Genomic DNA, 564,397 nt, shown 5'->3' on the forward strand with positions numbered 1-564,397 from the left:
TCTGCTATGTGGCCCAGGCTAGAGTGCAGTGGTTATTTACAGATGCCATCATGGCACACAGCTTTGAACTTGGCTCAGTCGATCCTCCCACCTCAGCCTCCTAAGTAGCTGGGACTATAGGTGTGCTCCACGGCACCCAGCTCAAAAGTAAATATTATAAAATGTCAACAGTGGTGAATTTTTTTAGATAAAGACATTTTAAAATAAAAACTTCATTAAGCTATGCTTACATACAATAATCTGTACCTATATTAAATGAGGAAGGTTTTTTTTGTTTTTTGAGACAGAGTCTCGCTTTGTTGCCCATGCTAGAGTGAGTGCTGTGGTGTCAGCCTAGCTCACAGCAACCTCAAACTCCTGGGCTCAAGCGATCCTCCTGCCTCAGCCTTCCAAGTAGCTGGGACTACAGGCATGCGCCACCATGCCCGGCTAATTTTTTCTATATATATTAGTTGGCCAATTAATTTCTTTCTATTTATAGTAGAGACGGGGTCTCGCTCTTGCTCAGGCTGGTTTCAAACTCCTGACCTCGAGCAATCCGCCCACCTCGGCCTCCCAGAGTGCTAGGAATTAAATGAGTTTTGATGAAAATATACACTCATGTAAACACCAGATGGTTTAATACTTTTATTTTCTCCTTCATGCTTTTTTTTTTAATTCAGTGGACATGTGTGACTTGAGTAATTAGATACAAACATGTACTGAGAGAGAGAGATCATTTCTTAGTCTCTGGCCTTGCAGGCAGAGTCCAGGGGAGCGCTGCCCCTTAGAGAGGCAGCATGGCCTCTGGAGCTGGCTCTCCGTGGACCAAGGGCTTCTCTAGCCATTGCCCATATGGCTTCCCACCGCCACTCTTGGAGAACTTGGTTAAGGCAGAGCATGCTCCCACTTTGCAGTTAGTAAACTGAAGCCCAGAGAGGTCATGTGACCCGCTCAATAAGTGGACAGTCACAGAGCCAATAAGTGGAGGTCTTGGACTCTGAGTCCAGTGCTTTTCTCGTACACCATAATTAACAAAAGGACACGCCACCAGGCGTGGGGAGCCTAACTGAACTGTGTACAGGGGTCCCTGGCTCCTCGGAGCTGCAGGGAATAAGGCCAACAGCCTGTTCGGGCACAGTAGCCTCAAAGCCTGGCCCTCAGAGACAGCAGCCCACTCCCTCCCCTTTCCACCTGGCTGGCCACCAATATGACTCAGGAGGAGGATGGTGGAATATGGCCCAGGGCAGGAGGCCTGTTTCTTCTGGTGACCTCTTGACACGTCACCCACACTCAAAAAGGGTGAGCACCCGCCAGCAAGCCCCATCGCCTACTCTTGTCCCCAGCATGCCCAAAATGCCTTTGATCTTGGCCGAGCCTAGCCAAGAGGAAAAGGAAACACCCCTTGCTCTTGGCCAAGGAGAGAGGGAAACTGCCCTCTCAGCAAGCTGGGGCAGGGAGAGCAACACCCCTATTCTCACACCTACCTCCCTCCTACTTCCAGGGAGGGATCCTACCAGACCTGAGTTCCTTAGGGCTGCAAACGCAAAGGAGGGTCATCAAGGCCCCTCCTCTGACTCAATCGGGAAATTTGGTGTTTAGGATTAACATGGAGAAAAGTGCACACAGCAAACAGCAGGACCTCGAAGCCTCAGTCTACCCTGGGAGGAGGCTGGGGGCAGAAAGACCTTGTGCACATCCCAAACCTGTGCCCATTGCGGACCCCTCCTCACCTCTCGCCTCACCCTCCCACTGGCATATACAGGATTTATTATGCTCCTACTCTAGGCCAGCCCGGCCCTGTACAGACCATTTACCCAACAGTATCGCCATCAATTCTCACAATAACTCCATTATTGCCCTATTTGCCTAAGTGGGGAAACCAAGGATCAGGGCAACGAAATAACTTTCCTAGGGCCAAAGGTTACCGGAGGTTGCCCCCCAATCCTCTGCCAGTATCACTGGTGACCACCCAAGAGTCCATCCCCGCCACCACACGCGGCTTCATCCAAAAGTTCTTCCTCTGGAAACTGCGGGACCCGAAGGCCTCCAGGTAAGGGTGAGCCCCTAAGCACCGCTGCGCCCTCACCTACACTCGGGCCTGGCGCCGCTCTGAATCCGTGCGTTTGGGAGCGCTCAATCTTTTGGGGGCCCGAGGTGGGTCCCGAGCCCTTCGATAGAAATTACACCTGAGACATTTATGCTAAGAAATGATTAAGTGCGGGCGGCAACTGAATCGCCCCCCTACAGCGCGCTCCTCGCAGGCAAGGGTGTGTCCGGGCGGTCTCGGCTCCACCGGGCTGATGGAGGCGCCACCTCGGTGCGCAGGGCCGGCCCAGGTGCGGAGGGACCTTCCTGCGCCCCCGGAAGCCCCAGCGGGTTGTGGGCCAGAGAGCCGCCACCCCTGGCTGCAGGCAGGCGCTGCCGCGGGGGTTGGGGCGAGGGCGGCGCGCGCATGCGTGCGGGGCAGGACGAGGGGCACCTGCGGTTCCTCGCGGTGGCTCACGGCGACCCCAGCCGCCGGGTCCCCAGCGCCCGCCCGCCGGGCTCTAGCTTGGTGAGGGACCGCGGGACACCGAGTAACCGCACCCAGGCAAGCTGCAGACACCCCACCCCACCGCACTCCTCCCGCACTCTGCTGCCTTTCTCCTAGGCGGGGGTCTTTTCTTCTCGTTTTTTTTTTTTTACAAAAATATATGTAAATGCATGTTGACTTGTGAAGGAACATGCTAGAATGCTCACTCACTTCGGCCCTGTTGATAATTCCACCCTCCAAGGAAAAAACAAGAAAACAACCTAAATGTCCAAAACCAGAGGATGGATTGAATCCATCATGGAACATCCGTGGGTGGAGTAGTCTGCAGCCATTAAAAATGATGTTTTTAAAGATATAGGAAAATGTTCACAGGAAAATAATATCTATTGGCATATAATGAGTTCTCATCAATTAATATTACAAAACAGGATGTTAGTCAATAATATGATTTTATTTTATTTTTATTTTAGCGTATTATGGGGGTACAAGTGTTAAGGTTATATATATATATTGCCCATGCCCCCCTCCCCCCTCAAGTAAGAGCTTCAAGCGTGTCCATCCCCCAAACGTTGCACATCTTACTCGTTTGGTTGTATATATCCATCCCCTCCTCCCCCCTCCCACCCTCCTGACACCAGATAAATGTTACTCCTATATGTCCACTTAGGTGATGATCCGTTAATACCAATTTGCTGGTGAGTACATATGGTGCTTGTTTTTCCATTCTTGAGATACTTCACTTAGTAGATTGGGTTCCAGCTATATCCAGGAATATACAAGAGGTGCCATATCACCATTGTTTCTTAAGGCTGAGTAGTACTCCATGGTATACATATACCACATTTTATTAATCCACTCATGAATTGATGGGCACTTGGGTTGTTTCCACAGCTTTGCAATTGTGAATTGTGCTGCTATAAACATTTAAGTGCAGCTTTTTTGTAGAGAGTGTCATTTGATCTTTTGGATAGATGCCCAGTAATGGAATTGCTGGATCAAATGGTAGATCTACTTGTATCGCTTTAAGGTATCTCCATATTGCTTTCCACAGAGGCTGAACTAGTTTGCAGTCCTACCAGCAGTGTGGGAGTGTTCTTCTCTCTCCGCATCCACACCAGCAAATAATATGATTTTAAATTAGTAAAGTTGTGTATATATCTAATGCAAAAGAAAAAATAGAGACATTCCAACAGGGATTATCTCTGGGAGGTGGGATTATAAATGATTTTTACTTTTTCCCCTTTTGGTTATTTTAAAAGCTGGCACAAGGCCGGGTGCTGTGGCTCACGCCTGTAATCCTAGCTCTTGGGAGGCCGAGGCGGGCGGATTGCTCAAGGTCAGGAGTTCAAAACCAGCCTGAGCAAGAGCGAGACCCCGTCTCTACTATAAATAGAAAGAAATCAATTGGCCAACTGATATATATATAAAAAATTAGCCGGGCATGGTGGCACATGTCCCAGCTACCAGGGAGGCTGAGGCAGAAGGATCGCTCGAGCCCAGGAGTTTGAGGTTGCTGTGAGCTAGGCTGACGCCACGGCACTCACCCTAGCCTGGGCAACAAAGCGAGACTCTGTCTCAAAAAAAAAAAAAAAAAAAAAAAAAAGCTGGCACAATGAATATAATTTTGGGTTCAGGGGAAAAGAAAGACATGCTATATTAATTTTTTTAAAAGCCAGTAGTAGTTCACTCTCTTCAATGTAGAGGCTGCTGTGAGAGCGCAGGCAACCCTCCCAGTGGGCAGATGTGGCTCTGAGGAAGCCTGGAGGGTGGGATGTCAGACAGCACCTGTCAGACAGGTTCTTCTCCTACCCTGCAAGTTATGTAAGAATTTCAGAGGTTGACAGCTATGAAGATAATAAATAAAGTAGAAACGAGTGAACTAGGACTACTTGAGCAGATTAGTCAAGGAGGGTTTCTCTGAGCTGAAACCTGAATAATGGGAAACAGGCAGAGGAAGGAGAAGAGAGTGCTTTCCAGGGAGAGCACACAGCATGTGCAAAGGCCCTGTGGCAGCAGAGAGCGTGGCATGGTCCAGGGAAAGAAGGCAGCATGGCTGAGTGCTGAGGAGGGTGGGGCTTTGTGGGCCATTCTTGTTGCCATAGCACACAACTGATAGGGTTTTTTAAATAGCTTGATTTTAATTAGATTATCCTGTGTGCTGAAGGGGCTGGAAAGGACAGGAACAGAGGCAAAGAGACCTATGGTGGTCATGGGGACAGAGGCCAGTTGAGGACGATGATGGGGACGTGGCCTGGAGCTGCAGCAGTGAAGATGTGAAGATGGCCGAGCAGGGACATGTTTAGGGGTGAGTGGTGTCAGAACAAGCTGGTGGCCTGGATGTGGCGTGTGACAGAAAGAGGGGATCAAGGGCGCATCCCAGGGTTTTGACGCCTGTTGAGCACCAGTTACTAAGTGCAGAAGACGGGGAGTAAGTTGGGAGGAGAGCAGAGCCCCTGTCTGAACCAGCCACATTGGAAATGCCCGCTGAACACCCGAGTGGAGAGGCCGAGCAGGCAGTTGGCGGTCTGAGCCTGCGCCTCGGGGACCAGTCAGGGAGTGAAAGCAGACCCAGGAGCCCTGGCACTCCGCCACTCAGAGGACAGGAAGAGGAAAAGATTTGTGGGATAGGAAGCCCGGGGAGGTCACCTGAGCCCCGGTTTCTGAGAGACCACACGGCAGTAGTGGGTGGACGGAGGAGAGGCCAGAGTGAAGAAAGCAGAGAGTGCTTTTAAGTTTTGCTGCAAAGTGGAGCAGGGAAGTAGGGCGCGTGTGTAAGACGGCCGGGCCGAGGGGTGCACTCGTATGCTCTGGACAAACAGGAATCCATGACGCCAGACTGAAGGAGCCCCTTCCCTGCCAGCAGCCAGCAGAGGGAGGCCGCAGAGTGGAGCAGGGGGGGTGGGGTGTGGGGAGGAAGGACAGGGAGATAACAAGTCCTCACGCTGGGCCAGGCAGGACCAAGACGCTGTATTAAAGGTTGCCTGTCGCTGTGACTAAGCTGATGCAGGGCCGGGTGTCGGGAGGTGGGTATTTTCCTCTATGCTGGGCTTCTAGCTGAGCCTTGGGATTGATTCTATCCAGGCCAAAGCCTCCCCAGAGGCTCTGGGGTCCCTCTCTCGACTCGAGCACACTCCCTTGGTTTAGAGAGAGGTCTGCACCCACATCCCCCAAACCGACATTGTCCTCCCCTCTCAAGGGGACTGCATCTTTTTACAGTGGGAAAGGGAGCTTTGGGAGCGATGCTAAGAGACAGGCCCAGGGTCCCCCATCCTCCTTGCTTGTGACTTTCTTGTGCCTCCACCTGCAACAGAGCAGCTCCTCATGCAGCGCCCACACCTGGCTTCCAGGCAGCCCCCTCCCTCCCTCCCTCCTCCGTCCCACTCCTGGCTGTGTACAGTGTCTACTCCACACCCCAGGCCCGCTGGGAGCTGGGGCTCCTCCGCCCAGCCCTGCCCCTACTCAGCACCCCCTGCCTCTCTGCCATCAAATGACACCTTGTTTAAACCCAGGAACTTCACAGGATGGCTTTTAACCAAATGGCCCCCAGCAGCTCCCTCCCTCCCACAAGTTCCAGACCTGGATGACCCTGGGGTACTCAGGCAGGGACTGCCACCCTCTGGCCTCCTTAGCCTTGGAGCTAGTCTTAAAGATTCTATCTGAGTTAGCTTACCTGGATGCCTCAGGTAATCTTTTAAATTTTCAAAATTCAGTGACCAGATAGTGCTGCTTCCACCTCTTGCTTCTTGCTAGATAATTTCTAGCATCTCAAAAAAAAAAAAAAAAAAAGCCTTGAGTCTTTACTTCCTCACAGGGATGAACACGTGTCTGAATTAGTCAAACTAAGGGCCAGGCTTGTTTCTTCCTGAACTAGCGCCTCTGAGCTGAAGCCACTCAGAAGAGACCAGGCAATGTGTTAGAAGCCAACCAAAATGTTCATCTACTTTGCCCAGTTAAGTTTCATTTCTGGGACTCTATTTTAAAGAAAAATTACAAAATATGGGGGGAAAGGCAAAACATGAAGATGTTTATTGATGATCTAGTTACAGCTAATATATATGTATATAAACAAACAAATATCCAACAAGAAAATGCCACACAGCCATTTTTTAAAAAAGAACTACATCCACACTGAAAAATATTGAGGAAAAAGTAGGATAAAAGGTAAATGTACATTTACAACTTTGTGGAAAAAAAAGAAAAAGCGCCCATGAAAAAAGTCTTTTGGTAGGGTTTTCCCTTTTCTCAGACATCCCTTATCATTTCTTTCAATACTGCCAGTGAAGTGGTGTAAGCCCTGAGCCTCCCCGAAGTGGATGTAAGAAAGGAACCTTGAGCTACTCATCCTTAAGAGAAGAAATCAGGGGCTAGACCCACTTGACGCTTAGGAGATAAAAAAGCAGCACAGAATGCCTGAGGTCTCAGTTGCCATGTGGTACCAGTTCTTACATTGATTCAGATTGTCACCTTGGATGGGTGGGGACAGGGAACTCTTAAGCAAAGAGTCATGAGGACAAAGGGGACACTGTGTGTGAAGGGGCTGTGCAGACCACAAGGCACTGTCCACTTCCAAGACAGCTCTGAGGAGGGCTGGACAGAAAAAGGAACCCAGAGGTGGGGGCTGAAGGAAGACCAGTGGTACCCCACCCCCCACAAGGCTGTCCAGCGCCTGTTACTGGCCAGGGCTTCACTGCACTCAAGGGGACCCTCAGTGGTGTTGGCCCAGGATCTCCCTTATGCTGAGATGACACTGGCTTCCCCGCTGCCACTTCCGCTGGCCATGTGGAACACCTGGAACAACCCCAGCCCTGCGGGCTCGCCCTGTCTTACCAATTCTCACTTCTCCCACGCCTCGGGTGCATTCCAGGGCCCTGGACAGTCCAGACTGCCTACCACCTGGCTGCTCTCCTCTGGACACCCTTGTTTGCTGGGGAAGCCCGTTTAGAGGGGGACAGTGCCCACGGCCCACACTCCAGCCACGTCTGAGCGAGACGCAGGTGTGAGGCACTCTCCTCTCCCTGCTCTGTTCTCAAAGCCGCCATTGCTCAGCCCAGGCCAGAAATTGTTTTCCCAACAACCTTGTTTCACTAGAACTTATCTTTGAGCTCCAAGTCAACCAAACTCTCTTCCACAGCCCCGATGGAATGATTTAAAACCTGCACAGGGGATGTTTTTGGGGGACCGACGCCGGCACCTCCACTCAGGTGCTCCGGCCTCTGGAGAGGGCCGTGAACAGTCGGGTCAGGGAAAGGAGACGCGAGACAAAAGGACATTATTACGGTGCTTTTTCCATTTTTCTTTTTGCACAAAAACAGTCCATTTATTCAAGTGTTCTCCAGCACAAGTACATTAGAAAGGAGCTTTATTATATTCTTCTGGGCACAAAAAAAAAATGTGATGAAGGCGGAACTGACAGACTTTCTACATCTGTTGTACGCATTGACCTCTTTAATTATTTCATAAACAGCTATGTCACGAGCATCACTTACACAGAGATACAACAGGACCCCAGGCAGGCAGGGCGGGGGCCGCTCGGGACGCCCTCCCCTGTGCCCCTCCCTGGATGTCCCAGAACCAGACTGTGAAATGTACATTATTATTGTCAATAAATAGAGAAGCAACCCTAAAAAAAAATACAGTGGTGAAAGGATGCTGGAATCAGGAAAAAACAAAACAAAAAAGGAAAAAAGAGGAACTTAAGAGAAAGGAAGAGGGGGCTGGGGAAGGAAGAATCTGGAAAGTCCTGCAATTAGCTGCGTGGAATGTGGAATAAAAGTGCTCTGCCACTGGGGTCAAAGCGAAATCGTCTGTAACAGTAAAAGTTATTACCAAATCAGCTACGGAGTTTATTCTTCAGTATGAATACATGATTTCCCACAAGTAAGTAAGCACCCGCTACTTCAATGCCTCAGCTAAAACACATGAAATCGCTCATTTAGTTTTCAAGTACAAAGTTAAAATGCCTTTTTAATAATAATATATCAGAGTAAAATAATAGTCTCTTTTAAACTCCACTACAAGAAAACAAAACAAACAGTCATTGTCCAGACAGCAGACTTAATTTAACAATATATATTTTTAATAAAATGTTTTAGCACCTTGTTGAGTCACCTCCTCCCTCTGCGTATTCTAAGGAATTTCAGCATTTTTGTTGTCTGTTGAATTCTAGGGCTGTGCAACCGAATTGGTCTGTGAAGTGAAATGGGACCAGGGTGATGCTTTAGACCGCTGCTCATGTCCTCAGGCTCGGAGCTGGAGGTCGCTAGGCTGGGGTCGGGGGAGCCGCCCTCCCTGCCCTCAAGTGGGGCGGGTCTGGGCAGTTTTCCAGTTATTGGAGTCGTGGGAGTCCAGGGGCCTCTGGGCAGGGAAGTGAGCAACACCACTAGCAGAAGGGGCTTCTGTCGCTGTCCTCCCTGCTTTGTTTCTCTCTCCCCCAAAACTGCACTGCCCAGGGTCAGAGACAGGTCACCAACCAAAGGCCCACCTTAGCTGGGTCTCTGAAACACACAGATACCCCCCCCCCAAAACTCTGGCCTTCCTTTACCAAAACGTGAATCTTCCGGAGCTCAGGCTAGAGCAATGGAGTCCAGCCCTGAGCTCTCCTTCCTCCCAGGCCCTCCTCACCCCAGCACGAGGCCTGGGCAGCAGGCAATGGCAGGAAGGGCCGTTAGAGCTCCATCCAGGCTTCCCTCCCTGACACCCTTCCCATCTTGTGAGAGAGAAGGGGAGGCTTCAGGACTCCTGAAGGACAACCCCAGCATCTCTCTAGTCACCTGCGCTGCAAACAAGCAGGCTAGAGAATATGGGATGACTAACTCGGATCACTCACTTCCCGTGATCGAAACGCAGGCCTCCTAGAAACTCAGCTTTCACCAGAATCTCAGCTCTGCTGCACCCCAACCAAAGAAAGTAAGCCCTCTGCAGGGCACGGTGCCAGGCAGGCCCTGCGGCCCTAACCCACAGCACGAGGGGGCTCCTACAGGTCCCCTGAAAATGACAGCTCTGAAAGACACTTGGCACCACGGCAGCTCTGCACCAAGCAGAGCAGCAACAAGAATTCCAAACTGCCTCCAAAACCTACTCTCTATATACTCATACAATCAAAAATATGAAAACTAATGATTGCAGTTTTCCTGTAAGGACACCTTCCAGACGGCTCACCTGAAATATCCATTCTCTAGCTCCTGTTACAGTTTGCCTGTGCTAGAGAAGGCGGGTGGTTCCCATGTAGGCTTCCTAGAGGCGCCGTGGCCGATCCGGGCAGTGAGGGGACCTGGGCCCAGAGGCCCCTTTGATGGCAGCCTTCCTTCCTGCTGGGAGTGCCCGTCCTGATCCATACCCGGGCACCTCCACCAGCCAGCCAGGCCCATTCCAACAGCTAAGAGCTAAGAGGCCTGGATGCTCTTTTAGGAAGTCTGTTCAATAGCAAGAAGGCTCTGGGTTCTAGAGAGAAATGGACAGCAACAGACTCACATTGTCATCTGCTGACCTCGAGACGACTCTATTGTCCCCTGGCCTGTCAGTGCCCAGGCCAGTCGGCCCCAGGGGGCAGGGGTTAGCACCAGCTGCCTGCTGGAAACTAGCTTCCTGCTCAGACAGGAGGCCAAGGGCTCTGTGCCCCGGCACTAGCACCCACTACCTCCCCCAGTCAGGAGCCACGAATCTCTTTGGCACCATGCTCCACCTGGCACCTGTGGGGAGGAGGCTGTCATCTGCTGTCTCTAGAACCCTATTTCCAGAAGGAAAATGGGCCTGCTCTTTGGAAAGAAAATTCCACAGGGAGCACACTCAGCAATTTCCCCAGGCCCTCTTGGTTTTCCTCACTCCACTGCCTCCAACCTCAGCTTCATCTAGAGCAAGCGTAATGAACCCCACCTGAATCCTCGTGCGACTCTACCTCAACCTGTTGAAGCACAGTTCTCCTTTGGAAGATGACCCGATACCTGTCCCAGTGCCCCCCCAGGGCTGGAGGTGGATGAAGTATGTCCCAGCTTAACCAAGTTGGCACATTCCCAAGGCCCCTGACACTTCTACCAAGTTCTACTGGGATACCAAGCCCACAGACTGGGCTGGAAGAAAGGCTGGTGATTGTTAACTCTTGTCCCTGCAGGGGGAGCCTGTGACCCCTGGGGCATCTGGTCCATTCTGGGGCCTAGTCAGGACTGGGAAGAGCAAGCGCTGTGGAGCAGTCAGCCACAAGGGCTCCTGTACCCAGCATTCCCTCCTGAGCGAATAAGCCGGCCGGCCCACGCCAGTCGCTTGGGTGGAGCACCAGGCCCAGCTAAGGTAGAGCTCAAGCCACTGGGGAAGGCCAGCTCCTTCACACAACAGTGGCTTGGGAGAGCCAGAAGTGTTGGAAGAGGAAGGCCCATGAGGATTCTGTCCTGACACTGGGAGCTGGGAAGACCTTGGCTTTGGCCATTGGGGGAGGGAGCACCTTGGACTGCCTGAGGCAGCCCTCCTCCCCGCAGCCCTCCTAGAGTGGCACCACTGGAGCAAGAAGGGGACAGGCAAGCGGGGCAAGCACCTGCAGTCAGCACAGGGACTCCGGAGGGGCACCGGGCTCCCCCACTCCTAGCTGCTCCAGCCCCGCGGGGACCCAGTCACCACCTGCCGTACAGTAGAGGTGGCAGGAAACAACTGGGTGTGATCTTAAACACCAATCTAATAAGGAAACAAGTAGATTGGGGGCCAGAACTAAGCACCCCAAAAAGGAGACAACCACCAGCTGTGTGAGCTTACTAAGCAATGAGCAGGGGGCCAAAGCTTCAGTTTGGTTTTGTCACTAATTATTAATTTGCTTTATTCAAAAGATGAGGTTCATGGTCCCATTTTTTTTTCCCCAATGGAAGCCCCCTGGTCAAGATAGACCTGGATGTCAATTTGATTTTAGTTTGGGGAGAATAGGTAGGGGGAGTTGAAGGCTGACTTTACTGGTGCCTAGAGTTGCAGGTCAGTATCACAGGTTGCTAACAGAAGAATCTTTTGACATCACCAGGGGCAAAAGAGATAGAACACTACCTGCTAGAGGAGAGCACCTGCTAAAATAAAACCTCCTCCTTTTCCTGCCTTCAGCACCTAGCAACTTCTGGGATTGACAGTCTACCTGCAATCAGGGCAACAGAGGTAAATAGCTGCACGGGCTGACTCCACAAAGTCCAGAACCCTGGGAGAATAGCGCTGGGAGCTCCCTGGCGTGTGTGTGTGTGTGAGTGCATTCGTTATGCATCGGTACAGAATAGAAATGTTCCTGTGTATGCGTGTGAGACTGATTGATTAGTGTGGGGCTTCCGTCTGCAGTGGGGACCGAGGCTCAGCACACTGAGCCTGCGCCCCCCACTCCCCACTCCATAATATTTCTTATACATGACACTATCTATGTATTTATAGAGCGCCTATCACCGTAGGCCCCATCTTTCTAGGGACGAGGACTTGGGGCCGTGTGCTTGCCGGCACACCTCCCAGCTCTGCCAGTCCCAGGAGGTGCCATCCCCCCTCCCATTATAAAATATATATCTCTATATGCCACATATCTACACCCCATCTACCCAGGCAAGCACCTGCCCGTCGGGCCCTCACCCTGGAGCCAACAGCGCCATCCCTTCCTACCGCCAGCGCCAGGCTGCCCGCCTTGGCAGGAAGTGGGACAAAGTGCCGAGCACTTGCGGCTCCAGTTGCTGCTGACTCGAGGGAAGAGCACAGCTATCATCAGACCAAGTACTAGAAAAGAAATACACACCACTCCAATCACACACACGAGGAGAGAGACTGCCCGGTCCTCCCTCCAGCCCTGACACACCTGACTCAAGAGGAGGGGAAGTAGAAGAGAAGAGTGATGAGCCCGGAAGGCAGGCCTTGGGGACTCCATGGCCGTCCCGCTGCCACCGCGCCCAGTGGCCCACCTGGCCCGAGGGGTGGGGAGCCAGGGCACCAGAGCCACCTAACTTAGAAGCACCCTGCTCCCCGCACCTTGGTTTGAAACCTAAAGGGAAGGGTGTTGGGTTTTTGTCTTCTTAAAGAAAATCTTAAAACAAACATAATTATAACCAGAACCATAAGAATAACTATAATAAAAGGTGTCATCAGCCTCCCAGTATAAAACTGCAGCCTTTGGAGATGACCAAAAACATCACATTCCAGGGGCCGGGAGCCGCCTTGTGCACAGAGGGGTGGATGGTGGGGGCCTCATAAAAGAACACACAAAAGGCGACTTAGACAGGAAAGCACCAGTACGTTTTGTATGTTTTTTTATTTGCTCCAGGTGGGGTTTTTAACTGTCACGTTCCCACACTCTGGATAATTTCTGATCCCACCACAAGGAGCCCTCGAATAGGCTGAACTGAGAAATTGGGAATGAAGACTCCTTCCTCTGCCATCTTGCCGAGGGAGTCTCCTTTTAGAAAAAAATCAAAGGTTATTGCATGAGTCTGGATGAATTCCACGCTCAGCTTTCCACGGTCTGACAGCCTCCTCTAACCCCCTTTTTTGGCAGGGAGAAATGGGAGAACGCTGCTCCCAAATCCTCCTTCTTCACTTTGTGTAAAATCCAAGGGGAAAAACCCACCTTGACGGCAAGTCATCTGTGAGCTGTCTCCCTCTCTCCATCCTCGGTCAAACCCTTTGCACATAAGGCAACGTGGAAGCTGATGTTTTTACTCATCTCGCTGTTTTAAAGCACCATTATGAAGTCGGGTTGTACAGTAGTTAACAGTACCTTTTATATATATATCTCATATCTATCATATATATATAAACTGTAAACAAGAGGTAACAGCGGCTTCTAGAAACTGATTTTCTTCAAGGTTTCCTGTGTGGTAGGCACCTGAAATACTGTAGAAAAGTGTAGTATGTGGTGTTCTTGTCACCCTGCTGCTAGCTGGGTTCTGTTCTGCATGACCAGGAATGGTGCTGGCAAGACAGCTCGGTGGCTGGGAGGGAATTCTGCCACCTGAGTGTCTCTCTGTTTCTGCCTCCTGCTTGTGCTCCTATCTGATCAGGCTAGAGACAACAAAAAAAGATATATAGTAAAAAAAAAAAAAAAAAAAAAAAAAGAATACCCAATATATAGATAGATTTCTATAGAATTTTCTTTTCTTTTTTCCTCTCTCCCATCTTTCCTCTTGCAAGGTATTGTTACTATTTTTTTTTTTTTTTTTACTGATTTTTGCTGCAATAACCCTCTTGTTTCAGTCACAGCAAGAAACAAAAACCCAAACAAACAGAAAACCCCTCTGAAAAGAGTAGAAAACAAAAGGTCTGACCAAATAAAAGGGGGGGGAGGGGCTTGGTTTTGTTTTTAAATAGGACTGAAGATTAACATTGAAAAATCAGGAGATGATGTCCAACCCTTTTCGCAAGGCATGACCCTCCGGTATTTCCGCCTCTGTGGTTTTTGTTTTAAATTTCTTTTTCTCTTCTGGGTGCTGATACTTCTCTCCATCCTCACGTTCTTGGTGTTTTATTATGTTTTGTGTTTTTTTTTTGTTTAACTTTGTGTCACTACCTCAGTTTGCCCCCATGTCCCTTACACACAAGCAAAATATTCCTTCAGCGGAGCGAAGAGGTGGCGGATGACTGGCACGCTCCACGACCGGCCCAGAAGTCTCTGCCTGGCCAAGCGGCTCATGTTGGAGACGTCGGTATAGTGGACGGGGAAGCCAAACACCCTGGGGGAGAGAAGGCAGAGAGGGTGGGGTGAGGACTGGCCTGGCCAGGGCCAGGTTGCCTGGAAGCCATCGGACTATACACTGGGACCAGGTGACCAGCAGCTGCCCCAAATGCAAGGACAAGGTACACCCAACACACCCTGATGCATGCTTGGTTCTGTTGAATCTCCTGTCCTTTACAACCAACAATTCGACACTCGGGTCACCAGCCATGTGCCAAGCATTTTGCTAGTTTCTGGGGATTTAAAGGTAGTAAGGTATTCACTGCCTAGAGATTTATAACTCAGCAGAAACAGAGTATCTTGAAAAATCCTTCAAAAACACCTCTAGGACAGGCTCCACGATTCCCCCCCAGTGGAGATTTCAATACACAATGCAGATCTCAGTCTACATGTAATAAATATATACCCCTAGTAGGCCGGGTGCAGTGGCTCATGCTTGTAATCCTAGCACTCTGGGAGGGCGAGGCGGGTAGATCGCTCAAAGTCACGAGTTCGAGACCAGCCGGAGCAAGAGCGAGACCCTGTCTCTACTATAAATAGAAAGAAATTAATTGGCTAACTAAAAATATATAGAAAAAATTAGCCAGGCATGGTGGTGCATGCCTGTAGTCCCAGCTACTCAGGAGGCTGAGGCAGGAGGATTGCATGAGCCCAGGAGTTTGAGGTTGCTGTGAGCTAGGCTGATGCCACGGCACTCTAGCCCAGGCAGCAGAGTGAGACTCTGTCTCTAAATAAACAACCAACCAACCAAACACACACCCCTAGTATCTTCCTGTACAAGATGAGAAAAACTAAAAGGAGTTGAACTCTTGCCTGACTCTAGAAGTTGAAGGATTGCCTATTTGCTCTGGTTGTTTGTGTAAGTGGTCTCTTTGTCTGGCTAAATCCTAGTTATACCCAGAGAATGAGAAGATAATCCAGCCTCTTGAGTCCAGTTTGCACCAATCCAGGGTGCTGAGGCTATAAGGCCCACCTGCCTGGTCCTATGCTATCTTGGTTAACAGAATTCCTACAACATTGGCACCACAAGTTAAGAAGGCTCCTGTAACTGCAGTGTTTCCTTGGGGTTCAGCAGGAAATCTGGGAGCCAAAATATATGGATTGATTCCTGGACTTCTCTTACTATGGAACCTTAAAATACACTGGGGCCTGGCTTACCAGGAGTTGGCCATGTAGGGAAATGCTTGATAAGACCCACTGCCCATGTGGTATTTGGGGAAAACAAGTCTGGTGAGGAAAGGCAGAGAATCCTCCAACAAGCCCAGTGGATCGGAACAGTCCACACCACACCCATCCTGCCAGCACATCGCTCTAGGTACCTTTCCATTTCAGTGCACCATAAGATGTCCTCTTTCTCGTTCATGAAGACGGGAAAATGCTGGTCTTTGCCCTGCTTTATGGAGTTCGACCTAGTAGTAATGGTCCTTACTTTGCTGAACTAGAAGATGAAGAGTAGAAAAGAGGAATGAGCACAAATTCATTCAACCAACAGTGGTCAGGTGCCTACCGAGTGTGCCAGGCATGAGCCTCCGCAGATGCCACAGCCCTGTTTTTCTTCCTACTCTGAGGTTGCCTGGCTGTCCTTAGTCCGATCTAGCTGGCCGAAGACTTGAGAGGCAAAGGCTCTAGCCACTATACTTCCTAAGTCTTTCAAAGAATTGGTACTTTCAGAGGTCGAGTAAATTGCAGGCTAAAGGATGATGCCAAATTACTCTGGGGCTCATAGATGCCGTCTGGGGTGTCGGCAGTCTTGAGTGCTAGAACTGCTGACACTTGATGCCCCACGCACCCACTCCAGGAGATCTTAGCTCCAGAGAGAAATGGAGCATCCACGTCACAGGAGACTGCTCTGCTCTGAAGGTTTTTGCAACAGGTCTACATCTGGGGATGGCAGGCGACGCTCCCCAGGGGAAAAGGGCTGAAGGCCAGCAGCCCTGGGCTGTCCTCTGGCTGACTGGCTGCACGACCCTGCAGCATCTCCTAAAACACCTTCTCCACACTAGCAGTGCCCCCCAAGACCCCTGGAGGGGCAGGCGGGACACGCCCTGCCTGTCTCCCTGCCCCAGCAGAGGCGCTGACTCTTGGGCTGACCTTGGCTATCCTGCCGTGCTCCAGACACTCCTGCAGCTCCAGCTTATCATTCACAGTGGACGCCAATGGCCTAGGAGGCAGAAGAGAGAATGTCACAGCGGAAACCTGGGGAACAGCAGGAAACCACCCAGAGGTGCTACCCCTCCCAAAATCACACACCCATCATAAATCTCTTCAAACTCTCCTCAAACACACCGACACACACTGCAGCCATCCACAGACAAAAACCTAGCAAGTGTTAATCCTTAAAGGTAAATTCAAAAATGGTCTCAAACTACCACAGGCAGATAACATCTACCCAGAGGAGAGAAAAAAGGCTCAACTATTTTTACATGAGTTATTTTAAAACACACCGAGTTTTAGGTGTCGTACCACAAAGCAAACTTTGGGGGAGACAGATTGTTCTGTCTCGATTTGCGGTGATAGTTTCACGGTGTGTACGTTGGATGAAATTCAAACTGTACACCTAAAATGCATAGTTCAAAGACAGATTCTATACAGTTCCATGAAGACTAAAGTTCTATGACACTAAATTCGTCACTTCTCAGGGGGCAGACCAGATAACTGAAGATCACCTTTGGCGCTAACCTTTTCTGACATTTAAGAAAATTAAAAAAGGTTTCCCATAGCCCTGGCTCCAGGGTCTCAGCGTGGGGCCTGCAGTCAAATCAGGCAGCTCCCTGTGTTTACGAGCACAGTCTACTAGACCCTGCCCTGCGTGGCACCTCTGCTCCTCCTGGAGCCTCAGAATCTAGTGCTTGAGTTAGAAGCAACAGGTGAGAACAATCCCACAGGACAGAGTTCAATGGACCATATAAACCCATCTGTTTTCCCAATATACACGTGTGTATTGGGAACTTTGGGGGGGGGAGACACAGTTTCAGGCCAGCTGCCCCACTGCCCCACCGCCTTCCCCCACCAACAAGCTCTCGCAAAAGATGGCTACTCTGCCAAATGGGTATGACGATGGAAAGGTCCCACAACCTCATGTGAATGGCAAAGAGGGAGATTATTTGACTGGGGCAAGGTGACAAGATTCTTCCTATTTATAGGTATACCAAAGAGGTTTAAAATCTATGACTCAAAACATTCTGGAAACTATCTCTCTCCAGAATGCATATCTAGAATGGGGGGGACCTCATTCTGCTTTTGAACTGCAAACTCTGGAGCAATTCCTTTCTCTTCAAAGGCCTTTTCCTAATGCAATTATTACATCTGAGGAAATGAAATTGTATTCATTCCTGGATATTAAAATCTTCTTGTTGAGATAAGGTCTTGCTCTGTCGGCCAGGCTAGAGCACAGTGACATGATCACAGCTCACTGCAGCCTTGAACTCCTGGGTTCAGGTGATCCTCCAGCCTCAGCCTCCTGAGTAGCTGGGATTACACACAAGTGCCACCACACCCAGCTAAAATCTTTATCTGTGCAAACTAAATGAAGAAAATCCTTCCAACAAAGGCCCTAAAGCCAACACAGTGTGTGATTACTAAATTAAGCTGAACCCTCGTACTTGCATGGTGCTGCTTCAAGGTTTCCTCTCCTCTAGCAGGATGTGGCCCTTTCCCAACCCAACACCATCCTCCACAGCTTTACCCCAGGAGCATCTAGCGACCAGCTGGCTCTGGATACATCACCCATGTAGGAGAACCAATTATGTAACTCAGCAGCACAAATGAACTTTTAAATTTTCAAGGTCCTGCTTTAAGATCACTAGTTATTGGTTGCTCAGACAAGTACTTTATACCTGACTCCCCTTTCTTCCTCAAGGAAAAGGAAATAAAGAACTCAACAGAGGTCAGCCCGAGAGGGCCCACTCAGGACCCCCCCCCCACCCGCCCTGGGCCGTCATGCCTACAAACCCCAGCCCACAGCCACGCCAGGCCCGGGAGCTCTCACCAACCTGTTCATACCGGGAAGGTTACCCCAAAAGTAGCGGGCCCTGTGTGCAGCTGACACTTCTTTGGCATCAATCATCACAGGGTTGGACTAGAAAACAGAAGATAGTTTAAAGGTGAGTGGAGGAGGAATATTAAATAGCCCTGGATAATGTTGCTGGTTTAGAGCACTGAAGCCTCAAAGGTTCTTCTCTCTCAGGAACCACATGCTGGGATAACCTGAAGTCTCCAGGAAAAGCTGGAGTTAAACCTAGCCACATTCCACCCGTTCTCGCTGGAATATTCTAGACCAGCACTGTCCAACTGAACTTCTGCGATGATGGGAATGTTCTCTATCTGCACTGTTCAATGCAGCAGCCACAAGCCCACTAGCTACAGGTGGCTATTTTGTACTTGAAATGAGGCCAGGGTGACTAAGGAACTGAATTTTTAATGTTAAATAGCTCCACGTGGCTGCCATATTGGATAATGCAGCTTTAGACCACCCAGAGGCTCCGAGAAAGACATTGCCAGTGCATGCAGGTGTGTTCACTAAATGTCCTTATTACTAGCCAAGCAGATGCCTGCTCACATTTTAAAGTCAGAACACGGCTCAAAGGTTACTGACCAAGGCTCAGAGCTAAACTGGGACTTGTCTAAGGATTAAAAACTGAGATAAGCCATGTTTCCTTCTCAGGTGCTGTAAAGCATCCATCATGGTGCCAGGGAGTGAAGACGAGTCCTTCTGATCAGGGAAAATTGATTCTGGCATCTCAGGGGTCCCCTAGTGTAACACCACATAGAATGCCCAACCCCTGGACCCCACCTGATTTAGTGACAGGTCCTTCGATCTGAGGGCCACACCCACAATACTATCTATTAGAGTGAGACCACCAGTTCTTTCGGAGGTCACAGCTCCTCCCTTGCTATTTGGGAAGCCCAGAGTTTCCCAAACAGGCCCTTGCAAAGCAGAAGTCACCAGTCCCCAGCTCCACAATGCAGATGAGACAGGGATAAAGGTAGAAGCCATTAGTGAGCTGGCCAAACCAAGGTTGCTGGCTATACCTCGAGAAATCGCGAGATGTCCCTCTTGTCACTAACGCCCATGGCCACCACATTCTCAAAGAGCCAGAAGAAGGGGCGATCATCTCCCTCCTTGGGCCGCGCATCATGCAGGAGGCGGTAGAACTCAAAGAAGAGCCGGCCAGTGCCCTCTGAGAGGTCGGAAGAGAAAGCCATCAGCTGGGGACTGTCTGTGTAAGACAGCGGTGTGGCTCGGGCGTGGGGAGGGCAAGGGCAGACAGGGTCACTGGGAACAGCTGTCCCAGGGCAGAAGTATCCAAGGAGGAAACCTAAGTGCGGAAGCACCAGCTCAGAAGGTGGAGGGGCGAGGCCGGCACCTACCGTAGAGTCCCTTGCGGGCAGGGTTGACGATGGAGAGATCGTTGCAGGGACTGCCCCCAATCACCAGATCGAATGGGCCCCACTCCTGGATCTGGGAGGATAAAGGCAACATGATGGGCCTGCTGTCCAGGGACAGAGGCAGAAAGGAAGAAAGAGGAATTTCTGTGAATTTGGCAAAAAAGTCCTTTGGCGTGGGAGAGGAGACCCTGCTGCTCTACTCACTACCCCACTGTGCAGCCATGGGCAAGACTCTGAGGCTGTCTGGGCTCAGCTTCCGAAACAAGAAGTGAGGGGACCAACGTGGGTCATCTCTGAGGCCAGCAGGGAAACCAGGCAAGAAATGCAGCCACTCACTGGAAGGTGGTCTAGGCAGACGCTGAGTCTGAAGGTACCCTGCGCTCTGAGCGGTTTAGGCAGTGTCTGGGCATGGGAATGCTCTCCAAATGCCCTTCAGGATTCCAGAGGGCTTAGTTTCGGAGGCAGCCCCAGATAACTGGAAGAGCAGAGGCACACTGTCAGAGCCCCCCAGAAAAACGGGAGGCTGGTAGAGCTACTTATGGAAAACACTGGGAGCAGAGGAACCACCCAATCCACGGCACTCTACGGAGTAGAAAGGGCCCTGAAAGTAGCCCGGGGAGTAGCTGGAGCCCAGTAAGGCAAGCTCCCCAATTCCCACTCTAAACCACCCTGCACCTTCTCAAGGCAACGAGGAAAAATGGAAGATAAGGAGAAAGAGAGGCAGGGGTAAGGGGGACAGGAAGGGAGCAAATGAACCAAAGGAAAAGGGACAGGGGCTGCTCCAGGAGCCAGTGTGGTGAGCAGGGGGGAAGGCAGGGCGCGTCCCACTGACATACATGCTTCTGTGTGACGCTGCGGACGTCCCCGACGTACATGATCTTCCCCTGGTGCCGCACCATGCCCACCGTGATGGAGTCCTCGCACACCTCCGAGGCGATGTAGCGGTCCACCTGGATGCCCAGGTCCTTCAGCACCAGGAGCCCTGCGTCGGACGGCAGAGAGCGCTGTCACTCACAGCCATCTCCCCGGCACCCTGGTCTTAGCAGGTGAGCCCTGCGGCCACCAGGACTCTTGGGGTCAGCTGCAAGCCCAAGCCCTACTCACAAAGCAGCCTCAAACCCTTTCTGGGTCAAACTGGAATATCAAAATAAGCGCGTCAAGTCTGTTTCGAGCCTAGTGTGGCCTACTTGGGTGGTCAGAGCCCGGGAAGACTGACCAGAGGGCAGGTGGCTTCAGGATTCAGGGAGAACAGCAGCTGACTTTTCTGGTGGTCTTATCTTTATTGTTTCTACATCTACACCTTGGGGCCTTCCACACCTCCTTACTGCCTCCTGCTGCAATTCTACCCGCCCTTCGAGACTCAACCTAAACACCCCCTGGACTCCCCTTCCCTCCCCTGTAAGCCCTCAGCACTGTGCAACCCTTGCCACCTCCTCTGAGCAGTTTATAGTCCTCACTCAGCCCCTCTCTTGCATTGCAAATGCTCTTCAAGACAGAGCAGGAGGCCCCACTCACTGCGTTTCCTGCTGAGCCAACTAACTACACTGACATCCTTACGTCCTTACCACGATCCCTCCCCTCCACACCTGCTGAACTGACGCAAGGGAATAATCAGAACAGACCCCAAGAGCTTCAGGAGAAACAGGTACAGTGGCACCATTTCTACTGCTCCCAACAGATCCCCCCACCAAAGAGCCTTTACAGCCCCTTGGGTCGTGACGTGATTTAAGGCTTCCAGGTTCTAGCCTGGGAAACGAAAGCCATCAATGAGCTTCTGTAGGTTTACAGAACATCTGGCCTGCGAAGCCACCCCACCCTCACCCTCGGGCCAAGGTCCCCTCTCATCAGATGAGGGCACAGGTTCTGAGGAGAGCTATTTCTTTCTTAAGAACTGGGAAGCCCTCGGCCTGGGGCAGGGCAGGGGGTGGATATTCACGTCAGCACGACCTTCCAGGAGGCTTTCTGGCAACATCAAGAGCCACGTCAAAAAAATAGTGCCTACGAGGTGACCCAGCATCTCCTAGGGGTTTTTCCTAAGGAGATAATGGTTTAAGTGGATAAAGATGTGTAAGGATACTTGCCACAGCACTGCTTACAATAATGAAAAAGTAGTAAATGATCTAATAGGGGTTAGTTAAGTAAATTATGGGACTTTCACTCAATGGAATCCTACACAGCATTTATAAATAAAGAATTTAGCTGTGTATTTCTTGACATAAAAAAGTGGCCATAAAAATGACAAGGCAGGGAACAGGATGGTATGCATTTCCTATCCTCTTTAATGTACCTGTCTATATATGTATGATTATATAAACACACACACAAAAAAATCTGAAGGACAAATACCAAAATATTAATGAAAAGGTAACAGGTGTTTAAATAAGGCTTCTTTATGCTACCTTGTATATAAGTAAAACACAACAGAACTGTGTATGTTTGTGTTTGGGTCACTAAGTCCAAGTCTGTCCGAGGCTTTGTGAAATCCTCATTGATCCTAATGATAGCTCTGTCTCCTGCCACAGAGTGTACTTTGTTAAGGAAGGTGCCTACTGAACAGGACAGTATTTTACTTTTTAATTTTAGCCAAACCCCCTATCCACGGACTATGTACTTTTTCATTTAACATAAAAATTTTCTCTTTAGGGTATTATTTTAACAGCTGTGATGTTAACTGTTTCGTTTTGCCAGAGTTTAGTCCCCCTCCCCCCAATGGCTCCCCCATCCTGGGAACAGGAAGGCCAGCACCTCTCGTGGGCTTGTGCCCCTCACCTGTAGCAATTCCGTCAAAGAGAGACAGCACCCGGATAGGCTTCCTCTTCTCGGCTGGGACAGGTGGATAAACCTTCGGAGGGTCCTAAGCAGTGAGCATGACATGACAGGTCAGGTAAATGCCCAGTGGTGTCCCACAGACCCCCCAACCAGGGCTGGCCCTCCAGCCAGACTCCTTAGACCTGCACAAACCACCACCAAGTCTCAGCAAAGATAGCTCAAGACCTTGCTCCAAGCCCAGCACTCACAAATTCCTGGTCGTGGTTATTGGCGAAGAACATCTGGAGCCTAGAGGGCCAGTCGTCCCGCCGCCGCAGCAGCCCATAGGTACCCTTGTGCCCACACATGTAGCAATTCCAGGGGTCTTCCTTAATGGCCGCCTGGGCAGCCCCCGGCCCCACCAAGAGGTCCACACACTCCACGCAAAAGCACCTAGAAGGAAGCCCAGTGAGCAGAGGGGACTCCCAGCCCCAATCCAGGACTGCCAAGGCGTGCCACCTGGAACAGAAGCACCCAGTCCAGAGCATGGCTGGAGGGGCGTGGTGGGCAGGCAGCGAGAGCCCAGGTCCTGGCCAAGGAGGGAGGGCCAGCTTTGATCAGGGGTAGCAACCCTCACCTGCAGCAGTTGTTGTTCCCGCACATGAGCACCTCACGCCCCCCACAGCAGATGGTGCAGTAGGACTGATAGCCATCGTCATCATACTGGTATGCACACTCCAGGAAGCAGTTCTAGAGAGCAGCGGAGAAGGTTAGAAACCACCAGGGCAGGACAGCAGGCTCCAAACCTGGCCTCTTGGAGCCTCGACTCAGCCCTGCAGACATCATCCCACCACCCACCCAGCCTGGGTCAGGCACGAACCACAGATCTGGGATGTGGAAACCATGTGTCCCCCCCAACAGTGGATAAAACCAAAGAGGGGCCTGAGAGCAGGCCAGAGAGGGAGGTGCACACCACCTTCTTCCTGCCTGCAGGCCTGAAGCTTTTCTCCTGGGACTCTCAAGGATATGGCAACCCAGCTCCCACCCCCTTCATCCTAGTGACTGTGACACTGTGAGTCCTGCCCACATCTGGGGACTAAAATGGGGCAGTCCCCATTCTAGACAGGGAAAGAATCTTTCAGGGAGAAAAACAGAAGTAACTCAAAAGCTTGAAACCCAAGGACCCACGAGGATCCTCTGCTTCCAGAGTAAATCTTAGGGTCTCTGTCACACCCGCCCAGGTGCCTTCCCCCTACATGCCCACAAAGGCAGGAGGTGCAGTCAGCCAAGGGCTGCCTTAAACTACACCCCGCGGGGCGGCTGTGCCCCTACCTTGCAGTTTTGGCACATTCCTCCAATGAAGAGAGGGTGTTCCAGGGTGACGTTGAGGCTCCCACAAGAAATGCAAATATCTGGAGAACAGAGTGAGCAGAGTTAAGAACCACCAAGAGCTCCTCCCACCCAGGCCAGAGCCCAGCCCCAGACAGCTACAAAAAAGGAGTGTGCTGGAGCAGCCAGAAAAGGAGGCTGAGAGGAGTCTTCCCCACAGAAAAGGGAGGCACAGTGTCCCAAGCCTCAGGAGGCCATTCGTTTCTTAGAGCAGGGGACAGAAACCCACTCGTGAGAACCAGGCCTTGGCTCGGGTCACTCCAGAGGTATTCCTGGAGCAGTCTTCAAGTCCTGGCCCCTGCCCCAACCCTGCGGGGCCCCAAGCCACATACACCACCGCCAGGCCAAGGGAGACAGAAGTAGGATATCACAAAGGGAGGAAAGATGAGAAGCCAAAAGGTTATCTTAAGGCAAGTTCAACCAAATCCAAGAAGGTTCACCCTCCTTTAACCCATTGGGGTGTCCCAAACCCTAAAGACCAGCCGATGCCATTGACCAGGAGGCAAAACCATAGCACCAGGAAGACACGTGGTGCGTGAAGCAGGCTAGAGGAGGTGGGACCTGCAGGACAGGCCCTGTCACCGAGTAACGTCACAGGGCTCTTCCTAAGCATGTGCTGCTCCGTGCCTGGCACCACGCTGGGAGCACCCCAACGCCCAGGCCGCGCACTCACCTTCAATATTCCGGCACTTCTGCCGCACCTCGTACACCAGCCGCTCTGCAGAGGGGAGGGAAGCCAGCATCAGAGGAGGCCGCCAGGGCCACACCCGCTCCTCGGAATGCCGGCCTCCTGGCGCCACTCTCTCCAGAAACAGGCCAACTACCTCTTGTGCGTTCATCGATAATCTCCTTGACCTTGGGCTTCTCTGTTGTGCTCTTTCGGGGCTTTTTGGCTGGTGGGGGTGGTGCATAGGCAGCTGCCTCAGGTTCAACCCACATGTCTGTGTAAACTTCTTTGTAGGGATTCTTTTCCTCTGATCAGGAAAGTAGGTGACAAGGTCACAGATACAGGATGACAGGGAGTCCCAGTTCTCTCCCTCCCCCTCCTATACCCACAGTGGGGTGCAGCTGGGTCCCCAATTTGTCCCACCTCCCAGGTTCCAGCAAGACAACGGAGAGCGCATTACCCTGGAGCCCCGGTGCAGCCCTGGCCAACACTGGCCATTCCCACTGGGCTTCTGGGCAGAGGCCTCAGCAGCTCTCCCTAAGCATGGCTTTCCCAGCCCTGGTGTGGGTCTCCCTGGTGGGCAGGACTCCCAGAAAGCTGCGCAGGGCACCTGCATTTACCTTCTGGTGGCTCCAGGCCCTTGGGGCCGGAGGGCTGGAACCCCCCAAGGGCCCATTCAATCATTTGCTTGTTCTGCACCTCCACGGCCTTGGCAGTGTCACTCTCGTCGCTGTCATGGCACGCTGGGAACAGCTTCCCGGAGCGGCTGCTGGCCACCTGGAGGGCAACATGTGGGGATGGGGTGTGTATTGGACTTGAGGGTACCAAGAGTGGGGAGAAGAACCACCGAGGAGGAAGAGTGTAGAGAGGGGTGAGCGAGGTGGGGAAGCTGGGGAGAAAAGGAGGCTCTGCCCGGGCCTGACCAGCACAGTCGGCTTCCAGGCCTCCTAGTGCCGTGTAAGCTCCTCCTCCGGGCTCCATGGAGGGACACTCACCTGCAGGACTTCGTAGATGGCTTTGCGGTACATGGGCTGCTTGTTGTAGGTGGCCTGGTGGAACGCGCTGCAAAACGAGCTCAGTGGCATCAGCTTCTCCACACACACCTGGAGGGATGAGCACGGCCCCTGGTTTGCTGCTCCCCACGCTCGAGCACCCACCGCGTGCCTCTCAAGTGCCAGGGTCAGGGGCATTAAAGTCAGCCTCAGCCCTTAAGAGGGCCAGGTGCACTGTCAGATAACTACCCGATACAAAAGGGGAGTCTGGACCAAGAGTGGGGAGGACTTGAATGCAGGTGGGAAACGGATTCTAGTGAAAAGCTTCCTGACTGCTAAAACCAGGCGGGCGGACTCTGAGCCAGAGTGCAACTTAATTATCTCCCAGGCTTCTTCCCACATGCAGAGTGGGAGTGTGCAGAGCCCACTCCTCCCACCCCAATTCCAGACTGCCCCTGCTAAGACCACAGGCCGTAGGATCCAGACCTTGTCCTCCCCTAGGCTACTGCTAAACCCCATGACTCACCACTGAGAACTTGCCGTCTCCGAACCACATGACCCAGCGGGTGCCTTCAGCTGCTCGGCTCCGGCCCGTCATCCACCAAGACACAATGCGGCCTGGCCACCAGGAGAAGCCCCGCAGTTTCCCCCACACCAGCTCCCCAATGCCAAAGCCCCGGCCGTCCTGGAGCCCCAAGGAGCAGAAATCATTACACAGTGGTCACGAGGCCCTGCCACCCTGATCCCCCCATGGCAACCCCAGCCCTGGGCATCCGGGGGCAGGCCAGCCAGGAGGGAGCTCCATCTGAACGAAGCGAGACAGAGCAAAACGGGGGGACACAGAGGCCTGGGGTCAGGTGGAGACAGTGAGCGGCCAGTGAGAGATGGAGTGAGCAGAGCAGGACGGGAGGGGCTGGCATGTGAAGCCCCGGACAAGGCTGGTGAGAAGCAAGCCGCTCACCTCGTACTCCGGTTCGTCATCGGCTGCTTTGGTGGCATTCTTGTCGCCGGCATCAGCCCCCACGGGTTCAGGCGTGGTGGCCACCGTGGGGGACGCGGGGTCAGTGGGCTGCTGCACAGCGGGAGGGCTGGCCTCCTCCACCTTCTGAGACTCCCCAGACCCCTGGTTCTCTTCCACAGCATTCATTACTGCAATTACCTTGGCTTTCTTCTCAGCCTGGGGAAACAAAGAGTGAGAAGTCACCTTGACCGTCCAGCAGTTGGCAAGGCCACCTGACACTCAAGGGGCTCTTCTCAACCCGGCTGTGTTGGTCTGGGACAGTGACGGAAGGTAAGGGCTGGACACAGGAGTTCTTCCTCATTGCCCCAGCTGGCTCACCACAGAAAACGGAAAGACGCAAGTTGGGAGATGAACTCAAATCACTCAACTCCGGCCTTCTTTTCTGCCTCTAAGAAACCTTCCTCCCCAGTCTGATCTGGCTCACCCTCATCAGCATATCAGTATCAGTTGTATTGACACACCCATCAGGCACCTTTGTTAGGCACAGATACTGGCTCCACCCTCTCCTATCTTACATTCCCAACCAAGAAATGGGATCATCTCTTTTCCTCCACAATTTCTCTGAACAATCAATAGCTTCCATTCCTGGTTTCCAGACCGGGACTCTAGTTTTGCGATGTCCACTGATGATGAAATCACTGCTCTGGGTTTAAAGAGCACATCTCCCCCAGCACCTGCCCAAACACCACAGAAAGTTCTCTAAGCGCCTGCCTGTTCCCACACTCACAGGCCATCCTCAAGTTCTGGTGGATTAACCCAGTGTACACTGTTACCAAATTCTACCCCCTCTATGCACCTTTCAGACCCATAGATATGTTTATTCCTTCAATTATGTACTGAGCAGGCACTACAGACCAGGCACTCTCTCTGCCATCCCACCAACAAATTAATAATCCAAACCCCGGTTATTCTCCCACTGAACAGCCTCCATCCTTTCACCACATCACACTCATCTTTCAGGCTAGGAGCCACATGCCCATTGCTTCTCGAAACCTGCTTCAGGATCCCTAAAAGAAGAATGGAATCCTTGATACTTAGCTCTGAGAACCATTCACCCCCTTACTGCATTTAGGAAACACAGCCTTCTAACTTCAAGGCTCTGCACCCATTTCCACCATACCAGATTCAAAGCGGGGAAAAAACCCCATATTTTATTAATACATGCTTTTCAACACAAAGCTTTCTGCAACAGCCCAGAGCTGTGAATGCAAACCCATCCCCAAGATTAAAAAAGTATCAGGAATGAGTATGGGGAAGAGCTCTAATCTGGAAGTCAGAGTATCTACCCTTCTGTCTTAGCCTTGCAACAAACTGGCAGCTGACTTCGCAGTAGTCCCTTCTCTCCAGAGCTGACCCAACCTACAAACGCATTTGGACTGAAGAATTTCTAGTAACCTTTTCAGACCTATTTTAAGAATCTGATGCACATATCAAGGATTCCAAGGACTCTCCCAAAGCCCATCAATGGATCCTCCCCAGATCCGAGGCTCCCAAATTACTGTCGCGTAGATTCATTTCATTCAATCTTCAAGTCTTTGCCTCCCAGATACAGACCAAATCTGTTTCTTACGGCAATTCCGAAAACATTGGATGTTAGTCCTCGTTCTTTCTCTGACTCAACAAATTCTAAAATGGAATAAGGCATCCTTTGCCCCCAGCCCACAAACAGCTGGGAAAATGAGCTCATGGATGACGGATGGCGGGGGTGGAAGAATGCAGAGTAATTGCTCAGCCCTCCTTAGTGCACTCTCACCTGGCGCGGACGCTGCCCTCCCCGTCCTATCTTCAATTAGCCATCATCTCCTCACCCACAAGAGGATGCAGTGGGATCTACAGGGAAGGGGTTTCCTTCTCCTGGAGGCCACCTCCTACCCTGGGACCTGGGCCACACTGGTCACACTCACAGACAAACTCGCGCCTAGCTATTGCTCCCTCTCCACCACACCTTCCCAAACTTCAGGCATGATGGCTGACCCAGGTTAGGGTGCTGCCTGGGATGATCCAAAGGCCCTGTTTCCAGGCATGATGATGGCCCCTCAGCCACCACAAAGGTGCGCAGGTGGCAGAGGACAGGAAGGGGAAAGGACCCGCCATCACTTCCACAGCAAGTGGCAGCGGGTGGGCGCGCGCTCCTCCCCGGGCTCCCCAGGTCTAGAAGGGAGTCAGAAGGGAGTCGTGCCTGACACCACCACCGTCACTCCCCCACAGCCCCTTTGTCTCTCTCCTCAACCCCTCCACAGCGAGTTCCTGAACATTCTTCTTCCCCCACAACTTCCCCCAGCCTGTCAGATGCTGCTGCTGATAGCTGTTCAGCATCCCCAACCCACTTGGTGCAGAACACGCACCCAGCACAGTTTGGGCTGGCGGAGGAGGAAGGGGCCTGCACCAGGACGAGGGTGGGGGAAGGAAGGAGGAGGTGGGTTAGCAGCAGGAGGCCAAAGGAAAGGGGAAGAAGGGGCAGAGGCGAGGCTGATGGGGGAGGGGCTCATTAGAATAGTCTGCCTGGGGCAGTTCAGGAAAGCATCCTCCTTTCCACATTCTCTCCTGCCCTCCTGCCCAGGCAAACAATAGGAGAGAGAGAGGGTTAGCGCAGGGCTCTCCCATTTGGGCTGATGGCTCCTCACCCACAGAGGGGCCAAGAGATTGAGCAGGGTCCAAGAGGGGCACTACACCATTCCTCAGAAGCCACCTGGCCCAGAGTTTGGCCAGCCTGGGAAAGCCACTGGTAACTCCACTGACTACTACTGTCCATCCTCCAATTCCATCTCCTCCTGCAGCTGTCCCGCCTCCACCTCCCGCGGCGACTCAGCACTTCCCATTCCAAAGGTCAGAAGTCTGAGCGCCACCGACCCCAAGGCCACGCGGCCTTAGGCTATCCTGGTGTCACAGGCCAGCATCAGCCTGGTCCCCCACAACCCCCTGTCAGGGTCACCCTGCTTCCTCCCATCCTCCCATCTTTCTGGCTGCCTGCCGGGTGGCTTCCAGGAACTTGCAGCGGAGGAAGCTGTCCCTCTCAGGAGGCTGCAAGCTGGCAGGGTCCTGAGGACAGCCTGGTCTCCTAGCCAGGAATACAGGTCAACCAGGAAATGCCAGGCACCCATCTGCTCAGCTAAAGCAGCTTCCAAACCAACTCGTGGTCCACCAGCCCCGCTCAGCCAGCGCCTGCAGTTACCACTGCCCAGGCTCCCCAGCTGCTCCTCCTGTCCCCTAGGAGCACCAGGTGCCACTTGATACCAGTGAGGAGTGGGGCTTGGGGTCCCTGAGCAGAGAGTAGGTGGGCCAGCACTAAGTCAGCATCTCCAGCACTCAGGCCAGCCAGGGACGCCTCAGCTCCTGCGGGCCGGGGAGGCATACTTGACTCTTTTCAAACTGAGGGCTGCGGAGATCCTCCCCTCGGCCCTGCAGCCTCCCCGCCCCCAGTCTCCCCAGGGCTCCGTCCAGGAACCTACCCATAAGGCCAGGTGCAGCCCCTCTGCGGTCCAGCTCAGGTGTGAGCCCCAGCCCTGAAGCTCTGTAAGTAGCTGCCCGTCTGGGGGGAGGGGAAGGGGGCGATGGGGCTGGGGGCGGAGGGGGCCAGAGAGAGGGGAGGGGGGCGGTGGGGGGGAGGGAGGGAACATTTTCTTTGTCTAGAACTCCAGGTCACGTGGGCCCCGCTGGAGTGCCTGGTTGGCTGCGGGCGGGCCGGGGGAGGGGGCCGGCGCTCCGACGCTGGCGGTGGGCCAGCCCCTCTCCTCCGGTCCGAGGGGCGCGGGGGCCGGGGGCGCGGCCGGCCCCCGCCCGTCCCCAGGGCCCGCCCAGGCCCGGCAGGAGGCAGCGCCCCCGCCCCCCGGGAAGGGCCTGCCCTGCCCCCTCCACCCCAACTCTGGAAGAGATTAGCGCGGAGCCGGGGGGCGCGGCCGGAGCCGCGGGGAGCCGCGGGGGAGAGGAGGGCCGCAGGGAGGGCAGGGCGGCTCTCCGCTGCGAGCCCTGAGGGAGCCGCGCGTCCGGGCGAGGGAGAGCGGAGTTTTCCGACGGACCGGGAGAGCAGGAGAAAGTTGTTAAAAGTGAGTTTCTCAGAAGCACAACCAAAAAAAAAAAAAGCTTACAGATAAGAGGCAAGGCCCAGGAAGTTGTAGGAAAACTCAGCGAATACGGACCGAGCGTGACAGGGCACCCGCACAGAAACTGGGAGGCCTGGGACGCGGGGGCGTCCCGCCCCCACACTACAGGTGGATGGAGGGTGCCTTAAAAAGCTTGGCTAGAGGAGTTGACGCTTTGAAAGCTGCTTCCCGGCCCTGCACCCCAGGCCCCTACGTCACTCTGGGTCTTCCCTCGACTTCTCACTCTGGGTCTTCCCTCGACTTCTCGTTTTACAGTTTGCAAGGGGTGGGGGAGTGAGGGGGGCGGGAGCGGGGGCGCCTTTTCTAAAGTACAGCAATTCCTTCATTCCCAGGCACGAACATCTGCAGATCAAGGAGACTTTACTCTCTTCCCGGGGCCTCCAGGTGCGGCTTCCAGGTGCAGCCTTCCGAGCAGAGGCACCTCCCCTCAAGGCGGACAGTCTCCACCCACAGCCCTCCATTAGGTTGGGTGTAGCATCAGATAAAGAAGCCGACCCTGTTGCCCTGCCCTCAAGGAGTTAAAGATTCCATTGGACTTGGAGAGATATGAAAGGATCACTGAAAAACAAACATGTGAAGATAACCACCGCCACAAATACCAAGGAAAGCTGGCCTGGATGGCTTGGAAGACAACAAAAAATGGTATGAAAGATAAAAGAGGTTAGAGGTGAGTTGGAGGTGAGCAGAGACTGGGCTGCTGATGGGTGGGTAAGAGCTGCCAGGGTGGAAAGGGAGGGACTGCTCACCCAGTACAGCCACTCAGTACACTAAAGCTAAAGGGCACAGAAAGCTGGATTATGGCAAGATTTCAGCTGTGTCAATGGAGGACATATCCCATAGCAGTGAAGAATACCTGCACATTTTCTGACAAGACAAGATGAATGGGTATCTTAGAAAGATTAGGCTAGTTTCAGTTTGCCTGATTAATGAGAAGGAAGAGCAGAGGAACTCTCAGCAACAGAGGGCTGTTTGGCTTGTCAGAAGATCTGAACTTGAGTTCTGATTCCACCACCATGACTTTGAACAAACCACTTAATTAAACCCAAGAAGTCTGTTTTCTCATCTGCAAAATAGGAGTGATGACATCAGCCCTCCCAGGCCTTGGAATACCAGCATCTCCTAAGGACAGTGAGGTAACTCCCCAGGTGCCTGGCTCCCAGCCATAGCCAGCTGGGACATACCAGCTGGAACAGGTGCTGGTATAATGAGGTCAAGAGATGCTGAGGTGAAGGACAGCCCACCATCCCTCTTGGGGCCATCAAAGCAAGCAAACCCTGAAGAGGAAGGAGGCCTCCACATCAGCCTTCTACCTATAAAACGTGGGGGTATACATTTCCCCCTAGCCCTGACTAAGACCCAGAATCCATACAGCTAGGAAAAGGAGCCATTAGTCCAAAAAAAAAAAAAAAACAAGAGGTCTTCTGCTCTAACCCATCTCTCAACCCAATTAAGGTATCCACTTGGTGAAGCAGAGATGAGAAGCCCTGAATTTATGCCTCCTGCCTGCTCCCAGCCTTTAAGGAATGTAACAGGACTTGTTTAGTTGCTTCTCTCTGAAGCAACTGATCTTTCCTCAGCATCCAGGCCTGGGGAATGGGCCACATGAGACCTCACCGCAGGCCTCCCCTCAAAAGGAAGCTTCTGATTCTGGCTTGGCAGCTCCTTTCAGATACTCTGGCTCATCTATGACATCTCCTTTTCCAACACAATATGACTGAGCACCTCAGACTCTACCCTCTGTGGTCTTGGGACTTCTTCAGACTGTAACAGTGCCTGCACATATGGCCAGGGCTCCAAGTGTCAGAACTGGCCAGAACCATTCACTTTCTGGCCCACAATACAGTAGCCTCCTCCCTCCAGCTGTCAAACTTCCTTGTTCTCATCCTTTAGAGTCAAATCTTACCTCTTCCACACAACTTCCCAGCCTAAGCAAAGGAAGCCTAGTCTCAAAGGTGTCCCCTCACCAACCTAGGGCATCTTCCCTCTCCAATAACTATGCAAACAGGAACCATTACCCTTTTACAGACAATGAGGCACTAAAACAGAGATGTGTCTTCTTTATGGTCAGTGAGACCGCAAAGTAAAAGAGACCCCAAGATCTAGGACAGAGGTGATTTTAATAAAAGGTCAGGGGGGAAAAACAGGGCAGCTTTCAAGGATCCTCAGGTCACATACGCCCTTGACCTTCTAAAGTAACCCTCCCCGTGTAGTTGCTAGGATAGGTCTTTTTACTGAGATAAAGATAGCCAGCCTCAAACAGCAGTGTCATGTAAAATAAGCCATGTTCTTGGAATTGTTATAAAAGTATGTTGAAAGGAGGAACTCCTGGATGAAAGGAAGATATGGTGGATGTCAAGAGCCTAAAAGAGATGCTGGAGAGGAAGTGTCTCGCATGGTCCAGCAGAGAGGGTGACCTGAGAGAGAGGGCACAGTTCCTGTTTGGCAGGCAGACAAGAGTGATCCAATAGGCCGCCAAAGCCTGATGAAAATACCTCTTAAGGACACCTGACTCTCTCGGCCCTGATCCTGTATTCATCAAGCAAACTTCTAATTTTAATTACATTTTCCAATGACTCTGATACCAGCAAGTTGCCAGAAAACAGCAGGACAAGTATTATGATCTCTGTGGCAAGGACACATCCTGTTATAAATTGGTAAATTTAACATTCTGGTGTGCACCGCTTTCCTGGGTCTTTGAAGAACAGGATCCTAAGTGTGTTACTTTGACTTTCCAGCCTCACAGAAGTGAGATGAGACACGAGGCCATGAATCCCCACCAAAGAGCAGAAACACCAGGAGGGCCGGGTGGGAAGGTCCACTCCTGCCTGACTGGTTTTAACTCAAAGTTCAGCACTCCGTGGCATGCTTTGTCATAAAATCCAGTCCTGGCAGGATGAGGGCAGGTTATGTTGCTGCCATCACACAGGACATTCATCACCTGAATTCCCTTTACTCAATGTCAGCCATGACCTCTGTAAAGCCATCTGCAAAGCAACACATGTGAAGTCACTGCATATTTTCTGCCACACACGTATTTTCACCAGCCCCAGGACCAGGGAAACCTATCCAGACAAAAGGCCGTGAGATCAGGACAAATGTCTGTTCTGAACCTGTCCTCCTGCTTACAGCTCAGAAGCCTCAATGCCAAGCAGTCAATACTCTGCATGACATTCAAAGCCCCCACGAATCTGGAGGCCTCCGTTTTATATCACAAAGCCCACTCTGCCCACCCACCTGGTATTCCTCACGCCTGCCTTCTTCCTGGAATGCCTCTCAACCTCTACCAGCCAAAATCCTGCCCATCCTCCTACGCCAGTTACCTCAAATTGCCTCCACCATGAAAGTTTCTGTAGCCCTGCACTGTCCGGTAAGGGAGCTACTAGCTGCAAATGGCTATTTAAATTAGTTAAAATTAAATACAAATGGAAATTCAGTTCCTCAGTCACACTAGCCACATGTGGCTGGAAGCTACTCTACTGGATGGCAGAGATTTTAGAACCTTTCTATCATCACAGAAAGTGCTTTAGGACAGTGCCACTCTGGCGCCTCACCCTTATCTTGCCCCACTGTCCCTTATCTTCCCTGCACTTTGTAAGCCTCTCTTAGAACCTGCCAGTCTGTGCTCTGCCTTGTACAAAGGTGACTGTGTACTCATCTTTCTCCTCCACAGATTAAAAATTCCTAGAGGGCAGGGACTGGATCTTATTCAGCTTCATATGGAAGCGGTGTGGGCTGGAGCACCTCACACATAATAGGGGATTAAAACAGTGTTTGTTGAACTGAATGCAACAGTGTCTCAGATGCCTCATCCCTAATCCACCGCTCAAGTTCCAAATTGGGGGATAGGTCCTTTTCATAGCAGAAATCCTAATAATTGCTAAGAGGTCCCAGTCTAGGGCTCCCAAAAGGAATCTTTGTTTTCCTATTCCCCTGAAATCCATATGGAGGTTGCAAGCAAATGACCAGGGCTCAGTTGCTGGCAGTGAAGCTAAAAATAGCCACGGAGCCAACAGCATGGAGTTAGCAGGACTTGTTGCTAAGGAGACCAGTTGCAGAGAGAGCAACTAAGCAGGGAGAAGGTGTCAGATGTGTACCCGAGAGCAGAGGCCATGTTGAGAGGACTCTAGGTTGACAGGGGTCCAAGGCTCCCACCTGGTGATGGGCTTCTGCCTTCTAGCAGCTCCTGGCTAATGCTCTAAGTGGGGCACATGTTCCCCCATCCCTCAGTAACCCATCTCCATGGAAACCACCAGGACTGGGGTGAAGTACCAGCCCCTAGAAGGGAGGCCTCTGCCAGGAGCTGGTTGTTATGGCAACATCCCCCCTTCCTGTCATTCTCTGTCTCCTGGCTTCTCTTGAGAGGGAAAGACGAGGGCCTGGTCTTGGCTTAGCCAGCATGACCAGGAAGCAAGCACCTGCTTTCTGACAAGACTAACCTGTAGGAGTTCTCTAGAAGCCCCTGAGAACGCAGAAGGGCCAAGCAGTCCTCAGCACAGGGCAGAGCTTCCTTTTCTTTCCATGAGGGCCCTAGAGATCATCTTGCCAGGAGAATCCCAAACTCACTTGGGTTTAATTGCATCAGGATTACCCAAGGAGGATTTTAAAAATACAGACTGTTGGGCTCTACCTCTGTAGATCAGCAGACTTAGGGTGGCGCCGAGGAATCTATTAAAACCTCCCTAGGTAATTCAGATACTAAGCAGGTGTGGAAACCACTGACAGCCCTGGCTGTCTCTATTACAAATGAGAAAACTGAGTCCTCGAGAGGACTGAGCCCACCTGAGGGGTCAGAGTCATTAACTGAAGAGGAAGTGGTCTGGGGACAGGTGAGGCAGGCAGTAGGAGAGGGAGGTGCACACCCTCCTGCACACATCCCAGGTGAGCCTCTCACCTGTGCCTTGCCCTCCTGTTCCCCTTTCAAGCCAGATCATGCTGTTGTCTGACACCAGATTGTGATATAAAGCTGAAGCTCTCCACAAGCTGCCCTCTGTGGCAGAACGTGGAAGGTAGGGGCCAGGAGTCTGGTTCCCAGAGCCTACAGAATGGTGGTAGCCCAGGCAGATGATTCGGGCTGAAAGAGAAATCCATCCTCCTCAAGAAAAGCAAAAGGGTCACCATGGCAACTGCAGCGGGCTGGCCTGGTTGGGCTCTATGCCACCACCCCAAACCTGGGCCCTGTAGCAGAACCTCCTCCCTGAGTCTGGGGAGAGGAGAAGCATTTGGGCAAATGCCATGGGTCTAGTTTTAGGACCCATAAGGAAGCTGTGCTGTTGCCTGGAGCCAGCCTCTCAGCCAGCCTGAGGCACACCCGAACACGGGGCCAGCGGGCTCATGAATCCTGAGCGCCTACAGCAGGTAGGCTGGTGGAAGCAATGGTCTCCACGCTTCTGCTACAGCCTAATTATGTACCCAAGACCCACCACACATGAAACCACAGTCCTCATTCAAGACAGCATGCAATTAGATGGTAAATTATGTGGCAAAGATGCTTTCTACATGTGCTGAAGGACATCTAAGGAGACTGAGATCGGGAGAGGCGGGAAGACTCAAGGGAAGATGAGAGTGGGTGAAGTTGGAATGGGCACAACCTCCCAGGTTCTCCCCTCCCAGGACAGATTTTGGAGGGAATCTGCAATTGCATTAGGTCCCTGGCAGATGAAGGACAGGAATAGAAAACACAAGCACTGCCTTATGCATATCTGTTAGGGAGGGGAGCGTGAGAGGGGGCTGTCGTGCTGATACACTCACATTAGATAAATTCATCTGAATACTGAATTTCTGGTCAAGAGAGCAAAACGCAGGGTGGGGGAGCCCATCTCTTCAAAAGCCTCTTCTTGTAATCCCTGATATATGTCCCAAGCAGGCCTCATCCCACCTGGCGCCCTATTCTCTCCCAGGGAGCCCTGTTCTTCCTCAGTGGTATATGCTGGGCAGCCGCGACTCAGCCAATCTGCCATGAGGCTTCTGCAGCTTCAGCGGCTGCTGCTTCCTCACTGCGCCCCCGTGCCTTCTCTTCCCTACAGCTCCGGGGCTGCTCCGTGCAGGGAGGGGCTGCTCCACAGACACAACTCTTCCTTCCTGGTCGCTTTCATCCCCTAACCTGGAACTGAGGGGTCTGCACAGCTCCACATGCAAGTGAGTCTGGGGGCCGGGTAGGCAGGGCAGAGGCAGAGATGCCATGGCAGGGGTAGGGGGTGGCAGTGCCACGTGACCTGACCCCAGGCCTCACTTGCCCCTTACCAGGAGATCTAACTGGTAGGGTTGTGGGGTTTTGGGCTGAGCACGGCCTCATAGCTGCTGACAAGACCTTAAATAACCACCTAGTTTCTTTGGATATTGGTTTCCTAACCAGCCTCATGGCACCACAAATATCTGCTAAATATTACAGGTAAGATCAAAGGAAGTCAGGAGGGGCTGACCTATGAGACGTAGAAGGAATCTCATGACAAGTTTGCTTTAGGGCATGTCGATGTTGTCACTTTGCTTTAGAAACTGGACAGAAATGTTAATTTTTTTTTTTTTTGAGACAGAGTCTCACTCTGTTGCCCTGGCTAGAGTGCCGTGGTGCCAGCCTAGCTCACAGCAACCTCCAACTCCTGGGCTCAGGTGATCCTCCTGCTTCAGCCTCCCGAGTAGCTGGAACTACAGGCATGCACCACCATGCCCGGCTAATTTTTTCTATATATATTAGTTGGCCAATTAATTTCTTTCTATTTATAGTAGAGACAGGGTCTCGCTCTTGCTCAGGCTGGTTTCGAACTCCTGAGCTCGAGCAATCCACCCGCTTTGGCCTCCCAGAGTGCTAGGATTACAGGCGTGAGCCACCTCGCCCAGCCTGGAAATGTTAATTTTATACTAAGGTGGGTATGGGCTGAAAGGAACCTGTTAACCTTAACAGCCAGGCCTGTTTTCCCCACCCTTCCCCAGGCTCCAGGGGTCAGAGGGAGGGGCCTAAGGCACCAGCATTCAGATTCAGGCCTGCAGACCCTCTCAAATTTCAGGGTCCAAAGGGGAGACTCAGGAGGAGCCTAGTAGACCCGCATAGAGCATAGCAGGTAACGATTGCTGAACACAGCGGGAATCCTTCCATCTCCATCCAAAAGGAAAAATTTAAATTCCTGTACCAAGGCCTTTCCGGTCTCCTCCCCCTACGGGCACCCTGTTTGGAAATTGTCCCTAGGTCTGCCCGCCTTAGAGCCCAGACTTCTTCCTCAGCTCGTCATTCTAGTGGCCACCTGGGCTGTACGTCAGAATTACCCGGAAAGCTTTGGAAACAACACGTGCCAGGGCCATCACTAAATTCCTGAAGTGATTACTCTGGCCCAGGCAGTGGTATTTAAACAAACAAAACTCCCTGGTAACTGTAATGTGCAGTGAGATCCCCCCACCCCCCAGTAGGTGATAAACTAGATAAATCTGCCAGTACATCGGTCTGGAATCCCTTCTGGGCCAAATTTGCTTTACTTCTAATGGTCTGAAGCTTGGAGGTTCTCACACTTTAGGAAGCCCCAGAATCATGCAGGGTATGGCCAGAAAGTCAGATTCACAGGTGCCACCCCAGAGACTCTGCTTCAGTAGGTTCAGAATGGACAGGACCCAGGAATGTGCCTGTTTCATGCATTGCCCAGGCAGTGCTGCTAGGGTAACACGCAACCACCCTTTAAGAAACACTGAATTCTAATGGTGTTTTTGGTATGTATAAAACAAGTTTGATTCAATTTTTATTTTTTGCCCAACAAAGCTGCTTTTCAGCTTGCATCTGGAGTCAAATACTCAGATAGCACCTAGAGTCAAATACACGGGAGACAGAGCTGTTATTCCTTTTTTTGTACGATCCATCTGAGTTGGAAGTGAAGATAATATTTATGCTGCCTGCCATTCACTGACTAAAGAGGAACAGGGGAAGAGTCAGATGGCATCTGGGAAGAGTTGCTATTGAAGAATGGCAAGTCAGAAACATGGTAAAATTCACTTGCACACGCACATGCACGCCCCATGCGCTGGCACGGGAGGGAGTGCAAATTGAGGGGTGAGGGGTGGCCTCAGGGACTTGATGGAGATTGAAAAGGGCTCCACAGATAGGTGAGGAGGGGCTCAGTAGTTCTCTAATTGGTTCAAGACATCCTTACAGATGCTGGCCACCTGCTCCCAAAGCTCCGTGTCCCTGCCTCTCCTGTCCTGGTCCTCTCCACGTGGGGCTGCTTTCTGTGCTCTGGGCTCTTCTCTCCCTGCCCTGCTGCTGGCAAGTCCCCTTCCACGTGGAGGACTCTCCAGTCGGAGTCCAGACCTACCTTTGGAGCTGCCCACTAAACTCTCCCCAACCTGCCAGCTTCTCAAAAGCAGCTTGTCTAAAATCCCTTCTAAAAAATACCTTCATGACCTTGGGGTAGGCTGAAAATTCTTAGAGATCATACACACACTAATAAAAGAAAAAAAAGGATAAATTGGACTTTATTAAAATTAAAAACTTCTACTTATCAAAATACAGCCTTAAGAAAACAAAAAGTTCACCTTCACCTGCCCCAAACCTGCTCTCCCTCCAGGATTCCCTGTCTTGGATAATGACGCCTCCCAGTCCAGCCCCCAGTACCCAGCAGGTTTCTCCCTTCCCTGCAGCCAGGACCAGTCCTAGCATCTTTTTCAAGTCTGCCTCCCATTACCTTGACCCCCCCAGTCAAGGTCAAATGTAATGCCTACCTGGTCCTGCTTTTAAACTTCCCCTCTGGGCAGCTTACAATGCTGCCAGGATTGTAAAATGCATGTCCAATTCTCTCATACCTCTGTTCCCCACTGCAGAATGAGCCTAAATTTCTCGCTATTGATCATCTGACCATTCCTTTCTAGTTTTATCTCTTCTTGCACATCCTCCCCAAAGCCCCTGCACCCTGGTTACCAGATCTCTTGCTGTTTCCTAGGAAACCCAGAAGCATCATGCCTCCTTTTCTTTGCCCTCAGTAGTTCCTCTTCCTGAAAGGCCTCCTCTTTCACACTTACTGATATTCCTAAAGGATGTCACCTCCTCCGGGAGGCTTCCCCAGAGCCCCCAGAAGCAGCTCTCATCCTCCTCTATGCTTTGTGTTTTGCTTTAGGTACCAGGAGAACAGAGCAAGCCCCCTGCTCTGCCTGCCCCTGGGGCTTGTGAACATCTGGCCTCCTCCACTAGGCAATGTGTGCCTCTGGACAGGCCCTGTGTCCAACTGGCCTCCCCGCCCCCACCCCAGCACAGTGTCCAGTGTATTCAATAAGTACTGAATTACTAAGTAATAAGTAGTAAGTACTGAGGTCTGGTCCATTAACTCCTTCAACTAATGCATTGGCTCCTGAAAAGAGCCACAGAGAGTCCAGCAAACTACCCCAAGCGTGAACATCCCTGAGGCCTCCCTGACAAGTGGCCCAGTCTTTCAAGCAGACAGAACATTAATCATTATGTCTTCTCCTTTGCTAGCCCCATAGAAAGTGCTAGGGGAATGCCTCTAAAAGTTGACCCAAATATGCAAGAAATCTTGAGGAGCCCTAGACTCCAAACTCCTAGAGGATACTTTGCCCACCTACCAATCCATGCCCTCCCCCGACTATTCCTGTCAGGCAAACTCCTGTTCCAGCCAAGGGCCCACAGTGTCCTCCCTTGGCACAAGCCTTCCCTGAGGTAGTGGGGCAGAGTTAGGTAATGCTCTCGTAGTTTCTCTGTTAATATTTCTAAAATGGGGGCTGGGTGGGGTGGCTTACGCCTATAATCCTGGCACTTTGGGAGGCCAAGGTAGGAGGATCACTTAAGGCCAAGAGTTTGAGACCAGCCTGGGCAACATAGCAAGACCCACCTCTACCAAAAAATTTAAAAATTAGCTGGGTATGGTGGTGTGTGCCTGTAGTCTTAGCTACTTGGGAGGCTTAGATGGGAGGATCAGTTGAGCCCAGGAGTTTGAGCTTGCAGTGAGCTGTGACTGCATCACTGCACTCCAGCTGGGTGAAAGAGCAAGACCCTGTTTCTAAAAATGAAAAACAAACAATCCTCCTCCATACCTTTCTAAAATAGCCCTTACAGGACTACAGCACAATCTATTCATTTACCTGCCTACCTCTTGCAGGGGAGGATGGGATTCCAGGGTGGAATTCTGACATCCCTTTAAATTTGTTTCCTTCGTGTCTGAAAAATGCTGGAACATAGTGGATACCCAGACACACATGGTGGTATCTTAAAGGCTGAGCATGCAGTATCTGCTCGGTAAATGTTCAACAACTCTTTAAAGTAATGAATGAATGATTATGTGATGGATGAAAAGAAAAGGACCAGTAAGAGGCAGATGTAGGTAGATGGTGGCTAAAGTCAGAAATAGGGATGTCAATTCCTGACCTAAGGAAGACTTTCAAGTCAGTGGTGGACATACTCTACAACCTCACCTTTCAGAGACAGCTCAAGCCCCTCCTTCATATCTAGACCGGAGTGTCTACAGATGAGTGCTCTGTTCTACCTTTCTGATCCGGGCACGAAACAACCGAGGAGGAAGTGAAGAGGACAGAAAAGCCAGGCTCTATCACCAAACACATGAAGTCTATGAAAATATTTTTTAAAAGAGTTCTCGTAAGGATGCTTTATTTATGTGCCTGTAGAAGAGGCATATATATATGTGAGGTCTGAGAATTCACTCACGTATTTAATTTGGAATTTACGTACAAGGTAATCTAGGTGACAAGGGGAGCCGTGGATCATGATTCCAGCCCTTCCCCAACCATTACAAAATTGTAGACTCTCTGGGGTCATCTAGTCTACTTCTGTCACATTACAAACCAGGAAACTAAAGCGCTGAGAGGAGAAAGACCTCCTCAAATTGATGAGCTAATCAGGCAGAAGCTGAGACCAGAAAGCAAGCCTCCCGAATCTCATTCCAACCTTCTAATCCCATTTCACAATATCGTACACATGGTCATGAGAAAACAGCAATTCAAGGGCTCAGGACCACATGAGTGAGGCAGGGAGGGACTGGTCATGAGAGCAGAAAAGGACCCAGACCTCCCAAAGATGGGCATGGAGCAGCCTGAACAACTGCAGCCAGGAAGTGGAAGGCCAGGTCAACTCTCTTCATCTCTTCTAAACCTATACTTTAATTTCCTAACAGCCCAAGACTGGAAACCAGGAAAACTAGATTGTAGTTGAGGCATCAGGGTGCACAAAAGAAGGAGCATGAGATTTGGAGTCTAGTTTTGCCCACTGGACCTCTCCATAGGATATCCATGTGGTATCCCATCCACCCTCTTACCTAGGGAAATCTCAGGTATCTAATAGTAAAATGGGGATAAAAATACTTATTATAAAGTTGAATTAGAACGTATGAGAGTTAGTAGAGTCAAGGTTAATTCTAGAATTCTGCCTTGGGTACTAAGGGATGATGGTGCTATCCTTTGAAATAAAGAACACAGACATTGCAAAAAAAATACTTCTTATAATAAATGCAGATACTATATTTAGTGCCTGTGGTGCAAGTGAATGCTCCTGGCATAGTGCCTGATGTAAAGTATTACTAGATGCTCAATACCCTTTTCCCTAGTTTAGGCATTGCTTGGGCCAGGAGTTGGACCCTGGGCAAGTTACTAGCCACAACCCCACCACCTCTTACTTTCTCACCTCTAAAAAAGTGGGCAGTTATTCTCTGTGCACACTAAATACTTCAGTGTGCAAACAGCCCATCCACTTAAAGGACAATGGAGGGTCCCTTAGTGACAATTTTCACAGCTTCTGAGAAAGGCCAGCCCTGGAAGTCACTACTGATTACAGGCTGTCACAGGAGCACCTTTAAAACACGTTCAGCCATTAGTTAAAGTATACTTGCTGCGCCTGCTCCAATTGTCATCATCTCCTTCAAGGGTGATGTTATTTTTGAGGCCACCCTGCAAAAGGTCAGGTATGGCAAATAAGTGAGGAATGTCCACAGGTCCGGATACCCTAACACTGCTACCCATACACTCGGCTAATAATTTGGTTCTAGCCCTTATTGGGTCTAGTTGCCTCTTTTCATGTACGTCCCCTGAACCAGCCTGAAGCCCAGGAGATCATACCTTAGTCATCTCCTCCTTCCCAAAGCTCCTAGCACAAGCCCCCTGCTCGGTAGGTGTGGAGTGACTGCTTATTAAATGGAATATAGCACAGCAGGAGGTGACCCTCTGGACATTCACAGGCTGTTCTTCCCTGAGCGGACAGGAAGCACAGTCTGTTGAGACTGCAGGGCTGTAAAGCCAGAGGAAGCAACATTTGCTAAGCTCACAGAAGCAGCAGCACAAATGGCCAATAAACATATGAAAAGACGTTCAACCTCACTTATTATCTGGGAAATGCCAATTAAAATCATAACAAGATACCATTTCCCCACCCATTTGATTATCAAAATATTGATGTTGGCAAAGGTGGAAGTCTTCTCCTGTTCACAGGAGCATAAATTGGCACTGCCCTTTTTAGAAGACAGTTTGGCAGATTTTATAAAATGCAAAATGCATATTCCTTTCCACTTGGCCTTTTTCTTTCTAGGTTATCTATCTTAGAGAAACAGATGCACAAAGAGGCATGACCAAGGATGTTCACTGCTGCAGTGCTTAGACAGTAAAATATTGTAAACGACATAAATGCCCACCAATAAGAGAACAGCTAAATAGAATCATGGTAATCCATATGGTGGCATATAATAGTAATTATGTGGCTAGATTGCCCAGACTTATTGTAAGTGAAAACCCAAGCTGTAAAACAAAACTGCAGTGCGGTTTCATTTATGTAAAAGGAAAATTAAAAACAAACAAACAAACCTGTGAGGCAAAATTATATATTTACACACATGCATGGACAGAAAAACATCATGATATATACACACACACACACACACACACACACACCCCAAACTGGTAGCATGAAGTACTTCTAGTGAGGGAATTAAAATTGCAGGAGAGGATAGATACAAAAATGTAACTGTGTAATACTTATGTAATTTAAAATAATTTCTAAAAGATTATCAAACTCCCATTATATGGTAGCTCTGCGATAGCCGCTTTAAGTGTTATGCATTAGTTACCTTATTAATCACACAACTCTGGGTTTACAATTATTCATTAAGGGCTATTTTACCCCAGACCTCCCACATGCCAGCCCTGGGGGCAGAGGTGCCTGGAGTGTCTGCATTTAACAAGCTCCAGTTGCGTAGAGGCAGAAAACAAACTGGTGAGTGCTGCTGTCACAGAGATGAGACACACCTGGGAGAGCGGAGTACAGCCTACGCTACCCCCAGAGTTGGGACCTCAGCTTGGGGCTAAGGTTAATTGTCATCCAAGGTCTCCCATCCAGTAAGTGCGACCTCACCTAAGGCCGCATTTGAACTTGCCTCCAAAGGTCACAGTAAACAGCACTCTGGCCTTCAGGAATGTGAGGCTCCTGCTACCTGCTGGGCAGCCTGGGGCAGAGGGGGCCGGGTGTGGCAGAGTGCAGGAGGGGGAAGGGAGGAGAGACCTTGAAATTTGGGCCACAGATTATTTGTTAGCATCACTATTTAATATTTATTAAGCATCTAATAAGCGTAAGGATGCTGGAGTTGAGACTTCCTACCTGCAGGCTGGGAGCCAGGAAACAGACCAGCTCCTAGAACAGTAGGACGTGGTTTTCCTGCCCTATAGTAATTTAGAATCTGGTTGGGGTGAAGAGATTCTTGAGAGAGTCATAACATCGATGGGTTATAGTTGAGTCCTAAAGCCATCAGCAGTGATACAAGCTGGGAGTCAGCAACCTCCCCTGACTAGGCCGACATCCCAGCCACCTACCCTAGGTCCCTGCACCTTGCAGAGCTGTAGCCAGGACCAAGGAAGAGACTGGTGAGAAGCCCTTCCTAAACCGACAGGGCTCCCTCAGGGTCTGTTTTGTCCTGCTTATCATGAGGAAGAGGAGCCCAGGAACTGTTCTCCTTTGGGAGGCGGAGCTGCCTCGCCTCTGTCCTCCCCACCACCTGGGCTGGGGCTGGCTCTGCCAGGCCAAGGAAGGTTCTCCTCAGCTCAGCAGGAGCACAGGGTGGGGATGGCTCTGGGCCCCACCTTATCCGTGGGAGGCTTCCCATACGGGTCCCCTGGCCTATGCTATCCTCCAGGTACACCTGTCAGCACCCCTGGAAAAACCACCTGGAGATCAAGCACGTGGGTCCTCATCATGGGGAAATGCAAGGGCCCAAGCTCCCAGGGAAGGGGTCTCCATTCACCAACCTCTCAACTGCTTAGCCAATCAACAGGTAATCACCGAGCCTGCTCTCCCTGCCCAATATCTGGTTAGCCATGACAGGGGAAGACATGATTAACACATAAGCAATAGTGAAAAATATCGCATGTAATATAATTGAGTGCTAAACCCAACAATATTAATAGCAAGGACTACAGGGGTTCCAAGAAAGGAAGAGGTCAACATAGACTGGAGAAATCTTGGAGAGCTTCTGGGAGGAGGCAGCAGCTCTTGGCCTCAACTCATGGATAGCAGAAAGCACAGCAGGAACAAAGGCAGGGAGGAAGGAGGGAGCATGGTAAGGGCGAAGGGGAGATTGGTCCCTCATAAGGGACCCATTAGAGAATCATAGTGAAGTGGGGTGGGTTAATTGTGGAGGTCACAGAGTTGAAGCCTTGAGAAGCAGCCAGAGGATACTTGACATCATGGTGGGGGGGGGGTGAGGCGGGGGAACAATGAGGAGCCATTGTAGGTTCTGTAGCAGGGCTGGGCATGAGTAGAGCAGAAGTTAATCCATAAGAGGACTAGTAAACAGGTGAAGGAACAGGAATAGGAGGTGGAACAGACAAGACAACAGCTTCCCAGCTCCAGCAGGAATTCCCATGTCAGCCCCAGGGATGGAGAAAATGTCTCATTTCCTCATCCACTTATTTTAAATTTAATTCATTTTGTGGTATTCTAAGTCTTAAAATTTGGAGGGGAAAAGCCTGGGGAGGTTGGTGATCTTGGGTGGACAGAAAAGTAAAGAGTAAGCCTCACTCAATAACTGTGGTCCTACTGAAAAGAGTGGTCAAAGGAAAAGGAAATTAAGCTGGGGGGGTGCATTTTGAAGAAGCAGACCCCCAGGGGGGTACACAGACTAGGGGAAGGGAAGGGACAGGCGCAGGCTAGGGTCTGGTGGCAGCTCTGCAACCAGGCACATGGAGCCCTTCAGGCCCTGGCCTGACCCCACCTTCCAGCCACACTTCCTGCTACTCTCAGCCCACACTCCCATGCTGTGCTTCAATTCCCAAAAAGGCTACACTGTTTTATGCCTCAGGCCCTGTGTACCTATTCCTCCTTCTGAAATGCCTTTCCCCTCACTTCCCCTCCCCTAAATTCCAGTAATTTAAAAGCCAAAAGCCATCTCCTGCTGCTGCATGGATGACCCCAGGCAGAATTAGTCCGACCCACTCCCCCTGCTCAGGGCAATGCTCTTCCTACAGGTGCCATGAGCCTCATCCTCTCTTGGGAGAATGAGGAATCTCTATGCTTCCCGTAGCCCCTGTATCGTACATGGCGACCAGACATGGAGGGTTCTGGTAGTAGCCTGAGTAAAGATGCCGCGAATGAATTAAAAAGTAGGTGTGGCATTCTGAGATTAGGAAGTGCTGGCTGGACCTTCAAGTGACATCTCCTGGGAAAGTGGGAGCTGAGCACTGAAGGCAGGTGGCTGGTTAGGAGGAGAGGTGTCTGTTTTGGGAGGAGGGCGTGTAGCTGGATCTAGGAGAGAAGGTAAGCGTAAGTAGATGGACACTGGCAGCAGGTGGGGGCAGCGATCTGCAGAGGCCACAGTTATGGGCAGAGGATGCCGCTGACGAGACGCAGCTGAAGGAGGCGGGGAGGTACCTGCACGGATGTCAGGAAGGCCTAGGGAGGCAATTTCAGAAGCAAGGGTCAAATGCCAAGGAACTAAGATGGGACTGAGAAAAGAGGGTGGGTTTCCATGCTCTTGTTACCCCACTTAGATGGCAACTGTTACTACTCTTGAGTCTGAAAGGGACTTGGGAATCTTGGAAGCTGCCTGTGTTTTCCCACCATTCCTGACACCTGCAGCAAGCCCTTCCTCACCCCAGCGCAGCCCAGGAGGAGTGTGACGTTCAGGAGCCAGGCCCCTCATAGGAGCGGGAAGCCTGAACTCCAATTCTATGCCAGCCCCGTTCCCAATGTGCTGTGTAAGCTTGCAGCCTGACACATCACCCTGTAGACCCAGTCCCATAGTCTGAAAATGAGGGATCAGTAGTCCTAAAACTTGTACTGGGGTCTATGGGCATCTTTGCTCTCAGCATGTAAACAAGGAACAATCTTACTAGCAGAAAGTGTTTTGTTTGGAGGCCCCACACTGCAAGTCACACATACCAAAAATATTTTAAATTAAATCAACTTTTTAGTTTTTCTTTTAATACTCCTTGTTACCTTCATTGAGTGGGTGTAGGGAAGCAGATGCCAAGGCTGAAGACTTACTAGAAAAGTCTTTTGATAAATTGTCGAAGCCAGGTGATAGATACATGGGGGTTCATTATACTACTCTCTACTTCTGTGAACATTAGAAATGTTCATAACATTAAAAGTTGTTTTTTTTTTTGAGACAGAGTCTTGCTCTGTCACCCTAGGTAGAGTGCAGTGATGTCATGTAGCTCACTGCAACCTCAAACTCCCGGACTCAAGCAATCCTCCTGCCTCAGCTTCCCAAGTAGCTGGGACTATAGGTGCAGCCACCACGCCTGGCTAATTTTTCTATTTTTAGTAGAGACAGGGTCTCGCTCTTGCTCAGACCTCCTAACTCAAGTTATCCTCCTGCCTCGGCCTCCTAGAGTACTAGGATTACAGGTATGAACCATCGTGCCCAGCCATAATATTAAAAGTCTTTTTAAATTTTAATAGAACATTTAAAATTGAGAAATGTATCTATTCTCTTAATTTTTTGAGAAAATATCCCTTTTTCCATTGTAACTGAGGTCAGGACTCCCTACTGCTTCTTCAAGGGAGCACAGTTTGAGAAGCACAGACTGTCTAAAAGCTCTTCCAGATCCAGACCTGGTAATATCTCAGCTTCCTGCCCCAGGGCTAAGCAGAAACATGGCGAATAACGAGGGGTTACAAAGCACAGCCCCCACCACCCCCTGCAGGTTCTGGAGTATTTCCATCCCAAAGACAGCACTTCCCCACTCAGGGTAGGTGCTTCTCTTGCCCCAGACCTCAGACAGGGCATCCTTCTTCCAGGCTCTCCCTGGAGAGTAATTTCTGCCCTCCTGGATCCCACAGGAACTAGAAACAGTCAAGCAGGTGAGAACCCCCGCCTGTCTGGCACTTTCTCTAGAGCAGGCTCTCGCAGGGTGACTGAGGGGACCGCCTTCCTTCAGAAGCCTGGGGTAAAGATGAAATGAGAGCCAAGGTGAAGTGCCCCACGTGGTGGCAGTTTCCTCTCCCTTCCTGGTGCAGGTAGGTCACCACCCTCTTCTCTCTGTGCCTCCCTTTCTCCACTAATAAACACACGGTGCTTGGGGGAGTGATGGCCCTCCTGGGTCTCTCAGCCTCTGCCTCCACTTCCCCACTCTGTGAGCAGCTGAAGCCCTCCAAGGGCTGCTCCCCCCCTGCCCCCCACAGAAGCTTCTCTGAAAAGTCACCAGCTCCTTCCAGGTTGTGCAATGCCATGGGCATGTCTCCATGAGTTTGGTTTCCACAGGGCTGGGCAGACGCTCTCCCAGGAAAACCTCTTGCCTCCCAAGACACCACTCCCTCCTGCCCTCCTCCCTGGCCCCTTCTCAGCGTTCCCTCTCAGTCCCCATGCCTGCCACTCCTCCTGTCTATGTGGCATAACTGTTGGGGTTTCTGTGGACACGATTCCAATTCTAGGACTTTCTGTCTCTCCCGTCTCCCAGGTGAGCCCTCAGTCCCTGTGGATGTAAATGCCAGTTCTGCTCTCGAGCCCACCTTCACCCCTGCAGCCCTGACTGCCATGCCTGCACTCCACCCCACTGGCCTCCATCTGAGCAGATGTACGACTCTCACCCCTCACCGGAGGTTCAGGCCAGGTCCGGGGAGTCCTCCTCAAGCGAGTGTACATTTCCCTGCCCATCCATCAGCAAGCCCTGCTGATTTTACCTCCAAAGTACATCCTAAGCTGTCCTGTCTCCACTGCTGCCACTTGAATCCACATCAGATCATTCAGTGGCTTCCCAGAACACTCAGAAGTAACCAGCTTTTGGCCAGACCCTGCCAGGCCCTGTGTGGCTGGACCCTGCCTGCCTCTCCAGCCATGTGTGGCCTCTTCCTCTCTGGCTCTTTTCACCCTGGGCCAGACAAGTCAGGGCCTTGCGGGTGCTGTTTCCTCTGCCTAGAGCACTCCCCCACCCCACGCCACACACAGCCGGCTTTTCGCTTCCTTTAGATCTTAACTGAAATGTCACCTCTTCCAGGAAGCCCATCTTGACCACCCTGCCTAAATCTGGCCTCTGTTATCTTCTACATCAGTCTGTTGTTTGTTTTGTGTCCACAACATCAACTCCACCAGGGTAGAGACCATTTACGCACAGAGCCTAGTACACTGCCAGGTATACAGTAAGCGTTCAGCGAACATTTGCAGAAAGAACAATTGAACCAGTCACCCTCTAGGGATCAAACAGTTCCCTGTAAGTTCTAGGGGTTAATCTGAGGGGAGACTGAGGCTCAGCTAGGGCCTGACAACACTCCGAGATGGCAGCTGAAGCTAATTTCTGGTTTTCCAGTTCCGTGGGACAGACTGGGACCCAGGCCAGAAGACACCTCACCTCCCTTTTCCAGCGTGCCAGCCACTCGTCCCGCTTGCGCTTGCTGATGTAGTAGGGGTCCCCCGCCTGGAAGGTGAGCCGCGGCATGGGCCGCTGGCGGAGGCTGGACTCCCAGCCCAAGCCACCCCGCAGCCGGCCCCGGGAGCCCTAGGACAGAGAGATGACAGAGAGGCATTAAGGTGGGCACCGACAGCCCCACTGCAGGCTATATTCCTCCTGGTGGGGGCTGAGGAGGCACTCCCCTGGAAGGGCACATGGGGAGTCTTGCTCCCAGCCAGAGATGGCAGCCGCAGAAGTGCTGGGCAGGCCTGTCCAGGCTAGAGAAGTGAGGGATGTGCACGGTAGGGTGGGCGCTCATGGACACAGGCCGCGTGGGGAGGTGCCTGGTCTCCGGAGGAGGATGAGCTGGCTGCCTCCTTGGGGGACTTCCAACCCCACACCCACTTCCTCTCCTCACAGAGGGATGTGTAAAGAAGGGGGCCCACCCTCCTACCCCCCTCCCACACACTCGCCACAGTGGGGCGGTGGCGGCAGAGGCGTGGCTTTCTTCTAGAACCAGGATCCACAGAGCCCCTGGGGTGAGGAAAACACTTGCCTCCATTTTCATGGATTCAATGTTGGTCTCCTTCTGTTCTTTGCCTGTGGAGAAGGGAAGAACAAAGGGACCGTTGGCAGAGTTACAGGAGTGGCTCAGAGGCCCCACTTTGTGCCTGGGGGCCCTGCCACAAGGGACAGGGGTCCTTCAACCATTTACTTGTTCGGGTTTCAAACATGATGGCCTGCCACATGCCAGGCACAGTGCTGAGGGCAAGGCCTAGGTAGGGTTTGAGGCTCAAGTGTGAAGGAATAAGAGAAAAGTCAGGGCTATTGTTTCTGGCCGGTTGACTCTGTGTCAGGTACACAGAAGGGGACTAAAAATATCCCACTCTGCTACTCCCAGTCAACAGAGGGAGCAGGAAGGTGGAGGGGGTACAGGAAGGGCTGGCCTTGAGGGGCCCTGGGAGTGTTTGCTGCTGTGTTGGGGGTAAAAACACTCCCAGGCATATCTGGGTGTGTGTTGTGGGGAGGGAGAGAACCCTGGACCAAGTGGAACAAGACCCTGGTGAAGCAACTTTGTCTGTGAGACTCAGTTTCCTCTCCTGGAAAATAAAGATGCTGGAGATGGTTTCCAAGGTCCTCCTGCAGTTTGAAATAGTACGGTTCTATTATTATCTGCCTCTGTCCCTCCCTTCCCCGCCCCATTCTCAGGCCAAGACTTCAGCCTTTACTCTAGACTTGGGTTTACATTCCAGCTGTCTCAGTGTGACCTCCATAACCTCTCCTAGCCTGTTTCCTCACTGAAGCAAGGTAGATAAACGTTCTAAAATCATTAGGTTCTTGTGACCATTGAGTGTCTAGAGCAGGGCTTGGCATACTGTAGGCGCTCAATACATGTTAGTGTCGTTCCCCTTCCCTAAGTGATTCCGCAGTGCTCAGCTTCCCAGTTTCTCCGCAGTTAGGAAGGTTGCTGCCCTCTCCCTGTGCTCCTCTGAGACACCCTGCCCCCTCCCCAGGCCACACCCTGGGGCCAGGTGGGTTGTGCCTTCCCAGCTTCCTGCAGGAGCGTGTGTGGGAGCCCTCCTTCCACCTGGGCCCCTGGCCGCTTTTCTCTGGAGCCTAGCGAGCATTGAGCTTGGGCCTAAAGCAGGAAGGTCACCAAGGCTGGCTCCTGGTAGCTTGGGGTGGGGGGAGACGAAAGGCCCAAAACGGAAAAAACAGCCCCTGCTTCATCTGGCTCTGAGCGGAAGCCAGCCGGCAGTCATGGCCTCTGGATGCTCAGCCGGGAGGGTGTCGCCCTCCCGCTCACTACAAAGTCCCGGGCTCTGCCCGCTCTGCCCCGGCCCGCACAACTCCGTCCTCCCCGGCTGTGTGCCGGTGTCCCGGGTGACAGCACTGGGGAGGGAGTCAGGAAGGGTCCGGGCCCTGGCGTCAGGCATGTCACGTGGGCGGCCGCGGGGGCGGGACACGGGCGTCTGTCGCGGGCACCTGTGTGGGTGGGTGAGAATGTGTACTTGCCGGTGCTTTGTACGTGGCCGGCCTTTTAAGGTGTGTCGCACCGTCACGTCTGTCTCCCCCTCCCTGCTTCCTTTCCGGCCTCTCCCCCCACAGCCAGCTCCCCACCTTTTCACAAACCCCCGCCCCCAGGCCCGGCCGCCACCTCCTCTCGGACCTCCGCGCTCGCCCCAGAGCCGCGGGCGGCCAGGAGGGGGCGCCGGGAGCAGCTGCGTCAGCCCGCGCAGGGTGGGAGCGGGGACCCCCCAGACAGCATCGCCCCCAGTCTCCTTTGCACCGCAAACGGTTCCCACCTGGGACTTCCATGGCACTGGATTACATTTATGGAGAATCACTTATTCACTAGAACAAAATCAAGGCTGAGAGGAATTGTGAGATGATTTGAGGACTCGTCCAGCCCCTAAATTCTGCAGAAGAGGAAACTGAGGCCTGGGGAGTGGAGTGACTTCCGGCCAGAGCTGAGATGAACTTTCAGGGTCCCTGATGCCCGGGCCAGCTCCCTCTCCCATGCACCACCACCATTATTCCTTGACGTGCCCCTTTCCTGATTCCCAAGGCTCCCCCAAACAGAATGGCTTTTCCTTATGCCGTTTCCAACTGGCTTCTTTCTGGAATTTTCTCCCTGACAGACTCTGCGCATGCCCACTTGAGTGATCTCTCTCTCTCTCTCACATGCACACACACGCCTTCCAGCCTGGCCTGCTGCTTCAGAATGCGCCACTTGTCGTGAGTCAGGGAGGTCAGCTGCTCTCAGTATGCCCATGCAGCCCAGCTGCTCCTGGCCCAGACCCAGGGTCAAGGGCAGGTCCAGGTGGCTGGGTGCCTTGCAGGGTGGCCCTGGCAGGCCTGAACATGACCCTAGGGCATCTCAGGTCATGGGGAAGGGAGGGGGGCAGGCCAGAGCACTCTGACATTTACCTCTAGGACTGAGACTGCTCAGCCAGGGGCCACCCAAGTTCTCATCACCATGAACTCAAATCTCCATGGCAGGGTTGAGGCCAGGTGTGCCTCAGGGGGCAATCGCTGGCCTGATCCTGGGCCCCAAGCTCAATCCAAGCAGAGGGGGGCTTTGTGCTGACCTTAATCCAGTCCTTTACTAGTTATATAATCTTGCATAAGTAACCTCTCTGAACTCCCAGTCTGCTAATCTGAAAGATAGGGATAAGGGGCTTCCCCACGGGATCACAAGGATGAAATCAGAGTACATGCAGCGCAAGGCTTCTTCATCTTTAATATGTGTGGAAATTGTGAGAAGCACGTTGTGATGTAGATTCTGATTCAGCAGGTCTAGGGTAGGACCTGCAATTCCATTCTGCTCTTTCTAACTTCCCAGGCAGTGTGGCCACTGGTAGTGGTCTGTGGACCACCATGGGCAATGAGGATTGAGAACACCCAATCCAGCGGACATTCAGTAGAGGACAGCCACGTCACCTTCGGCACTGTCACCACCATTACAACGTTAATGCGGGGCGTGCAGGAGCAGTCCCAAGGCAAGCAGCGGCCTGTCCAGGTGCTGGCTCTTGTCCTTATGGCTCATTTCACCATCTCCCCTCTTCCTGATTCCTTCCCTGGGCTGTACTAGCAGCATCTGGACCTCCTACGTGCACATGGGAGGGTGCCCGGGCCACAGGCACGCTGCCTTAAAGTCCTGTGTTTTTGCAATATAGGAACTAATGAAAGGGGCTCCAGGAGAGATGGACAGGCCCCCTGAGAAGAGACCTGGAATGAGGGGAACTGAAAGGAGACCACGGCCAGCCACATCCTCCCTGGGGCCTCAGTCTCCTTCCTCATCTGAACGACCAGCTGAGCCTGGGTTCTCTGTCAGCTGACTGCAGGAGCCTCCACCCCGGATCAAGCCACTGCCTGCCACACCCTGGCAGAGCCTCCGGTAGGCCACTGCCCACCCCTCTAGGACACACCTCACCAATCTCAGCATCCGGGCCATTCACAGCGGCCTTCCGGGATCTCACCAGCTCTGATCCCTGTCAGCATCTCCCCTTCCTGGGTAGCTGGGGCCACACAGGAGTGTCCCATGCCAAATTCTGGAGGCTCAGACTTGGAACGTTTCTGCCTGCCATCCTCAGCACTCAGATTCTGAGGAAGATCCACCTAATGTCTGAAAGTCCCAAGCCCAGGATCATCCTTGATACCATCTTTCCCTTCCCTCTCATATCCCTGGCCTTTGTCACCTCCCTCCATCTCTGCTGCCACCTCACTCATCAGGGCCACCCCACCTCCCCTCTGACACCTGTAGCTGCCTCCCAGCCTCTCATCCTGCTTCCTTGCCCCTCTGCTCCATTCCAGGATGCACATGACACAGTGATCTTTTCAAATAGCAAAGGTGATCATGTCACCCCTGAGAAGGCAGCCTCGAAGGCCTGGTCTGGCCCGTCCGCCCACAGGGCTTCCCACACCCTTCTCCCTGGCACTCTGGCTTTGTGGCTTCTGCCAGGTCCCTGGGTGCCCTGCTCCCTCCCAGGTGGGAGCCTTTATACCTGTTCTCACTGTCTCCCTCCACTCTCCCTCCCTGATGGACTAGCTCATTCTTCAGCTTAGGCATAACAGCTCACGCCAGCCCAGGTTCCTTTGTTATTGGCCTCACGGAACCATGTTTGATTTCCCTTAGAGCACCTGTCGCCACGTACAATCACACATTTTGAAGTGTGGATTTCTCATTAATGTCTCTTTTGAGCCAAATGAGGTCCCTGAAGGCAAGAACTGCGTTTTTGTTCATGATGGTTTCCCCAGGACCTGGTAGAGATCCTAGCACACATGAAATGGGTATTTAATAAGCACCTGTTGACTGACTGAAGCAGGAGCTCCTGAGAACAACTATAAATGGAGACAGGAAAATCTCAAACTGAAAACAAACCTTCAAGGCTAAAGAGCAGTCTTAGAGCCAAGGTTTTATCCCACAAGACAGGAAGGCCTTGGGCAGCAGCTTGGCACCAGCTATGGTGGGATCCCAGGAGCCTGGAAGTCAACTGAGACTGGCCCGTGGGGAGGCACCACATTTGCTAGGAAGGGCTGATGGGGTCTCTCTTGCATACCTGGCATTGTTAGCTGGAGGGATGGTGACTTCTCCTTTTCCTCCTCTGTTTCATTCCACTCAGGCCCTTCCCGCACTCCCATGAAGGGTCAGAATACATGCAAGGGGGCCTGGACAGTTCAGGAACCGTCTCAGCCCACCAAGCCCCATTCCAGAACAGCAGAGGATGAGGGAAAGCACGTGACCAGGATTTAATAAATCCTGGATCTGCCACTTAAGATTGGGGTCCATGAGCAAGTCATTTTATCTTCTTAACCTCAATATTTTCTCCTTAAAATGGGGACAGTAATGCCTCTTGAATAAATTGTTTGGAGGAGCAAATAAAACAACAAATGCAAAATGCCTCAGCAAGTGCTCTTGCCCATAGTGGGAGCATCATAAATATTTGTTGAATAATAAATGAGTGAAAGCTTTTTAATAGGTTTGGAATCTCTTTTCTGGAAATGTTCTCTATCCTGCATGAATATTAGGTTTGGATCCATGCAAAATAAGTCACGCCAATTAATCAATTTACTCATTCCATCATACACACTTGGAGGGAAGACTTTTTGAAATTAAAATGCACATATGCAAAACAACCTGGCAGGGCCCTGGGAGGATCAAATGTGATAATGTATGAGAAAGCGCTGTGTAAACTGTGAAGCCCTGTACAAATGCTAGTTGTCCTCATTACTAACATGTTTACAGCTCGGTTGGCCCTGAAATTGCTGGCTTAACCTAAAAGAGAAAAGTGGGCAACCTTCCAGGATTTCAGGGCTAGGCCAAAAAGTCCCCAGATGAAGAGGCTTGGGCTGGGCAGTGCATAGACCACCTCCACCCCAACCTGCCCCCCAGCCCCTACTGTGACAACCAAGTTTCCAGGGGAGTCAACCAAACTATGGTGGGCTTAGGACCTCCGCACTGGGGGAGGCACACAGGGCATCTGCTGCCCTCGAGTGCCCAGGCTGGGGCTACAGACACAATAGTCCCCAAGAGCTGCTGGTCACGTGGAAGAGTAAGCAGGCCAGGTGGGGGCTAAGGGAAACTGGGGGGCACAATCAGCCGTGGATGAGACCCGCCATCATCCCAGTCTAGCAACCATTGGCACTTTGCAAACCCACTGTTGCCAGATCTAGCTTTTTTTTTTCCAAAGGAAGCCAAAACTCCAGATTTTTATGTGAAATTTTTTGATTTTTAAATACTGGCAACTAATTTTTCAAATGTTTAAAACACTACATGAGCCAAATAAAATGTGTGCCGGCTCCACTTAACCAGTAGCCTCCATGCCATAGCCTTGGCAGGTTGACCTTCAGCTACCACCCAACCCATCCCTCCTGGGACCTGCCAGAGAACCAAGTCTCTGATCTTCAAGGGAATCCCGGTGGGCCCAGAAGAGGCTGCCCCTTGTGCTGGGGACTCACCCTCTTCTGCAGGGGCTCCTCGGCCCTCCTTGGGGGTGCAGCAGCCATTTTCCACTGCTCTGGAGGCTTCAGGCGGGGTCTCAGCTGCACCCTCTCCCTCTGCTGGGGCCCCGCCCTTCTGCCCCCCAGCAGGGCTCCCCTCTTCCGGCTGGGGCTCACTCCGCTTCTCCAAGTCCCCATTGGGTAACAGTTCGGAGGGGCCTGAGTCCTGGGCCGTGGATGGGGACTTGGAGGTCACTGCAGTGTCCTTTGGCGTGTCGCTGCTTTCCACCTGCAGAGATGAAGGAAGACACACAGGGAGAATTAGACCAGCAGTCTTAGCCTATTTTGGATCACTGACTCCTCTGAAATTCTAGTGAAGGTTGTACACCCTCTGTCCAGAAATTGTGTTCACATAGACCTTCATGAAGCAGATACATTCATAATTTTGCTTTCAATGTCAAAGGGTTCATAGGTCTGGCCCCTTGAAGTCATGGGGTCTGTGGAATCCAGTTTAAGTAACAGAAGAAGAATCCAGGCAGGTTTGGCAGCCTGGTTTCACTGCCCAAGGGGCACCCCCACTCTCGTTCACTGAGGTTACATAGGCTTCCAAGCCTTCTCTGCAGCTCCTAGTAAAAAACAAATGCTCCCCATAATCCAAATCAGGACCCCCTCTCCAGAGGGTTCCAGTGGCCCCAGATCAATTCTGGGAATCCAGGCTGGTCTGACTCTCAGCTTTTCTTTTGGTCTCTCGAGGCATGAGGGACAAGGAGGCCTCCCAAGGAGGCACTCTCTGGGCCCCCACGGGTTCTCCCAGGCTGTCAGACCCAGAAGAGCCGAGGCCCCAGCAAGCACTTTGCAGTCTCTGCAGCAGCCCCTCCTGGGCACGGGGTCCCACACTGCCCCCTCACAAGGGAACGTACTTGTTTTCCCCTCAAGTCAGAGAACTGAACTTGCTAAGGTTCCAGGCAATAACAATCAAATCAAGAGTACTCCTGGCTGTTGTGTGTGTCCCTGAACGGTGGGCAACGCTCTTCTCACCTATGACCCCTGTAGAGTTTCTCAGTCTCTCTGGGAAGCAGGAGAGGAATCTGGGGCTCTCTGAGAATTCTGTGATTTGCTTAAGGTCACACATGTTTTAAGGACAGAGCAGGAGAGCGGGGTACCCCCTGCGCTCTGCTGTGTGTACATACTCGGTCCTTAGCCATTTGGAAGGAAGCGGGCCAGGACACCTCAGGAAGGACAGAGGTGTCCAGCTTGGGGCAGGAAGGGTCCCTGTGCTCAGTACTCTGCCATGCCCAGGGCCACCAGGCTGCCCGGTGGCTCTGTTTGCAAAATAATGCCTGCCCCCCAGAAGGGCAGGGTAACATCTGCTCAGTAGGACACTTTTCTCAGAGAGCACCTTGGTTTCCCCACCTTAGAGGATTAGGCTAAACCAATGGAGGTTTTGTCTTTTTTAAGTCTTTATTTTTTCTATTTATAAAAATTCAAACCACACAAAAATGACTAGAGTTAAAAAGTTAAAGCTCCTATTTCCTTTTTTTTTTTTTGAGACAGAGTCTCACTCTGTTGCCCAGGCTAGAGTGAGTGCCATGGTGTCAGCCTAGCTCACAGCAACCTCAAACTCCTGGGCTCAAGCAATCCTCCTGCCTCAGCCTTCCAAGTAGCTGGGTCTACAGGCACGTGCCAAAACACCCAGCTAATGTTTTCTATTTTTAGTAGAGATGGGGTCTCGCTCTTGCTCAGGCTGGTCCTGAACGCCAGAGCTCAAGCTATCCTCCTCCCTCGGCCTCCCAGAGTGCTAGGATTACAGGCGTCAGCCACCTCGCCAGCCCTAAAGCTCCTATTCCAACTCCTTACCCCCAAAATCACTTCCCCAAGGTAAACCATTATTAACAGTTTGGTGAGTATCCTTTCCAGACTTTTCTCTATGCATCTACAATCATGTGTAAGTTACATGTTTATACATATGTATTCTTACACACATTCGGATCCAGAAATGTTTTTTTCAAAAGGGTAACATACTAGTCATAATGTTCTGCAACTTGCTTTTTCACTTAACAAGCATAGTGGGCACCTCTCCATCCCAGTGCATATGGATCTGAATGCTCCAAAATTTATGCAAACAGCTCCCTGCCGGTGGGCCCTCAGGCTGGTTTACTTTTTGCTACAGTGAACATCCTTGCACTTACAGCTCTCTGTACACCTGCGTGTTTCCATAAGATAGAGTTTCACACGTGGACTGGCCAGGCGAAAGGTGCCCTGGCCATCTAAGTGCGCAGAGACACTACCACAGCCCCCTGAGAAAGGTGGGCCACTCGAGTGCACAGCCCGGGAACACTCCGCGTACCCAGCCCTTGCCCTGCACGGCCCGGTTTCTAAGGCTGCTTCTGCTCTAAGGGTCTAGGACTTGAACTCTGAGTCCACTGCTATCTGGTGAGGAAGCCCAGAGGTGGCAAATAGGGACAAGGGCCTTGGAGAAAAACAGGACCAAACCCGAGTCCTCCCAGGTAGGCTTCCCTCCCTGGACGTGGCTCCCAGGCTCACGGAGCAGCCTGAGAGGAAGCAGAAGGCGCTGTGGAGGCCTTGCCAAGCTGCTTTCCCGGGCTGTGCGGGGCGCCTGGGCGGGCCAGCTTCCAGCAGAGCCTCCCGTGGAAGCGGCACATGTGCGCTCCTCAGAGCTGGGGGCGGGGAGGCCCCGACAGGAGGAAGAGGAGGCGTCTGGTGGAAGTGAGAAGTCCTCCGCTGGACTCCGGGGCCTGGGCCTATGCCAGCAGAGCCAGGAAGGCCCAACACAGGAAGGAAAGTGAAACAAGCAGACCCCTGTCCACCCCCCAGCTTCCACTCCCTGTGTCGGGACCGTCCCCAGGGCTCGGAATGTTCTCTCCCACATCAGTGCTTAAGCAAACAGGGCACCTCCGGCCTAGAATGATCCTCTCTGGTGTAAGACCTGTCACTTTCCAAGCCTCCGTCATGTGCCCAGGCAGGCCGGAGAGTGGAGTGCATCTCTGCCCAGACAGCTGTGGTCCAGCTGTGGTGGGCACCACGGAGCCCCGAACATGGCGCTGCCAGGGAGGTGGGTGTGGGGTCCCATCTGGCCAAGTCGGCCTGAGTGTAGGTCAGAGCCAGTCTCTTACCAGGGTGGTGTCTTTCTTTCCTCCTGCCATTCGCTGCCCCACAGACACCTCAGGTTGGGGCAGGCTCTGAGCCCCGCAAAGCTGCTCAAGGCAACTCCACTATCACTTCCTGCCCGGGCCACCCGGCCTCCTCTCACTCTGGGACGCACTTCCTGTTGACTGCCAGCCAGCTCCATGGCACAGAGACCCAGGACTGCCAGCTCTGAGACCAGCACAGCCCCAGGGGCCAGACAACCCAGTCACTCACGCGCATGGAGTAAGCGCCTGCCCCGGCCCTGCCCCAAGGACCCCGGTCTGCAGCAGCATCAGACACCCCTTCTTCCAGAGGTGCCTAGAGGCGGGAGGGGGCCAGGCACACTGTGCAGAGGAGGAGCCCCACAGCTGCAGCCCCAGGGTTAGCTCAGCGGCTGAAATCCCCACAGACCCCATCCGACAGTCCACACCCTCCTCCCTTCCCAGCCAACCCAGCTCCCACGGCCTGCCCTCTCTGGGTCTGGGTGAGCCCAGTCAGCCACAGCTCTGGGATTGAGGGGCTGCCGACTTCTGACCTTGTCAACCCTCGATCCATCGCACCCATCCAGAACCCCTGGGCTAAGTGTGGCCCTTCAATGGGGTTCTCTGGGGCCCAGGAGAACTGGGCCAGCAAATCCACCAAGAAGAAGGCACGAGGTCCACAGGCAAGTGGCCTGAAGCCACTCTCTAACCTCTGGGGAGGAGCCGGGTGCTCACTAAAAGGGGCATCTCAGGTAAGAAGGGCATGAACCACGGCCCGGACCCCGGCAGAGGATATCCCCGCCAGGCCTGGCCTTTAGACCCCCTGTGCCCTCCCGTCCGCCCCCTTCTCTCCTCTCCAGTCCACCGTCACCATTACCTGCCAACTGCTGGAGGGCAGGGACTTCGCTGGCTGCAGCTAGGCTGAGCATGGCGTGGGGCCTGACGGGCGCTCGGCAAACATTCCCGACTGACTCATTAATGGCAAAGACTAGGTTAAAAGTGAGACCCTGCTCACAGTCTTAGGAGGTCAGCTTTGCTGCCACATCGGAGGTGATTGTTAAACAATCCACTTTTGTCTGCTTTTATTTTGACAGTGGTTGGAAAGGAGACACAGTGCTCCCCTTCCCCCCACGATACTCATTTTTGCCCATTACCTGGGCAGCGTCTGGTGGCCATCTTAGAGGGCACCAACAGCGGCTGCAGCTGCAGGTGACAGCTTCAGAGTGGGAATAGCTGCAGCGAGCACTCTCACTTCTCCTCCCTTGGTGGGGGCTGGCAGGGGGGGCAGGCAGCTGCAGGGTTGTGAAGCCAGTACCATGCTGGATGTGAGTAAAGCCTGGGCCTATCCCACCATCTGCCTATGCCCACCGGCATGCCTCATTCTGAGTCTTCTCACCCTGCCTGCCACCTCAGGGGCCCCTCAGGGTTTGCTGCCCTTGGCCTTCCGTTGGGGTAAGACCCCCAACCCTGACTCCTGCTTCTCTGTTGCCCACCACCCTCCTCAGGCCTCTCCTGTGAGCAGCTCAACCCAAGCAGGCTAAGGAGGCCCTGTCAACAAGGGGAGACATTTGGTGACGTGTGTGGAGACGTTTTTGGTTGTCACATGGAGGGGGGCGCTGGCATCTAGCGGGTAGAGGCCAGGGAAGCTGCTAAACACCCTGCAAGACACAGAGAGCCCCCACAACAAAGAATCGTTCGAGCCAAAATGTTAACAGTGTCTGAAAAGCCCTGGGTTGAGGGTAGGGGCAATGATCAGGGACTGCTTTTACCTAAGGAACATCTGAGAAAAACTTTCGATCAATTGGGATAACATAGACATAACATAAAATGTACCATTTTAACCCTTTTTAGGTATATGTTAAGTACATTCACATTGTTGTACAACCATCACCACCATCTATCTCCAGAAATTTTCCATCATCCCAAGCAGGAACTCTGTCCGCACTCAACGCTCACTGCCCGCTCCGCGCCCCCAGCAGCCACTGTTCTATGTAACGCTTTGTCCTCCAAGGAGCAGTTTCAAGTCCGTGAGTGTCTCTCGCGCTCACACACGCCTGGGAGGGTCTGTGCTAGGCCTGGTCTTTGGGGCCTCAGCCTCACCCCCAGCTGCCAAAGGCCCCTCCGTGGTGGGCAGGTGCGGACAGCGGCCGCCTCGCCCTCAGGAGGGGTAAAGTCCACTGCAGGCAGGGCCCTCCCCAGCCCCCTGTGTTTACAAGGCTTTCTCACCCCACCTCCTTGCTCTCCTCCCAGGGAACCTAATTACTTGTTTACAGTGTGTCTCCCTCCCAGACTGCGAGCTCTCCAGCTCTCTAGCGCCAAGCACAGGACCCGATTGTCACAGGGATCCTGAGGTAGCTCCTGTAGTCCCCACTCTTCTGAGGAACAGGGCTGGAGGCTTGCGCGGCCACACCCACCTGGGGAAAAGCTTCCGGGAGGACAGGGCACAGGAGAGGCCCTGGAAGCTGACTCCCCTCGGGGCTGTCTCAGGAAAAGCCCAGGCTCCGGGTTCCGAAAAGGAAAAAGAGGCTTGGTAAGCCCAGGAAGGGTGGGGAAGAGGGTGCTGGTGATGCCCCTGGCAGCTCTGCCTGGAGGAAAAGCCAGAGGCAAAGCAAGGAGCCTCCTGCAGTGACCGGTCCAGACCAAAAGCAAGTCCCCAGCCCCTGACGCCACCGCCTGTGCTCAAAGTCTGGTCCAGACATCAGAATTCCTGACCTCTCCTTCACCCCAGGTGGGGCCAAGTCTGAAACTGTTAATAGGAGGAAGTGATTTTTTTTCTTTTTTTTTTTGAGACAGAGTCTTGCTTTGTTGCCCAGGCTAGAGTGAGTGCCGTGGCATCAGCCTAGCTCACAGCAACCTCAAAGTCCTGGGCTCAAGCAATTCTCCTGCCTCAGCCTCCCGAGTAGCTGGGACTACAGGCATGCGCCACCATGCCCGGCTAATTTTTTCTATATATATTAGTTGGCCAATTAATTTCTTTCTATTTATAGTAGAGACGGGGGTCTCACTCTTGCTCAGGCTGGTTTCGAACTCTTGACCTTGAGCAATCCGCCTGCCTCCCAGAGTGCTAGGACTACAGGTGTGAGCCACCTCGCCTGGCCAGGGGTAAGTGATTTTTAAGAGTTGCTTTATTTACACACAAAAAGTAAAAACCAGGTGTAGGAGAGGTGGGGTCTACACCAGGGGGTGGCGCTTTGACAGCCCATTCTCCAGGCTGCAGCCTGGGCAGATGCCCTCCTCCTTCCTCCCCTGCCTGGGGCTCCTGTTGCCTTTTCCTCAAGACCCCACCCCAACAGACATGGGGGTGGCCTAGTCTTAGTCACCACAGAGAGCTGGGCCTGCCATGGTGCCTTCAAGGCCTCCATGGGGCTCTGGGAACCCAGGCGTCTGGCAGCCATAGCGTTGTCGTCTTCTTTTTTTTTTTTAGATAGAGTCTCACTCTATTGCCCAGGATGGAGTGCAGTGGCATCATCATAGCTTACTGCAGCCTCAAACTCCTGGGCTCAAGTGATCCTCCTGCCTCAGCCTCCTGAGTAACTGGAACTATAGGCACATGCCACAACACCCAGCTAATTTTTCTACTTTTGTAGAAATGGGGTCTCGCTATGTTGCTCAGGCTGGTCTCAAACTCCTGGCCTCAAGTGATCCTCCCTCCTCGGCCTCTCAAAGTGCAAGGATTACAGGCGTGAGCCACTGTGCCTGGTCCTCGGCCCCTTGACATATAGTCACACGCACAGACACATGGGGGTATGCCCCAGCTGGCCACAGACCCTCACTGCCAGCCACAGGACAGAGATGCACAAGGATGCCAAGCAATGAAAACACAAACAGCCCAGCAAGTCCCGGCCACTCACACCGCCACTCCTGGTCCTTCCAGTTCCTCGGCTCCTGCAGGCCTGTCACCCTCTCCCAGCCTGGATTTTTCCAGGTTGACTCTAGCTCCAGGAACCAGATGCATGTCCAATAAACCGGGCAGCTCTAGCCCCGAGGCACTGGCACTGGGCCATGACTGCCCGCCCCTAGCCCTGCCGGCAGCCCCCATGCCTGGGCAGCCCCCTGCTCTCTCCCAAGAGAAGTCCCCAAATGGCCTCCTGCTCACCCTTCCTGGGGTGAATGGACTCAGGCTCCACCACTTTGGAACCAGGACCCTGATTCCTATGATTTCCTTCTTCCCAGTGGAGGCTGCTGGTGGGGTCAGCGACAGCAGAGCCAGAGGCCAAGAAGGGCCAGCTCTGAACACTCAGGCTAGCCTGGGCACCCCTCTGCGTCCCACCATTCCCCTCACCACTCCTGCCAGGAGCTGCCCCTCCACTTTCTCCCCGCAGGTCTTTCCACCTGCTTGTGTCCGAGGAGAGAGCTTTGGGCCCAGCAAAGCCTTAGCGAGCACTCAGCCCGTGGCCTTGCCAGGCCGTTGCAAGCTGTGGCAAATGGACGTGAGTGGCCGACCCACTGGGGGTTCTGTTTCCAGCAAGGACACCTGTCCACCTGGAAGAGGGCCTGGCTGTGCTCTTTGAAGTCAACCTCAAAGGATTTCAGAGTGAGCTGGAGGCTCCCTTTAAAAAGCCATTATGTACAGAAGATCCACGTATTTAACTCCATCTCTTTTGAAGTTCTTTCTGTTTTCAATCTCCACCATCCCTACGGTGACAGGTTTGGTAAGAAGGGAATCCACCATGGAAAATGCCTTCTTTTCTGTGCTTCGTTTGCCTTTCTGAAGTTTCTAATGGGTATCCTCTCCCAACCCCCACTCCCCTGGGCCGTGTTCCTCCAGCCCCACCCGACATGATTTCAGAGGCTTGATCACACCCCCTCCGAGCCCGAGCCCGAGTCTCTCCAGACTGCAGAGTCATAATCTCTTTAGTCTACCTGTCCTCACCTGGCAGCCCTGCCTCCCCTCGGTCAATCGAGCTGTTTGTCCCTGGAGCTCTGCCAGCTTGCTTATGTCTTTCTTGAGGTGGGAGAACCAAAACGTACAGAATTCTCTGGGTGGGGATGATGAAAGAAAACCCTCGGCAACAGCCCTCCTGGGACGCGTGTGCCAGCGCGTACCTGCAGCAGCAGGAGCGACGCAGGTGCAGCCCCGGCTCTAGAAAAGCTCACGTGGCCCCAGGAAGACCACGGAGGCTGAGACTACAGGAATGAAGGACTTGCTGGAGGTGGCCCCGGAATGTGGATGGATGAAAATAAACAGGGAAAGGCCCTGGCTCGTGAGCGCGGTGGCTCACGCCTGTAATCCTAGCACTCTAGGAGGCCGAAGTGGGTGGATCACTAAAGGTCAGGAGTTCGAAACCAGCCTGAGCAAGAGTGAGACCCCGCGTCTCCACTAAAAATAGAAAGAAATTAATTGGCCAACTAAAAATACATAGAAAAAATTAGCCAGGCATGGTGGTGCATGCCTGTAATCCCAGCTACTCAGGAGGCTGAGGCAGGAGGATCGCTTGAGCCCAGGAGTTTGAGGTTGCTGTGAGCTAGGCTGACGCCATGCCACTCTAATCCAGACAACACTCTGTCTCAAAAAAAAAAAAAAAAAGAAAAGAGAAGAAAAGAAAAGAAAAGAAAAGAAAAGAAAAGAAAAGAAACAGGGATGTTTTCCAAAAACAAAATGGAGATTCTGAGATTTCGATCCCCCTGTAGGACCAGCTACCTAACGTGGCTTCTGAAAGGGCCCCCGCCCAGCCTGCCCCCTTCCAGAATTCTCAGTCTCTGCCCCTGTCGTGTCACTGGGGCCTGCTGCATCTCTTTTCGTGCCTTCCTCTCCCTCACAGCCAATGGCCAACAGCACAGGCCCTGCCTATTTTGTCCTGCCATTGCCACCCACCGCAAGCCCTGGGATGTTTTCTGGCAACCCTTGCCCCCATCTCCCTGTATTTGCCTGTGCTCGTGGGTGCCAGAGTGAGTTTCCCAGACATGACTCCCAGCACTTCATGTCCTCTCCTCAGAACCTTCCAGATAACACTTTTCAGAGAAGATAAAGAATAAACCCCCTCAGGCTGTCTGCAAACTACCTTTCCAAGCAAGGTAGAAAACATTTGTAAATGAAACCCCAGTCCACTCAGCCAGGCCTCGGGGCCTCCCACAAAGCCATGCGTCCTTGGAGGGAGGGGGGCCTTTCACCTCTCCCTTCCCTTCCACGGCACCTGCCTTTAAGGCCCAGGCAGACCCCACTCCTCCAACGGCTTCCCCAGCATCCTCAGAAGTCTCAAGACACTTGAAGCCCAGACCCCTGACCAGCAGTGGGTGTCACTTTGCTCAGGCTGGGGGATGAGCAGCTGAATCTGCAGGAAACAGTTAGAAGTCTCTAACCTCATGAGCGATATGACTGTCCTCTTTCCCTAAACACGAGGAGATGCCGGGCAGCCGCGTGGAACGAGACAGGCTCTTGGGAAGGAAAGCTACCTAGGAGGGGCTAACTGGGGGCTGGAGCCCAGGAATGGGAGACGCTATTTCAAGAAGTTTGTGCATAAAAACAAGGGGACGCTGATTCACAGAGTCAAGGCTCCACGGGTTCGTGCACGAGCAGTTCTGATCTGGAAACAAGGAGGGGATTTGAGCTGTGTCCTAACTTGGAGAAGAATCAAAAGGTCATATTAGGCTGGAAACTTAGCCAATGCTGCAAACCCCTGACAGCTGCCTTAAACTGTGCCCAGCTGATTTAAGCTGCAGCAGAACGGTCCCCCGACTTCCCAGTTTACACCCCAAGTCTTAGCTCTGCAGTGAGGCAGCTGCCCTTTTGAACTCACTCCTGCGTTGCATTGGAGGGTCAGACACGGCGCAAGGAACGCTAGTTTCGGCTCAGCTGAGCTCAGTGCCAGCTCCCGGCCCCCTCCTCCCTCCCTTTCTGGGTTATTCTTAGCAAGAGGTGACCTCAGAGTGCTCCCTCTGAGCAAAAATAACACGGGAGGAAGTTGGTGGGTATAAATCTTCAATGAGTAAATACATATAGCTAGTAAACAGGGGATGGACCCACGGGGCCCATCGCCCCCCAGGGTCTGGTGGGCAAGGGCAGAAACCGTCCCTCCAGTGCCCTGACTGGAACCACCCACGAAGGACAAAGGCCTTTGCAAGACTGTCAGGGATTGTGACCAGGCAGGAACCAGCCTCAGACACCCTCACTTGTCACCCTGCAACGTCCTCAGGAGCTGCCCTTCCTCTCGGCCCCGACACACACACCCACACCCACACACATGAGGCTCAGCCCCATGCTGGCCCCCACCTCCCTGTCACGGCCCTGACCAGCCCGCAGGCCCTGGCCCAGGTGCCAGCCCCCTTCCTAAGCCCCGCCCAGCCCCGCAGCTGCTTCCTGTTTCCTGTTGCTGCTCAGATGGCAGCATCCTGACTCGCTGGGCAGTGCCGCCGACCAGCCAGGCCGCGGCGGGCGCTGAGCAGGCCCACCCCGCAGTCCTCAGGCCGCCGCAGCCTCCGCACTGACACACGGCTCCCTGGCATTTGGGCAGCCGCACTCCTCGGTTGTATTTTCCTTGTATGGTTCTTGGACCAGTTCTACACGCTTTTTCAGACAGCCCTGCATCCACACATGAACTTAAAAAGAGCCTCTGCATAGGTGCCGAGGAGCCAGACCCCATGGCTGCAGCGGTGAGGAGGAAAGAGCAACACGGGCGGGCTTTGCAGTTGGGAGGTGTGGCGTTCACCCCTGTGATCATTCTCTCTGAACCTCAGTCTCTTCTTCGGAACGTGGGGATGATGCCGACAGTGGTCCCCCCTTCGCTCGCACAGGTGTGTTGTCAGCATCAAATAAGGTGATCGCTGTAAAAGGTCGTTGTAGGCAAAACAGCGCTGTGCAGCTGTGAGCCTCCATTCGCGGTCTCTGTCCTCAGTGAGGTGGGCAGACAAATGCAGAGACTATGCAAGATGGCACCAAGATGAGCTCTCTCAACCTGCTTTTCAAACTATTTGGGGTGAAAGGTCAGGTTTTGGATTTTTAAATTTTCAACCTTCCAAGAAATGATACGTTTGTAAAATACAAAACCACACCCGTGGATGTGGCGGCAATATTCCATTGACACAAAAGCTTCTGAAAATACTAGGGTTCCATATGGACAGGGACAGTCAGTGCTTCTCAAGGCGGGGGCTGCAGACCACTGCTGCCCAAGCCGGTGATCAGGGGACCTGTAACTTGCCTTTGATATCTCAGTTCATTTTTATTAGTTTTACGAACAGTTCAAGAAGGGAGAGGCCAGCATGGGTCACAGTGGGTGATCTGGGCTTCCTTTCCAAGCCAGGCTCTGATGGGCTGTGGCCCTGGGCAGGTAGGGAGAAAGGACGGCTGTGGACCAAGCAAGGGGCAGCAGGGAAATGGCTGGCGTGTTCAGGGGGCAGCGAGAAGACAAGGTTTCTACGGCCCAAGGGGCAGTGTCATGAGGCCCGAGTGGAAGGAGAGGTCGGATGGTGAGGAGCTGGAATGCACATGGACATTCCAGATCACATCCCCTAAGAAATGGAGTCCCCGGAGATTCCTGGAGAGAGACATGCTGGGCACTGCACTGACTGTGATTTGTGTGGCCTCTTCTCTGCAGCACAGGCGAATGAAACATGAGTCTTCATCTGCATGGCTTCCCCACGCGACGGGAGTTCAGTAGGTGCAAAGCGTTTGCTATCGAGGGGCGAGCACTGGCCTGGGCACGCTGGAGCAGGAGGCAGCTGGTAGGGTGAGGGCACAGCCAAGAGGCCAAAGGTGCCCAGGGACAGACAGGCCTGGGGGGCGAAAGGAGAGAGCCCAGGGTTTCTTGGGCTGGGGCTAGTGAGGACACTCCTCAATGTGCCTTGACTGTCCCTGTCGGGTCCTGGCTGTGCAACATTGGCCCAGAGGAAGCCCCTAGCCTGCAGCCAGGGTTTCTTCTCTCACTTCCCAGTGTCCCTCCACCCCCAGTCACACCTGTCAGGACCTAAGCCAAGCTCCCTCCCCTCAGCAGGCTTAGCCAGATGGCACACTCAGCTGCTTTAAAGCTCCCTGGGTGATCCACTCCCAGGGCCACAGCTGCAACTGGTCCCCGAGGAGCTCTCCCTGCTGCGGAGCTCTCCCTGCTGCGTTCCTGCTGTTGAGGGGAGGCCGGGACCAGGACCTGCCCCCCCCCCAAGTGCTGAGGCCTTTAGCCAGAACCCTCCACTGACCCCTGGCTGCAGCAGGAAGAGCTGTGCTGGCTGCTCTTTGGGGTGGGGATTTCTCTGTCCCTGCAATGTGCCAGGTCTCCCTTTCCCAACAGTGGTCTCCCAATCAGCTTTGCCTTCCTCCGCTCCCTCCTGCCCTCGGGCCTCTCCAGAGAGCCCAGGTAGCTGCAGGGGGAACCTGGGACTCAGGCTGGACCATATCCAGATCACGACTGGTGGGATGTGCACCGCCACCCACCAGGGCTGCTGAGAAGTCGAGGCTGGGTCCCCGCCCCTAAGGCCTGCACCCACCAGTGGACACTGGCCCCTGCAGTGGAGCAGGGTGATTACACTGCCATCCCTGCACCTCTGGACTCCACTTTGCTGTTTGCAACGCACTCCGGGAGGTGCACAGGACAGGTTTTACTGGCAGCCATATGTTACCAGTGAGGAAGCAGCTCAGAGAGGTTAAGTAACTTGCTCAAGGTCACACAGCTGGAAAGCATTAAATCCAGGTGCTGCTGCTTCTGCCAAACTGCGGTTACCGTGGCCTCCTGAAGAGCAAAGGATTGGCCCAGCAGGGGCAGGCCCAGCCTGTGCTGCGGCTTGCTGGTACCTGAACCGGAAGCATCCCTGTCACCTCCATCGTTAAGACTGGGAACCCAAGTTCCAAGCGACTTAAGATCACACAGGTAGTCAGTGCTAGAGTGAGATTAGAACCCACGTCTTTGGGTTCCAAAGACACTGTTTTTCCTTCTACACTGGAGCCTGCTCGAGGCCAGCGATGTATGACCCACAGTGACCCATAGCCCCTTCTCCACGAGCTCAGCCATGCCCCTCCCCCCTCTGATTGTCCTCTGATGTCCCCACCCTCTGACCCCTGCTTCACCTGCCTCTTAGTGATATGCCTTCCCTCCAGATCCGGAGACTCACAAAGGTGAGTCTAAGGGTTGCTGGGTCTCTGTTTGCTACAGGTGGTGGCTCTTGTCCCCAGCAACTGGATCAGGAGCAGGAGGAATTTGCTCTGATCACGGCTGCCAAGCCCCAGGAGAGCAGCAGGGCACTCCTGCAGATGTAGGACTACAGTGCACTCTGACTCCAGCCTGCAGCCCCCAGCCTTCTCCCTCAGGTGCCCTTATGGGAGAAGAAGGTGCAGGGGACCTGGGAATCTGCAGGTGCAACCTCCAGAGCTGCCACATGCAGGAAATTCCTTTGAAGTCCTGTTTTATCTTTCAATGTCATGTGAATTTTTCATTCCAGGCCATAAAATATCCACATTTGCTTTAATATTAAAATGTTTAAAATTACCAGTTAAATTACTCCACGTAGGCCCCGCCCCTCCAAATCTTCAAGCAGAAGTGGCAGTGATGCACCTTGGTACCCAGCAGGCTCTCAACCTCCCGCCTCTTAGAACCTTCCCTCCCCCACCCTTTCGCTTTGGTCCCCTTCACCCCAACTCTCCACCCCAAGGGAGGAAATCCTGGGCCCCTGCCCTACTGAGAGCATTTCCTTGAAGGGCTGAGTTACAAATCCCGAGTCCCTGGCTGCGCTCACCTTCTTGCTCCAAGTTTACCATTCTCAGCTGGAAGGGGCTAAAAGAAAGGAGCCAGCTATCCTTGGTGGTGGGAAGTGATTATTGCTTCACCGCTGAGTTTAAGGTGCAAAGGAGACAGACTCCCGCAGCCACGGCCTTGCCTCCCAGAGTTCCTCATCACCTCCCGGCGCTGGCTCCCAGGAGCCTGGGGCTTGCAGGCTGGTCCTGCCGCCTACACCCTGCAGAACTGCAACAGCGCCCTGGCTCCCTCCCAAAGGGCCCAGCCAGGCTGCATCTCTTCCCTGCTGTCTGATTAGACTCCCAGGCCTCAGTTCCCTTCCTCTAGGCTCTTCAGGTGGGGGCTGAGGCCCAGGTTGGGTGTATGGCCAGGGAGGGAGCAGCCCACCTAGCCAGGGCAGAGAGACCTCAAGCCGGCCTGGGGATTCTGGAAGTCTCTCTTGCTGCCCTTCCAGAGGGAGGCCAGGGTCAGAGGCTTGGTTCAAGTCTCAGCTCCCAGACCCACCAGACAAGTCACCTGGCCTCTTGGGGCCCCCAGTTCCCAATGGAGAAAGCAGGGAAATGTGAGGGTGGTCGTGGGGCTTAAAGCGTGGGGAATAGGAACGAGCTCTGCGGTGGGAGGGACACGCCCCATCGCCCGGTCTTAATGTTCCCCAGCTCCCCGAAGGACACACATCTCCGCCGTCCAGAGCAAGGCATGCGTGTGCATGTGGGGGTTGGCCAGGACACTCACCGGGGGGTGCTTGCGCTTCCGCCCAGGCCTGCCCACCTTCCGAGCCGTGGTGCTGGGCTCCTGGCGCTCCTCCTTGCCACGAGGCTCCTCCTGCTCCTCTCCGTCCTGCGGGCACAGACACAGCCTGTGAGGCCAGAGGCCGACCCACGAGGCAAATTGTTCCAGGCATGTTCTGGGCTGGCCTTGGCCTCCCTTCTGGCCCCAGCCTCCTCCCATCCCACCCCCACAAGCCACACTCCAGGGCTGCGCCCCACCATCGCTTCAGGGTGCTGCCCTGCCGTCCTGCCTGGTGAAGCTCCGGCTCCTCTTTGCATACATCCTTGGGGGGACTTCGGGGGAGATCCCACTGTCCTAGCAGAAGGTATTTCTCCCTCCCAGTGACATCTTCCGGACCACAGACTCATAACACAAGCTCTGATAAAGGATTTGAGTTAGAAGTTTATATGAAACACATTTTTATACACAAGCACAAAAATCAGTGATCTATTTAATGAATCACCTTTATTGCAAATAAAATTGAGTGAAAATATTAAAATTAGCAATGTCCACTTGAAGTGAGGACAACAGTAGAAATTGGAGGACTTTCACAGCTGCTGTGACTGTCCCTGTCCTGAAGCCTTTGCCCTGTGGCGCTGGCACTGCAGGTGCCTGTCACCCCCAGGAGCATCTCAGGGACCACGCCTTGCCTCCCTTTGCTCCTCCCATCCACCGAGTTCTGGAGAAGTACATTTCACTGCCAGCCTCTCACACAGCTGCCTCGCGGGGCCGGGCCCTGCGATGCTTGTCTCCTGGGGCACAGAGACATAAACCTAGAAAGTCCTGCCTTAAGTACTCCAGCCTGGCCACAAACCACCCACAAGTCCCTTCTGACTCAGCCGGGCTCCAGCATGACTAATCACCAGCAGAAATGACTCTGGGGAGGGAGAAAGGGACCCTGACCCAGCAGAAGGACAGCAGGCTGCTCGTCACACCCTGCATGATGTCAGGAGCTGAAGATGGCTCCACAGCCCTCCCCAGAAAGGGCACCAACCCAGAGTGAGGCTGGGATCGTGGATGGAGCAGAAGAGGGGGCACGGGTCCCTTCCAGATTTGATTGAGATGGCCAAGTCCTGCTCAACTTTCATTTTCTGTGATTGTAAAATACCTTGTGGTTTGCCACATTAATTTTCAGGGGATGGTGGGACATGCAAATGGAAACCTACTGCGACCAGCTGTAGACATGAGGTCAACAGGAAGGGCATCCGTGGCCCCTCCGTCCATCCATCCATTTGAGGCAGGTCTGCGGGGCAGACCATCAGAGCTCGAGTTCTGGAGGCCTCAAAGAGATGCGCACGGGGGTGGACAGAGGCACCAGGCCTCAGCACCACGTGGTGGCCACGGTCAAGCTGGGGAGGGCAAAGCTCATGCAGGAGATGGAGAGACACCAGTCAGAGGCGCGGGAGGGGACGCCAGTGTACAGTGGGAGCAAGGAAGTTAGAGCTGCTGGCCCAAAAGAGGAAAGTCGTCCCGCATGCAGACACCCAGGACAAAGAGTTGGCTATGGATCGTAACGGCTGACCTCTGAGAGCACTCACTGAGCTGTGGAGAGCTGTGCAGAGCTGGGGAAGGGCCAAAGAGGACAATTTGAGGAGCATGGCCACGGAAGGATCTGGAAAGGAAGCCCGGGGACAGGGGAGCTCTGTGCCGTCCGTAGAGGAAGAGGCTGGCGCTGGGACCAGAGATCCTGGAGGGGCTCTTTGCAGGGAAGCATGGTTGGGGGGGCAGCCAACTGGTGGGAACCTCCCCGAGGGCTCAGGGTGCCCAAGGGCACAGGTCCCGTAGGAGGCCAGGCCTGCTGGTTCTGGGCCGTCTTCTGAGGACCCCACAGATGCCCCCATGGGAGAAAGGATCACTTGATCACACAGAGAGGAAATAATACCAATGCAGCTTAATATTTGTGAAGGTTTTGATTGGATCTATACACTGTTGTGAATTTCAGGCTGAGATGGTGTTTTTGGTCTGATTCCACCACTGCCAAGCAGGCACCATCCTGATCAGCATTTATAAAACCATCCAGGTCTGTGTGAGGTCACAGAAAGAGCAAAGTACCTACGAGCCCAGTGTGTCCATTACGCAGGCTCTTTGGGCCTCAGTTTCCTCATCTGTAAAACAGGTATGAAGCTGTCCATTCTGCCTGCTTCTCAGGTTTTTGAGAGGAAAGGTGAACAAATGGTGTATTTCTTTGTCTACATCGTTCACTGCTGAATCTCCGGAGCCTAGAACAGATTCTGGAAAACCTCCTACCCTCCAGAAATTCTGGGATCTGAACTATTTCTTTAACAAGTTGCATTTATTACAGGGATTTGTTTGGTTTTCTAACTTTTGTTCTGAACTAACCAGAGATGTGAAAGCCAAACAGAGCCTCTGATTAGCCAAAAGGAGCCACAGTTACCACACGTGACATTTCAGGATGGGCACTGGCTCCCAGCAGGCACGTGGAGAAAGCCCCTGGGGGCCTAACAGGCCCCTCTGCCACGTGCAGACTTGCAGCAATTCCTCACCTACGCCACGTGTGCTGGGTCTGGCTGCCATAGGTGATCAGCACGTGTTTCTTCCCTGTTGGATTCAATTCGTGCTACCCAGCCCAGGAGGAAGGGGTAGCCCCAGAAGCCAGGCCACGCCCCCAGGTCTGATGGGTCCAGAGAGTGTGGGGAGCGCCAGGCAGGGAGCCGCGTGCATGAGGAGCCTGCGCTGGGCCTGGGCAAAGTGCTCTATGGCTCGTCCAACATCTCGACCTCACGCACTCCTGGCTTGTGCCTGGGGACACCAAGACCCCAGGTGAGCCCAGATCAGGGTTCATACCCAGGTCTGAACGACTCCTGGCCCTTGCCCTTTCCATCCGGGCCCCGAAGCACAGCTCAGTGCAGAGCATGTTATCTTCCACCAACCTCTCATTCTTCTGTAATGGAGCGACAAGTGGCAGGGCAGCAGAAGCGATGCTTTCTGCTCCGGCCTGCCTGGGGTTCACTCCGCCGAGGCAGGGGGCTAATGCACCGAGAAGGGTGAGCAGATGGCTCGGGCCGTGCCCCTCAACGGCTCCATGGAGGCGTATCGAGTGGCTCATTCTCGCATCTGTCACGGGGTCTGTTTTAGTCAATGTCTTTGCTGATGGGCTGAGCAAAGGAATTTAAAATATGCTTATCAAATCTGCAAGTAGCACTGCATTAGGAGGCGTTGCTAATACCCTGAAAGAGAAGAATCTGATCCACAGTGACTTGGAGCAGCTGGGAAACAGTAACACGTTTAGCAGGAACAGATTTGAGCCCAGGTTGGTTTCCTCATCTGTCAATGAAGGGGACTGAATTAGTCCATCCTTCCAGCGGGGGAGGGGAGGAGCAGAAACTCTAGATCGGTGGGCTCATGGGCTCATGAGAGGGCAGAGCTGGCTTGGGGGTTCTGCTCTGATCTTTACTTACTAGTACCTTCAAGCTATTTAACCTGAGTCTTGCTTTTCCTCATCTAAAAAATGGGGACAATATCTACTTCACAGCGGTAGTGCAAGTATTAAATGAGGTAATATAGTGAAAGCTGACACATGATAGTCTCTCGAGAATTGCTAACTTCCTCCCGGCTCCACACATCCTGATTAGAACATTTCACCAAAGTGCATCCCTCCCACCCCACCCCTCCGCATCCTCCCCTCCCGCCTCCCTGCAAATCCCTGCTCACAGCCCTCCATGTGCAGCTATCACTCACTGCCCAACATCTGGTGGGCGCTGCTGCAGCAAGATACGCAGGAACGCTGGGGCTCCGTGCTCTTTCCGAAATGCAAAGCTGATTATGTCATTCTGCAGAGCTTAAACCCTTGCTGAGGGGGTTCCCAGGGGCCTGCAGGATCAAGCCAAGCTCCTTAGCCCCTGTGCAGGAGGGTCCCCAGGATCTGGCTGGATTGCCTTGGCCTCCTCTCCACATTGGGGTCCCAAGAGACTGCAGCATGTGCAAAAGCAGACTGCATCCCTCCTCAGCACCTCTGCGCAGACCACTTTCTGCCCAGACCACCTTCCCCTCAGGTTTGCCAGCAAACTTCACTCACTTTTCCAGCCCTGGATCCCCTTGCCCTGAGCCCCCTCCTCGCCTCCCCTACCTAGACTGAGCTGAAAGACCCTTCCTCTCCCAGAGCACCACGAATGTTGGCTCCTTGAGGGAGGTGCCTGTGTCTGGCTGATGGTGACATCCACAGTGTCTAGACTGATGCACTAGTGCAAGGCAGGCACACAAAATACCCGATGAGTGACTGGCACAGGGTGCATGCTAAATAAATAACTGACTCCACACACACAGCACAGGCACACGTACAAATACACAAACCCGCACGAAGATGACCGTGTGTGAAGCTCCAGTGCCACTTGGGCCTTTATGACTCCAGAATCAGGAAACAAGATGACTAAAATGTACTTTCTAGACTTAAACATAATTGTCACTTTATATTTATGTCACTCTTTGCAGCTTTCAAAGCACTTTCACATTTCGTGGCCTGTTAGATTAGGTGGTTCCCATCAGCCTCTCCGTAAACTTCTGAGGCTATGATTTGACCTACATTTCAACACCGCTCACTGGATGGATTATTTTAAGCCACATACAACGTCTCATTCTGATGCGCTGGGCTATGACGATAATAATCTCTCACATTCGTACCGTATGTAGTAATTAACAAGCATTTCCACATATGTTATTTCATTTTATTCTTACACTTTACAGACAGCAGAGCTGGTATCATTTTTTTCCATTACACAGGTGGGAAACCTGAAGCTCAGAGAAGTTATCTGTCTGCAAAGGTCAGAGAGCCAGGAGGGGAGGCCTCCAGAACCAAAACTCAAACCTTCTGGTCCCCAGCACACGGTTCTTTCCACTCCAGCAAGCCACTATCCCCTGCCATGCCATGTTTGAGACACACAGCGACAACATAAGGACGTGGGCAATCCAAGATAAAGGCTCACACTGGCACTCACATGCACACACTTGGCGGGCTATGCCTGGACACAGGACCCCTCCCCCCAAGACATAGATGTTCCACGAGGCCCTTGCCCGGAGCTGGCCTGCCTGATACACGTGCTCCCCTCAGCACTTGGACCGGATGCTACTGACCCAGCATCCGCTGAGCAGATGTCTCAAGTTGGTGCTTGAGTTGAGGGGATGGACTTGCCGGATCTAGCCAGCCACTTGCCCAGGCCCCCTGGGACAAGAAGCATGTACAGCCTTTGCCAGCTGGCTGGCTGGCCTCCCGGGGACTGTGGTCGTGGAATTCAGTGAAATCAATTGGCTTCTGCAACAGGCAGAGCCCTGTCCCGGCGCCTGAGCACCAGACTCTGCAGAGCTACAGCCACCTTCGCACGCCCCCCACATCGCATGTACACATGCACGCACGCTCCCCACGCTGCATGTACACATGCACGCATGCTCCTCACGCCACATGTACACATGCACACGCCTCCCATGTCGCATGTACACATGCACGCATGCTCCCCACACATGTGCACATGCATATGCCCCCACGTCGCATGTGCACATGCACACACGCTTACTCACACATGTACACATGCACGCACGTTCACTCACACCGCATGTACACACATGCATGCCCCTCACGCCGCATGTACACACACACACGCCCCTCATGCCGCATGTACACACACATGCACACTTACACCACATGTACACACACATGCACGGCCCCCCATGCCACATGTACACATGCATGCACGCCCCCCACACTGCACGCACACATGCACGCATGCTCACTCACACCACATGTACACACGCAAGCACGCTACCCACGCCCCATGTACACACGCACACATACTCAAACCGCATGTACACATGCACGCACGGCCCCCCCACTGCATGTACACACGCACGCATGTTCCCCACACCCCATGTACACATGCATGCATGCCCCCACACTGCAAGTACACATGCATGCACGCTCACTCACATGCACAGACGTGCCTGGCTGACCTTGCCGAGAATGCTCGAGAGGTGAGGGGCAGAGGCTGAGGGCAGTGTGAGCAATCAGGCAGTGGTGCCGGGAATCAAAACAGATGCCCACGTGTCCAGAGCCCTCCAAACCCTCTCCTTGTTCCGATCTCAGACACCGCCCCGAGCTCATCAGCCCTTGATTTCAGTTATTCAACACTATCCAACAAATACTCACTGGCTGCCTAGCTGTCTTCATATAAGATTCCTGATGAAAGGCAAAGCCATGTCTCAGTGGCCCCTCCGGGTCCCCATATCCCCTGGGTGCCTGCACACAGCAGGGCTCCAGAAATGCTAAACGGCTGGCAACGGTGGTGCCTCGGGCCCCCAGGCCCCTCCCCACAGCCTGTCCGCTGGCCGGGCCTCGCTGTCTTCCAGAGGTGACGGTGGGCAGCACCCACACCCATGAAGGGCACAGCACGCCTCAGCGTGCTCACCTCGGTAGTCTCGGTGCTGCCACAAGGCCAGCACGGGGTGTGCTCAGAACACCTATTGAGCACCTACTGTGTACTAGAGACAAAGATAAGCTAATAGGGAACTCAGGTCAGAGGGAGAGACAACAGGTAAGCAAGTGAGTACCTGGTGCCACGTTGAGCCCAGAGCGGCGAGAACGCCGCTGCTCTGCCTGTGGCCACCTCCACGGGCACCAAGCCCACTCACATCCACCCTCCCGGCTCGGACAGCCCTCACTTTACAGAGGGAAAGATGCACATCAAACTACTTTGTGGCTGTAGGACCTCTCTGAGCCTCAGTTCCTCATCTGTAAAATGGGGATGACGACGGCGGGCGCCTCATCACTTACTGTGACAACTGAGTTAAGTGCCGCGCAGAGGGAACTCCCACGCTGCACGAACCTTAAGTGGGCTGGCCTCATGAGGCAGACCCCTAGCCGTCCAGGCTCTCTGTGAGGTGGCTGCAGGGCATGGCCAGGCTCGTGCCAAGCCCAGGTGCCAGAGAGGAAGGCCCACTCCCCACTGTCCCGGGAGAACGCTCCAGCTCGGCGCCCTCTCCCCTGCACAGCTGAGCCAGGCCTTTCCCGCTCTGGCCCCAGGGGACCCACCTTCTCAGAAGGGCTAGGCTCCATCCCTCACCTCGCCATTAAGAGCAAAAAGGACCTGAGAGACCTGGGCCCAGCTGTGGCCCTTCACCCAGGCTCTTGCAGGTGTCCACAGCCCCCACCATCAGGAGTTAGGTCTCTCTGCCCCTTGCCTTGCTTTTGCTTCTGTACGACGGGTAAAGGGGTCTAAGGGCTCTTGTGACTGCAGACCCAGAGACAGAACCTTCTTTCCACGTGCCGGGCTCTTGGTGGACTCTCAGCCCACACCACTCATACCCCACACACGGTTCCCCACTCTTCTCCCGCACCCCTGTAATCCATGGGGCTGCATTGGACCTAAACCACAAAGGCGCAGGTAGGTAGGTAGGTGGGGGGGGGGGGTAGGCATATAATCCAAAGTAAATTATAAGGCTAACTTAATACGTGCCAGGCCCTATGTTAACCACCAACACACACCATCTCATCTAAACCTCTCAGGCCAGCAAGGAGCCATCTCCCTGCTCCCAGCCATGTTGCCGAGTCACATAGCAGAGACCAGGTTCAAACACAGGTCTGTCTCCATCGTCCAACAACTCCCACCCATGGCTGTGTTGACTGCAAGGTTAACTAAATGTGACATATATCTAATTTAAGAAAATTGTAGAGAATCTGAAGCTTAAACTGTTGGTCCTGGTCAGCTGTTTTCATTACAAACCTGCCGAATGTGCCCAAGCATCTAATAACTCGCCACTGAGCTAAACATGAACACACCATCTTCAGTCGCCGTGTTCCCGAAGAAGTAAGGGTCGAGTGGCATTTCTGCAATGACTTAAATGTACTCGGGGGGATGCTGGCTATTGTAAAGCAAAGGGCCAGCCCTAAGTGACCATGTGTGGGCATCTGAGTGCAATAAAGGCAGATCGGGAGATAGACTCGGGGGCCAGCAAGGATGACTGAGACTTGTGTGCCCTTGTGCTGTGCACCAGAGCGGAGGAAGTGCTGGGAGCCCCTGGGAAATCAGGACTCGCCAGGCCTCTGGGCCGCACTATAGGGGGAGGGGAGCCACAGTGCAGATCATACAGCGCAGGCCATCCACACACGCATGCATGTGTGCACACACACCTGTGCTCCCTCAGCACAAATATGCACCCGGCTGCCGCTTCCACTACGCGCAGGAGAAGGCGTGATCAGGTGAGCTGCCCAGGAGGCCCCACCCTCCTCGGGAGGGCAGGTGCGGCTTACCTATCTTCGAATCTGCCCACCCCCTTTCCTTTCCTAGGTCCTGGAGGAATGTTTACTCAATTCACCCAACAGCCTGTGGAGCCCTACTGTCTGCTAGGTACCTGGAAAGGGACCTAAGTCTGAAGAAAGGAAAAGAGGGTGGGAGGGAGAAAGAGAAGAGAAGGGAAGCCATGTGTCCAGAGCGGGAGAGAGGCGGGGAAGGAAGGAGGCAGGAGGAAGCGGTAAGAAGCAACACATCTACAGCAGCGTCTCCATCTGGTGTGTGTGTGTGTGCACAACCATGCATACACGCCTGTGCATGTGAGTTCCTGCTGGACACGAAGTGCTCCCAACATCCACCCTAGGCCAAGAACACTGTTGTCCTGCAGCAGAAGAGACCTGGGCAGGGCTACGTGGCATCGTGGCCGAGAGGCACTGCTCACTCTGTCCTCTTCATGCAGGAGGTGGCCTCAAGGGCACAGAAGCCAACAGCCCAGTCTGCCTGGGTTCCAGCCTCAGCTCTACTGCTTACTAGCTGTGTGACTTCAGGCAAGTGACTTAACCTCTCTGAGCTTCAGTTTAGTCCTTAGCAAGATAGAATGATGAAATAATAGTGCCTACCTTATGAGGTAACTCTAAGACTTAACTAAGACGATGCACGCAGAGAGCACCTGGCAGATGGTCAGTGTTCGATGCATCTTGGCCGTTACGTTTCTGAGGCCAGAGGAAAGGCGGCAGGGGCAGGGGGGTGGGTGTCGAGATCAGGGGCCCAGTCTGGGGCTCTGGACTCTCCTCTGGTTTGTATTTGGGGATCTGAGAAGAACCTTAGGATGTCTCGGTCCTCTCTTCTGCCCCTCGCCATCCCTCCCCACAGGGCTGGCACCTCCCTCCACGATCCCCTCTGAGCTCTTGGCCCACCCCTGCCCCCCTCGAGGCCAGCCCCCTTCCTCTGCTGTGGCCACATTTACCAGCTGCCTCACCCAACCAGCCCCAGAGCTCAGCCCCCCAAAGCCTGCCTCTTCCCCGTCCCCACAAGCAGCCCCCCCTCTGCCCACCATATGGATGGCGGGTGGGGGTGGTCTCTGCACTCCCAGCCACAGCGCGGCTACTGCAGCCACCGCATGCACACAGTTCTGCCCTCTGCCTGTGTGGCCCTGGGCTCAGGGTCACTAAACTGTGGAAGGGTCTATCTACTCTCGCTTTCCTTTCCGGCCCACCCACAAAATATTTCCTGAGCTCCTGCTCTGCAGCATTCCAGGTCCTGGGGAGTCACATGGAAGAAAGGGGCTGGGCCCAGCCCTCCTGGTAGCAGGGGGACAGTCACTGCCCACGGTGGCAGTGTGCAAACGTTGGTGTCCAACAGAAGGCCCTAGAGGGCTGGTTAAAACACGGGTCACTGGGCCCGTCCCCAGAGTTTCTGACTCAGCAGGTCTGAGCTAGGCCTCGAGCTTTCCCTTTCTAACACCTTCCCAGGTGATGCTGAGGCTGTGGTTTGGGGATCTCCTTTTGAGAACTGCGGGTCCACTGTAATCTGCAATCCAGGGCAGACTAAACCTTTGAGGGCTTTGAGGCTTTGACCAGAGAGGATGGCAGAAAATTAGCGAAATGGCCCCCCGGGCAGAGGGAGCGGCATAAACAAAGGTCTGGCTGTGGCTCCGGGAAGTAGTGGGCTTGAGTGAAAGGTGCTTGGAGGCGTGGCCAGGGGACGGCTGCATGGCACATGGGCCGGGCAGTGGAGGGGCTGGGGGTGGCCATACCTCTTCCCTCTGGCTCATCAAACAGTCCCTTTGTGCCCCTGGCACCTCCGCCAGTCTCCCTGGGCTGCAGACCAAGCCTGTGTCTCCCCCTCTGCAGCACCCGGCACTCCTGCCCCAGGCCCGGCTTTCACTGGCTGCCCTGGTGGCTGTCAGTGTCTCTCCCCGCCCTCCCTGGGCGGCTCCCTGGAGCTGCTGGAGCCAGCCCAGAGGTGCCAGGGAGGTGTGCCAGGTGAGCCAGCATGCATGGTGTGGGCGTGGGCGGCCGGGAGGAGGCCCGGCTGTGCCCCAGCCCTTGTCTCTCCAGATCGCTGCCATCTTTTGGCACGACCGCCTGCCTGCCAGCGTGTGTGTGTGCTCGCTCTATCAGCACCAGGATCTGGGGCTGGGTGTGTATTTGTTGCCGCTTGAGCCAGAGCAGTTACTATGGGTAGATAATAATAGCAATCACAATCCCTCATAATTGGACCAGACTTTGCTGTCTGCAGGGCACTTCCATGCCCATGACCTCATCTGACTTCCACAACCGCCCTGTAAAACAGGCGAGGCCAGAGTCACTATCCCCATTTTCCAGCTGAGCAAACACAAGCCCAGATGGCCTTAAGTCACATCGCCAGTAAGTGGCACACTCAGGACCAGGGCCTGGGATTTCTGACTGTGCAGGGCTCCTTCTCTGTGCTGAACCCTCACAATACAGAGCCCGGCCTGCTGCGTCCGTGAGCGGGGCCAGAGGCTGCGCTGCCCAGGGTGGCAGCAGGGGCGCAGAAGCACAGTCCAGTAACAGGAGGTCTTCGTCCCGGCTGTCCCCACCTTTCCCACCTGGGGGGTGGCTGACCAGTAATTTCCGGTGAGTGGACGAGGAGCTGTGTCAGCATCTGCCAGGATATTGGCCCCAGAGTAGGGGAGGCTCAGGGTCACCTAATCCAACAGAGAGACCAAGCCAGGCCCAAGGAGGTGAGGGAAGCAGCAATAGCCGCCACTCAAGAGCACAGGTGGCTGCAGGGTCTGGGTCTACATGCTGCTGGGGTCCTAAGCAGGAGTCACCCAGAGGCTGGTAGGATAACCTAGGCTGTCAGGTCTTTTCCTGTGGGGTCAGAAAGGACCAAATGGAAGGATGGGTGGAAACACACTCTAAGAAAGAGTGAGCCCAGCGAGGACACTAGTATGCTTGATGGACATGCTGCACATGTCCTGCTACTCGCAGACACCACCCAGCACCACGATCCATCCGCCCTGCTCAGGGAAAAGGGAGCAGGCAGGGGGACCTCTGGGGACAAAAGCACAGCAGACAGGCCAGGAAGGCCTGTGGCCATCACAGTGGCCCTAGAAGGGCGGCAGTGGAGTTTACCATTCCACTGACAAGGGGGGAAAGCAGAGTCCAAGCGTCGGGGGTTAAGGGCTGGCTTTTCCTACGGGTGGACACAGCTTGGTAAGGTCCCAAGGCAGCCTGTGGGGACTCAGCAGGATCCCATCAATCTGACATAGTGTCCTCTGACTGAGGACAGAAAGGGCAGAAAAAGTCACCAGCTCCACGGCCAGAAGCCAGGTCAAGGATCACTCAGGGACGCTTGGAGGCTGGGGTGGGGGGCGGGACAGGAAACTGCCATCTCCAAGGTGAACTGGTACCACGGGCGCAGGTGCCTGCGTGTCTGTGTGGGAGGGACACTCATGCGACCTCATGTCTGCAGTGCCCCTGCACCCCACTCTTCTCTGCCCCCCCAGAAGCTATGAATACCATGGGGAAACAGAGGCAGCTAAAACAGAGCACTAAAGTGACTCACCTGAGGACTCACAGCTACTGAGGGGAGGATCTAGAAAGGAACCAGGGTTGGGGGCTCTGTGGGGCGGCCCCCTCACAGCTGCACAGACCTGGGCTGTGAGCCTCTGCTCAAACCCCATGGTGGTCCCGGAGCCGACTTCCTGCTCCACCACCAGACTCTAACCTCTCCAAGCCTCAGCCTCCCCATCACCAAAACAGGGATGTGACGGTCCCACCACCCTGTGATGAGGCTGTCTGTCATCACGGGGGACAGGGCCCCTCCCTGGGTGCCGGCCCCAAGCCAGAGTCCGCTGCTCACCTTTCGGTCCTCCTCCCGGTCCGCAGCAGAGCTGCTGGTGTCCCCGGGGCCGCTGGCGGGCATGGCGGGCAGCTGGGCTGTGGGAGGCAGGCCGGGGCTGCGCGGGGCTGGGGGGCTGCCGGGCTTTGGGGAAGGAATTATCGTGGTCTTTGTAGGCAAGAGTTAGAACTTAAACATAGACGCCAGTGTCGAGCCCGCTGGTGAACCGCTGCCTCGGTGTGCCTGTGCGCTGGGGCTCCGGATGGTTCCGCCTGTGGGGAGATAAGGGGGTCAGCGGGCAGAGCACCCCCGGCCCCGCCCGCCCGCGAGGCCTGGCACCTCCAGGCCTCACCAGCACCCCAGAGCCCGACTCCCAGGCAGCTCCCCACAGGGCCGCCACCTACCCCAGCAGCCTCTGAGACGGCGGCCGCAGTCTCCAGCCTCCTCCCTGCTCTTCATTCACGCTGTCCTTCCCTCTGACAGCTTCCTGCACCCTGCCTCCCACTCCAGCAGCCCCTGGGAAGTCCCAGCCTCCCCCAGAGGCCCCAGCCTGCTACATTTTCCTTCTGATCTGCCCCCACCCTCGCCCCCACCCCGCTCCGCCACGTGGAGGAAGTGAGCGGCAGTCACAGGATGTCATGAAATGAATGTCACCTCACTTCAGGACCAGTGAGCGCCTGGGCTGGGCCCGGGGAAAGCTGAGGTCTGTCTGAACTCAGGCTGCGGCCAGGCTGAAGGCCTGGTCTGCCCGGCTCTGGGGGATGCCGTGGCGGGGAGAGGCCATAGGGAGAGGCCACGGCCACAGCCACCCCCTGAAGCAGCGCCATTTGCCTGCAGAACTGGTGGGCCTGAGGGGGCCTCCGAACACACATGGCTGATTTAGGGGCTTTTTTTCCTCCCTGCTCCAGGTGTGGGCCTGGAGCCAGAGAAATAACAAAGCCTGTGCCTCGGGCCACAGCTGGGTGGGGTGTTGTGCTTCAGCCCCTTCACTCTGAGAGGCACAGAGCGCCCTGCTCCCCACCCCCCAGGGGGACACAGCCAGAGCCCCTGAGCCCCTGCCTCTGCCTCGAGTGCGCCAGGGGCCAGGGCCTGGGAGGGGATTGGCAGCAGGAGGAAAGAGGGAGGCAGCCTGGATCTGGGCCCACCCACACCCTTCCCCTTCCAGTTCCCGGTTCTGCTTCCCTGGCTCCCCTCCCGCAGCCTGGGCTTCTCCTCCCATCCCCCTCCAGCCAGGGCTCCCTGGAAAACCAGGAACCGGAGGAAGCACAGGCTTGCGTCGCCGACTCCTGCCCCAGGGGTGCACAGCTGCCTGGGCAGTGGTTACCCCAGGCCTGGCCCCGCCCTGGGAGTAGAGGGAGGACACTGCAGCCAGGCAGAGCCTTCCTAGGGCCAGGTCAGGAGGGGCTCCAGGTCAACCCGGGCAGGCTGGAACTGCTTGAGCCCCAAGGAAGGCCCAGGTGCAGTGCATCTTATCCCCACCCCCCGCCCCCCAGCTCAGCCCAGGCTCAGTGAAGGTCTGGGTGAGAAAAGAGAAAGGCCAGAGGAGCTGCATGTGTCAGACACCGCTCAGCACTGGACTGGGGCTTGCACTGGGGCAGTTACTAGTACTCTTACTAGTTCACAGTGCAATCTAGGCTCAAAAAGGTTACGACTTGTCAGAAGCTTGAACCCAGATCTCTCTGACTCTAAGGCTATGAGGGGTTGCGTTCTCCAAGAAGCCTCACCCCTGCCTTACACCACCCCGCAGAAACAACTCTAGTTCCGGTCCGACCCAGAACTCCACACGGTTTCCACCCATTTTCAGCAGTGACTCCCCCCCAAGCCCCCCTCCCCATTTGTTACCACAAACATCTCTAACCCCCAAACCAAAACCTTCAAAAGGAAGCAGGAGCTAGAGAGGCAGAGTCTGGTTGGAAAGCACATGGTATCTGGAGCCAGCAGATGTGGGTTCTATGTCCTGACTGGGGCTTCTCTGGCCCTCAGTCTCCTCATCAGGAAAATGGGAGGGCTGGGCTAGATTATCTACAAGACCTCTCCCAGCTCTGACCTGCCGAGCAAGCTGCTGAGGTCCCACGGGCAGCAGGAAGGGGCAGGGCAGCGGACACGTGAGGGCCAGATAAGGCAGGGGCACCCCAAAATGGAGTCGGGGAGACCCTGGCACAAAGTAAGAGAAGTGCATCCCCACATTGCCCTGAGGCCTGGGGCCACCCAGGGGGCATCTGTGCCACCAGTGCTGTGAGAAGAACCCTCTCAGAGAACCTCTGGCTCCCGGCGGGTGAGGAAGGAAGCATGGGAGGGCAAAGCAGAACATCACAGGGCACTGACCCCAAAGGGCGGACACCTCGGAAAGGAAAGGAGTGGAGAGGAAGCGTTTCTTCCTCCTCCTCTGTCCTCACAGAAAATGCAGCTGCCCTGGGTCAATCCTGGGTCCCTTTGCATTGCTCAGTGGACCAGCCCTGTCGGTAGATGCCCCTCAAAACCACCCCACGTCATCTAGAATCACCCAGTGTGTGGCCGGGCAGGCCATGCACTGCACAACTTTAGGGTGCCCCGCTGCGTGGCCAAGGTCCCAGACCTTGACATAGCACTGCCCACCCGCCCAGTTCATTCTTCCCTCACGCGCCCACGGTCCCAGCGTCCCAGCAAAGCAGTGTGCGTCCACCAGGCCGGTCCTTCAGGCAACACGGTCCAGCTGCTCCCAGCACCAAAGCACCCTCCCCACCCGGGCCAAGGGCTGCTCCACAAAAACCACCAGCACCAAAAATCCTAGCCAAGAACCCTGCCATCATGACAAGCAGCTCTTATTTTCTCCTTTGTACTTCTAATGTCCACAGTGACCATAAATAATGTTTATAACAACCACTTAAAAATGTTTCAGGAGTCCCATCGTGGGAACATCTTGGTATCACAACTGACGGGCTCACCGTCATCACTGCTCCAATTATAAAACTGTTGTGGGAAAAGAATTGAAATTTTGGAATATACGCACCAAATTTCACTACCTTCTAAATTCAATCTAGTAAAAAGATTTTTTAAGAAGACATAAAATCACAAGGTTGGGCTGAACAAGAGCAGGGAAACCCCCAACAACATTCTGGAATCTGGAAAGCGAATTGTGACGGCCAGATTGCAGACAGGAGCGTGCGTGGTAGCTGATTTTTAGCACGGAGTCCGTGACAGACGCCTGCTAGCATGGTAGCACCAGGCACCTGGGACTGGAGGTGAAGAGGATGTGTGTGTGAAAACGAAGGCTGGATGAAAGCAGTGAAATTCCAGACCCATCGCCCCAGAAGTCAGGGGGCACAGTCTCTGGAGGACATAAAACAGGGGTCTTTGCACAGAGGTGACTGGCACCGCTGAGCAAAGGCGATACATCAAAACCAAGAAGATGGAGATCAATGCTGATGTGGCGTCCCTACAGCTAGTTCCCCGCTGGGCTCTACAACACCAGCAGCCAGACCCTTATCTTCTCTGGAGAATCTAATCGGGCCAAGAAGAAACAGCTAAGGCTGCCAGTACTGACACCGGTACCGAAATGGCATCAACATGGCTTGTTCAGGTCAACCAATGTGGATTTGAAAGTGGACAAGACCCAGTGTTATGCTCAGAGCTTCCAATCAGCTTTTTAGTCCCGTTCTTAACCCAGGAAGGACAAACAAGGACCATCAGACATTCGAGGGAGGCCTCTAACTTGGAAGATAGAGACCAGAAGAAACCAAACCAAAACTTAACAAAAGCAACTTGGAGGAAACAGATTTTCTTTTTTTTTTTTTTTGAGACAGAGTCTCACTCTTACCTGGGCTAGAGTGCCGTGGCGTCAGCCTAGCTCACAGCAACCTCAAACTCCTGGGCTCAAGCGATCCTCCTGCCTCAGCCTTCCAAGTAGCTGGGACTACAGGCATGGGCCACCATGCCCGGCTAATTTTTTCTCTATATATTTTTAGTTGTCCAGCTAATTTCTTTTTATTTTTAGTAGAGACGGGGTCTCGCTCTTGCTCAGGCTGGTCTCAAACTCCTGAGCTCAAATAATCCACTCACCTCAGCCTTCCAGTGTGCTAGGATTACAGGCATGAGCCACCACACCCGGCCCAGGAAACAGATTTTATGTCCAGAGAGGGTACTACATCCATGAAACAAGAATGTGATGCTCTTAAAAAAGAGGATCCAGGCCGGGCGCAGTGGCTCACGCCTGTAATCCTAGCTCTCTGGGAGGCCGAGGCGGGCGGATCGCTCGAGGTCGGGAGTTCGAAACCAGCCTGAGCAAGAGCGAGACCCCGTCTCTACTATAAATAGAAAGAAACTAATTGGCCAACTAATATATATAGAAAAAATTAGCCGGGCATGGTGGCTCATGCCTGTAGTCCCAGCTACTTGGGAGGCTGAGACAGAAGGATCGCTTGAGCCCAGGAGTTTGAGGTTGCTGTGAGCTAGGCTGACGCCACGGCACTCACTCTAGCCTAGGCAACAAAGCAAGACTCTGTCTCAAAAAAAAAAAAAAAAAAAAGAGGATCCAGAAAACCAAAAGAACTCCTAGAAATAAAAACCATGTTAGTAGAAATGAAAAATTTAATAGAATGGGTACATTAAAAAGAAAAAGAAGGGCCGGGCGTGGTGGCTCACATTTATAATCCTAGCACTCTGGGAGGCCCAGGCAGGCGGATTGATCAAGGTCAGGAGTTCGAAACCAGCCTGAGCGAGACCCCGTCTCTACCAAAAATATAAAGAAATTAATTGACCAACTAAAAATATATATACCAAAAATTAGCCAGACATGGTGGCGCATGCCTGTAGTCCCAGCTACCCGGGAGGCTGAGGCACAAGGATCACTTGAGCCCAGGAGATTGAGGTTGCTGTGAGCTAGGCTGACTCCAGGGCACTCACTCTAGCCTGGGCAACAAAGTGAGACTCTGTCTCAAAAAAAGAAAAGAAAAGAAAAGAAAAGAAAAGAAAAGAAAAGAAAAGAAAAGAAAAGAAAAGAAAAGAAAAGAAAAGAAAAGAAAAGAAAAGAAAAAGAAGGAAAACAGGAGAGGAAGGAAAACAGAATTAGAGAATTGGTCCAAAAGTTTCCACATCTGAATAATAGGAGTTACAGAAAGAGAAAACAGAGGGGAAAAAAATTACCGATGAAATAATTGAAGAGAGTTGAAATATAATATAACTCTTGAAATATAATATATATTATATATAATATATAAGTATATATTACATATAATATAATATATAATATATATAATATAACTCTTGAAATAATTTCAAGAGTTGAAAGACACATGTTGGCTGGGCACTTTTCCACTGAGACAGCACTCTGGGAGGCTGAGGCAGGAGGATTGCTTAAGGCCAGAAGTTTGAGGTTGCTGTGAGCTAGGCTGACGCCATGGCACTGTAGCCTGGGCAATAGAGTGAGGCTCTATCTCAAAAGAAAAAAGAAAGACACAAGTTGCCTGCTAAAAAGCCCCACTAAATGTCTAGTACAACAAATGAAAACAGACCTACACCAAGGCACACCACTGTGAAATTTCAGAACACTAAGACAAAGATCCTACAAGTTTCCAGAGAAGGAGCAAAAAATGACATATAAACGACCAGGAATCAGAATGGCTTTAGATTGCTCAACATCAATTTTGAAAGCAAGAAGACAAAAGACCAATATCTTCAAAATTCTTTAAAAAATTATTAAATAAATCTTAAACAATTCTCCACTTAGAATTCTTTACCCAGCCAAATTATCTTTTGTGTGTGAAGGTAAAATGAAGACATTTTCAGACATGAGGTCTCACGCTCCTTTCCCAGGAAGCAGGGGAAGATGTCCCCTAAGACTGTGGTCCCCAACCCCTGGGGCATGGACCAGTAGGAGTCCGTGGCTTGTTAGGAACTGGGCCACACAGCGGGAGGTGAGCAGTGGGCGAGCAAGGGAAGCTTCCAAGCTGCATCTGTATTTACAGCCGCTCCCCATGGCCCACATCACCGCATAAGCTCCGGCGCCTGTCAGATCAGCAGTGGCAGCACTCGAGTCTCACAGGGGCGAATCCTGCTGTAAACTGCACACGCAGGGATCTAGGTTCCTTATGAGAATCTAATGCCTGATGGTCTGAGGTGGAGCTGGGGCAGTGATACTAGCGCTGGGGAGTGGCTGCAAATCCAGATTATCATTAGCAGAGAGGTTGACTGCACAATAAATGTCATCTGCTTGAATCATCCCCAAACCACCCATCCCCCCACCCCCACCCCCCACCCCCTATCCGTGGAAAAATTGTCTTCCATGAAACTGGTCCCTAGTGCCAAAAAGGTTGGGGACTGCTGCTTTAAGACACAGAAGACTCAGCATAGGAGAGAAGGGAAGGGGTCTCCGGAGTAAGGGTGCAAAGGGGCTGCGTGACTCCACCTGGCACAGGCCAGGGAGGGCCGCCCTTCCCATCTGAGCAGTGGTTCAAGACTCCGGCGTGACGAGTGCTGCTGTCACCGTGGCCTCTGCCGCTGAGCTGTCTTTTTAACTGACAACAGTACAGGTATCATTCACTGCCGTCCTCTGCTCTCTGAACCCCAGAACTGAATGAATTCCGATGTGGATGGGAATCCATCCTGAACGATGTGCTCCAATTAGTGGGGCAAACCAAGCAAGAAAACACAAAAGCCAGAAGACAGGGACTTCAACTCGAAGGGAAAGTAAATTCCAAGGAGACCATGAAAGGAAGTCACAGAACCTCAGCTACAATGTGCCACGTGCCTAGAAAGCAACCAGCCTAGAGTGAAAGAGATTAGATAACTCAAAAAATGGAACTGAAACATTTACTACTGTGACCTCCCGTGCGGAAAGCCATACTGACAGCTACTGGAAGGTGTGGTAGGCCTACCACAAAGAAATGATAAATGTTTGAGGTGTTGGACATGCTAATTACCCTGATTTGATCATTACATAATCTATACATGTATCAATCTATACATGCATCACACTGCACCCCACAGATATATATAATTATTATGTGTTAATTAAGACGAAAACAAGAAAATCAACCAACAGTTAACAGTATTGATACAGAGAAATAAAATTACTTTTTTCACACAAAAAGAAAGAAGTTGGCCTGGTGTAGCGTGCAGTTCACACCTAACTCCTAGCACTTTGGGAGGCCAAGGCAGGAGGATCGCTGGAGCCCAGGAGTTCGAGACCAGACTGAGCAACATAGCAAGACCTCGTCTCTACAAAAACTAGAAAAATTTGCTGGGCATGGTGGTGCATGCCTGTAGTCCCAGCTTCTTGGGAGGCTGAGACAGGAGGATTGCTTGAGCCCAGGAGTTTGAGACTGCAGTGAGCTATGATGACACCACTGTGCTCCAGTCCAGGCAACAGAGCAAGACCCCATCTCCAAAAAAAAAAAAAAAAAAAAGAGGTTGTGGTAGGAATAAGCAACAAATATGAAAAAAGTAAGGCAGATGAAAAAACGAGGTGATTATTAACTTCAGAAAAAACAAAGAAAAGGGAAACTATTATAGTATACTATAAGGCTCAGCTATAAATAATAGTTGCATTGACATAATGTAAATACTGTATTTTCATTTAACAAATATGTGAGTGTGAATATACACATTTATGTATACATGTACGTACACATATATTACTTAAGTATGTATTTAATGGCTTAAAACAACACAAATTCATTATCTTGCAACTCTGTAAGTCAGAAATCAAAAACGGCTCTCCTCATTAGGCTAAAGCGAAGGTGTTGGCAGGGCTGCATTCTTTTCTGGAGGCTCCAAGGAGAATCCGTTTCCTTCACATTTTCAGCTTCTAGAGGCTGCCCTCATTCCTTGGCTCATGGCCCCCTCCCATCTTACAAAGCCAGGGATGGCCAGTCTCTCCCACTGTGGTACCCTAACTCTGTCTCTGTCACATCTCCTCTGACTCTCCTGCCTCAGTCTTTTGCTTCTAAGGACTCTTGTGGTTCCACTGCGCCGCCCAGAAAACCCAGGATCACTTCTCCATCTCAAGGTCCTTAATTTAATCATATCTGCAAAGTCCCTTTTGCCATGTAAAGTAACATATTCACAGGGGTTAGGACCTGGCCATCTTTGGAGGGCTATTTCTCTGCCTACTACCTGCATATATATATATATATATATATATACACTAATATATGCATAAAGCATTTTTGAAAAAATATTACCATGCCTTATATATCTTAATACCATGCCTACTACAAAAACTATTTAGGAACATGGCTGGGGGATAGAAAGGTTGGCCATATATGAGAATCTACTAAATAGGAAATCAATGGAAAATGTCAAACTAGATGAATCAAAAATACGCACATTACTCAGAAACATGAGGTGTAAACTTGCTAGAAGAAATAGCTGAAAGGGTTGCAAGTGGCTGCCTCTGAGAAGAGGACCAAGGTAGGAGTAGACGAGCAACCACTGCATTTTGTTGGAGACTTTAGTACCATTTGACTCCTTAAATTATACACATGTACTACTGTGAGTAAATAAAAATGAATTTTTAAAAAGAGAGAATGGGAATGGGAAAAGGGCTCACATCCCAACTGCAGTTGTGTTTGGCCTCCATTTCCTCCTCTATAAATAAGAGTGTAGCTAAGGCCCTTGCACCTCTGTTGTGCTATGAAATCATCGCGTCCCACAGAAGAGCCATCATCAGCTCCTCACACCCACACAGAGTTCCATCACCAGCTATAAAAGTGGTGCCTCCCTCTCTACCCCCCACCCTCACCCCTCACGAAACGTTGAATCCTCCAAATGCATCATTTCCACCAGGTCCAGCCCATGCATGGCTCAGGGCACCTCCTGCGTATTCCTCCCCAGCCGTGACTGTGCGTGTCGGGCCACCCACATCCCCAGCCGCCCACTCACTCACCCAGCTTCAGCCAAGACCCACGTTCCCACCCTCTCCTGGGGCACAGGACCGTCCGTGCCACGTCAGCTCCCATCCCACCACCACGATGTCCCCAACACCATTCCCACCTTCCCCACCAACCCAGCCCCACCAGCACTCTGAGAAATTTAAAAAAAAAAAGGAGTTGGCCGGGTGCAGCACGATAGCTCACGCCATAATCCCAGCAAGCTGGCAGGCCGAGGCCTCATCGCCATCTTCCTCCAACCAGCACCAACTAGACGGTCCCCTCGCAAGAGCCCGCAGATAATTACCATCTTGCAAACACAAAACCGGTCATTGCCCACAAACCTAGATCCTTGCTCCAGCAAAACCAATCCCAATCTTCTCGCCCTAAGAGCCCCTTCCTCGCTCAAGTCCCCTGTCTGAATTGCTGGGACCCTCTGTTTCTGACTTTGGTCGTTCCAGTGTATTGAGATACCTTCCCCTTCCTCCTGGGGGGCTCCCTCGTCATGGGGTTTTGGGTGGGCCTGTGAAGACCCCAGCCCCTACCCCAGTCACAGAGTGAGGATATGAGCAGGCAGAGCCAATCAGAGGCCTCCCTGGAACTTTTCTACTGACGCCATGGAAAGATGGTAACAAGGTCGGATGTGAGTCAGGGGCTGCTGGCTGCTATCTTTCCACCATGTGGGGTGAGCTTGCCTGAGAACCAAGAGCCAAGAGCCGAAGACAGAGGGAGAAAACCTTGCAGTCACCCTCTGGGCCCCTGATCTGCCTGTACCTGGAGGCAGGGGCATCCCTGGGCTTCCGGTAACGTGAGCTTTCACTACTTGGGTGTGAGTGAGAATGTGACTTGCGGCTCACACAGTCCTGACTCACACACTAATCTCGATCTCCTGAAGTCCTCCCCGGGAGGCCTTATTTCTTACCAGCTGTGTGACCTGAAGCAAAACGGTGCCTCAGTTTTCTCAGCTGTAAAATGGGAGAAATAACAGTATCCGCCTCACAGGGCTGCTGTGAGGAGAGCGGAATGCATTAAAAACGCTTACAAGAGTGCCTGGCACAGAGAACGTACTCCATAAATCTTAACGATTATTAGTTCCTGACTCAACCAGCCCACAGGTTTCTCTCCTTTCTTGAAATCCCTGGAGTGCCCATAAGCGGCCTTCGCTCAGGCAGGAGCTTGTATTTATTAAGCTCCTACGGCGTGCCAGGCCCTGTGTGTGCAGCTTTACAATGTCAACATCTCATTAATCCTCACACCTCACCCCAACCCTTTGAAGTGGGTGCTATTTTTATCCCCATTTTCCAGATGAGAAAAACGAGGTATGGAGAGGTTAATAAAACTGCCCAAGGTCACGCAGTAAGTGGTGGAACCAGACATGGTCCAGATCTGTCCCACTCAGAAGCCTGCAGTTTTCCACTCCGTCATGTTCTCTCCCCAGCAGCAAGTGACGGCCGCACATATGCTAACTGGGTGTGGATTGGTCAGAAGATGAAGTTTTCAGTGAGTCTCCCTTTCTTGGCCAGGCTTGTCTGTAGTGGGGGCAGGGAAGAGAGTGGGGGTGGGGGGCTGCAACCTTCTAATCACAGTATTCAATGCCCTGCCCGATGCAGGAGTCATTCACTCATTCATTCATTCACCTGTTTGCTGAGCACCTGCCACATGCCAGGCACCGTGCTAAAGGACACACATTATTCCATTCAATCTTTGTAACAACCCTATGGGGTAGGTTCTGCTGTCATCTCAATTTTACAGAAGAAACTGAGGCTTAGAGAGGTTTAGTGCCTCTCCAAGGTAGCACAGCCAGAAAGTTCCCAGGCAGGATTACTGCAAACACTGCCCCTGGGGTGACCCCAGTCCACAGCCTCATGGCTCCTTTCCTATTTGATCTTAGGAAGATGTGCAAATGAGTCCAGGGGGTGACAGAAGGCAGAAGAGCCTCTTAGACGAGATGTCTGTCTGCCACCGCTTCCCCACCTGCCACAGCCTCTCTTGGTCACAAGACTGGGGCTGGATAAGGAGGGGGCCGGAGGGAGGTCTTGGTGCCACTTTCTATGGGATGCCCATCATCCTTCCATTGTTGTGACTTTCAGAAACATCACTTGAACTCAAGCCACCAGCCTGACACAGGCCAGTAGCCCTGCCATCCTATTTCCACTGCAAAGTCCGCCTGTCTGGCTCTGGTCACAATATGGTGACCTGGGGCTCTCGCACCCCCTCGAGGCCGTGGAGCCACCAGCACTGGCACCACCAAACCTGCTGCCACTGTGGCGGCCACACGGGCAGAGATGAGTCTGAGTCAGACTCCGCTGCTCACACTAATGGTTACCATGACACAGCCCCAAAAGGAGGGGGAAAAGGTTTATACCCAAAATAGATGCTGTTAAGGAACTGAAGTTGTTCTCAGGAGCCAAAATGAGCCAACACAGACTTCCATAAAGGAGCACCATTCGCAAGCGCTGTGAGCCAGGAGAAGCCCTGTCTGGGGTCCCATGCATGATGGCAGTCAGATGGGCTTCCCATGGCCTGGGAGTCAGGGGCACAGGGTGGCCAGGCTCAAACCCCACGTGAGAATCAGCCATGTGGTCCCTGACAGGTGCTCTGGCAGCCACCAGCATGGGTCTGACTCCACCGTCCCTGGCGGAGGTGGCCCAGGGTCCACAGCTGTGCTTCTCTACTTTTCCAACCTTCCCTAAGAATGGGCCACCCCTGCCAGCTCCAGAGTCTCTCCACTTACTCTCCCATTAGGCCCCTGCGTTCCCAACCCCATCTCTCCGAACCCTCTGGGGACACTGAATGTCTTAATCCCCAAAGGGAGAGCTTCCACCACAGTGGCCCCACTGGAAGGTAGCACACCCACACCGCCTGACTCTTTGAACCCCTTATGCCACTGAATAGTCAAAAAAAGGAATTACTCCACTGTCTAGAGGGACCGATCCTAGTTACCAAGCTACCAAGTTACCAAGCAGGAAGGACTGATCCCAGTTACCAAGGAGAAATTGGATTGCTGATACACGACAGCGCCGAGCAAGACTCGGTCTGGAGCCCAAGGGATTTTCGTAGGCATCTCTTAGAACTTCCATGCCCAAAAGGAAGTGTTAATGGGAAATTACAGTAACAACAACAACAACAACAAAAAGCAGGATAACCGAAGATTCAGGTCCTCTGGGAATGAAGGTTTGGGTTGCTACACCCAGCAAAGGAAGCGTGACCTGCCGAGGCTTGGCTGAGAGCAGAGGACGTACAGGACCGGTAGCGGGACAGGGAACCCAGAGCACAGACACTGTGCATTGTGGACAAATGCAGAAACGACTGTAGTAGCTTCCCATATTTCTATTTACTTGATACATACGTGTTTATTTACATATATGGTAACTACTTTCTTCTTTTTTTTCTTTCTTCCCACTGTCGTCTATGCAAGTTGTTGGCAGTTAACGCTGTAACTTGGTCTTTAGGTAACAGAATATTCAGTGGGATTGTGAGTGAACTTGAGGAGTTATTCACAGAGCCGGGGAGCGCCAGGCCCCTGCGATGCAGGCAGCAGCGACCCTCAGTAGCACCCAACAGCCGGGACCTCCACCCAGCACCCCGGCGGGGTTTAGGAGCAGCGCGTCTCCAGCAAGACACCTCCCCAGGAGCAGCTTTCCTTGGGACACAAAAGGATGGATTTCCAGTAAGTTCTGCCAGCATGGCACAACAGTCACTTCTGTGCCATCCAGGGAGCCGTGGTCACACCCTCTCCATCAAGGTCTGCGCCTGGAGCCTCTTACTCGGGCACCCTGCGGCAACCCAAGTAGTGGCTGTTCTCATGGCTGATAGTTCTGCATTCTTTCCAGTTCTTTTCACTTCTTACTAGCCAACCCCTCATTATTCCGCCACCTGTTACAGTTAATAATTCTTTATAGTGAACCTTCCAAGTCACCATGTGGTTTCTGTCCCCTGAATGGACCCTGACTGATAGTCACCCACGGCTTCAAAGGGCCTTTTTCCACCCTCGTGGTCCTTGAGCTCAGGGCGGCAGCCTTGCCCGCTAAGCACCCCCTGCCTGCAGCGCTCACCCCGCAGCCGTTCATCAACTGCCACCGTCAAGCCAGGCCCTGGGGGACAGGAGACCCCTGCTTCTGGAGCTCGTCAGCAGGTGCGTTCTCTGGCACTCTCTCCCTGCCGGGAGTCCACCTGGCTCCCTGCTCCGGCTCCTCCCGCCCTCGGGCTCTGCAGCTGTGAGTCCTTCTGCACCGTGGGTGCTCTGCCTTCAGCTTCCCAATAAATTCTCCTCCTCTAAGCCACCTGGGCTCCAATGAACCCAGACCTCCCACGGCCAAGGGCTCTGTCCGTATTTATTTTCTAGATATCTCCACCCAGGTAACTTGCCATCACTTACAATCCTGCTCTTCCAGAACTCTTCTAGGACACCTTCCCTTCAGAGCCAGCTCGAAGTCCTGGTTTCTCTGTGTGTGGAGGGAACACTCCCCTCCCCTCAGCTGCCAAAGCCCCAAACCTGGAGAGAACTCAGGTCCCACCCTCCCGAGTGCCCCGTCCAGCGGGCACCTGGTCCTCGCCCCTCCCCGTGCCCTCCTCGCCCAGGCCCTGCGGTCGCTTTGCAGCGGGTCCCCTGCCTCTGCCTCTCTACCTGCCACCCCAGCCCTCGGCAAGGACTGTCCGGCTCCCTCCACCAAAACCTGATGCCTGATGGCAATGTGTAAAAACCGACTGTAGTGACGCTGCACAGATCTGGGAATGTTCTAAAAACCATCAAATTGTACACTTACGTGGGTGAATTATATTAATATCCTAAAAGCTGTTTAAAATACCCCCGTGATGCCAGTGATTTCTCACAAGGTAGAATCTACACCCTGGGCTGGTCTTACACCAACAGCTGGCTGAGTGTGCCCCCCGCCTCCGCTCTGGCCTCGCCTCCCACCTCTCCGGGCTGACCCGCCATTCCAGGCCAGCCGCTGCCTCCAGCCCACACCCGCTCTGACATCCCCGCTCTCACTCTGTGTCCTGCTCCTGCTCCAAGAGGGGGGCCCCTCCCAGAGGGCACCCCAGCTCCCTCTCCACCATCACTCCCTCCTTTCCCCACCCCCTTTCCTCGACCACCCACCCAGGGGCTTCTGTCAGCTTCAGCTGGGTGGTCACTCAGTGTGTCAAGTATGCATGGGTGTGTCTGTTTTCCCAAACAGAGGAGGCCAGAGTTCCTGTCCTGCACCTTGCTGCCCCCAGCCTGCGGCCAGCGGCTTCCCCGCTCCCGCCCCATCCCGGGGGAGCCTGCAGGCAGGGAGGACTGTGTGAAGTCACTCCCAGGCAGCTGCAACATCCCCAGCACAGCGGTGGTGCCTACAGTGACCCCCCACAAGCCCCATTCTAGGGGCTACTTGGCAGAACCCCCAAGGCACTGCGCCTGCCCGTGGCAAGGCCGTCTGCGGGGGCCGAGGCTCCTGCTCCGCCACTGCCAGGCCAGATCATACACCTGCCGTGGGGCCTGCAGGCCCACCTGCCCCCAGATCCCCACGGTGAACGGGGTGGTGAGGGTCTGAGGTCGCAGTGAACCACAGAAAACTGGGGGCTGCCCCCCTTCAGGCTCTTGGAGGCTGAGTCCCTGGCTCACCTGTGACCACCCTCTCCCCACACCACCCATGGACATGCGACCCCCACCCCCACTTCCTGGGCCGAGCGACACCAACTGACCACTCAGCTGACCCTTCCCAGGTCAACACTAGGAGGTCCCCCAAAGGGTCTTCAGGGCCTGGGAGCTGTTGATGGAACTCAGACCCCTCCCCGCTCACTAAAGTGGAAGGAGCTGGCTGCTCTTAGAACTCCCCATAGGCCCCTGGTCTGTTTTTTCCTCACCGTTGCCCCAAACAAAGCGAAACCATGGATGGGGGTGGAGGAGGGGAGAGGGAGAGCCCAGACTTCCAAGCCACACGTCCCGGAGCTGCCAGCCCCTGCTCCCAGCAGCCCTCAACCCCTGGTGCCCATGCATACACTCAGAGACATGGGCCTCAGTTTCTCAAGCTGTAAAATGGGGTGAATTAGAGTCATTATCTCACAAATCTATTTTAAGATTTATGAGAGAGAATCTGCATGGAGTGTTTAGCGTAGTGCCTGGCACAGGGTAGGCAATCAATAAATGTTAATTTAAAACAGTATTATGTGATTCATCAGGAAGACAGGCCAGTGATGTGTTCTCAGGAAACCTAGACTCTGGCTTGTGCTCGCCCCCAGGAATGGCTGCTGTGCCAGCATCCCTCTCCCAGCTAATGCCCTCAGTCTCCCTCCGACACCCAGCCCAAGGCCCTCGCCACTGGAATGGCTAATTCTCTACCAGAGGGTTTTGCCCTGCCGCTGAGGAGGCTCCCGCAGCTGCACACGTAGAGATAGATGCAGACACACACGGACACAGGCGGACACAAATGCACGCACATGCCCAGAGACAGGCACACAGACACAAACACACAGACACAGATGCATGCACATACACAAAGACAGGCACACGCAGACACACGCGGACACAAACACACAGACACAGATGCACGCACACGCACAGAGACAGGCACACGCAGACACAGACGAGCATGCACAGACACACAGAGGCAGAAACAGACATATGAGCACACACACAGAGACCCAGACACACAGACAAAAACGCACACACGGAGACAGACCCAGGCCTAGGCGCGCGCCCTTGCGCTGCAGGCTCGGGGCACCTGGCGCAGGAGGGCCCGGGCGCCCCCCCCAGGCACACGCGCCGCACATTTCACCTACTGTATGGGCCAAAGAGGCATTTGGAAACCAGCTTGGGAACCTCATAACCATTCATAACATTGTTCTGGGAGAACACACAAAACATTGCCCCATAAACAAACATTCGCAATAGAATTCCTCCAAAAGCTGGGAATTGCCTGTACTAGAAAACTAACAGAGCAAGAAGAGAAAAACCGCATAAACTTGGTTTGCCTCCGCAAAATTAATACCAATTACAAAAACATTTATGTGAACTGCTTACCATTTACACCTAATTACCATGCAGCACAATTATGCATATCATTAAGGCTATGCCAGATTAATTATGCTGTACGTTTCATTTGATTACACCATCATACCCTGAGTTCATACATGCCCGCTTCCAGAGGGCCGTGCTGGGCACAGGTATGCACAAACCAGAGAAACATGGTTTCCACGTTTCCAGATCGAGAGCAGTCCCCACCGCCCGGCAGAGACACTCCGACTCTTGCCAGGCCTGGCCTGCGTCACCACCACCAGAGCCCCGGCTGAGAAGCCCTCTTCCCACCAGAGCCTCCGGAGGCAGAGACGCCTTGGCGGTCTCTCCACGGGTGTGGCTGCATGTCACAGGGCCACGAATACAGCAGCCCGTGGCCACCATGTGTGCCCCTCACAGAGGAAGCGGCCCCTCCACCTCCACTGTCTCCTGAGGCCTGGCTCCGCGAGCAGGACGGCCTGGCCCACGTGCAGACCTAGTCACCCGAGATCATCTCGCAGACCCAGCAGGGCTCTGCGCCCCTTTTCCCTGGCCCACTTCGCCAGTGACAGGGCATAGTCCCCACCGTGGTCCCACAGGGTCCTGTCCCCCACCCTGTGCCCTCTGCTTTCCACGCAGCCCTAGGCAGCTCTGCACAGACCTCTTGACCTAATTTATTAAAAAGGGAAAAGGAGCTGACCCCCCAACTCCCACTTATCTCAGCAGATGCTCCTCAAATACACTGGGAGGACCAAAGTTTGTGGAAAAGAATTGGGAACAAGAAAGGCAACAGAACATGATACATGGACCTTCCCGGAAACTGGGAACTCCAAAGTGACCGAGGGGACAGGAGGGAACAGGCCCCTTGGGAGGCAAAGCGCCAGAGGAAACGCAGACGTGAGAGAGGGAAGGAAGGGGAAAGTGTGTGTGCCCCTCCACGCCGAGAACTAGAACATCCATGGCCGGATTGTAATCCTCACACACCTGTGAGGCTGGTTGTATGAGGATTCTTTGAAAGGATGAATGAAATAAAATATCCAGGTTTAGTGCAAGAAGCAGAGTTCGAAACAAAACCACAGGCCTGTGAGGTTATGTCCATTCTGCAGATGGCAAAACAGAGGCTCAGAGAGATTAAGCACCCTCCCAAGGGTACACAGAAAGGCGGTTGCAGAGACAAAGTGAGATTCCTGTTTGTCCAGCACTGTGTCTGGTGGCCCAGCGTGATGCCACGCTGACCCTTGCCTCTACCTGGGTTCAATGATGCTGACGTGCCTCGAGTCATTTTTCTAGAAATTCTTTGGAAACAGCCTTCATAATACGCTTCACGTAACACACACAGCAAGACTCATTTCTATTTCAGAGAAACAGTTGTCTCTTTTCTGTTGCTTACCAAAACTGCTGTCCCCATATTGTCCCCACCTATCTCTGCAGGCCTGCCTCTGAATGCAGAGTGGCCGGAAGGCAGCTTCACGTCAACTTCCAACATGGATTCTCAGAGGGCCATGAGACTCACCCCAGGCTGTGCAGCCAGGAGCAAACAGGCAGGATCAAGGCCTTGCAGCTCACCTTTTAGGGAAATTACTGTGATGCAGAAGCCCGGCTCGGGTCCCCAAACATCAGCATCCCCAAAACATGTGGTGCGAACTCCTGGTTAAGTTACTTCCTCCCTCAAAAATCTGCCAGTTAGGGCCCAAATGCAACTGCCTTTCTAATGCATCACACTGCGCCCCGCCTCCAGGCCTTAGGACCCAGCTGCTGCTGCAAGCCCAGCCCTGCTCCCCCTGGGGAAATCCTACCCACTCTCCAGCCCAGCTCCTACCCTGCCTCCGCGGGAAGCAGGCGCAGTTCTCTGCCAGCCTCCCCACCTTGAGTGGCATCTCCACCCACACAGCTGGCTGAGCCAGAAACCAGAGGGTCTCCCCCAACTCCCCTCAGCGCCTCCATCGCCCAGCTGTTCCACCGACTCTACTCCCTAAATGGAGCGCAGAGCTCGCCTCCTCCAGGCCCACACTGCTGCTGCCTGGATGTCTGTACCAGCCTCCCGCCCGGGCTCCCTGCCCCCAACCTCCGCTGCCCAAGTTCTCCTCCTCGATGCCCCAGAATGGTCTTTCTCAGACCTAACCCCAAGCCTGATACCCATCAGTGGACAACATCCCAGCCTTCCATGCTAGCCTGGCTCAGCCCTCTGGCCTCATCCTCGTCATTCCCTACCCGGCAGCCACACGGGGCCAGCAAGTGCCCTTGTCCACCCAGCTAACGGCCTCCTGCCCGTCTGGACAGTCCCTCCCCCTGAATTCGCTTCCTTTTCTGAGCCCCAGTAATGCCCCAGGCGCACCTGGCCAGGGCTCCTTCTGCCCCGCCAGATTCCCATCTAAGCTGCAGGCTACCTGGGGACTAGCAGCCTCTTTGATCTGTGTAGCCAGTGCCTGGCACCCAGTAGGTCTTTCCTAAATGAACAGATAAAATAAACATCATGTGTGGATCTAAAGCAAGGGACCTCTGGCAAGAAAACTTGAGTGCTGCCAGACCTGGAGCTTGGGGGCCAGCACCTTGCCCGCCGTGCCCTGGCTCTCAGCTTCCAAGCTGCTAGCAGGGTGTCGACAGGAGAAAACTCAGAGGCGACTGCCCAGCCCCACTGGGCTGCCCAGCTGAGCTTTCAGTACCAGGCAGGGCCCTCAGGCCACCACCAGTTGGGCTGGGAACCACCGGCCTAAGAGTGGATGGCAACAAGCACCACATTGTTGCTGGTAATAAAACCATTAGGAGCCATCGCTGGGTGCCAGCTGCCAGGCCGGGTTGTGGTCTAGACCCTCCCATGCCTCCAGGCCGTGTGTGGCGGAGCCAGGCTGCCAGCAGGCCCAGAACCCAGCAGAAAGGCCACTGCCTGTCTGGCCCCAAGGAGACCAGAGTGCAGGGAGGTAGAGAGGGCCAGGGAGACTCTAAAGAGATTAATAAGGGTGCACCCAAAGCCTGGCTTTACCGAGAAAGAAACGGAGGCCCAGAAAGGCCAAACTCCCTGTTGGCACTGGGTCGGACAGTGAAGGCTAAGGAGGACAGAGACATCTTTTGCTGTCTTTGCCACTCCCCTGGCCCCTGTCCCAGACTAGAGTCCACTGTGGGCTTAGGGGTCATTCTCAACCAGGCAACATGTGTAGGGTCTTACAGCTTAAGAGGGTTCATAGGGGTCGTCCTCACCCTGGAATGACCCCCAGGTGAAGAAAAGGAGCACACACCTCCTGAGCACCAAGACTCGCCAGGCACAGTTCCGGCTGTTTTCACAAAGCAGTTCATTTCATTCAGGCCACACTTGTGAGATGTGGATCCTACTCTCACCCCTGACCTGCAGAGGAAAGACCTGCAGCTCAAAGCTGTTCAGGGCCAGCAGCAGCTAAGTACTAGCAGGGCTGAGACGCTAATCCAGGTCCACCCAATTCCCAAGTTCCTTCATTGCCCTACACGTCTGTTCCCCACCAGCCTGGGACGAGGGAGCCAGTTCGCAGCAGGACCACTCCGTGTTGCAGGTCCTTTTATGTCTTTTCCTGCCTTATTCCAAGGGACAGGGACAAAGAAGTGCACAGACCTTTTCTTATATTGTGTTTAACAGGGTTAGCTTTAGGGGGCAAAGGACTCTCCAAGAGGCACCCATGGGCTGGGGTGGGGAGGGAAACATGGAAGAGGGAGGTGGGCGCTGTTGCCAAGCAACCAGCCCTGAACCTCCTAGGGTAGCAAAATGACTGCAGGGAGAGGAATTTGTATCTGCCTCTCCCTCCCCTCCTCACCCCATCACCAGGGTCACCACCACCTGCACAGGGGCCCCTAAATCAGAGTTGGACACAATGTGAGCCCACATGCCAGACAAGTTCCCCATGCATCCCTTCCACCCCTGCTGGGGGCTTTGTCCTCCTTTAATGTGGCTTCCCAAGGTGCTCTTGCCATGCCCCGGCTGGGCCCCAGTTATACCTCCAGTTTCTGGGAAACCACTTGGGCCACTACAGTCCAGCTGACTGATGCTTTTTGGGAAGATGCTCAGTGATTTGTTTTCCATCCTGGGTCAGAACTGAGTTTCAAGTCACCAGCCTATAAAGCTAAACTTATTTTCTGCTCTCACCAAATCACTACCAGCCCAGGCCTTTGCTCATAGACCTGTGTCTACAGTATTTCTCTCCGCAACCTTTCCAGAGAAGACAAGTACCTGAGTAACCTTACCCTTTGCTGTCAGTCTCTAAGCCAGTTTCTTATCCATTACAATATATAATCCATCTCTCAGCTTTAAGGCGTCTTAATTTTTTTCATATTCTTATCCACAAGCTTTAAAAAGATGTGGTTTTATTTTTGTTGTTGTCATTAAGAAAGTAACACATGGGCTGGGCGCAGTGGCTCACGCCTGTAATCTTAGCTCTCTGGGAGGCCGAGGCGGGCGGATCATTTGAGCTCAGGAGTTCGAAACCAGCCTAAGCAAAATCGAGACCCCGTCTCTATTATAAATAGAAACAAATTAATTGGCCAACTAATATATATGGAAAAAAATTAGCCGGGCATGGTGGCACATGCCTGTAGTCCCAGCTACTTGGGAGGCTGAGGCAGAAGGATTGCTTGAGCCCAGGAGTTTGAGGTTGCTGTGAGCCAGGGTGACACCACGGCACTCACTCTAGCCTGGGCAACAAAGTGAGACTCTGTCTCAAAAAAAAAAAAAAAAAAAAGTAACACATGTCCACTTACACATTTTTTTCAAAGAGTACATAAGAGTATAAAACAAAAAGACAAAATCTTTGTTGACAGGTTGATGCGTATGCTTCCAGAATGACTTTTTCCATGCATGTGCAAGCCCACAAATGTGTATATTTGTATATATTTTAAAGAATTTTACAAAAATGAAATTACATTACGCACATTTTTGGGGGGAGGGTAATACAACATTACCTCCTGGACATCTAACACATCAGAACAGATGTGTATAATATCTCATTTCAAAGGCTTTTAGGAAACCTAAATAGATTCTTCTTTACCTATAAATTTATCCTTTCAGAATCTGTAAAATTAATCACATAGGACTTCCAGAAGCCTCCTCCCAAATGGGTTCTGCTTGCTGAGGTGTGAGGATCCCACCGGCCTGGCATGGGCCCAGGCACCCTCGCTGTGCCTCCCAGGCTCCTCTGGGGGACCAAGAGGGAGGCTCACTCCAAGGGCATCCTGCCTTCCTGGCATTCCCCATGACACAGCCCACATTCAACCAACAGCTTAGTAAGCCACAAATCTAACCCCACGTAATCTCCTCTCTAAGCATCTTTTTACCTTTTCAAGTAGGGATCGCTGGAACTCATGACCTAGCTGATCTATTAGGTCTAGAACACTTTTTGCAACCCCCACACCCCCCATTTATATAGCAAGACGAGCACTAGACTGGGAGCCAGAGCCCAAGTTGCAGCTTTCCCGTTATTGGCTGTCAGGGATGGCCCTTCACCCCTCTGTGCACCCAGATGGGGCAGCTAATCACAGAATTAAAAATGACCTTGACATTTGAAACAGAAGCAGAGCGGGAAGATCAACAGGGATGATGGTGAGCAGGGCTGTGACCGCAGGAAAGAGAATGTAGGAACCTGGTCATATATCTAATGAGGCTGGGAAGCCAGGGGACAGAGAGGACCACAGAAGGACAGGAATGGGCAACGCAGAGCTACACGGAAAAAAAAAATCCAGTCTATGCTGGGCTTTAGCTAGGAAAGCCCCAGGCGTCCGCACCTCCCCACCCCCCACCACGCACAGTCACTGTCCTCCAGACGGGCGGGTGGCCTATGATGTGATTAGCAAGAGAGATTTGGCCTGGTGGGCCCTGCCCATTGGCTGTCCTTGCCAGGAGCTGCCAGGCACCTGTACCCACACTCGGGGGCACCAGGCCACCTGCCAGGGCACTTCCCCTCAGAGTTGGCAGCTCGTTTCTGGGTTCTTCCAAGTGTAGGGCAGGGAGGGCGGAGGGCAGGGCAGAGTCAGGGCTACAGAGGCAGGAACCAGCATTTCTGCCCCCATTTCCCTGGTGCTGGCAGTCCCTAGCTGGGGTGCCTCCCTGGGGGTGTGGGGGGAGGGGCGGGTAGGCAAGGGGGGACATGGAGACCTCTGGGATTCCAGAAAAGGGATCCCTCTCCCTGTCCCCCATCCACACTATGATTGCCATGGTCACTGGCATGGAGACCAGACCTTATCCTGGCGTCCCCCTTAATTGCCACAACCCCCTGGGGCTGGTGTAATTTAAATCCTGCTCTGTTTGTCTCCAGGTCTGAGCTCTTAAGCTCTAGTCTACGGTATATAAAGAATCAAGATCCTACACCAAATGAGCTCGTTTGGCCGCTTCCTTTCCTCCCTTATGTCCCTCTGCCTCTGCCCCCAACAGCCACCACAGTCAGGGCAGTTTGGAGTGAGTCTCCCTGGGCCTCCTGGCAGCGACTGGAGCAAGAGACCCTCTCCCCAAGCCCTCGTGGGGCCTCTGCCTGGCCACTAGCACCAGCCAGGCCCCGGCTGCCTCCCGAGCTCCACAGCTGTCCCGGATGAAGCCCTTCCAGATGGCTGGTCTCCTCTCCTCAGCCTGGAAGCCCCTTTTCTGAGCGCTGAGTCCCCCTCAAGTGCCATCTCCTCCAGGAAGCCTTCCTGATCCCTCAGCTGGCTGTGACCTCACTCTCCTCTGAGCACTTTATTTCTCCCTCCCCTCAACCCTGGTCTCACTCTGGCCTCAAAGCCAGCCCAGGGCCTTGCTCACAGGAAATGCTCAGCAACTCTCTGGAAAATGGAAGCGAACATGGCGGGGAAATGCCACTGCACTCCAGAGAATGAGCAAAAGGAGCTGGAACTGCAGCGGGAGGATTCGAGGAAGATGCACAAACAACCTGTTGACAACGTGAGGCGTTCAACTCCAGAACAGATTGCTAAGTGGTGCTGAGGAGCCTCCCACCCCCAGAGATTTTGAATCAGAATCAGCACTTTCCTCATCTGACCAAGATTCTGCAGGAGAGGCGGGCGGGTGGACAAGACTCCCCAGAGCACTTGCTGCAGCGCCAGTCCACGTGAGCCGCCCCGCGACAGAGACACAGAGTGCTTCCGCTCTAAGCAGTGACGCACAGCATCTCAGTCCACCTTCACAGCAGCCTGCAAGGTGGACTCTACTCTTACTCCCATGTCACAGGCGAGGAAACTGAGGCTCAAAGAAATGAAGTTAGTTGCCCAAGATCCTGCAGCTGGGAAGTGTCAGGACGCAGCTCCTTCTGCGTCCAGAGCCCTCACTTATGCTGCCTTGAAACTGGCCCATGTTGACGCGAGCCCTACCTAGTCACACATGGTGGCTACACGTACATCACATGCACATGCAAATACCACAGACACACGTGCACCGAAGCCCGTCCTGCCCACACCGCCGAGTGGAGGCCAGCTCAGACACAGATACAAATCTCAGGTTGACACTTCACGGATCTCAGATTTGGTCACGTTTTTAGGGAAGAAGAGTGAATGACTACTCACTATTAATGACTAGAAATGACTGAAAATGAGTCCTCAAAATGTAAGTGGAAAGGAGTCTCTGGCTCCTTTAGTTGACTATTAAAGCCCTGCTCAGAGGCAGGTGAGGTCCCGCTGGGCTCTGGTATCCAGTAATACAAAAACGCAGGTAGAAGCAGCTCCCCAAGGGCCGGGCCCTGCCCTAACTGCTAGAGGCCAGAGACACACTCAGCTCTCAATGGGACATGAGGTGGGGGATGTGGGCACCAAGTCGGGGACCCCAGGTCAGCAAGCTGGAGACAGCAGAAAGTGCCAAGGGAGAATGGCATGTGACAGGCGCACAACTGGCCCTTCAGGTCTCAGGCTCTGGGTAGCACAGCCAGCACTGGGGAAGAACTGGGGCTGGCCCCTCTCAGCCCCCTACCCAGTTCCTGCCTGACATTCTAAGGCTTGGATTCTAATGGTGACATTTCAGGCCCAAGGATGGCAAGAGGGTGGCCTGTTTTTAACTCATCCATTAGAGAGGTGGCAAGGCTACTCTCAGAGTCCCCTTCTTACCTGGTTCCCAAAAAAAGAAACCTCAGGGGTGTCTGGCCTCTTGCTGGGAGAGAACCTGGGTCTCTCAGGGAGGTTCGAGCCTAAAGAACTGGCCCCTAAGTAGGCAACGGGCACTGGGAGAGCAGCAGCAAGCAGGACAGAGTCTAGCCACTGAAGCTGCCTCTAGGGATAGGGAAGCGGTGAATGAGCTTCCCTCATTCAGCAGACACCCAATGGAGGCCTGTCGGGGTGCCCAGCAGAGACTCAGAGGGAGCCCAGGCAAGGTCCCTGTTGCCTGGGTAGACTGGCACACAGCAGACGGCAAGAGCCAGGGAAAGAGCTGTAGCATGGGGCCACCTGGGTTCCCTGGAGTGCAGGCCTGGCTCCACTTCCGCTGGTGACCCTAGGCAAGGATTTTAGTGCTTGTCCTGTCTTCGTTGCTGGCTTTTTGAGAGGATAATTGGCAGAGATGGGCATGAAAGTGATAGTAAAATATCCATAAGGGACTGAGGGGCTTACTGTGAATTGGACACAGAAACTCAGAAATTACCCACACACACAGATTTACACACAAACCTACACACACGAGTGAAGGCTTAATGGAGGCTGTACTTTCACACCCTCTGCAGAGCCAGACCTCACCAACCTGCCTCCTGCAGGGCCCCCACCCTCATACCACCTCTTCCGTCCAACGACCATCCCCCTGGGAGGCCCCGCTCTCGCTCATACCTCCTCTCCTTAGAAGCCTGCCCTGATTACCCCTATGTGGTGAAAAACAGACCACCCTGCCCCCATCCCCAGTCTGAAATTCCACCACCGGAATCAGAGCCATAGAATGTTAAAGTTGGAATGGACCTTCCGGCTCTAGTCCAACCCCCACCCCACAGAGGAATCCTGTCGGCAGACACCCTGACAGATGGCCACTGGCGTCCTCTCCTAGGCGTCTCCAGGCTTGGGAGGGCAGCCCTTGCACTGTGGATCAGTCATTTCTTGAGTCTAGAAGGAATTCACCTTTCCCAGGGTCAGTCTCCTGCTGACGGCACTGGTGCCCAGGTGGGGTAACAGCCTTGGTCAGCCTCAACGGGGAGCTGCTTATTTGATGGGCGGCTGCAGACAAGCTCCAAGGAGCCCAGCGACAGGGTGGACGGGGTGCCAGGGCTCAGAGCAGGAGTGGAGCCCAGGAGGCAAGGCAGGCAGGTGCCAGAGCACTGCACAAGTCGGCCTGGGTACCCGCATGGATGTGGCACGTGTACACACATGCACAGACACTTTGACAGAGTCGCCTGTCACACAGCCCAACCAGGGCCTCAGTGGAACCTGGAGGCAGAGGGCACCATCTTGCCCCAGAAACCCAGCAGGAACTCCTCACAGCTCAACTCTCCAAAGTCGGGCAGCTCGGAAAAGCGCCTGGAGATGGCCCCCACCAGCAGAGGGGACAGTCCAAAGAGGGTCCACTCCACTGACAGCTGGGTTGCCCAAATCCCACAGGCTAGTCCTAACACCCCAGCAACAGGCAAGGAGACTAGCAACCCTGGCTGCAGCTGTCACATCTGCCTGGGAGGGAGGAGGCACACTGGAGCAGCACCTGATCCCAGGATCCCTTCGCAGCTCGCCTGCCCAGGAGGCGGTTCAGCCGCTGGCAGCCTAGGGTGAAACATGAAGACTGCACAGTCCCCCAGGGATGCTGATGGCAGTCTCTGGGCACAGCAGTGAGGGCCAAGCTGGGTCACAGGGCAGAGGGCGCTTCTCCCGAAGGCTGGTGTGAGAGGGGGGAGTTATGTGGCTCAGGGGCCCCAGCCCTTCCTCTGCCCCGGCCTGCCGCAGGCCAGAGCTGCCCAGCTGGGTGCAAGACGCCATCTTGGGTCAAGGTGCAGCCACAGGGGGCTCCCTTCAGGAGCCAGAGGGGAGAGCCCCCGAGAACCAGCGGGCCCCTACTCTCTACCAGATCGCCAACACCTCCTCAACGGGCCTTGCAGCAGAGAGAGAGGTTGGAAGGACTGAGGGGGCAGAGAGGGGGAGAAACAGCAAGGGGGGGGAGGAAGAAGAGGGGGTGCCCCCAAGAAGGGAGGCTCCAGGAAAGCGAAACGCAGTTTGGCAGGCCGAGGGCGGCGGGCCCCAGCGAAGAGGGGCTGGGGGAGGCCGGGGGCGGGCCCCTGGACCCGCGCCAGCTCGGTCCGCGCCGAAGGGGAGGGAGGGCAGGGCGACCTGGGGGAGGGGAGCTGGGATGAGGGCGGGACACGGACCGCGGCCGCCTGCGGCTCCGAAGCTCGGGGGCTCCCGGGGTGCTGGGACGTGGGGATGAAGACCCCATCCGCAGCCTCGGCGAGGCCTCGTCCTTCACTGTGCAGATGCGAAGCTTTCAAGGACACGTCTGCACCGGCCCGGCGGGGGTGCGTGTGCGTGAGTGTGTCCGCGTGCGTGGGAGTGTGCGTGGGGGGGCTGCTGCAGGGGGCGACCCCGGGCGTCCCCACCCGCGCCGCTCCCAACTCAGGCCCCGCTTCTCCCACCTCCGCGTTTTCCGGCCCCCGCGGCCAGGGGACGGTATCCCAGCCCGCCCCCGCCCCGCCCCCACATTGCGGCGCAGCCACCACTGCCGCCCCGGCTCCCACGGCCCACTGCGGGGACAGGGAGGAGTCAGGCACGACGACCCCCCCTGCGCCTCCTGGCCCTCAGCGAGGAGGTGTGCCCCCCCAAGTGGGCACTCTCCCAACCCCGCCGCCCCTCCCAGATCCGCTGGCGCCCCGCACCCCCAGCCACAGGTGGCCGGAGGATCGCTGCGCTGCGCTCCCCGGCCGGGCCCCGCGATCACCCCTCGGCCCGCCCCCGGGGGCCTCCCGGGTCCCCCGCCCCGCGGGGCCGAGGAGGGCCGGGAGCCGGGGGGAGGGGCGGGGGGCCGGGTCGTGCCAGGCTGCCATTTTCTGCCGCCGCCGCGGAGCCTGCGCGGGGCCCGGCCCCCGCCCCCTCCCCCGCTCCCTGCGGGCCGCGGCGGGGGCCGTTTATTCTGGGTCGGGGTCCGCGCCCTCCAGCGCCCTGGCCGCGGCCCGCAGGCAGGGACACTGGGCGGGGGCAGAGCCCGGAAGGCGGGGGCGGCCAGGCCCGGGCCCCTGCGGCAGCGCAGAGCCGGGCACCGCGGCTGAGGCCGGCGGTGGAGAGGGCCCCCCGCGGCATTGTATAGACTTGAACTTGAGCCCGGAGCCGGGCGGGGGCGGGGAGGGGGGTCCGCGCCGGGAGCGGGCGGGACGGGAGGGGGCGCCTGCCGAGCCCGCGGGGACATAAACAAACCCTCAAATCCCCCGCGCCGCCCCGGCCAGCCCGGCCCGCCGTCCCCGCCCGCAGCCCTGGCCCCGCAGGCGCCCGGCGCCGAGTTGCAGGGGTCCAGGAGCGTGCCCCGAGCCGGGTACTGCCCGCCGCGGTGCCCCCCGCCCAGCCTCCCCTCGTCCCCGCCCGCCTCCGGGCCGGCCTCCCGGGCCGCCAGCAGCGGCGCTCATTACCGTGTGGCCGGTCGGGTCGGGCCGGCCCGGCTGCGCGCCCTGGTGCCGCGGCGCCGCGTCCCGGCTCGTCCTCTGCTCTCGCCGCCGCCGCCGCCCGCGCGCCCTCCCTCCCGGCCCGCCTGCCTGCCTCGCTCGCTCGCTCCCTCCCTCCGCTCGCTGTCGCGCTCCCTCTCTCCGCCTCCTCCGCCGGGTCCCCCCCTCCCACCCCTTCTCTCCGCCTTCCTCCTTCCCTCCCTCCGGCCGCCCGCGGGCCCAGGCCTCCGCCCGCCGCTCGCCCCCCGCGGCCGCGCTGGCCCGGGCCCCGGCGCTGCGGAGCGGGCCGGGAGGCAGCGCCGACTGGGGGGCCCCGGGGCGCCGCGGCGGGAGCGACCTGGACGCGCGGCCGGTCCTAGCGCCCTCAGCCCGACTTCGCGGCCCCTGCGGCCCCGCCGGGGGTCCCCGCACGCTCCGAGACGGAGGGCCAGACCCCGCAGCGCCCCGACCGTGCACCGCGCCCGGGCACCTCGCCTCGGCCACGCTCCTGGCCACTTCGGCCCCTCGGGTCCGAGCCGAGCCCGGGCCCTTGCTGCAGCCCTCCCCCGCGGGGCGCCCCACTACCTGGCGCTCCCTCCGCGCTGGGTCCCCGCATCCAGCACTGGCCGCAGGGACAGCGGCCCCTCCTCTCCCCTGGCCGGTGTCAAGTGCCTCCCCCCGCAGCTCGCGGAGCCCCCGGCGGCCTTCGCCCTGCAGTTCTCTCGACCTCCACCAGAGTCCACTGCACTCTGCCTGCCTCAGCACTGGGGCTGGGGACAGCAGCGCCGCAACCCCCAGCCAGGTGCCACCGCGGAGTGGAGACCAGCCGGCTCAACAGGGCCAAGATCGGAGCGCCAGGCTCCTCCTGGCTGTCCCGGAGGCTCCAGAACCTCTATGAGATGAGCCGCCTTGAAGGGAGTGAGCTCCCCGTACCTTGAGGTGTCCAAGTAGAGTTGGGTGCCCTCAGTTGGGCACTGGAAGATGACTTCATAGGGTGGGAGGTTGAACTAAATGACATTGAAGTTCTCTTCCAGCTGTAAGATTCTGTGCATACCTACACTCCGCCCTCACCTCTTCACTGTGGGGGTTGTTCTCATTCCCTACCTAGCACGAGGCTCCAGGGTTCTGACTTTGGGCATGGCTGTCTAATTCCACCAGCGCAGCCACCCTCGGCTCGTCACCCTCCTCCAACAACTACCTCCAGGACTTGGGGCTGGGCCCTCTGACCCCCAGCCTCCTCGCCTGGCTCCCTATTCTGACCATCACCCCAACAGCCACATTCCACCCAGCCCTCCAGCTGTGTCGCAGTGCCCTGATCCCTGCCCCCACCCTGCAGGACATGGTGAGCCTCCTGCCCAGGTGCCTGCCCTCCCACTTGTGGGCAGGGGCTACTGGAGATGGCACCCAGGCCTTTGCTGCTGACGCTGGTCCTACTTTTCCCTTCTCATGCAGCATCCCCTACCCCTAGCAACTCCACCCCTTTGAGGGTCACAGGTACAGAGTTACCTAGTGCTTTGGGACCCAGAGCTGACTTTCATCCAAGAGGGAAGGTTCTCCCTCAAATGCGTCCAGGTCCTTCAGTCTCCCCTGCCCCACCCACCCCTAAGCCTAAAGGTGTGAGACCACTATCCAGGCAATTGTCCTGGCCTTTTTCAATGTCTTGCTCACTCAAGTGGCCACCCAATGCTACTGACGAGAGGCCCTGCTATCCATATCTCCACCTGGCCAGTTCCAGAGACTCTCGATGCTCTGTGAGGACAAGGACCGCGTCCATCATCTCTGTAGTCTGGCACTTGGCACATAGTGTGTTCTGCATAGACCTTGGTTGAGTTCATATGTGACCACAGGCGCCTAACCTCTTTGCTTTCCACATCAAGATGGCCATCCAAAAACAGCTTGGTGGAGGGGGAGACCATTTTTAGAAAGATGACTGTCTACCTCTACCTTCAACAAGAGCTTACGTAACACTGCCCCCAAATAGCAGCAGCTGCTTACTGAGTGTCTGCCATGTGCCGGGCACCAGACATGGCGCTCTTCCCTCGTCTTCACCAGCCTTGTGAGGAGCTTTATACCATCCTCACGCTACAGATGAAGAAACTGAGACTTAGGAAAAGCCACACAGTTAGGAAGTGGCAGAGCCAGGATTCAAAACCAGGTTTCACCTGACTCTGAAATCACCACGCCACTCCTTAAAAACATTGTAGCTGCTCTTAACAAGCTGAAATTCTCAGGGCCAAGATGGGCAAATGTAAATTTCTGTTGAATAGGGCTATTTATGATGACGTCATTGGGAGCCTCTGAAGTGTGTGACCTTGGGTATCTGTGTTACTGAGGTCAAGAGCCCCAAGGTGGCCATGTTAGGGGGTTTGTATCCAGTAAAAAGCAACCATGTGGCTGCAGAGTTGGTTCCTGGCCCTAATGGCTTTGGTCCCAAAAGGAGGTGTATCAGTGCTGGCTAACCCTTGTCACCGCACATCCTGCTGGGTCCAGCTCTGATTGGTTTAGCCTTTGGACTCCTACACATGCTCACTTGTGTTCACCCTACTGTGAACTGGCCTGGCCAGAGTCTTGGTTGATCTTAGATAATCTAGGCTGTGGGGCAGAATCAGTCAGGATAGGCTAGGTTATCCTGAGGTAACAAACAACCCCAAATCTCAGTGACTTAAAACCACAAAGTTTCTATGGAAAACAGTATGATGGTTCCTCAAAAAGATTAAACATAGAATTACTGTATAACCCAGCAATTCCACTTCTGGGTATAGATCCAAAAGACTTGAAAGCAGAGATTCAAATATTTGTACCAATATTTATAGCAACATTATTCACAATAGTCAAAAGGTAGAGAAAACCCAGATGTTCATCAACTGAGGAACAGGTAAGTAAAATGTCGTATATACCTAGAATATTACTCAGCCTTAAAAGGAAAGAAATTCTGACACCTGCTGCAACATGCATAAACCTTGAAGACATTATGTTACGTGAAATAAGCCAGGCACGAAAGGACAAATATTGCAGCGTTCCACTTACACGAGGCAGCTAGAGTTGTTAAACTCAGAGACAGAAGTGATGGTGAGTGCCAGGAGCTAGGAGCGGGGCATGGGGAGTTAGTGTTTAATGGGGGCAGAGTCTCAGTCTGGGAAGATGAGAACATTCTGGAGATGGACAGTGGAGGTGCTTGTACTTACACTGCTGAACTATATGTGTAAAAATGGTTAAAACGGTAAATTTTGGCCGGGTGCGGTGGCTCACGCCTGTAATCCTAGCACTCTGGGAGGCCGAGGCGGGCAGATTACTTGAGGTCAGGAGTTCGAAACCAGCCTGAGCAAGAGAGAGACTCCGTCTCAACTATAAATAGAAAGAAATTAATTGGCCAACTAATATATATATATACAAAAAATTAGCTGGGCATGGTGGTGCATGCCTGTAGTCCCAGCTACTCGGGAAACTGAGGCAGGAGGATCGCTTGAGCCCAGGAGATTGAGGTTGCTGTGAGCTAGGCTGATGCCACGGCACTCACTCTAGTCTGGGCAACAAAGCAAAACTCTGTCTCAAAAAAAAAAAAGAAAAACGGTAAATATTATGTATATTTTGCCACAATACAAAAATATAGCATAGTCAACTGTACATTAAATTTATTAAATAGACTAGCAAAGAACCACATGTGACATCTTGCTTATGTCACAGGTCTCTCACAGGTCCGCAGATAGGTAGAGATAGGGGCTGTGCTCATTGAACAATCAGGGACCCTGGCCAACAGAAGAGCCACCATCTTGAGGAGGGCTCTGTAGGATGTCCCATTGACAGTAGGCATTTGTCACTACAGGCAGTCGTACAGTTCCACTCACCTACAAGGATCCAGGAAGCAAGTGCTACCATGGGCCTGAGCAGGGCAAACCAGCACAGTCAGCACCAGTGCCTGCCACGGAGCCCTTCCACCCCCTGCAGCGGCGGCCACACGTTCCTCTAACATCCTCTACCCAGGACTCCAGTGGGAGACTCAGCTCCCACCCTCCTGACTCAGATGGGAGAAGAGTGGCAGGCAGGCCCTTGGCCCCAACTCCCTGACACACCTTGTGTCCTCACCATCAGTCCTCATCTCAAACCATTGCATCTTCGCCCTAGTGGGTGACCTTCCTTCCTCTTCCCTGACTTCCAGACCTAGCTCACCTACCACCCTGCTCGAGTCATTCAGCCCCATGATGACTCGCCACCTCAGTCATCTCAGTATCCCCTCTGTGTCGCACCTACCAGAGAACTACATCCTGGACCCCGTCAACACAGGTTCTTCATCTGTTACACGTGCTGATACTTGCACCTACCTTCCGGGCAAGGTTGCCATGTTAGTCAAGACTCTCCATTGCTATGTCAGAATCCCAGCCTAAACTGGCTTAAACGAAGGGCTTCAACTGTTTAGAGTGTACACAGTTGGGAGTCCAGGGGTGGGGATTCAGGAATAGGTAAATCCAGAAGCTCACATGGTTCAGATGCCAGCTCCAGGGTGCACTCGCTTGCACAGTCCTGTCTCTCGCTCTCTGTCTCTCTCTCTCTCCTCGTGTGCTTCCCACTACGTCGGCATCTTTCCTTCCTACTTTAAACAAATTCCACAAAGCCTTGGAAGACAGCAACCAGCAATCTCAGATTCACATTCTCCCAGCTTAGACTCCCAGTGGAAGACTATCATTCTCTCTGCCTTCAGTAAGTCCCCTAATGCCCCAGGACATGAGGCTCCAAGTCCTTTAACAATCCCCCACCGGACTCTCAATAGTCTCAAGGTCTGAGACACACAATTGCCCGGTTTTTGGTTTTTATTTTAATTTTCTTCAATGTCATCCTCACTCAAGGAGCTATCTCTAACATAAAATCCCAAGGATTACTTCAGTTGTTCTGGCTTTGGTCACAAGCCCTTCCTGAACCAAGTCTAAGGCCAGTGGGACAGCACGGATTGCCTGCCCACCCCCATAAGTGGGTGCAACAGGTGGCATCGGGGTGGACAGATCCAGCAAGCATCCTGTGGCGTAGGCAGGGCTGTTCCCCAATGCAAGGGATGCTGGGCAAACATGCTACATGCCACCCACTGGCTGCCCGGCATCCACGTGTACCTTTCCGGCCCCAGAGTTGGTGTTTGCACATCATGACTGTATAAATGCCATGGAATTGTTTACTTTAAAGTGGTTAATTTGTTGTTAAATGGATGTCATCTCACTAAACAGATTTTGTTAAAAATGCTCCTGCTAATATAAAGAACCCACTCCATCCACAACTAAAAATGCATTTACTCTCCTTCCCCTCCAAAAAAGATAATCCAAGTCCTGGCCAGCTCTAAGATCAGGATCTCTGAGCAATATGCGTTCCTCTCCATGAGGTCTCAATGAGGGTTCTTTATTATCCTGTACCCTGTGGTTAAACTGTAAAGTCAACCATCCCAAAACACCAAATATATGATGGTGGAGAGAAATAGATTATCCACAGTGAAGACTGACTTTGGAAGAGGGGAGAAGGGGAAGAGAAGAGCGCACAGGGTTGCCAGGCCATGGCCTGCATGACACCCTGCTAGTAAGGTCGCCAGGGCTCCCATCTTGACAGTGGAGCCAGTCCTGGTCTGACTTTCTGGGCCACTCTCCCTGGGTCATTGTCCTTCATGGCTGCAGCTGAGGAGCTAAAGGGAAGAAGTCCCCTTTGGGGAGGACCAGCTTCCTATTGGCATGGTCACATCTCCCTGGAGATTACTCCAGAGGCTGAGCAGTCTCTGAGTCTTGGGAATGCAGTGTCACCTCCTTATGGCCTCAGCCAGCTGCTAGTTTGTTTCCTGGAAATGCCAGGGACTAGTAACTAGCCCTCCGAAGACCCAAAGCTGCATGCCTACAGTCACTACAAGCATTGAAACAGAGTGGATATGAAAGTGCTTCGTAACCTATAAAAAACCATTACCCTCAATCACAGAGAAAATCATAAAGACTCAAGTTCATTCTATATGGTTTTACATGTGCCAATCCACAGTCCTTTTATTCAATTATTTTTATCCTCTGATTGAATTTCTTATAGCAACTTCCATAAATGTTCTCCCATTCCTAGATGCTGATTCAGCGCCTTCCCCAAGCAGATACCTCAGCTATATATATATATATATATATATATATATATATATATATATTCCCTTGTTCTGTCCCTGAGAGCACCTAGAAGCCATGAAAGCTCCATAGCAATGAGCACACCTAGAGCTCAGATCTTGGTTTCTAAATACCATTCTTTACTGAAAGGAACTGGACCTTCCGGGAGAAATGGCAGATTCCAGAGTTGAGACAAGCAAGGAACAAGCTGAGTCCAGAGCGTGTCACATGGGAAAGGAAGGAAGTGCTCAAAGAAGGATGGGACACAGAAGGGGCTCCCACAGTGAAATATGGGACAATTTGAGCACCAAAATAAGCGATGATTCTAACAGATTATAAGCCACAGAGTTCACACTGACAGAAATAATGAATAAATAGCAAGCTTCGTGAGGAACGAGATACTTACATAGTCTCAAAGTACCTTCCACAAAATACTTGTTAATTACAAAAGGGAAAAGGGTGACTTTACCACGGAAAAGCCTGGGACGCATCACTTTAGTGAAGTGACCAAAATCAAAGTGAATGTCTTCAGTAATGGGCCAAATCCAAATGGTGAGCCACCTAACAGGATGCAGTGAGAACGACGTAGCATCATTTCTGCGATGTTCCTGCCAAAGATGTGTACCTGAATCCGATCCTGAGGAGATGTCAGACGAGCCCAAAGTGAAGGATATTCTACAAATTAACCAGCTTGCATTTTTCAGAAGTGACAAGGTCACGAAAGTCAAAGAAAGATTGAGGAACAGTTTCATATAGATGGGAACTAAAGACATATGAAAACTAAATGTGTGCTTCTGGACCAGATCTTTTTGCTATAAAGGTCATTATTAGAACAACTGGAGAAACCTGAATGGGGTTGGAAGATAAGGTGGTAGCGACATGTCAATGCTACTTTCCTGAGTTTGATGTTTGTGCTGTAATTATGAAAAACAATGTTCTTGTAAGAAATATATAGTAAAGTTTTGTGGGGAGCAATTGGGTTTCATGTTGACAACTTATTCACAAGTGGTCAGAAAAAAATAAGTACTTTGTACCATATTTACAACTTTTCTGTAAATTTGAGATTTTTTCTTTTCTTTTCTTTTTTTTTTTTTTGAGACAAGATCTTGCTTTGTCGCCCTGGCTAGAGTGCAGTGGTGTCATCATAGTTCACTACAACCTCAAACTCCTGGGCTCAAGTGATCTTCCTGCCTCACCCTCTTGAGTAGCTGGGACTACAGGCTCGTGCCACCACACCTAGCTAATTTTTCTATTTTTTGTAGAGATGGAATCTTACTCTTGTTCAGACTGGTCTTGAACTCCTGGCCTCAAGTGATCCTCCCGCCTTGGTCTCCCAAAGTGCTAGAACTACAGGAATGAGCCACTGTGCCTGGCCTGAGATTGTTTTAAATTAAAAAAATATATATATATATTTTTTGAGACAGAGTCTCACTCTGTTGCCTGGGCTAGAGTGCCGTGGCATCAGCCTAGCTCACAGCAACCTCAAAATCCTGGGCTCAAGCAATCCTCTGCCTCAGCCTCCTGAGTAGCTGGGACTAGAGGCATGTGCCATCATGCCTGTCTAATTTTTTCTATATACTTTTAGTTGACCAATTAATTTCTATTTTTAGTAGAGATGGGGTCTCACTCTTGCTTAGGCTGGTCCCAAACTCCTGACCTTGAGCGATCCTCCTGCCTCGGCCTCCCAGAGTGCTAGGATTACAGGCGTGAGCCATCTCGCCCGGCCTGTTAAAAATTAACATTTTTAACAATTACTCCCAGGGATTAGAGCATTTTGCCTTCAAGAATATATATGAGAGAGCCTGGACAGTTGAGTATGTTGTCCAACTCTTGAACTTTTACACATGTAATAGGTGAGCAGTCTCTCCATGTATGTTTTCTTTTGCATTTCTCTTATTATGAGGAGGTTGAACATATCTTCTCATATGTTTAAGGACCATTAGCATTTATAAACTGAGCACTACCAGTTTATATCTTTTGATAATTTATCTGTCAGGTTGTGGTCTTTTCTCCTCTTGATTTTTATGACCTCTTTATAAATTAAGGAGGCTCTCCCTTTTACTGGCGTAAGGCAACAATTATTTTTGTATCCTGCACTGTGTGCCTAGCATTGTGCCAAGGAGCCTGATGAGATGCTCTTTGCCTATGAGGGGTTTACACGAATTCCAGGCCAGTGTTAGCAGTTAATTATGAGCTAAATTGTGGAACTCAAACAAAAGTGATCTTGGCTGGAATGAAAGTATTCCTGAAAAAAATGGATCTGAGCTGGGTCCAAGGAGAGTTGGTTTTGGCAGGCGAGGGCATCCGGGCTCTCGCAGCAATACAGCAAGAGCATGAACGCGGACGCCTGTGGTCACTGCCCCTGATTCTCTCTACCTCTACCCTTGGCGCCCACCTCAGGCTTGGTTATCCTGCGTTAAAGAACCTCCCTAACTCTGCACCCTCCCTTCATCTATGTCCCCCACTTCCCTCGCCTCCAGAGGGAAGAGAGGAAGGAGCTGCCACCTACTGAACCCTTATTTAATCTGCGCCAAGCAGCTGTCTTGGGGGAGCATGGTGAGAAATCCCACCGCCCACCCAGCTTTCTGGGGGGCGCATGATTTCAGGGTGAAAGATCAGAAACCCCTGGCTGTGTTCCTACTTTTTAGATACAAACATTTCAGTGGGTAAAAAACAGTGATGGTTTTTTTTAAATTCATATTCTTTTGTTCGGTAATATATTCCCTAAGTTATAAGTTGAGTTCCATATAACTCAATAAATGTCATTTTTTAAATTTTAACTTATTTTGAGATCATTTTAGATTCTCACGCAGTTGTAAGAAACACAACAAAGAGATCCCAGGTACCCTTTTCCCAGTTTCCCCCAAAGGTAACATCTCGAGACCCTTCAGTGTGCTGTCACAGCCAAGGTATTGACATCGACCCGGACATTTCCATCACCCTGGGGTTCCTCGTGTTGCCTTTATAGCCACCCTTTGGCTGCCCCACCCTTAATCCTGGGCAGCTACTAATCTTTTCTCCTTTTCTATAATGTTGCCATTTCAGTAATGTTATATAAGTGGAATCATACTTATGTAACCTTTGGATTGGCTTTTTTCATTCAGCATAATTCTCTGGAGATCCAACCAGGTCGTCGTATGAATCAATAGTTCATCCCTTTTGGTTGCTGAGTTGTATTCCATGCATGCATGTGCTACCGTGTAACCATTTACCTGTTGAAGGACATCTGAGGTGTTTCCAGTTTTCAACGACAGCTTAGAAAGCCGAAGTCAACCAGTGAACCAGCTGCCGCAGGGCACACGGGCAGAACTGGCATTTGCCAGAGTCATGTGGGGGTCCGTGTGGGACGGAGGCCGGGCGGGTTCAGTGGGATATGTGGAGACTTGAGAGTCACCGATAATCTGATGCCTTGCAAGTCGTGTTTAAGGAGGGGAATCTGAGTTGGAGGGAGGCCAGGGGACATGTGCCCCGCTCTGGCACGGGGTTGGGGAAGCTGTCAGCCACCTTTCAAAGGGAACATCTGTTGCTTACTGAAAACAGATGATCAGTATGAACTGATTTGGGTTGGTGTCGAAGCATCCAGATAAAATATATATTCAGGGGCCAGAGGAGAAATGGGACTGAATGCAGATGAGCTGGTGGAATTGGGGAAGTAACTTTGGAAACATGGAATTGACGTGACACGTACTCATGACTGGATTGGGCTCTCAGGAGTACGGAGAGAGTTGACGGGATAGACCACAACTTGGGGTGGAAAAAGATGATGACAAAGGAGAGGGAAGGAGGCTCAGGGAGGGAAGGGGGAACCAGAGGAGTGAATGCAGGACAAGAACAAAGAGACTCAGCATTACTGAAGCGCCGGAGTTGAGAGAAAGGAGTGTATTTGTCATCTCTTGCTGCATAACATGTTAGCCCAAATCTTAGAGGCTTCAACAACATTTATTGTCTCGCAGTTTTTGTGTGTCAGGAACCTGTGTGTGCCTTAGCGGGTGTCCCCCGGCATAGGCCACGGGGACCTGGGGGTTGGGCCTCTGGCCCAGGGAGTGGCAGAGAGGGCATGTCTTAGGTTCTGGGGTGTCTGCTGGCTCTGCCAGGACTAACTTGGGTGCCCAAGAAGGAAGTCCTCTCTTTGGGCCCCAAGACCACCCACAGTGGCGTTGGCGAGGTGGCTCCCTGCAGCTCCTGGATCCCTGACTCAGGTGACTCTGGATTCCCTGCCGTCCTAGCAGCCAGCTCTGAGCAAAGACTTGCTCTGTCCGTTCCCCAGCTTGACCAGGAAAATCACATTGGAGTTTCCAGAGTGGGTTACTTCCTCACCCGCCAGGGAGAGGACTGGGCCTGCAATGGCCTATAATTCTCTGGCACTAATCAAACTCGACCCTCTTTCCCTCCTCAGGGGATTTTGCTGGCGTACCTCTGTCTTTCTGTCCGACACCCACCAACTCTCCTTCCTGGCATTTTCTGGCCACAGACAAGAGAGGGGCAGGGCCACATGGGTAGAAAAGAGGTTAGAGGGATATTCTCCTTTGTGTAAAATTAGTATCTGACATTCACAGGATACATAAATATATTTTTTAAACCAGATTTCTTGAGCCTGTGTGAGGAGGCTGCTGTCCTTGTCAGAAATTCAATATGGTATGTGGCACACAGTAGGTGCCCAATAAAATAAAACTCTTCTGTTGCACACTCCTCTCTCCCACTTTCCTATATGCGAGTACCTGGACTTCCCAAAGCAAAGGGGCCTGCAGGAGGCAGATACCCACCTGCCCTGCTGCCACCCCAGCCTGTATGGGCCCCTCCGCCAAGAACAAACCCATTCTGCAGGGAAGGGCAGGTAGCATCCGAGGGACTGTCCTGAGGGGCTACTGAATGACTTGAGGGGAAAATCCACCTTGAGCCAAGCAAAAGTCTTCAATGTTGGCCAGGTGCGGTGGCTCAGACCTGTAATCCCAGCACTTTGGGAGGCTAAGGTGGGAGGATTGCTTGAGGCCAGGAGTTTGAGATCAGCCTGGACAATATAGTGGGACCCCATCTCTACAAAAAATAAGAAAAATTAGCTGCGGGAGGATCACTTGAGTCCAGGAGTTCAAGGCTGCAGTGAGCTCTGACTGTACCACTGCACTCTAGGCAAGGTGACAGAGTGAGACTGTCTCAAAAAAAAAAAAAAAAAGTCTTCAGTGTCTTGGCGGGGGGCTGCTCCCCAGCTCTCCTTTTAAATCAGGAGCAAGGAGCATGACATGAAAGATGATTATTTTAGTTCTGTGCCCTGACCTGGGGAGGGAGAGATGGCTGAAGCCCTCCAGTCAGGCCTACTGGTGGCAGGGGGAGCTGAAGACCCCTTGGCTGTCACTTATGAAGTTTGGGTCCCTCCAGGAATCTCTGGGCCACTAGCTGGGTGGTGGGGACAGCACCTGCAGCCCCTGCCCCACTGACTGGGGACCAGAAAAAAGGTGCCACCTCCCCGTCCCAGGCATCCACCTTGCTTAATGGGAGTTGGACCTAAAGAGTTGCACTTGAGCAACTAAAACCAGTATTGTGACACTTTTCTGAGCCATTTTTCCCCATCAAATCCATTGTTTAGGTCAAGTGGGGATAATTTACAACAGGAATCAGGTGAAAGTTGTGGGGAAAGTCACTTGAGTAAGCAGATTAACACGCGTTGTTGATAGCTCCTCAGCGGCTCCGCGGTCTGCGGGGTGCCGGGGCAGAGGCAGCGTCTCCACCAGCCGCAAAGGCGGGGCTTAGGACCCGCTCAGCAGGCGCCGCACTTGCGCGCCTCCGCCTCCAGGTGGCGCTGGCGGGGGCGGAGCTCGACTTTGCAGTCCACGGGAGGGCGGGGCCTCAGAAATGCTGACTTCTGATTGGCTGGGCTCAGTCTCACTTTCTTTTCACGTTCCTAGCTGGTCTCAAGGAGGGAACCTGGTCACTGTGCCTGAGCTACGCTGAGGAAGTGTGTGTGTGTGTGTGTGTGTGTGTGTGTGTGTGTGTGTGTGTGTGTGTCTGTATGTGTGTGTGACGGAGGGGGCGGGGAGGGTTGGCTTACTTGACACAGAAAGAGAACATTTGTGGCACGTCCCCTGGGTGTGTTCACTCCTCAAGGACAATCCTAATTTCATGTTTTTTTCTTTTTAATAAAGGCAATTTGCTAAGTGTATAATTAATTGAGTTTTCCATTTTTTATTCCTTGATAAGACACCTCATAACTTACACACCAGGGACAATCCTTGGCGGGACCTATTTATAATAAATACATCGTTTATTTATAAGGGAGCTAAGGTCTAGGTCTCTAGGACCTACAGACCTCCCCTTTTCATTTTTTTCTTAGTCTTTGAATGTGGTATCAGTATTACTAATATAATCGCACTGGTGGGGTTTCTTATTTGCACGTCTGACAACTGTTTGTTAAGCTTCCACTATCTGGAAGGCGTTGGGTGGGGTTTATTGGAGTCAATAAGGAGCGAAATAGACGAGCTGGCCCTTGAGGAGCTCACAGACAAGTGGGAGAGACAGAGGTGACAGTGAGCGGAATATTTAAGAACTCTGTTGTGGGCACTGACGTGGCTGGTGCCGGGAGTTTGCAGGAAGTGTCGCCTTGAGTGCAGCAGTGGCACAGCTGCTACAAAGAGCACAATACTGACATTAATTGATCTCGTTGCAGAAGACTGGGAGGGTCCCTTGTGAGGGTGGGGAGGCCTGGAGGAGGCTAAGGGGAAGGGGGTTGGTGCTGAGAGGTGCCCTGGGGCAGCTGGAGTAGGGAGGAAAGCACTGGAGAGTGTGGAACTTCCAGAATATTTTTTTCTTGCCCCAGATTGAAAGCCTTCTCTGCGATTAGATGTGTTAGGGGGACCGAAAACTTTGTCACTGGAGAAGGTGGCTAAAGGACTGGCAAAATAAACACACACCCGAATGTGGAAACAAAGGCCTGGCGCCCAGAGCGCAGGTGCGGACTGCAGAGGGAAGAAGGGGAAAGGGGGCAGGAAGGTGTCTGAGGCTGGATTAGCTGCTTTGACAGTCTGGCCATGGTGGGACATGACCCAGAAGGTCATCACTGCTAGGGCAAAAATGTTTGTTCTGAACTGGAGACCTACCAGAGAAATTTCCTACCAAGTAAAATTGTATGTTTTCTTTTTGTTCACCTTAAAATGTTGCCAGTTCCTGGATAGTGGGGGCAGAGATGGAGAACACTGGGAAGCCCCCCCCCGCCACGGCCCTCCCCATGACTCACTTCAAATCTTCACTGGACTCTTTTCCCCAGAGCTTTCTCTCTGACATCACACAATTGTTTATTGTCCACCTTCCACACTAGAATGTCAGCTTCCTGAGGGCGGCACGGTGCTTTGTTCTTTGTTTTCCCAGGGCCTAGAATATGGCTGGCACATAGTAGGTGTAGGCTCAGGAAATATTCCCTGTTGAGCTGTAGAGAGACCGCCCTCTGTCTAAGTGTAGCATGCCCAGAGCCCAGTTTCTCTGGTAAAGGATAAATTGTTCTGAGAGGACTCTCCTTAGTGCAGGGCAAACTAGCCCCTTTCCCCTGGGAGAAGGTTGGTATAAGACCTCGGTATTCCAGAGGCTTGAAAACACCACCTCACTCACTGAGGAGGCACCCAGTTCCAAGGGAGGGGTCTGCGTACACTTGGTGGTGAGCATGAGGTGAGCATGAGGTGGCCCTTTCCATCCTGTTTGGGTCCTTACCTGGTACTCCAGGCTCAGCCTCCCCCACTCCCCCTGAAATGGTTATTCCTGTTATTTGAAGGCTGTAGTCAGGGCAGAGATTTGGCTGAGTGCTCTAGACACAACTTTGTGACCTCTGAAGGTGGCCCTTCACATGTCTGCACAGGGGAGACAAATGAGCGCTGCAAGCCTGAGCGTATTTGCCAGCCCTGGGACTCCACCAGGTGACTCTCAGCCACTTGGCACTGGGCATGGGGGCTCAGCCCTGGCAGCACCAGCTTCCCACATTCCCATCACTGCCAGGAAGAGTCCAGGAGTACAGCGAGGCCCCACGTGGCTTGACCTGTGGTGCTCAGCCGTGGTATAGACACTCGTGTCAGAGGAAGGAAAGTAAGGGTTATTTATCATTTGCTATGCACCCAGACCTGCTCCAGGTGTCTTACATGTTTTAATACAATCCTTAAAACAGCTATATAGGCTGGGCACGGTGGCTCACGCCTATAATCCTAGCACTCTGGGAGGCCGAGGCGGGAGGATTGCTTGAGGTCAGGAGTCTGAAACCAGCCTGAGCAAGAGCGAGACCCCCATCTCTACTAAAAATAGAAAGAAATTAATTGGCCAACTAAAAATATATATAGGAAAAGTTAGCTGGGCATGGTGGTGTATGCCTGTAGTCCCAGCTACTCGAGAGGCTGAGGCAGGAGGATACCTTGAGCCCAGGAGTTTGAGGTTGCTCTGAGCTAGGCTGACACCATGGCATTCTAGACGAGGCAGCAGAGTGGGACTCTGCCTCAAAACAAGACAAAACAAAACAACAACAACAACAAAAACAGCTATATAGGTTGGAATGATCTTCATTTTATGGACTCAGAAAATAAGGCTGTGACCTGAGGTCATAGTCTAGAAAGGAACAGCTTCAGGACTCAAATGCAGGCGTGCCTGCCCCCCAGAGGCCATGTTTTTCCACTGAAGCCCAGGGCTGTCCTGCATACAAGGGCAGGGGGCCCAAGGAAGGCCTTCCTAGGAGCAGGACCCCTGCCAGGCAAAAGAGAGAGAGAGAGAGAGAGAGAGAGAGAGAGAGAGAGAGAGAGAGAGAGAGAGAGAGAGAGAGAGAGAGAGAAAATATATATATAAACAACTCCAGAGAAGAAGGCTGGTCTTGGTGAGGACACTTCGGAGCAAAGATAGTGGCAGAAGGAGGGTGCTTACCAAGGGCCTGCATGGTGCAGGCTCACCAGAAGAGGAAAGAAAGAATAAAAGGATAAATCAAGGCATGAGGTGGCAGATCTAGGCTAGGTCTGGCAAGGTCGTGGGGGGAGCCCGAGGCAGCTGAAGGTGCCTCAACAGGACTGGATGACCAAAGTTGGAACAAGGGCAGGAGTCACACAGGCAAATGCCCCCAGGAGCTGGGCATGTGAGCTGAAGGGTGGTGTGCAGACAAGGCTGAGGCAGAGTCGAGTAGGACTCAAGATCTGAGAGCTGGAGCAGGGGCAGCAGGACCCTGTGTTTTCCAGGCAGCTGGGTGGGCAGAACTCGCCTGGTGGCCACAGGACCCGACTCCTGCCTCAGCCCTGTTCTTCCTTGCTGTGTGATCTTACCACCCCCTTTTAGCCTGAGTTTTTTCTATAGATAGACACCCTCTACATCATCTTAAACCATATATACCACACTAAAAAGCAGTCTTTTACCCATCTGTTAGGACCAGTCTACATAATCATTAGGTTTTAAGTTTCATTTCTGGGCCAGTGCACCCTCTGGGTCACTATACATTAGCCATTTGCTCTCTCAGAACTGGTGCCCACTGTGTGCCCAGCACTCTGTCTTCTAGTTCCTTTTCCCAGGTTTCAAGCTGGTGGGGGTGTCAAGGAAGGTTTACATCTCGTGTGGGTGTCCCCAAGTAGGAAGAAATATCCTCAGTGGTCTGTCACAGGATGAAAAATTGCTTCCTGTGGGCCATGGTGATAGAACTGTCTCCCCCCTTCCCAAGAAGTGCCTCCAGGCAGGAGCGGGCTCTCACTGAGCCCTGAGATGAAGGCCCAGCTCCTCTGCACGAGAACCCTGGGCTGGGGTGGGGTGGGTGGGGTTTAATTCAGGAGGACAGACAATGGTAGATGGCTTTTTTCTTTTTTTAAAGCAATGAACTAGTATTATTATTTGTAAACTTAGTTCAGACACAATCTTTTCATGAGTGCTGATTAATGGGCAGAAATTTAATTATCTACATTATACCTGTCTATAATAAATCATTTGCCCTTTAGGTATCTGTCTATAAGCATTCATTTTAGTCACCAGGGGGCTTGGAGAGCATAGTATTACATGTTGTGAAGAGACCTGAAGAAGGACGTCAGCATCCCTGCCCTCCAGGAGTTGACAGCCAGTTCAGGAAGACTAGAGGAGCAGAGTTTAAAAGCTCTGAGGTTCAGGTGTTGATGAATGGAGACGTGAATCATGAAGGAGAGACTGGGCTGGGTGGATGCTAACTTCCAGTGACCACACTTAAGGGTCTCCTCTCCTCCTTTTCCTTGTTGTTTCTCTAAAACTACCTCTCCTTTCCTGCTTACAGCCCTGGGCCATCTTGGACAGTCCTCGGTGGGCCCACCATCACTAAGGGGTGTCCCAATGTCGTGTCTGCCAGGAACATCATCACTTGGCAATTACCTATGCAAATTTTACACGAACCACTGCTGAGCAAAATAATGCAATCTGGATATAGCTTGGGGATGTGGGGGCTTTTGCCGCTGGAGTTCCCCTGCCCTTGAGTGATGGCAGTAGAAGGCACAGTGACAGCAGGCTCTGGGGCGGCTGGCTGGGGCTAGGGACTGTCTCTGACTCAGCAGCGAGGTCCCTCTCTGGCTCTTCTGTCCCGGAACTCTGGCTCTACACAGAAGCCACACAGTAAAGGAGGCGGAATAATTGTGAGCGTGGATGTTGTCCCATAAATCTGTGCTCCCCAGAAATTCGGTGTCTCAGCTCTTAGCTCTCCTCAGAGTCCAAGGGAGGCCACCTGCGGCTGCTGCCTGAGAATGGCCAGGGAAGGCTTTCTCTGGCCAGGGCTCCAGAGGGAGCAAGGAAAGTGTCAGTGTCATGGCCACAGCTGCCCCGAGCAGCTGCCCAGACACACAGGCATGGCCAATGGGGTCTGGGGGTCTGAGGGTCTTCAGCTGACTCGTTGCTATGGAGAATTATGGGACTAGTAGAGCCAGACAGTCTAACTTTTTCAGAGAAGCTTTAAGTCTGGAGTTTTCTGTGAAATCTTCTGATATTTCACCATTTGCAACCCATTAAATTGTTTTAAAAACACCTTCTGGGCCAAACAAAATAAGACTTTGGGCCACCCTCTGTTCTACTCTCCAATTTAGACCCCAAACAGCAAGTGGAATGTCTACCTCTTAAGCCCAGTCCAGCCACTTGGGTGCAATACTCCTGAGAGTGCTCCTTCCCCAGAGAGCTAAGTTGCACATGAGATGAGGCAGGAGCAAGTGCCAGTGTCAGCACAGGATCACCAGTAACCCAACCCTGGGAAGTTTCCGGTGGGCTGGAAGGGGGCATTGTCCTACTTTGCCTCTGTGGCCCATTTCCTTTAGGGCCAGACACCACCACCCAGGTCTGTAGTGGCCCAGGCCAGGTGAAGTGATACTTCCTTATCAGCACCCCCCAATGTGGGCCCGAGGTGGGGAGGTGGCACACATCACCCCAGGCGCCAGCCCGGTCTTGACCACCCTGAGGCCAGGACACTGGTTTGTGCTGCCTCCTGCTTTGCGAAAGCTGGAATATTAACAGAAGCCCCATCCTTCTCACCCCAGGGAAACTGGGGGCTGGGTTTTGAGAGGCCCTCTGCATCTTGCTTTGCTCTTATAATTTTTAAGGTAAATCTATGAAGATATGTATTTATTTGCTTTGTATGTGTTTTAGGTTGAGTTGATTTTGTTTTGACATGTTGGTTCAAAATAAGACTGACCCTTTGGAAAATCAACTTGCTGAAGCCATTTATTCAGCTTCGGCTCTCGGGTTTAATTGAAAACAGCTGAGGCACACTGACATCACCGCAGGCCTCAGACTGAAAGGGACCTCAGAGGAGGCGCGCGCTGGCTCGGACAGGAAAAGCCTGGCTTCAAAAGCCAGAGCCAGTGAAGCGAGGTTTTATCCGAGGAGGAAGGTTTTGCTTCCAAAATAGTTCCTTTAGTATATGTTTTTTAAAAAACGAAGACACTAAAGGAGCTGACCAGGCACATTTAAGACCTTACAAGAGTAGGAAACAGTAAAAGAACCCACTGGAGCTCTGTCTAAATGCAGTTTTAGGCTGTGTGTGAGCAAGTGAAGGGCTGTTCATGTGACGAGACAGGATGGTTTCTAGTATTTCATATTTGGCTACAATTTACTCATGGTGGGACTCTTCTTTCCTTAGCACTTTTCTGTACCCTGGTTTGGTGATAAACAGGCATCACTTGTGCGATTGCCTTTTACAAGCACCTCCTGTCGCCTCTTACCTTGGGCTGCAGCCTCCTAAGGGCACTTGGTCTACAGGACCTAGCGCTCCTAGTGTGGATGGCAAATTAAGAACTCTATTTCATTTCAATGCAATATACACCCATGTGCCCCTCTAATTTTGTAAGGGACTTAAAAGAAGCAGAATCTGGTCATATTAGTTCAGATCAGTCACTGGGCAACCTGCCCTGGGAAGGGACCCGCCGTCAGGTGGCCAGGAAAGCCTGGCACCCAGGGAGTGAGGGTTCTGTGTGAGGTGACTTCAGCAGGGAGGGCAGGGTAAATGCTCATGTAACCTAAGGCCAGGAAATAAAGTGAATGATCTGGCATTTTTGCAGGGAGGAGTGTCCTTACACACCCTGTCCTAAGGTTCAGGATGATCCTAAGTGGCAGGACCAGTTCCCTTGCTGCTTGTTGGTGGAGGGAGGCTGGAAGGAGGGAACACCCCCACGGGAGCTCCCCACTCCCCATCTGGCTCTGGGCCATCTGATCTCCTTGGCTTCAGCTTCCCGAGCTGTCAGTATGGCTCCTTCACACTCTAAGTTCTATAACTCTCTGACTTGCCCTAACCCTCAAGTGGCAGTGGGAATGTCACAGTCTGTGAGGCTAATGAGTAACTTTCTTTTGATCCCCCCCGACAGTGTTTGGGGTTGGGATGGAGGTTCTCCGACCTGAGGGTGTTGGCAGAGCCCGGCTAGTTAGTGTGGGGCCTTCATCAGGGCTGGAGGTGACAGGTGGCCGGGCGCTCTCTCAGAGGAGCAGGGCCCCCAAAGACCTCTAATCCTGCCCTGCAAAGCCAGGGTGGAGGATGATGACCCCCAGGATGTTTTAAGATTTAAAAAAATATTATCAGTAAATCTGGGTGATTATTTCTCCACTGTAGTTTTTGAAGTGGCCCGACCAGGTTCCCATTAAGGTGACTGATTCAACACTCCACTTCTTCCCTCGAGCCATCTCCCTCCTCTCCTCCCCCAAACCTGGAATATTCTTCCTTTTCCTTGAAATTCTGCTGAAACTCTATCACATTAACAAGATGACATCGTGGGAAATGGAGGAACAGCAGGGTTAAGCAGACAGATGGGGCCTGTCACTTCCTAACTGTGTGAAGGTACTTGACCTCTGAGCCTTGTTCCTCTGGGAGTTGATAATACCTACATCTCAGCTTTGTCAAGTAGATGAATCAAATAAAATCATGTATGTAAGCACACCAGGCACACAGTAGGCACTTAATATGTGCTTGTTCCCTTCTCTTTAGAGCAAAGCTCTCTTGAAGAAACCCACCTGTTTCTGGTAGCCAGTGACTTCAGCAATCCCCTGTACACACATCTTACAGAACAGCTATAATTGATCTTGTGTGTAATTATCAGTTTGTTCTGTTCTAGTCTTTTCCTTCATATATTCCTTCCTACATGTCTTTAAGCAGCTCTGTTCTCTGGCTTCTCCAGGGGGAGTTGCACTTTCTTCTTTTGTACCTCTCCACAGTGCCTGGACAGTGCTCTCCAGATGCTGGTGACTTGGGGCTGCCTGTGATTTCTGAGCTTCTAAGTTGCCCCAGGTCCTGTTGGAAGTAAGTTCCTGTCTTGGGTGTGCCCGAGTATGTACAACACAGCTAAAGGGTGACCTTGGCCAGGGAGCTGTCTCTCCTTAACAGAATATGCAAGAGAATAAAGACCCAATCTCTATCATAAAATGGGGGCAGAAAAAGAACAGCTAGGAGCTGGGAGAGGGGGCTGTGCACAGGTTAGTACACGGGCCTCAGTAAACAGTTAAACAAGGGCCTCTCCCAGCCCCACCCCAGCTTTAAACCCCAGGTACAGAGTTTGGCTCCAGAGGCCCCCTGATGACCCCAATCTAATTCCTCTCCTGATGGCTGGAGGCAGCAGATAAACTGGACTCCGTGAGCCAGGCAAGCCCAGGGAAATTCCCTGGCCCCTCTGAGGCTGCAGCAGGACACCATAAACTGGGCTGGGATGAGGGTGGGGTGAGGAGAGTGGGCAGGCTGGGAGATAAGAGGTTTCTGGGGTAGACAAGGTAGCCAGGGTGGGGGCAAACCTGCACCTGGGGCAGGGGCCGGGCTGGGGTGAAAGAGCCCAGGGGAAGGGCTCAGCAGCCCTGTCCCTAGCCCTAGCTAATTGGGATATCCTGGAGAAAAGCAAGTGGGGATCTAATTAGGGTAGAATCCAGAGCTAATGAGCTGTGGCAACAACAGGACAAAGGAATTAATTACCACAAGCCTAGGACACAGGACTAGGGAGAATCTACCTCAACCCTGCCTCCTTCCAGGCTCTCCCCCTCCGTGGCCCTTCCTCCAGTCCTCTCCCGCCTTTCCCTGGTCTCATACCTGCAGTCCAGCCACTGACCCCAAGTGCACGGCTCACCCTCCTCACCTTCAGCTCTGCCTCTCTCCATGTCCCCTCACTCTCTTTCCTCTTTCCCTGGATCTCCAGCCCCCACGTCCCTCACTTCACCCTGCTGTTCTCTGCACTCCTTGTTTCTTTGTTCTCCTCTGAGAGAGTGGGAAGAGCCTGGCTCTGGGCTCCCAGGGTAGGCTGGGTGGCAAGGGGTGAATCCAGCATGGTTGCCTAGGCAATGAGGAAAGTAGGGCAAACACCAACCAGCAGTCAGGAGATAAAAAAGGAACTCACAGAGGGTACTGGGTCCCACCCAAGCCTGGACACCTTCTTACTAACCCTCACCCCACTTACTAACCCTTCCCAGCCTGACCCACCCCAGGAGCTGTGCAGAAGACAGCGAGGGCCATCTCTGCAGTAGCTCCCAGCAGACTCCCTTGGCACTGTCTGAGCCTGCCTTCTGGCCGCATGGCTTTCTTCTCAGCAGCCTCAGAGGCATTTCCTGCTTCCAAAAGATCAGCCCATCAGGGGATCCCCCAGAGGCAATACTGGGAAGGCCAAGGGGCCAGGGAGGGCAGGCTCCTCAGCCAGCAAAGGACACACTTCTCATCCACACCTACCAGCCATGGCTTTGGTGGAGAAGAAGGATCCTTGGGGCCTGCTCCAAGGGGAAGCACGTGGCCTGGGGCTTGGATGAGCCCTGGGGAGCGCTTGTGTAGGCTGCAGACCCAGGATCCAGACTGAGTGTTCCTTAGGAACGGATGTCTGAGGTGCAGGACACCTTTTCTGGTGGGGAGGGAAAGAGGCTCAGCAACTGAGGTCTTGGGACCAGCCCAGGGTGGTGGAAACATCACAGCTCATGAGCTGAGGCCTGAATGAAAGACCAGTGTGTACAGGTGACCTTTAGGCCCAGTGGAGAGGAGGTTCCACCTTGTTCCAAGAGTCAGGTGCTGAGCCTAAAGCTTCATCCTGGGCTGCAGCGATGTCTGTCCTCCGCAGGGAAGACTGTAGTGCCTTCAGCCTAAGCTAGGGGGCCCTCGGGGGTGGGGGGTGTGTCTGTGTGTGTGCATATACATGCATGCATGCACCCTGAACATGCAGTGCGCCCCTTACCAAAACAGGTGGCATCATCTGCCCTGCCAGCCCCCCACAGACTTCAGGCTCATCAACTCTGACTGGCAGTGTGACAATGCTGTAGGCCGACTTTTGGACAGGTTTTCCTGTTACCTGGTTGATGACTTGCTGGGGCTGAAGCTGACTCAGACTGTCATTGAATGAGTGATACTGGCTCCTTAATAGTGAGCAGTGAGCTGGGTCACGGAGATATAAAGTCTCTATGTCAGCCACGACTCACAAGCTTACAGGGACACAGCCCTGGTTCTCAGATCCCATTCTACCCAGTCTCCCCTCCCATTCATGAGCCCAAGCACCAACACTTCTAAGTGACTTGTATAGACTCCTCCCTCAAATGGCCTCACTTTGTACCCACGTCCTGAGTCTGATGAGGTCAGAGGGCAGTCTAGTTCCTCTAAGCTCACCACTCACTCCACAGGTATAAACCCAGACCAGGTTTCAACCTTAACCTCTCAGACCCTGGATTCAGTGAGGCCTGAAGACCAGTGTGGTGCCCAGCACAGAGCTGATGTTCATTAAGGATCCTCTTCAATGAATGACAGTCCCACCTCTAGCCTACATGTCCCTTCTTAATCTCTACCTTTTACTTCAGGAATACACAGGTGGCTGTCTGGGGATTATCTCCCCTGCCCCTGCCAAGCAAGTTCTGTAATAGTTTTCCTCATGAACTCCTTTAGAAACTTTATATTTTCAAAATAAAAACACAACCCATTCAAACCCTCACATAGCTGGCAGACTAATACTGCTTTTGGAACTGGTAAACTGATTTGATGCCCATTTCTTTTATACCCTGGTCCTACACCAGCTGTCCCCCTTGGAGTAGGAGGCAGTGGGGAGATGGCATCAGTGCATCCTGCCTGTCTGCAGACACACCTGTGCATGAGGCAGGAGACATGCCAAGACTGGTACCTACAGAGACTGGGTTTCCCAGGCTAGGTTAAGTGTCCAAAGAAGGCATCAGATTCCCTGGGATTTGCTACTCATAACTAGTTAGGCCTGTAGCATTCATCTTAGGTTCCCCAGCATCATTCTCTCTCTCTCAGAAGGATAATACCATGAGAGATGGAGCTTCAGGTAGGCTGAAGCAGCCTATCTGGGCCTGAATATTGTTTAGTGTGGAAGGTGGTATTTGCATTCTAGGGAAAGCATCTTGGTGTCAAAGCTCCAGCTGTGGGGATTAGGTGTCTGCACGCCCCCCTCTGTTATCCCTGCTGAGCCAGGCAGGCCTTCAGCCTCCCTCACCACTGAGACTCTAGACTCAGCAGTGACTCAGTCACTGGGCAGCCATGATGTTGGGCTTCTGCAACTTAAGGGTCTTGCCTTGGTGCTGCTCTATCTTCAAGAATGGGAAGGTGTTTATTGATTGTTGGGGACCAAAAGAAATCAGCATAGGGTTCACTAGTCCCAGTACACGTCCTCGAGGGCCTCTGGCCATGAAATGGGAATTTAGAGCCCTCCCTTTCTCCCTCTAGAACAGATGACTGACTCTGGCCTTTCTCTACCTGATGGTGATGGCTTCCTGCATTGATCTGATTTTTTTCCCCTTCATGAAGTACAGTGGTTCTCACAGTGTGGTCTTCAGACCAGTATCACCTGGGAGCTTATTAGAACTGCAAATCCCTGGCTCCACCCAAGACCTACTGAATCAGAAACTCTCGTGGTATAACCACACTATCCATATTTTAGCGAGTCCCCAGGGAATTCATATGCATGCTTAAGTTTGAGAACCACTGATATAGCATTACCTAGGAAACCCAAGTACTATAGGACACCACATTTAGTTTTCTGATCTGCCCAGATGCATGTAGTCTGCAGTTCAGAGAGTGTCTTCCCAAGGCAGACAGGCTACGTACTTCCCACGCAGCCCATCATCTGACCCCTGACACTGCAGAGGGCAGAGGTTAGATTTGTAATCCACTGAATGCCTCTTCATGAGCAATTTTCTTCTAGAAGAGCAGGAATTCTGATGGCTTTAGGTATTGCCATAGCAACTGTACCTTTCTGAAGCTGTCATGGACTACAGGAGCAGGGAGTAAGCAATGCAGATGAGGAGAGTCTGCCAGTGGATAAAACACGACCAGCAGATGAGGGGCTGTAACAGTAAATGGAAGCTCAGGATGGCTGACATTTATGGCCCAGAGGAAGAGATTTACAGCTGAGATTTATGGTTTTTGCTTTCTTAGGACCCAGGTTGCCTTTGGTACCGCCCCAGAAGTCTTTAATGCTACAGATAGCACCAGCCCAGGCTACGGTGCTGCATGGCAGCCTGGCTCATCCAGGCACCAGGAACACTATCAGTATGTGTCTCTCAAAAAATAATCTACCTGGGTTAAATTAGGCTCCTAAATGACCACAGAGCAATTAAGAAGGAAGTGTCCACCTGCATTGCAGGTCAGGGTTGAGGAAAAGAACCCACCTTCAAACATCTGTGTCCTAAAGCAGATGCCAACAAGTCATGAGACACTTCAGAAGCCTTAGATAATAGTGGATAGTCTAGCTCTAAAAGAAACCAACTGTCAGCAAGAACTTACACAACAACGGAACACACCACGTGCCCAAACACTAGCATCAGAGCCCACCCCTGCGGCCCTCTCCAACCTCTTCTCACTACCCTCCAGGTGCTGGTGAACAGTGATAGGCCAGGGCTCTGCACCTTTTCTGTGGGCAAAGTTAACGTTCCTCCTTCAAGCAGAGAGCAAGAGCACCCGCTGAACCCAGGCTGCAGGGCGGACATGGGGCCCACTGCCCACATGCCTGGAGCACCTCAGCTGGCCCAAGAACTCAGCTGCTTAGGAGCCCCTGGTGCTTTCAGTCTGTCCTTTGGCTCTTTCTGCTCTGGAAGAGGCAAGAAGCTCATGTGAGGAATGGAGAGATGGGACTCTGCCTTCTCCTCAGGGGACAGTGTACAACAGTGTCACCTCCAAGTCCTGTTGTAACCCCATACCTGACCTCACCATCTGGGGATATCATCTGTGTCCCCAGAACTTTCCATATGGTCACACTCATCCTTCACCCCCAGCCCCCCAGGCAAGCAGGGATCCCTGTCTCCTGAGTGTGTGGGAGTTCCCGCTGGCGCTCCAGGGCCTCAGCTCACTGCCTGCTCACAGTGCGCGCTGGGGCAGGCTCGAGCAGAGCAGGGCTTTCTCCCGAGGCTCGAGGGTAAGTGTCCTCCACACCTGAGCCAGCTCACCTCCAGTTTTCCTTCTTGCCCTCACACTGTTGGAGCCATCCAAGCTGCACCTGCCCCTGCCCCTCACACCTAGCACTTAGGACGCTGAGGGCCTAGGGCCCCACAGGGCACGAGCACAGTCACACCATTGGCCTTGACCTCCTTTAAGAATGGGAGTAAAAGGGTGAAGAGACAGGTGGAGAGGAAAGGGTGGGAAGACTTAGCTCCACCCCTCGCTTCACCCCACCGCTGCTTTCCCAGGTCTCAAAGGGACTGCACCCCCACCCAGGGCACGCGCACAGGCTCTGCACAGGCCTCCTCCAAGCCGAGGCAGGGGTCGGCAGAGGTGGGTGGGGGGTGCTAGAGAGCCAGCTGTAGGGCCTCTCGCTTCATTCCAGTCACTGCCCTTTATAAATATTTATAGCAGTTCTTCCACTAAAAATAACATCCTGGAGCCTAGGGATGAGAAAAAAATAAATGAAAATCACTGGGAATCGGACTCGATGATCACGTGTGCCCGAGCCAAACGGAACCCCTGGGGAGAAGCAGCGAGAGCAGCGCCCCCTGGCGGCCAAAGGTGGCGTGCCCGGCCTGGCCGCCCAGCTCCGCACCCCCCCAGTCCCCTCCCGCAGAGGAAGCCGCCGGCTGCCCCTCCCTCCCAGGCTGCAGAGCAGCGGCTGCATCCCCTGAGCGAGCGGGCGGGCGGAAGCCTAACCAGTCTGTGGCTATTTTTAGCACTGTGGCCAGGGTGTGAATGTCTATAGAACTGAGCAAGGCTTGACGCTTCTTTGCACAATAGAAGAAACCTGTTGGTTTTTAAAGGTCAAAGGTAAGGAGCAAACGTTCCCCCATGCTAGGGCGCACCCCACATGCTGGCCAGACGCCAGGAAGAGATCCATCAGGTCACAAACACACAAGAGCATAGTAATTTTTCTTTTCTCTTTTCAACCTCCTGGTAAGCTCCTGATGCACAAGTGAGACCATGCCCTGAGGGGAGTGATGGAGATGCTGGTACATGCAGGGCTATAGGGGAAGGCCCACCAGCTGCGCTTCGCAGTCCCCCACCTTCCCACTGCTCTGGCTCCCTTCTCCCTGGCGGGTGGAGTGACGTCTGGCAGCCTGCAAGCCTGGTCCAGGTGTGCAGTGGAAGGATGGATAGGAATGTGCCTCTGGGGGAAGACCTTGCCTTCATCAGGTTGGTGCCAGCTTGTTCCTCGTCCTCTGTGCCTGTGCAAGACAGACTCATGTTAGTCACGGGCACTGCTGAGGGTTCAGGACAAACGCCTCTAAACATCTGCTGCGAATGAGAGGATCTGCAACAATGGGGCTGCTAGGATGCTCAGCACCTTTCAAGTGTGTGGGTTTTCTTCCCCATGGTACTTATGGTCTTTTGCAGTCATTGTTTGGGTCACTGGGTCAGGAAATGTGAAGAATGAACAGAATGGTGTTTGAAATGCAAAGTTTGTAATGTGGTGGTTTCTTGGGAAGAATAATTGTGGCCCAGGAGAAGGGCAAAGAGGACCAGAAGGAAGCCTTACTTAGCCTCAGGCCAGCAGAGAGCAGAATGGAAAGTCCATGAAACTGAGGCATCTGAGTTCTTATGCTTTTCATGTGACTCTTGAGTGTTGGTTTCTCATAACGCCTGACTGTGGGTCAGAGGACAGAATTAGGAGGTAGAAGACCCGGCTGATTCCAGTCCTGGCACCAAGCTCCCGAATATGGGCCTTAGGTTAGGGGGTGGGTAGGCCAGATGGCTCTGACACCTTCCCTTCCACCCCAGCTCCTCTCTGCCCCAGGGCGAGAGAGGGGCTCCCCAGAGCGAGTCAGTTCTTGATCTCCCTAGTTGGCTGCAGCAGCCTAGGCTTGCCGTGGGGAGGGGCCTTGCCTGAATGTGCACAGTGAGTTTAGGGAGAAGCTTCTCTCCAAGCCCCCGAGGCTCTGTGATTTCCAGGGACTGCGTGTTGCCCAGGTGCTGCCCACCCCGCAGCTTGCACAATCCCAAGTCAGCACAAGCTGCGACTGCAGGAAGGTTGGGTTGGGAGCAAGTAGAGGGGAGGCCTGGAGACTGTTCTGGGATGACACTACTTGGAAAGTTCTGAGAAAGTTCCTTTTCTGGATAGTGGGGCTGTGGCTCTGGTTTTGTTTTTTTTCACCCCGAAGAACTGCCTAATTTTTTAAAAATAAGAAGTGGAGGAGGGAAAGGAAGAAAAGGTAAAAATGAAAAGAAGCCTCATGGCTGCACCAAAGGAATCTATACTTAAAGGAAATGTCATAAACTAACTGATCATCCAGTTACTTTTGTCCCTTCTTTTTAGGGAGCTGACCCAGAAATTGTAGTGTCTTGGACCTGGGACTGGAAAGAGTTAGTCTTGAGATGGAAAAATGGGAATGACTAATTCCTAAAGGCAATGTGCACTTTTATTCACTTGTTCTTTAGGAATGAGAAGGTGCTTGGCTAGGCCCCATGCCCAGGGGTCAGCTTTGTAGTCACTGTGATCCTGCATGGCTCAAATGCATCTGTGGGCCAGGGACTAGGACAGGGTGCAGCACTGGGTGATAGAATCCAGAGGTGCGCTGGCTGAGGGAGAGGAGCACAGGAGATAAAGCAGCCCAGAAGGTGGCCATGCACAGCCACTAGGGCCTGTCTCAGCCAGCAGTGTCAGGTCTGCCTATGCCACACTAACATAGGGAACACTAGGCCATGCCACAGGCAGTGCAGGGCAGAATGGCCCCGGCTCAGAAGCAGGGCAAGGCAGGCAGGCTGGCAGGGCTGGGGCAGAGGGGAAGGTGCAGTGGACTCTGTGAAGAGAATCCTAATTGCATCTCCCCCTGTTCAGATTGCCCTGGCTTGGGAATCATGACTGATGAGGAAATGAAGATGCTAAGTAAGAAGGGACAGGGCTGGGGAAGGGCGGGGACACGCTGTGTACTCACCCAAGCTTCCTCTTTGTCTGGGCTCCTCGGCTAACCTGTGGCAGCACGGGCAGAAACAACACACTGAGGTCACACCCAGGGTCTTCTCACCGCCTGGACCTTCCCATAGGGGGCTTTCCTGACCCACCCACCCCAGGGACTTCTGGACCTGCCTCTCCCCTTTGTTACTCGAATGTTGACTTTTCCCGACCAGGTATGATAATGGGGTAGGGTCATACTATCTACAACTGCCATAAAGCAGCCAGGGGGACAGAGATGGAGAAAGAGAAGGAAAATGGTATAACAATAATGAAGCGGAAACAAACCCCTCTTAAACTGAGGGAGCAGTTACCTTGGAGGGCAAAGGTCATCTGGTTCTGAAAGTTAACCAAGTGAAAATGAGGGAGCCTTTGACTGGGACAGTCTTTCCCTCCTGCAGACATGTCTGCTGTGGTATGCCAAGTCATGCTGTAGCTCACCCTGGAATCTCAACACTGGACCCTCAAGAGCCTGTGTCTATTCTTACAGAGGAGCACTGCTGTGCAGACACGCACCAGGGTTCTGTAAGTGTGCAAACTGCATTTACAGCTCCCAACACTGGGGATGGGCAGGTCCTGGGAGAGGAGATTCTGAAGGACACAGGAGCAGAAATGAGGCTCTAGGGTAGCTGAGATGACTTTAGGGCTCTGAGGGTTAAGTTGTGTTAGTCTACCCTTCAACTGTGGAGTCCTGCTTACACTCAGGGTGAGGAAGGGTTCCCCAATGGAGCAGAAGCATTCCCCAGGACGCAGCCAGACAGAGCCAGGGTAAAACAGGGAGAGGCATGAGGTAGTAATGAATATGGTTGGAAAGTCTGGCTTGGTCTGAATTCTTAAAAAGTGCCCATTTGGCTCTCACAGGTTTTGTACTGAGCAGACAATGTTTGCCTGACTGGATGCTGACCAGGTTGTGTTTAAATTAAATCAGCATGATTTCAACCCCAAAGAAGCAAATATTCTCTTTCCCTCTCTCTCTTTATGCTTGATAGTAATTGATCTCTAATGCCCAGATGACTATAGTTACTACTAGGTCAGTCTATAGTAAAATTTCATGTCTAGATCATGGCAGAGAATCAGAAGGTCCACCCATAAAGACACTTAGCCTTGTAACGACACCCACCTAAGAGCTACATTGTAGCTCCAGGGACATATTCTAGGACCTATATAATGTTGACAAACATTTTTCTAAAAACTCTACTATCTCTCACCACATTCTTGCCTTTAGGGATGACACCAAAAAGCCACATAAATAAAAATTCAGGCAATCACACAAAAAAATTTCATGTAGACACACAAATTCTGGTATGTGCACTGAGAGAGAGAAGGAGATCCACGGGCAAGATGCACAGACAGAGAAGAGATGCTGACAGGCAAATTAGGTGAACCCCTGAGGTCAGGAGGTGCCTGGCAGGGGAAACCACACCCAGTTCATGTGTGAGGTGCAGCCCACTTTCAGACTAGGGCCAGGGCTAAGGCCTAAGTGACAGGCAGAGTCCTAGGTTTGCTTTGGGGTAGTAGAGAGAGACTTAGAAGAGGCCATGGGCAAAGTTACTGGGGAAGGGAGGGTGCATGAGAGAGGAGGCCAAAGAAGCCATTGTTATGTCTTCAGCCAGAACATTCCACATGAATGCTGGGATTTGGTTGGAGTGCACTTGTGTGTGTGTTCAGAGCATGTGTGTAACAGTGTAAATTTATCTCTGTGTGTCTCCTCTTTACCTCATGCCCTTCTGCCTTCTTTCCTGTCTGCATGGGGGCATCAGTCATCTTTACATTTCTATGCAGCATTTCTGGATGTCTGATACACTGCTGCTCTCCAGTTTTACCTTCTGACACCAATGCCAAGTATGTCATTCTCATCAGTTCATCACAGCTGCTGTCTACCTTCCCCAGGCCTGGCTCTGATGCGCTACATGAGTTCAGCACCTGCAGGATGCTTTTCCTCTTCTCCTGGTGTCTTCCTCAGCGGTTTCAGTGCCCCTTGCCAACAAATTCCTTGCCCCCTGAGACTCCAAAGACCTCCCTCTGTTATCCACACTAGCCACTCTGGGCCAGCAACAGTACAGACCCAAGGGCCTTCTCTTTCCATCACAGCATTGTCACCTGCATCTCCCAATCAACTTTCTCCCTTCCTTATGACCTTTCCACTCCACTTAGCCTACTAATTCTGCTTAGACTAACGCATGGGTGTTGGAGCTAGGGATACCTGGGCCAACTCTAGGATCTGCCATTTGTTACCTGGCAGGTGATTTCACCCCTCTAAGCTGCATCTTGAGTTCTTCCCTCAGGGGGCTATGAAATCAGACAAGGAGGGTGTGTTATGTATTCAGCATTAGGCAGGCACCTGTAAGGGCTTGTGCCCCCCCCCTCCTCTCCTTCACCTCCTTAGGGTGACAACTCCATACTCTCTGATAGGGAGCTCTCTATCACGTGACCCTGCTTACTTCCTTCCATTTGTTGATTTACTGACAGCCTACTAAGTGCCAGGTATTGTTCTGGGCACTGGGAATATAACATGAACAAAACAGACTGAAATCTCCAACTTGGGGACTTTACACCATGAAGGAATCCAGCAGCAGACACATTAATGATAGAAATAATAGCTAACTCTCAAGCGTCCAAAGAGAATTTTGTTATCTGTTCAGTATAACACAGAAGGATGAAGATTAAGAGCATAAAGTTTGGAGTCAGAAAGACCCAGTTTAAGCCCAATTTCTGCCTTATAATAGCTACATGAATGAAATCTCTCTGAGCCTGTTTCCTCTTCAGTAAAATGGGAATATTCTTCTCTATCTCACAGTGTTAAGGATTAGATGGGATCCTACATGAACATCATTCATTGCTCTTCCCATGTGACAAGTATTAAAAAGTTTTATGTAAAATGAAATTAGGTTGTCCTTTGCTAACATCTTTCATTCTTCAATGAAACCATAAAACTATCTGGCTATTCTAGATCACAATAATCTCTTCCTTTTCAGAAACCCTCATTATATTAAACACTCAAAGTTTTACGATTAACTTTTTCTGTCATTTTATCTCATTTATTTTGCATATCTTAGTGTTGCTCTCCTAACTAGATTATAAACTCCTTAAGGCAAGGGGTCATGTTTTGTGTTTCAGTGTATCTACTTCCTGTATCCTAACCAGCTATCACAGTATCAGGAAATCAGGAAGCTTTTGTTGATTGACTGACATTACCACTTGTAGTGTAAGACTTGACTGTCAGATATGGGAGAAGCAGGTAGAAGGAACTGTGAGGGTCTGAAAGCTTTGGGAAAGGTAGCAATGGGAAGGAATGCAGAAATAAAAGGGGGTTCCATCTGGGCTACAAAGCTCTGCTCCCCATTCAAACTAGGGCTACTGCTGAGCTGCCTTTACCTCTCTCTTTCCCATTTTGCATCTTCTCTTCTTCTTCCTCTGCACCTTCCTCTGCTGTGAAAACAAGTTCAAGGAGGCCAGTGACCCTTCAGCACAGCACAAGCACAAAAGGAGGGCAACTTCTAAGGCTTGAGATGAAACCCTATCTAAAGGTTTGTGGCTGCAGGCCTCCAAGGGTGCTCAAACTCACCCAGTCTGTACTTATGTGGTCCACACCCCAGCACTGTTGAATAGAAGCCCATAAGCCCTGAGCCCATTGCTGCTGGCTCAGGTGACCACGGTGGGGGTGTGGGAGTGCTTGCCTTTATTCTATCCCTGTTTTCCCTAAGGTGATGACATCTACCAGGGATACATCTAATATCTTGTATTCAGGTTCAAGAAAGCAACCATAAAAGTGCACAGTGGGGGAATACCTAGATTAACCCTTATTATATTAAACACTCAAAGTTTTATGATTAACTTTTTCTGTCATTTTATCTCGTTTATTTTGCATATCTTAGTGTTGCTCTCCTAACTAGATTATAAACTCCTTAAGGCAAGGGGTCATGTTTTGTGTTTCAGTGTATCTACTTCCTGTATCCTAACCAGCTATCACAGTATCAGGAAATCAGGAAGCTTTTGTTGACTGACTGACATGTAGTGTAAGACTTGACTGTCAGATATGGGAGAAGCAGGTAGAAGGAACTGTGAGGGTCTGAAAGCTGAGGGTCTGAAAGTAAGGTTTCTGAAAAAAAAAATCCAGAGGTTATAGCTGATGACAAACTTAAATGACTGCACAGTGCAAAGCGGCTGTGTAGGAAAAGCTAATGCCATCTAAGGTGCTTTCCCAGGGGCTCACATAAGGGGCCACAGATGGCCCAGGCATTGCATGGATGAGATCCCCTGTGATAGACAGCAGTGTGCTCAGCCCTGGGCACTCACTTTGAATTGGGGGCTTGGAAAACTGGCCCCAAACATCCTGTGTGGTCAAGCAGGATGGTAAAGTGAAAATCATGTCACATTCAGAATGGCTAAAGGAATTCAGTATAGGAGCCTAAAGAAGATAAGACATTGGAAGAGCCATGTCATCTGCCATCAAACACTTGAAAGGCTAACCTCCAGAGAAGGGACTGAACTTATTCTGGGTAGCTTTCAAGGGGGGAACAAGGATAAATCAGTTACAGAAAGACAGGTTTTGGCTCTCAATTAAGGATGAACTTTCCAGTGATTAGAGCTGATCATGGATGAGCTCACTGGAAATACTCAAAGGACTTTTATATTGGGTGGCAGGTTGGATGGATGACTTCTAAGACACTTTTAATTCTAGGATTCTGTTATTTGTGAAAATATTTTTTAAAAGACAAGAAGGACAAACTATGGATACACACAGTATGTGTATACTATAGAGAATATATGTAAAGATAATCTGAATATCTACTCTCATCCTAACAAAAAACCTATAAAATTATTAATACCCTCAGGAAGATAGTAAAAAGGTGTGAGTGTTGGGCAAGGCTCTTCCATTCACTGAGAAATGGTCACTCTCACATGTAAAAGGAGTTTATTTCTGCATTTTATAGGGATACTGTGCCATGTTTGGATCCTACTGAATCCATGTGTGCATTCAGTGCTTGGGAGAGTAGAGCATCAGGGGAAGAGGCCCCTGTGGGACTCTGGGTTTGACATCTTGTCCTAGGTTGGGTAAAACATTGGCTTACTGTTCTGAAGACGTAAGTTCTAGGACCAGCCTTGCCCCTTCAAGCTGCACGACTTTAGGCAGATCACTTTTCTGATAATTACTCACTACATTTCTAAAGTTAAGGGGACTGGACAATGTGATCTCTAAGATACCTTCCAAATTACACTCCATAATTTTGTTAAAATAATCCTTTCCTACTGTGACAGATTGCTGAATATCCCTATAAACTTTTAATTTTTGTGAAGCTGTTTGGTCTCTATGTGTTTATGTTTAATGATGTCCAGTTACCTCTCAGCCTCCTGTGGCTTGAGCTCATGAGCCACTTATTTTTGCATAAACCCTAATAAGTGGCCATGAGGTACAAGTGTAGTTAATTTCCATGGCCAGAAATCCCCTAAGAAATTCCTTCAATGTGAGATTTCTGGCATCAGTAGGGAGCTATGGGGAAGGGACCTTCTAATCACCTGTGAAGTCATCCTCAAAGGCTATGACCTTTTCTGTTTATGTGTATGGGGCAGAGGCTGTGTTTCTGTTGGGGGTTGAGAAACTACCAGATTGGAGAAGTGGCACCATAAAGCTGCCTGTGCAAGAGAATCAGCATCTACCTTAACTGGAAAGACCAACTTAGTTCACACACTCATTCTCTTACGCAGTCTCGAGAGCCAAGCTGTGGGCCAGACCTTAGTCTGGTCCCATGACAACCCTAAAGGCATGTGCTTTCTCCTACAAAGGTCTGAAAAAACACCCAAGGCTAACCTTCTCTAAGAGTGTTAGAATAAGTGTATGTGTTTAAATGCTCAATGGAAAAGCTATTTATAAGCTATTTATTTATATTTTTACGTAATAACCCTGTTAAGCTACTTCAAGGTATTTAAAAGCACTATAGCACTTAGGAAGGGAAGCCATTTGTTTAATACATAACATGGAAATCCCCCCACTGTAAAATAATTAGTAAATATCTGGCAGCTACGTAATTGATGGAGTCACAGGGATTTTTGGAGATATGAAGATATGTGAATGGTCTTTTATTTTCTCTCTCTTTCCTAGGTTTTATGTAAGGTGACATGCCATGGGGTGAAGGTCTCTGGGAAGTCTCTGAAGTGGATGAGTGATGGAGAGGCTGAGAAAGAAGTCACAGGTGAGACCGAACATGAGGCGCAGCAGAGGCAACAGACTTGGGTCACGGACTTCGAGTGAAATCTGAGCCTGGTCACGGACAAAAGGAAGGAATAGGGTTTCAAAACCAAATCAGATAGGAGAGAGCAGAAAGGCAGCTGGGAAAAAGTCCTGAAGCTTTTGTGGCTGATTCAGTTCCAGACCTCCGAGAAAGCTTCAGAAGGAGCCGAGCAGTCAGGCCTGGGGAGAGAGTGGCTGTGGACAAAGCACAGATGGAGGACAGAGTATGTGCGGGGACTAACTGCGCTTAAAGGGCTGGATTTCTTTAAATTCAGCATTGCGTTTGCTCCATAAGGGAATTCTTAAGACAAGCCTGAATGCATCATCGTCTCTATGCAATCCTGTGTGGGAAGGGCTCTGAGGTGGAGATGTCCACTGTGCTCCTGGAAGGCAACAGCTGAGTGGTGAGAGGAGGGGGTGTGCCAGGTGGTGAGGCTCTGCCAGTGTAGGGAGGAAGGGAGAAGGATGCGGGTGCTGAAGGGGAGACTGGGCGGGAGCTCTGGGTTTCACCTGAATGGAGCTCCTTCACCAGGGATGACATGGTGTTGGTGATGGAGTCAGCAGCCACCAGCAGGTCATTGCGGAGGTTCCTCCTCGTACCTGAGGGGAGTCAGAGCAGATGGCGATGCCGGGGTAGGTGGGCATGGAGGAGAGATGGCCCAGCAAATGCCTCAGTTCTGCCAGGCCTGTGGACCTCAGGGGGTGAGGCAGCTCCACCTGCCCCTAGGCACATCAGGAACACGAGGCACTTAAGTCCACTGTGTTCTCTCCCTCTGCCTCATGGCCTGAAGAGCAGGATCTGTCAACTCTGTGCTTTGTAGCAACCATACAATGAAAAGAGTTGGGTTCCAGAACAGGCATTGCCCCTGAGGTGTTCCTCAGCCTCAGGTGGGACTTTCCTCTCCAGCACACCTCCCACCTTCTTGTCCCCAATCCCAACAAGACGTCATTCTTAACCCCTACTCAGTGACTTAGCATTGCTGGTCACTAGCTCCTCAGATGGCTGTGGCAATTCCACGCTCACTATGCTGTCAGCAAGGTCCTAGTTGGAGTACCACCCTTTCTTCTTATGCTTGTTCTAAAGAACTTCTATGCCAAATACATGACTTTGGGAATTATTCCATCCAATTCCTCTGGAGGAGGCAAAGCCTAAGGCCAAGGTGCTTCCCGCAACCTAGAAAAAAGAGCACAGGACCCCAGGAGGCCTGTTCTTGCCACATACACAAAGCCCTCAGACCTCCCATTGAAGACCAGCCCATCTATGAGAAGGGGCCAGCACTTGACTTATTTATACTGTCTGTGAGAATCTGATCATTTAAATCTAAGAGCCCAAAAGAAACTAGAAAAATCTCAGCAGGAACCTTGCACATGTTTCCAGGCCCCCTCAGCTGCCACTGTACTCTGATCCAGAAACTCACCTTGCGCAAAGGCCTCCTGCACGTCTCCCCCAACTCCGCTCAGCGCATCCTGTGGACAGTGGGTGGGCGTGGAGCCGGCCGACGTCGAGCGCACCGGCATAGGCATCGGACGGCCACCTCCGTGAGTGGGAGATGTACGTGGGGACCCTGCGGCTTGAGCCTGGGAGATTCAAAGAGATAAAACATGTTCTCTCAGGTATCTGACCTCTTTGAGGAAGGGTGAAAGTCCTTTTTCTCAGTCAGTCTGAGCCAGCCGACAGGCCTCAGTTCAGTGGTACATGATCATGTTTGAAAGGAGGTCAGGCTGCCTTCAGGACTGGAGAGAGGAAGAAAAGAGAAAAAAGGAAGGGGCGGAGTGGGGGGGACAGAACAGCACGGAATAGACCAAGAATGGGAGGGAAAGAAGAGGCTAACACAGGAGGACTGTCGGGCAGACTGAGCAGAGTGGTTGGGTTGGAGATCTGGGAGCGGGTGGCTCGCACAGCAGAGAAATAACATACAAACATCTTTCATGTTTGTTTGCAAACACATTCATATACACATTCTCATATGGTCTCCCAACAACCCATGGGTACAAAGAGCATATATTTTTATATCCATTTTATAGAAGAAAAACAAGGATGAAAAGAGAGCAATGGGTCAGGCAGCACAGCTTGCCTGTGGGAGACACGGGAATAACTGCTATGACTCCAGGGCAGTGAAACGTGCTCTGTAAGCCACAGCTCCCAAGCCACCTGGAATGTGCTCCCAAGTGTGTGTGTCGGGACTTTGCAGGCTGCTTCCCAAGAGTGGGGCATCAAGGCCGGGCACACTGTACCTGCTGAACACACAGAGTGAGGTTTTCCGTGGGCCACCTCATGGGCACGAGGTGAGAATGAACATATGTTAAGTAGAAACCAAACTTTCCTTGTGAAGGCCTTGGTATAGTTTTAGAGAAAGCTTGGAACAATGGGATAAAATAAATAAAAGAAGAAAACTTGTTCAGGGCAGCTCACTGACATCTGGGATCTGCTGCTCCCCTCAAAGCAAGGGAAACTGAGTGTGGCAGGTAGACTGGGGTTTTCTGTAGAAGCAAAACTGAGAAAATATAAGCCAAAGTGTGAGAATAAGTTCAAATGAAGATAGTTACCATTCTGGGAATCTAGATCAGAACCCCCACATACAAACAGAATCTGCCCCAAGTAGTCACACAGGCTGAACGCATAAGGCTCACCTCAGCGCTTCAGCCGCATGGGCACTGAACTGAACAGAAAAGAAACGGATTGTTCTCTGTGGTTTTTACTTGGAATCATTTGTGTGTATTTTAATTTGAGAAATTTTAAAAATACAGAAAACTAATAACCCACTCGAAATTGCTAATTATCAATATTGTGTCAATTTTATTTCAACCAAATTGTTACAGATAAATCTGAAGATCTCTTTGATCACCAATTCTTTCCTGTTCTGTTCCTTCCTTTTATCTATTCAGAGGCAATTGTTATCAAAGATTTTGGTAGGAAACTGTTTATCTAAGTATACATATATAACTAAGAATAATATATATTTCATGCTTTTAAATTTTGCATGAATGATATTATACTGAACATATCATTTTGCAATTTACTTTTATCATCACTCAGCATACTTTTTGAGATCTTTCTATGATACAAATAAGTATGAATTTAGACTCTTATGCCATGTTGTATATAAAAACTAACTCAAAATAGATCATAGCAACGCTAAGAGCTAAAACTATAAAACTTCTCAAAAAAACCATAAGAAAAAATTTGTGACCTTAGGTTAGGCAAAGATCTCTTAACTATGACTCCAAATCTATGATATGTAAGAGAAAAAACTGGTAAACTGGCTTTCATCAAAATTAAAAACTTTGCTCTTCAAAGACATCATTAAATAACATGAACAAATAACTCAAAATGGATCAACAACCTAAATGTAAGAGCTGAAACTACAAGTTACTTAGAAGAAAACATGGAGGGAAAGCTTGGGTCTCCTACCCCAGCCCTTGGCTTTGGGATCACACAGAATTAAAATCACGCTGGGACAGAGCTGTCAGGGCATCTTTGCAAATTCTGGTTTGGGCAGAGTATACCAATTTGGCATCCTGGGTGGTTCAGAGACACAAGTTATAGCCCACCAATATGCATATGCCTTAGCCAGGCCTGAGGCTGAGAGTTCAGAAGCCTAGAGACTGAAGCTGATCTTGGATGAGGTCTACATTAGGCAAGGGATGTCAACTAAATCTGCTACTGGGTGCTTCCGACAAAAAAACCAAAGGTCTGGCAAAGCCTCTTTCGATCTGTTGAAAGGATTGTGCTCTCTCCTGCTGTCAGGGCTCCACTTGCTGTTCTCCCAGCCAGGGGCATTACTTTCTCCTGTGTTATCTCACTGGCTCTTACAGGTCCTCTGGGTATCGGCCTTGCTGTCACCTCCTCTAGGATGAGATGAGGTCTTTCTGAGGTGCTCCAGAGAACCCTGTCCTTCCCTGTCACAGCACTATCTCACTTCTTAAATTTCATCTTCTGCACCAAAGTGCCTAGCACAGGTAAATTCTTAAATGCCTGTTAAATGACAATGAAGTGCATCAAGTTTCTGACCTTTTTTCTTCTGTAACAGAAAGTGGGAAAGTAGCCAGAGTGGGCAATAATCTCCAGGGAGTAATAAATCTATCAGGCACCAGCAAATCTTTATGTGCAATACTTTAACTGGGTAACTAAATGTAGCCAGACCTTTGAGATGGCCCCTCGTGATCCCTCCCCTGGTTTGCACATCCTGGTGTGATCTCCTTCCCTTGAATGTGGGCTGGGCCTTAGGACTTGCTTCTAATAAATTAGACAAATTGGATGTCCCTTCCGAGGTTAGGTTATAAAAGACTCTGACTCTGTCTTGTGCACATACTCTTGCTCTCTCTGGTGAAGCCAGCTGCCATCTCAGGAGCCAGCCTGTTGCAAGGAGCTGAGGGGTAGCTTCTAGCCATCAGCCAGCACTGAACAAAACACAAGAGTCTGAATCCTGCCAACGACCATGTGAATTGCTGAGCCTTGAGGTGACCGAGGTGAGTGGCTTTGGATAACACCTTGATTGCAGCTGTGTGAGAGATACTGAGCTGAGGGACCCAGGAAGACAGCCTATGGATTGCTGGCCCATAGAAGCTGTTAGGTAATACATATTTATTCTCCTAAGCAACTAAGTTTTGGGGTAATTTGCTACGCAGCAATAGGGAACTCAAATGCTAAGGCTAATTTTTAAAAATAGATTATTAGGCCGGGCGTGGTGGCTCACAGCTGTAATCTTAGCACTCTGGGAGGCTGAGGCGGGCGGATCATTTGAGCTCAGGAGTTTGAGACCAGCCTGAGCAAGAGTGAGACCCCGTCTCTACTAAAAATAGAAAGAAATTAATTGGCCAACTGAAAACATACATAGAAAAAATCAGCCCGGCAAGGTGGCGCATGCCTGTAGTCCCAGTTACTCGGGAGGCTGAACCAGGAGAATCACTTGAGCCCAGGAGTTTGAGGTTTCTGTGAGCTAGGCTGATGCCATGGCATTCTAGTCCAGGCAACAGAGTGAGACTCTATCTCAAAAAAAAAAGAAAAAAAAATAGATTATTAAATCAGTCCCATATGATGACATTTGGTTGACAGAGAGATGGTGGAGGAATTTTGAGATATGAGAGACCAGGAACAAAAGCTCTCAGAAAGACAGGCCAAATACCCCAGGAAAGAGGCCTAAGGATAAGAAGAGAGGCAGGAATATATAACCCAGAAAACACTTTCCTGATCTTAGAATCCGTGGAGGGCTCTGAGTACATTAGCCTATCCTGACACTGAAAGACTCCACTTCTTTCGTTTGTCAATAACTGCAAGGACCTAGAGACATTTCTCAGCTGGGAATTCAGTGACTCTGAAAAGGAAGGGAAGTTTGGGCTCTGTTCTCTCTTACCACCACTGCAGGTGACCATTAAGGAGGCAATGTGGTTCAGGGAAAAGGGCACAGAACAAGAAGTTGAGAGACCAAGTCTCTTCTTCTGAATGTGTAGTACATGCAGTATGTTTTCTGGAGCCTAGTCTTCTCATTCATAAATTGAGGGGATCCAACTAGATGACATCTGAGGCAGTTTTTGGATATACAATTCTGTGTCATATGATCTTCACAAGTTAACCTCACACAGGAATGCCTAGTAACTGAAGCTTTGCTTCAGTGCTATCCACTCTGTCAGTGAAGGATGCTCTTTTGAGGGTCAGGGCAGCCATCTCAGGGTCCCATTCCGCTTGCTCCAACTTCCCTTCCTCATGAGTGGAGTCCATACCACAGCTGCTGCCCATTCAGACCTTGTGCAAATGACATCAATAAGCAGGTACAGGGAGCAGGCTACTCTACCTCAAGAAAGATAGAGTTTGAAATAATTGCCTAAGTGCAAACTGGAGCATGGGGTGCACATGCAGTTTGAGAAATGGCTGTAGTGCAGAGCAATATCCTCAATGTGCTGACAATAACCTCTGAATCTGGTTAGAGTTTGTTCATCCTCTGTTCACTTGATAGGACAGAAAGATACACTAAAAATCAAGATAGAGCACTACATTTTGTAGCTGCACCGCATCTCAAAAGCACGGATGGGTTTTATGTTCAGAGAGACAGGCCCTTCTGCGAGAAGACTGCCAAGCACTCCACTCAATGCAAACCAATCTAGAATAAGCAGCACAGTGGGAGGCTGGGAGGGCATCACAGTAGGCACCTTGACTTATGGGAAACCTGAAAAACACAGAAATCTCTGAAGGTGGAGCAACTAGTCAGATGGCTCCAAGAAGATGGGGATAAGTCGTCCAATGATGGGTATAAAACAATCTTGTGCTCCTGAGTTTCAGCTGCTGGGAGAGGGCAGCTACCCTGGTAGAGCAAGGAAGCTTTGCAACATGCCAGTGTTTAAGATTTCCTGACACAGGGACAGTGGAATCTTGTTGTAATACAACCTATAACAAGGGCCTGAATACAGCATAGGCCAATCATGTGCCTAACCAATAACTAAACACAATAAATGCCCTGTATCTCAGGTTCTCTGAATACAGAGGTCCCTTGTAGTTGGAAACAATTCTGTTAGAAATGCAGAGGTGGAGAAACATATAATCTGAGCTCTCTAGACTGCTGGCTTTTTGCTTTTCAAATTAGCAAAGACTGAGAACCCAAGAAAGGTGTCATGGTTATGAAAAGTGTTCAGAAATCATGCTTATAATTTTGAAGGGTTCATGACCTCAGGAAAATAGCCTGTTTTAGTCCAATATTCATTTTATATCTGAGGAGACTGAGGCCTAGAGAGGTCACAAGGGTCACACACAAAAAAAATCAGTAGAAAGGCTAGGACTAGTACCTGGGTCTTTTAATCATCTCAAACAGCTAGAAGGAAACTAAGCACATTAGGATCATAGTATGATGTTTTTGAAACCAAAAGGAACATGGATCAGTCAGGACTTCTCATGACTGAAGCTAACTACAATCTTCTACGGGACAGCCAATTTCATTTCCTATAAGAGTGAGAAATGTGAGAAAGGAGACTGCAGGGATTATGACTTAGTCTCTTATCTATAATATAAATCTCATACTGGAGCCAAAAAAGGTAAAGGGAATGCCAGAGAAGGTGCCCTGAGGACACGGGTGATCCTTCACCAGCCCTGCATCTGAGCACAGAGACAGGGACCCACATGCTGAGGCAGAAAGAACTGGCCAGAAGACCAGCTGCACAGAGAGAAAGGCGCTGTCTTCAGTAGGAAAATGACACTGCACTGTTCTTGGCCATGCCTAGGTATCCCCAGCATGGTGCTTGGCACATAGTAGGGGCTCCAAAAATAGGATTTCCTTCCCTTCTTTTTTCTCATAGAACAGGTAAGAATTTATCATCTCCTAGCTACATGTTACAGTCAGGTAATCAGGCCCAGAGAGGCCTATGGCAAAAAGCCTGATTTAAGAATTAATAGCCTCTGTGGAGCACTCATAACTGCATCCCCCTCCACACACACACACGCCCCACTGAAACTCTGAGCTAAGCTGTTATCATGGTAACAGAATGGAAGACATTTTAGTCTCCATTTCTATCTCTCTGATTCATGGACACCTGCCAGGTAGCAGATGGCCTGTGTGGACAATTACCTTCATTTTGCTGCAGTGTATTTAAATTAAACAAAGTGGCCTCTTTGCTGCCGATTTTCAGAGGCCCTCTCAGAAAAACAAAAAACAATGACGGGAGAAAGAAGCTGCAGGTCTGAAATTTAGGCAAGGTGCTGTCAATGCATACAGAACTGGGATGTATAAAGAACAGACTTTGTACATTTTTTTTCTTCAAAAAAAGGTAAAAGTACCCACATACTATTTTGAGCTGGTGTTGGTAGTGACTGTGCTAGTAAGATGCAGCTGTCTCATCAAAGCGGAAGTAAAAGGAGAGAGAGGTGACGGGATTATCTGATGCTGCATTGTCTATCCTGCTGCAAGAGTTGGAAATAATTGCCTTGCATGACAAAAGTTAAGACTGTCAGTGGTTAGGAACCTCTCAGACAATGGAGAGTGAGGGTGGAGGAGAGGAGAAAGACAACCAAATGGCGGTGAGCAGAGCAGCAGGTAAAGAACATGCCAGGACACTTTCCTGTGTTAGCAAAGATGCCCAGCTGCAAGCTTAAGTTCAGTGGAGCCTTTTAAAGGTAAACTTGGCTTCTAAACACCTGAGAGAAGGGCTGCACAGTTTTATGATGTACCTCTTCTCTTACTACTGTTAACATCCATTTATCTATCATGTGTTGGAAGGATGAGGCCACCAGAAAGTCTTCCACGAGGACCCTCCGCAGAGAGTCAACACCTGTTTGTTCCTTGTCACATCAGGAACCTCAGGGTTCACACACAACCTGTCACTCAGCATGGTGGCTTGGGGGGTATGCTACAATACACACAAAGCAGCTATTCGAGGACTGCTGGATATCTTGTGATCACACTGTTGACAATGGCAGAAGATTATGGTTCTCAATCTTCATGATTCTGTCCCTATTCAAGTCACACTCAATTTTTATATAGAAGACAAATCTCTAAGACGTAACGAGTGGGGGGCAAGGTGTGTAGTTATCTTTCTTAGTGGAAGGAGGAAGCTGTATTATTTCTGCAATAAAGAACAACCTATAAAAACCCACCATAGGCTGGCGTGGTGGCTCACATCTATAATCCTAGTACTCTGGGAGGCCAAGGCGGGAGGATCGCTCAAGGTCAGGAGTTCGAAACCACCCTGAGCAAGAGCAAGACCCCATCTCTACTAAAAATAGAAAGAAATTAATTGGCCAACTAAAAATATATAGAAAAAATTAGCCAGGCATGGTGGCGCATGCCTGTAGTCCCAACTACTCGAGAGGCTGAGGCAGAAGGATTGCTTGAGCCCAGGAGTTTGAGGTTGCTGTGAGCTAGGCTGATGCCATGGCACTCTAGCCAGGGCAACAGAGTGAGACTGTCTCAAAAAAAACCCCATAAAACAAAACAACAACAACAAAAAAACCCCACCATAAACCCACAGATCAAAGGAAAGTTGAAATTTAAACTTTTAGATAGGGAAACTCATAAATTCTGAGATTAGAATCACCTTCTTTCTGTTTGTTTCTCCTAGCTTGCCCAGCCTTATTGGAAAATGTTACCCTGTTAGTCCTCATTGCAGGATTTCAAAGCCAGTTCTTAGCAAAATGATCAGAGACCTCACTGAGAGAAAAAACCCTTAAAATGAATACCAAACACTCAGATTGCATATTAGAAACAAAAATTAGGTTCCCAGGAGGATTGTGGTCCTTATTCAGACAGCTAAATCAATTATTAAGAAGGCAGCTGGAACCTATCAGTGATGTTTTAAAATTCAATAAGTCTAATTTAGATGCTACTTATGGGTAAGCAAAACTTGTATGGTGGGATATGGCACCCTTATTCAACAATGACATTCCACTCTTTGTTATTAATAAGTCCCTATTATATCCAGCATGGTGGTTAGAGTCCCGGCTTTGCAGTTATATGGACCAAGTTTGGATTCCAGCTGCCAATTACTAGCTGTGTGATTTTGGGCATCTTACCTAACCTCTCTGCACCTGAGATTCTTCATATGTAAAATGGGTTTAACAGTAGCTACCAGACAGGTTGGTGAGGATGAACATGAAATGCTCCACGCACTTCGCTTAATAGAGTGACACCTGCCATTCTTCTATCTTGAAAGATGCTGGGGGGGGGTTGCATAGATGAAGCAAAGTCTCCACTATCAACAGGCCTAGAGCCTTTTGAGGAAATCAGGCACGCATGCAACTAGAATATGAGAAGGGATGCAACAAGTGCCATAGCAGAGGAACAAAGGAAGGGCAGCCTAGACACAAGAAGGTTTAGCTGATGTTATGGGACAGGGTAAGGGTCCATAAAAGAGGCAGCAGCTGAGAGGATCTTGAGGGATACAACTGCAATAGGCAGAAGAGGCTTGGGAGGGCAACCGGTGAGGAAAAAGCATGAACAAAGGCACCAAGCATAAGAGAAGGCTGCGTCTGGGGGTAGGAAGTGGTGGTGAGGCTGGACTATGGGGCGAGCAGGAGGTGTGTGCAGGAAAAGAGGAGTGTAGGCGACAGTCAGCCAGAGTCTTAAATGAATGGCCACCGAGTTATTTAATTGGCCCACAGAGGTGAAAATTGCCCAATCCACCGCAAACCTAGCTCTCCATCAGTTTTTTAAAAATTTATTTTTTGCCACTGTTTTTTTATTAGTTCATGAACTAAGAATGATTTTTATATATTTAAATGGTTACATTTTAAGCAGTTATATAGTACTTACATAATATCTGTAGTTTGTTCTACAAAGCCTAAGATATTTACTATCTAACCCTTTAAGAAAAAGCTTGCTTGGCCGGGTGCAGTGGCTCACACCTGTAATCCTAGCACTCTGGGAGACTGAGGCGGGCGGATTGCTCAAGGTCAGGAGTTAGAAACCAGCCTGAGCAAGAGCAAGACCCCACTTCTACTATAAATAGAAAGAAATTAATTGGCCACTAATAAATAGAAAATTAGCAGGGCATGGTGGCATATGCCTGTAGTCCCAGCTACTCAGGAGGCTGAGACAGAAGGATTGCTTGAGCCCAGGAGTTTGAGGTTGCTGTGAGCTAGGCTGACGCCATGGCACTCACTCTAGCCCGGGCAACAAAGTGAGACTCTGTCTCAAAAAAAAAAAAAAAAAAAAAAAGAAAAAGAAAAAGCTTGCTGACCCTTGCTATAGGCAATGCCAAGAGGGAGCTAGTGAAGGTTTCTGAGAGGGGAGTAATGTGGTCAGGTCTGGTCTGTGTTCAGGAGTCTTGCTCTAAGCAATGTGAGGGAGGGAGGGAGAAATAAGAGCTAGGAGCTCTTTTATTAATAAGGAGGCTTTTTCAATACCAGGCGACAGATAATGGGAGCTGGAACGACAGCTGTGATAAGACTAGAAAGGAGGAGAGAGATACAAGCAACCTTTTGGAGAAAAAATTGACCAGACTTTGGCAACTAAGAGGGAAGAGCAAGAGCCTGGTAGATCGCTACCATAAACACAGGAGTGGTAACAATGACATCAATAGAAGCAGGAAATATGGACACAGGAGGGATGTGTGGGGTTGCATCCATACCTTAGCCAAACCTCAGAATAAGGGATTTGAGAATGCCTTGGGGGCTTATCCTAGCATCACAGAGAAAGGTCCTTGAGGCTCAGGGCAGGCCTTCTAGTTAAGAAGGGGGAAATTCTACCTGCTAGGGGTTGAGCTGGGGCTACTACTGGCACTTAGTGGGTAGAGGTTAAGGATGCTGCTAAACATCTTACAATGAATAGGACAACTACCCACAAAAAAAGAGAGTTACCTGGTCCTCAGCTGTCACTAGTGCTAAGGATGAGAAACCTAGCTGAGGGTGATTCAGAGTCAAGAGATCCCACAGAGGGCAGTCTGCCCAGGCCTGTGGAAAGAAGGGCAGGCAACTAATAGCCTCCAATTAGGTTGAAACCTTCAAGGGACCCAGGAATAGATTATCACATCTTCTGCACATTTGAGAGATGTCCCAGGCAGCCCCAGATCCGAGACTCTCCCAGGTTCTCCCTTGATTTTCTGAGGACTGGGTGGGTTAAAAATAGGAGTTGAAATTATATGAAAGAAATTAATATATACTGAATTTTACATACATTTAGGTTAATAATACATAATAACAAAAACACTGAAGGGTTTATGGTTAGCCATCTGGGTAGAGCAGTGGGGAGTTGGCATAGATTCGTATTCAAGGTACCACTCACTTTAGTTGAACCTAACTGCATTGCCTCTAATTTCATAAAACATCCTCTTACTTTCCTTTTACTTTTTTTTAAACATTAGGGTATCTGTACTGCAGCTCAAATGCATACTCCCAAATTATGATTAGCAGTAAATGGAAAAGAGTGTAAAACAGTCTATTGTACCCTTTAAAACATGCTTCTTTGAGCTGAAACTAAGCAGATATTTTCTTCAATTAAGGACTGTAGGCCAGGATGCTCCATACCATAGCATTATCCTTAATATGGTACATCAGAACCAGCCTGTGGTTCAGCTATAAAACCTGTTACCCTAGAGACTGGTACAGCCTCATGATTAGAGGACATACCTACAGACCCTCTCAAAGTGAAGTGTTACAGAAACAGAGAGAAGAGTGTTAGGGAATCCTGTCCTCTTGCAAGAGACATGGCCAAGAACCACAGCGATGAGCCAGAGAAGGGCATCAGGAAAGCAGCTGATGTTTTTGTGGGTGTTTTCTTTTGTCTGGAAAAGTGGCAGGTGGGAGGCTGGTGCAAATAAACCCTGGGGAAAGAGTTATTGAACGAGAGCCCAGACAATGAAGTGAGAGCCAGAGGGTTTCAAAGTCACAAAAGGAGAAGCCGATGAAATCAACTCAACTGGATTTCTGTAGACCCTTCTTGGTTTATAGCCTTCCCCCAATATACTCATTGGTATTAGTGACAAAAGGGTCAAAGAATTGTGTTGCTGGAAGTTTACAGATGAGGAGACTGATGTTATGTGCCCGTTCAGATGGAAAAGAAATGAGGTTTAGCCAACAAAGCTCAATTAGTGAGAAGGGCAATCCATTCACATGTAGTGCACTAAAGCAGATCTAAGATTTAGATCTTGCTTCACGGAGGTGAGGTCATCATTGGAAAGTGCTAAAGAGTTGGACAGGACGGAGCCCATTTTTCATTGCTGTGTGAACTCTACTGTTCTACTGAAAAATTTCTTCCTAAAGTTGCTGATAACTTCCTAATTGTCAAATTCCAGGAATTTCTTCTTGCAACTTTCTGGGCTTTTGACAGAGCCCACAATCCTTCTCCTCCTGCCTGTTCTTACTGAATCCTTTTTCTTCTTTTTGTCTATGATGGGTTTTCCCTAAGCCTCCTGTTTATGGTTGCAACCTTAATTTTATGTTGAAGGCTTCTAAATCTATATTGCTAGCCTTGTTTGTCCACTGCAATTTCAGTTGTAGATCTCCAAATACCTAGTAGACCTTTTTCTTGACTGCCTGGCTATTCCATGTAATAGTATGTCCCAAATCAGGTCAAAGTCCTCTTCCTAACCCAGATCATCTCCCCATTTCATTTGTCAGACACCCATCATTTTCCTGGCCAAACCTAGAAGTTTTCTTTCACTTATTCTTTTTTGTTAATGCTTTGCTGAGATTCAGACTGTAGCATTCTAGGGAAGATAGTGTGTCCTAGGAATTCAATGTTCTTCCAGTAGAAAGAGAATTTCTCCAGTTTGGTGTGAAGAAAGTTTTCCTAGAGACCCTGGAGTATGGTTTTCACTTGCTGTCTGCATTCTAGTCAGGAGAGGAAAACACAGACATATAGTGTGGGAGGGAAATAAAAATGTAGGTGAGGAAATCTCTCAGCTTGCTACTGACAAGAGTAATGGAAAATATTAGGGGTACCGCATAGCCCCCAAAGCTATTTCCCCTTGTATCCTCAGACTGTAACTCCTTGTAGGTGTTCAAGGAGTTTGGGGGGAGTGAAAAACAAATACCTATCCTCCCCTCCCCCAATGTGAGACAGGACCATCTAAGAATGAGTCTTTGTAGCAATGTGAGACTAAGCTCCTGAACATAAAAGGAGCCCAAAGTATTTGAATTCCCCTTCGATGCTTTCCTCCAAAGATCTTGATGGAAAAGGGGGAGAAAAGAAAATGAGCTCAGAGCAGTCTGAGCTATGTGAGGTATGTAAAATTTGTCAGGCCCAAAGAGATGTGAGTATAAGACTTCAGTTATGGTCCCCCTCCCATGCCCAGGTGCAATTGTTTAAAGTCATTTTTTTTGTTCCAGACTAACTGCCTCACCCATTATCTTGATGTCCCTGGAATTTGTGATACAGAGAACAATGTATAGACAATCAATAGCTTATGTTATTTTAATGTAAATTCTTGAAAAACAACTTAGAAACTGCCTCTTCTCTTCCTTTAAAAACCTACTTGTAACAGCAGCTAGTCAGAGTGTTTATTCAGGGCAACTTGAATCTATACTCCTGGATGGCCATCCTCAAGCTTTGGGCTTGAATAAACTCTATACTGAATCATAATAACAAAAACTCTATTTTTAATATTGTAATGATATTCTTCTTTTTGGAAAAACCAAAACCAAAACCCAATAAAAAACTGCCAGGTCCCTACAGTGGGCACAGGTGCCAAGACTGATGAAAGACACACCCTGCAGACTCTCACAAGGCCATCTGCAAGCAGCCGGCAATGGCAGGGAGTCTATGTACATGTCCTAGGACTGTATGTGTACAGTCTGTCTATGTACATGTTTCCAGGCTGGAGGTCTGTGGGAGAGTCATACAGTACAGAACAGAGATCCTCATATCACAGCAGACATGCGTGTAGTTTGTAGTTTGCAAACTTAGGTGGGCAGCAGTGGTGCCTAAGGCTCAGGATACCGCTGACCCAACTTGTGTTTCTGCATTTACGATATCATGTCCATTAAATCACTTTCAGACTATTTGAGAGTAGTATTTGTGTAAGATTTCTCTTTTTATCCTCCAAAAGGCCAAGCTCATTGCCTTGAACGTATGTAGTAAAACACTGCTGGATAACTAAATGAATGGCAATCCTTTGCCTTTCATGAAAAAGTAGACTTAGGCTTCTATTTCAGAGTATAGTGGGGCCATAGAGCCCAAAAGATTTCAGAAGCATGTGAATCTGAATCCCTTCCCAGGGAGATTGTGTCCAAAGATTAAGGGAGCCAGGAGGAACAAGACCCCCGAAGCATCAAGGGTCACTAACAATCTCTTTAATAGACAAAGAGGAGATTTTTATTTGTTGTTGCCTAGGTTTGTTTTTTTTTTTAAGTAATTTCTCTTAAACTTACAAAGTTAGTATTCATGAGGTTTGTGTCAGCCCTTATGGGCTGATTATGGCCAACTAAAAACTGAGTGTCCTTCCTTTGAGGCATAATTGGTGAAACAGTGATCAGAAATGGGGGCTTCCTGGAGTCAGCCCAAACTATACTTCTCTGGGGTAGATGTAGTGGGCTATATGTCTGGGTCTTAGAATTCAGAAAGGGCATGAGGGCAAGATCCCATGAGAGGTCCCAAGTGTGGCAATATTTTCTTAGCAGACTTTCCAACATTCCTCTAATTCCATTATTTTCAGAGTGTCAGCTATGTTATCTTTTGGACCACCACTCCACTATTAAGCTGGGTCAAGGCCACCCTGTGGGAACCTCTTGTCCTTATATAACTTTTACCTTCTAAAGTTAGCCTTTAAGTCTGATGTTGATCTGTATATAAAAGGTAATTATCTTCTAATAGGAGGAACCAGAGAAATATTCGAGGAAACATATCCTTCATGAATAAACTAAACCCCTTGCCTTGGATAGCTCATTTCATTTGGTATTAAAGATCCAGCAGTGACATTTTATGGTATACTGAGTCATAGGGAAAAATGGAACCCTGAGATGTTCCTAGAAGGAAACTGTGTATTTTTGGTGCTGTTCACTTTCATTGAAGGAAAAAAAAAAAAAGAAACTGTGTATCTGAAGTCCTTCCAGACTAGGATTCGGAATATTGTTTGATCTAGACTGGAGTAGCCCATAGTTTAAGTGCACCAATGGTCATAAATACCATTGCCAGTAGGGACCTAATCAGTCTCTTGTTACCCTAGTGTGTCCCTTGGTAACACTAATGAATGAATCCTACAACTGTTATTTCTGACTATAGGCATTGTTTTTTACTGAGCAATGTTCAAAATATTTTCAAGTGATACAAATAAGTATAGATAACCTGGCTTTTATAGATTATCACTGTTAAAAAAGAGACAGATTTTATTCTACATAATCAGTATCTGTTCTCTAGATAGAAATAATAATAGAGCTAATAGTAATATTAATATATTAGCTTGGTGTTCCTGTTCTTTTGGTAACACTGAAAATTTTCTGATTCTTTTTTATAAAGGATATTTCTGAGCCATAATTTAATCTCCTGAATGAATCTACCTATTATATGGGACTATCTTGAGCAAAATCACTGCCACAGGTACTTGAACTAGTTATGTCTCCTATAATTAATATAATTATTAATTTATACAGTTTATAAGTCAAAATCTTATAAATGTGGTTAATACTGGTTTTCATTTAGCAACTATTTATTGAGCACCTACCATGTGGCAGGCTGGGCTGGGGGGGGATATGACAGTGGGAAAGGCAGACAAAATCCTTTAATTGCAGTTTGATGACAGCCATGGGCCTGATTAGCCCTGACTCAATTGAGACAATCCAATTCTTGAGCCTATTAAATAACAGAGTCAATAGTGGGTTGAACAGTCACTAAGTGAAGTCTTATCTGAAATAGCCAGGCAGTTCTGCCCTTCACTGTAACCCTTAGATCTGACAAAAGAGAAGGGAAGGAGAGAGAGAAGAAATACAGAGGAATGTCAGTTGAGGTACTGATGCCACTCAAAGCATGGGAAAAGTGGCTGGGGCTGAAGACAACTGCAGCACCAAGGCTTTTAAGGTGACAGTTATTACCCATTCCTCTCAAGTTCCCCCAAAGCCAAAATAATCCTGTGATACTGTGATACGAATATCTATTTGGTCTTCTATTCCTGGAACAAGAGGTTTTAAAACCTTTGGAGCCTCCAGAGTAATATGGTGTCTTTTGTATGCTAGTGAGATGGTTGGGCTGGGGCCTCTTAGACAGCTTCAGGATGTGGGCTGGCTGCCAGAAAGACCAAGCATGATTAGAGGGTTGACACTTTGAGCCCCATCAACCAGACTTCTGGTGAGGGGAGAGGGGCTGTAGATTGAGCTAATCACCAGTAGCCAATGATTTAATCAATGGTGCCTACATAATGGAGCCTCTGTAAGAAGTTTAAATGGAGGGCTTCACAGAGCTTCCAGGTTCATGAACACATCTATGTGCCAGGAGGTAGTGCACCCCAACTTCATAGGAACTGAAGCTCCTATGCTTGGGATCCTTCTAGAACTTGCCCTATATACTTCTTTATTTGGCTGTTCATTTGTACCTTTTACAATATCCTTTATAATAAAACAGTAATAGTAAGTAAAATGTTTCTCTGAATTCTATGAGATGTTATAGCAAATTATTGGACCCGAGGAAAGAGTTGTGAGAACCTCTGATTTACAGCCAAGTCAGACAGACTTGCAATTCTGAAGTGGGGGGCAGTCTTGTGGGACTGAGCCCTTAACCTGTGGAATCTGCGCTACCTCCAGGTATTGTCTGAATTAAATTAAACTGTAGGGCACCCAGCTGGTGTCTGTAGAGAATTGAATTGCTTGGTGTAAAAAACCCACACAGTTGGTGTTAGAAGTGTTCTATGGGTGAGAAGAGATCCCAGTAGTAGTTAATAGTAAATCCCTAAAGAGGAAAGAAGCAAGAAGGTGGATAATATGAAAAGTTCTCTATAGTGGATTTATGGAGCCAGTTTTGGGAAGCATATCTATAATAATAAATTGAATATCTAGTATAATGAATACATTTCAAAAGTATTTTACAATTATTTTATTACCCATTTAGGGTAATACATTTTGATAGGAAAGAAATTAAACTACTCCAACAAGAACTTGGAAGGAAGGGTTACATCATAGCTCTGTGTTAAATACTCTTACCTTTCTGTCTGCACTAGTAATGATATGGATTACACAGAAGTTCTAGTTCTAAAGCTTTTAGTTTTTTCAGCTGTATATGTTAAAAATGTTGAATTAGGCCAGGCACGGTGGCTCATGCCTATAATCCTAGCACTCCGGGAGGCTGAGGCGGGAGGATCGCTCAAGGTCAGGAGTTCGAAACCAGCCTGAGCAAGAATGAGACGCCATCTCTACTAAAAATAGAAAGAAATTAATTGGCCAACTAAAAATATATAGAAAAAATTAGCTGGGCATGGTGGGGCATGCCTGTAGTCCCAGCTACTTGGGAGGCTGAGGCAGTAGAATTGATTGCTTGAGCCTAGGAGTTTGAGGTTGCTGTGAGCTAGGCTGATGTCATGGCACTCTAGCCCGGGCAACAGAGTGAGACTCTGTCTCAAAAAAGAAAAATGTTGAATTACATAAAGTCATTCAGTCCAAATTTGAGCCTCAGAGCTGAGCCTAGGTGGGTCCAGTTTTAACCTGTGAAATGGATAGAAGTATATTTCTAGCTAAATCAACAGAGCAGCATTTTTAAACTTATACCATGATGGGAAAAGCCGATGAAAAAACAATTTGTACCAATTCATGCTATGAATAGTCCTATGAGACTGTGAGGACTAGGACATGAGTCAGGATCTGGGCCATGCAGAATTTCCAAGATAGGCACATGGTGGTTTGTTAGAGGCAGGCTTCAGCAGCCTAGTCGCTCATTTTGCCAGCTTCAAGGGGATGATGACCTCACATCAGGAAAGCTCACTGAAACTAACATGTTATTTAATCCTCTGTCTGCTCAAGGTTAGCTTAAAATTGACCTGGAAAATAATATCACAGTGGTGGCAATTACTATGTGTTGGATTACATGGTAATCCATAAAAATTTAAAAACTGAATTGTCTCCTAGAAGACCATTAAAATAAAATATCCATTAAAATAATTATGAATACCATTAAAATAAATATCCATGTCTGCCCTCTTTTGAAAGAAAGTTCTCAAGTTAGGTGTAGGTTGTTGCCAATTCATGCTTCACTTTGAGCCGGCACGTTCAGAGAGAGATCAAGAGATGCCATGCTAGCCTGGGCAGACTGTTGGCAGTAAGTTCCCAGCAAGTGGCTGTGGCTGTAAAGTGCATGTCTGGGGCACACAGGGATGAAGAGAGGGGGAACCCAGGTGGTCTGCAGCTGCAGCTGAGGTGATGCCTTAGATCAGGAGGAAGGGGAACCTGAATAACAAGGGGATGAGATGGCCAGCGAAACGAGTGGGAGAAGGGAGCAGGAGAGATAAATGGTCTCTTTCCTTTCTCGTCAACACAGTCCCATGCATTACCCTACTTGTAGGAGGCCTTACCAACATTTGCTTCTCTGTACTTCTGAACAAACTGGAGGTTTATACTTCCTGGGGCCCTTTAAATAAAGTGTGATCATGTGACTTGCTCTGGCCAATGAAATGGAGTGGAAGTGATTCATGTCACTTCCTGGAGGAAGCATTTAATTGCTGAGCTTGACTTTCCATCCTGTTCTTCTGCTTGGCTCATATATAATAAATGTATCTATTGATGTGGAAGTGTCATAGATGGAAGCAATAAACTGTGAATGAAGAAAAAAGCAAAACCAAACAAACTTCTGTTTCATGGAAGTCCTTGAGATTGCTGACTTGTCACCCTGTCTCGAGGCCATGCCTGTCTTCTTTGCCCCTTTTTCACAGTCTGTTCCCTCCCTACCACCCCTTCCTTACCTCTTTCTTTCCTTTCTTCTCCCCTTTGCTCTAGGATCCCACTGCTCTCCTAACTGGAAATAGTAAGTATAATGTTTTACATGCCTAGTCTTAATCTAAAACATGGGTAAATTTGTGTTTTAAAAAAGTGGGTAAAATTTTGTAATTAATTTTATATTTCTGTCTTGAAAAAAAAACCCACTGAGGTAAACTAAAACTCAACTTTAGCTTGTGTAAAAAAAATGTATACTTTGAAATCTTACTATGTTATACAAACATATGATTTTACTATTGTGGATAGGCCCACAATTGATTTTCTTGTGTGGGTCAGTGGCTATCAGAAAAAATAAAAACAAATATAAACCTTCCCCAAACATCATGCAATAGTCATACAGCTCAGAAAAACCTGAGTTCCTTCTGCAGTAGGCTCTGAACAGAAAGTCACTTAAAGGGTAGTCAGTCTCTCTGTTGTCATCAGTAATTGTGTTATGAAGGCCAGTGGAGCCAGAACACTCAGAGGCCTATTCAAGACTGCAGGGCATCTAAAGTTATCAAAACAACTACTCATTTTCATGCACATTCATTCATTCATGAGGTCACCCCCACCACCCCAAAAGCTGTTTCAAGCAATTAAAGTCCTTTAGACACAAAACAACAGAGAGTAGGAAAATGCAATGGTAGCCTAGCTAATCATGCATACTTAAACACAGCAGATGTGTACTTTAAAAAAAAATCCAACAAGCTCTGGTTTTAAGTAAGAACATGCTCTACTGTGTAAACATGACTTGAACTTTTAGGCCACTGTACAACACCATGGAGAGAACTACTGAGGGTTTTGCACATAACCAATTCTTAAGAGACAATGTTGTGCAGGTAGGAGACGAGAAAGTATGTAACATTTATAGGAAGAAAAGAAGAACATGCAGAAGAAGCACTAGCACAGAGGAAAATTCTGAAGTTCACTTACTGCCTGCTTTTGTTCTTCCTCCTACAGGTGTTGAGGATGAAAAAAAGGCAGAGGAAAAAAGGAGAGAAATTAATGCTCATCACCACAAACACTGGGAAGAAATGACAGAAGACCTGGGCAAACCAGGCCAGGCCCATAAGTTTGGAGGTCAAAGGCCCTGTCTACCACAGGAGCATCAGCAGGACAAAGAAAATGGCAAGCCTCAGCCCACTCAATTAATTCAATGCTAACTTCTTGAATTGGAAGGAAAGAACCTTACAAACCATCCAGTCCAACTTTCTTATTTATAGACAAAAGAGGCCTAGAGTGCCTGACCTGCTTAAGATCACATAACTATTTAGGGCAAACCAAAAGAGGAAGTTCAATCATGACTTAAAATTCTAATAAGCATTCTATTTTGTCATTCACAATATTCACATGTATTTAGGTACATTTGTCTAGGTGAGTGGTTCTCAAAGTGTGGAACACTGACCAGCACCATCAGCACCACCTGGGAACTTGCCAGAGGTACAAACTTTGTGCCTCACCCCAGACTTACCAAATGGAAGCTCTAGGGGTGGGACACAGCCATGTGACCAACCTTTCAGCTGATACTGATGCATACAAGTTTAAGAACCATTGCTCTAAAACTTTCCCAGCTAGCAATTTCCCCTGACCACAGTTTCTTTTTTTATTTAGTCCACTTCCCCAACTAAATGTGTTGGAACTGCACCCACCTCCACTTGCTTTCTGGCTGTTTTGTCATTGTTTTCCACCTCCCCCAATAAACAGGGAACTGCATCAGGACCCTAAAAGGCCTTTCAAGAAAGAATTCTTGACCAAAGTTTTTCATCAATTAAACACGGGTTTATTTAGTACTTCTTATGCATAAGGCATGGGAAACAAAAAGAAATGGTCTCTGTCTTTTAGAACCTTACAGTGATGGTACATAGAGCAGGCACTTGCTCATTATTAATATCAGTTGACCGCCTATATATTTTATATATATATATATAAATATATTCTATATATTTTTAGTTGGCCAATTAATTTCTTTCTATTTTTAGTAGAGACGGGATCTCGCTCTTGCTCAGGCTGGTTTCGAACTCCTGACTTCGACCAATCCTCCCGCCTTGGCCTCCCAGAGTGCTAGGATTACAGGCGTGAGCCACCGCGTCCCGCCTGAATGTTTTTTTAATAGCAGGAAAACATCTTTGGAATTTTATTTATTTATTTATTTATTTATTTTTTTGAGACAGAGTCTCGCTTTCTTGCCTAGGCTAGAGTGAGTGCCGTGGCGTCAGCCTAGCTCACAGCAACCTCAAACTCCTGGGCTTAAGCGATCCTCCTGCCTCAGCCTCCCGAGTAGCTGGGACTACAGGCACAAGCCACCATGCCCGGCTGATTTTTTTAATATATATATATATATATATATATATTAGTTGGCCAATTAATTTCTTTCTATTTTTATGGTAGAGACGGGGTCTCGCTCAGGCTGGTTTTGAACTCCTGACCTTGAGCAATCCGCCCGCCTCGGCCTCCCAGAGTGCTAGGATTACAGGCGTGAGCCACCGCGCCCGGCCTGGAATTTTAATAGAAGTCAATTATTTCTATGTATGAATTTTTTGGAATGCATATGACACACAAATGAACGCATCACTAGCCATTGTAGAAAAAAGCATAAAGATGAGATAAACACTTTTGAGTTTCTCTCTCCCCTGTCCTTTGCTCCTTGGCCACTCTGTGCCTCAACATGGGTAACCATGGTCAGGGAGCCTCAGCTCTTTGGCCCAGTATATAAATCTAAAAGCTGGTTCTATTAAATGGTTCTATTTAAATTGGAAACACGTGTCTGGGAAGTCTTTGGAATGGTTAAGTGCTCCCTGCTCTCACAGTCTGCAGATCTGGGTGCAATGGCAAGAATGATCTCAGTAAACCAAAGGGATTACAAAAGGGAGAGGGTTATTCCTACAAGGGAGAGACATGGACCAGAAATTAAATGTGCACCAAGAAATCTCTTGAGGAGACTCCAACTCAGCATAGGAAGGTGCTATTCATAATCAAAGCCAGCTGCTGGATGCCTGACCAAAGCTAAACTCACAGGAATCCAGGCAGAGGGCCCTGTGCATTGGCTCAGGCAGCCTCAAGGAGTCAGAGCCCTTCTGCTTTTGTACCTGGCACAAACAGCTCAGTCAGAAGGGGTAAGAGTTTTACAGTTCGGAGGTGATCTACTCTTCCTAGCCAGACTATGGGGCAGGATGCTTCTCTTACATTCGCTAGGCAAGGCAAACAGCCCTAGCAGAGTTATAAAACAATTTAACAATGTGTTTTATTGCTGGTACTAAGTGTTGACATGGAAATTGAGATGGTTGGGGAGGGACAGGGCAATGCTAACAGGCTGAAATTGTATCTGAGGTCAAAAGACCAGTATGTAATTTCTTAGCACTGTTTCTCAGACATCTCCCTGTTTTCACTGTTTCCCCAGGTTTGGTATTAAGAGACACTACTTTGGTTCAATAGAGAAACTGCAGAAAGCAATGTTTCATGCTTGCACATTTGGTGACTGTGCAGACATGAAATCACTGCAATTTGTAGTAGACACACGTGTCAGATTAGGGTGGGGACAGTGGCCAGGGCAGTGCTTTCTGGACTTAGAGGCCTCCTGTGTGCACTGTATTGGGAGAGGGTGGACTTTAGCAAATGTGGCCTAGGATGGTGTTGTGTAATTTAAACTCACAAAAGTTATTCATATAAAGCCTTTAAGGCTCTGCCAACAGTAAACAGGTAAGATCTAAGGTCTTGGAACCTTTGTATTGTCAATTAGCTGCAGTCAGTAAACACTGACTGATGACAGGGATACAGCCAATTTGATTTAAAGGGGAGGTAATGATACCTTAATTATAAAGTGGAAATTTAGAACTGCTTATGTCACCTAAACACATGAGTCTCTTCTACACGGGAAATCTGGAGAGATGGCCAAAGCAATGGCCCAACCACTATAGTTATCTACATAAAAATTTATATGCAAACTAGGTGAACATTTGCAAATGAGACTGAAATTCAAAACAGCAGAATTGATCTGGTAATGCAGTATCAGGAAAACGGAAAATGAATTAGAAACATCAATATATGACCATTTCTAGATTAAATAAGAAGTTTGAGGGCAGATGTTATCTAGGTACACAATAATCAGGGGGGAAAGTATAAAGAAAAGACATACACAGAAACATGGATGCCTGAGTGTCAGCCACATTATGTCACCAAAAAAACAAAGAAGGTCCCTGATACTCCCTTGTGACAAGGACTGAGTCTAGTCACCATTATATGCCAAATACCTAACATGACACTTAGGAACTCAATGTATTTTTTGTTTAATAAATGATTAATTTTTTCCTTGCCTTGTTCCCCAAAAAAGGACTAAGATTTTTTTGAATGAATTAATAAACAATGTGCCAATTCTCATATAAAAAGATAAAATATGTAATATTTTACTGAAGTAGAATGAAAGAACGTCCTGTGAAATGGAAATTTAATGTGTGATATATTTTAATTTATGAGTATCCCAGACCATGTAGCTTGATTGTCCATTTGACTAATAGCTTATGGCTGTTTCATGAGAGAATTAAATACTAGTAGACTGAACATCAATGAAAGCAGGACAGTCCTTTGAAATTATTGTTAGGATTCTAAAGGGTACTTTTATGGGTTGATGATATATATATATATATTTTTTTTTTTTTTTTGAGACAGAGTCTCACTCTGTTGCTTGGGCTAGAGTGCCGTGGCATCAGCCTAGCTCACAGCAACCTCAAACTCCTGGGCTCAAACAATCCTTCTGCCTCAGCCTCCCGAGTAGCTGGGACTACAGGCATGGGCCACCATGCCTGGCTAATTTTTTCTATATATTTTTAGTTGGCCAATTAATTTCTTTCTATTTTTAGTAGAGACAGGATCTCGCTCTTGCTCAGGCTGGTTTCGAACTCCTGACCTCAAGCAATCCTCCCTCCTCGGCCTCCCAGAGTGCTAGGATTACAGGCGTGAGCCACTGTGCCCCACCTGAATGTTTTTTTAATAGCAGGAAAACATCTTTGGAATTTTTTTTTTTTTTTTGAGACAGGGTCTCACTTTTTTGCCCAGGCTAGAGTGAGTGCCGTGGCATCAGCCTAGCTCACAGCAACCTCAAACTCCTGGGCTCAAGCGATCCTCCTGCCTCAGCCTCCTGAGTAGCTGGGACTACAGGCATGCGCCACCATGCCCGGCTAATTTTTTCTATATATATTAATTGGCCAATTAATTTCTTTCTATTTATAGTAGAGATGGGGTCTCGCTCTTGCTCAGGCTGGTTTCGAACTCCTGACCTCAAGCAATCCGCCCGCCTCGGCCTCCCAGAGTGCTGGGATTACAGGCGTGAGCCACCTCGCCCGGCCTGGAATTTTAATAGAAGTCAATTATTCCTATGTATGAATTTTTTGGAATGCATATGACACACAAATAAAGATGTTATAATTCTTTTAGGAAGCTGGACACTAAAGACATGAGATTTTCAAACGTGAATTTTATTCAGTGGATAAAAAGACAACATTCCTGGGATTATGTGTGTAAATCCTTCCTCCCAGTCTGAATGGCCTCAGTCTGTCAGATGTATAAAATGATAAGGCATTTAAGAACCTGGCAGAGAATCCTAAAAAATGGATGGCAGGGCTGGGCATGGTGGCTCACGCCTGTAATCCTAGCACTCTGGGAGGCTGAGGCAGGAGGATTGCTCAAGGTCAGGAGTTCAAAACTAGCCTGAGCAAGAGTGAGACCCCGTCTCTACTAAAAATAGAAAGAAATTAATTGGACAACTAAAAATATATAGAAAAAATTAGCTGGGCATGGTGGCGCATGCCTGCAGTCCCAGCTACTCAGGAGGCTGAGGCAGCAGGATTGCTTGAGCCCAGGAGTTTGAGGTTGCCGTGAGCTAGGCTGACGCCACGGCACTCACTCTAGCCTGGGCAACAAAGCAAGACTCTGTCTCAAAAAAAAAAAAAAAAAGAAAAAAAAAATGGATGGCAAGATGCTGTTTATTTTATTGAAATTATAACCATGAGATAACAGTTGTAAATAAAAAGAAACTCAGGGTTTGGGAGTACAGTTCCAGGCATTAGCTCATTCTTCTTAGCCCTTGAACACAAGCACCAGTAGTACATTACAAGGCCACAGTGGTATGCATGGGGCTCTGAGCGAGTGCTAAGGCAATCCAAAGTGCGCTGTATTACTTCGGGGAAATGCACTCTGACTTCCCTTCAATTTGTATAAACCTTTTGCCTTTTACAAAAACCACATTGGGGCACCTGTGTTTGGGTAATGTTTGAGAGCATCTTTCCAAAAGGGAGTTTTGAGCCAGAGAAGAGTGAGTGGATCCCCTATCATCTCTTATTTTGCAGGTATACTAACTCTCCACAATAGGAGGGCTTTTAAAGCCACACATGGCTCCCGATGTTACACAGGCCCACATATGTTTAAGTACATTTCTAATGTTTTGAGTGGGTAACCTGGTTGCTTAGCTGGATATCTGACAATTATTAGAGAGATGTGTGCCAGGTTTTTGCATAAGGTTTTTTTTTTAACCTTATTTCTTTAAACAAGACCCATTTAGACATAAAATACTTTTGAGGTGAAATCCTAACAAGGTTAATGTAGAAAGATGTCCATGCAAAACAACCCAAATACCCAAGACCAAAGCTAGGAAAAAAACTCAGCTCAAGATTTTAAAAAAGTTGGCTGGGTTCAGTGGCTCATATCTGTAATCCTAGCACTCCGGGAGGCCAAGATGGGAGGATTGCCTGAGGCCAGGAGTTCAAGACCAGCCTGAGCAAGAGTAAGATCGAGACAGTCTCTACTAAAAATAGAAAATTAGGATGTGGTGGCACATGCCTGTAGTCCCAGCTATTGGGGAGGCTGAGGCAGGAGGATCGTTTGAGCCCAGGAGTTTGAGGTTGTAGTGAGCTACGATGATGCCACTGCACTCTACCTAGGGCAACAGAGCAAGACTCTGTCTCAAAAAATAAAAAAGATTAAAAAAAGTAATTGGCTTGAGCAAGTCAAAAGTTGGTTTAAAACACAAATACTGCATTTATCCAAGTTGCTAATACTCACTAGCTTCATTATTAAGGGATTGGTTTACTAAGTTGTTATTTTCTTGGGCTACCACTTCTAGTTAAGACCCTTGTCATCTTGGGCCTAGAAGATTACATTAGTCTCCTATTATCCTTTAGTTTTTCGCCTCTCTAATGTGTCCTGAATATTTTCCTAAACTGTTGTTTTCAAAACCTTCAATGGCTCCCTTTTATCACAGTATTAAACTCACCCCCTCAGCCTGGCTTTTGAGTCACTTCATACTTTGTGATTTTCATTTTGGCTGTTAACTCTGTGTCATACTACCAAATGCAGTGGGTTCTCAGTATCAATAGACGAGACATGAAAAAGTAACAGCATGAGCAAGTGCTCTGGTATTGCTGTTACATAACTAGGTAAATATTTCTTTTCAGTGCCAATAAAATTGTTCAGGTGAAGATATTCAAATGCCAAGCATGCCTTTTTCTGCTCTAAAGTGTAGGGGTTGTAATATACTTTTTAACAAAAATAGACATGAATTATTCTTGATTTATTCAGGTCTCCAATATATAAAACCTAGAGCTAATATGTTCTTTCATTCCTAATATAGTAAAGTTATTGATTAGAATTGGTTTGATTAGGTTGGTCTGTGTGATGGTTACTTTTATGTGTTGACTTGACTGGTTTAAGGGATAGCCAGATAGCTGGTATAAAATTATTTCTGGGTGTGTTTGTGATGGTATTTCTAAAAGAGAATGGCATCTGAACTAGCAGACTGAGCAAGGAAGATCTGCCCTTACCAGTGTGGGTGGGGATCATGCAATCCCTTGAGAACCTGGATAGAACAAAAAGGCGGAGGAAGGGTGAGTTTGCTCTTTTGTAAAGCTCTTACCTTCAGTAGCTTCATCAGCCCTTCCAGTTGCACCATCAGCTCCCGCCGGCTCTCCTGCAATGCTGACATCCTCTGCTCCAGTTCGTCCTTCCTTTGTCTGCACCCAGAGGAAAAGCCCATCAGAAATGAAACTTTGAAGATAAAGGGACTCTCAAAGAAGGGTCTAAGAGGCCAGGTGAAATGGGTTTTAGACCTGATTCTGCTACTTGGCAGTTTATGGGATACTGAGCAAGTCCATTTAACCTCTGACACCTCTTGTATGAAATGGTGTTATCTGTTTTGCCTGCCTTCCTGTACTATTGTGAGAATAGGTAAAAGTGCCTTGGAAAGTATACGTTTCACATAGGGAAAATGTATTATTTATAAAATTATATAAAACTAATCCAATTTAAATTAATAGTGGAGAAATTATATCAAACTGCTCAGGGGTAAAAAAAGGTTCAGTAGTCAGTATTTTCAGCACTAGACATCAGGTTGAAGAAGGGTGACAGATGGGGATGATTCCCTGTGTCTAAGAGAAGTCACTTTTCCCTGAGGACAGATTTCATATCATCTATTCTAGCTCAATATGTCCAAAACCAGACTTAAGACTTTTCTCCCCAAATGTTTCTCTTTCCCAATTTCCCTATCTCTGCTATTTTTTCTTCCAGGTGTCATCACTAAAAAATTCAGTCCTCACTGATACTTTCCTCTTTATATTCAATGAGTCACTCAATGCAGAAGATTGTTTCTTAGAAAATTTATATGCCTATCTTTCTATTCCCACGTTTCTCACTTTATCCAGGTGCTTCTTACCTCACACATGTAATGGTCTCCTAGCATGATTAATCCTGATTTCAGCTTTTATGGTGAGGAAAAGCAGTGGTTATAAATCAAGAGGCTTGAGGTTTAGTGCTGGCCCTCTCATCTACTAAATATGCAACCTTGGACAAGTCAGTTACCCTCAACTTTCTCTCCTCTAAAATGGGACTAATAACAAACAGCAGCAATATTTTGAGAACTAAATAAGATAATAGATGTGAGAGTGTTCTATGAAGTTTATTTAAAATGCTGCTCAAAGCTAAGTGGTGTCCATTTCACCATCCTGTGTGATAATCTCACCAGAATTTTTAGCATCACTAACCCTTATCCTGCACAATGTAGACATGTGCTATCCCACACAATAGCCACTAGCCACACGTGACTATGGAGCACCTGAAACGTGGCTGGTCTGAATTGTGATGTGCTGTAGGTGTTATATACACACTGGAATCCAAAGACTTAGTGTGGAAAAAAGAAGGCAAGATATTTTAATCATTTTCTGATACTGATTCCATGTTGAAATGATAATATTTTGGAAATATCAGATGAACTAAAATATAGTATTAAAATTAATAACACCTATTTATTTTTAGTTTTTCAATGTGGCTGTTAGAAAATCGTTAATGACATATGTGGCTACATTATATTTCTATCAGAGAGCACTGCCTTAGAGTCCACCCACATTTCTATCCCTAGCGCCTCACCTCCTATTCCCATCCGTGCTGGGACCTCCAGCTGATGGTTCACTTTTCCCTAAAAGGCCCCATCATTTTGACTCACAGGTATTCCCAAATCTTCCAAATCTTATTCATTCCTTAATGTCTGTCCCAAACATAACTCTTTCCAGGAAGCTTCCCCTGATTACTTAAGTAGAGCCAGCTTAATTAATTCCTATAGCAATATAGTGCTTCTCTGTGGCACTTAATTTACTTTATCTTGTATAGCGGTCATTCCTACCATGATGCAAAATCCTTGAGGTCAAGGGATGAGCTTTACTCATCTTTGCATGTATTCAAAGATTAAGAAAATATCCAGTATGTGCTCATTAACATCTATTGAACTTAACAAAATCATGATTTGAAACCCTCCAAGAATTTCCAATTAAAAGGATTTGTTTTGTAAAGTTTGGGTTTAGTCAAAAGGCTGCATTCAAGGATCCAGAAGGCCACATGTGGCCCCAAGGCCGCAGGTTCCCCACCCCATTATATCTTTCCCTACACAGAATTTTCTTATCGACATTGTATAATATTATGTAACTGATTACCAAATTATTTTATGTTTAATTTCCAAAATTAGATTGTAAGTTTTTAGGGTAGACTCACTGTGATCTAGTCTTCATACTCTCTAACTTTCCAGTGCAGATATACTTGATAAGAAGGATCTGACTTAATTTTCTTTTCTTAGACAGGGTCTCACTCTGTCATCCATGCTGGAGTGTAGTGGTTTGATCATAGTTCACTGTAACCTTGAAGTCCTGGGCTCAGGGGACCCTCCTGGCTCAGCTTCCCAATCAGTTAGGATATGTGCCACCATGCCTGGTTAATTTTAAAATTTTTGTAGAGATGGCATTGCACTATGTTGCCCAGGCTGATCTTGAAATCCTGGCCTCAAGTAATCCTCCCTGGCCTCCCAAGGCGCTGGGATCACAGGTGTGAGCCACCATATCCAGCCTAGACTCATTCGATTTTCTAGGATGGCTTCGTTCCTTGAACTCCTAAGCCTGGATGCAAGATTCTTTATCTGTGCTGTGTGTGATCAGACAATTACATTGCAAGGTGAAAATGAATGAACTACAGCTACATGCAACAATGTGGAAGAATCCTAGATAGTAATATTGAGGGGGAAAAGTCCCAGAACACTGTATATAACTATTCAGCTCAAAAAACAAGAAGCAAAACTAAACATTTTATTATATGGGATTACAATGTGATAATACTGTTTAAAAAACAAGGGAATGATAAACCAAATTCTGGAGAGAGGTTTACTCTGTGAGGTAGGTGGAGGCAGGAAATGGGGTAAGGTAGGGCACTTAGATGACATGGTTTTAGCAATATACGAATTCTCAATAGGATATGGGTTTATAGGGATTCATTTTATCATTATGATTCACTTCGTTATACATTTATCACACATATTTTTGTAACAAACATACCACTAAAAATAATAAAGGGAAAAAGACAACCCTAGTGGTCAAGAGCCATAATCATTAATCCTATGGATGAAATTCTCTATCTTGTGTTATTGTACTAGCTGTGTATTGGCAGTTTTTGACTCATATACATATATATATTTAATTTTTTATTTTTAATTATTATGGGTACATAATAGTTGTATTACTTTATAGAGTATAGGTGATTTTTTTTTTTTTTTGAGACAGAATCTCACTCTGTTGCCCGGGCCAAAGTGCCGTGGCATCAGCCTAGCTCACAGCAACCTCAAACTCCTGGGCTCAAGCAATCCTTCTGCCTCAGCCTCCTGAGTAGCTGGGACTATAGGCATGCGCCACCATGCCTGGCTAATTTTTTCTATATATATTAGTTGCCCAATTAATTTCTTTCTATTTATAGTAGAGACAGGGTCTTGCTCTTGCTCAGGTTGATTTCGAACTCCTGACCTTGAGCTATCCGCTCGCCTCGGCCTCCCAGAGTGCTAGGATTACAGGCGTGAGCCACTGCGCCCGGCCTCGTGATTAGTAATGCTGAGTAATTATTTTCTATTCCAAAATCCTAAAGAAATTCTTCTACATTTTCTTCTAGAAGTTTTAAAGTTTTGTATTCATGTTTAATCTATCTGCTGTTTATACACATAGTGACGTAGAAAGCCAGTATGTTTGTCTACATGCATAAACAATTATTACAGCACACTTAATAAATAGTTCCGCTTCTTCTGTGATCTAGAAGCTGCTTTTGAGATTAAATATTTTTATTTCTCAAACTGTAAACCCTTCTTAGATCTTAGGTCTTAAATTCCTGCTTCTTGATGCCTTGTGTGATATTCCTGGACTCCACTCTGTGCCTACGAAATTTATTAATATATTTTTTAGATCCTTCCAGCTTAACTGAGCACTTTTAGCAATCTCAGTTCCAGCAAGAGACTAACAGACTAAGAATGATGGAGTTTTTTTGTTTTTTTGCTTTTCTAGATATAAAAATAGTCACTTGTGCCTGAGCTGAGGTGGGGACAGACAATAGGTATATCTTATGCTGATACTCTGAAGGCTTACAATCTGCCCAAGTTAGCAGCATTCATTTTCCCATCCTTCCTAGCATGATATGAAATGTACTAATATCACAAATGTGCAGCCATGAATCACAGAGCAACCAAAATTTTATCCTAGCTACATTTAGAAACTAAATAAATTTTTAGGAGACTGAAATTTTTAAACCACTAACGATTTTCATCTGCACAGTTTAAATTACTTATTAATGATATAAATCTGAACAGTAGGACACCTATGAAAAAACAATAATCTCCATTGTCTAGGAAAAGAAATCATGGTTGAGAAACTAAATTAAGCTAATGGAAGAGCTAAAAAAAAAATCATATTCAGCTATACATTAAAAATCAACCTGAAAAGAAAAATCCTACTATTTGGACATCTAGAGATCTGGTGAGAATCAAGTCACTAAACTCAGTTTCCATAATGTTTTTACTTATAGAAGAATACACACACATTTTTCTAAGATTGACAGGACATAAGACCCTAATAACAGGTCAGATCACACTCACGTTATGTTCTGGGAAGATATCCCCACTCCCTCCAAAACAAAAGCAAACTGGGAGCTGAAGTTGCTCACTCCTCCCATTTTGATCCTATGCCCTTAGTTTCTTGATCCTTGAGACAGTTTATATTTATGTACAAGTGGGAAGCTACCATAGCCACTGTGAAAGAGATTCCCATTTGGTTTCATGTCTCGGAGGATGTGCATAGGAAGCATCCTTCTCCTTCAGTGGCATCCTGCTCCGACTATGAAGTGCCAGGAGGATATACTCATAGGAAAGGGAAAGCATTATTTCTGCCAAGAGTCTCTAAAGTCAGATTAATTAGTAAGATAAGAAGAGGGACTGCAGTACAATGGTCTTCTTAAAGCAATCACATAAGTATAAACACTGCTCTACTTGTCCTGGAGCTGACACTGGTATTTACCTAGTTCTGTGAGGATGACTGACTTTCTCAGAGTGATTACTAATGGAACCCAAACATGTGAAGCAACAACAGAATGGGTGGCACTCTTAGCCACTTTTGTTCTAACAAGACTAGGTATACTGATAAATAGATTCTACCCCACTTTTTTGTTTTCCTGAGATAGAAGCTCCCGCTGTCATAGATTACAGTTTGGGGACAGTGGTGCACTATCCCTACTTACCTCAGCAGCCGCAGCTCTGCCAGCAGCGTGGGGTTCTGCTGGGCCTTCTCAGGAGTGGGTTGGGAGGCCTGCTCGTGTTCCAGGCGGAGGCGCTGAATCTCCTGCAGGATCTCTCTAGAGGAGGGATGAGTGAAAGATGGCTGCACAGGGCTTCAGAGCTCCCTCTCTGTCCCTGTTAGAGGTTTTTCCTCTAGCAGTGCCTCCTCTATCAATTTAGTTCTGATTTCTTCCAGATGACCAAGATATGAAATGGACCCCTTCTCAATATTGCTTTACCTGACATTCCCTGAATGAAATAATCTTTGTGGTAGAAAAGGTCATAGAAATGTTCAAGAACTTGAAAAATCTCCATAAAAGGAAAATGACAACCAGAATGCTTGATTTACTATTTTTCTCCAGGGGAAGAAAAAGAGAACTTGAATCTCCTAATGCAGGCCCTGCACTGACTTCCCCCATTCCCTGCCTTCCCTGGCCCCAACCTCCTGACTTACTTTAAGTTGGGTCCCTTATCCTGTTTCTAAATGGCTTTCCCCTCTCCATATTTCTAAATGGCTTTGTTATGAGGGACCAGTCACACGTAGCATAATGGGTCAGGACAAGATGGCTAGATAGAGCAAAGTTCTGCCAGGAAGGACGGTGGAGAAAGTAGTTGCAACAGGGAGACATACTGGTGGGAGGAAGCCTGGGGCAAAGAATCTACCTCAAGGCATGTGAGCAGCATTTGGACTACCAGAATCAACAGCATGCAGATATATACAAATTAGCATCCAGGGCATTTAGTGTACTTGGGCTAGCCTATATTTATGGAGGCAGGATCTTCCTTTGTAGTCAAAATCCATCTAGTTGGCAAGGAAGAGAATCAGATACTCACATGATAATCCTGTACATTAATAACAAGTTTGGCCCTTGCTTCTTACCTGTTTTTGTTTTCCAGTTCTGCAATAAGCTGTCTTTGTTGTTTGTTGGCATCAAAGTTAAAGCTCAAGTCAGTGGGAGGACGAGCCTAAAGTGGGAAGAAAGTAGTTTTTTTCCTAATTCAAATATATATCCAGAGTCCTAGATTGATTTTTTAAAAACAGATTTTGAGGTATGATTTACATACCATAAATCCACCCATTTTAAGTGTATAATTCAACAAGTCTTAGTAAATTTAAACAGTTGTGCAACCAATCACCACAGTCCAATTTTAGAACATTTTTCCATTACCACAAAAAATTCCCTCGTGCTGGTTTGTCGTCTACTGCCACTCCTACCCCCAACCTCAGGCAGCCACTGATTTGCTTTCTGTCTATAGTTTTGCCTTTTCTGGAAACTTCATATAAATGGAATCATACAGCATGTAGTCTTTGGTTTGTAGTTTCTAGTTAGGAGATTGCTTGAGGCCAGGAGTTCAAGACCAGCATAAGGTTTTTGAGGTTAACCCATGTTGCTCCATGAACCCGTAGTTCCTTCCTTTTTATTGCTGAGTAGTATTTCATGGTTTCCAGCTTTTGGTTATTATAAATGAAGTTTCTCTGAACTTTCATTTATAAATATTTGTGTCCATACATGTTTTCATTTCTCTTGGGTAAATACCTAGGAGTGGAATTGCTGAGTTATATGGTAAGTCTACATTTAACATTTGAGATACTGTCAAACTGTTTTCCAAAGTGGCTATACTATTTTACAATCATGCTAATGAATGAGGGTTCCAATTTATCTACATCTTCACCAATACCTGTTATTGTATTTTTGGTTTTAACCATCCTAGTGGGTATGAAGTTCCTAATAGTGAACTTCACAAAATTGAGATATAATTTATATATCATAAAATCCACCCTTTTAAAGTGTACCATTCAGTGTTTTTTGTGTATTTATGAGGTTGTGAAATCATTACCATCATCTAATTCCCAAATATATTCATCACCCCAAAAAGAAACTCTATGTCCATTAGTAGTCACTCTCCCACCCCAACATCTACTATTCTACTTTCTTTCTCTGTGGATTTGCCTATTCTGGGTATTTGGCACAAATGGAATCATATATGACCTTTTTTGTTTGGCTTCTTTCATCTAGCAAAATGTTTTTAAGGTTCATCCATGTAGCAAGTAATAGTACTTCATTATTTTTCTTGCCTGAATAATATTCCATTATGTAGATATACCACATTTTATTTATCCATTCAACAGTTGATGAATATTTCAGTTGTCTCCACTTTTTGGCTATTCTGAATAATGCTGCTATGAAGATTTATGTTGAGATGTTTTTATTTCTCTTGGGTATATACATAGGAATGAAAGTGCTATGTCATATGATAAATGCCTTTTGAGAAACTGCCGAACTGTTTTGCAAAGTGGCTATATCATTTTACATTCCCAACAGCAATTCATGAAGGTTTCACTTTTTCCACATCCTTGCCAACACTTGTATTGTCTTTTTGATCATAGTCATCCTAGTGGGTGTGAAGTAGTATCTCAGTGTGGATTCAATTTGTATTTCCCTAATGATTAGTATGTTGGGCATACTTTCATGTGCTTACTGGCCATTTGTATATCTTTTTTGGAGAAATTATGTGGTTGTGATTCACATATCCACTGATGTACCTGACCTTCATTAACTCCTTTAAGAATATGGTAGCCAGGGGAAGCAGGGCCGGCTGCCTGCCGAGGACGCCTCCTCCAGGCCCCCTGGGCACGGGGCGGCGGACGGCGTGGCGCCTCCTCGTGCTCGTCTCGCTGGGTCTTGAGCCCCGAAGCAGAGCAGCGGAGACGCAGCTGTGGGCGCGTCTGGATCTGCCGGCCAGCCGGAGGCCATCCTGAGCCCGAGGCCGCAGAGCACTACAGGCCGCCGTCCCGGAGCAAGTCAGTCAGGACGCTGGACGCCACGCTGAGCACGGCCCGGCGGCTCCGGCCTGGAGAGGCGGGCTGCCCTCAGCGCGGAAGCCGCGCGCCCACGTAAGAGACCCGGCCGCCTCGGCCGCTCTCGGAGTAGGTGCGGCTGGCTAGATTCGGTGCTGAGCCTAATGCAGGAGAAAGGGGCGGAAGGAAGGTCTTCTGGAATTGCAGCCAATGTTTTGACTCTTTTGAGTCAGCGAGTGGAGCAAAAGATCAGTAAGGCCCAAGCAGAAGAAACTGAAGAAAGACACATGCAAAGTAACGAATTGAAGGAAGCAACTGACGCCAAAGGGCAACAGTATGGCAAGAAGGAGCCACTGGATCCTGAACTTGAGTGGAAACGGAGGTAGATTCAACTACAAATATACCATTACTGTACTTACTAGAATTGTTTCTTTGTATCTGTGGGGAATTGGTTCCAGGACTTCCTCGGACTGTCAAAGGATGCTCAAGTCCCTTATATGAAATGGCATATTCTCCCGTATACTTTAAATCCTTTCTAGATTGCTTACGATACCCAAAACAATGTAAATAGTTGTTATACTGTATTGTTTGGAGAATAATGACAAGAAAAAACAACCTGTACATGTTCAGTATAGATGCAACCGTGGTAAGCCTAACTACATTTATGATTTGCGGTTGGTTGAATCCCAGGAATTGAAACCCCAGATATGGCGAGCCTGCTGTACAACCTTAGCTGTCCAGTGGGAGAAAGCAATTATAGTTTGGGAGTAGAGGTCTCCATGGCAGTGTATTGGCTACAGCAGGACCTTATGCTAGCTCCTATGGTAGCCTAGCGTCACCAATATCCACTCTCTTTTATTTTGGTAAACTCCCCCTGTTCTCAGACATATCCCTGCCCCAGCCACCTACAAGGAGTGTGTGGTTCCAATCTAAGCAAATTAGCACAATTCCAACCTAAACAAATAAGCATAATCCCATACCCTGCCACAATTATTGGTTGACAATGGTCATGACACAGTCTGGGCCAATGAGAGGAGCAATATCCTGGGGTCTTTCGGGAAAGTTTTTCTTTCATTTTTTGAGAGCTTCAGAGACAACCTCTTCTTTCTTATGTGCTCAAAAGAACAGAGGGCCCCTGGACAGTGGGTAGTCATCTTCGAAACACAAGGTCTGGCCAGGTTGGAATAAAGCAGACACCAAGAAAGTATATACAGAGAGAGATCTGATCTTTGTGAGTCTCTAAATCAAACAGCTTCTGAACCCAGGTCTACATTCCTTGATTAAACCTTGATTTGGATTTTCTGTTGTTTGTAATCCAGTGTGTTCTAAGCAATACAGGCCCAATGACTATGTTTTTATAGCGAAGACCTGGACATCAGGAAGTCTGATTAGATAACTTTTAAGGCCCCATTCTTAGTTCATTTTCTGCTGTTATAACAGAATACCATAGACTGGGCAGTTTGTAAAGAATGGAAGTTTATTTAGCTCACAGTGCTGGAGGCTATGAAGTCTAACATCTCAACAGCCTTCTTGCTGCATTATCCCATGTGGAAGGGCAAGTGAGAAAGAGATGCATGCAAGACAGAGAGAGATGGGACCCAACACATCCTTATATCAGGAGCCCACTCCTGAAATAATGGCATTTATCCATCCATGAGGGCTCTGCTCACTCAAGCTCCACCCTCATGGCCTAATCACCTCTTAAAGGCCCCACCTCTCAACACTTACATTGAGGATTAAGTTTTTAACACATGAACTTTTGGGGGACACATTCAAATTATAGTACTGTGGTAAGATTTTTATGGCTCAGTGGTAAAACTGGAGGGAAATCTTGGGGAAGGAGAAGGCATGGGATTCTACTGGAGAGATTTATGGTATTCCCAGGAGGAAAAGAGGGCCACTTTCTTCTCAGCCTTCTCATACAACTAATTAAGAGGAAGAACTAGCTGTCCAAACCCTCAGTCATGGGATTCCCTGATTCCTCAGGGCCCATATAGTTTTACTTTATAATTTGCCTTCCTCGTTAGATTGTGAATTCCTTGAGGGTTGGGGACTGACATGCATCTTTCAGTACCATGTACCTATAACAGTGCCAAGAGTATAGTAAACTCAAAAAGGGGGAGTTGGAATTAAGTCTATCAATCATTTGCCATTATAAGATAGAATTATAAGATGTAATGTAATGTTTGTATATGTCATTTTTAATTAGAGAATATTATTCCCATAAGTGAATTTCCTATAATTCCCCTGACTTATATGGAAAACAAAAGAAATATAAAAAGTGGAGTTTTGTACCACTTTCTGGGCCTTTGCTGACCTGGCTAGATAGAGCCAGAAGCCTTTATTGGAAATCTCAGAGGGACACAACTGAGTAAAACAAATTCAGTGTTAATTAATAGTACTGTCTCTGTAGGATAATATCAATATAAATCAGTGTTGAAAAATATTTAGTGAACATTTTTCACATGCAAGGCGTGGTGTTAAAGGAGTTTGGAACAGAAAGTCTAGAACTCACCCTTCCCTCAAGAAGGTTATAATCTAATAGATTTTAGTTCACCATTCGTAGTGGTAGCCTGCTGCTGGGCAGACACAGGAATTTTGTCATCATGTTTTAGTCCCTACTTTCTAAGAGTCTTCCACTTTATACTCAAACACATACACACATACACACACAGAGTGAGTGTGTGTGTGTGTGTGTGTGTGTGTGTGTGTGTGTGTATGGGAGACCTGAGTTGCCCAGAAAAATCTTTACTGTCAAAAGGAACAAGAGCTGAAGCAATGGGCCTTTTGCTTCCTTGGAAGACTGTCTTGACCTTGGCTCCTTTTTTAGAAGACAAGCATTCTAGAAAGCTCACAGAAGGAGAGAGAGAAGAGAGCTAATCAAGTCAAGTGACAACCAAGGATTATCAGACATCTGACATCTTCTATCTTGGAAGACAGAAACCAAAACAAATAACAGAAGGTGAACTGGTGAAAACAGACTAAGACTAAGCAAGGGAAAAAAAACTATATATATATATATATATATAAGTTGCAACCATGAAACAAAAGCAGGCAGAGTAATATAATTTAAAAGAAGAAAGAAGTTTTCAGAATACATAAAAGAGCCTTAGAATTGAAAACAAGAGAGTATAAATGGAAAACAAGAAAATAAAAAGGATTGGAAGAAAAAAGTATGGAAACTTCCTACAAAGCAGAGCAAAAATCCAAATAGTAAAGGCTCAAAAAAAAAAAAAAGGGAGAAAAGTCATTAATGAAATAATCTAAGAAAAGTTTCCAGTGCTGAAGTACATGAGTTACCAAATTGAATGAGTTCGAGTGTCCACCACAATGGATCAGAATATATCTATACAATGTGATCAGGAAATCTAAGTACACAGCAAACAAAAAGAAGACCTTCAAGCTTCCAGATAGAACACAAAAGAAGACAAATACAAAGGACTAAAACTAAAAAAATGGCATCATTGTCCAACAACAGTACTGAAAGCTACAGGGCAATGGAAAAGGACTTTCAAACATTCTGAAGAAAAAAATATTTGCTAAATTAATTAATTGGGAGTATTTAAAAAAAAAAAAAGAATATGGTAGCCAATTAACACAAAATAGGAAAAGGGATGACCAAGTGACGTTTCCCTTTTACTGACTAACCAGAAGAGCAGCTCTGTCGAGGGCGCTGACACAGCTGTGCTTCACTGTGTACCTTCTTGCAGGTTTCCCCGAGGGCTATGACATGGCTCTGCTTCACTCTGTATCTTCTCGCTTCTTCCAGAAACATGATCTACCTTGAAGCAGACACCTTACTTCCTGCCTAAAGCTTGAAGATTTGGTAATTCTTATCATGTGGCATTCTCTAAATAAGCAGGGGCAAAATATCATAGAAAATCCAGGTAGGAGGCTTTTTACCAATTGTCAAATACTCTCCTTTTTTAAAAGAAAAAACAAGATGATTTTTCTTTCTCCAGAGAAGCATGGACGGGCAGCCATGTTGTACTCTATTTCTATATTGTATTCAGAGTCTGAGAGAGCCTGAGCTGAGCAGCAGAAAAATGGCTTGCTTGAGACTGAACCTGGCTGTGAATGATAAGTTTGCAATGCCTGAAAACTAAAAGTAATGGCTCCTTATTAGAGTTGGACCAGGGGAAATTATAGATGATGACATGAGTTCTGAAAGGAATCTGCTTCATATTGATCGCAAACAGAAACTCTGTGGTATTTCACTGAAAGTATCTAAAGAAACTTTCTAGTTTTGAGTGTCTGACTGCAAAGCCGAGGCATCTTCCATAGAGGAGGTTAATACAGAAATCAAAAGTCTCTATTATCAAGAGAGATTCCTTAACCATGTAAGAGTCTCTGGCTCCAAGAAGCACTGCAGCTCAAATGCGAAGAAGTAGGAATGGAGGGCAATTCCATCCTAAGGCAGCAGTTCCACCTGGAGTCACTGGTGCCCGAGCAGAGCTGAGCTCCCTCCACCTGGACATAATAACAGAGAACTCCCCAATGGTGAGATCTAACGATGGCTTATTTCACTCAAACTTTGAACATCATCGAGTATACATAAACAACAGAGAAACTTAGGATTTTATTTATTTATCATTTTAAACACCACAGTGTTCCTTTAGAGAAAAAAAAAAGCCAGGTCTCCCTTCCTAATATGCCTCCAGGACACTGAAGGGAAAAAGATAGAAAGTGAATTACTATTTCATAAAGACATAGGATACTTTGGTTAGAAGAGACCTGAAGATGATTTCTTTCAAAAATAGATAGTTTGTGCATTCATTTATTCAACAAATATTTCCTGAGCTTCTACTATGTGGCAGACACTGTTCTAGTAGCCAGGGATGCACAGGTGAATAAGACCCAGTCCCCACCCTCATAGACCTTCCATTACATTGAAAGAAAGATTTAAAAAAAAAACCAAAAAAACAACAAAATAAATACAGACATCAGTAGGGATAAATGCAATGAAGAAATACAGGGTAACAAAATAGAATGAATCAGGACAGAAGACTTTTTAAATGAGGAGGTTATCAAAGGGCTCTCAGAGACTCAGTGAAGTGAGGAAGCGAAGCAGATGAGAGTCTGAGGGTAGAGCCTGCTGGCAGAAAGAAGGGCAAATGTCAAGGCCCTGCAGCTGGTGACTTTGGATGTCCAGGTCTGGGGTATGAGCTATAGTGACAGCATGGGTGATGCAGGGGTGATGAGGCCACAGCCTAGATCATACAGATCCCTGAGCCACAGAGAGGAGCTTGCATTTCACTCTAAATGTGGTGTGAAGCCACTGTAGGATTTTGAGCAAAGAAATGAAATCTGATTATATATTTTGAAACACTGTTCTATGTTTACAAAAATAAATGCCTGAATAATAAATGGGAAAGAACAAATTTCCTATACAGAAGAATTCCAAAAAATATATGTACATTACTTGAATCCAGCCTCAAGGAGGTACAGCCTAATTCCCTAGGCCTTAGGTGTGGCCTGTGCATTGTGACTTCCTTCCAAAGAGTATAGTGTGGAAAGGGGGAGAAGGAGTAACTTTATAATATATTGGAGAAATCTGAAAAACACTGCCTCAGGCAGGTGATCAAAGCCAACAACAACAGTAACAAATCATGTCGACAGTCTGTACCCCTGGTATGGCATAATGAAAAGGGCACTTTACCTCTTCCTCCCCGACACCCACAACCCCAGTCTAATCAAGAGAAAAACGTCAGACAAATCCTAATTAAGGAACAGTCTACAATATATCTGACTAGTACTCCTTAAAACTGTCAAGGCCATCAAAAACAAGCCAAATTAAAGAAACTGTCAAAGCCAAGAGAAGCCTAAGAGGACATGACAACTAAATTTAATGTGGAGTCCTGGATGGCATCCTAGAAGAGAAAAAGGACATTAGGTAAAAACTAAGGAAATCTGAAATAGGGATGGACTTTAGTTAATAATAATGCATCAGTATTGGTTCATTAATTGCAATGAATGTACTATTCTAATGTAAGATGTTAATTATAAGGGAAACTGGATATGGAATATAAAGAACTCTAAATTATCATTGAAATTTTTCTATAAATCTACAAGTATTCTAAAATAAAGTTTATGAAAAACAAACAAACAACATTTTTTTGGTTACTACATGGAGAATTTCCCATAGTGGAATAGGAATGGAAGTAGACTAGTTAGGAATCCTAACTTTGCTACTTACTGGCCATTTGACCTTCATTTTAATTTTAATTTTTTCATTTTCTTGTCTGTAAAATGGGGATATTTACTGAAAGTAATGTGGAGAGGATTTAATGATATAATATAGGGGGCAGCACAATACTCTACAAATGTTGATTATAATAACTCAAAATAAAATTTTATTTAATAACCTTATTATATACCTTCTGTGTATAAATCTAACAAGCATCAGAGCCAGAATTATAAGTAACTAAAAACAAACACTGTGAAGCTTACCCATAAGGAGGCCTATGGTACTGGGTTTGAGGAAACTCTGGAACCTTTGTAATCAAGGCATTATGTTTACATCACTAAAACTCAAGGAAGCTCCCAGATCCAATGAACAATTCCTGTCCTGTAGCAACTAGAGGAGAGGCCCAGAAAAAAACTATAGGTGGAGGTCTCTTAACTGACCTCTACTTAGCAAACATAGCAGGTATGTATACAGGAAGGTCTCCACTCCTCCTGGAAAACAGTGCTGCCCTGGTTCATAGTTAGCAGCCTACACTTTAGTATTCCCCATACACATCTGTTTCTATCAGTTGAGTTGCATGCTTAACAAGATTAGTTGTTTGTTTCAAGTTGTACTTGCTATTATGTAATTTAATTAAATATCACACAAGCCAATGAAATATGAAGATGAAAAGAGGGTTGCTATTTCTATAAAACCAAGTTGAATGAGTTGGAGACTCAACAGAGATAAGCTTCTAAAATACACTACTGCTGAACTAGTTGAAGGTAAGACAACTTTAAACATCTGGAAAATTATAAAGAGGAATTCTGTACCCATGCATTACAAGAGTTTTTAAGTTTTCATTCCACTGTAAAGGACTGAAAATGGAAGCTGCACTTGCATCATGTGACAGCATTTCATGCAGAGGTAACGACTTAGAACCCAGGACCTAAACTCATGCATGGGCTTGGTCCCACATTAAAATATGCATGACTAGATACAAAGAAATGTTAAAGGATAAATGTATCATTTTTATGGTTCCCTATTTTAACTCACTTAAAAATGTATTATGAACATTTTAGGCCGGGCGCGGTGGCTCACGCCTGTAATCCTAGCTCTCTGGGAGGCCGAGGCGGGCGGATCGCTCGAGGTCGGGAGTTCGAAACCAGCCTGAGCAAGAGCGAGACCCCGTCTCTACTATAAATAGAAAGAAACTAATTGGCCAACTAATATATATAGAAAAAATTAGCCGGGCATGGTGGCTCATGCCTGTAGTCCCAGCTACTTGGGAGGCTGAGACAGAAGGATCGCTTGAGCCCAGGAGTTTGAGGTTGCTGTGAGCCAGGCTGACGCCACGGCACTCACTCTAGCCTAGGCAACAAAGCAAGACTCTGTCTCAAAAAAAAAAAAAAAAAAAAATGTATTATGAACATTTTAAACATAAACACAAAAGGAAATATATTTCCATATACTCAAACTAGCTTCAACAGTTATAAAGATTTCTGACACATTTGCTTCATCTATTCTGTATCTTCTTTTTCTTTGCTGAAGCATTTTTATACAAAGTTGAAAACCGCAACATCAATTTACCCCTACACACTTCAGTAGACATCTCCTTAAATATTTTAAACTAGTTTTTGATTAGCTGACCAATCTCTGGTTCAGATAAGAGGACTTCTACCGAGCACCAAGTCATTCAACTAGGGGCCCACATCTTCCCTCCAATCTAGAAGACCCCAAGATAAGTCAACTGATTCCCAGATCCCGAACTGTTCCTGATTCATGTGGAATGACACCTGTGAAACTTCAATTCAATGATTACTTCACAAAACCTATTCCTTTTATCCTTAAAATCAAACTACATGTGTAACAGTCCTATTCTTTTAACCTTTTCTGGGAATCCAGAGCCAGCCTAAACTTTTAGTGAACACCGGAGGCAACTCTGTATTAAACTAGGGTTTACTGGAAAAACCCAGTTGGGACCATTTCCCAAGGAGCTCAGTATAACCTAAGGATGGACTCATGGTTGCCCTACAATCTGGCTGTGGCAGCAAAAGTAGCATTGTTCGTAGGTTTCATAGAGATAATTCATTTGCTTCTAGATCCTTGATTTAATTATCTCAATTTTCTTTTATTTGACATGAAAAATATTTTGCTTACTGTGATTTTCTAATGTCACATTCTGAATATTATTATATACCAGTGACTTCATCTCTGTTATATAACCTATTTGGTAAAGTTATGCTGATAGCTTTAATGATGCAATGCCATGTGATAAATGAATTTTTTCTGATGATGAATGTGGACATTAGCAACTCAATGTGTTAGGGCAGTGGAGAATGGGAAAGTTTGGGAATATCTAATCAACTCCTTCATGTAGGTCTTGTATCACCAAGTAGAATTTGTTCTTTCAAGAAGTTTCTTGATCACCTCTGAAGTAATAAAAAATATTTATCATGGTCTTAAAAAAACTTACAAAACTGAAAAGTTGCAAGCGTTTATCAAATTCAAAGCCAGGGTTATTTTTAATGAGTGAAACCTAAATCCTAAGAAGGAACCAGAAATATTTTCTTCAAAGATATTCAGGCATCATAGGCATTACTACAGCAATAATAGGCATTGCTAAGATGTGAAAATGAAAATAAGGTTTCCTAGAAAGTTAGGATAGAGATGGTATTTAATCTGCATTCTGGCTAGGAAGATGATGACATGCACCTTTTCAGCATTTTCCTAAAAAGATTTTTTTCCTCAACCTATTCCAGACCAACCAGGTTTCAGGAATCAAGGAAATTTCAGGGTTTAGATCTTTAAACTTTTAAAATAAGCTCAGAGATTTAGCTTTTATTTGGTAAGTTCAACTAAAGTCTCAACAACATTTAGTGTTTTAGTCCAAGGTAAGCTCATGAGGGGTCTTCTGAAGGGCAAAACGTGGCACAAAAGAGTAAAAGTACAAGTGCTTCAGCCAGGGGCAGACTATAGAGAGGAACTTGAGGGATAACAAAGAAACTGAAATGAATGCCTTGTGCTCTCTAAAACTAAGGGCTCATAGCTAAGGGGATTGTGGCTTATCCCCAGTTCAGAAACATTGCTCTCAGGCAGTGGTTATCAACCTGGCCACACATTACAATTTGCTCAAGAGTTTTAAAAATCTCAGTGCCCAGGCTCTATTATCCAAGATCAATTAAATTGATCTCTACAAGTAGGCTCAGACATCAGTTTTTAAAACTTTTTAGGTGATTTCAATGTGCAGCCAAGGCTGGAAGCAGTGCTCTAAGCAACAAGAGTTCTTCGTCAAAACAGACAAACTGGGGCACTAACATCCCCTACACATCTAAGGCAGACCAATTTACTGAAAACCAAATAACAAAAACATTGGCTATGTTTAAGTCAAATACCAGTTGTGTATATCTGACTGTAAATATGGAAAGTGACCTCAGAGGAGTATTTAAGGAAACTACACTCATAAAGTCACATGCCCTGTATTATATAATATCAAGTCTAGCTGGGGGACCTGGGGCAAGGTAATTTCACCTTTCTGTGCCTCAGTTTCCTCATTTGTAAAGTCATATTAGGAATCCTACCTATCTTCCAGAGTTGCTGTGAGAACCAGATATAATGTTTCTAAAATATCCAGCACAGGTTATAAACACAAATGGCTCTCAAAATGGTAACTATTACTTCTCATTTTATTATTAGGTCAAAGCAATCAGGCAGGGTAACCTCTGGGGGGAAGAGACTTTTTAAATGCCATAGAAGTATACGCTGGATGAGTTTAGGAGACAAAAGATGAGAGATCACCTTTAAGTTAAATAATAATCAAGTACCTAACAATGCATGCAACTGTTAGGTTGAGTGGATAGATAATTAAGGCCAGAGCGATGAGGGGCAAAAAATATCAGGGATCAGAGGGCCTTATTTTAAAAGTTAAAGCTTGGCCGGGCACGGTGGCTCATGCATGTAATCCTAGCATTCTGGGAGGCCGAGGCGGGCGGATTGCTTGAGGTCAGGAGTTTGAAACCAGCCTGAGCAAGAGCGAGACCCCGTCTCTACTATAAATAGAAAGTAATTAATTGGCCAACTAATATAAATAGAAAAAGTTAGCTGGGCATGGTGGCACATGCCTGTAGTCCCAGCTACTCAGGAGGCTGAGGCAGCAGGATTGCTTGAGCCCAGGAGATTGAGGTTGCTATGAGCTAGGCTGACGCCACAGCACTCACTCTAGCCTGGGCAACAAAGCGACACTCTGTCTCAAAAAAAAAAAAGTTAAAGCTTTAGTATTTGAGAATAAAGACTCCCAAGAGTGAGATCCATCTACTATTATGTGAGAATACGGTGTTGAAGTCCCTTTAATCCTAGGAAGGATAACATGCCTCTAACTCCCCCTTTACGTGAGCGTGCTCTCAGAGCTCCATCATCTTTAATGAGATGGAGACACATCTGAAAAATACAGGATAAGAAACAAGGGCCCTTTGAGGCAAATTGGGAAAATGATATCAAACCAAGGAAAGCTGACACAGTCAGCAAACTGTAAGCCAGCAGTATGCATGCATTTGGGGAGCCTCCCAAAAAGAGATTGGAGGCTCCCATCTGTATGAAATCAGCAGGACACGTCCCAAAGAGATGTGCCTGGTATCAACTAGGCTTTCTTCCTATCTCAGGGGCAGTCCATCATCCAATTCACTTGGGCTAACTGGAGGGCTATGGATTATTACTCTCTTTTTCAAAAATGCAATAATGTTGGCTAAGGCTATGGTTCACAAGCTAACTGTAAATCATAAGTCCGGGGCTTTTCTTTTCTTTTTTCTTTTTTTACAATAAACAGCGATGGGCCCTGACCCCAGAGATTCTGATTCAGTAGGTCTTAGGCAAAGCCAAGGATCTATATGTTTTTTTAAATGCTTCATACATGATGGTAATATGTGGCCAGATTTAACAATGACTATTCTGAGGGAGCTGGAGTCACTGACTGTGTGCAAAACACCACAGGATACTGTTAATCTTTAATCCCAGGAAGCTATGAGGATTCTTCTGGCATGGTAAATGCCAGAAGTATAAGCTGGAAAATGATCCAGAAGATGACAGGGCTATGAAGGCTGGGAGCCCACTTTCTGAAAGAAGGCTTCTCAGAAACGTGCAAGTGTGGGGTAATGTGACAATGGGTGATGATTTCTCCTTTCTTCCACCTTTTTCCCAAGTTTTCCATAATGAGTTTTAAATGTTTTCTTTTTTTTTTTTTTTTTTTTTTTTTTTTGAGACAGAGTCTCACTTTGTTGCCCAGGCTAGAGTGAGTGCCATGGCGTCAGCCTAGCTCACAGCAACCTCAAACTCCTGGGCTCAGGCGATCCTCCTGTCTCAGCCTCCCAAGTAGCTGGGACTACAGGCATGTGCCACCATGCCCGGCTAATTTTTTGTATATATATTTTTAGTTGTCCAATTAATTTCTTTCTATTTTTAGTAGAGACGGGGTCTTGCTCAGGCTGGTTTTGAACTCCTGACCTGGAGCAATCCGCCCGCCTCAGCCTCCCAGAGTGCTAGGATTACAGGCGTGAGCCATAAATGTTTTCTTAAAAAAAAAAAAAAAAACAACCTTAAAGGTAAACCAAATATCTGATCACATTTAATGCTGGTGATGTTTGTGATGAAGCTTTAAGAATTGCTGTTACTACAGTGATTTTCCACCACACATTTTGGGTTTTTCTTTAAAGGAACTTCGGCACTTCAGGAAAACAAATTAGCCCTCCTGGTTCATGTAAGCAACCTAAAATGTCTTTCTTCAAAGTTCAGCCTGAAGAGGTTTCCGTGGCCATACTCTCATCTAGGGAGAAGCTGTGGCACTCTACAGGGTGCACTGCTGGCTGCTCAAGTGATGTGATGGTGTGGAAGAAGGTTTTTGAAAAAAATCAAGTTTATCTGGAAGGCTATAAATAAATTCTTGTGAGCACTACACCCACTTTATGCAAAGCACTTGTATCAGTGTGAGATTAGGGGATTAGTACTCTTCTGTTTAACATGAATCTTAAGAAGAATCCTTTGAGATCCAATATTTAAAAGATAACTACATTTTGCAAAATAAACTGAAGATGAAAGGACCATATCAGTATTCATGCTCAAGACCATTCTATCAATGATCATTTTCATAAGAATAAGAGAACTGGCATCAGAAACTATCAGGTATAAAGAGACTTATCTTCTTTGCAGTACAGGGGTACTAGAATCGCCTTTTCAGGGTCAAATGACTTTGACGCTTTCATTTAGAATATTGAAAAAGTACTATATAAAGTCAATAAGACCATATAAAGCATTAAATATACTTAAATGTTTAAAAATTCAATCACAGCATGGCCTGTCTCAACAAAATTTATACATTTTAATTTCTAAAATAACTTGAACAGTTGTGACTGAGAACATGTGTAAAGTTTAATCAAATAGTACTTTTCTTTCTTTTTCTCAGACTTTTTTTTCTAGTCTGTTCCACTTCACTAACCTTTAGAGTTGTAATGTTAGAATCAGATATGTGAACTGACATTAGATTCTCAAGAAAAGGATTTTGAAATTTAAACAAACCCAAGGAGATAAATTACTGTTTTGGGGAGAGAAACAAAGTGAGAATCCCCATTTGCAGCCTTTATAACTCTATTTCCCTGTGAAGAAGTAATCATAAATTAATACACATTTCTAAAGTTGATATTCTGGGTTTGTAAAACATGGCCCTGCACAAGCTGGCAGGCCTCTCTTTATTCCTGCGTTGTGCTCTACTGTGCTCTGGCCCCAGTGCCATCTTCAGGTCACGTGACCTCCAACCTCAGGGCCTTTACATATGCTGAAATACCCAACTGGTCACACACTTCATCATTTTCTTTATGTGGTTAATGCTGGCACAGTCCCTTGTTTTGGCTTCAGATCATTCCTCCTTCCATCTCACTCTTTGTTTTTAGGTTTAATTCCTTTCCCCCTGAACTACAACCTTCAGTAATTAAATCTCAGAAGTTAGGAGACAGAATACTATTTGAGTCCCAGCTTGACCACTCACAAACTATGTAACCCTGAGTAGTGTTGTTGTCTCTCTGAGGCTTAATTTACTCACAAGATTGTTTTGAATAATAAGTTAGCTAATCTATGCAAAACACTTAGAATAATGACTGGCAAAGACTAAACAGTCAATAAACATCACCTATTAGTATTATTTTTTTAGTATAAATCTTACTGTGACCTTTCTCAGTTCTTGTTAGAAAGGGTCTTTATTTCTCCTTTTAGTTAGTTCCTTTTGGTATAGTACTTTATTTTTTTGTTGTTGAGACAGAGACTCACTCTGTTGCCCAGGTTAGAGTGCAGTGGTGTCATCACAGCTCACTGTAACTTCGAACTCCTGGGCTTAATCGATCCTCCTGCCTCAGCCTCCCCAGTAGCTGGGACTATAGGTACGTGCCACCACGCCAGGCTAATTTTTTCTATATTTAGAAGACATGGTGTCTCGCTCTTGCTCAGACTGGTCTCAAAATTGTGATCTCAAGCAATCCTCCTGCCTCGGCCTCCCAGAGTGCTAGGATTATAGGCGTAAGTAAGCCACTGTACCCAGCCTGAATTCAATTTCTTAAACAGATATAGAACTATTTGATTTTTTATTTCTTCTTGTGTCAGTTTTATTAATTTGTGTCTTTCAAGGAATTTGTCTAAATTGAAGTTATCAACATTGTCAAATTTATTGGGAAAAAGTTGTTCATAATATTCCTTCTCATCCTTTTAACACCTGTAGGATCTATAGTGATATCACTTCTTTCATTTCTGATATTGGTAATTTGTATTTTCTTCTTTTTTACTCGATCAGTATTGCTAGGAGTTTATTAATTTTATTGATCTTTTTTTTTTTTTTTTTTTTGAGACAGAGTCTCGCTTTGTTGCCCAGGCTAGAGTGAGTGCCATGGCGTCAGCCTAGCTCACAGCAACCTCAAACTCCTGGGCTCAAGCGATCCTCCTGCCTCAGCCTACCCAAGTAGCTGGGACTACAGGCATGCGCCACCATGCCCGGCTAAGTTGTTCTATATATATTAGTTGGCCAATTAATTTCTTTGTATTTATAATAGAGACAGGGTCTCGCTCTTGCTCAGGCTGGTTTCGAACTCCTGACCTCCAGCAATCCGCCTGCCTCAGCCTCCCAGAGAGCTAGGATTACAGGCGTGAGCCACCGCGCCCGGCTATTTTATTGATCTTTTTAAAGAACTAAATTCCAACTCTGATTTTTCTTAATTCATTTTTTAAACAAAGAGAACACAAATTAAAGGCCCCTTCAATCTCCTTCCTAAACATACTCCCCTCTTCCTCTTGTCCCTGAAGTACCCACTCTCCTAAATTTCATGTTTACTATCCCCCTACCATTTGTATATTAATGTAATGCTAATTTCTGCTTCTCTGCTAGGATCCTCTCTTTACTTACCATGTTTCCTGCTTCTGCAGCCAGCCGGGCAGCATAGCGAGCTATAAGCCGGTGTTCCTCATCCAGTCGGCTAGGACTATCTAGAACACTGCCAAGGAAAAAAAAATTCAACAGGTATCCATTAAACATCCCCTATTCATGCTCCATTCTTAGAAAGAATGGATAAAGAAAAGCTTGTAAAAAAGAATGATAACAAAAGAAATGGAGGCTGGGGTCATAGGTACTAATGGTCTTCTGCGATAAAAGGGGAGTTAGAGAAATGATGAGGCCATACATGTCATTCACCTTCAGCAGCACATCACCACTGCTGCCCCACCATCAAAGGGGACACTTCTTTTTTAATGGAAGGGCTAAGCAAAGACAGGGCACCCACAAAGTCTGGGACAGGGATTTCTAACCAAATGTTTTGAAAACATTTTAGACCTAGACCTAGACTTTTTAGACTTAGATCTTTAATTCAAAAAGACCAAGAGAAAACTAAAGCATCATGAAAAACAGAGGGCTGAGAAAAAGTATACTTAACCCTGGCCAGGGCAGGCCAAACACATTGTACAGTTGGAGAAGATTCCATGGTATCAAAGATTCCCTCTTCATGATTCTTTCTCATTTTTTACTATGCTCATTCTACAACTATAGCCCCATCTTAGAGTGAATTAGTTTAATCCAGGTGTCCTCAAACTATGGCCTGCGGGCCACATGCCACCTGCCTAGGACATTTATCCGGCCCACTGGGTGTTTTTGCCACCACTGCCTGTCCTGCTTAGCAGCCGACTCATCCCAGGCCCATAGTGTGCACTCTCCAACGGTCTGAGGGACAGTGAACTGGCTCCCTGTTTAAAAAGTTTGAGGACCCCTGGTTTAATCCATTACTCTTTAACAAGAGTACCAGCACTCTAAAAATTTAAAGACCCCTTCAGATGGGACATCAGATAATGTGGCACCTAGATGAAACTAGAGTTCTTGAGTAGCAGGCTTGCTCTATGTACACTGGATGTTAATATGGAACCTTTCACGGATTCTGAAATAACTCACTAATTTAGTATGTTATGTCAAGTGCTATTTATCTATATCAAGGCAGTCCTACATTAATAGGGACTATGGCTATATGATTCTCTTTGTTTAAGACTGGCAGATGCTTTAAGGTAATCATGATGATCATGATGCTGATGATGACTAACTGATCAGAGGTGGCTGCTGTGGCTTGCCTCTACTTCAGCCCTATATCCTTGGAGTTTCCAAAATCTCTTGATCAGAATTTAGTAGAATGACAAGTAATATTTAAAAATGTAAAGACATGAGTTCAATACTCATCAAACCTTGTTGTAATTACTGAGGGGAATCTGGGAAGGGTGAGGCTAAATCAATACAGAGCTGTCTGACATTTTCATGTACAGAATTGGCTGTATTGTTTCTAGATTATTTTTCCCCTCTGTTTTTACCTCTGTGGCTAATTCTTCAAGCTTTACTTAGTCAAAGTTCAAGGATGAACTTTTTAAAATGTGCTTTAAGTCTTCTATGACATTTGTCAACACTATAACTTCAGGTGTGCAAATGTCAGTCTCCAGCATGTATAATCATCCTCTCAAAAGATGATCTTGTAATAAGAACATGCTACTATCACTTGGCTTTAATACTGATGGGTCAAGGCCCCAACCAAGGTCAGAGATGAACTATAATATTTGTGCCTTAAAGGTGTCTGTCTGAAATAAGAGACCTATCTTTATCTTTTAAATAAAAAAACAACAAAAATGAATGTTTAACAATACAAGTGGATAATATTATAGAGGGACTGGTAGCCTACAAAGTAGGGCCTAAAGTGGCTAGCCTCTCTTATTTGTTAAGGGATATAGAGGTTCCTCTGTACAAAACAGCTCCTTTTTCTATATCACATTCTATCTCCTTAGGAAGGTTAATCCTATGTCTATACATGAGTGTGGATGACATAGCTGCTTTAATCGGCTATGCTTTCTAGCCAGAAACTAGAACTGTGTGTTGATGAGAGGTTTTAAGGTCAATGAAAATTATTTGGGGGCAATTAGAAAAGCTCCTTATTCTTCTGAGTTGACATACATTTTCAGAATAGTTACCCAGGAAATTTCTGACTTCGAGGAAGTGTGAGGCTCAGTTCCTTAGTCTACAAATCAAGAAGAGATGCAGTACTTACCCATTCATCATATTCTCCCAGGGCCACTCATCATATTCTCCTACTGGCCACCCATTTGTTCTCCAGGAGCCTAAGACTTGAGGACGTGGGCTAAACCTACCTTAAATCTTATTAGGCTAAATTACCAAGTAATGTCAAATATTCTACTGCTATTTTTATCATGGAAACTTTTAATCAGTAAGAGCAAACATAATTTGTCCTTCCTGGGGTGAAACAACTCTATTCCTAGAGACCAAGAGGCTGGGACAGAGTGTACAAAAATCATCTGTTGGATAAGGAGACACTCTTGCTACATTGCACAATTATCAGCCCCTCCCTTCCCTCCTATAAGGTAAGCCTATTAAACAAACTTGGGATGTTAGAGAACCTACAATTTCTCTAAGGCTTTAGGGATAGGTTAAATGCCCCAGAATAATGATGTTATTTAGTCACATTGGAAAACCTATGGGAGGTGGCACAATGCATAATATTAAAAACAGTCCTTTTCATATGTATATTTCTTCACTGATTATTAATTTATTCTTCTGTTATCATGGGGAATAGGAGTGAGGTCAAATGACTTCCCCCAGGAACCAAGGCATGCTATGGACAAAACTAAGATAAAAATTTAAGGATCCAGGCTCTGTGATGTGTGTAGATTATAAATTATGTTTTTCTCTCCAAGAATAAGAATCTCAAAGCAGGGTTTTACAAGTTGCTTGGCATTGTGACTCCTCTTTGCTGTTAGGGGGAGGGATGGCTTTAGCTGTTTAAACTTTACCTGTCATCCTCCTTGAAGAATGGTGGTGGGTGTGGGCATGGAATGGGCAAGAGGCTTAGGGTCTGCCTAAATGGAACAGCACTTTGTTTGGTATTAACTTTTTTTAAAAAAGGATTAACTTCACTATAGTTAACAGTTATCAAACGTTTTTCCATCCCAACCCACTGAAGACTAAGTCACATTCCCATATTAACAGTGAGTCACTACCATAGTTTTCAGGGTAAGGGATATGTAGAGCTATTATAATATATATAATTATTATAATAGGAGGAGGTATATATAGTTTGAGAAAAAGACCCCTCAGGTGATAATGATTCAATACCACTGCTGGGAATCACTGGTTTAAATGATCAACAATGATAGATTTCTGTTGGGTGATGGTATCAAAGCCCCCAGATTAGAAAAAGTGAGCTATATGTGGGTTGATCAACCTTTGAATGTAAATAGAAAGATTTCATTATTTAGGTAAGAATGAACAGGAAGAGGCTGCATCATACCTCTGTGTATGCACAGATGTCTCTGTGAATGTTACATCTTTGGAACTGCAGATTTCTCTCAGAGGTTGATATACTCTTTAAGAGTAAGCTTAAGGAAGTGAACCCCAGTTTAAGGAAGAATTTCTGACTCTATGTTTAGGTAAGTGCCTGGGCTTGGCAAGGCTCCCTCTCTTGTAGAAGCTAATGCTTTTGTGATTATTTTAACTCTGCCAAACATAGCTGGTAGCTGCTCAAGAAAAACCCCACATGCAGAGATTTTTCCAGCTGGCAACCCCAGGCAACATAGCTCTCCCTCCCTCTGAACAACCCCAGGCTACCCGCCTGCTGCTGCTGCACCACCACTGACCGTGCACAGTGCTGCAGACGGGCCACATAGGAGGCTATCAGCGCATGCTCATCGACCAAGTGACTGGGTATATCCTGGCTATACTGTAACCTAGGAACAATGGAGGCAAAGACAGCAAGGGTGACACAAACACAGAGGAAGAAATGAACATGGATTAAAATGAGCAAATGTCAAAGAAAAATTTAAAAAATAATAAATCATGATAAAGAAAACAATAAAAAACCAAAATGCATAATGGAATAGGATATTAGACCATCAGGTATCTGTCTTGCAAATCCTTCGAACAAAAGCAGTTCTTTAGGAATGGCTTCAGCCAACTGACATCACAGTCCTTGAGAAGGACTTCCTGAGGAGTCACCAGGAGCTTCACTTACCACTTTTGTCCAGGTCTGGGCTCTGTGATGGATGTACTTTTAAGGGAATGCCTTCTAGCAGGACAACTGAGGCACAGTGAATCTATTAAATATATTACAACCCTCTAATATGAGCTATAAAGACTTTTATCTATATTAAGAATTTTCAGTATGTTACCAGTTAAATATTTTTATTTCTATAAGGAAATAAAATAGTCTTTAGCATCAGACTATTTTCTCCCACATAATTGGTACTTGAACCAAACTCATTAGAATTGTACAACACTATTCATTCTGAGTTAGGCTTTCTCTTATAGATATATAGAAGGTCCTTAAGTACATGGTCTTTTTTAACTTTTTACTATAAAAATGTTAAAATCTGCACAAATAGAGTAGTCTAATGACTACCCCTCATGTATCTATCATGAAAATTGAATGAATATCAACATTTTGTCAATTTTGTTTAATTTATTCTTCCTTTCCCTAACTTTCTGTGCAGAGAAGGGTAGCTAAAGCAGATCCCACGCAGTGATTTCACCTGTGAGTACTGGATCCTGTACCTCTCTCAGATAGTGAAAACATTTCACATAATCTCAATGCCATTATCATACCAAAAAAAATGACAAAAATGTTTTAATATCCCAGCCCATCTGAAAATGTCCTCAAGTCTTAAAAAATGTCCTTTGATAGTTAAAATCAAGATCTAAATAAGGTTCCCATTTTGCATTTGGTTAATATGTTCTTTTATGTTTGTATTTGATTGGTATGTTTCTGTTTTTAACCTATTCTCTCTTTTCCCTGTTTCTTTTATGTCATTTATTTGTAAAGAAACTAGGTTATCTTGCATACTACCCAACATTCTGGACTGGACTTGTTTCCTGTGGTGTCATTTAACTTGTTTCTCTGTCCTCTGTGCTTAGATCTAGATGCTTGACTACAGTTTTTGCTTTTGTAGATGCTCAACTCACGATGGAGTTACATCCTGATAAACTCATCTTAAATTGAAAATATTGTAAGTTGAAAATACATTTAATATGCTACCAAACATTATAGCTTAGCCTAGCCTACCTTAAATGTGCTCAAAACACTTACATTAGCCTACAGTTGGGCAAAATCATCTAATTTTATAATAAGGTGTTGAATAGCTCATGCAATTTTTTGAATACTATGCTGATAAAGTGAAAAACAGAATGGTGGTATGGGTACTTGAAGTATAGCTTCTATCACATGTGTATTGCTTTTACACTGCTATTAAGTCAAAAAATCCTAAACTGAAACATTTTAAGTTAAGAGATTATTCTGTATTTTGTTTTTAATAAGTGATAAGAATCTGTTACAGGGAATATAGTATACTTATAAATCAAAAAGGAAGCACATAATGGAATGGAATGTAAATACTGACCTGTAGATTCAGATGTTACTGGTCAACATCTATCCATTATAAAGTCCTCCATCAATTTTTCACCTAATAGGTTTACCATTTACTAATGATTCTTGCCTAAATTCATTATTTCATTAGAGGTAACAAAATACTGACTTTTCCAATTTTATGCACTTATTAACTTTCTCTATTTGTTTATCTTGAAATACTACTCTGAGGAAAGGTAAAACAAATGGTTGATATTTCCCATTATTTAAAAACATTCAGAACAATGAGTTAATGCACTAGTAACATCCAATGATTATCAAAGAATTTTCTATGAATTCATGGATTTTCATATATCTGATGTGCTTCAATCCATTCCAATCATCTTTTGGATGCTCAAATTATCCTACCATTGGCCAGTGGGAGCCCCTGTTGGTAGCCTCCTGTGTTCTTTTGATACATTTATTAGACCTTATTAACTTTCTTCCTTTCTGGCACAATAAGATGCCCCACTTTTGTCTTGTATCCTGCCCAAGACTTGGAATCAACCATTCTTCTAAGGATCCCTAGGTCCCTTTACTGGGAAAGAATATTTAGGGACCACAATTAGGGCACTAAGGTACTCAGCGTTCCTAGACTGTCACTGTTCCTGGGCTAGGAAATGTACATTTTAGATTGAAGAAAAACAAGTTTTTTCAATGCTCTCAAGGTATTATTCCATTTTCTTCTAGTTTGCATTTTTTGGGGTATATATTAATGGGGTACAAGTATAATTTTGTTACATGCATAGATTGCTTAGTGGTGAAATGAGGGCTTTTAGGGTATCCATCACCTGAATAGCATACATTGTACCCCTTATATAACTTCTCATCATCCAACTCCTCTGATCCCTGCACCTGCCAAGTCTCTACTGTCCATCATTCCACACACTGCAGCCATGTGTACACGATTTAGCTTCCACTTTTAAGTGAGAACATGGCTTGCATTGTTGTTAATGAGAAGTCATTGATAATTCTTATCTTTGCTTCCTTATGTGTAACATGTCTTTTTTTCTCTAGCTGCTTTTAGTATGTCCTCTTTATCACTGGTTTTCAGCAATTTGATTCTGACATGCCTTGGTATGGTTTCCTCTGTGTTTATACTGCTTACACAAAGAGCTTCTTATATCTGTACGTTTTTTACAGTTTTTGTCAAAGTCGTAAAAAGCTATTTGAAAATTTGGAAAACATTTTTCCTTAAATGTTTTTTTTTTTCGCTGTTAGACTGCTTGACACTGAAATACAGGTCAACAAGGCTCTTCATTTTTCAGCCATTTTTCTCTTTGTGCTTCATTTTGGATAGTTTCTATTGCTACATCATTAAGTTCAGTGAACTTTTCTTCTGCAATTTCTAATCTGTTAAATCCATCCATTGACTTTTCACTTCATGTATTATCCCTTTCAACTCTAGGAGCTTCATTTTTATTTTAAAAGTTTTACTGAAGTAGAACATGTATGCAGAAAATTCCTATTTACGTTTGGTTCTTTTTTATTTCTTCTATTTCTCTCCTCATTATGTTCATATCTGCCTTTACATTCTTTTTTTAAATTTTTTTTTTTATTTTTTTGAGACAGAGTCTCACTCTGTTGCCTGGGCTAGAGTGCTGTGGCGTCAGCCTAGCTCACAGTAACCTCAAACTCCTGGGCTCAAGCAATCCTATTGTCTCGGCCTCCCGAGTAGCTGGGACTACAGGCATGCGCTATCATGCCCAGCTACTTTTATTTATATATACATATATTTTTTAGTTGTCCAGCTAATTTCTGTTTTTTTTTAAGTAGAGACAGCGTCTCACTCTTGCTCAGGCTGTTCTCGGAACTCCTGAGCTCAAATGATCTGCCTGCCTCGGCCTCCCAGAGTGCTAAGATTACAGGCCTCAGTGAGCCACCATGCCCAGCCTGCCTTTACATTCTTGATATTTGTCATGGCTATTCTAAAGCCCATGTCTGCTAATTGTATCATGTCTGTCATTTCTGGCCCTGGTTCTACTGACTTATTTTTCTCCTGGTTTCAGGTCCTGCATTCCTGCTTTTTCCTATGTCTTCTAACTTTTTATTGGATGATAGAAATGGTGAATTTATGTTGTTGAATATCTGGATTTTGTTGTCTTCCTTTAAAGAATCTGGTAGTCAGTTAATTTACTTGCAGACCAGCTTGATCCTTTTAAGGCTTGTGTTTAAGCTTCATAAGTACACATTTAGAGTAACCTTTATCTAGGGCTATTTTGGCCCTGTTCCTAAGGTGTGACCTTTACTGAATGTCCCAAGTATTCAATGATGTCTTTTTACTCTGATTGGTTAGAACTCAAACATCTGTGTAAACTCAGGTAGTTGTTCTGTGTTCAGTTCCCCACGAGTTGTTATTTCCCAGGAAGTTGTTCTTTACCTGGTCTTGTCAAGTCTTGTTCTATGCAAATACAGCTCAGTTTTCAGCAAAGGACTCAAGGGGACCTCTATGCAGATTTATGGATCTCATCCTCTGCATAGCTTCCTCCTCTCTGGTATTAACCCTGGGAAATTCCAGCTTCCCCGAACACCAATTTCTGTGATCTTATCTTAGCAAGACTGCCTTGCTCTGCCTGTATTCTATACCATAGCTGGGCAAATGCCTCCAGGAAAGAAGCCTGAACAATCAAAGGGCTCTCCTCATTTGCTTCCCTTTCCCCAAGGGTCAATCCTACACTGCTTATTGTCTAACTTCTTTTAAAAAGTTGTTTCTTATATCAGACCATTTTTCTAGTAATTTGTAGTACAGACTGATTTGGGTAGGAGATCAGATGTGGGATCACTAAAATGAAAGCAAGTATAGGGAAGAAGGCCCAAGACAAAAATCAGGAAACGCAGGAACGAAGGGACCAAACATTAGCTCCACACTGGAATTTAGGGTTACTTCAGTCACTTGCAATCCCTTTCAGTCCAGTCTGTTTCAATATAAACTTCAATTTATTTGTTTTCCTTTTTCATCTGCTAAAATGTAAGGCTAGGAGGAGAAAAGACCACTGTCACCTTTCACATAGACTGGTCTCCAAAACTTCAAATAAACCAAGACACCTGAAGGAAAATATCACACAGAAAATCTAACAGAAATGCTATGTGAGAAGCTAGAGAGCATTTCAGTGTTCACTACAATAAATGTGCAAAGCCAGCTGAGTCCAACAGTAAATTATAAGACAATTCGCTGACTCTGGAAAGTCCTGATGTTTGGAGAGATGTCAGTAGTCCTGTCACAGTGGGAGAAATTTGTGGTGAGACCCACCAAGGGAGCAAGAAGATGTGCAGACAAATTCTAGTTAAAATCTAAACACCCAGAATAATTGGTGACTTTAGCAAGAAAACCCTGTGAGTGAATATAGGATAGAAATTAGCACTGAAAGTGGCTTTTTTTTTTTTTTTTTTGAGACAGAGTCTTGCTTTGTTGCCCATGCTAGACTGAGTGCTGTGGTGTCACCCTAGCTCACAGCAACCTCAAACTCCTGGGCTCAAGCAATCCTGCTGCCTCAGCCTCCCAAGTAGCTGGGACTACAGTCATGTGCCACCATGCCCGGCTAATTTTTTCTATATATATTAGTTGGCCAATTAATTTCTATTTATAGTAGAGACGGGGTCTCGCTCTTGCTCAGGCTGGTTTCGAACTCCTGACCTGGAGCAATCCGCCCGCCTCGGCCTCCCAGAGTGCTAGGATTACAGGCATGAGCCACCGCACCCGGCCTGAAAGTGGCATTTTAAAGTAGAGTTCTTATAGAAGACAATGGCTTTGGATCACAGCGTGCCACATTATGTCCTGTTATATCAATATAATATGTAGACACACATTCATTAATGTGTAGTAAAACATATGAACTGGTTTCTAAATGCCTCAGACTCTCAAATCCACAGGGCAAGAAATGTCACTCTTCCCTAACATGTGATCCTGCAGGACACCATAAATAATTCTCAGAGCAAATAAGTTCCTTTTCTCTTCTGTCGCTAAAAAAGCCACAATGTCAAGGCATTAGTGTAGAGATCTGTCTGGATTATCCCTCCTCAAAGGACTATAACCTACACAGAGGGAAAGGAGTGGGGGGAGACATCCTTGTGACAGCTCTCTGCCCTATAGGCTACAGCCTGATGCAATCAACTCTGTTCCTGGGAAAGAGCGCAGTCTGTGTCCTTACTGTATTACAAGCTAATGAGAAAAAATGATGCTGTCCAATGAGAGCCTGTGAGAAACACACATAAGCCCACTGATGTGCCAGGTTCTCTACAGCCTCTCTGTAGAGAGTAAGGACAGGATTAAGTAGATGGAGTGACATGGGGCTCTGTAAGAGCTGTTCACCACCATTCACCTTTCCTGCATGAATAGACCCAGAGGAATCTCATCTTGATGAGATGGTGGGTGAGGTGATGAAGTTACCTAAATTTGCCAAATGACCTCTTTCCCAATACTAAATGCATCAAAAATCTTTGCCAAATAGAAATCATAATGAAAATTTATGTAGTTCTTCTGCTTTCTTCTGCCATCTCTCCCCTCCATGTATCATGTATGTTTTCTCTTGAGTGAATAAGCTCAGTCAGGTAAGGGCCCCCTATCCATCAAGTCTAGTACATAAAAGTCTAGTAATCAGTTTGGTTTCCTATAAGACAGTCATGTGAAATTCAATGCAATATTACATGCATATATAACACATATATAATAGAAAAATAATAGCTTTCTTCTTTATTTCTGTGTTCTGAATGGAATAAGCAGCCAATGTTATAAGATGTTATTTATTTGAAATATTAATAACTGGAACAGAAAATCCCTTTCCTAGCAGAGGAAGCACTGATTAAAGGGCAGCAGCAGGAAGATCTGGAGAGAAGGAATTAGTTAGTTTCTGGATAAAGCCTGGGGAAGCCTCACCATCAAGGAGCTTATCATCTAGGAAAGGCATCAAACAAACAGGTAACCATAATACAATGGTGTGTACAAGACACTCCAGCTCACAAAGGAAGAACACTTAGTATTATTGTAGGGTGCTAGGGAAGGCTTCCTGGAGGAGTCGAGGATAAGCCAAGAAGGAAGAATCAGATGACAAAGAGAGGAAGACTGGTGGAAAGGACAGGGAGGCACCACAGGCAGAAGTGGCACCATAGCCCCCTGCTTGGGGGGCTTCTAAGCATGGGTGCTGAGCAGACAGAGTGGGATGAAGTGGGGCTGGCAAGGGCTAGCTCAAAAATGGCCTTGTGAGCTAAGCTGAAGAATGGGGACTTCATCCTGTAGAATTATGCTGCCACCAGTTACACATGGCTACTTAAATTCCAATTAAAGAAAACATTCATTTTCTCTGTCACATTAGTCACATTTCAAGTGTTCAGTGGCCACATGTGGCTAGTGGCTTTGTACCGGTTAGCACAAAACATTTCCATGCTATTAGAAAGTGCTGTAGAAAAGAGCCACTGGAAAGTTTTAATCAGGATAACATAATCAGATTTGCATTTCAGAAAGAATTCCTCTGGATGCAAAGAAAAGACTGTACTGGGGATGAAGTACAGAGGAGATTGGAGGTTTCTCAATAAAATCCATGAAAAAGTTAAAAGCTGTCCACAGCACTGATTTGCTTTAAATATTTGCTTTATTAGCTGAAGTAAGCTGAAATATTTTAATAGTTTGATATTAAAAGGAGTATAAAAAAACCTGTAGAAGTAAAAAATTAAATTAAAAGGAGTAAAAAAAAAACAACAAAAAAAAAACACATAGTAGGTCCAGGCTGGATCACCATGGGGATTTCACCATTGCTACGAACCACCATCACTGTGAGCAGCAACTACGCTGAGTCAGCTTCTGAAGAGGAAATGAGGTCAATAGGCATGTAGGTTAAAAGCCTCCAGAGCACATGTAAAAGTGTGTACAAAAGAGTATGTATGTGTCTGTTCATGTGTGTATCAGAAAGAGACAGGCATGCACACAGCACGAGAGGAAGAATATGCTGTGGGGGGGTAGAAAAAGTAAGCGTGTGTGCGTGTGCACGACTGTATGTTCTATTGGTCATTTGTTGGGACTAAGTAAGTATTTGCACGCCCTTTGCTGATATGAATCTGAGGTAGCTGAAAGAATCTGGATTACAAAAACTCTTGCTATGGTCTGGTTCCCTGGTGTCCCACAGGCACCCCTAACTCAATATAACCTTGCTATCTTCCTGCCCAAATCATTCTCCTGTGTTTTGACCAAAAGTACTTTAATTCAAGCCACTAAGAAATCTGGAAAATTATCCACCGTCTTCCTCAGCCTCTCACATCCAAAACCTACAAAGCCGATCTTCACTCCTCGTATCCCAGCTATCTCAATCTGAACAAGACAACATTGAACTCACTGTTTTTCTCCCCAAAACTGTTCTTTCCACTCTGTTCCACTGACAGTGCATAATGGATGTGACTCTTGGTCACGTTCAGGACCTCCATCCAATGAGAGGAAGAAATAACTTATTGGTTACCATGCTTCTGTCAGCTTCAATTTTTCAAACTAAGATTTTTAAGTATGGACTTGGAAATATTCAAACTTTCTTTGTACTAATCTGAGTTAGAATTGGTGAAAGGTTTACCTTAAGTGCTTAAATGGAAACAGAATCTAATCCCAATCTAGAAGCAGCTAAAAACTGGCAGTCTGCCCAGGCTATCAGATAGGTTTTGGAAATCTGCCAGCACCGAGGACACTGCAGTTCCCTAAGATTATGTGTTAATTTTCACTCACTCTGCTTTTCGATCTTTAAAAAAAAATTGGAGAAAAAAAATTTTGTGTTGACTTGAGATTCTTATAAATAATTATTAGTACATGCTAGTTGTTTCTTGAAACCCTCATTACTTCTTGCTTTGCAAACAAACTTGATTTTTCTCATTCCACAGGGATGACGAGTATCAGTGCACTGAGTCCATATGTGGATAGTTTCCGGCTTGAACAATTTCATTTTACCTCCTTTCTCAAGATCTCCAACATCTCTGTTGTTCTCAGTCTAAAAAATGAGCAGATTGTGATTTTTGTCATTCTACTATATTCTGTAGATAACAAGATAAATTCTTTACATGGGCACCCAGGCAAAAAGCCCTTTTAATACAGGTATACCTTGTTTTATTGTACTTCACTTTATCGCACTTCACAGACATTTTTTTTTTCTTTAACAAATTGAAGGTTTATGGCAACCCTGAGTGGAGCAAATCTATAATATAGGCACAAATTTTCCAACACCATATGCTTACTTCATGTTTCTGTGTCACATTTGGCAATTCTCACAGTATTTCAAACTTTTCATTATTGTTACATGTTACGGTGCTCTGTGATCAGTGATCTTTGATGTTACTAGTAATTGTTTTGGGGAACCATGAATATCTAAGCCTATATAAGACAGCAAACTTAATCAAAGAATGTGTATGTTCTGACTATCCACCCACTTTCTCTTTTTATCTCCTTGGGCCTCCCTATTTCCTGAGAGACAATAATATTGAAATTAGGCCAGTTAATAATCCTACTATAGGCCAGGCGCAGTGGTTTACGCCTATAATCCTAGCACTCTGGGAGGCCAAGGCGGTGGATCGCTCAAGGTCAGGAGTTCGAAACTAGCCTGAGCAAGAGCGAGACCCTGTCTCTACTAAAAATAGAAATTAATTGGCCAACTAAAAATATATAGAAAAAATTAGCCGGGCATGGTGGTGCATGCCTCTAGTTCCAGCTACTCAGGAAGCTGAGGCAGAAGGATTGCTTGAGCCCAGGAGTTTGAGGTTGCTGTGAGTTAGACTGATGCCATGGCACGCTAGCCCGGGCAACAAAGTGAAATTGTCTCAAAAAAATAAAAATAAATAAATAAATAACCCTACTATGGCCTCCAAGTGTTCAAGTGAAAGGAAGAGTCACACAGTCCTCACTTTAAATCAAGAGCTGGAAATGATTAAGCTTAGCGAGGAAGGCAAGTCTAAAGCTGACATAGGCCAAAAGCTATAGGCCACTTCGGCCAAATAATTAGCCAAGTTGTGAATGCAAAGGAAAAGTTGTTGAAGGAAATTAAAGGTGCTACTCCAGCGAAAACAAGGATGATAAGAAAGCAAAACAGCCTTATGGCTGATATGGAGAAAGTTTCAGTGGTCTGATAGAAGATCAAACCAGCCATAACATTCCCTTAAGCCAAAGCCTGATATAGAGCAAGGCCCTAACTCTCTTCAATTATATGAAGGCTGACAGAGATGAGGAAGCTGCAGAAGAAAAGAAAAGAAGCTGCAGAAGAAAAGAGGTTGATTCATGAGGTTTAAGAAAAGAAGCTGTCTCCATACATAAAAATGCAAGATGAAGTAGCAAGTGCTGATGGAGAAGCTACAGCAAGTTATCCAGAAGATCTAGCTAACTCATTTCTTAACTTGGTCATGTTTTTATAGTTCAGAAACAATTTTATACCATGTCATCTTCTGGCCTTTAAAAACCACTTTTCTTTCTTGTAAAGTACAAATTAAAGTAAAAGAGCTCTAACTGCTAAAACCTTGCCCTTACTTAAGATTCCTAGCAATTAGGACTATTCACAATTGGTGGCTCTAATATTTCCCAGTTACCCGCTCAAAGATGGTATGATAACACCATCATCAAAAATGTAACAAAAACCCTTGAAAGAAATAAAACTGAGGTGGTAGAGGAAAAAAAAAGTTCTCTTAAAACGAATCTATGCAAATGCAGGTGTGATATATTAATAACTATACATACACAGTTTTTTTTTTCAGGAACTACACAAAAATCAGCCTATAATGTGTCTTCTGAGTACCTATACCTTCTCCAGGGACTGTCAGCCAATCATTCTGAATCCCCATTTCCAAAGTCTTCTAATTCCTGGGGTTGGTTTTCTTCTGGGCTTCTCTCACTGTCAGCCTAGGTTTTAGTTTTCTCCGTTGGTTAAGTCAGTTACCACTCATCCATTTGCTTTGCTGCTTCCAAAATTTTGTTGCTATTGTCTCCTCTTCCATCTCTTTGTCTTTTTTTTTGTTGTTGTTTTTAATCTCTTCACTGTCACTTTAGTGGTATTTCAGGAGAAAACAGGCAAATGTGGCTTAATATGTCCTGTTACCTGTTACTTTCCCTTTCCCAGCTTTTAAAAATTGCAATTATCCTATTTGCAAATCGTTGCCTTTATATACTGGGTGTTTGAGTGCTTAAATGTATCATTTGGTCCATGGTTTATAATGGGTTAATGAATCACAAGAGGACATACCTAGACTTAATCCAGATGATCCCAGTTTCCACAGCAAATGGATAAGACTCTTGGGAAGGGATGGGCACATGTGCAGCTTTACATGGAGAGCTGCCTTTTATGAAGGAGGAAAATTCTGGAAGTGAAACCGTGTAGGAGAAGGTGTGTGTGTGTGCATGTGTACACACTTTTGCACACATCTATAAGCTGGGTAGCAAAACAAGGACCTGTTATTCTTCTTTCCCAGGATCTCTTTCTTTTTATTATTTTCTTTCTTAAAGACAGGGTCTTGCTATGTTGCTCAGGCTGGCCTCAAGTGATTCTCCCGCTTTAGCCTCTGGAGTAGCTGGGACTACAGGCACACACCAGCATGCAGGGCTTCTCTCCTATTCTTGACAGTATGCCCTTCTTGGGGAGGTTCCTCCCTGTGCTCTGACATCACAGGTCTCATGGGCATGGCCCAGCACATACATGAGGATGAGCAATAACACAAGTCAAGAAGACAAGAATCCTTCCTTGGATTTGTCTAATGCAAAGGAGGCAAAGCACAGCCCCTGGAGTGGAAAGGCTGTGGATGTGTCTGAAGCCATCAGCAGCACTGGAAGTAGCTATTCTGCAGTGGGAGGGAGTGAAGACAGCACCCTCAGAGAAGCAGCTCAGAGAGGGAGGGCAGCCTGGGGCATTCCAAGCACTTTTGTGATCTTATACACTCCTGCCTTTCCCTTTTTGTTTTTGCTTTTGCTTTATGGGTTTGTGTCTTTTAAAGTTAGATTTTAATACTTGAAATTAAAAGAGTTGTAACTAATATACTAACCAAATGCATAAAGCAAAGTTTCATATTGAAGGTTTTGTTACTGCCATAGTTATAATGAAATTCCCACAGAATGTAAAGGGTTATGTATCCATAAATACTGAAAGCTAAGGCTTTAGAAGACATTTAAAAAATAAAAATACAGAAGCATTAGCATCATTTTCCATATTGATCTGAATAGAAAGCAACTTAGAATAACACAACAGTACAGTACATACTAGCATACTCACATTCTGAACATTGGGGGAAAAGAGGGACAGATGCAGGCCTACAAGAAAGTTAGACAGGGGAGGAGGATTTTAAGCCAGTGTTTTAAAGCTTTGTAAGTTTTCTCGTTTGTTTTTAAATGTACTATTCTGATGGTCTTAAAAGAAATCAAATTTCAAGAAACTAAGGCAAAGAAAAAAATTTCTTTTCAGTTATAGAATATCAATATGGGGATATTAAAAAATATTATGAGCCAGTGTGGTGGCTCACACCTGCCTGTAATCCTAGCACTCAGGCAGGCTGAGTCATGAGGACCACTTGAGGTCAGCAGTTCAATACCAGCCAAGACTGAGACCCTGTCTCTACTAAAAACAGAAAAAATTAGCCAGGCATGGTGGCACACACCTGTAGTCCCAGCTATTCAGGAGGCTGAGGCAGGAGGATCACTTGAGCCTAGGAGTTTGAGGTTGCAGTGAGCTATGATGATGTCACTGTACTTTAGCTGGGGTAACAGAGAAAGACTCTGTCTCAAAAAAATAAATAAATAAATAAAAAAGTATCATGGAGGGCAAATCCCTAGAGTAGAACCGCAGAAGGATCTCACTTGATAGCCAGCATCTTTGCCATTTATAAGGTCTTAGGTAAAAAGGAACCCTTACATTGAGATCGTCTTTCATTTGGACTAATACAGTATTACTTTTGACTACTGAGGTTATACTGTTTTTATACACATTGCCTATTGAAAAGGTAGAAACTGGATCTCTTTAATTTTTCCTGCACTTTTGTTACTGTGCATGTTCTTATATGATTCAGTGATTTATGTCTCATGATGAGTTCTAAAGGAAGTTTCTTATTTCTGGCAAGAGGCTCTTCCCCTTGGAGGATCCCTGCTTCAGTGGGGTGAGGCTCCTGGCTCACAAGCAGCAGACTCTGGAGACACAGGTCTGACCACATTCAGAGGAGGGAAGAAAAACTGATGTGTCCCTGAGGACATAAATAGAATGCTATCTGGAAACTTAAAACTATTTGGTTACTGGGGCCATGAAAAGCCAAGTCTATGAATTATATAATTAACATCCACATGGCATATCACAATCTCATTCTTAATAGAAATGAAATCTATTATCCTAAAGACTACATTGGTAGAGTAGGGGCATCTTGCTCCCATGTAGCCCTTACTTAAGTCAATGTTCTTCTTGATCTATCACAGAGCTCAACCTGGTCAGTCCTTAGATAGCCTATGATAACCACCTCTAGGATTGACTAATTCCATCCGGAAAGAGGTGCTAGCTGAAATGCTGAATTTAAAATAAAATCTTAATCTAGGCTATGCTAGATTATCTGAAGCAGGTTTCAAAACTGGCAGATATCCATTTTGTGACTGACAATAGCAGCTGGCCACTTATAATTAATCCTGGAGCTTAATACAGTAAGCCTAAGGGTTAGTCTTCTCCAGAGGTGGCTGTGATTATTAATGCTCCTGAATCTCTTCTTTTAGTTTTCTTAAGCAATAAGACATTGTCCAGAAAGTCGTACTCCCTCTAATAGCCGCCAGCAGCTATCTACCAGTTCTATCTTTAAGTACTGGATACCAGGAGAAGGGGGGAAAAAGTCTATGCTCTAATGCACTGTACCACTCAACTGTGCCCAAAGCAGCAGCTGGCTGTTTCCCTGCTAGAAGTGTCCTGATGAGGCTGTAGAGAAGGGCTCTTACCTGGTCAGCTCCCGAGTCTCCATCTGGATAATGCTGTACCATCAGGTCACTCTGATTTATTAAGTCCTACCTAAACCCTCTCTTCCAGGGTAGCCCTTCAGTTTACTCCTTAGCTTCCTTCTCAGGCTATTTCACAAACTTGCTCCATGATAAGAATCACTTGAAATAGTTGTTTAAAATGTGGCTTCTCAAGATCCTATCCTTGGAGACTCCGATTCACTGGCTCTGATACTGTCCCAAGTAATTGTGTTCTTAACAAGTGACCCAGGTGAATCTTCCCATGGTCAAGTTTGAGAAATGTTGTTCTAGGAGTTTTAGCCAATCGGAATAAACATTGTTGGTTTTATGTACTATACACTAAGTCAAAATATCATTAAGCAGACGATATTTCTATAGCTGAATGAATCCAAAGCAATCAGGACATATGGCACAAAGCAAAGTGTTTCCCCCCCAGGAAGGACTTGGGGGGTGGGTTGGAATGTCTTTTGTGGTTTTCTTCTTTTTGAGTGATGACTGTTAGAAAGAATTCTTTAATAGTTGTGCCCTTGAGGAAGTTTCTGCATTGCTCTGGTCATGGAACAGCTTAAATCAAATAGAAAGTAAGCCTTTTTGTATTATTCTTTTTAAGTCTTGCCTAAGAGAATTTTGGAGAAAAGTAAATTAAATAAAGAGAGAAAGAAGTACACAGTTCTCATTCCTTGAAGGACCCTAAAGCAAACTCCCTATACTTAGAGAGTTGGACTCAAAAGGCCTTTCAACTTAAATGTTTATGACTCATATATAGAATGATTTAGGAGAATATTTTATAAGGGATTAATTCAACTTACATAGTCTAATCAGAAAGCAGAAATGATCTTTGACACTCAAAGAACTCAAATGAAAAACTGTTGAAACTCATGATTATCAAAATATCGTTTAAGGTAAAAAAAAAAAAAAAAAAGATCTCAAACATGCCTAATCTTCTCTGACACTATGTTCACTGCTTGTCACAAAAGCAGTTTCCACCCGAGAGACTACTCAAAGCCAAACTTCAATTGCTATATTTATGAGTCAGTGGGAGAAAAAAAGGAAGATTAAAAAGTATAAAATAACATTAAAAGACAGTCAAGGGAAGAAAAGCAAGCTAGTTCTTTTTGTCCTGTGGACTGATGCTTTGCAGGCCTCATTTCTGAACAGGGCGGGTTGCAAATCAGTAGCAGAGGCCTAGACCCAACTCTGAGGCACCAGACATACATACCTCTTGGTGGGAGTGGGCACTCCAGAGGACATGTGGCTAACCATGGTGTCATTCATATTAGTCAGAGGACGAGGAGGACTGAAAGAAAAGACATTTACCTTATATTAATAATTACCAACACGACTAAGGGAAACAAGTGAAAAAGCGATAAGGGCAAAGGAACCAACTATCATTCCTGATAAGCACAATGTGAACCTTGGGGAGCAGGGTTAGAAATCGATACTTCAAGCCTAAGTAAATTCAACAAGAAGGGGTTCTCTCTCACAAAGCGCTGTAGGGTACCAGGAGAAGCAACTATAAACTCACTACTATAGGACGTAACCTTGGTGACTTTTGCTTTGTAGTTTTAGTATATAAGAATCTGAATTCTGAGACAGCTAATTTCTCTACATTTTAGGTACAGGATTACTAGGTGTTTGGCATTTGTTGTATATTACAAAGGTCATAACATCAGGAAGCATGCTTTTCCTAAGATTTGGTTAGAGCTCATAGCCTTCCCTCAGATTTACTTTGCAAATTTTTTACTAAAATAATTAAACTGTTAAATACCAAATTCAAAAATAAGACTCTGAAACAAAGTTTTATCAATCCTTTATTCAAATCTTAACAATGAATCCAAATTTTATACCTATACCCTAATTAGAATGCTGTCTTTTATAAACCTAACCCAGATTTAAATTTGAAGGTAAGCACTTTTGGTAACTTGTCTTTAGCTGCTGATTTTCTGGACTCAGGGTCTATTTCTCCTTCTTAAAGTCCCCTGAATAAAAGAATCCAAACTATCAAAAGGAGCCTATTATCTTGCCTTCCAGCTATTCTTCAACCCCTCTCCCTCTACACCAGACAAGTTTCTGTCTTTCATTGGAAGCCACATGACCATTGCTAAATATTCCTCCTGGGAAATCTCTCACTTCCTCTTTTAAACTGGAAGAAGTACAGTCATGCATTGCATAATGACATTTAGGTCAATGATGGACTGCATATAATAGATTATAATACTACATTTTTACTATACCTTTTCTACTTTTAGATATGGTTAGATACACAAATACCATTTTGTTATGATTGCCTCTAATTCTGTACAGTCACATGCTGCACAGGTATATAGCCCAGGAGCAATGGGCTACACCATATAGCCTAAATGTGTAGTAGGCCATGCCATCCAGGTTTGGTAAGTACATTCTATGGTGTTCCCACAACACGAAATTGCCTAATAATGCATTTCTCAAAATATAACCAATTTCATTTCTGGTTAGGATTTCTTTTTTTAATGATTTTCCATCTGATCGAGATGATCCAAGATGGAAAGTAACTTGCTGGCAACAGATTTAGGTCTCTTGATTTTTAAGCCATAGTTACGCTTATTGTTCTACATTTCTCCCTTTGTGTGACAAGTCCCTAAGTAAGACATTCAGAATTGACACGTGCCTTTCTAGGCTAGAATTCAATTCCAAGTTATCTGATTACCTGTCTTTCAGACAGATATCCAATTATGTCCCCAAACTTTCCAGCCTATTAATGCTAGTGGCTTTGCTCAGTTATAATCAATTAATCAATTGTTTCAGGTTGACTAATGATGGAAATGAATACAGAGATTAGCTTATTTTTAGTTCTAAATTTATATTTTTACCTCTGGTTCTTTTAAATTAATTGTCCAACTGGAACAAGGAGACAATTCCTAAGAAAGAACCAAATCTATCATAACAGCTTTCTGGTCCAGGAAACAGAATGGCCTTTGCTTCTTTAATGTATTATTAAATATTATTATTAGCAACCCATTTTCAAAATAAGATAAGGACATTTTCATGTTGATTTCAGATCTAGTACAGTTACCTAGTATATTTCAATATTAAAGATACCACTGCATTCAATTTCCTTTCTGACATTCTCAGAGGAAAAATTGACAGTAATTTTTTTTAATTCCTTAAACATGGATCCATGTAATAAAATTTCATGATTTATAACATTTTTTTGGTCTGATGCCACAAAAGTCTTTATAATCATCTCCATCTCTTGGCAGATATCATGTTCAACTATCATAGCATACATATCAAAGTCTCTGCTCTAATATTTAAAACCAGACAGTAATAATTACATTGTAAACTGTAAACTTATCATAACTGCCCTTAAATGTCATACCCTTTCTAAACTCCTACCATGTTTTGCTGGAGGGACAGGTGTGTGTTTGCAATTCAGGGTGAAAGAGACATTTGCAAACTGAAAGGTTTTTACTATACGATCTCCACTAGAACCACTTCACTGTACAAGCCAACAGCTCAGATGCATTCTTAGGTGTAACACATCAAAAATGACTTCTGACTCAAAAAAACCACTTCACGGTTCTTGTAAGACACAGCTAAAAAGAATACTTCCAGGTGTAATGTAGACATTAATGATACAAGTTATAGAAACTTAAAAAGATAGAACTAGCATAACTCATCAGATCAGTTTTGTTAATCTTTAACATTTAATACCAGTTGAATACATTGAAAATGTCACCAGATATTCATCATCTTCCTTTGGTGAAGATCTCAGCAAGGTATCTTTAAACACTAATGATACCAAATGGCCACCAACAATCACTTGGCCCAGAAATTTGAGAGGTTCCTTCTTTATTAATAAGACATGCCAATTTGTTTTTCAATGAAGAGATAGAAGCAGATAGATAATATAGGTGGAAGGTAATTTGTTAGTCAGAAGAGATGGTTTTAGAAAGACTTGGAGAAAATTTTTTACTCCTTAATCAAAGGAAAAGAGGCATTCTTACTCATAAAAGATTATCTTTATCTCAGTGACCTAACTATATATAGATGGAAAGAAATATGCAAACAAATCATCACAATGCCATGTAATGAGCTCAGCAATACAAGTACAGTCAGCCCTCCATATCTTTGGGTTCAATCAACTTCAGATATAAGATATTTGGGGAAAAAAAGTTTCCACAAAGTTCCAAAAAGCAAAACTTGAAATGCCATGTGCCAAGTACTATGTTGAATCCACACAAATGAATTGATATATAGGCATTATATTAAATAATCTACAGGTGATTTAAAGTATATGGAAGAATGTGCAAAGGTTATATGCAAATACTATGTCATTTTATATAAGGCACTTGAGTATCCTTGGATTTTGGTACCCATGGAGGTCCTGGAACCAATTTCCCATGAATACTGAGGGATGGTTGTACAGATAGTGCTGAGGAGTCACAGATGAAGAGCAGTTACTCCTGTCTGGAGAAATGATGGGGGAGAACAGTCAGGGAAAGCCTCAGAGGTGAAATAACACTGAGGAGGAGAGTTTTCCAGATAAAGGGAAAAAGATTAGGGCTAGGATGTGAATGAAGCTTGTTCTATCACAAGCTAAGAAATTTGGACTTTACACTATAGGCAGTGGGGAAGCACTGAATGTTTTTAAGCCAAAAAAGGATGTGACTATTGTTGGGTTTTTAAAAAGATAACTCTAGAAGCTTGTAGAATACTGGTTTTTATCAGGAATATGCATAGAAATCATCAGGGAAGCTTTCTATAAAATAAGATACCCAAGGCCTACCCTCAGTTTAGTGAATCTGAATTTTTAGGGGTAAGGGGATTCTTTCTAAAAACCTTCTATGTAAAAATCATTTATGGAGGATAGATTTGGAAGAAAGAGGGAATGGAAGGCCAGGTTAGAGGTTATGGCAATTGTCCAGATCAGTGATTATAAGGGTGGACAGTGGTAGTAAAGGAGGGGTAGAGACAAAAGGAAAGATATGGTGACTGATTAAGTCCACAGGTTGGGGAGTAAAGAATAACTGAGATTTTTACTTTGGCTACTCAGTGGATAGTGATGTCAATATCCAAACTAGGAAACACCAAAGTAGGAAACAGGAATTTTGTGTTGGATTGATGGGGGACAGAATGAGCAGGTAGATAAGAGTGAATAGGATTTTAGTTTTGCAATTGTTGAGTTTGAAGTGCCATCGATAAGAATAGGTAAGTGGATGACTAGAAAGCAGCTGGAAATAGGAGAATGGAACCTACATGAAATGTCGAGTTTGAAAATATTTGAGTGTCATCATTTAAACAATAGCTGTTTATCTGAGTATTCTGATCACTATAAAGGTGCATTTATATTTACTGTTTTTAAATGGAGGAGGTTTGTGGAAATATCCAGTAAGAGGGCAGCTTAGAAAATGGGTACAGAAGTTTTAGTTATTGGGTAGACACACTATACAAGGTAAAAATTTAGCTTACTGGTAGAAATAATTTCCCTTGTGATCAGACCACTTCAATTCAGTTTGTGGATACTCTTAAAGATAGACTAATTTGAAATTAAAATTTCTACAAAATCTCTCTTAAGGGTTTTTAAATTATCTCTAAGAATAGATGATGAACAACTCATGCCTTTAAAATTTTTTCAGGACAGAAACCATACTTTTTTCATTTATTAAATTATTTTTTGTGTCTCCATAAAGTGGTAGGCACTGTGCTAGCTTCTGGGGATAGAAATTAAAAAGATGAAAACTTAAGTCTTACAAAGAATAAAAATTCAGAAAAAATAATTACAATGTGGTTAATATTTAATAGAAGTAAGAAAAACTGCTACATGCCATGGGAAAATATTGAGATCACCTCACCTCATAAAGAAAATTATATTTCCAGGGTACTAAAGAGTTAAATGTAAATGTTTAATTATATAAATTAGTAGAAAATATATGGGTCTATGACCTGAGAAGATTTTCTAATATCAAAAGCAATGGTAAAATTAGGAAGGAAAGGACTAATTAATTTCAACTGGTAAAAATAACAGCAAAGAAAAAAACAAATATGAGGAACTACCTAAATAAATGTGACACAGCAAGAATTAAATGCCTTAATACATAAGGGATTCACATAAATTTATAAGAAAACTATTAGGATTTCAATTAGATAAATGGGCAAAGTGAAATACATCTTCAAAAAGAAAAAATATAAATAATTGAAAATAAATTTATTTTAAAAGAGACCATTTTCCCTTACAAAATAATGATGTTTTTAAAAGTAATTCTTAAGCCTGAAGAGGGTTTACTGACACAGGTCCTTAATTTATTACTACTTAAGAGTGAAAGCAAAAAGTCAAGCCAAATTTCTAGAAAGCAATTTGGCAGTATGTCCATCGAAGATCTTAAAAAATATTCAAACACTTAGACTTAGTAATTCTTCTTCTAGGAATCTGTTCCAAGGAATAATTACGAATGTAAAAATAGATTTATATTAACAAATATTCAGGGAAATACTATTTACAATAGGACAATTTTAGAAGTAACCTAAGCATTCAAATATGAGGAAAGGAAAAGCAAACCATGGTATATCCCTAATTATAGGACGATAAGCTGTCATTAAAAAATAATGCTTACAGCCAGGTGCAATGGCTCAAACCTGTAATCCTAGCACTCTGGGAGGCTCAGAGGAGCTCAGGAGTTTGAGACCAGCCTGAAAAAGAATGAGATTCCATCTCTACTAAAAATAGAAAAAATTAGCCGGGCAACTAAAAAATTAGCTGGGCGTGGTGGCTCAAACCTGTACTCCCAGCAATTTAGGAGGCTGAGGCAGTAGGATTGCTTGAGCCCAGGAGTTTGAGGTTGCTGTGAGCTAGGCTGATGCCACAGCACTCTAGTCTGGGCAACAAAATGAGACTGTCTCAAAAAAAAAAAAACAACGAAAAACAAAAAACAAAAAATTGCTTACGAAAATTTTTTAATTGCTTTCAAAAATGGTTAGCATGTAGGAGGTAAAAAAGAAGGGCATATTCAGAGACAGTGAAATTTTTTTTTTCCTTGAGACAGAGTCTTGCTCTGTTGCCCAAGCTAGAGTGCTATGGCGTCAGCCTACCTCACAGTAACCTCAAACTCCTGGGCTCAAGCGATCCTACTGCCCAGCCTCCAGAGTAGTTGGGATTATAGGCATGCGCTACTATGCCTGGCTAATTTTTTCTCTATATTTTTAGTTGTCCAGCTAATTTCTTTCTATTTTTAGTAGAGACGAGGGTCTCACTCTTGCTCAGGCTGGTCTTGAACTCCTGACCTTGAGTGATTCTCCCGCCTCAGCCTCCCAGAGTGCTAGGATTACAGGTGTGAGCCACCATGCCCTGCCTGACAGTGAAATTTTTTTTAAAAAGGGCAAGATAACTATGATAGCTAACAATTTTTGAATGTTTGATATATTTATCACACTGTTTAGAGTTTTTTTTTTATTTTTTTATTTTTATTTTTCTTATTATTTTTTTTTTTAATTTTTTTTTAATTTTTTTTTTTTTGAGACAGAGTCTCGCTTTGTTGTCCAGGCTAGAGTGAGTGTCGTGGCGTCAGCCTCGCTCACAGCAACCTCAAACTCCTGGGCTCGAGCGATCCTTCTGCCTCAGCCTCCCAAGTAGCTGGGACTACAGGCATGCGCCACCATGCCCGGCTAATTTTTTTTTTTTATATACATATCAGTTGGCCAATTAATTTCTTTCTATTTATAGTAGAGACGGGGTCTCGCTCTTGCTCAGGCTGGTTTTGAACTCCTGACCTTGAGCAATCCGCCCGCCTCGGCCTCCCAGAGAGCTAGGATTACAGGCGTGAGCCACCGCGCCCGGCCCACACTGTTTAGAGTTTTAAATACATTATTTTATTCTCATATAACTCTATAAAATTATACATACACACAGTATAGTCTCAATAAGCATAAAACATCTGAACGAATATGCTAAAATGTTAAGATAAGTAGAATTAGGGGTAATTGTTCCTGCTTATTTATATTTTCCTATACTTCCTCAATTTTTTCAGTTTATTTTTTCTTGATTCTCAGAGAAAAAGATGTTTAGTGTAAAAAAATTATAAAGTAGGGAAAAAACATTAAAAAAATAACCTAAAATAACACTGACTCAAATATCTAAAGTAAGCCTATATTATTTTTGTTATCATTAACAAAGCAAACTGAGAAGGAAACTGTTACACACAGAGAGAGAAGAGAAACTATGGTGTATAACTTTCAGACTTTTAGTAGAAGATGTGTGAAATGGTTTAAGTAGATCCAAAGTTCCATAACTTCCCCATATTCCTACCACTACCATGCCTCAAAAAAGAGAGTAAATGAAACATCGTAGATCAGTCTAGACTATATCTTCTACTGTACTGTAAGAAATTTGTGTGACATTTTTATCACTATATTTCAAGTACCAGGCATAGTATGAAGCATGGAGTACTCTGCAAGTATTTGTTGATCATTAATCAGCAACATGTTGTGGAATATATAGGAGTATAGAATGTATAAGAAATAATCTTTCTACCATATTTAGTTGTGGTGAGACTATTCCACAAGAATGGAATAATGACATTAGCTGTTATATTTGGTAGATGTTTTTGTTTGTAGTGTTTACAGCTATGGCAATCTTTTTTTCCTCTTTATTGTAAACAGTGGCGTATTCTTTTCTGTTTAATTCTATTAATGTTTGCTACTTGGTCTGTGTTCTTTTCTCCTTCTATTCATCTATCTGTAACTTAGTAATAGAACAAGCAGAGTGGAGAGTAATACTTATATAACTTAATAACAATAGTAATACTTATTGATTACTTAATATGTGTCAGCCTCCATGTTCCATGGATTCATTCATTTAAACCTCACAACAACCCAATGAGGTAGACAATATTATCTTTATTTTACAGATGAAGAAACTGAGGCATGGAGAGAAGTAATCAAAGTGACAAAGCCAAATTGTGGGAGAAATAGGATTTGTGTGGAGAACAAGGTAGTGTGGCTCTTGAGTCTGTGTTCTCATTACAGTCTAGTCAGTGTCTCTGCTATCTTTGATTGCTGCACTTTCAGGAAAACACTTAAGGCTATTTAGTCTACAAATTAAAACCAATGGAATGATGTGAGATCACAGTTCTTATACATGCTTTCTGTAGGAATGTAAAACAATAATAGTCACAGAGTACAGCTTTTGGGTGATTTATTCTTTCTCCTATCACATCATTAGAACTCTGTATCCTGAATGCCTATCTGAACTTCGACCATGGGGTTCTACAGCTCCCATTTATAACCACTGGCAGGCTGCCCCAAAGAAAACTAGATGAGCCAGAATAAATTATTTCCTTCAAAAACCTATCTCTAGGCTGGGCGTGGTGGCTCACGCCTATAATCCTAGTACTCTGGGAGGCCAAGACGGGCGGATTGCTTGAGGTCAGGAGTTCAAAACCAGCCTGAGCAAGAGTGAGACCCCATCTCCACTATAAATACAAAGAATTTATTGGCCACCTAATATATATAGAAAAAATTAGCTAGGCATGGTGGTGCGTGCCTGTAGTCCCAGCTACTTGGGAGGCTGAGGCAGTAGGATTGCTTGAGCCCAGGAGTTTGAGGTTGCTGTGAGCTAGGCTGACGCCATGGCACTCACTCTAGCTTGTGCAACAAAGTGAGAATCTGTCTCAAAAAAAAAAAAAAACACCAAAAAAAAAACCCTATCTCTAGTTTATCAGGATGATTTTTTTAAAGCTAATTTTAATTTCAAAGATCTTCTAGGTCCCTAATCTCAACAAGAAACAATCTCAACAATCTCCCAAGAAAATATATACATTTAACGAGCAAATTATCTATTATATGAGCCAGATTGGTGACTTAAAAAGGAAAAAAGAAAGTTTAACAATGGGCTCAGGAAAAACATTATGCTATGACTTGTTTTGGCCTTTTGAGTTGACCAAGATCCAGAGGTAAACATTGTTTGGATAGGACTCTAACCAAGTATGTAAAAGTATAATATCTACGCTATTTAAGTAAAATATCTACTTAAAATTGTGCGGTTTTAAAAATGGCACAAACAAACAAAGCTGATCGAAGCCTGAAGGACAAGTGAGATCTTGGGCACCTGTCAGAACTGTCCATTTTCCCCAAGCACTTTGAAAGAACCTCTTCTGTAGAAAGTCATTCAGATAGCCAGATACTTAGCCTGGCCCTATACTTGTAAAATTATGTGCTCATTAGCTTGTTCTTTCTCCCAGATTCTTAGCTGCAGAAGTTAGGGTTAGTGCCCTACAATTCCCTTTACCTAGAGAGCTACCTATCAGCCATGAACTTGTGGATCTTTAGCAGATTTTTTGGTCTGGTTATTCCCATGCTGTGAAAGGAAAAAAGATTTTATTATGCCCTAATGCTTTCATTTGCTTGATTTCTTTTTTGTATATTCCCCACAATAATGCTTTACATAGGAGGTAACCATTTTGGTGAAATATATTTAATCTCTTATTAAATTTTTTATAGCCAGCTCTTGTGCCTCCAATTCTAGATACCTGTATTACTTCTGAAATTATCTTCTATACTTGCTTGCATCATGTTTTTATCTTAAGTCATGCAGCAGATATCATACTTTAAAACAAATGCAACACCCACGCTATAGACTACCTCATTCTTTTATCTATCAAACTACACAAGCCTTCCATATCTCTCCAGGAAGTTGTTCTTCTTTTGTTTCTTCTAAGCCCCTACTTTTCAGCTTTTCACCCAGGTACTGATCCTGCAATGTCCTTCTTCACAGACTTGCTAAGTTTACACAGTTTCTTATTTCTTTGATCAGAAAAACAGCTAAAATTTTAAATATTAGCATCTCTAGAAAGCCCCTCAGGTTACAAGCTCCATTTAAATAAACATGAGCCTTAGCATACAAACAAATAAAAATCTATGGCCAATTCATGCCTAGCACTGTTAGGGGTTTTGAGAAAAAACAAGTGAAGACTGTACCTACCCATAAGAAGTTTATAATTCAATCAGTCAACATAATCATTAGTCATAGCAACAAGAGATACTTAAGCTATAGCTTAACATATTACAATTTTTAGATCAAATCCTACTTGAAGATAATCATGTACAACCAAAAACATGTAAGATCACTTACAATAAAGACTATAACTTAGTTTATTTTACTTGATATAAACAAAGATCAGTATAATAAAAAAATATAAAAAATCCAATGAAGTTAACAGTTATAGGACTTGTGTATTTTGCATATATTTCTTTACTTTCAGAACACTGCAGAGAGCTGGGTGTAGAAGAAGATACTGTATGAGCATTTATTGAGTATCAGCAATGCATTAGCACTGAGCCAGGTCCTTTAGATACATTACCTGAATTCACACCACTACTCATGATGGTATTTCTTTTTTTTTTTTTTTTTTTTAGGCATTCCCAAACATTCTGTAGATGATGGTATTTCTATTTTACAAATAAAGAAATAAAGGTCAAAGAAGCTAATCAATGTGTTCAAGTTCATATGGTAGGAGCCAGTATTGGAATCCACTTTTTTCTGATTCTAAAGCCACTGAATAGATCAAACCCACACACATTCTCCTAATTCAGGCATCCCTATTATCCAAATGAATTTTTCAGAATAGAATTCTCAGAAAACAAGTTTGTTTTCTCAGAAAACAATTCTCAGAAAACAAGTTTCTCAGTTCTCAAGTTTGAGTAAAATTGCCTTAATTCAAGACCACTACCTTAAAATCTAACTTGAAGTAGTTTAGAAGGGGGGGGAGAAGAATTTACTGAGCTGAAAACTAAATTCATAACTAGAATAGTAGGGGTGAAGCTGGCTTCCAGGATACTGGAATTAGGGCATTCACCGTTACCTTTGCTGAGATCTCATTTTGGATCAGATTCTATACAGAACCCACAGCTTTTTACACTTAAGAAGAAATAGTTTCTAACATCTTGTAGCTTCACCATTGAAGAAGAACAAAACTCTTGCCTGATTCCACTTTGAAAATTCCTACCAAAAACTCTAACCTGCCTTGAATCATCCACCCACTCTGGTGGACAACAGGCCCAATATTTTGACTGACAGTCCTCTTACAACAACACAATTAGGGTTGGGAGAATACCAGTTCTCTAAATAAGAAAGCACTGTTTCAAAAAAAAAAAAAAAAAAAGAAGGTTGCAAAGCAAACAACAAAAAAAATGTTCACATAAAGATTAACTTTTTTCAAAAGAAAAGTGTCCAAAAGCAGTGTCTAAGATGCAGGCACATCAGTATCTCTGCTGCACGATGTAGCAGAGGATGAAGGTAGTATTTGTATCTCTCTCCTTAGTCACTACCCTCCAAAACTAAGTAGTCTATAAACCTATTCATGGATCCCCAAATGGAAACAGTATAGTGCCTATACAGAAAACCAGTTTATCTTATTTCCCATTGTGATGAAGAGGATTATGAGATTTACACTGATCTATAATAATGGCACACAGTAGTGCTGGTGAAATATTAAGGAGGGCAGGTTCTAAAAGTAGTTTCACTGCTATGATCCTATCATTTTCTAGAGAGCACCCTACCTCTCTCTACGCAACGGTTATGATAAGTGTGGATCATTTTTAACCTCCTTGAGCAGCATGATGTTTTGCTCTTTATTTATCTCTATGTAACTGGACCAACCATCTCCTGTTACTTCACTAGGTTCTGTGGTTATCTGCCAAAGCAAAGAAGTTAAACAAATAAGCAAAAACACCTTTTGGAAAACCACAAGGTTAAAAAAATAACCAACCATATGGTATCATAAATGTAGCCTAAATATCATGTTACATATTTACAATGAGGTTTCTCTGACTTCTAGGAAGTACATTTTACTGTATTATTTATAATTAATTAACCAACTAACTTGTTAATGTATTTTTAAAAACCCTATCAACAGACACACATGCCTCAATTTATATTTCTAGCAGTTCAGCATCACCATTTGTGCTATAAGACTTGTTTAATGAAATATTTCTCAGGAAGGAAAGGTTTACCACAAACTTGTTCTTATGCCTTCACCACTAGACAGTGTCAGTATCTAGAGATATACAGAGAAATCCAGGTATCTCTAGCTCTAGAAAGGGACAGAATTGTAAAACAAGACAATAATTAGAAAATTAACTACCTCATAGTAATGCTTAGTTTATAATTATGTTGAAAAGCAGTCAATGGTTTTACAAACCAGATAACCAAATCAATGGAAATGTACAATTTTATTTTAAAATCCTTTCCACAATGAATCCCTCCTTCCTTGTTCTTTTCATTAAACTTAGAGAGGAACTTGTCCCTACTTTATATAGATGTTAACTCCTGTATTTAACAAAGATGGGAAAAGATGGCAACTTAAATGCTTCAAGTTATTGCTCATAGTGAGGTCAATGAAATGCATGATGCAATGCCATTTCCTGACCTGCTCACATTGTCATTAACTGAAATCTGTTTTCAAAAATGGAAACATACATTGCTATGGAAGACAGGTTGACTCTCATGTATTTTTACCAGACAGGAAAAGATAATAGTGGGCTGCCCTTTCTGAATAACTCCCTGAGAAGTTCTAGGGGTTCTAGGATCTTGCCAAAAATAAACACAATCATAATCGGCCCAGCAGCTCAAGCAGCAAAAACATAATGGCAAAGAAAAGCTATCAAACCTTTATGCTCTGTAGCGAATGCGTCTTCTTTCTCTAGGGATCTGGCATTTAATGGATTACACTGCTGCTGTCTCTAAGGAAACAGAACAATCACATGACAAAGGATCTTCTCTACAAGGTAGTTTACCCCACAGGGCATTTTGGGCAAAAGCAGGTGTAAGAGGACAACTCAGAGGACAAACTCATCTGCACTCCACAGCAAGTCCACAAAGCAGTCCAATGCAGCCAATAACAGGAAGACAGATGCAGCACACAGAGTAGGTACCACTCCTTGGAAGCTTAAAAATGAAACACACTAACTTGCAATAGAATCCACGTCTTGCTGCAAATCAGCAACCCAATTAACCCAGCCAGCAATTCCATTCTGATGAGGACATTAAGGAGCATTCCCACCTGTCTCTAAGGGCTTCTCTTAATTGCCAACTACTTGATGAAAGGGTAGCCTGCAGTACTGTGTCTGCCAAGCAATCTAGGTAGATAGCTATTGGGAGGTAGGGAGAACTAGTAAGGCTTGAATTTTTTGTTTTGCTGAAGAGGAGTTAATGGGAATGCAAGCAGGGTGAAAAATAGGACAATGGTGTCTATCTACCACTTTCAGGCAAAGAGCTCCTTAATTCATAAAGACAGCTCATCAGAGGGCAGCTGAAACAAAAGGGCTGTGTATAGTGTGAGCTGCTGAGCAGGCTTTAAGGGACACCTCTGGCAAGACAAGACATAGAGAATGTCCCAGCCACTCAGAGTCATTCTGTGGCCTCTTATTTATTTCATCTAGTTAACAGCTCTTAAATCTGTGTTCCCAGTTTCCATGCCCACCGCTACCATCACATTTCACCCTTCATTTGGCTAGTGTTACTTAATATTATAAGGTTTCCAGTGTTCCATGGGTGTCCAGAGAAACTTTTTGTTGTTACTTACCTAATATCTCACAGCTAAAAATATTTTCCTAAGCACAGCTCTTACCATGTCACCATTCTGCCCCAAATCATCAATTCTCTACTAGTCTCCCAGATTAGGACAAAAATCTTTCTCTGTGCAGTCACTGCTTGGACAGTATAGCCTCAGTCTCTGGGTCCATTTTAATTTTCACCACTTCCTTACACTTTCTAAGTGTTCTGGGCAAACAGGCTACTTTGTTCAAACAAAAGTCTTGCAATCTTCTGCGACATTGAAGCAAAACCAAAATGATAAAAGCTACACAAGTATTTACATTAAAAACAGAGGAAGTCAAAATGAAACATAGACTAAAAACCTAAATAAATGGGAAAGAACTCTATTAAATATTATTACTTAGATAAATGAAGAGGCAAGAAAAGCCAAGCCAACACATTTTAACCCTAGCTAACTAGTGTGAGGATTAATATAAACACTTTGATATCAAAAATAAAGGTCTCAAAATAAAATTGATGCATATGTTAAAATACTTGGCAGAAAATGAAAGAGTTGATTCATATATCAGAAATATAATGAAAAGAAAATAACATGCTACAAACTTTAAGGATACACAAGAGGGATATAGCACAGAATGTGAAGGATAGTATGAACAATAATGGGTAAAATTAATTACAGGAAAAAAATCTACAGAATGTCTGAGATTGAAATACCATAATTTTTAATAAAAACACAGAGAGAGGGGAAAAGGGGGCAATAAAGCATGGAAAGAACACAAGTTTGGAAGAAATGAGTTCTTGCTCCAACTCTGATACTAAGTAGATTGTGACCTGTCTGTGCACAATGAAGCCCTTTGTGCCTCAGCTAATTGGTCTGTGAAATGCCAGGGCTGGTTCTAGAGCAGTGATTTTCTTAAGACAGGGTCTCACTTTGTGCCCAGGCTAGAGTGAGTGCCGTGGCGTCAGCCTAGCTCACAGAAACCTCAAACTCCTGGGCTCAAGCAATCCTCCTGCCTCAGCCTCCCCAGTAGCTGGGACTACAGGCATGCGCCACCATGCCCGGCTAATTTTTTCTATATATATTAGTTGGCCAATTAATTTCTATTTATAGTAGAGACGAGGTCTTGCTCTTGCTCAGGCTGGTTTCGAACTCCTGACCTCGAGCAATCTGCCCGTCTCGGCCTCCCAGAGAGCTAGGATTACAGGCGTGAGCCACCGCGCCCGGCCTCCACTGCTTTTTAAAAAAGTTTGAAAATGCCTTTCTTGGCTATAACATTTAAATTAGAAGTCTCTGTTAGATCCTTTCATAGTATCTCATTCCTTCATAGTACTTCTCATAATTTCTAAGTACATATCATTAATGTTTATCTGTTGATTGGTTTCACTCAAGAGCTTATAATCTTCGAGAAAGCAAGAACAAACCATGGGTTTGTTTCACCTCTGTATTCACATTGCATACCTAAAAACACGACTAGAACATAGTGGGTGCTCAATAAATATTCATTCAAAAATGAATCAGTCCCTTTCATAGCTGAGCTTCTATGATTCTTACTACTTCAAACAATGTAGGAGCTGAAGCCCAACAGTGCCAGTTGGTGGAAGGGCTCACCTGAACTGAATTTTAAATGGAAAAGATGCCCAGACAGGAAATTCACAGAAAGTGAGCAGACCAACAGGACATTTGGGATGGCAAAAACTCTTAAGAGGAGTAACGATGACTAAGGAGGAGCACGCCAAAACACCTGGAAGCAGCAGGGCTCCTCGTAGGTACCAAACACATCAGGCCAATTATGCTGTTAAATCACTCCTGGTATTTAATTTCAGGGCCAAAAGAATGTAAAAGTAATTTTAAATGCCCTAATACATTAGGGAATTTGTCAGGGGAATTAAGAACCACACACCATTTCATTAAAATGTGTATCAAAGTTTCTGCTGAAAAGGCCACACAGAGACTTTGGGAGACAGTGCTTTGAAAGTGAACTGTTATTTATAATTAAATCAGCTGCAGAAGTAGTCCAGGGACTTCTGGTTCAAGCTAGTAGACTGAGCATATGATGAGAGCTAATCCTTCTGTACCAAGAAAAATGATTTAAAGACAGAAAAATAAATTGATATATGCATAACTAGAATAAAAACAAAAAGGAAACTCTTTAAGAGTTCCTCCTTCTAAAGAAATGAAGACATATCCTCCAAAGAAGAAAATAAACTATAGTGGTCAGCAAAGGCTGTTTCTCAGGGGCCATGAGGCATACACAAGGACTGTAGGCCACCTTTGAGGAGATCTAAAGTTCTGCACTCCTACACCCATGCCCCCTCCCAAACAGAGAAAAACAGAGCATCTAAAAAGGTCTTCAAAATGAGTATATTTATATCCTCGGACACCTAAAGAAAGAAACAGCTCCATAAAGTATTCTAAAAAATAACCAATTAGAGACTTTAAAAATGAAAATCATAGTTATTGAGACAAAAAAACCTAGATACAGTTAAGATTGGTGGGACAAAAAAAAAAAAAAAAAAAGTTAAGCAATCTGAAAGCTAGATCCAGAAGTTTTAAAGTGTGTATCTCAGAGTTCCAGACAAACTAAAGAAAATGGAGGAGTAGCAGTATCTGAACAAGTAACGGCTAAGAATTTTTCAGAACTGGAAAGATAGGAGACTTCAGAGACTAAAAATCTGGAGTATTAAAATAAATTAAAGCTGGACATGCATTAAAGCTCACACCTGTAATCCTAGCACTCTGGGAGGCGGAGGCGGGAGGATTGCCTGAGCCACGGAGTTTGAGATTGCAGTGAGATATGGTGATGCCACTGTACCCCAGCCTGGGCAACAGAATGAGACCTTGTCTCTAAAATAAATAAAATAAAATAAAATAAAAATTTAACAGAAAGAAACTTAAAATAAAAAGCTTATATGCAGATTACGGCAAAACTTTAGATTATTAACATATAAAAATAATCCTAAATCTTACTAGCAAAAGGAGGGAGAATCAGACTGTCACCAGCAAAACTGATTACAAGATAATAGAGGAGTGGTATCTTCAAAGAATGAAGGGAAAATAACTTTTGGTTGGATTCTAAAATCCACCCAAATTATCATGTAAGAGTGAGGATACACCACAACAATTAGATAAGAAAAATAAAAGATATTCAAATTATAAAGGAATAAGTAAAACTATATTTGCAATGACATGATCTCATATTTAGAAGACCCTAAAGAATCCACACAAAAAAACTTTTAGCACTAATAAAGAAGTTCAGCAAAGCTACAGGACATAAGATCAATATACAAAAATCAGCTGTATTTCTATATATTAGCAGTGATCTGAATGTAAAATTAAGAAAACAATTTCATTTATAATGGCATCAAAAATAATAAAATACCTATAAATAAATTTGTATAAAGTATAAGACTTATATACTGAAAACTATAAAACATCATTGAAGAAATTAAAGAAGATCTAAATAAATGAAAAGACATCTCATGTTCATGGATTGGAAGACTTAACATTGTGAAGATATAATACTTCCCAAATTTATCTACCAATTCAATGCCATTCCTATCAAAATTACTCCTATCTTTTTTGCAGAACTTGATGAGCTGATTCTATTAATAAATTCATATGGAAATGCAAGAGACATGGAATAGCCAAAACCATCTTCCAGAAGAAGAACAAATTTGGAAAACACTTCCCAATTTCAAACTTATTACTTATTTCAAAGTTGGCTAGTTTGCTTTATGTTCAAAGGTTCAGAGATATTCATAAATTATCATTTATTCTATCCAGTAACACAGAAATCCATAATTAACATCTGAAATTATTGGCTTTGGAAAAGTTTCTAAGCCTAAATACTGTGTAAAAATCGACCAACAAATCATGAAGCTTGTCTAAGTAGCTATCCAAACTGGCATCCCTGTCACTGCTGTGAGCTCACTTCACATCTTGCCCCTTCGTTTTTGTTGTCAGTTGGAGTGTCCAAAGTGGAAGTACAGCTGACAATGGCATTCTTACAGTCTCTCCACTCCAGGTCTTCCTGTCACAGTTTCTCTCCTGTCCCCATATAAAAGTTGGGGAAAATGATAAATGGGTGCATTCATAGGAAGCTGAAGAATGCTACCATAGGCAGAAAGCTGAAAGTGAACTTGATGATATGTTAGAAGGGGTTGAGGGTGTTTTTCATTTTGAAGATGGTAAATTTTGGATCCACCAAAGTTACTTTTTGATTTGTAACTTATTCCAGTGTACCCACATCAATGAGACATTTGGCTTGATTGATTTAGAACCCTAAAGGTTTACAAGGTCAAGTTTATAGATATCTGTCTGGGAAAGATTATCTTATATTTAGGGGTTGTGTCCTCTATTTAAAAAAACAATCAAAAGCATGTAGTCACTTGTACTGCTCTTACTGCATCCTGTTTCTCTCCTTCCTTCTATTGCTATTGTTTTTTTAAATTTCAAAATATTAAAGGGGTACAAATGTTTTTGTTACATGGATAGCTTTTATAATGCTTGAGTCAGGGTTTTTAGTGTGCCCATACCCAAATAGTGTTCATTGCCTTCTACTGCTATTGATAACACTTAAAATCACAAAACTTAGAAATATAGCTTTATTTCAGTTTCATGATTCAATTTCATCCAACGTCTTTAAATGCATCTTTGACATCAGTGTCTTCTTCAACATGACTAGAGGTTCTCTGAATCAGCAAACAATTTACACAGGACATCAACTTTATTTCTATACAAATTGTTTAGAAACAACTCCTCTGTATCTAATGCTGTCAATGGAAAGGAAAAGTGGTATGTATATATAGAATACTGACCGTAAAAAAGAATGAAATCCTATTATTTGTAGCAACATGAATGAAACTGGAGATCATTATATTAAGTGAAATAAGCCAGGCACAGAAAAACAAATATTGCACTTTGTCACTCATACATGGGAGCTAAAAAGTTGATCTCATGGAGGTAGAAGAGTAGAATGATGGTCACCAGTGGCTAGGAACAGTGTGTGGAGGGAGACGGGGGATGAAGACAGGTTGGTTAATGGATACAAACATGTAGTTAGATAGAGTGAATAATTTCTAATCTTCAGTAGCAGAGCAGGATGACTACAGTTAAAAACAATGTATTGTATTGTATACTTCAAAATAGCTAGAAGAGAGAACTTGAAATGTTCCCAACACATAGAAATGATAAATATTCGAGGTGATAGATACCCTAAGTACCCTGTCTAGATCATTACACATTCTGTGAATGTATAAAAATATCACATGTTGGCTCACGCCTGTAATCCTAGCTCTTGGGAGGCCGAGGCGGGCGGATTGCTCAAGGTCAGGAGTTCAAAACCAGCCTGAGCAAGAGCGAGACCCCGTCTCTACTATAAATAGAAAGAAATTAATTGGCCAACTGATATATATATAAAAAATTAGCCGGGCATGGTGGCGCATGCCTGTAGTCCCAGCTACCCGGGAGGCTGAGGCAGAAGGATCACTCGAGCCCAGGAGTTTGAGGTTGCTGTGAGCTAGGCTGTCGCCACGGCACTCACTCTAGCCTGGGCAACAAAGCGAGACTCTGTCTCAAAAAAAAAAAAAAAAAAAAAAAAAAAAAAAAATCACATGTAACACCCTAAAAATATATAAATATTATGTGTCAATAACAAATATTAAAAAAACAAAAACATCATATTTTCTACACACATAAGCTTGATGTAATGGGCATATGGGGAACCCTACACTTAACCATTTGAGAAGATTTTTTTTTTTTTGAGACAGAGTCTCACTCTGTTGCCTGGGCTAGAGTGCCGTGGCATCAGCCTAGCTCACAGCAACCTCAAACTCCCAGGCTCAAGCAATCCTTCTGCCTCAGCCTCCTGAGTAACTGGGACTACAGGCATGCACCACCATGCCTGGCTAATTATATATATATATATATATAATTGGCCAATTAATTTCTTTCTATTTATAGTAGAGATGGGATCTTGCTCTTGCTCAGGCTGGTTTTGAACTCCTGACTTTGAGCAATCTGCCTGCCTCGGCCTCCCAGAGTGCTAGGATTACAGGCGTGAGCCCCCTAGCCCAGCCACCATTTGAGAAGATTTTTAAGCATAATTTTTAAGAAAAATTGTTCAGATACTTGGCTCTAAAAGAAAACTCTTTAAAATAATTACCATACAGAATACCACCTCTGACCAAAATTCAGTGATATCAGAGAGCATCAAAGAATATCCAAAAAAAGGCTCCTATATTTAGAAATTTTAGAAATTTGCCTTAACTTTACAATCTGGATCCATGCATATTAGAAAAGAAGAATTTTAAAAAATCAATTAACTTAATAATGATCTAATTGAATCATCTAATTGAATCACCTAATTGAATCATCTAATAAGAAACTATTAAATAGTAACAGGGTTTGGTCCTTCCATGGCTTCTCTTCTCTATCTAAATACCATCTATGAGTTGCCAATTCCCAAACTTGTATTTCCAAACCACATGTAACTCAAAAATAACTCAGCATGTCCAAAATGGGTCTCTTATCCTATGCAAACTTGTTTTACCTTCATCTCTATCCTTCTGGTTGTCTGACCTCCCTTTCTCTCTTATTCCACATCCAATCTGTCAGCAAACACCATTGGCCCATATATATTCAGTGATCCTATATCTGATCAATTCTTATTGTTATTTTCTGTTATCCATCTAGTCCACCCAAGTGCATCTCTCACCTTTTTCAAAAGCTGCCTAAGTAAGTGGACTCCTTCTTTTCATCCTGACCCTCCTTTAGTCTATTCTCCACAGTGGCCAGAAGAAGCATCCTTCTGAAATGGAAGCCAGATAAGTCAAAACTGTCCAAATTCGTCCTTATTTCACCTAGTTCTTACAACAACCTATAAGACCCTACTCCATAAGCCCTTATAAGATCTTTGATTTCATTGTAACTTGCTCTACTTCCAGTACTTGACATCTCTCTTTCCCTGTTTTATTGCTCTCTAATAGCACTTATCCTTTTATTAATATGATATAAATTTATTTATTATGATTTTTGTCTGTTTCCTACCACTAGAAAACAAGCTCCATGAGAGCAAAGATATTTTGTCTGTTTTTCTTTGAGTGGCATCTGGAAATACTGAGAGCTCAATAAATATTTGAAGAATGATAAACAGAGAAAATCTCCCCCAAATTGGGAAGAAAATAATAAAGGCAAAAGCAGAAATCAGTAATTATTTATTTCATTTCATTGTAGTTACTAAAATTTTTAAAAAAATATTTTTAAGAGAGGAGGTCTTGCTATGTCACCCTGGCTGATCTCAAACTCCCAGACTCAAGCGATCCTCCCGTCTCAGCCTCCTGAGTAGCTGAAATGGTAGGTATGTGCCATAGCACACCTAAAAATAATTTTGACACACAGAAGAGAGGACTGTTAAATATTACCCATTCTGGATATTGTATATGCTAGGTCCACCACTGCCCTTCCAATTTATAAACATAGTATATTTCTTCATTTATTTAAGTCTTTTAAAATTTCTTTCAGCAATATTTTACAGTTTTTAGTCTATAGGTCTTGCATGTATTTCATTATATTTATTACTATATTATGTTTTTATGCTATCATAAAGGGTATTGATTTTTAACATTTCATTTTTGCTAATATGTAGAAAATGCCATTGATTTTTTTTTTTTGTATATTGACCTATGTCCTGTAATATTGGTAACTTCATTTGTTTGTTCTAATAGTTTGTTTTGTAGATTTTCTTTTAGCATTTTCTATGTACACAATCACCTCATCTGGGAATAAAGACAATTTTAATGTTTCCATTCCAATTTGTATGCCTTTATTTTTCCTGTCTTATTGCATTAGCGAGGATTGCCAGTAAAATGCTGAATAGAAATACTGAGAGTGACATTCTTGCCTTGTTCCCAATATTAAAGTGTTCAGTCTTTCACCATTTTTGTTTTGTTTTGTTTTTTTATTTTTTTTCTTGATTTCCCTTGAGTTTTAATCTTTCACCATTAAGTATGATGGTACCTATAGATTTTTCATAGATGTGCATTTTCAGGTTGAAGAAATCATTTTCAATTCCTAGTTTGTTTGTTTTTTGAGACAGAGTCTCACTCTGTCACCCCAGCTAGAGTGCAGTGGCATCATCATAGCTCACTGTAACCTCAAACTCCTGGGCTCAAGCGATCCTCCTGTCCCAGCCTCCTGAGTAGCTAGGACTACAGACACATGCCATCATGCCTGGCTAATTGTTTCTATTTTTTGTAGAGAAAGGTCTCACTCTTGCTCAGGCTGGTCTCAAACTTCTGACTTCAAGTAATCCTCTTCCCTCAGCCTCCCAGAGTACTAAGATTACAGACATGAGCCACTGCACCCAACCTCTCAATTCCTAGTCTTCTGAGAGTTTTTAAAGACATGATGAGGGTTGAATTTTGTCAAATGTTCAGCATCATTTTCCTTCTCCTTTAGAAATGCCTTTAGTGAGGGTCTTTTAATAGTAAACTCTATTTTTATTTATCTGCAAATGTTTTTTATCTTCTTTTTCTTGGAAGATACATTTTCAGTGGGTATCCAATGTAGGATTATAGTTATTTTCCTCTGAGTTCTTTGAAGATAGTTTTCCACTGTCCTCTGGCTTCTAATATTGCTCTTGAGAAGACAACTTTCTGTGAAATAGTAAATTCTTTGTAAATAATCTGTCTTTTTTCTGTTTTTAATATCTTCTCTTTGTTTCTTCTGTCCTCTAGCTTTACTATGATGTGTCTGAGTACTGATTTTCTTTCATTAATAAAATCTTAATTGGGATTTGTTGACATCTGCTATCAACTCGCATTCGTTATCTTTTTAACTCACCTCTAATTTTTTTGTTTTGTCCTTCTGGAATTCTAATTATCTATATATTACAAGATATCTTTGTCTCTGTGTGCTATAGTCTGAATAATCTGTTTGTATTTATTTTTCAGTTCACTGATGCTCTCCTTATCAAGGTTTAATCTAATATTTACCTTATCTGATTGAGGTTTATAAATTATTTTTCAATTCCTAGAAATTGTGATCCTTCTTCAAATTTTCTGGTAATTTTTACAGTTTTTTATTTCTTTACACTTTTAACATACTCCTTTTTTAAATAAAAGTACTTATGTTATATTCTGTATTTGATCATTAAAACTCTTTGTGGGATTTTAATGTATTGTTTCTGTTAATTCTCAATCATGCCAGTTTATTTTTTTCTATTTTGGGTGAGTTCAAGTTCTTTGGATCTTTATCTGTGGAGATTACTCAAAGCTAAGGTTTTTAATTGCCTTCCTCCAAAGAGAACTTATGATTGCTTATGACAGGTTTCTGGGAGAACTACCCAAAAAGAACAACTTATTTTTAAGTTGAGATTGTGGGCCCAAAACAATGATATAAATTCTTGTTTCAAACCTTTGTGAAGGTGGGCCTGTGGTTACAAATTTCTCTCATAAGCCCTTCTTTCTTATAATTATAAATTATGCTCTAACTGATTTTCTTATAGGGTCAGGAATAAAATGTTTGTGTTTCTACTTGACAACTTGGCAAATGTGAGAAGGAATTTAAGATGATCAGCTTATAAATTAAAATGCCCATAGAATAGATGAACAGTGCATATTAATATCTTAAATCTATGTGAAAACATGGAAAAATGCTTAAAATGTATTCTTTTGTGCATTATATCATTTATTTGTATATATCATTTATTTGTTCATATATGTGTGAAAGGAATATTATAATGTTAATACAAATTAGTTTTATGCCCTAAATTCATGTTCATTCAATTTGGAGGATACCTTTTTTATCCTTCTATATTATACCAGTTTTAGATTTTTAAGTTTCAAAAGGGCTGAGCTCACACAGGTAACATCAATAGCAGTCTAAGTGATTTCTCAGAATGAAGACATTAAATATTCATCTCAATAAACTCTATGGAAAAGCTCTTAAAAAGAATACTTTTCTTGTGATTAAACTGGACACAGGAAATGAGTGAAAAATAACAGCTGGATTTACACAGAATTAAACAGGGCCACTTTACACCAAAGGGGAAGGTATCTTACTCTGACCTTATCTTGACCAGAAGAACTCTCCAAGAGCTCATAAAAAAATACAGATTTTTACAATATGAGTAACTTCTCCTTGGTCGTCTTCCAAAGCTTCAGTAAGATCAGCAAAGGAATATCAAATAAACAAGCAAGGTCCTACCATGTGACCTTGGAGAGAGACTACAAGAAAGTTGCCAAATTTAACCTAATTCAACTAGAATTTACAATGGAATCCGTATAACGTTCAGTCCCACAAATACAAGGAATTTGCCAGGCACTGAGGATATACAATCCCAGCCCTTAAGAAGTTGATGGTACAACGGAGGTGCTTATAATCTTCAAAAAGTCTTGGTTTAATACATACTCCAGAAATCCTTAAAGAAGGAGACTGCATTTTATTGGATGCTCAAATGACTGATAAAACAAAAAAGCATAATTAGGGAGGAAACAACACAAGGAATTTAGGAATGGAAAGAAGAGATTCATACGAGTTAGTTACTTCTAGGATTTAAGAATGGTTTCCTAGACGGAGCAGAATCTAAGCTGGGCTCATAGATATATAAAACACGTAAAAACCGGAAAGCAAGCAGGGCATTCAGGAAAGGGATAGCTGAGCTGGGATATCAGGAGCCAGTTCAGTGGGAAGGGACATAAACTTTTAAAAGATAGGAAGGGGGCAGTTTTGACTAAAGCAGAGGCTTTGTACTACATAAATTAGTGGCAGAAGATAGGATTCAAAAAGTAAGGTGGGTTCCGATTACACAGGAGCCTTGAATTCCAGCATGAGGAGTGCCTCTAATTCTACAGGCAGTGGGTTTTATATATTTTTAAATAGGGAAGTAATATGACAAAAGCAGTGAGTCAAGAAGATTAATTTGTTTGAAGTATGTAAACAGATTAGAGTTTGAAGAAGAATGAAAAGGGCTAATATAGTAGAATCTAATCTCAGGTACCAGTCAAAGTGAGCAATATAAAGACTTATAAAGGTGCTAAGAAATATTCAATTATTCTAAATTACAGCCAGTATACAAATCCTGTCAAGAAATCCCACTCAATGAAATATAATTCTGAAGCTCAATGTCTGCATGAAATTATATAAATTACTTAACAGGTATATTCTAGGTTTAGATAGGGAAGAAATAAAACTCAAAGAAAACAGATTTCTCCAATATTAGGAATGATTATTTTCAAGAATTTAAAAAATAATCATAATCATAATAATTATTTTATGGAGAACCATTGTTTCCAACCCTCCCCCCCACCTTGTTTTTGAAACGGGGTCTGTTGCCCAGGCTGGAGTGCAATGGCATGATCACAGCTGTGGCCTCGAACTCCTGGGCTCAAATGATCCTTCTGCCTCAACCTCTTGCCCAGTTTTTATATTAGTGGCTCTAGCACTGTAAAAATATAGGAAATAGAGGCTGTCTCCTCCTGACATACTGATATCATTTCAATATCAGTGCTATTAGTAAGTCATAAGCAGATAAACATATACATGTATTCATTCATTCTATAAGCATTTATTTAAGGTCAACTATTTGAAAGTCTCATTATATATCTAGAGATACAGCAGGACACAAGATAAAGTCCTTGTCTTCAAAGGGCTTACAATCTAGTAAGGAAGAGATTATAAACAGATACGAAAATGAATAAAATAATGTGACATAATGGGAAGTGCCATGGAGAAACTGAAGCAAAGTGAGAGGACACAGGGTAGCATTGATGGTACTATTTTAGATAAAGGAGTTACAGAAATCTGTCTGAGAAGCTAACATTTAAGGTGAGACCTGAAGCTAATATTTAAGGGATAAGCCACATGAACATCAGCATGAGGAATATTTCAGGCAAATCAAAGCAGATGCAAAGGTCCTGAGATGGGAACATAACTGGTATTTGCAATGAACAAAACCAGTGTCACAAAAGAGCACAGAGACCAATGGAAAAATGGTAGGAAATAAAGTCAGAAAGGTTGCCAGGAACCAGAACTTATGTGGCCTTGTATAGATCATTATACAGACTTTGACTTTTATTTTAAATGTAATGCAAAGTCACTGAAAAAGAAAGAAAAAACATGACATGAACTGGATTATATTATAGGACAGATATATTACAACACTAAACCAATTTACTAGCTCTGAATTTTCAGCCCTGAATTTTCTTTTCTTTTTTTTTTTTTTTTTTCTTTTTTGGGGGGAGAGATGATGCTGACCTGAATTTTCTTTACCTACATCTAGACACTTTTATAAAGAGTTGACTTGTATCGTAAGTTCAAACAAAAAGAAACATCTTGGAAAAATCTTGTAAGGATTTTTCATTAATATTATCATTAAGGAAGGATATAAAAGTAGACTAAATAAAAGAGAATATATCCATGGTTGTGGTCACTGCTAAGGATTTGTTAAATATGTAAGATGACTGTGTCCTAGACAGGATTAGCTATTCAAATGCAAACACAGGTGGCAATAAAACAAAAAAACAAAGAACAAACAAACATACAAACAAAAAATAAGGGAGAAGGCAGGTAGGATATGAGGTGGAAGTGAGGAAGAGAACTGATCAATAGATTTAACAGAATCTCCTGTTAAAATCCCAGCAGATTTTTTGTTAAAATTAACAGGTGTGTCCTAAAATTTATATGAAAATGCAAAGGACCTAGAATAAACAAAATAATTTTGAAAAAGAGAACCCTTAAACTATCCAATTTCTAAACTTCTATTAAGTTGTAGTAATCTAGATCATGTGCTGCTGACATAAGAAGAGACATGTTACAGATCAATGAAATAGAACTTAAGTCTGGAAATGGACCCGTATGTTTATAGTCAAATGATTTTGACAAAGATGGCAGGGCAATTCAACGGGGCAAAAGGATAGTTTTTTCAACAAATGTGGATATCCACATACAAAAGAAGGAACTTAGACTCCCAACTCAAACCATACATAAAAATTTACTCAAAGTTAACACAAAAATGGATTATAGACTGAAATGTAAGTATTAAAACTATAAAATTTCTAGGAGAAAACCTTTGTGACCTTGGTTTAGGCAAAGATTTCTTAGGTATGACACCAAAAACACAATCCATAAAAGAATGAATTGATAAATTAGACTTCCTAAAAATTAAAAACTTTTGCTTTTCAAAAGATCATTAAGAAAATGAAAAGATAAGGCCAGGTACAGTGGTTCACACTAGTAATGCCAGCACTTTGAGAGGTCAAGGCAGGAGGATCACTTGAGGCCAGGAGTTCAAGGTTACAGTTAGCTATGAGTGAGCTACCATACTCTAGCTTGGGTGACAGAGAGAGACCTGTTTCTTAAAAAAAAAAAGAAAGAAAATGAAAAGACAAGACATAAGCTGAGACAAATTATTTGCAAATCATATATCTGATATATAACTTGTATCCAGAATATATAAAGAGTTCTTAAAAATCAGCAATAAGAAGACAAGAGGTTGGGTGCAGCGGCTCACGCCTGTAATCCTAGCACTCTGGGAGGCCGAGATCAGAGGAATGCTCTAGGCTAGGAGTTCTAGACCAGCCTGAGCAGGAGTGAAACTCCATCTCTACAAAAAATAGAAAAGTCAGCCGGGCATGGTGGCGTGCACCTGTAGTCCCAGCTACTCGGGAGGTTGAGACAGGATGATCACTTGAGTCCAGTAGCTCAAGGTTGCAGTGAGCTATGATGATGCCAATGCACTTCAGCATGGGCAACAGTACAAGACCCTATCTCAAAAAGAAAAAAGAAAAAAGGACAAAAGATCTAGAAAGACAAGTATACCAAAGAAGACATATGAATGGCAAAGTGCATAAAAAGGTGCTCTACATCATAAGTCATTAGGGAAATGCAAATTAAAACCACAGTAAGATACCACTACTCATTAACTAGGATGGCTATAATCCAAAAGAACAACAATATACCAAGTGTTGGTGAGAATGTGGAAAAATAGGAACTCTTGTGCATTGGTGGTGGGACTGTGACAACGTACCACCATTTTCAAAAACAGTTTGGCAGTTTCTTAACAAGTTAAAATACACTTACCCTGTATGATTCAGCAATTCTACTCCTAAGTATCTACTAAAGAGAAATGAAAACATACATTTGCATGAAGATGTGAATGATCATAGTAGTAGTATTCATAATAGGCAAAAATGGAAAATGAGCCAAATGTCTATGAACGAGTGAATGAAAAAACAAATATGATACAAAGAAATATTTTCAAAATTAAAAAGAAATGACCTATTTATACTTGCTACCACATGGATAAACCTCAAAAACATAATGCTAAATGAAAGAAGCCAAAAACAAAAGACTACATATTATATGAGTCTGTTTATATGAATTTCTAGGAAAAGCAAAACTATAGAGACAAAAAGCAGATTGGTAGTTGCTTTAGGGTTGGAGGTTAAAGCTGGTATTGACTATTCATCATAAGAACATTCTAGATGATAGAATTATTTTAATTCTGGATGATAGCAATGGTTGCAAAACTATATAAATTTACTTAAAATCCTAACAGTCACAGTGGGTGAATTTCACGGTACATAAATTTGACCTCAATAAAACCATCGAAAAAAGAAAAAGCAAATCAAAACCATAATGAGATATTATTTCATACCCAGTAAAATGGCTACTATAAAAGCAAACCATAAAATAACAAGTGTTGACAAGGATGTAGAAAGTTAGAGCCCTTGTGCACTGTTGGTGGGATCATAAAATGGTGCAATCTCTATGAAAAACAGTATGAAGGTTCCTTAAAAAATTAAAAATAGAAGTACCATATGAAGTACCAATCCTACTATTGGGTATATATATGAAATAATTAAAAGCAGGGTCTCAAAGAGGTATTTGCACATCTATATTCACAGCAGCACTATTCACAATAGACAAGAGGTGAAAGCAACCCAAGTGTCCATAGGTGGACAAATAGATAAGCAAAATGTAGTACATATATAAAATGTAATATTTTTCAGCCTTAAAAAGGAAGGAAATCCTGTCTTGTGCTATAACAAAGATGAATCTTGAGGACACTATGCTAAGTGAAATAAGCCAGTCACAAAAAGACCAATTCCACTTACATGAAGTATGTAGTCAGATTCATAGAAACAGAAACTAGAATGGTGGTTACCAAGGAGTAGCAGGGTGGAAAGGGAGGGAAAAGGGCATTGTTGTTTCATGGGTACAGAGTTTCAGATTTGCAAGATGAAAAAGTTCTGGAATTTGGTTTAACAATGTAAATATAATTAATACTACTGAACCGTACACTTAAAAATGGTTAAGATGGTAAATTTTATGTTTTCTTTTTAATTTTTTTTAACCACAATAAAAAGAGAAAAGAAAACCAAGGGATGATGATTTGGGGCCACGTGAGATTTAGAGTGCTCTCTGGTAATATAATGCAGAGTGCAAAAGCAGAGTGCTCTCTGATAGTACAACGCAGAGTGCAAAAGCAGAGTGCTCACTGGTAGTATGATGATAAACAGGGTGAGAAAATCCCAAGGGAGAGTGAAACTCCACAGAACACAGTCACAGCCACTTATGAATAATTACCCTCCTAGGATTAAAGCTTGATGGTTCTGAGTTTTGTTTATTAAATAATGCTATTTCTCCTTACTACACCATAATCAATCATATTTGCTGTTCACATGACCATCCCTCTTTATCACGCATATGTACACAAGTACACGTATACTTAGACATGTGGGTTCATGAATGTATGCAAGTCCTCCTGCCCCAACACACACACACACACACACACACACACACACACACACACACACACACACTAAGGTTCAGGCAAAAGCCTTATCCTATTTCTAGGACTACCTTAGATAATGCATGACCCTCTGCTCTTTCTTTCCTTTTTGAAGAAGTATATTTTCAGGGCTAGTCAGCAACCCTAAGCTCAGAAAAGAATGATTTCTGGGAACTTCAACAGAAATGGAATGAAACAGCACTGAAACCAAGACCTACTGAAGCTCTAAGGCTTTCCGGCAATCCTCTATTCCTCAGCTGCTAGATTTTCAAACTGATCCGAGCAATATGCAGAACCAGTATCAGATGAGCTATGACCTAAGAGCCATAAGAGCCTTCACAGTCTACCAGGGGTCATCAAACTATGGCCCACGGGCCACTTGCGGCCTGCCGAGGACATTTATCCTGCCCGCTGGGTGTTTTTGCTGCCACTGCCTGTCCTGCTTAGCAGCTGACTCGTCCCCGGCTCACAGTGTGCATGCGTAGAATATGCGCTGCACTCTCCAACGGCCCTATAATGGTCTGAAGGACAGTGAACTGGCCCCCTGTTTAATAAGTTTGAGGGCCCCGGGATAGGCTATATAAATAGGAGAATAAAAAGCAACTTTTCGGTGCAGTGGCTCACACCTGTAATCCTAGCACTCTGGGAAGCTGAGGTGGGAGGATCGCTCAACGTCGGGAGTTCAAAAGCAGCCTGAGCAAGATTGAGACTCTGTCTCTACTAAAAATAGAAATAAATTAATTGGCAAACTAAAAATATATATAGAAAAAATTAGCCAGGCATGGTGGCACATGCCTGTAGTCCCAGCTACTCGGGAGGCTGAGGCAGAAGGATTGCTTGAGCCCAGGAGTTTGAGGTTGCTGTGAGTTAGGCTGACACCACGGCACTCTAGCCAAGCAACAAAGTGAGACTCTGTCTCAAAAAAAAAAAAAGCAACTTTTCTTTTTCCAAAAGGTCAAATTATATAAACCTGCAATTTTAGGTGCCTAATAGCCCACTCATGAGCAGATTATGTTACCAAGGACAGGTTTTTCAAAATCAATACAGCAAAATGCAAGATAGAATTAGTATCAGATAAGCTATTATCTAAGAATCAAAATACAGGTTGAGTCTTCCTTATCTGAAATTCTTGGGACCAAAGGTGGTTCAGATTTTGGATTTTGGAATATCTACATTATACTTACCCCATTATACTTATCCCAAATCCAAAATCTGAAATGCTCTAATGAGTATTTCCTTTGAGCATCACGTCGGTGCTCAAAAAGTTTCAGATTTTGGAGCATTTCGGATTTTCAGAGTTGGAATGTTCAACCTATCAGAAACAGCACAAGGTTATGATCTTCCAAATAGGTTCACTCTCAAGAGACCAAGATACCCAGAATTAATCCAATACTCCTTTTAAGTGACTAGAACATCAGATTAACCTAGCAGTCTAAAAGGGAAAGCATCCCCATCAGTTTTCTCAAATATGACTCTACTGAACAGAGCCCTATTCACAATACATATTTAACAAATACTGTGGAAGACAGTGGTTTCAACCCAGACTAACACATCAATATTGTAAACCCCATAACATCTGACAATTTGGGAATACAATAAAACCAATTAATAACTCTCTCTGGAAAAAAAACCAAATTTGGCTTATAAAAAAAGATGCAAACAGCTAGGCAATTCACCAGAAGTGCCCTTGTCACAAAAGCCATGTCCAACTCTGGATTCATCCATTATTTTAAAAGAAGTGTCACAAAAGTGTGCTTTAATAATTAAACAGCATAAATAAGAAGCCAGACTTGTTCTTTAATAGGGTTACATATGGTCTTACATTATGCCTGGTCTGGTGAATTCTACTGATTTGCTTAAAGTCATTATAAATAAAGTACAAAACAAGCAGATTTATTGTGTTACACTAAAAAGTTCACAAACACTGAAAGCACTGATGCTTAAAGCATAGTTGTTCAAAATTCAAAAAGAATATCTATGAGGTTGGTAAAGGAAAAAAATAACAAAGAGAACATATGTTTTAGATCAAAGTAATGCATAGAGTTTAAGTATTAAACAGAAGAATAGTTAAAATAGAACAAATTAGAGCCACATTAAAGTATTACTTTAATTATAATTTTATAATTATAATATAGTTTAAGTAACAGTTTTTTAATTATCTAGGTTAATTCCGTTTTGATAAAAAGCATAGAGAAAATTGGTTGCCTTAACTGTTCAGACATGCTATATATTTATGTATGCATAGGCAGCAAGAAACAAAGAAAGGAGTTTCTGTCAATAAGAGGTCGTCTGGTTTCTAGGTAACAAACTTTATCCGAGTGCTTCAACAGAAGTAGTTACCAATTAACCTTTACCATTGGGTGGAAAAACAATCTGGGCCATCAAACCAAAGATGATGATCAGCAATCAGAAAAAAAGAATATCAAGAAGCACAAAGTACCCTAAATTTGCAGTTTTTATCCACTCTTCTTTAAAAGCAGAGGGCAGAAAACTTTTTCTGTAAAAGGCCAGAGAGAAATAATTTGGGCTTTGAGGGTCACATGGCCTCAGTCACCAATGACTCAATTCTGCCACTGTAGATAGAAAGCATCCATAAACAATACATAAGTGTGGTCATGTCCCAATAAAACTTTATTTATGGACACTGACATTTGTATTTCATATAATTTTCACTTTGCAAAATATTATTCTTTTTTATTTCTCTTCAACCATTTAAAAATATAAAAGTCGTCTTAGACTGTGGGCCATCCCAAAACAGGTGGCAAGCTGGCCTTAGCCTGAAGGCTATAGTTTGCCAGCCCCTGTTAAGAGAATAGATAAATTCCAGGTATGTGTGGTGGAAGACTTATGTGCTTTTTCTTGCTAGAATTCAGAGGAATATACAGAGCTAAGCTAAGACTGGGACGTTTTGCTTTCTCTAAGAAATAAATAACCACAAACTGAAATGTAATGGTGACTAACCACTAATTAAAGAGATTAGGTTTAAGGACTCTGTGGTTAGATAATTAGGTCCTAAGCAACAGCAAATTGCTTGAATTAGGATAGCAGAAAGCCTATCAGAGACATCAAAAGCTAGAGGTTATATAAAAATGTTTTGACCAAAAGAAGCAACTAATTTCTCTTAGAGACTTAGAAGTATGAAAAGTTGCTAGAGTGTTGATAAACGAATTGGTTTGTTTTAAATACAAGTCTGGAGGTTTATTTGAAAAACCTTGTTTACTCAATATTCTCAACACCCCTTCGCCACCTGAAAAGCAACACAAGGAAATATGCCTGACATCTAGTGGAAACTTTAGGAAACTGTACAGGACAAACATTATTTTCTGAAAGAAAAAATAAAAACATATCAAAACACAAGATCATTTACAAAAGGGGAAGAGCTAGATGCCTGTTTATATAAGTTGTCTTTAGTATCATTCATACATTCAATATATTTTAAGTGCACACCATGCACTATTTTAGGCACTGGGAATTCAGTGGAGAAAAAGACAAAGCCTTAGGCCTTTGTAGAGTTTATATTTTAAGGAAAAGACTTCAAAAGTTTAAAGTTATTTAAACTTTCAAATACATTATCTTTTTTTTTTTTGCCTTTTTTTTTTTAAATTTTATTTCGGCATATTATGGGGGTACAGATTTTAAGGTTTCAATAAATGCCCATTTCCCCCCCTCCCCCCAAAAGTCTGAGTCTCCATCATGACCATCCCCTAGATGGTGCACATCTCACTCATTATGTATGTATATACCCGCCCCCCTCTCCCCTCCCGCCTGCCCAATACCCTATTACTGTAGTACCTATGTGTCCACTTAGGTGCTACTCAGTTAATACCAGTTTGCTGGAGAATATATCTGGTGCTTCTTTTTCCATTCTTGGGATACTTCACTTAGTAATATGGGTTCCAGCTCTAACCAGGAAAATATAAGATGTGCTATACCACCATTGTTTCTTAGAGCTGAATAGTACTCCATGGTATACATATACCACATTTTATTAATCTATTCTTGGATTGATGGGCACTTGGGCTGTTTCCAGCCTTGCAATTATGAATTGTGCTGCTATAAACATTCGAGTGCAGGTGTCTTTTTTGTAGAGTGTCATTGGATCATTTGGGTAGATGCCCAGCAATGCGATTGCTGGATCAAATGGTAGACTCACTAGTATCGCTTTAAGGTATCTCCATATTGCTTTCCACAGAGGTTGAACTAGTTTGCAGTCCCACCAGCAGTGTAGGAGTGTTCCTCTCTCTCTGCAACCACGCCAGCATTTATTGTTTGGAGATTTTTTGATAAAGGCCATTCTCACTGGGGTTAAGTGATATCTCATTGTGGTTTTGATTTGCATTTCCCTGATGATTAGAGATGTTGAGCATTTCTTCATATGTTTGTTGGCCATTCTTCTGTCTTCTTTAGAAAAATTTCTGTTCAAGTCCTTTGCCCACTTTTTAATGGGGTTATTTGATTTTTTCTTCCTAATTTTCGTGAGTTCTAAGTATATTCTAGTTATCAGTCCCTTATTGGATGCATAGGATGCAAAAATTTTCTCCCATTCTGTAGGTTGTCTGTTTACTTTCATGACTATTTCTTTGGCTGTGCAGAAGCTTTGTAGTTTGATCATGTCCCATTTATTTATTTTTGTTGCTGCTGTGATTGCCTTTGGGGACTTCTTCATAAACTCTTTGCCCAGGCCGATGTCTAGGAGAGTGTTTCCAACTTTTTCCTCTAGAGTTCTAATAGTTTCATACCTTAGGTTTAAGTCTGTTATCCAGTGTGAGTTGGTTTTTGTGAGAGGTGAAAGGTGTGGGTCCTGTTTTAGCCTTCTACAGATGGCTATCCAGTTTCCCCAGCACCATTTATTGAAGAGGGATTCTTTTCCCCAGCGTATGTTTTTGTCTGCTTTGTCAAAGATTAGATGGCTATATCAGGATGGTTTTATATTAGGATTCTCACATCTGTTCCACTGGTCAATATTCCTATTTTTGTGCCAATACCATATTGTTTTAATTACTACAGCTTTGTAGTATAGTTTGATATCTGGCATATTAATGCCTCCCATTTTGTTTTTGTTGCCTAGAATTGGTTTTGATATTTGGGGTCTTCTTTGGTTCCATACGAAGCGTAAAATTATTTTTTCTATATCTGTGAAGAATGCTGATGGGATTTTAATAGGTATTACATTGAATCTGTAGATCAGTTTGGGTAGTATAGACATTTTGATGATATTGAGTCTGCCGATCCACGAGCATGGTATGGATTTCCATCTGTTTACATCCTCTGCTATTTCTTTCCTCAGCGTTTCATAGTTCTCCCTGTAGAGGTCTTTTACGTCCTTGGTTAAGTATATTCCTAGGTACTTTAATTTCTTTGTTGCTATTGTGAAGGGAATTGAGTCTTTGATTTGGTTCTCAATTAGATTGGTGTTGGCGTATATGAATGCCTCTGATTTCTGTGTATTGATTTTGTATCCTGAGACTTTACTAAATTCATTGATCAGTTCCAGGAGTTTCTTGGTTGAATCCTTGGGGTTTTCTAGATACAATATCATATCATCAGCAAACAGTGAAAGTTTGATCTCTTCTGCCCCTATTTGGATACCTTTGATTCCATTTTCCTGTCTGATTGCTGCAAATACATTATCTTTAAACAATATCCTCAGATAATTTAGATAGGTTTTATTACCACCATTTTATAGAAAAGCAAACTGCAGTCTCCTGATTTTTATTAAATAATCCAGTTTTCCTACTATCATATCCCACTGCCTCCCTTTGATTATTCAACCAACCAAGTTATAGTTATTTAATATTCTGTCTTGATTCTAAAGTTATCGGGGTTCAAACACTTCAATTACTGCATGTTTCTGTAATAACAATTTCTTAGTGTGCCAGCATGTTAGGAGACAGGTGCAATGGAAAGAAGGCTGAGTGGAGACAGGAGCCCTAGACTCTGGTCCCAAAGCCATCACTTTGTAGCTGTGTGATCTTGGGCACGGCATTCAACCTCACCAACATTGTGTGTCCTAATCTATTAAATAGGCTAATAGTATTTATACTGCAAAGGCTGCTGTGAAGGTTAAAGGAAATAAAGTATACAGAAGAGGCGAGCCAAGGGGCTGCAACACCATGGGTTTCAACAAATATCAACAACACTTGAATCTCAAATTTGTGAGGATCTGAACAAATCTCTACTCTGTGCCAAATGTGAAACATAAAATACACAGGACTTTATCTCATACTTAGTTTCAATTCCTACCCCAAATTTTGACTGGGTTCTAATTTCATTTCTGGGCATACAATAATGGTAAAACAAGATATATTATATATTTACAAACTGCCTTCTGTCTCCATTACCACCATGACAGTCCAAACCACCAGTGTTTCTCACCTAGCCTAAGCTGGGCTTTTCTCCTTCACTCTTGTCCCACTCCCTATTTCTGCCAGCAGGTAGTGATATTTTTAAACTCTTCAATTAAAGATAAAGTCCCACATCCTGCAGTGGCCCCTGCTGGCCTAGGCAGCTGAACCTTGTGTAGGGGGCTCCGGCTCTGCTGCCTTCCGCCAGAGGGTCCTCTCCCACCCTCCATAGGCTAACTCCTAGTCATCAGAGGAACGTTGTTCTTCACAAAAGCCTCGCTTAACCTGCCAATATGATAAAGACAGATCATAAGGTTAAGACATCTTGTTAAAGAACTACTTTACATATAAAGGCTGAATATATGATTTATATTATTTCTCAGAGCTTCAAATGAGTAGGATTATTCTTTTGGACACAATGGTACAATCTTGAAACTGGTCAGAAACTATCACACCAATCTAGAAATTCTCAGGAACTTTAACCACTTCGGTACCAGCGTCGACTATAGTCGATAGCCACAGATAAACACACACAGCCGAGCGTCAACTATAGTTGATAGCCACAGATGAACGGCACACAGCGACTTTAGCCAACAGCCATGATACGAAGGCGCACAGCTGAAAGTCGACTTTAGCCGACAGCCGTGATATGTATTTTCTAATTTTTCATTTATCAAAATAAAATTGTGAACATTTAAAAATAATGTAATGAAAACATATATGTATATGTTACCTATTCTGATTTACATTACAAGTAAAGCTGCCTGTAAAGTAAAACAAGCTTTCAGTGCTTTAGAGCTTTACTCATGACACAAGAGCAAAACGGATTCGTCGTCAATGCACAGCACAAACTATCGTGCGGACTATGAGTGCCGGTGTGGGCAAGGTTTCGCGGCCGGTGAGCGTGGTACCAAAGTGGTTTAAAGAAATCCCTAAGCTTCCTAGTATTTAGACCAGAACAGTATCATAGGCACACGACTGAGGAATATTTAAGCTAACTAAAGCTATGCTTTCAAGTAAAACTATTTCAGACCTCTTTAGAAGGCACTTATTTGGCCCCAGTTATCTGGTACAAAATAAAACTTAATTTTGAAGTGACTGATGATGCCACTAAATAGGCAACTTACTCCTCTTCTAATTTCAAGCTGCACTGACCATGTGATTACAGTGGAATGTTTTAATAAAGCTTCCCTCAGTCTGCAGGGTGCTTCTGAAATGAAGATGTCCAATTTCAGAGCATTTAGGAGAATTGTAGATTCCTTATAGGTGTCTAGTTAAAATTCATGAAGATTAGGATGTCATTATTCTTGGAAGTAGAAAAATATCATATTTACATAAAAATGGAGGATTGTTTCCTGACATCTGAAAAAGCTGAAGATAATGATTCAGAACATCTACTCTTTTTGAAGAGGAAGACAACACCTGTGTTTTTCCGAGGAAAATATGATCCCCAGTGCTTCAGGATCCATAAATACTGACATGTGCAAACCCTAGAATCCACACATTTTCTGAGTAGTCAGAATTTGATTTGTATTAATTTTTTATTTTGCAGGCTACACACAATAGGAAACATTGCTGAGCCTCTCAGAAAATTCTATGAACAGGATTAACTTTTAATTAAAATAAAGTGTCTCATGAACTAAGTTCAGAACAGCCTGCTGCAACTATATAAAGCTGACTTCCTCATTCTTACTCAAATCTATTTGCAAATAAGCAAAGTACTAAATGAATACTACTGCACCTTGCACAGTAGCTAGAAAGTCCTCAATAAGTATTTGCTGAATGAATGGATAATTAAGAATCTTAGCAGGAGTTAAGAACTGCTACTTACATGTTTATCTTTTATTTCTACTCTGTGTATATTTTTTAATGTTTAATACTGAATTCTTAGTTTGTTATTCATATAGATAAAACCATTTATGTTGTAATGCAGTGGTTCCATAAATTGATCCCATGCACTAGGAAGCATGTTCACAAGGTAGATTCCCAGACCACCCACAGAATGATGATTTAGTTGACTTAGAATGGAAGTAACTTGGTAATCTGTACTAAATTTTAAAGCTCTCTGAGTGACCTTGATATCAGCTGAGTGTGAGAACAATTTAACATGTGGTGAATATAGAAAAAAATCTGTAATACACAGAAACTCAAAGTTGAAAGGGACTTTAAAAGTTATCTAGTCAAGCTAAATAGGACTAATTGCTCAAAATCTCATCAGAATCTAAAAGGGAAGTTATCACGGCTTTTTTTCAAGTAGCCTGGAAATAATTAGACTAATAAATATTTAAACTATAAAACTTGAATTTTAGGTAATATCTAATAGAGTTGAAGACACTTAAAGAACATGTTACTAGAGCTGACTAGTATCTAGTTCTCTCCTTCCTAGGTACACAGAAGGCTATTTATGCTTGAAATTAGGTGGGGCTGAGGGAAGTGACATGTGTCACTTCTGAACCACAGCACAGAAGAATGGTTCTGAGCTCTCTCTTCACTGTCCTCCCCCACTGCAGCAATCACCCAGGCCTCTGGTTAAGCTGGTGAAGCCAGAAGACTGAAGCAGCCGGGACCACTGAGTCATCCAGTCCACAACAGACTGTATGAGTGAAAAATAAACATTTACGAGTTGAACCACTCAGATTTGGGGATTAATTTGCAACTACATTATTATCTGCTCTGTCCTGATTATGACATATTCATTTCCTAGAATGTCATAGTTATCCTCCTACCTTAGAGAATTTCTCTGCACAAGAATGATTGCAGCAGCATTGCAGGTTGTAGCTAAAAACTGGAAATAATCTTAATGTCTATCAGTATAAGAATTGTAATATATATCACTACTTGTGATCTATCACATTACAATGTATCACATCTCAATGGAATACCATTTGAGATTTGGGATAAATCTCAAAAACATATTATTTAATAAAGTAGTAACTTGCAAAAGGAAATGTAGGGCATGATCATTTTTATATAGTTTTAACAAATTTGACTGTATGGGTGCATAAACATCTAGTAAAAGGATAAAAACATGTAGAGTGATAAATACCAAATAAGTATTAGTGGCTACATTCTGGGAGAGAGAAAGGAGAATTAGATTAAGAAGAGGAACGTAGGGGACCACAACTTTATCTAATCTATAATTGTTTTTATTTTAAAAAAAGATACAAGGTAAATATAATAAAATAAGAACCAATAAAGAAAAAATTCAGGTTCTAGTTCTTAGTTGAAAGAGATGTCCAGATGGCATTTCCACTTAAATTTCTAACAGAAACTATATATGAGAAGGGCTATTTTAATGAATAGAGAAGAAATTTGAGGTCAAGTTCACCCTAAGAGGGCAGAATGGAGCCACAGAACACCAGGAATGCTCAGGAATTAGAGATACCTGGTATCTTGGAAAGAAGGGTGAGAGGTTGTATTAAAAATTAGAGGACTGGGCTGGACACAGTGGCTCAACGCCTGTAATTCTAGTGCTCTGGGAGGTCGAGGCAGGAGGATTACTCAAGGTCAGGAGTTCGAGATCAGCCTGAGCAAGAGTGAGACCCCAGTCTCTATTAAAAATAGAAAGAAATTAATTGGCCAACTACAAATATATAGAAAAAAAATTAGGCATGTGCCATGCTTGCATGGTGGCGCATGCCTGTAGTCCCAGCTACTCGGGAGGCTGAGGCATAAGGATTGCTTGAGCCCAGGAGTCTGAGGTTGTTGTGAGCTAGGCTGACACCACAGCACTCTAGCCCAAGCAACAGAGTGAGACTCTGTCTCAATCAATCAATAAAAAATAAGAGGACTGGTTGAAAGTCTGTGTAAAAAGTAGCAAATTCCCATCAAATTTCTACCCCTTCTGGCCCCACTCCTCAATACTACACAGCCAGATGATCACTCTTCTCTGGGCCCACTAGAAAATGAGAGGTTACTCTCTAGTCAAACTCATCAGAAAGTCTCTGAACTCAGAAACATCAAGTAAAGGTAGGGGTAGGGGCCCTGAATAAAAATGAGATTTTTTTTTTCCCAAGCCAAACTGTATCCAGCTTTAGTAAAGATGAAAATGAAGAGATTAACCAAAGTCTACACTAAATTATTGGACTCCCCAACATACTTCTTCTGGTCAAAATTCACATAGTTTTTGACCCAACAACTACCTCTTGTATAAAAGAAAGAACCCAGGAACCAGCCTGTGCATACTTGGAAATTTCATTTTTGACAATGCTGGGATTATAGGTCAGTAGGGACCCAGTAAATGGTCCTCAGACAGTTATTATTCAAATCGGGGTTGGGGGAGAGAGAGAGAGAGGAAGAGAGAGACAGAATTGGATATTCTATATCACACCATGAACAAAAATCCATTCCAGATAATTAAAAACATATATGAAAGGGACATCTTCAAAACTTAAAGGAAAAAAAAGGAGAAAACCACTACAATGTTGAGGCAGGCATAGCCTTTTTTTAGTACAACATAAAAAACACTAACCAAAAAGAGAAAAGATTAACAAATTTAACAACAAATAATGGATTATAAGCAATAGATAAATAGCACTACAGAACACAGTGGGAGCTGAGGGAGTATATTTTCACCCAACAAGAAGAAAGCAATGGGAAACTGAAGGAAAAATAATAACAACCCAAACTGTACAACAAAGTCAACCCAGTTAGAAAACCAATGGGCATGATTTTGAGCAATCAATGGTACATAAGAAAGAAGAGCCCAGTGAACACTGATGAGAGAATAAAACTGCACAGAGATCGTGACAGTAAACTACACAAAAGAATACACAGAATCACAGCACACTATTTGTGTAATGAATGATTTTAACTGTAAATGTTGTTATTTGGTTTTCAACTTTTAGAGGTAACCCCTAATAAATCTCAGAAGACTTAGTTATGGTCATAGAAGAAAACAGAAATACTATCAGTTTTGACAATAAAAAAGTAAGGGCATGGATGGCAGAAGTTAGGAGGCAAGCAGAGACAGAAATAGAAGGTACTAATTTTCTCAGTTTACCCAGCTGAATAGGAAAGAAGTTACAAGAAATAGAATTTTAAGAATATTATTTAAGGTAACCAATTAAAAAATGGTGATATAATTATGAAAACCTGGGATGGGTTGGTATGTAGAGTTATAAATGAGGTTTATTCCTTACCACTACGAAAGGAATCCAATAATATCTAAAACCACTAAGGCAAGAAATAGCACACCAAACATATTATTTAGAGATATAACTACTAATAATCCCAAAGGATGGCGAAATGTGGGAGGGTGTGTTGCATTCATTATAAGCTATTCTATATGACTGAATTTTTAATTTGTATGCACATATTATTTTAATAAATATAAAAGGTTTTTAAATAATTGAAAGAAAAAAGATCAAGAGTCCCAAGAGGTCATTCAGTCAAACTACCTTCTAACAGCTAAGTAAAAGAAAATGGATGTCCACTCCAACAAAAATCTTCTAAATACCTGATAAAGACGAATGATCCACAACTCTACCAACTTACCCAGCAGAGCAAACTTAGTATCATCATTTAATTCAGAGTGAAGAAATAAGTTTAGAGACTGAATCTTATCCTTGTTTTTCTTCCTTTTTATCCTTCCTCTTTTCTCTATTTCTCTAATTTTTTGTTCCCCTCTACCCTTGCTTTATTTAGCAAGAATATTCCAATATATATATATATATATATATATGTATATATATATATATATATATCTCACACTCTAGTTTTCTTTGTAAAATACAGTCTTAATTTTCTGATTTTCTTTCTATACAAAAAGAAAATTAAGTTGATTTTCATTTCCATGTTGTCTAAATTAAGTCTTGATGGGCATTACTACTGTAGAGAAGAAATGATCTCTACCACTGATTTAAAGCAAGAACACACAAACAACAAAAGGCAATTCAGCTAAAACTAGTACAATAATTACTCTTCAATGGATTCATGTTTCTGGAGACTACCATATACTTAGGCTTTAGGAATCAGGAGCCAGGTTTCCATGTAGATATTTAAGGTGATTTAAAGAGAGGGAAACTTGAAGTCTAAGTTCCCCAAAAGGAAACTAAAAACCAGAAATTTAAATGTTCATGTTTGTTGATACTCAGTTTTTATCCAAAGGACCCCATTTTAGCAGGATCCACATCCAGGTGTATACTTACACTATATGTGCAAGGTCAAGTGGTTTCTCTGGTTGCTCAGGAAAAACAGGATGCGGGGGTTCTCTCGTGGGTACACACCCCAAAGACTTACTAATTGCATGGCTCAGCTTCTTTGCAGGGGATTTCTGTGTCAAAGCAGAAAATAAGGAAATAAGGAATTAACTTTTCAAAAGAACTTAGTGACAAGAGTGTAGAAAATATCCTTTCAAATATAAATCAAGTTTCATAATAGTCAATATTATTGGGTCTTGCAGAAAGGAACCTGCAATTGCCCCAAGGTCATTTGTAGTTCCTTCATTTCTGCAATTTCTACATCATTTCTATTACAAAGTCACACTATCAAGTAATGTTAACTTCCTTTCTGGACATCTCTATGTACTCTTTGCATGAACTCTCCCTTTTGATGCTTCTGAGTCATTTCTGGTAAGATGTTAAAGTTAATTCCTCAATCAGAGTCAGAACTTTTTGATGGGCTATAATACTAAAAGCTAAGAGGACATGGCTTACATATATTAGCAAATTAGCTGACTAAGCTACATCCCAAAATGTTAGGATATCCCCAAATGTGAGGCAGAACATTTATATTAAGTGTCTGGCTCTGTAGACAGATACAGTGTCACTCACATACATAGGCAGTCAGCCCCAGAACCATGACTCTCTATTATGATACACTAAAGGCACAAAAATAAGTTGGCATATCAATGCATTTCTCTGGAAGGTAGAGTAATATACACCGAATCCAAAGACTACTTAGATCTAATAGTAAATATGCAAAAAAGTAAACAATATGCCACAATGAAGTTAAATAGAACATTCACTTTTAAAACCCATATTTAAAGGAGGCTTTTATATACAGATTATATTGTCCACCCAATTCCCTTAAAATAACACTGTTGTCTCAGATTTTCTTGGCAGGATATTAACTGCAAAAAAGTTTAAATACTTCATTCTACTGACTCTGCAGTTTATTACCATATGTGCCACTTTAATTGGAAAATAAAACTCATTTGCAGCCATGTGCCTCATCAACACCACGTCTCTGCTTGACTTTTATATGCTTCTTGCTGTAGTATTTTAACACAAAATAAACAAAACTCTGTTTGCCTTTAAGACCATATAAGCAAAGTAAATTAGTATTTGTTTATAATAAAAGCTGAATAATACAATTTTTTCATATACTTCACATACTGGCTCTAAATCACCTACCACTATCCCCTGCAACACATTAAATTGTGGGAAAAATCAAGATGTCATCTAATTTCCTGCAAATCATATAAAGCTAAACAAAGCAGAAATTCTGAACTTCTCCCCTAACTTCTTTCCATTTTCCCTCTATCCAATAACTAGCTGCAACATGACTATGATTCTTCCCTTTTAATCCACCTTCTGCACTGCCCTAGAGATCATGTCACTTTTCTGCTTAAAATCTTTCAAAGGCTGATAATCATTTATAGGATGAAATCTAAATAAATGCCTTCATTTTCCATACAAGAGCTTTCACACCTGGCTCCTGCTTCTCTTTCCTTTCACTTGTCTAAGTAATGAGCCGCTCACAGTTAACCCAATACACCACATTCTTTTAGGTCTCTGTACCTTGGCACGTGCCTTTCCTAGGTCTTCTTTCTCCAACCATATCTTTCTGTAAATTTTCAGCTCATATCTCAAGGCTACTTGTAAGTACCCCTTTCTCCGGGAACACTTTCCTCATTGTTCCTTAAGTCAGCAACTGCCTTTCCAAGGCTACCTATGTACCTTGTACATATTTCCACTGTTTCACTTGCCATGCTACGTTGCAATTTTTAATTTATTTGCTATCTCTGTTATACTGGTGCTTCCAAAGGGTTCTACATCTTATTTATCTTTGTATTTCCAGAACCTGTCCTACAATAGAATACATATTTGAACAAATTATTTGCCTAGATGAATTTTCCAGGTTGCTTTTTCGTAATCAAACCACATAAACTTTATTTTTTGAGAATTATAAGAGACAGAGAACATCAAAGAGAATATCTTAATTCATCTTTATAACACTACATCTATAATTCAGATATTAATTTAATAGCAGACTTTCTGCTATATATGAGAACCCCAGGACCATTAATGCATGTAATCTATGTGAGATGGATTATCACACACATTACTTTATCTCTATCCCAAGCAATAAGAGTGATGAAATCACAGGTTTCATGTGTATTTTTTATAATAAACATTAAAATAACTACATGACTATTAAATAAAAAATGTTTGCCTTTCTGCTACCTAATATTCTCTAGCAGTATGTTTGTGACGCTCTTGAAAATAGTGTTTTAAATCAAGGTCTAGATTTAGGATTAGATCCAATTTCAAGCCACAAAAATATAGATAGAAAGGTAAAATCAATCAATCAAATTGACATCAAGGTCAATTCTAAATAATTAAACCACATAAAGAGCTTGATTTGTATGGGAAGGAAAAAAAACTGGAATAAATACATATAAGAATTGGACTATTAACTAAAGTCTGGAATCAAACCAAAAAGGATATTACCCTTAAAATTTTAAAGCTATGCATTCAATTAGGTTGTCTAAACATATAAATGATTTTCTTAACAAGATCTCACAATACAGGTCTGAAGTGAATTCTGATAAGGTGTTAGTTTAGGAGGCTAACATTAACAAAGTTTCCAAGCATGATTTTGAAAAACACCCAAAGCGTCAAGACTTTGGAAAATACCAAAAGGACATCACCTCTTCTGTCTACTCAGCCCCAGGATGAGGTCCAGACTTAGGAGTCAATGACTATTTAAGGAAGTGAAGAAGGAGGGATCAAGAAGGAAAAGCAGTCCAGGTGTAGGAACTGGCATCTTCTACACTTCATTTAAGCTGCTTTGCCAGAGATGCTCCTTAAGGTCTCTGTACTTTCCCCCCACTTGGACTCTAAAACTCATGTAATGGAGAGGCCTTAACTTAGCAAATCAAATCTTCCCTAAATACTCTTAGGCAATAATTTTCAATCTTTTTGCATTTTCAATACTTTAATCCACTTTAACTAATTTCAAAACATTTCCTACCATTTCTTAAAAATACTACAGGTTATATTTTTTAAATATACAAGGAGGGTAATAAAAATGTGTATGTACCATTTAAAAAGTTACAAAACAAATGCCCAACTACCCACTATTCTGCCTGAGAAATAGAACATTAGTCACTCCAAAGCCTTGTTGTGGACCTTTACCCTAATGCTACATTCCATTCCCATGGTGCCTCCTCCTCCTCTCCTGATATTCACTGTCCTGGATTTTGTATTAATCATTTCCTTGATTTTATTATTTTAGCAATTATGTATGAATAATACATTATTTGGATATGTTTAAAAACTATATATACCTACATAAATGTATTCTTCTGCAGCTGGATTCTTTCACTCAAAGTTTTGTTACAATTCATCCATGTTGATGCCTATAATTGCAATTCACTCATTTTTTCATGGCTTGATAGTGTTATCATAATTTATATATCCACTTCATTGCTGATGAACATTTGGGTTGTTTCCATTTTTGCCCTATCAGTCACAATGCTGCTATAACTTTCTTGTCCATGTCTCTTAGTGGCCATCAGTTAGAATTACATAAGAGTGGAATTATTGGGTCATACAGTTATGCACAGTCAATTTTACTAAGCACTGCCAATTTGTTTTTACAAAGTGGTTACACTAATTTCCACTTCTGTGTGAGAAAGTTTCTTAAACTCCACATTCTCGCAGACATTTTAACATTCGCCATGCTGGTGGGTGATAAATAGTATTGTGGTTTTAATTTGTAATTCCCTGCTTATTAAAAAGATTGAGCATCTTCTCTTAAGTTTATGTTTCTTCTGTGAAATGCCTGTTCCTGTCTTTGCCATTGTGTTGCACTGGATTGCCTTTTTCTTATTGATTTGTAAGACCTCTTTGCATTGTTTTTATAGTTTAACTCTAGAAATGTTATGTCTTACAACATCTATTGAGGTTTATTTCTCTGTTATGTTTTTGATGAACATCTTTAAATATTGGTAGTCCCAATTTAGCAATCTTTTCCTTCCTGTTTTGTGCTTTTTGTATCTTAAGAAATATTTCCCTTCCTGAGGTCATAAAAATAATCTCCATTATCTTCTGAAGTTTTATAGCTTTTACCTTTCATATTTAAGTTTGAATCTACTTAGAATTGAATTTTTGATCAGCATAAGGAAAGAATTCAATTTTATCCTTTATGGATAATGAATTGTCTCTGAATCATTTAATAAATAGTCCATTCTTTCCCACTAGCCAGATACTCTATTACTATCCCTGTAATAATATCAGCTATTTAATTACTCCAGCTTCCTCTTATCTTTTCAAGTACTGCAACTGCCCCAAACTTATGTTCTTTGGGGATTACCTTCATTGTTCTTGGCCCTTTGCTCTTCCACTTAAATTTTAGAATGATTTTGTCATTTACCACAAAAAAAATCCTGTTGGGATTTCAATGGGAGTTGATCAAATCTACAGATAATTCTAGAAAGAACTGACATCTTTACATACTTAACATTACTTTCCATGAATGTGTTCATCTTCCCATGTATTTAAACCTTCTTTAATGTCTTTCAATAAAGTTTTAAATTCTTCTCCATAAAGGATCTATGTATCTGTTATTTATTCCTAGTTATTTTATAAATAGATTTTGTATCCAGCAACCTTGTTCTCTATTTTTTTTAGTTGTGGTAAAATATACATAACATAAAATTTACATCTCAATCATTTTTAAATGTACAGTTCAGTAGTGTTAAGCATAATCACATTATTGTGCAGCCAATCTCCAGAACATTTTCATCTTGCAGAACTGAAATTACATAATCATTAAACAACTGCCCTTGGCCCCTACCCCCAACCCCTGATGGACTTCTGGGTTGCTTCCACTTCTTGGCTACAATGTTGTTATGAACATGGGTATATAAGCATCTCTTGGAGACCCTGCTTTCTTTTTTTTTTTTTTTTTTGCTATATACCCAGAAGTGGAATTGTTGGATCATATGATAGTTATATTTTTAATTTTCTGAGGAACTGCCCATATTATTTTCCATAAAGGTTGTACCATTTTACATTCCACCAAAATTCACAAGGGTTAGGATCTAGAAGGACATGTATTATCAGACTGTAAACTGCTTGTGATTATGGATGACTTTGTTCTTTGCTTCTTGTGTTTTTCAGTTTCCTATACTGTATATATTAACTTTTAAAAAAATAAAGTTTGTTTTAAAAACTTGGGAGAAATAAAGCTCACAAGGGTTACAATTTCTCCACATCCTTACCAGCGTTTCCTTTGTAATTTTTTTAATAGTAGCCATTGTAATGGGTGATAGCTCACTGTAGTTTTGATTTGTATTTCCCTAATGATCAGTGATTTTGATCACCTTTTCATATGTTTTTAGCCATCTGTATATCATCTTTGGAGAAAAGTCCTTTGCTCATTTCTCAATTGAGTTGTTTTTCTTGTTGAGTTGCAATTCTTCATATATGCTGGATATTAACTCCTTATCAGGTATATGATTTGAACATATTTTCTACCATTACATAGGTTGCCTTTTCACTCTTTTGATTGTGTCCTTTAAGACATAAAAGTTTTACATTTTGTTATAGCCCAGTTTATCTATTTTTACTTCTGTTGTCACTGCTCTCTCTTTTTTTTTTTTCTTTTTTTTCTTCTTTTTGGGACAGAGTCTCACTTTGTTGCCCAGGCTAGAGTGAGTGCCGTGGCGTCAGCCTAGCTCACAGCAACCTCAATCTCCTGGGCTCAAGTGCTCCTACTGCCTCAGCCTCCCAAGTAGCTGGGACTACAGGCATGCGCCACCATGCCCAGATAATTTTTTCTATATATATTTTTAGTTGGTCAATTAATTTCTATTTTTAGTAGAGACGGGGTCTTGCTCAGGATGGTTTCGAACTCCTGACCTCAAGCAATCCGCCCGCCTCGGTCTCACAGAGTGCTAGGATTACAGGTGTGAGCCACCACGCCCGGCCTTCTTTTTTCATGAGACAGAGTCTTGCTTTGTTGCCCAATGCTAGAGTGAGTGCCACGGTGTCAGCCTAGCTCCCAGCAACCTCAAACTCCTGGGCTCAAGCAATCCCTCTGCCTCAGCCTCCCGAGTAGCTGGGACTACAGGTATGCGCCATCATGCCCAGCTAATTTTTTCTATATATATTAGTTGGCCAATTAATTTCTTTCTATTTATAGTAGTGATGGGGTCTCCCTCTTGCTCAGGCTGGTTTCGAACTCCTGACCTCGAGCAATCTGCCTGCCTCGGCCTCCCAGAGTGCTAGAATTACAGGCGTGAGCCACCCCGCCCAGCCTCTGCTCTCTTTTAATTCAAATTATTTATCCAGAGATTCTTTCAGACTTTCTACATTGACAGTCATTGTCAAATAATAATAATTTTGTTTCCTTTCAATTCAAATACCTTTCATTTCTTTTTCTTGTTTACAATGCTGCTTAAGATTGCCCATAAAATGTTGAATGAAAATGGTGATAGCAAGCCTCCTTGTTTTCAATCTTTAAACAAATACTTCGAACATTTCACCAGTAAATATATGGGATGCTATCAGATTTTATAAATACACTTTATTAGGTTAAGGGAGTTCCTTCTACTCATAGATTACTACAGTTTTCTGGTTTTTCTTGTTGTTTTGTGTATGTGTGTGTGTGTTTAAATTATTAATGTCCTGAAGAATTTTCCCAATGTTTTCATTTAGTAGTTTCATAGATTTGGAATCAACCTAAGTGTCTACCAATGGATAACTGGACAAGGAAATTGTGGTAAATAGACACAATGGAATATTATAAAGCTATAAAAAGAATGAAATTCTGCCATTACAACAGATGGAACTGGAGAACATGTTACAAAGTCAGCAAGAAAAGGATAATTACAAGCCACTCTCACTCACAAACATAAATGAAAACCTAAACAAACTACGCTTCTTTCACTTAAGTGAAATAAGCCAAGCACAGAAAGACAAATTTCACACATTCTCACTCATATGTGGGAGTTAAATACTAAAAAGAATTAATCTCATGGAGAAAGAGAGAGGAATGATGGTTACCAGAAGCTGAGAAGGGTAGCAGGGGATAAAGTGGGGATGCTTAATGGATATATAGTTGGATAAGACGAACAATATTTGATAGCAGAACAAAGTGACTATAATCAACAATAAGTTAGGGTATACTTAAAAATAACTAAAAGAACAGAAATGGAATGTTCCTAACACAAAGAAATGATAAATATCTGACATGGTGAATACTCCAATCACCTTGATTTGATTAATTTACATTGTATGCCTGTATCCTTTTCTTGCTGACTTTGTAAGGTTTTTGGTGCCAAGGTTATTCTAGTCTCAAAAATGAAATTGGGACTGCTCATTATTTTTTCTAGAATCTGAGAAATTCTGTAAAATACTGCAATTAATCTTTCATTTGAATGTTTGTTGAAATTCATGCAAAGTCATTCATTCAGGCCTGGTTGTTTCCTTTGTGTAGACATTGAATTAATCCAATTTAATTTCTTTAATGATTATGCTACTGTTCTACTATTTGGATTTTCTACCTCATCTTGAATCAGTTTTGGTAAGCAATGTTGTTTTAAGAATTTGTTCATTTCAACTAGGGTTTTAATAACCAAATGCATGGTTATTTTCTTATTATCATTTTGTTATTGACTTCTCAAAGAATACAGTTTATATAACACTAATTCATTTTGAGGCTTCCTTTATGTGGTCAATTTTTGTGTTTGAAAAGAATGTGCAATCATTAATTATTGAATACACTGAAATTTTCTACATTCTTCACTTTTTATCTAATACTTCTAACAATCATTAAGAGGGGGTGTTAAAATTACCCAGTCTGATAATGTATTTCTCAATTTCTTATTAACTTTTACTTTATATATTTTATAGCTACAGTATTAGATGTGTATTAGTATAGAAATTATTAATTTCATCTTTTTATCTTTAGTAAATTTATCTCTGATAAAGATTTTTTAAATTGTGATTACATACATATTATATGAAATTTACCATTCTAAACTCTCTGGTAAAAATTTTTTCCTTGAAACCCTTTTTCTAAGATTAATATAGTTTCAACAAATTTCTTTTGATTAGTACTTTGCCTGGTATGTCTTTTTTTATCCTTTCAACTTTTCTGTGTCCTTATTTTTTTGCTGTCTCTTGTAAACAGCGGAGAGCCTGACTTTTTAAAATATTCATTTGACAATTGTTGCTTTTAATCTGGAAAATTTAGTTAATTTACTGATTACTAATATACATATTTTGAGACAGAGTCTCACTCTCTTGCCCAGGCTAGTGTTGTGGCATCAGCCTAGCTTACAGCAACCTCAAACTCCTGGGCTCAAGGGATCCTCCTGCCTCAGCCTCCCGAGCATCTGGAACTACACGTGCACACCATGATGCCTGGTTAATTTTTCTAATTTAATAGAGTCGGGGTCTTTCGCTTGCTCAGGCTGGTCTCGAATTCCTGAGCTTAAGCTATCTTCCCACCTAGGCCTCCCAGAGTGCTAGGATTACAGGCATGAGCCACCTCGCCCGGCCACTAACATATTTTTATTCATCATTATGGTGTATTATGCCATTATTTATTTTTTTCTCTTTTGTCCTTTTAAGGTTTTATTTTTCTCATTTTATCCTCCTCTTTTGGCAATTATACTCTGAGTCAACTCTTCTAGCAGCTGGTTTTTTGTTGTTGTTAAATGAAAGTAATGTCTATGCAGAATTTAACTGTCAGAGACTTGACAGGTAATTTTCACATATACACAGGCTCATTTAACCCTAACAATAGTTTATGAATTGGGCCCTGTGCGGTGGCTCATGCCTGTAATCCTAGCACTCTGGGAGGCCGAAGCGGGCGGATTGCTCAAGGTCAGGAGTTCGAAACCAGCCTAAGTAAGAACGAGACCCCGTCTCTACTATAAATAGAAAGAAACTAATTGGCCAACTAATATATATAGAAAAAATTAGCCGGGCATGGTGGCACATGCCTGTAGTCCCAGCCACTTGGGAGGCTGAGGCAGCAGGATTGCTTGAACCCAAGAGTTTGAGGTTGCTGTGAGCTAGGCTGATGCCTCGGCACTCACTCTAGCCTGGGGAAGAAAGCGAGACTCTGTCTCAAAAAAAAAAAAAAAAGTTTATGAATTAAATGTTAACAGTCTCTATTTTATAGATGCAGAAATTAAAACTCAGTGCAGAAACTAAGGTCATATAACTAGGCCTGTCTTATTCTTTCCATGGTACAACATAGCCCCTCAACAGGTAAAATTACTTAGAGAAAGAACATACAGGGATTGGGAGAGACAGCCCAGGACAGTAAGGCATTCTAACAAGGAGTTAGAAAGAAACAGACACCCATGGCCCAATGTGGGGGTGTTAAAATTATTCATTCTGATAGTGTACCAAGTACCACATTGGGGGTGCTGGGGGGACAGGTCATTAAGGTAAGTCAGGGGTGGGGACATAGAGTTTCCAACTGAGGGGCAGACTCCAAGGTGGGAAGCAGGAGGTGACTTGTGCTGTGACTGCTGCATGTGTTCCTGTACCAAGGTTGAGACTTCTTTTTCCTCAGACAACCATGACTAAGCACTAAGATACTCTGAAAAATTTTTTTTCTTGAGCTCAGATCACTGTATTTTCAATCAGCCCCAAGCTAACTTCTTGCACAGCACAATCTTCAGCTCAGGGTATATGCTAATAGGCCCTGACACTTGAGAGCCCAACAGCCTAATGGAAAAAGCTCAGGATTGGTGCCTTTGAGGCCATTCCCATCATTTTCATTTCTAATTACTCTAAGTACATCACCCTGAGTTCCAAGACATAACATCTGAGGGGATCCAGGCAGAAAAATATGCCCCAGTGGAGGATCCTTGGTGCAAAGCCCATCAAATCCTCAGACTAGTCAGGAAGCTTCTTTAACAATTTTAATATGAATACTATTTTAATATGAATACTTGCCACAATCTTAATCAGCATCTGTACCCTCATCCTATAACTTAAAATCCTTTAAATCTAATCATGCGTCAACTAGTTTCATGTCATAGTTGTTTAGTACTTTACCTGAATCTTATTTTAAGCCCACCAAAATCAGTCATTATTTACACTTAATGCTTATTTAAATGTGGCCCACATATATCAATTCCTCTATGCACCATTTCTTCTTGTATATCATGTCTTCCTTCTTTGCTTCAAAGTTTTTTTCCCTCAAAGTATATGCTTTATTAATTCCTTCAGCAATGGTTTGTTGGTGACAAACTCACTGTGGACTTTTTCTGAAAATATCTTTCTTCTCTGCTCCCAAATAGATTAGCTAGGTACAGAATTCTGGGTTGTTCTGTTCATTCTATCCTTCAAACCCTTTAATCAACTTTCACATTTTCCATCTTCTTGTATCTATGTTCCATATTCTATATTCTGGTTAAGTTAGTCAGATCTATTTTCCATTCTCTAATTTTCAATCTAGCAGTCTCTAATTTGCTGTTTAACCAACCCCTCCAGTGAGCTTAACTTTTTTTTTTTTTTTAACTTTTAATATTCTTTATTTCCAGAAGTTCAATTTGGCCTTTATTCATATTAGCTTGTTCCCTTTTTTAATGTCACCATTCCTAATTTCACTTCTTTAACTTTTTTAATGTACCATTTCTAAGGTTCTTGGCATGCAAAATCTGTTTGTTGTGTTTATTTGCTGATTCTCCCTCATAGATTTTTCACTGATTGGGTTTACAATTTTTGATAATGAGCTCACCTTTAGCAGGGATTGTTTTCCGTATGGAAGTTCCATTTGACCTGAGTTGCAGAAGTGGTATCGCTACAGAGGTGTTTTTTGTCTGCTTCCAGTAGGTGTCCCAGAGTGCTGCTATCAAACAGAACTTTAAGGGATGATGGAAAAGTGCTATATCTGCACTAACATGGTAGGCACTAGCCATGTATAGTTACCGAGCACTAGAAATGTTGCTACTGTGACTGAGGAACTTAATTTTAAATTTTGCTTAATTTTAATTAATTTAAACTTAAAATCAAATAGCCACATGTAGCTAATGGCTATCATACTGGACAGTACTGCTGAGGTCTCATTTTTCTTGGGTGAATGGTTATGTTGTTTTTTGGTTTGAGAATTTCCATGCACCCTAATAGCTGAAATTTGTACTTGACATTTTTGCATAATGAAGATTATGGCTTCAATGTTTCAAGGTTGACTTTGTTTTTTTTTTTTTTTTTCTTCCTCTTAGAGCCTGGCTGTTGTTGCATATTTCTTTGTATTTTCTCTGGGCCCAGTGAGGTTTTTCTAGCCCCTCTTTCTTAAGAGGCAGCTCATCTAAAGTACTAAGCCTTTATAGAAATATTAATTCTGCTTACCTTGAGTGGACCCTCTGTCATGGGCACTAAACTCTGGGGCTAAATCCAGTATCCAGTCTGACAGAGCCCTGAGACACCACACTTTTGGGTATAATTCTGATAGCCAGGGATTTCACTTTTATTCAAGCTTAATTCTGCATTTCAACTGTTGTTACTGTTGTTACATTTAACTCACATGCAAGTCTCTGTCATAAGGGAAAGGAGGCTACATTTAGCTTAGTCTATCATGTTGCTGAGTTAGTCATTAGCCTGGTACAAAGGATAGGCCTTCTATTTAATTATCCTAAAGGCAACTTGAATTGTTTTTACATTCCTAGGATAAGTGCTAGATCATATTCAAATTATTTGGTCATATTCAAATTAATTTACTAATTTTTTATTGTAGAATTTTTGCATCTGTATTCTTAAGTGACAATAGCTTGTAATTTTTCTTTTTTGGTGCTATTAAGGGATGGAGGTTATGCTGGCCTAGTAAAACTGGTTGGATGGGTTCCAATCTTGTGCTCTAGAATGGCATGTATAAAATGAAAATTACCTGCTCTTTGAAGGTTTGAGAGAACTCACCTGTTAAACAGTCTGGGCTTGATGCTTTCTTTGGGGTGTAGATCTCTGATTCTCATTCAAATATTTTTAACTCACTTGTGGACTATTAAGATTTTCTACTTCTTGTACCAAATTTGGTAATATCTACTTTCCTAGAAAATTGTACATTTAATTTAGGTCTTCCAATTCATCAGCACAAAGCTGTTCATAGTATTCTCTTATAATTACAAACAGCAAAACTGTACCCAAATCCCTATTTTCATTTCTGACATTATTTTTGTACTTTAAAAAAGTTCTAATTGATCAATAAATTATATCTATTTTACTAATTTTTTTCAAACAACTATCTTTTTGTTATAGTGGTCAAGTTTACTTTTTATTTCTATTTCAATAATACAATAATTTTTTGTGTTCATTTTTATCACTCTTCTACTTCAGGTTTATCTGTAGATAAACCTGTAGAACTACTGTTCCTTCAGTTTCAGAGTGTTGACATCTAGGTTCGTTTATTTTCAATCTTTTTACTAGAAAGTACGTTTGAGGTTATAATTTTTTCTTTGAATATCATTTGAGATATTCAATAGCTTTAGACACATTGTGCTTTTCCAGTCATTTAATTTTGCTAATTTTGATTATGAATTCTCCTTATTCCATAAAGTTAGAAGTTTATTTTCTTTTTAAATTCCAGATGTGTGTTCAGGTTATTTTTTCCTGTCTGTTGTTAATCCTATTATACTGCATTAGGGTCAGAGAGGCTTGTTTTGGAGTAAAGAGCAGAAGGAAGGGCAGGAGTGCACATGCATATCTGGGGAATGAGCTTTCCAGGCAGAAGGAAAAGCAAGTACAGAGGCTCTAAAATGAGAGCTTGTCTGGTGTGTTGAGGGACAGCAGGACATCAGTGTGCTTGGAGCAGAGTGAGGGAGAGTCGGGCAGGAGATGAGGTGAGAGAGGTAAAGGGTCAGGTCTGTAGGACCTTTGATGCCACTGTAAGGACTGTGGCTTCTACTTTGAGTATGTCGAAAAGGTGAGGATCTGATGCTTTTAACAGGATCATTCTGGCTGCTATATTTTGAACAGACTGACAGGACAAGGGCAAAATTGGGGACATCATTTATAAAGCCTCTAATAATTTATGTATGCATGTTTATATACAAATATATACATATACATACACAAACATGCAATGTCATTAAGAACAAGACAAACAGGCTCGATTTTGAACTCTCCCTTGGTCCCTTCCAAGGTTGTCTGCCTTGGATTGTTCTGTCTCATGTTAATATTTTGTAATAGTTGGTATTTGTAATATTTACTGTCAACTGTTTGCATCTTTCTCTAAAATAGCATAAATGTGATTTTTGTTGTTTTATTAAATCTGAGCGTTTTTAATTTTTCAGGCTTTTTTCCATTTATTTTGATAATTGATATGTATGTTTAAATTTATTCCTATCAATTTATTTTATATATTCTATTTACTGTGATTTTTTTTTCTACTTTCCTGTCTTCTGTTAGGTTGGTCAAGGCTGTTTTTGCTATATTGTTTTCTTCTAATAGTCTTAAGGTTTTATGTTTTACATCTAATTCTTCCAGTAGTTACCCTTAAATTTTTAATGCATACTTAAAATTATATTCTCTTACAAGTTAGAGTTACATTTGATATTATCTTCCTGAATTCTATTCTATGTTTTATTTCCCTTTATGCTCCACCCACCCACAAATTCTATGTTGCTAACTTTGTTGATTATTAAAAATCACCATATATTTTACAATCAATGTTTACTCAGATGGAACATTGTTATTTTCCTGATTTCTTTGCTTCTCTCTTTTTCCTTGGATACCATTACTACATTCTGGGTTCACTTGTTTCTTACTGCAATATATCTTTAAATTGTTCTTTCAGCAAAGGGCATTCAAAGTCCTTAAAGTCTGAAAATACTATTGTGGTATCTTTGCTGTTAAAAGATAGTATAGGTGAGAATAGAATTTTAGTTCACATTTATTTCTCTCAGCACCTTGAAGATATTGTGGTACTGTTTTCTTAAAACCATGAATCTACCATTGGAATTCTCATTCTTTTGAAGGCCATCAACCTTTCCTCTCTAGTATTTCCTAGGAATTTCCCTTCAACATTATAACTATGATGCATATTCTATTTGAAGGCTCACACTTTTTCAGTTCTGGAAATTTTCTGATGTTATTTTTTCAAACATTGTCTCTTGTCAATTTTCTTACTTACAACTCCCATTAGATAAATAAAACTTCCACAGTGTCCTAAATGCCTCAACTTTTCTTTCATATTCTATTTCCTGTCTCTTAATGCTGAGTTTTGGAAGAATTTCTTCCTCTGCTCTTTTAGTTCACTCATTTGTTCTTCAGCTACATCTAGTTTGCTATGCAGCTTACTCAATGAGTTTATTTTAACTACATTTTTTATGTCCACTACTACCTGTTCTATAATTTCTACTTCTTGTATTATGCATTGACATCTGTCCTTGGTTCTCTAAGGAAATTATATAAACCCATATATAAAGTTTTCTTCTGACTGCTTTACTTTCTAGAGTACAGAGAAGCTCTTTATATAAATATTTTATATTTCATATATTTAAACTTTATATGTTCACATTTTATATTGTTGTGCTAGGCTTCCCCTGGGTTTTTGTGGTTCCTGGCCATGCAAACATCTCACAGGACCACCTACTTGAAGTCCTAGTCAACAATGGCCTCCTGAACAGATTATTGAAGGAATATGTTCTAAAAGAGTTCACAAAGCAGCTTCAGGGTCCCAACAGTTGTGGCCTCCATCAGGTAGTGCAAACACCTCCTTTCTGTAACTTCTAATTTAATATACACCTCCTTCACTTAAAGATGTCTTATAACTTCAGGAATGGAACATTTCTTATTTTTAATATTGAAAGAGGATTTATTAATCAACTTAAGGCTTTATCATTTCTATGAGTTTGGTGTAAAAGGGGGAAGAAGTCAGGATGCATTTGGTCAACCATCTTCAAACTGGATCTATTATTTCTTTAAATACTATCTCTATGCATTCTCTTTATCCTCTATCTGGAGCTCTTATTAGATGGTACTCCTCAATCTATCCCCCATGCCTTAATTTTTTTTATTACTTTATAATAGCGATAAGCTTAGGAACAATTTTCTGCTCTAGTTTCCAGCCCACAAATTTGATCTTCAGCTATAAATACTGTTAATCAGCTCATCTATTGAACTTATTTTGATAATGAATATTTTAATTTACAAGATCAATGCTTAATTGATTTTGGTAAAAATATAACTGCTTATATCTCTCCAAGGATTTATCTATACTTAACGTAAAATCTAGTTCTGCTTATTCTATTAATTCTATATCTGAGAAAAATTCTTCTGTTATCTTCTCAGGTTGTGTTCCTCTCATTTTTAGTTATTTGTATCTAAGTGGTCATCTTTGTAGTCTAGGCTTCCTTGTCAGATGGTCTACTCTATCTGTGTAGACCTCTGGAGGGAAGGAATGGGAGTTGTTTTCAGTGAAAGAGAAGGGACAGAAAATACCACCTCATGGAAAACCTTTGTAGCTACTGTGTTTCCCTGAAAATAAGACAGGGTCTTATCTTTATTTTTCCTCAAGAAGACACCCTAGGGCTTATTTCCAGGGGATGTGTTATTTTCCCCTCAAAGCCTCAGCTTGCAGCACACACAGGATGGCTGGGACGTGACGGGGGGGGGGGGCAACCTTGTTGGTGGGGCTGCCTGCACCTTTCCGGTCACCTCTGGGATAGTAGCTATCATGATGGGGCAGATGAGAAGGGCTGCTCATCTTCTTTACCACTCCGTGAGGAAATGCATGGGTTGTGCGGATATGCTGCATAGCCATGCCCATCACTAGGTCTTATTTTCCGGGTAGGTCTTATATTGCCCAAATGCTTAGAAATCGTGCTAGGGCTTATTTTATGGGTAGGTCTTATTTTTGGAGAAACACCATAGTCTTAGCAAAAGGAGCTTCCTATTCTCCTGGAATCCATCAAGCACCTGGACCCTGCCATGTCTCTCCAATCCAAGCTCCTGTATATACTACACCTGCCTGAGACAATCTTCATCACCATGCTACAGTATCAGAGTCACCCTGTCACTTGCCCTGAGACCCTCACAGCTCCCCATAGTAACTACTTCCAAGTGAGAACACTTGAAACGCTGTCCCTACCTTTAAGCAGCAATACTTTCCTATCCTTGTTTTTGACCAAGGTTTCCTGGCAAATGGTTCTCATCTACTTTTCATGGATATTCTTCACAGTCTGGGACCTACTAAGGGTTTCCCTTCTTTTTTCTCCTCTAGTGTAATTGCAGATTATTTTTAAAATTCTGATCTTTTTTTTTTTTAGAGATGGGGTCTCACTCTGTCACCCAGGCTGGAGTTCAGTAGCACCATCATAGCTCACTGTAGCCTCAAATTCCTGGGCTCAAGCAATCTTCTAGCCCTAGCCTCCCGAATAGCTGTACCACAAGCCCAGCTAATTTTTTTCATTTTTTTAAAAGATGAGGTCTTGCGATGTTGTCCAGGCTGATCTTAAACTCCTGGCCTCAAGTGATGCTGCTCCCTCAGCCTCCCAAATAGCTGGGATTACAGGTATGAGCCACCATGCCTAATTCTAAAAATTCTAATATATCATTTCTATGTATCAGGAATAAGATAGAAAGGCTATATAACATCGCCTTCATCTGCCACTTTAAAATGGAATTCTTATTTCTTTTTAAAAAATTAAAGTTAATAAAAATTTATTTTGAAAATTTTATAATATCTATTATGATATATCACATTATTACTATTTTTTTTGGTAGAGACCAAATTTAACTGTGTTACCCAGGCTAGTTGCAAACTCCTGGGCTCAAGTGATCCTCCCACCTCAGCATCCCAAGTAGTAGGCACATGCCACCACACCTGGCAGACATATTATTTTTTAAAAGACTTCAAAATAACTGCTTTAAAAAGTGAAAAATTAGAATTGCTAAGCTCCAGTTTAACTTAACTGGTAAAGCTATAATTTTGATTAATGTATGAAAGAAAAGTAATCATGTAATTTTTATTAATCTTCTAAGATTTAAGAGTATTAGCTCTCTGACAGTTATGAAAATATGGCTAGTTAGAATAAAATATAATTGGTTCACATATGGCTTCTGAAGCATGCTTATAAATTACAAATACTCCTTAACCCAGAGAAAAGAAGCCACTGGTATTTCAACTGGTTCAACAATAGCCAAGCCAAAGAACAGCAGTATCTTGTACTGAGCAGCAAATACTGTAGCTTCAGCCGCCCTTTCAGGAAAAAAAGAATTAAAAGATTTATTGGAATTCAACATCAATAGACTGAGATTCTAGGTATGTCATGACAGCCAATATAGTATTTACAGTTCCACATATAACAACTCTGGGGTGAAGAGGGGTACCCTTGAAGTATGACCAATTGCTACATTAAGTGCTAGTAATTTAAAAATGAAGAAGTTATGAATGTGTATAGGCAAAAACAAAGCTTTTGGCCAAAGTTCAAGGCCAAACTACTCCTAATTGAGTTGTCCTATCAATCTGGCCTGAGTGGGAAGCATTCAGTTGGGGCAGAGGGGTTGTTTGGCTCCCTTCACAGTATACACAACAGGGAAAAAGGCTGCAATGAAAATTAGAGTGTCCAATAAAGCATCAGTTCAGTGTCATGGACAGTATTCCCTTTTTCTACATGGTTGTAACTGACAGTTCACATTCTCTTTCTTTCAAAGAATCTGTTGAGACTTTTGTTACTTTATAAGAGAATTAAAAGTAATATATTACTTATAAGTAAGGGTATGAATAAACAGTAAAGCTCATACACTGCTGGTAGGAGTGTAAAGTAGTAAAGTTACCTTGAAGAACAATTTAGCAATAGCCAGTAAAAGTGAAAATCCACACCTACATTTTCTGCAGGTAGATGGGCATAAAATGAATACTTCTACTTTCATCATTAAAAATAATTTAAAACTGGAACAAGTGGGAAATGCCAACTTTCATAATGTTTTTAAATAAACTCTGACAGTGTGTACCAGGTCACTGGAATATAAAGAATAATAATATACTAAGGACTTATGATCTAATGGCATATACAGACAGATGAACAGAGTATGTAAAGGTGATTATGATAGTGTGGTAAGTGCTTTGAAAGAACTATTCAGTGTGCTGTAGCAGATTATGAAGAGATGCAAAAATCAGTTTGGGGGATCAGAAAAAGAAGTGAGCTAATTCTTAAAGGATATAAAGAGGTGGACAAGGGAAAGTTGAAGAATGGGGAGGATAGGAGATAAAGGCAACTAGAAGAGCAGATCCAAAGACATAAAAATAAGAAAATATGGTGTATCAGGCAACTGCAAATAGTTTAATACTGTCATAGTGCTGCCTGAGAGTGAAAGATACAAATAAAAGTCTCAGACTAAAAACATAACTGTAAAAGCTTTCAAAACATTACTCTGTAAGATAAAACTTTAGTGTGTTATAAGTCATCTTTGTTTTTTGTTTTTTTGTTTTTTTGAGACAGAGTCTCGCTTGTTGCCCAGGCTATAGTGAGTGCCGTGGCGTCAGCCTAGCTCACAGCAACCTCAAACTCCTGGGCTCAAGTAATCCTTCTGCCTCAGCCTCACGAGTAGCTGGGACTACAGGCATGTGCCACCATGCCCGGCTAATTTTTGTATATATATATATATTAGTTGGCCAATTAATTTCTTTCTATTTGTAGTAGAGACGGGGTCTCGCTCTTGCTCAGGCTGGTTTCGAACTCCTGACCTCGAGCAATCCGCCCGCCTCAGCCTCCCAGAGTGCTAGGCATCTTTGTTTTAAAAGTTGCTTCTGGTGTACACTGAGCAGATAATTCTCTAGCACTCAAATGCAGTAATAGGTTCCATGACAGAACCACCACTAGGAAGGAGGAGTGTGACCAGTACTTCAGGTTTTGGCAAATAAAAGGTTTAGACAGCTAAAACAAAAAAGAGAGGAGCATACAAATGCTATAAAAGTAGATTCACAGGCAGCCAGGGTCCCAGAAAAGGAAGGACAGCATTAAAGAGAATGTAAGGGTTGGCAAACTAAGAGGACCTCCTATGTACTTCTGTGTATGACAGCACTTTCCAGAGCCTAGAACATTAACAGGCACTAAATACGTTACTGAATGAACACCATGAATGAAAGCACTCTGCCTGGCTCAGATTGCCCATTGTATGACTACACTTGGGCACACAATAACTTAAAAGCTATCACAAATACTGCCACAGACCAAGATAGGAACAGAACCAGCAGTCAACTGATATCATACATAGTACAGACATACCAAAAGTCAGCAATAAAAGACTATCATAACTATTATTCAGCACTGCTCTGAAACAGTGTTTTCCAAATTTGTCTGAAGATTAAAAATTCCTCAAGCACTTGTTTAGAAAAACAAAACAGAGCAGTTACTTAGACCTACTAAGTTAATATTCCCAGGGTGAAGACCTGCTACTCTGTATATTTAACAAGCAGCCCAGATGATTCTTTTTAGGAAAATTTGGGAAGCACTGCTTTCCAAATAATTAGAAGTTCTCACCAATACAAAACGATTTTTAAAAAGAGAAAGAGAGGTATAACTATTATAAAGCAATTCAGTTATTGTTTCCTATAGAGGATAGAATAATCAACCTAGAAGTCCAAGAAAAGAAACTGAAAAACCATTACAGCTGATAGAACAGCCAGTGAGAGCTGGGCTGGTGGCTCATACCTATAGACCCAGCTATTTGGGAGGCTGAGGCGGGAGAATCACTTGAGCCCAGGAGTTCAAATCCAGCCTGGGCAAGATAGTGAGATCCTGTCTCTAAAAACATACATACATACATATATAAATAAATATTAAAAAGCCAGTGAGACCTCAAGATGGAAATGTCCATAATATCACTGAATACAGGAGTCTTGACTCAGATAAGAAGCACAGGCTAGAATTGAGAACTACAGAAATTTACCCAGGCACGATGGCTCACAACTGTAATTCCAGAGCCTTGGGAGGCAGAGGCAAGAGGATCCCTTGAGACCAAGAGTTTGAGACCAGCTTGGGCAACATAGAGAGACTCCGTCTCTACAGGAAAAACAAAAATTAGCCAGCTGTTGTAGTGTGTGCCTGTAGTACCAGCTGTCGGGAGGCTGAGGTGGGAGGATCACTTGAGCACAAGAGTTGGAGGTGGCAGTGATCTATGATCATGTCACTGCACCTCAGCCTGGGCGGCAGAATGAGACCATGTCTCTTAAAAAAAAAACTGCATAAATTTATCAGTGCCAAGGGCAGAGGAAGAGGGAGGCATCTACCTGGAACTATATTATAACAATCAGACAGAAGGTGCTACAAGAAAAGAAAAGACAGCTCAGGAAAGAATGCTGGGAAACAAAATCTCTGGTTTATTGAAGGTGATCAAAAGATTTAATGAATAAATAAAATATGAATATTTCAAAGTTAGACATTTTATAGTTACTAAATGGAGATATGCAACATATAATCCATATGTATTAAATTTATTTAGAGAAAGAGTTCTACCCTAAATCTGTATCTGTAGATCTCAGAAAGCACTAAGTATTAATATACAGGCAATAATCACTGATATATTTGAGTTAATGCAGAAACAGATAATTCTCACTGCTGAAGATACAGAACCCACTGATCTTCCCCACACATGGGAGGAAGATCTCCACTCTCCAGCACAGCTCTGGTGGCCATCTGTAACAATTAACAAAGATCTAAAGTTGAAGAAAGGGCTGTGGGCAAATGACAACTGCCAGAGGAAATTGCTCATTTGAGGAACTGCTTGGTTTAGGGTAAGTCATACACTGTGCAATGGAAAAACCTCCCTGTCATCTCTTTAAGAATAATCAGGCTACAGCTGAAAAAAATGCCTTATTGTTTCATAGACAACACACCAATTCTTTCTTTAATAGACCTATCTTTTTAAACAGCTGGGTCTGTTTTAAATGTTCTCATTTTAAACTCAGCACTTTTGCAGTTGTAAATGGGTTTAGGAATAAATAGTGCAGCCAAACACCACGGTAGAATTGGGCAATTTAAAACATTCTCAGTAACCTACTGGAAATGCTAATAAATGTCAGGATACCTCAGCCCATTCCCTTTATCCTTCAGCTGCCTCCAGAACATCCATAATTTCAAAGGGAAGCTCTTGGTCAACAAAGCAGTCAATTACCTCTACGTCAGCTGTTGGTCAAGAGAACTTCAGAGCACTTCTCCCCAGGCCTCCATGCCACCATCAATAGAAGTATAGAGAGGAACCCAGAGCTTTGCATGTTCTTGGTACCAACACCCTTCTCCCAGCTCACACAGCTACAGCACCATGATCTGCCTTGGAGACGACTATCTGGTTATATCAGGTTATGCTTGTTTCACAAGAAATCCAAGACTTTCACTTGGATTCTTATTCCTTAAGGCTCTGCACATCTCCTCACATGACGCCATCTCCCAGTAATCCTCAACTCTCAAAACCCTTTTACTTCACAGTCTACCATCAGCAAAATCCCTCCTCTAACTGAGCTTATGCATCAACCTCTTCTCTGAATGTTGCTTTTACCTTCTGATTCTAGGAGGAAACCTGGCTTTCCCTGAAGGCTCAGCCTCTGCTGCAGCCATTTCAAGGGGTAGCTGCTTTCTTTCTCTTACTCCTCAAATAGCTGGGTCTCCAGGTAGAGGAAATGTCCTCCTAGAACCTCACTGCCACTCTGAGATCATTTTCCCTTTTCCTTAAAACACCAATTTGGAATGTCATGTCATCAGACCAAAACCCTATCATCCTTCCTTAGTGGAATTCAACAGTACTACTGTCACAACTGTTGATTTCAACAGCCACATAGCTGATCTTTCCAATAGCCTGCTTGTAATTGGTTGAATGGCAGCCTCCAAAAAGACAGGTCCATATCCTAATCTCTGGAACCTATGAATATTACCTTCTATGGCAAAATATGCAATTAAGTTAAGGATCTTGAGAGGCAGAGTTTATCCTGTATTACCTGAGTGGCCCAAAATGCAATCTCAAGTATTCTTAGCAGACAGACACTTAGAGAAGAAGATATAGAAGAGGAGGCCGCTATGTGACCAATGAGGCAGAGACTGAAATGATACAGCCACAAGTCAAGGAATGTCAACAGCCAGTGTGATGGTTAATTTTTTATCAGTCTGACTGGGCTATGGGATACTCAAATATTTGGTCAAACATTACTCTGGGTATTCCTTTGAGGGTGTTTTTGGATTAGATTAACATTTAAATTGGCAGACAGTAAAATAGATTGCCCTCCCTAATGTGAATGAGCGTCAGCCAATCATTTAAAGGTCTGAATTAAAAAAAAAAAAAAAGCTGACCCTTCCCCAAGTATTGGCTTTTTTCTGCCTATGGACTCAGATAAAAAATTGGTTCTTCCTGGGTCTTGAGCCTGCAGGCCTTCAGACCAAAACTACCCCACCAGTTCTCCTGGTTTGTAAGTTTTCAGACCAGAACTGAACCTACATCATCAGCTCTCCTGTGTCTCCAACTTGCCAACATATCCCACAGATTTGGGGACTTGTCATCTTCCATTATTGGGTGAGCCAATCTCTTAAAATAAATCACACACACACCCTACTGGATCTGTTTCTCTAGAAAACCCTAATACAAATGAATTCTTTCCTAGAGCCTCCAGAAGGAGTATGGCTCTGCTGACATTTTGATTTCAAACTTGTGGTGTCCAGAATTGTGAAAGAATACATTTCTGTTGGTTTAGGCCACCAAGTTTATGGTAATTTGTCACAGCAGCCCTAGGAAACTAATATATCTATCTTTCTTGAACTCCTCTCCTTCAACAACTGTCCCCCCACTCCATGTCAGCCACCACTTCCAGTCACCTTCTAAGACACTTGATTGTCAGTTACTGCATACTACCTAAAATCTCAATTTCAAGCACCCACTCTCATACCCACTTCTATCTTTCTAGCCCATTCCTTCTAGTACTCTGCCTCCAACAACACTTCAATCCATTATACCTATACTGCATTGAGCCTATCATCTTGACCCCATCTCTCAAAAGGCCTCATTTCTTTCTTGAACCAACCCACAAGCCATGATTCATTATTATATTTTCTTTGCATACTCTCCAGCCCCCTTGCCATTTCTCTTCCTTTGTCATACTCCTCTATCAAAACCCCAATCCTATCCATTCTGTGTCTCTACCCACATGTTGTGTGGTGGGAGTAAAACACACAACCATGCTGACTGGTCTGACTTTGAATTTATAACCAGCAACCTCAAGTTAGTCATTTCAATGTCAGTTTAAATGTCAACTTTCCCAAAATGGCTTTCCCCAGCCATCCAATTTTCTTTAAAAAAATAACTTTATTGAGATAAAATTCACATGCCATAAAATTCACCCACTTACAATTCAGTGGTTGTTTTTTTTTTTACCATATTCAAAGAGTTGTACAACCATAACTAATATCTAATTTCAGCACATTTTCATCACCCTCAAAAGAAATCCAATGCTCATTCACAGTCACTTCCCATTCCTCCCTCTCCTCAGCCCCTGGCAACCACTAATCTACTTTCTGTGCACTTGCCTATTCTGTACATTTCGTTCTGTCCTATGCACTTGCCTATTCAGGACATCTCATAAATGGAATCACATGATATGTGACATTTTGTGTCTGGTTTTTTAACTTAATGTTTTCAAGGTTCATCTATGTTTTAGCATGTATCAGTACTTCATTTCTTTTGATTGCCTAACAATATTCCATTGTATCAATAAACCACACTTTGTCTAGTCACCAATTGATGGACATTTAGATTATTTCCATTTTTTAGCTATTTTGAATAATGTTGCTATGAACATTCATGTACAAGTCTCGAACTCCCATCTCTACAAAAAACAGAAAAGTTTTCTGAGAATAGTGGTGTGTGCCTGTAGTCCCAGCTACTTGGGAGGCTGAGGCAGGAGGATCGCTTGAGCCCAAGAGTTTGAGATTGCAGTGAGCTATGATAACACCACTGCACTCTAGCCAGGGTGACAGAGTGAGACTCTATATCAAAAAAACAAAAAAATTAAGTTTTCTAACCCATGAATATATCATGTCGTTCCATTTCCTTTGTCTTAATTTCTTTCAACAATGTTTTGTGGTTTTTAGTGTATAATTCTAGCACTTCTTTGGATAAATTTATTCCTATTTTGTTCTTTTTGGTACTTAGATAAATGAAATTGTTTTCTTAACTTCATTATCAGATTGTTCATTGTTAATGTAGAGAAATATAACTAATTTTTGTGTTTTTGTATTCGTCTTGTATCTTGCAATCTTGCTAAATTTGCTTACTATGACTAATACTTTGTACATGTGCATTACTTAGGATTTTCTCTATATAAGATCATGTCATCTGTGAATAGAGGTAGTTTTACTTCTTCATTTCCAATATGGATGCATTGTCTTTCTTTTTTTTTTTTTTTTTTTTTTTTTTTTTGCCTAAGTGCCTGCCTACAACCTCCAGTACAATGTTGAATAGAAGTGGCAAGAGCAGACATTCTTGTCTTGTTCCTGATCTTAGGGGGAAAGCTTTCAGTCTTTCACCATTAAATATGATGTTAACTGTGGATTTTTCACAGATTTCCTTTATCAAGTTGAGGATGTTCCCTTCTATTCCTAGTTTGTTGCATATTTTTGCTTTTAATCATGAAAGAGTGTTGAGTTTCATCAAATTCCTTTTTCACATTTATTGAGATGATCATGTTATTTTTGTTCTTTACTCTATTAATATAATGTATTATACTGATTTGCATTCCTGGGGTAATTCCCACTTGGTCATGTTGTATAATCCTTTTCATATGCTGCTGAATTTGGTTTGCTAATATTTTGTTGAAAGTTTTGCATCAATATTCATAAGAGATATTAGTCTGTAATTTTCTTTCCTTTTGATATCTTTGTTGTTTTGGTATTAGGGTAACACTAGTCTGACAGAATGAGTTGGAAAGTGTTCTGTTCTATTTTGGAAAATTTGTGGAAGATCAGTATTAATTCTTTAAATATTTAGTAGAATTCACCAGGAAAGCCATGTTAGCCTGGCTTTTTCTTTGTGGGAAGATTTTTGATTACTAACTCAATCTCTTTACTTGTTATAGGTCTATTTAGATTTTCTGTTTCCTTCGAGTCAGTTTTAGTAGTTTGTTGAGTACTATATCTTAAGTAGCTACTCAGTCCTCTTTCTGTCATATCCTTACATTTTATTTCACTACATAGAATTTACCATCACTTGGTATCTTCTTTGTTCATTTATTTTAGGGATTTTGCCTTTTATACTTCTTATCCATCTGTCTCCTTTATCATGTAAGCTCTATGCAGACACAGACTTTATTCTAACTTGTTCTAGGAAATCCCAGCACCTAGAACAGTGCCTGCTATATAGCAGGTACCTAATAAGAATTTGTTGACTAAACTATTAACAAGTGAGTAAACCTGGCAGCAAAAAGCTAAGGGAGTTCCAGTCTCTGATGGCTTTTGTTTTCTCTCTGTAGTAATAAAGGACAGCATCTACTCAGAGGGGAGCAATAGGAAGACTATTTAAAAGAATGAGGACTTTGACCATTACAAAGAATGGAAAAGCAAGGTTACCAGAGAAATTCAACAAGACTGCAATGTTGAGGGCCAGTTACAGATGGGTGACCACAAAAGCATGGTAATATGACTCTGCCCTATTATACAGCTTTCTTCATAAGTACCTGGGGAAAGAAGATAAACTAGTTCATTTATGAATTGACTGATAAATGAATATAAGTCACAGTACAAAGGAGTTTGTGCTACAGGAATGAAGGACCATATCTAAAATGGATGAGAAGTGAAAAGAAGAGAGGACTGATGGACAGGGAGTAGGCAAACAAGTCAATGGATTAGAGATTGGAAGAAGATTAAAGGATGATCTTATTGAGTTTAGTTGAACAAGTCAGTAATAATGACAACAGGTTGTCAACAGAGAATGGGATGTCAAATCAGTGATTCTGGAAGTAGAGCAGTTAAAGGTGGTACAAGTGTCCAGGGTATAAATGGAGGAACAGATGTTTGAGGTTTAGTGGAGATCACAAGATTTCCTGCAGAAGTCAAGAAACTGTGTAGTCAGGACATTAAAACACTGAACTACACAGACACTGAAATCACCAGGAGGTGACCATGAATCTGGTACTAATCCAACCAATCCATCGAATGCATGGAATGATAGGGTATGACCATTAAGCCAGGAGATAACTGCAATTAGAAAAGGAGGGTTGCAGAGCTAAATGGCATAAGCCTCAAAGAAGTATCTTACTTGCTTTTTTTTTTTTTTTTTTTTTTTGATTAAGAGATTCAAACTGTAATGGTCTAGAAGTGGCAAGCTGGAAAGCAAAAAATAACCAGGGTGACTAGTATAGGCAGAATTCTAAATGAATCCTCAATAAACCTCATCCTTGTACAATCTCAGCCTCTTTGAGTGAGAGTGGAACCTATGAATATGATAAGCTATCACTCCTTTGATAATGCTACATCATAAAGCAAATGGGAGACTACCCTGGATGGGCCTGCTCCAATCAAGTGAGCCCTTTAAAAGCATCGTTTCTCTGGCTGGCTGTAGAGGAAATAAGAGAGATGCATTACAGCTGGCCTAGAAGAAAGGAAACATCCATGTTATAAACCGCCTATGGGAGCCACTTGGTAGGAACTGCAGGCAGCTTCTGGGAGCTGAGAGTCCTCCTCAGCTGGCAGCCAGCAGGAGAATGGGTCCCTAGTACCACGGCTGCAGTGAAATGAATTCTGCCGACAACCAGTGAACTGGCAAAGGGACCTCCAAGCCCCAGGTGGTAACTACAGCATCAGTGGACACCTTTAATTTCAGCTTAGTGAGACCTGAACTTCTAACCTACATGAAGTGAGATGATAATTTCCATTGTATTAAGCTGCTAAATTTGTAGCAATCTGCTATGCAGCAAAAGGAAATTAAAATGAGTGTAAGTCCTTGTTTACCCAGGATAATCCCAGTTTATGCATGTTATCCCTCATAATTAATAGTGCTCCCTTTCACTCTCAAGTGAGTCATTTAGATGATAAATTACATGATTACCCTAACCAAAATTCCAACCCCTAAATACATGTGTGGGTGTGAAAGAATAAAGAACTACCTGAAAGGGCGGCAGGATAAGCGGAGCTCTACTGACAAAGGCAGCCACATTTCAATGGAAACAAGTAGAGAGGCAGCTGGACATGAGGTTCCTGCTGACCAAGGAGCAGCAGCGCTAGAGGGACTTGAGCCTACAAGAAGGCCATGTGTGGCTGGAGGTGCAAACCATGATGGAAATGCTGGGTCACACCAGACAGGGTGGCTAGACAGCCTACAGGATGACGCTGATGCTGATGCTGTTCCCGCAGAGGGAACAGCCATGGCAGATGCAGCCTCAGCAGTTTCCTTGAGGAGAGCTGGCCACTGGGCTAAAGTACTCAATTTTGTAGATTTTGTTTTTAATTTCTTCATGCGTATGTCTTACCTTCTGCTTGCCACAGTGGGGCTATTGTCTTATACTTTTTAAAAAAATAATGCTCCTGTCTAGTTTTGTACTTTGTGTAAAGTAACTTTTAATTATGATGTGATTATTTAAAACTGGACAAAGGCATGCCCAATAAGCATACATACCTTTTTCCCATTTATACATATGAAATTATCTTTTAGAATTCAAGCGATGTGAGGAGAGCGCCACTAGTTACACGAAAATTATTAATAAATATTGCTTCTGACAAAGTCAATAATTTCAACTGTTCCAGATCTATAACAACATAATTAGCTCTGACTCTTTAAAGTAAATGGCTTAATTTTGCTATTAATTTCCAAACAACTATGCTGAACATATATGAGTTGTCTATTAACACTTATTTTTTAAAAAGTAAACCAGTATTTATTTACCAAAGATTGTTAAATCCAAAATACATCTTCATCTATAGTAGATTTTGAAAACAAAGATAAGTAATTTTGTTCAGAGGTAGACTCTGCCATCTGCTGGGAAGAAAGGTGAAATTTCTGTACCTTCAACCAATCAGTTCTATCAGCAGTTCCCAACCTTTCTGGCACCAGGGACTGGTTTCACGGAAAACAATTTTTCTACAGACCGGGGACTGGGTGAGGGGCATGGTTTGGGGATGATTCAAAACATTACATTTATTGTGCACTCAAACTTCTCTGCTACTAATAATCTGTATTTGCAGCCGCTCCCCAGTACTAACATCCCCACCTCAGCTCCACCTCAGATCATCAGGCATTAGATTCTCATAAGGAACATACAACCTAGATGCTTCACAGGCACAGTTTACAGTAGGGTTCGAGCTCCTATGAGAATCTAATACTGCCACTGATCTGATAGGAGGCTGAGCTTATGCAGTGATGCGAGCGATGGGGAGCAGCTATAAATATAGAAGAAGCTTCATGTATTCACCCACAGCTCACCCCCTGCTGTGCAGCCCCATTCCTAACAGGCCATGGACCAGTACCGGTCCACAGCCTGGGAGTTGGGGACCTTGGAGTTATATAACTACCTCACTATACTAACAAACTGTATATATGGTACAGTGTATTTTGTATAAATGAACATATATACACATAGATCCCTCCAGACTTCCTACTATGAAGTAACTAAGTAGGAATCAGATTTACCTTGGTAAAGTGAAGGGTAAGCAGAGATCTGAATGAAAGACAGAAGAAGATAGGGAATGAAAAGTGGGTTGTTTTGAGGCCTCTCTGCATATCATGAAAGGTTTAGAGTTTCAGTTTGGGAAGATGAAAAAGTTCTGGAGATAGATGATGGTGATGGTTATATAACAATATAAATGTATTTAATGCCACTGAACTGTACACCTAAAAATGGTTAAAAGGGTGAATTTTATATTGTATATATTTTACCACAATTAATAGAAGCGTGGAAGGAAGACAGGGAGGCAGGGAAGGAGCTTGGTTGGTTTAAAGTGAATCAAAGAAGCATGGATGCCCAGGCCAAGGAAAATGAAGGTTAAGCTTAAAGATCCTAGCAGTGATTTAAAAACCAAAACCAAAAAAATCTATCTCCAAAATACTTTATTTAAAAAAAATTCCTCCAAATCTGAACCATTTAACTATGATAATAAAAATCTCAGCAAATATTATACCTAGTTATTTTAATAAAATGCTTTTTTAAAGTATAATTTAATAGAAAGCCATGATAATTGCTATGGCTAAATTAACCACTTAGATGGGAATCCTTGTTCAGATTACAAGCCTCTTCCTAAGGGCAGAGTGTGCTTTCTGAACAGACACTATGCAAGAGATCACTGCAACAATGACTCACTCACAGGGGCTCCCTTGCAAAATGACCTTCCCTCAACCACCTGGCATCATGAGGTGAAGTCTACTTCTCCTTCCCTCAATTCCAGGCTGATCTCAGCAATTCCTCCTATATACAAAGCACAGCAGTGAGGCTGCACATCTCCCACAGAGAGGTGACCAAGGCCTTGCAGCTCTGCCCCAGCTCTCCTGGACCACTGCTCTCTGAATGCCTCCTCTAGGGACACTCTCTCTTATGACACAGCTGCCAAGCACTGAGGAGCACAAGCCACACTGAGAGGCCACATGTAGGTGGCTCCAGCCGACCATCTCAGCTGATCCCAGCCCTTGCAGTCATCCCAGGGCAGTCAGCAGACACTGGAGGGAAGAACATGTCAGGCATTCAAGTCACCCCCCTCTCTACTTAACCCCACTATTTCAGTCATCTCAGCAAAGGACCCACACAGTATGGAGCAGAGACAAGCCAACCCCTTTGCCCCACCAAGTCCTTGGGTGTAATCAGATGACTGGTATTTTATGTCATTAACTTTTAGAGTGGCTTACTATGCAGCAAGAGTCACTGAAACATTATGGGCACCACAGTCTTGATGGCAAGGTTACTCAAATATATACTGAGTATCTCAGAGAAGACAACTAATATATCCTGGCACATTTGAACACAAAAATTAATATTGAGTTACATTGTCCATTCTCTTATTCTCAGGTGGAGGGACCTCTCTGCCGCTCACTTGCTCCTCTCCTAATCAGACTGGTTGGTTTTAGAGAAGAAACTGAACATGCTTCACTTAGCCGCCTCCTCTCCCTTTTTTCTTAGGATCTGCAAACTCCACAAGGAACACACACACTCCTCTGCTCCCCAGACCCACAAGCCTTCAGGATCTGTTCCATGCTGGAAAGGGTGGCAGTTGGGTGCGAGTGTATTTGATTCAGGGGCTATTGGCAAGTCCACTGTTTCCTCATAATTAAAGCCACTTCTCAAATGGACTGCCATCTGCCCAACTCTTGGCTATAATCTGGGGGGAAAGTGAAGTAGGATTAATGGGTCCTCACAGAAGCCCAATAGGAACCACTACTAGAGGTAGTGTTAGAAACTGATATTCACTGGAAGAGCTGTCTACACTATCTGGCCCCATCTCTCCTGCCTTTCCCTCTTGAACTGACCTTCATCAGGTTTCTTTCTCCCCTCACTCCAGACATTGCTCTTCTCCAGATGACCCCACACTGTCAGACAAAGGGTCAGTCCTCAGTCTGCTTACTTGACTAGCCACAGCATTAGACACAGCTGAACACTTCCTCCTCCTCAAAACACCTCCTTCACTTGTTTTCCAGAACTATACTCTCCTGGTTTTCCTCCCTCCTCACTGGATGCAGGATCTCCCTCTTTCCCCAGATCTCTTAATATTGGAGAACTCCGGGGGTCTATCTTATTTTTCTTCTCTATTCTCTAATCTTCACTCATTCTCTTTGGGGTATTATTCCATCTCATGACTTTAAATATGTACCAGTGACTCCCAAATTTATACTTCTCTCTCAGACTTCTCTCTTAAACTCTATACAATGGTCCATTTGACAACTGCATATGAATATCTACCATGTTTCCCCGAAAATAAGACCTACCCATAAAATAAGTCCTAGCAGGATTTCTAAGCATTTGCACAATACAAGCCCTACCCTGAAAATAAGACCTAGTTATGGGTGTGGCTACACAGAGTATCTGCACAACCCATGCATTTCGTGGTAAAGAAGATGAGCGGCCCTTCTCATCTACCCCATCGTGACAGCTACTATCCCAGAGGTGACCATAAAGGTGCAGGCAGCCCCACCAACAAGGTTGGCTCCCCGTCAGGTCCCAGCCATCCTGTGCGTGCTGCAAGCTGAGGCTTTGAGGGGAAAATAACACATCTCCTGAAAATAAGCCCTAGGGTGTCTTCTTGAGGAAAAATAAATATAAGACCCTGTCTTATTTTGGGGGAAACACAGTAATAAGCAACTTAAATTCAACAAGTCCAAAACTGGACTCTTGAACATCTAACTGTGCTCCACCCACAGACTCCCCATCTCAGCTGATGGCAATTCCATCCTTCTAGTAGCTCAGGACAAAATATTAGTCTCCCTTGACTCTTTTACTCTCTCAAACCACATCCAACCCATTAGGCCATATTATAAAACATCCTAATTCAACCCTTTCTACAACCTCTGCTACTACTATCCTACCATATCTTGTTGTAATTATTTTAATACTCTCCCCTAAATGGTCTCTCTGCTTCTTTTTTTCCTACTATTTACTCTTTACATGACATCCAGACTGATCATTTTAAAATATAAATCAAATCATGCTATTTTTCTATTCAAAACTCACTAAAGACTGCTCACTTCATTCAGTCAAAAGTCCTGACAATGGTCAACATGCCCATGTTAATATTTTGATTTCCCCTGCTTCAATCCTCCTCCCACTCATTTCATTCTGGCCACACTGGCTTCTCTTCCCTAAACTTATAGGTACACACCTGCCTTGGGCCTGAGCACTGAACACCTCTGCTCTTCCCCAGGTGTCTGCTGGCAAACTGCTAAGTCTTTGCTCAAGTCTCACTTTCTTAACAAGGCCTATATGACCTCTGTATTCAATCTCCAATCTCCCCACCCCTATACTCCTGATTTCTGCTCATGGTGGAGTCCTGTGTAGACTGGCAGAGGGCTGTGCTTCAAGCATGGACCCAGCCTCCTTCCATTTAAGGGCTCCTGCCACAGCTGGTTCCTTTGGAGACCTTTCCATTTGTCAATGTATATCGGCAGTGGGAGGGCAAAGACAGAGAGGCCTGCTTTAAACTGCCTTGGCTGAGAAGTGTTTTTTATACACACGCACATCTATATAATATTAATATAACCCATCCTCCAGATGGGACCCATATGACTAGTTCTTACCAATGGAATTTGTTTACAAAAAGGAAAACATGAATACACTTCAATCAGCAAATACCTTTTTGTTCCCTTTTTCTACACACACAACACACTCAGCTCCTCCCACCATACTACACACGCCCAGAGAGAAAATCTGAAGGCCTATTCAGTCAGTGTATCCAGGCTCTCTGGACACTGCCTAGTCTTTTCTTTACAAGGATCACGTGTAACTTCTTCAGATACAATCTATGAACTAAAACAGCAATTACATGCATGCCCCCTTTGACTCCTAATATGCAATGATGTAACAACAGGAGCAGGAGGGTCTTCCCTACCAATACCCTCCTTGGCTAAATGTGCCCTGGCACATCCTCCTGAGGGGCTGCACAGCCTTTACAACCCACCAACCAACCCTGCCAGAGCAAGTTCTGGGTTCTTTTTATAGTAGTTTTATAGCTCAAATAGTTAAGGGCTTGTTCAGTCCAGGCTCATGGTTTCTTTGCCAATATAATTCCCTCAGAAACTTAGGAGGCTTTTGATCTATTTGTTTCCAGTCAGTTCCATGTGCCAGTAACCACACACAAAGTTCTTTCCTAGATATAATTCTCAAAACTGATGTATTTCTTTGCCTCTACACCTCTTGCCTTCAATTAATAGAAGCCACCTGGAGGCCACATGAAACAACAAGGTCAGTGGTTTCCAACTCTGGTAGTATAACAGGATCACTTGGGGAACTTTTAAAAACTGTCTATGTCCAGGTTTCACATATCTCAGACCTGTAAATCAAAAGCTCCATAGGTGGAACCAAGGTGGTTCTGACAAGCAGCTGAGAATAAGAACTGATGCCTTTCTTTCATCTGATCTTTGCCATGGGACTGAGTCACCTTTTTCAACTGAGAAAGTTCACTCAACCTGTGTTGCTTAAAGCCTTTCTCAGTTCTCTGCTCTTTGTTTTTCCGTTTACTGCCCCAACAGTCAGAACTTTCTCTGTTCTCTTTAGTTTACAGCTTGCAAACTAGCCAATTCTTTCTAAGCTCATCTCTTTCTTGTATCACCTTACCATTAATAGTCTCACATTTGGATCCTTTCCAATATTGACCTAGAGCTCAGCTGGCATGAGGTGTGCCTCTCAAGTCATCACAGATGACAAATTTGCCAAATTAGTTACCACTACATAATATGGGTTTCTGTCTTTTCCTTTCCAATATCATTCCCTCAACAGTGTGCCACCTGACTGCTAAGCCAATGCCCAAATGTTAAGGTTTTAATAGAACTCTATTTCTAGCACTAAAACCTCAGGGACTTAACACAAAGTTTTATCATGCTCCCATCATAGAGGTTGGTGAATATTCTTCTCCATTTTAGGACCCAGTTTCCTTTTATTTTACAGTTTCACCCTCCACTGGGTCCTAATGACATTCTCTCCTCCAAGGTAGCAGAGAGGCAGAGAAGGCACCTTGCTATTAACTGTCTTGTTCTAAGAAGACATGTATCATTCTGTTCATATTCCACAAGCAGGAACTAGTCACATGGACCCACTTAGCTACCTGAGGGCTGAGAAATGTAGTCTAAGTGTGTGCCCAGCATGAACAAGAAAACAGTGAAGCTGACCAGCCCTGGCAGCCTCTTTCATACTCTCTCTTAAACTCCTCATAGAATTTAAGCTCCACAAGGGCAATAATCTTTGTCTGGTTTGTTCATAGATGTATCCCAAGTGCCCCTTATAGGACCTAGTACATAGTAGGAGCTTAAAAAATATCTTTTGGGTTAATAAATGGACAGGATAAATCACAGATATGGTACCATTTGGTATTATTTGTATAATAAAAGCAAACTAAATGGACCAAAAACTAAAAACATAATGAATTATACTGCATAGTTACTTAGACAAAATATTAAACAGAAACTTTTAGGAGAACCAAAATAAACATCTAGGTACTAAATCCTCACACATCAAATACAAATTCATATCCACACTGGTTAAACACACACTAAATTCATCTGTTGTGAACATATAGAAACATTCATTCAAAATGTTAGTATAAACACAGTAGACACCCATCAAAGAAATTACTATTAAACTAATTTAGACATCTTTATGTTAGCTAGAAACATCTTTACCCAGCTCCAAAATTCACCCACATCTTCCTCAAAGAGGAAGGACACAGAATCTTAATTTTGAAAACAAATTACATGTTGACACACATACTGTTGAAAGGCCCTACCACTATGTTTCTACTGTATATAACACATATACCCCTCAAAATTCAGAACTGATACATTTATACCAGCTTCAAAACCAGAGGTGATAATACTTGATTTTTTAAAAATCTTAAGTCATTGTAACAAAAATAAACAAAACAAAAAAACAAAGCTGAAATAAAAATAAGAACAAATGGAAACAAGACCTGCTTCATAAGCGCTGTAGGGATCAAACAGGGACAGAATTCATTTGTCATTTTTGTACTTTTCTGTATGTATAACACAATGAAAAAATTCAACAGAGTATATGAAAAAGTGCTTTGTAACAGTATTCAGTCACTTACCTTCACATAAATATAAAATCTCCATTCCTAAAAGGGTTATAAATTAGCCAAATGAGAAAGTTCAAATTGGGGGGAATATGAAGTTCCTCATTCTAACCCAAAATCTAGAATGATAATTTTTCAGTAGAAACATATCAGTGAGCCCAATTGTCATGAAAGGTAAAAGAGCAAAACCTATCTCAGTGTAAAGAGTTAGATTCTAAACAAAAAACAGTGGAAGCAACATTAACAAATCAATTAACACAGGAGGGTACTTGCACTTTAAGAAAGAGAAAAGTAACAATTTGAAAATCTGTAAATTCTCTCTATTCAATGAAAAAGAGAAGAAATTACTGGTTTTTCCCCTTTTTTTTCTTAAAGATTTTAAAAAATGGCTATTCAACAAATAAAAAGACATATATATTGGAATTCACAACATAACAAAAACCCAGGAGAGAATATTCAGTTAAATTAAATTTTATATTATAATTGAAGCCTATCTAATAAAAAATACAGATCTGTAACAAGTTGTCAAAAATGCAGGAAATAGAGTTAAGTGTACACATGGGTTGAAGCTTGTTATATTTTTTCTTCAGCTAATCCCTGATAAGATTTTATTTGCCTTTTCTTGGTTGAGTTTTAAGAAGACTAAAGGGATAATAAAATTGGTTATTAAAGCTTTCTGATACTTGAACACCAATAGGATAAGCAGGCGTAAGAACTTAGATTCTGAATTATACTTGTGACCCTGTATATTTTTCTAGCAGTTAGCAAACCAACCAACCAACAATAACTAGAGGAAAGGTTTTAAAACATAGGCTATAGCAATTTTTTGGAAAGAAAACTATGGCATTTTAAAAATTCACAATAAATTTAAAGAAGGGAATAATTGATGATGAGCATGTTACATAATTTATAGATACCATAGAAAAATCAGATATTGAACTCCACCCAAATATTATTTTAAAAACCACTTTTGAAGGTAAAGACACCAACATGGCAAAAATACAATATTTTCTCCAACATTAGAGAGGCAAAAATTTAATTCCTTTATTTCATGTAGTTTTCTTTGCAACATTTAAACCCTATAAATATGAGGAAGTTTTGTTTGCAAAAAGAACTTTAAATCTTACATAAAGTTCAAAAGAATAAGCATTTGGAGGGATATCCCTTGTACAATTTTAAAATAAGAAAAAACTTACTTTTTACTTTGGAAAGAGGGCATTGCAATATTTCATTTTACTAAATAAAAGGGATCATTTCAAATGTAGTAATATCTTTATCTCCTAGAATTTTTTTAAATTCTGCTTTTAAAATCAAGTGAAGAAGCATTAGATTTTTGCAACCCTAGCATAAATGTTAGGGTTAAGATTTTATTATACTACATCCTTATTTGGTAGATATCCATCAGAAAACTAGCCTATGTGCTGTTACTGATGAAACAGATTAATACTCAGGGACACAGAGCAAACACGAAGCAGTTACCCAAGAGGAATGCTCCTTCATCTGGTGCTGGTTGCTGTGAGGGCCACTGGCATGACCACGCCAAAAGCAATTCTGGCAGAGCTGATAGTTGTGGCACTGCTGGCACCGGTACCGGAAACCCATCATACTCTCACACCGGCAATAGGAGCACTCCACAGGATGGAAGACTGTGGACCGAGAAAAAGGGAGAGAGAGAAGGGGAGGAGAGGAGGGATGGATAAGAAAAAAGGAAGAATTTTCATTTGGATAATAAAGTCAATACAGAAGAAAACCAAATCTAATATTAATATAAAAGGAAAGGTGAAAACAAAATTAGAACTCAAGAATCTAAATTGTCTGTTCATCTAATCAGCCATTTACTAGAATAAAAGGAAAAGACTTAATAAATTAGAAAATAATTTTCCACATAAGACTATTACATTCCAATCTAATAATCATTTTAATATGCTATCATGGGTAATATACAACTGTATATAATAGGTTGTTATTTACACTTCTAAATGTTGGTACATAATTGCTTCCTCTGGCAATTCAATTCTGAACACAAGAAATGAAAGTCAATAGGAAAGAGGGGCATATTATTTAAATTTTCACGGAACAACTCTTTCTAGTATCATGTATATAATATCCATCTTATCTCAAGTATAATGATTTTTAGTCCTGCTCCCAAAAATGTATATTAACTAGGGAATCAAGACTCAAAAACAAATTGAACACCAGGTAAGCAAAACAATATACCAAAATCACAAAGGACTAAAAGAAAAGTAAAATCAGGAATGAAAATTCCAAAGTACATAACTTCCTCTGAAAAATTCAAGCTATCTGCCATCAAGGTATTTCCAAGGCATGTTGAGGGTGCTAATTAAGAGTGTGTGCTCCAAATTAAAACTATACAGTATAGTATATAGTTCCTCCAGAGAACAGGACTACCAAGTGAAACTAGAGCTAACATTAATGCCATCAACATCGCTGCAGCCAATATTTGTAATTCTAAGTAATTTGGGTTAATATTAAATGATACGTGTATATTAATATTATCAAATATAATATGATAATTTTGGTTGAGTATGTATATCTATGTGATTTTCTTCTATTCTCTTCTGAATCAGGCAAGAGCCAGTGCTTAGTCAGAGGAATGGGTAACCAAGTGGAAAAGCTGAGAACCAGAATGAAGAAAGGATCAGTCTGGGCCAATTATAAACAAGAAAGATAAGAACTGTCCAGGTTCTGGCAAAAGTACGATTTGAATAAAGTGCATCATGTAGTAGTTACCTTCTTACATACTATACACTTGGGTTAGTAAACCAATATACAAAGTATAACTTTTGCTTGAACAAATAAATATTTTTCCTTATGAATAGTAAGTTCAAAATAATTCAAGGGATGAATTTCATAGGAATTAAACAGTCTAAACAACAAAAACATTTAGAAATATCACAATTTTATAATTTGTTTCTCACCATTAAAATTAAGACATACAAATGTTAGTGTGATAGGTAACATTTTATTTCTAGATATTCCAATGATTTCATAACATTTATCTGTCACTGAGAAAAATAATATTGCTAACCACATAAGAATGAAATCAATAAATAATATACTACCATACAAAATCACAATAAAATGGATAACAATACATCTTAACAAACAAGTCTCTTTCTGCTTGGTATAGCAGATACAAAATGATTTTACAAAAATCAACTGTATACAAAACTACTAAAATACTTAAGGCTATAAAAACACTGCCCCCCAAAATTGAAATCTCTATTAAAAATCCTGTTTCAACAGCACTCTGGGAGGCCAAGGCGGGAGGATCGCTCAAGGTCAGGAGTTGGAAACCAGCCTGATCAAGAGCAAGACCCCGTCTCTACTAAAAATAGAAAGAAATTAATTGGCCAACTAAAAACATACAGAAAAAATTAGTCAGGCATGGTGGCACATGCTGTAGTCGCAGCTACTCGGGAGGCTGAGGCAGAAGGATTACCTGAGCCCAGGAGTTTGAGATTGCTATGAGCTAGGCTGACACCAAGGCACTCTAGCCAAGGCAACAGAGTGAGACTCTTGTCTCAAAAAAAAAAATCTTGTTTCAAATATGTAGCTGTTTTAGTCAAGAGATTATTCTGGTTCTTTATGAAAATTAATCCTGAATCTAAGGGACTTGTGAACTAAAGCCACAGTTGGGTAACAGGCTGAGAAATTTAAAAAAAAAAATTTAAAGTATGGATAGAAAAGGGAGAAAATAAAAATTGTATGAAAGTGTACTTCATTCTTACAAGAGAGAAAAAGAAGATTCTGCTTTTTAGTGGCTTCTCAGCTATTCCTTGTTCTCTTCTGTGGAATGAGGAAAGACAGGCAAGAGCCTTGAGAGAAGGGAGGTTGCCAGAAAAACTATGGCCTTCTCGTTAATAAATTCAGACAACCTAAAGAAGAAGATAAACTGATGGCAATAATAGAAAAAGTAAAGAAGTTACTCAGAGGTAAGTACAACTTCAATTCAATGCAAGACACGAGATTTAAGTTAAATTACTGGGAAGGACACTAAGAGTATACTCAAGGCAAAATGGTAAAGGAAAAAAGTGGAAGATGTATGAAATCCAATACTAAATTATATCTTAGCTATTTTTATTTAAATTATTCCAAAATAATTATAGTTTTAGCAGTTGATATTTCACATATCCAATTTTGGGGGGGGTTGTTTTTGATAAATTAAAGGGGAAAAAAAGGAAGCCATAGCTAAATTAGGTGGGCTTACCCAGAAAACAATCATCTGCAATCTGAGAAAAGAAATGCCTACAGTTTGAACCACAAAGTATTATGATCTGGTATTACTACTTCTTTGTATCCTAAGTAACAAGCCTTGCCCCTTTTTTAAAAGAAATAAATATTCCTCTTTTGAAAGCCAAAACCACAAATTCAAACAATAGAGTGACAGCAAAATGTCAGGTCTAATTTTCAATAACAGAATAGCTAAGGACATTACAAATAATCAGTTCCTGCACTTCCTATCACATGAAGAACTGAACGATAAAAGTTTTGCTTACCATTCTCAACATGGGCAAGCCTGTGCATGAGAGGTAGCCAGACAAGGCACTGGGGAGGAGGGTCGGCCATCATTGTGTCTAAAAACATATTTAGCATTATCTTTTTCTGTGAAGAGAAGAAAAACAAAGATACTTCATATTTTTCAATTATCTCAACTCCAAGATTAATTTAGGGGTTTCCCATCCAAGTTCTAATGAATTACATGTGAAATTTTTTTTTTTTTGAGACAGAGTTTCACTCTGTTGCCTGGGCTGGGGTGCCATGGCATCAGCCTAGCTCACAGCAACCTCAAACTCCTGGGCTCAAGCGATCCTTCTGCCTTAGCCTCCCGAGTAGCTGGGACTACAGGCACGGGCTACCATCCCTGGCTAATTTTTTCTATATGTTTTTAGCTGGCCAATTAATTTCTTTCTATTTTTAGTAGAGACGGGGTCTCGCTCTTGCTCAGGCTGGTTTCAAACTCCTCACCTTAAGCAATCCTCCTGCTTCGGCCCCCCACAGTGCTAGGATTACAGGCATGAGCCACCACACCTGGCCACATGTGAAATTTTAAAGTGACATTAATATTTTACATTACTACAGACACTGTAGTATTTTACATTACTACTACACACTGTACTACACTATGTCTATATTCAAATATAAACAACTGTGTAAGGTAAACAGGTTAGATATTACTGTCTTCATTTCATAGCTGAGAAAGTAAAGGAACAGAGCATTTAAAGGTTTTGTGGTAGCTCTACCCGAATAAACACAGAGCCAGGACTGTCCTTAAGATTCCTATTTCTGCTGTCCTGTGGGGGAGACAAACATCCCACACCTGATTATAAACAGCATCAATGAAAGCAGGAACTATGACTGTCTGGTTGTCTATCGTATTTCCAGCACTCACAACAGTGCCCAGCACACAACAGGCACCTGATAAATAACTATTGAATAAATAGTAAAGGGGAAATACTCTTAGACATCATTTAACAACTTTCTCACTTAAAGAAGAGAAAACAGAAGCTTGAGGTAGTTGGGTAATTTGACAAAGTTGCAGAGATAGTTACGATAAGGATTAAATCAGAACCTAAATATCCAAACGCCCATCACAGTACTCCCTCTCCATCGTACCATCTCCCTAGCTAGACTACATTTGTCGATTCTTTTTCTTTTTAACAAATCTGTTGTAAGCTTCCACTGTATGTGAAACATTGAAATAATTATATCCCACGTGGACACAGAAAATTAGAAAACAGTCTAGAAAGAGAATAGAAATAGTTATATGGGCCGGGCGCAGTGGCTCACGCCTGTAATCAATCCTAACACTCTGGAAGGCCGAGGCTGGCAGATTGCTCGAGGTCAGGAGTTCAAAACCAGCCTGAGCAAGAGTGAGACCCCGTCTCTACTATAAATTAAAAAAGAAATTAATTGGCCAACTATTATATATAGAAAAAATTAGCCGGGCATGGTGGCGCATGCCTGTAGTCCCAGCTACTCGGGAGGCTGAGGCAGGAGGATCGCTTGAGCCCAGGAGTTTGAGGTTGCTGTGAGCTAGGCTGACGCCACGGCACTCACTCTAGCCTGGGCAACAAAGTGAGACTCTGTCTCAAAAAAAAAAAAAAAGTTATATGATGTAGATAGAACAAATCCTGTATAATATTTCAAATTAATGAATTTTCTTTTATTTTCTCCAACCCACAACATACCTTTACAGCGCCAAAGGGAAAAGAAAAAAAAAGCTGAAAACGCAGTTCCATACAGCTTGACGAGAGAGTTTTATAACTATAACCTGGAAACAAAGGCCCCCACTTCAAACTTTATTTCAAAAGAAGGGCAGAGATAAAAGAGCAAACACAACAGCAGATGTACAGCAGTAAGCAGGCCTTTTCCACACTTTGGTCCCACCAAAGGTCTGGTAGGGACTGGAGATTGGGGATAGGGTGAAGCCAAAAGGACCCCCAGAATTTCATCTCACTCTATCCCAAGTAACTGTGTTCTCAGCCCTACCACTTTTCTTAAAGTGAAAAACGGGCTATAAAAAATATGAGCGTTTCCCCATAAAACTTACACTTTATTTTAGAAAAGAAAAAGGTAGAAAAGATAAATTGATTAGAGCTGACCTAAAGATATCACCAGCTGATTACCAAGTAACTCTGACTTTTTACCACTAATATATTTAACATAAACTGGAAGTCATTCTGATTGAGAACAATTGTTAAAAGAAGAAACTGGTAAAGAACGGAATAGAAAAGGGAGGTATAATAAAAGGCAGAGCAGGAAGTTTTGCAATAAAAACCCAGAAAAGATGAAGAAAGCTGAGGGAGAGTCTCAGACCCAGGCTTAGACTGCAGGCCAGAACGGCCAGGGGCTAGGGGGATGCTGTTGGGAGACGCTGAGATGTATGCAAGAAGGCTGACTGAGGATGACAGCAGCATGCACAGTCCTCTACACATCGCTGTGTGCTGATGGTAAACTGTGAGAAATGCCCACTGGAATAGGCTAAAGAAAGGTTATCCAAAGTGTTTTCCATTGCAGGCACTCAATTTAACCACTGTTTCTGAGACCTAAGTGGAATCTGGGAGGAATAAATGAACAACATTAAAAACCAGAAAGCCACCTAAAATTTAAGTAGAGGACTAGACATGCTAAGCGTCTTGTATTATGGCCATGTAAATAACCAACAAACCAAAGTGCAATCAGAATGTCTATTTAAAGTTACTGAGATAGAAGATGCTAGGAAGTGTTTTTAGCAAGAGGTGATAAACAACAATTATCATATTCTTTATTATAAATTTAATGTTTAAATTAATATTTCTATATCTTCTTATATTTGTTAAAAATTACATTTTTATAATCCACTTATAATTCTAATGCTTTCTCTAAAAAGTTTTGATTTGCCTACCATGGAGGTTTTTTAAAATCTTCAAGATGAAGATGTATAATTATCTTATCATATCACATGATCAATTTCTAAGATTGTCCTTCAGTCATACTATAATTTGAAGTTCTCCAGAAGCATGAAGAATTAAACTAGAAGAGCTGTGTCCCAGTGCTCTCTGTTTTCTACCATGTGATTTGAGGAATATCACTTAACATTTCTGGGTTTCAATTTTCTCATCTCTGAAGGGCTGGAGCAGAGGTTTTCCAAGTGTGATCCAGGCAACCGCTAGAAGTTCTTTAAACATTCTCAAGGAGTTCATGGGGCTAAAACTATTTTCATAATAATATGAAGACATTATTTGTCTTTTTCAATCTCATTCTCTCATGAGTATTCAGTGGGGTCTTCAAGAGTCAATGTGATGTAGCCACAATTATCTGAAAATACTATTAGAAGTCTCCTCCCTTTCCAACTATTTAGTTGTTTGAAGCCAGATTTTCTTCCTATAATTTAGCCAAAACAATATATCATAACAGATTGAATGGATAAGCAGATATGGGAATTCATGTCTTTTACTGAACCAAATATTTTTAAAATTTACAAAAATATAAAACAATGCCACTCTTCTCATTAAATTTTTGTTTTGGAATATATAGTTATTTTTCATAAAATGTTAACATGTAAGGTTTATCACTTATTTTTAAATGACTTAATATTTTTTAATTTCTCAATTTTAATTTCTAATATGAAAATATTGACAGACATAACCCACATAAATAAAAGTTCTCTGTGGCCTTCAATAATTTTTAGAGTGTAAAGAGGTCCTAAGACCAAAAATTTTGAGAATTGTTGGGGGAGACGTTCCAACTGTAAAATTTCATGACTCAACTGTGTGAAATGTAGTTTGGCTTTGTTTCCCCCTATCTTTTTGTTTTGTTTTGTTTTGTTTTGTTTTTGCTCTTGAGTTGAACACACTCTTTGCATTTCTCCTTATTTTTTATAGTACAATATTAATAAAAACTATAATAAAAATGAAAATAATGCACATTCTCATAATTCTCATTTTCCTCTATTTCCCTACAGATGTGTATATATTTCTACATACTTATGAAGATAGAGTAGATATAAAAAATCTGTTTTTTCACTCAACGTTTTATTAAGCATTTTGTTTTGTACAAGGTCTTCATTTCTAAGCATTTTAACAGCTGCCTGATCTACTAGGCAAAAACACCATGATTTATTTGCCTTCCTCTGTAAAACATTGAGACGGTTTCTATCGTTGTATGAGGTCTCATTTTTTCTTAGAAACAAGTGTTTTTGTCTGTTGCTCCTTTTCTTCCAATCTTCCAGACTGACGATTATTATCTTATATTCCATTCTTACCTCCCTTCCTCTACCTTGAATACCTGTTCTCTTTTTTTAAGGGAGAAGGAGCCATCCCTTAAAAATGAGAAATCCAGTTTCACTAAAATAACATGATAAAAATATGTAAAATAATTTAGCAATAGATTATCATTTCTGTAATCTCCAACTTCATCATTTCCAACAAAAACTCCTTTCCTATGAGCAACATATACTAATAAATATGTCTTAACTGTTGCCCTATCACTTAAACAGTGTAAGAGATTTAATTAACAGTCTTGAAATGGCATTTTTAAAAGCTTTCAGATTAAAATATTTTTATACAAACTTTTGTGTACAGTTATAGAAATATTTTATCTGACAGGGGCAAATATACATTAACAGAGTAACAGGGCCAGTGCTGTGGTGCTGTCTTTCAAATATTATTAGACACTGAATTTATCCATATCAGATTTATTTTGGACTTTGAAATTAACAATAATTTGTAATGATATAATATAATGTTGCTGTGCTTTTATTAGAGATACTTTTATTATAACTAAAAGAAAAAGTAGAAAAACTTCAGAAATTCTGAAATATTGTATTTCTCATTGCAAACATTGTTTTCTTTTAGAAAATCATGGAATGTTATCAATGAAAACACAGAGGTTACAAGTACATCTGTGAGCTTTAAACTTTCAATTAGAATTCAAGCTAAAAATACTAATTTTTTATGTCATACTTAATTTAAACTCATTATTCAATTATTCCAACAAATATTTAGTAAGCATCGATTATTTTCTAGACACTGTCAGTCACTGGGGATGTAAAATGGAAGACCAAAGTCCCACCCCTCAGGGCATAACTGAGCTATATGTAATATGCCCTGGGAGTACATCAGAGGAAACAATCCTATATGGAAAGATTAAGAACATCAAAGAAGAGGGGAGGTGAAATATGAGGACTTTATTGCTGGGGAGAGAGGTGGGCAGAGGTTACTGGCATTCCAGTGAGGGCTAATAGCACAAAGAAAAACACAAATTGTGACTGCTTTCACTCACTCAAAATGCAGGTTACTCAAAACAAAAGAAACATAAATCAAAACTATACTGAGATAACATTTCTCACCTATCAGATTGGCAAAAATTCAAAGTGTAAGAACATATGCTGTTGGCAAGGCTGTGGAGAGACAGATGCTCTTATACAAGGCTAGTGGAAATGTAAATAGCACAATCCCTGAGGAAATGTGACATTGTCTAAAAAGAGCCCTGGCATGCTGAGGGGTGAGAGTAGGTCAGGCAGAGTGTGGGAGGATAAGGGATCATCAGGAATGAAGGTAAAACAATAAGCTGTGGCTGGATTGATAAGCCACAATGTCATGCTAAGAACCTCATCCAGGAGGTAATAAGTTAGTAAAGTTTTTTAAGAAAAATAGGGGCTGGGCATACTGGCTCCTGCCTGTAATCAGCACTCTGGGAGGCTGAGGTGGGAGGATCATTTGAGGTCAGGAGTTCAAGACAGCCCTGAGCAATTCTTTTACAAAAAAAAAAGGATTAGCCAGGTGTGGTACTGTGGATCTGTAATCCCAGCTATTGGGAGGCTGAGGCAGGGGGATCCCTTGAGCCTAGAAGTGTGAGGTTGTAGTGAGCTATCATGATGCCACTGCACTCCAGCCTGGGAAACAGAGTAAGACTCTGTCTCAAAAAAAAAAAAAAGAAGGACATCAGCAGAGATGTATTTTAAAATGACAATTTAAACTCAAATATGCTTATGATTAAAAGAAATAATAAAAACAAAAGTAACATCTGAGCAGATGTAGTCCTCTTCTTTGGGTTGACATTGATTAGGAGACTGGGGTCCTGTGTTCGTTGGGTGATGAATTTGTCTGCTTCACCTAAAGACTAGCAAACCATAGACAGTAGGGCAGAGGTGACATCAGAGGTCCAGAATGAGAGTACAGCTGGACTCTGCCACCAGCAAACACGGAGAAGGAGCTGGACCCACAGCCCCAACATCTCACAGGCCAAAGGCAAGGAACATGACTGTTTCATCAGGACCTGTTTTCAGCACATGAGTCATAACTGAGAGGGAGTCTTTCCTATAATGTGGACAGCAAGCATTGGTAACTAACAAAAAGCTTTCTCTAAAAAGAAAACAACCTTGGAGCCACTGTCATTTCTATCTAAGGATTCATTTAGTAAGACACTCTCCTCCACAGGCCAAGAGAACAAAACCTCACTTCTAGGTCTCTAAGTTTTGTTCAATCTAATTAATGCCAGTGAGACAGGCCTCATTAGCACAGAGCTGATCATAATAAAACCCATTCTATACACTGTATTTCATCCAATCTAAGATGCACGTGTAAGATCACTTGTAAGATGCACCATTATTTTTTTTCTACCACTAAGAAAGAAAAATACTCAGCCAATTAAACTAACTCAATGACTTAATTAACCATAATCTTTCATGACATGTGAATTGATCACACCAGCTTCTTGAACTGAAATTTCTTTTATCTATTCAGAGGAACTTGGCAGTTTTGTCCAATTTCGAATGCAATGCTTTGATGTGACAAGAAATTATTTTGGTCATATCTCTGTAATAAAAAATAATAAAGTTTCACCTATTTCTGGATATCTGTCTTTTAAAAAAGGTTCTATAAAGCAACTAGCTGTTGCTTTGCAAAAAAAAAATATGGAATTCTTGTAATGATGAATATTTGTTTTACTAATATCAAATTTTCCCCCTCTGTTCTATGTCCATGTCTTTCTATGTTTACAACATTTTGTTTAATGCTGAATTACAGTATACTCTTTCTGAGAACATCTTAAATGACAACACATGTAGTACCAAAAGTGGGCAGAATTCATCTGAAGTAACAACAATATGAGCAGCTATGATCAAGTTCACACATGTGCAGGAAATGACAACCCTTCATAACCACTGCCTAAGCAACTACAGTTATGTCATAGGCTGTATAATATATCTCTACTTCAGAGAGATTAAGATATGAAAAAGTGTCTTCAAATCAATGAAACATGGTACTAATCTATATCAGATTACATGGTTTATGAAGGGTTGGTAATGGAAACTGTAAAATCTCATAAATTAGAATACATATGAAATAACACATATACACATGCCAAGCAATTCTTGCCAAACTTTATTCAATGTTCAAGAAAACAAGGTCAGAATATCCAGAAAATGTCTCACTTCAAAGGGGAAGAAAAGCCATTTTGGTACACAGCTGGAGAGGATATTTTGTCAAAGTGTAACCAGAGGAGACCTCCAGGCATAAAATATTCTTACTATTATGCAAAACAGGCAGAAATAACATAATCCCATTCCTACATACTTGTCACATTCTCTGTGAATCAAGGGTGGCAAAGCGTCCAGTGAAGTGTAATCAACAGTATCTCCTGCAAATACCAACCACAAGTATACATCTACTTTCCTATCTCACTTTCTTCTCCTCCCTCTCTCTCTCCACTCTGTTTATTCAGGTTTCCCCTTCATAAAGATAAGTATCAAATTAAAAATTTCCTACAAGGTAGGTCAAACTCTTCAAACCTTTTTTACAAAGGTAAGTTTTCACTTCACTTGGGAAAAATCCAGGAGGAGAACTGCTGCATCATGAGTAGTTATCTTTTTAGGCTTGTAAGAAACCACCAGAGCTTCTTCCAAAGTACTTTGGTTTGGATGAGAGTCCTAGATGCTCCAAATCTTCACCAATATTTAGTGTCAGTAACTGAACATTAGCTATTCTAATAGATGGGTTCTGTTGAGTTAATTTATAAATGCTTTTAAGTTTTTTTGTGTTTTTTTTCTTCTTCTTCTTTTTTAAATCCCCCCTGTTTGTATGTTGTTAAAACTACTAAACTACATAATTTCACCGACTTTATTTTGGGTTAGTTTTTCAGGGAAAAATGTGTTTAAAAAATAATTAAAACTATATTAAAATGCACCAATATGTAAGTCTCTATCATTAACAAAAAGCATTTCTGCTGTAGTGCAACACATACATTACTGAAAAGCTGTACAGAGCCCAAAACTGTGGACTTAAAAAATAAGATATCTCAGCCATAAAGAATGATGAATTAAGGTCTTTTGCAACAATCTGGATGGAAGTGGAGACAATTATCCTAAGTGAAGTATCTAAAGAATGGAAAAACAAATGCCACATGTACTCATTATTAAATTGGAATTATGCGCAAAAAATAAACAACAAATAAAACATAGCTATATAGGAAAAGGAGGGTTAAAACCACCACAAAAACCTATGTGGCTTTGTAAATAGAGGACAAACAAAATAATAACAATACTAATAATGGTATCAGTGCCATTAAATCTCTATAGGCACGTCCACTAAAGGCCACTGTCAGATAATACATTTCAGCCGTTTTTCCTTCTTTATAACAGCCTACAACTTTCAAGATAGATCAGTTTTGTCAAAACGAAATACTGGATCCAGGGAAAGCTAATTCCATCAATCAATTATTAGAACACAGAGGAGAAACACCTCCACGCCTTTTTCGTTCACACAGCTTCATCATCACAGCACCGTGGAAAGTGAAGCAGCTCCTGGACCCTCTAACCAGCTTCTTTCACTAAAGGAAGGTATTGCAGGATTTTCAGCTTCTTTCTTAAAATACTCATACTTTCTCTTTAATCATTATCGTATCTTTGTTCAGTCCAGGATATCAGTATGCTGAGGAAAATTGCACATTAACCAAGAACACAATTTCTATTTTACACTGACATCGTTCTCTCTCTGTCTATGATCTATGCGCCAGCTCACATTAAGAAAACATATAGGTTGGGCGTGGTGGCTCACGCCTGTAATCCTAGCACTATGCGAGGTTGAAGCAGGAGGATCACTTGAGGTTAGGAGTTCGAGTTCAGCCTTAGCAAGAATGAGACCCCATCACTACTAAAAATAGAAAAAAGGCCGGGCCCGGTGGCTCACGCCTGTAATCCTAGCTCTCTGGGAGGCCGAGACAGGCGGATTGCTCAAGGTCAGGAGTTCGAAACCAGCCTGAGCAAGAGTGAGACCCCGTCTCTACTATAAATAGAAAGAAATTAATTGGCCAACTAATATATATAGAAAAAATTAGCTAGGCATGGTGGCGCATGCCTGTAGTCCCAGCTACTCGGGAGGCTGAGGCAGGAGGATCGCTTGAGCCCAGGAGTTTGAGGTTGCTGTGAGCTAGGCTGACGCCACAGCACTCACTCTAGCCTGGGCAACAAGTGAGACTCTGTCTCACAAAAAAAAAAAAAAAAAAATAGAAAAAATTAGCCAGGCAACCAAAAAAATTAGAAAAAATTAGCCAGGTGTGGTGATGAATGCCTGCAGTCCCAACTACTCAGGAGGCTATGGCAGGAGGATCGCTTGAGCCCAGAAGTGTGAGGTTGCTGTGGGCGAGGCTGACATCACTCTAGCCTGGGCGACGGAGCAAGACTCTGGATGGGGAAAACCCATTTTCAAAAAGAAACCCCAAACGCATTGAATTTAACTTCTGTTCCATGAAATTTTGTCTAAACTGTCTTCTTTCTTGGCAGTAGTTTCTATCAGTAGTTTGTATTTCTTTCGAGGCTCTTTTTTTTCATGGACTAGGGAAAACTAAAGTTTCCTCTAGACTAAAATAAACTTCTCTGACTTTTCCAAATTTTGACATATATCAAAATGCAGACTGGTTTCTTTTTCTTTTTTACAGGAATTTGAAGCAGGTAAAAAGCAACAATCAGACTATGAGTTCAAAGGCCTCACAATCAATCACATATGTCATAAGGTAATATGCAGAATCCTAGATGGTATTCTTAGAATTAATAACTGCAATTTTTAAAATTTCTTCAACATTTTAAACTGCTATTCTAACATTAGGTTCTCATTATAATAATCACATTGCAATTAAATCAAAAATTATTTTAGGTTTAGTACCACAAATAATTGTCATCCATTTGTCAGTGTTCTTCACTGATACTTTTTATATAAATGCCCTTCCCCATTTTGCCACAATTTTACTTAAGAGTAGCATTCCAGAACTTGATCAATTTTTAGTCTGACCTCCAGGAAGCATTTGGTGTGAAAAGCCATGTGTACATCATTTACAAGATTACCCCAGAGTATTGTATGGGCCACCATGGAAGCTGATGATCCACCAAAGCAGCAGAAATGAGACAAGCTCCAAATGAAAAACAACAGAGAGCAGTTTGTAGGGTCTTCATCACACTCCTCCTCACTTATATCCCTGAAAGGCATATAAATACCTGCAGGACATCCTTGTACCAGGATATGTTTGGACAGCTTCACATCATTTGAAAATGCATATTCAGGGAAAAAATGCAAACTACCTTTTATTAGAATAAATTGAAGTGTGGAGATATTTTTTAATATGCTAAAAGCTAATATTGATTGCCATTTATGCTAAAAGAAAAAAATAAATAGAGTACAGGGGCAAATTTGCACAAAACCAATCAGCCAAAGTGTGCACAAATTTGGGAAGAACATTTCCTCAGAAGTTCCTAAAAATAATTTTCCATTTTTATGGGTGCCAGCTTTAGTGCTAAAGCTGAGTAACCTCTAACAAACTGTAAAATACTGTTTGAAAGTCTGAATTCAAATAAACATAAATTCTTAACTTTAAATGAAAAAAGGGGCATATGTGTAAGTACAGGTGTACCTGTGTTTTGGTTCTTTTGTGAAACAAAGTATCACAGGTCAGCAGGATCTAATTTACAATGTCCTTTCAGTTCTCAAACCTTGAGATTTGTTCCTTTTATATTTTAATTTTTTATTTTTAAATAATTTCAGATTTACAGAAAGGTTGTAATAAGATTACCAACATTTCCATTTTCCCATAACCCAGATTCCTCAATGTTAACATTGTAGAAGGGATATTCTTTTACCCTTAAATACTTCGGACTGAATTTCTTAAAAAACTAGGACATTCTCTTACATAATTATATACAAATATAAATGTTAGGAAATTAACATTCATTGACAATACTATTGTCTGTCTATAAGCTATATTCATATTTTTCCAGTTATCCTAATAACATCCTGTGCAACAAAACAAAATCCTGAATCATGAGTTGCATTCAGTGTTCATATCTCTTTAGACTACTTTAATCTAGAACATTTCCTCAATTTTTTATCTTTTATGACATTGATATTTTTGAAGCATAAGAGATAGTTATATTGCAAAAATTTGGGTTTGTCTGATGTTTCCTCAAGATTAGATTCGGGTTGTGCTTTTTTGGTAGGAGTACCAAAGAAGTGATATTGTGTACTTCTTAGTGCCCCCTATTAGGAGGCATATGATATCAGTTTATCCCTTTAGTGGTGATAGAGACTTTGATCACTTGGTAAAGTGATATCTGATAGGTTTCTCCACTGTAAGGTACTATGTTCCTTTTGTAATTAATAAATATCTTATAGGGGGATACTTTTTGACTATGTCAATATTCTGTTTCCATTAATTTTTTAGCCATTAGTTTTAACAAAGATTTTTTTCCTTAATTCCCTACTTCCCAGAACTTTCTAAGTAAGTTTAACATTAAGCTTCTTTTATGTAATCTCTACCCTAATAAATGGATGCTACAGCCAGTGTCTACTCTGCTCTGAGTTCTCTGATGCACAGTTAAGATCGCAGGAATCCACTAGGTCAAGATGACAAAAGGAAATCCAATCCATCTTTTTTTAATAAGAAAATGGTAGTGTACCCTTGAGGGATTCTATCTTGGCAATTGAGAGCTACAAAGCATTCCCTGTCTCCAGTTCTCAGGAAACAATGGTCCAGTATTGTTATCAAGTTTTATATCAAAATTCCCATATTTCACAGTTTAAAAAGGAATCATTTTAAAAAGTAATATATATCTAATAGCAATAATGTAAACACTTCTTAAACACTTTTCTTTTAAATATTTCAAATGTTATCGTCTTTTTAGAAGAAAAGATTCCCTCTTCCCCACAAAAGAGTTGTCAGGTAAATTTTTTATCCCCCTTTTTATTCATCCACCCCCCCCTCCCCCTTCAAATCTCTTTCTCCTCCCCTACTCAAGACCTTATATCCTATGCTGGAAGCAATCTGGTGAAACCTGTCAGAAGGTGGAAGGAAGGATGAGCGCTCTTCTAGTCCTAGATTCTATAAAACTGTCCTTACCTGCTGTGGAAAACAGGTGCGGACTGAGTGCTCTGTGTAACCAAAAGATGGCCCTTCAAAGACAGCTGTTGGGAGCTTCAGAACTTCCTTCAGAAACTGGTCAAACTTGCTAAATATCATTAAGCCATTGGAATCTGACATCTGGGAGAAAACATCTATGAGAACAAAACCAAATAAAGTCAAACTCTAAGGAAATATCAGCTTTTCATAAATGGCTCTATGTCATTTGTATACTGTCAAAAAGTATCATAAAGCTATGATTTTTAGTTAATATTAAAACTATTCTCATTCTTATTAACATTGTGTGGTTACTATGCTGACAAGGCCTCTCTCTCCCACTCAACACTAAAATCATTAAACATCAGATCAATAACCATCCATGTATATCTACCTACCTACTCTGAGTTTTTATAACTAGATGATATAAAACTTTTAATTTTATTTGTTTATACTTCACTTTGTTCTCAAGGAGAATTTGAAGCAGGATACCTTTATCTCTTAGTATCTGTATATTGTTTATATAATACATGTGCATGTTTGAGTATATGAACATATTAGCATACTGGTGATAGGGTATGAAAGAAATTATATTTGTACATTCATATACTGATGACATATAGCTATGAAGAAATAAATTTGATGACAACAGAGTATGTTTACAATATTTGCTCTAATGAGTTCCAAAGCAAATTTAAAAAACTCATCTAAACTCTTCTATTCCAAGATATTTTGATATTGTTCTATTCCAAGATACTTTGATACTATTTTTACATTAACTGGGGCTAAGAAGACAGGAAAAAAGTTTTCAGTAACACTAGTACTACTTTATCTTCTTGCAGAAAGTTCCTGTCTCCTGTTATTCCTCTCTTCTCATCCATAGTAGGAGAGAAAAAGAAAAGGAGCTCAAAAACAACAAAGAAATGTGACCTAAGTTGTTTTTCAAACGATTGAGCTGCTTTACAAACAAATTAATAAGTTAAATATGCTCATAAAAATCATTTCTAGAGGGCTTTTCCAACATAGCATTTTGAAAATTCATATTCTATATATTCACAGTGAACAGGTATATTAGAGATCTATATATAATAGAGATATGTAATATACATATATGCATTACTCTTTTGGTTCAATTTGGAGAATTTATCCTAAAGCATTAGGTGAAGAAAAAAAAATTTTTAATACATTAATCAAAGAAAGATAAAATATTGTTATGAACTCCACAGGGTAATTTTTAAGGCATTAGAAAACAGGAGATTATCAAAGGAATGAAAATCTTCAGTATATCCTCTCATGATAGCTGCTAGCATAGTTGGAAAAAAAATATTAAATGCCCATATGGGGGGGTGGATCCAATAAGAGAAGTATGGCCCTAGTAGAAAGTAAAATCAAGTAATTAAAAAATATATATTAAGTTCTTATTATGTGGTCCAAGTGCCAAGCACTCTGTTAAGGTGATTTGAAGCACACCAAGTAAGTATCACACATGGTCCTGATCCCCCAAGACTCTTTCAATGTAGCTGCAAAAAACAAGATACATTATAAAATAAAGAATTAAGAGCTAAACTTACTCTAAATACAACAGAAAGAACAGAGGCAAAAAGATACTTGTTAAGCCCCACCATGTGCCAGGCATCATGATAGGTAACTATGCTGAGTCTGTCAGTAGCCACATTATCTTCTTCTTCCTTAGTAACAGAACACTAATTTTATTTTATGCAGCAATGTACCCAACTAACAGATTAAACATCTCAGCCTCCTTTTAGCAAGTTGTGGCCATGTGACTAAATTCTGGCCAATGAGATTATAAGCAGAGGGTTGTAGGAACTTCCATGAAGACTAATTAAAGAAAGCTAACTGAGCTGGAAAGCATGCCATTATTTGATTAGTCCCTTCCTCCTCTGGCTATCTGGAATGCAGCTATGCTGGCTAGAGCACCAGCAGCCACCTTGGACTATGAGGTATTCTCAATCTTGACATAGAAATTATACACTAGAATGGCACAAAAAAAAAAAAAAAAAAAACAGAGAAAGGCTGAGTCCCAGATGAACATGAAGCTACCATACCAGCCCTGGACTACCTACTTCTGGACTTCCCTTATGTAAGAGAAAAATAAACTTCAACATCATTTAAAACACTATTATTCTGGGATTTTGCTTTCATGCAACAAACCCTAATACTAAGTGCTACTATACTTCACCAAACATTATCTCATTTTACTCTCATAAAGAGAGGTGTGTGTACATGTTTACATATATAATCATTTAAATTTTATAAAGAAATTGTAGCTTAAAAAGGTTAACTTGAGGTCAAAAAGTTAGTGGCCAAATCAAGTTTTAAACCCATACCTTGTGACTCAAAAATAAATTCCAGGCGGGCGCAGTGGCTCACGCCTGTAATTCTAGCACTCTGGGAGGCCGAGGCGGGCAGATTGCTCGAGGTGAAGAGTTCGAAACCAGCCTGAGCAAGAGGGAGACCCCGTCTCTACTATAAGTACAAAGAAATCAATTGGCCAACTAAAATATTTATAGAAAAAATTAGCCAGGCATGGTGGCACATGCCTGTAGTCCCAGCTACTCAGGAGGCTGAAGTAGCAGGATTGCTTGAGCCCAGGAGTTTGATGTTGCTATGAGCTAGGCTGATGCCACGGCACTCACTCTAGCCTGGGCAACAAAGTGAGACCCTGTCTTAAAAAAAAAAAAAAAAAAAAAAATTCCATTACATCACACTCCTTCAAAATAAAATTTAGGGCAGGGCGTGGTGGCTCACACCTAGTAATCCTAGCACTCTGGGAGGCCTAGGCGGAGGATCGTTTGAGCTCAGGAGTTTGAGACCAGCCTGCACAAGAGCGAGACCCCGTCTATACTAAAAAAATAGAAAGAAATTAGCTGGACAACTAAAATATATAGATATAAAAAATATTAGCTGGGCACGGTGGCACATGCCTATAGTCCCAGCTACTCAGGAGGCTGAGGTAGGAGGATCACTTAAGCCCAGGAGTTAGAGGTTGCTGTGAGCTAGGCTGACACCACGGCACTCTAGCCCAGGTAACAGAGTGAGACTCTGTCTCAAAAAAAAAAAAAAAAAAAAAAAAAAAAAAAAAAAAAAAAAAAAAAAAAAAAAAATATATATATATATATATATATATATATATATATATAAAATTTAGAATAGATACAAAAACACATAGACAGAAATTGTCACGAAAGTTTCTAAAAGAAAAGAATTTAGAAGGTAGGCCCTGAAAGTTAGGATTTGGAAGGATAAGGTCAAAATAGGTTGGGGGTAGGGACTCAGAGACACTAAAGAAGAGTAGGATAAAAGTCTCTAGGACAGGAATGCATAGAGTGCCTCTGTTATCAGTCATAAACAGGAATCAGGGCACTGAAGAGAATATTCTATGGCAGATAATTAACATTGATAAATAAAGGAAAACAAAGATTGAATAAGAAGAGCACTTCTGTTATAAAAGAAAACTTTGAAAGAGGAAAGTAATTTGTATTTGGCTTAAAATCTTTTAAGTAGGTACCAAATTTTTAGAAAGCTAGGTTTCAAGATTAGACTGTAATGACTGATACAATTAATAATAATAATAATAAAAGAATGGAATTGGAGACATCAGCTAGAAAACCTTCTAAACAATGCACAAATGAGGTTGGGAGAGTCTGGATTACAGGAGTAACCCTATGTATGGGGAAAGGTCAAATCCAAGGCATTTCAATGCAAGGAACTACAGTTGATGGCAAACTGGATTAGGGAATAAAGAAATTTTAAAAATTAAAATTATTCTAAATTTCTAGCTTGGGAAAATGCTGACAACTTTGACATAAACAAATCAAAAATAATGATATTACACTTAGCTTTGAACATAACTGTATTTGAACTAATCAGCAAAATTTCAAGTGGACCATCTTGCAGAAAGTCAGAAACAAAGTACTTCCCACAGTTCTAGACTGCAGATAGAGAACTGTGAAAATGTTAGCAATGACATGAATAACTAATGCTCTTCAAAGGAAGGAAGAATGTAAGTAATTTAATTTTTGAATAGGTGGCTGCTATTCTTAGAATGAGGAAAGTAACCATTCATTAAATCTGAATGAAAACAAAGGGTCAATATTGGAGGTGGCAGACACTGCAAGGTGCCTATTCAATATCTAGTTTCCCCTTCTTGCTCACTAACTTAGCCTTGACTCTTTCTGAAATGGGAGTGTACTTGCTTAAAAAGTGAATTCTCAGCCCCCTTTGTACATTGTATTTGGGGTAGATTTCTGGAAAACCTTTTGCTTCCTAATAGAGGCACTTTTTCCCTCTTTCTGCTTGGAATGAATACATAAGGCCTAGGATAAAGTAGTCATGTTATGACCCTAGGGAAGAAAGCCGTATAGCAAAACAGGAAGACAGAAAGAACTGAAGTCTTTGATGATATCCATAAGTCATGGTACCAACTCTAGATTTACCAGCCTTTGGACTTACCAGCCTTTTTACATGAAAAAAAAATAAATCCTAATGTACTTAAGCCACTGTGAGTTAAAAGTTTTCTGTTGCCACTCAGTGTATTCATAACTGATAAACTAACAATTAACTTATGGCCACTAATGGTGGAAATATTCAGGACCAGAGACTTCAGCTACAAATTACATAAATATACATTTGTATAGCTCTGCAATCTCAAAAATATACGTGTATACACCCACACCAACAAATCTACATCTAACTCATTCAGAGTAATAAAAGGGAGTGATTGGATAGTGAAATAACTAACCACCCCCACACAAGAAGTATCATTTTCAGTTACATTTAGTTACTATGTCATATGAATAGATGCATAGTAAAAAAAATTAAGTTCATAAAAAAGAAACTATAATTTAATAAACTCATATTAGAATAAGAGAACAAGTAGAAACATGTTTATTTTAATAAGAGAAATACTACTAGACCCAAAAATCGAAGGCACAGTGAAGTAATTCATTACTTCTTGAGATACTGGCTTAAAACAATATTTTTGTTTTAGATAGGCTTCCTTTATCTGTAAGAAGAAAAATAAATATTATTGCTAATTTTTTCATCTTAAATGAAGTTTAACAATGAATCTAAGTTATTATAGTTTACCTATGTACATATATAAAGATCTTACCAAAGAAATAAATACGACAATACCCTTTAATAAAAAAATATATATATATAAATAAGCTAGTCCTCTAATTAAAGACCTAAACCCTCTGGCATTAAGGTACTAAATTAGTTCCCAGATCCCCAGTTAATTTCCCCAGTAATTCTCTTTCTATTTATAAACCTCTGAAAGATAGTATGTTAATTCTCCAATAGTTGTTTCCAGCTAAAAAGGAAGCTTTCTCCCTTGTGAAAAGCTCACCATCAAGCCCTCAAATGTATGTGTGTATACAATGTTTAAAATATTCTATCCTCTGTGCAATGGGCAAAATAATGCCACTGATCTAACAGTATTACTTATGTTTTGATTTTTGTTTTCTGGTGATAATGACCCTGGTTTTATATATTTAGCCATCTATTTCCACTCCTCTTTCATCCCCACATGACCAACTATACACTTGTTTTGTAAGATGATAGGGCTGTTTAGACTAAAGAGTCAAGCCTATAAATGGAAACCCATTTTCTTTTCTATAGGAGCTTTCTCTGGCAAATGACTCTCACCTCCAGTCATCTTTCTATCACTGAGCAACATAACCCACAAAAATATGTGCACACATCTGTATGTTTATAAATATTTATATACAACTAAGTCTAAGTGCTTACTGTATTCCCAAAGTCATTAATATGCCCTATCATTCCTTCAGTCAAAATGAGGCTGAGAGGTGGTATTCAGGATGACTTGGGCTTGATTCAGCCAAAGAACTACCTTTGACAAGGCTCCAGACCTTGCTTGATTTTTATTTTCCTTTATCTTCTTCTCCTTCTTCTTCTTTTTTTTTCCTTATTCATAAAATACAGATTTAGGGCTTATCTCTTACTTGCTTCTAGTTCTAAAACATTTTAGTTATTTGCAAAACGTAAACATGGGTATCACCCATTCAGATTCAACAGCCACTTCCCTCTACTGAGGAGAAGGGATGGTTAACATAAACCAGTGAGGCTAAATATGCAGCAACAAGTGCTTAAAAGACTATAGCGGAGGAGGCTAAATTTTGAACAGGTAAAAGCTGTTTACTTTCAAAGAGAGGCCCTTCTATAGTATGTTAAGGAAACATCAAGGAAGCAAACAATTGAAATGTCAGTGAGAACAGGCCATTCTGGGCAAAAACAGGTAGAAAGAACCTCAGGATATCTTTCTCTGGCTATTGAAAGTGCAGTCTTCAATGCACTTGTATTGGTAAAAAAAAAAAGAAAAAAAAAAAAAAAAAAAAAAAAAAAAAAAAGAAAGTGCAGTCTATCAAAAACATGCAAAAAGATAAATAATATAAATTATTATTATTATAAAACCATTGTGTTACAACCCAGAGAAAATCCCTCTTATCTCTATGGTATATTTCTTATTTTTCTATGTGCATAACAAATTTTTGTTTAAAACCATATTACACTTACACATTGTCATCTGAAACATACTTTTAAAGGCATTATATTCTATCATGTGGGTGTCCCAAAACTTAACTTTGCTCTCACTTGGGCACTAAACCTGCTTCAAGTTTTTATGTATTACAAAAAGTGCTACTACAAATATACATAAAACTTGGGTTACACTTCTGCTTAATTTCTTAGGATAACTCAAGAAGTAGACTGCGTGAATGGATATGAGTATTTTTACAGCCTTCCTTATACATATTGTTAAATTGCCCTTTGGTAGCACCAGTTTTTTAATGAATTTTACGATAAATTTTATGAATCATTTGTTCCTATTTTTTAGTGCAACTAGATGCAATTTGAATAAGAGGAGATTAAGTTTCTTAGAAAACAAATAGCAGAATTAGAAAAATCCCATAATTAAATTAATTGACAAGTATGGTTTAATAAATGATGGGCTTTATAGTCTACACATTTTGTTCTCTTGAGTTATATTTTGGGTTTCTGACATTATTGAGTTTTGATCATGCTGTTTCCTATATTCTGAGTATAAAGTATTGGTATTTAGAATCCTGATGTAAGTTACCTCTGACTGTAGGATACAGTTCCTAATGGCCACAACAGTTAACCCTTTCTGTAAATGAATGATACTTGGAGACAGAAAGTCTTAAGACAAATCTAAAAAATCTAAGAAATATTTCAAACTAAAAGCACAAATATTTGTTAAGTCATTTCAAATGCTATCTTGACACTAAAATAAAGCAAAAAAAAGAGTCAAATTAAAAAGGTAGAGGGGAGAAAATTGTAGGAAAAATCCTAAGAAAGTAAAAGGCAGAAATATCAAAGTAAAAAGAAGAAAAGCAAGCCAGGCACGGTGGCTCATTCATTCCTGTAATCTCAGCACTCTAGGAGGCCAAGTGAGGAGGATTACATGAGGCCAGGAGTTAGAGACCAGCTTCAGCAACATACCCAGACCCTGTATTTATAAAAAAATAAGAAAAACATTAGCCAGGTATGGTGGCATATGCCTGTAAGCCCAGCTACTTGGGAGGATAGCTTGCACCCAGGAGTTCCAGTCTGCAGTGAGCTATGATTGCGCCACTGCACTCTAGCTGGGGCAATAGAGTGAAACTCTATCTAAAAAAGAAAGAAGAAAGAAGGAAGAAGGAGGAAGAAGAGGAGGAGGAGGAGGAGGAGGAAGAGGAAGAGGAAGAAGAAGAAGAAGAATAGAAATGCTAAGACATATTTCATAGATTAGAAAATCTTATAAAATGAAAAAATTAATAAACAGAGTGCAATCAGTAGGAAGACGCTGGAGCAACTACGAATTAAAACAATGAAATAAACAGGCAGAAGAACATGAATAAAGGGTCAAATATCACTTGATGATACAATATAGTGTTATATCTTCCTTTTGGCTGCACCATTATTCAACCACCTCAACTAAGTAGGTGGCTGAGAACTAGAAAACGAGGAGGAAAAGGTTCTCACAATAGCCATAACTGACAATCACGTTATACAAGTTCCAGTGCTTCTCTCATAATAATTTTAAATCCTTACTTTAAATAGAAGGCTAAGAAATTTGGTTATTTTTTTTTTCTCTGTCAGTAGCATATTAAAAGTGGTAAATCAGAAGCAAGGAGAGATTTCTAGAAACCTTTACACTGAAAATACACATTTGCAAGTGATAAAGGACACACACCACCACTAACAACAACAAACTCAAGAACTGAAAAAGCACATAGTCTCAAAATATAAGAAGGGATAAACCACCCTAGGTTTCATGATCAGTCCTAAATGCATCAGAAAATGACATCCCTAAGAGAAGAAAATGTTTAAATTATGATCAGCAAGTTCTGTTTAATTAAGATGGAAGGGAAAGACCACATTTTAAAGTGGATGGTTGATTAAATCATCCACCCTGGATGACTCAAAAGTAGAGAGATAGCTTCAACACCTGAAAATTTTACATATGTCAAATGTCTCATTCCCAAGCCAAAATAACTACAGTACAATAAAAATAATGAAACAGAGCTACAGTTGGTAGAGAAACTATAATTTTGAGCATGAAAGAGATAAAACCACATTTGAAAAATCTATCTGAGTAAGATAAGCATGGTGGTTAGCACCCTAGCACACTTTGCATCATAGCCATCCATACACTGTGTACAATGACCTGCACTCCTGAGCACACTGACATGTTACCTTTGCCTTGGCGGGTGTGCTTTTTGTGCCAGTCAAATCTTGGTAACTTTGTGTTCCTCCCAAGAAGTTCAGAAGCCACATCAAAAAAACTGCTATCATCTGGATCCCTTCCATACTTCATACAGTACTAGAATTTGCACTTTTGCACTAACAGTTACAACAGAGAATTGGAGTAATTTTAGTATTGAACCAATGATTTATATTTGGCAATATTTTAAGTACTTACTATGTGCCAGGTGAACTGGCTCTGTGTAAATGTAGCAGATTTAATCATAGAAACTTAAAGACTCCAGAGTCATCTAGAATATGCAATTATATAATCAATTTTCTACTACTGTAATTTTTCAACCAGTCTCCCCAACACTAATAAAGATGGTACATCCATTTTTCACCTGGTATCATCATTGTTAAAAAACAGACAAAATTCCAACTTTCCTTTTCTTTGTGTCTGAATGAAATACAATTTTTCATCTATATTCTATTATCTTCCTCAGAAAATCGTGCTGAATTAAGAAAATATGAAAGAAATTTCAGCCCCAAAGAGTAATATTTTAAGATACCACGTGAAAAACCTCAGAAGAGTATTTAAGTAAAACAATAATTACAAAGAAATATGTTGGTAATTTTGAAATGAAGATAAACTAGATGACAGTTGGCCAAACACATTATCTAAGATCTTTCTTTAGATTATCTAAATCTATATCTAGTGGGCTATCTAGCTTTCCAAATTTCAATGTCATGGTAACATGTAAGAAAAAGCACAGAAAACAAACTCACCTATGAAGTAACCTTACCCGAAAACTTGTACTTGAATTTGATCAAGGCTCTATATCTTTCAATTTTAAAAAGCAGGGCACAAAGGAACAACATAAGGATGCAATTATCCAAATCCAGTCTAAGAGAAATGCTACAAGACAACCCAATTTTTTCAACAAATAAATTCAGAGTATCCCAACACTTCATCAAAACCCACAATTTCAATCTCATCCCTCTGAAAGCTGACATTGAGTTTCTTACTCTATGGCTACTTGTATTATGGCACTCTAAACACCATGCCGAAATTACATGTGTGTCTCCCATTATAGCTCTAACATAGTGGAGTACAACTAAGTAGCTCAGAATGGAGCTCTGAAGTTAGACAGCCTGAGTTGAAATTCCAGCTTTGCCCCCTGAGTTAACTCATCTATAAAATGAAGAAAATACCACCTGCTGCTCAAAGGAATTTTAAGGTTTGCAAGAGAAAATATATGTAAAGCCCCAGCACAATGCTTAGCATATCTTCAGCAGTTAGTAACTATCTAATGATTGAATAAATAAAAACCTTAGTAGCAAAATTAAATAGTTATGAATTTCATCTCCTATGATTTAATCTAACCACCTTTTTATAGTTTCTAGTGAACAGTAGATAGTATTCAGTGAATAGTAAAATGCCAAGATAGTAAGAAAAACAATAGGAAAGATAACTGGGAAACAAAAAAATCCAGGCTATCAATTTCTAAATAACTGAACTTGACTCTAAGGTACTAGAGTTTACTCACAGCAAATGCCTGATGAAGAATGGAATGATTAAGGGCTAAAACTGACCAAATCTGGTATAAGTAATCAAATGGATTTTCTGACTAAAAACTCTCAACATAATTATCTTCAAGCACAATTTTTAATAGTATGGAAAACACTTTGAAAAGGATTTTTAAAATGTCAACATCACTGCTCTGAATCTCTTCGGTTTTCTCATTTTAAAAAACACTAACAATAAATTTTTCCATTTGAAAAATGTACACACTGTGAGCCAACTGCTGCATGGTGCATGATGTGGTAATAAACCAAAAAAGCTCAACATAGCATCATCTAAAATTCTGAAAACATTCATTTAAAACTATTTAAAAGTTCTAATTTGAAAATAAAATTTTTCAAATAATATGAAAATACTTACATCTCAATTTGTCCAGCATTTTTCCACCACACATGGTTGCTAACATAGCTTTAACTGAAAATACCGTCAACTTGCCTCGGCCCTCACTGAAAAATAAATTATATTAGAAATAATTGCTATTTGGAACCACAAAAGCAATCAAATGTATCACTAAATACTGAGCAACCAGTAAAGTGATTCCTGTCCTTATATGTTACAATTTTACCATATTTAGAAATCCTGGATTTTTTTCCTTTGTAGAATTAAGGCTTCATCTATGCTAGATGAAGTACGATAAAGCTAACCTGAATTATCTGGAAGTGAGTTTTAGAAACGTTCTGTAAAGTAATTTATATTGGCTATGTAGGCAGAGGCCAAACAGATGGACCTGAAGTAAATGTCCTATCAATTAAACCCATTAAATCCACATCTGCAGTTTTCAAGTATTCAAAACTGAAGGGCCACTAGGTTTGAACATAATTGAGAGGTGTCTTTATATCAGGATATTATAACAACAGTTTATTGTTCTGTACTAAACAACAGGGCACACACTGCTATAAAGATTTTATAGTACACTCATCTTTGTTTTTACTGTAACAATGTTTATGTTACCATGTGTTTATTCTAAGAAGCTCAATTACATCTGTCTCAGATCTTCTCATATACCACAGTGAGAAAAGTGAAGGGGAAGGGATAGTAATATTAATTCTTGTTTAGGAACTAGAAAGATGAAATGTAGAAGAATATAAATGAATTGCCAAAAGTAATGCTGCACACCACCAGCAGAACCAAGGCCTGCTGACCCAACATGTCCGTGATTTCATCCATTCAACTATGCCCAGATTTCATAGCAGATAAAAGCCACTAGCTGGTTGTGAAAGTTATCATATGTAATAAATTAACAATGGACTTTTATGTTGATTTTTAAAAGCTTCTGTTCATAAAGTTTCACAGTAACTTAGAGTAAAATACTTTTGCAATAAAGAGAGCTATATTGTCTTGGTTTTGAAAAGTATATATCATCTTATTTGTATTCACTAATGGTCCTAATGGAGTGTTTCCCATTTTCAAAACCATCTTTGTACACAGAAAGATCACACCTGAAAAAAGGAAAATGATCTATAAACCACAAGGTTCTCTGTGAAAACATCACCAGAAAATATCAATGTATGTTACAGTAGGACTGTTAACTATTACATCTCCTTGAGTTTATTCATAAGATAAAATAAGAATCCCTCAACTATCTAAAATTAGGGTGGAGTTTTTAAAATATATAGTTCTTCAGAAATAAAGATACTGCTCCATGTATAGGGCAATATGACACCTAGAAATGATAAGGAATATTCCTGCGTCAAATATCCACTACATCATATGAGAAAAGTCAGTGGCTAAGACAGATCGTTAGGTAAAAAAGAATGGATTTCTCAGATTGATACAGACCTTTTACTGTGGACTTTTTATTTTTTACACCAAACATCCAAATGCTGAGTCTACAAGATAAGCACACTTCTCATTATTAAAGTACAAAGAAAGAAAAAAAAACATATCTTTGCTCTCCCATTTTTTCTTCATGACACAGCTCCACCAATAAGATGTACTCACTCTAGACTTCAATAGGAAATGATTCACTTTAAGAAGCAGGAACTTCAGAAGAATCTACCTGGTGGGGATTCAGTACAGGAGCCGTTATGTCTGGTGTCCTGAAGCAGCAGAGACCATGATTCTTGGGGCAGCACCCAGAGTCCACGGTCAATATGTCTGGTGCACAAGCAGCAATGTTTGTGCCCAAAGAGGAGGTGTCTTCATGAGACAGTTTTGTAGAATGATTTTGCGCTTTGCTCGTAGTGATATAGTCTTCAAGCCTGCTTTCCCAACCTTCCCAGAGAAGTCTGTGGGTCACCCACATCCTTTTAATACCATGTTTCCCTGAAAGTAAGACCTACCCATAAAATAAGCCCTAGCAGGATTTCTAAGCATTTGCGCAATATAAGTCCTACCCTGAAAATAAGACCTAGTGATGGGTGTGGCTATACAGTGTATCTGCACAACCCATGCATTTCGGCCCAGAGCCATAAAGAAGACAGACCCGTAAAGAAGACAAGCAGCCCTTCTCATCTGCCCCATGAGAGCTCTATTGCTAGACATGAGAGATTGGGGCCAATGGTTCCAAAAGAAATAGAGTCACAAGAAATTCAGGATGGAATTCGGGGTTTGGAATTCGGGGATGTTCCAGAAGAAGACTTAACTATATTTGAATAAATGTAGATTGTTGTACCGTATTTAAAAAAAAATAACACATCCCCTGAAAATAAGCCCTAGGGTATTTTCTTGAGGACAAATAAATATAAGATCCTGTCTTATTCTGGGGGAAATACGGTACCTTAGCCAGAGATGCTTGAGATTACTTACAACTTAAGAACTCTGATGGATACAGCTTCTATCCCGAAATAAAGTGGGCCAGAAAGATGAAGCAACAAGAGAAACTATTGCTGTAGTCCAGAGCAAGATTAAGAGTGCCTAATGACCAGCAGAGCAAGAATGAAGAGGAGGTGCTCACGGACAGGAGAGTGAGCCTTGCTACACAGCTATTGACATTTTATAGGTAAAGTTGCTCAAAACATGTTTAGCAGACACAAATTTGATGGAAGAATATCCAAGAAATCTCACTAAAGAAAGAAAGTAAAAATGAATCTTAGAAGATATTTCCATAAAAATCAGGCTATTAGGTATATCTGAGGGAGGGCTACAGCACAGAAAGTCACACAGTGGCTTCCAGAGTACCAACAGCATTCTATGTCTTGACCTGTGTAGTATTTATATGGATATTTGCTTTATAATGACTCATTATAACTGTATTTATGTATTTTTCTATAGATGTCTCTTATATTTCTCAATAAAAAACTATTTAAAAAAAGAATCTTGGCCAGGCACAGTGGCTCACTTTGGGTAATCCTAGCACTTTGGGAGTCCAAGGCAGGATCGCTTGAGGCCAGAAGTTTGAGACCAGCCTGAGCAAGAGTGAGACCCTGTCTCTACAAAAAATAGAATAATTAGCCACATGTGGTAGTGTGTGCCTGTAGTCCCAGCTACTTGAGAGGCTGAGACAGCAGGTTCACTTGAACCCAGGAATTAGAAGTTGCAGTGAGCTATGATGACGCCACTGCACTCAAGCCAGGGCAACAGAGCAAGACTCGTCTTCTCAAAAAAAAAAAAAAATGTCACTTTAAAAAGAGAAAATATATAGGACAGAAAAAAGTAAGTCATATCTCTGGTTTTATTAAGCATTAAGCTCTAACCGTGATCAATGAATATGCCTTTGGTTAATTCTGTATTATGTCTTTTTTAAAACTTTTTATTAATGAACATACAAAAAAGTACATAATTCATAAGTGAACTTCCACAAAATGTTCCTTCATGAACACTGAAAGTTCATTCAATGAACTTTCACAAAATGAACACATCCATGTAACCAGAGTCAGGTCAAAAAACAGAACGTTACTAGCACCCAGAAGCACCTCCTTCCTAAAACCACCTCCCACAGTGGTAACCTCTCTTTCTTGATTTCTAGCATCATAGGTCAGATTTGTCAAGTTCTTGAACTTCAAATAACTGGAATCTTACAGTAGGCATTTTTGTGTCTTCTTTCTACCAACATAATATCTTCAAGATTTATCAAGGTGTTACATATACTATTGGTTCATTCTGCTAGTAGTATTCTGTCATATGAATATGCTGCATTTTATCCATTCTTCTCTTATGGAGGAATATTTTCAAACCCTCTATTTTAAACTACTCCATGAGCATGACAAACAAAACATCAATTATTGCCTATACTATAGGTATAATATTTATTGATACTCTTTACCAAAAAAAAGAAAGATAGAAAGCTACTTGTTGGTAAATATCAAACCACTGGCACAAGAACTGATAAGATTCTGAGGGTTATGTACAGTCAGCCCTTGGTATCTGAGGGGTATTGGTTCCAGAACCACTACAGATACCAAAATCCAAGGATATTCAAGTCCCTCAGTTGGCCCTCAGCCCTCCATATCCATGGTTGGCTACATCCTAGGATGCGGAACCTGCAGATACGGAGGGTACTAGCAATGCTGAGATTGACAATAGTCTTGAAGCAAAAGCACAGCACCTAAGACATGCCTTCCCTCAGGAACCTACTGACTTTGAAAGTGATTATTATTATTGGTTCTAATACTTAAGTAAAGGAATTATTATGAAAATAAGTGGTGCTTGCTTCGGCAGCATAGATATTAAAATTGTAATGATACAAAGATTACCATGGCCCCTGCACAAGGATGACATGCAAATTTGTGAAGCATTCCATAAAAAAAATAATAAAATGAAAGTAACTCTGGATATGTCTTGAGTAATTTGGATAGACCAAGAAGAAGAGTTGGTGTAGAAATGCAATCATTTCTATCTCTCTGTGTCAAGTGGGCCCTTCAACAAAAGAGACAGCATGTTATCTAAACACACATGAGGGAAAAAAATAGTAGAAAACTATTCCTTTCCTTTCCTAAAGAATTTACACTCTCAAGATGCCTGAAATGATGTCTTCAAATGTGCATATTCACAGTCACTTTTTGCAGCATGTTTCTACTGGCAAAAGACTGGAAGTAATCAATATTTCCATTAACAGGGGGAGGGGTGGCAAGGGCAATATACATAACCTTAACAATATTTGTACCCCCATAACATGATTAAATAAAAAAAAAGAAAAAATATTTCCATTAACAAAAGACTGACTATGCTATTATTAAAAAGAATAACATATGAAAGATATAGATAGAGTCATATCCAAGGTAGACTGCTAAAAATAAAAAAATTTAAAAAACAAAGCAAGATGTAGAACAAAATAATTGCCAGAATGCTATCTAGTAATTATGTTAAAAAGGAGGGAGAAAAATAATATTCTTATATATTTGTTCATATGTGTATAAACTATCTGTGAAAAGATACTGAGAAAATAACAACATTGCTTGGCTCCAGGTTGGGAAGTAGGCAGCCTAAAGAGAGGAATGAAAAGGTGGGCACTTCTCACATTATAAATATTAAAAATGCTTATACTAGAAAAGAAGAAGATTCTCAAGTCATAATCTAAGCCTCCAACTTAGGACATTAGAAAAAGAATAGCAAATTAAACCCAAAAGAAAAAAAATGGAAAAATACTATAAATAAAAGAAGAAATTAATGAAATTGAAAATAAAAAAATAATAGAGAGAAATCAATGAAACCAAAAGCTGGTTCTTTGAATGGATCAGTAATATTGATAAATCTCTAGACAGACTAAGAAAAAAAAGAAGAAAAAAATTACCAGTATCAAGAAAGAAAGAGGGGACAATCTCCACAGGTTCCAGAGACATTATAAAAATAATAAGGAAGTATTAGCAAAAAAAACCCTTATGTCCATGAATTCAACAACTTGGATGAACTGGACAGATATAAATTACTCTTTGAAAAACACAAACTACTAAAGCTCACTCAAGAAAAAATAGATAACCTGAATAGACCCATATCCCTTACAGAAACTGAATGTATGCTTTAAAGCCTTCTAAAAAAGAAAGCTCTTCATTCAGAGGAATGTACTAGAAAATTCGAAACACTTAAAAAAGAAATAATTGCACTTCTACATTCACTCTTTCAGGTTATTAAAAAAGGAGGGAATACTTCCCAACTCTTTATGAGGCCAGCATTATTTCTGATACCAAAGACACATAAAGACTTTATGATTAAGGAAAACAATAAGTCATTATCCTTCATGAACACAGTCACAAAAATCTTTAGTAAAATGAAAATAAATCAAATGTAGCAATATAAAAAAAGGACAAAAATCACAACCCAGGGAGCTTTATCCCAAGAACATAAGACTAGTTTGACATTTGAAAACTAATCAATATAATTCACCATCTCAACAAACTAACAAGAGAGAAAAGCAGTATGACTATCTGAATAGATGCAGAAGAAAAAATTCACATTGATTTCTGATACTCTCAGAAAACTTGGAAAAGAAGGGAACTTTCTCTATTTGATAATGTATGCTGAAAACTACACAATACTGATGAAAGAAATCAAAAAAGACATAGAGATATATACCATGTTCATAAAACAGAAGACTCAATATAGGTAAAATGTAATCAAAATATCCGTTAATAGAAGACTATGGGGGCAGAGACTAATGTTCTGTAAACTGATCAGAATCCTATTGTGATTTAATGCAATCCTCTGAGTAGACAGGAAAAAACAAAACAACACTGTTTTTTCCCTACTCTCTCACACATTACTTTATTTAGCACTTCACTCTGACATCAGATGTATAGGGGGTTATTTCTCTACCAAGCAATTCTCAAGAGGACACCAGTTGGCTGTCCTACAATCTTACTCAATTCTGACACTATCTACCTTGGAGATAGCATCAGATCCCATCTAAGGTTGAGAGCTTAGTCCCACAAGACTGCTCTACAACCTCAGATGTCAGTAACAAGTAATAGGTTATCACCTATACTTCTGATCAACTAACTATAAAATCAGCAGTTCCCACAACTTCCTCCTACTGGGTTGATTAATTTGCTAGACAAGCTCACAGAACTCAAGGAAACACTTATATCTACCCATTTATTTATGAAGGATATTAAGAGCATACAGATTAACAGCCAGATGCAAGAGATACATAGGGTAAAATATGTGGGAAGGGGAGGTTCCATGCCTTCCCGGGGTATGCCACCTTCCAGGAACCTCAATGTGTTCAGCAATCTAGAAGCTCTCTAAACCTGATCCTTTTGTGGAAGCTTCACTACATAGATATGATTGATTAAATCATTGGTCGCTGGTGATCAGCCTTCAGCCCCTCTCCCCTTCCCAAGGTTAGGGGGTAGGGCTGAAAGGTTCCAACTCTCTAATCACATGGTGCTTCCCCCAGTAACCAACCCATCTCCTGAGGCTATCCAGGAGCCCACTGAGAGTAGCCTCCTTAGGACAAAAAATACTCTCTCACTCAGAAAATTACAAAGGCATTAGGAGCTCAGTGTAAGGAACTGGGTGTCAAAACCCAAATATTAGAACAAAAGATTCTCCTAGCACCTATCTATAAGGGTATTAGGAGCTGTGTCTCAGGAACCTGGACAGAGATCAAACATTAGAACAAAAGATTCTCCTACCACCTCTACTGCTCAGGAAATTACACAGGTTTCAGGAGCTTTGTGCTAAGGACTAGGGGGGCAAAAACCAATATGTGTATTTCTTATTATTAATATTTCACAAATTCTGATCAAATTCACAATAGGGTATTTTTGTAGAAATCAATAAGACAATTTTTTGTGTGTCCTTAGAGTTCTAAACCCATACAAATCCTCAATAGGATATGAGAATAAAGATACTATTCAGATGCGTAAACCCCATCTTGTCCTTGTTATGTTGAAAAAGTTCCCCATGTTATTTTAATATGCATCCAGAGCTGAGAACTACTAACACAGAGCTTTGAATGCAATAGTAAGTCTTTAGCTTTTATTGTGTTGACAATGATAAATCAAAAGCTATAGTAGGCCGGGCGCGGTGGCTCATGCCTGTAATCCTAGCACTCTGGGAGGCCGAGGCGGGCGGATTGCTCCAGGTCAGGAGTTCGAAACCAGCCTGAGCAAGAGCGAGACACCATCTCTACTATAAATAGAAAGAAATTAATTGGCCAACTAATACATATAGAAAAAAATTAGCTGGGCATGGTGGCGCATGCCTGTAGTCCCAGCTACTCGGGAGGCTGAGGCAGCAGGATCACTTGAGCCCAGGAGTTTGAGGTTGCTATGAGCTAGGCTGACGCCATGGCACTCACTCTAGCCTGGGCAACAAAGCGAGACTCTGTCTCAAAAAAAAAAAAAAAAAAAAAAGCTATAGTAAAAGATTAAAGAAAATCATACTGTGTTTGTATAAATCTTTCTGGCTCCAAATCTATCCCTTGCTTCAGAGAAGAAACTGATGCTATCTATGCAGACAGACAGCAAAATGCTGCAGAGCCCAGCATACTACCAAGAAAGCCAGGGCACACTTTCAAATCTTTAGTGGAGACTTAACCCATTAGTACCCATCCATAAACCCCATACAACGGGCCTTAATGGGTACTATGACATCTTTACTTCTAAAAATTATTACAATAATTAGCACTTATACAACATTTTTTCCTAATCTCTAATGTTTTAGAAGCACTAGTATTTTACAACAGTTTGCACAGTTATTCAAAATATTCTTTAACTCAACTGTTATAAATAATAGTCCTTGATTCAGAATGTCTTATATTCAAATATAAAATAACAATTATAATTCTCAATTACCCTGGATCAGCATTAAAACACTTAAATCCTTTTCCATTCATTAGGATTACTACTAGTCTTAAGGGCTGGTCTCTGATCAAGGAGTCTGTTCATTTACAGAATAACCTAGATCAGGCATACAGTCCCTCACAGTAAGAGGACTCATTAACCCCTCAACTAATTGTTACCAGTAATGTGTGGTCCCTTAACACATCATTTCTTAGGTCCATTTTTCTTGTTCACATCAGCCACACAGAAGTCCCCACACATAACATCCCATCCAACAGACCATGGCTCTTCTCTCCTCTCAGCCAGTATGTACTTTCAGATACCCAATGAATGTGTGCTTTACATCACATGCCTTATTAAGAGTGGGGGGATATGCATCTAAGGGTCAATGTGTATCTCAATAAGATAAAGAGAATATACAAAGTTGAAGGAGTTTTAAGTTCAGGTAAAAGTAGAAGTATCTGAAATTAAGGATCATAGTAAAAGTGAGGGAGATAAATTTACAAACAAGAGATTTTGAGAAAATTCTTAGTCTTTATGTTTAAGAATATATTGGCTGGGTGTGGTGGCTCACACATGTAATCCTAGCACTTTGGGGGCTGAGGGAGGAGGATCGCTTGAGCTCAGGAGTTCGAGACCAGCCTGTGCAATGGTGAAACCTCGTCTCTGCAAAAAAATTTAAAAATTGGGTGGAGGGCAGTGCGCACCTGTAGTTCTAGCTACTTGGGAGGACTGCTTGAGCCCAGGAGGCTGCAATGAGCTATGATGACACAACTGTACTCTAGCCTAGGCAACAGAGTAAGACCCTGTCTCAAAAAAGAAAAAAAATAATAATATATTTATAAGGTAGCAGGGAAAGGGAGTTAAAAGAGGTTGGTTAATGGGTATAAAAGTAAAGTTAGATAGACTGAATAAGATCTAGTATACAGCAGCACAATGAGATTAACAATAATTTATTGCATATTTTAAAATAACTAGAAGAGTAGAATTGGAATGTTCCTAACACAAATAAATGATAAAAGACTGAGGTGATGAACACCCTAAATACCCTGATTTGATCAGCATACATTATATGCCTATATTAAAACATCACATATACCCCATAAATATATACAACTGTTATTATGTACCCACAATAATTAAAAATAAAAATTAAAAAAATAGATTTTAGAGAAAATAAATATATAAATAAAATATTGTCCTTAAAAAAAGAAACATAAGTATGTAACTATGCATCCTGAGAGTGCGGGAGTAGGCTCTGGTCTTAATTTCAAACTAATTTTCCCCACTTATCACACCATCATTTATAACTTTAGGTTCACAGTTTGTACTGTGAACTGTTTGTACTGTGTACTGTGAATAAATCAAAAGTTTTGTTCATTCTTCAAAAGGAAATATTAATATAAACAAAAATACACACAATATTAATAAATGGTATGTTTAAAGATAGCTACAGATACGTATTAAAGATACTTATTCTAAAATCTAAGTATAACTTGGCATGAAGAAAATCATCCAATAAAATTAGTGAATTATTCTCAAAATCCTTGCTTCCGAAAATCACATTATTTGTATTTTTTCCTTCAAAAAGAAAAAAACTTAGCTCCCTCTTCACAACTAATTGCTTTGAAGGCCAAACTTCAGCATTTACTCCTTGGCTCTGGATACTTTTCTTGGCATTGAAATCCCTCAGTCTACTTACTTTAAGCCTAACTACAACTTCCTATGACTGCCCCAAACAAAGTGAGGAGAAAGCTGCACTTTCACTTTTCTAATGTTTCTTTAGAGCTCCAGCATTCTTCCTCTGCAATTAGAGGCAAGCAGAAAGAAAACTGTAGCTACTTAGTAGGCTAATACCCCATGATTATGTCCTTCACTTAACTGATTCTTTCTTCTTGGAAAAAGTCATTCTTGATCCTTCCCATCAGACATCTTAAATTATTCTGTATACACTGGTCAAGTTACACATAAAACTGAACAGTTAGTTGACCCTGGCCATGGCACACATAACCTCATAAACATCCATGTTTTTACTACTTCCAATGTAAAATCCAAATATATACCAGAATCAATTCTTTCCAAACAAGATTTGGAAAATTTAACCTGGTTTCATCACAAATAATATAATTCACTGGCCTATGAGAGTTGATTAGCAGGTTAACATTTAAAATATAATACCATTAACAGTGAATACTAACCACTATATCAAGATACTAAAATGAAAAGATAAACAGGTAATATTTGTTGAGGATGACAGGTGAGAAGAAACTTGTTATTTTAACCCCACCCAAACAGAAGCCCTGCAGGGAGCACCCTCCCTCAATAAGAAACATGAAGATTCTCTCTCAGACTCCTCTGCATGATTCATTTCCATAGACCTATCATTTTACAGTCTGAAAAACAAACTATGCACATGACTTCTAAAAAGAGTTCTTATTAACCAACACTGAGAAAACACCATTATTAGCTCTGTGCCAAGCTAAGCAGACAGTGAGTCACCGTGAATAACCACTGTTATGTTTTAACATGTAGATACCTTCAGAAGCCTCTGCAATCCTCACCTGTGCCCTCTGCATGGGAACTTGTTCGTTTCAGTTCAGTAAAGTCTCAAATTCTGCCTATCTTTCAATATTTAAGCTAACCTAATCTGTATGATGTTTCTAGCTTTACACTAATAAGAGTATTCAAATTACTACCTTTGAAAACAAGACTATGGGGAGCATTTTTTACTTAAGAAAACAAGCTGTTTCTATATTTTTAGCAAACAATTGTGGATGCTGCCAACCATAAATTAGTGTTTCTTGCATGAAAATAGATTTTTCTTTTAGAAACATTATTACCAGTCCTATTATCACATGTAGCTGAAAGTAATAAGAGCATTTCTCTTTGATTTTCAAAAACTCATATTTTCCCAATTAATATTAATTTATAAAACTTCACAGTTAATGGATTATGCAATAATCAACTGCAAATCAAGAATCCATTTGGCAAATGTCAAACAGCTTAATCAAGTAAAATCAACTTAGAATATTATTCAATTTTATCACAATCAGAATATCTGCTGCTTTTCTTTTTTTTTTTTTTTTGAGACAGAGTCTCACTCTGTTGCCCGAGGTAGAGTGCCGTGGTATCAGCCTAGCTCACAGCAACCTCAAACTCCTGGGCTCAAGCAATCCTTCTGTCTCAGCCTCCAGAGTAGCTGGGACTACAGGCATGTGCCACCATGCCCGGCTAATTTTTTCTATATATATTTTTAGTTGGCCAATTTAATTTCTTTCTATTTATAGTAGAGTCGGGGTCTCACTCTTGCTCAGGGTAGTTTCAAACTCCTGACCTTTAGTGATCCGCCCGCCTCGGCCTTCAAGAGTGCTAGGATTACAGGCGTGAGCCACTGCACCCAGCCTTTTGATTTTAACCTTACAAACATTTATTTAGAATCTAGCATTATACTTATTGAGGAATCAAAGAAATATAAAGTAGAATCTCTGCTCTCAAGGACTTTCAATCTAATTTGTACACTTATGAAGCAGTTTATAATATTATGTAATTAAAAGTCAAAATGATACAAACAAGAACTAGAGGTCATGAAAGGGGTGAAAATGGGATTGGTGATAACAAGGTAGGCTACAGAGTAGGTAAAAACTTGGGCTGAATCCTGACAAATAGAAAAGACTGGGACAGAAGAAGAAAAGGAGGCTGGGTATTCCCACACAGATGGGGCAGCAATTGGGGGTTGAGGGGAGAATATAAAAATGCGTGGAGGGAAAAATGAGCATGTCAGACTAGGAAGACTGAAGAGTGCCTCAAGGATCTTAATTAGAGCTTGGTGTGAGCAGGGAGGCAAGGACAGCGGTCATCAGCCCTAACTGATGAATACGAGTTTAATTCAAAACCACTGGGAGTCTCTGAAGGTTTCTGAAGTGGGAAGTTACATGATGAAAATAGTGTCTTAATCAGATTACTTTGGAGGTGAGCTTTGAATGGATTGGAGAAGCCTCTCTGGACTCCTTACTAACGTTCTCTTCAGTTTCAGAAAAAAAACAAAGGCATGGAGGGCCGGGCGCGGTGGCTCACGCCTGTAATCCTAGCTCTCTGGGAGGCCGAGGCTGGCGGATTGCTCAAGGTCAGGAGTTCAAAACCAGCCTGAGCCAAGAGCGAGACCTGTCTCTACTATAAATAGAAAGAAATTAATTGGCCTATATATATATATAAAATTAGCCGGGCATGGTGGTGCATGCCTGTAGTCCCAGCTACTTGGGAGGCTGAGGCAGAAGGATTGCTTGAGCCCAGGAGATTGAGGTTGCTGTGAGCTAGGCTGACGTCACGGCACTCACTCTAGCCTGGGCAACAAGCGAGACTCTGTCTCAAAAAAAAAAAAAAAAAAAAAAACAAAGGCATGGAAAAAGCAACACATTCAGAAAAAGGGTGTTTTCTTCTGCCCTTTCTTTAAAAAAAAAAAAGCAACCTTATAAAAAGGAAAAAAAATAAGGACAAAAATAAACAAAAAATAATCTGAAATATTAGCTAATGGTGAACCCTTTGCAAACTCTGCATATCCTGAAATTGGGAAGATTCTTGTTTGGGAATTAGTTCATACGCATGACTACTGTTGGGAGAAAAGCTACAAAATACAGAGTAAATAAGTGATGGGTACTTTAACTTCATTCATGTCTGCCCCCTGAGTAATACAGATACTTAGAGTAGATTGGAGCTCCGCAAAGTCGTCTCGGTAGCATCACGTCACACATCATCAGGAGATCCATGGACAGTGGCACCAGTCCGGCAGCGAGGCAGTGCAGGGAGCTGGGCTCCACTCCCCCTCAGAGCAGCTGTTTTTCTCCATTTTGCACTAGGTTCTCTTTTAGGATTTCACTATTTTGGAACATTCAAAACCCCTATCTCATTCTCTATCATCTCCTGGAAATTTCCTCAAATAGCTATGATCACATCCTTTCAAGAGTTAAATGCACTACAATTGTGGAAAATTGTCCCATTCAGCACTAGTACTCTGATTTTATTTGGCTGAGTTTCTTCTCATCATCTTGAATTCTTCTAAGAACAAGCAGGGATGTAAGTAAATACTGTACATAAACACATGAAATGTTTGTGCCTCCCAGGAAATTATAGTTTTGTTTAAAAATCACTAATGAGGAAGACTCTAACCTAATATTATCTTTTTTCAGCTATGTCCATTCCATAATATGCTAACTGGGCAGATTCAGAATTTAAGAAATACATTTGCTTTTATTTAAAATGGACTACTTGGTTTCTGATTTGTTTATATTATTTTGTTTTAAATATTCACTATTAAGAAAGAACTATGGAACCACTTAAATGTATCAAAATTAAAGTGCTAAAACAAGATTTTTAAATGGTTGTTGGCCATATTTGCAACTACATAGAAATTTTTTTCATATAAATCCATCATAAATTAGACATACAAAAGTCTTTATACTAAAACAATCTTTAGATTATTCAAATTAGCAAGAATATTTTCTACTATGTGTTATTTTAGATAGTAAACAATAACCCTGGGCCTTTTAATTATATGTTCAATACTGTATTTTGTATTTTTTAAATTTAGATGTATTTTGTAGATTTTATCCAAACTTAGTTTCATCAGATGTCAGTTTTTACAGGTGTGTTCCATTTTTAAGGCGGAATTTCATTATACCTCCAAACCAACACACTTTTGGTGAAGGCCTTAGACTTACTTATAAAACAGAAATTGATGAATAACATAAGTGGAAAAAATAAGATTCAACAGTCAGAAATAAATTATTAGAGGAATTTCTCAGGAACTCATTATAGAACATTTTCCTTTCTTACACAAGGGGTGAAAAACATAGAAAACAATAACTATCCAAGAAGAATGCCCTATCAGGATTAACATATGACAAGTTTAGAAAAGCATTTCAAAATGAGATGGGTCTTCTAAAAAGATAAGACTTTTTGCAGAAATTACAATGATGTAATCAAAGGCTGCCAACAGGCCTGCCCCTATAGCAACAAGATTACAAAGGGAGGCTCGTGTGTCTATTATGTCTAAATATTTAAAGTGATCAATCAAGCTAACAAATTATTAACTAGAATATCTTCCTAGCCTTATACCTTGATTAATATACCTTTATAATGACCAGGAAAGCCAAGTACATATTTAGAACCATAAGACACTTCACATTCCCACATAGGGAAAGCCTGACTTCCTTTCCTTCCCACCTCCAGCACACACCTACACTTCAAAGGACTATGCCTGCACAGGGATACTCCAGTCCACATGTCCAAGTTTTGTCCACATCCACAACAAATATCTACTCGTTGGCCAGTCCTTCGACACAGGGGTACACTTCTTTAAAAAAAAAGGACAACGTATACCATTTTCAAAATTATAAGTACTGGAACAAATCAACCAAGAATTAAAATAATAAACATATATTAAAAAGCCATTATTAACATGAAAAAAGAAACGCAAATCATGAAAAAGAATCAATCATATATATTAAATATGGAAAATATAATAGCTAAAAAATAACATAAAAGATGGAAGGAACAGTAGAATGGCTCCAGATGAAGAACAAATTAGTGAATAGAAAGGTAAACTGATAGGCCGGCTGCAGTGGCTCACGCCTGTAATCCTAGCACTCTGGGAGACTGAGGCAGGTGGATCACTTGAGCTCAGGAGTTCGAGACCAGCCTGAGCAAGAGCAAGACCCCGTCTCTACCAAAAATAGAATGAAGTTAATTGGACAGCTAAAAATATATAGAAAAAATTAGCTGGGCATGGTGGCGCATACCTGTAGTCCCAGCTACTCAAGAGGCTGAGGCAGTTGGATTACTTGAGCCCAGGAGTTTGAGGTTGCTGTGAGCTAGGCTAATGCCACAGCCTGTAGCCCAGGCAACAAAGTGAGACTTTGTCTCAAAAAAAAAAAGGTAAACTGATAAACTATTCTAAAAGGAAATAGAGAAAGTTAAAGAATTGAATGTGAGAAACTTTAATAAAGAGAATAGAGTCAGAGTAGATAATGCCAACAGATAATGCCAACAGTCAGAAAAACAAAAAATAAGAACCAGAAACACATGAAAAAATAACAAGCTGCTGGTAATAGCAGACTAGTTGATTCTGATCAACTCTTCCTCTGAGCAAAAAAGAAAAGATGGGAAAAGTCTCCTTGAATGCAAATAAGAACAACTGAGTTACCAAATGCAGGGAAGGTTGGATGCCCAGGGAGGTCAGTGTAATGGATGAAATCACTTTTCCATGCAAGTGATTTCCTGATTTCAGAGGAGAAAGCAAAAAGGCTGAAGTGCACAGTAACTCTTTCATGGGACTGAGAGCTAAAAGCACATGGGAACTTGGACCTGCCAAGGAAGAAGGGATCCTGGTAAAACTGCAGACTCCTACCCTTGGTACTTCTGGTTGAGAGCCCAAAGGCTGCACCTAAAAGCAACAGTGTCCAGATGCAAACAGGTCCTCATAGGGAATGAATCAGAAACTGAAATGAGATAATCCTGGATTGCTAAGGTTTCCAAGCACCTGGCAGAAGAAAACATATGTCCTCTTTGAAGGCCTCAAATTATTCCTAGGCCTCAAATTATTCCTGCAAATAATTCTACAATATAATGTCTAGTACATAATAAATAACAAATAATTTTGCTATGTAATATTTGGCATATAATAACAAATAACAAGGCAAATAGGAAATAAGACATCATGAGTGAAAATCAGAAACAATAAATATTAATAGTACAAAAACCCTACAGAAAATCCAGATATTAGATTATAAGTACAAATCTTGAAATAACTATGCTTAATAATATTTAAGGAATAAGAGATAAGAATGAGATATTTGGCAGTTAAATCTATCATATATAAACTTCCAAACTGAAAAAAAAAATCACTAAAATTAAGAACTTGATAGGTTTAAAAGCAGATTAGACAGTAGTAAAGACAGAATAAGTAAACTGGAAGATATTTTATAGGAAAAATTACCCAGAATGAAGCCCAGAGAAAGAAATAGATGCAAAATTGACAAAAGATGGTAAGAAAATATTGAGAAGATAGTAACAAGATATACTATACATGTATTTAAAGTCCCAGAAGAGAGGAGAGAATTGGGAAGAAACAACATATGAAGAGAAAATGATAATTTTTTGAAACAATGAAGTATATCAAACTACATATACAAAAGGCTCAATGAACTACAAGTAGGGTAAATACAAAGAAAATCACACCCTGACATACCATAGTAATACTGCTTAAAACCAAAAACAAAATCTTAAAAGTTGCCAGAGGGCATTGAGAGATCACTACCAAAGAAAGATTACATCTATAATTGACTTCTCAACAGAAATGATAAAAGCAAAAAGATACTGGAACGACATTCTTAAAATAAAAGAAACTCACTGTCAATCAAGAATTGTATTCCAAATGAAAATACTCTTAAAGAATGGAGGTGAAATTTTCAAACAAAAACAAGTGAATGTAGCACAATCTAGCTTGCACAAAGGAAATACCAAAGGGTGTCTTCAAGAAGAAGGAAAATAATTCCTGATGAAGGCTTGAAAATATAAGAAGAAATGAAAAACAACAAAACTAGTATGTTTAAAATCAAGCAGACCTTATTTATTCTTTTATGCAGTTAACATCATTTCATTTACCCACAGATTTACCCATAAATTAAATATATAAAATAAAAATACACAACCACAATGAAGTAATAAATGAAATTAAAGAATCCTATGGTCTTTTCATTATGCAGAAAAAGAGTAATGGTACCAAGTTAATATTAGACTTTGAAATCAAAATTGCATACTGTAATCTCTAAGATACAGAGAAAGAAGAAGGGAGAGCCTACCAATGAAAAGCATCTTAATAGAATACCAACCAAGTGCAATACATGAATCTTATTTGGATCTCAAGTCAAATAAAACATTAAAAAATAAAAGTTTACAAGAGGAAAATGGGAAAAGTAGATATTTTAAGATATTACTGTTTATTAATTTTTAGGTGAGATAATTTTTTTTTTTTTGAGACAGAGTCTCACTTTGTTGCCCAGGCTAGAGTGAGTGCCATGGCATCAGCCTAGCTCACAGCAACCTCAATCTCCTGGGCTCAGGCGATCCTCCTGTCTCAGCCTCCCAGTAGCTGAGACTACAGGCATGTGCCACCATGCCTGGCTAATTTTTTGTATATATATTTTTAGTTGTCCAATTAATTTCTTTCTATTTTTAGTAGAGACAGGGTCTTGCTCAGGCTGGTTTTGAACTCCTGACCTCAAGCAATCCGCCCACCTCAGCCTCCCAGAGTGCTAGGATTACAGGCGTGAGCTACCGCGCCCGGCCAAGGTGAGATAATTTTTTAAGAGTCCCATCTCTCAGATATATGCATGCACTAGAATATTTATATATATGAAATGCTATGACATCTGACATATGCTTCAAATAAGCCAGGGAAGAGGGAAAGAGGGAAGAGGTAGGTGAGGTGGAGAGCTAGGGGTAGAGGTGACATAAGACTGCCTATCTGTTGCGCTGTTGAAGCTGAGTGATATGTATGTCAAGTTTTATTGTAATATTCTTCCTGTTTTTGTATATATTTGAAATTTTTCATTAAAAAGTATTTCAAGAAAAAGATACATTAAGTTAAAAGTCAAGCTACAAATTAGGATAAGATAAGCACATGCATAACCAAGAAAGATTACCTAGAATATATGAAGAACTCAAACAATTCAATACAAAAAGAAAAAAACAACACACTGGAATAACAGGCAAAAGACACAAAGAGGCATTTTGCAAAAGAAACAAACAGGCAATAAACATATGAAGTCGCACTTAGCAATCAAGAAAATGCAAATCATGGCAACGTGATGTCATTTAGCAAAAGCTAAAAAGCCTAACAATTCTAAGGCTTGGAGAATGTGGATCAAAAAGATCTCTTATGCACTGGTACAACCAGGAAAAATAATTGGCATTATCTTCTAAAGTTGAACTTTCATATACCTCACAACTCAGCAATTCCATCCCTCAACACAGGACCAGGAGAAATACTTGCATACATGTACAGGACACACATATAAGAATACTGCAAACAGTGTTGTTTGTTAAAGCAAAAACATGGAAAAAAACCAAAATAGTATAGTAACAGACTATTATGCAACAGTGACAATATAATTGAACTATAGCTACAAGCAATAGAATAAATCTTTAAAATATATTAATGGATGAAAAAAGTAAATCAGATAATAATACATACAGTATGACACTCTTTTTATAACTGACAAAAATAATTTAAACTAAACATGTTTGATGTTTAAACATGTTTAGCCTATATATATATATATATAAAAACATTTTTTAAGAATAAAGGACAGAGGATACTAGAGGTTGGGAAGGCTGGGGGAAAGCAGGAACAGGAAGATACTAGTTAAAGGATGCTAAATTATAGCTAGATGGAACAAATACATTCTAGTGTTTTGTAGCACTGTAGGATGACTCAAGTTAATGTATCACTTCAAATAGCTAGAAAGCAGATATTGAATGTTCCCAACACAAAGAAATGATAAGTATCTGAGATGATAGATATGCTAAATTACCCTGATTTGATCACTATATATTATATGCATCCAAACATCACTCTGTATATCATAAATATAATAATTATGTCAATTTAAAAAATTAAAAATTAGGCCTCTTCCATTTGCAGGGGTTGACCTATTCCTTCTCTGGAATGTACTAAAAAAAGAGGGAGAGAAAAGAAAAAGAATTTAAAAAGAAGGAAATATAACATAAAATCAGGACAGTGCTCACCTTAGGTACAGGTCAGTGGGATGAGGCAGGAGAGAAGTAAATAGAAGTCACTGTCAATGTCCAAGGTCCTCGGTTAGACAATGGGTGCATGGATATTTATTATTTCTAAGAATGAATGAATAATGAGGAAAGAAAGAGTACATGTACAAAGATCAGTTAGAAGCCATGCCAGCAGTTCAGAAAAAAGATGGAGATGATCTGGGATGCAGCACTGGGATGGAGAGAAACACACAGACTTGAAAGAGATTCAAGAGGTAGAAATGACAGAACTTGGTAAAGGATATGGGGACTGAGAAGGGAGAGTTATAAATAATTCTCAGGTCAGGTTTAAGGTCCTAGGTGGATAGTGGAGCCACCTAAGGAGAAAGAAAACCACTAGTTTATGATGCACTCCATGAAACTTAGCGAACACTGTGTGTTGAGAAATAGAGTAAGAGATGTGAGAAGTTTCAGGGGTTTTGCAGGTCTTTGCCTTGAAGGAATTTGGCAAAGACTTGAAAACCCCTGAAACTTCTCACGTCACTTAGTCTATTTCCCAACAACTGTGTGCCTCCCTCATACCTAGTCCACCATCCATCCCCCACTATGTGTCACCATGTGGTCAAGGTATAAACAAAACTACTCTGCTCCAGAGGCACATATTCTGGAGCATAACACCTATACATGCCTGGCCCAAGTGCACAGTTCTGAAGGAAAACTCAGGTACTTCTGTTTGGTGTTGAAAGAAGTCAACTCTCTCCCCTTACCTCACCTTGAAAGAGGAAGCATTCAGTAGCTGCTAGCAGGCATTTGTGAAGTCAGCCTAAGGATGAAGCTGATACAGGAGGAGAGCAAAGCCAAGATCACTAAAAGAAATGAAGCCACGCAACCAAGATCAAGGGTTGGCCTGCCTCTGGATCCCTCATTTATGTGAGCCTATACCCCTGTTATTGTAAAAGCCCAGTAGGCTTTCAATTTCTTACAACTAAACACAATGAACAAAGGCTGGAAACAGAAAGGGAGTTTTTAAGCAACAAACCTTAAAATGTGAAACTGGCTCAACTGCAGAAAAGTAAGGAAGACCTCATCTCCTTCATGCTGGGAATGTGGATATCCTTATTATATTGGTTAGAGTACCTTCTGTTGTACCGGTATACCAGACCATGGGACTACCAATACTACCATACTAGAGGACTTGAGAGGAAAAAATAATGCAGCTATCAGAATGTTTTCACTCCTCCTTCTGGCTCTCACTAAGGTCCTACACACATATGTTTGTAATATTGGTCTCTGTACTTCTCAATGTTTTTAATTATCAAAATATAAAGTATTCAGAACTCTCAGTATTAAAAAAATTAAATCCTAAAAAAATATTGACTTAAAGAAAAGTCTCAGATCCTATTTGCTCCTGACTGCTGTTTTAGTCTTATAATCCATTATAATAATCAGAAACTACCTGGCCAAAAACACTGACTATAAATTTGGAGATGAGAAGTTATGATTAAACAATTTTTGCATTCAAATTCTAACCTTTAGGAATCATGAAATATAAAGCCTGAAGGCTCAATTAAAATAAATAACTAGGTATTCTATGTGTGAAAGGAACTCTCCAACCTAAGTAATAATGTGGCCAATCAATAAAAAGACTAATATTTTAAGTATTTAACAAAATGCTCTTACATGCTTAATGTTTGGCCATGAAAAATTTAAAAAATGCTCTGATTTTCAAGAAATTATGATAACCAGGTCTCTTTCTTTTTTCTAGTACATGAAGGCCAATTTTAAACTTCTGGATAGCTAAACAAACCCTTATAAAGATTTCAAGGTTAGTAAAGATGTGATAATTTATTCTGATACCATGGTCAAAGTTTTAAACATATTGACTTGAAAATTACCCAATCACCACTGACATACTACATTCTTTACTCTTCTCTTTTCGTACTGGCTAGTTCTTTTTAGTGTGCTTTTCTACTCATCTGCCTTCATCTGATTCACTGTCCATTCACTCTTTTTTTGTTTCTCTCTGTACGTGTCTAGCTTCCTCTGAATGTGTCCCAGGATATCTTTGTACCTTCTGCTCCTAAGTTTGGTCTTCCCATTCTCTCTTCTGCTACCTTTTCACTCTTCCTTCCCATCCCTTTTTTAGCCTTTATGCTATGGTCTAAATGTTTGTGTTCCCCTAAAATTCACATTGAAATCTTAACCCCCAAAATGATGGTGTTAGGAGGTGGGGCCTTTGGGAGGCAATTAGGTCATGAAGACAGAGTCCTCATGAATGGGATTAGTGCCCTTATAGAAGAGTTTCCAGAAAGACCTCTTACCCCTTCTGCCGTGTGGGGACACAGCAAGAAGGTGGTGTCTATAAGCCAGAAAGCAGGCCTTTCCCCAGACACGTCTGCCTTGATTTTGGAGTTCCCAGCCTTAAGGACTGTAAGAAACAAATTTCTGTTGTTTATAAGTTATCTAGTTTCTGGTATTTGTTATAGCAGGCCAAACGGAACTAAGACATCATAGTATTTAACTTATTTAGTATGATTATGGAGTCAAAGTTTTTAACCTCTGCTTTATCATTTTTAAACAGTAAGATAATTTTTATTTCTGACTTTTATTTTATTTATTTATTTTTTTTTTTGAGACAGAGTCTCGCTTTGTTGCCCAGGCTAGAGTGAGTGCCGTAGCATCAGCCTAGCTCACAGCAACTTCAAACTCCTGGGCTCAAGCGATCCTCCTGCCTCAGCCTCCCGAGTAGCTGGGACTACAGGCATGCGCCGCCATGCCCAGCTAATTTTTTTTCTATATATATTAGTTGCCCAATTAATTTCTTTTTATTTATAGTAGAGATGGGGTCTTGCTCAGGCTGGTTTCGAACTCCTGACCTCGAGCAATCCGCCTGCCTCGGCCTCCCAGAGTGCTAGGATTACAGGCGTGAGCCACCGCGCCCGGCCTATTTCTGACTTTTAAAAAATTGTTTCTTGAATTAATTCTTATTGTGTGACCCTCAAATTTATTTACTCAGTGGGTCAGTGTCATAATAAGAGATGCTTACTTACCACAGAATAATAATTTTCACTAAGGTCTTTGAATCAAAAAGCCAATCCTTGGACAGAATAAAATTAACCTTATGAAGTCACTAATCTAAGTTACTAAAAGATGGCATTAGAATTCTGGTACTTATGTCTCTTATACACTCTTTTTAAAATTTATTTTTTATTTTTTTATTATGGGTAAATAATAGCTGTTTTTCTTTATAGGGTACATGTGATGTTTTGATATAAGCATACCATGTGAATTAATCAAATCAGGGTAACTGGGGTATCCATCATCTCAGGCATTTAACATTTCTTTGTGTTAGGAACATTCCAATTTCACTCTTTTATTTTAAAGTATACTCTAACTTATTGTTGAGTCGTGTTTACTCTTATTTCAAAAATTCAAATTTCTGGGCCAGGTGTGGTGGTTCACACCAGTAACCTCAGCACTTTGAGAAGCTGAGTCAAGAAGCTCCTTTGAGGCCAGGAGTTTGAGACTAGACTGGGTAACATGGTGAGAATCCACCATACTCAGCTAAAATAAAATTAGCTGAGTATGGCGGCATGTGCCTGTAGTCCCAGCTACCAGGGAGGCTGAGGCAGAAGGATAGCTCAAGCCTAGTTCAAGACCAGCCTGAGCAACATAATGAGACCTGGTCTAAAAATATATATAAGTCAATAAATTCAAATATCTTTAAATAAGTTTCTATTAAATGGATATAATATCTAACTTGATAACAGCTTATTAAAATATTATAAATTTAGTGAGTGCCTAAATTATGACTTGTCTTTGACACTTTCATAGTCTTACCACAAATTCACAGAATCCTCACAATTATGAGATATATAATAGCATTTTATAAATACATGAACTCAAAGTAGGTCTACAGAGAGAAAAAATGAAGCTGAGACAATTAACCCATTCAAATTAGATGACCAATACTATAGCAGGTATCAGAAATCTGAACTCTTGGTTCCTAGAGTATAACCATTAATCTCTGTTCTTCTGCAATCATATATCAATTCTTTACAATTTATTTTTTGTTTTGTTTTTTATAATATCAACTTAATTCTCTATAAATATAAATAAAGCACATCATTTGCTTTAATTTTGAGTATATTTCAATAGTTTTCTTCTCTTGTTGTAATTATTTAATGAAGACAATGCTCTGCATTAAAATTTTAAATAGGTTCTTAGACACAAATAAAGAGAAAATAAGATACTATAGTCTATAAGGACATTTGATGTTACAGAGTGAAGAAAGATTAGTCTTAAGAGTTGAACAGAAAACCCCATAATAAAATTCAAAACTCAGCTGAGTTTTGCTGCATAGGTAATAGCTATATTAAGGTACCTAAAATTTTACCAAACAATACATCTCAAGTGTTGTGATACTCCATAATATTATGAATTTAATATATGACATACCCCAGGAGAGTAAGTCACTGTTAAACAGTCTCTAGAAGGGACTTACACTGAATAATTTCCCTTTTAACTGTGATTCTAAGTTGACAATCCTTAGCAAGGCATTGTAGAAGAATGATTAAGAGACCGGCATTCCTAAAATAAAGTAAGCATGTAAAATACTAGCCTGTCATATGCAGCAATCATAAAGTTGAGGAGGAGGCTAATAGACTGTTCCACACTGATTTGGTGAGTAGAAGGAAGGCGCTTGTTCAACTGATAGTAGATGGATGAGATGACAGTTTCCAGGCGGGATACACTGATCTCGGTAGTATGGTCCAGTGTATTAAGGCCATTGTCTCGGAAGGCTTCAATCATGTTCCAGATATCAACAAGATGAACTAAGAGACAAAGAAAATAAACTTTCAACAATTTTAAAGCATGGTACCACCTTCACAATTAGACACTTGAATTTATCAATTAATTTTTAAGTTTAAAGAAAAAAACTCTTTAGCTGACAATGAGAAAAACATTCTGTGGTAAAATAAAGAACATTAGTCCCAGACCACATCAAGGAGCCACCGCAACAGTCCGGGACTGACTACCTCCACAGTTCATATTTATTTATTTATTTTTTTTTTGGTTTAAAGGCTGGTTTATACAGTTCATATTTAAACAACTAGTATTTCAGGTCTATGTTAATAGTGACCTATGCAATTCCTAATGACAGGTAATCAGAAAAAAAAGAAAAACTACTGATAAACACTTCTAGCCTTTTTAGAGATTTGCTACATCATCTTTTGTTACTTCAGCCTACAAACTTCAGCAACATTTAACTCAAATTTATCTGTCTGTGGCCCTAAAGAGAAAAAAATACAACTGCATTAAGTGAACCACTATTTTCCAGTAATAAGGTAGGCTAGGTACCTAGGTCTAATCTTCTCTCGAAAATAATTAAAATTCCTGGATGTAACATAACAACATCTTCTTTATTGCACTGGTGACTCATGAAAAAAATAAACAATATTCAACCAGACAGAAAAGAGACATTTCCTTGAAAGAAAAACAGTAAGATGACATTTGACTTCAAGCAACAAAGGAAGCAGAAGACTGAAAAATAATTTTAATGTGCTAAAAAGAAATTACCACTAATTTTAAATTCTATACTGACAGAAAAAAACTTTCAAGAAAAAGGTATCAATAAAAATTTTCAAATAAACAAAATCTGAAAGTATACTTTCCAACACTAAAGAACTGGGGGGGAGGAATTGAAATGAAAAGAGAACTGATCAATCCAAAAGAAGGTGGAGAAACACCGAACATGTAGGACAAAAGGAAAGCATAAAATAAGATGGCTGGTATGTATCCAAATATAACAGTAATTGCAATAAATATAAATACACTAATGTACCACTTAAAAGACACAAGACTGGGCCAGGCGTGGTGGCTCGTGCCTGTAATCCCAGCACTTTGTGAGGCTGACGTGGGAGGCTCACATGAGGCCAGAAGGTTGAGACCAGCCTGGATAACATAGTGAGACCTCATCTCTACAAAAAGTAAAAAACTTAGCCAGGTGTGACAGCACGTGTCTCAGCTACTTGGGATGACAACTTCTAACCAAAAGAAAACTGATGTAACTATTTATAAAACACAAAAAAATGGACTTGGAAAACCACATGATCATCTCAACAGACACAGAAACAGCATTTGACAAAATCCAACACACTTTCATAATAAAAACACAACAAACTAAGACTAGAAGGAAACTTCCTCAACCTGATAAAGGGCATCTACAAAAAAATCCCACAGTTAACGTTACACTTAATAGGGAAAGACTGAAAGCTCTCACCCCAATATCAGGTACAAGACACCCTAAAGTATAAGCAACCAAAGAAGAAATAGATAACATTGCACTTTATTTGAATTAAAAACCTCTGTGCATCAAAGGATTCTATCAAGAAAGTGATAACGCAACCTAAAGAATAGAAAAAACATATGCAAACCACATATTCATTAAGGGTCTACGATCCAGAATATATAAAAACTCTTACAATTTAACCAAAAACCTAAAAGACAATTCAACTAAAAAATGGGCAACTAATTTAACTAGGCATTTCTCCAAAGATATACAAATGGGCAACAAGCACATGAAAAGATGCTCAACATCATTAGTTATTAGGAAAATGCAAACGAAAACTACAATGAGATACTTCGCATCCACTAGAATGGCTATCGTTTTTTTAAAATGGAAAATAACAAGTGTCAGTGAGGACAGAGAGTACCTGAAACTCTCATATATTGCTGATGCAAATGTAAAAATCATGCAGCCACTTTGAAAAACAGCTTAGCCATTCCTCAAAAAGTTAAACATAGGCTTACTATATGACCCAGCAATTCTATTCCTAGAGAATTGAAAACATATGTTCATACAAAAACTTGCAGACAAATGTTCATAGCTGCATTACTCATAATAGCCAAATGTCAAACAACCCAAATGTCCATCAACTGATGAATGGGTAAACAAAATATAATGTATGCATACAATGGAATATTCACTCATAAAAAGGAAGTACTGATACTTTCCACAATGTAGATAAACCTTGAAAACATTATGCTAAGTAAAAGATACCAGACAGTAAAGACCATATATTGTATGATTCCATTTATATGAAATGTTCATAAGAGGTAAATCGATTAAAAAAGTAAATTAGTAGTTGCAAGGAGGTAAGGGATGAGGGTAATGGGAGGAACTGCTAATGGGTATGGCTTCTTCCTACGGTGATGAAAATGTTCTAAAATTAGATAGTCATGACAGTTGTACAACTCTGTGAAAATACTAAAAACCACTGAACTGTATACTTTAAAATGGTGAATTTTATAGTATATGATTTATATATATATCTATTTTAAAATGGTAGGACAAAATATATGGCTAAATATTAATATAAAAAGAATCACTGCATAATGATAAAAGTTTTCATATAAGAAAGATTTAAGAATTTTACATTTATTTACATCTAACAGAAGAGCCTCAATACATATAAAATAAAGATAAACAGAACCTCAAAGAGACATAAACAAATTCACAAACTTAGTGAGAGATATTAACATACCTCTCTTAGTAAGTGATAGCACAAACATACACAAAATACAAGTATGGATACAGACAATGAAAATTCACAAATAACACAGAAGACATGATGAGCACTGTGTGGAGTACAGCACCCAATGACTAGAGAATATGTATATCCTGAACCATAAAGCACAACTCAATAAATTTCAAAGGATGAAAATTATATGAACCATGCTCTCTGATCAAAATTAAGTTATTAAATTATCAAAAAGAACTTTTAAAAGAAATGTTATCTTTAGAAATAATGAAACACACTACTAGGGAACTTTCTTAATCAGATTAAGGCTGTTATGGTTTGAATATCTGTCCCTTCGATAACTCATGTTGAAATTTAATCCCCAATGTGGCAGTATTGAGAGGTAGGACCTTTAGAAGATGACCAGGTCATTCATAGATTAATGAATTAATGGGTTATCATAGGAGTGGGACTGGTGACTTTGTAAGAAGAGGAAGAGAGGCCTAAGCTAGTATACTCAGCCCCCTCGCCAAGTGATGCCCTGCGCCACTTTGAGATTCTGCAGAGAGTCCACACCAGAAGGCCCTCACCACATATAGACCCTTCCCCTTGAACATCTCAGCCTCTAAAAGAAATAAATTCCTTTTCTTTATAAATTACCTGGTTTCAGGTATTCTGTTATAAGCAAAAGAAAACAAACTAAAATGAAAGCTATCTACAAAGAACCTCCAGCAAACATATTACTTAATAGTAACATGTTGAAAGTCTTCTCTCTGATAATGGGAATGAGATGAGGAAGGCACACTATCATAACTTCTATTGTACCTGAAGCCAGACCAATATAAACATACAGGATAAACTCATAATCAATATAAGTATTGGAAATGAATATTAATAAATATAAATGTCATTATTCAGAAATGACAAAACTATACACACAGAAAATCATAAAGACTCTACAGATAAATTATCATTATATATGAGCTTAGAGCAATTGCTAGAAACAAGTTCAAAATATAAAAAGGCGGGTATATACATACATAATGAGTGAGATGTGCACCATCTGGGGGATGATCATGATGGAGACTCAGACTTTTGGGAGGAGGGGGGGAAATGGGCATTTATTGAAACCTTAAAATCTGTACCCCCATAATATGCCAAAATAAAAATATATATGTATATATAAATCACTATTTCTATACAAGAGTAACATACAATGAAATTTTAAAATACTGTGTAAAATAGTATCATAAGTTAATCAAACACCTAGTAATAAACTCAATGAAGGATGTGTGCAACATCTTTACAAATAAAGTTGTAAGTATAATTGGCAGAAATTAAAAACCTAAACAAATGTAGGAATGCATATATCATGTTCACAAGAGTAAATCTGAGTATTGGAAATATGTCAGTTCTCCCCAACTTGATCTACAGATGCAATATAATCCAAATCAAAATTCCAGTATGACTGTACATTAAAAGGGTGAATTCCACTATATGGAAACTATACTTGAAAAAAGAAATAAAGAAAAAATCCCAGCAGAGTTCTTTTTTTATTTTGTTTTTAGTAGAAATTGACAAGCAGATTCTAAAATTTATATGAAAATAAATGTAAAAGGCCAAGAATATCCCAGAGAATCTCAAAAAGAAAAACAGAACAAAGTAGTAAGGCCTGTTCTACCCAATATCAAGATTTACTAAGCTTTAACAGTGTTTATTGGTATAAGAAAGAGTGTGGTATTAGAGCAGTGTGTTATTGGTACAAGGACGACCATTGGAACACAAGAGGGTCAAAAAGTATAACTTCTCATGTATGGACATTGCTATGAACATTCTTGTACATTTCTCCAAATGAATATGAGAAGAGTCTTTAGCAGTGAAGAAAAAGAATGTCCTTTTCAATAAACAGTGAAGAGACAACTGAACACACATATAGAAAAACTTGAAATCTGACTCCTACTTACACTGTACACTCACAATCAAAAAAATTTCAGGTGGACTATAAATCATATGTGAAAATAAAATAAAACCTTTATTTTTTTTTTAACCAGAACATGTGGAAAAACCTTTAGAACAATAGATCTTCTATTTTATTAATATATCACTAATGCCACTAGCCTAGTTCAGTCTCTCAACACTCCACACATAGACTACTATTTCTCAAGAATAATTATGAGAAAAAGTATAAATATGAGAGTTGTTCTAAGGTACTGGTTTTCAAGCTTGTTGACCACAACCCACAGAAATACATTTAAATCATCATACATCCAAACAAATACACACTCCTAGATATATCAAAAACAAAAGTTTCATAAAATACTTTTTAGCCTTATCACATAGATATATAAAAAAAGTTTCATGAAACACTTTTTATCCTTAGATATATAAAAAACAAAATAGATACATAAAAACCAAAAGTTTCACAAATCACTTTTTAGCCTTACCACATAAGTTGCATTCTAATATTTTCTTTTTCTTTTTTTCTTTTCCATTACATGTTTTAAATCTGGCTACAGCCCACCAAAACGATTTTGTGAAGCATTTAATGGGAAAGCATCAATCTGAAAAAATGATACTTTGGAAACCACTGAAGAAAGAAACATGACTTCAATCTAGGATGGCATGATAAACTCTTTGGAGAGAATTTTATGCTAGGATTTGTAAGACTTAAAGTAAGGTAGAAGTTACCAGATATAAAGTGACTTGCCCAAGGTCACTTGATTATAATAAGTAGCAAAGCCAGGTCTAAAACTGTGGTTTTTCAATTCTAAGGTTATAATATTCTTGGAACTCAAAGTTCTGTTAAACTTAAAACAGTTTTTCATTAGTACACACACCCACACACACACACAAAGTATAATAAATCTGTCATAAATTAATCTTCATGTACATCTATTTGTACATATAAATATACATATATACACCCACACAATGCTTTATTTTATAATCCACGTGGTAGCAATTACTTATAGAAGAAGTTGATTCATGTTATATTATGCTTAATCAAGAAAACCAATTCTTATTATACCTTTATCAAAAATATTAATGTTTTTCTTTTCCTCCAGAAGCTGATAAATTATATTAACTTTGTATAAAACATTTCCTTAATAAAAGTGACAGAGAAAAATCAATTCTCCCATTTAAATAATATTAATACTATGCCTGCTTCAAAACTAGTTACATTATTGAGTTTGTTAAAAATTTTGAGAGACAAAAGAGTAAAATGACAAGTTCTTTCCATTGCAAAGCTTACATTCTGATAAATACTTGAAACAAAAACAATTCAATTAACATTACAATATATGGCTCATGCCTGTAATCCTAGCACTCTGGGAGGCCCAGGCGGGGCGGACTGCTTGAGGTGAGGAGTTTGAAACCAGCCTGAGGTAGACCCCATCTCTACTAAAAATAGAAAGAAATTAATTGACCAACTAAAAATATATACAAAAATTAGCTGGGCATGGTGGCACATGCCTGTAGTCCCAGCTACTCAGGAGGCTGAGGCAGCAGGATCGCATGAGCCCAGGAGTTTGAGGTTGCTGTGAGCTAGGCTGCATGGTACTCACTCTAGCCTGGGCAACAAAGTGAGGCTCTGTCTCAAAAAAAAAAAAAAAAAAAAATTACAATATAATTGAAAGGTATTAAAATCTTTCATTTGATAATACTGAGAACTCTATCCAACTATCACAGAAATGAGTAGAAATCACTTACGGTTGCATCGTTTTTGCACAAATCGTAATTTGCAAGCTGTTCTGTAAGTTGATAGTCTTATGACATCAAAATTCTGAGCACCTGAAAAAAGCACAAATAAAAATTCTCAACTGGGTTTACCATCTAGTTTCTAAATGCTAGAAAGTGACTCCATTCCACTGCTTTGTCACAGTATACAACATGTCAACTAGGCTTTCCTCTGATAAAACAAAAATAGAGGGTCAATTAAAAAAATTTTTTTAAATGGAGGGAAGAAGAGTTAGGAAACTCCTGCATGCATGCCCCACTGCACAATAGCACTCTGCTGTCACTTTTGCCCATACTATCCTGTTAGCTAGTCTGAGAAAACCTGAGGTAGGAACACTCATGAACACTCATGATGAACTACATACTGGTCAGGGGCCTGTTAGGGACCTGACCACAGAGCTCCATCCCCCCTACCATCTGTGGAAAAATTGTCTTCTATGAAACTTAGGAACCTAGGATGCCCACACAGCACGAGGTGAGCACCGCAGAGGCAAGCGAAGCTTCATCTGTATTTACAGCCGCTCCCAACTACTAGCATCACCGCCTGAGCTCCGCCTTCCTGCCCTCCACTCCCCACAAGCTGTGGAAAAATTGTCTTCCATGAAACCAGTCCCTGGTGCCAAAAAGGTTGGGGACCACTGAACTACATGATTAGGAAAGGGGAGTGGTTGGTATTGTAGGGAACACCCTAGCCTAGAGTCAGAAAAACTACATTCCAGTCCCAGCCTGACCACCAACCAGAGAATACAACTATGGCCATGCTGCCATTTCTGCACAGCCTCAGTCTTCTCATCTATAAAATGAGGGAACTGACCGGCTGCCTCTAAGGTCCCCATCCAGGTCTGTGGCAGCCTGTATTCTAAAAATGGCCAGAGTGACATTTTCAGAGCAGTACTGCATGTGTTTCTAGTACATTATTCCTCTGTATCAAGAACTAGAGATTATTTCCCTCCACTTGAATATGACTGGGACATTGTGACAACCTTAACGCATAGAATACCACAGAAGGCACAGTGTACAACTTCTGAAGACAGATAATAGAAGATGGTACAGCTTGCCTTGCTCTTGGCTCTTCCAGGATGCTTGCTGTGGAAACTACATGCCATATTGTGAGAAAGCCAGACTAGCTAGAGAGGCCACAGACAGAGTCTACCAACCAAAAGACAGCACCCATTGCCAAACACACACATGAGCACACCTTCAAATGATCCTGATTCAAGCCGTGGGCCTCTGAGTCTTCAAGAACTCAGACATCATGAGCAAAGTCAAGATATTAGCACCAGTTGCTATGTTAAGTCCATACCCACAAAATGCATAAACAAAATAAATGATTGTTTAGGGGTAAGTGATATACAGCCATAGTAAATAGACCAAAGCCTAAAATTACATGAGTCTATAAATCACACCTTGTTTTCATTTCAAAATTTGCTGCAAATGAAGTCTCCTTAAATTTTAAGGCCACTTTAGATAGGTCTGGCACCTATTATGAGTTTTTTATTTCATCTATCCATTATAAGATCTGGCAACAACGTTTTACTCAATAAGGGGAAAGTGATCTGGCACAAATTTTCTTCTACCAATATTTACAGGCATCTCTCATTTGTGTTCATTTCATGGTAAAGAGGGGCAGCAGGGGGTTGGGGGTAGGAGGAATTTTTCCAGGTTTTTGGTGAAAGCAATATTTATTAACCAAAAAGTGAATAGGTCTGTTAAGCTCTCTTCAATCGACCTTCATCTTAATCTCAGGAATAAAATTATTTCCTCCATCATCTGGCTTTTGATTATATATAGTATAATCAAATCCCAAGGAAATCAAAGAGACAAATGGAAGGATTTCTTTGTACCTCCTTACATCAGAAGCTTAAAATTCTATGAGAAACACCACTCTATCAACAAAGGAAAACCTTGAGAACTGCACTGAGCCACTTGTTAAAAGCCACTCTCAAAAAAAAAAATAAATAAATAAATATAAAAAGTAAAAAAAAAATTAAAAAAAAGCCACTCTCATAAAACTCCGCAATTATTTCTAACACATTTATTTGAGATATCGCCCTGAAGCTGATTCCCACTAACAGCTTCGTATATTTTGTGTAACTATACTTCCACTAAGGAGGATGCAGTTCTATTTATTAAAATGTTGAAGAAAAATGCAATCTCAGATGAGATTTTATTGCACAGCAAACACCATCTTAGATTTCAGGACAGGAGAACAGTTCTATGCAAATGACAAATGTGGAAGCCAGATCAACTTCCAAATCTTTTTATAAGTAAGGAGATATAAATAATAAATATGAGATAAGTAATAGCCAATATGGCATGTGTGTGGCAATAGGAGAAGGCAGAAGGATATGAAGCTAAATCTGCTGAGTACAATCACAGTGGAAGACTATGATGTCATTCTAAGAGTTAATTAATATCACGTGATCATAAGTATTGCCTGGGCACAATATTAAAATATAGAATTCCAGGCCCCACTCCAGATCTACTTGCTAAATCAAAATTTCTAGACAGAAATCTTTTTTTTTTTTTGAGACAGAGTCTTGCTCTCTTGCCCTGGCTCATCACCATAGCTCACTGCTGCAACCTCAAACTCGTGGGCTCAAGGAATCCTCCTGCCTCAGCCTCCCCAGTAGGTGGGACTACAGGCATGTGCCACCACACCTGGCTAATTTTTTTCTATTTCTAGTAGAGATGGGGTCTTGCTCTTGCTCAGGCTGGTCTCAAACTCCTGACCTCAAGTGATCCTCCTGCCTCAGCCTCCCAGAGTGCTAGGATTACAGGCGTGAGCCACCACACCTGGCCTTGACTCTTTATTTTTAACACGTGCCCCAAGAGACTTTTATAATCAAGCCAGGTTGAGGAAATGCAAGATTTCCCCGCTCAACTAAAAAGTCTGGCTCAGATTTCATCTCATACTCAACTCCAATCAGTCTGGAGTACATATAATTACCCAAATGGGCCAAGCTCACTTATCTCCAGGCCCCTATGAGTACTACTATCCCAACACTCCCTTCACAGGTCATCAGGCTGACTCAGCCTGGACATCACTTCTCCCAGACCCATCCTGGACCCCTGTGTCCTCCCCTTTATAGCTTCTACTATCCCATCATTCCTTGTTTCCATTTCCAGGAAACTAAGTTCCATGAAGGCAGAGGCCATTTTTTGTTGCTGTTGTTCACTATGATATGCCTAAAACTAAGACATAATAAAACTAGCAGTTGAAATATTTACTGAATGAATGAATAAATAAGTGAAAATTATCAAGTTCTGTGTTCCTTGTACAAAAAACTCTGATCCACTTTCCCTCAAAAATATGCCAAGCCAACAGATTAAACTAACTATAGTATATAATTTTGGACACTGGCAAAGACAAGCTGATAGAGAGAGATAATAAAAATAGTGGTGAAGCCACTTCTTTTCCCTGTGTACAACATGTCCATGCTTTTAGCCTCCTTCAGGTAGGACACAGGATTCCAAACTGTGTTCCAGGGAGAGGTCCTCAATAAACCAATGGAAGATGTAACGAAGTAAGTGTATTTTGTTAAAAAGCAATGTAAATGGGGAGAAGGATGAGGAAGAGAAAAAGAAGGAAAAGGGAGATAAGGTTACACATTTAGTAGATGTAAGTATAATAGCATTCTGAATTGCCTGAAAACTCTTACAAGCATTTCTAATAAGAAAAATGTTTTTTTCAAAAGAATATTAGTCCAAATAAGTAACATAAATGACTTTCTTATTTTTTTCTTGACAGTAGGAATAAAAACCCTGAGGAACAGAGATGAAGCCAGAGATCCCATCAGAGAGGAAGGTACAAGCCAAGACCACTGAAGGATGACTACCTCAGTGGGTAAACTAGGAAAAGCAGAGAAAATATTCCAACAAAGGGAAATGGCGGGACATGTGCCCTGGCTCCACCTAGATTTAGATTAAACTTATCTAGATTTAACAGAAAAAAAATAATGGCAAGCAAAGAGAGTGATAACTGAATGGACTGGATTACATGAAAATTGATTATACAAAATAGCAAAATCTAATTTGTGAAGTTAAAAAAGATAACACTAAAAATAGGATATATTTCATAAAGGAGGTACTCTAAAACAGACTAATATTCTTGTATTATTTGAACAAAGTTATAAATATTGATACACTTTAAACTTCATTTTAATTGATGTTAGTATTTCTACATTAACCACAAAAAGAACAGAAAAAGTATACATGCAATTCATAGCCAAGTAGAGGGAAAGAGTGGAAGGGAAAGAAAGCTCAATTCATCTATGCGAACACAAGAAAGAAGAAAAAAAACAAAGGACAAAATTGGAGCACAAAATAAAATGGAAAAAATGAAATATCTGTATTTGTAAAAAAAAAAAAAAAGTTAAGCAGTATAAATTCTTCAGTGACAAGGCAGATTGTCAGATTTAAAAAAAATAATCTAACTTATGCTGTTTATAGGAGACACAAAATAAAACATAAGAATTCAAAAAAATGTAAAGGAAAAGAATAAAAAGATATATACTGTACTATGTATGCTAACCAAAAGAAAGCTAGCAAAGCTTTATTAACATACAACAAAATGGACTTCAAAGCAAAAAAAGCATTACTAGAAAAAGAGAGTAACCATATAATGACAAAAGATTCACTTCCCTAGGCACACATAACATTTTAAAGGTACATGCATCTAAGAACTAAAGCTTCAAAACCTGACTAAACTATACATAAGGAGAAATTTTTAAATCTACGATCAAAGCAGAGATTTTTAACATCTTTCAACAATTAAGATCAAGCAATCAAATCATTAAGGACAAAAAATATTTTAGTAAATATGCAAATATGCAACAAGTTTGATCTAAATAATGCAGAAATCATATACATTATTTTCAAGCACTCAGGGAATATCTGGAAAAACATAAAATGTCAACGAATTCAAAGATTCTAGATCATCCCTCACTCCCTGACCTATAACCCAATTAAGCTACAAGGATTTTTTAATTAAAATATTTATCAGCAAATTTAAAAGGATACTTCTAAATATTCATAATGAAAATCAGAAAACACAGAGAACTCATCATGAAAATAGTAAACATAGGAATGCTTGGGACGCAAAAAAAAAAAAAAAAAAAGACACATACAGGAAACTTAATTCTTAAATGTTTACATTAAAAAAGGTCTGAAAATTGGCCGGGCGCGGTGGCTCACGCTTGTAATCCTAGCACTCTGGGAGGCCGAGGCGGGCGGATTGCTCAAGGTCAGGAGTTCAAAACCAGCCTGAGCGAGACCCCGTCTCTACTATAAAAATAGAAAGAAATTAATTGGCCAACTAATATATATATATATAAAATTAGCCGGGCATGGTGGCTCGTGCCTGTAGTCCCAGCAACTCGGGAGGCTGAGACAGCAGGATTGCTTGAGCCCAGGAGATTGAGGTTGCTGTGAGCTAGGCTGACGCCACGGCACTCACTCTAGCCTAGGCAAGAAAGCGAGACTCTGTCTCAAAAAAAAAAAAAAAAAAAAAAAGGTCTGAAAATAAATGGCCTTAGTAAACCAACATAAATTAGAGGCTGGCCACAGTGGGGCACACCTATAATTCTAATACTCTGGGAGGATGAGGGGGTAAGATTGCTTGAGCTCAGGAGTTCAAGACCAGCCTGAGCAACAAGAGGACCCAACTCTACTAAAAAATAAAAGATTGTTTAAAAAGATTTTTTAAAAAATCTTTTTAAAAAGATTTAAAAAAAAATAAGGTAGGCATCATGGCTCATGCCTGTAGTCCCAGCTACTGGGGATGCTGAGGCAGGAGGATCACTTGAGCCAGGGAGTTTGAGGTTGCAGTGAGCTATGACCATGCCACTGCACTCTACCCAGGGCGACCAAGTGAGACTCTGTCTCAAAAAAAAAAAAAAAGAAATTAGAAAAAGAAAAGCAGAATTGCCTAAATAGAAAATAATAAATGTAATAGCACAAAATAATGAGGTACAAAACAAAGATAGATAGAGAAGACCAATAAAGCCAAAAGTCAGTCTGCTGAAAACACTAGTAAACTTGGTAAACTTTAGAAAAGACAAAATAAAATCAAGTATTTTGTAGAATCAATTGGAGAGCTTTTACTTTAGCATCAGAATTGAGCAATAATGTTCTAACTTGTTATCCTTTATTTCTTAGTGATTTTATATTATGTAAGACTCATAAACAACCAATTTTCATGAACTATACAATTATTTCTAATAGTTTACTCCATTCATCCTTTAATAAATATTTACCGAGTTACTGGGGCTACCATGATAAACAGATATGATCCTTAGTCTCATGGTATTTAGCATCTGCAAGAGAAAATATTAAGCAAGAAAAGAATAACTAATTTCATCACTTTTCTTAATAGGAAATTAAAAGATAACTGTCTAAGGCCAAGGCAGGCAGACTGCTCAAGGTCAGGAGTTTGAAACCAGCCTGAGCAAGAGCGAGACCCCGTCTCTACTATAAATAGAAATTAATTGGCCAAGTAATATATATAGAAAAAATTAGCCAGGCATGGTGGTGCATGCCTGTAGTCCCAGCTACTCAGGAGGCTGAAGCAGTAGGATTGCTTGAGCCCAGGAGATTGAGGTTGCTGTGAGCTAGGCTGACGCCATGGCACTCACTGTAGCTTAGGCAACAAAGCGAGACTCTGTTTCAGAAAAAAAAAAAAAAAAAAAAAAAAAGATAACTGTCTAAAAACATAAAAGGGAGGAGGGAAGGGGAATAAAACAACCTAATGGGTACTATAAACACTATTTGGGTGATAGGCACACCTATAGCCATGACTCAAGCATTACAAAAACGATCCATGTAATCTAAAACATTTGTACCCCCTTAATATTTTGAAATGAAAAAAAAAAAACATAAAGGCCTAAGGATATTATATAAAGATATAATAGTAACACAAAATAAAAAATACAAAGTAAATTACTAAATTACTATGACTGCTTTCATGACACAATGGCAGAGCTGAGTAGCTGTGACAGAGAGCTCATCATATAGCCTGAAAATCCTAACACTTTCTTGCTCTTTAAGAAAAAGATGGCTGGCCCCAGCCACTATATTAACAGAATAAAGGAGAAATACATTCATCTTAAAGGAAGCAGAAAACATCTGAAAAAATTCAATACTCATTCATGATTTAAGAAAATAATGGTAATGATTCCTGGCAAAGTAGGACAGAGAAGATCCTTAACCTTAAAGGGTAGAAAACCTGCAGCAAACATCATTCTTTATAGTGAATTAGAACCATGCCCATTAAAGTCAAAATGACAAGAATGCCTGCTATCCTCCCTACTCTTCAGTATATAATATCTGATGCCCTAACCAATACACTAGGTCAAGAAAAAGATGATTACAAAAGGAAGATTCAAAATCGTCTTCTTTTAAAAATGGTATAGCTACCTACCTAGGTATAAATCTATAAAGTAAGCATCATTAAGACTAAAAAAAGAGTTGAGAAAGATTATTAGATTCTAAATTGACATACTAAAATCAACCCAACACCTAGATAATATATTCAAGTAATAAGGCTGGAAAAAGGCAATTTGGGAATCCATAGAAGGTAATTAATGCTGGGATTTGGGGGTGGTGTTGACAAGAATGAGGGATTGGGGCTTCCAGCAGTAGATATTATCACCACCATTGTAATTCTTCCTGTAAGAAATAGGGGAGATTCAAGAAGCCATATTCAACAAACATCTCCCAGACTGTCTACATGAAGTTAATGTGTCAAAGTAGTAATACTAAAGCAGTAAACCAGTTCTTGGCAGGACTACTTCAAGTATCAACCCTGGTCACTCTCTTTCAATGCCCATGTTTATTTACTTAAAGCACCCCAACCTCTTCTTAGTATCAGGAATTACTGTGTTTATTTATTTGGTTTCCCCTTACCAAAATCTAAATAAGATTTTAGCAAGGGGAAAATGTTGTCTGCTTCCCCTTACTAAAATGAATGAAGTCAAGGACTTCATTTGTTCTACCCTGTAACCCAAGCACCTAGAATAGTGCCTGGAACATAGCAGATCCTCAATAAATGCACTAAAAGCTGGATGGAAAAGACGACCCCCTCTGCTGAGACTGGAAGGGTAGGTAGGAGCAGTCTGTCAGGCAGTAGAGGCAATGGCCTTAGCAAAGGCACAAAGGCATGAAACAACATGATCCATCTATAGGAAAGCCAATTCAGGGTAGCTGGGAACTGACACACAAGGGATGGGATGAAAATTGGGAACTTGTGAAATGCACAAAAAAGGGGCCAGAAGAGCCTTGTTTGACATTCTTAAGAGCTGGGGCTTTCTCATGAAAGTGATGAGAAGCAATTAAAGGGATTTAAGCCAAAAAGTAAATAGATTTATATAGTTCAATCTGGCAGCTAAGCACAGCAGATTTGAGAGGGTCAAGACTGCAAGAAGGGATCAGAAACTTACTACTTTAGTTCAGAAAAGTAACAATGATAAAAAAATTAACAATAAACACAGATAACCATATTAAGTATTTACTATTTGTGTCATGTGCTATGCTAACATTATCTCATTCAATCATCACAATAATTCTGTGAAGTCAGTACTCTTCCCATTGTATGGATGAGGAAACTGAGGCACAGAGAGATTAAGCAAATTTGCCTAAGGTAAGTGAGGGAGCCAAGATCCAAACCCAGCAGCCTAACTGCAGAACCTGGACTCAAAGCCACTGTTGTGTGAGTACAGAGTCAAGACTCATTTATGAGGTAAACTCAGCTTCACTTTGTGATATCTTTGGAGATAGAAGGTGAGGTGGAGGAAAGTAACTCCAAAGTGTCTGACTTGGATGACTAGCAATTAGAAACTCAAAACTAAAAAAGTCATTGAAGATCACCCACTTTGGCTACCTACCCAATGCCAAAATTTCTTCTCTACCATCTCTCTAACAAATGGTTATCCAGCCTATAAATGATAGAATTACACAGATCTGAGTCAAAATATGTCTCCCATTACTATAATGCTACCGATACAAAATATATAGTGAGAGAGTTGGGTTTTCTGAGATTTTATCCACTAATTTTCATACTGTGATATGCAGAATTCTAGAATTCTATAAAGACCTTATAGCAGTTATAGACTGGCCTCTGCCTCCCCTCCCCTGCTCCAGTGAAGCACTATCAATTTTACAATACTCCTGTTAAGGGTCCTTTTAAGATTTCATTTGGAAAAAAAGTACAATGCTTTTAGAAAGTTTCATAATCACTGATCCAGATCAATAACCCTATTTCATGGCAAAGGAATTTGAGGTCCAGCAAATGTGAGTTGGTCAAGGTCACATGTTCAAGCACTCACAGAGCAAAACAATCCGTCAGATACTGGGAACCACCTCACTCCTCTCAGCTACCTTTCTCTCTTTGTTCATATTTTATTTAAGAATATAATTTTTTAACAGATTTAAAATTGTATAGTAAAGTAATATACCAAAGTACATTCCTTCTTTTTATATTTCCGATAGCTCTGGGTCTTGTCCTAACACTTAGTCCTCTCTACCTTAGAATTGGTATCTAGTAGAAGGTAATTTATATAATGTATTAATATTAATTCTTTTTTTTTTTTTTTTTTTTTTTTTTTTGAGACAGAGTCTCACTTTGTTGCCCAGGCTAGAGTGAGTGCCATGGCGTCAGCCTGGCTCACAGCAACCTCAATCTCCGGGGCTCAGCGATCCTACTGCCTCAGCCTCCCGAGTAGCTGGGACTACAGGCATGCGCCACCATGCCCTGCTAATTTTTTGTATATATATTTTTAGTTGGTCAATTAATTTATTTCTATTTTTGGTAGAGACAGGGTCTCGCTCAGGCTGGTTTCGAACTCCTGACCTTGAGCAATCCGCCCGCCTCGGCCTCCCAAAGTGCTAGGATTACAGGCGTGAGCCACCACGCCCGGCCTTAATATTAATTCTTAATCACCACATGCAAGCTCATGGGAACAATGGAGGTATAGCAAGAGGTCTAAGTTGACTGGCATGACTTAAAAGCACAGATATTTTAGGTAACATTCTGCCTTATTTATGCCCTTGCTTAAGAAAGCAATTCAAGTCAATTCAATTAAAATATATGCTTTGGCATAGGATCCTCCAACAGCCTGATTCTTTAACTCCCCCCCCTCAAAGCTTATAACATAAAACTTTTAACTGATTAAAGCTATAACATGATGAGAAAAAAAATATTCTTGCACATGCGAACAAAGATTTCAGAAGCACTCAAGACTCACGCATTTCTATGAACAGCTGTCTCTTCTCTGCCATGGTCTTTCGCTTGTTCCCACTTTCCTCAATCATCCTAGAGACAAAGAAAGATACAATAAACCACTGTATAATCTGACAATTCAACAAAGTGCTAATCATTCTACTACAAGGAGGTACAGGATATCAAGTTGCAAATGCACATTTTAAGATCATATCAGGGCCAGGTGTGGTGGCTCACACCTGTAATCCTAGCACTCTGGGAGGCCAAAGTGGGCAGATTGTTTGAGGTCAGGGTTTCGAAACCAGCCTGAGCAAGAGGGAGATGCCCGTCTCTACTATAAATAGAAAGAAATTAATTGGCCAAGTAATATATATAGAAAAAATTAGCCAGGCATGGTGGCATATGCCTGCAGTCCCAGCTACTCGGGAGGCTGAGGCAGCAGGATCGCTTGAGCCCAGGAGATTGAGGTTGCTGTGAGCTAGGCTGACACCACGGCACTCACGCTAGCCTGGACAACAAAGTGAGATTCTGTTTCAAAAAAGAAAAAAAGACCATATCAGTAAAAATAAACTGGAAGCTTGATCCAGAAAAAGGTAAACCATTGTACTTTTATTTGATAGCTTCTAAAATATTAATAAGTCAATACTTAATTGAGTTTGTATACTTGCTTCTTGTGCTGAAAATATGAGGCTATCTTATTTCTAACTTTATTTTCTCTGCAGAAAAATAGTCCTGGATTAGTTGAGACAGTTTACCATATCATTACTGTTTTATAGATAAACATGCTACTAAATACAATTTAGAAAATAAATATAATGAAAGGCTGCAATAAAGAACATAAGAATGGTTGGCTTATACATTAAAAAATAAATAAAATCTTCTTTCTTTTTTTCTTTTCTTCGAGACAGAGTCTCACTCTGTCACCCAGGCTCAAGTACAGTGGCGCAATCATAGCTCACAGCAGCCTTGAACTCCTGGGCTCAAGGGATCCTCCTGCCTCAGCCTCCCAAGTAGCTGGGACTACAGATGCACACAACCATGCCCGGCTAATTTTTTTTATTTTTTGTAGAGACAGGGTTTCACTATGCTGTCCAAGGCTGGTCTCAAACTCCTGGCCTCAAACAATCCTCCAACTTCATCCTCCCAAAGTGCTGGGACTACAAGTGTGAACCACCATGCTCAGCCCTATTTTTATATTAAAGAAAAAAGGTATTCATCCCCAAACCCAAAGATCTCCTAAATGTAAATTTTCTATCACATAGCCATAGTTTACGTTGACAGACTTAGGCTATGCCTCTGTTAAAACTGCTTACATGCATCGTCTCATTTAATCCTTAGAAAACCCTTTATGCTGGTAATATTATTATTATCTATTATTATCTTCATTTTAGAAATTAGGAAACAGATACCTAGAAAAGAACACTAACCTACTCAAGGGTACACAATTCAAACATGGTAGAGTGTAATCCTAACCCTTAAACTTCTTACATAATTGTTACTTGTAGATACACATTTTCAAATCTCTATGCCTGAAAAGCTAGACCACAAGCCTATTATATGGACCCTACTGATACAAAATTTGTGACAATTTCAGCTGAAGTTTGCCTTACCCTATGAAGAAAAAAATATCTAGACAAAGTGCATAAGTCAAATAATTTCCCTAAGTAGATTAACCTGTTGTAAACCATTCTTAAGTATGATTAAAATGTTATAGATTAAACTGCTGTAAGTCATTCTCAAATATGTTAAAATCACAAATTATATGATGGCCACAAATTATATATCCATTAAAGCAAGATGCCTGGTTATGAAAAGTTTAGTTATAACCTAGAGAAAATTAAAAATGTAAATATATTCCTTAACATTCTGTATTTAGTATTTTATCATTAATACTAGCCTTCTCCTACATCACTGAAATGTTACCAAGTAGGCTTTACCATAAATGATGGTCACTTAATAATTTGCCCCAAGACAAAATAATTTTAAACAGAAAGTCAAAGAAAAAACAAGAAACAGAAAAATCTAATAAAATCTAGATCCTAGAGAAAAAACAGGAGTTGGTACTAGTAGCCTATAATTACAAAGAAAAAAATAATTCAAAAGCTTGCTCCCCCCCAGTCTTGGTCTCTCACTGGGTAATACAAATTTGAAAGTTAAACACAGATTAAAACAGAAAATGTCATATGCCCTTTATAATATACCTGATTTATTATACCTTTCTTCTACTTTTACTATTCCTTTAATTCATTTCTTTCCGAAGTAATTCTTGTCCCTTCTCCAGGGGTAAGAATTCCTGGGGACCCCTAAGTTCTTCATGATAATTTTCTAAATTTTGTTTTTAGTTCCAGATTAATCTTGGAAAAAATTAATATAAATATATCCTGGATCATCTGGACCACCATACTACAAGTACTGCCATGCAATTTGAGGACCCACTCCTGTATGCATAATTACCTGTGGCAAGGTGGCAAGAGATAACCTAAAGCAGTGGTTGGCAAACTACACAAACTATATTACCATGGGCCAGATCTGACCTGTCACCTGTTTCTGCAAATAAAGCCCTACTGGAGCAAAGCCACACCCATTTATTTATGTATTATCTATGGCTGCTTTCATGCTACAATGGTAGACTTCAATAGTAGCAACAGAAAGCATTTGGCCTGCAAAGTCTAAAGTATTTCCTATCTGGTCCTTTAAGAAAAGTTTGCCAACCTGACCTAAAGCAATAGTAATTAATATTAAATATCTACCTATGTCTGGGTACAATTAGGTTAGCATGTCCTCACTATCAAAATGACAACAATCATTCCACACCACCTTGAGTTCCAGTTCTAATACTGGAAGTCTCTCCTTGGGGAAGAGCTTTAATCACTCTAAAATTCATTCTTCACTGCTAAAATGGCATAAAAATTATATATACTTCATTAACCATTCATTGGACAAATATTCATTAAGTAGCTTTTATGTGGCAAGTGCAACTAGAGGTACTGGGAATACTGCAGTGAATGAAAGACAAAGTCCTTGCCTTCATGTAGTTTCCATTCTTGGGAGAGGATTAAATTAGTAATTCATTTAGACAGTGCCTGGGCTGAGCTAAGCACAGATCAAATGGTAGTTGCTATTTTTGTTATTGTTACAATTACTACTACACAAGTAGTTTATAAATGTAGCAGGGAGTATCTCATTTGTAATTAAGGATAGATATTATTTGATTTGATGTATTTTCTTTTAAGAAACTCTTTGGACTTTCTGAAACTAATAAAGCACAAAGTAGACACTTTAGAAATTTAATTATAACTGACAAAATGATGATATCCTGAAATCACACAGACATTATTACAAACTTAAATCCAGCAATAGATAAAGTCTGAACAGACACCTCACCAAAAGAGATATACAGATAGCAGGTAAGCATCAGAAAAGATGTTCAACATCATGTCATCAGAGAATTGCAACTCAAAACAGGCAGATACCAGTGTACACCTGTTAGAATGGCCAAAATCATGAATGCTGACAACAGCAAATGCTGCTGAGGATATAAAGCAATAGAAACTCTCATTCATTGCGGCCGGGAATGAGAAATGGTATAGTCACTTTGGAAGACAGTTTGGCAGTTTCTTTCATAACTAAACATACTCTTACCATACAATCCAGCAATCACATTCCTTGGTATTTACCCAAAGGAGGTGAAAACTTATGTCTACGCAAAACCTGATCATAGATGGTTACAGCAGCTTTATTCATAATTGCCAAAACTTAGAAGCAACCAAGAGGAATGGATAAACTGTGGTATATCCAGACAATGGAATATTATTCAGCACTAAAAAGAAATTCAGCTATCAATTCATGAAAAGATGTGAACTTTAACTGCAATTTAAATGAAAGAAGGCAATCTGAAAAGGCTACATACAGTATAGTTCCAATCATATGACATTCTGGAAAAGGCAAAACTATGGAGATAGTTAAAAGATCAGTGGTTATGAGGGTGGTAGTGGTAGAGTGAGCAGGCAGAACACAGAGTATTCTTAGGGCAGTGAAACTACTCGGTATGATACTATAATGGTGGATACTTGTCATTATAACCTTGCCCAAATGCATAGATTGGACAAGCATGAACCCTGATATAAACTGTGGACTTTCAATGACAATGTTGTATCAAGGTAAGTTCATCAACTGCAACAAACGTACCATTCTGGTGGGGGATGTTGATAATGGGGAGGCTGTGCAAGTGTGTGTACAGGGAGTATATGCAAAAATCTCTGTACCTTCTACTCAATTTTGCTGTGAACCTAAAACTGCTCTAAAATAAAGTCTATTTAAAGAAAAAAATTATCTAGACAGCTTACTAAAATACAAATTAATGGGACCCACCCCACAATTTCTGATTTAGTACATCTACAGTGGACCTGAAAACCTGCATTTGTAATAAGTTCCACTTAGTGATGATGCTGCTGGTCTGGGAACCACACTTTGAGAACCCCCTGGCCTAGTCCTGCTCCTATGCCCTCTTCTGCTTCCCTCATTCCCTTACAGATTTCACCTGACAGCACAACCTCAATAAATTTCTTGCATAAGAATCCCCAACTCAGTTTTTGCTTCTGTTTATGTGGTGAATTACATTAACAGATTTGCGTATGTTGAACCATCCTTGCATCTCTGGGATAAAGCCCACCTGACATGATGGATTATTCTCTTGATAAGCACCTAGATTCGGTTAGCTAGGATTTTGTTGAGAATTTCTGCATCTATATTCATAAAAGATATTGGTCTGTAGTTTTCTTTTTGTTGTTGTTGCATCCTTTCCTGGTTTTGGTATCAGGGTTATGTTGGCTTCATAAAATGTGTTGGGGAGGATTCCATCCTTCTCGATGTTGTGGAATAATTCTACAGGATAGGCACCAGTTCTTTGTAGGTGTGGTAAAATTCAGGTGTGAAACCATCTGTTCCAGGACTTTTCTTTTTAGGAAGGTTTTTTTATTGCTGTTTCAATTTCAGTACTTGATATTGGTCTGTTCAGGAATTCTATTTCTTCCTGGTTGAGCCTAGGGAGACTGTGTGTTTCTAAGAATTTGTCTATTTCATCCACATTTTCCAGTTTGTGTGCATAAAGGTTTTTGTAGTATTCATAAAGTATATCTTTTCTCTCCATGGCATCAGTTGTAATTTCTCCTTTATTGTTCCTGATGGAGCTTATTAGAGATTTTTTCTTTTCTCTTTTAGTTAGTCTAGCCAAAGGCATGTCAATTTTATTTTCTCAAAGAAATTTTTGTTTTATTAAAATTTAGGGTTAGGGTTAGGGTTTATTGTTTATTAAAATAAAACAAAAATGGGGTTGCTCTGTTCTTCTTTTTCCAGCTCTTTGAGTTGATTCATTAGGTTGTCTACTTGTGATCTTTCTGACTTTTGGATATAGGCATTTATGAAATAAACTTTCCTCTTAGGACTGCTTTAGCTGTGTCCCACAGATTTTGATAACTTGTGTCTCCTTTGTCATTGAGTTCAAAGAATCTTCTGATTTCTATCTTGATTTCCTCGTTTATGAAGTAATCGTTCAGCAGAAGGTTGTTTAGTTTCCATGAATTTGTGTAGAAATGAGAGTTTCTGTTAGGGTTGATTTCTACTTTTATTCCACTGTGATCTGAAAAGATACATGGTATCATTTCTATTTTTTTTTAATTTTTTGAGACATGCTTTGTGTCCTAGAATATGGTCAATCTTAGAGAATGTCCCATGAGCTGAGTAGAATGTATATTCAGTGGTTTGGGGGCAGAACATCCTGTAAATGTCAGTCAGGCCCATTTGTTCTAGAGTTCTGTTTAAGTTCATTATTTCTTTGTTAATTTTCTGTTTGGAGGATCTTTCCTGTGCTGTCAGCAGGGTGCTGAAGTCTCTGGCTATTATGGTGTTGTTGTTTATCAATTAGTTTAGAGAGTTTGCTTTATGAATCTGGGTACACCTAAGTTGGGTACATACATATTTAGAATTGTTACATCTTCTTGTTATACTGTACCCTTCACCATTATATAGTGACCTTCTTTGTCTTTCATTACTTTTGTTGATTTAAAAACTAAGTTATCTGAAATCAAAACCACCACACCAACTTTCTTTTGGCTTCCATTTGCTTGAAATATTGTTTTCCATCCCTTTATCTTTAGTCTAAATGCATCCTTGCAGGTTAGATGTGTTTCCTGAAGACAGCAGAGACTTGGCTTGTATTTTTTTATCCATTCAGCCAGCCTATGTCTCTTGAGTGCGGAGTTCAAGCTATTCACATTTATTAAGAGAACTGATAGGTGGGGCAGATTTCTGTTCATTCTGTTGGGTTGAACTTTGTTGCTTTGTTTTCTCTCTTGAGCCATTGTGGTATCTGGCCTTTGATCTTTAGCTTTTGAGTGGTTTTACATTCTTGAGTGTTTATCATGCTGATCTGTGCGTAACACTGTGTGTACTTCTTGGAGGGCTGGTCTTGTCTTGGTGAATTCCCTCAGTCTTTGCTTATATGATCCTCTCAATAGACACAGAAAAAACATTTGACAAAATTCAACACCCTTTTATGATAAGAACGCTTAACAAAATAGGCATAAACGGGGCTTACCTAAAAATGATACAAGCCATATATGGCAAACCCACAGCCGACATCATACTGAATGGGGAAAAATTGAAAGCATTCCCACTTAGAAGTGGAACAAGGCAAGGTTGCCCACTATCTCCACTTCTATTCAACATAGTGCTGGAAGTCCTTGCTGTAGCAATCAGACAAGAAAGCAGAATTAAGGGCGTCCAAATGGGAGCAGAAGAGATCAAATGCTCACTCTTTGCTGATGATATGATATCTAGAAAACCCCAATGATTCAACCAGGAGAGTCCTTGAATTGATAAATGAATTCAGTAAAGTCTCAGGATACAAAATCAATACACACAAATGAGAGGCATTCATATATGTCAATGACAGTCAAACTGAGAACCAAATCAAAGATTTAATTCCCTTCACAATAGCAACAAAGAAAATAAAGTACCTAGGAATATATTTAACTAAGGAGGTAAAAGACCTCTACAGGGAGAACTATGAAACAATGAGGAAGGGAATAGCAGAGGACATAAACAGGTAGAAAACCATACCATGCTTGTGGGTGGGCAGAATCAACATTGTTAAAATGTCTATACTATCCAAAGTGATCTACGGAGTCAATGCAATCCCTATGAAAATACCATCATCATTTTTCACAGATATAGAAAAAATAATTTTATGCTTTGTATGGAACGAGAGAAGACCCCATATAGCAAAAGGAATCCTAGGCAATAAAAACAAAATGGGAAGTATCAATTTACCAGACTTCAAACTATACTACAAGGCTATAGTAATTACAACAGCTTAGTGCTGGCACAAGACCAGACACATTGACCAGTGAAACAGAACAGAGAACCCAGATAAAAAACCATCCTCATATAGCCAACTAATCTTTGACAAAGCAGACAAAAACATACACTGGGGAAAAGAATCCTTCTTCAATAAATGGTGCTAGGAAAACTTGAGAGCCACATGTAGAAGACTGAAACAGGATCCACACTTTTCAGCTCTCACAAAAATCAACTCATGCTGCGTAACAGACTTAAACCTAAGGGGTGAAATTATTAGAATTCTAGAGGAAAATATTGGAAATACTCTTCTAGACATTGGCCTAGGCAAAGAATCTATGAAGAAGATCCCAAAGGCAATTACAGCAACAACAAAAATAAATAAATGAGACCTAATCAAATTAAAAAGCTTCTGCACAGCCAAAGAAACTGTCATGAGAGCAAACAGACAACCTACAGAATGGGAGAAAATTTTTGCAAGCTACGCATCCGATAAAGGGCTAATAACTAGAATCTATTTAGAACTCAGGAAAATCAGCAAGAAAAAATCAAACAACCCTATCAAGAGTGGGCAAAGGACATGAACAGAAACTTTTCAAAAGAAGACAGAATAATGGCCAACAAACATGAAAAAATCTCAACATCTCTAATCATCAGGGAAATGCAAATCAAAACCACAATGAGATATCACTTATCTCCAGTGAGGATGGCCTTTATCAAAAAGTCCCAAAACAATAAATGTTGGTGTGGATGCGGAGAGATAGGAACACTCCTACACTGCTGGTGGGACTGCAAACCAGTTCAACCTCTATGGAAAGCAATATGGAGATACCTTAAAGCAATACAAGTAGATCTACCATTTGATCCAGCAATCTCATTACTGGGCATCTACCCAAAAGAACAAAAGACACTCTATAAAAAAGACATGTGCACTCGAATGCTTATAGCAGCACAATTCATAATTGCAAAGATGTGGAAACAACCCAAGTGCCCATCAATACATGAGTGGATTAATAAAATGTGGTATATGTATATCATGGAGTACTACTCAGCTATAAGAAACAATGGTCACATAGCATCTCTTGTATATTCCTGGATAGAGCTGGAACCCATTCTACTAAGTGAAGTATCCCAAGAATGGAAAAATAAGTACCACATGTACTCACCATCAAATTGGTATTAACTGATCAACACCTAAGTGGACATATAGGAATAACATGTATCGGGCGTCAGGCAGATGGGAGGGGGGAGGAAGGGATGGGTATATACATACATAATGAGTGTGATGCACACCATCTAGGGGATGGACAGGCTTTAAGCTCTGACTCTGGGGGTGGGGGGAGAAGGAGGAGAAAAGGTAACACACATAACCTAAACATTTGTACCCCCATAATATGCTGAAATATAAATAAATAAATAGAATCCCCAACTCAGGCTCTGCTTCTAAAGAACTAAACCTAAAACAGTATGATCAAAATTTTAAAAAGAAAGACATACACACACATGTGTCTTCAATGCTTTGTACAAAGAGAATCTCTGAAAGAATATATGAGAAACTGTTCACAGAGCCGTCTTTCAGACTTAGTGAATTGGGACTGGAAAGTGGGAAGACAGCAGGTGTATCAAACACTAACCATTTTAGACCTTCCTAATATACCTCTCACTTGTTCTCTCACAAACTCCCTTCTGTATCTTCCCTTCATGTCCTTCTATTATATTTCTTTTCTTTTTCTCTTTTTCCCCTCATTCTTCCATGTTCACCATCATCTAGTTTAATTACTACAACCCTACCAGATAGATATCATGCCCATTTTAGAAATGAGGAAACAAAAGCACACGAAAGAAAAATACGTTATTCAAGACTGACAAGTGGCAAAGCTGAGAGATAAGCCAATTCCATCTGATTCCAAAGCCTGTGTATGTTCTTTCCACCATACAGCACTGCTTCCATCTTAAAGCAATATAGCTCCCTGCTCACAAAGCAAATTCCTAAACTACTCTAAGTGAGTTCTGTCATGACACAATCACCTTCAGAGACTTACTTGGTTCTCAACCAAGGCAATTTTGTCTCCATGGGATATCTATATACAGACATTTCTGGTTCTTACAACTGGAAGGGTGCTATTGATATCTAGCAGACAGAGGTCAGAGATGCGGCTAAACATTCTACAATGCACAGGACAGTCTCCCACAACAAAGAATTATCCAGACCAAAATACCAATAGTGCTGAGGTTGAAAACCCTGAGAGAGACTATCTAAAGGAGTTTCAAATACAGTAAAAATTCAAAAGCAGCCAGTATTAAACTTAGCTTGTTCAAAAGAGTTGGCATCTTGAATTCTAAACTAAAGTTCTCTTTAGCCTTAAAACTCACCTGTCACTCAATTTCTGTATCTCAAGTTCATCACTCATCAAATGGACGTGATGTAGATACCTTTGGGAAGCAATGTGGAATAACAAAAAGAATGTGTTTAAGTCGATTAAGCTAAATTTCAAATGCTACCTCCATCACTTGGGCTTTGAATAAATTACTTAACCCTTCTGAGTTTCAGATTCATATGCAAAATCACAAAACTGTGATGATAACAAGTATCTTTCTCATAGGATTGTTGTGAGGACTCACGCCAAATGCCAGAACAATTCCCGGCACATAGTAAGTGTTCCCTAAGGGTTACCAAACCAATGTTTAAAAAAGAAGTTTGTTACTCTGCAGTAGCCATAACACTGACATCATCTGTTGCCCCAGCAGGTGCAGCAGACCCTGCCTTTACTCCATCACGCATACTACTTTTAAGGTATAACTGACCAGTTTCCAATTGCAAGCACCTACATTTTTTGATTGAAGGCAGGCTGTGCTAAAAATCAGACCCAAGTTCTGATTGTGAAAGTAGGTAAATCACAAAGAAGACTGAATTCACAGTCAAGCCAAGATTCTCCCAACCCTATAGGGCAGAAGTGGCTCTCTTCCTCTTGTTACAAGATGGCAGTCTCCTCTGCCCAAAAACTCTGCAAAGGGCTCATCTGAGATGCATCCCTCAAAAGATGCTCACCCTCTTCAAGATATGTCCCTATCTCCCTCACTACATCTAGGCTAATAACTAAGGTCAAGTCTTGGCATTGCCAGAATAGAGAGGTACTGCCCTTACTTTGGATGGAAAGAATTGATTCACCAAAACAGCTGCTGGGCCCGAAGATATGTATTGGCAGGAACTAGAAGAACATACCTGTGAATGGATCTTGAGAGTGCTAAATTTGGGGGCCAAACATAAGGCTGGTAAAGAAAAGTTTATCGATATGGGGTACTCTCCCATGACTCAGGATTTACTGTTCCAAAAACAACATCTGTAGCCAGGCCTAACATGCTGCTGGAATGGGTCATTTAAGCCTGAAATAAATTTTTTAAATGGCGGCTTATAGAAAATGAATTGAAGAGCTGGAACTGCATGGCAGGGTATTAAGGAGTCAAGGGTGCCCCCCATGTCATCTAACCTGTACATTGGACTGACAGCACCTGAGGGCTTTCTCTAACTTCTAGAGCCCATTTTGTTCTCTGCGTGGCAGGCCTAAAATACTACAGATCTACCACCTCTTGAAACAATCTTAACTGATGATCAATGGAGATAGACGGCATATATAATAAATACTCCAGCTATCTCGCTCCCTTAAGGGCTGTAACTCAAAGAGACATGTTTTACATTGGCTCCTAGAGTTTCCTAGTAGGAATAAACTTTAGTTACTCACTCTGGTAACTAGCTGGATAGCAAACCCTTTATTATTTACTGTCTTTGCTATTTTCTCTTTCCTATATCACATCCCACTCTCCTAACTGGTTTTTCCTAGGATAACCTCCCCCCCAAAAAATACTCGCATTCAAATTGTTGTCTGAGAGTTAGCTACTGGGGAACTAAGACATCAAGTCATTTCATTTCAATGAAGTTTATAATTCAGAGTACATAAAATCCAAATTTATGAGATACACATAAACTGAGATTAATATCAATTATTTCCCTACACCTACTAATAGGTGACTCCATGCCAATGTTTTTTGCATATTAATACCATATTTTTGTAATTATGTTTTTAACAGTTCCATACCCAAAAGAATCCCACTAGCACAGATGATTATATGCCCTTGCCATTCTGATATAACCTTGAAGATCAATACTTCCATGAATGTTAGCATATCTCTCTACTTCCTTCCACTTGAACTCCTAGCACTCTGCCTTTCCTTAGCCACATAATCTAGAGATAACCAGTATCATTTCCTTCACATACTAACTCTAATTTCAAGCCCTGCCATTTCCTTCCTCATAATCACTCTCATATCCACCCCTTTTTCCCATTTCAACTGCCAAAATCTTTGTCCACATTAATGCACAAATAAAATCCTATGACCTTGTGATCTCAGGACTCTCCACCTCCTTCCTCCTGCAGTTCATTCTGTGAACATACAGAGAAATACACTAGGTGTATTTATTCCAAACACATCTGATCTTCAGTGGATCTCAATCACCCTACTCAGGAGCTTCATTTCGCCTTAAAGAACCAGGGCATAGCTTTAAAGTATAAAGAAAACCAGAGTCCTAGCTTTGAGAATGTAAGCAAATTTCTTAAATCTAAAAGGGGTTGAAAATGGAAGTTCCTAGAAGAGGCTGTTTAATGTCCTGAACCTCAAGCCAAACTGAATGAATGAGTTTGGAAAGCACAATCCATGAAATAAAAAATTGGCAAGTTGGATTGTATCAAAATTAACTGTTTTGCAAAAGATACTATTAAGCGAATAAAAAGACAGGCCACAGAGTGAAAGAAAATATTTACAAAACACATAATTGATGAATATGTGTTTTGTATATAAATTATATTTAAAAATTCATAAAACTCAATAACAAGAAAACAGCCCAATCAAAAACGATCAAAAGATCTAAACAGATACCTCACCAAAGAAAATATACAGATAGTAAATAAGCATATGAAAAGACATTCAACATAATTTGTTATTAGGAAATAACAAATTAAAACAACAAAGAGAATGGTTAAAATCCAAAAAACTGGCAATATCAAATGCTGACAAGAATGCAAAGCAACAAGAACTCACTAGTTGCTGGTGAGAATGCACAAACAGCCACATTGGAAGGCACCTGGCAGTTTCTTATAATGTGAACCATGGTCTTACCATATAATCCAACAATTACACTGCTAGGTATTTATCCAACTGAGCTGAAATTTTATGTCCACATAAAACCTGCACCTAAATGTTTATACCAGATTTATTCTTAATTGCCAAAAGCTGGAAGCAATAAAAACACTCTTCAGTAGGTAAATGTACAAATAAACTGCAATACTTTCATAAATGGAATATTGTCCAGCAATAAAGAAAATGAAGTATCAAGCCATAAAAAGACATAGAGGAAGTTTAAATGCATATTGATAAGTGAAAAAGGAAAATCTGAAAAGTCTACATACTGTATGATTCCAATTTTATCATCATCTAGAGAAAACTACAGAGATAGCAAAATGATCAGTAGTTGCCAGAGGTTTGGGGGAAGTGGGGAGACTTGAGTAGGTGAAATACACGGAAATTTTTAGGGCAGTAAAACTATTCTGTATGATACTGTAGTGGGTAGATTATGCATTTGTCAACGCTGATAGAACCTGACAACACAATAAATGAACTTTTATGTATGTAAACTTTTTAAAGATCAGAGGATCCTGGAATAAATTGTGGAATGTGACAAAATAATCCAACTACATTACAAGTGTATGAAACAACCTCAATGAAGAGGGTGGGAGATAAGGATGTGGAAGGACTGAGCAACATCAACCAACTGAATATAACTGATACTATAGAATGCCCCATCCAACAATAACAATGTACATTCTTTTCAAGTGCACATGAAACATGCACCAAGAAAGACTATATAATGGGCTATAAACATTAATAAAATCAAAAGAATTAAAATTACACAAACTATGTTATCTGATCACATTGGACTGAAACAAGAATTCACTAAGAGAACAAGATAAATCAATGAAACCAAAAGCTGGTTCTTTAAAAATAATAATAAAACTGGTAAGATGGACAAAGAAAAAAATAGAGAAAGTACAAATTACTTACCAAAATAACTAATGAAAGAGGGGAGGACATTAGTACAGAACCCATGAACATTAAAAGAAATACTATGAACAATTCTATTCTACATATATGTAAATATGACAACTTAGATAAAACTGACCAATTCCTCAAAAACTACAAATTACAAAAACTCTATGAGCTGAAATATTTTTTCCACAAGCTGAAATAGATAACCAGAATAATAAGAAATTGAATTTATAGTTTAGGAGAAAAAAAAAAAACTTTTTGTAAAAAAATTTCCAGGCCCAATGCTAAAAGATCTCTTCCAGAAAACACAGGACAAGGAACAAGGAAACTTCCCAACTCATTTGTAGCCAGCATTACCCAGGTATCAAAACCTAACAGAGGTAGTACAAAAAAGATATCTACCAACCAATGTTCGTGAACATAGGTGTAAAAGTCCTCAACAAAATGTTAGCAAATCAAATCTGTGAGTGTATTAAAACTTACTACAAAGCCACAGTAATAAAGACAGTGTAGTACTGGCACAAGGATAACAATATAAATCAACGGAACAGATAGAGAGTCCAGAAACACATCCTCACACAATGGTCAACTGATTTTCAACAGTGATGCCAATTCAACAGAGAAAGTACAGTCTTTTCAACAAGTGGTGCCAGAATCAAACTCCGGTATATTCACACAAATTATGGTATATACATGCAATGGAATATTATTCAGCCATAAAAAGGAATAAAGTACTGATGCATGCTACAACATGGATGAACCCTAAAAAGATTATGCTAAATGAAAGAAGCCAGTCACAAAAGGCCACATATTATATGATTCCATTTCTATGAAATGTCCAGAATAGGTAAATCCAAAGCAACAGAAAATTAACCATTGGTTTCCAGGGCTTGGAGAAGAAGGAGAACAGGGAGTGACTGCTAATAAGTATGGAGTTTCTTTTTGGGGGTGATGAAAATGTTCTGCAATTAATAATAGCAATGGTTGCACAACTCTATGAATGTACCAAAAACCACTGAATTGTAGGGTGAATTATATGGTAGAAAACAGAAAAAGGATATCTTACTATATAACCCTTTGGGAATTGTGTTCACCAAATATTATATTGCTAAGATTCATCCTATTGTTGCATGTCATTGTTCATTCATTTTGACTCCAGTATAATTCCAAACACTACATTTTAATCTGCTCTCCTGCTGATGGAAATCTAGGTTGTTTCTAGGTTCTTTCCTATTAAAAACAGCATTGCTATAGTGTTGTACCTGTCTCTTGCTGCACAAGGGTGAGAGTTTATCATGGGTGTATACCTAAAAAAGGAATTGCCAAACTGTTTTGTAAAGTGCACCAAACCAGGTGTGGTGGCGCACACGTGTAATCCTAGCACTTTGGAGGCTGAGGCGAGAGGATTGCTTGAGGCCAGGAATTCAAGACCAGCCTGGGCAACATAGTGAAACCCCAGCTCTACACACAAAAAAAAATTTAAAAACCCAGGGGTCATGGTGCACACCTGTAATCCCAGCTACTTAGGAGACTGAGGCAGAGGATCACTTGAGCCCAGGAGTTTGAGGTTGCAGTGAGCCATAATCACACCACTGCGCTCTAGCCCAGGTAATAAAGTAAGATGTAAGATCCTGTCTTAAAAAAAAAAAAAAAAAAAAAAAAAAACCAACTTGGACAAGCCAGTAAGAAAATTTGACAAAAGATATGAGAGGGCAATTCATGGAAAAAAACAGCAGAAAACAGAAATGGAAAACAAATATATATAAAGTTGTATGTAACAATTCAAGACTAAACTATAATATCTAAGGATTCACAGTTGTGTATAAAAACCATAAAGAAATCCAAGGAAATGGTTACCATATGAATCAGGACAGTGGTTATTCTGGGAGGGAAGGAAGGGACTATGGCTGGGATGAGATATATGGAAGGGCTTTAGGGAGTGCTAGCAAAATTCAATTTCTTCACCCGGGTGGTGATTACAGAGTGTTTGCTGTATGATAATTCACTAAGCTACAATTTTTTAGTATCTGTTTTATTCTGTAATATAAAGTTTACAAAATATAATAATTTACCCACTGAATAAGAAAAAAATTAACTCTGAAAATATCATTTATATTGGTGAAAATATGAACCAACATGAATTCCCATATACTCCTGGTAAAAGTACAAATAAATATAACCACTTTGAACACAGAAGGCAGTACCTAGTAAAGTTAAAAATGTACGTACTGGATGGATTACCCAGAAGTACCCCTTCTACAACTACGTCCTAAAGAGACATATACAAGGATACTTACAAAAATATTGTTTGTAAACATCAGAAACAGCCATCAATAAAGGAATGGGAAAACTATAGTACAGTCAATCATACTATACTATACAACAGAGCTACATTTATTGAGATGCATCAATTTCACAATGTTAAGTGAAAAAAATTGTAAGAGAATACATGCAAAATTATACCATTTATCCTCTGCGTTATTAGATGAAAAAAAAAAAATTATACCATTTATACAAAGCTCAAAAACAATGCAAATTAATAGAAACAGGACCAGGACAATGGTGAGGCAAGTGGGGTACCTGTGGTGTAAAATTTAAGGAAGCATCCAAGCCCAAGAGTGAGTGTGTCCTTATATTGGGGTCCCAGATGCCTCATCTAACCCTAGCCCTGACCCTAAAGATATGGCTTATGAATTCATACATATATAGCAACAGTATAAAAATATACATGAGAATGATAATTGCTAAATTCAGAAAAGTGAATACCTCTATAGATGGAAGCAGAATCACATGACTGCAGAGGGATACCAATTCCCTAGCTGTTTTATTTCTTAGACTGGGTTCTAGGTACAATATATTAACATTATTCTCTATACTTTAAATGTCCTAGTTCATTATAGAATTTTTAGGTCATTTATTTTGAGTATATTCTCTGGTAAATCTTTTCCTGAGTGGGGGGGGGAGAAAGCAGTTCTCCATATGTTTTATTATTGAAACAGAGTATAGCAAATACCTTAAGTTCTGTACTTTTTATCCAAATATACATAAACTCTCAAAAACTCTATAATTTGGTATAATAGTCATCATATCAAATCTTCAACAATGTCTTCTATCAAAATCCCAACAATATCAGCTAACAAAGGATGCATTTTAGTTTGACATCAAACTAAAATTATTAATTTGTCTATATATTATGTCAGACACTTTTACCAAATAGAAAGAACAAAAGTTTATGGCTTTTTGTCTTTTATCTAAAGGAAAAAACTTCAAAAAGAACTTCTAAAAGTTTATCATTAAGCTTAATAAAATTGTTAGGTACTAGATTAATTGGAACATGACTTTAACCATCACTAAAAAAGGTAAGTTTATCTTCATATTCCGAATGCTTAGTTTTTAAACATCTCAATTGATAGCATTAGCCCATAATATCATTAGCAAATAACTTAAAGCATAACATACTCAACTGTGTATATAAATTCATATTTCAAATATTGTTAATAATTCTAAGTGATTTTTAATTACTGATTCATCATCAATCTGATTAAATCATTGTTTTTGTATTTTACATTTGACTGACATCAAGCTCATTCTATAAGCAGAAGTATCCACTCTGTTTTTTCTTGCTGTTCATGTGTGTCTGCATTAATATTTCAATCTTCAGTTGATTCTGAAACTTCAACCTGCAGTTTCCTTGCAAGGATCTTTTTAAGACATTTACCCATTTAGTAACATTCATTTCATTCACATCAGATAACATGATATGAAAGATCACAAAATCAGGTACAGTGAACTACAATATGTGCTAATCCAATGTAAGCAAACAAATAAGGAAGAACACATCACTGACTCTTCCAGGTTGTGGTGTTCCCACTATTCTCTCAGATTCCTGAGCTTACCATACCTGATATATATCAGACATACAAATGGAGCAGATTGTCAATCTACAGGTTAAATATTGGTAAAACTTAATTGCTCATATTTGCTTATTATACCCTGCCTAGAGGATGTTGCTCTTTTAAAAGTTCAGGTAAGAAGACAGGACTGTGTTAGTCTTGAGGAACAAATCAGGATTAAGAATGTTAGAAGTAGATGAAGAAAGCTGAGAGCCTAAGTAGTAGGTGACTTAGACATAAGGTTACATTGCTAGGAAAGTGTGGAGTTAGGCAATGACTTGACTCCAAAGCCCATTCTCTTTGCACTGTGCCACATTGCACCCTCCAGGGCAAACCTAAGGACCAAGAACTAAGGAAAGAATATCTGTCACTAAACTGCTGTGCTGGATCAAACCTTATGTCACAGAGCTCATGGGGTCTAGAGGACAGTGAAACAAAAAGTCTAGACCCTTGTTTGTTCTTATAGTCTGTTCTATTCTAGGAAGACAACATGTTTTCAGAACTGAAGTAAGTCTGTAGGCAAAATTTAAGTAACTCCTACAGTAAAGACTAAAAAGGCGGCTTTGGAAATACTTCCAGAATGTCTCTGTACTGCACTTCAGTGTTAAATAGCCTTCATTTCCTTTGGATTTTTTGTAAGTTTCCTAACCCTTCCAGGTCTCAGCTAGATCAAAGTATCCAGTATCAAAATTTCTTACTAAGTTCACCATCTCCCTGCAAAGCCCTTGTCAGTTTTTCTCTGGATGTCCATTTAAATAATTAAAAGTCAGTGAGGGCTGAGATTGTCACTAGTAAGTATTAAATACTTAGTTATAACCATCCAAACTTTATTGAAAGAGAACTTCCACGCTTATTTCAGGAAAATTCTCAAATATCTTTCCCCTAATACTTTATTTCTTCTCTTTCAGATTAAAAAAAAATGCCAGGGAAAATAAATGTTTGTAAAACCTTAGAGATTAGCTTTTTACAAGTCAAGAGGGTTCTCTAAGTTCCAGTAAAAATAATTCAATAACTGTACTCCACTACAACAAAGAGCTCTGAGTAGCTAAATATAACCTCATAGGGCTGTGGGAACTATTAAATAAATCATGTAAAGCATTTAGCACAATCCTTGCCATCAAATAAAAGCCTAATAAATGTTAGCTATTATTACTGATATTATTATGTACTATTTGATTATAGTATACTATTATAGAGCACTATTTGAATATAGTGAAGTTCTGTTACAAGGATATTTAATCCAAACCTGATTATTGCAGCATTTCAGTCCTGTTTTATTAATATATTAAAATTAATATTAATATATTAAAATATATCAAAATATATTAATATATTTAAATATAATGTATTAATATATTAAAATTCAAGATCAAAATGTGTTTTCTTTAAAGGTTCAGTTTTTGTTGTTAAAAATAAATTAATCAGTAAATAACATACAATATATCTGTTTCTCTCAGTTCCCTACAACTCAGAAAGATCTGTCCTACTCTTAACATATTAAAGAGAAAAAAAGATGATAATTTCAACAAATGCTAAAAAAAAAAAGCCTGCAACAAAATTCAATACCCAATAAAATACTAATCAAGAACAGAAGAAGGGGGCCGGGCGCGGTGGCTCACGCCTGTAATCCTAGCTCTTGGGAGGCCGAGGCGGGCGGATTGCTCAAGGTCAGGAGTTCAAAACCAGCCTGAGCAAGAGCGAGACCCCGTCTCTACTATAAATAGAAAGAAATTAATTGGCCAACTGATATATATATAAAAAAATTAGCCGGGCATGGTGGCGCATGCCTGTAGTCCCAGCTACTCGGGAGGCTGAGGCAGAAGGATCGCTCGAGCCCAGGAGTTTGAGGTTGCTGTGAGCTGGGCTGATGCCATGGCACTCACTCTAGCCTGGACAACAAAGCGAGACTGTCTCAAAAAAAAAAAAAAAAAAAAGAACAGAACAGAAGAAAACATCCTTAACTGTACTGAAGACATCGTCCCAAAACCATCAGTAAGCATCATATCTAATAGGGAAACACTGGAAACATTCCCACTCAGGAAAAAGATTAAAATGCCCATTATCATCACTGCTTTCTTGTACTGGAGTGCCTAGGCAATGCAATAACAGAGAAAAAAATTAGTTGAATAAAGGAGGAGAAAGCCTAGTCAATTAAGTCTTCTAGTCAAAGTAACCCAGTAAATATATACTTTGATACATCCTCTCTGCTCCAAATACACATTAATGATTAAATTCTTTTAAAATAATTTTTTAAGACCCATAAAAGATAGAAGTCTCAAAAACAAATGGATGAACCTTCACCTGGTTCAGAAACAGAACAGATACACAAAGTTGGAACACGACTGAAGCTACAGGCTTGCTTGGATGCTGAGTCCAGACTGGGTATATACCTCCTGCTGGGCAATAATGACACAGAGCAAAGGAGGATGGAGAAACTGGAGACAGCTGAGCCAGACTCACTGCATAAGACCAGGGATGATGCTGGAGCTGAAAGGGAGCTGAAAAACATTGCTGCCAATCTCTGCCTAGAACTTCAGTTTATATAATGTGCTGGGCTGAGAAAAGTGAGACGATACAAACACAGCCTAAAGACGAGGAAATGAATCAAGCCACACACTCTGTGAGAGCACCTAAAATAAAATAGCCCAATTACCTCAAAGGGGAGGACCCCCTGACCCACCATTATTATATCTGATTCCAGACTGGAGTCCAGTAGGTCAGGTGCAGCACCTGAAATACTACCACACAGAGAAGGGTGAACATAGAGATAAGAAAACGAAATCAAAAGCACACACACTCAAAATGAGTGTGTAATTCAAAACTTCAAAACATACAAAGATATACAATGCTAAGAAAGGCAGCCAACAAAAGAAACAATTAAATATGAATTCATTCCAGAAAAGTCTGACGATGATTTATTTTTTAAGTATATTTAGGGTGCTTAGACATATATTTTAAAAACTGTTGGAAATGCAAAATGGTACAGTCACTTTGGAAGACATTTTAGCAGTTTCCTACAAAGCTAAACATGTTCTTACCATATGATCCAGCAATTGCTCTCCCAGATACTTTCCCAAGTGAGTGAAAAACTTATATCCACACAAAAACCTGCACATGGATATTTATCGCAGTTTTATTTATAACTGTCAAAACTTGGAAGCAATGAAGATGTCTTTCAGTAGGTGAATGAGGAAACAAACTGTGGTACTTCCACACAATGGAATATTATTCAGCACTAAAAAGAAATGAGCTATTTGTGCTCGCTTCAGCAGCACATATACTAAAATTGGAATGATACAGAGAAGATTAGCATGGCCCATGCGCAAGGATGACATGCAGTTTATATCTTAAAAAAAAAAAGAGCTATCAAGCCACAAAAAGACATGAAGGAACCTTAAATGCATACTGCAAAGTAAAAGAAGCCAGTCTGAGAAGGCTACATTCTGTATGATTCCAATTATGTAACATTCTGGAAAAGGCAAAACCATACACAGTGAAATCATCAGTGCTTGCCATGCTTAGGGTAAGGTAGGGAAGAATGAATAGGTGGAACACAGGATTTTTAGGGCAGTGAAATTACTCTGTATGATACTGTAATGACATTACATGTAATGCCATGTACTGGCATTAACGATACATGACCTTATGCATTTGCCAAAACCCACAAAACTGTACAATACAAAGAGTGAACCCTAATATAAATTATGGACTTTAATTAATAACAATGTATCAATATTGATTCACCAATTGTAACAAATGTACCACACTAATTCATGATGTTAATAATAGGGGAACCTGCATGGGAAAGTGAGAGTATATGGGAATACTATCCAGCCATTTATACTATCCAGCCATTTTGGTCAAAGTTGTATTGATTTACTTTTTTTTTGAGACAGAGTATCACTCTGCTGCCCAGGCTAGAGTGCCATGGCATCAGCCTAGCTCACAGCAACCTCAAACAACTGGGCTCAAGCAATCCTTCCTTCTGTCTCAGCCTCCCAAGTAGCTGGGACTACAGGCATGCACCACCATGCCCGGCTAATTTTTTTAATATATTTTTAGTTGGCCAATTAATTTCTTTGTATTTTTAGTAGAGACGGGGTCTCACTCTTGCTCAGGCTGGTTTTGAATTCCTGACCTTGAACAATCCACCCACCTGGGCCTCCCAGAGTGCTAGGATTACAGGCATGAGCTACCATGCCTGGCCGATTTACTTTTATTGAGTTATGTATATTGTTTTAAAAAACATATCATTGACAATTCCACTTCTGGGTATATACACAAAAGAATTGAAAGCAGAGGCTTAAAGAAATATATGAACCAATGTTCACAGCAGCATTATTCACAACATCCAAAATGGAGAAACAATCCAAATGTCCCTAAACGAATGACTAAATAAACAAAATATAGTATATACATATACATAATATTACTTGATCTTAAAAAGGAAATTTTGACACTTACTCTACTATGGATGAAACTTGAAGACACTATGCTAAATGAAATAAGCCAAATACAAAAGGACAAATATTGTATGCTTCCACTTATATGAAGTACCTAGAGTAATCAAATTCAGAGACAGAAAGCAGAATGGTGGTTGCCAGGTGCTGAGGGTAGGGGAAAATGGGGAGTTAGTGTTTAGTAGGTAGAAAGTTTCAATTGGGGAAAAGGAAGGTTCTGGAGATGGACAGTGGTGATGGATGCACAACAATGTGAATGTACTTAATGCCACCAACCTACCTGTACACTTAAAAATGGCTAAAATGATAAATTTTATGTTACGGACATTTTACCACAAAAAATTATGAAAAAAGTGCTAAAATACTGGTTATCCAAACAGAAGAAAAATTGTATCACTTCATTATACCATGCATAGAAATAAATTCCACATAAAAAGCAAAAGTTTTAGAAGAAAATACAGAAATATACAATTCATACCCCAAAGCAGAGAAAATTTTCTTAAACCAGATGTACACACCACAAAAGACAAGTCATGTAAGGGAAATTTTTCATAAATATGACATTAAAACTTAAAATTTATATACAACCAAAGACATTGGTAACAGAGAAAGAAAAAGCCTCAGACTTGCAGGATGCATGTGCAACACATATATCTATCAAAGTACTACTATACAAAGTAACTCACTCAACTGTTCCTCAGTGAGTGAAAAGATACACAAATGGTGATTTAAGTCTACAACTGAATACCTCAGCAGTTAAAAATAAATGGACCAGATCCACAAGTAGCAACATGGTTAAAGCTCCATCAATTATAACTTAAAATATACCTCTTTGACCCCGCAATTCTATTTTTCATTCACTGTAGCAATGGTCATTAATGAGGAGAGGATTAAATTACTATATAGTCCAATACATACTACATAAGAGGTTGTACAGTAACTAAGAAGACTCAGGTCGATTCTTATATTCCAAAATGGAAAAATCTCAAAAACATTTGTTAGGGAAAAAAGTTGCAGAACAATATGTACAGTATGAAGCCATTAATGTGGGGGCGGGTCTGCTTTTTTCCTGTATTACCTGTATAAATATGACAATGCATAGAGAAAGGCCTGGAAGGATCACAGCAAACTGATAACCAGTTTAGTGGGGAAGGGAGTCTGTCAAGGTAGCTTTTATTCTGTCTGTCCTGCCTGAGTATTTTATAAGCGAGTGTGCATTCTGAGCCAGTTGCAGGGTTGCAGCACACAGCCACTCCAGGAGCTGCCACACACAGGGACTTCAACATGAATGGCACCTCCCCTAAAGCTGGGCAGTATACAGCTTGCACAATTGGAGCCACAGCTCTGATGCTTGTGTAGTTAGAAATAAATAAAAGAAGGGGAAAATAGGAGATTAACTGCAAATCAGCATAAGGGAACTTTCTAGAGTGATGGAAAGTTCCGTATCTTGACTGGAACAGTGGTTAGTTCCAAAGTGTACAGTAGTTTTGCTTTCATGGTTTTGGTTACCCAGAGCCAACCATGGTCCCAAAATATTAAATGCAAAATTCCAGAAATAAACAATTCTTAAGTTTTAAATTATGCACCCACTATTCTGGGTAGTGTGATGGAATCTTACGTAGTCCCACTCCATCCTCCCTGGCATGTGAATCATCCCTTTGTCCATCGCATCCACACTGTATAAGCTACTCAGTAGCCATCTAGATTATCAGATCTACTGTGGTATCACAGTGTCTGTCTTCAAGTAACCCTTGTTTTACTTATTAATAAACCCGAAGTGCAAGAGTATGTGATGCTGGCAATTGGGGTACGCCAAAGAGAGGCCAAATATACACCAAAGAGAAGTTAATCTGTTATTGTGCCTAATACATAAATTAACTTTATCATAGGCATAAATGTATAGGAAAAACCTAGTGTGTATATATATATGGTTTCTTTATTGGCAGCAGTTTCAGGCATCCACTGGGGTTCTTGAAACATATCCCTAAGGATGAGGGGGAGACTACTGTATAAATTTTTCAAAATGCATCCAACTGTACATAGGAAATCTGTGAGCTTTATCATACGTAAAATACACATCAATAAAGCTGATTTTTAAATAAATATAAATATGTAACTATCATTGAGAGAGCCTGAAACAAGGTGCCCAAAATTGCAGAACCTAGGTTCCCCAAAACAAGAACTAGCAGACACCTGCTGTTTGCATCCTCCAGTCATAAAACAAAAAAGAAATTAATTTACTTTTTCAAGGCTTTCTATACAATGCCAAATTTAGATGACTATTATCTTTATTTTTTGTATGAGGAAACTAAGGCCCTGAGAGATTAATATTAAAGACATAAATGGTAAGTTGAAATTCTATAGGTTCTAAGTCTAATTTTCTAACTATAAGTAGAAATTTTGTCTCTCATGCATAGTGGACACCCAAAAACTCTGCCAGCATTATCTTGACTGCACAACCCCCTTCAAAGGCAATTCCACTTATTATGATAAAAACCCTCAGAGAACTCATAAAAGGTCAAGTTTTAATTTGGCAGGCAAAGTAACCCAACAGGCATTGCAACCCAGGGAAATGAAACAGCAGCCTGGAGCTCAAGAGTTCAGAAACCCAACCAAAGCAGAGGACAGGCAGAAATCCAGCCCTTACAGAAGAGCAGAGACACAAACAATCTCTTACCACAGATCTAAGATCCAAGCAAAAGGACAAAAATGAAAAAGTGTTATCTAGACAAAAGTACTCTCCTTCCTCCTCAAATGATAGAAAAAGCCAATGAGAGAAGGAACAGAAATGGATGATCTCAAGCAACAGTCCAAGCAGCGAGCTCCTGACAGCCAACAGGCAAGAAACATGTCAAAGTGGTAGCAAGAAATCGGGATTTCACCACCTCAGCCACTGCATTAACATGCCCACACCTAAGAACCTGGGTTACCTCACATAGCAAAAAAAGAAAGGAGAACTTGAGGAATGGGGGAAGTCCATCAACCCATCCCTAACGCTAGAGCAATTGATACCGCTCCGTGTTAAATGTAGCAAAACCTTGCTTCGTTCATTCATTCATGCAATAGACATTTATGGGTCTACTGTTGTGAGCCAGGCAACATTCTGAGGATTTAACAGTGACTAGTCATGGAGCTTAATTCTAATCGGGAAGGAAGGAAACTTCCTTTCTTTTTCCAAATGTCTTCCCCCCCCCCCTTTAAATGTTACACACAAGAGCCTCCAAAACTCTCCCAAATTCTCCGACAAGCTTCTTTAACCTTCCCCTACTTTATCCCCGAAACCAAGCAATTTATGGTTCTAATTTCCTAATACTGGCAAAACACAAAAGGGACCTAAAGTGAATAGGGCACAGGACAGAAAATTCAACGCTTGTTTGTATTCTATACGCATACCTGGACAGCCAAATTGTCAGCACCTCAATAGCAGATTATGTTTGCGTTTCATACTATTTCGTGGCCCCAGTGCTGACTACGGTTCTCTGCCCATGGGAGCTAATCAATACACGTTTCCTAAGAATGTTGGAAAATCTTCCTAATCCCAAGGCCTGGCACAGGAATTTAAGAGCAAGCATTCGTTAGCTGCATCCTCCCTCCTCTCAGGACACTTTCCTGTCACGGGTGACCTCGGCGGACACGTTTGTTATTAGGCGTCTCAGAAAACAGTGTTTTCGGGTGATCTGAAATAAATTCCCTTCCCTCTGCCAGGGCCTGCCTGCCTCACCTGCCCTCTGCCAGGACCTGCCTCGTTCGCCCCTTCAGCACCTAACGCAGCGCCTCCTCCCAGCGAGCGGGCAGCATCAGGCCGGCGCCCGCAACCCGGCTCCGCGCCTCGACCCAGGGCGCGCTCGGGACCCCGGCGACCCACTCTCCCTCAGCCGGGGCTCGCGGCATCCCCTCAGCTCCCCGACCAGGGCCGAGCGCGGCGCCGTTCCTCGCCTCAGCCTGGGGTGGTGAAGCGGCCGCGGCCCCCTGCGCGCCGGCCCCGCCTCCCCCGGCCCCGCACCCCGCAGGCTCCCGCGGTCCCGGCGCAGCACGGGCAACCTCCCCGCTCCTCGAGGACGCGAGGCTGCAGCCCCGTCCCCTCTCCCGCAGCCCCCCGCGGCCGCCGCGGATCCCCACCTTGCTCACTTCCCGCCGGAGCTGGGGGCGTCGGGAAGGTCTCCGGCGGCCGCAGCCTCCTCCACCCGCTCCGGCCCGGCCCCCTCGCTGAGGCGGCGGTGGCGCCTGCTCAGGCCCGGAGCCGCCTCCGCGGCGAACGTTCCCGGCTCCTGGCTCGCGCCGCTTCCCCGCCCGGCACGCGCAGCGAACCCGCCCCCGGCGCGAGGGCGCGAGGGCGGAGGGCGGAGGCGCGGGCGCGCGCCGCCAGCGAGGGCGCGCGGCCGGGGGCGGGGCTTCCGCCGCGCCGAGGAGGGGGCGGGGACGCGGGCCGAGTGCCCCTGAGCCCCATCGTGCGGCCGCGCGGGACCCGTCCCCGCCACCCCCCAGGCCCGCGGGGTTCTGGGCGGGAAACTCGCCCCCTCAGGGCTTCTCACCGCGGCCGGCGGCGGGGCGCGTCTCAACTCCACAGGTATCTGCCGGCCAGCCGGATGCTCCTCGACGTGACTACGAGGTAAAGAACGCGAAGAACCACCCCTGTGAATCATTCGTCCGCGCCTCGAGCCTAGGATCCTGACCTGAGTGACTTTCCAGATGAACTCAACTCCACAAGCTCACTGAACAGTGGCGTGTGCCTAGGGCCGTGGCAGGAGTCGTGTGAGTGCAGGTCCCGGTCACGGCCCTGGGCTCGAGGAGCGCGTAGCTCGGCCGGGAGAATGCCGGGTAAACACCCAGGGCCGGTGACCCGCGCGGAGCCCACCCACCGTAAGATGCTGTGCGAGGGCACGGGAGCAGGAGATTACTTCCGCTGGGAAGACGCGGAGGGGTTCCTGGAAGAGGTGGCATTTGTGTACAGCCTTCAAGGAAGAAAAAGAAGTCCCGAGAGAAAAAGGGAGAGCAGAAGCCTGGGAAACAGCTTAGGCTAAGGTACAGGGGGTGGCCAGGCTTACCATCTCAGCACCAGCTTTTTGTTTTTCAATATTATCCACGTTTTATAGAATCCTTTCCAAACTACATGAAATATAGGAGATGGTGCCAAGTTAGGAACAGCTAAGTCTTTATTAATGGCCCAAATGGTCATTTTTCTCAACGTTATTTAAGGTTCACAACAACTTCCATCCGTTAAGGACTATTGGTAAGTGGGTGAAGGCTTTAGGCTCCCAAGCTAAGTGACCCCAGGCCAATATGCTTTGAGTCTGATTTTTACCGCTTTTTTGGCACCTTTTGGTAAGATCGTGCCACCTCCTGCTGCTGTCTGCCTGCCTGGCTGCCTTTAGAACATCTTCCTCCTCCTCTCATCTTCCTATTTTTAAACTGCCATGGTTAAGGAAGTGCTGATAACCAAGTTTGTTAAGTGAGAGTAAATAGGTTCCTCAGAAAAAGGCATCAGCTTTCACACATGAATTGTGTGAGTATTTTTGCATGTTTGAGGAGAACTTTTCACTTGTCTGCAGGGTCTTGGCTATGTTCTGAACATGTTAGGATACTCAGAATACATGTAAGAGACATCTAGTTTATTCATCTACCATTGTTGAGCACCCACTATGTGGGAGACATTGAAAGGGTAAAACATTGCTTCTATCCTTTGGAGAAAAGATGTGTAAATGATGTAAATATGTAAATATTGCTTAATATGTTTGCCTATTGATTGAAACCAAGGTAATTTCAATATGTGGGCTAAACTGTAAGCTATTCTGGGGATTAACTGCTTTAGGTACACTTGTATTGGCATCTCTCCATCTCTGTTCTGTATTCAACTCCCACAGCCTCAGAAAACTTTTCAAACATCAATCATTCTCCCCCCTCTCCAAAGTTATTAACTTCTCTTACCTTCTTGTCTTTTTCCTTCATCATGTATATGTGCTCAAACTTTGCCTGTCTTAAAGAAAAAGAAACGCTTTCTCTGTCCCTCTAATTTCTGCTTCAGTTACTGCTCCTTCTCTGTATTTTCCTTCACAAATGTCTTGCGAATAGTCTGCACTCATCTCTCCTTCCTCAGCAGTTTCTCACTCCTCAAACCATGGCTATGTAGCTTCTGTCCCCAGCACATCACTGCACTGCTCTCAGCCATGAATGTCTTGTTTGATCTTAAATGCCACAGGCAGTGTTTGAGTACTCATGTTTGAGTACTAGAACATTCAGTGGCATTTGACAACACAGAGCACTTTTTACTCCTTTTAAGACTCCCCTGGCTTCATGACATGACCCCCCTTTTAACCCCTCTGACCACGCCTCAGTCCCCAGGATTCTGTTCTCAGCTCACCTCTCAGTAACACATTCTCCCTGGCCCATTTCAATCACTCCTTGTCTTCGCTTGCCATGTACATCAATACTCCCAAGTGTACCATTTCTAGCTCAGACCACTCACTTGGGTTCCATTTTCACAAAAGCCTACCAGACTTCGCTGGGGTCCTAGAGACACCTCAAGCTCTACATGTGTGAACTTTTTGTCCCTACTGTCCACCTACTTGCCTAATGCAGAAACTGGGGGCCATCCTTGATTCCTTCTCCTTTCCCCTACCCCACACCCAACAACCACTAAGTCCCATTGATTCTACCTCAAAACTAACTATAGAATCTGCCTCTCTTAGCCCCTCTCACCTACAATAATGCAGCAGCCTTTTATGTGGTCTCCCTTCTGCAGTCTTATCATTTCTAATCTATCTTTCAAACTATAGATAAGAGAAAACTTTCAAAAACCACCCCTGGTGTCACTGTTTAGCACTTCCCTTAATCTACCCCTGGCCTATCTCTCCACTTTATCTACTGCTGCTTCCTACACACAAACCATCCAAAGTCCTGGAATGTTCGACTTCCTGTTGTCTCCATACCTCTGTGTTTCTCTCTTGGTTTGGAATGTCATTTGAATACGAGCAGAAAATGTCTAGCATACATGTAACTGAAGTTCCACATGTTGAAGCTATAATCTGGAAATAAGAAAATGTAAACCTGTATAATGGAAGGGTCCAAATGTACCTGGGGAAATTGCCAGAGAATAATCAACTCTGAGAGCTCTACTGGTTAAAACTATTAGATAAAAAAATAACAATAATCTTCAATATCTCTAGACATAAAATTCAAATTATTTAAAAGGGTAAGAACCTATAATCCCAGCACTTTGAGAGGCCAAAGAGGGAAGATCACTTGAACCCAGGAGTTTGAGACCAGCCTGGGCAATATAGCAAGACCCCATCTGTACAAAAAAATAAAAATAAATGGGTAAGAAAATTGGGCTTCAGTACATTAAAGATGGCTGCAAATTTTGTATCACTGTCTTTGATCCAGGCTGGCCTTACTGAATTGCTTGAACAATAGAATGTGTAATGTCCTGGGATTTTCAAGACCAGGTCATAAGAAGTCTGGAAGCATGCACCTGGGTATTTGGGAACACTTGCTCTTAAAGTCCTGAGCCACTATATAAAATATCTAACTCCCTGTGGAAAGGTCCTGAGACTTCACAGAGAGGGACAGGACCTAGCTGATCCTAGCTGATGTGAGTGAAGTTATCATAAATGCACTACATTAGCCTAGACATTAGCTGAACACCACTCAATGACCTCAGTTGAAGCAATGTGGAACAGAAGAACCAGCCAGCCAAGCCCTACCCAAATTCTTCACCCCAGAGATTATGAGATTATAATCAAAATGGTTATGTGAAGCCATTCTTTTTATAGGGTAGTTTATTATGGAGTATGGTAACCAAGATATCTAGCATTAGACTTCTCAAGAGCAACATACAAAGCAAGGCAATAGTGATACAGCATTTTCAGTTTTTCTAGAAACTCAAGGAAAGAAGATGCAAGCTAAGGATTTTATATCCATCCCATCTATGCTGTTTTTCAAGTATCAAGGCTATAAAAGGCCGGGCGCGGTGGCTCAAGCCTGTAATCCTAGCACTCTGGGAGGCCGAGGCGGGCGGATTGCTCAAGGTCAGGAGTTCAAAACCAGCCTGAGCGAGACCTCGTCTCTACCATAAAAATAGAAAGAAATTAATTGGCCAACTAATATATATATATATATATCAGCCGGGCATGGTGGCTTGTGCCTGTAGTCCCAGCTACTCGGGAGGCTGAGGCAGGAGGATCGCTTGAGCCCAGGAGTTTGAGGTTGCTGTGAGCTAGGCTGACTCCACGGCACTCACTCTAGCCTAGGCAAGAAAGCAAGACTCTGTCTCAAAAAAAAAAAAAAAAAAAACTTTACAAAATGCAAGAACTCAAGGAATACTATACATGTAAGCCCATATAAGTATGTACTAGAGCAAGGGTCAGCAAATTTTTCTAAAGCATCAGATAGTAAATGTTTTGGGTATGGTGGCCTAATTAACCCACCCCACTATTGTAGCACAAAAGCAACCATAGATAATATGGTTCCAATAAAATCATATGTAAGGAAACAGCCATCAGGCCCGATTTGGCCCATGGGCTATAGCTTGCCACCTCTATGCTAGAAGAAAATAAATAGAGAAAGTTATTAAGGAAATACCTAACAAAAAAGCACGAGGCCCATATGATTTAGGAAAATAGTATAGAATGACCAAACGGGGTTTATGTATCAGTCCTCCAGAGCTACCATAACAAAGTACACAGACTGGTGTATAGGCTTAAAGAACAGAAGTTTGTTTCCTCATAGTTCAAGAAGCTGTAAGTCCAAGACCAAGGTGTTGGCAGAACTGAGTTTTCTGAGGTCTCTTTCTGTGGTTTGCAGAATGTCATCTTCTCCGTGTCTTCGCAGGGCCTTCTCTCTATTCCGAGTATTTCAGTGCCCTAATAACCTCTTCTTATAAGGACACCAGTCATATTGGACGAGGGCCCACCTCTACCTCATTTTAATTTAATTACCTCTTTAAGACCCTATCTCCAAATACAGTCATATTATGAGGTACCAGGGATTTTAGGATTTCAGTAACCTAAAACTGTAGAACTCTTTCTTAGAAGAAAACGTAGGTGTGAATCTTTATTACCTTGAGACTGGCAAAGCCTTCTTAGATACAACACCAAAAACATAAATGACAAAGGAATAAATAAGTAAATTGAACTTTATCAAAATGTAAAGCTTTTATGCATCAAAGGACACCATCAAGAAAGTAGAAAGACAGCCTATAGAATGGGCACAAATGTTTCCAAATAATATTTATAATAAGGGACTTATATCCAGAATATATAAGGAATAATTACTGCACGATTTTAAAACAAATAACCTAATTAAAAACTGGGCAAAGTATTTGATCAGATATTTCTCCAAAGAATATATACCGTTGGTCAATAAACATGCATAAAGATGCTCAACTTGATTAACTATTAGGGATATGCAAATCAAAAGCACCATGAGATACCACTTCACCCCTACCAGATGGCTATAATTGAAACCACACACAATGACAAGTATTGGTGAGGACATGGAGAAATTGGAATGTTCATACATTGTTTTGGTGGGAATATAAAGTGGCACAATTGTTAAAAAAAACAGTTTGGCGGTTCCTCAAGATGTTAAACATGGAATTATTATATGACCCAGCAATTCCACTTCTAGTTATATATCCAAGAGAATTAAAAACATACGCCCACCAAAAAAACTATACACAAATGTTCATAGCAACCTTATTCATAATAGCTAAAAACGGAAAACAACTCAAAACTTCAACAACAGATGAATGGATAAACAAAATGTAAATCCCCCCATACAATGGAATATTACTGGGCAATAAAAGGAATGGAATTGAGATGTATGTTATAACACAGATGAACCCTAAAAACATTATGCTAAGTGAAATACACCAGTCACAGAGGACCACATATTACATGATTATATATATGAAATGTCCAGAATAGGTAAATTATACAGACAGGCAGTAGATTAGTGGATGTCAGGGGCTGGAAGGGTCAGAGGGAATGGGGAGTGACTGCTAATGGGTATGGGGTTACTTTGGGAGATAATGAAAATATTATAAAGTTGATTGTAGTGATTACTGCACAACTCTGAATATACTAAGAACCATGGAATTGTACAATTTAAATAAGTGAATTATGAGGCATATGAGGCTGGGTGCGGTGGCTCACACCTATAATCCTAGCACTCTGGGAGGCCAAGGTGGGCAAATTGCTTGAGGCCAGGCGTTCAAGACCAGCCTGAGCAAGAGCAAGACTCCATCTCTACAAAAAATACAAAAATTAGCTGGGCATGGTGGTGCGAGCCTGTAGTTCCAGCTACTCGAGAGGTTGACGTAGGAGGATTGCTTAAACCCAGGAATTTGAGATTGCAGTGAGATGATGTTGCCATGCCACTCCAGCCTGGGCGACAGAGTGAGACCCCATCCCTACAAAGAAAGAAGGAAGGAAAGATTCAATCCAGAAATTAACCTACTACTTATGAAAATCTAGTAGGTGATAAACAGTCAAATGGCTGAGGCAAAGATGGGTTTTTTTAATAAATGATGTTGGGGCAACTGGATACCCACACTCTGTTGTTGAGGTTATGGAAAAACACATATTGCTGTATGAAACAAAAAATTGTATAGCCCTTATGGAGAAGCATTTGGCAAGATCTAATGAAATAATTTGTACATTTACATTTCAACTTAGCACTCCCACTTCTAGGCATTTACCCTAAAGATACCTCTAAAAATACACATGCCTTCTTACATATATAAGCTTCTTCACTGTGTCATTATTTATATTTGCAAAATATTGGATACTCCCTAAATGCCCAAAGATGACAGATTGGTTGAATAAACTGTGATACCTACATACAGCGGTATACCAGGAAGCTATAAAAAGGAATGAAGAAGATCTTTATTGACTGGTATGTAGTCATTTCCAGGATATATTATTAAGTTATAAAAGCAAAGTATGAAATCAAATATACAGTATGTTACCTCTTGTGTAATAAAGAAAAGAAATAAGAAAATATAATGGATTTGCTTATTTTAGTAAAAAGAATCACAAGACCCATAACCAGAAAACGAGTTACCTAAAAGAAAGTAGGTGAGGGGATAGGGTAGAAATACGAGAGAGGAAGGGACAATTCTGAATGTCTTTTGTGTAGTTTAGGCTTTTTGAAACATGTTAATATACATTCACAAAATAAAATTAAATCAACAAGGATAGGGAGAAATTTAAAACATGCAACTAAATGCAAACAGAAATAAATGAACCCAACTGTGTGTCAAATGAATGACATAGCCACAATGAAGAGGGCAGAAAGAAGAAAAGCAAGCAATTTTGAATATAGTATTACTCTAATGTAGATAATAAACTGGGAAAAAAGAATCCATATCAGAAAAAGAAGAAACACAATGACAAATAAACACTTTAAAATATTGGTCTTTATTGCTAATATTTATTTCCAAGTTCAATTAGCAAAATTTTTGAAATTTAGTATCCAGGGTTAAAGAGTTTTTTGAAGAAATGTAAATGATACGATCTCTCTGGAAAGTGATTTAGAAATACATATCAAAATCTTGAACCCTTTGCACTCGGATGTTGAGTGTGGATAATGTCGAGTGGATAATGAGAAAAAAGCAAGCAAGTGCAAAGGGTTAAAAATATTTCAGAGAACTAGAAGAGAGGATTTGGGGTGTTCCCAACACAAAGAAATGATAAATGTTTAAGGCAATGGTATGCTAATTACCCTGCTTGATCATTACATATTGTATACATGTATCAAAATATCACTCTGTACACCATAAATATGTGCAATTCTTATGTATCAACTAAAAATAAAAGGAAAAACTTTTTAAAAATATTCATACCTCTGACCCAGAAATCCCAATTTATTTTATGAAAACATTCTGTGATGTGTAATTAAATTTATGCAATAGAATAACCAGGATTTTTTCTGAAAACAGGGCTTTGATTAAATTATGACATAGAAGAATCCACAGTCACTAAAATCACACTGTAAAAGAAAGTTTTATGTCATGTAAAATAGTATATGTAGTACAATTCAAATTTTGTTTAAAAATATCTGTGAGAGGCCAAAGGCATTGGCTCACACTTGTAGTCCTAGCACTCTGGAAGGCCAAAGCAGAAGGATCGCTTGAGTTCAGGGGTTTGAGACCAGCCTGAGTAACGAGACCCCATTTCTACGAAAAAATAAAAAATTTAGTTGGGCATGGTGGCATACACCTGTAGTCCCGGCTACTCGGCAGACTGAGACAGGAGGACTGCTTGAGCCCAGGAGTGCAAGGTTGCAGTGAGCTATGATGACACCACTGCACTCTAGCCTGAGTAAGACCCTGTCTCAAAAAAAACAAGTAACAAACAAAATATATGTGTGAGAGATAACACAATAGAAAAAGGAACAAAAAGATAAACATTTTATAGATAAAAGAATACATGTCAAGTAAACATATAAAAATATTCTCAATTTCATTAGTATTCAGGAAAATGCTAATTCATACTATAGTGTTATACAACTACTAGAATGGCAAAAGTTTTAAAGTCTGACAATTCCAAATGTTGGACAGGAGATAAATCAATTGAGAACTCATATACTGATGCTGGGAGTATAAATTGGTACAACCATTTTGGCAATGCCTAATAAAATTGAAATTCTGCATACCTCATATCCAGCAATTACACCCCAAAGAGATTTGACACATGCATCAAGAGGCATGTACAAGCACTGCACTGTTCTTAGTACAATGGCAAAGTATTACAAACAATCCAAATGGCCAGCAGAAGAATGAATAAATAAATGTGTGTATCTTCATAAACAGCAGCAAAAATAAAAGAACTACATTTGCATAACACAACTTGGATAAATTGAATCAACATTTTTTTAGTAAAAAATAAAGCAGGAGACATGAATCGTGACTACTTCTAGTATCATACATCTAGTATGATACTTTTTTTTTTTTTTAGAGAGACAGGGTCTCACACTGTTGCCCAGGCTGTGGAGTGCAGTGGCACCATCACAGTTCACTAAAACCTCAAACTCCTGGGCTCAAGGGATCCTCCCGCTTCAGCCTCCTGAGTAGCTGGGACAACAGGTGCATGCCACCATGCCATGACTGGCTAATTTTTCTTATTTTTTGTAGATACAGGGTCTCACTTTGTTGCCCAGACTAGTTTCAAACTCCTGGTCTCAAGTGATCCTCCCGCCTAGGCCACCCAAAGTGCTGGAATTACAGGTGTGAGCTACTACACTCAGCCTGATACCAAGCTCACAAGTAAACCCAAATGGTTGTTTAAATTACTTTTATAAAGGAAGGGAATAATAAACCCAAACTTTAAGAAAATAGTTACCCCATGGGAGGAAGTTTTAGACTAAGAGGTACACTTAGGTGAGCAACAATTATTGCCATTGTTATCATAATGTTTTGTTTCTTTGGGTGTGTGTGTATAATGTTACATATATTCTTTTGTATGTATCAAATATCATATTTTTAAAAGATAAAGGGAAAGAGCATGTGTGTGTGTGTTGTGGTCCCTGAATAAAAGCCTGGATGAATATAAACCAAAATATTAGCAGAGGTTATCTCTGGGTTGGTAGGGTTAAGGACTGTTTTAATTTTCTTTGTATTTGTTTGTACTTTCAAAATTGTCTCAAATTAACATGTACTTCTGGAAGCAGGAAAAAATGTTTTTAAAAATCTGTGCTAGATCTGTTCTATTTTCATTCCCCACCCTCACATCCAAGTCTTAATTACCATAGCAATAAATGAACTGGTGGAAGAGGTGCACAGCGGAGTCTCCAAGGTCATGTGTGACTCCAGGTTTGGCCAGGTGGTAGCTGAGACGGCAGGAAGGAAGCTGCAGGATGTCACAGAGCCGCAGATGAGGGCAGACACCTGCCAGCTGAGTGTCAGCATGGGCAAGAGGAAGGTAATAACAGCTCAAGGAGGAAAATTGAATGAACCTGAAGTCTACTCTTTGAAGTCATAAATCCACTGTCCAGCCTGCCCTGGCTTCCACCTCCTCCCCCCCACTCCCCACCAAAAAAGCCAATAACACACAGATAAGAATACTAAAAACAAAACATCACAATCCAGTCCTTGTATCGAATTATAATAAACTGGCACCCTAATGTGTGTCATTCTGTTCTCCACCACGTACAAATGATATAACAGGACTGGAGAGATCTAGCAGAGAGTAATCAAAATGATCAGCTGAAAGAGCCCTTTACCTGATGGCAAGCAAAACCCAAACTCTGACCTTCATTGTAGCACAAGAGCTGAGACATGCGATGCCAGAGCTGTGCATAGTCAGAACACAGACATGGACACCAGATCTTATGCTACCAGCAGTAAGGGGTAGCCAACTGTCGGTGGTTGAAAGCGGCAGATTTGGAAGAAATAAATAGAAATGCTATTTTGCAAGGTGGACTGCAATGTGGAAATCTGTATCCCCAGGAGCTGAACTAACTGTTGCTTCTCTGTTTTGCCCAAATGTGGAATGAAGGTGACAAGGAAGACCAGCTGGGGACCTTCTGGATGGGGTCGGGGTGGCCAGGAGCAGAGGCATTGCTGGACAATGGTATTGTTCCTTGCTCTCCATAATATCACATGCATTCTGAGACTTTCTAAGATTTACCTCATGAATAGCCGTCATGTTCTTCAACAAGTCTGTCTTTGGATGTCAAGCTGAAAGTTGGACTGGAGTGAACAGGTAGTGAGACTTCTATCTCTGTATTTCCTGTGTGGTTGTGATCACAGGAGTGAGTAGCTACCATTCTGCTGTACTCTGCAAAGCTCATGAGGACAGAGGCTGGATGGCACCCCAAAAGATCTCCAAGAATTACCCCAAGAAGGCAACCTAGAGGCCAGGGTATCCAAGGAAAGGTATCTCACGGGTTTTGCGAGTTTACCAAAGGCTATTTAGTTATACGGTGGTGTCCGACACCTGAAAATGTCAACAAAGCCTATGTTGACAAAACTTTCTTAACTGGCACAAGATAAGTTATTCCAGCTGTCCTCAATCTGGCTGCATACCAATCACCTGGTATGCTTTTGAAAAAATACCTACACCTGGGCCCCACTGTTCAGCTAGATAAACTGAATTTTTTTAAAGTGACATAATGTGCAGCCAGAGTGGAGAACCACTGAGCTTCTCCATTTGTTAAAGTTAATTATTCGAAGAGGTTCTGGTTGTAGGAAGGGTGCAAAGGGCGCTGGAGAACGAGCTAGGCTGGCAGCAAAGAGGACGGTTCTCCACCTGACTAGCACACGCCTCAGTGCTGTCTAGGCTACCCCTGTGCGGTCCATGCAGGGGACAAAGAGGCTCAGCTGCTTTCAATTCCTCCAGAATGTTACCAGACTGCCTTGGACAGCCTTAGAATATAAGTTTCCAAGATCCCTGTTACCATGTGAGGAAGGAAAGAGAAGAGAGACATTCCCCTTCCTCTTCTAGGCCCCATTCTGTGCCCCTTTTCTAGGGCTACATGGAAGAATGCACAAGGCCAGCAGGCTCCAGGAACAGGAAAGGGCTTCCTCCTCGTGGATGCTGAGCTCTTCCACCCCTTTCTTGTGCTGCCTTCTTTGCTTCTCAATGTTTACTAATGTCCTTGTGTTAGGGGTTACTAATGTTGTTGAGGTTAGGCACTTCTGCTCCGCACCTCGTTACCTTTACATTCCTGTCTCAGCACTCAGAGCTCAGCCTTCACACAATCCAGCCCCTTTGCTGGTTCCTATAACTAACCCTTTTAGGGCTGGGATCACCACCTTTTCGGCAAACTCTTCGTGAGGCCAGTTCCTGGGGAAAGGAGTACTTAGGGGTCTACTTGGGGGCCTCTGTGGCTTCATTCCATGTCATATTTTTATTTATTTATTTTTTTTTTTTTTGAGACAGAGTTTCGCTTTCTTGCCTAGGCTAGAGTGAGTGCCGTGGCGTCAGCCTAGCTCACAGCAACCTCAAACTCCTGGGCTCAAGCGATCCTCCTGCCTCAGCCTCCCGAGTAGCTGGGACTACAGGCACAAGCCACCATGCCCGGCTGATTTTTATATATATATATTAGTTGGCCAATTAATTTCTTTCTATTTTTATGGTAGAGACGGGGTCTCGCTCAGGCTGGTTTTGAACTCCTGACCTTGAGCAATCCGCCCGCCTCGGCCTCCCAGAGTGCTAGGATTACAGGCGTGAGCCACCGCGCCCGGCCCATTCCATGTCATATTAAAGGTGCTTCCAATATGGGTTAGAACCACTGTCTAGAAAAGTTCCTCGTTTTTCTCATGTTGAGGTGTTTCCATCTCTTGCAATGATGCAGGAGCAAAGAGCCCAAATTGCAAAAAGGACAAAAGGCACCAGTTACTATCTAGATTCCCAGTGGGAAGGGGGGGGTCACCATAGATACCGCAAAACCCTGTGACACCGGGAAACTCAAGTCCCACCATGCCCTGCTGGCAACTTTCTGACACTGCTGCACAGCGTTCTGGGCTCCCTTTGGGGCATCCACTGCACCCCATTTGTATCTCACTTACATAACACTAGCTTTTCAGTTGCTTAGAATGCAAAACCATTTTGCTGTAGAGCGAGGAAATGTCTGGAAACAAACTTCATTCAGGGAGGCAATTTCAGTACCCAGACTACCCACTAGATTCCATTAATTTGCTGAGGGTTTTACAGACCTGTCTATCTCCCGGCTTATTTCCCCAGCCCTTTTTTGTTTCCACTTCCATGGTCCGCTTACTCCAGTCCACACATCCAGTGTCAATTTCCTACCTCGTCCATTTGGTTTCATACCTTCACAGACACTGTTTCCACCTAGACCATCCTCTATTGTCTCCATCATCATCTGTCCCTAACCTGTCTCAAGATCCAACTCAAACAGCTCCTTCTCCAAGAAGACTGCATCCTGCATTCGTAGAGTTAACCTAATTCTGTTCTGATCAATTCTGTGTTGTGTCTCCTACACATTTAGCTCCAGTTGGGGGTGTACTGACTTTTGCACTTGTTGGCACATTGCTTAGTAATCAATTTGGGGTTGTTTTCATATGTGCCCATTCTGTTTCCTCAACTAGATTTCAAGTTCCTCAAAACCCATGACTCGCCGGGCGTGGTGGCTCACGCCTGTAATCCTAGCACTTTGGGAGGCCGAGGCGGGTGGATTGCTCAAGGTCAGGAGTTCGAAACCAGCCTGAGCGAGACCCCGTCTCTACCAAAAATAGAAATAAATTAATTGACCAACTAAAAATATAATACAAAAAATTAGCCGGGCATGGTGGCGCATGCCTGTAGTCCCAGCTTTTCGGGAGGCTGAGGCAGTAGGATCGCTGAGCCCCGGAGATTGAGGTTGCTGTGAGCCAGGCTGACGCCACGGCACTCACTCTAGCCTGGGCAACAAAGTGAGACTGTGTCTCAAAAAAAAAAAAAAAAAAAAAAACCCATGACTCATGGTCAGAAAGCACAAGTGAGCAAGAGCTGCGGCCATAGGTGATGAGCAGCAGGCCTGGCTCTCTGGTTGGGCCACACAGGATCTGCACCTGGCCGCGGTGCAGGTATTAGGTATGATTCTGATGAACAAGAATTTTTTCTATATGAAGGCTAACACAGCTTAAACCACATCTCCACCAGCCAAACCTCCTTTCATGACTTTTCAGAAACCTCTGTAACATTCAGAACCTCTGCAATACCTTGGCTACCCAATGAGAAATACCAAGGAGGAACCCCTCGCAAACCCTACACAGGCGACAGTGCCCTACATTGTGTTGCTAGGATTCTTTCCCTAGCAGCTAAAATTTAACAAATACCTGCTGTGTACGAGGCTGTGAAATAGAAGATAGGATGGAAAACAGACCTGGCAATTTCTGCTTAAAGAAGTTTAAAGATCGTCTGTGAGTTATACAGAGCTGATGATTTTCAAGAGACTTCGTTAAGTGCATTCTAAGAGAGGTTTGAAGTGCTAAGGGAGCCCAAAGAAAGAAAGACTAGAGCCCTGGTATGGCAGACTGTCACAGTGTTGGTCCCCAGTGAATCATGCTCTTGGTGCATGTGCTCTTGTGTGTTCCCCTCCCACTTAAAGCAATGCACACATGATACAAGCAAAGGCTTGATAAATACTCACACATTAGGCCTTGTTCTCTTGGCACATTGCCCTGTGGCCACCTTGTAAGGAAGCCAGTCTAACCTAATGGAATATGAAAGCCCTCACGGAGGGAAACTGAGGCGCCCTAGCTGTTAGTCAGCACCCACTGCCAGACATGGGAATGAGGCCCTCAGGGTGTTCCAGTCTAGGTGACCCTCTCGCTAAGTGCAGCGACATGAGTAGGTCCAGCGGAGGAGCCTCCCAGCTGATCTGCAAAATTGAGACAAATAATAAATTCATATCGTTTCAAGACTGAAAGTTTTGGAGTGATTTGTTATACAGCAATAGATCACATACAGAAATTGGTACCCAGAGGAAGATAGTGCTTTAACAAAACAAAACATGTAGTGTTGGCTTTGGACTGCCTGGCAAATGGAGTCTAGAAAGGTGGCCGCAGGGTTCAGGAGGAAACTGCTGCTGGAGGTTGGAGAGAGAGTAACTTGTGTGTGACAGCAGTGAGACAGTGAGGACAGTTGCAGTAGTGAAAGTCATACTGCAAAAAGGTCACTTGCAGGAACTTGGATGAGAGAAAACATACCTGATGAACTTGTGGATCCAGCTAAGGAAATTTCCAGGCAGAGTGTTAAAAGTGTAAACTGTCTTTTTTAGCAGTTCTAACCATGAGATAAGGGAAGGAGGAAGTGTTCAGTGTGCAAGCAGAATTCAGAAGAAACACAGAGGGTCTGGGATATGCTGAATTGCAAAATAAAATGTCATATGTCCAGTCTCTCTAACCCTACCGAAGAGTGCCAAAGTAAGACTGACTTCAGGGTAAAGATCAAATTAAGTGTGAGGCTGTAGACTCTGTAAGACCTGGAGAGACATAAGATGACGCCTAGAAACCCTGTCAGCTGGAAAACGGGGCTTCTAAGAATCTTAAGGTCATTGCCCCACAGCTCTCTGACATGCTGCCGAAGTAGAGGGATGACCCTCTCTAAAATAAGTGTGGGTGTGACTTTTGTCTAATCAAGTGGACTACTTTCTGGTATGTAAAAATCTGATGAAGTTTTAAGGTAGTTGCAGGACAGAGACAGTTCAAAATGAAAAAGGCCTCCAGGTCCCAAACTTTCTAAGGGCAGGAAGCAGGCTGAAAAAGGTAGTGGGCCACAGACACAGACCAATTCTTACTGAAAAGGAAATATAGCTCAGAGGGTAGAGCCGAAAGCCCAGAGGGCAAAGCTAAAGGCCAAATAAAGCAATGGATTAAGGAATCACTGCAGGAAGCTAGCAGGCCCTCGCAGGAACACTCCTTACCTCCAAAGCAGAGGGCCTTGTTGACTCCAGTCCCGCTTATTTCAGATTTGCAGGATTGCTAGGTATCTCCCATCCCTCCCCTTTTTGAATATTGAGTATTTGCCGAGTTGTCCCATCTGTATCTCACCATTTTATGTTGGATGTGTAAGAGGAGGAGATAATGCATCTTTTGTAGAGATGGAGCTCACTATGTTGCTCAGGTTGGTTTCAAACTCCTGACCTCAAGCCTCAGCCTCTCAAAGTGCTAGGATTACAAGCATGAGCCACCACTTGTGATAATTTATCTTTTTAGTCCACCAGTCCTCAGCTGAAGAGAAGCCACTGAGGAACTGCACCTGAGGACCACAGCCACACCTGGATCTGCTGCAGATCATGAGCACTTTGAGCCTGGTGCTGTGATTAGACGCAATTTCAAGGCTCCTGGGAGGTGTTGGTATATTAAGTCCCAAATGGTTCACATCTGTCCCACATGCTTAATACACTTACACCTCCCAGGTGCCTTAAAATTGCATCTAATTGCAATTTCTGTGTATCAGTTACCTACTGCTGTAATTAGAGAACTGTAGTAAATTTTTAGGATAATGGTCCCATGAATGGTATATGGATCTGACCTTGACCTTGTAATTTGCTTTGGCCAAGGGGATAGTGGCACATAGCACAAAACCAGAGGCTTGGTGAGCACTTGTACATTGGGTCTTGCCCTCTTGGAACATTGCCCTGAGACTGCTATGTGAGGAAGCCAGTCTGGCCCCCTGGAGGAGGAGAGGCCACATTAAGAGAACTGAAGTACCCCGGGTGTCAGCCAGCAACAACAACCAGCTAAGTATCTTGGACAATCAGCCCAGTTTTCCCTGTGCCAAATGAGTGTTTTTGGACAGGGGAACCACCCAGCCAATCCACAGAATCACAGGAAATTATAAATCATTGTTACATAAAAAGTTTCAGGATGGTTTTGTTATGCAGCAGTAGGTCACTGATACACAGGAAGATTGAAAAAGCCTTCTTGGAGGAGCTAGTCCTTGAAGATCAGAGAGGGTTGGTGCATGGAGAGCAGGGAAAGGGCATTCCTGACATTGCCAGAGGAGGGGGGAGTGTAAGCAAAGGCACCGTGGGCCACGTCACACCCACAGTCTGCAGGATCTACTGCAATGTGGGATAAAGACGTCCCCCTTTAGAAGGCAATAGCATTACATTTTTCATTATTTTGGGAATGATAGTAAAAGGAGTTAAAGTAAAAAAAAAAAAAAAAAAAAAGTTTTCCATTACTTAACAGAGGTCTTGGCTTAACTGTGGGGTCTTCCAGACCAGAGCGTTTCCACCTCCTGCGCAAACATACGCCATGGAAGAGACTCTGAGGGCAGAGCTGGCCACGCCACAGGACAGACATGTGCTGGCACTTCCCAGCTGTGCATATGACAGGAAATAAACACCAAAACTGCACTGGCTGGGCATGGTTGAAAGTGCAGAGGACTCAAGGTCCAGAGATTCACATTTGCTATATATATGCTATTGTTTTCACACCACACAGCCATGAATAATGTACATAATTTCTCTGGGTCTCATTTCATTTGTGAAATGAGCCGATGTCCTCCGACTCTGGAGGTCTAAGGTTCCAGGAAGAGATTTTAATGCATAATTAAATATGAAAGTGACTTCCCCATAATAAGGAATTGGATATTTGTTGGATCTGAGTAGTCATGGGCAGTAAATGGACTGTGGGAGCACTGAAACACTATTACCTATAAATCGGAACAACTCATTTGGAAAGCGATGTGGGGATAAGAATCCAGAGTCATAAAAATGTTCATCCTGTGACTTTGTAATCCCATTCTTGTGGATTTGTCCTAACGAAATAATTAAATGTAAGATAAAAGTTGCATGCATCACCCCTAAGATAAAAAAATCAGAAACAATCTAAATGTCTAACAAACAGGATAAATAAATCATTGTCTGTGCAATATGACACAGTCATTGCAAGGATTATTATGAAAGCTGTAGAATCACGGGCAAGTGTTCATGATTTCATGATTAATGGAAAAAGCAAAATATTGTACTGTACTATTACTAGAACTGTGTGAAAACAGACAACGCATGTTGGCAAAGCCCAGAAGGAAACACACAAATATGAAAACAGTTGTACAAAAGAGCTAAGATAATAGCGAAGGGGTTTTAGACTTTCATTAGATTGTCCTTATAATAAGGTTTTTAATTTTATTTTATTTTAGACTAGTGAGTAGAACAAGGAGTTTGATCTGTAACTGACTATGCACAGTCAACGGGAAGAACTCACTGCCTTCGGACCAGCCAATAATAAAGTTTTAAAAACCTCATTATGTCTCTTTGCCCTTTACTCTAATAAGGAACCAGGTGTTCCTGCAAGAGGACAGGGAAGCCTACCACACCAGGTCTGGGGATGGCTGGAGCCCACGCCAGCAGGAGCCCTAGCTCGGGTGTGAGCCTGTCCTGGTAGCATCCAAGAAACCCACCGGGGACCAGGGACCAAGAGGAGTTGATGGGGCCACTACACTGGGTAGGGGCGTCTGGAGCCACATCACAGAGGGAGCTGGGAAGACAGCCAGGAATAGAGCAGTTCAGAGGGGCCCCCAAACACCCACCCGTTTTGTGCCCAAAATGGTTCTGGCAGGAGGTCTGAAAACAAGGAACCTGTGCTGCCAAGATGTGACCTGACCAAGATGGAAACCAAAGAGAGGCACCGGGAGAAGAAATGTCACTTCGTCCCCCCATCTGAGTGAAGATCATCTTCTCCATTCAAACCAGCTGGCATTCCTGAGCATCTACTTTGTATAAGACACCCAAGAGGACGGGAAGATGATTACCACAGGCTTGTGGTAATCAGGGAGCTTCCAACTGGGGAGGCATAGAGGAGGGGGTGGGAGAGGGAGGGACAGAGAGGATTATGCTACAAGGCAGAACATGGGAGACAGGAAGAGGAAGAGATCACGCCCAGCTGGGAGCATATCTTGTATTGGGTCTTGAAGGGAGGGTTTTGTCAGACCGAGAAGGCGCCTGGGGAAGGTGTATCAGGCTGAGTAGCCAGTGTAAGCCAGAAACCAAAGGCAGGAGAGCCCATATGCCCTCGGCAGTCTAGCTGAGCAAGCCCGGAGCACATTGTAGGGCAGTAAGAGATGCGCTAGGAAAGGGAGATTGGAACCGGGAGGGGACATGCTCTGAATGGTCTGCCTGGCTATGCTTTAGAATAAGGCACAGTGACAGGAGCATGGAGACAGACTCAGAGTAGGGAAGACGTGAAGCCAGGAAGCAAGGCAGGAGAGGAGCAATGACAGCTTGATCTGATCGGGCTCAGGTTTCAGCAGCTGAACAGAAAGGAAAAGATGGTGTGAGAAACACTGCAGGCAAGACTGGTAGGATTCAGTGACTGATTTGTCCAGGTCTTAAAGCCTGGGAGACAGACCACTGATTACATCGGCGGTGGGAACAGGAAACCCAGGGTGAAGGGGCATAGGATGCAGCGAGGTGAATGCAAGTGGCATGTCCAACAAGCGCTGAAAGTTGGGAGAGAGCTTGGTAGAGCAGTCAGCCTAGATTTGGGAGCCAGCCACTGGGAAGGCTGCAGTTGAAAAGGTAGACATGTCTGAGGAGAGGGCTGAATGGTGTTCAGGTGTTAGGAGGAGAAACAAACGATGGAGCAAATGGTGGACCCGTGGGGGAGGGGGGTCAGAGGAGACGCGGTGCCCAGAGGCCTGGATGAAGAGAGTGTGGGCTGAGCCGTCACGTGCGGGGAGCACAGCCGGGAGGGCAGCGGGACAGGGAGGGGCAGAAGCCAGACCACAAGGAGTTAGGGCACAGTCACAAAGTGGAGACACACTTTGGTGACTTTCTCATTAAGTCTGGTGGTAGGGAGGAGGGAGGTGGGAGGAGGGAGTCGGATGGCTACCCAAATGCATTAGCAAGATCAAGGGAAACTGTTTTTTATGGCGTACACGTCTGAGCACGTTCACAGGTAAGAATTTGGTGGATAAAAGGACAAAGTGAGCATGAGTGCATGCAGAACGGGGGACTGGGCACTGGTGAGTCAGCTTGATCAGGAGACAGACACTGGAGCCTCCAAGGTAACGACATCTAAAAAAATGTTTTTAAACAACGGAAATTTTCTTTCAGGCAAAACTTATTCAGGACCCCAATGTATAAATCATCGATGCTGGGTTGAAATAGGGAATGGGGAAGGTCGTGGGAGGCCCCTGTCACTCTGGGGCATCGGCTCTAAGAAACACTGAAGTGTGGACGGAGACAAGGTGACGGACATGAGGGAGTAGAAAGGGACAGACTGGCTGTGGGCATGACGGGGACGCTGAAAGACTGGAAGCTTAAAGAAAGCAGAGAGAATTTGGAAGAGTCACAGTGAAAAATGAGCTACTGACTCAACTGGAGCTGCACAAACTGGGATCTCCAAGCGACACAGGGGCCCCTGCGGGGCGAGAGCGGGAATCGGTGGTGGGGCCAGCTGCTCGCCGCTTCTCTCCAGCAACGCAGCCGCCACCCGAAGCTCAGCGGCATATGACGGCGACTGTCCAGGTTGGGGACTGACACAGCAAGTCTGATGGACGGTTGGGACATGAGGGCTCTCAGGAGCTTTCAAGGCCATGCCAGAGAGAGACGGCCCTTTCCGGGTGCCCTGTGTGCTAAGAGAGATGACAAGGATGTACTCCTCGGGCTGGTACAGTGGGCAGACAAGCTGCTTCAAAGGGCAAGGTGCGAACAACTGAGCTGAGATCTTCAGTCATACATAGTTTTTTAATTTGTTAAAATTGTGGCAAATGTGCATAGACTCAGTTCTTTTGTGTATATGCCCAGAAGTGAAATTGTCCATGATATGTTTTTTTAAGCAATATACATGACTGAATAAAAGTAGATCAATGCAACTTTGACCAGTGAATGCTGGGCCCAAGGACAGCTGACACTGCACTCCTGCCTGGGCAGGGCTGGTGACGTGGCAGCCACTCAGACCCATTTCTGGAGCTGTAGACTGGGGTGTCTGGTCAGTTTTTTAGGATTAAAGGCCGAACCCTAGAAGCACACTTTTGGCTATTTCAATTTCAGGAAAGAAAGAAGCCACGCAGGCTTCAGAAGCACCATTCCTGCAGCAAACGTACACGCACAGCCGTGTGAAGCATGATGTGCACAAACAGCTGTGGTCTGGGCACCGATGAGAACAGACCTGGTCACTGGGGAAAATAAAGCCAAGTGCTAAGGAGGCATGTCCAGCCTTCCTCTCCGGTGTGTGTGCGTGTCAAAGCACAGGCTTTGCACTCAGCCTCCTGTCGCAAGGTGCTCTCCATCACATCTTCGCTCCGCTGTCTTGAACCTGTCATGCCACCTTCCTGATTCTCAGTCTCCAAATCTTTATGGCGGAGCTAAAAGGATTAAATGGGATGTGCATCTGTAAGTTTCTAACCCAGAATCCAGCACACGTAGATCGTCAGTAAATGTCAGCTTCCTTCGTTTCCCACCTCACTGGCTTCCTCCCTTGCCCCCTGCACTCTTTCAGACTTCAGGAACCTGGGACCCTGTGATCTCTGGCACATTCCCAGGAAGCTTTAAACTACCTAGAAAAAGAGAAAGGCGGAAATACTGCACCTTTGCCTTCTAGTGGTGAAACAGGCACATTGCAGGTACATGCAATAAATTGCAAGTTCCTATTTTACTGGTTTATGAGTCAGAGGTCAGGTCTAATTTACAAATACATATCTGAGTCATCAGCAATATGGCACTATAACTAGAGTTTAGGGCTTACTAGTCATGATTAAATACTGCACAGCAGAATAATAATAAGGCATCATTAAATATATCACATCCATGTGTTGGCCTGACACTAATGTATTTTTAGCTTCATGTCCATCTGCTTATGAACGTGAAGGAGTGGATGATTGAAGACAGCAAGAAACCACTGGACAGTGCAGTGCAGACTTCTTCAGCCCAGGGCTGTCCTAACAGCCTAGACAGGAGCACAGATGAGAGCACAGTGGAGGTGTGGGAAGATGTAATTTTGGACCCCAAGGACTGAGAGTCAGACATCAGCACTGTCCTGCAGAAAGGCTGACGAAATGGGAGCTGGAAGTCAACTCAGCAGCTGCCAAACATGGCACTCACTGTGCTCCGGGCATGTCTGTTTTGAGTTCTGACAGGAGAGCAATGCTCTCAGAGGTAAGATGGGCCCAGCAGAGGAACTGGGGCACAGAGAAAAGACAAGCCTGCAGGTGGAGTGGAGCAGCACATGGGACTGGACCCTGCGGCAGGCGGGAGCAGAAGGCCCAGGATGGTATTTGGTGTGTGTGCTGGAGTGGGGGCAGGGAGAAGGGCTTGGAAGATAGGAAAGGATGCAGATTTGTGGGTGTCACTTCAACTATCACCCTGTGAGTCCCCTGACGGCCAGCAGTATGACAAGGGTTACAGTGCGAAGGCTGTGACCCACATACAAACAGCTGGTGTCATGGAGGCCTGTGAGCCAGTAGTTGGGCCCAGCTGGGATTTGGGAGGGTAGATGGAGCCCAGCAGAAGCCCCATTTCCTGAGAACTAGGCCGAGTGCACCAGAAGGGACCCAGCTGGAGGAGGCTCCAGTCCAAAAGCAGACTTCCTTACAAGTCCCTGAGCTACGTCCTAAGGCAGCGTGTCTCACATCTGGCTGACCATTGTATCAGGATAATTGGTGTACTTGTCAAAAATGCTCACTCCTTGGCCCCACCCCAGACCTACGCTTTTGGGGGTGGGAACTAAAAATCTACAGTTTCAGTACCCCCACCCCAAGGTGATTCCTATCACCCTGAGGTTTGAGAATCACAGAACAAAGTCTAATGCTCCCTTGACCAGAAGTAGGATGATTCCAGGTGCTCCAGCAGGGCAAGGGGCTGCAGCTATGGGATAAAGAACGGAGGCCACAAGAAGTCATCACACCACCCAAGACAGCCCAGCACTGCCCACCTCCCAGCCCCCGAGGAGAAACGCCAGCAGCAGCCATGATAGTCCTGGGACCCAACAGAAGTTTTATCATTTGGTGACCAGTAGGCTCTGGCTTTGAGACCTGGGAGGGCACCATTTGATTCATCCAGTGCTACAGGTGACATATGCCTCAACATTTTTTTCTTTCCATGAGTTTTTTCTACAGGATGGAGCATGAACTGATGTACATGGAACCACGGCAGGTCTCTGCTAAAACCGGTGAGTGGTTTGCTTTTGGCATCATATCACAACCCCATCCCACACGGTGGTGGCACCAGCACTGCCCTCTTGGGCATCTTCAACTTAATGACTTCTGCATAATCCTAAATATGCAACAAGCGAGGCAGCGGTATATCACCTGTGACACACACCAATTCAGTGAATTAGGCGCTCATCGAAATTATCATAAAGATTGTATAGAAACATAGGGAACGTAGTAATATATTATCAAATAATACCATATATTATTAAGTATAGAAAATATCTATAAGCATAAAAACCAAAACTATACAAGTATGAAAAACAAAGCAATATGCAAAAAATGAAACTTGTGAGAGTTGTGGCAGATAATCTATGTTCCTTAAAAACTTCTTAAAAATGTGTTAAAGTGCTACAGTTATTACAACTACCCTTCTCCTGTCCCTTTGCTTCTCTGAATTACATGATGATAACCCAAACTCAGTACTGAAACCTACAATGACAGAACTGTATACAAGTATACCTTATTTTATTGCAGTTTGCCGTATTGCACTTCACAGATAAATCGCATATTTTACAAATTGAAGGTTTGTGGCAAACCTGTGTTGAGCTAGTCTATTAGCATCATTTTTCCAACAGCATGTGCCCACTTCATGTCTTTGTGTCATATTTTGGTAATTCTCACAATATTTCAAACTTTTTCATCATTATTATATCTGTCATGGTGAACTGTGATCAGTGATCTTTGATGTTACCACTGTTTTGGGCCACCATGAATTTATAATCCCATATAAAAGACAGTGAACTCAACTGATAAATGTTTTGTGTGTCCTGACTGCTCCATCTCTTTCCCTCCCTTTGGGCCTCGCTGCCCTTAGACACAAAGGTATTAAAATTAGGCCAATTAATAACCCTACAATGACCTATAATGTTCAAGTGAAGGGAAGAATCAAAAGCTAGACATGATTAAGCTCGGTGAGGAAGGCATGGTGAAAGCCAGGATAAGCTGAAAGCCAGGCCTCTTGCACCAAACAGCCAAATGGTGAATGAAAAATAAAAGTTCTTGAAGGAAATCGAAAGGGCTACTCCAGAACACAGAATGATTAGAAAGAAAAAGAGGCTTATTGCTGATAAGGAGAAAGTTTTAATGGTCTGGATAGGAGATAAAACCAGGCACAACATTCCCATAAGCCAAAGCCTAATCCAGAGCAAGGCCCTTACTCTCTTCAGTTCTATGAAAGCTAAGAGAAGTCAGGAAGCTGCAGAGGCAAAGTTTGAAGCTAGCAGAGGGTGGTTCCTTACATTTAAGAAAGAAGCCATCTCCATAAGATAAATGTGCAAGGTGAAGCAGCAAGTGCTGATGTAGAAGCTGCACCAAGTTATCCAGAAGATCTAGCTAAGATCCTTGATGAAGGTGGCTACACCATACAACAGATTTTCAGTGTAGATGAGACAGCCTTATATTGGAAGAAGATGCCTTCTAGGACTTTCATAGCCAGAGAGGAGAAATCAACACCAGACTACAGAGTTTCAAAGGACAGGCTGACTCTCTTGTTAGCGGCTAATGCAGCTGGTGACTTTAAGTTGAAGCCAATGCTCATTTACCATTCCAAAAACCCTAAGGGGCCAGGCGCGGTGGCTCACGCCTGTAATCCTACCTCTCTGGGAGGCCGAAGCGGGCAGATTGCTTGAGGTCAGGAGTTCAAAACCAGCCTGAGCAAGAGCGAGACCCCTTCTCTACTATAAATAGAAAGAAATTAATTGGCCAACTAATATATATAGAAAAAATTAGCCGGGCATGGTGGCGCATGCCTGTAGTCCCAGCTACTTGAGAGGCTGAGACAGCAGGATTGCTTGAGCCCAGGAGTTTGAGGTTGCTGTGAGCTAGGCTGATGCCACAGCACTCACTCTAGCCTGGGCAACAAAGTGAGACTCTGTCTCAAAAAATAAATAATAATAATAAAAAACCTAAGGCCCTTAAGAATACTCTGCCTGCGCTCTATACATAGAACAACAAAGCCTGAATGACAGTACATCTGTTTGCAGCGTGGTTTACTGAATATATTAAGCCCATTGTTCAGATCTACTGCTTAGAAAAAATATTGCTTTCAAAACATTACTGCTCATTAACAATGCACCCGGTCACCCAAGAGCTCTGATGGAGATGTACAAGGAGATGAATGTTGTTTTTCATGCCTGCTAACACAGCATCCAATATGCAGCCCATGGATCAAGGTGTAATTTAGACTTTTAAGTCTTATTATTTAAGAGATACATTTTGAAGGCTATAGCTGCCATAGATAGAAACTCCTCTGATGGATCTGGGCAAAGTAAATTGAAAACATCTGGAAAGGACTCATGATTCTAGATGCCATTAAGAACATTCATGGAAGGAGGGCAAAATACCAAAATCAGCAGGAGTTTGGGATAAGTTGGTGCCAACCCTCATGGTGACTTTGAGGGGTTCACAACTTCAGTGGTGGAAGTAACCACGGATGTGGTGGAAATAGCAAGAGAACTCGAATTAGAAGTAAAGCCTGAAGATGTGACTGAATTTCCGCAATCTCATGATAAAAGTTGAATGGATGAGGCATTGCTTCTTATGGATGAGAAAAGAAAGTGGTTTCTTGAGATGGAATCGACTCCTGGTGAAGAAGCTGTGAACATTGTTGAAATTACAACAGAGGATTTAGAATATGCTCTGAACTTAGTTGATAAAGCAGCCGCAGGGTTTGAGAGAATTGACTCCAATTTTGAAAGATGGTCTAACGTGGGCAAGACGCTGTCAAACAGCATCGCATACAACAGAGAAATCTTTCATGAAAGGAAGAGTCAATTGATGTGGCAAAGTTCACTGTTGTCTTATTGTAAGGAACTGCCACAGCCACCCCAACCTTCAGCAACCCCCACCCTGGCCAGTCACCACAACATCCAGGCAGGACCCTCCACCAGCAAAAAGATGACAACTCACTGAAGGCTGAAACGATCATTAGCATTTTTTAAGCAATAAGGCATTTTAAATTAAGGTGTGTATATATAATTTTTAGAGACAATGCTAGTGCACACTTAATAGACTAGTCTATTGTAACCATAACTTCTATATGCACCGGGAAACCAAAAACAGTTGTGTGACTTGCTTTATTGTGATATTTGCTTTATTGTGTTGTGGAACCAGAGCTGCCCTATCTCCAAGGTATGTATTCACTAACTTTGAAAGGTCAGGAAATCCTCTGCAGTGAAGTCTACAATAGGTACACTGGCTGGCAGCCCCAAGCCGCCCATTCTCAGCTGCTGGAGCCTGGGCTGCCTGTGCGGGCAGCTTGCTCATGGCCCAATGCAGACGACAGTGAAGGTGGGCGTCCCTCTGCTGTGCAGCAGGCTGAGAGATGCTCTACTGACAGGACGAGAGGGACGACGTTTGGGCTAAGTGGTAAGAATAGGTCAAAACCTGACTTGGTACATGGCCAGTTTCTGATTGAGCTCCACTTCAAGTTGATTCGCGCCTCATCCCATGCGGTGCTCCAGAGCGGCAGATCCAGCCTCTGCCTGTATGTGGACGGAGGGAGGAGTGAGCCTGGAAAGTGCCCGACTCCCCTCACAGCCCGGGAAGTGAAGGGAGCTGCGAGAACAGCTATGAATACCCCAGGGCGGGAATGCCAGGGCTGGCCACTCGTGGGTGGAATTGTATTAGCAAGTGGTGTTGCTATGCAAGGAGACGCAGTCAGAGAGAAATAGTAACCTGAATGTTGAGTTCTCCTACAGTGAACTCAGTGGGACAGCAAAATCATCTTCCCTTGGGGGAAGAGGACAGTGGGAGAAAGAGCCAGCTCCCAAAACATAAGGAGAAATTTGGAGGATTCTGTTGGAGAAGGAGGGCCAACACGGCATATGCAAGAGAACGCTTGGCTGGAAAAGGGTTAGTGCCACAGCGATGCTGGGTACAGTGGGGGCAGTTGGGAGAAAGTGAAGGACAGCATCTTTCCAGAGGGAAACAGTTGGAGGTGCAGGCTCCCTGTAATGCTTCCCTTTTTAGCCTTTGGCTCTTCCAGTCTGCAGGGAAAGTAAGGATATAGATACTCTAGCATGGAGTTAGTCCCACCCATAGTTCTTAAAAATGGCTCTGTAAGCCTGGGTAACACAGCAAGACCCCATCTCTACAAAACATTTTTTTTTAAATTAGCTAGGCACAGACATATCTGTATTTCCAGCTACTCAGGAGGCTGAGGCAGGAGGATCGCTTGAGCCCAGGATTTCGAGATTACAGTCAGCTATGATAGTACCACTGCACTCCAGCCTAGGAAACAGAGCAAGACTCTGTCTCTTAAAAAAAAAAAGTTTCTTTAAAAACAGAAGTGACAGGGCCGGGCGCTGTGGCTCACGCCTGTAATCCTAGCTCTTGGGAGGCCGAGGCGGGCGGATTGCTCAAGGTCAGGAGTTCAATACCAGCCTGAGCAAGAGCGAGACCCTGTCTCTACTATAAATAGAAAGAAATTAATTGGCCAACTGATATATATATAAAAAATTAGCGGGGCATGGTGGCTCATGCCTGTAGTCCCAGCTACTTGGGAGGCTGAGACAGAAGGATCGCTTGAGCCCAGGAGTTTGAGGTTGCTGTGAGCTAGGCTGACGCCACGGCACTCACTCTAGCCTGGACAACAAAGTGAGACTCTGTCTCAAAAAAAAAAAAAAAACAAAAACAAAAACAAAAAAAAAACAGAAGTGACTAATTACACAAAAAGTTGCTGATTTACACATAAAACTTGAAACAGGGATGTGGTAAAGGGAAAAATGCAAATTTCACACAGCAGTCTGAAGGTCATAAGGGCTAGTGAGGCTACTTCCTTCTAAGCACAGTTTCTATAATTTGTATAACTGACAGGAGGTGTGTAATGTGATCTAGGTTTGGCCCTGTTGGATCCATGGTAAGATATAACCTAGGCATGAACAACTAAAAGGAAAAAGGAGAGAAAATTAATATATAAAACCTATATACTCTATACACATTATAATTCTTAATCCATGGCTACTATTTTATTAAATTATTCAGTTAGTTACCTTTACTTCTTAAAGGTGAGGAACATATTTCACATATTTTTTATCATCAAAATTTTAGTTACTAATACCTACATAAAAGCAAGTTAAGCCTTAACATACAATAGTTTCTAAAGAAAATTTAGCACAACATACCAAAATATATGGGATGCAGCTAGTGCAGTGCTTAGAGGGAAATTTATAGCTATAAATGCCTCTATTAAAAAAGAAGATCTCAAATCAATAAGTTAACCTTTTACCTTAAAACAGGGAAATGAAGAGCATCCGATAGGCCAGTGTATCCCCTCTGTCTTAAACAACAGTTCTACCTAGATGGAGGGGTGAGGTGCACTCCATGCCATGTCATTGCCACCTGCCACCCTGATCTCTCCACATCAAGTAGGACTTCTCACCTGTCCAGGAAGAACCACCCACCTAGGCTCACTGCTGGGGTGGAGGGCATGAGGGCTGATACCACCTGCTTATTTGGACTTTGTTTCTGTTCTATTTCCCTTGGTTCATTTTACATTGCCCAAAGCCAACCTGGCTTCCTCCCTGAAGTGGTGTTCCTGGTTAAGGGAAAGGGTGTCATTGTGCCCTGTGGCTCCTCTCTGAACTAAAGCATCTTGGTTTCAACCAAGATGGTTTAATGCTCAGAAATGGTTCAATGCTCAGTTTCCCTAACCAGCTGGACTCCTGGTCTATACTGTCTGACACCACTCCCTGACTCATACCAACAACCAGATTGGTGACCACACAACTGCTCAAAGTGTAACATTTTTTAAAGAATGAAAGAGCCCTACAAGACAAAAAATATGTGTAAGGAACACTGGCTAACTCCAGTACCCACCCAGCTAGCTTTCTGCCCCACAAACGTGTGTGTGTGAGCAATTTAACATGCACACTCCTCAACTGCACCTTCCCCAGGTCAGGGGGGTCTGGTCAGCCAGGAGCCCTGGCTTATCTGATGGTAGGTGTCCTGCTCGTGTCTCTTCAGGAGGCAGCAATTCACGCAGTGCTCCCTGTCTACAGCTGAGGCAGTGAGAAGTGCCAGATCCTGGGTTCTGCCTCATCTCGTTCAAGCCCATAATAGATGCTGCATGTTTGGCCTCTGCCTATTCCCACCGGGCCAGTCCAGTCCTGCCTGCGGCTCATCCTGGTGTTCCCGCTGCACACTACCTTAGCATAGCCTAGAGGCTGTTGGCTCCAAACCAGGTCCTATTCATCTGCCCTTCCTAAGCCCACACAATAGAGAATATGATCCCCCCACTCAAAACCATTCGGGGAATTAGAACACATGGAACGCAGCCACGGAATCACCAGCCACACTCGGGAAGATGTGTGTGGAAAGAATACTGAGTCAGCCCAACCTTGCGTGCTTCCAATCTTAGGTTACTACATAGCAGCTTTGTGGTTTGAACAAGTCATACAACCTCGCAGGGCCTCAGTTTCCTCATTTGTACCATGGAATGACACAGTAAAATCCCCCACAAGGTGATGAGTGGGGCAGAAGAAGTCAAGCTTGCAAAACGCAAGGGTGCATTATTGAAACATTAATAAAATGACCTGGATTTCCAGGGTTCTGGCAGTGAGCCAAATCCTTTCTGGTCTCAGCTGTGGTTTGGTACAAGCCACCTGGGCTTTGTTTATTCTGGTTTAAATATTGATGGGGACAAGTAGGGGCCCTGTGGCAGGTTACATTTCCCAGGACAGCAGCAATAATTCCAGGAATCTCCTAGTTCTCTTGCACCCATTGTGTCTTTTGGATTCAGAGAAATTTGGATGAGCAAATACTGAGGACATGGGGACTCGCTCTCTGCCTCCCCACTTCCCCAAAGGGATTGCGGCCCCCACCCCACCCCCACTGTAGGAACTTTAGCCCATTCCCACAGAAGCTGCAGAAAGGAAATGAACTGGGAATCAAGTGGCAATTATGTTATGTGTGAATTTTCTTTAATGAAGAGTTTTACTTTAAGGTCTCTCCTATTAGTGGTGTAAGGATTAGGGGTGGTATATGACTGTGTCCTGGTGTTTGGCATACAGTATTTGCTCATTAAGTAGTAATAATTCCACAAAGTTTTTATAGCATATGTCCTGGGCACTATACCAGGTCTTATGACTATAGCGGTAAATAAGATACACGTTGTTTCTGCCTTTTGGAACATATAAGTTAGCAGAAGTAACAGCTTGGAGCAGTCCACTGGAAGCTATGAAGGTTAATCCATCATTTTTTCCTAAAACATCATCTTTCCCTAAACACTTAAGTTCTTATATGTATATTTTGGAAAAGAATATTCCATCCCCTTCTCTAAAGCATTGAGTCTCAACAGGGGCCAATTTTATCTCCATTGGGCAGTGTCTGGAGACAGCTTTTGTCATCGTAACTTGTGTGTCTGTGCGTGCTCCTGGCATCCGCTGGGTAGAGGCCACGGATGCTACTAAACATCCTATAATACCCAGAACAGCCCCGACAACAAAGACCCACAAAATTTAAGTAGTGCCAAGGTTTAAAAACCATGGTCTAGAAGGTACCTGCTTAGTCCACAGTCATTTATTTTTGGCTGCGAGAGGAGAGAAACACAGTTCCCCCTTAAAATTCTTAGAAAAGCTGGCCCTTCTATTCTGTGTTCTACGACACTTGCTCATGTTTCAGACAGAGTGGATGAAGCTTTTCTAGTTTCTGGACTCAGAAACATGCTCCTCTCAGGGAAGAGAGAATTGATCTGGGAGCCTGTGTCAGAGTTATCAGCACTCTAACTTCATTCATTTGGTGAGGGTTCTATTTAACTGGCTTTCTTATATAAATAAGTTGTTCAAACAGAAAGCTCCAGGAAAAGACCTTACCTTTTCCAGCCTCTGAACACCCTACAAAGATATGCAAATGAGCTAGATCATCTCAAGGTCACTGAACCCAAAATTTCAGGTCATTTGGATTTCTTTCTTTTTAAAGTGTTTTCAAATCTTGTTTGGGCATAATTAATCCCATTTGGTCTTTGGGGCAACCCAGACTTCCAGAGTGACTGCGTTTGGATCTGCTGCTTTTCTCGCCTATGTGCAGCGCAGCAAGCAGATTTTGGACAAAGCGGAGGATGAGGAAGAATAAGGCAGAATGAAATGAGGTCAGGGAGGGGACGGAGAGAGAGAGAGAGAGAGAGAGAGAGAGAGAGAGAGAGAGAGATGAGAGACAGATTAATTGAGAGGGAATTAATTAACACCGAAAGAATGAAAACAATGAAAATGGCCAGTCCTAACCTTGGCTTCAAGCACCCCCCACCTCAACTTATTTCTTTGCCTCCCACACTACGTTCCAGAAACACTGCACGTGATTCTAGCCTACCTCCCTCTCTTCCAGCTTCTGAGTAGAGTGGCAGTTCCCGTCTCACAGCTGGGTTCTAAAGCAGAACCCTGGCTAGAAGCAGCCATCCCCTCTGAATGGAAGCCAGATGTCATGGTCGCTCTCCTTACCATAGCACATTATCAGTAAATATGGACTGTTGTCGTTGATGAAGCTCAGGTATCTACTGGTTAGTACCAGACACAAGATGTATGAATCATGTCTCCACTCTTTGGTTGGATGATGATTCAAACTGTGACATGAACTCTCTGAAACTCTGTATTTTGTGCCCCATTGGCATAACAAGTTACTTCCCTTTTCTCAGAAGTGAGATTTGATTTTAAAATGTGCAACATCTGATCTGAAATGTGCGAAACATTTTTTCCCAGTACAGCCTTTAACTTGGAACTTGTTGCAGATGTCGAATGTGCCACTACAGATTGTTATTATAATATATTACAGATATAACAATTTCTGAGCCCACCTGCAGATGTTATGCTTGTATAATAGAGTCATCCGCAATGGAAAGTAACAAGCTAATCAGAATCATTTGTAACACTTGTGGCTAGCAGAATTTTGTGTTCTATTGAGCGTCAGTCTTCTTTTTAAAAAATCTTGTTACTGGCTGACGCCACGTGTTCCATAGCACTTCACTAATATACACAAGAATTTAATAAAAGCTCCCTGAAACAGTATTTCATTGCTCAAACTTGCCGCTGCCATATTGGCCTTCCATAACGAAACCCTCCTTTATCCCAAACCATAGTGGCTTAAGCACATGTCTTGACCAAAGTACCTTTCCTTCTCTTGAATTTCTCTAACTCTGACTTTGCATTCAATTCTTATGGATCCAGTGAGAATTTCTTTTTGCTTTCTTAAAACATGCTATTTAACAAACTACCCACATGTACATAGTATGCGCTCAGTGTTTGTTAGATGAAAGAACAAGAAAGGCTTTGCAAAATGGGTTATCAATACGTTATGCAATTGAATGTCAGCTGGGTTGTTCTCTGATGGTCTTTGTTCCCCATCTCTCATCTGGGAATTTCTAGGACTGAGGGATCTCTCACCAGGCCAGTCTCCCTCCAATTCTAACAGAGTTACTGTGCCTCGGGTCAGGGAAGAGTCATTGCCATGGTCTTCCTCAGCAGCCCAGACATTTCCCAGTCGGCCAGGGTGTCTGCTCTCTTAACATTTATCTCCAGGCCCCAGGGTCAGGCTGATTACACAGAAGCACAAGTTAGTGACAGGAATGGAAATGATGAGGCTTGAAAATTCTTCACTCTTTGTTCTGCTCATGGGTGACAGGATAATTAGTCCAAATGAGGTGCTGCCTCTCCCGAACTATATTTAGTCTAATTGCAGAGCTTTCTTTCCCCTGGAGGAGCTTTGGGTCCCTCCCTAGTAAATGACAGTGCCAGAAAGGGAGCAATAATGAGCCCGCTGGCCAGAGCCTTCTCAGAAGGGAGGTGAGGGTGGGGCAGCTTAGCTGTGTCCAACATTCAGGAAATGGGGTTCAACCCCCAACTCTGCTGCTGATTAGCTGTGTGACTGAGGACCCTTGATCTCTGAGACTTAGTGTTTTATGTGTTCAATAAGCACGATAATCTCCACCTCCCAGGAGAATGATGATGAAATGTGATAACTTTTATAAACTGCTTTATGAATTGATACAAGTATAGGAGGATTACCATAAATCACAGAAATGCCTAGATTTCCCCTTCTCAAAGGGCCAGTGCCCGCTTAACTTGACATGTGAGGCTCTGTCACACTTATGAAGAAAGTTTGTCATCATCTTCTCTTTCTTCCACCTCTCTAGACCACTGTTTCCAATCCTCAAGCACACGGTTAATGCTCAATATTTGATGCTAATATTAATATTTGTAATTAAAATAGAGAAGTATTGATTCAGCAAACAGAAGAGATACCATGTTGCCTTAGTCCATTTTGTGATGCTGTAACAAAATACCTGAGAGGGGGTAGTTTATAAAGAAATTTGTTTCTCGCAGTTCTGGCATCTGGGAAGTCCAAGATCAAGGCGCCTTCTTGCTGCGCCCTCACATGGCGGAAGGCAGGAGGGCAAGAGAGAGCAAACCCACACCCACAAGCTCTTTTTATAATAAAGCAGCATTAACTGTTCAGGAGGGCTCCATCCTCTTGACCTAAACACATCCCTAAAGGCCTCACCTCCCAACACTGCTGCGCTGGGGATTCAGTTTCCCACCCATGAATTGTGGAGGACACTAAGACCATAGCAAATGTATATTGAGCTTTCTAAATATATATATTTCAAATAAATTAACAAGAGGTAATGTTTAGAAGAGCATTTTTTTTTTCATTTTCAACAGGGACACTTAGAGTATATTACACTGATATGCCTTTGTTTATCCATTCTCTATATGTTTTTAAATTTAATAATTTAAATATAATTTGTCATTAAAGTATTTCACTTTTCCTTCTCTGAGAGGACTTTTTAAAGAAACTTCCTTCTCCTTTTTGTTTGTCCTGTTTCTCCACCTCTCAAATGTAAAAGAACTTTAAAATTGCAAATGAATTCTGTTTAATGCAACGTATATTAACTAAACATCTGCTATGGAGAAAAAGGAAGGTTGAATGAGGTTGTTCCTCCAACTCACCCATCATAAAATCCAGTTAAAACATACACATAGACTTGCCGTTCAGCACCATGGCTCTCAGCGTTTTCAACTTTTCCTTCAATCTCATTAAGACCTGCAGTGCAATTATGAGACAACCATACACTATCCTTTCTCAGCAATCCATCCCTCACCCTGCCAAACCTTTCATTCACACAACGAGGTTGTAGCTGACTGTGCCAGGGAAGAGAGGAGGGTCACTGGCTGAAACAGAGAAGTGATGGCTCAGCTTTGCGCTTCAAACTAGATTTTTTAACGTCCAGAGTGAGACGACAGCCTTGAGAGCCAGGCTTTTTTGAGAAAGGGGTATTTCTTAGAAGTCCTAAAGCTGAGTTTCTACATAAAAAGAAACAAAGCCTCTTGGAGAACTGACCATAGAATAAACCATAGAGAGCAGGAAGCACAGATTCCTGCCACACGTGGGGGAGAAAGCCCTTCTCCCAGAGTGGGATTTGGGGACAAGAAGGAGGGCAGGAATCTAGATGCAGGTCTCTTGGCTTACCTTTGTGTCAAAACAGCAACAAACACTCAGGTAAATGTGGGGGAAATCTAAGAATATGAAGGTTGGTGTCTTTATTCCCTGGACTAAGCATGGGGGTACTAATAACAAGTCTCAGAGAAACTTTGGAACTGGGTTAATGCTAGAGTAGCGATGGCTGAGGGAAGGACCTAAGTAGGGGGGCTTGGAGTCAGCTCCATAAAATACCACATTATCCAGAGCGGTGCAGACCAGGGTTCTTAAGCTTTTTGGTATCGAGAAGGCAGATTAAGTGATAAAGATCTACGTGTGTGTATGTATATGTGTATGACCTATTTTTTTTTTTTTTTTTTGAGACAGAGTCTCGCTTTGTTGCCCAGGCTAGAGTGCCGTGGCATAAAGTCTAGTTCACAGCAACCTCAAACTTTTGGGCTCAAGCAATCCTCCTGCCTCAGCCTCCCGAGTAGCTGGGACTACAGGTATGTGCCACCATGCCCAGCTAATTTTTTCTCTATATATTTTTAGCTGTTCAAGTAATTTCTATTTTTTTAGTAGAGACGGGGTCTTGCTCTTGCTCAGGCTGGTCTCAAACTCCTGAGCTCAAACAATCCACCTGCCTTGGCCTCTCAAAGTGCTAGGAGCCTCCCAGAGTGCTAGGATTACAGGTGTGAGCCACTGCGCCTGGCCTATGACTTATTTTTTATTTCTCAGAAGTCTTGAAGTGTTGGGAAGCTGTTGAGCTCATGGTTGTGGACATGCATTTTCTTTCCCAAAATTTTTTACTTAAAAGATCAAATTTTATCATTGTCAACCAATACTGTCAATTGCTTTCCTTAGTGACAGGCTCGCTTTGTCATTTCCCAGAAAATCCCCAAATCTGAATAGCCATGGTTTGTCAGTCATTCTCTTATATGGTGTTACATGAATTAAGTATTAGCTCAGCGTGTGACTCAACCACACAAATGTTTTTTCTCAAAATTACTACACTTCTGTATGTGCAAAAGTGTTTTATGTATAAACTTCCCATTTTGCCATACATACTGAAATGACAGGTACTCAGGGGTTGAGATTTTTAAAAATTTTTTTAAATTTATTTATCTTACTAAACCATTTTAAAAACAAAACTTAGAAGATATTTGAACTGAAGAGAAATGAAGCAACAACACATCAGAATTGCTGAGATGCTGTGAGAGCTGTAGCTAGGGGGAAATTTATAGTATCGAACAGCTACATTAGAAAAGAAGAAAGGTCTCAATAACATCAGCTTTCAAATTAAACACTGGACAAAGAATAAATTAAAGATAAACTAAGCAAAAAAAAAAAAAGAGAGAAAAAGAAAAAAGAACATAATAAGCATCAGAGTGGAAATCAGCAGAATAGAAAACAGAAAACCAATAGAGAAAAATCAATGAATCCAAAGCTGGTTTAATATTCTGAAGTCAGTCAATGTAATTTATCATATTAAAAAACTGAAAAAGTCAAACCATACCATATCAATAAATGCAGGAAAAAGCAGTTGACAAAATCCAACATCCCTTCCTGATTAAAAACCAACAAACTCTCAGGAGGTAATAGAATGAAACTTCCTCAGCCTGACAAAGGGCATCTAGGAAAAACCTACAGCTAACATATTTTTTTTAAGACACAGGGTCTTACTGTGTTGCCCAGACTGGGCTTGAACTTCTGGGCTCAAGCATCCTCTTGTTTCAGCCTCCCAAGTAGCTGGAACTACAGGCTAACATAATATTTAATATGAAATACTAAATGCTTAGATCAGTAACAAGGATGTCTACTCTTTCCACTTCAACATTGCTTTGGAGGTTGTAGCCAATATAGCAAGGCAGAAAAAGAAAAGTTACCCACATAAAATTTTCTATCTTCAGAGATGACACTGTTATCTATATAGAATGTACAAAGCCAAGAAACCTAATAAGTGAGTTTAGCAAGGTAGCAGGATACAAAATCAGTACAAAAATTTAAATCAGGCCAGGCGAGGTGGCTCACGCCTGTAATCTTAGCACTCTGGGAGGCCAAGGAGGGTGGATCCTTTGAACTCAGGAGTTTGAGACTAGCCTGAGCAAGAGCAAGACCCCGTCTCTATTATAAATAGAAAGAAATTAATTGGCCAACTAATATATATAGAAAAAAATCAGCCGGGCATGCTGGCGCATGCCTGTATTCCCAGCCACTTGGGAAGCTGAGGCAGTAGGATCACTTGAGCCCAAGAGTTTGAGGTTGCTGTGAGCTAGGCTGATGCCCCGGCACTCACTCTAGCCTGGGCAACAAAGCGAGACTCTGTTTCAAAAAAAAAAAAAAAAAAATTTAAATTAGTACAAAATTTAAACTTCTGACCTCAAGCAATCCTCCCACTTTGGCCTCCCAGAGTGCTAGGATTACATGCATGAGCCACTGTGCCCGGCCCCAAAATGGGATTTTGATTGGGAATATGTATAAACTATACCTCAGTTTGGGGAGAATTGAGATCTTAATGGATTGCACAATTGATCCTTCTTTGTATTTATGTGTGCTATAAACATTGGTGTACAAATCAGTCACGTCCCTTTCACTGCTTTTGGGTATACACCCAGAAGAGGAATTGCTAGCGCATATGGTAAAGCTGTTTAACTTTTTGAGGAACCACCATACTGTTATCCGCAACAGCTGCACCATTTTGTTTCCATAAGCAATGCACAAGGTCCTTTGTGTAATTCAAGTCCTTTGCTCATTTCTTGTTAGTTTTTCATATATTCTATTAATTTCTTTTTCTAACCATCGATGGCCTGAATAGAACTGAGTATTAATTTCTTATCAGATGTATGATTTGCAAATACTGATTCTGTGGGTTGCTTTTTCATTCTGATAATTTCCTTTGATACACAATTTTTTTTTTTTTTTGAGACAGGGTCTCCCTCTGCTACCCAGGCTGGAGTACAGCGGCCTCATCATAGCTCACTGCAACCTTGAACTTTGGGGCTCAAGGGATCCTCCTACCTCAGCCTCCTTAGTAGTTGGGACTACAGGAGTGCACCACCATAACTGGCTAATTTTCCTATTTTTTTTTTTTTTTTGTAGGGACAGGGGTCTCGCTTTTGGTCAGGCTGGTCTTGAACTCCTGGCCTCAAATGATCCTCCAGCCTCAGCCTCCCAAAGTCCTAGGATACAGGCATAAGCCGCCATGCCTGGCCTGATGCACAGATTTTAAACTTTTATTAAATTTTTTTTTGGGGGTGTGTGTGTATAGACTGGGTCTTGCTACGTAGCCCAAGTTGGTCTTAAACTCTTGGCCTCAAGTGATCCTCCTGCCTTGGCCTCCCAAAGTGTTGGGATTACAGGTATGAGCCACCATGCCTGGCCCCACAATTTTTAAATTAAGTCCAGTTTATCTGTTTTACTTTTGCTGTCCATGCTCTTGGCATCATATCCAAGAAGTCATTATCAAATCCAATTACACAAATCTTACTGTTTTCTTCTGTTTCATAATGGTTTTCCCTTTTAATTTTTGTATATGCTGTTAGGTAAGGGTCCAACTTCATTCTTTTGCATGTGGATATGAGTTTTCCCAACATTTGGGGAAGACTGTCTTTTCCCCATGGACAGATCTTGGCACCCATGTTGAACATCATTTGACCATATATGAGAGGTTATTTCTGGGCTTTTCTATCAGTTTACATGTGTCTTTATGCCAGTACCACACAGTTTTTATTACTGTAGATTTTTAGTGTGGTTTTCCTTTTTAATCTGAAAGATACACACTTTGTCTGGTTTATGTTCAGTTCTTAAACCTCCTTTGAGTGTTCACTGGCGAGATCAGCACTCTCTGTAGTACCCAACTTTAGTCAGGACCCAGGGACAGTTGTGCAATCAGGCACAAGGGAATAGATAACAAGGAAGCAAGTCATCCAACATGGAGCCTGGTTTCTTTAGGGGGAAAAAAAAGCACAGTCACTAGAGTAAAACTGTATGCCTTTATTCAACCAACATGAGTCATTAAAATAGTTTGTCCATGTGCAGAAACATTATACATTCAACTCTAAAGGTAGTTTTTATATGATCAATAAAAGGAACAGTCTAAAAGTGAGAGGAATAAAAGACATAATGAGGAGCTGAAAGGCAGAGTTTTATCTTCAAAGTGCTAAGGCCTATGTGCACAGATTTTAAGTGGTCAAGACTGATATGGGTCGTTTCTTCCACTTTGACTTCTCTTGGTGCTGGTAAAGGGTGTGATACATATAGTGAGTCACAGAATTAAGATGGGTTTTGAAAAAGTGGGTCAAAGCACTTATGGCTAAAAATTTTTAATTTCTAGGGTTTTGTTTCTCACATTCTCTAGATCTTTCATGGATTCTAGAAATTTTGTGAATTCTCCAGGAACAGACTTGCTCTTTAATCAGTGCTTTATCATCAGAAAATAACTTATCATGTCCTTCCCAGCCAGAAATCTATCTCCTTATCTAACAAAAGAGTAACCAAATCTAAGACTCTGGAAGAATCTTATTAATTTAAAACTTGTGCAAAGTGATTACATATAGGTTAAACTGGGGTTACTACTAAAGAAGTCTCTAAACTGCTGTTGCCTGAAAGCCTAAAATGAAAAGAGTTGCTGACTTAGGGTCAAAGCCCAACTCTTATCATTTCCCAACCGTAGGTATTTGAAAACATTAGATTCTGTTTTTTTTAAAGAAATGGCCCAAGACATGTAAAATTTTATGTATCATACTTTCCACAGGAAGAACATAGGTTGTGTGTAAAATAACAGTTGTCAGGTATCTTCAGATACTTCGATAACATTTAATGCACTGCTCTTATTAGGCTAATTTGAATCTTAAATATTTAAATATTTTGAAAGAGGATCCCTGATTAAATTTAATAAAATTGAATGTGGACTCAAGTTGGTCCAATAATACTGTTTAAGAAGCCAACTTCTGTTTTGCTCAAAAAGGTACACAATCTTAAATCCTGAATAGCAGCAGAAAGCTGCCACAGTTCCACAGAAAACTATTCCTTAACCCAATGTCTCAAACTCCATGTTACACTTAATTCAACATGTCAAGCGAACTCAAAACCTTAAAAAAAATACTGAGAAATAGAATAAGCCATGTAATTCAAAGTTTACTTAAATCCACTTAAAATCAAACCCTAGGCTTATCTTTCTCCTCCCCAAGGCATCCTCTAAGTTTTACTGTTAAGATGAGTATCAGGATATGGCTTTTATCTCTTCAGCTTCTTTTGGTTTTGAAGAACCAGAAAAATTCATCTGAAGTTACTCTTCAGAACCGCCTAGCCACAGCCCATCTCCACAGCTGATCATGTCTGGCTCTTTCTCAGGTTTCTTTTGTCCTTCCTGTGATAAAGATCCCCTTCCGCAGATCTCCCTTTTTAGGTTAAGGATGTAAGTCATAAGGAGGTACATATTCCTTAGTGCATACAGTTTCTATGAAAGAAACCTGATCTTCTGTTGAACCAAGTTATTAGGAAAATAGATGATATCCATTCTCCTACTTCCTGGGTAGTTAAGACTATATTACATAGTGGAATACACTGCACACTTTTGACTAAAAGGTGAATATGAATATTTTGGCATACAGAATTTGAGTTGCAAATCCAATAATCCAGATTAAAGACAGTGGTAAGGAAAAGTCAAGACTAAGCACTGGCAAAATACAACAGAACACTAGATTATCCTTTGAAAACGTTTCTATCAGAAACTTCTGAAGAATTAGGATTTAGGCCACTAAAATGAAAAGGGTTGGAGGCCCACTGAAGTCCTTTTTAAGTTCTGTGACTTAAGATACAGGAAAAAAGGCCAATTCTACAATAGAATAGAACACTAAAATATCCATTATGGAGAAAAACAGGGATGCAACAATTCAAAATGAAGGGATACAGTTCTCCTTATTACCTGTAAGATGAAAATGTTTTTAAAAAATTCCCTTTAGCCTCATTTGGGTTTTAACAGTGACAGGAAAGCTGCATCATTTACCCAATTATTACTTGAAAGTTAGTTGAAAAAAATAGACATACTGACCTGAATTAATTGAAAGGGATCTTTTATTAATAGATGTTACTCAGATTTTTTGAAGTTTCTATTCAACTCTAGATAGTCCATTGATAATTCTCAGAAAAGGGTAAATTTTACTCATATGACTACTCACACATTGCGTTTTTTCATTGAATGCCTTCTTTTCCTTCTTCATGTTTAGCCACCGTTTTGCCTGTGCCTCAAACACATCTGTTTCACTCATTTACACTTAAACTTTCCACATTGGGGAACAGGAGCACGCTACTCCTTGAGCACTGAACTAGAACCATGATGTATGGTTTCTATTATAAGACCTTTTGACAACGCACAGGACTGTTTCTGCTTACCCTTGCATGACCAGCACTTTAACATGGCTTAGCACAAAGCAGGTGCTCAATAAACGTTTGGATTTGTGAATGACATGACTTGTCATTTTTATGGACATGATTTGTCCATAAAGTTACAAACATGATGCAAAATCTCTGGCTTCTGAAGACCAGTTGAGATCAAATAGTGTCAAAAGCAATGAACACAGGTTCCTAAAACTCTGTGAAGTAAACAAAGGGTGGCTGGGGATCTGGGCTGAAGTTGCCCTGTGTTCTGGCATATTGTTCTTTGTCATTCAACTGCAGACCAACCATATCTTTAGGTTCCCATGTCATCAATGAATATAAATTTTACTTTCTATGATGTAGGAGGCCCATTTAAATAAAGATGTACTAGAAATGGGGAATCAATCTTTGCAAATGGTCATCAGGAACTAGTTTGCACACTTTTTAGATATTTTACCTTCATTCCTATTCTATATGGAAATTATGAAGACGCAGATAGATGTTCCCTGAGACTCAAATTGTTTCCTTTAGAAATAGGACATTTTCAGCTAAGATCTAGAGTACTGTCTTGGATGGCTGAAGTATCTCCAATGTCTTTGGATAATCCAGAAGTTTGAAATTTCAATATTTGAAAAAGAATATTGTCTTTTATAAAAAGCATTATCCTTAATTTCCAAAATGTGTCAATTTTTAAAATCAGTAAAACCACAGCTGAGCAATTATGGGGAGAACTCACTAGTGAAATACAACAAAAAGTCAGTTTCATGGGTCAAGATATATTCTTGAAAATAGGACCTTAACAATTTTTCTTTCAGGTCACCAATGAATCTTTGTATTATTATTATTTTTTTTCTGAGACAGAGTCTCGCTCTGTTGCCTGGGCTAGAGTGCCATGGCGTCAGCCTAGCTCACAGCAACCTCAAACTCCTGGGCTCAAGCAATCCTTCTGCCTCATCTTTCCGAGTAGCTGGGACTGCAGGCATGCGCCACCATGCCCACCTAATTTTTTCTATTTATTTTTAGTTGTCTATTTTTAGTAAAGACGGGGTCTTGCTCTTGCTCAGGCTGGTCTCGAACTCCTAAGTTCAAATGATCCTCCAGCCTCAGCCTCCCAGAGTGCTAGGATTACAGTGAATCTATGTATTATTCTTTTTAAAGAATGGGCAATATATCTTTATATCTAAAGATCTATGTATCATTTTGCTCCATCACATTATCCTAAAATCAAGTATAGTCGCAAAATAAGTTCTCTTAGATCAGACATCTAAGTATAGAACTGCAGGCAGTTAACCTTTGACACCTGGCTCAGTTCTGATTTCCATAACTGCCCTTCCTGACACCAGGGAGTTCAAAATTCAAGTGTCGAATGCTGAAACAGAACCTAATCAAGGCACAGGTGTTTCTCTTCACATGTTCCTCTTACTCTTCAGCCTCTCCAGATCAGTCAGGACATGACTCTGCCTATGAACCTCACTTCTTGGAGAATTGGGAAACAGAAAAAAAGTTTTCCATTATCTTCAAGAGATTATTTCTTCACATACCCCGAGGGCCTGAAAGGTGGAGGCAGTGAATGTCTGCTAATGAATTATTAACCACTATTGAGAAAGGAAAATCTATTTGTCTCCCCTGAGATATTTCCTTACCATTCTTTAATTTAGAAGCAAACAATGGGCACATTAAGAAAGAGGCTGCACTGTGTTTCTTCACTTTTCCAGTAACATTAAGTGGTAAGGAGCCGGAAGAGATCAACGAGGAAAACATGGAGACAGACAGACTAGGATAATTTAATCATATTTTTACTTAAATTCTAAAAGAAATACACTACCCTGATTTATCGCCAAATCCCTCGTTTCACTCTCCTCCATACAATCCGGGGTGTCTTTCCCATAGTAGATAAGGCAACAACTGAGGGCCCTTCCCCATGCCACGCTCAGATGTGACAGACCTCAAGATTCACCAAAAACTTCAAGGTTTTTATTTTCACTTTTAATGATCTTTTACTTAATAATAAAATGAAAATAAGAATATAGGAATACATACAATCTATATACATATATTTATTGCAAATACTTAAAATTCTTATGTAAAATGATTTTTCTATATTTGTGAAAAAATATGACTTTTTAAATGGTGTTGACACCAACTTCTCTGTACATACCCTCAATTCCAATGTTAACAATTCCTTTAAAAAGGCAAAAGACACAAAAGTTTCGCATTTACCAAACCAGTCTGTACAAACCTTATAGCCTGAAGGGAAAAAAATAGCTTGTGGTAAATAAGTCAATTCTCTTTTAAAATAAAAAATAAACCCCCAAACTATTCCCTTATTGCATTTTTTTTTTTTTTGGAAATAATCTGAGTGTCTTTAGAGTAACTTCCTTGAAATAATTTGTGCCTTAACAGTGAGGTCCTACATTAAACATACCATATATGAGAAATTCAAAGTCTTCCACTGTCACTTTTTACATAGATATTAAAATATATATTACTTAAAATATATTACTGGAAAGCTATTTTTAAAATTGATCTTTAATAGTTGTATCAAATGTAAAGCATTAAAAAAAATAAAGTAACCAAGAATCTATGAAGCTATTGCTTCAACTTTAGGAAATGTTTTACCTACTGTTCTCTTTCAATAGGTATGTAGGTATTGAAACATGGTAGGAAAGGTCCCTGCCTATCATCATGTTTCTCAAAGTCTCTTTGGACTATTCTATAAATTGAGCTGAAAACTACCTTTTGCCAAGTTTTTTACTTAGCGCACTGTTGTAATGCAATGGGGAGGCTTTTCCCTCCTTGCTATGCTGTGAAACCTCTGAGTCAAAGAGAAAACAACCCTAGCCCTGCTCACTGACAGTGAGTTCTAGAAATAAATAGCAATGTAATGACTAGAGAAGAGCCCCCCCCCCATTATAACAAGTCATTTCACCAGAGAGCTCTTTAGGGATCTCTAAGGTGGAGAAAGGCAATAATAAGCAACAGAATGGTTACTGTCAGGTCATTAATCTGTATGACTTTACACCCTCACCTGGAAGGCAGTGAGGTCTTCCTTTGGCTATTTAAATCTGAGATATGATCTAAAACATGTATATTTGTGTGCTTTCACAGCTCATGTAAGTATGCTTCTTCCCCCACGCCAAGAATAATTTCTCACTGGCCAGCACTTAATCTTAAAAATGTTCCATGGAATACCACAGATAGCTCCAGTATCTTGAGCGTAGGGCTAAGGGAACAGAAGCAGGGCAAACAACTACAGGTATTTGGCTTTACTTTCTGTTTAATAGAAAGGGGAATTTTAATTAATGAAAATTCTTTCAGATTCAGTCTTCTCTACTAGACAACTTTGAATATTTATAAATAAGACTGAGATGATATATTATTAATGCTATCTCCTGAGGTGACCTGCAGCAGAGGGGGTTAATCTGAAGGCTAGAGAGGGGTACACCGGAGGCATGTGCATCAGGCATGATGCCTGACTAGTCACTGGAAACGATGTCAGATAATACCCTAAGAATAAGCTTAGCACTTAATAAAACATTTCAGAGTGAACAACTCAAGAGCTAAGTTAAAAGATGGTTTAAAGGTACTGTTGGAGTACCATACTCTAATAATTTAAATGTTTTCTTGTTTCTACTGCTTCATTTTCTAGAAGGCCAGATATTATGTAATTTTTTTCTGTTCAGCTTATAAAATGAATGGTTTTTTACTTGAAACAACTGTTTTGAAACAAACTGAAAAATAGGCTGGTATTCAATTTACTACCAATCTGAGATAATTTAAACCTGTTCTCTCATCTGGTCAAGACTGAGGCAGTATACATAGTTGGTCATTTCTGTTTTACAAGTATTCCTAAATGCAAATATTTAGCTGAGTATTATTTGTGGAGAGAATCTGGTGAACAGCAATACTTAGGACCTATCTGTAAGAGCCTGGGTCAAGATGAAGAGGCACAATATGGTTTGCTTTCTGAATGGACTTGAAAATCCCTGATGCCTTTCCTCCTTTCCTGGTCACAGTCTGTCCATCTGCAGAAACCATGGAGAAAAGCCTTTCTGACAAGAAAGGGCTGCAGCAGAAAAATCACTTTCATCAACCAAAACTGGTAATTGATATTTAGCATGGAGTCAATTCTGAAACATTCAACTTCTTCCAGCATGCAGATAGCCCTCAGCCCTGACACTTAAGGTGGGGAATGGAATGGCTGGACATGGTGTTCCACCTGGCATTAAGTCTTTCTAAACTCACCCCCTGGATTGCCCAAGGTGCTAAACATTTGGAGCACAACCATGATTTCTCTTTCCTATTGGTTCTTGGCTTGAGAACTTACTCTTTATCCCTGGATTCTTGCAGCTTTCTTATCTCTTAGCTGTGTGTGTGCTGGAAGAAAAGGGGGAAGATGGAAGGACATCATATTGTCTTGTCTGAAACTGGAACAGATATTAATCCTTTATTTGCCTTGGGCCACAAAAAAGCCAGAAATGAAAAATGAACAATAGTGAAGTGAATTTCTTATGGTATTTGGGGCAAGGACTGTGGCAAAGCATTAAAAAAAAAAGTGTATGATGTGTGGGGAGGGGACAATAGAATGGGGGCAAAACAGAGATTATTATTGCTTTCTTTCTCCTAATCTAGAATGTGACTTAATGAGTTTAAATTGTTCTGCAATTTGTAGATATCACATCCTGAATATTAAGTACAAAGACAACTGTACTATGTTGCACTAATATTTTTACTTTATACACTTCAATGGGAGACTTGCAATCAATATGCAAATGGACATCCTCAGATTTACTAAACTCTGGTAAATTGTAGATTTATTTTAATGTTCTTTAACCATGACCTAAATATTATATACTCAAAAATTCTTTAGTCACTAGAGAAGGATTTAAAAAACAAAAAAGGAAACAAAAAAAGAAATAAAAACAACAAAACTTTGGAACTAATTTTTCTTCCTTTCCATGCATTCCCTAAGCCATTCACTGAAGCCCCTTTATGTCAGAAATTTCTAGTTGCACAGACTGCAGTAATCCAAAACAGGGGACATATTTTCTAAAACAGAATAAGTGCTGTGTACTGTGTATGTGTGCACACATGTGTGTGCAAAGTGAGATAAGATTATGTCGGCATCCTCAGATGCCTGGGGGGTCCAAACAGGTTGAACAGAATAGGCAAATGTGGCATTAACGAGCTTTTCTATCTGTGACAACAACTGACTATAGAACATTAGGTAATGAGTTGGAGGAGAAGAGGAAAAGAGAGACTACCTTGTTTCTAGTGTTAAAATCGTTCTCCGAAGTTCTTTACTTTCAATTTAACAGTTTTCTGCAGTTTCATTTCCCTTGCCTAAAAATACATAGTTTAAATCACCCCATCACTAACTTTTCTATTCATTTTATGCTAGTATTTCAAAACTGTAAGTTCCCATGAATGACTAAGTATAGGGACTTTTTTTTTTTGCTGGAATTGTTGCCCTGTACAGGCTATAACAACATGAGAGTGGGGGAAAGCAGGGGGACTGGAGAGGCAATCCCTTCACAAACTACATTCACTATGTCAGGACAGGGGTGGGACTAGGGAACAGCAGGGATCCACAAACAACAGAGTACTTGGCCACTGTACTGGTTTACAGAGGCCAAGAACCAAGTCAGAGCTTTCAGAATCTGAAACATTACCTGTGAAATCAATACCTTATTAAATACTTCAACTTAAGAAGCTTCCACCTAAGGTAAAGGGACTGAGTAAACTCTGAATCCAAATCCTGCAAAGGCTGAATAATCTATGAATAACCTGCAGCCAGACTGTCAAGACATAATCAGCATGAATAGTCACTGCTTTAGACGATTCCTTCACTCTTTTCTTTTCCTGACCTCTTAGGAAAGGTCAGAAAACTTCCTTTCACCATGCATGGCATTAAACTTTTCTCAGAGTCACATGAAGTAGAACATAAATCTGAATTCAAAGTAACACATTATTACCTAAACACTTGGAAAAATGTTAAACAAAATGTGACATATTTACATGATTTTTTAAGTGCAAACTTGTCACAAATTCACAAAGTCTTGCTTGACTTAGACTTACTATACAAGGTGCTCTTCCTCTAAAATGTAAAAGATCTGTACTCTGTATTCCTGATTAAGTAACATTTGTCTCTTAAGACAACTGAAACTTACTTGTTTATTTCTGTGATTCCAAAAGGATGCAAAAAACACATCTGATCAACCCATCCCTTCCCCTTCCTTTACAGTGTGTCTCCTTCTAGTCTCGTTACCGAACGACAAGGCAGGAGACGCACAGTTTGGAGGGGCCGATGCAATCATCATGGCAGAAAGCTCCACACCCTTTGCACATGATCATGGCTTTCAATCGGCAGTAACATTTTGAAGGCGTGTCCTCTATGCTGTTCTCTTCGGGAAAGGCCTGAACAGGAATGGTCTGGCCATGGCTGCTGGGATTCATAGCTTGGCTAGCAGGGATAGTAGTGACAGTCACTGAAAAGGACATGACATCACCTACGTTGCTAGATACCTGGCTACCTGGTACAGCAGAGTTATGGTCCATGTCAGATGAGGTGGAAACATTGATCATGCCTCTGTAGCTTGGCCCTATCTGTGTGGGGCTTCCATACAACTTTGGGGTTTGCAGTGGTGGAAGGAGTAGAGGCTGATGGGTGGGACTGTCTGCAGGTAGAGGAAGAGCAGAATTGAAAAGCTCAGGGCTGCTACGCATTGTCTTACCTCTCACTGCATGAGCCATTTGCTTCTGTGCTGCCTGAATTAAATCTCTGGCCAGCGTCTTTTCATCAAATGTTTGGCCTCTAGTGAACAGGTAATTCTCCTTGCTTAAAGTGGTTTGGTCATTCACTGATGTCTCGGCCTTCACATTCTTGTTAGCTAAGCAATCACCGGTGGACAAGGTTTCCCTACTGTGGGGTCCTGAACTTGTGTCCCATTTGCCAGAACTCTGGGAAACCTGGGGTTCCTCCTTTACCATGATGGACTCCTGCTCATCACCAGTACTTTCCTCATCAGTATCATCTTCTTTGCCACTGCTACTATCTCCTGTTGCATTTTTACAGTCTGTATATCCCATTTTCAAGGCTTCAGTGGGGCTACTCAGACAAAAACGGTCTTCAGGGTTTATAGAATGGGTCCTCCTAAAGCTTTCTGAACCCCGGCCATAGGTGGAAATATTAAGTAAATAGTGACCTGCCATTGCAGGCTTGGATGTCCTTCTGCCAGCAAAACCCAGCATGAACCTCTGGCTTGTGGAGATGTTTTCCAACTGGAAACCTGAGTGAGTGAAGTTGAACTGGGAAGGCGGCACAATTGAGAGAAGATTCTGCCTCCGAACCCTTTGGATGAGAGTCTGAAGGATCTGATCTTGGGTTGCTTTACTTAGTCCTTCTTGGTATTGGTGTGAGTCAATGCTGGAGTCCCTCAGCTCCTTAGCTGAAAAGAGCTGAAGGGGCCTTGGAAAAGGGAGCGGTTTACTTTGTAAGGTTTTACCCAGCTGCTGTGTAGCTGGATGGGCCTGGCGCTCATTAACTTCCTCTCTGGTGCTATTTTCTGTCATGCTGCTAGCCATGAGTGCTCCCATCCCCCTTTCCTCTTTTGTAGTCAGTGGAACAGTTTTCATTTCAACTTTGGTGAGAGGTTTAGGCAGAATTTGCTCCATGGGAACATCTTTGCCCTGGAGCAGCTGAGTAACTAAAGGATTATTAGCAGGGATATTAGAGCTTGATCTTGAAGTGGGTCCATTCATATTTGAAGAAGTTCCTGGGGTTTTAAGGCTAGAAGCTGCTGGCAAAGAGCTCAAGGATGGAGTTGATCCGGCAGGTGCTGTAGTTACACTAACCTGGGGTACCGGAAGCTTTTCTAAAGTGGCTGTGGTCAATAAAGATGTTAAAGGGGAGGGAGTCACAGCCACTGGTGCACTAGCATCTGTCTTTGCTGAGGCTAAAGAGTTTGGTGTATTCTTACTAGAACCAGCTTTGGGCTCAACTGTGCCATCAGCTGCAAAATGAACAGATGAGGCACCTGAGATTAGAGCAGGACCTATTGGAGGAGAAGATACTTTCTCCTGTCTGCAACTACTGGGCCCTTGTGGGTGGCTAAGAGAGGCCACTATGGCCGTTGCTCTGGTGGGGTTCAGTTTTTCATTATCTAATTTCTCTATGTGGGCTGGTGATGGGACATTTGTGCATGCTCCACTGATGGCAGGTGCTGGAGGCACTGAGGGGGTTTGCTGTAGTTGTGCTCCAGAGACACTATGAGGCTGTGCCTGGTCTGGGGTGGTCTTGGTCTCAGATTGGGGCTGAGTCTCTGGACCACAGGGTAAAAGCTCTCTCGTACCTCCCCTGCTTCCAGTTCCTGCCAGTTCCAGTGTGGGGCCTTTTCCAGTTCCACTGGCTCTGTCTGAGCCTGGACTGCCTCCTCTAGCAGCTTTCCCTTCACCACCCTCTCCTGGACCTTGTCCACCCCCTGGGCCAGGTCCTGGAATGGTCCCTCCAACTGAGGCGGCTGCAGCAGCTGCGGCAGCTGCAGCAGCTGCTGCCCTCTGTGCTTTGACCAGCTGGGCTTTTGCTTTGATGTCTGCGAGAGTTCTGGCGCCTGTTCTGTTAGGACTAATGATGGAGACTGGAAAACAAGCCCTGGGAGAGACCTGCGATGGATGAAACGGCATGGGGGAGATTCTGGAGACCGGGATCTGAAAGAAGTAGAGGGAAAAAAACCAGTTTAGTTTTCACTTACAAGAATAACTTAACCAGCCCTTACATTTTTAGAACACATGAACACTATAGCACCTGTGACAAACATGGGAGGTCTATGGCTGAGAGGTCAAACCTTGGAGACAGCAACAGTTAATGTCTCTAGCTTCCTTCCACCTTTTCTATTGGTACCAAAGAATTCCCTCCCTCCACTACCACCCTAAATCCCCACAACTCTTTCCTCAACACAACTATCTCCTAATGTCACGACTACTCACAACTGCTAATTAAGATATAGACCTTTTTATGGTATCTACATTTTTACAAAGTGTGTTTATGTTTGGGGAGGCAGAGAAAGAAGGAAGGAAGAGGAAAAGGAAAGAAAGAAAGAAAATTGTATCATTACTATCTTTTACTTCTTAGCTTTACTACCAAGGGGAATACTTGCTCTTCTTTCTTCTATGCACACAGTTATGTTAAGGTGAATTATCTCAAATTACAGAGGCTTCCAGATAGCACTAGAAGGAAGGCAGTGTGTGATCCACAGGTACACCCCACTATGTCCACCCACATAAGGGAGTATGTACATACTGTTTACCAGCCATTCTCACCCCTGGCTGGTATTATATTTACTTTTGTAACTTTTAAAAAATATATATGCTCTGGGTCCTATCCCAAAATATACAAATTAGGAGCCCTAGGAAAAAGTGTATTTCTAAGAAGCTACTTGTGAGATTTTGATGTACTATTAAGTTTGAAATCACTGATTTTCATACCATAAAAATACCATGTCTGAAATGAATTTGCCTCCTCTCCTAAACAATACTTTGATTCTCTGTGATTTAAAAGTTAGAGCTGTGGGATTTTTTAAAACAGATTTTACAAAGTCCATGTATTTAACATCAAGAAATGTACTTAATCTCTCTAAGAGCTAAATCTGTTTCATATCCAGTTCTAAGCCTAGATGCATATTTACTTAGGACATAGTGTTTAGAAGCTGCCCATAGTAAGAAAGAAGCAATCATTGTCCCATATTAATATCATTTGGAAGAGACTGCAAGGGAAAAACGGGAAAAAACACATAAAACTAAAAAAGTAAATACAAGAAAGTTGTTTAGGGGAATTTTATGTAGGGACAAAACCTAAGATTCCTCTTAAGAGTAATACCATACCTTGCATAATAACTAAAAATCATCAACATGTTGAAATCAAACAAAAACAATCACTGAAAGTGGTTTTAAAATAAAAAGATTTAGTACTTAAAAATAAGTTTCAGTCATTTATGTAAATAGCCCTATTATCCAATTATGCAGAATAAATTATACTTTCTAAGTAAAAAACCATTCCAAGTTGTCCAGGTACTAGTAACAATTTAACTTGCTGAGAAGCCCTACCCTGGCAGAGCAAAGTAATTAAATGCTTTTCTTTTTAAATGTCTAGTCATCCCTTGGTATTCATGGGGAATTGGTTCCAGGACCCCTATGGATACCAAAATCTGAGGATGCTCAAGTCCTTTATATAAAATAGTGCAGTATTTGCATCTAACCTATGTATACCTTCCTGTATATCTTAAATCATCTCCAGATTACTTATAATACATAATACAATGTAAATGCTATGCAAATATAGTTGTTATACTATAATTTTTATTTGTATTTTAAAACTGTTATATTGTTATTTTTTCTGAATATTTTTAATAGGTGGTTTAGTTGAATTCACAGATGCAGAACCCAATGATAGAGGGCCAGCTGCATACTGAATGTAAAACATATAATGTGCACGTGTGTATATAATTTTTATACACATATGCCTGTAACTAACTTACAACATTTGTACTAAATTTCAAGTTTGTTTTCTACTTAAATTTTGCTTAAAAGGTTTTATTTTGTTATAAATTACATTGAGCTTTGTCTAAGAAGGTAAGATTTGAAATAAAGGCTAAGGTAAGACAATTGTGAGAAGTAAAGTAGTACTCGACATGGGTCAAGTTCTAGGAAGGGAATATTTCCAAGGAATATTTCCTGATAGTACTAATTTTGGCTCATCTAAGTTAAATAAAAAGGGGGAAAAGTACTTTTATTGGGTCTATTTTTCTATTTGTATCCCAATGTGAATGAGCAGAACTCAGTACCTTAGGCTCTTGGTAAGCAAAATAGTTATCAATAAACATTATTCATAAAAAAGTATTAATGAATAAATACTATTTACAAAATGAGTGAACTACAAACTGGTATTAAGCACGGGCCCAAATATTAACAAATCTTAAAGATCAGGAGTAAAAATGTGTTTAGATTTTAAAGGGCTTTATATATTAAGATAGTCACAGATGCTGCCTAGAAGAATTTGAAAAATTTGACAGGTAGCAATATAAGGTTAAAGATAAGTTAATGACATATGCTAAGCAGCAGAGCTTAGCAAGACTATTCCATCTTACTAATGTCCTCAAGTAAACAGTGGTGACACAGTGACACAGGATAGTCACACACATTTCCTTAAATACGAAGGAGGTAAAGGTAGTGGTAGACCCACAGAATATCAAATCAGTTACAGTAGCAACAAAAGGGCCAAGGTACAAATACTAAGGCTCTTGGTACAAAGATAAGGTCTTTTGATCACACCAATGGCTTCCTCATGCTTAGTCTAGTACTTATTTTGTCATATAAGACAACAATTTCCATAACTGTCTTAAGATACAAGAATAGTGAGCACAGGAGTGGTTTACATTAGATACCCAGGTACCTTCCTTATCAATCAATAAAAATCTGTAGGACTGCAGTTCTAAATGCCTATTTGTCAGTAATTTTATTCCTATAAGACCACAGTTACATGATTATCAAATATATACAACTGCTTCTGCATTAAGAAATACCACAAATTACTTGAAATTCAGTAGGTATGACCAAAACGTAGTGTGTGCACAATCTCTACGCAATCTCTCCTTTTCAGTTCTCCCCACTCTCTTACCTTGAGAGGTGGTACTTTTCGCACCTGGACCCTTTCTCTACTGAGAAAGGGCTGTGGCGAGACCTGAAATGGCTGCTGGTGCTGGCAATTCTCAGTGACACGTGGCCTCTTCTCCCAGCTCACAGGGGCCTCTTCTTGGGTGAGAGAAGATTTCCTCTTGAGGCTTTCTGGGCTCTGATCAACAAGAGTTGCTGGAGGTTCTTTCATAGTGCTCTCCCGTGGACCTGCTTCTGCTGTAGGTTTCATTATTGGCTTTTCCACCTCAGGACTCTTGGGTTTGCTTGGGGATATAATCAAAGATTCTTGGCTTTCGTTTTTCTTATAACTAGAAGCTGTAGTGAGATGACTCTCTTTCTCAGATTCCTGTGCAGCAGAGGCAACTGGCTTCTGCTCCAAGAGACCCTCATCCTTTGGGCACTTGATGGGAAGAATGCTACTAAGCTCATGTGTATTACTGGCGGAGGGAAGTGGGGGCTCTGTGGATTTGGAGAAGTTTGGCTGCACCTTGTCTGGGCTTTCGTGCTCTTCTTGTCTGCCTGCTGATGGCATTTGCAATACTGCCTCTGTACACTCTGACTGAGGGACTACTGGGACTATTCTGACAGGAGAGGCCTCTGAAGGAAGCATGGATTTTGGTTGCTCAGCTGGGGTTTTCTTTACTTTGGGATCATTGGGAGATGCTGTCAATTTCTTTGAATCTTCAAGGCTCAGGCCAGAACTAAAAAGGGAGGGAAAAAAATATTCTAGTAGAGAAATGACTCATGTTATTGAAGGCATTACAAAGTAACAGAATATGACAATGCCTAGGAGAACACCTGACACATAACAGGTCTCCTTCATGCATTATCTTCTATTGTTATTAGCAGTGAAGGTTCTGGAGCCACCATGCCTGGATTCAAATTCTAGCTCTGATATCAACTGTCCATGTGATGTTAAGCAAATGACTAGCCTCTGTATCTCAGTTTCTTCAACTGTACATTAGGGTTAATTATTACATAGTGCTGCTATGATGATTAAGTTAAGCCATGTCAACTACTTACCTTGATGAAAGCTCAAAAATGGTAGTAATTATTACTTCTGCTTATAAAGGGCCCACACTGTCTAAGGGCATGCATCACAGATTATCTATAAGGGAACTAAAGGAAGGCCAAGACCCATCCACCCTGGGATTGTGATCTACTCTGTAGTATCTGTGGAAAGGCTGGCCCAAGAAATCTAAGGGGACCTGAGGAGATAGGAGGACACTGGCTATCAATACTCTTCAAAGGTCAAAAATTATAATTGAGTTTTTAGAAAGCCTGTTTAAATTCCACTTGGCCTAGCTCTAAAATTCTGAGTCTCTCTGAGCTATCCGGGGGATGTAGGCCACTTGGGACTTCTATAGTATGGTCTGTCAAAAAGCTAGACTCATTTGTAAGGGTCACTAGCGACTCTTCTTAACATTTTAGAATATCATATAATAGGCAAAATCAATGCAGCCCCCTTTGGTGACTTCAAAAAATCAATACTGTACCTCTTGAGATGGAATGGCTAAGGACAAAACTGGGCAGTAATTAAAAATAGCTGAAAACAGACCCAAAAGCTTTGTGATGCTCTGTTTAAAAAGGAGGGATAAACATTTATAGAATTATTGCTACCTGTACTAATGGTCTAAATACATGCAACATCACTTCTATAGCTCAATGCTTACATCAAGAATATAGAAAAATCAGCTTATGAGATTCTCAATAAGGATCTTTCCTGAATGACTGTGAAGGGGATCGATAAACAGCACTTGGAGACAAAGAAAAGGGGCCCTTAGTTCTCCAGCTGCGGTTATATTACAGAATCTCTTTAAAGGCTTCCCCTTGGTGTGCAGAAAGAGGAAGGGAGACAAACAAGTAGAAGCCTGAGTGTTCAATCCTATTTCAAATAAAACAACTTCATGATAATCATTTAAATATCCCCATTATGATTTTATTTGGATTTCTTAGGAAAAAAGATTAGACTACAGCCCCTTTAAAACAGAGTTTGTATCCTGATCCAGCTATGTACATTTTCCAGGTGTCTTTTATAGAGGAGAGCCTGTTTAATTACATGTTGAGTATAATGGTCCATATTATAGGATTCCTGGGATGCTTTAGTGATTCTGGATAGTTATATTTGTGATAACCATAAAAAATGGACAGAACTTTAGTATTCTTTTATCTTATAAAGTTACTAGAAGAAAAGCCAACCTATTTAAAAAAGGGACTCTTAATTCAAGATTAGAAAAAATTTTTTAAAAAGAAACCATTCCATACACAGTAATAGTATGTTATGGGTCAAGGAGTATGAGTAATCCAATTCTGTGTACCTGTGATTCATAAGAAAAAATCCTTCTCTCTAAAGTAGAATTGGTAAAATAAAAAAAGAAGGAAATCAAGGACTGTACCTCCTGTTAAGGTAATGAGATAAAGCATCACTTTATCTGCATGACATACATGCAGGAATTAGCATCTGGTTTACAGTGCCTGTCTTAATGTTATTACCTCTGACCATAGTAGCTTTCAAAGAATTGTTCCTTCCATGGCTCCACTTTTTTCTCCTTCTCAATCTCTTGTCGAATTCTCACCTGCATCTCAGGTGTAAACTCACCTATAATATACCCAAAAAAGGATAATCAATAGAAAAATGCTAATTGCAATGTTTAACTATTTATAAATCATGAAAGACTCATGCAAGAATCAGAATACTATCATGTGAAAGTAACAGAAACTTCCCAAAGCTCCTCAATGTGAAGGAGGACCTAAATGCCATTAGGTGAAATAAAAATATGCTTGCACACCACTCCATGTAGTTTTCAGTGCTCAGCTGAGGCTGACAGAGTCTTTTCTCTGCACTTTCCCTGTAGCACTTCCCTCCTGCTCCAAACATCACATTCCACACAGATTTCTTTTAACTTTGAATTTCTATTAATAATTTATTTTCCACTGGGGAAAAAAAGTGATGTGCTTTCAGTAAGTAATGCTACCAGGCATTTTATTAAAGTTCTGCTTCTCCAAGGTAAATTGTATTTTAGGCCTTTTACCTCTACCTGCACAATGAAAAGCTATGGCCCTGCTTTTTAATGATTCCAATAAAAAAGGCAGAGTGATTCTGGAGTTCTCAGTTTCCTATTCGTTCCAGAAACGGTGCCAGTCTAGTGCCCCTAGCAACAAGATACTGACATGCCAAAGACCCAGCTGCTCTAAATATGCCATTTATTTGCACATACTACCAACCACCTCAATCCTTCCCACTCCATCAGCAGAGAACAGTGAATGTGCTTGGTAGGCCATCTTCAAACTTGTGGCTCAGATAGGCTGCTCCCTTTTATACTCTAATACCCAGGACATCAGGGAATAAGAGGTAGAAATGGCAGAATTTGAAGTTTAAGACCTCCTGGGGGTGAGAAGAAGGAAAGGAAAAAATGTTAGAGGACTGTGGACATCACAGTCGTGGGCAAAGGATTAGGAAAAGAGGATGGATCTGGCTGTCAGAATCCAACTCAGAACTTTTGCTGTTGAGTCTACTGTGCATCATAGAATGAAGAATAAAACGTATTGAACTCTGTTCACTTATGTACGTGTTTAAAGTTTTTGTTGCTCAAAAATAAAATCACATAACTATAGGTATAGTACATCACTTACATGTAAAAAGGAGTAACACTGATGCACAGTATCATTGTTGATAGTACCTACTTACAAAAAAGTGGGTTTTTTTAATTACAAAAAAGTTGGGAAATAAATCCTTTATACCTATTTATTCATAAAGTAAGGTACTGGTAACTGGTATATTTTAAAGTGCTTATATGATTTCAATTCATTCAGAAAAAAGGGATCTCTTTACAGATTGCCCAAGGAAATCTGTAAGAAAGAGAAAGGACCAAAGTAATCAGCAGGAGATTCCTTCTACACAGAATTTGCTCTAAAAGAAGAGGATGGAAAAAGTCAACAATTTATGGTGAACTATACAGATATTAGCTGGTCATTTAATTGTCAGGTATGTGACAGAAAGTAAGCAATGAACAGCATTTCTAATGCGCTCCTTACAAATGCATTTATTTTAAAGATTTTTCACACTTGTTTCAAGCTATTCTTTGGCATAACTATATATGGTTTTTCAAGTGTTATTTTATATCCCATGTATACTGAAAAACAGATGTAATATTTAAACTAAAAATAATACAGCCAGTGGTTTTACTTATGGCTGTATATTAGAATCACATGGGAAAATGTTGGGGGGAAAAAAAAACCCAAACACTAAAATTCAGGCACCAATCTAGACTAATTAAAACAAAATCATTGACAATGGTGCCTGGATATCAGTATTTTTAAAACAACATAGTGTTTCTGAGCAGCTAGGATTAAGAACTGCTAATATTGACAGATACTACATGCAGTGCTAACACAGTAACTTTTTTATATTTTATAATATGTCCTTGGTAAATTGTTAAATCAGCATTAGAAGCATGGCACACATGGCAGACAAGTGACTACCATCAAGCACTTCTCAGTTATGATCTATTTCATTAAAATGTTCTATCAATTAACTTCAAATGGGTGAATTTTATAATATGTGAAATACATCTCAACAAAGTTGTTGTTTCTTTTTTAAGAAGTTCTCACTGGTTCCTTTTACTGTTAGTTTTCTTGGGGTTGGGCAGCAATAAAGACGCTACTTCACTGCCTGCTTAGCTGGGATTCATAGTACCATAAAATAACTAATTCTATACTCTGCCTAATTATTAGGGAGTTTATTAAAATTTCAATTCCTAGGCAATCTAATATAGAATTCAGTAATCTAGAACCACTGAATCAGAATTTTTAGGTGTAGGGCATAAAAAATCTGTATTTTTTAGTTTTTCACAGTTGAGTTTAAATCATTAAAGAAACATTGCTAGACTCCATCTGGAGTCAACCTGGTTGCACAGGTTCCAGATAAAAGTCTAGCAATGTGTTTCACACAGGATAGGCAACTTGACCCTATGGAAACACACTGTCCTTTACCTTCCAAAATTGCTCAAATATTAGATGAGGTAGAGAGGGCCAATATGCTTGTACAGTGGCTTCGAGTGCTCACACATCCTGCAAGATACGTGAGGTAGAACACTTACCTTCTGAAAGTCTTTCCTTCCACCCTTGGGCTGCTGAAGTGAAGAACTCATTGTTAAGAGCTGAGCCATTTAACTTCATCAAACCATCTGGACCAACCTGAGTTAAAGAATAAGCCAAGGAAAGCTTACAAAGAAAGAGAAAGGTATCATGTGGTACTTGGCTTTCTGTTAATTTTAGAAAAGACTGTATGTACATTTAATTTTATAGACACATAAGTATCTCATATCATGCTGCTTATTCTGGACACCTCTATTTTTAATGTAATATAATATCATTTTGTTCTAAAACATTCTTTTCCTTTTTACCTCTCTTCCCTCTTTCTCCTTTCAACTCTATTCCACAATAATTAAAAACCTGCTCACAGAACTACACATAAATATATTTGTAATAGTATTTTTCTTATTTCCTGACAGTTTATTGTTTTATTACATAAAAGTGGGACTAAGTCATATATACTGCTCTGTATCTTAATTTTCTCACAGAATATACCATGAAAGTCTCTCTAAGTCAAATGGCATAATTTCAGCCACTTTGTAACGGTTGCAAATTCACTATAGGAATGTAACTCAGTTAATTCATCATTTCCCTAACAATAGCCATATACTTTGTTTTAATGTTTTCCTATCAAAAAAGGTGTCAATAAGTATCCTGGTAGAGATGAATACACTAGTGCTTGTATTTCTAAGGGATACATCTGCAGAACAAAGAATATTTGTGTGTATATTCGACGTTGTCAAATTACTTTCCAAAAAGGCTAAAAAGAATGACATTTCTACAGGAATGTACGTGCAAACTCATTTTCCTAACAACATTATATGTTAACATGCTATTTAATTTTTAACAATCTAATGGGTTTGAAATGGTAAAACTTTTCTTGACTACTAGAGTGTGGATCATTTTGTATGTTTATTGAATATTTAGATTTGCTATCTTGTGAACTGGCAATTCCTATAATTTTCTATTTTCTGAAAAAACGTTGATGGGAAAACTTAATAAAATCACTATTCTCCCCAACATCAATATCTACATTTCTATCAGAAACCTCAGATTTTTCATGAAATGAAGGAAACAATATTAAAATTTATATGGAGGCTGGGTGTGGTGGCTCACGCCTGGAATCCTAGCACTCTAGGAGGCCGAGGCAGGAGGATTGTTTGAGCTCAGGAGTTTGAAACTGGCCTGAGCAAGAGCGAGACCATTTCTCTGCTAAAAATAGAAATAAATTAGCTGGACAACTAAAAATATATAGGAAAAAAATTAGCTGGGCATGGTGGCGCATGCCTATAGTCCCACCTACTCAAGGAGGCTGAGGCAGAAGGATTGCTTAAGCCGAGGAGTTTGAGGTTGCTGTGAGCTAGGCTGACGCCACGGCACTCTGGCCTGGGCAACAGAGCAACACTCTGTCTCAAAAAAAAAAAAAAAAAAAATTATATGGAAAAAAATAAGAAAAATTGGGAGGGGAATTGACTTTTCAATTATTACACATAGCAAACAAAGTCATTGTAATCAAAACTCCAATATTACTGGCATTAGAGTAAACAAAGTAATGTGTGGAAGAGGAGAAACCACCTGTAAGTATATGCTACATATATAGAATATACACAGAACACATAACAAAGATGGCATTTCAAATAGTGAGAAAAAGATGCATATATAAATATGCATAGTGCTGGAACAACTGGCTATCTACCCAGGAGAAAATAAAGTTGAACTCTGCATTCAGATAATATAAAAAAAAAAAGATGAATTAAAAACCTAAATGAGGCCGGGCGTGGTGGCTCACACCTGTAATCCTAGCACTCTGGGAGGCCGAGGCAGGCGGATTGCTCGAGGTCAGGAGTTCAAAACCAGCCTGAGCAAGAGGGAGACCCCGTCTCTATTATAAATACAAAGAAATTAATTGGCCAACTAATATATGTAGAAAAAAATTAGCCGGGCATGGTGGCGCATGCCTGTAGTCCCAGCTACTCTGGAGGCTGAGGCAGGAGGATGGCTTGAGCCCAGGAGTTTGAGGTTGCTGTGAGCTAGGCTGACGCCACGGCACTCACTCTAGCCCAGGCAACAAAGCGAGACTCTGTTTCAAAAAAAAAAACAAACCTAAATATAAATTTTAACTCAAAAACAATTTTTTGAAGAAAATTTTGGAAACTACTTACTTGGGCATACTGGGGATTGAGGAACTCTTCTTAACTCACTTCACTTTTCAAACCTATTTGGGCCAACATTATTTTCCCTGGCTCTACAGCAGAAATTGATACACTTTCTATAGAGGGACAGACTGCAAATACTGTAGGCTTTGTAGACCATTATGGTCTCTGTTTCAGCTAGTCAACTCGGCCACTGTAAGCACAAAAGTAGCTATGGACATATGTAAACTAATAGGAGTGGCTATATTCCAATAAAACATTATTTACAAAAAGAGGCACGGGATGGAAACTGCCCAGTGGGTTGTATGTAGTTTGCTGCTGATTAGCACGTTAGAGTCGGTACAGAGTTAACAGGCTTCCCTATGAGAGCAGTTCATCCAACGTCTATTGGAACAGTCAAGTGATGAGCAAGTTACTCCATTGCAAGTCAATCCATTCCACAGTTTAATCCTCCAACTGTTAAAAAGTTATTATTTTAATGCCAAATCTGCTTTCTGGAGAAACAAAGTTTACCTATTCCATATGATGGACCTTCAACTAAACTGGGAGAGAGATTTTCTAATCCAAACTTTTTGTGTCTGTCTCTGGTCTAAATATTTTTCTAATGTTCATTGCTATATACATCATCAACTAAAGTGTGGGTTCCAAGTTTTCATCCTAGTGACAATCAGAATTCTTTACTCTCTAATTTTCATCTGACAGTGAAGTTGTACTTCACTTTATTGTCCTATACATAAGGACAATATTGCTCAGGTTACCTGCTCAGGTTACCAGGTTACCCCCTTTACCTTATTCCTGACCAAGCTAAATCTCTCTAGTCCCCCTGCCTTGACTCTTCCCAAACCTTTGGTATTACTTCTTCGTACTATTTTTTTTTTTTTGAGACAAGATCTTGCTCTGTTGCCTAGGCTACAGTGCAGTGGTGTCATCATAGCTCACTGCAACCTCAAACTCCTGGGCTCAATCAATCTGCCTCAGCCTCCCGAGTAGCTGAGACTACAGGTGTGCACCACTACATCCAGCTAATTTTTCTACTTTTTTGTAGAGACAGGGTTTCACTCTGGCTCAGACTGGTCTCAAGTGATCCTCTCATCTCAGCCTCCCAAAATGCTGGGATTATAGGTGTGAGCCACTACACCTGACCTACTTTTTTTTTTAAGTATAACTTATATTGGATTTTAAGTTCTTTATTACAAAAACAATAAATCTTTCAGAAAAAATTAACAAAAGAATAAAAATAACGGACACTCTTAATTCCACAACTGTTATTCATGTTGTATGTCCTTACAAATGTATCCATGTTTTTGGCTTATTCCTGACTTTTCCCACTCCATGGATGCACTGGCCCAAATCCTGGACCAAGACAACTCTTCCTCCTAAACTATATTCTACGAATGCCTACATCCTTATATGATAGCTAGTCATATTTATGACATCATCTTGACATGGTGGTAAGAGAGTGGCCTTTTTTTCTTTTTAAGTCTTACAAAGGCTACCTATTAAGACACTTACATTAAATTATTCTTATTTCTTGTTTAGTATCATAAATACCACTTCTTTTTTTTTTTTTTTTTTTTTTTTTTGAGACAGAGTCTCGCTTTGTTGCCCAGGCTAGAGTGAGTGCCATGGCATCAGCCTAGCTGACAGCAACCTCAAACTCCTGGGCTCAAGCAATCCTCCTCCCTCAGCCTCCCAAGTAGCTGGGACTACAGGCATGCGCCACCATGCCCGGCTAATTTTTTCTATATATATTAGTTGGCCAATTAATTTGTTTCTATTTATAGTAGAGACGGGGTCTCGCTCTTGCTCAGGCTGGTTTTGAACTCCTGACCTTGAGCAATCCGCCCGCCTCGGCCTCCCAGAGTGCTAGGATTACAGGCGTGAGCCACCGCGCCCGGCCAAATACCACTTCTTTACAGATATAAATAAAAAACTATTTTAAAAATCTTAAGGAGTTGTAAAGGTATGAGTGAAGCAAGCCCCTGAAGAGTCATAAAATTTCTTATGCTTGAAATGACGCACCTGTCGATCCACCTCTGGGAGTAGTAAAAGCAGTCGCTGTTGGCAATCTCCAGGAAGAACTGAAAATGTGTGTTTGTTGATCAGAGCTCGCAGATTTGTATTAACCAGAATGGAGTCTGGTGTCTCAACATCAATGTCAGCACATTTAGTCCTTTTCATTTGTCCTGCAAAAATATGGAAAAGAATCATTTCAGTTTCCCTCACAGTCCTGTTTCTACCTAAACTACAGCTTTCTGTGCAGTACAAAAAAACCCAGTTATAAGCTTATATATCACACTTTGAGGAAGGTAACACGTAAATATCTTAGGAATTTATTTTTAAAATAACAAAACAAGTTTTGTTGATTTATGAAGGTTAAAATAATATAATTTATCTTCTCTGTAAAAAAATAGAACAAGTTCTGTAAAAAAATGGATCTTCTGCCATACTAAAACTGCATTTTATGTTTGAGACTAGGTTATTTTCCAAAAAAATGAGCAAGTTTATGATAAATGACACATACAGAGAATGTCTAAAAAAAATAAAAACCCAAATCTACAAATCATACTCACGCGCTTTTCCTCTTTCTGTGAGAATTTTTTTCACTAATTTGCATTAGCTAAAAATATTATGATTGAATGGCTTAACACTTTCAGGAAATCTGTCCCCAACCAGGTTATAGTCTTTCCAAAAACTGACTGATTTGAATATACAAAGAATTAAAATGTAAATGAAAATATGAAAATGAATGAATACACACACACACAAGACTAACTTGGAAAAAACATTTGCAAGCAATGGCAAACAGTTACTATTCTTCATATGAAAAGTACATTTATACCACCAAGAGAAACATGAGCAAAGGAAATTAATAGGTAATTCTTAGTCCACTAACCATAAGTAGATGCTAAGATATTAATATTTTTAAAAATGTAAATTAAACCAATGAATAAAAAATATTTTTTGCCTATCAAAATGTTATTGAGATATCTGTAATTCCAATCCTTGTATCTTCTCATGTGAATATTTTTTTCTTTCTAGAGGCTTTTTTGCAAACTTCTCATTATCCTGGATGTTTTGGAATTTCAAAAGAATGTGCTTTGGCATGGGTTTCTTTTTATTCATGTTTCTTAACACCTATCATGTAGTTTCAATCTGGAATCCTGTGGCTGTCAACTCTAAGAATGTTTGTTTTTTTTTTTTTAAAGGAGGTAAGAGTCTTGCTATGTTGCCCAGGTGGGACTCAAGCAATATTCCTGCCTCAGCCTCCCAAGTACTACAGGCGCACGCCATTGCATCCAGTTTAAAATGTTCTTATGTTGTTTCTGTTATCATTTACTTCCCTTTTAACTTCTGTTCTTCTTTTCTGATAGTCCAATTTAAGACCCTGGATAACCTGGACTGGTGTTCCAATTTTCTTACCTTTCCTCTCTTACTGAATCTCTTTTTCCCTTTGACATTTTCTACGAAATTTCTTCAGCTTTATCTTTCAGTATTTCCAATATAATTTTAATTTCAGCAGCCATATTGTTTAATATCTTAGAACTCTTTTCTTATTTTAAAAATACTATTCTGCTTCTTTCATGGATACAATTTCTTCTTTTATTCCTTTCTGTGAATACTACAGTTCTTAAAGTTACTTGTTTTAATTTTTCTCTTCCCTGGAGTCTCCATTTGCTCTGAGATTCTATATTTCAGATTTTGTCTCTCATGATAGAGGAGTTTAAAAGTGATCCTAGTAATAAAAATTTAAAGAGAAGTACTCAAAAACTAACTAGAATGGATGGAATGTATAGACTGGTGAGCTTCACTAAAGTGTTTAGATGATCTGTTAGTTGGTAACCTATAAATTTACCTGTAGATTTTTTTCTGAGGTTACCCAATGTCTTTAGGTATCAATCTCCTGCTGGAGGACGGTGAGAGAAGGGAGGAAGTAGTGGTGTTAGAAATATGCCTCATCACTAGCCTTCTGGAAGTTAGGACAATCACTATTTTGTATTTTTATTTTACTTGATTTCCCAGATTTCAGTATAATGCCTCATTATCTGCCCATAGTTATGTTTGGTATCCCTGAATTTCAACTTTTGTGGTTCAATTTCATTTCAAAATAAACGTCCTGTCTCTTGCTGGGGTAAGGCATCAAATTACTTCTTACTAATTTCCAAACAAGATTCTTCTTTTTAACTCTATGCCTCACCCTTCTCTCTTCTGTGATAAATCATATCTCTAATTGTCAAACCTTTCTGGTGCTCTGCAGTTTAGCTGGCTTGCATATTACTGGCAAGTGCTCTTCAGCTCAGTAAAAAATTCTACCACATTTTCAATCTTCCAAAATTTGTTGATATAGCCTGCCCATCTGTTGTCTCCCTATTTTCTTCACCCATATGGATTTAATCTTTTGTATTTCCCATATTCTCATTTAAGTAGGATTTCGAGGGGTGGGGCAGGGAGAAAAGATTTAAGTTTGTGATATTTAATTGTAAGCCCTTCTATCTTTCTGAACACAGACATAAAACATAAGTAATGCTGGACAAAGCAACTTATTGGCAGAAAGAGAAACCACAAAATGGCTGAAAACAGATCTTTCTCTGAAATGAAGTTTGGTAAGGAGAGCACAGGAAGAACATGCAGATAGGCATGTTTAAAGGTAAAAACAGGGAAACAAATAAGGAAAAAAGACTTACTAAATCAATTCTGTCCAAGTTTCTTTTCATTTCTTAAAAGTAATTATGTAAATAACAACAAAAAGAAATTATGTCTAATCCTGGCCACATAACTCAAATTATGTACTCAACCTAAGCCAAATAACCAATGAATTTCAAACAGATAGCTGATATATCACAGCAATGAAAACTGACATCTTTGTAAACTAACTTACTTGTGTGGAGTCTGTCAGACCTCTGAAATGACTTCTTCCCCAAGCCTAGCAAAGGATTTTCCACTTTAACTGACGGTGAAAAGCTGGAGTTTGAGTTCTGGGGACTGCTTGACTGTCCGTCGGGTTGCTTTCCTTCCCATATTGCTAGGGGAAAAATATGTAAAGACTGGTGCGCTGAGATTATAGACAGAAATCAATTAATCAATCAATCATTTAACACTAACTAAACCAAGGTAATGTATGAGGCAACACAATTATGTTAATGTATTTTGAATTTGAGAATTAAAGTCAGCAAAAAGTAAAACAAAATCCCTTTTTTTCCTCCCAGCATACTATTTTCTTCTGGGGGTAAATTTCCTTCCTAACAAAAATGCAAAGTTCTGCAAGACTCGGATTGTCTGAAAGGCCCATAGAATCACCTTATAGCATCAAATTTAATTATGTAATATAGTACAAGGTCTGTATCTAAACTAGTTTAGATTATAAACAAAACAAATCAAGAAACAACAACAAAAAATCCAAAGGTCTTATAGACATGTTCAATACAAAGGTATTGATAGTATGCATTTTTAGGAAAACCTTTCATTTTTAAAGAGAATTGATAAAGAGTTCAGCTTGAGTCTCTTAGAAACACCACATTTTTTTTTAAGATTACTGACCAGAGGCTTCCAAATATTATTAGCTTAGACAATGTGAGTTAGTCACTTATTTCCATCTTACATGCAAATCTGATTGTTGCCTTTTTAAATAACAGTGTGATTATTTTGCAGACAACTTTCCCCATTTATCCTGGAAGGATTTGTATTGATGATTTGGCAGTATAAAGATAGTATAAACCAACATAAAATACTGGGAAAGAAGCTTCCATTGAAAAAAATGCCTACCAGGTTTGGCAGGTACAGTGTCACTAGTGGCTTTGACAGTCTTTAGAGAGAGATGTTGGTTGGAGGAGATGGACATGCTTGGCCTGCATTGCTGCTGCTGCTTCTTCTGCTGTTGCTGCTTTAGAGCCTATAAAGAGAAAACTGACTATAAGAAACAAAAAAAATCAGTTTTTTAGTAATAATATAAATTAAATGACTTCTTTAAATGGTGAGAAGCATGCTGATCATTCAAGTTCTTTGAAATCTATTAAGGAAAACAAAAACCTACATTAAGCCAAGTAAACACAAAGACTAAATAATCCTTATGGTTTGGATACTTTTGGTCAGTAATTACTCCTTTATATAAATGTGAGAAATAGTCATTAACATATTTTAGAACTTAATCCTTTTGCATCAGCCTTATGTAAAAAATATAAATATTTAGTTTATATAATGCTTCACAGGTGCTATATTTGAAAAAGAGGTTGTAAATAACTACTTGAGTAATCTTGGGTAAGAGCAATGAGATTTGTCTCAATTACCCAATCTCAGCAATTTACAGCAATGCAATAAACAGAGGGGAAGAAAGACTAGACAATACTTTTTCTAAGAATAGTGTGGTTCCTTCTGGCTCCTTCAGAATATTTTTTTTTTGAGGTTTTTAACTTATAAAATACACTTGACAACACTATTTAAAATTAACAGAAAAAGCAAGAAATATCCAAATTTTAATCATGAAAATATATACAGATAACTATTAAACTCAAGGTTTTTAAAAAAAGAGACAAAGAAAGCAAGTAAGAAATTTCAGGAAAAAATTGGAAATTTGACTGTGCTAAAGTTACCAATTTCAAGCTTTAACCTTCAAGACCATCATGTAGAAAAGTGTGGGGAAACTGGCTACTTCTAGTTTCCCCTTTCCTCTTCCTAATATAGTTTCCTACTGCTTAACATTTACACATATCGCTGGCTGTGCTATAGGCACAGTGGCAACCTTGATCTTGCTCTAAGTTGCCAAGAGAGAAAAGCAACTGAGAGGGCCACATATCTGGCTCAGATTCATCTATACTTGTAATAGGTCAGGCAGAAGCACAATGTGTAAAAAATGGCAGTGCTGTCTGACCACTGATTATGGCTTAATCTCTCATTCTTTGCAAACAGCTCATAAGATGTTCACAGGCTTCCTGGATGGCAGCTGCCATGCCAGTATTCATCCTTGCTACTCACAGTACTCATATAATTAATTCCAGGTTAATACAAAACTTTTTCTTCTTTTTCTAGAGACAGGGTCTCACTGTGTCACCTGGGCCAGAGTGCAGTAGCATCAGCATAACTCACTGCAACCTCAAACTCCTGGGTTCAAGCAATTCTCCTGCCTCAGCCTCCCAAGTAGCTGGCACTACAGGTGCACACCACCACACCCAGCTAATTTTTCTATTTTTTACTCTTGCTCAGGGTGGTCTCGAATTCCTGGCCTCAAGCAATCCTCCCACATCAGCCTCCCAAAGTACTAGGATTACAGGCGTGAGCACCCAGCCTAATGCAAAACTTAACAGCATCACTTGATACCATCTGTTTCTGCTGTGATCATGTAAATTCAGACATATGATGGAAACAGAATAATTTACAGCCCCTCTAATTAAGAACTGTACAGTTTTCCCCTCATTGTTTTATAAACCCTGTTCCTAATTCTCTTTTAAAATAACAAAAACAACAACTCTCATTTGTGGTAAAGGATAACTAATGTTGAAGTAATTTTTCTTACCTAACATTATGAAAAACATAAACACTGGAAGCAAGGACTTACTTGTACATACCAACAAATCTAATTTATATACTTTTCCATATTGATATTCCCTAAAGAAAATAATATGTGACACTTAGGATTATAGGAGTATACTACTGGAGAAGTATACGTGTCACGAATTAGTTAATAAGGTTTAAGAAAATACTTGTTTTTTTCTTGTGGGGGAAAAAGCATCTTATACTTCTTAAAAATCTTCCCAAGAACTTACAGAAATGCAAGTGCTACAGTATACCCAGGCAGGCAGCAATTAGTCTTATCAAATTTATGGATATCTTTTAATAAAAGTGTTCCTGGTTTAAATAGTTTAAAATTTACATAATTGTTATTAATAAAATTTTATTAAAACAGGCAATATATGAATACATTTTTGTCACAAAACTAAACTCTTTTTTTTTTTTTTTTTTTGAGACAGAGTCTTGCTTTGTTGCCTAGGCTAGAGTGAGTGCCGTGGTGTCAGCCTAGCTCACAGCAACCTCAAACTCCTGGGCTCAAGCGATCCTTCTGTCTCAGCCTCCCAAGTAGCTGGGACTACAGGCATGCGCCACCATGCCCGGCTAATTTTTTTTCTATATATATTAGTTGGCCAATTAGTTTCTTTCTATTTATAGTAGAGACGGGGTCTCGCTCTTGCTCAGGCTGGTTTCGAACTCCCGACCTCGAGCGATCCGCCCGCCTCGGCCTCCCAGAGAGCTAGGATTACAGGCGTGAGCCACCGCGCCCGGCCTAAACTCTTTTTTAAATCACTACCTAGGTCTTGGTCTACAATTCTCAGAGGTAACCACAGTCATCAGTTTATTTTTCCTTATCGAACTTATTTTTTACATATATATATGTGTGTGTGCATATGTATATGTACACACACATGTATATTTCTATTAAAAATATAGCATTATTTTGTCGATATGGATATGTTTTTAAAAAGGGGATAATGCCCTACATGTAGTAAAACTTAATTTTAATGATTCTTTTCCCATGTCTAAACATATATAACAACCTCATTACAAAATAAACTTTTTAATCTTGGATAATTTTCCAGCATGTGAATATGCCATCATTTACTATGGAATTCCCTGATACATATTTTAGCTTATTTACAAGTTCTTGCTATAACAAACTTTAATATATTTTTTATTGTGTGTGTATATGTATGTATGTATATTTCTAATGTAAGTTCTAAAATGCTCAACTGCTTAATCATGAGATATATGCATCTTAAATTTTAATAGATATTGTAAAATTTCTCTCCAAAATGGCTATATTAATTTATATCCCAATAGCAAATGAGTATTTATTTTTTTACACATTTGCCAATACTTAAGCTCTTTGATTTATACCAAAATCTGAGGATAAAAGTAATCTGTTATTTTACCGTTTCTCTAATTATTAGTGAGTTTATATTTATTGATCATTTGCATTTTAAAACAATCTAAAGCTAGTTCTTTCTTTCTTTCTTTTTTTGTTTTTTTTGAGACAGAGTCTTGCTTTGTTGCCCAGACTAGAGTGAGTGCTGTGGCATCAGCCTAGCTCACAGCAACCTCAAACTCCTGGACTCGAGTGATCCTACTGCCTCAGCCTCCCGAGTAGCTGGGACTACAGGCATGCATCACCATGCCCAGCTAATTTTTTCTATATATATTAGTTGGCCAATTAATTTCTTTCTATTTATAGTAGAGACGGGGTCTTGCTCTTGCTCAGGCTGGTTTCGAACTCCTGACCTGGAGCAATCCGCCCACCTTGGCCTCCCAGAGTGCTAGGATTACAGGCGTGAGCCGCCGTGCGCAGCCTCAAAGCTAGTTCTTTCAAAAGCCCAATAAAATAGACAAATTGTTGGCAAGTAGTACTGGGAAAAAGCATACATTAAAAATGAACACTGAGAAACATAAAATGGAGACATAGTTGAACAACTTATTTTATGATGCTAGAACAATTCTGATTTCAAAATCACATAAGAGTACAAGCAAACTGCAAAATCCAAACTAAAGTCTTAACAAGATTCAATTAACACATTAAAAAGATATGTAACAAATATGGTTTATTCCTGAGAATTATAGTTTAATTTTAGAAAATCTAGCTGTGTAATTCTGTATATTGGTAGATTAAAAGAGAAAAATCTACATAATTTCAATAAATCCCAAAGAAAACAACTTGAAAAATTCAACACCTATTCATGATTTAAAAACACACAAAAAAACTTCTCCAAAAACTAAGAACAAATTAAGAACTAAAAATGTGATTTAAAAAAGTATCTATCAAAAACCTGTAACAAGGCCGGGCGCAGTGGCTCACGCCTGTAATCCTAGCACTCTGGGAGGCCGAGGCGGGAGGATTGCTCGAGGTCAGGAGTTTGAAACCAGCCTGAGCAAGAGCGAGACCCCATCTCTACTATAAATAGAAAGAAATTAATTGGCCAGCTAATATATATAGAAAAAATTAGCCAGGCATGGTGGCGCATGCCTGTAGTCCCAACTACTCGGGAGGCTGAGACAGAAGGATTGCTTGAGCCCAGGAGTTTGAGGTTGCTGTGAGCTAGGCTGACGCCACGGCACTCACTCTAGCCTGGGCAACAAAGTGAGACTCTGTCTCAAAAACAAAACAAAACAAAACAAAAAAAAACCTATAACAGGTATACAAAAATATGCACAAATTACTAAAACCAAATTGGGATATTGCATGAAATTTCCCCTTAAAAGGGCCCAAAGCTTTTGAGAAATTTTCAATGATTGCCACAGTCATGCATTTTTAATGTGGGAGATTATACTTCTGATAAACACAGACTAGCAATGCTTACCTGCTTTAGTGCTTTCTTGCTGTGCTTCTGTGATGGAGAAATGACTTTACCTGCTGGAATGGTGGGTGATGGGCAGCCTGATTGGGGAGAGGATGGCTGTGACAGTCTAGACGATACTAGGGGAAAAAAGGGACAATGAAACATTTTGTTATCAGAGTTGCTATCAAGCACCATTCCTTCCCCAATCATATGCTGCTACCTGTATTAAGAACTGTGACCAAACACTTTTGGGAAGGATCTTCTTTTTGGAGTTCTACTGCAAACAGCCTCCCTTTTCAGTTTATTTCCTCAGAAAGCTCTAGTGAAGGATGATAGGATGGGGAAGGTATGGGTATTAGTATTCATTACTTTTCATTCTTTAATTTTTCAATAGGATTGAAGAAGCAGGAAGTAGAACATAAACCATGAGTCATCAAATTAGATAAAACTTAGAAAAGATTCTAGGGCCCTCTTTGGGCAGTATCTATGTTCTCAAGGTAAATCTAATGACAATATGATATAGTAGAAGAGCCTTGGATTAACAGTTTAAAATCAAGGCAATCAGGCCATGAGATCTCAAAAATTCTACCATAAGTTTTAATCCCTACATTTCTTCATTTCTTAAATCAATCGTTTGGGCTTACTAAGTGTTAGAAGGCATTTTAAGATTTCTCTAATAGAAACAATATGGGTTTGCGCAGGATGTAACCACTCTACTTCACCAGCTGTTTTATATAGTCTTGACAGAGCATAGCCAAATCATGGATAAGTTCTTCCTTTAAGAACTATACCTCTTATAATAAATAGCAAGTAGATTTTTATGTGCTATAAAGTTCAACAGTATGTATTGTTTATGATAAAGAACACAGAAAATGCTGATTCAGATCCTTAATTTAAAAGAAAATTATAATCACTACTGCTCGTGATGACTCTTGAAGAGTGCACATTTACTAATGTCTTCCTCTTTTAATAGTAGTTCACATCTAAGATATATTCCACATTAAGTTATCCATGCCATTATGCCACAAATTTACCATATACTTTAGTTTGCTTTATTTCATATTTCTAGAAAGTATATTTTAAAATTTTGTTTTACTTTCATAAAATTATAAAACTACTTTATGTAAGTCTAGCTCCCTTCCTTAACTAAATTTCGTAGGAAGTTATCTTAATTCATCAGTATACCACCCTTCTCCTATAGAAAACCATTTTCAATAGTTTTTTGTTTACCTTTCCATTGTTAATCTGTGTTTTTGCCTTTATATATGTATATTTTTAATACTTTTACTAATTTCTTTCAACAAAAGATCACATACTATTAATTGTCTAGCACTTTTTTTTCACTTAATATATCCTAGAGAATATTCTGCATAGAATTCCATTGTGTAGACACACTATAATTTCTTCCACCAGACTTTGTTGATGGGTATTTGGGTTCTCTCTGGCTTTTTGCTCTTATCACTGCAATGTCTTAACAGTAGTTCCTAAGGTGTGGTACCCAGAACAAAAACATCACTACCTAAAAATCTAATAGAAATGCAAATTATTGGGTTCAAGCCTAGATCTACTGAATCAGAAACTCTGAAAGTAGGTTCCAGGAATCTGCATGATATGTTCTTTAAGTGATTCTGATGCATGCTCAAGTTTGAGAAACACTGGTCTATTTAATCTATGCCATTTTGTATTTTTGAGAGTATATCTTTGAGATAGATTCTTAGGGATTTGCTAGGCCAAAAGATAAACACATATGCTTTCAAAAGCAATAGAGAAAAAAGTTTCCTATTCTCAGGTTTTAAAAGGAATTCACCCATGTTGTCTATTTGTTTGGAATTTATCCTGGAGTGTGGTGTGAAAAAGGACACACTTTCATCTTTTTGACTATTCAGTTGTTTCAACGTTTTTGCACGTTACAAAGACAATGCTTGGGTTTTTTTCTTGCTGATGTTGTTATTGCAAATGTGTGGTTTTTCTTTCCATTATTATCTATATGTAAGGTAGTTGACTGCTATATATTAATATTAATTTTATTGACATCATGCTATTTTACTAAATTCTCTTATCAATATTTATGTTCAGTGATTCTTTTGTGTTTCTCAGATACAAAACAGTATCATCTAAAAAGAGAGGTAAGTTTTACCCTTTCCTTTCTGATTCTTGTTGCATGTTACTTCAATTGTTTTCTCTTGCTTACCTATATTGAAATAAATATCCCTAACAAAATGTTAAAAGAATGGAGATAGTAGGTACATGTTTTTCACTTGTTCTGGCTGAAGAGTAAGCTACTAGTGTTTCCCCCTTCAGATACTGGCTTTTTGACTAAGTTATCATGTTAAAGAAGTATCCATCAATTCTACATTTTATTCAGAATTAAATTTACTCAAAGACCTTTTCAGCAAGAATAGAGATGCAAATAATTTTTCATATTAGCTCTATTAATATGATGAATAATAATGGATTTCCCAGTAGTGACTATATATACAATCCAAAAATTCCATTTGTTTATGATATATAGTTTAAATGTATAACTGGATTCTATATGGTAATTTTTTATTTAAGATTTTGCTTCGATGTTCATTAGATAACTTTGTAGTCTCTGGAAAACTTTAAAAATTTGCTTCTAAAAAGAATCTGGATAATCTATACTAGGTCACACTTAAAGACCTAGAAGGCCACAGGTTCCCACCCCTGTCCTAGGGTGTCTACAAACAACCTAATACAGTCAATTTCATTCTTAAAATGTCACAGTATTAAAAGCTTTACCTTAAAGACAGAGAATGGAAAGGGTAATTGGCATTACCCTTTCCATTCCACTCTTTACTGGAAGCCCTAGCCAGTATAATATGGCAATAAATAAATAAATAAAGCTGCATTATTCATAAATCACATGTTTGTATAAGTAGACAATCCTAAGATTAAAACTATATATAAAGTATCAGATTTTAAAAGTTAATTCAGCAATGTTGGTGCAATGTCAATGGTGGGAGAGGCAATCCACCAGGGGCCCTGAATGTTGCTGCATTTACACAATGGATATGCCAAGAATGCAAGTCCCTGAACACTCTTTACCTAGGCCATCTCTCAGGGTTATGTATGTAGCAAGTAACCTTGAGATGAGGCAGTATCTCTTCCCAGGCAAAGTATGCTTGCTTTTACTTACAATAAAATCAGTGAATCCCTCAATGTTTCTTGTCTGAGATGCAAACCCACTGCATGAGTAGCATGCACTCTGGGTCCTGTGACACCTGGGGGTGAAGGGGAATTGACACAAAAAGTAGGCTGATATTCATATTGCTTCCTATGTTGTGGATAATATGGTCATTTTTCTCTGACTCAGAAGTCCTGTATCTTCTGTCAGTATCCATGACCCAGTCAGAGAGTAACTTGTTAGCGTACAAATAAGATAAAATACTAAACCCTTCAAAGGCACTGACAGTCTATTTATGCAAGTTAACTGTATTTCTATATATCAACAACTATAAGATGAAAAAATTCTAAAGCCATTCACAATAGAAAAAAATGCCAAGAAATAGTTCTAATAAAAAGTGTATAAGACCTCTACACAGAAAAATCCATGGCATTAATAAAAGAAATTAAACTGCAAAAAATAGAATATACCACAATCATGGATTGAAAGGCTCAATAATATAAACATGTCAAGAGAACTCAAACTCATCTATAGAATCAATGTAATCCTAACCAAAATCAGGTTAATGAGAGCAGGAACATGGAAACTGACAAGATGCTTCTAAAATTTACATGGAGATGAGCCAGATATCAAGATTAATTACAAAGCTACAGTAATTAAAAGGGGGTAGTATTACTGTAAGGAAAGATAAAATATGTCATTGGAACAGTCCAGAAACCAACCCATAAATGTATGGTCAATTGACGTATGACACTGAGGACAATGGAATTAAGTAAAGGAAAGGATAGTCTTTTAAAAAAATTGTGCTAGAGAATTTAGATATTCATGTAGGAATAAACAAATAAAATGATGATCCTTATTTCACACAATACAGAAAAATCACAGATGGTCTGTAGATCTAAATGCAAAAGATAAAAGAATAAAGCTTTTCACACACACACACACACACAGAGGAAACTACCTTCATGTCAGCGTAATAGGCTATTTTCCTAAGAAAGGAAATACAGAGTGCATTAAGAAATTGTATTCATCAAAAGATACCTTCAAGAATGAGAAGACAAGCCACAGAAGTTATTTGCAATAAATATATTCAACAAAGAAAAATATAAATAACTACAAGTTACAAAAGAAGATAGTCCATAGAGAAAGTGGACAAAGATTGGAACAGGCATTGCACCAAAGATGATAGCCAAATGATTAATAATGAAAAGGAGTCAGATTCCACTAGTAAGCAAGGAAAGGCAACTTACAACCACATGGGATAAAATTACTCACTCACTGAAGCCTAAAATTAAAAAGACTAACAATACCCAGGACTGGTGATCATGTAAAATAACTGGAACAGTCATACATTGCTGGTGAGAATGTAAATTAATATAACTACTTGAAAGACTGCTTGGCTGTACATATTAATAGTATAGTTAATTCCACTATTGACTATATACCCAACAGAAATGAGTAATAGAAGAAAGACATTTAAAAACAGTAGAATTAGGCTGGTGGCTCACGCCTGTAATACTAGCACTTTGGGAAGCCTAATCGGGCGGATCACTTGAGGCCAGTTCAAGACCAGCCTGAACAAGAGGGAGACCTCATCTCTACAAAAAAAAGAAAAAATTAGCCAACCATGGTATCGTCTGCCTGTAGTCCCAGCTACTCAGGAGGCTGAGGCAGGAGGATCACCTGAGCCTAGCCAGGGGTTTGAGGTTGCAGTAAGCTATGATTATGCCACTACACTCTAGCCAGGGTGACAGAATGAGAACCTGTCTTAAAAAAAATAAACAGTAGAATTAATTGTAATAGGCAAAAAATAGAAATAACTTACATGTTCATCAGTGGTAGAATAGATTAATAAAATTGAGTTCTGGTAGATATTTATACAATGGACCGCTATCGCTATACAGATTTAAGAATTTCATATATTTCTACAAACAAAAATATGGATCAATCTTACATTCATTGAGCAAAAAAATATATATGACTTGATTTATATAAGTTTAAAAACTATCTCTGGACACCATTCTATTTTAGACAAGTCTCATCTATGCTGTTGGAAGTTGTTAGAGTGGTTATTTTGGCGTACTGGGCTAATATTTTGCTTCTTGATCCAAGTTCATGGTGCTGTACTGTTTGTGAAAATTCAACAAGCTGTATACTTATAATATGTGTACTTTAATGAACACAGGTTGAGCATCCCAAATCTGAAAATCTGATATGCTCCAAAGTCTGAAACTTTTTGAGGGCCAACATAATACTCAAAGGAACTGCTCATTAGAGCACTTCAAATTTTGGATTTTCTGAATTTCCGATGCTCAATCCATATAATGTAAATATTCCAAAATCTGAAAAAATCCAAAATCCAAAACACGTCTGGCCCCAAGCATTTCAGATAAAGGATACTCAATCTGTACACATTATAATCTAAGAAAAATTTTTAAATGTATATTAACAGAAGTCAGGACAGTGATTACTTTTGAGAAAGTATGAATAGTGACTGGGAGATGGCATGATGTTTCTGCAGTGCTGACAAAGGATCATTATGGTAAATTATTAACTGATTAATTAATATGTATTCATGGAGGTGGAATTATTTTCTGTTCTCAATTCAAAGAAATAAAAGATCATTTCATATTTTTTCTTCTTTAAAAATAGCATTTGGCGGGCCGGGCGCTGTGGCTCACGCCTGTAATCCTAGCTCTTGGGAGGCCGAGGCGGGTGGATTGCTCAAGGTCAGGAGTTCAAAACCAGCCTGAGCAAGAGCGAGACCCCGTCTCTACTATAAATAGAAAGAAATTAATTGGCCAACTGATATATATATAAAAAAAAAAATTAGCCGGGCATGGTGGCACATGCCTGTAGTCCCAGCTACTCGGGAGGCTGAGGCAGGAGGATCGCTTGAGCCCAGGAGTTTGAGGTTGCTGTGAGCTAGGCTGACGCCACGGCACTCACTCTAGCCTGGAAAACAAAGCGAGACTCTGTCTCAAAAAAAAAAAAAAAATAGCATTTGGTATTCCCTTTTTGTAAGGCTGAAAAATCATCCATAAATACAAAAGTGAGAATAAACATTTAGATACTTTCACAGAAATTTGACATTGCCGTGCCATTCTCATTGCATTTATAAAAGTATCAGTCCAAAATGGATTAGAGGAAAAAACTGTTCTTTTATGATGAATAATATGAGACTAAACCACCTAACTGAGGAAGTGGTGATGGGAATGGGGGTGTATGGGAAGGGCATAAGCAAAGTTCTCTAGGATTACATCTTGAAAAAAAAGATATTAAAAATAAGACCTTGTTTGAAAAATAAACATTAAGGCTGCATTTTAACTATTCATATATCAAGGCCCTGCTTATAATCTTTTCTTACAAAGTGGCACTTACAGAAAAATAATCCCTTACATTTCTCTACTACCACTGTTACTTCAAATGAAATTAATCATGTCATCAATTAATGTCCAATCCTACACCAGGAAAATATACTACCCACAACAAATGATTCTCAACAAAATGTAAATGAATTCTTTTAATCTATGTACCAGTGATCAGAGATAAATTGAGCTAACCTAAACACTAGTGAATAGAAAAACAAATAAAAGAAGCAAATATATTAACTCACATACTTAATGGACAAGAGAATTAAACCAGAAAAAAGGTCTATAAACAATCTTGTTCCTCTTGGTACCTGGCTATGAAAATTTGGAAGAGTCACCAGAGTTGCCATTCGCTCTCTTTTCTGACCCATACCTTAATTTTCCTAAGAAATTACTTTGTGCATACCAACAACCTACAAATAATGACACTACCACTAAAGATTAAGTCTGATCCAAATTTCTTTCCCTCCACGAATCCCAGCCAAACTTACCTTGCTATGGCTTCCTGAAATCACTGTGTACATTCCCACCTTCTTGCTTTTATATATGTTTTATTTCCATAATAAACCTGTCTTCCCTAGTGATTAAACTCTCAAGGAAAGGATGATACCTTGGAACTTTTTATAATTCATAAAATACTTATAGTAACCCAGGTGAAGTTAACTTAGTATCCCTTCCCTAATGCTGTCATAATATAATAAATATAAACACATGTGACTTATTAAGTCATGTGCTAATTATCTGCTTATTTTTTATACTACTAGATATGATGGCCCACATCTTATTCAAATTTGATTCCCAGATATCTGGCAAATAATATTAACTGGAGAAAGAATGAGTGTGGCAAGTAGTTTAAACAGAGATGTTACTTTGGTTGTTGCAAATAAACTAATGGCTTAAACAACACTTTTTAACCCTTTGCATTCACTTGCTTTCTTCTCGATTCCTTTATTCTACTCGGGATTTAATTTTTTAAATACCCTAGATTTTACAAAGCGCGGCAGTAGAATAAAAAACTGGAGTTTCTTTTCGTACAAACTTATTTATTTGGATTTTTTAATATTTCAAAGTATTGATACATTCAAAGAGTAATTTTAATCTCTATAATTTTTGCTGTGTCGAGTCACACTTGACATCCGAGTGCAAAGGGTTAAGATTATAACCTAATTGACTGGTACTCCAATGTGGACTGCTCAACAGATTGAAAGAATTCTTATTTAAGAACACTTTTTAATCTAATTAGAAACAAAAATGCTTGCTTCCACAGAAACATACATAGCAAAAGATTATCAAATTTCTGTTCAAAAGATCAGCAGTTACTATTACTTGATTTAAAAAACCAAAAAAAATTACACACAGAAAAAACTCAAACAGTAATCTAGTAAAGAAATGATTTTTTAAAGCTTAATATTAAGTGTTTTCAGAAAAACTGTTAAAACAAATTTTAGAACTTAAGGTTCATCAATTTTACATAGTTTACTGAAGTAGTGTCAGTGGATATTTACCTACCACTCACTAAGTTCAGAAGATACTACTTTTCACATACATTAGAGAATTGAGAATTTTCCATTTCAACAGCTGATTATAATATTGAACATGGTCAAAAAGATATGAACTACTAACATTAGATGCAGTTGGGTTAAAAGTTTTAATTAGTATCTGGCTTAAATTTTTACTTTCTCCTAAAGATATTCAATGGGCCCTTCAGAAGTATTGGGGAGACTATCAGAGAAACTGGAGCAGTAATAACAAAATTGAAATTTAAGAGCTATATACAGTCGAAGAATTGATAGTTGAAGGACTGATAACAACCCAAGTTTCCAAGATTTTATCTTTAAAAATAGTATGCTTCTCTTGAGGAAGAGGTTTTATTCTAACAATAGTCTTTCATTAGAGGTAACAGAACCTTTTCAGTTCTAAATCCCTTCTCTCATACCAAGTGCAGTCTACTCCAAACTGGGCTAGGAGTCCAAATTAAAAATATGCAAAGAGTACCCTAACCAAAGTGGGAAAGGACCAGCCAAGTCCTAATAGAGCAGCCGTCTGTAGTATAAGACAGAGCTAAAATCACCAAAAACCCCAGAAAAAAAGAGAACAGCTCCCATAGGTCTCTCTCCACCCAAGTTAACTTTTGTCAAAAGGAGTTCTGCCCCCTGTATACTTTTGAAAGGAGACATAACCATCCATATTCAGTAACTTAACATACACATACAAATGATGTCAGAGGGTAGATAGGTCTATGGTATTTTAAATAACTCCAGACACATTATATATCAAATTCATGATTAAAAGAAGTTATGAACAAGCAGTAAAATTACATTAGTTTATGTTCCCGGAAATAGTGATTACTTACAGAGAAAATGTATACTACATATAATTAATTTTTTTCATAAGACGCTTTAAAAGCAGACCAAAATCTCTATCAGAAGAAAGATAAAAATAATACTCCTACAGTTGCTTCATAATACAATATTATACTTTATTTTGGGGAAGAGGCAGAGACTTAACTATGATCATTAAAAAGCAACAAAAATAGTTGATTTTAGTAATCATTTTCTGGAGTTACTCCTCCTTACCTTGGCTTGGAATTCCATAAAACTCTTCTCTGAACATTGTTTCCTGTCTGAAAACTAAGAACCAAAACTACAAACTTCTAAGTTCTTCCACTTTACACAGAAGTCAATAAACTAGTTTTAATATCGGACTGGATTTCAAGATTCTATTCTCTGTTCCTATTTGGCTGAAAGTTATACATATTATCAAGAGAGTTTCTATCGATTTTCAACTAGAAGTATCAGTTTTGCTGTCGGAGCTCTTTATTTTCGTACATAAAAGGAAGTGGGTTTTGATACTATCTCAATGTTCTTCCTGTCTTACAATGCATTTGAAATAGAGTGATGTCAGATTGAGAGTAAAAGCCCTAAGTAAGAAAAAGAACAGGCACAATTAGTTTGCTTTAAATTTATTGATAACTAAAACTGATTCAAAACTGCTTTGCTGCATGCTGCTAGTATCACTGCTGGCTACAAGTCTGTCACTTTAATTTGCACTGGACTACAAAAACACTCATATATATACCTAAAAATTCATATGGTACGTATACCATAGGTATGGCCCATGAATGACAGGTGCATATTCTATGAGAAACTAAATCATTCTTCATTATTAGTAGCTTGGCATTTATCCATTTATTTTATTTTTTTTTTTTTGAGACACAGTCTCACTCTGTTGCCCAAGCTAGAGTGCTGTGGCGTCAGCCTAGCTCACAGCAACCTCAAACTCCTGGGCTCAAGCAATCCTCTTGCCTCAGCCTCCTGAGTAGCTAGGACCATAGGCATGCGCCACCATGCCTGGCTAATTATATATATATATATATATATATATATTTTTTTTTAGTTGGCCGATTCATTTCTTTCTATTTGTAGTAGAGACAGGGTCTCACTCTTGGCTCAGGCTGGTTTCAAACTCCTGACCTTGAGCGATCCCTCCCACCTCAGCCTTCCGGAGTGCTAGGATTACAGGCGTGAGCCACCATGCCTAGTCGGATCCATTTCTTGAGAATATCAGAGCTGCTTAGGTAAATATGAATTATATGAGACATCATGTGCACCTCTCAACCCCGCCTTCCAAACACCACATACAGCTCATTGTCCTCTCAGTTTTCTAAACCACCTAAACCCTGAAGAGAATTTTTCAGAACATCCCATCTTACTGTAAACCAAGGACAAATAATCAACATTGTGATAATTTCTAGAAGAGGAATGAATGAAAGGGAGCTCAAAAACAACTTAACTGGACCCAAGTTAGAATTTGGTATTACTCTGCTGTTAATGTCTTCTATTATTATGCTATTCAAATCTACCTATTAAGCTACTGAAAATAGGGTTCTGTGATTATTTTTTAGATCTTCCTGTATCTTAAAACATTTACATAAAATCCTTACAGATAGCCATTAATAAGCATTATATCTGAGCACAAGAAGCACAGAAGCAACAGTCACTACTCGAACAGCTACTGCAGCATATATGACTCTTGAAAAGCAAGGACTCCCATATATGTATTCCTAAACAATCATTTTGTTGCTAGTTTACTAGACTGACCTTTAATATTGATTTCCCCCTTCTAACCTCAAACAGGAAACATGAATCTTGCTAATTGTTTCACTTGCCTGATGACATGGCTTGCTTCCTAATCTTAAATGTATTAATTTCCAAACTTAAAAAGAGAAGTTTAAATTGGGGAGAAGCAGGGGAGAGCCAGAGCTCTTCTCATTTTTGTCTTCACCCTTTCAAAAATAGGTGCTTAGTGGACCCGAGGAATAGAAGGCCCTAGGACCATACCACCTTTTACTATTAACAGGGATTACTTTAAAATTACACATCAAGAATAATGTTCAGAGGCCAGCCCCATTTGTCTTGCTTTCATTGCATTTGTTCCTAACAATTGAAGTCTGAGTAGCTCTCCAAGTGGTTATGATTCAAAGCTAAGATCCTCTGATTACAAAGTTAGCCCAAATTGCATATGCAGTAACTATACCAGAGAGCATAGATAAGGCCACCAATCAACTCAATTTTCTCTAGGAGTAGCATAAACATTGAACACAGGGATGGTAATGAATCAGAACTATTTTTCTGATATAGACAAATTAATAGCTCTGAAGGCACTTAAATGAACGAGCCTAGTATCCTACAAACATAACCTTAGCTTCTAGAGCCAAAGACAGCTCATCTATCATCACTCAAATCTAAGAGGATATTCAAGTTAGGGAAAATCCTGAATGTCTACTTTGCTGTGGAATATCTCTGTATCAGTCCTTGTAAATGAATCATCATGAGTTGGCTTAAAATTTGCCTTACCATGTACAGCAAAATTATAAATATTGGGGTAAAAAAGATTTGCCCTCTTCAAATACTCTGACAAGAAACTGCCCACACAAAAACTGCACATAGATGTTTACAGCAGCTTTACTCATAATTGCCAAAGTTTGGAAACAACCAAGATGTCTTTCAGTAGGTGAATGGATAAACTGTAGCACACCCAATGATGGAATACTCTTCAGCACTAAAAGGAAATGAGCTGTCACGCCATGAAAAAATGTGGAGGAATCTTAAATGCACATTACTAAATAAAAGAAGCCAATTTGAAAAGTTTCCAACTATAAGACATTCTGGAAAAGGCAAAACTATGGAAATGATAAGAAGTCTGTGATCGCCAAGGGTTAGGAGGGAGGAAGGTACAAACAGATGAAGCACAGAGGATTTCAGAGCAATGAAACTATTCTGTATGATACTATAATGGTGAATACATGTCATTACATGTTACACATTTATCCAAAGCCATACAACATACTCCCAAGAATAAATTCTAACGTACACTATGGACTTTGGGTGATAATGATGTGCCAATGTAGGGTTAGCAACAGGGTTAGCAATTTTAACAAATATATCACTCTGGTGGGGGACACTGATGGAGGGAGGCTGTGCATCTGTGGGGGCAGGGAGTACATGGGAAATCTTTTACCTTACAATCAATTTTACTGTGAACATAAAACTGTTCTCAAAAAGAAAGGATTTTTAAAAAGAAATGTCTTGGACACACTAGCCATATTTCAAGTTTTCAATAGGCCCATGTAGCTAATGGCTATTGTGTTGTGCTGAACAGCAAAGATACAAACATTTCCATCACTGCAGGAAACTCTCCCAACAGTACTGTTCTGGAGGGTAAGAGAAAGAGACTGACTGACCTGGGGTCTGGGAAAAGAGGAATTACTGACAAGGACATTTGCCTTACAGCATTTAGCACTGTATTGAAGGATCAGGTAGATTTACCTTTCCTTTTCCACCTGCTCTTTTTTCCCTCTTTGTTGCTGCCACCATCACTGCTGCTGCTGCTGTTCTCAGAACTCTGGGAATCTGACTGACCATCACTGCTTTCTTCTGAACCTTCTGATAGCTCTTTCACCCCATCCGGCACATCTTTCTGAAAATGTAGGCATCCAATTAGGATTAATCATTACCATTTCAGCAAACAGGAATTAAATTTCTGGTATGCAACACTGCAATTTAATTGCACTGATTAATTTTTAGCATTATAGGATTCTGTAGCAGAACCAGCAATATCTTCTGAATTCCTGTCATCTCTCTTTTTGGATCAAATAAGCTAACGTTTCCATCTACAGCCAAAGATAAAATTATACACAACATTCACATGCATACAAAATAGAGGCTTAAATTAGACAAAAAATGGGTAGTCCAGGTAAATATTCTGGATAAAAAACTAAATAATAACATTTTTGTTAAATATATGTACATCCGTGTGTGTGTGTGTGTGTGTGTGTGTGTGTGTGTGTGTGTGTGTGAAGTACCATTATGTACTTTGAATCCAGTTAGAGAATCAGAGTGTGGATATCAAAAGATAGTGCATTATTTGAATCTAACTGGTTGCTGAATATTGGTAAGTAGCAAGGGTCAAGAAAAAAGAAGTCATTTTGAAAAATCAAATTGTTGGCAAGAAAAAAAAAAGAAAGATATCATTTAAAAAAAATCACATCAGGGCCGGGCATTTTGAAAAATCAAATTGTTGGCAAGAAAAAAAAAAAGATATAATTTAAAAAAAAATCACATTAGGGCCGGGCACAGTGGCTCATGCCTGTAATCCTAGCTCTCTGGGAGGCCAAGGCAGGCGGATCGTTTTGAGTTCAAGAGTTCGAAACCAGCTTGAGCAAGAGCGAGACCCGTCTCTACTATAAATAGAAAGAAATTAATTGGCCAACTAATATATAGAGAAAAAAATTAGCCGGACATGGTGGCGCATGCCTGTAGTCCCAGCTACTCGGGAGGCTGAGGCAGTAGGATTGCTTGAGCCCAGGAGTTTGAGGTTGCTGTGAGCTAGGCTGACGCCATGGCACTCACTCTAGCCTGGGCAACAAAGCGAGACTCTGTCTCCAAAAAAAAAAAAATCACATTAATCTCTTCATCTTCTCCTAACTGTGCAGACTTGGTCAAAGTCTTATCCTCTCAGGCCCTTGGTCTTAATGTCTCATGCTTCAGTTTCCCTATCTCTATAAGGTACAGATAATAGTACCTATCTTAATAAAAGATCATTCTGAAGTTAAATGAGCTAATAACTGTAAAATGCTAAGAATATTTTCTGGTCTAAGAGCTCAATAAATATTAGCTACTATATTTATGTAATAAATAAAAATATACACATATAGCGAAACACATCAATGAATGTTATTTCTAAGTTATAAAACTATATAGATGGTTCTTTTTTCCCCCTCAACATTTTATTTGCCCACATATTTTTATAATCAGATAAAAAATAATTCTGACACACAAAATGTGACCCTCCTACACATCTGGCACCCATATGACACATTACAGCCAAGCTATAAACTTCAATCTAGTAAATAACAGTTACTTTCTATTTAAGTTTATGCCCCAGTGCCATTTCTCTCTGAGCCACCTCTTATGTTATATTCTTAAAATACACACCCCATATTTTTCTATTATTTCCATCAAAATGCAGGGCAGTTTTATAGAGTTAGTTGCCAGTCAGACATCTTGACCTGTAAGTTCAACAAGTATATGAAATATAAATATAATTACTTTCTTTTCTTAAACTTGTGGCCCCTTCAGAATCAACTGCTCATGCCCCAAATTTTAGAATCATTTTCAAGCCCTCTTTTACTCACTCCAAATGCTATATATTCTATTTCTCTAATGTCCCTTTGCCTCCATCTCTTTTACCACTCTCTTAGTTCAGGAACTGAGTATCTCTTCCAAATAAGTATAATCACCTTTTTGACAGATTTCCTGCTTCATCCTTTTAAAAATCTACCCTACTTGAATTATCTTCCTAAAAAATATATTTGATCCTGCTATTCTCCTGAGAACCACTGCCCTCTACTACACATACACACAGCTCAATCAGGTTTTCAAGTGTCTCCAGTGTTTGATCTCTACCTAACGTTTACCACTCCCTCACTCCTTACCACATAAACCCACAGAAAGATTATGGTCTAACCACTCCAATTTCCTCTACTTTCAAATCCATTCTGAATCCTTCCATCTGTGCCTTCGCTTAAGCTATTCCCACGTCCTAGAAGGCCCTTCCTCTCATCACTTATCTGACAAAGACCAGTTAAAACTGACAAGTTAACAACAAAAAACTTTCTAGATCCCTTTATTCAAAATTCATCTGTCTGTATTACTGCATTACTTTATAGCACAGTGCATTTTCTGAGCATGCAATTATTTCATTTACTATAATGTGAACTTCAAGAGATCAGGAACCACAGTTTATCTCTCTTATAGCCTCTACAGTATCCAGCATAGATGTGGTATTGTGATACAGAAGAAACATATATTTGGTCTCTGACCACAGTTCCTGACATAGAGCACCTTTTAGTTCTTGTAATTTCCTAAGCAATAGTGGTACTCGGAGAATCTTTTGTTCTCATATTTGGTCTCTGACCCTGGTTTCTAACAGAGAGCTCCTAAGACCTCTATAATTTCCTGATAGAAACACTTTTGTTCTAATAAGACGACTCTTGTTGGACTCCTGGATAGCCTCAGAGTGGGTGCTGGTTACCAGGGGAACCAACCGTGTGATTAGAAAGCTGGAATTTTCACTCCACTCCCCAACTTCAGGGAGGGGAGAGGAGCTGAAGGTTAAGCTGGTCATCAATGGCCAGTGATTTAATCAATCATGCCTATGTAATGAGGCCTCCAGAAACCCAAAAGCACTGATTTTGGAGAGCTTTAAGATAATTGAACACAAGGAGGCATTGGGAGCATGGAAGCACATCAGGAAGGCATGGAAGCTCTGTATACCTTCCCACATACCTCACCCTATACATTTCTTCTATCTGGCTGTTGATCGGTATCTTCTGTAATACCATTTATAATAAATGAGTAAATACAAGTAAAGCATCTCTCTGAGTTCTGTGAGCCATCCCAGCAGATTAACCAAGCCCGAGGGGGGAAATCCCAATTTATAACAAGTCAGTCAGAAGTACAGGTCACAACCTGGGGCTTGTGATTGGACTCTGAAATAGGGGGCAGTCTGGTGGGACTGAGCCCTCAAACTGTGGAATCTGACAATATCTCCAGACAATGTTAGAAATTGGTTAAATTAGAGGACTCCCAGATGATGTCTGCTGTACAACTGCATGGTATGTAAGGAGAAAACACCATATATCTGGTGTCAGAAGTACTGCACTGAGTGGTGTGTGAGAATAGGAAAAACATTTGTTTTTTTTTTCCTATCTCTACAATAGAGTAGGCACATTTAATCAATTATATTAACAATATGGAACAGCTAAAACCAAAAAGAAATGCAGAAAGCTCCATGTGGGAGTAAAGCCCTATCACCTCAGGAAATTCATCAAAGTATATAAAAAGGAGGTAGGTAAGTAGATTAGACTTTTTTAATGTTAGGGGGCTCCATACAACCACTGAGCATAGCACAATGCTAAAAAGGTAATACATATATACTGTGTTTCCCCGAAAATAAGACCTACCCATAAAATAAGCCCTAGCAGGATTTCTAAGCATTTGTGCAATATAAGCCCTACCCCGAAAATAAGACCTAGTGATGGGTATGGCTATGCAGTGTATCTGCACAACCCATGCATTTCATCATGGAGTGGTAAAGAAGACAAGCAGCCCTTCTTATCTGCCCCATCATGACAGCTACTATCCCAGAGGTGACCGGAGAGGTGCGGGCAGCCCCACCAACAAAGTCGGCTCCCCTTTCAGGTCCCAGCCATCCTGTGCGTGCTGCAAGCTGAGGCTTTGAGGGGAAAATAATGCAACCCCTGAAAATAAGCCCTAGGGTGTTTTCTTGAGGAAAAATAAATATAAGACACTGTCTTATTTTCAGGGAAACACAGTAGATGGACACAGTCATTGCCTGCCAAGTATGCATTCTCCTTCTGCTGATAAATTTCATTTGGGAAAACCCTCTCTTCTCAATTCACCTTGCTTAAACAGCCTTAATCTTAATCTTTTATCAAGGGTGATGATGAATCTAAGACAAATTAAAATTAAGCCATATTAGAATTGTAAGAGGCTCCTGCTTTAGTTCTTTAACTTTTTTCTCTCCAGACTTATAATGGGCAGAGTAGAGTGATAGGAATGATGTTATATACCATGAGGAGAGAGCCTGACTGAAAATGAAGCCAAGAGAACGTGGAGAGACCAAACACTGATGACATCACTTGAACTACTGGATCTAGCCTGGGTTTCCCTAGAATTTTCAGTTACATGAGCTAGCGAATTCTGTCTTACTCGAGCTCATTTGAGTTGGTTTTCTTGTTTGTACGTGAAAGGATACTGTTAAGTAAAGGTTCTTTCTCATTGCAGGAATTAGAAATTAGTAGAATAGAAAGAATATGGGCTTGGGAGTTCAATCAGATCTGGCTTCATATTCTTGTTCTGATACTATCTGGCCAACAATGGCCAAGAAAATCCAATCTTCTGAACTTTGGCATTCTCCATTATAAATAAGGAAAAATAATCACAACTGTGAATTATAGTGGATAATTAAATGAGAAAGTAACCCACAATGTTCCACAGTAACACTCAATTATCATTCAAATGTTCTGAGGCTTTAAAAAAGTCATTGAAAGTCATTTAAATTTCATCCTTCCAAGATAAGATTATCATAAAGAATAAAAATAAAGTTACTTCTCTGATCTACCTATAGATAGTTACAGATTAGTTTTAAAAAAATGTATTGGTTATAAGGTTGAAAATACTACTTCTCCCTAAAAATAAGCTATTCAAGAACAGAATTCTACCCTCTATGACTCAAACACTATTTTTATGCCGTCACTTCTTGTTTTTCTTTTTAAATGACTCCCCAACAAAAATATTTACCTTCAAGGTATATACTCCCATTCTGCCTGGAACCTTATAGAAGATGCCCTCTTCACCTCTAGAGTTTGTGTGCAGCATTGCATTCAGGCACGCAAGAGGAGAAGTTCCACTGCAAAACAAAAAGATGATGACAAAGAACACAATGATTAGCTTCTGTGTCTAAATATCCTATTTAACACTGACTTAAGATAAAATTAATTGGTTAGTATTCCTTTGACTTACACATATTTTATAAACTATAAAAAGTCTATCAATATAGAAAGAGGCTGCCATGGAGAAAACAGATATAAAATTCATTCCCATCTATCTAAAGAAAAAATAATTCCTTAATCCCAATCCAGTATCAAGTAAGTCAAGTACAATACAGTAGTATCACAAATATATTTTGTAAACATTCTACTTTATTTAGCACAAGCTTCACAATCGTCCAGAGGTAAAAAAAGGAAAAGACACACACACACACACACACACACACACACACACACGTTCAAATAAACAGTATTAATTTCCTTGCATACTGATGCACCAGACTGAATTTGGGTCATGAAACTATCACATTGCCATGATCTCTTCCATTTAAACCTATCAAGATATCACTTAGAAAGGTATTAATATGCTTGTGAATATTCATTATGTATGTAGCAACTTAGTTATGTGTTTATTAATTAATAATTATTAATTTATTTATTATATTTTCTAGAATTTAAGCATATGATAAAATCTGTAAAAAATTTAAAATATTTTATATATAATATATTTAATATATTAAATATATATTATATAATATAAATTATATATTTTATGTATAAAATATATAAATATTTAAAATATCTGTAAAATTTAAATATATTATTTTCTAATTATATAATAATATATATTATATATTATATTATATATAAATAATATTAATTATTATATATATTATATATTATTTTCTAATTATAATCATATTTCATTTTCCTGTCTTTTTGTACTTACCTAACAAATAGGAAGTGCTTTTTCCCTTTCTTAAGGGAATGGCACTAATAGTTTACCACTGAACCTAATGTTAGTTTATTATTTAAGATAATTACTCACATATAAGAAAAAGACAACTGTAGATCAGATGCACACTTTTTAACATACACCAAATGAAATCATATGCATTAAAGAGTTCAATATAAAATATCAAAATTGACGAGCATAAAATTAAGTAAAATTATGTTTATCTCAGATGATTAACCTTTAGTTTTTATGCAATGGGAATTATAAAAACATCAAGAAATTAGATAATATTAAAATTAAGAACTTCTAAATAAGAACAATATAATACAGAAAATAAAAGTAAGGTAGTAGGAAAAACATTGTTAAAAGTCAGGTATTAGCATAAGTTTAAGAGCTGTAGTATTAATATTTAAAGACAGTACTATAATACTTAAAGACAGTATTCATATAGCTAAAGAAAATACTACAAACATTGTTAGATAAACTATTAGAATATGTCATACAAAAATACAAGTAGCAAGCAAACATAGGAAGTTCTTATGGAAGCAATCAAATTGGAAATAATCAGGCGTCAGGAGTCACTGAAAATGTGTGGTGTCCTTAAATTTTTTTTTTTTTTAATTTCTCACAATACTTAAGGTATACTTAAGGCTTAACTGCATATTTCCAACTGTTCTCCCTCTCAGCTCTCTGTTGTTGCTATTCAATAACCAAAAATAATCCTACTAGAAGAGGCTATTAAATATCTTGGGTATACCTAAAGATGAGAGAGCAGGGACATTGAGTCCACTGTCTTTTGGTACTATGAAGGTGTTGAGGGTCAAAAACTAGAAAGGTTTGTTTCCCCTAACAACACAGGTGGAGAACAACAACAACAAAAATACAGAAAAACCTTTTGCTAAAGAAAGTATTGGGCATTTACAGGTTGATTTTCAAAGCTATGTTTATCCAATTTGGATATGTGCACGTTAAAAATACAAGTAATGCAATTCCAATCAGGATCCCAAAGCTTCTATCAAGGAAATATATTAAAAGTTGCCAAGAAATTTCTAGGAAAAAATGATGGGAGACTTAAGAAGATTAAATTGTACTCTAAACTGCCATTATTGAAGCAGTATGTTTCTAGGACAGGAAATATGGGCAATGAACACTCTCACAGACTACAGATAGAAGAAAAGAGCAAATGCAGAAACAAATCATAATAAATTGAAAAGTTACCATTTACACTTAGTAGGAAGATGGGGTCATGCCATGGTTCCCATTATTTGATTACCTGGCATCTGTTCCCCTTTCTTCTGGAGATAGTACAAAAATTACCTGTGAAACAGCCCTTTTCCCACTCTCAATCTTGTGGCTGAGAACAACTTAAATCCCATGCTCATCACAGGGGTAAATCCAAACTGGCTTAAGCTAATCAGTTTGTCCCACCCTACTCGTTGGTCCAAGTCCACAATGACAGATTTAGGAACAAATACATGACTTAATCAGGGCCAACAATCAAAGAAAACAGTATAACCTAGAAGATAGAGAAAGCTTTCTATAGAAGAGAAAAAAAACCCAAAACCACAAAAGAAAGAAACATGCTGACTATATAAAAATAAAAATTTCTATATGGGGAAAAAAAATACAACAAAATATAAAAAATATATGAAGCTGGTATAATTAACTGCAAAACATACAGCAGACAAAAGATTAACAGTCTTAAGAAGAGATTCATTTAGGAAAACACAAACAACCCATTAGAAAAAATAAAGGTTATGAACAAATGATTCATAAAATATCAATGAAAATGACCAATAAAACACATGAAAAGCTCAAACTTAACGGCGTCAAAAGAAAGCAAATTAAATCAAGATACTATTGGTCTGACTGGGAGAAATGAAATGGATTCAAGCCTTATACCAATGTTGATTTCCTTGTTTTGACATTGTACTATATTTATATAAGATACTACCATTGAAGGAAGCTAGGTGAAATGTATGTGGAACTCTATGTACTATTTTTGCAATTTCCTTTGAGTCTATGATTATTTCAAAATAAAAGAAAAAACCAAATGGATTAAGAAAAAATCTACTGCCGATAAGGTTATGAGCAAATAAGCGCTCACAGATTGTGGGGTAAGGGGGGACTGAAAACTGCTACCTTTCCCCACATTTCTCATTTTTCCCTTAGGAAAGTAACATGGAAGTATCCATTAAAATTAAAAATATCTGGGACCCCTGATGCAACAGTCCTACTTGAATCTATCCTACCAAATTAAGGCCATAAGTTAAGTACATATGTACAAGGATTTACTCCACCATTTGAAGCATCAAAGCACTGAAAAATGAGCTGGGCACAGTGGTGCAAGCTGGTAATCCCAGCTACACTGGAGGCTGAGGCAGGAAGATCTTTAAGCCTAGGAGTTCCAGACCAGCCAGGGCAACATAGCAAGAACCCTGTCTCCAAAAAAAGTCACTGAAAAATGACCTCAAAGTCCATTAATAAGGGAATGGCTGACCATGTTAATAGAGTACCAACAGGACATGAATCAATAACAGCCATGTTAATAGCTAAAGGAGTGCTAACTATGTTCTAGGAAGCCTTTTGTTTAGCTCTCACAGCAATCCTATGAGGCAGGCAAAATCACTATACCATTGTTACAAATGAAGAAACTAACATATAGAGGTGTTTAATAAGCTGTTCAATATCACACTGTTAGTTAATGGTGAAGCCAAGATGCTAGTAACAAGAAAAAAAAAGTTCAATAATCCACTTGGTAAGTTTATCCCAATTAATGATATTCAATTTCAATATTAGGTACCTACTTTGTTTAAGGCAGTAAACCAAGATCTGTGGAGCCAAAGAGGAAAGCTTTCTTGGCTCAGAATCTAATAGAGAAGATAGATAAGGGAGCAGACAGCCACACCATATTGTGATCAAGGCTATTAATATAGACATAGGTCCAAAATCCCTGATCCAAACACTTAGGCTGATTGTTTCAGACATAAAAAGTTTTTGGATTTTAGAAAAGTAACATGATATGACATAAATTACATAACACCGCCATTAGGGGCAGCATCCCATAACCAAACACAATGAAACATATGAATATTCACACTGAGATAAACAAGGATTATGTAGAGTCTCATGTCAATTCAAGAGAAGTGTTGTCAAATGAGTTTTGGTGCTAAACATTGGAAGAAATTTCATTTTTCAAGTATTTGGGTTATCGTAATCACGGATAAGAGACTGTGAACTTGTATATAAAAAGTGCTTTAGGTCAGAGGAAAAAAGAAATCTAGTCTAGGGGTAAGCACTCAACAACAATAACAACAAAAACAACAACAAAAGCACCAAAACAGTCCCTAAAGTGAAACCTATGAAATAGAAAGTAACTGGCATCAACATCTAATGAAAAGATGTGAGAAGAGTAACTATACAGAAACCATCACAAAATTTCCTTGAAAATCTGGGTATAATTTCCCTCTTTAAAACAAGGAAGTTTTGAAAAACCAAAAAAATATACACAACACAGTACTATTTAAAACAAAATTTAGGGCCGGGCGTGGTGGCTCACGCCTGTAATCCTAGCACTCTGGGAGGCCAAGGCGGGCGGACTGCTCAAGGTCAGGAGTTTGAAACCAGCCTGAGCAAGAGCAAGACCCGGTCTCTACTATAAATAGAAAGAAATTAATTGGCCAACTAATATATATAGAAAAAATTAGCCGGGCATGGTGGTGCATGCCTGTAGTCCCAGCTACGTGGGAGGCTGAGGCAGGAGGATTGCTTGAGCCCAGAAGTTTGAGGTTGCTATGAGCTAGGCTGACGCCATGGCACTCACTCTAGCCTGGACAACAAAGCAAGACTCTGTCTCAAAAACAAAACAAAACAAAACAAAAAATTTAGATTTGATCTCAGAAACATACAAAAAGTCAGAGAATCCTGACAAGTTTGTTTTTGTGAAAAAAAAGCAATGGCAGAGGAATAAAATAGGATATACTGCCTATGATGGCTGGAATACATCTTCATGGAAAGTAGCTCCAAAATTCTATAATTAAATAAAAATAACTGAATGACTTGAAGAAATAAGGCACCATCTGTGTAGGCGATAAAAATCTTAGTATTGAAATCTATACCAATGTAAAGGCAAGTAAATTTAATACGCGTAAGTACTGACACAGCTGACCCAAGAACCACCTCACAGTGGCTCACGCCTGTAATCCTAGCACTCTGGGAGGCTGAGGCAGGAGGATCATTTGGGCCCTGAAGTTCAAGACCAGCCTGAGCAAGAATGAGACCCTGTATCTACAAAAAATATATAAAAATTAGCTGGGTGTGGTGGTGTGCACCTGTAGTCCAAGCTACTTGGGAGGCTGAGGCAGGAGGATAGCTGGAGTCACGAGTTTGAGGGTGCAGTGTGAGCTGTGATAACCACTGCATTCTCGCCAGATCTACAGAGCAAGGCTGTCTAGAAAAATAAAAATGAGGTTCTTGACCTCCTCAAAGATTACATAGCTATCATGAAACCATTCAGCTTTTAATTTTTCTTGTACATGCTCAAGAGATTGGAGTTAAAGATGCAGGGGTTCTTTTAAGGAGAGGAACAAATGTAGTGCTATAATTTTATGCTTAATCTTCCAACTCATGTAAACAAATATACTAATGTTTTATATAAAAGGCATAAAGAACTGAAGTGACTTCATTCATATTGTCAATGGCCATTTGTAATTCTCTTTGCAATAAAAGTGGTTCCTTAGCAGTAGCTAGCAGGGCCAAGAGACCTGAGGTCAATAATTGCACTGCTTAGACGAGGCAAATATAGTAATCCATGAAAGGAGACATCACTACATGGTAGAAGAACCAGATTTAAGGATTTGTACTAACCTGTATTGAGATATGAGTATAGCCTGAGCAAGTAAAATGGAGATATTACCACCTAATCTGTAACCAACTGTACAGATTACAGATAACAAAGTGTATGTTGCAGAGTCAAGACTCAGTTACTATGGTGGTTACTTTACCAACTTGCTCCCACAGCCCAGTCTGGTGGTGTTCCAGTGTTCCTTATCTCAAGTGACAGTAATCTCACCCTCACCTGTTCTCCACTCTGAAGCTAGAGTATCCTTCTAAAAATGAATATGATCATGTCACCTCCTGCCAAACTTAAAATTCATCCATCATATCATAATGTTCTTAGGATAAAATACAAAGTTATCAAACTAATCTGACTTCGACCATTCTGTTACATATCCTCTCTGCTCCAGCCTGCTTCAGCCCTCTTTCCATTTTGTAACTTAAAATTATTCTTACTTCCTGGCTTAATACTTCTGCTTACAATGATAAACCTCCCCTCCCCTTCTCCTAGCAAGCTCCAATTCACTCTTCAGATTTCAGCTTACTGTCCCTGACTTAAGGAAGCCACTTCTATGTTCTACAGAATCCTATACTTCTCCGAAACATGTATTATTTATAACTACAAATACAGAAAGGAAAAATTTTTAGTTTAACATCTGACTACATTGTGAGCCAGCCAGATTGTGATTTTATTTAAGGCTAGGCAGGGTGGGGAACCTGCAGCCTTCTGATTAAGATTGTTCTTTCTTAAGCACCAAAGGAGACAAGAAAAGCTTCATCTTTCTCTGTTGTATCCCTTTTAATAAAAGGATCTGCTCTGTAAAATTTGGAGTCAGTTAAAAGGCGACACTTAAGGACCTAGAAGACCACATGTGGTCTTCAGACCTTAGGTTCCCCACCCTGGCAATCTCTGGAAAGCAGATTCTCTCTCTTCTTGTATATTGGAGCCCAAAACATCCAGCTCCAGGGCCTGTTAGCAGTCATCCTACAATTTTGATGGATGAGTCAACTGAGAATGGAACAAAAGTGAAGGAAGCAGAGCTATTCATGAAACTGCTGGAGCATTTGGGTAAGTTTTGCCTGGTTTTTTCATTACATTAAATGAATTTCCTTCAATGTTTAAGCCAGTTTACACTGTGGTTTCTATTATTTACAACTGAAAATAACTGATACAAAGCACCTAGGTAAAAGCATTCAAATTTATAGAAATATGAAACGAAAACAGAAGTATAAGAGAATATTCAAAGGCAAACCATACTCTTCTATTAATGAGAAAATACTATCTTTATGAATCAATAATATATATTAAGTAATAACGTAAAAAGAGGCAAAGTACTACCCAAATCTATACAGACTAACTCAAATACTCAGATACTCAGAAACATTTATCTTAAATTTTTTCTAAACATTGAGCTTCAAGGATTAAGAAGAGAATCAAACCGGGATCTAGGCATGAAAAGCCACAGTGGCAGCTTGAATTACTATTTTTATTTCATCATTCATTCCATCATGTGGCCTTGCAGTACATTAAAGTGAAACATATTTCCCTGACACAATGATGTTGACCTTGGCCACAAGACTTGATTTGGTCAATGAAATAATAATATAAATGAGGGAAACAGAGGCTAAAATGTGCTTGCACTGTTTGGCTTATTCCTGTGAATGCCGTGAGAGTGAGGCTACTGATTCTGGGAGAAGAGAACAATCCACCAAGTCCAGCCAAAAATAACTTACTCAACTAACATAAAGACATGAGGATGAAAAAAGTATTTATGGTTATAAGCCTCTGAAATTTTGGCATCATTATGTGGCAAAAATTGACCAATAAAGCAAGCCCTGTATTATGCAAGAAATATTTGCTTTCTTAGCAATACTCACTGCCTAAAGATAGTAAACAAAGTTCTTAAAAGTATAAATGAAAAATTAGGCCAGTGTAGTGGCTCATGCCTATAATCCTAGCACTCTGGGAAGCCAAGACAAGAGGATATCTTGAACTCAGGAGTTTGAAACCAGCCTGAGCAAGAGCAAGACCCCACCTCTACCAAAAAACCCCAGAAAAATTAGCCAGTGTGGTGATGCACACCTGTAGCCCCAGCCACTTGGGAGGCTGAGGCAGAATCACTTGAGACCCGGAATTTGAGGTTGCAGTTACCTACAATGTTGACACTGCACTCTAGACAGGGCAACAGAGCCAGACTCTGTTTCAAAAAAAAAAAAGTATAAATGAAAAATTTTATATCCAGTCTAGATGTCATTCAAACAAAGAATCAATAGATAACATTTTTAAGCCCATAAGAACTCAGGGAAAAGATCACCCCTAAACTTAAAAATTCTATTTGATGATGAAATCTAGAAAACAAAGAAATGTACCAAAATAAATAATTCAGTAATGGATAAAATGTCTTTTGAAAAAAACAGTGGTATACATTTGCAATTAGGTAATATGTGAGAAATGTAAATGTTTTCTATTTTTTTTCAATTTTCATTTTAAAAACAACACACCTTCAGAATTTTTCTATTTTCTTCAATTTCAGAGATCACTTAGGAATTAACAGTCTCTCTGTGGTAAAGAAACTAAAGTCTAGCAATTTTCTTGGTTTCCTCAATTAAATGCAATAACAGTTACAACACTTATTCTAGTTAGAGAGTTTCAGATTATTTTATTCAGTGTACATTTTTTCATTATTAATTTTTTTGGAGGGGTTACTGGGGATCATTTTTTTTTTTTTTGAGACAGAGTCTTGCTTTGTTGCCCAGGCTAGAGTGAGTGCCATGGCATCAGCCTAGCTCACAGCAACCTCCAACTCCTGGACTCAGGCAATCCTGCTGCCTCAGCCTCCCGAATAGCTGGGACTACAGGCATGCACCGCCATGCCCGGCTCATTTTTTTTCTATATATATTAGTTGGCCAATTAATTTCTTTCTATTTATAGTAGAGACTGGGTCTCGCTCTTGCTCAGGCTGGTTTAGAACTCCTGACCTGGAGAAATCCGCCAGCCTCGGCCTCCCAGAGTGCTAGGATTACAGGCGTGAGCCACCGCCCCCGGCCCTATTAGGGATCATTTTTATAAAAATATTGAAGTAAATACAAAACAACTGCTGAAAGACAGTGAGGTTCTTTTTCAAAATCATTTCCTTTGTCACAGGGACCATTATTAAAAAACAAAACAAAACAAAAGCTAGAACAGCAGGTAAGAGGGGACACTGCATACAGATCAATGTGAAAGACTTCCACTTCAACAGAAAAGACACACTGAATAATAGCAAGGTATTTGCTGACCAAGTACAAGATACATACTTAAAAAGAGAGTTACAGTCCCAGATGCCCACAAATACAAAGAATGGGGATAGCTATACATAACATTCAAAGATCAAGAGGCAAGCCAAAACTGAAGAAGCTGAGAAAACTAGTGTTTTTAGAATATTTAGATCATATCACCAAAATTTTAGTCATTTAAATTTAATGATCTTTAGGAGAAAGATTGTCTTTTTACTAATATTAATATAAAAGCATTTTTAGCATTTTGGTAATTTGAAAGTTCGTTATATCAAAGTGTATTTTAAAATATAATTTCAAAGCCTCTGCAAACCTATGATAGAATGGCTTACATGTTAAAATCTACCTTTAATTTACAGTGTATTTGACAAATGATTCATTATGCCTCAAAGCTGTTTACTAATGCTAAAGACTTTTCTAAATGCTGTTCTTGGAGAGATTAAACTGCGATTTCTCCTAAAGCAATAAATGATTATGGTAGAAATAATAACTCAAAGAATAAGAATCTATGAGTTCACGCTGATATAAATAAATGAACAAATCAACGAACAGGGGAGAATTCCTTGCAGTAGAATTCCAACAAAGAAATATAGAAAGAATGATGGAATTAGAAAAAATCACCATATTTGACAACCACAATGGTAAATTTCAGGCAAGCATGATCAATGAATGCTGTGGTAGATAAGACTCTAAAATGACCCCCAATTATCCCTACATACTGGTATTCACAGTTCTTGTGTAATCCCATCCCCTTGAGTGTGAGTGAGACTTGAGGCTTGCTTCTAACCAACAGAATACAGCAAAATCGATGGGGTATCACTTTCATAACTATTTTGCATACTACTGCAGCATCCTTGCTAGGTGACTCTCCTTTGCTGGCTTTGAGGAAGCATGTGGCCATGTTGGGAAGGCCTATGTGGCAAAGAACTCAGGACAGCCTCTAGCCCATACCTGGCGAGGAACTCAGACCCTCAATCTTAGAACCCACAAGGATTCTGAATCTTGCCAACAAGAGAGCTTGGAAGCTGATCATTCCCCAATCAAGTCTTCAGATAAGAACTCAGCCCTGACCAACACTTTGATTGCTGCATTGCAGAGGACCTAGTAAAGCCATGCTCTGATTCCCAACACACAGAAACTGAGATAAATGTGTGTAGTCTTAAGATGCTAAATCTGTGGTAATATTGTTAAGCAGCGATAAATAATAATGAGCTACTAAAACTGGTGGGCAAAGGTACAATGAGAAGCAAGGTATTTATACAGTATCAAAGTATCTCCCCACAAAATATGTTTTAATTACAAAAGGGAAAAAAACGTACTTTTACAGTGGAGAAACTTGGTAGACACTGCATAAACCAAGAAACCAAAGTTATCATCACCAATATTGGAGTAATTGAAATAATGTTCCTCCTGACATGATGCAATAAAAAATGACACAGCAATTCTGTGATAGTCCTGCCCAAATGCACAACCTGAATCTACTCATGAGAAAACATCAAACATTGAGAGACAGACTATAAAATAGCTGGCCTGTACTCTTTAAAAATATCAAGGTCATAAAAGACGAAGACTGAAATATGGTTCCAGATTAAAGGGGACTAAAGACACATGAAAACTAAATGCAAATAGAACATATGATCCTGGATTAGGATATCAGTGGAAGAATTACTAAATTTGGATAGTCTGTTGATCAGATAAGAATATTACGTCAATGCAGATCAATTATTTTGACTGTTACTCTGATTATATAAAAGAATGTATTAATGCTTGCCTTTAGAAAATTACTCTGAAGTATTTAAAGGTAAATGGGGCACATCATGTCTATAATTTATTTTCATACATTTCACAAACACAAATTAGATGTTAACAGCTGGAGAATCTAGGTAAAGGTTATATAAAAATTCGCTGTAATAGTTTTGCAATTTTTCTAGAAGTCTGCAATTAATAAATCAAATAAACAAATTAAAAATTAAAAAGTTATATAAAACAGAAAAGTCTATAAAACAATATAGACAATAAGGACCAATGGAAAGAAAATAAGTACTCTTGTGCTACAAACATGGACCAACCTCAAAAGATCACATATTATGTATTTCCATTTATACAAATTTCCAGATATGGTCAATCTACAGAGACAGAATGTAGATTATGGACTGGCCGTGGAAATCAGTATTACCTGTATACAGGTATGAGGGATCTTATTGGGGTGATGAAAATATTCTAAAACTGGATTATGGTGATCATGGGAACAATTCAGTAAATTTACTAAAAATCATGCTGGGTGCTGTGGCTCACGTATGTAATCCCAACACTTTGGGAAGCCGAGGTGAGAGGATTGCTTGAGGCCAGCCTGAACAACACAGTAAGACACCATCTCTAGAAAAAAATTAAAAAATTAGGAGGCTCCATGGCACAATGGATAGCACATAGGACTTCTAGAGACTGGAGACATTCAAAAAATTAAAAAGTTTAGCCAGGCATGGTAGTGTGCACCTATAATCTTAGCTACTCTGGAGGCTGAGGTGGGAGGATCATCTGAGCCCAGGAAAGGGAGGTTACAGTAAGCTATCTATGATCACACCACTGCTTTCCAGCCTGGGCAAAAGAGTGAGACCCTGTCTCTTTAAAAAAAAAAAAAAAAAATCATTGAATTGTACGGTGGAGTTTATGGTATGTAAACTGTAGCTCAATAAAGTTGTTTTAGAAAAATACGGAACAGAAGCTAACTTGGTCTCTCATTCATTATTTACAAAGGATCGATCATGTGGCAACAAGGTGGTAAGTGTGGGTGATATAACGGAGGAAGTGAAGTTTCCATAAAAAGTACATATCTAGGCTGGCCGCGGTGGCTCACACCTGTAATCCAAGCACTCTGGGAGGCCGAGGCGGGCGGATCGCTCAAGGTCAGGAGTTTGAAACCAGCCTGAGCAAGAGCAAGACCCCGTCTCTACTATAAATAGAAAGAAATTAATTGGCCAACTAACATATGTAGAAAAAATTAGCTGGGCGTGGTGGCGCATGGGCGTGGTGGCGCATGCCTGTAGTCCCAGCTACTTGGGAGGCTGAGGCAGGAGGATTGCTTGAGCCCAGGAGTTTGAGGTTGCTGTGAGCTAGGCTGACACCATGGCACTCACTCTAGCCTGGGCAACAAAACAAGACTCTGTCTCAAAAAAAAAAAAAAAAAAGTACATATTCTTACATTTTAATGTCAAAATAACTGAACTGGGACTGAGCTGAGCCAAACAACAATCTATTTCCTAGCATGCACACACACTATAGTATCATTTATGATTAAATTTGGCTTTTTTGCCCACAGAAAGATAAGGCAAGTTGGTATAAGTTTAAAATGTGCAATATACAAAAACTTTAGCCACATTTTCAACTTTGCTATCAATTCAAGAGCTGAATAGTGAGAAACTAAGGTTTAGAACTTATGTTTTCTAATTTGTCAGTCACCAACCCCTCAGTTTACAAACAAGAATATATTCCACTGTAAATTCAGTAGCACTTGCAGCAAAATGATCATTCTTAATGTTTTCTAATTTTGTATTTTAAAAAAAGAGAGATCTTTTCCAAGAATTAACTGATAGCTTTCCCCATAAGTAATAATGCCCAATTTTTCCACTGAATGATACGACATTTTCGCTATTCTTTCTTTCATTTTAAGTTTCTTTCAGGGGCTTGAAAATATAAATTAAAAATGTAAATGAAGACTGGAATAGAGTTCATTAAGTTTACATGGCCCATCAACTCTCAGTAAATATCAAAGTCAATCCCTCAGCTTTAGCTCGTTTCGTATTGTCTACAACTCTCCTCCTTCAAAAGTCCCTTGCCAATGCTCTTGTTTTACCAATTCATAATCATCACATTGTAGGCAGAAGTTAATAGAAGTTCACATTCTAATCCTTCACATCTATAACCTTCTATTACTGACTAGATTTCAAATTTAACAGAGTAAAATGAACATCTACTACCTAATATGAAAAGCTAAAGACATCTCTGCTGGTGCCAAAAAAGTTGGGGACTGCTGTTTTAAGACTCTTTATGAAACCCTTTTCAGATTATTTTTGATATTCACATTCCCTGCTGCAACCAATCTAAAAAATCTTAATACAAAAACATTTACAGTCCATCTTCAAAATTTACCAGTGTCCTCTAATATTCATTATCCCTATTTTAAATCTTTGATAAAGAGGTTTAAGGGACTTCATCATCAGTCTAATTTATTTAATCTTAGAGATATTCCCCCTTGCAACAGATTACACTGCCTAATCCCTACTTTAATCCCCAATCTCTTGTTCATTTTTCTGTACTCCCTCTTATAAAACACTCTTGCCAAAACTAGGCCTTAATCAGCTTCCCCATTGCTGGCTAAACTATTACACAATCTATATTTATCTTTCAAAGCTCAACCCCCTGAATTTCAACAGGATTAAATAATAGACTATGACTTTCAAAGTTTAAAAAAATGTGGAAGTTATCTAGTCTAGTTCCCCTAACAGATGCTTAAATGCCCTCATTTCAAGTCAATTTATTTTTATTTTTTAAAAAAGAGACAGGGTCTCCCTCTGCTGCCCAGGCTGGAGTGCAGTGGTAAGATAATAAATAGCTCACTGCAGCCTCAAATTCCTGGGCTCAAGCAATCCTCCTGCCTCAGACTCCCAAGCAGCTATAACTGCAGGTACATAGCACCACACCCAGCTAAACTTTCTTTTCTTTTTCTTTTTCTGGTAGAAATGAGGTCTTGCTATGCCACTAAGGCTTGTCTCAAACTCCTGGTCCCAAGGGATCCTGCTACCTTGGCCTCCCAAAATGCTGGGACTACAGGTATGAGCCATTGCACGCAGCCTTAAATCAGTTTTTTTTTTTATTAAAATCAGTTTTAAATATAAGGATATAGTAAATTTATAGTCGATGTAACCACAATCTTTCACTCCTATTATATATACTTATACATATATCTGTACACACACAACACACTTCCCCATAATCATTATTCACATATAAACTCTCAAAATTCAGTACAACATAACTTTTTTTTTTTTTTTTTGAGACAGAGTCTCGCTTGTTGACCAGGCTAGAGTGAGTGCCATGGCATCAGCCTAGCTCACAGCAACCTCAATCTCCTGGGCTCAAGCGATCCTGCTGCCTCAGCCTCCCGAGTAGCTGGGACTACAGGCATGTGCCACCATGCCTGGCTAATTTTATATATATATTAGTTGGCCAATTAATTTCTTTCTAGTTATAGTAGAGACGGGGTCTTGCTCTTGCTCAGGCTGGTTTCGAACTCCTGACCTCGAGCAATCCGCCCGCCTCAGCCTCCCAGAGAGCTAGGATTACAGGCGTGAGCCACCGCGCCCAGCTAGTACAACATAACTTTAAAACCAAAAATAGATTTTTATGGCGTGTTTATCTGCCTTTATCAACAGAGCACACAGAACAAAACTGAACTCAACAGCATGCATATGCTGGAAAACAGCTGAGTTTAGAAATTACCAAATTAATAGTGTTGGTAGATTTTAAGTTCACCACAAATTTTTGTATTCCTGTACTCTTTCAATAAAATTCTTCTTTCCTTTAATCATAACACCTACAACTCCACCAACAATAGATTCATCTGGGTTAACAACAAATCTGCTTTTTAAAAAGAAATAATATAAACGTACTTTTTTGATTTAAAAATTTAATTTAAAAAGTAGCATCTGACTCACCCATACTTTAGTGAATTGGTTTCTTCAAACTGTTTTCCTCCCAAAACACACCATCAAATAAACTGCAGTGAAACCACTGGCAAGAGGGGAAAAGGGTATGCAAGAAAACTTTTAAATGAGCATTTTGGGGTAAGTCAATCCAACTGGGGCCCCTAAATGAGAGGTTCTAGGCCAATCAAGCAGCAGAAGGGCAGAGAAGAAATAAGAAGAGTGATCTAGGAATACGCTAGAAAGGGAGATCATAGAAACAAAAGATTCCTTTGAAATTTTGCTTGTTTACTCTAACTTATTCTTAACACTTAATTATAAATCTTCACTCTCTTTATCTTCCCATTAGTATCTCTTTTTTGCCCTACTAATGTCTTTTAAAAAGCATGGATTGTCCACTAGCAGGAAAAAGCCAAAAACAGTTTCAAGTGAAGAAAACAGTATCCAGTGATTCTATATTCTAAGTAAATATATAAAACAAGTTTAACTTCATTTAGAGTAGATAACCACAAACTTTTGGTATAAAAAGACCCTGGAGAATATAATTTTTCACCTAAAGAGAAATAGCAAACAGTTCATTAAGATCCTTGCCCAAGCTCCTGAAACCTACTCAAAAGTAAGGCAGCAAAAGCAGCACTTATGTTTTAGAGTCAGACAGATAGGGGTTCAAGTTCTATCACTAACTAGATCTATCACTAACTGTGTGATTTCTCACTGTTTCAATGTCTTTATGAGACAAAGACTTCACAGGGTTTATTTAAGATTAAATAGATCATATGCATGAAGTATCAACTTCAGTCTTAGTCGTGGCCATTTCTACTACTGGTTCATTAAAGCATCTAGCTTTTCAATCTTATGAGAAATAGATAAGAAGAAAAAAAAGTAGACTTTAAGAGAAACGGTACCACTTATTTATTTATTTACTCACTCACTCACTCCTGGGCTCAAATGATCCTCCTGCTTTAGCTTCTCAAATAGCTCAGACTACAGGTGTACACCACCATGGCCAGCTAAATTCTCTATTTTTGTAGAGACAGGGTCTCACTCTTGCTCAGGCTGGCCTCAAGCAATTCCCCTGCCTAGACCTCCCAAAGTGCTAACACTATAGGTGTGAGCCTCCATGCCCAGCTCACTTCTCCATTTTTCTAAGAAAGATCATGCTACCTCTTACAAGAAAGACAATTACTGTACATAAAAAAAAAATCTACTGCTTTTATTTCAGCAGATCAGGCTGCTAACATTCCTTAACTGGCTGGGCCAAGTTCCTAACACAGATATATTTCTGAATTAAGGAGGTACAGAGCATTGCAAATGAGGGCATATTATTTGGGCTAAAAGGAATATAAAGTGAGGAAAACAGAAACTAAAAACAGAATACTTATGCATATAAACTATGGGCATAGTTTTGAAAGAACTGAGCTGAAGAGAGAATAAAATTCAACACATTTGATTAAGTATATCAAAAGACAGGAATTTGCTGCAATTTTATATCTTTGTCCTATTTGGTATTTCTTGTTGACTGAGCAATATAGTTTACATATCTGAACAGTTAATGCTATTTATTACAATTATTTTCTGCTTTGATCAAGAGCTATCAGTCCTGATACAGACACTTATTTTGAGATTCACAGTTTTGAAGCAGTTGGTTGATCCATTAATCTTACCAATTCCTGGCATTTTCTAACTCAAAGAAGTAACTTCATTATGGTAAATCTTAGGAGATTACTAAATGACTTGGGTGTAAGTTATCTTTCTTCAAGCCTCAAAAATAAAGAATAAAATAGGGAAGCCAGCAAGTAAAATGAGACCACAAGAGGCTTTGTCCTTTTTGGTCCTGTGACTATAATCCCTCCCCCATCCCTAAGATGCTGAGCAGCCCAATGGCTCAAGGAAAGGAGGGCTAGGAAGTGGGGTGGATGCTGCAAGCACCTAGTCCAGGAAGCCTGTCTATCTCCACAGGCTGAAGACTCCCTCTTCTCCATCCACAGAGGTATCAGCAGCCCAGCTTGTGAAAACTCTCTCCACACCCTCAGACAGAAGCAGCAGAGATCAACGGGGCCTCTGGGTAGCAGATAAAATAAGCAGACCAAAACACCACTACAAAGGCACTCAAAATTAAATTGTTACTGGAACCACAACTGACCAACAGAGTATAGGACCTGCTTGGTAAACCTAAATAAGCATGGTGACTGCCTACTTATATAAAAGGCTTAAATTTAATAGGACCCAACATCTCTTAACATAATAGCCAAAATATCCAAGTAAGATTCAATAGAAAATTGAATCTTAGTATCACCTGTGATACTAAGAACCAGGAAAATCACAATCTGAATGAGAAAAAACATCAACTTATGCCAACACTAAGATAGATGTTAAAATTTTCAGATAGAGATTCTGAAGCAGCTGTCATAAAAATGCTTCAAAAAGCACTTATAAATTCTCTTGAAACAAATGAAATATAGAAAATATAAGCAAGGAAACAGAAGTTATGAAAAGAACCAAATATAAAAATGAAAAATATATTATTTTAATAAGAAACTTAAAAACTTACCAAATGAAATTGATGGTAGGGTGGAGATGACAAAGGATAGAATCAGTGAACTTTGAGGACAGATCAGTAATATTTACCCAATGTGAACAAAGAGAAAATAACTGAAAAAATAATTGACAGAAACTCAGGGAATTGTTGGATAATAACACAAGATTCAACATTCATATCATCAGAGTTCTAGAATAAAGGAAGAAAGAGAGTACAGTAGAAAGAGTATTCAAAGAATTAAGAGTTGAAAACTTCTTAATTGGTTAAAGAAATAAACATACAGATTCAAAAAACTGAGTGAACCTAAACAGGATAAATCTAAATAAGCCCACACTAGTATATATCATAACTAAACTTCTGAAAACTAAGTCCCAAGAAAAAAATCTTGAAAGCAGTGACAAACATATTACCTATAGGAAAATATTAATTCAAATGACAGCAGATTTCTCATCTAAAACCATGGAGGCCTGAGGAAGTGGCATAATATTTTACAGGTGCTGAATGAAAAGAACTGTCAGTTGTGAAATGTGACCTACTTTTAAAGAATGACTAAAGAAAGTTTTTCAAGTTCTTTCTTTCTACAAAGAAAATGAAGGAAATGATAAGGAATATTTGAACATCAGGAAAGAAAAAAGAGCAGGAATAGGTACATATAATAGACTATCCTCATGAATTTTAGAAATCATATGTGAGAATTGGAAGAAAAATGATAATCCCATCTGATACTCAAAACTCTAAATGGAACAAGGTTTCCACAATTAAAGTGGTAAAATGATGGCATCAGAAGACTGTGATAAATTACATTTATATATTGTAATATGAAAAGACATACAAGGAAATATGCTACTATAAATAAATAAAAATGAAATCCTAAAATATGACCCCTAGGGAAGGCAAGAAAAGAATAACAGAGGAACAAGAATTAGAGGAAACAAACTGAAAACAAACAATAAAATAGCAAACTTAAACTCACCTACCAAATTACCTTAAATGCAAATGGTGTAAATATACAAATTAAAAGGTAAGGATTGGTAGAGTGGGTTTAAGGAAAAAAAAAAAACCTAAACGATATGCAGTTTACAAGAAATTCCTTTCAATTTCAAAGAAACTAGATCACTCGTAGATTGCTGGTGAGAATGTAAAATGATACACTCTACAAAATAGTTTGGAAGTTTCTTTAAAATTAAACATGTACTTACCACACAATGCAGGAATAGCACTTTCCACACATTTATCCCAGAGAATGGAAAATGTATGCCCATAAAATAACATGTACACAAATGTTCATGACACTTTATTTATAATAGCCAAAATTGCAAACAATCCAGATATCCTTCAGTGAGTGAATGGTTAAAGAGAACTGTGGTATGTCCATGTCATAGAATACTGCTCAGCAATAAAAAGGAATGAACTGACACAAAAACTTGGAGGAATATCTAGAATCTTACACTGAGTGGGAAAAAAAGCCAATTCCAAATGGTTGCATACTGTATGATTCTATTAATATAAATTCTTGAAATGACAAAATTATAGAAATATAGGACAGATTAGTATTGAGGGGAGCAAGAGGAGGTACCAGGGAAGTAGATGTGGCTATAAAAGGAGAACACAAGGGATATTCCTGTTGAAACTGTTCTGTATCTTGATTGTGGTGGTGGGTACATGAATCTACATATGATAAAACTGTATAGAACCACATCCACACACACAAGTGGGTACCAGTAAAACTGGGTGGACTGTATCAAAAGTAATATTCTGATTGTGATACTGTTCTATTGTTTTGCAAAATGTTACTATTAGGAATATCTGCATAAAGGGTTATTTCTTACAAGTGCTTATGACTTATGCTTTTCTGTTGTACTCTAATTTTTTACAATGAGCAATGTAGTGGGTATCTGTTGTTTCTACCTGGCCGATATCCATTACCTCTTCCTCTGGAAAGAATGTTCAATTTTGCTTTGGGAAACTATGTCCTATACCACACTGGAAACAGTCTTGGCAGTACTGTCCATCAAGATGTCTCACCATCCCTAGGCACTGTGCCAAATGAAGTTCACTCTTCCCTAAGTTTTAACCTTGAGCAGAGTTGACAAAGATTAATTCATCCTAGCTGGAGTGCTCTGATGAGACCATGTATTAGTTCTAGCTACCTGATCTCTGCAGCTGCCTTCCTTCTGTTAATTTCAGAGCTTATTTCTTTCCCCTGAGCCTGTGAGATACCCCCACAGTCTTCAAATAAATCTCATTTTGCTTAAGTTATTTACATTTGGTTCCCATTATTTGCACCTCAAGAACCCAATCAAATATATGCACCCTTCAAACAAACCTAACACAAAAATGTACCAAGTTTTAAATTTTTAATTGTAATTTTCACTCTGTAAGACCTTAATTAAGCTTTCATCCATAAACTGTTGCTCAAAAATGAATAGATTCTTACAAGTGAACTTAATGGAGTGTACAAATTTAACTGGAGTTAAAAGATTAAGTCCTAATTATAAGCCAAACATGCTATGTCCAAGTGACATGAAAATACATGGATATGGCTCCTGCTCTCAAGTCTCACAGGTAAGTCAGAGAACTGTAACAAATAACTATAATGTAACATGGGAACTGCTATGACACAAGTGTATCTAAAATGCTATGCCAACATACAAAAAGCCAATTCAGTAAAGAATAAACTATGAATTTTAATCCATTCTGGCTGGGTTTTAAATAAGTATTCTCATAGAGGATTTACCAATATTTTTTCTAAGTCAGAGCATAAACATACATTGTTAATCTTATATTAGAAAGTAAATATTAACATATACATTTCTAATCGTTTAAATATTTTCATTATTAATCTGCAGAATATTAAGTATCCCAACACTAGTATAAGTCAAATGATGAATTTAATAAACCTTAATGTAGACGAGGTTTCTAAAATTGAGACCAAACGATGATTACAAACTGTATGAACATAAAAAGCACGCTTAATAAATAATCATTCATATAATAATATCACTATTATTTAATTTCTGGACTAATTATCTAGTTTTATAAAGTAAAAATCATGCATCCAAAGGTAAGTTTAATAAAATTTGTAAAAGAGTGCTTTATAATTGCATAATACTTCTTTAGAATAAAGTAATACTTCTTACCTTCTGGAGTTGGAATGCACCCCAAGAAAAAGAAAGGAGAAAAAAAAAACCTTTTAATTTTTCTTTACAAAGCAACAATAAAGCCAAAAAATAACCTGACCCTTACCCTCCCAGCAATATCCACAATTACTCAAATTAGTAACCCCCTTTTGCTACATAAAACATTAATTTCTTCTTTGAAATTGATGTTAACCCCAAATAGCATATCAAAATATGTCTAAAATGCACAATTAAATTCATCTAAGTAGTCTAAACCACTTCAGAAAACAGCTGCAGTATCTTAACCATGTGACAGAGTAAAATCATTAGGGCAGTTTAGAGTTAAAAGTGGATACAATGAGTATTTCCCATTCTTTAATATCCTTCCCATGCATTTCAATTTCAAAGAGCCATCATAAAGCCATCAGCTATGGACCCTAAGGTTTATTAGCATCTGTTTGATCCATAATGGAACTCACTATAAATCTGAATAACAATGGCTAAGAATACTCTTTTCTGTATTTTGTTTCTGTTTTTTCATTATTAATTTTTTTCTGACATTCCTACCAGGTTTGTGGGCTTGAAAGCAGACTGCAACTAGTAGATAAAGACGACACAGGCTTAATCACAAAGGTAACAGCTAACCTTAAATAAGGTGTTGATTTAATAAATAATTTTCTTCACTTCAAAACTGAGCTCTTACTGATGAAAAATCACTTCAAGGCAATTCAGCTTGGCAAATAACCAAATTATCTACCCTGCGGGAGTAATGATTTCTGCTGAAAAGGAGTAGAGGATGTTGATTTTATTTCCTTTGCTATATATAATACCTTTATACAAGATGAGGTAGGGGAAAATTAGGTGCTGATTAGTTTTTGGTATGAGGTAAACTAAAACATATAACCTTAAGTACCATGTAAGAGAAATCATTTTCTTCATAATAAAAATATTAGTACTAATCAGATGTGACTGGGACTCCCCCAAACAAGAGGTAAAATTTCAATCTGGAAAATGTTTATCAAGCATGATCTTTCCTAGACGGTTCCCAGAGTTCTTTACAAATCCCAACCCTAAAGGAACTTGCTACTTTGCTTGGGAAAGAAGACTGAAACAAAAGAAAAACTCCTTGCTTAGATAACAATGTTGAGCTCTGCAAAACAGTACATAAAAGACCTATTTAAATGTTCACTTTTTAAAAAATGTACTGACCGTTTCAGAAGCCGCATTATAATGATTGAGGTTTTTATTTCAAATTCTTCCAGAAAGCAATCCGTAATTAAACAACAACCAATCTAATGTTGCTAAATGTCAGCATAAGTTTATTTGAGAAATAATAGTACAAATACATTAATCATAAGGATATGGAGAACTATAGATGTAAAAGCAGAATGATATACTGAAAGAAAACAAAAACCAAGGTTTCTAGTTTCACTGAGCTGGTTGTATGACCCTGGCCAAGTCTCAATCTCCATGGGCCTTAATCCTTTAATAATAAACGGAGATGTAACTAAAATATCTTTTCCAGCTGTAACACTATGATTGAAATAATGTGATTAATATAGAAAAGGAATGGAAGAGGGAGAAGAGGGGGGGGAAATTCATTTTAGAGCACTGTTAATCAGAGGCAGCATGTTATAAAACAAGTAGATAAACTTCATTGGCAAGGAATAGATGTCCAAGTCATCTGCTTATCCCCAAATTTGCCAGTTCTACTATATAGCTAGCACTTAGCCTTCCTTTCCATGTCTTTTTCCATAAAGAACCAATGCTTTTAAATACTCTTTGACTTCTTTCGGAGGTGACAAGTAATATCCTAATTTAGAAGCTAGGCAGTTGGCCACATTAATTTATTCGCTTACCCATGCCACCCCTACAGTGTGAAGATTCAAATTCATGTCTCACTAAAATTTCTAATTATATACCATGAACCCTTGGAATCACTAATAAATGGTCTAATTAATTCACAAAATGCTCAATTCATGTATGATAAATTCATGAACAAAAATCCTAATTTCTTTTTCCTTTTCTACTCATGAATGGAAAGACAAGAAAAACTAGTCAGAGAATAGGGTCTCTTGAACTGAATCCTATTTTTTTCTTCTTTCCTAAAAACTCTTTCTCAGCTGACACAAGAGTCTACAACTAGACCAGGTGCAGTGTCTCACACCTGTAATCCTAGCACTCTGGGAGGCCGAGGCGGGCGGATTGCTCGAGGTCGGGAGTTCGAAACCAGCCTGAGCAAGAGCGAGACCCTGTCTCTACTATAAATAGAAAGAAATTAATTGGCCAACTGATATATATATAAAAAATTAGCCGGGCATGTTGGCACATGCCTGTAGTCCCAGCTACTCGGGAGGCTGAGGCAGCAGAATTGCCTGAGCCCAGGAGTTTGAGGTTGCTGTGAACTAGGCTGACGCCACGGCACTCACTCTAGCCTGGGCAACAAAGCGAGACTCTGTCTCAAAAAAAAAAAAGAAAAGAAAAGAAAGATAATACAACTAGTAAGATGTAAGATGAGCAAACCAGGTTGAGAAAACTCCAAGGGGAGAAAAAAACACTAAAGGCAATCACTACTTTAGAAGGAAGACTGGAAGTCCTGCTACACTTAATGCTGTGTTAAAGTACATCTGTAAATATGAATGGTAGGCATGACTGATGAAGAGAAAAACCCTGTTGTGCATCCAGTCTAAGAATAAAGCAGTAATGAGTGATAACAGCAAAGGATTAGCAGGAATGGTTTCAAAGAATACATAAGCACTTGTTTTATATGCTTGTCATTTGGTGTGTGTGTTCAGTCAATAGTGTGCATGCTTAACGTGTAGGTTTAGTTGCTCTATTTTTTATAATAAGTCAGAATATCCACATTCCACATAAATAGTCTTATCTGTTCTTATCTGTTAGCTACATACTGGAATATTCAAGTGATAAAATGTCTGCAGTTTACTTCAAAATAGTCTGGGTGGGAGGACTATTTATAATTTAGGATGGAGGATACATACTTATGTTTTAGTCTGGAACTTTCCAAAAGTAAAAATTTATATTTTAAGAAAGTGTCTTCAGAACCTAACTTATAAATCTAAACTTGTAAGAAATGTACAAGTATATCATCACAAAAGGAAAAGGATGTATTTCTGGAGTCTATAACATATCAGGAACTGTTTATTCATTAATGTCCAAAACAGGTAGTAGATACTAACTTTTAAAAACAGATACCTATTCTACAGCCTCATATCTGTGCTATCTTTTGTATTGCTCTCTTGACAAAATCACCCATACTTACCCTTCATGAAGTACAAAACCTTTTGGGAGTGAGGGGTCTACAATATGCCCTCAATTAATCCTTAATTCACCAACCAGGACGTTAACTTTACCAGTTTATCCCTCAGTTCTTCACTACACTAAATAGCAGCTATTCAATCAGGAGGCCTAGAAATTATTTTTTATTTCCTCCTTTTATTTCACCTTCCACATCCAATCCATCAGTAATTCCTGCCCATTCTACCTAAAACATATTTCAAATCTATCTATTCTCTTCAGCTCCATTTACCTTCACCTTAATCCAAACTACCATATCCTGCCTAATCTACTGCAATAGCCTAGTTTCCTTAATTCCCTCAACTCATCACTGACACAGTGTATTCTTTATATAGTAACCCATAATGCTTTATCTAAAATATAAACCTGGCCAGGCGCGGTGGCTCACGCCTGTAATCCTAGCACTCTGGGAGGCCAAGGCGGGCGGATTGCTCGAGGTCAGGCATTCGAAACCAGCCTGAGCAAGAGCAAGACCCTGTCTCTACTATAAATTGAAAGAAATTAATTGGCCAACTAATATATAGAAAAAATTAGCCGGGCATGGTGACACATGCCTGTAGTCCCAGCTACTCAGGAGGCTGAGGCAGGAGGATTGCTTGAGCCCAGGAGTTTGAGGTTGCTGTGAGCTAGGCTGACACCACGGCACTCACTCTAGCCTGGGCAACAAAGCAAGACTCTGTCTCAAAAATTAATTAATTAATTAATTAAATATAAACCAAACTACATATCATCTTGTTATTGTCATATGCAAATGTCTGAGATAGGTGTATTATTTTCCCACAAGGGCTGACTACACATATTTGGACAGAGCAATGCTTAAACATTTAACCATACCAACGGATTCACACTGGTTTGTTGTGTTCTATTTACATCTACTAACTTACTTGATAAAAGAACCAAGGTCCAATTGTGGAACTAGTCAATGCTGAGTTACCAAACACCTCATCATAAAATGCCTGTGTTAGATAGTCTATTACAGATTATTGATAACCTCTTCATTGCACTTTTAAAAATGACTAGAAAACAAAAGGTACACTAAAATCTAGAATTCTATTCTATGTCAAATAAAAACAAAATGATTCTGACTTGAAGTCTGTGGCTTAATAGAGTATGCATCCATGAATTTAATTAAAGCTTAACCCAATTTCATGATTTAAAACTGACTTCAAATTTGGTGAAGACAACAAGCCAATGACTATCTGTCTAATTTTCTCATTAAAACTAAAACCTTTGAACAAAAACACAAAAAGTGATTCCCCCCGCCACATACACAAAAAACCTATATACAATGTTTATAGTGGCATCACACGTGACAGCCAAAAAATGTTAACAACCTAAATGCCCATCAATGGATGATGGATAAACAACCTGTGGCACATGCACACGATGAATATAACATAAGCTAACCTTCAATTCATTACACTAAATGAAAGAAGCAAGTTACAAACAATCACATATTACATAATTCCATTCATATAAAATGTCTAAAATAGGCAAATTCATGGAGACAGAAAGATTTGTAGGGCTGGAGGCAATGAAGAGGGAGAATGAGAATGACAGGTAGTAAATATGGAGTTTCTTTTTGCAGTGATAAAGATGTTTTGGGTCAACATGCTAAGATCCACTGAACTGTACCCCTAAAAGGGTGGCTTTCATTACTTGTGAATTATAACTTAATTCTTAAAAAGCAACTACCTAAAACACTAAAAATAAAAAAATAAAAAAACTGGAATACTAGGAAGTCAAAACCTGATTCATATGGGGTTATGTAGTAAAGAATTTGCCTTTACCCAAAGAAATGTCTGGCCTTTGTCCCTGGCTTCTGGAAGGTAATCACCAGTCCCTAGAGAGCCTTGGGCTGGCCAGATGATAACGATATGATTTAGAGTGGGGGCTTTGAGACACTCAACAATGAGATTTGGGGTAAAGATTTAGGTGAGATTTAGGGTCAGTCAGCATCAGTGGATTTCTGGAGGAGCTGGAGACTAGAAACTGAGATCAGCCACATGGACAGTCAAACATGCCTACAAGATGGAGCCCCAATAAAAACTGGGCATGCGGGCTTGAGAGTGCTTTGCTAGTTGACAATACTCCATGCATATTCACACAGTAATGTCTGTAAAATAACATTTTCTTGAGTCCATGGGCAGAGAAAGACTGAAAGCTCTGTGTTTGACTCTGCCCTATATGTTTCTTTCCTTGGCTGATCATAATCCATAACCTTTCCCTGTATCTTTCCCATATCCATGAGCATAATGACTTTCACTGACTTATGCAAGCCCTTCTAAGCAAATTATAGAACCTTCAGAGTGCTTTTGGGGACCCCTGAAATAAGCAGTTGGTCTAGTAAGTGAAGGCAGTCATATGGACTGTTACTTCTAATTTCACAGTTGGCTGAACTCTCACAGAATGAACTTCCAAGGTTTTTCTCTCACCATTTTGGCTAAAGAACAGGTCCTAATTGGGGAGGTGCACAACTGCAGTTTACAGATAAAACTCTGAGAGCAGTTCTGTCTTTCTGGCCAGAAAACAGGGAAATAGGGCCCTTGCAGGCAGGCAAAAGCATGGTGCGGGGAGTTCCAGAGAGAACAGAACTGGAGAAAAGAATTCTCTACTATCCATCCAGAAAGGCCTGGGCTCGTTCCTGAGCTGTGAATAAGTGAGGCATTCCCAACCAACACAGCAAAGGCTTTGAAAATTAAACCACTGCTCAAATCTCAGACTAATCCTCAGTGGCAAATACATGGGACACACCCAATACAGCAGAGTAGAGGCTTTGAAAACTGAACTGATAACTGAACCAACATTTGTAGAAGGTCATGAGAACATGTAGTCTGCAACCAGATATGTTGACTGCGTACGGTATAAAAAAAAAAAAAAAAAAACAGAACCTAAAAAACACAATATTCATAATGTCCAAAATATCTTAAATTTCTCAATATATAAAGATCCAGGGAAATATAAGGAATGTTCAAGGAAAAAGACAACCAACACTTGCCAATCCTGATATTACCCAGATGTTGAAATCATCAGACAAAAAATGAAAGCACTCCATGAGATAAACATAAATGCAATTAAAATTAATGGAAAGACAGAGGTTTTCAGCAAAATAGAAACTTTAAAAAAGAAAACAAGAATTTTAGAATTAAAAGGTACAATGTCAGAAATAAAAATCTCACTGGATGGGCTCGATAGCTGAATGGATATAACAGAGAAGAATGCAGAAATATGAGGATAGAGCAATAAAAGTTATCTAAGCTGAAATACAGAAAGAATAAGGTTCAGAAACTCAGAGAATAGTAGTAAAATACTAAGAGGTAATCATGTCACTGGACTGCCAGAAGAAGAGAAAGAATATGGAATAATAAAAAACTTAAAGAAAGAATGGCTGCAAACTTGCTAAATTTACCAAAAGATTCAAGAAGCTTGGTAAACACTAAATAGATTAGACACAAAGAAATCCACACCTCGCCACATTAAAATCAAACTGCTAAAAACTAAAAATAAAGAAATTATCTTGAAAGCAACCAGAGAAAACAATTTACGTAACTTGCAACAACGATTCAAATGACCATGGATTTCTCATCATGGAGGCCAGAAGACAGTGAACTAGTATTTTTTTTTTTTTTTTTGAGACAGAGTCTCCCTTTGTTGCCCAGGCTAGAGTGAATATTGTGGCGTCAGTCTAGCACACAGCAACCTCAAACTCCTGGGCTCAGGCGATCCTCCTGGGCTCAGGCGATCCTCCTGCCTCAGCCTCCCAAGTAGTTGGGACTACAGGCATGCGCCCCCATGCCTGGCTCATTTTTTCTATATATATTAGTTGGCCAATTAATTTCTTTCTATTTATAGTAGAGACAGGGTCTTGCTCTTGCTCAGGCTGGTTTCGAACTCCTGATCTCAAGCAATCCGCCCGCCTCGGCCTCCCAGAGTGCTAGGATTACAGGCGTGAGCCACTGCGCCCAGCCTGACCAATATTTTTAAAGCACTAAAAGAACTATTAACACAGAGTTCTATCTCCAGCAAAAATATTCTCCAAAATGAAGGCAAAACAAAGACGTTCTCAGATATCTTTTCTTAGGATTTTCTTAGGTAACTAAGAAAATTCACCACAAATATACTGCTCTAAAAGAAATATTAAAAGACAGTTTATTAGACTGAAAGGAAATAATACTAGAGGGAAATTTGGAACAAATTTGGAAGAGCAAAAGAAATGGTAACTATCTGGGTAAACATAGTCTTTGAACTATTAGTATGGAAAGCAAAATTAATAACAGTGTATGGTGGGGTTTTCCACATGTAAGATGTAACACATACTATAACTAAAACATAAAGAGGATGGGCAGGCTGGTCAAGGTGGCTCATGCCTGTAATCCTAGTACTTTGGAAGGCCAAGGTGGGAGGATTGCTTGAGCCCAGAAGTTCGAGACCAAGCTGAGCAAGAGCGGGACCTCATCTCTACAAAAAATAGATAAATTAGCCAGGCGTGGTGGCACATGCCTGTAGTCCCAGCTACTCAGGAGGAGGATAGCTTGAACCCAGAAGTTGGACGCTGCAGTGTTCTGTAACAGCACCGCTGCACTCTAACCTGGATGACACAATGAGACCCTGTCTCAAAAAAAAAAAAAGGATGGGTAAAGGGACCTAAATGGTTGTAAAGCTTCTACATTTTATCTGAGGTGGTAAAATATTAACTCTAAGAAGCCTGTGAAAGGTATGGGTTGCATATTATAATCTCTAGAGCAACCACTGAAACAAACAGATAGTCAAAGAGCCAATAAAAAAAAGAAAATGGAATACTACAAAACACTCAAATAATTCTAAAGAAGGTAATAAAGAGGGGACAGCACAACAAAAGTATGGAGGAAAAACAGAAAATAAATAATAAAATGGGAGAACAGATCTAATCATGTCAGAAACCAGACTGGATTTTTAAAAAACAACTAAATGGTACCTATAAAAAACCTACCTTAAATATATAAAGACATTGAGAAATTAAAAGGAAAAAATATGTACTATACAAACACTAATCAAAAGTGGCTCTGTTAATATCAAAACAGACTTCAAAACAAAGATTATTACCAGGGATAAAGACGGTCATTACATAATTATTGCAGGGTTGTATATGCACCTAACAACAAACATTCAAAATACATAAAGGAAAAACTGAAAGAACTGAAAGAAAAATAAATTCACAATTATTCTTGGAGACTTCAATACTCTTCTCTCAATAATCAATAGAATAAGTAGACAGAAAATCAGTAGGAATATAGAAGACCTGCCAGGTGCCGTGGCTCATGCCTATAATCTCCTCACTGTGGGAGGCCAAGGCAGGAGGACTGGCCTTCTGCTTAAGGCCAGAAGTTTGAGACCAGCCTAGCAACATAGAGAGACCTCATGTGCACAAAAAGTAGAAAAATTAGCCAGCTGTCATCATGTGCCTGTAGTCCCAGCTACTCGGGAGGCTGAGGCAGGAGGATTGCTTAGCCCAAGAGTTTGAAGTTGCGGTGAACTATGATTACACCACTGCACTGTACCCAGGGCAACAGAGTGAGACTCTGTCTCAAAAAGAAAAACTTAAATTTAAAAAAAAAACTTTTTAAATAAAAATATTTACACTCAATTTTTAAGGGACATACTACAGAAAGTGAGAGATATTAATTTATGTTTCACTTTTTCGTATCAACAGAGCAAATCTAATTTATTTCCAACCCACTAAATTTTGGCCACAAATCAAAACAAAAAACTTTTAAACTGTTTTAAAAAACAGCCAATAAATAAACTCCAGTAGAATTTCATGTTAAAGATAATTGTACAGAAGTTTTTAAAAAGATACATTTTAAAAATTAGGAAAAAAGAATTTCATGTCAAAGAAAAGAAAATGATTTTCTACAATATTTTCTTTTTAAAAAATATAAAAGAAAATGAGAATTGAAATCTAGGTCAGACAATAGCTATTTATCTAAAAACATATTGTTGTCCATTTACAAATATTGTTTAAAAGCACTGCAAATTTTTCCACCTCGAATGAACATCTATCTCTCTAATGTAGACTCCCAAATTTCTTAATATACATAGTATATTTATTTAACATAATTTTAACATTTCTTGATGACAGAGTCTTAATTATGAATGATTTGTGCTACGATTATGTGCTACTGTAATATAGTAAGGCTCTTAGAGATTAAAGTGTATAATCTTTGATCCTATGTTAATTGACCCCAGCCTATTATATCTGAACATGATAAGACTTTCTATGTCTTTTCCTTTTTATCCTTTTTGGCTAAAGTTATTTCTTCCTAGACTATCTGTCTACCTCTAGCATTTTCCCTGCACTAAAGTAATTATTATCTGCTATTGACCAAGCTTATTAAATCAAAAGCCTGAAGTGATAGATGAAGGCTTGAAGATGGCTCCAGGCCTTGCAAACAATTAAAGTGCATGGGCATGGTAAAAGCTATACCCTCTTTCTCACTAAGAATTTTTTAACTTACTTCTGGTCTTAAAATTATCCAATGACTTAAAAACTGCAAAGATCTGACAGCTGAATAAATCAGAAATTATCAAAGTACTTATTACTAAATAATCAATCTTCAAGACTAAAGTATATACTACTAATGCTACCAAATACTCTAATCAAGTATTATAATTGTTACTAATAATATTTTTAAAAACTCACCTGATTTCTTTTAGTCCTTCTCTCTGGATAACTTGAAGAATTTCTTTATGACTCATGGGTGTATTGGGGTATTTTTCTAAGACCTGAGAAACAAGTATACAATAATAAATTACTTCATCTAATTTTAAGTTCTTAATATATATAGATGTAATTATTTATTATAATTCTGTCTTAATAATTATATCCACAACATACATATCTCCAGAGACTTTTCATCCCTTATATTGTGCGAGATACCAGGTAGAAAATTAACTGAATGTAAACCAGATCTTAGTTAAACACAGTGGTGTGTACTTATAATTCCAGGCTAGGCAACATAGTGAGACCCCGTCTCTTAAAAACAAATAAAATAAAATAAAAATCAGATCTTCTTCCCTTCAGTTACAAACAATAAGTCAAATGCTGAAGCAGAAACTGATCAAAAAAGCTAAGATTAATAGCTCAATTACTCACTATTAATGAATGTGCAATTGTTTACTTCTGCCTCCATCCCCATATCCCATCCCTACTTGTGGCCTATTGTAATCACGTTAAGATTATCTATTTTTACATCTCGGGCAAAGCCTAGTACCACATGGGTGCACAATAAATTCTTAACCAAAACAAATAAATAATACATGTTTATCTGTGTTCTGGTTCTGATAAAGACAGAGTAAGAAAATTCCATCCTGTCTCTCCCATTAAATGCAACTAAAATCCTGGACAGAATGCACAGAACAGCAATGTAAGGACTCTTAAAATGAGAGCAGGTCACTTGAGGAGGAAACCACAACAAGCAGTACCACTAGCCCAGTAATTAAGTTTCCTGGTTTAGTTTCTTCTGGTACATCCCAGTCTGGACTCAAAGGCAGCCTCCAACCCAGAACTGCACACTAAGTACAGACAGAAAGTATTCTAAGAGAATAGTCTTCTCTTTTTTGGTCTGAGGCACAGTAAAAGGGGCCCTTGCAATGTGTTAGATAGTGGGATGAGAAATCCCCTGGGTTTTGGTTTGTTTGGCTTTGAGGGTTTTTTTATTGTTGTTGTTTTTTCCTTTTCTTTCTCTCTGCCCTTGTCCCAGGCAATCCCATGGCAGTATTTGTGGTGATACCAGTAGTTGCTATGCAGGGACCGAAAACTCAAAGAAAAGGGAACCTGTTGGTCCCACAAATATGAGGGAAATCCCCATGATTTATATTCTTTCTCTACTGTCCGCCTGCTTGGCACTGAAGGCAGATGAAGCAGCATAAACTGTGTGGCAAAACAGAGAAATGAAAATCTCAGTTTTCTAGCTAGAAGACAAGGAAGAAAAGTCTCTAGGAACCAAAGAGCATCAGTGAACTTGCAAAGAGAAAAGAGATTAAGAAAGTGATACCATGAAGTTCTACAAACATTCCCAGGGTCACTCCGGTGCTATACATATATAGATTGACCTTAAGCAACATGCCATCAGCTAGACCAATACCCAGTTTCCAAATACTAAGTGGTGCGCACACAAGACAGATCCAAGTAACTCTACAAATACTTTGAAATCTAGACATTAGAGTTTTAGTGCACAGAAGGTAGATAGACACTTGTAACTTGAACCTAACAAGGTCAAATGCCAGCTAAAAAAAATCCCTCTCCCTTCTCCCCAAATCAATATTTTCCATAGGACTTAAGACGGTAACACAACACAAGATCAAAATGTCTAATATACAATCCAAACTCATTTGACATATGAAGAATTGTGAAAATCTCAATAAGTCAGCATAGAAAAGACAAGCTACATAAAACGAATTCAAGATGACAGGGATGTTGGAATTACCAGACAAAAGCAGCTATTATAACTATGCTTGAAGAATTCAGGGTGAATATTCTTGAAACAAATAAGATAACAGTGTCTCAGCAGATACATATGTGTGTATTTATTTTGAGTTTTATTTTGTTTCATATATGTACATTTATTTAAAATTTAGTTCAGATTTTAGAACTAAAAAAATACAATAGTCAAAATTTAAAACTGACATTCCCTAGAAAGGCTCAATAGGAGAATCTCTGGAGATAATAGTGGAAAAAGTGAGTGAACTTGAAAATAGAGCAACAGAAACTATCCAATCTAATTAATACAGAGGGGAAAAAAAATAAAATAAAATAAATAGAGCCAATGGAATATCAAAAGCTCTAACATTCATATCATCAGAGTCACAAAAGAAGAGAAGAGAGCAGAAAACTTCCCAAACTGGAGAAAAATAAACACTTACAATTTTAAGAAGATCAATGACTCTCATACAAGATTGAATAGATATCTGTACCCAGATATATTGCAATCAAACTATTGAAAACTAAAGACAACAAAAAAATCTTGAAAGCAGCCAGAGAAAAATGATGCATTCCAGTTAGGAGAACAACAATTCAAATGGCCATGAATTTCCCATCAGAAACCATGGAGGGCAGAAGCAATGGAATAACATTTTGGAACGAAGAAAGACAAGAACTGTCAATCCAAAGTTCCATATTTAGCAAAAATATCCTTCAGGAATGAAGGAGAAATAAGGACATTCTCAAATGAATGAAATTACTACCAAAAGACTTGGTTTAAATAACATCTTTTTAAATCAATTCTAGTTTCCTCTTTTGTTTTGATCTAAATTTTAGGCAGAAACTCTCTTATCCCTAAATCAACTTCCATTCTTACCATTTAAAAACTAAAGACCCTTCAGCTGTTAAAAGATGCCAATGAAAGCTAAAATTGAAATAACTTTCAAGAATCTACACTAGTGTATTAGCACAGTAAGCCATAACAACAGATAAAGGACTGGTGTAATAGAAATCATTAATGTCAGATATCGTAGATCAGCCATGTAGATACCACAATGTGATATGACCAGCTACCATTTATGAAGAAGATATAAGCAAGGGCTTTCTTTACATCCTCTCATTTAAATGTCTCAGCAACCTTAAAAAGAAAATCATTATTATCCTCATTTAAAAAGTAGGATAACTAAGGCTCAGTCATATTTCCATACATAATACAGTAAGATAAGTGGTAGCCAGAATCCAAATCCCGGTCCGCACCACTATTAACACACTGTGGCAAAAAGATCATTAATGTCAGATATTGCAGATCAGCCATGTAGATACCACAATGTGGGAGGCCAAGGCAGGAGGATCACTGGAGCCCAAGAGTTTCAGGTTGCAGTGAGCTATGATGATGCCACTGCACTTTAACCAGGGCAACAGAGTGAAACCCTGTGTCAAAAAGAGAAAGAGAGAAAAAGAAAGAATTGAAAGAAAAGAAAGAAAAAAAAATGAAAGCCTTAAAATTATTTTTTGCCTTTTTAGTGAGGATTTTGCTGATTTCCCAGGTGTTCTGTTCTTTAAGGAAAAGGAGGAAACCAGTTAGTTAAAACTGCTTAAGGAGGGAGGGGGGAGGGAGGAGGGGGGTGGGTATATACATACATAATGAGTGAGATGTGCACCATCTGGGGGATGGTCATGATGGAGACTCAGACTTTTGGGGGGAGGGGGGAAATGGGCATTTATTGAAACCTTAAAATCTGTACCCCCATAATATGCCAAAAAAAAAAAAAAACTGCTTAAGGACAGTTTATTTTCCTTTTAAAAATGTTTATCACAGTTAGAACTAGTTTTAATTTAGAAAAGTATTATGCTAAATTTTCTCAGAATATGTAAAGCTATAAATAGTTGGGGAAGAGAAAGGAAAATATTTTTCAATTACAGACTTTAGTACTATACTTTTAAAACTTTTTATTATGAAAATTTAAAAACATTTACAAAAGTAGAGAGAACACTAAGAAGAACCACCATGTACCCATCACCCAGCTTCAACAAATTATCAACACAAGGCCTAGCTTGTTTCATTCATCTATACCTCCCGCAACTCCCACTCCACAAACTGGGTTATTCTGAAGCAAATCTCAGACATTTCATCAACTAATGCTTTAGAGTATGTTGCTCTAAAAAGACCAAGGACTTCTAAAAATTTTTCACACCTCAGAAAATGTCTATAATTCCTTAATATCAACTTATTTTGTCAGTATCCCCAAATTTTCATGGGGAAAAAAACTTTCTTTTAACAGTTGGTTTGTTAAAACTGGTAGACCCATAATATTGCATTTGGTTAACATGTCTCTTTTAAGCTATGGATTTCTCCCACCCTTTTTTCTTCCATTACTTACTGAAGAAAACAAGTGGATTGTACTACAGTTTCCTACATTCTGTATTTTGCTAATTATATGGTCCTCTGTCCCTTGTATTTCTTGAAAATTAGAATGGGCACCTCGAAGCTTGCTCAGATTCAGACTTTGTTTTAGCAAAAAAACTTCATAGGCAGTATTGTATACTTCCTATCACACCACATAAGAACACCCAAAATATCTGTGGGTCTCTGTTTTGAGCTGCCAAGGTGGATCAGTGGGACAGATGTGGTCCACCTGATCCATATATCATAGTTTCCCATCAGCATTCCAACCCAATTGTTTCACCAGCCTACCTCCACTCATTATTTTATTTGGGGGCTGAAAAGTGCTGATAGTCTAGCATTACTTTTTCATATATAAGCTAAAAATGCATCTAAAAAGAAATGCTTTCTTCCTCAACTATTTGGTTACCTGAGGTAAAAGTCATATTAAAAAAAAAAAAAAGGACCAGGCACTGTGGCTCACAATTATCTGGGTGTGGTGGCATGAACCTATAGTCCCAGTTACCTGGGAAGCTGAAATGGTAGGACTGCTTGAGCTCAGGAGTTTCAAGTTAGAGTCAGCTGTGACTGCAAAACTACACTTGAGCCAGAGTGAGAGTGAAACCCTGTGTGTGGAGGTGAGTGGGGTCTTTTACTGTCACATTTATTACAAATATGTTTTCCAGTTTATCCTTCATCTTTTTACTATTGATTTTCTATAGAGGATTTTTATGTATCATAACTGATTGATCTTGTCTTTTTATTTCTTTTAGCACTTCTACATGTCAGTGTAGCTTCCCTCCCTTCAATAGCTTAATAATTTTTCTGTATTTGTTTACATTTAACTCTTGTAATTCACATAAGAAAATGTGCATAGATAGAAGTGAGGAAAATGTGCAGTCATTAGAAAAAACCAAGAGGGAAGAAAGAAGAAAAAAAACACCAAAATACTCACATATATTTTTGAGCATAAATACTATGTCAAACCATTACCTTCTTTTAGAAGTTTTATGTAAGTGTAAAGACTACAGTTTTGCAAAACATTTAATTTACTCTAACCACAGGAGGGCAGTGTTTATCAAACAAAACTTAACTCCACTGGAACCGTTTGAACGACAAAACATAATTTTTAGAAAATACTTTATGACAATAAGAATAACCACTCAGTCACGCCTGTAATCCTAGCACTCTGGGAGGCCAAGGCGGGTGGATCGCTCAAGGTCAGGAGTTCAAAACCAGCCTGAGCAAGAGCGAGACCCAATCTCTACTAAAAATAGAAAGAAATTAATTGGCCAACTAAAAATACACAGAAAAAATTAGCCGGGCATGGTGGCACATGCCTGTAGTCCCAGCTACTCTGGAGGCTGAGGCAGAAGGATTGCTTGAGCCCAGGAGTTTGAGGTTGCTGTGAGCTAGGCTGACACCATGGCACTCTAGCCAGGGCAACAGAATGAGACGCTGACTCAAAAAAAAAAAAAAAAAAAAAAAAGAATAACCATTCAGAAGATTTAAAATCAACACTACATGGAATTAAAGTACAATAAAATATATTTTCAAAGCATATTTAATACATCTACTTCTTAGCTTGTAGATTTCTCAAGCTCATAAAAGGGAAATGAAAATTATATTTTCTGAGCACTCAAGAATAATCTAAGATTCGAGTTTGAGTCTAGCCTAAATAACAGCAGTTATTTTAATCACTGTTGCACTTGAGTTCATTCCAGACATCCACAGGTGCACAGGGTCTGATTTTTCTATAATCAAGATGATTTTATCAATGTGTTAAATTTAAAATGTCCAAACTAACAACATGGTGATCTTTACACATTTATATCAGAGTTTTAAGGCTCATTTACTACCCAAAAGCTTTAATTAGAGTAACTAAGGCCATGGCAGTAAATGAAATCAGCCAGGGAATATAGAGTGAAAAGAGATGAGAACCTATGCTACAGAACAATATACCAACCATTTAAGAGCCAAAGAAGAAAAACTAGCCAATAGACTAAGAAGTGGCCAGAGGGATAAGAACACCAGAAAACTTTGGTGCTTCAGAAAAGACTAAAGTATTCTATTTTTGCACACCCAGGGCATAACCTTAGTATTCTAAGGTTCAGTTGACCAACAATGTCAAAAGCTGCCTACAAGTTGAGATAACAACAGAAATCTATCCCCTGTATTTAGCAACAAGGAGATTTTTAATTAGCTTTACAAATTCAGATTCCACTTAATCTGGAAGGAAGACATCAGACTTGAGGGGGTTGGTTTAGCACTGAATGGTAGTCTGGAAGTGGCCACAGGAAGTGAAAACAGTTATTCCTAGAACTGAAATGTGGAGTTAAGGGATAATTGTTTTGTCAAATGGAGTTTCACTGAACCAGGATAAAAGGAGACCCAAGTATCCCCAGATACTCCGACACAAGAGAAAAACAAATTCAGATAATTTCTGACAAATCCCTCACTATCCAAACTTGTGCTACTTACCATGTGACGCTCAGGAACAAAATGAATTCAGAGGATGCAGTATCCCTCACCTACCAAACTCAATGTACAAACACTCACTGTGGAAGTTCAGGAGTTAAACACATGAGAATAACAGGAACACACAGAATTTAGACAGAAGGAATAACTAACAGAGCCAAATATCTTCAGAGGAAAGAGGGAAAGGCCCTTACCTGTATGCTTGGCAGTGTCTGTTGCTCATTACCTCTGTCCTGAGATGCACTCTTCTGTTTGGCTTCTGACACTGACCTTGGTTCCCTCCTACCTCTCCATCAGCAACTTTTTCATTCTCTACAATCTTTTAATGTCGATCTTCAGGATTCTTTTCTCTTCTCAATTTCTATTCTCATTGGACATTTTCATCCTCCCATGGCTTCAAAAATAACTATGCTCCTACAGTAGCACCCTATACATCCCCAGTACTGCTTATCACAGTGCATTTATTATAATTGCATTTTACATTATCTGTCTTCCCCACTGGCACATAAGATCCATGAGGGCTGGGACCATCTGTCTTGTTCATCTAGTATTCCCACTGCCGATCATATGGCAGGTCTAAAACATTTGACTGATGGAATTAGGAGCACAGGTGGCAAGATTAGCCTCAGACAAAAGTAAAAAGACCTCTCTTTTTTTTGTAAACAAAAAAGCCATGTAAAAGGTTAGGGCAAATGCAAATAAATTTATAGATCTGGGGATAGAAACTTGAGCATAAAAGCAGCTAAGACTATTTAAAATATCAAATCTATACAAAGAGGCACCTACAGATATAGAGGTGATTACAGAGCCTGACTTCATAAGTTCAGGGGTATCATTTTACCTGGGGGAAGGGGGTTCTTGAATTCTGAACAGCTTTACAAGTCACTCTGGTTTAGTCTATTCCTACCTTGGATTCTTTTTAGCTGATTGCCCACAAAGTCTGGATATTATACACACTCCCTAGTTCAAGCAAAAAAGCTCTTAAAGTCAAATTCTCCCTAAACTCTGAAGAATTAATAACAGTTAATACTTACCTAGCATTTATTTGCCAGGTAACCTTCTAAGTGCTTTACATATATTAGCTCATTTAATCTCTATAATAAATCTATGAGGTAGATACCACTATCCCATGTTTTCAGAACTGAAAACTGAGGCACAGAGAAATTAAGTAACTTGTCCAAGGTTGTATCAGCTAATTAAATGACAGAGCTTAGTGTTGCTGCTGGATCGCCCAACATGTCATCATCAAAAGTCAACTCTGAACTCCCTATATGTTACAATTCCTCAAAAAGAGAAGCCAATCATTTGGGTGGCAAGGTGATCACACTGGACCTCTTCCACCCTGAAGGCGACAGGAATTTGCCCACACTGGCACTGACAACCTTCCTGGAGGAGTATATATTCCCTGCCTTCAGTGCTTCAGCCACTGTCACCATCCAAGGGTATCTGATGTACCAACATGGGGCATAACAACACCTCAGACCAAGTGACCCTTTTCAGGCAAAAAAATAAAAAGTGTAACAAAGGATTCTGAGCACTGATCTCACTATATACTATATCACCAAGTAGGAGTAAGCCTAAGACAACATGGAACTGGCCTCCAAGATGCAATAAATGCATCTTCAAAGTACAATAAAGAGGTGTGAGTAGATATAGGATTGGCTCCTATGATCCCAGTGACCAAAAGAATTTGTCTACCATCCCTGTAACTTAAGGCTCTGCTAGGATTACAGGTCATTATTTTCAGAGGGGAAACATTTTTATCAGAGGACTTCTAATCTGAATCTGAAGTTAACAACTGTTGTGTCACTTTGGGCACATGCTGGTGCACAAGCAGGCAAAAGGAGGAATTACTGCAATGGCAGAGGTAACTGACCCTAGTGCTTAACTGAGTAACTGAATCTAGTAAGTGGTTCTCAGTGCTTCCATGCCTAGTGATAACAGGAAAGTGCAGCATAAGGCAAAGGCATGAAAGGGAAAGGCAAGCAAGGGCTCAGACTTCTCAAGAATGATGGTCTTAGGCAAGCAACCTAGATCAGTTGAAGTCTGGCCAAGGGTGAGGGAAATCTAAAACGGTGGTAGTGAAAGGAGATAATGAATATCTACATGGCCTTGGAACCAGCTGCTGTGGCAGAGACTATAACTTGTTCCATTAACCCTCCTATATTAAGCTGTTTTAAGAGAGTGCTGCCAGCCTCTGTCTTGAACTGGTGACAAGAGTGGGCTTACTGCGGAGCACAGCTGTGTAAGGAACACACTCTGAAAGATTCTTGCAGTGTCCTATAACACATCCCTTTAAGAACCCCTTCACCTCTCCTTTCCATTGCAGCTCTGGCAGACAGCGCCTCTCACAAAGCCAGCATGCAACCTCGCTAGTGCTGCTCTCTGTAGCTGACATACCTTCCCTACTCCTTTTTATAGCTCAAAAGTTTATCTGTCATGTAACAAAATAGCAAAAGTTTCTAAACTGGTAATATTCAATTCTTCAAGAGTTGACTAAGACAAGCACTGACACAGGTAAAGTAATACATCTTTCTGGAAAGTAATTTGGTAGTAATGTAAGTTCAAGAGCCTTTCAAAGACTTATATCTTCTTACCTAGTAACTTTTCCTCTAGCAATCTTTAAAAGCAAAATAAAAGAAATATATACAAGGCCTATGCACAAAGGGGTTTACTATAGTATTATTTGTAAGGGTTATAAAAATAAACGACCTAGCCAGGCATGGTAACCCATGCTTGTAATCCCAGCATTTTGGGAGGCTAAGGCAGGAGGCCAGGAGTTCAAGACCAGCCAAGGAAACACAGAGAGACCTCATCTCTAAAAAACAGTTAAAAATTAGCTGGGTTTGGTGGCACATGCCGGTAATCCCAGCTACTCTGGAGGCTTAAGCAGGAGGATCCCTTGAGCCCAGGAGTTTGAAGCTGGCCTGGACAATATAACAAGATCCCATCTCTAAAAAATAAAAATTAAGTTTTTTTTAAATTAAAAACTTCTAATAAAATGAAGTAGGTTAAATCATACACTAAAAAGAGGAGTTGGTATAGCAATCATAGATCCTAATTAATGTTAGGGTGTATCTCTCATTCCAACTTTTCCCCTACAATTCTCACACAGAATTATAGGACAGAAGAGTATATGAATAATAAAATCAGTAAGGTTGATTTAAAAAATATATCAAACTTTAAACCCCTCAGAAATATTCCACTTTTTTTCCCAATCACTAACAGAATGGTTCAGAAAACTGCTATAAAAACCATAAAGTGTTCAAACTTATTTTCTGATTAAAATGCAAAACCATAAGCTAGCAAAAAAATAAAAAGGCTTAAAATTGTTTTAAATTCTACTTCAAAAAAAAAATCTTAGGTCAAGAAGGAAAAATCTTGCAATATCTACATAAAAGAAGTAAATGAAAGGCATAATTATGGAGAAGGAAGCAATTTATTACTTGTAGATACTGTTCTCTTATTCTCTTAAACTGCTTGATTTTTTTACCATATTTAATTTATTTGAACAAATACCTAAGCATCTGCTATAGTTCCATTGCCTAGCAAGTCATCCAAAATATGGCTGTACTATGACTATCCAAATTTATACTCTAGGCCATGCGCGGTGGCTCACACGTGTAATCCTAGCACTCTGGGAGGCCGAGGCAGGCAGATTGCTTGAGGTCAGGAGTTCGAAACCAGCCTGAGCAAAAGTGAGACCCAGTCTCTACTACTACAGACATGCACCACCATGCTCAGCTCATTTTTTCTATATGTACTTTTTTTTTTTTTGAGACAGAGTCTTGCTTTGTTGCCCAGACTAGAGTGAGTGCTGTGGCATCAGCCTAGCTCACAGCAATCTCAAACTTCTAGGCTCAAGAAGGAAGATAAGGAAATTTATTAATTTGTCACTGAAAAATCTCAAGGAAGAACTTCAGTTATGGTTGGATTCATTTTTTAAAAGCATTACCAAGATTTTGTTTCTCTTTGTCTTTGGGGTGTTGGCTTGATTCTCAAACTGTGTAGATTTGTGTTTTCAACAGCTTACCTACCATTCAACATTTTTCTGGTAAAAAGACCCTGATGTTCTTTTGGAAATCCACCTGCCCCTACATTCACAATCTATACCATGGAAACCAACACTAGCAGTAAAGCTTGAAACCAATTAGCACTTTCCATCCTCTTGGCCACAGTAATTGGTAAATGGGCAGAAGACTCAAGCCAAGGCTCAAGGGGCAGAATAAGAGAAAATTAAAGATTTTTTTCACTCCAGCAACCACTGGACCTAAACCTGAATGATGTGTGGCTGAAGCAAACAGCTCTCTTGCTACACACAGTTTGAGAATCAAGCCAACACCCCAAAGACAAAGAGAAACAAAATCTTGATAATGCTTTTAAAAATGAATCCAACCATAACTGAAGTTCTTCCTTGAGATTTTTCAGTGACAAATTAATAAATTTCCTTATCTTCCTTCTACCACATTGGTATAGGTTTTCTCTCACTTTCAAAACAGTCTTAATTGAGTTGGCACCCTCCCTAGACCAAGATTAAGAACTCCTAGAGTAGGTGACAAATCTATACATATGGGTTCATAACAATAACGCTAATTATGGTGAACAGGCTGGCAATAATTAGAACCTACTCGTCACAAAGAGTTTTCAACCATACTAGCAAAAAAGAAATTTTCACATGCTTCTTTATTTAAGCTCATTGAACTGTATGACAAAACAGTCCCAGAAATGAGCCACAGCAAATGCCTTGAAGCTACCAAGACAAGGCGATTGTTTTAGAACTGCAGAGTTCCCAAATGTCAAACAGAATCTGTGTTTCCATATCCTTGCTCAATAGAAGCAAGACCAGCCAAAATGTCACCTCTTCCATGAAGTCTGCTGTCATCCTCAGCGACACCTTTCCTTCTCAACTACCTTAGACACTTAAAGTGAGCAACTTCAGAAGTTAATTATACATTACATTTCATTGTCCCTAGTTATTTTAGTCTCTTACTCTTGTCTTCACATAATAAGATGCACTTATTCACTAAGGCAAAACAGCCAAGATTTTACTCAGGACAGCAACTCCTGAAGCACAGAAAGACCGCTAACCAGGTAATCCCCAACTTAGATTTCCTGAATTTCACTTTCCTTTTTGGAGAAAATACAGGGTTTTTCTCTCTGTAGTTAATACTACCACAACAATAATGGCCCTCTAGAGTTACCATATTTCTACTTAAAGCTCCAGTTCAAATGTGGAATAAAATATCCTTTTTGGAGGGGCTGCCCTTGCATAGCTTAAAATAAAAAATGCAGGCTCTGTAAAAATAGAACATTATTAAATAGTGAGGGAAAGTTGCACAAGAGAACAAAGGGAAAGAAAATGCAACTTGCAGTTACTTTTATATGAACAGGTTTCTGAATTTCATCATGATGCCCTTCTAATACCAATATTCCACACTCTAGTTCTGCCCTTCCTAACTCATTACCAGTTAACAGGAGGTCTAGTGCACAGTACTTGTGTTCACAGAAGAGGAGGCTTCCATTCCTTCACAATCAGTAAGCAGAGTGTTATCTCTTCAAGGTCAGTGACCATGCTAAATACTCGTAACTCTCCACAAACTAAAACAAAGTTAAGGAGGAGGAAAACACTGCAAAAAAAACTATACTGAAATATTAGGCTATTAAGTATGAAACGTCCAATTTCCTTAAGCACCAAGTTTGACAGTTGATATCTTGGGACATATCACTTTGACAATTCTTGTTTTATTTATTTATGTATTTTTTTCAAGACAAAAGTGAAACAAAGTTTACTAAGGAAGGACAAGATAGGTTTACAGAGCAAGAACAAGATATAGGTTTATAGAGTAAGCAAGATACATTTGCCACAAAATGTTGTAACAAAAGGGCACTTCCTATTTTGTTTTTATTGTGAAGGTACATACTCAGGCTGTCAAACACATGGTTTGGCTTATGATTATCTTTCATATTTTTGTTTAGAGCAATTTTTGTGAAACCATGGATAAGTCAAAAATTGAAGTTATTTTTTTCTTTTATTTTAGTGTATTATGGGGGTACAAGTGTTAAGGTTACATATATTGCCCATGCCCCCCTGGCCCCTCGAGTAAGAGCTTTAAGTGTGTCCATCCCCCAAACGTTGCACATCTTACTCATTGTGGTTGTATATATCCATCCCCTCCTCCCTCCTCCCACCTGCCTGACACCCGATAAATGTTACTCCTGTATGTCCACTTAGGTGTTGATCTGTTAATACCAATTTGCTGGTGAGTACATGTGGTGCTGGTTTTTCCATTCTTGAGATACTTCACTTAGTAGAATGGGTTCCAGCTCTATCCAGGAATATACAAAAGGTGCTATATCACCATTGTTTCTTAAAACTGATTAGTATTCCATGGTATACATATACCACATTTTATTAATCCACTCATGAATTGATGGGCACTTGGGTTGCTTCCACAGCTTTGCAATTGTGAATTGTGCTGCTATAAACATTCGAGTGCAGGTGTCTTTTTCATAAACTGACTTTTGATCTTTTGGGTAGATGCCCAGTAGTGGAATTGCTGGATCAAATGGTAGATCTACTTGTATCGCTTTGAGGTATCTCCATATTGCTTTCCACAGAGGTTGAACTAGTTTGCAGTCCCACCAGCAGTGTAGGAGTGTTCCTTTCTCTCCGCATCCATGCCAGCATTTGTTTGGGGACTTTTAGATAAAGGCCATTCTCACTGAAGTGCTATTTCATTGTGGTTTTGATTTGCATTTCCCTGATGATTAGAGATGTTGAACATTTTTTCATGTTTGTTGGCCATTATTCTGTCTTCTTTTGAGAAGTTTCTGTTCATGTCCTTTGCCCATTTTTTGATAGGGTTGTTTGATTTTTTTCTTGCTGATTTTCCTGAGTTCTAAATAAATTCTAGTTATCAGCCCTTTAGCAGATGTGTAGCTTGCAAAAATTTTCTCCCATTCTGTGGGTTGTCTGTTTGCTCTCTTGACAGTTTCTTTGGCTGTGCAGAAGCTTTCTAATTTGATCAGGTCCCATTTGTTTATTTTTATTGCTGTTGTGATTGCCTTTGGGATCTTCTTCATAAATTCTTTGCCTAGGCCAATGTCTAGAAGAGTATTTCCAACATTTTCCTCTAGAATTCTAATAGTTTCACACCTAAGATTCATATTTTTGTTTAGAGCAATTTTTGTGAAACCATGGATAAGTCAAAAATTGAAGTTATTTTTGAATATGAGTTCTGTCATAGAACCAATGAGGCACAAACAGCTCAAAATATTAATGAAATATTTGGGAAGGACGTGACTAATGAATACACAGTACATTAATATGTTGAGAAGTTCCATTCTGGTGATTTTAATCTTGAAAATGAACAACGAGGATGACCCAAGACCAAAGTGGATAACAATGAGCTGAAAGCTGTAGTGGAAGCGAATCCATCTCAACCTGAATTAGCAGCAAGGTTTGACGTTACTAATTCAACAATATTGGACCATTTGAAACAAATGGGCAAGGTAACAAATCTGGATAGATGGGTTCCGCATGAAGTAAGCGTCAGAAGAGAAATTGTCTCTAAGCTTGCCTTTCTTTGCTGTCATGACATAAAGGCAAGCCATTTCTACATTGTATTGTTACATGTGATGAAAACTGGATTTTTTTTAACAATCGTAAGCATTCAGCACAATGGTGGGATAAAGATGAAGTGCCAAAACACAGTCCAAAACCAAATATTCATCAAAAAAAGCTAATGGTATCTGTTTGGTGGTCCAGCACTGGTATTATCCACTACAGCTTCATGAAACCTAGTCAGCTGATTACAGCGATGTCTACTGCAACCAACTGTACAAAATGATGAGGATACTTGCAATTAAGCAGCTGAGATTGGTCAACAGAGACAGGCCAATCCTATTCCAAGACAATGCTCGACCCCAAGTAGCACAAACAATGCTGCTCAAAGGCTAGACTTGGAAACTCTCTGCCAACCACTGTATTTACCAGACCTTGCACCAACTGACTACCACTTCTCCCAGGTTATGGACCACTTCTTACAAGGAAAAATATTCAATTCTTAATAAGCTGTGGAAAATACCTTTCTCAATTCCATCACCACTCTCCATGCTTCTTCACTGCTGGCATAAACAAGCTACCATTAAGATGGCAAAAGTGGGGCCAGTCGCAGTGGCTCATGCCTGTAATCCTAGCACTCTGGGAGGGCGAGGTGCTCCGAGGGCCGAGGGCAGATCGCTCAAGGTCAGGAATTCGAAACCAGCCAGAGCAAGAGCGAGATCCTGTCTCTACTAAAAGTAGAAAGAAATTAATTGGCCAACTAAAATACATATAGAAAAAAATTAGCAGGGCATGGTGGTGCATGCCTGTAGTCCCAGCTACTCAGGAGGCTGAGGCAGAAGGATTGCCTGACCTCATCTCCTACGTCTTCCTCCTCAGTTACTACAGCTACACTAGCCTTCCCATCATTCCTAGGCCAACACAGGGACATCCCTGCCTAGTATCTTTAGTCTTTCCCTGGATATACGCAAAGCTTCATCTCCTTCAAATGTTTAATCAAATGTCAACTTCTCAGTGAAACCTTCCCTGAATGTTCAATTAAAACTTCAAACTAGTCCAACATCAGCCTGGCATTCCCCAGTCAACCAGCTTTATTTTTCCCCATACTACTTAACACTAACATACTATGTACTGTAATTTATTTATTTACAGTGTTGTCTGTCTTTCATTTCCACCTACAAATCTGTTAAGTTCCATACAGGCAGGGATTTTCTTTTCCTCATTTGTTCACTGCCACATCTACAGATCCTAGTACAGTGCCTGGAATATGGTAAGTGCTCAATAAATATTTATTTAACTAAATTAAATGTTCCTTAGCTGGGCATAGTGATGTGTACCTGTAGATCCAGCTACTCAAGAGGCTGAGGCAGGAGAATTGCTTGAGCCCAGGAGTTTGAGACCTGCCTAGACGATATATTGGGACTCTCATCTCAAAACTTTTTTTTTAATTTACGAAAAAAATAAATAAATGTTCCATGTAACCAATCTCCAAAAATATGATATGGAGATTCAGGGTTTGCAAAGTGATCCTATTCTAAGCCAACCTAAGACATTCACCAAGAACTGCTTCCTCTATTAGCTTATAAACCTAAAGACCTGATTTTTAAAAACTGGCAATATTTATAATAATACTATCTCCTCTGGTCTCTGCCTAAATCTCATACACTATAAGGAGAAAGGCTTCAAAATAAAATGCTCTCTTCACCCCAGCCCAGAGTATATCAGCTTCAGCCATGTCTTCCACACTTCCATTTTGTCTACCTCCCAAAGGAAAATGTTAAAAAAAACACAAAAACCTAATATTAAGAGGGAAAACTGGTGGTAAGGGGAGAAAATGGCAACAAATAAAGTGAACACTGGTAGAAACCTGAATTTCATATGAAAAACTTCAGGCTAAAATATATGCTTAATTACTCATATTTCAAACTTTTCTAACCATGTAAGGCAATATTATTTAATTATAGGTGAACTTCCAAGCTATCTCTCATCACTTCTAGGCAAAAAGTGTTAGCCTTGGGCTGGACACAGTGGCTCATGTCTGTAATCCCAGCACTTTAGAAGGCCAAAGTGGGAAGATAGCTTGAGGCCAGGAATTCAAGACCAGCCTGAGCAACACAGTGAGACCCCCGTCTCTAATAAAAAAATTAGCCAAGCATGGTGGCACACGCCTGTAGTCCCAGCTACGCAGGAGGATCACTTGAGTCCAGGAGTTTGAGGCTGCTAGGATAAGCAAGGATCACACCACTGCACTTCCAGCCTGGGCAATAGGACAAGACCCTTTCTCTAAAAAAAAAAAAAAAAAAAAACTTTGTGAAAAAAAAGTGTTAGCCTTAAAATGTATCTACTACATGACAAAACTAATGATCTCATACATTGGTGGTGGTTATAAATTGGTATATACATTGAATAAAGCAATGTATCAACACGCAATTACAGCCAATAAATATGAAAAAATGTTCAACATCACTAATTATCAGGGAAATGCAAATTAAAACCACAAAGAAGTACCACCTTACCCCTGTCAGAACGGTCATCATTAAAAAGTCAAAAACCAATAGATGCTAGCATTGAAACGGGGAAAAAAGGAACTTGGTGAGACTGCAAACTTATATAACCTCTATAAAAAAGAGTCTGGAGATTCCTCAAAGAGCTAAAAAAAAAAAAAAAAAAAAAAAAAAAAAAACTAAAAAAGCAGACCTATCTATCATTCAATCCAGAAATTCCACTACTGAGTATCTACCCAAAGGAAAAGAAATCATTTTATCAAAAAGGCATCTGCACTAGAATATTTATTGCAGCACAATTCACAAGTTCAAAGATATGGAATCAACCTAGGTACCCAATCAATTTATGAGTGGATAAAGCAAATGTGGTAAAATGTGCACCATGAAGTACTACTCAGCCATACAAATGAATAATGTTATTTGCAGCAATTTGGATGAGACCATTACCCTAAGTGAAGTATCTCAGGAATAGAAAACAAACTCACAAACTCCACATGTTCTCACTAGTAAGTGGGAGCAAAACAATGGTATATGCAGGCACAAAGATACTTAGAGGACACTGGAAACTAAGAAGGGGGAAGGGTGGGAGAGATTAATGAACACTGTCCTGGTGGCAGGTACACTGAAAGCCCTGACTTCAGCATTATACAGTATATCCATGTAACAAAAACATTTGTATCCTCATAATATTTTGAAATTAAAAAAAAAGTATGTCAGCATTTCTATTTCAGGAGGAAAAGATAAAAAGAAAAAGGAAAGAGAAAGAAAAAATTTAAAAATTTTCAAAAATTAAATGTAAAAAAAAATTATGCCAAGAATAGGAAAAAGACAAGCAAATTGTAAGTAAGCATATCTCTAACCTTTGCAAAGATAACACCCCAAATTATAAAGATGAGTTTCAATTCTAGGAAAGATGGACTAAGCATATTCTACTCTGTCACTCCTGCTAAATGGAGCTATAAAACCTGAGCAGACTGCAGAGAGCAGCTGAGGACTCTGGATTCTTTTCAAGTTCACACAGAATATTCACCAAGATAGACCACATTCTGGGCCATAAAACACACATTAACTGGATTAAAACAACAGAAATCATATAATGCCGGTTCTCAGACAACAATGGAAGTAAATTAGAAATTAGCAAGAGAAAGATAACTGGAAAATCCCCCAAATACCTGGAAACTAAACACTATACTTCTAAACAATGCATGGGTCAATTAAGAACTCCCAAGAGAAATTTAAAAATACTTCAAACTAAATGAAAAGAAAAATACAACTTATCAAAATTTGTGGGATACAGTAAAAGTAGTGTTTAGCCAAAGCAGCGCACACCTTTAGTCCCAGTTACTTGGGAGGCAGAGGCAGGAGGATCACTTGAGCCCAGGAGTTCAAGACCAGCCTGGACAATGTGGTGAGATACCATCCAAAAAAAAAAAAAAAAAAAGGAAAAAAAAGTAGTGCTTAGAGGGAAATTTAGAGACTGAATTATGTACTAGAAAAGAAAGATCTAAAATCAATAATCTAAGCTTCCATCTTAGGAAACTGGGGTGGGGGGAGCAAATTAAATCCAAAGCAAGCAAAAAAAGATTAAAAGTTAGAGTAAAAATCAATGAAATTAAAAATAGGAAATCAATACAGCAAAGCCAACAAAACCAAAAGCTGTTCTTTGAAAAGATCAATAAAATGGATAAGCCTCTAGCTGGGCTAACTAAGGAAAAAGAGAGAAGACACAAATTAGCAGTATCTGAAATTAAGGAGGAGATATCACTACAGACCTCATGAGCATTAAAAGAGTAAGGGAATGTTTTGAACAATTCTGTACCTAGATATTTGATAACCTACGGGCAAATTCCTTGAAAGACACAATCTGACAAAATCACACAAGAAAAAATAGACAATCTGAATAAGTCCGTACCTATGAAAGAAACTGAATTAATAATAACCTTCCAAAACAGAAAGCATCAAGCCCACAGGGGTTCACTGGTGAATTCTACCAAACATTTAGGAAGGAAATTATACCAATTCTCTACAATGTCTTCCAGAAGACAGAAGGAATACAAACAGTCCTCAATTTTACAATGGTTTGACTTAAAATTTTTCCAAAATTATGATGTTACAAAAGTCACATGCACTCAATAGAAACTGTACTTCTCTCACAATGCTGGGCAGTAGCAGAGAACCCCCAGTCGACCATGCATTTTCAATTTAGGATTATTTTCAATTTATGATAGGTTTATTAGGATGTAACCCCATCATGTATCAACGAACATCTGTACTTACTAACTCATTCTATGAGGCCAACATTAAAATAGAAAACTACAGACCATTATCTCTTATGAACATAGATGAAAAATCTTCAACAAAATCCAGTGAACCAAATCCAACAAAGTAAATGATGACAGGAAGATTGGAGAAGATCAGAATTCAACGTATTGTATTATTTCAGATGGTAGAATGATTGAGTGATATTTTCCCTCTATTTTCCAATTAATTTAATGTTATATTATTCCTATAATATAAAACATTCATGAAATTTGTGAAATGGGGGAAACCTGTTACATATTCTTATAACTTAAATATATTTCTTTTAAATCTAAATATTAATAGAGTAAAAAAATAAAACATTAATCCTAACTTAGAACCAAGTTTTGCAAACACTAACGTGAAGTAAATCTATAAAGTATAAAACCTTATCTAGGTTATAAATAAGAAAGAGCACTAAAAAAATGTTTGATTACATATAGATTAAGAAAATATCTAAAATTGACACAAAGTCAACCAAAGCAATTTAGAAATTATTGTGCTGGCTGGGCACAGTGGCTCACACTGTCACCATACATTTTCCTGGCACTCTGGGGGGGGGGCAAGGGGTATGGCAAATTATTTGAGGTCAGGAGTTCGAGGCCAGCTGAGCAAAAGTTAGACCCTGTTTCTACAAAAAAAATAGAAAAGATTAGCCAAGTATGGGTGGCATATGCCTGTAGTCTCAGCTACTCAGGAGGCAGGGAGATCACTTGAGCCCAGGAGTCTGAGGTTGCAGTGAGCTGTGATGAGGCCACTGTACCCTAGCTGGGGCAACAGAACAAAGATTCTCAAAAATAAAAACAAAGGAAAGAAAGAAAGAGAGAAAGAGAGAGAGAAAGAAAAGAGAGAGAGAAAGAAAAGAGAGAGAGAAAGAAAAGAAAGAGAGAAAGAGAGAGAAGGAGGAGGGGAGGGGAGGGGAGGGGAGGGGAGGGGAGGGGAGGGGAGGGGAGGGGAGGGGAGGGGAGGGGAGGGGAGGGGAGGGGAGGGGAGGGGAGGGGAAGGGAGATTATAATGTTTTAAGGCACAAGAGAACCAGGCAGCTTGACAATGGATGTATAAGGACAACAATTACACAAGTATACATGATATATACAATTCCTGGTTCCATTCTCCAACCACTTAATATCTCTGTTTAATATATTAAGGCTAAAAGATACAAATACCCGGCCAGGCATGGTGGCTCACCCCTGTAATCCTAGCACTCTGGGAGGCCCAGGCAGGTGGATCGCTGGAGGTCAAGAGCTCGAACAAGCCTAAGCAAAAGTGAGACCCCATCTCTATTAAAAATAGAAAGAAATTGGCTAACTAAAAATACACAGAAAAAAAATAAGCTGGGCATGGTGGCGCATGCCTGTAATTCCAGCTACCCCCAAGGCTGAGGCAGGAGGATCGCCTGAGCCCAGGAGTTTGAGGTTGCTGTGAGCTAGGCTGATGCCACGGCACTCTAGCCCGGGCAACAGAGTGAGACTCTGTCTCAAAGAAAAAAAAACAAAAAACCAATATCCTGTACCACAAAGAAGGGTGGGGGAGGGGGAATCAGTCACAAAATACATTTCAAATTAATCTGACAAGTATTAAATGCCTATTATGTGCCAGGTACTGATCGCATGAAGGATGCTAGGGATAAAAAATAAAATTTTAAAAAGACATCAATTCTAGCCCTCAAAAAAGTTCTTATTTTAGTAGAGAAGATATATTACAACACAATAAAATGCAACCAAATCAAAAAATACAAAATAAAGAAGCTCAGAGCAAAAATTAACTAACTTATCTGAAGACAAATTCTCATTTGGAATTTAAAATAGAAATAGAAGTGAATTCAACAAGTGAAAACAGGTGTGGGAATTCCAGAAAAAGTAAATAAAATAGGCATGACCAGATAGATGAAATTGCATGTTTCAAGAACCATCTATTACTAACAAAGTATCAGGCACAGGGAAGAAATAGTCAAAGAGAAAACTGAACAGAGAGGCAAGGGCAAGATCATAATAAAATGCTTTTAGTATCAGGCCATAACTCTAGAATTCACCTTACTGGCAGGTAAGAAGGAGTTAGCAAAACCTAAGAAAAGAAACATTACAGAAGATCACAAGGAGACTCACATTTTAAAAATTTATTCTAACAACAAGGAAGACAGATGGGTTGGAGGGGGCTTTAACATGTACACAATGAAATCCAGTTTGGCAAACTATAACAACTAAGGCAGGGGAATGGAAATGGAACCAAGAAAATAGATTTCAAAAATCTGTGAGACTTTTACTGGCAGGTGACCTTAGAAACATAGAGGATGATTCTAGGTTTTTACATTTTGAGAAAAGAATGAAAAATGAAATACAAAATGAAGGACAGGTTTTGAAAGGTTTGATTTAGTTTCTTGTACACATGGTAATCTTTTACCAAATCACAGAAAATATCTAAAGTAATGTATCTCAAACTTTATTAATATTTAAAAGAAAAAATCTCAGGGCTCACACTGCTGCTGTTAGCTTTAAATTATAACATTATATATATATACATATATATATATATATACATATATATATATATGTGTATATATATATATATATATAAAATGCCAGGTATAAACCTCTTATGCTTATCACTGTTAAACTATAAAAAATAAATCTACAATTTAAATCCAAATATAAAACAATGAACTTCTGTTTTAAGTAAAAATTAAAATACCCCTACTGTTAACTATATCACCATGTCTTGGCTGCTACTACATGAGACCTTCTGAGATGTGCTCATGTACACAACATATACCTACATTTTCTTATTCAAACTATGGTGAAACCTTCATTCCATTAATGCACCATCATGACAGCTGTGACCTTCCCTTAGTACAAATGCATCATATTTCCTTACTGACTGACTACTCCATCAAATATGAACACCCATATCACAAGGCAAGTCACAAATATACAACTTTTAAGATTAGCATTAAAACACATAACTTCTCTGGGAGGCCGAGGCGGGCAGATCATTTGAGCTCAGGAGTTCAAGATCAGCCTAACCAAGAGCGAGACCCCATCTCTACTAAAAAAAAAAAAAAAAAAAAAAAAGGAAGGAAAGAGAGAGAGAGAGAGAGAGAGAGAGGAGAGAGAGAGAGAGAAAGAAAGAAAGAAAGAAAGAAAGAAAGAAAGAAAGAAAGAAAGAAAGAAAGAAAGAAAGAAAGAAAGAAAGAAAGAAAGAAAGAAAGAAAGAAAGAAAGAAAGAAAGAAATTAATTAGCTGGACAATTAAGAATATATAGAAAAAAATTAGCCAGGCATGGTGGCACATGCCTGTATCCAAGCTACTCAGGAGGCTGAGGCAGAAGGATCACTTGAGCCCAGAAGTTTGAAGTTGCTGTGAGCTAGGCTGACACCACAGCACTCTAGCCTGGGCAACAGAGTGAGACTCTCTCTCAAAAACAAAACAAAACAAAAAAACCCACAAAACTAAATTCATAGACAACTTTCAGAACTCCTTGAATTAATCTACAAATTCCTGGTAGGAGGTTTATGTTTATAAGAAATCTAGTTTGAGAAACATTTTCATTAAACCTTTGTCATTTGCTATATCTTATCTGCTAGAAAACAGATCTGGGAAATATATATGAAGCAAACTGACACTAAATAAAACACTGGGAAACAGTTGCCCTTATTGCCCCTTACATCATTCTCAAGACATGACTTTAATATTCCAAACCAATAACAGGTATTCTCATGGCAAAAATGTCTTTTTATTTTTGTCAGAAACATATCAATATTTAATGGTCACTCCCAGAGCCATGGTGGCGTACAACTCCAGGAAGCAGTATTCACAAAGAATACAATACAAATGGTATACTATACCAGTACATAGCCCGGATTAATTCTACCACATGAACCAACCCGAAAGCCAACAGTACAGAAGACCATGGTAAGGAAAAACAGTGCTACAGAAATTCAAAGAAAAGAAAAATCAACAAAAGCTAGAATAACTGGGGAAAAGAGTTTTGCTTCGTTTTTCCTTCAAGAATAGTAGGATTTTGTCGTGTCAAAGCATGTTCCAGGACTTCTTTCAAGTGGGAAAACTTCAGGAGGCTGGCAGAACTTAAGCAAAGGCTTCTGTTGAAAAGCTGCAAGTAGGATAATTATAGGTAAAAGAGGTATGAAATGAGAAAATTTTGAAGGACAGGAAAAGATATTTATATCCCCTCTCACCAGCCTTCTGGCCCTTTATTTTTTATTTATTTATTTTTTTGAGACAGAGTCTCACTCTGTTGCCTGGGCTAGAGTGCCGTGGTGTCAGCCTAGCTCACAGCAACCTCAAACTCCTGGGCTCAAGCAATCCTTCTGCCTCAGCCTCCCAAGTAGCTGGGACTACACACATGCACCACCATTCCTGGCTAATTTTTTCTCTATGTATTTTTAGTTGTCCAGCTAATTTCTTTCTATTTATAGTAGAGACGGGGTCTCACTCTTGCTCAGGCTGGTCTCGAACTCCTGAGCTCAAAAAATCTGCCCACCTCAGCCTTCCAGAGTGCTAGGATTACAGGCGTGAGCCACTGCGCCCAGCACTGGCCCTTTAATAAATCCCACAAATGGCCCAATCTGCTTAAAACAGAGATATAATATTATCTCTTGCATAAAAATTCTCTGTTACTCCTAAATAAAAATACTTGCCGGCCCAACTTCTATATCCCTCCACATTGACCCCTACCTACTTCTGGCTTTATCTGCCATCATACTTCACAATGTTCAAAGGTAAATTGTAACACACAAGGTGAATTACATTAAACATACCCTGCATTTTTCAATCTTCCCTCTGCCTGGAATTCCTTTACCTACTATTCACCTGTAAATGTTTATCCATCATCCTTGAATACCCAAGTCAAACCTCTGAGAACAACCCTGCTCTACCACTGTCCCAAATTTTGGTATTGCTGTTAGTTTGTTATTATGCAGCTTCATAAATCTCAGAACAAATTTGTGATCATAAGTTTTATTATCAAACTTAGAGTAAAACAACACAAATTTATCTCACAGTTTCTGTGTGTCAAGATTCTGGGCAAAGGTCAGCTGGATCTTCTACTTATGCTTTCACTAGGCTGAAATCACAAAATGTCAGCTGAGTGTGAACTCAGTTGAGGCTTGGAGTCCTCTTCCAAGCTCACTAGTTGTTGGCAGATTTCAGTCCCTTTTGGTTGGAGGAATGAGGCTACTTTCCTGCTGGCTCTTAGCTGGGAGTCACTCAGCTCCTAGAAGCTGCCTGCCATTCCTTGCCACATGGTCTTCTCTACTGGCAATTCACAACATGGTTGTTTTCTTCTTTTCAAGACCAGAAAGAGAATCTCTCTTGTTTCAAATTCCTCTTCTCTCTGATCTCTAGATCCTGTCTGAAAGGATTTACCTAATAAGGTCAGAATCATCCTTTTGCTTAAAGTCAAAGTATAGTCATCCCTTGGTATCGATGGGGGATTGGTTCCAGGACCACCAGCGGATACCAAAATCCATGCATACTGAAGTCCTGAAGTCAGGGCTCTGTGGAACCTGCAAATGTGTAAAGTCTGAAAAGTCAGCTTCCATATATGCAGGTTTCACATCCAGAGAATGCCGTATTTTCCATCCATGTTTCATTGTGGATGCAGAACCCACTGATATGGAGGGCCAACTGTATTTATTGGAAAAAAAAAATCTGCCTCTCAGTGGACCCACACAGTTCAAACCCATGTTGTTCAAGGGGCAACTGTAATTACCAGTGCTAAATCTTTCATCCTTGTGGTTGTAACTGAACAACAGGAGTTAAATCCCAATGTAATCATAGGTTCTACCCATACTCAATGGAAGGGGTTATATGGATGGGAGTCCTGGGGCCTTAGAATTCTGCCTACTAAAACTAAAGTCCCACAAGATACATATATATAGACAGATAGTTTTGTTTTGCTTTTGTAAGAGCCAGGGTCTAGTTTACATTGCTCAGACTAGTGTGGGATCCTGAGTTCAACCTATCCTCCTGCCTCAGCTTCCCAAGTAGCCAGGACTACAGGTGACACCACTGTACTCAGTAATATATTTTTTAAAGGCATGACAACATATTTTTTTAAATACATAAACATCAGCAATAACCCACTAAAGGCATAGTAGACAAAAGGGTACTATTAGTAACCAAAAACATAAAACTTATATAAATCATTATCTCTTAGATAAATCATTAGTTTACCTTCTATTATAGTGTCAACTCAAACAGGAAAAAACAGTGGGTTCTCTGTTTCCTAAAAGTTCCAACATAAGACAGAGTAAGTAGTTAAGTATAAACATAAATGAAGGGAACAAAGGGATTTGCAGTTGACACAACCGGAACACACTCTTTTAAGTTCAAAAGCAGAAGAAAAGATGAAAACAGTATTTTATTATTACTCATGACTAAAATCAATTAATTTTAAATACATAAGAAAATATAGTTAGACTTATATCCAAACATCACTACTAAAATGGGAGGGGGGTAAGAAGGGGAGTTGAATATATTTGTGCAAACCAGGGGTAGATATAGGATAGAGATGTCTACAGTTGAAGTGTAAGTCAGACAGTGGAATTTTTGTATAGAACCTCCTGAAGGCAGCTAGCTTAAGTCTGTGTGATTCCACACTGACCCTGGGAAACAAGCAGCAAAATGAGGTGTCCCTAAGGTTAAAGGGCTTTTCATTAGAACTGTCTCAATCTCTGCACTTATGTTAACAACATCTTTACAATATTTAGTTTTCCCATGCAGAAACAAAAAATGACCCACATTAATTTTTCAGAAATATCTGATTTTATTATTATTTCTTATTTTTTTGGAGAAAGTCTCACTCTATTGCCCAGGTGAGTGCCGTGGCATCAGCCTAGCTGACAGCAACCTCAGACTCCTGGGCTCAAGCGATCTTCCTGCCTCACCCTCCCAAGTAGCTGAGACTACAGGTGTGAGGCAGCTCACCTGGCTAATTTTTCAGAAATATTAACAGTGCTTACAATATGCCAGGCATTGTACAAAGAACTTTTCATACGTTTTCACCTCATCACTTAACACCCCAAATGGTTAGTTTTATTATTATCTTCACTTTAAAGTTGAGAAAATTAAAACAGCTTAGAAAGTACAACGCTTTACAACTCCAAACGTGGTCACTGGGTCACAGCACTAGCATCACCTGGGAACTCGTCAGAAACGAAAAATCTCTGACAACACCACAGACCTATTGAATCAAAATCTGCATTATAACAAGATGCCCAGATGATTCCTATGCACATTAATGTTTGAGCACTGGTTTAAATAACTTGTCCTAGCTAACAAAATAAATGGTAAAGCCAAGATCAAATCCATATTTGTGTGATTCAAAGTCCATGGTCTTAACCACCAGCTAATAATTATGTAGTTTTCTTAAATAAGGTCTACACATTTATTGTTGAGTCTATTCCCAAGTTGCTATTAAAAATAGTCCTTTCTTTTCTCATCATTTCTTTCACACGTTATTAATGATACATATGAAAACTGTTTTTCCATTTATCTTGTAATACATGCATTTTTTGACATTTTCACACAAACACAAAATATATACAAAAGAGAAAACTTTTCATAACACTTTATTTCATGGGTACATCCATTCTTACAAAATGTGTCAGAATCTCTCTGATAGGAAACTAGTCACTATAAGTCAATAGCAATACATTTAAAATGTTCTATTACTATTTAGAAATAAGTCACTAACACAAGTGAACACTTATTTGAAACTGAATATGGCTAAACCAGCTACTGAATAATTCAAACATCAGTGAGTTAAAGATTCAAGATGATGTGGGACATCCCAAGCTGTGGACTCCAACAAAAGTCCATTCTAAACGTAGTATCAACTGCTAATTAATGTTAATAGCCAATGCATTTTCAAATGAAAAGTCTTTCATGATATAATTTTGCCAAAAGATGGATCAATTTACTCAGAGGACACTATAATTAAAAAGTTTTACAGTGACCTCTAATGCCCAAGACCAAGTACATGTATATTTAACCATTAACCAATTTAAGCCCTGTCAAGCAAGGTCAGAAGTAAGAATTATCACAGACATTTTCCAATGGCCCAATGTACTCAAAAGAGTCTTTGGAAGCAAATACCCTGGTGTATCTTGGAATAATTTTCTTTCATAAAGAAAGATACTCATTCAGTTTTCCTGGCAAACAATACTTACTACAGTTGATTAGCTTTATTAAATTATGCTCTCTTAAAAGTGAGAATAATGTCTTCTCTTTTAGCTCCAATTTAAGATAGGTACAAAAAAATGAAAAGATTTAGCACTCCTATGCAAGAAACTGAGTTAAGCTCTGCACACAGAAATTTTTAAAAGAAAGCCTCTGCCTTTAAGAAGCACAGTCTTATGGGTATATAAACAGAATTTCCTCCTACTTGTCCACAATAAAAATGTCATTTTACTTAGGGAAGATATGCCTTCAGGGCTACCATTATTTAAAAGCACTTAATTTATGATCTTTGAGAGGAAAATCTTTCATAACAAGACCCAAAACCTAGAAAGAATAAAAGGTAAATATTGATAAATTTGTTTATATTAACATTAAAAAAATGTCTGGGTAGAGAAAAAAACCTCCATAAAACAAGTCAAAAGACAAAACTGGGGAATAGATCTGCAACATATGACAAAGGGCTAATCTCCTTTATCTGCAAAGCACTCTCAAATATTAGTATGAAAAAGACCAAGAATCAAGGAAAAAAGGGGCAAAATAACTGAACAGACAAGTTTACTGAAAAAATTGCAAATAGTCAATAAGTACAGGAAGTTACTTTACATCTGTGCTGTCCAATAATTGTAGCCACTAGCCAAATGTGGCTATTTTAACTCAAAGTATGGGCCAGGTGCGGTGGCTCATACCTGTAATCCTAGCACCCTGGGAGGCCGAGGCGGGTAGATCGCTCAAGGTCAGGAGTTGGAAACCAGCCAGAGCAAGAGCAGACCCGTCTCTACTATAAATAGAAAGAAATTAATTGGCCAACTAATATATATATATATATATAAAAAGAGAGAGAGAGAGAGAAAATTGGCCAGGCATGGTGGCATATGCCTGTAATCCCAGATACTCCGGAGGCTGAGGCAGTAGGATTGCTTGAGCCCAGGAGTTTGAGGTTGCTTATGAGCTAGGCTGAAGCCATAGCACTGACTCTAGCCTGGGCAACAAAGCCAGACTCTGTCTCAAAAAATAAAAAAAGTAAATAAATAAACAAACTCAAAGTATGGCCATGTGACATGGCTCATTCCTGCAATCGTAGCACTTTGGGAGGCTGAGGGGGCAGGATGCCTTGAGGTAAAGAGCTCAAGATCAGCTAAGCAAGAGCAAGACCACCCCGTCTCTACTAAAAATGGTAGAAAATTAGCCAGGCATGGTGGCATTCACCTGTAGTCCCAGCTACTTGAGAGGATGAGGCAGGAGAATCACTTGAGTCCAGGAGTTTGAGGTTGCTGTGAGGCAGGCTGATGCCATGGCACTCTAGCCTAAGCAATAGAGCAAGACTCTGTCTCAATAAATAAATAGAAAAATAAATAAACAAACTGAAGGTAATTAACATTAAATAAAATTTAAAATTCAGTTCCCTAGTCACAAGAGCCACATTTTAGGTACTCAATGTTCATGTATGAATAGTGGTTACCACAATGGACTGCACAGACATAGAACATGATCATCAAGTTCTACTGAACAAAATAATCAAAGAAATGCTTCACTAATATATTAATATCAAAATGGCAAAGACTAAAGATTGATATATTCCTTGGATTACAGAGAAAAGTAGGAAAATTATTGGAAACTTAAAATTTTTGGAAGGGAACATATAAATTGGCACAAAGTTTTAAAAATTTGTAAGGACATACCATAAATTCAAGCTTATATATTTTTTAAGAAAAACATTGCCCAGGCTGGTATGCAGTGACTATTTACAGGTACAACCATGGCACACTAGCACCTCTAACTCCTGGACTCAAGTGATCGTCCCTCCTCCTGCCTCAGCCTCGAGTAGCTGGGGCTTCAGGTGCTCCCATTTGTGCCAGGCTTACATACCCTTTAACCGAACAATTCCATTCACACAAATGCACATATGCACACACACACAATGTACTGCACAACATACACACTCAGATGGATGTACTGAAGTATCTGTTACAAAAGGAAAAAAACCATAAGTAATCTATACGTCAAGTAATCGGGGACTGATTTTTTAAATGATGGTACACCCCAAAACAGTGAAATACCAAGAAGCCATTAAACATAAGGCAGATACATAAGTTATGACATGAAAAGACATCCATGTTATTGATAAAATAAAGTTACAGAACTTTATGTAAAATATATATGGATGTATCTCCTTGTATATACAGGGCAAAAAGTCCAGAAAGCTAAATTTAACAAACTATCAACCACAGTTAATTTCAGCATGGTAACTAAATATTTTTAATATTACCGTATGCAGACTTTCACTTAATCCTTGTTTTAAACAGTATAGTGACTCACCCAAATTAATTCTGTTCTACTTGTCATGTTTTTAAAATAATGAGCCTATATAACAAATAGGAAATCTATTTGAAGTAATACTATTAAATATTTGTTTCTAAGTCATACATAAAGAGTCCTAAAATTTAGTACATTCAAGAACCTTTTAACAACACTAAAAACATAATAAATCAGACTGTACTAAAATGCTAAATTGTACAACACCATAAACTATGAGGATGACCTATACAACATGTGGAAAGAAAGAATACAGAAATAGAGGGGCATTCAGAGTTCTTTGGTAAACAAAGATAGCAGGTTTTACTAAACATTCTTGCTGATCAGCTCCCTATAGTTACATCTTCCACACACTGGCCTCCTTCCAGACAGCTTTTGTAGTGAAAAAATAATGTCCTTTCACCCACAGCAAAATTACACAGCCTCTCAGTAGACAGAATACATCTCTCTCAGAATTCTAGGAGAGACACAGCAGCAGCAACTTCACAGAAATTTGTAATTTATATGTCCAAGAAAGGTTTTGTTTTTATTTTTTTCTTCAACAACTAGGAGGTTTGTGGGCTTTCAGGACATGGGCATAAAAACAGGATGAAAAGATTATGAACTTAATAACACAAAATTCAAGAAGCAAAACGCAGGGGAACTTTACTTCAATAACATGGAAGATGATCAGTCAAGCAGAGTGTTACATCAAGTCACCTAGGACAAAGAGACCCACAGAAAGTAATTTCACAAATGTAAATATGAAGTTATTGTTTTGAAAAATTATACATCAGAGCAGTTTTTCAATTTTTTGCTCATGTTGCTTACAATGCTTACTCACTTTAATTTTTATGTATTCCACAAGCAAAGGAAGATTTTGTCCAGTTTTACTTTCTATAGTTTATATTATAAAAATAATCGTTTGTTGAATGTTTTTCACGCTGCACACTCTCTCCTGGAGATTCTAATACAACTACAAATATAATACAAACACAGACTTAAAAGGACTCTGCCCCTGTCAATATATCCAAAGGGACATAACCAGGCCTGACCATACTCCTTCGTTTTTAAGAAAAAACATTACTCATAGTAAAAGCTAAGAGTACTGAAACTTTCTAAGCTAACAAATCTGTTTTTCTAAAGTGCATTTAAGACGTTTCCTAAACATTTTTCTAATTATTCTATTTTTATTACATTTTTCAATAATTTTCCATTTTCCTACATCGAAGTAATTAACCAAACAGTGTTATACCCTTAATAGAAGTTTTCTTTCGCCTTATTCCCTGAAGTAACTTAAGGTAAATGACAAAAATTAAAATCTTATGTACATTCAAAATAATATTAATGAAGTCTATCTAGAATTAAAAACGTTTCCTTCAATCTACATATCATATCCCAAAGATCTACACTACAGACTGCACTCCTCACCTCTAAGACCCATACTTCTTTTCTCATATTTTAACCATTTCACTCCCAAAGTTACCCATAGGTCCCACTAGTATACAATCTCTAAGGTTTGCCCCTCTGTTCCTTCCACCTACAATCCACACAGGCACACTCTCTTATATTTTTAGGACATGTCTTTTAATGCTACCCTAGTTATGGCAAGGGAAAAGTCAAAAAGAAAACAAATAAAGAAGATTATGCTATTTTGAAGTTCTGCTTTGCAAAAACTGCTAAAATCCTCAGGGTGTCATCAAATATTTTTTGTTTAATAAGCCTAACTTTAAACACAGTTCTAAAATCAATGTAATGGTTCTCAGTATCTCTGACTTATTACAAGTTTTTCAATTTAAATTTCATTGGCCAGGTGGTGGCTCACACCTGTAAACCCAGCACTTTGAAAGGCCAAGAAACGGTCCAAAAACATGATAGCTCCACAGTGCAGCTGCCATAATGAAATAAGCAGCAGATACTAGCCAGGCACAGTAGCTTGCACCTGTAATCCCAGCTACTGGGGAAGTTGAGGCAGGAGGATTGCTTGAGGCCAGGAGTTCAAGACCAGCCTGGGCAATATACTGAGACCCCAATTGTAAAAAAATTTTTTTACATAGCTAGTGGCAGTGCATGCCTATAGTCCCAGTTGCTTAGGAGGCTGAGGCAGGAGGACTGCCTGAGCCCAGGAGTTCATGACCAACCTGGGTGATATAGTGAGACCCTGTCTCAAAGAGCAAAAAAGGACTTACTGCCTGTATTAATAAATACAGTAATTTCATTATTTCCTTGCTGAACCTCTGTTCCTAAAACACTTGACACCTTAATGCCTAAGAAATAAGTTTAAGCCTTACAACCCCTTTTCTTAGTCCTCCTGATCTTCTAAATATCAACATCATTTCTTAAGTTAGGTCAAAGTTACTTTCATTTGTCAAAGCACTAATTTTCTGATCTCTATTCTGCAGTCTGAAATATACAGATGTACCTTTGTCTTGTCCTATTACTTTTACTTGTATCTCTCCCACAAGCAGAACACTTTTGAACACTTAGATTATTTTAATCTCCTCACTGTTTATAAAACAACCCCAAAAGAATAGTGTTTTCTAGATTTTGGCTACGAGAAAAAAGTTTTAGCGTCACCATTCTCTTTCTAAAATTTATTTTCACTTAGGGCCAGGCATGGTTGCTCACACCTGTAGTACTAGCACTTTGGAAGACTGAAGGGGAAGGATTGCTTGAGGCTAGAAGGTTGAGGCTACAGTGAGCTATGATGATGCCACTACACTCTAGCCTGGACAACAGAAGGAGATTGTCACTGGGGAAAAAAAATTCATTTTCACCTAGACGGGGGCTTTACATATTTGCCACCATCAAATAAAAATAACAACCTACTAAAGCTACTAATACAGTACTTCCTTCAGGAACTCACTCAGAACTCTTATTACTCAAACTAGCCTTTCCATCTTTTAAATATTTACACATTTAATATTAGTGTCACTAAAGTTGGTATACAACTGTCCCCCCAACAATGATAAATTTGACTGGCTTAAAAAAAAAGGAGAAAATATATACTATTTTAAAGCTAGCTAGAGCATGAAATGAATAAATATACTAATTTATTATAGTAACAGCTAAGCAGTAGATGCAACCTCCCAATGATTAGGCTTTTTTATCCAAAGAGATCATAATTCAAAAAGCACTCTTAAGATTCTTGAAACTTGGCCGGGTGTGGTGGTTCACACCTGTAATGCTAGCACTCTGGAAGGCTGAGGTGGGAGGATCATTTGAGCTCAGGAGTTTGAAACCAGCCTGAGCAAGACCCCGTCTCTACTAAAAAAAAAAATAGAAATTAGCTAGACAACTAATAGTATGTATATAAAAAAAATGAGCAGGGCATGATGGCTCATGCCTGTCATCCCAGCTACTCCGAGGCTGAGGCAGGAGGATTGCTTGAGCCCAGGAGTTTGAACTGTGAGAGGCTGATGCCACAGCACTCTAGCCTGGGCAACAGAGCAAGACTCTGTCTCAAAAAAAAAGAAAAAAGAAAATTAATTTACATAATTAGTTAGAGTCTGCTTACCTATAATTAAAATTTACCATGTTTCTCTTAACAGAAAGAGGTCTTGAGGTATCTACCAAGTAGAAACTAAAACAGCCTTCTGTACAGAAGCAACCTCTTCACCATCACAAAATTATTATTTCTAGTTTTTAATCTTTTAGAGAGAAACTACCAGCACAGTTACAATCGTGAAAATATACTGTAAGTGCATTTCAAATAAATAAATAAAAACTACCATTTTTGCACTTTTTCACATTTCCAACTCAAACAGAAATACAAGTTGAAGATTCATCAACCCCCTAATGCATAAAGTTTACGAAATAAATGCAAAGTTTACAAAACAAATGCAGAAGATTGAATAAACAGTATGACTCAGATATTGAGAAATAAAAAAGAAATAAAAAGATGGTAATATACCAAAATGTTAATATGGGACAGATGAGGATTGAAATATGCAATTTTTTATTTTCTTCCTTATACTTCTATAATGTTCCAAATTTCCCCCCCAGGGATCATTACTTTTGTATTCAGAAAAATCTCATTTAAAAAATAAATTGGTAGAACTCTCATTTAAAAAATAAATCATACGACATATAGTAAGGGTTTACGTAGAAGGGTTCTCCAAGTTGTCCAAGTATTACTGCCATCATTCACCATTTAAGAGGTGAAAACCTCTCACTTCCCACTACTAAAACGCTGCTGTTTAATGCCCTATTACTTTTCTGCTGCACCCTCAACGATGGAATGAACTTCACTTTCTCCTAACGTTTCATCTCTACATACAAAACCGCTTTTAATTTTTTTTCTTAAAACATACTGAAAGTTCTCACTAATCCTCAATATTCCATTTTTTTAAACCTACCACTAAATTTCGTTATAACAAAATCAGGAGGAAAAAACTGATTTACCCATTAATTACAAGTTTGTTAGGCCATCATGACTTTGGCTAGGGAAAAGTGAAGGCCGAGTAAACTACACGTCCCACCATGCATTGCTGCCTTGTTCAGAGTAGGTCTCTACGGAAACAGAAAAAAAAAATTCTACAAGTCCCACCTGTTACTTCGTTTCTAAACATCTCCTGCACTTTCAGCTCCAACAGCAAACAAAAACAAAAGCCTAGTGATCTCACGTCGGCACCGAGAGCCAGATAAGCAGGGGGCCCAGGGACAGAAGGCATGTCTGCTGTAGCGGGTAAATTCTATCAAGCTCCAGTGCTCCCCTCTTCTTTCCGGGGCTGGATGCACGCACAAGCCGCCTCCTATCTGCATCCAATGGGGGCTCTCCAGCCCCACAAGGGAAGAGAACCGGTTACAGTGCAAGCATAACAGACCCGGTGCCGGGGAGGGGGCTACCTCAGAGTGGGAGTGAGAGCGACGTGACCCCGAAAGACAGCCTCAAAACACCAAGAGGACTCGTCGCAGACGCTGGGAGAAGCCACAGCACGGCGGCGATCACCTTCCGTCCGGCGCCTCCATTCCCACAGGGATCTCGACCCCGACACTAACCGCCGCCCTCTCCGCGCGGTTTTGTGCCCCCTAAGCCGGGTCGCTGGGCCAGTCACCTCCCTTCACCGTGCGACTGGCGGGCGGCAAGAAAACGAAATCCTCCCGGCCTTCCCCTTCGCTCCCTCCCCCTTACCGTCTTGGCGGCCTCCGCCCAGGTCCTGCCCTTCTTCCTACGTCCCTTTTCCCTCATGTCGGGTCTTGAACTGACTGGGAGGCTCCCGTGTCCGGGCTCCGGCCGCCCTCCCTGCCTGCTCTGCCCTGCGCTGCTTTTCCCGCGGTGCTGGGAAAGGTGGGAGAAAGGGGAAGTCAGGCCGGAGGAGCACCCAAGCAGAGGAAGCGGCGGGGGTGGTGCGCGGGGGGGTCTATGGGGCGGCCGGTCCTCCTGCTGCCGTTGCCACTGCTACCGCCGCTGCCATATTGGGTTCTTACTGTACAGGCTGCCGCTACGGTCATGTGACCGCTCCCGCGCGGCCGTCACTACTGTACGCAGCCGGCCGCGCGAACGAGCGCGCGCGCGCCCCCGCCTCCCGAGCACGGCCGCTGAGAGACCGAGCCGGCGTTCTGCGGCTCCTCGCCACGCCCCCTCTCTTCCGGTCTCCGCCTCCCCGTAGGAGCATGCGCGCCAGGGAGACCCGACCGCAGCCTGCGTAGCACGCCGGGTGCTACACGCCCACAGCGAAAATCCGCCTGCGGAAGCGGAACTTGATCCATCCAGGCAGGCGAATTGAGCGGATCCCGGCGGTGTGTGAGGAGCCGAGCTGGCTGTAGAGAACTGGATCAGCGGCCTCTTCCCTCAAGGGGTGACCCCGCCAACTATCACTTTAAGTCCCGTACTTGTGTTTTCTCTTTTGTTTATGTTTACTGCTACAAGGGTTATGTTTTTCAAGATTTGCAACAATTCTCTGGTTTGCCCCATTTGATAGATGAGGCAGCTGAGATTGAGTGACTTGCCAAACGTGAGTCTGGAATGTGGAGAAACCAAAAATCAAATTGCCAGCTCAGATTCCTTTCTGTTGCCCTAGAATGCATCACACTTAGATGACTTTTTATTCAGTTGTAATTTTTTATTGTAAAATAAATATACAACTTGGAATGGGTTTAAGACAAATAGTGCCATAAGCATATTTTCTGTAAGTGGCTAAACAAAGTTTAAAAATCAAGTAACAATAAAAAAAATGTTTCTGGTACAGGGCCGACAATACAAAAAAGTAGTATATAAGGACCTGAATAATACACCCGTTTTGCAATAGTGCAACTTTTAAGCACATATTGTTGACTGTTCATAGCCCAGACAGAGTTACAACCCCACACTTCAACAACATGCTGACAGTTCCTGAAGAAAACTACCTTAAAAAAAGGCATAACCCAGATGTTCTCTCATTTGACGAACTCCATCTAAGTTTAGATGTGCAGAAGGGCTTAGACATATCCAGGGTAAGCCACATGCAACATGTTACTTACTAATCAATTTTCTAAAGTAAGGTTTCAGGACAATGACAGTAAGGTAAGGGAAGAAAATATGGAGGAATGAAGTCCTAGTTACCATCCATGTGTATTTTGCTGACAGTAAGGAGAAACCTTTACAAAGGTTACAAAGAAAAGGCAAATAATTTCGTACAAGAAATTTAACACATTTGCTGCCACTGGCTATAGAAGTAAAAAGGAAAAAATTTAACACATTCTGTACAATGTCTTCATTTTGCTGTCATTTGTACAAACTCTTCATCTGTTAACTTCTCTTCAAGGCCTTTCATCACAAACAAAACTGCTGCACTAATATAGCCATTGCCATCGTTATCAAACACATGGAATGCTTCCCTAATTTCTTCTTCACTGTCTGTGTCTTTCTTTTTTCTTGCCATTATGGTCAGAAATTCAGGGAAGTCAATTGTGCTGTAACCATCAACATCTACTTCATTAATCATGTCCTGTAACTCTGCTTCTGTAGTACTCTGCTCAAGAGACCTCATTACAGCCGGGCGCGGTGGCTCACGCCTGTAATCCTAGCACTCTGGGAGGCCGAGGCGGGCGGATTGCTCCAGGTCAGGAGTTTGAAACCAGCCTGAGCAAGAGCGAGACCCCGTCTCAACTATAAATAGAAAGAAATTAATTGGCCAACTAAAATATATATATATATATATATAGAAAAAGTAGCCGGGCGTGGTGGTGCATGCCTGTAGTCCCAGCTACTCAGTCCCAGCTACTGAGGCAGGAGGATTGCTTGAGCCCAGGAGTTTGAGGTTGCTGTGAGCTAGGCTGACGCCACGGCACTCACTCTAGCCTGGGCAACAAAAAGCAAGACTCTGTCTCAGAAAAAAAAAAAAAGAGACCTCATTACAGTTCCAAGTTCCTTTTCTGTTACAGTTCCATCACCATCCATGTCAAATAGTGAAAAAGCTTCTTTGAATTCTGCAATCTGCTATTCAGTCAGTTGATCAGCCATGGTTGTAAGCACTACCGGTTTCTGAGACACGACAGCACAACCACTCCGCTGGCTCACTCCACTCAGACGAATTCTATGTGACTTTTTTTTAAGGCCACTAGTAACTACATTCACACTTTTACATGTGAATTAAGGCCAAAAATGGTGTCCTTTTTTTTTTGAGACAGGATCTCATTCTATTGCCTGGGTAGAGTGCTGTGGCATCATAATAGCTCACAGCAACCTCAAACTCCTGAGCTCAAGCTATCTTCCTGCTTCAACCTCCCAAATAGCTGGGACCATACATGCGTGCTACTATGCCCGATTCATTTTTTCTATTTTTAGTAGAGACGGTGCGCTCTTGCTGAAGCTGGGCATGAACTCGTGACCTCAAGCAATGCTTCCACCTCAGCCTCCCAGAGTACTAAGATTACAGGTGTGAGCCAGTGAACCTGGCCTGGTGTCCTTTTTATTTCTGTGAGTCTAGTCCTTGGCACAGGGCCTGCATATATCAAGTGCCCAATAAATATTTGCTGAATGATTCAGCTGTGTCTGTCATCAGAAACCATTATTTGTAGTGTCCATAACAGCCTTCTGAAAGATCCATAATGTGCCATCTTCCATTGTATTATCTATGTCTTTATACTCTGTAAAGTAAAAAGAATGTAGTAATGCCTGCTGATCTCCTAAATCCACCTGCTTCCAGAAGCTTCTTCCAAACCACTGTATTCTGAAATATGAGTATTGGGCTGCCTATTGGGAGTAAAGACAGGTGAGGGCAGTACTTAACTTGGAGTCCATGGACAGATTCCAGAAGTTTGTGGATCCCATAAAATTATGGATGATGTTTTGTGTTATATGTGAGTTTTTTTGAGAAGTTTCATACCTTTTTATCAACTTTTTTAAAGGAGTGTGTTATGCAAAAAAACAAAAAAGTAGGGAATATGACGGGCCATCTAGATACTTTCCCATCAGTCATTGATCAAATAGCCCCATTTTAGCAATTGATATGAATATATTTTCCCAAATTTCTTTAGTAACTCATAGCACTATCCATTACACTGGTGACATGTACTACCTCGCCCCAAAGCCTATGCTTATACTCAGTTTAAGAAGCCCTTCTTGCCGGGTGCGGTGGCTCACGCCTGCCTGTAATCCTAGCTCTCTGGGAGGCCGAGGCGGGTGGATTGCTCAAGGTCAGGAGTTCAAAACCAGCCTGAGCAAGAGCGAGACCCCATCTCTACTATAAATAGAAAGAAACTAATTGGCCAACTGATATATATATAAAAAAATTAGCTGGGCATGGTGGCGCATGCCTGTAGTCCCAGCTACTCAGGAGGCTGAGACAGAAGGATCGCTCGAGCCCAGGAGTTTGAGGTTGCTGTGAGCTAGGCTGACGCCACGGCACTCACACTAGCCTGGGCAACAAAGCGAGACTCTGTCTCAAAAAAAAAAAAAAAAAAAAAAAAAAAAAAGAAGCCCTTCTCTAGCACTCTGGGAGGCTGAGGTGGGCAGATTGCTCCAGGTCAGGAGTTCGAAACCAGACTGAGCAAGAGCGAGACCCCCGTCTCTACTATAAATAGAAAGAAATTAATTGGCCAACTAATATATAGAGAAAAAATTAGCAGGGCATGGTGCCGCATGCCTATAGTCCCAGCTACTTGGGAGGCTGAGGCAGGAGGATCGCTTGAGCCCAGGAGTTTGAGGTTGCTGTGAGCTAGGCTGACGCCACGGCACTCACTCTGGCCTAGGCAACAAAGTGAGACTCTGTCTCAAAAAAAAAAAAAAAAAAAAGAAGCCCTTCTCCATCCCCAGCTAGTGACTGGGGCTTACCTGTTGCTTGGACCTGGAACTCTACTGCAACTTGTCTTCAGACCCTACTAGGTCAGATACTCCTAACTGTACTTACGTTGCATTTCTAGAGCTCCATCCCCAGATTTTAGTTTTAAGGGTAGAGATTGTGATATTGCAGTTCCTACCTTTTAATCTTCCACAGATCTAGACAATTTATTATAATAAAATTATGCTTCCCCAGAGAGTATTTTTGTCCCAATGTGTATTAATTCAATCTGTTATACCTATTTGCATTTCTCTCATCATCCCCACCCTAGTTCTAGATTTCCTTAAATAGTCTGTTTCCACTCACACCCTCTCAGGCCCACCCTTCAAAGGATGCCAGATATAACTTCTTAAAACCCTGCCACCTAAAAAGAGATCCTCTATAGTTCTTTGTTTTTTCTTTTTTATTCTTCACTCACCCACTGACCATTTTTTGATTGAGTCAAAATTTTCTTAGCTTTATAGATGCAGTTTCTATAATCAACTTAGCCTTTGACTTAGCTCTGATAACTTCCATCAGCATTTGCCACTCCCCTGATGACCCCTATCTCTACTTTTGCCTCCTAATTTAGCTAGCAACATTGGTTCATACATCATGTAAAAATAGTGGCTACCAGTTGTGGTCTCATCTTGCCTTCCTTCCACCCCTAGATTTACCCATAAACTTGCCAATCCTAACCTCATCCTCCTCACCATAGGCTAATCTTTCCTTCAGTATACTGCATACTGTATAGAGGATTCTATCCCTTCTCATCTTCTTTGGAATGGTGCTCCATAAACTATCTCTATTTTTCCTGTTATTTTCTAGTTCTAATTACTCTCCACCCCCTTCAATAAGCATATGCAAGACTCTTCCAGCTTAATTAAAGAAGTTTCTTTACCCTACCATGCTACCATATCAAATTATTTTTCCTTTTTTGCTTTCCTTTCCTTTTTTGCTTTTTTGCCTTTCCTTTTTTGCTTTTTTGCCTTTTTCCCTTTTTTTCCTTTGTAAATGTCTTAAAAGTGAAACCTACACTCATTGTCACCACTTCCACAATTTCCACCCACTCCTCTGCCCTTCTAAGCGTAACAATACTTTCCTTCACATTAAGAAATAGAGGTCTGGGAATTGAGTCCAGGCCCTCTCCCCCACTGTAAGACCCTCTTGCAGTGGTCCTTAAATAAAGAAATAGAGGTCTGGGCTCTTCCCTTTTGAGGCTATCACTGAAATTGCAGTGGCCAAAATTAAGTTCAATCTCTTTGTGACTTCTGATCAAAGCAAGAATTGTAAAAGGCATTTCAATGCACCTTCTCACATTCACAGGAAGATTTTGTCTTCCCCTCTTTCCAAAGAGCTGAGACAGAAGTACAATGTTTGATCCATGCCCATGCAAAAGGATGATGAAGTTCAGGTTGTGCAAGGACATTATAAAAGTCAGCAAATTGGCAAAGTAGTCCAGGTCTACAGAAAGAAATATGTCACCTACATTGAACAGGTGTGGCAAGAGAAGGCTAATGGCACAATTATCCATGTGGGCACTCACCATAGCAAAGTGGTTCTCACTAGGCTAAAACTGGACAAAGAGCATAAAAAGATCCTTGAATAGAAAGCCAAATAAAGGGAAAATATAAGGAAGAAGCAATTCAGAAGATGCAGGAATAAATTTATATACAATTTTTATTAAAAACTGCTAAAATGACTCTGGGAGACCAAGGCAGGAGGATCACTTGAGACCAGGTAACAGAAGGAATGCCCTGAAAAAAACAGCAAAAATATTTTCTGTCTCTTTAACACATCCTACACTCCTTTTTGAGAAGGAAAGCCTGAATCCCTGCCTCGGGCCAGTGGTTGGGAGGGCAAGGTAAGTTATTTGTTATTTGTGCAATAGGAGCTGGCCTACCCTGGACCTGATGAAGGGAGGTCCTGGGTAAGGAGATGGGTCAATCAGAATCATCGACTGTAGTTGGATATTGCCTGGAGCTGAGAACCCAACCTTTAAAAGCTCTGTATTTCTGCTTATTATGAGGACAATGGCATTTTAGACAGGAGTCTCCATCCTCCTCATTTGCTGGCAAAGTAATAAACATTTCTCTTTTCTTCCTCCTCAAACCACTTTTTCTCATTCTTCTGATGCAGCCTTGAGAACATGTGCCAAGCTTTAAGTAACAGCCAGGAGGTTGAGACCAGCTTGAGCAAGACACCATCTCTACAAAAAATAGAAAAATTATCCAGGTGTAGTGGCACATGCCTGTAGTCCCAGCTACTCGAGAGGCTGAGGCAGAAGGATAGCTTGAGCCCAGGAGTTTGAGTTTGCAGTGAGCTATGATGACACCACTGAACTCTAGCCAGAGTGACAGAGTGAGACTCTATCAAAAAAAAAAAAAAAAACAGCAGCTAAAATGAAAACAGAAAACAATTGAAGTCTGACCCTCTCATGGTTAAGTGAATGGCCTGCTTTGACAAACTTCAGCTTAATTGTGGTATAGAAAATGAAATAAACTTTGGAAGGCCAAGATGGGAGAATCACTTGAGGCCAGGAGTTCAAGACCACCCTAAGCAACATAGCAAGACCCTGTCTCTACAAAAAATAGAAAAATAAGCCAGGTGTGTTGGCATGCACCTGTATCTGCAGCTATTTCGGAGGCTGAGGTAGGAGGATCACTTGAACCCAGGAGTAGTTTGTGGTTGCAGTGAGCTATAATGATGCCACTGCTCAGGCAAAAGAACAAGACCCTGCTTCAAAAAAAAAATTGAAATCAAGTATTTTTAGGCTATGAATTACAGTTCCAAACCCTGGACATGCTTTATCTTGGAATCAACATGAGATTTTAATTTTCAAAATAAAAATAACATTTTTTTTCATTTTTAGAAAATTTCTCATTGCAAAAATTCTATAGCTATTTGTTAAGCGTATGGAAGCAGAAACTGAGACTTGACTCCTTGTGCGAATAATTTATTGGAAGGCTCTCAGAAGAAACCTATACAGGTGTGGAGGAAGCATGATAGGAAGGGGAAGACGCTAGCACGAATGGCCCCACAGCAAGTATGCCTCCTCTGTAGAACCAAACTTTCACACAGAGGAGATATCCACAGGTCTAGACCTAAGGAAGCTGGGGACAGAATGCACTAGCAAGCCCATTTGGCCCTCGCACCAAGGCTGTTTTATCTCCAACAGTTTTATCATTATGAATGTGGTATTTTTATCTCCATCTGCTTGCCACCTCTCTGTATCTTTCAATTTTTTATGAAACTTGAGCAAGTTGACCTTCAAACTCCTAACATTCAGCATAATTATAGTTACATATCATTCCATTGTTTGGGTTTTGTATAATAATTGTTACTAACTTCCTATAGTTAACATTTCCTAGGGTTAACATCTCAATGTTATTATAGACAATACTGAGATGAATATCCTTGTTACTCATTTGTGGAAAGAGATGGAAGAAATATGATTAAAATGAAAAAGGCAAGGTATGGAATCATACATAGTAGGGTCCCTTTTAATGAAAAAAAAAGGGAATAAGATAGACTTTTTTTTTTTTTTGACTACGAATTTTTAAACTTCCTTCCCATATTTGGAAATTTCCTACCCACTATAGAAATCGAAAACCAACCTCTCTTGCTGGCAAGGCATAAGAAAATGCTTTAAGCTCTACTAGTCATACACTTCTGCCATAGACATTAAATCAGACACTAGTAATGTCCAGGCCATGATGTCAGTGGTATAAGTTGCAGAATCTTCAAAAGCCCAGCTCTGTGGTATTTTGGCCATTTTTACTGTTAGTGGTAGCTTCCAAGCTTGGTTCACTAGACCTCTTAGAGATTCTGTAAACCTGTGGTCCCCAATCCCTAGGCCACAGACTGGTACTAGTCCATGGCCTGTTAGAAACCCAGCTGCACAACAGGAGGTGAGCAGTGGGCAAGCCAACAAAGCTTCATCTGTATTTGTAGCCCATCGCTCACATCACTGCCTGAGCTCCACCTCCTGTCAGATCAGTGGAGGCATCAGATTCTCAGAGGAGCAAATCCTACTGTAAACTGTGCATGCAAGGGATCTGGGTTACACATTCCTTATAAGAATCTAATACCTGATGATCTGAGGTAGAACTGAGGCAGTGATGCTAGCTAGCACTGAGGAGCAGCTGCAAATCCAGATTGTCATCAGCAGGTAGGTTTGACTACACAATAAATGTAATGCGCTTGAATCACCCTGAAAACATCCCCCATACCCCTGGTCCTTGGAAAAATCATCTTCCATGAAACTGCTCCCTGGTGCCAGAAAGGTTGGGGACTGATGCTGTGAGCCATCTAAAATTCATTTAAATTTTTTTCTCCTATTTAAATGAGCTAGGATTGGTTCTTTCTTGCTTGCTTTCTCTATCTTTCTTTCTTTTTTCTTTTTTTCTTTCTTTCCTGTATACAGGGGGTGTGCGTGTGTATATATTTGTAGTAGATGCTATGATGTGCTTGCTACACAGTTGCCCTTTCAGAACTGAACTACTTATTTCCCTGGCTTCTCAGAGAACTGCTGAAGAAAACTACCTCATCCAACGTCATGCTCCATTCCTGGGGCAGCCTGTGTCCAATGAGTGTTTAATGGGACACCTCTGCCTCATCATAAGACAATAACAGTGAGCCATCCCAGTTTCAGAGCTCTCAGTGGGAATGATTGAGGCCTTTGTTGATATAGCATCAGACCTCAAATTCCCCTTCTGCCCAAACTTACTTCCATTCCATTCCATTCCCCACAGGTGTTGCTCCCGAGAGTAGTCCCCAGTAAACTTCCTACACGCCAATCTTCATTTCAGAGTCTGCTTCCCAAAGACCCAAAGTGTTATCACAGCCCTCTTGGAGTGGAGGCATATGTCAGGCCAGGTAGTAAATGGAGTCCTGATCCAGCTCTGACTCACAGTAGATCTAACATTGGGTTCAACTGGTGAACACTTCCATGGCCCCCAAATAATTAGAACAGACATACTTGGAAGTTGGCACAAGCTGCATCTATCAAAGTGAGGAAGGCCAACTAGAAGGTCTGAAATTGCCTCTGCCCTCATTTCTTCCACAGCAGCCAAAGGGAAATGACAGATATTAGTTCTATCCCTAAAAACCTAAAGAATTTAAGAGTGTTAGTCCTTACCATATTTCCATTTAATTCACTAATCTTGCCCCTACAAAAGCCAGGTGTATGCTGGATGATGACAGTAGACTACAGCAAATTGAATCAATTGGTAGTCGCAATTGCCACCTGTGGTGAAGAATTATACATTTTTTTTTTTTTTTTTTTGAGACAGAGTCTCACTGTGTTGCCCTGGCTAGAGTGCCATGGTGTCAGCCTAGCTCACAGCAACCTCAAACTCCTGGGCTCAAGCAATCCTTCTGTCTCAGCCTGCTGAGTAGCTGGGATTACAGGCATGTGCCACTATGCCTGGCTAATTTTTTCTATGTATATTTTTAGTTGTTCAGCTAATTTCATTCTTTTTTTTTTTTTTTTTTTTTTTTTTTAGTAGAGACAGGGTCTCGCTCTTGCTCAGGCTGGTCTTGAACTCCTGAGCTCAGATGATCCGCCCGCCTTGGCTTCCCAGAGTGCTAGGATTACAGGCATGAGCCACCGTGCCCGGCCTATACACTTTTTGAAAAAACTATCTCCTGACATGATATTGAGCCCTGGTAGAGATGGACCACTTGACCTTGCAGCCAGAAAACTATCATGAGCTCATTTCTGTCAGTCAACTCCACCGAAACGTAAGGTTGGATGGGCTCAGTAACAACCCATTGTAAGATGGAAGTGGTACACCTGGGATTGGGCCCAAGCAGGCCAGACAGCACAAGTAAGCCACACAAACAGGTAGGCCAAGTCCGTATGTTGTACACCCCTGTTGCACTGACAGTGCTCCTTCGGCTCACATTATGGCTGCATGGGAGGTTCCCTTATGACCAACTGACAGAGGAGAAGAAAAGCCAAGCTTGGTTCATGGATGGGTCAGCTGGGTATGTAGGTGCAAGATGAAAATGAACCTCACTTGCATTATAGTCCGACTCAGGAATGACCTTAAAAGACAACAGCAAAGGGAAATCCTCCCAATGGGCAAAGCTTCAGGCAATAACGGTATTATCTATTTTGTGTGGAAAGAGAAATGGCCCAAGGTCAGAATATAAACACATTCACAGTGGGTGGAGAATAGCTTGGCCAAGTGGTCAGGGGCCTAGAACAAAAAAGACTGTAAGATCAGAGATAATGAGGCTGGGTAGAGGTACATGGATGGACCCAGGGACACAAAATGTGAAGATCACATGTTAAACCATGATAGTGGATAAGATCAAAAGAAAAAAATAAACAAGGAAAAAAATGCTTGTGTTAATACTGACCAGAAAGCATCCACCACAGAAGAAGCACTAAGCAAACAAATAGAATGATTCAGCCAGTTGACATCAGCCAACCTGTGTCATTGACCACTCAAATGCTGCATAATTTACCCATGGACGTAGTAGGTATGGTGACAGGGATGGAGGCTATGAATGACTCCAACAGTATGGGTTTTCACTCAGCAAAGCTGAGTTACCTACTTCTGCTACTGAATGTCCAACCTACCAGCCAGAGAGATGAAACTAACCCCAGATTTGACACCAGCCCTCAAGTAGACCAATCAGCTGTTCGGTGGTAGGTTGACTACATTGGATCCCTTTACCTTACAAGGGGCAGAAATTCTTTTTGACTGGAATAAACATATATTTCAGGTATGAATTTGTCTTTCCTACCTATAGAACCTCAGCCAGCACCATTTTCAGGGGCTTACTGAGTATTCGATCTACTGACATGGGATCTCATATAACAGTGCATCAAAGCAAAGAGCCCATTTTACAACAAAGAAGATAACAGCAGTGGACATGTGGCTGTGGAATCTTCTGGTCCCAAGAAATATTTTTTTCAAAAAGCATATAATTCTTCACCTCGTGTGGTAATCGAGGCTACTAATTGATTGAATTTGCGGGAGTTTATTGTCAGCCCACACTACCCAGAAGAAGCTACTGGACTGATTGAGCAATGCAATGGTCCGTTGAAGGCACACTGAGAAACCAGTATACCCTGTGATGATGAGACATTGCCCTCAAAAACACATCTATTATACACTCTAAATCTGTGACCAATATATGGTGCTTTGTCCCAATAGGTAGAATACACGGGTCTGGGAATGAAGGGGTGGAAGTCGGAATGGCCCCCCTGCTTTGTGAATCCCATGTGCTCAACTCTGGGCTGAGTTTAGAAATCCTGATGTCCAAAGGGGTCTGCTTCCACACAAGGCACAGCAGGCATCCCATTGAACTTTAAGCTACAGTTGCTGCCTGAGCACTTCCGACTCCTTGTATCAAGAGCCAGACAACATAAAGAGAAGTCTTCATCCTAGCAGAGGTTACTGACCCTGACCATCAGGAGGAAGTTGGGATTCTGTTACACAATGGGAGTTGGCAGGACTCTATTTGGCACCCAGCAGGCCATCCAATTACGTTTTCCTTGGTACTCCCTTGCCCCATTTTATTAGTAAATGGATAAATACATCAGTCACAGCTTATTAATAAAAGGGAGACTGTTAACAGGGGCCTATACCCATCAGGCTTGAAGGTCTGGACCACATGACCAGGGAAACCACCTAGCCCAGCAGAGGCACTGAGTGACAGCCATCTGTGCTGGGATAGTAGAGGAAAGAGACACGGAGCAGAGCTGTAGCCTCAAGATCAGCTGCACTGGTGGGGACTGTGTTCTTCCCACTCTCCTCTCCTTATAAACTACCCTCAGGAAAAGAGGGCCAATCCTGGGAAAGCTGTCCCCAAAACTTACCCAAATAAGGGGTTCCAAGTGGACTGGAGATAAAACTCTGATTCACTTCCCATATCTTCCTCCAGGACTAAAGTACTTATTCCTCAGCTGCTGGGGATTTTCTCTGAGAATTTTCCTCACCTGAAGAGAGCCATTTTGCCCAAGGCCACTTCTCAGGGCAGCTTGTATCCAATGACTGGTCAATGTTGGGGTATAAAAGCTTGGCCACCTCACCCCAATTCAGGATGACTGAAGTGCTACCCCAGCCTCAGATCTCGCCATGGAGTCAGCTGAAACATTCCCGAAACTGTATCAGAGCCCAGCTTCTCCATCTGCCCAATCCTGCCTCCTTCCTTTCCCACAGATATCGCTCCAGAGGGCACTTTCTAACAAGATTCCCACTCGCTATCCTGCTCGGCAACCATGCTGGTACATGCATGGCGGAAGGATACAGAAAAAATTATCAAAAGTAATTATCTCGAGTAGTGGGACTGAGGATTGGGAATTACGGAAAGAAAGCTTTCTTTTTTAATGAAACAAAAAATTAATTATGATTATTTCTGAGAACTAATTAATACGTTTTGTTTTTTTAAAGTGAAAGGAATTTTTCTCCTTTCTCTTTTCTTCCTGGGTTTGCTCTGCTGGCACATGGGAGGCAATCTAAAATTTATGGAAATGAATTGTTTTTATCCCATGGGAAAACACACACACACACACACACACACACACACACACACACACACACACACACACACTATAGTGCCTCTGCTAAAATAGCACAGTAGCCCTGAGAAGCAAAATGGACAAATATGAACAGATAATTCACAAAACAGTAAATTAAATTAGGTAATAACCATGTAAAAACAATAATGGCCAGGCGCAGTGGCTCACGCCTGTAATCCTAGCACTCTGGGAGGCCAAGGTGGGCGGATTGCTCCAGGTCAGGAGTTCGAAACCAGCCTGAGCAAGAGCGAGACCCCGTCTCTACTATCAATAGAAAGAAATTAATTGGCCAACTAATATATATAGAAAAAATTAGCCAGGCATGGTGGCACATGCCTGTAGTCCCATCTACTCAGGAGGTTGAGGCAGTAGGATTGCTTGAGCCCAGGAGTTTGAGGTTGCTGTGAGCTAAGCTGATGCCACGGCACTCACTCTAGCCTGGGCAACAAAGTGACACTCTGTCTCAAAAAAAAAATACTATTTCATGATTTCATCAGTAAAATCAAAATTAAAATACGATGAACTAATGAGAGAGTTTATTTAAGAATCCTAATTTAAGCTGGGCACAGCGGCTCCTGCCTGTAATCCTAGTACTCTAGGAGGCCAAGGAGAGACAATTGTTTGAGGTCAGGAGTTCCAGACCAGCCTGAGCAAGAGTGAGCCCCCCCCATCCCTACTAAAAATAGAAAAAATTAGACAGCTGTGGTGGCTCAAGCCTGTACTCCTAGCTATTTGGAAGGCTGAAGCAGGATTGCTTGAGCCCAGGAGTTTAAGGTTGCTGTGTGCCAGGTTAAAGCCATGGCACTCTAGCCCAGGTGACAGAGCAAGATTCTGTCTCAGAAAAAACAAAGCAAACAAAAAATGGTTAAAGTGGTAAATTTTATGCTATGTATATTTTACCACAATAAAAAAACCAACTTTTTTTTTCAGAGACAGTGTCTCACTCTGTTGCCCATGCTAATGTGCAGTGATGCCACCATAGCTCACTGTAGCCTTCAACTCCTGGCCTCAAGCAATCCTCCCACTTTGGCCTCCCAAAGTGCTAGAATTATAGACATGAGCCACTGTGCCCAGCCAAAAAAAATTTTTTTTTAATCAACAAGTGCTTTATGTACCAATAATGATTGGTAGGATATTAAAGTTTAAAAAACTCCCATTCCTAATACCTAGACAAGTATGTATATATGTGTATATGCATATGTGGCTATATGTGAATGTATATATCTATATCTATCTATCTATATATATCCATATATACATACATATATATTTCTACATTCATACCTAAAATTAGCACTAATGTCAAGGAAAAATGTCTGGACGTCTCAGAATCAATAAGAAGTAAACCAACTCAATTCTACTGAGAGAACTGTTAAATAAAATAGGACTTTTAATAAATATACAAGCCATGTTCTTAGATGAGACAATTTATTCTAAATACTTTTAATTCCACATAAAATCTCAGTGAGATTTATTTAGGTGTAGTTTGACAAAATGATTTTAAAGTTCACCTCAAATAATAAACAAGTTAAAATTAACCAACATATTTTTTAAAGAAAGAAGAGTAATGTGGGAGATTTGCCTTACCAGATATTAAAACATACTTTTAAGAACCATTATGGCTGGTCACAGTGGCTTATGCCTGTAGTCCTAGCACTCCATGAAGCCGAGACAGTAGGATCACTTGAACACAGGAGTTTGAGACCAGCCTCAAAAAAAAAAAAAAGAAAAAAAAAAGCCAGGTGTGGTGGCTCATGCCTGCAATCCTAGCTTGCTTTGGGAGGCTGCAGTGGGGCTTGCTTGTAGTAGTCCCAGTTACTCAGGAGGCTGAGGCAGGAGGATTGCTTGAGCCCAGGAGTTCAAGGCTGCAGTTCATTATGATCATACCTGTGAATAGCCACTGCACTTCAACCTGGGCAACATAGCGAGACCCCATCCCTAAAACAGAAACAAAAACAAAAAAATACTTAAAAAAATTTTAATGGAAAGACCTAAAATAAGATTTCCAACTTTTTCTTCTTAAACAAATACATTTTTAAAAATCAACTCCCATCTACTACCTCCATAATTTTAGGAAATGAAGGACATTTTAACAGCAACAAGCTAGAATAAATGTTAGAAGAACATAATCTCAGACCAAAAGACAATCTGCTGTTTTTTCTTGTTCTCCCTGTATCTCTCCTATTCTAAGGGCTATGCACAATTTTCCTTCCTTCCTTTTTTTTTTTTGGAGACAGAGTCTCACTTGTTGCCCAGGCTAGAGTGAGTGCCGTGGCGTCAGCCTAGCTCACAGCAACCTCAAACTCCTGGGCTCAAGTAATCCTCCTGCCTCAGCCTCCCAAGTAGCTGGGACTACAGGCATGCACCACCATGCCCGGCTAATTTTTTCTATATTTATTAGTTGGCCAATTAATTTCTTTCTATTTATAGTAGAGACGAGGTCTCGCTCTTGCTCAGGCTGGTTTCGAACTCCTGACCTTGAGCAATCCGCCCGCCTCGGCCTCCCAGACAGCTAGGATTACAGGTGTGAGCCACCGCGCCCGGCCTCTTTCTTTCTTTTTTTGAGACAGAGTCTTACCCTGTTACCCAGGCTAGAGTGCAGTGGCATCATCATAGCTAATTTCTTCTATTTTTAGTTTTTCTATTTTTAGTAGAGACAGGGTCTCACTCTTGCTCAGGCTGGTCTCAAGCTCCTGACCTCAAGCGATCTCCTGCCTCAGCCTCCCAGAGTGCTAGGATTATAGCCATGAGCCACCGCACATGGCTGACAATTTCTTTTTTAAAGAAACTTCCTGTAGCCTCACAGATAGTAAAACCAACATCAATTTTAGGGGGATATTGATTGTTTAAAAATACAATATTAAATATATGGCATAGTATGGTATGCCAGAGCACCAGGCTGCTGAGGCCCCCATCAGCTCTGCCCCGGCCATAGACTTTGTTCAGCCTTGACCAGTTTGCCACCTCAAACATACCTGCCTCTAGTTAGGTCACGACCAGCAGATAGGCTGTTAATGAGTCTGGTTCAAAGTCTGTTCCTCTGATCCCATATAGGTCAATGGCAGTAGCTGTGCAGAGTAAGAGAGTAAGAGATGCTAGAATTGGACTGCCTGGGCTGGAATTCCCCCACCTGATATCAGTATATTCTATTTATGAGACTTAGACAAGCCAATTATCCTCTTTAAACCTCAGTTTCCATCCTCAGAATGGTGGTACCTGCCTATAGTACCAGCTACTCAGGATTGCTTGAGCCCAGGAGCCCTGGGCTACAGTGTGCTATGCCCATCAGGAGACTGCACTAAGGCTGGCATCAATATAGTGGCCTCTGGAGTCGAAAGGGGCAGGAACCAGCACAGGTCAGAACTCCCTTGCTGATCAGTAGTGGGATTGCGCCTGTGAAAAGTCACTGCACTGCAGCCCAGGCAGCATAGCAAGACCCCATCTCTAAAAATAAATTAAATAAAATAAACCTCAATTTCCTCTGCTAGGGTTATTGTGGGTTCTGAATGAGGTAGTACATATGAAGTACTTAGAACAGTACCTGGTTCATAAGCCATCAGTGAATCTTACCGATTATATCTTATCTATTATACCCGGCCAGAAAAGAGGGCAAAAGTAGGCCTTCTCAACTCTTCTTCCCTCCTGCGGAACTTATGAATCACTAGCTGTTAACATTTCTCTACTGAACTGTTACTATTTCTCTACTAAATGTAACAAGATTTAGCTTACTTGGTGACCAGGCCAGCAGGAGCCTGGAGGAAAAAGAGAAGAAAGGAATTAACTAAAGAATGTCTGCTATATACCAGGCAATTTATATGAGGACATGAATACTGAGGAACTTCTCAAGAAACATTTCCTTTAGGGACAATTTCTTTTTTTCTTTTCATTTTAGACCCCCAGCATAGATTGCATTTTTTTCTTTTTAAAAAATTTTCTTATTTTTTAGAGACAATTTCTGCCAACTAGTACTATGACCTTGAAATACCCTAATTCAATTTAACAATTTAATGTAGTATTCTTGGCCAGGCACAGTGGCTCACGCCTATAATTCCAGCACTTTGAGAAGCCAAGGCGGGAGGTTTGCTTGAGGCCAGAAGTTCTAGACCAGGCTGGGTAACATAGTAAGACCCCACTCCATCTTTACAAAAAATCTAGCTGGGCATGGTGGTGCATACCTATAGTCCCAGCTACTCAGGAGGCCGAGGCTGGAGGATTGCTTGAGCCCAGCAGTTCAAGGTTCCAGTGAGCTATGCTCATGCCACTGCACTCCAGCCTGGATGACAGAACAAGTCCCTATCTCTAAAAAAGAAAAAAATTTTAATTTAAATTTAAAAAAATGTAATATGGAACAGGAGACCATTCTCCTAAGTGAAGTATCTCAGGAATGGAAAACCAAACACCCTATGTTCTCACTAATAAGTAGGAGCTAATAGATAGGTATACATGAGCACAAAGCGATATAAAAGACATGAGAAGTCAAGAAGGGGGGAGAGTGGAATGATAGGTGTTAGATAAAAACTTCCCTATTGGGTACAATGAACACTATTCTGGTGACAGGCACACCAAAAGCCCTGACCTAAGCACTATATGAGATATCCAAGTAACAAAAACATTTTTATCCCTTAATTAATATTTTGAAATTTTTTAAAAAGTAAAAAAAAATAGTTTGATCATGAAAGGAAGGAGAAAGATGTGAGGGTGCTTGGGGTTAGTCCAACCTTGTATAGAAAACATTTCCAACGGCAAAATTCTAAAGCTAAATTGCAGTTCTATACACAAGTAAGAACTATGTGAAAACCACCTGAATCTCTTGGGCTCTATTCATTTTGGAGGAAACCCAACAAAGCCCACATAATAACTTTCAGCACGTTAACTTCTGTTCAAAGTCTTGCAATGATTGTAAAATCCTGATCCATTCTTTTGGCTGAATTCAAGGCAAATGGTTCTTTGTGTTATTGGAATTTTGTCAAAAATCTCATTTCTCATTCAAATTCCCATTTTTTCATTTAGGAGAATCTGTCAATTTAGGTATATTCCATTTTAGAAATATAATTTTCATTTGTAAGTTACCCAAGAAAAGGAGAGGGGGTTTTAAAAGGAGAGGGGTTGTGAGGAAAATAGAGAAAAATGGCAACTCATTATAATTTTCTCTATATATGCATATACATAAAGTAAGTAAAAGTCTCTATTTGCTCATATGAAGACTTGGTTATTAAGTAAAACAATGCAAATGGTCCCCAACTTGTGATGATTCAACTTATGATTTTTTGACTTTATTATGATACAAAAGCAATATGCATTCATTAGAAACCAACTGTCTTCTAGGACACATTAAACTATTCTGTTTTTCACTTTTAGTACAATATTCAACAAATTACATGAGATAGTCAACATTTTATTGTAGAAAGAACCTTGTATTATGTGATTTTGCCCAACTATAGGCTAATGTAAGTGTTCTGAGCATATTTGAGGTAGGGTACGCTAGGCTAAGCTATGATGTTTGCTAGGTTAGATATAGCAAATGCATTTTCTTTTTCTTTTTTTTTCTTTTCTTTTTTTGAGACAGAGTCTCGCTTTGTTGCCTAGGCTAGAGTGAGTGCCATGACATCAGCCTAGCTCACAGCAACCTCAAAGTCCTGGGCTCAAGCGATCCTCCTGCCTCAGCCTCCCAAGTAGCTGGGATTACCAGCATGCACCACCATGCCCAGCTAATTTTTTCTGTATATTTTTAGTTAGCCAATTAATTTCTTTCTATTTATAGTAGAGACGGGGTCTTGCTCTCGCTCAGGCTGGTTTTGAACTCCTGACCTCAAGCAATCCGCTTCCTCGGCCTCCCAAAGTGCTAGGATTACAGGCGTGAGCCACCGCGCCCGGCACAAATGCATTTTCAATTCATAATATTTTCAACTTACAATGGGTTTATCAGGATGTATCCCCATCATAAGTTGAAGAGCATCTATACTCCACAAAAAAAATTTACTTAGATTTTTTAAAAATTAGTATTCTTTCAACCATGAGCCCGATACTGAAGACCCAAAGGAATACAAAACTGTAAAGCATTGGGGGCAGGGACTGTGTCCGCCATGTTCATTATTATCTTTGCGGTGCCCAGAACACCACCTTGCAACAGATGCATTTTTATTGAATGCTACTGATAGGCAAGAGCTAGCTCATGGGTGTGAAGAGAAAACCGGAGCCTGACTTTAACTGTACTCTACTGCAGGTGGCCAAAGGCCGGGAAACTGTAGGAAGCAGGAGGGACGGCAGAGGAGTTGGAGGCCAGCCAGGAGCAAGCTGGGAACAGCCAGGCTGCGCTGCTCCTTAGTTACCACGGGCTTTGTCCAGCCAGATGTCTTCAGCATCTCCTTGGTTTTCCGCCGGAGGAATTTGACTATTCATTCTGAAGCTGTCTCAAATGCTCTCTCTCCACAATCACAAATAACCCTCAGAGGCCACGTACATTTTTGCATAGACGGAGATATAGCCTGGTCCTAAGTAGACTTATGTTTATCCAAACTTTGTCTTTTACTAGCTGAGCGAATGTAAGCAATTTATTTAGACTCTCTAATTTTCGGTTTTCTCATCTGCCAAAAGTTGGGATCATTTGTTCGATAAATATTCCTTTTTGAGTGACAGGCTCCGATGTGGGTGTTGGGAATACAGAAGTAGATCAGGTAGGTAAGGCCCTGCTGTCGTGGTGCTATGTTCAAGTGGGGGAAGGGGAATAATAGACAAGATCAGACATTGATAAATGTTTGGAAGACAATAAAACAAGTTGATGTGAGAGTGACTGGGTGGGAGCATCTACGGGTTACAAGGAAAGTCTCTCTGCGAATTTGACATTTGAGCTGAAACAGAAGTCAAGAACACAGTGAAGCCCTAGACTGAAGCGGGGTGGAGAGGGATCCGGGAAGAGGTGGGAGAAGGAGGCAGCACTGAGGAAGTGGAGGAGGATGTGGGAGGTTTGCAGAGAGCAGAGAATGTGTGAAATAGCTGTTCTGGAGAACGGGGGAGACAAATGTAGTAGGGTTGCTTGGCAGCGTTGAGAGTCTTTTTGAGACGTGTGGTCCTGAATTTAAACTAGAACTAGCTGGCATAGTAGATGTTGTTCTGAGGATTAGATAAAATGAATGGGAGATTTTGATTACATAGTAGATGCTCCAAAATGTTAACTAGCTCGCCAGGCACAGTGGCTCACATGTGTAATCCCAGCACTTTGGGAGGCTGAGGTGGGAGTACTGCTTGAGCCCAGGAGTTCAAGTTTTCAATGAGCTATGATGGAGCCACTACACTATGACCTAGAAGACAGAGCAAGACCCTGTCTCTAAAAAAAAAAAAACAAAAAAAAAGTTAACTAGATATCATAAGAAGTAGAAAATATTAGGAGGAGGAAGATGAAACCAACTCATTTATTTTTGCTACCATTTGCAACTCAGGAAAACTAAATAATATACTATGTGTTCTGATCTTAGATTTAAAACTAAGATTTCTTCTAAAGTGAGTTTTTTGCACCTGGATATTTTCAACCTGACTATTTTTGTATACCTAATGCAAAATGCTGTTATTTTTTGCTCTTGTGGTCTAATGAACTAGAAGTTAATTTCTTTGATCAGTCCTTTGTAGCTGTAGTCCCCAAGTCCTGGGGCCATGCACAGACTGGTACCAGCCCATGCCGTGTTAGGAACTGGGCCGCTCAGCAGAAGGTGGGCTGCCAGCTAGTGAGCAAAGCTTCATCTGTATGTATAGCCACTCCTCATCACTCTCATCACCACCTGTCAGATGAGTTGGGGCATTAGAGTCTCACAGGAGCGAGAGCCCTACTGTAAACTACACATGCAGATCTAGGTTGCTTGTTCCTTATGAGAATTTGTCTAAAACCATCCCCCCTAACAATCCCCCCCAATCTGGAGAAAAATCGTCTTCCAAGAAACTGGTCCCTTGTGCCAAAAAGTTTGGGGACCGCTGCTTTGTAGAACTACTTCCTTGTTTTCCAAATATAGGAACTCAGCTCATCTTAGTATATATACAAAATTTGTTTCTCTTTATCTTTTGAGTGCTCAGACAAAAGAAAGACATCTGGTAAACTTCCAAGATGTTTTGCCATGTTAATTCACAGCATTTGGTACTTGGGAGCAACTCTGCAGCCTAGGGTATCACTTCTATTGCCACTTTAAATATCATCTCCCTTACAATGCAGTATTGGGGAAAAAATCACATCTGAGATTCCCTGTAATTTCTTCTCACTGCTGAGATTTTTTTTTAGATAAATCCCTTTTAAAACCTCCTTCGTGTTTAGAAGTCCTGATATCAGAAAAGCACTTGCTGTGGAGCAGAAAAGCAAAATGAACTAGATTTGAACAGAACAGGATATTTGAGCACTGGGTCAGGGGCTCGGAGACTAGGAGGAGCTGAGAGGTGAGAATGACAACTGGTTGGCAGGAGGCTATTGAGGAGTCCAGCAAGGGCTGAGTACACCAGCTAGGGGACAGAGTGGTAAGGAATCTGAGAGCAAGCAATATGTGGGATTCTAGGTACGGAGTATGCCAATAGGCCATACAGAGTTAGGTTGAAAAGAACAAGGTACCCTGCAAATTTCAGCTTCTTTGATAGCCCCACTTCTGTGCTCTGCAAACTCGTCCCCTACGTGGTGGTGTCTCTCAGAGGCACCATCCACTCCAGAGTTCTTGGTTCCTCACAAAAACCCTCCCCTCTCCATCTCCCCCGCCCCCACCCCACATAATGCTTATAAGTCAAAGAAAAAGAGGTTCTTGACATTGTAGCAAATGCTGCTGTTCTCTGCCATACCCGCCTAGCACTTCAGTGTTCCCATAGATACCAATAGCTCCTTCCTGCAAGTGTCTGAGACTCGACCGGAGCCTTTTCCCTGCTCACCGGAGCATGCTTGTCCCATGAGCAGAGCACACCAGAAAAGCCAGGGTGTTAATGTCTTCAGGACCAACTGCCCAACAACACACGTATTTCAGTTACCTATTGCTGATAACAAACTGTCCCCAAATCCTGCGGCTTAAGACAACAACAACAACTTGTTATTTCTCATGATTCTGTGGGTAGACTGGGTGGTTCCTCTTCTGGTTTTGCCTAGGCTCACTCCCCGGGCTGCCTTCAACTGCAGAGCGGCTGTGCGGAAGGATCCAGGCTGGTATTGCTCACATGTCTTGCGAGTGGTGCTGGCTTTTGGCTGGGACACTTTGGTGTTCCTCCACGTTGCCTTTTATCCTTTATGAGGCTGGCTCAGCTTCCCTGTGTGGAGATCTCGGCATTCCAAAGGGCAAAGGCAGAAGCTGCAAGCGTCTCAGGGCCTAGGCTCTGGAGCTGACACAATGTCACTTCTGCTTTTTATTGGTTAGAGAAAGGCCCAAGATCATCCCGGAAGCTACTTCCACCCAACTCACCTCTAGTTATTATTTTTTAGACATTGTCACTGGCTACCACCTTGAAGAGTCAGTGACAGAATGGACTTTTTGTTTTGTTTCGTATTTTTTTTTTTTTTTTTTGAGACAGAGTGTTGCTTTGTTACCCAGGCTAGAGTGAGTGCCGTGGCGTCAGCCTAGCTCACAGCAACCTCTAACCCCTGGGCTCAAGCAATCCTGCTGCCTCAGCCTCCCGAGTACAGGCATGTGCCACCATGCCCGGCTAATTTTTTCTATATGTGTTAGTTGGCCAATTAATTTCTTTGTATTTATAGTAGAGACGGGGTCTCGCTCTTGCTCAGGCTGGTTTCAAACTCCTGACCTGGAGCAATCCGCCCGCCTCAGCCTTGTTTTGTTTTGTAGACAGAGTCTCACTCTGTAGCTCCAGCTAGAGTGCAGGGGCATCATTAAAGCTCACTATAACCTCAAACTCCTGGGCTCAGATGATCCTCCTGCCTCAGCCTCCTGAGTATGTGCCACCACTCTCCGCTAATTTTTTCTATTTTTAGTAGAGACCAGGTCTCACTCTTGCTCAGGCTGGTCTCAAACTCCTGAGCTCAAGCGATCCTCCGGCCTTGCCTCTCAGAGTGCTAGGATTACAGGTGTGAGTCATTGCACCCAGCTTAGAATGGACTTAATATGGGATACAAATAGATCAGAGTGGAACAAGGTGTATTGTGCCCTGCACGTCTTCCCTTGGCCTAGGACTCCTCACTTTGATGGCTTTTTCCTGCCAGCACCTGCAACCCTTGCCTGGTGACTTTCATTGGCAATAGGTACATATTTCACCCACACTTAGTGTAGACTGCAATCACCAGGGTGTTAATGTGCTGAGAAGAAGCCTTCAACCCATAACTGAAAGGAGGTGGGGTATAATAAATGCCCAGATTCTTTGCTTCCCAGGGGAACAACTCTCAGACGTGTTCTATACAGTCTCCTAGGGGTCCTCTGTGGGACTGAGCCCCAGTTGCCCACAGCAGTAACGTGCTCACAACATGCTGAGTTGGCTTCCTCTCTTCTGTGTTTCCCTTCCTCACTTCCCTACTAGTGCTTCCTGGGATCAACGCCCAATAGATTACATGTGCTTATGTTCTTGTTTCAGAGTTTGTTTTTGAGAACCCCAACCAAAGACATCACTCAAACAAGTTTAGTAAATATGATGCATTTCAGAATCTTGGTGTAGGGAAGCCTAAGGTTGAAAAACCTAAATAGTGGCCAGGTTTGGTGGCGCACACCTGTAGTCCCAGCTACTTGGGTGGCTGAGGGAAGCAGGAGGATCGCTTGAGCCCAGGAGTTTGAGTTTGCTGTGAGCTAGGCTGATGCCACGGCACTCTAACCTGGGCAACAGAGCAAGACTCTGCCTCAAAAAAAGCAAAAAAGAAAAGAACAACCTACAGAGTGAGAATGCATGATCTATAACAAAGCATAACAATATGAATGAATCTGAAAGATGTAATATTGAATGAAAGAGGACAGACACAAAAGAGCACATACTATAGAATTCCATTTATATAAAGTACAAAAATAGGCAAATGCATTTGTGCTATCAGGAGTCAGGATAGTGGTTATCCTTGGCAGGGTAGTGGCTGGCAGGTGGGATGGCCAAGTGCAGATGTGGGCTGCTAGAATCATTTCTTTCTTTATGCAGATGCTGATCATATGGATGTCTCCATAAAAATTTATCAAGCAATATGCTTGAGGTTTTTTACAATTTTCTCTTATTTATGTTACATATTTTTTTAAAGTTTTAAAAAATCCCGTTCTGTTTCTTTGAACAGAAAAAGGACATTAGGTAAAATCTGAGGAAATCTGAATAAAGTATAGACTTTAGCTAATAATAATATACATATAATATATGATATATATTATATAATAAATATATTATAAAATTAATAATATATCAATTGATTCATTCTTTGTAACAAATGCACCATACTAATGTAAGATGTTAATATGAGGAAACTGGTTGTGGGGTATATGGGTACCTTCTGAACTATCTTCAAAATTGGTCTGTATATCTAAAACGTTTCTAAAAATTAAAGCTTATTTTGTGTATATACATATACATATATATATACACACACACACACATATATATATATATATATATATATAGAGAGAGAGAGAGAGAGAGAAAGAGAGGGTCTCACTACATTGCCCAGGCTGGACTCCTGGGCTCAAGCAATCCTCCTGCCTCAGCCTCCTAGTAGTTGGGATTATAGGAGAGTGCCACCACACCTGGACTTAAAGTTTATTTTTTAAAAAAAGAAATAAAAAATGGCTCCTGATGAATTATACCTTCCTGTGTCCATACCCCTTTATAATATGCCTTATGTTTTCTGTCTCCTTGAATCTGGGCTGGCCTTGTAAGTTAATTTGACCAATAGAGTACGGTGGCAGTGATGTGGAGCCCAGGTCTTAAGAGGCCTTATAGCTTTTACTTTCATTCTTGGGAACCTGCTACTAAGTAAGAAGTCCAACAAACCTCAGACCGCCACACTGTGAGGAGTCCACACTAGCCATGGATGGAGGCCAGGGAAAAGCAGGGCACCCCAGCAGGTAGCCCCAGCCCAGCCACTGGCTGCATGCAGTGGTATGAGTGACTCTAGGCAAGAAGAGCCACCTACATAACCTACAGAACTATGAGAATTAACAAAGTTTTGGGGGTAGTTTTCTACACAGCAATAGTTAACAATTTGTAGAAGAGCTTTATTCTGGAAGTTAAAAAGCCTAAATTCAAGCCTTGGTGGCTATAAGACAGGAGTGGGGAGTGGGAGGGGGTGAGGAATGAAAAATATACTAATTGCTAACACAGAGGCCCCAAGGGTTTTGAAAACTTTAAAATGTCACAAAAATTTAAGACATTATTAGCTGAAAATTATTGTTAGTAATAATAACTGATAAGTATACAATGTATTTCCCCTCCTATGAATTTTAACACCAAAGAAATACTCTCTAGTGGTGATATTTCCAGTCTCTATGGTGTTAAAGGAAGGTATTTTGGGAGAGAGGGTCTATTCTGAGACCCAACAAATTGGCCAAGAGAGGATCATTCTTCTATCTATAAAGTAGTTCAACCTTACTTGGACACTCCAATTTTCCATTGAGACTTCTCTTGGAGAGAAGAAATATTTATAATACATATCCATCCTCTTCTAGAATCCTTTTTAGTTTTGCCTAAATGGTACATTCTAGGCCTAAGAATCAGGAATAAGGAACTTCCCCTCCTCTATGCGCCACCAGAAGTTCCCTGACTATTCTTCCCTCACTTAGGGCTGTGTCCTAACTATACCTATGGATGCTGCTTGCTGGCCTTCCTGAGTTCAGTCTTTGTAAAACAGTGCTATGGTTTCAATGTATGTGTTCTTTCGAAATTCATATGTTGCAACTTAAACCCCAATGTGATAGCAGCTCTCCCTTGACACCAAACCTTCTGGCATCTTGATCTTGCACTTCTCAACCTCCAGAACTGTGAGAAATAAATTTCTATTCTTTATAACTTACCTAAAGTGTTGTGTTATAGCAGCACAAATGGACTAAGACAGAAATGGATACCAGAAGTGGGGTGTCTAATATAACAAATACCAAAAAATGTAAAAGTAGCTTTGGAACTGGGTAATGGTAAAGAGTAGACCACAAGGGATTTCTCTAGTGAGAGCTCAAAAGAAGAGGAGCTCTATAGGAAATACCTAAATTTTCTTAGAGATTACTTAAGTGGTTGTGATCAGAATGTTGGTAGAAATATGGATGGTAAACACAATTATAATGAGGTCTTAGATGGAAATAAGGAACAAGGCATTATAAACTGGACAAAAAGCCCATCCTTGTTATAAAGTACCAAAGAAGTTGGCTGAGTTTTGTTTGGGTTCTAATGCTTTATGGAAGGCAGAACTTGCAAACAATGAAATAGGATATATGGCAGAAGAAATATCTAAGCAAAATGTTCAGGATGCTGTGTGGCTTCTCTTGACTGCTCGTAGCAAATTGTATGAAGAGGGAAACAAATTAAAGACAGAATTTATAATTAAAAGAGAAACAGAACTTAAAAATTCAGAAAATCTTAGCCTATCCAGGTTGTAAAATGCATGTTTGGGAGAGAACATCAAGTGACTGTTTGATAAGGAGATTAGTATGAATGGAAGGGAGTCAAATGCTATCCATCAAGACAATGGAAGAATGACTCTGAAGTCATTTCAAACATTATTAGTGCTGCCCTCCCATGACACACCTAGAATATCAATCAATGTCTGGGGGACAGAACTATGTCAAAAGAGGGGACTTGGGTGCCCATGGAAACTCAGCATTTACTGCCCTGTGCCACCTCAAGTCTCTGCTCCCCACATTCTGATGCAGTGCTCTTTGGCCACCCCAGCTGTAGCTCAAGTGGGTCCAGGTGCAGCTCAGGTTGCCACTCCAGAGAGCAGAAGCAATAAATCCTGGCGGCATCTACACAGTGCCAATTCTACAGGCACACAGAATACAAGAGCTGTGGAAGCATGGCTATCTCCACCTAGATTTCAAAGGATGCTTCAGAGAGCCTTGAGGCCCAAGTGGAGAACTGCCACAGGGGCAGGGCCATCGCAGAACTCCCCAATAGGACAAGGCTTAGTGGAGCCATGGAGCTGGAACCGTCCCCAAGATCTCAGAACTCTAGACCCACCAGTGTGCAGTGCCATCTTGGGAGAACCATTGTCATGCAACTCCAACCTCCAAGAGCTGCTGCATGGGCTGTGCCCAGCAAAGCCATGGTGACAGAGCTGCCCATGGCCTTGGGGGCCCCACCCCCACCCCACTGTGTCCGGAAAGCTAGACATGGAGTCAAAGATTATTCTCAAGCCTCAAGATTTGATAATGATTGCTTTGTTAGCTATTGTAGTTACTTGCGACATGTTCCCCTTTCTTCTTGCCTTTTTCTCCCTTTTTGAATGGGCATGTCTCTCTTATTTCTGTCCTGCCATGGTATTTTGGAAGCACATAACTTGTTTGATTACACAGGCTCACAACTGGAGAGCAAATCAATTTGCCTCAGGTTGAATCATACCTTGAGTATCATTCATATGTGATTTATTTATTTAATTTTTTTTGAGACAGAGTCTTGCTTTGTTGCCCAGGCTAGAGTGAGTGCCGTGGCGTCAGCCTAGCTCACAGCAATCTCAAACTCCTGGGCTCAAGCAATCCTCTGCCTCAGCCTCCCGAATAGCTGGGACTACAGGCATGTACCACCAGGCCCAGCTAATTTTTTCTATATATATTAGTTGGCCAATTAATTTCTTTGTACTTATAGTAGAGACGGGGTCTCGCTCTTGCTCAGGCTGGTTTCGAACTCCTGACCTTGAGCAATCCACCCGCCTCGGCCTCCCAGAGTGCTAGGATTACAGGCATGAGCCACTGCGCCTGGCCTCATATGTGATTTAGATGATACTTAGATGAGACTTTGGACTTAGACGTTAAAGTTCATGCTAGAATAAGTTAAGACTTTTGGAGCTAACGGAATGGAATATATATATTTTGTATGTGAGAATGACATGAGTTTTGGGGGGCCAAGAGTAGAATGCTATGGTTTGAATATATGTGTCCTTTAAATTTTATATACTGGATCTTAAACTCCATTGTGACAGTATTAAGAAGTGATACCTTTAGGAGTGATTAAGTCATGAGGGTGGAGTACTCATGAGTGAATTAGTGACCTGATAAAAGAGTAGAAGAGAACTAACTAGGCCCATTTGCCCTTCTGCTTTCTGCCATGTGAGGACACAGCAACAAGGTGCCACCTTGGAAGCAGAGATTGCACTGTCAGCAGACACCAAGTCATCTGGTGTCTTGATCTTGGACTTCCCAGCCTCCAGAACTGTGAGCCATAAATGTCTATATTTATAGATTACCCAGTTTGTGGTATTTTGTTATAGCAGCAAGAACAAACTAAGAAAAGAGCAAGGCAGACCCTGAGGAGGCTGACTTTTCTGCCTTTTGTGAGCCCAGAAGTTGGAACCCCAGCTGGGTCATTCTCAGGTATGTCTCATCTCTCAGGCTGGCCTTCAGGATTCCTGCATAAACCTGCATACAGGCAGCCAACAGCCCCTCTTGTACATAACCATAACAAAGGGCTACCATAACAAAGGGCTCTTGTGGTCTTTGCTTCCAACTTTGGGTAACCCACTAGGAAGCAGGGCTCAACTTAAGAAAAGCACCAGGGTGGCTCACTCAGCTTTTCCCTCTAGCTTGTGCCTGTGAGTGGTATTGTGATCACATCTAATGACACATCAAAGAAGGCAAGAAAAATAAATAAATAAATGTTTGCTGAATGCTTATTATCTAATAGCCACTACACTAGGCAGTTTCTCTCTTTCTCTCTCTCAACTCTTTACTGTAAAAAATTCCACATATAGGCCGGGCGCTGTGGCTCACGCCTGTAATCCTAGCACTCTGGGAGGCGGAGGTGGAAGGATCGCTCAAGGTCAGGAGTTCAAAACCAGCCTGAGCAAGAGCAAGACCCTGTCTCTACTATAAATAGAAAGAAATTAATTGGCCAACTAACATATAGAGAAAAAATTAGCGGGGCATAGTGGCGCATGCCCATAAGTCCCAGCTACTCGGGAGGCTGAGGCAGGAGGATCGCTTGAGCCCAGGAGATTGAGGTTGCTGTGAGCTAGGCTGACGCCACGGCACTCTAGCCAGGACAACAGAGACTCAGTCTCAAAAAAAAAAAATTAACAATTTCTTAATATCATCAAATAGCCAGCCAGTATTCATTTTTTTTTTTTTTTTTTGAGACAGAGTCTCACTCTGTTGCCCAGGCTAGAGTGAGTGCCGTGGCGTCAGCCTTGCTCACAGCAACCTCAAACTCCTGGGCTCAGGCCATCCTCCTGCCTCAGCCTCCCGAGTAGCTGGGACTACAGGCATGTGCCACCATGCTCAGCTAATTTTTTCTATATATATTAGTTGGCCAATTAATTTCTTTCTATTGATAGTAGAGACGGGGTCTCGCTCTTGCTCAGGCTGGTTTTGAACTCCTGACCTCGAGCAATCCGCCCGCCTTGGCCTCCCAGAGTGCTAGGATTACAGGCGTGAGCCACCGCGCCAGGCCTCAGTATTCATATTTGCCTAACATTACAAATACACAGATATACACACACATCCCAATTCATCGTTTTTCTTAACCATTTTTAACCCACCCCTATCCTTTTTCATCTCTGTGTTTTTATATTTATCATATTTTCTACCTAGATTGTCCTTCCTTCCTTACCTACCTGGCAACACACAGCCTTCCAGATCTGCTCAAATATAACCTCCTCCAGGATTCTTTCCCTAGCAAAACTAAAGAGTTAGTCATTCCCACAGCACTAAAACTCTGCTCTGGGTATATATGTACATATCAATCTCTCCTCCAGATTGTGTGCTGAAGACATCAACTATATTCTCATGGTCTTTGTAACCCTGGCACCTAGCATGGTGCCTGGCACATACTATTTGTTTCAAGCCACATGTTATTTCTAAGGAGGGGTTCCCAAGGCCTCTTTCATTGTTCTTGGTGTTGATCTAAGCTTTTCTAAAGTTCAATGTCTTTTGCAAAGATAATGTTCCACCCCCTTCCCCCATCTGAGCTGGGGAGCTAGGAGTTGACCTAGTGTTTTCAATCTGAAAGCTTTTAGAAACCACTGGAGGCAGAATTAATTGGTTTTGAGTTTTGATTCCAGGATT

The 564,397-nt window shown here is 41.9% G+C and overlaps 3 protein-coding genes, 2 non-coding genes and 1 pseudogene across 27 annotated transcripts; 3 read left to right on the forward strand and 3 right to left on the reverse strand.

The window, feature by feature from the left end:
• Nucleotides 1-7,780: 7,780 nt before the first annotated feature.
• DNMT3A (DNA methyltransferase 3 alpha) lies at nucleotides 7,781-110,416 on the reverse strand. 8 transcript variants are annotated; one of them, XM_012788128.3, is made up of 23 exons: nucleotides 110,255-110,416; nucleotides 82,350-82,600; nucleotides 70,249-70,353; nucleotides 55,752-56,022; nucleotides 49,846-49,889; nucleotides 49,251-49,397; nucleotides 26,326-26,541; nucleotides 25,891-26,049; nucleotides 25,368-25,475; nucleotides 24,993-25,149; nucleotides 24,530-24,679; nucleotides 24,379-24,423; nucleotides 23,649-23,728; nucleotides 22,954-23,066; nucleotides 22,586-22,769; nucleotides 22,338-22,422; nucleotides 20,405-20,550; nucleotides 19,551-19,641; nucleotides 19,212-19,360; nucleotides 18,173-18,258; nucleotides 16,272-16,341; nucleotides 15,500-15,618; nucleotides 7,781-14,178 (listed from the first exon to the last, which is right to left on the reverse strand). In XM_012788128.3, the coding sequence occupies exons 2-23, from the start codon at nucleotides 82,410-82,412 to the stop codon at nucleotides 14,037-14,039; spliced, it is 2,730 nt and encodes a 909-aa protein (XP_012643582.1). In that variant the 5' UTR covers nucleotides 82,413-82,600; nucleotides 110,255-110,416; the 3' UTR covers nucleotides 7,781-14,036. The 8 variants fall into 8 exon arrangements, with proteins under 8 accessions (XP_012643582.1, XP_012643580.1, XP_012643583.1 ...); XM_012788126.3 differs by lacking the exon at nucleotides 110,255-110,416 and adding an exon at nucleotides 109,658-109,795; XM_012788129.3 differs by lacking the exon at nucleotides 110,255-110,416 and adding an exon at nucleotides 82,733-82,875.
• Nucleotides 110,417-135,716: 25,300 nt separating this feature from the next.
• DTNB (dystrobrevin beta) lies at nucleotides 135,717-383,150 on the reverse strand. Of its 13 annotated transcripts, none has more exons than XM_012788139.3 (21): nucleotides 383,033-383,150; nucleotides 356,718-356,785; nucleotides 346,450-346,530; nucleotides 339,837-340,050; nucleotides 316,131-316,216; nucleotides 305,462-305,616; nucleotides 293,095-293,200; nucleotides 290,054-290,220; nucleotides 253,836-253,960; nucleotides 212,241-212,318; nucleotides 197,342-197,431; nucleotides 193,575-193,662; nucleotides 177,058-177,143; nucleotides 176,141-176,254; nucleotides 170,973-171,069; nucleotides 164,006-164,026; nucleotides 145,185-145,344; nucleotides 144,277-144,366; nucleotides 140,913-140,966; nucleotides 137,521-137,555; nucleotides 135,730-135,813 (listed from the first exon to the last, which is right to left on the reverse strand). In XM_012788139.3, the coding sequence occupies exons 2-20, from the start codon at nucleotides 356,782-356,784 to the stop codon at nucleotides 137,551-137,553; spliced, it is 1,884 nt and encodes a 627-aa protein (XP_012643593.1). In that variant the 5' UTR covers nucleotide 356,785; nucleotides 383,033-383,150; the 3' UTR covers nucleotides 135,730-135,813; nucleotides 137,521-137,550. The 13 variants fall into 13 exon arrangements, with proteins under 13 accessions (XP_075856716.1, XP_012643593.1, XP_012643592.1 ...); XM_012788138.3 differs by lacking the exon at nucleotides 383,033-383,150 and adding an exon at nucleotides 382,620-382,754; XM_076000601.1 differs by lacking the exons at nucleotides 140,913-140,966; nucleotides 383,033-383,150 and adding an exon at nucleotides 382,620-382,754 and having other exon boundaries at nucleotides 135,717-135,813.
• LOC142870311 (U6 spliceosomal RNA) lies at nucleotides 320,354-320,457 on the forward strand. Its single transcript, XR_012918738.1, has one exon. It is a non-coding gene; the product is annotated as a U6 spliceosomal RNA (small nuclear RNA).
• Nucleotides 377,297-377,407, forward strand: LOC142870296 (U6 spliceosomal RNA). Its single transcript, XR_012918726.1, has one exon. It is a non-coding gene; the product is annotated as a U6 spliceosomal RNA (small nuclear RNA).
• Nucleotides 383,151-424,655: 41,505 nt separating the features above from the next.
• Nucleotides 424,656-535,359, reverse strand: ASXL2 (ASXL transcriptional regulator 2). Of its 4 annotated transcripts, none has more exons than XM_012788150.3 (12): nucleotides 534,622-535,359; nucleotides 499,992-500,074; nucleotides 469,544-469,652; nucleotides 464,486-464,636; nucleotides 452,163-452,278; nucleotides 447,589-447,715; nucleotides 446,705-446,848; nucleotides 443,848-444,011; nucleotides 439,678-439,774; nucleotides 437,072-437,177; nucleotides 434,562-435,279; nucleotides 424,656-431,596 (listed from the first exon to the last, which is right to left on the reverse strand). In XM_012788150.3, the coding sequence occupies exons 1-12, from the start codon at nucleotides 534,676-534,678 to the stop codon at nucleotides 429,155-429,157; spliced, it is 4,314 nt and encodes a 1,437-aa protein (XP_012643604.1). In that variant the 5' UTR covers nucleotides 534,679-535,359; the 3' UTR covers nucleotides 424,656-429,154. The 4 variants fall into 4 exon arrangements, with proteins under 4 accessions (XP_012643604.1, XP_075856726.1, XP_075856727.1 ...); XM_076000611.1 differs by lacking the exon at nucleotides 534,622-535,359 and adding an exon at nucleotides 506,826-516,489; XM_076000612.1 differs by lacking the exon at nucleotides 499,992-500,074.
• Nucleotides 535,360-537,709: 2,350 nt separating this feature from the next.
• Nucleotides 537,710-540,394, forward strand: LOC105884297 (large ribosomal subunit protein uL24-like; annotated as a pseudogene).
• Nucleotides 540,395-564,397: the final 24,003 nt, after the last annotated feature.

The sequence above is a fragment of the Microcebus murinus genome, chromosome 3, assembly GCF_040939455.1.
Source record: "Microcebus murinus isolate Inina chromosome 3, M.murinus_Inina_mat1.0, whole genome shotgun sequence".
NCBI classification, from domain to species: domain Eukaryota; kingdom Metazoa; phylum Chordata; class Mammalia; order Primates; family Cheirogaleidae; genus Microcebus; species Microcebus murinus.

Excerpts from the sequence above, each read along its gene's own strand:
- DNMT3A (XM_012788128.3), bottom strand. The coding sequence starts at position 82,412 with ATGCCCGCCAGCGGCCCCGGGGACACCAGCAGCTCTGCTGCGGACCGG. Across the intron at positions 70,354-82,349 it reads ACCGGGAGGAGGACCGAAAG|GACGGAGAGGAGCAGGAGGA; the intron begins GTGAGCAGCGGA and ends CTGTGCCCGCAG. Across the intron at positions 26,542-49,250 it reads TGGCACGCTGGAAAAGGGAG|GCTGAGAAGAAAGCCAAGGT; the intron begins GTGAGGTGTCTT and ends TTGTTTCCCCAG.
- DTNB (XM_012788139.3), bottom strand. The coding sequence starts at position 356,784 with ATGATTGAGGAAAGTGGGAACAAGCGAAAGACCATGGCAGAGAAGAGA. Across the intron at positions 193,663-197,341 it reads CGTCTGCAGCACTGTGCACG|TGTTCTAGATAGTCCTAGCC; the intron begins GTCAGTGGTGGT and ends TTTCCTTGGCAG. Across the intron at positions 176,255-177,057 it reads GAACTGGAAAACAAAAACAG|AGAGATCCTGCAGGAGATTC; the intron begins GTAAGAAGCAAG and ends TCCCTCCTCTAG.
- ASXL2 (XM_012788150.3), bottom strand. The coding sequence starts at position 534,678 with ATGAGGGAAAAGGGACGTAGGAAGAAGGGCAGGACCTGGGCGGAGGCC. Across the intron at positions 452,279-464,485 it reads GAGCAGGTGGAAAAGGAAAG|TATCGTCTAGACTGTCACAG; the intron begins GTAAATCTACCT and ends TTTTTCCCCTAG. Across the intron at positions 447,716-452,162 it reads GCAAGAAAGCACTAAAGCAG|GCTCTAAAGCAGCAACAGCA; the intron begins GTAAGCATTGCT and ends TTCTCTTTATAG.